At 40.8% G+C, this 462,393-nt stretch overlaps 16 protein-coding genes and 1 long non-coding RNA gene across 33 annotated transcripts; 11 read left to right on the top strand and 6 right to left on the bottom strand.

Annotated features, from left to right (window-relative positions):
- Positions 1–1,838: 1,838 nt before the first annotated feature.
- Positions 1,839–11,901, top strand: fkbp8 (FKBP prolyl isomerase 8). Its single transcript, XM_074635824.1, has 9 exons — positions 1,839–1,989; positions 3,576–3,844; positions 4,074–4,243; positions 4,404–4,492; positions 4,729–4,949; positions 5,797–5,969; positions 6,051–6,128; positions 9,405–9,542; positions 10,408–11,901. Exons 1-9 carry the CDS (start codon positions 1,868–1,870, stop codon positions 10,492–10,494), a joined length of 1,347 nt encoding a protein of 448 aa, XP_074491925.1. The 5' UTR covers positions 1,839–1,867; the 3' UTR covers positions 10,495–11,901.
- Positions 11,902–14,707: 2,806 nt separating this feature from the next.
- Positions 14,708–67,978, top strand: ell (elongation factor RNA polymerase II). 2 transcript variants are annotated; one of them, XM_074635830.1, is made up of 12 exons: positions 14,708–14,929; positions 35,128–35,172; positions 46,836–46,957; positions 49,099–49,262; positions 51,777–52,027; positions 52,120–52,244; positions 59,191–59,257; positions 61,735–62,350; positions 62,768–62,834; positions 63,590–63,761; positions 63,874–63,918; positions 64,805–67,978. In XM_074635830.1, exons 1-12 carry the CDS (start codon positions 14,795–14,797, stop codon positions 64,922–64,924), a joined length of 1,929 nt encoding a protein of 642 aa, XP_074491931.1. In that variant the 5' UTR covers positions 14,708–14,794; the 3' UTR covers positions 64,925–67,978. The 2 variants fall into 2 exon arrangements, with proteins under 2 accessions (XP_074491931.1, XP_074491930.1); XM_074635829.1 differs by lacking the exon at positions 14,708–14,929 and adding an exon at positions 29,506–29,645.
- Positions 67,979–75,154: 7,176 nt separating this feature from the next.
- On the top strand, positions 75,155–112,113 carry dot1l (DOT1-like histone H3K79 methyltransferase). Of its 5 annotated transcripts, none has more exons than XM_074635820.1 (28): positions 75,155–75,554; positions 89,374–89,417; positions 89,542–89,616; positions 90,008–90,071; positions 91,262–91,490; positions 92,073–92,167; positions 92,465–92,527; positions 93,057–93,112; positions 93,415–93,494; positions 95,098–95,166; positions 95,268–95,374; positions 96,350–96,391; positions 96,488–96,583; positions 97,410–97,635; positions 97,757–97,867; positions 98,685–98,776; positions 98,930–99,031; positions 100,516–100,653; positions 101,289–101,414; positions 101,728–102,167; positions 102,273–102,363; positions 102,469–102,618; positions 103,514–103,556; positions 103,740–104,359; positions 105,141–105,346; positions 105,654–105,727; positions 107,677–108,387; positions 111,253–112,113. In XM_074635820.1, the coding sequence occupies exons 1-28, from the start codon at positions 75,474–75,476 to the stop codon at positions 111,261–111,263; spliced, it is 4,242 nt and encodes a 1,413-aa protein (XP_074491921.1). In that variant the 5' UTR covers positions 75,155–75,473; the 3' UTR covers positions 111,264–112,113. The 5 variants fall into 5 exon arrangements, with proteins under 5 accessions (XP_074491921.1, XP_074491919.1, XP_074491922.1 ...); XM_074635818.1 differs by lacking the exon at positions 111,253–112,113 and adding an exon at positions 109,696–110,475; XM_074635821.1 differs by lacking the exon at positions 111,253–112,113 and adding an exon at positions 109,696–110,475 and having other exon boundaries at positions 75,159–75,554; positions 93,450–93,494.
- A 7,929-nt stretch (positions 112,114–120,042) lies between these two features.
- amh (anti-Mullerian hormone) lies at positions 120,043–123,811 on the top strand. Its single transcript, XM_074635831.1, is given in 7 exon segments — positions 120,043–120,380; positions 120,754–121,017; positions 121,099–121,268; positions 121,376–121,487; positions 122,140–122,240; positions 122,243–122,738; positions 122,854–123,811. Coding segments are annotated over 7 exon segments (1,662 nt in total). The 5' UTR covers positions 120,043–120,268; the 3' UTR covers positions 123,261–123,811.
- LOC141767995 (uncharacterized) lies at positions 123,807–127,870 on the bottom strand. Its single transcript, XR_012593977.1, has 6 exons — positions 127,856–127,870; positions 125,589–125,734; positions 125,282–125,367; positions 125,071–125,205; positions 124,196–124,272; positions 123,807–123,994 (listed from the first exon to the last, which is right to left on the bottom strand). It is a non-coding gene; the product is annotated as an uncharacterized LOC141767995 (long non-coding RNA).
- Positions 127,871–127,994: 124 nt separating this feature from the next.
- On the top strand, positions 127,995–137,158 carry oaz1a (ornithine decarboxylase antizyme 1a). The gene is given in 6 exon segments (XM_074635838.1): positions 127,995–128,113; positions 132,472–132,538; positions 132,540–132,626; positions 134,640–134,815; positions 135,166–135,251; positions 136,517–137,158. Coding segments are annotated over 6 exon segments (666 nt in total). The 3' UTR covers positions 136,648–137,158.
- Positions 137,159–138,051: 893 nt separating this feature from the next.
- Positions 138,052–145,881, bottom strand: LOC141767980 (inactive tyrosine-protein kinase PRAG1). The gene is made up of 4 exons (XM_074635816.1): positions 145,282–145,881; positions 143,591–143,742; positions 141,887–142,437; positions 138,052–140,361 (listed from the first exon to the last, which is right to left on the bottom strand). Exons 1-4 carry the CDS (start codon positions 145,344–145,346, stop codon positions 139,297–139,299), a joined length of 1,833 nt encoding a protein of 610 aa, XP_074491917.1. The 5' UTR covers positions 145,347–145,881; the 3' UTR covers positions 138,052–139,296.
- Positions 145,882–151,965: 6,084 nt separating this feature from the next.
- Positions 151,966–155,729, top strand: org (oogenesis-related gene). Its single transcript, XM_074635817.1, has 6 exons — positions 151,966–152,113; positions 152,200–152,274; positions 152,355–152,577; positions 154,975–155,132; positions 155,392–155,496; positions 155,595–155,729. Exons 1-6 carry the CDS (start codon positions 152,054–152,056, stop codon positions 155,640–155,642), a joined length of 669 nt encoding a protein of 222 aa, XP_074491918.1. The 5' UTR covers positions 151,966–152,053; the 3' UTR covers positions 155,643–155,729.
- A 3,815-nt stretch (positions 155,730–159,544) lies between these two features.
- lingo3a (leucine rich repeat and Ig domain containing 3a) lies at positions 159,545–239,937 on the top strand. Of its 4 annotated transcripts, XM_074635814.1 has the most exons (6): positions 159,550–159,622; positions 166,823–166,919; positions 195,307–195,996; positions 214,666–214,764; positions 214,892–215,022; positions 235,065–239,937. In XM_074635814.1, exon 6 carries the CDS (start codon positions 235,116–235,118, stop codon positions 236,946–236,948), a length of 1,833 nt encoding a protein of 610 aa, XP_074491915.1. In that variant the 5' UTR covers positions 159,550–159,622; positions 166,823–166,919; positions 195,307–195,996; positions 214,666–214,764; positions 214,892–215,022; positions 235,065–235,115; the 3' UTR covers positions 236,949–239,937. The 4 variants fall into 4 exon arrangements, with proteins under 4 accessions (XP_074491914.1, XP_074491915.1, XP_074491916.1 ...); XM_074635815.1 differs by lacking the exon at positions 214,666–214,764; XM_074635812.1 differs by lacking the exons at positions 214,666–214,764; positions 214,892–215,022.
- Positions 239,938–255,245: 15,308 nt separating this feature from the next.
- nfil3-4 (nuclear factor, interleukin 3 regulated, member 4) lies at positions 255,246–264,304 on the bottom strand. 2 transcript variants are annotated; one of them, XM_074635810.1, is made up of 3 exons: positions 264,055–264,303; positions 257,688–257,777; positions 255,246–257,586 (listed from the first exon to the last, which is right to left on the bottom strand). In XM_074635810.1, the coding sequence occupies exon 3, from the start codon at positions 257,545–257,547 to the stop codon at positions 256,804–256,806; it is 744 nt and encodes a 247-aa protein (XP_074491911.1). In that variant the 5' UTR covers positions 257,548–257,586; positions 257,688–257,777; positions 264,055–264,303; the 3' UTR covers positions 255,246–256,803. The 2 variants fall into 2 exon arrangements, with proteins under 2 accessions (XP_074491911.1, XP_074491912.1); XM_074635811.1 differs by lacking the exon at positions 257,688–257,777 and having other exon boundaries at positions 264,055–264,304.
- Positions 257,320–319,585, top strand: atp8b3 (ATPase phospholipid transporting 8B3). Of its 5 annotated transcripts, none has more exons than XM_074635806.1 (31): positions 257,320–257,441; positions 275,315–275,460; positions 282,356–282,607; positions 282,819–282,907; positions 283,188–283,252; positions 285,097–285,188; positions 285,351–285,464; positions 295,024–295,122; positions 295,750–295,811; positions 297,444–297,516; positions 297,769–297,839; positions 300,935–301,026; positions 301,163–301,321; positions 303,760–303,848; positions 303,933–304,126; positions 304,220–304,428; positions 305,986–306,017; positions 306,846–307,002; positions 307,697–307,885; positions 308,032–308,144; positions 309,958–310,125; positions 310,857–310,968; positions 311,097–311,172; positions 311,251–311,374; positions 312,914–313,100; positions 313,223–313,446; positions 314,499–314,582; positions 314,704–314,928; positions 316,605–316,743; positions 317,015–317,145; positions 319,050–319,585. In XM_074635806.1, exons 5-31 carry the CDS (start codon positions 283,228–283,230, stop codon positions 319,281–319,283), a joined length of 3,474 nt encoding a protein of 1,157 aa, XP_074491907.1. In that variant the 5' UTR covers positions 257,320–257,441; positions 275,315–275,460; positions 282,356–282,607; positions 282,819–282,907; positions 283,188–283,227; the 3' UTR covers positions 319,284–319,585. The 5 variants fall into 5 exon arrangements, with proteins under 5 accessions (XP_074491907.1, XP_074491909.1, XP_074491908.1 ...); XM_074635808.1 differs by having other exon boundaries at positions 282,819–282,911; XM_074635807.1 differs by lacking the exon at positions 275,315–275,460 and having other exon boundaries at positions 257,327–257,441.
- LOC141768602 (uncharacterized) lies at positions 267,217–270,948 on the bottom strand. Its single transcript, XM_074636994.1, has 4 exons — positions 270,851–270,948; positions 270,687–270,761; positions 269,503–270,037; positions 267,217–268,824 (listed from the first exon to the last, which is right to left on the bottom strand). Exons 3-4 carry the CDS (start codon positions 270,026–270,028, stop codon positions 268,424–268,426), a joined length of 927 nt encoding a protein of 308 aa, XP_074493095.1. The 5' UTR covers positions 270,029–270,037; positions 270,687–270,761; positions 270,851–270,948; the 3' UTR covers positions 267,217–268,423.
- A 2,560-nt stretch (positions 319,586–322,145) lies between the features above and the next one.
- On the bottom strand, positions 322,146–349,035 carry onecut3a (one cut homeobox 3a). The gene is made up of 2 exons (XM_074635809.1): positions 347,704–349,035; positions 322,146–326,605 (listed from the first exon to the last, which is right to left on the bottom strand). Exons 1-2 carry the CDS (start codon positions 348,752–348,754, stop codon positions 326,313–326,315), a joined length of 1,344 nt encoding a protein of 447 aa, XP_074491910.1. The 5' UTR covers positions 348,755–349,035; the 3' UTR covers positions 322,146–326,312.
- Positions 349,036–380,789: 31,754 nt separating this feature from the next.
- On the bottom strand, positions 380,790–383,870 carry foxq2 (forkhead box Q2). Its single transcript, XM_074636993.1, has 2 exons — positions 382,503–383,870; positions 380,790–381,497 (listed from the first exon to the last, which is right to left on the bottom strand). Exons 1-2 carry the CDS (start codon positions 383,013–383,015, stop codon positions 381,123–381,125), a joined length of 888 nt encoding a protein of 295 aa, XP_074493094.1. The 5' UTR covers positions 383,016–383,870; the 3' UTR covers positions 380,790–381,122.
- A 3,615-nt stretch (positions 383,871–387,485) lies between these two features.
- pias4a (protein inhibitor of activated STAT, 4a) lies at positions 387,486–403,594 on the top strand. The gene is made up of 11 exons (XM_074635780.1): positions 387,486–387,622; positions 390,411–390,792; positions 390,941–391,025; positions 391,129–391,170; positions 392,125–392,215; positions 393,726–393,854; positions 396,195–396,300; positions 397,067–397,140; positions 397,279–397,439; positions 399,345–399,496; positions 400,213–403,594. Exons 1-11 carry the CDS (start codon positions 387,596–387,598, stop codon positions 400,476–400,478), a joined length of 1,515 nt encoding a protein of 504 aa, XP_074491881.1. The 5' UTR covers positions 387,486–387,595; the 3' UTR covers positions 400,479–403,594.
- Positions 403,595–408,392: 4,798 nt separating this feature from the next.
- map2k2a (mitogen-activated protein kinase kinase 2a) lies at positions 408,393–421,664 on the top strand. Its single transcript, XM_074635779.1, has 11 exons — positions 408,393–409,087; positions 409,867–410,077; positions 411,815–411,961; positions 412,128–412,205; positions 413,100–413,151; positions 417,037–417,161; positions 417,742–417,955; positions 418,086–418,150; positions 418,265–418,326; positions 419,688–419,733; positions 419,852–421,664. The coding sequence occupies exons 1-11, from the start codon at positions 408,999–409,001 to the stop codon at positions 419,960–419,962; spliced, it is 1,200 nt and encodes a 399-aa protein (XP_074491880.1). The 5' UTR covers positions 408,393–408,998; the 3' UTR covers positions 419,963–421,664.
- Positions 421,665–422,666: 1,002 nt separating this feature from the next.
- On the top strand, positions 422,667–458,577 carry zbtb7a (zinc finger and BTB domain containing 7a). Of its 4 annotated transcripts, none has more exons than XM_074635778.1 (4): positions 422,667–424,035; positions 441,428–441,991; positions 443,614–444,539; positions 447,577–458,577. In XM_074635778.1, the coding sequence occupies exons 2-4, from the start codon at positions 441,506–441,508 to the stop codon at positions 448,010–448,012; spliced, it is 1,848 nt and encodes a 615-aa protein (XP_074491879.1). In that variant the 5' UTR covers positions 422,667–424,035; positions 441,428–441,505; the 3' UTR covers positions 448,013–458,577. The 4 variants fall into 4 exon arrangements, with proteins under 4 accessions (XP_074491879.1, XP_074491876.1, XP_074491877.1 ...); XM_074635775.1 differs by lacking the exon at positions 422,667–424,035 and adding an exon at positions 426,176–426,335; XM_074635776.1 differs by lacking the exon at positions 422,667–424,035 and adding an exon at positions 426,187–426,347.
- The last annotated feature ends 3,816 nt before the right edge of the window (positions 458,578–462,393 follow it).

The following is a 462,393-nucleotide window of genomic DNA, read 5'->3' as shown; positions in this document are numbered from 1 at the left end:
GCATGAATGTTCAGGTTACATTATTGCCAAAGCGAAATTACATATTAATGAATAATTACATTTCACAAGAAATAATCACAATCACATCTATCTATCTATCTATCTATCTATCTGTGTACATTCAGGAGCTACAATAATGCCATTTTTGTGAGTTAACAGCATTTGAATGCTCTTCATTTGGGTAATGGTTCTACTTATATATGCTTTGAGATTACCTACTGAAATATACAGTTATATATGTTTGCACTAGCCTATTTCTGAATTATAAATAGCCACTCATGCAGCAGATTGAGTCACAAATGCATTTTATATTATATGCTTTAGATAGGTAGATAGATAAGTACAGATGCATGAGCCCATTAGAGCTATTATAATCTATAACTGCAGTCCTCCTGCTATATGAGGTCAATCATGAATATGCATGAAAAAGGTCCAATAGAAGTGCATGAGCTCAAGGTTAACAGGAAGCAGCTTGTTGGGATGAGCAACGAAGTCAGTTTGATGTTGTACATACAGCAAGGCAAGGCAGCTTTATTTGTAGAGCACATTTCAGCAACAGAGCAATTCAAAGTGCTTTACACAAACATTCAAGAACAAAGTGCAAAAGAACATTAAGACATAATTAAAACAGTTATAAAAACATGAAAGATAAGAAAATAAAAACAAACTAAAAATAAAAGCTAGGATAGAAGCTAAAATATAATATAACACACAAGAGTAAAAGCTCTAGTGCAGTATAAGATCATTATCTGGTTTAATAAAAGGCAGCAGCAAACAGGAAAGTTTTAAGCTTTGATTTAAAAGAACTCAGAGTTGGAGCGGTCCTGCAGGTTTCTGGGAGCTTGTTCCAAATATTTGGTGCACAAAAACTGATTCTGCATGTTTAGTTCTGACTCTGGGAACACTAAGCAGTCCTAATCCAGATGACTTAGCCCAGGGGTCAGCAACCTTTACTATCAAAAGAGCCATTTCAGGCAAAAAAACAAAAAATAAAAATCTGGAGCCGCAAAACATTTGAGCATTGTGATGTAGGTAACACAGTTTATAGTCTAAGTATATAGTATATAAGTCTAATGCAGTGAGAGCCAAAGTGCAGATGTACTACGGAGAATTAGGGCCACATTGAGGGAAAAAAATCGGAGATCTCCAGAATAAAGTCATATTTTTACGAGAAAAAAGTCGTAATATTACGAGAATAAAGTTACAACTTTACGAGAATAAAGTCGTAATATTACAAGAATAAGGCATAACTTTACGAGAAAAAAGTCGGAATATTACAAGAATAAAATCATAACTTAACGAGAAAATGTTTTGTAATATTATGAGAATAAAGTCATAATATTACGATAAAAAAGTCGTAATATTACGAGAATAAGGTCATAACTTTACTAGAATTTTTTTTTAATATTACAAGAATAAAGTCATAACTTTACTGGAAAAAAATTGTAATATTACAAGAATAAAGTCATAACTTTACGAGAAAAAAGTCATAATATTACAAGAATAAAGTCATAACTTTACGAGAAAAAAATAAAATAAAACGACTTTTTTCTCTTAAACTTCTGACTTTATTCTCATAATATTACAACTTTTTTTTCTCATGAACGTTTGACTTTATTCTCGTAATATTATGACTTTATTCTCGAAATCTCATTTATTTATTTGTTTCCCTCAATGTGGCCCTAATACTCTGTCGTACCATCGTACCATAGACCTACAACAATGATAAATAAAAATGAAAATGTCAACAAAAAAACAGTTATTAATTTCCATGTTTATAAATCCACACGGAGCCACTGGAGAAGAGCTGGAGAGCCTCATGTGGCTCCAGAGCTGCAGGTTGTTGACCCCCTGACCCCTGACCTAGATGTACAGCATCACATCCGGGTCCCACTGGTCCCGTGATCTCCAACAGCAGACTGACTTCACCACACTGAAGGGGAGCTTCTCCAGGACCAAAACAAGCCTCTACACTGACACTGCTTCAAGGTAAGATACACTTTATTATGATTAAATGCTGTATCATACATGACGCTCTGACTAACTACATATATCTGAAGTCGATGTGAGCAGCGGTTCATAGCAAGACAAGATACAAACAGCCTCTTAATGTCTACTAACATTAGCTAGCTATGCTAAGCTACCTAGCAAGGATTACAGCTAGCTCAATGCTAGTGTGCTATTGTCATAACATCTGTTAGCATTAGCATTAGCATTGGGCTGCTAGCAGCTAGAAGAGATAGAGAGCTGCTGCAACTTGTCAGAAACTTCTGGAAACGTGTGACTAGCTGGACACGATACGATACAACATTATTGTCAGTTTGCACTGAAATTCATTTTGCATCCAGCTCAGTTTGAGAAAAAGTACACATCTAATAGACATACTGTTACCATAGACAGACAGACCAGCAAGACCCATCAGACAAAAGAAACAAAACACATCACCATTGTTCATACATATCCCATTAAAAATCACCATCTGTCTTTTGGATTTAGCTGCATGTCTTTAGCAGCACGTTCATTATTACTGACTTCTGTTAATCACAATATAATTTTGCTTTATGGATTGAGAAGGGAAATGTACCACATGGAACAAATAACCTATTCCCTAAGACTCCAAAAAGACACATTTATTAAAAGGTAGATCCCTGTACGACAGAGTATTAGGGCCACATAGAGGGAAACAAATAAATAAATGAGATTTTGAGAATAAAGTCATAATATTATGAGAATAAAGTCAGAAGTTTAAGAGAAAAAAGTCGTTGTATTATGAGAATAAAGTCAATATTATAAAGTAGTAATTTTACGTTTTATTTTATTTTTTTCTCGTAAAGTTATGACTTTATTCTCCTAATATTACAACTTTTTTTCTCGTAATATTATGACTTTATTCTCGTTATATTACAACTTTTCTCTAGTAAAGTTATGACTTTATTCTTGTAATATTACAATTTTTTTCTAGTAAAGTTATGACTTTATTCTCATAATATTACAAAACATTTTCTACAACCCCATACTTGTATCTTTGTCTTCCTGACCCAGGTCATCTCTCTAAGCACATACACACACACCCATACAACACACTTCCCCCTCCCTGACCTCCTACCACCCTTCACCACATTTATTTTGATTTAAATTCATTTATTTATTTATTTTACTTTATTTTATTTTAATTCTTTGGATTGTTTAAGTATGTGGAAGCAATTGAATTGTGCTCAGAGTTTAGAAGTTTGGAGTTTTTCATTGATACATGAACATAGAAATAGAAATAGCATAGAATATTTCTATATACATGAGCTTCAAGTTTTCAGAATTGTGTGCATAGTTTCATTTTTTGTGTGTATACAACAGCATTTTTTTCTTGGGAATGTCACCACAGACCCATTTCATGATACTGCAAATATATAAACATTGCAATACTGAGTGGGCCATAGGCTCAATCACCATTGTGTTACCTCATTTGGCTAAAGATAGTGACTTAACAGACATTAATTTAAATGAAAATCTTCGAGATTGCCACTTTAAGAAGTCAATAAAGTTGCATTTGTTTATGTTGTTAACCTTCTTTCTCATAGTGTTCTACCAATGACTGATAAAGAGGAGATTATGGACGCCTCTGATAGCCATGACATTGCGCCATCGGTGAAGAAGAACGGACGAACCTCGTTGCTGGACAGCGGGGAGGACTTTGAGGTTTTAGATGAAGAAGATATTGACGACGACCCCCCTCCTCTGGAAGATGCCGGGGGTGGGAAGGGGAAAAATACAGATGAGTCTGAAAAGAACAATGCAGACACAGATTCAGACCCTCCTGGTCCAGTGGAAGAATGGCTGGATGTATTAGGTATGTGACAAACGCCCCATGGTAACATGTCAGATTGTTGCAGATTATATTCTTGTAGAAAGTGTTTTAGTAGTTTATATATTAATATTGATGAGCAGCCTCCTTGTGCAACACAGCCCTAGGTGTTGTGATTCCCTTTAGCGAGACCTCTGACTTGTGGTTGCTCCACAGTGGAAGTGATCAATACTGTAATTGACTGAAATTAATATGATTGTGTTTGTCTCTCCAGGTAATGACCAGCTGAAGAAAAAGGTCTTGGAGGCAGGGGAAGGGCGAGACAGTCGACCACAGAAAGGACAGAATGTAAAGATCAATCTTAAAACATCCCTGAAGGACGGGACACTTGTAGAGGAGCAGCCTGACCTCTCCTTCACTCTCGGAGATGGAGACGTCATCCATGTAAGAATAGACAATTTGACATACTTTTTCAAAAGACAAAATGGAGTGATTTCACAGTGTCACAACAAGTTATGCATTATTTGCTTTATCCTACTGACAGCAGTTAGTGTTACGTTGTATATATCAGTATCTTAATCTGAATATATTTTTCTCCTTTCAGGCTCTGGATCTCACAGTGCAGCTCATGGAAATGGGAGAGAAGGCCCTTATCGAGACTGATGCAAAATATGCATATGGTCCCCGGGGGAGGTACGGACGTGCTTTAATCTAACCGCTGAAGGCTGTATAAACTGCCGTTTTCATGATGATGACAATTTCCTTTCTTTAATTTGAACAAAAAAGCATAGCTTTTCTTTTCTGAACCCTTCTGTGACATACTTTCACTGGGACGTGTGACGGTTGAAATTCCTTGTGTCTAATTTAGTGATTGATTTCTATTATAAACTTAACTCCTGAACTTGACAGTTTATTCTTCATCTTTCCAGTCTTGAGCCCGAGGTTCCCTCTGAAGCTGAGCTGTCCCTAGAAGTGGAACTGCTGGAGGCTACTGATGCCCCAGACCTGGAGCTGCTGCAGCCTACAGAAAAGATTGCGCTGGCCAGCAATAAGAGAGAGAGAGGCAACGTTCATTATCAGCGTGGGGACTACGCTTTTGCTGTGAATTCATACAGCATTGCCCTGCAGATAACAGAGTCGAGTTCTAAAGGTGAGATGCAGGCCAGGGAGTCAAGACTCAGTGAAAAGGTTTTCACTCAGTATTGGGCTTAGGGGGTATCAACCCAACCCGGTCTTACGGGAAGGCGTATAAATACCACAACATTACACGGACATTCAGTGTGTCAGGAGTACGCATTTTAGCCTTTTTCGCGTGTCATTTGTACGTTGCTTTTCGCGTGTTATTTGTCACCACGCAAACGTCAGCAGTTAGGTTTAGGCAAGAAAACCACTTCATTAGGGTAAGGGGAAAGGCCATGGTTGGGCTTAAAATAAGGAAGTAAACTATGTAAAACACGTACGGAAACAATGTAACACAACCACAGAAAACACGTCACAATAGTCACTAATGTAACGAACAAAACAAAACACCGGTCAACAACGGTCTCGAACACAGGTCTCCTGGTTAAAAGTCTGGTGTTTGTTGGACCCACACACACACACCATAAGTTACGTTCTCGCTTTTTATACTAAGTCACTAACTCTTACCGTAGCATTTATACGCGGATGCGTTTACATTGCCAGTACAGGATACATGGCGTACAAATGACACGCAGAAATCAAGAAGGCGTACTTACTGCATGCCAAACACCTTGCGCATTATGGTGGCATTTATAGGCCTTTTCGTACGAAGGGGCAGATCTACCAGGTGGGGAAGTATCGCACTGATGCTTACTTTGATCATGCATTTTCAGAAGTTTTTGATTTACCCCGCCTCAGAGGCAGGGAATAGATTTAACTAATGTTAAGTCTTTTTAATGATGCACTGATGGACATGATACTTGTTTTACTGGGTTTTTTTTAACTCTTTGTTTACGTTGTGGTTTCTTTTGCTGCAGTTGACATTAGTCCTGAGGAGGAGAATGAGATGATGGACGTAAGAGTGAAGTGTTTAAACAACATGGCTGCTTCTCAGTTGAAACTGGACCACTATGACGCAGCACTTAAATCCTGCGTCTCAGCACTGGAACACCAGCCAGACAACATAAAAGCACTTTTCCGCATGGGCAAGGTACACGTCGCCCTTGTTCTTTCTCTTTCTCTGTTAGTCCGTGATAGATTGTTTTCTTAAACTTATGTGTTTCCACTCAAGGTACTAGCCTTGCAAGGAGAATACACTGAAGCCATTCAAACTCTGAGGAAGGCGCTGAAGTTGGAACCAAGCAACAAGGTACTTGAGGCCTCTCTCTTCATGTAATTTTTTGATGGAAAAATGTCCGTTCTTTCTTTTGACCAGTAGATGGCGTCATTGGGTAAAATATCAAATCACTGAGTTTGTAGTGCAAGGTCAGGTGGACTGCTGATTCATCATTTCAGAGGATCTGTTTTCATGTTGTTGCTTTAAATAGGTTTGCCCTGCACCCGAGCCATATCTAATACCTAGTCACTGTTCCTGTTCTCCTGCTTATACGTCGGGTAGATGTGGTTCTTTGGCTACACAAGGCCATTTGACAGAACTCCGCTCAGTGCGTGGGCTTCTTGGATTCGCTGTGAGCTGCAGCAGTGTGGTACTCATGCCCAGAATCCCCCACTTGAGTCCTACACCAATCTGTCAAACAGCACATGGCCTGGCCGCCACTTAAGCTTTTTTCATCCAGCACGAGCAGCGTAAATATAATGTACTATTACATTTATGCAATAGTGCATCTTCGGAGGATTGCTGTTTTAATGGGACTGTGTGTAGTTAGGAATCTTTTCACATCTGAAATAAGATGCATGCTGTAGATTGTATGCACTTTGTGTATGTCAATACATAGCTGTCAACCTTGTGTATGTTTACAGTGATGTATTCCTTTTTAAAGTAGTGTGAGATTGGCTGTTTTGATGTTAAATTGAACTTGCCTCTTAGTGCTATAATAATAATGAAGAGTCCTTAAATAACCTCATGTTCTAACAGCAGGAACAGTGGGTGTGCTTCAGTGACAATACCAGAACGCTCCCATTATAATCAATGAGGCGGTCTTAAACAGAAGCAGGCGTCATGGAGTGACAGGATGACGATCTATCTCTCTCTTCTCTAAGCTTTGACCGACATGCTGTCTGCATTTTTTACACTGGTGTCAGCTGTTCACGCCCTCTATCCTCAATTTAAATTGACGAGAAGATTTATTTGTCAGTGGTTTGTTTACTTTTTGACATGATGACACGCAGGCAATACAGTTCCAGTTAAGACTCAGAGTATGGGATGTTTATTTGTTTAGCTTGGTTAATCCTTGCCCTGGGGACAAATTAGGGTTGTGTCATTTTGGTGTGTAGCTGATTGCACAATAGTGGTGCCAACTGCTCAAACAACATGCTGTAAATGTGTCTGCTTCCTCTTAGCCTTTGATAGGAACAGACAAATTGTCAGGATAGAGACTTGCACAGACACTGACACCGACTTTGCATTCCCCACAAATGTCTTTCAGTGTTTCCGCTATATTCATGCGCCGCCGCTGCAGAATTGTGAGCGCCGCTCCTAAAATTTCACACGATCATTAGGATCCTCTGCTCTCCTGTTTCACCGAGTGCAGGGCTCTCCACACACACACACACGGAGGAGAGACAGGTGAAGTGAAGATAACGTTGGCGGTACCAGCAACAAACTGGCTCGGTAATGAACGGCACGCTAACGTGCTGACGAATTCGGTGTTCTTGTGTTTTGAGCTGAGCAAGACCAGAGAATATTCAGTTAAAACAGATTGGTGATGCTGTTATGCCCTCATTCTCTGTGAAGTTTTCTTGAAGTGATGTACTGTAGCCCTGTTGAGTTTTATGTGGAGTAAGCACTATTAAAAAAAATAGCCTTTTAAATGCTGCATTGCTTATCAGCAAGCGGTCATAGGAGGCAGTTTGACCTTGTATGCTCTGATTAATTTGGCATGCAGTTATCACACCAGTCATCATTTTGTTTTAATGAAAACTCAACTGCTGGCTTTTGCTCCTGGTGTTCTTCACCACTGTTTTGGAAGAAGGAAACAACGAAAGTAACAGGCGAACCAGCTTTAAAACTGACATATTTTCTTTCTAAGTAAGTGCTGTGCAGCGGATTTAATTTATGCTGATGTGAAGAGTGGTTCATGAGGATTTTGAAAAGTAACTGTTAAATGTTTAAAGAAACTTTAAAGGGGACATATCATGCTCATGAAATTTTCAGCTTCTTGTATTTTGGGTTTCTACTAGAACATGTTTACATGCTTTAATGTTCAAAAACACATTATTTTTCTCATACTGTCTGTATGAATATACCTGTAGTGTATTCACCTGCATCTTTAAGCCCCCCCCCCTCCTGAAAAAGCCCAGTCTGCTCTGATTGGCTTGCTAGAAAAAATATGGTGCACCTTTGCAAAGGTAATTCTCAAACTGTGGGAGATATATTCTAATGAAAAATGTAGAAGAAGTTCCGCACACTGTAGCTTCCTTTTAAGTGCAATTTATTGGCACATCTTAGTTAGTAATGTTTCGAGCACCAGCTCTTCTTCAGACTCAATAAATCTGCACAGAGATGAGCGTGCATGTGACATAGGAAGGGGAGCCAAATCTGAATGGCTTGTTAAATCAATTTTTTTCTGATCTAGACAGCCCACAAAGAACTGACTGGATTGTTTTAGTTCATAGTTTGTGGGTTGGTAGGCACTCTAAATTCTCAAATGTATGTGCAGAAACACTGAAAAGGTGAGTTTTTCACGATATGTCCCCTTTAAATTTGAGAACAGAATTTGGAGTGGTGGTAGGTGGTTGCCTGGGTCCAGACCTTTGAATCTACCTACACCACCAAGTGTAACGAGTTGGCAATTCTGTCTGATATCAGGCAAGGTAATTGGGTTAAATAAACAATCTGTCGCCCCAAAGCAGTCAACTTAAGGGAAACACTGTAGGAAGACTGTCCTCAAATATTACTATTGAGTGAACATTGTTGTAAACTCTATGTGATGGCATTCTCATTATTCTTTCTGAAGCATAAACATTTTAGTTGTTTCTGAAAGCATTGGTTTGCTTAGTCACTCAGCAGCTTTAAGGGCAGTGAAGTGACTCAGATCTGAGACAACGTTGGAACAATAATTGAGGCCATATCCTGGAATTGTGTGCGGGTTAAATGGAAAGGCTATGTTTGTGATGCAAGCCTGTGATTTCTTGTAAGACAACAAAGAACGGTATCAATATTTTTTTTTCTGGTGTTTAATGAATGCTTCATCCGTCCATCATGATCGAAGAAAAATGATCTTTTGAAAAGCCTTCTTGTAATTTCTCATGCTTAGACCACTTGGTGAGCACTTGTGTCTGTTGATGTAAGGGTATTGTCATCCTGACACATTCCCATTAAAAAGGAAATCAGTCTTAGGTTGTTATACAGTAGCAGGACTTTGCCCCCCTTGTGTTAGGATAGCTGGGATTGGTAGAGTAGAGAGGGGTTTGATTGTCGAACTGGAGCCTGCAGCAACCTATTTGTCTTGTCTCCTCTGTATAGACGATCCACGCAGAGCTCTCCAAGCTGGTGAAGAAGAATTCGGAGCAGCGAGGAGCGGAGCAGGCCATGTATAAGAAGATGCTGGGTAACCCCGCTGGTAGCAGCAGTTCACAGAAACACCGGGCCAAGTCTTCATGGGTGAGAAAACAAACCGTTTTGGGTTAGAATACAGCTTCTGTCCATCATCACATGATGCTCACGCACACTTACATTAGTTATTTTTAAAGTGATATGTATGTAATCATCAAGGGAGCCTTTGTGTGATAATAACCAAGGAGCGTCACTTATGTACCAATATTTGAATACACATGAAGATGTTGCTTTGAGCTTTTGACTGTCATTCTACCTACCTAAAGGGATATTTCGGGTGTTTTGAAGTGGGGTTGTATGAGGTACTTATCCATAGTAGGTGTATTACTTACAGCAGATGACGGCTGGCGTGCCCCCAGCGTCAAGAAACAGACAGGTGTACTGACATCGGAGCAAAGCAAATTTCAGCCACCTAAAAGAACGGCTCACCTAAAAAAAATTTTAAACATTTAAGTGTACGTTATATTTAGAATATTTTCCGACGGCGACCTGATCTGAAAGTGAAACGTATCTATACTGTTTTTGTCATCTGAGCCTGCTGGCTTTGGAAAGAGCATAGATGAGTTTCAGTTCACGGAAAGGAGAAGGAAAGGGCTTTCTGACGGCAAGTTAAAGTGGTGAAAATATTTTAATTATAGCGTACATTTAAACGGATATCAATTTTTTAGGTGAGCCTTTCTTTGAGGTGGCTAAAATTAATTTTTCTGCCGTCCAAAGCACTGTATTGCTTTGCTCGGGTGTCTGTGCTCCTGTCTGTTTCTCCGAACTGGGGTCACGCCGACCGCCATCTACTGTAGGTAATACACTGACTATGGATAAGTACCTCAAACAACCCCACTTCAAAAACACCCAAACTATCTCTTTAACATCCCTCCTATACTCCTTTTTTTTTTTGTTCCCTTTATTTCCCCAGGGTCTCAGCTGGAAATGGCTATTCGGTGCCACTGCAGTAGCCATCGGCGGTGTAGCATTATCCGTTGTCATAGCTGCTAGAAACTGAACCAAGCATGTGATGAGCCTGACCAAGCAGCCCCTGCAACGTGAACCTAAATAACAGAAGCACATCTGGCAGTGCCTTCTGACCTCTGGTCAAACGGGGGTGGAAATGTCAGTTGGTCAGTGGCCTCTTCACCGTCACTCTCCTTTCTCTGCTATGTTTGAGAACTATATGTGACAAATGATAAAAAAAAACATCAATATTTGCATATGGGAACTGTATTTCCAACCTTATAAATGTGTATGCATATCTGTCACGTTGCCAGACACTGTCTTTTTTTTGCTGCCATTGTTTGTGTCTTTGGTAGTTAATGTTGCTTATTTTGAGCATCGAAATGTAAAATAATTTACTGTAGATTCAGATAGGAGCTATTTAAGAATATTTTTCCCATTAAGAATAGCTATTGTGATACGGTTCTATGTTATGCTATAGTTTTAAAACGTCAGATTGTGCAGTTAAATTAATATTTCCTATCCGAGAGAGAATGTGTGATTTGTTTTAGTTATGGTACAATACTTCATGTTGACTAATGCAGATGCTCTTTTATTTGAGGTCCACACGCAAAGCATCTGGCTTGTGTGCTATAGCTTTCACGCCCTTTCTAGAGACTACTCGTACGCTAAGTGGACAGAAAAATAGAAACACCTGTATAATGTAATGCAATACAACAGTCAGCTGTTGTTGCTGAAGTTGTTTGTGTGTTGAATCAGTGCTATGTTTGAGGCTGGAGTTTATGATATTATACTGAAAGGTGTTCCTAAAATTGTATCCACCTCATTTAAATATATGGAGGAGCTAAAGTATAAGAAACACCTCCCAAACAACAGCAGTTAATTAAAATACAACAAACGGCAGCCTCACAAAGTACCATGTAATTGAATCAACGCCTATCTGACACTCAACAGCAACAAACAATAATAACATGAACATCAATGCTGGGGGGTTTCTATATTCTTGGTCATTTGTGTATACAAGGACAGAGAATGGTACCTAGTTTCTCAGTGATGTCGCTATGAACAATTCTGAAGGAGAGCTTATTTTTTATTAAATTTCAGTCGATTATACCTCACTTTTTGATGATTAAGACCAAATGTTGAAGGATGACACTTCAAATACAATGTTGGGTGTGTATTTTTATTTTTTTTTTGTCCCTTACATGTTTTGCCTGTGAAGTTTTCCTTCCATGATGTTGCTTTGGGTGTTTATTCCACTGTTGTTTTTTTTTATAATTTCCTTCTAATGTGTCATCACTGAATCTGTGGCTTCTTCAGAGTATAGATGGTCGGCCTACAGAGCCAAAAGTTGCATAAACTCTTAAGAGTTGGTGACAAACGAAGTGGTCGTGAAAGTTCCCAGCATTCCCTGTATTTAATTTTATATTCATCACAATAAAATTTGTCTGTTATCAAACTACAGTTTCCTTTTTGTATCATGCCACAATATCTGCCAGTGTAAGCATCAGTAACAAATATCCAGTGGTTTTTTTTGTTTTTTTAACTGTTTCCAGTTCCACCAGTGAATACAGGGTGATCTATGGCATTTATGCATTATAAAACTGGCCTTGGAGGATTGAAAAATAAAGGTGCTGATTGGTAATATCTCTTCCAGACAGACATATTCCATTAAAATCCATATTTGTACAGAAACTTTAGGTTGAGCTGCCGTAAAGCGGGACACTGCCTAATGTGGGACACCTAAGCTCCAGTGGGTGTAGGTCTTCCTCAAACAAATAAAAATCAATTAGGCTATTGATATTTAATGTCTTTCTTTTATTCTAACTTTTATTCATTATTCTTTATTTATTTATTATTAGTTATATGTAGTATTATATAGTCTTATTGTTGTTTGATGTTGTTCGATTCTTCATGTAACATCCACACATATGCCTAGGTTTTATAAGAGCAATAACATAAGTGGTAAAATCACTGAACATGGGATTACACAATTAGCCTTGAGTGTTTCCTACATTAATTAAGGTGATTTTTAGACCTTTTAACAGACTTTTCAGGGTCCCACATTAGAAAATCAAGGTTTGTCTGAGAAAACTGAGCATTAGAGTGCTGATATATCTACCATTTCTTTTATGGGTGTGATATCTGCATTTTCTTCTTCTTTTTGGGGGATTTGATCAGGACTCACACAGGAGTGGTACTGGCTTTGGATTTAATGTATTGGCTTTATATCACCCAGAAATCTGAAATGCAAACAAATGTCCCTCATTAGGCTAATTCACCCTATTTAAACAATTATCTTGTTTCAAGACATAAACAATAGATATACTTGCACGTTTACAGCTGGGCATTCCCAACTTCTCTGGATTTTCCCCAAGCTGGTATTTTGTTATGTTTTTTTTTTTTTCAGACGTTGACGTTTCGCTGACGTCATCAGATGACCTATCGTTTCCCACTTCCTATGCGTCACTGATGTCAATGCCCATTCTTAAAAGCTGTGAACAAATGTATATTTTTGTCACCCGTTAATAACATATAATTACAAAAAGGTAAGAATAAAAATAAATACAAATAATTATTAAGGCGCTGTCTCTGTATTAGTAGTAAAAGTTGTTGATTATTAGTTAACAATAGTTCATTTTCATTATTTTTTTTCATTTCAAAATGTATTTCGAACATGTAGAATACAAAAAAAAATAAAATAAAGAAAAAGAATGATCATACCAACAAGTGGACAGCCAGAAACAAGTAGTATTTACATACAATGAAAAGCGTAAAAAAATAAATTGGAGAAGTATAAACTTATTTAATTCCACCCCTTCTCTCCATAACTCAACTATTAATTATCAACCAGCTTCTTATTGAGCCATACATATACTCTAATTAAATGTTCCTAAATTTGTCTATAATTATAATTATTATTTATAATTATTCTAACTATAATTATTACCTTTAATCTGTGTCATACAGAAATATAAATTAATTACTGATATAATTATCCTTATCAAAATATAAATTTGTTGTCAATCCAGAATACCAATTCATTACTTATAATATAACTTAATCACTATACCAAGAGCCTTTAACATTGCTTTATAATAGCAAAATTATAAAAATGAATTGCTTTATAATTGAAAAATACATGTTATCAAGAGCTTGTTATCCTTAGAACATTTTAAAAGGAAATTATCATCACATTTAATTAATGATGTCTAATTATCTTTTGATATGTTTAGATATATTTTCTTTTCTTCTGTACTGTTTTTTTTTTTATGTATTTCATTGTTTTTATTGGATTGTTTTCCACTGTTTGGTTTGGTTTTTCTGCCCATTTTGTGTATTTCTTGTTGTTGTTTAATTTTTGTTGTATTTTTAAAATCATGTTAGTTTAGATCTTTCTTCCTTTTTTGTTATTGTTTTTTTTTTCTACTGGGGTTATGTGGTTCCTTTGTATAAGCCTGTGGCTTCATGACTTCTCCTGACACATTTCTTGTTTTTTTTTCATTGACTGGATTTTGTGCAGTTTTATATATATATATTATATACATATATATTACTATATTTTATATTGTCCTACCGTTTTACCACTTCTATTATTATTGATATGTTCTGTTTTACCAGTTACCATATTTGTTTTACTCTATCTGCTTTTATTGTCTGATGTTCTGTTTTAACAGTTACCATATATTTTACTTTATTTATCTGCTTTTATTGTCTTATGAAGCACTTTGTAACATCTGTTTTGAGAAGTGCTATATAAATAAATGTATTATTATTATTATTATTAGTATTATTATTAGTATTATTATTATATATGTGCAAATAAATAAATAATAATATGTATGCTGAAGTGTAAATAGTTATATTACACATGTGACTATATAGGGTGATATTCAGTGTGACTTCATGTTTTGCTTTTCAACATGTTGTCCATTTATCTGTTTTTATGTTTTTTTATTTAGTTTTATTTTTTTATTATTCCAATTCATGACTTATAATATAACTTAATCACAATACCAAGAGCCTTTATTAATACTGCTTTATAATAATATGTATGCTGAAGTGTAAATAGTTCTATTACACATGTGACTATATAGGGTGATATTCAGTGTGACTTCATCACCGGCAGTAACCGGGCTCGTTGAATATTCATTGAAAAGCAGAAGCAGCACCGGAGGAGTTTCTCTACTCGGTTTACGACAGAGAGAGAGAGAGAGCGAGAGAGAGACAGAGAGACAGAGAGACAGACAGAGCGAGAGAGAGAGAGCGAGAGAGAGAGAGACAGACAGACAGAGAGAGAGAGAGAGAGAGAGTGCGTCCGTGCGCGTGGTGGTGGTGGGAACGGTAGCAAGATGGCGGCGCTGAAGGAGGAGCAGTGCTACGGACTGTCCTGTGGAAGAGTGAGCAACGGCAGCAATGTCTCCGTCTTTCACGTTAAACTCACTGACAGCGCACTGCGGGCGTTCGAGGGCTACCAGGGCGGCAAGGTAAACGGACATTGTCGGTTACACGGTGACATTTTTGTTGGTTTTTGTTGAAGAAGTGTGTGTGTCCGGTGGAAGGCTTGTGACAGACAGTGAGGTCAGTCGTCCTCTCACTCTGTCTGCTAACGGCTGGTTAACGGCTGACTAACGGCTGGTTAACGGCTGGCCAACGGCTGGTTAACGGCTGGCTAACGGCTGGTTAACGGCTCTCTAACGGATGGTTAACGGTCAATAGTATCTCTCCTGGTGTTGGTTAGCTTGTTTTGTAGCTATACACCCCCAAAGACCCGACTGTTGAACACCGTCTACTCGGTCATCATTTGTCAAAGCTCTCTGCTCGCCACTGTACTTGTAGTTTATTTCATTGAATGTTTGTTGTAGTTGGAGCAACAGCTTTAACTTGTTGTTAACTTGCCTCACCATCACAAAATGGCTCATTTCAACTGAACCAACTTCTGCTGCGTGTACAAGATGTTTCCAGAAAGTTTATCAAGCTGTCAAAAAAAAAATCTGCTAAAATAAACTAGTAAACTTAACTAGTAAACTAACCTACTAAACCAGTAAGCTAAACTACTAAACCAGTAAGCTAAACTACTAAACCAGTAAGCTAAACTAGTATACTAACCTACTAAACTAGTAAGCTAATCTACTAAACTAGTAAGCTAAACTAGTATACTAACCTACTAAACTAGTATACTAACCTACTAAACCAGTAAGCTAAACTAGTATACTAACCTACTAAACTAGTATACTAACCTACTAAACCAGTAAGCTAAACTAGTATACTAACCTACTAAACCAGTAAGCTAAACTAGTAAACTAACCTACTAAACTAGTAAGCTAACCTACTAAACCAGTAAGCTAAACTAGTATACTAACCTACTAAACTAGTATACTAACCTACTAAACCAGTAAGCTAAACTAGTATACTAACCTACTAAACTAGTAAGCTAACCTACTAAACTAGTAAGCTAAACTAGTAAGCTAATCTAGTAAGCTAAACTTGTAAACTAACCTACTAAACTAGTAAGCCAAACTAGTAAGCTAAACTAGTAAGCTTAACTAGTAAGCTAAGCTAGTAAGCTAAATTAGTAAGCTAGTAAGACAAACTAGTAAACTAACCTACTAAACCAGTAAGCTAAACTAGTATACTAACCTACTAAACTAGTAAGCTAATCTAGTAAACTAACCTGCCAAACTAGTAAACTAGTAAGCTAAACTAGTAAGCTAAGCTAGTAAGCTAGTAAGCCAAACTAGTAAACTAGTAAGCTAAACTAGTAAGCTAAGCTAGTAAGCTAGTAAGACAAACTAGTAAACTAACCTACTAAACCAGTAAGCTAAACTAGTATACTAACCTACTAAACTAGTAAGCTAATCTAGTAAGCTAAACTAGTAAGCTAAACTAGTAAGCTAAGCTAGTAAGCCAAACTAGTAAGCTAAACTAGTAAGCTAAGCTAGTAAGCCAAACTAGTAAGCTAGTAAGCCAAACTAGTAAACTAACCTACTAAACTAGTAAGCTAACCTAGTAAGCTAAACTAGCCAGCAGCTGCCCACACACATATAACAGCTAGCTAATGTTACCCTTGGATATATATGTATATGTATATGTATATGTATATGTATATGTATATGTGTATATATATATATATATATATATAAAAATATAAAAGCCCTGTTTTTGGTTGTTCAGTCAAAGAAAGCCTTGGATGAGTATCTAATGACAACACGGTGAGTAATAATTTGGAAAAGTACCCAGTATTTCACATGAAAGATGGCCATCTCCTCTCCTCTCTCCCCAACCCCCTCACTGCCATTAAAGGCTTCACTTGACAGCTTTAGAAAGTGCATCAAAGTTGGTGGTTTCAATACATTTTCTTGTCAGTAGTTAGTTTTTAAATGAGTTTGATTTAGAGGTTTGGTTTCTGTGAAATGGCTCTGCTGTTGCTTCTTGTGTGGAGAGAGTCTAGGAGTCTGATGTTGGCCATCTAACGTTTCAGCTTCTATAAATATTTGACAGGGAAAAAAGCTGGCAAGCCAGGAGGGAAAGGGCCTTATCTCCAGCTTCAGTGGCTGTGTGTACAGCACAGGACAGGACAGCAGCTGATAAAAGTCAGAACAATAAAAATTGTGGCAGGTAATAATTGGTGACTACTAGTTGTTTGGAACAGTTTGTTTGTTAAACCTGAAGAAGATAATAGGGCGACTCTTTATTAAGTAATTATTAAAATTAAATAATTGTAGCAGTAGTTACACTGGCAAAGATTTTAATCTCTGCAAGTTTTTTAAAGTGCCTTTTGTTCTTTAGTGATGTAGTTGGTTGGGTTGCAGCATGTTTGCAATAAAAAGCATTTGATGTGTTTTGTGCTTTTGAAATACCCAATGAAAAGAGGATGCTTTTTTTTTGTCTGAAGCATGCATCCAGGAATATTTGCACTGCTGCGTCCAACTTGCATTGATTCAGGATAGATTTCTCTCTTTTTGGCTAGTCCTCCAAACTTGGCCTTGATTAAAGCTGCAGTGGGTAGAATTGGAGCAAATATGATTTTTTTTAAAAGTTATTTTTAGAACTACTTTTATCACTATATCCTGACAGTAGTGCACGAGACGGGTAATTTGAAAAAATCATGTGCCTCTGTGTCCTCCGGTGCTCCTAATGGCATCGGGAAGATTTCACAGACCGGAGGAAAACAACCAATCGGAGCCGACCTGGAGCCTTGCCGTCTCTGAGAAGCTGTCAATCACTCGCGAACTCCGATCAAACTGTCAAACTAGGCAGCGCTGATGAAATGTTAATCAATATTCTGTTACTGTAATGCCTATTTCTTGCTTAAAATGTTTTCAGAAACATATTTTAGTGTACTGTTCAGCTGTAAATTGAGAAAGTTAGCTCCGGCTGGTGGACAAACTTTCTCATTTCACAGCTAAACAGTACACTACAATAGGTTTTATACTAGAAATAGGCATTACAGTAACAGAATATTGATTCATATTTGATCAGCGCTGCCTAGTTTGACCGGTTGATCGGAGTTTGCCAGTGATTGACAGCTACCTCTGTTGAATGAACATCCAATAGGGACGCTCTCTCTCTGAAATGACCTGTGATTGGTCAAAGTCTCCCGTCTATTATGTTACTGTAATGCCTATTTCTCGCCTCAATTGAAATATCTTGTAGTATACTGTTTGGCTGTAACAGTTTGTGACCTGGCAGCCTTGTTGAGATTAGTTGAGGAAATACCAAGCACCTCCCGCCAGCGGGAGCAAACTTTCTCATTTTACAGCTAAACAGTACACTACAAGATGCTTCTGAATATGTTTAACGCGAGAAATAGACGTTACAGTAACTGCGCTGCCTAGTTTGATCGGAGTTCACGAATGATTGACAACCTCTCTCTCTCTCTCTCTCTCTCTATCACTCTCTCTCTCTCTCTCTCTCTCTCAAATGACCTGTGATTGGCCAAAGTCTACCTAAAAGGGTATTATGGAATTTTTGCCCAATGATGCCAAAAATATTCTGCCCAGGTTTAAGTTGTGATTTTTGATAAACTGTTAAGCTTCTTTGAAATATCAGATGAAGAGGACTTTTTTTTTTCTTTCTCTTAAGCATGCAACCAGGGATATTTGTACTGCTGCATCCAACTTGCATTGCTGATGATTCAGGATAGCTTTCTCTCTTTTTGGCGAGTACCCCAAACTTGGCCTTGATTAATGTGTCCTTGCACAAACTGGATATTTCTTATGCAAACTATCTATCAGCTTCCAGGGCTAATGTCAGGTAAAATTGGATTCTTGTTTTGAATAAAACATGGAAAAGCAGATACATCCAAAAGCTTTTCTACCACTGCCTTTCATTTATCGTGGTTGGGATCCAGAATAAGTTATTTTGGAGGCATTACGATACATGTGTGATTGTTTCAAGCATCTTGGGCTCAATGGAGTTGTTATTGGCAGGGCTTTCCTTGAAGAGCAGAACGCTGCCCCAGTTTTTAAGCACCATTGTTCCACATCCACAAAGGCAATTTTATATTCAAGATATGTTAAACAGGAATTCTGTCTGCTGGGCTTTTTATTGGTGGAGTTGGCTTAATACATGAATGATGAAAGAGGCAAGTTGGAATCATGTTTTACAGTTTGATACACCTTTATTGACAATTGCCTCTTGTACAGACTTGCAGACTCGCTACCCACTAAAGCTGTGTTGCTCACTGTATGCTTACTTGCCGTTTCACCTGTTCCCTGTCATTTGAGTTAAAACCCTTACTCACACTTTGACCAGATCTTTTGAGTAAACAAATGTTTGCATTATATTGCTGTGTGGGTGCTTGGTTCGTGGTGAAGGTTCAGTTCAGAGCAGTATTTTTTTGAGAAGTTGCACCTTAGCTGCCACGAGTGTTCGCATCACATTTGGCTGTTTGTGAGGGTTTGTGGTAATCAGTGTGGGAGATGGGATCTCAAATTTGATGCTTTTGATTGGGTCTATTTTAGTAAGCTTTATGCATTGAAACAGACATGTTATTGACGTATGACAATACAGTGTAGTTTCTCTTTTATCAGACACAAATGAGGACCACACAGGCACATACGCGCTGTTAGCGTGACTGTTGACAGTTTTTGTTTCAGCCCACTCACCGTATTTTCACACGATCACAGATGATGAGCATACATCAAACCGCCCATCTGACACACTGTAATCATGCACAGGTGTGCTGCATGTGTGTATGTTACATTAAATACAAACAGGAGACTCCTCAGTCACACGGACTGAGCGCTGCATATTTAACAGTAACGTATTGAAATTCAAAGACAATTAAAGCCCAACAATACGACCACAGAGCAGTGCAAATATATTAAGCCCCTCAAATAACACAGACCACATGTGCACAAAGTCAGATTAGGAAAAAATATCTTCTTAAGGCTGTCAATCGATTCAAATATTAATTGCATATTTTTAATCTGTTCAAAATGTACCTTAAAGGGAGATTGTCAACATTGGAGTGGGCAGATATGCTTGCTTTATGCAAATGTATGTATAAATGTGTTATTTTAAATCAATTAACAACACAAAACAATGACAATTATTGTCCAGAAACCCTCACAGGTACTGCATTTAGCATAAAAAATATGCTCAAATCATAACATGTCTCAAACTCAAGCCCAACAGGCAACAACAGCTGTCAGTATGTTGACTTGACAATGACTTTCCTAAAACTGCATGTGATTATCATAAAGTGGGCATGTCTGTAAAGGGGAGACTCGTGGGTACCCATATAACCCATTTTCATTCACATATCTTGAGGTCAGAGGTCAAGGGACCTCTTTGAAAATGGCCATGCTAGTTTATCCTCGCCAGAATTTAGCATAAGTTTGGAGCGTTATTTAGCCTCCTTCGCAACAAGCTAGCATGACATGGTTGGTACCAATGAATTCCTCAGGTTTTGTAGTTTCATATGATACCAGGATCTTCACTCTAGCTTTAAAACTGCTTCAACCTAAAAATCACAAGATGCGTTAGAGAAATTAGTGGCATTAAAACAAATTTGCGTTAACTTTGACAGCCCTACTTCTTATGTTTGCACTGAAAAATGTGGTCAGATGGTTATCAGGTTTGTTACATGATGGATTAACATGTTTAATGTTTTTCTCGGTTTTAACATTAGGTCAGGAAATATATACCCTAACCAAATAAAAAGAAACAAACGGGCTCGGTGGGAGAAATTCAAGCTATATGCATTAATGTTCTGTTACTTACCAACTTAGATCTGGCGAGAGTCAGCTGGTTGCTAACCACTGTAGGGGTTGAAATGTAATTTAATAAAATTAAGGGCTAGTATCACACACGACACCACCCTAAACTTGAGCTTATATTGATTTCAGTACGTCTTTAAGGGGAGCTGAGCCCATCTGGCTTCCTCATAATTCAAACACTGGCTAGCGCCCAACAGCAGCGGTAAACTGGGAAGTCGGTAAAGGAAGAGGAAGAGAGGTCCAGAATGACACACGCCTTTCAATGTAAAAGTTGTGGTGTGGTCAAGGATGTAATTAGATAAAGCGTGTAATGTTTATGACCCCAATTTTGCTACTGTTTGACTGGAAAATGTGTAAACTCTGGCAGGTATCTGCTTTTATAAGGAAGCTAAAATCCAGGCCAGTATAGAGAGCCAAAATCCCTTCCCAAGGGACCTTATTTCGGAAAATATATGTACGGTAGTCAACGGTGAGAGACAAATATTTTTTTTTATCCCTTTTCAATTGCGTCATGAATCCCACATGATGTTTGTCAATTTGAAAGATAATATTGCAAGTTAAGAAAGTCAGTTTGTCGTAGTATCATTTAGTTTTGTGTGAGACCGCTCAGTGAACTACATCTCTCGTCTCGCACAATGTACGTCACCAACATTAGCTAGCTAGCTAAACTAGGTAAGACCACGCTCAAATGAAACGTTATCTTACCTGATGTGTTTCATCCAGCGACTCCTGGTCTTTTTATCAGCTGGGAAGCAAAAGAATTAGGGAGACACGATGTTTGTGTGAGTATATCCCAGTACAAAACACAGAAGTACCCTAGCTTCAGCGAGAGAGACGTCACTTACACGACTCTTGACTTGCAAAATTATGTTTTAAATTGACAAACATTATATGTTTGATTCTATATAGGACGGAACCTGCCAAAATTAAAAATAAATTAATAAATAAATAAATCACTCGATAAATAAATAAATATATCATTAAATGTAGCAAAGATAATATTAAAAAGAAATGTAGCCATTCATTAATTGATAGAATGTGGGATTAATTGATTTTTCTGTTTAAATTTGCTTCTTTATTGATTTATCTTTGTATTAATTCCCTTATATATTTACTCTTCTGTTTATTTTTCCCTTTTATTTGTTCATGTATTTATTTTTATTAATTAAAAAAAAAAAAATTGCATTATTTATGCATTTATTTATTCCTTTTTTTTTATTTTGGCAGGTTCCATCCTCCATTTGATTCATGGTGCAATTCAAACGGTATCAAAGAATTATTTGTCTCTCTCCGTTGACTACCGTTCATGTTTTTCCAAAAAAAGGTCCCCTGGTGGTCCACTGGAAGGGGCGGGACTTCGCATCTCTATATAGTAAAATTGCATTGATAAATCATACACCTTTGTTGGTAACAAACACGTATATAACCCTCAACTGTGTCATTGTGAAGTCACATTCCTCTACATAGTAGAACAAGACGCTAAGCAAATGCTAAATGTTGGCCCATGCAAATATAATTCGGTTAAGCTTTCCAATAGTCACTGTTACTGTACTAAGAATCTTGTGAGTATATCTTATTGCATTTTTGTAAGTACATTGTGCAACAGCAGTCATGAAGAAGCAGCAGTTCAGTGTATTGAGTGCTTCCTGCATGAGACGTGACTGTCAGCTGGTTCCTCCGTTGGAGCGTCTGAGGACAGAGTGAACTAGAGCTCCTGCTGCGGGACTGGCAGCCCAGAGACTCACTTTGTACTGGCTGTGACATCAGCAAGGAAATGAGTAAGGCTACTTGAGCGTCATCCAGCTGAATGTTACAGATAAAAGTTTATAATTATGTCTGGGGATGTATCGGAAAAACGCTGTGTTTTAACAGTTTGATTCAGTAGTACTCAGAGTTTTCATTTCCTTTTATTGTGTTTCAAAATGATCAGCCCACAGAAATAAAAGCTTAAGCATTTAACTAAAATATTAAGCTCAAATATAAAATGAACATTCACAGGCAGTCAAGGAAAGCTTGCATATGACGTGACAAATCTTGTGTGCTGGCACTGCGGTGAGAGATGATTAGTCCCATTTGAATGTTAAAACCTTTTGTTGGCCAAAGTGACATCTTTCATCTTGTGATGTGGTGATGGATCTGTGATTATAAACTGGGAGTATGAATTTTACGTTCTTAAGGAGGTGCATCACAAAAGTGGCACCCATCTTGTGGTTGGCAATTTAATCTGTGTTGCATTTAAATTTTAAAACCTGTAATGAATATAATGATACAGTTTATGATGCAGCCTTCCATCCAGCGCTTTTAACAATCAGCTGTCAAATTAAAACCTGATTGTTTGGTCACAGACAAGATACCTGCTGTGATAGGTATACCAGGTAAACAATGCTACAATAAACAAGCCCTATCTTCGAAAAATTGCATTCCCATACAACAAAAACTGCATTGTGAGTTACGTTTCGAAGGAAGCGTATTTTGTCACGGATTACGTTTGTGTTGGACGTGTCACAAATATGTTTGCAATAGGCCTGTCAAAGTTAATGTCGTAATAACACGATAAATTTGTTTTAACGCCGCTAATCTCTTTAACGCATTAACGCAATCAATCTTTCGGAAGTTAGTGGGCTCATTTTTAAAGCTAGAGTGAAGACACTGCTATCATATGAAACTATAAAACCTAAGGAATCCATTCGTACTGACCATGTCATACTAGCTTGTCGCAAAGGAGGCTAAATAATGCTGCAAACTTAAGCTACATTTTGGCGAGGAAAAACTGACATGGACATATTCAAAGGGGTCCCTTGACCTCTGACCTCAAGATATGTGAATGTAAATGGGTTCTATGGGTACCCACGAGTCTCCCCTTTACAGACATGCCCACTTTATGATAATCACATGCAGTTTGGGGCAAGTCATAGTCAAGTCAGCACACTGACACACTGACAGCTGTTGTTGCCTGTTCGCCATGTTATGATTTGAGCATATTTTGTATGCTAAATGCAGTACCTGTGAGGGTTTCTGGACAATATTTGTCATTGTTTTGTGTTGTTAATTGATTTCCGATTATAAATATATACATTTCCATAAAGCAAGCATATAGCCCACTCCCATGTTGATAAGAGTATTAAATACTTGACAAATCAGCCGTTAAGGTACAATTTGAACAGATAAAAAACATGCGGTTAATTTGCGATTTATCGCAATTAACTATGGACAACCATGCGATTAATCGGGATTAAATATTTTTATCTATTGACAGCCCTAGTATTTTGTTACGGATTACGTTTGTTTTTGAAAAATGCGTTTGTAATGATAGTCTGTATGGGGAGCAGGTAGGGGTGGTGGATGGGTCAAACAAACACAGGACTTCCACCCAGGAGGCCGCTGTTTGTGTCCCATGTGAAACTTACGTCCGTAGCTTAATAACGTAATAAACAGTCATTTTAAGCTAAACCAGAATGTTTTCTTACAAAACCTAAAAAGTAGTTTTGTTGTGTTTTTGTTTTGTTTCAATTTACAACTTCAACCACATATTTAAAACTGTGAAATCCGAGAGAAAATATGTTTCCCTCGAAACATAATTGAGAATGCAGTTTAGTTGTATGGGAACGTAATTTTGAAGGAGACATGGTTGAAATAAACATGTCACACCTGTCAAATTATGGCAGGACAACGCCAAAATGGAGAATGGTTGATTTGCTAAAAATTGTTCTCCGGAAACTCATTTGTGTTTACGTGAATGAGATGTGAAATAGTTTGTTTGGCTTTGAACGGAGTCTCTACGAGGGGGATATCCTCAATATAAGCTTTTCACCTTGTCACCACAGAAAGGGGGCCTGTTTATATTCTTATAAGTGGATCTTCTGATTTCTCAGCTTGCACTTTGGTTTCTTCACCATGTAATACCTTTTTGATTACTGGAATTTGTCTGTTTTCATGGATGAAACAATGTCACCCTCTCCATAATAACAGATTATGTAAAAGTCAGATGCAAGAGGTTTTTTTGTGCAGATAAAGATCAATCCTCAGTTAAGTACTTGTGTTGACGGGCTATAGGCTTCACTATGGAGGTCAGTTTACACCAAGTCAGTTTTGTTCTTGCGCTTGGCTGCAATCTACCTCCTGTCTGGACCCCTATGGGAATGGTATGGGAAGTAATGGAGACTGGGTGGGGATTTTGTTGCTTGGCGCTGGTCAGCCTGTGCCAGTGCTATGGTTATTTAAGGAATGCTGACTTCCCAGTTTCAGCAGATCACGGGACGCTGCAAGAGGTGACCATTACCACTAAGGCCAAATATGACTCTAAATGTCATGGTGTTTGTCTGACCTGTGGCAGAGTCGCCACAAGTGACCATGTCAACCTGGTGTCCCTGCACACAGAGCAGAATCCCTGACCTGCTATGTCAGTGCAAAGAAGTGCTTGGCAATATATCAATACTATATGGATATCGTGATAGGAGACTAGATATCGTCTTTGATTTGGATATCGTAAATTGTCATTTTCTCGACTTACCAGACTGTTCTAGTTGTTCTATTATTTCCCTATACCCACTTTGTCATTACATCCACATTGCTGATGATTATTTATCAAAAATATCATTGTGTAAATATCAGGGCTGTCAATTGATTAAAATATTTAATCACGATTAATCACACATTTATCTGTTCAAAATGAACCTTAAAGGGAGATTTGTCAAGTATTTAATACTCTTATCAACATGGGACTGGACAAATATGCTTGCTTTATGCAAATGTATGTATATATTTATTATTGGAAATTAATTAACAACACATAACAATGACAAATATTGTCCAGAAACCCTCACAGGTACTGCATTTAGCATAAAAATATGCTCAAATAATAACATGGCAAACTCAAGCCCAACAGGCAACAACAGCCAGTGTGTCAGTGTGCTGACTTGTCTATGACTTGCCCCACACTGCATGCGATTATCATAAAGTGGGCATTTCTGTAAAGGGGAGACTCGTGGGTACCCATTGTACCCATTTTCATTCACATATCTTGAGGTCAGAGGTCAAGGAACCCCTTAGAAAATGGCCATACCTTACAAGTATAACATTTTGACTGGAGCCAGAGGAACAAGTTATTTATGCACATATTATTGTATGCATGCATATGGCCTTCATCACTCTGAGGATGTTATATCACTCAGAAGGGAAGTAACAATAATGAATAAATGCCCAGACTTAATTTCTAAAAGGTTGCTTGAACCTTGAAGGAATCTCTGCTAAGTCGACGCAGGCTTCTCTGTATTTGAAAAGGCTTGATTATGAAAGGAGATTCCTCATTTATCAATCTCTCTTTGTGTGTTTATCTTTGTTACTGTTGTCAGACACTTCCTTTTTACGTGGTAATCGCTTTAAGGAAACTAAATTTCCCCAGACTATAAGACCAGACGACAAACCATATGCCTATAAATGGCAGATATACAGTATATAGGCATCTGTAGAACTTTGCATATATACTGTATATCTGTAATTTATAGGCATATAAACAGTATATAGGCATCTGTAAAACTTTGCATAATTTAGTAGGAAAGCTTGATAGAAGCATGGCAAGCTGCAAAAAAGGCAAAGTCTAAAATACTAAAGCACTAAAATATTCAGGTAGCAGCACTGAGGTAATGAGCCAGAGACACCATTGACTCTCTGTGGGAGCCTAATTACCCGTCTTCACCTGAAGCCAGTGCTAACACCAGTAGAAATGGTCTTCTCTGCTTGGCTTTTATGCAGCTCTTTACCATGAAAATCGATGTACTTGATGCAATTTTTTTTTTTTATAAAAGCATAGAAGCAAGGTATTTTTTAATCAACACTGGCCTGCTGAGAAGATTATTCTGAGTCGATTTTCATTTTGCAATACCAGGAAATGAGTCTCCAAAAAAAATGTTTTCACGGTCATTAAAATGTGAAGCAGACTTTTCAATGTAGTCTTCGTCTATTACACATAACGTCATTGATTTATACCAAAACATTCATGTCTTGCCATCACTGGGAGAGCTACAGAAGACATAAAAAGGCACTTTTTGTAACGCATTACAGTATATTCCATCAAAGCTTCAATCATGTTAATGGCTGTTTAAGATTTATCTTAGGTCCGGTAAAGCTAAGTTCACACTACACTACACAGTTTGCTGTCTTGTAATTGTGAGTATTTAAGTCATTGTGTGTTTCAACACTACATGACAGACCAGCAACAAGAGTTCACACACTACAAGATCTTTACCCAGTGAGTTTAAGTCAAGTTTAAGATTTTGAGAAGTTTATAACAACTTTAAGATTTGTGAAATAATCTTGAAGCTTGAGGCTTTTTGATTGCTCTCTTTTCAAGTCTGCTATGAATGTCTGTCGAGTCATCACTTTCACATCACTCTTTGTCAAGGAACCAGATTACTTGAAGAAGACAGCTGTTCAAAGAACTTTTAGTAAAATCTAAATGTTTTTTTTAAGTAGGGGGCGGGGAGGTGAGGAAGTGATGCTCACTGCAGTTTTCTGCTGAATGTCTCTTTTGTAATGAGGCTGGTCTACATTGATCCCACGTTGACGCAGTACACTCAACTTTTATTCTTTTTTGTGTGTTGGAGTTTGTGGTAAAGAGAAGTTCAGTAGTGACACATCCAAGTGAAAGTATAATGCTATGTTCCCTCTAAACTGAGCTCTCCAGGGTGGATCAATCTGAAAACAATGGTCTCATGTTGCAGTTTGTACAAAGCTGTTACAGAACAGTGACGTGTGCCTTCGAAGGTGTCGTGTAGCACAAATGTGAACAAGCAAAACTTTTCCTTTTAAATTATGGATGGAAAACTTTTTTGACAGTCAAATTAAAATAAAGTTCAGATAGTGTAGTGCGTGTGTGTGTATAGTAAGTGTGTCAAACTCTACCTGTAAAAGTTCCAGCAGTAAAGAGCCAGTTACAGTAAATACACAAATAAGTAGGTCCGATTAAGCCTATGTGCTAGTGTGTTGCTTCACTGACACTCTTCTGTCAAAGATATTTAAAGGAGTGGACTACCAAGTTTTACACACAGAACGTACTCGGTATTGAGAGTGGGGACACCCAGTACCATTTTAGCCTTGCAGAGTGCATGGCACAAAGTGCTCTTTCCACCTCTGAAATCCTAGACAGGTGGAACATCAGATCAGTGTGACAGTGATGCAACTAAACACCTGACAATTTGGGTGCCGCAGCCATACCCATAGGGATTTAGACATGGCTATTCCTGTGTGCATCTACTACAAAACAAAGAAATCCTTTGGTTGTGCAACCTGAGAGACAGAGTAAAGCGTTACACTTGTGCGTGTGTGGATATAATTAGTGTTAACCTGGTCTATATAAGTCTGTATTAAGATGCTGGTAATTTTCCATGAATTACGCCCAGTTTCTTGTATAAACAAACTTCTATTTTGTATATTTTGCATTTTAAAACACGTATACCCTTGTTGTCTTGCAATGTGTAGAGCCTTGGGCTAGGTTTCACTTAGGTTTCAAGGAGATTATGGTGTAGCTGGCAAACGCTATACCCAATAAAACTTGATAGACATAAGCCAGTTTTGATAGTAAATTATCAACATCTGTTGGCCAAGGAGGTTTACTAGCTCAATCCAGTCTTTACTTGCATATTCTCAGTTCTCAGAAGAATATATTGGAAAACGTTTTGGCAAAACAATCTGAGCATGTCAAGGACTTCTTGTCAAAGAAATAGATTAAACTTCATCTGCTGAGGAAGATTGTGTAACGCAATCAAAAGAACTGCTAATAAATGGACATTGTGTTGAGATTGTTTTGCCAGTAACTGTTTCCGAGGTCAAGAGTGAACTTTGAATCTAAAGTTTAGAAACCTGATTTGAAACCTTTTTCTACATAAAGTAGCCGTGGTGTCTCAGACCCTGACTACATTACTGGTGAAATGTTAGATATTATTTGAGGTGGTTATTTCATGGATGTATAAAGAGAACTGGATACAGCGTTGGAGGCGGGCTCCCGTTCATTCCTATGAGAGTAGCTCAGTGGCGCGTGAAGCCAAAATGGCTCGACTGCCGAGTAATAAAGAACCCGGATCTTCCGGTGATCTTCCACATCTAAAGGGCGCATAGAGCAAGCAAGATTTTTGATAAATAATCATCATTAATCAGGGCTCTAGACTAACTTTTCCACTGGTAGCACTGGTGCTACCAACTTTCTCAGTTGGTCGCACAAGCACATGATTTGGTCGCACCCTTTTTTTTTGGGTTACAGCATGGTATTAATGAATGACCTTGCATGCTAATAAATAGTTGTCTTAATTTACATACCCCAGTGAAACATTGACAATGCCTCGAAACTTGATATTTGCAAAATATTTTAACCAACAAGTTTAGAGTTACCTGCAACGGACGGACCACATTGCCTACAATAAACACACAGCATAGTGTTCCCCTCGTACCGTAACCACGGGTACTGTGTTAGCCATTGTGGCTGAAAGTGGTACTTCTTTTTCTTCACCTGTCAGCCAGTCTCTCCGTGCCTGTTGCACATTCATCATCGGTGGTGTCTGAGTCGGCACCTCTGTTAGACTCTCCCTCACCACCAGCTTCCTCCTCTCTCCTCATTTGTTTTTTTTAAATAATCAGCGATAGACCCCTTCATTTTGGGGAACAGCAAAACTTTGGCGCCCTGCAGTGTGTGATGTGAGGGTACGGTAGCCTACACAGTACTGTACTTTGTTATTGACATCTGTAGTGGTTATTTGCATAAAAACAATTATTAATTGTGATTATTTAAATATAACATTTATAATAAGGTCATAGTTCCCTTTCTATTATCTATTTTATATTACTGTGAAGAAAAAATGCATTTGGTCGAAAAACAAGATTTTGCATAGGGCCTCCAAAAAGTTTGGGACCGGCCCTGCTAGCTGCGCTCTGAAGTTGGAGGAGCTGATGGAGATGCTGCTGTCATGAGGAGAGATGCAGCATGTTTGTACGGACTAAATTCATTCATTGCAGCCTTATTACCTATAGAGGACGAAGAGAGGAGTAAGTCAGTAAATAAGTGGTTAACATCAGTAACATGAGTTGAGCTGTTGCAGAGTTTTGACTCCTCGTTAACGTAACATTATCATCAGCTCACTCACTGTAAATACAAACGTCGGCTACCGGCTCCTTAGCGAGCGTTAACTGGTAACGTTACCGTTAACATCCAACAGTCTAACGTTAGTTAACTGGTAACGTTAATATTAGAAAGTTTAACTTATTGACTTGGTCCCCGCTGCAGCTGTCCTCACATCACAGGCCGGCGGTATATGTTGTGTGTGTGAATGTGTACATGCGGGACGGATCGGCCGAATACACTGTGTATGCGTGTTTACGTTGTCATGGAGGTTTAATAATAACGGCGCGCTACACAAAACGTGCAGTCATTTTCATCATCGAAGGTTTCCACAGAACAGAAGAGAGTGCAGGAGAGGAGAGAGAGGCTGCGCCAGTGAGGAACAAAAAGCACTGCTTTCATCTGCAATATCCAACGCTCTTACCGAGTTACCGAAATAGTAATGATCATGCACTCGCACAATGCGACTAGGTAAAAATTTTACTCGCACACCCCCAAAAAAAGGACGCATATGCAATCATTTTGGTCGCAGTCTAGAGCCCTGTTAATGTGCACATAATGACTAAGTGTAAAAGACAAATAATAGGACAGCTAGAACAGTCTGGTAAGTTCGTAAAATTCACTTTATTGTAATGTAGCCTTTAAATCTAGGAAAAAGACAACACTTATGCCATATATCAATATTCCGATATCCATCATCTAAGACAATATCTAGTTTCATATCACGATTAGAGATGCACCAATCCAACTTTTCCAGTCCCGATAGCGATACCTGGGCTTTGGGTATCAGACGAACTGATTACCGCTCCGATACCAGTGTTTAATTAATAAGCTGTATGCCTCACTGTGTGCAAGTGACTGGTATAATTTTTTTTGTGTAAGACAACATCAGGCTTGACTTAAACAATGCTTTACTAACAAATACATAAATAGATATAAATGTATTGAATTGTTATTTATTATTAAGATAATAAATCGTGCACTAGCAACTTGGTAAAAAATCTTCAAAATTAACAAGAATTACAATTCAAGTTTAAACATTTTTAATGCAACTTGGTCAAAACATAAACAGGAATTAAATTTCCAGTATACGATTTACAGTATATTGAATTGAATAGATCAGCCCCATTGTCATGATACCCGTTCCAGCTATTTGAGTCAGTATCAGCCCGATATCGGATCCAGTATCTGTGCATCACTCATCACGATATCGATATAATATTAATATATTGCCCAGCCCTAATACTAATACGTTTTAGATTCTGTGTTACAGCATTTTAAAGTTTAAATGTGGAAATCCAGACGCACACAAAATAGTTGAGGTTCATGTTGCCGTCAGTTTTATCGACATTTGCATTGTTAATACTGCAAAGAAATAGACTTGAACAACATTGTCATCAGTTCAGTTTTATCACAGGCTGCTTGGCTGCCAGTCCATGCTACAGTATGTCCAGCTGATCCCCATTCGGTTGCCGGTTGGCAGCGTGTGGGAACATCCACAGCCTTGTCATCGATGCGTGGCCAGGACCTGTACTCTGTCCCTAAGGTTAGCTCTGTGGAACATTCTGGGCTCAGGTCCCAGAGAATAGTGACATGTCAGCAGCCCATTCAAATGAACAGGCTGAGGGTAGCACTATGTTAGCAGTGCTGGGACGGGGGAGGGGGAGGGCAGATGGTGGGAGGGCTAAAACTGGTGCTGTGTTGAACATTGCAGGGGGTAGACCAGGGAGCGTGGCTCCATGAAAGGTCTGGTGGTCCTGGATAGGCTCAGTGTTCAGAGCTCAGGACTAAGTGAAACTATATTATACTGTTGGTAAGATAAATCAGACTGTGGCTTTCTTCTTTTGTCTAACTTTATTTGTTTAGGCCAAGAAGGGTCATACAAGGTTGCTAATCCAGAGCTCAGTGTGTCTTCACTCCTGATATCATGCACAACGTGGCAGTCAGTAATGTCTTTGTATAACAAGACTAACAGTCTACTGTATGACCACACTAGCTGCTCTGTGAGTCTATACTTAGGCACAGTGGTACTTTTAGCTAAATGCTGCCGCTAGCATGGCAACATGCTCACAATGACCATGCTAACATGTAGGTATAAAGTCTACCATGTTAGTTTAGAGTGTCGGCATGCTAACATTTACTAATTGGCACTAAACACAAAGAACAGCTGAGGCTGACAGGAATGTTGTTAGTTTTGCAGGTTTTTAGTCAAAAAGTGTTAAGTGTTGATCTGATGATAGTGCAAGAAATAAAGTCAAAGGATCACCAAAGTAGGGCTGTAACTAATGATTATTTTCATTGTTGATTATTTTCTTGATTAATCGATTAGTTGTTTGGTCTATAAAATGGGAAAAATGTTCATTCAGCGTTTCCCAAAGCCAAAGATGACATCCTCAAATGTCTTGTTTTGTCCAAAGCTCAAAGATTTGTTTACTGTCATAGAGGATTAAAATATCCACATTTAAGAAGCTGGAATCAGAAAATTTTAATTTTATTTCTTAAAAAACTACTCAAACCGATTAATCGATTATCAAAATAGTTGGCGATTCATTTAATAGTTGACAACTAACCGATTAATCGGTGCAGCTCTACACCAAAGTGATTACAATTTATCTTGAGGAGAACATGAATGTCTGTACCAAATGTTATGGCAATCCATCCAATAGTTGTTGAGACATTTAACAAAACCTCATGGTGGCACTAGAGGAATAGCCAGGGGATCACCAAAGTTGGTAGGCTTCATCCTCTGGGGATCATGAACGTTTGTGTAAAATGTCATCATAGCAAGCCATCCAATAGTCCAATGATCTTGACCAGAATAGTGTTGTGTTGTATTACTGTATTAGTAGTAGTAGTAATAGCACTGACAGTAGAGTCAAGATTCAATTCAGTATTCATGTTTTTCTACATCTTATGCACAACAATTACAGAGAAGCAGTCATTGACAATGTAAATATTGGATCTCAGGCTCCCTTCAACAATGCTCATTAAATATGTATGAAAAAAGAGAGAATCACGTAGTATTAGTGACTGTACCAATTGAAACTTTTCACTACTCGCAGGAGTAAGTGAAGGGGAGTGGATGGTGATCGGTGAGTGATTGTGGTTGGAGAGACGGGTGGCTAAGTATGTGTGTGTGGAAACAAAAGAGGAATAAACATGCTACAACTTATTCTGATTGTGTAAATACTTTATCAGAATTCAGCATTTCCAGCTAAGCTGTTCAGCAATAAATGTGAGTAAATGTTGCAACAGACTTTGTGATGGTTCGGAAAGAATTTGCATAGCCTCTCTTAGGGCTGCCCCCTCTTAGTCGATTAGTCGACTAATTGGTTGTTTTGGTCTTAGTCGACTAAGATTTCTTTAGTCGATTAGTCGTTTTTTTATGCTTTTTTTAATGCTGAATGACTTATTTCCAAGAAACTTATCAGCACATCTCTGGTAAACACAAGATTTAAAGTGATGCTTATATGGGATTCTATGTGGAGAATCTCAGTTTTACAGATCTGTTGATTAAGTCAACTAATCAATTAGTCGACAAAATCATGTGAGTGTTAGTCGACTAAGAATTTCTTTGGTCGAGGACAGCCCTATAGCCTCTACATCTCTGACATGCACAAAACAACTTTGCTCAAACGCAGAACAGCGGTACTTAAAAGGTGTGGTGCATCTGCGTAACATCAAGATTCAAAAGTATGTATATGTATTGAAATGTATATACAGCTCATACTTTAATGTGGACCACACGGCTTATGTAAGTGAAGCAGCACAGAGGACAGAAGCTCACCAGTCTTTGTATGTACACTATGCTCCATTGCTCCATATCTCTGGATCAGGCAGCAATACAAAGCATCTTATGTCTTTAAGAGACTTGACCTCCATTGAACTTTTAGCTCTCTCACTTGATCACATTTGATCCACTGAAGCAGCACCAAGGAAGAAAGGTCAGAGTAACTTCCTCTTTGTGATGTTCATGTTTACTTCATACAGCCCTCTTCTACTTCACAATTTGCCTCCTTGTTGATGGCATTTCCTAATATGGATGTTTCTGAAAACACATTATATTCAGTGCTTTGAGTTTGACATCCTAAAAACAGCTTCTGGTGACACAAACTGGTGACACTCTCGAAAATACAGTTTAGATTTGGCTTTGCAAAGACAGATTGTTTTGACTCTGTGTAAAGAGTTTGGTGCTCACTGTTGCTGCTTTGTGTTACAGTCAAACTGCTTATAGTGAGTAAGAATACAAATTACTTTGTATTCATGTATTAAATATACAAATGTGAATTAGATGGTAATCTGCATGAGAAATGAAAACACAAATTTGGTTATAATAATCGTCTGCTTATAGTGATCAATTTGACCCGGACAGACATGATCACTATAAGCTGTTTCCACTGTAGTATTAGCATCATTAGCATGGCAGCAACTTTAACTTTGTTATAGCATAGGGTAACCCAACAGATAGTTGTATTCAGCTGTTTCAGTATCAGATCCACTGAGTCTGGAAACCCTGTTCAGCCCTTCCTCTTTTCCCACATCTGTCTTAACTTGTAGGAGGTTATTATTCTGCCGATTGTAATTTATTATATTACATAGGCCATCTTACCTTTTCAAATTCACTGTCCACGGTATAACGTTTTTTTTAATTTACAACTTTTAGTCACACTGGATGGACTGGATGAAGTGTTTTTGTACATTAAAAATGGGCCATTTAATGGGTAGAGCTATGGCAATATTCAAAGTCTACTGGGTAAACCTTACCAAATACTACTACTACTACTACTACTATTACTATATCAAAAATAATTGAAGCACTTCTCATAGATGTAAGAAATTTGTAACCGTTATAAATAATGCATTCTTGAATGGGAAGTAACCACTGAATCAGAGCTTGCCTTGGATTTTGATAAATTAGGGTAGCAAATTGTTCCGGTGTACACAGTACTAAAATTATGTGAATTGAGCTAATACAAACTTGAAATTGGAATATCATAACTTTGAATAGAAAATGCTATTAAAATTGTGGTTTCTCTGTGGTTAACACCTCCTTTATGTAAATCTTCCTCGGTCAGCTTGTGTCAAACTGGTTTTATGTTGGATATTTTTAGCTCATGACCATTTATGAATTGATATTGCAGCACTTGGAGAGTGCTTAATGTAATGCTTTCAGCAATTAATTGTACTTCTGTTGTCTTTTTTTATTGTATTAAATGCTCATAATTAAACACAGTATGTAAGCAGTTCATCATGACAACATATAAGATCTTGTCTGGAAATTTGACCGAATTAAAGTTTTTAATGTGTTTTCCATGAAAATGTATTTAACAATGCTGTTATTTGTCTTTTATAGGTCCTGTCATCACGACCATTGATCAGGTTTAATGGAAACCAAGGGGTAAGAACATCTCTCTATACCTCACTGTCTCCTCCAATCCAATGCATACAATTTAGTTTTTGTTAATAGAGATAAGGAAAATGGAAAGTGATATTTTATTACAGTTGGCCAGATGAATCACTACGGTTAGCAGCTAACAAGTATTTGAAAATTCAAGTGTCGGAGCCAGAAATGAATTTACATTCATCATGACCTGCAACACAGATATTCAAATTAAATTGAATTGAATTGAAATTGTGAAACGATTCCAAAGCTTAACTTCTCTTGGAAATTTTCCAACCCCTTGCAACCCTGCTGTAGTGATTTGAGGGACTGATGCTTTACAAATTATCTCTTGGAAATTGGTTTGGATCAAAGGCTGCTCTCTGTTGCTGATAAATTGTTGGTGGCCCATTGTCTACAGTCAACCATTTTACTATCACTAATATTAACAGCACTAGTAATAAAGCAGATTGAGGGCTGTTTTTAGCTGCTAATTTTCACCGCTGCAGCAAAGCTAGAGTTACCTCTGCCTGCCTTGCCTCTTTGCTGCAATAAGGGCAAGTCAATAAATACGCAAGATAGGCTAAGTGAAGGAACAAAACGAGTAGCAATGAAATAAATTGTGGATGGCTTTTATGTCCTAGAATGCGAGAAACTGTGCCTTCTTTTGGCAGCTCATACCTGGTTGTTTTATGATAATGACAAAACTCACACTAGGGTGCCAGTACTCTCTATATGAGCAATTAACTTTCCCCGTGAAGACACTAAACTTCCTCACGCTCACAAGCTTTCTCTGAAACAAGCAACTGTTTCCTGCATTGGCAGAAGGCAGGGTTTGCATGTGTGAGCCTGCCCTGTCTGACAAGCATAGGCAGTCTATGTGCGCTTCTGTGCTGGCAACTTTCAGTTCAGTTTGACATCCAAAGGGCTGGTTCATTTAGCGGTTTGACTTGTAGGGATGTCATGATACCAGAAATTAAGTAGTCGACACCAACACCAGTGAAATTCCACAATTCTCGATACCCAATTCTCTACCATGGTAAAATAGCAAAAACAAAACAATAAATCCCACATATTTCAACACACACTCCTTTTATTACTGTTTTTTGTGGTTTTCTTATTAATCCCTAATGATCCGCCTCAAATTTCTTACCAAAAATTTAATTTTGCAAAATTACATTTGAACACATCACGATAAATAATTTACCTTCGCCCAATACTCCTTTTTACTGAGTAGAGCTTGAACACATCATAATGTAACTTGGTGCAACCTAATGTTAGCTGTTAGCTCCGTTATTTATCCAAACAGGACTGTGTTGCCCACCGGTTGCTAACAGCTAATATTAACTAGCACTCCTCCTGCTGATTTCAACATGGATTTTTTGTTCACAATGTAGTATTATCAGTGACATTTTCTATCGGACGATGTTGGTCTGGAGCCCTGATCCACCGGTGCCTGCAGTACTGTTGAAAAATTAGTACTGTCACATTTTCTGAATTTTGGCATCGACTTGGTACCGCAGTATCGGCACTCGTAACATCCCTTTTGCCTTGTGTCCAAAGATTTTATTGGCTATCACTCATGCTTATGGGCAGGGTCTGAAATTAACTTTCTTCACTTGCCACTCAGAAATTTTATCTGCCACTTTTGAAATCTCTGCGCTAAATGAAGGAATAACATTTCGATCTGAAGTCAGTCAATGTTTGATATATTTTACATAATAAACATTATATACATGGTAAATTACAGTGTTGGAATTACACTGTAGCTTCTGGGGGAGCCCTGTTTTGGGGGGGAGGGAGGGTAGTGTACACAGTACTGTATTGTACTTTGTTATTGTCATCTAGAGTGGTTATTTGCATAAAAACACAGAATTCAAATGATTATGAATATTTAAATATTTGCTTTGATTAAAACAAATCTTGGTAAGTTGTTATGAAGTTAAACAGGTCATAATTCTCTCCATTATCTATTTTATATTGATGTGAAACATCTCCTTCAAATAACTGGATTTATTCAAGTTTCTCACCAAAAACGTAATTTTACGAGATTACATTTGAACGCATCACGATAATAATAAAAATAAAAATAGGGCACGTCCTTCAGGTTTAGTAGCACCATGCTTTTGAGCCCTTTTTTTTCCCTCTCTGCCTTGTCTTTGGTCCAAAGCAAACTGAAACACGATACAGCGTGCGTATGCGTCATTGTGTCGGAAAGCATCAATAAGAGGAATCGATGGTCACGGAGACATGAGATGCCAAGAAAGCGGACAGCTACAGTTCTCTAATCCCACCTCTAGTGTTTTCCCTGCCTGCCAAAGTGGCGGATGTCCTGATGATTTCACCCACCACTGCCAACAATTTACCCACATTTGGCGGGTGGCGGGTGCTAATTTCAGATCCTGCTTATGGGCATCACTGTGAACATCGTCACAATGCCTCTAATATCAGAAATTCTAGCATCTCTATACTATTATATGTCTTAACATCTATCTTAATCCTCCCTTCCTACAGATTCACTTTCAACCTTATATCCTACTCTGCACTCCCTGCCCTCGTTTTGCGGCAAGGGTTTGAAACTAGGTTATCATAGGTCATCAGATTTGATATAAAAAATTGTTCGCACCATATTGAGAAAAGCAGGCTGAATGTGTGTCATTGGTGTAGACCTGTGATTAATCATGCATCAATCACTGCCTGCTACACTAGTCAGCATATAAACTTCTGCAAATTTCTCCATTTGCTGAGGAGGATCATTGTGTTGTTTACCCTAAGGTGCTTACTTGTTGAGCTTTAGAGTTGCCACATCCCCAGATCTCACTGATGTTGGGAAAATGTTATTACTCACCAGTAACATGATGGCCAAGACTGTGAAGAGAAAGAAGTTGTACAAAAACATTATTTTTTTTTTGTAAGAATGGCTTAATATTGATATGGCTTCTTTTTTCCAAATAATGACACAGTAAGAACATGCACCTGAGCCCATTATATTGACTCCCCCTCATTCAACATTGAATACAGTGTGCAAAGTCCTAGCTGGGAATGCAGGAGGCGTTAACTAGAACAGTGGCTTGTTTACATTGTGACCTACAGGTACATAAGCAATTTACTCTTAAAGTTGACACTCTCATATCTAAAGCACAAACTAGCAAAAACTGCTTACAGGCAGCTGCACTCGCATTATACAGTAGCTCAACACCTCATTCTGTCCACGCTGTAGTGTAATACACACACAGCTTGTTGTTAAAATGTATTTTTAAAGCTAGGTGTGTTGCTTCGGGGGAACCACTGAATGCTTTCCAAATTCTCATCGATAGACCTCAGGCAACAGCAGCAGCAGCAAATTTGTCCAACATTCATTGTTTGGTTCATGTTGTCTTGAAGAATATGGCTGTAAGCTATTATATGATCGTTGGTGTAGCTGATTTCTACATTTACAATAGAAAATCATTATTTAAGCATTCCTCTAGGAGTCTTGATACATTTGGTGCTGCCATCCTGCTGTCAATATTTTTGTGTAAAATTGGAAACGGTGCAGTGCAGAACCCTGAGCCCAGACTCCTCCATCTTTCATACTCTTTCCATCAATGATGTTTTATCACCAAGTAAAATCAGTTTTTCTAAGTATCAATTTTTAAATCTACTTCTTTTTATCAAGCATTTAATTGTGCTGAGAGCACATGTATATTTATACCACGGATGACAAGAGAACCAATACTTCGGTACCAAGTCGATGCCAAAATTCTGAAAATGTGACGGTACTCGTTTTTACTCAAGTACACATCGGGGCTCGCGGCTAATGTCGTCCCATCGTCCCGGGGATGATAGAAAATTTCCCCGATAATACTACATTGTGAACAACAAATCCATGTTGAAATAGACAGGAGAGCTAGTTATTGTTAGCTGTTAGCAGCCGGTAAGCAGCACGATCATGCTTGGCTAAATAAAAGAGCTAACAACTAACGTTAACGGAGGTTGTGTTGAGTTACATTATGATGCGTCTATTCAGTCTAGCTCCATTCAGCAAAAAATAGTATTGACAAAGGTAAATTATAATGTTATCATGATGTGTTCATATGTAAAATTTTGTTTTTGGCGAGAAACTTTATACGGGTCATCAGGAATTAATAATAAATTCACAAAAAACAGTATGAAAACGGTAATAAAGGAGTGTATGTTGAAGAATATGTGATTTTTTTTTTATTTATTTTTTTACCGTGGTATCGCATTGGTTATCGAGAATCGTAGAATTTCACTGGTATTGGTATCGACTAGCCTTCTGTGTGGAGTTTGCATGTTTTCCCCGTGTTAGCGTGGGTTTTCCCCGGGTTCTCCGGTTTCCTCTCACAGTTCAAAGACATGCAGGTTAGGTTAATTGTTGACTCTAAATTGCCCGTAGGTGTGAATGGATGTCTATCTCCATGTGTCCACGACCCCGAATGGGATAAGCGGTCACAGATAATGGATGGATGGATGGATGGATGGATGGATGAATGAATGGTATTGTCTCCTAAATTTCTGGTATTGTGATATCCCCTAATGTATACATGCAATACAGGCATAGCGTCGTGTGAAGTCATGTTTGTTAATTGCACAAATCAGATGGTAGACCTGATGTTCATTATCTGATGTTTTTAGGCTGAAAAAGTGAAGTAAGGCCTGTATTTAACTTGCTGCAGCAGGTTCATCGTGGTGGAGGAAAATCTGTTACTGTTGAGATCAGAATGCTAGTCAGAAGTGTGAAAGTGGCTAAATTGCAGAGCAGATGGCCTGGCTGTCACGACGAGCTCCCATATTCATTCACTCATATTCATTCATCTGGTACAGCTCTCTCTCTCTCTGTGCTCTGACAAAGTGCGCACACACATAACAAGTTTCTTTCATCCTGTAGAAAGGAACAAATTTAAAGACTAAAAACAGACGAAAGACGCAAAGTGTTTTTCCAGACAGGTTTGGTTCCAATTTTAAGTGGCCAAAGACGACTTATACGTGGGCTGCATAAAACATGTACTGTATGATACTAAAGAAAATTCTCAACATGGTCGATGACGCCTGTATTCAGTGTCTGGTGTTGTTTCTCCTGCACATTTCATTCTGGCTGTTGAAGTGACTAAGCTTTCTGTCATTATGTGCGGTTTGCATATTTCTGAGTGTGGGCCTGCCATCGTTGAATGGATGTGGCTGAATAGCCATTATAGATTTTGCGATGTATCCAGCAACGTTGACATTAGTCGACCCTTATTCATGGCTGATGGCTATTTTAGCATGTTTAATTGGTGGCAGAGGCTATCGGAGAGAAAGAGTTCTCTGAACGGCTTTTCGGCCCAGCAAATCTCTTTTTCCTTTTTGTGTTCCACAAGACCACAGACTGATAACGTCAGCTCAACGCAAAGCAATTTTTTTGATCATATATATTTTCTTAATCATATTCTGACCTTATGATGATATGTTAACAGATATACCATGACGTAAAATAATAGGCTAGTTTGTTTTTCTTCCACAATCAGTTTGGGATTACAAATACAGCCTGCTGACTAGGGCTACATCCACACTAATATGCTTTGGTTTTAAAACGATCTCCGTCCAGACGAGCGTTTTAGGGCCGTTTCAGAATGAATCTCCGTCCATACTACCACGCCTGAAAACGCATATCACATGACCATTCACGTACACTGTGCATGCACGTGCCGGTGTACGGGAAGCAGCGCTGAACACGGGAATTGATGCAAAGCGCTCGAATAATAGCTTGCCTCCTGCACATGTAGGCAGTAGTAGCATTATAAAATGCTGAATTAAACTGCACAACAGCTGCAAGCAGATACAACAAGGTCAGCAACGCTTGTAACTCGTTATACATGTTGAAATTAACCTTTGGTGGTCGAGGCTGAATCAGGGAAGGACACGTCGTGACTGATTAGACCCAATCAAGAAGCGAACGTGGATGTCTGCGTCATTGTTTTCAAAAGGTCTCCTTGTCTGTCTGTCTAGACTAAAACACAACCCCGGAGTTTTAAAACTAAAACGGGGTCAGCGCCCTTTTCAAACGTCTCCGTTTTAGGGGCTCGAATCTGCTAGTGTGGACGCTAAGCATAAACGTGGCAAATTTCTATGCATTTTAAATTTAAAATGTACTAGTGTGGATGTAACCTAGTTCTCTCATGCAGGAGCAGATCTTACATACATGTCAAGGGTCAGCTGGTCGTTGTGGTCTTTAAAATGTTCTGCTTTTAACAGAAAAGAATTAGGCGACGTGAGGCTACTTGAAGCAAAGCACTTGAACAGTCAGCACTTGTCATCATCTTTGATGTCGTCTTTGTGTGTCAGGCCTCTATCTCCGTCTGATTTGTTGTCTCAGTCTGTCCCCTGTTCTTGGATGAGACGGAAGTGCGTGGGGGTCGGCTCTCTCCAACAACCCCAACATTAAAAGAGGCATTGTTTGCTAGATGCCATACTGAATGAGAAAATGAGGCTAGCTGCAGGCAGAGCAAGGAGGGGGTGGTTTGAACACCTGTTTAAAATCCACTTCCACCCTTAGAAAAAGCTTTATAAAGGGGATTATTACTCGTAAAGATGGTGCGTCTCGTTGTCAGTCTCCGCCGTTCATCCAGTGTTTGAAGTAATCTCTCCATGCTCTTTAAAGTGTGCTCTCCTGCTTTCCCCCCCCCATTGCTCTGTTTTGTCTAGATTTTGTGGCAACAGCAAGCTAAAGCTCTCGAAGCTTTGATAAACACACTAAGGAATGCTGTTGCATGCTAGGTTTTTAATTGGCAAGTTAAACTGATTCTAACCTAGGGGATTTTAGTTTTCACTAGAGATGGGATGATATAGGATTTAATTGCGGATCGGGATAAAAAAACACTCCCACAGTTGATCGTGGTGAATTTCCATTATCGGGATAATCGTAAATATCCTCACGAGTGACTTGAAAAATCTGTCTAGCTCGCTGTCATGGTAGAGAAGTGAAAAATAGTGCCTGATTTAAAAAAAAAAAAGAAGAAAAACAGGACTCACAATGTTGCTATTTATTTATCCTTTATTTATGCACTTATGATTAACTTATTTAAGATTGCTTGATGGTTTGTTTTTCACTAAAAGATGTGTCCTATCTGTTATGCAATAAAATGATAATCGTAATAATAATATAATACAATAATAAGTGATTTCAGTATGTTTTAGTGCCATTTTTAAGAGGTGTAAACATGTTTTGATGATTATTGGGATAATATTGTGAATTGCAATAATTTTGGCCAGGATAATCGTTACGTGAAAATTTCATAGTGTCCCATGTCTAGTTTTCACTAAGAGGAGAAAGCAGTTAGGTTTATAATGTTAGCTTAAAGTTACAGTGCCCACAGCTAGATTATCCCTGTTGTTGGTTCAGTTCAATCCCCTTGAGATGCACCACCTCGTTTTCAAGGGGCTCCTCAGACACAAAAACATGGATATAAAATTTGAAGCATCAAAATTGAACACATACATGTCACGCATTACATCAGAATATACCTTTTTATATAACTTTGCAATTAAACAGATTTACAGTAGCAGCCAGTCTCAAAGTGCACAAAGAGGCTGTTGTGTCATCTAGATGCACCGAAAAGCCTCACTCACTAATGTCAAACAAGGGCATGTCAGCTTTCTCTTGATGACATGTTTTCTTTAGAAACTTTACTCTGTCAGGGATAAGTAAGTTCATGTGTGCACATCGTGGTTTCAACAGTCACAAGTTCATTACATCGGAGCCTGAGCCATTTGGTGTGGAGGAGCCTCTTTCATCCTCTACAACGTGAGTCAACTGAGTCACTCCCCTGTGCCTCAGTTCCTCTTAATCATCTCTGGATTCAAGCACTCAACCTCTCTCCTCTGTGTTACTGCAAGAACATGGATATATGAACTGTACATTTAGCTGTTTTTCAACACTACAGCTTAGCATACATTTCATGTATTCAAACTGGCACATCACATTTTCCTATAATATGGTTTTCACAGTTGGGACTGGTTGGCATAGCCTCTAACACCCTCGTACAACAAATTGCAAGATGTTTCATGGAGTAAGCTATTTTAAAAAATCTGCGTGTTGTGTGTGTGTGTGTGTGTGACAGGAGTTTCTTCTGTTTGCTCTAATTCACATTTTTAAAGCTGAGATATGAGTGAGTATGTGGGTAACGGTGTCATGACTGGACAATCCAGGGCTATTTTCCTCTTGCTAGCAGTGGCGGCATTGGCTGGTTGAAGTCCGTAGCTTCAAACATAATGTAGGACTTGGTGAAGAATGCTGTTTTGTGTAGTAGCGCTTGTTAGCCAAGAGAGACGGGGTTAGAGCAACAATGAAAATATAGAGCAGAACATGCAGAACTTATAATGTATATACGTATCTTGTTACCCTCAGGTAGGTCAGCTCTTGAGGGGGGGTTTCAGACTGTCCTTTGTGATGGGAGTTTAACAGTTTGGTTTTTATGCCGCCTCCACCAGCGACAGGCGTGGCCGGAGGCATTATGTTTTCAGGTTGTACGTCCATCCGTCCGGTCCATTCTCGTGAATGCAATATCTTAGAAACACCTGGAGGGAATTTCTTCAAATTTGGCGCAAACGTCCACTTGGATCGAATTTGGTGGTCAAAAAGGTCACTGTGAACTCATAAAACACGTTTTTGCCTAGAATTAATTTATTATTATGACAATTTCACACAAATATCTAATAGGATAAAATTATGAAGTGGTGACGTTCTGGACAGACATGGATGTAAAGTAGGGCTGTCTGTTGGCAAGAATCTGGCGATACAATACGTATCATGATATAGGGGTAACGATTCAATTTATTACAATACTGTAAGAAGGTGATATATTGCGATTTGTTTTTGTTTGTTTTTTCAAATCTAATTTTAGTAAAACTGTCCTAGTATAAAGGCACACCAGCATATCTATGAAATAAATCTGAGTAAAGAAAAAGTCTCTGTGAAATGGCTACTATGGGGACTAACATCCTTACAAATGGAATACAGTTGGGCTCATGGGACCCACAAGAGTCTCAGCTTTACAGTGATAAATACAGTGAGTAATTTATGTAATTCCAAACTGTTTAGGGACCCCAGTATGCAGAAATATTCAAACACACTATTTTAAAATAGGTGACAATAACACATTTGTACTGCATGCAAAAACTACTTGGGTTTAGCCCCAAACTGCATGTGATTATCATAAAGTGGGCATGTCTGTAAAGGGGAGATTCGTGGTTACCCATAGAACCCATTTTCATTCACATATCTTGAGGTCAGAGGTCAATGGACCCCTTTGAAAATGGCCATGCCAGTTTTTCCTCGCCAAAATTTAACGTAACTCTGGAGTGTAATTTAGCCTCCTTTGTGACATGATAATTTGGTACATGGTACCAATGGATTCTGTAGGTTTTTCTAGTTTAATATGATGCCAGTATCTTCATTCTAGCTTTAAAACTGAGCCCGCTATATTCTCAAGAAAGACAGAATAGCGTCCGGGTCAATACCGGGCAATATATCTATATCTATATTTTCTTCCACCCCTAATGTCAACTGCAACCTAACTGGTTGGTGGTGGCATACAACCGCGAGGCGATAATTCTAGTTTTACCACTGCTGCCAAAAATGTCAATTGTTGGAAATGTCATATTGATGATAAAAAAAGGAAAATTACTACGATAATAGTTGTATATTTAAATTATAACAGCTATTAATTTATCTGTATGAGGTAGACTGCAGCAGAGGCATTGTGTGTGTGTTATGTTATGTTATGTTATGTTATGTTATACTGGAGCATTATGGATAACAGAGCACAGGTCTTCCAGCAGGGTAAATAAAGGACATTGTATTTATTTATAGTGGGCCACCTGCAGCCTTCACACGTGTTGGGACCTTCGGTAAACAGAGCTGAGCTGCCTGCAGTCTGACCGCATGTCGGTCCCAGCAGAACCACTGAAGAAGAAGCCAGTGAGTCACAGGCTGAGCCTCTGATCTGGGTTAGGTCAGTAACAATGAGCTGCTCGCTGGTCCAGAGGACCCGTACTGGGGATCCAAACCCATCTAATTCAGCTTTCTTTTGTTACCCCGGCTCAGTGTGATGCACAGTCCTTGGCTGTGACACCGCTTGAATTCATGCTCATGAAAACAGAGCTGAGCAGGGGGTCAGCCTGCCAGGCCCTCCTGGAAACACAACCCTCTGCCGGCCTCATACCGTTAGTCTTCAACTACTTTAAACTGCTGTTTTTCTCTTCAGGACTTGTCAAATTAATTCACTTGAACACACGTCCTAATGATAGGGTGTTGAAACTATTTCGAGGTGGGATCAGGTAGACTCAAGTGGCAAGGCAATGTGTCATTGCCACCGCCTGCTTTCTCTAAAATTACTGACATGCCTCTCTGCACTATATTGAAATGTTAACCAGGTTCACTAAAGGCTGGCCCACACTAACAGATGTTGAAAATGTGAGCGACCCCTCACATAACGACATGTTATGATACATTTAACAGTTTTGTTCCTATAGTGTGTGGTGAGCAACGATTTGGCCAAAACGGCACACCACTAGGGATGTCACGGTGAGGACAACACCAGTGTTACCGATTACACCGGACTTTTTACAATAAAAGACGGCACTCAATATATGTAGAGCGCTTACTTTGATCTTTAGCGTTGGATGGCGGTGTTTGGCCTCTCCGGTCTAGCTTTCGCTGCGAGGCTGCAGGTTTCCACCACCACGATGGCCTCATTAACGTTATGGTTCCCTCATAGCATTTGGTTTAAATCCAAAGTATTGCCAAATAGGCGCTTTTGCTTTTCGCTTTGACACCAAATCCTCCGCCATCATCTTGTCTGTCAACACTCTCTCTCATCCCGTGTGTGTGAAATCTGACTCCTGCTACTCTGAGCTGAGACTCCAAATTGGGTCCAAAATCAGCTTGAGTGCATAAGTGCAAGATGTATTTTATGTCAAAAATGCAGCATCTGCATCCCAGTTGTCACTTGTCAAATGATTTCCTCCATTTAAACAAATTGTCCAGCAGCTGTCTGATTAGAGGTTAGTTAACTTCCTCTGTAGTCTTCTGAACGTAACACCTGTAGTGTGGGAGGATTCTGGGGGTGGAATAGGATAACTGTGTCGAAGGCCAGAGACTGCACAAATACCTATCCTCGTAGTTCTTCTGTTATAGTCATTTACCTGTGGTTGCCTGCAGTGCACAGACTATCCTCGCAGAAATAAGCTGGAGGAAGACGAGGCAGCGGATTTTTGCTGCATTTTGTGAGGTTTTCAGTGTTTTTGAAGCCAGCTAGAAAATGCCTGGGGCTTACTCACAGCTTTGCCGAGTCAGAGCCAGGTTCCCAAGGAATAGAGCGCTGGTATTTGTTTATAGTACTGAATACATCATAAAGAAAAATGAGTGTGTTCGTCAAGTGCAGTTAGTCATCCTCTCTTAGTGCTTGTCTAAAAAGTGTCTTACTGATTGATGTTAATAATATACAGCTCCAAAAAAGAATGGAGAAAACACACATGTATGAAAGCGTGGTCACAAATGTAGCTATTATTGAACATAGCTTTGAGATTTATTAAGAGTAGGTTGGAGCTTTGAGGCCTTGTTCTGACACCAAATAATTAAGAACAGGAACATCTCATGTTGTTTTCATGATGTTCATGTTTTTCTTCTTTGTCTTCAACAGAAAATTTCAATACCGCGGTCAGAAAATTCCAGTGAACTGCAAACGTTTACTTTCTACCTGTCGAATGTGGGCAGAGATAACCCCCAGGGCAGCTTCGACTGCATCCAGCAGTACATCACCAGGTGAAAGCAAACACTCACTTTCACTCCTCTTTCTCTTTTATGAAATGTGTGCAACTAATTCTTCTTTTGCCCAATAAACGATTCAATAAATAATGTCAACAGTAATATATATATATATATATATATATATATATATATATAGCTCAGATACGGCATCCAAATGCTTCCCCACATTATATATATATATATATATATATATATATATATATATAATGTGGGGAAGCATTTGGATGCCGTATCTGAGCTCTGTGTAAATAATCAGCAGTCTTTGGACGGAGTTACCTAATGAGTTTTTCCAGGTAGACAATCTGTTTGTTTAACATAGTACTGACCGGAGGTGAATCACCAACAAGCTTCTCAGTGATGTTTAAAGGGCCAGTGTGTAACAATTAGGGGGATCTATTGGCAGAAAGTGAATATAATATTGATAACTCTGATTTCTTTAGTGTATAATCACCTGAAAATGAGAGTCGGCATGTTTTTGTTGCCGTTTATATCTACATAGGGAGCGGGTCCCTTCTCCAGGGAGTCCGCCATGTTGCACCGCCACCAGGGTTGGAAATTAGCACCAGCCACCAGCCAAATGTTGGTAAAATATGCAAGTGACAGCTAGATTTGCTTCATTCACCAGCCCAAAAAAAACAATGATAATATATTGAGTGGCTGGTGGGTTTTGGAATCCACCAGCCTCAGTGGCCACTATGTTTCAACAGTAGCCCAGAATGGACAAACCAAACACTGTTAACTTTTCCTGCTTGGGCAAGAGTCAATCACTTTACTCGCTCCCGTTGCCACCGCTCTCTCTCTCTCTCTTGCTTCACCACTCACTTCCCACATACACACACACACTCTACGCACTGGCTCTAGAGAGGGCCATTTGCGTTTTCACGTCGGCCACCGTAGCAATCCTACACGCTTGGCACAAGTTCTAATCTACAACCTCACTGCTAGATATCGCCAGATCCTACACAGTGTTCCTTTAACAGAAACCTCTGATCAACACAATCGGGACTTTGGTTCCAAGTAGAAGCTACTACAGTAAATGGAAAGATGTAGGGCTGTCCCCTCGTTTTGGTCGATTAGTTGTTTTTTATGCTTTTGACGTAAATGACGTATTTCTAAGAAACTTATGAGCACATCTCTGGTAAACACAAGATTTAAGAAACTCAGTTTTACAAATCTGTCGATTAAATAAACTAATCGATTAGTCGGCAAAATCGTATGATATTAGTCGACTAAGAATTTCTGCGGTCGAGGACGGTCCTAGAAAGATGCAAGGTTTATTGGCATTACACTGGTAGATAATGTACTTGCCCTATTTATTTTTAATAAAATAATTGAAGGTAATACAGGCAAGTAACACGCAATGTTCAATTAAAGTTCTCACACTTTCTCTGGCCTAACAAGCTAAAACAAAATGCTGACTGAATGAAACCAATAGGACCAGATGTCAGTGTTGAAAGGGAAGGAAGTAAAACAACAGAATGGGGAACAACAAGAATCCTCTGTCTCTCTCCGACTGTCCCAAGTTTCTGACCCCATTATTCTGAAAATATTTTTAACAAGTGGGTCAGGTGGAGTTCATCCACATCTCTGACTGGATCCTAATCAACCTTGAGTTCCAATCTAAAGCCCAAATGACAGCGCTCAGCTTCCACCGACTGCGCCAGCGCCATCTCATTTTCTGCCAAATCCTCATCGAAGTGGAGGGGAATCAAAGAGAGCCGGAAAGTCGGGAAAGAATGGGATTTGATGCGGCAGTGAGTCGTACTGTGGGAACCCACAGTTGGATGGAAATTGAAAAAATAATAGTTGTGCCCTCGGGGTGTTTAATGGATCTCATCTGGGCAGGAATGCGCAGAGAAGGGACGGGTTATTGAAAGTAGTGAGAGATTTAAGGTTAATGCTGAGAATTAACTTGTAGTAATGGGTTGATGTTCGGTATTTTAAAGTAGCATGCCCTAAATTATAACATGATACTGGTTTATTTCCTGTCTATCTCAAATAACAATCTCAAACTAATCATGTAGCACCTTCAAAATAAGTAGTGATTCCCCTCCGGTCTTTTTCTCTTTCTGTTGAAACTTCTTGACACTCAATCCCTGTGTTCCTCTCTCACCATCTCCTCTTTGTGTTGGCAGTGAAGGGAGCATTCAGCTGGATTGTTTGGGTGGGATCCAGGACAAGATTACAGTATGTGCCACAGACGACTCCTACCAGAAGGCCAGGGAAAACATGGCCCAGGTCGAGGAGGAGACTCGCAGTAGGAGTGCCATCGTCATCAAGCCTGGGGGAAGATTCGTAGGTGAGGAGACGTGATGGCACAGATGCATGCAGACCACCAAATATGCAATCATTTTCTCAGTCACAGATCTGTATTTAATAATAACTCAGCTTTTTGGTTGATGGAAAAGAGGTATTTCCATTTAAACACCATAAAGGTGTTTGGAGTTAACCAGTGGGCCACCTCAGGGTCTGAGGAGTGAGGCCAATGCTGAAGTGCCTTAAACTTGCATTCTTTCTAAAAAGCCAGCAACAGGCCACTCCTCTGGTTGCAAAAATAAGTTTGATTGTATAGAACGCTGCAGGGATGACGTATTTTTGTAGGCCAACCAGGAAGTTAGCATCGCCCTGAGTTCCTTTTGACAAAAAGCCAATGGGATTTTTCCATCGGATGTTGGATTATTACAGAAAATAAGCTCTGTGGCAAACACACGTTTATGATACTCACAAGTTTTGTTCAGCAAGATAATCTTCTCACATGAACACCACTTTTATGATTTTTGAAGTGTGAATGTAATCACCAGAAGTTGTCCGGTCCGGGAGTTGTCCATGTTTTCGTCTTACAGCTTTAACCTTTTCACAGTGTGTTTTCAGTTCATGAAAGTTAATTATAACCTTTTTGGTCGACTGAAAACGTCTTATTCAGCATTCGGTTGTACTTAGCTCCACCCTCTGGTGTCACTTCTGGTTGTAAAAAAAAACACCATGGCGATGGCAAAAATGACAAACTGAAGACTTTAAAACAGCACACCAGAAACCAATGGGTGATGTCACGGTGACTACGTCCATTTCTTATAGACCGTATAGTCTATGAGAAGAGGTATTTCCATATAAACACCATAAAGGTGTCGGGAGTTAACAGGCATGAAGAGACTGGAAGTATTTCTGTACCCTGCAAACAGCCAAATGGCCCGTGTGTTTGTGTAGCCTTTCTCTGCTGGTGAATGAGTTCACATTGCACCAGACAGGTTGTTTGGGTCCGGGGCTGAATGGCGGAGGGCCAGCACACTGCCAGCATGCCTCATCTGTAACCAGGACTTTATTCAACTCGATGGTGGTTGCTTCCTCAATGGTCAAACAGCTAATGCACCACATGCACACTGATCTCCCTAGCCCCATGAATGTAAATTTAAACACACAGAGGCAGAAATGTCACCGGGCATAACACATCAACTCCTTGTTTTGGTCTCTGACCTGCACTATAAAACACATCGTGCTCCAGCTGCAGTAGAAAAACCACAGCAGCCCTGCCTCACTGCCTGCAAAGAAAGAAATCCAGTGTGAGCTTAGTCACTGTTCAGCAGTGAGTCAGAATATGTCTAGTCCCCGTGTGCCGTGGAGCCAAACAGCATTTCGCTCTCAGTAGGAGGCAACACAAGATTCAGTGTGAATCACCTGAAAAAAGGTGTCAGTGGGAGAAGGTGATGATAGCTGCTGTTTGTAATGGAAGGTGAGTTCAGGTGGATGTGGCGGCGGTAAAGATTAGTGCATGATATATCGTTTTTTGAGTCATCTACAAGTTCCCTCAGCCACTATCAGTCACTGAGAGAGAAGATGTTGACAGAAATAAATATACTGCTTGTCGAGATTATAGTTATTTTCTGTTCTTAAGAAAACAAGCAAACATTGGCTGTCAGCCAAAAAGTCATTTGAGTCCTTTTCTAACAGCACATTTGTTTCAGTGCTAAATTTCCTCCTGTGATTTAAATTCTTAGTAAACTGTACAAACTATTTTTTCTTTAGAATGACAACCTTAAAAATTAGTTCGTAAGATAAAATTAAATTATTGATTATCAAATAGAAATTAGATTTCTGTTAGGGCTGTCAATCGATGAAAATATTTAATCGCATGTTTGTCCATAGTTGATCGTGATTAATCACACATTTTTTATCTCTTCAAAATGTATCTTAAAGGGAGATTTGTCAAGTGTTTAATACTCTTATCAACATGGTATTGGGCAAATATGCTGCTTTATGCAAATGTATGTTTATATTTATTACTGGAAATTAATTAACAACACAAAACAATGACAAATATTGTCCAGAAACCCTCACAGGTACTGCATTTAGCATACAAAAAATGCTAAAATAATGACTTGGCAAACTGCAGCCCAATAGGCAACAACAGCTGTCAGTGTGTCAGGGTGCTGACTTGACTATGACTTGCCCCAAACTGCATGTGATTATCATAAAGTGGGCATGTCTGTAAAGGGGAGACTCGTGGGTACCCATAGAACCCATTTTCATTCACATAACTTGAGGTCAGAGGTCAAGGGACCCCTGTGTAAGTTTGGAGTGTTATATCATATGATACCAGTATCTTCACTCTAGCTCGAGCTCCTCTGAAATATCGATTGCGTTAAAGAAATTAGTGGCATTAAAACAAATTTGCGTTAACTTTATTATCGCATTAACTTTGATAGCCTTAGTTTCTATATTTAAAGAAAATACAGTGATGACATTGACAACTTGACGATTCCTTATCCAACTTTTCTAACGTTGTTCCTTCACTTCTGTTAACTCCTCCACACTTCAGGTAAGAAGGTCCAGATCCGGAAACCGGCACCTGGCCTCTCAGACGTCGCCCCGCTACGGAGGACATCTCGGCCCGTCATCATCTCTAGCAGTACGCTGAAGAAGGGCACACCTCAGCACAGGCCGCTCCGAGAGCGCCTCACACACCTGCTGGCCCTCAAGCCTTACAAGAAACCTGAGCTGATCCTGAGGTTACAGAAAGACGGCCTCTTGCCGTTAGACAAGGACTCCCTGGATAGCCACCTGCAACAGGTCACACTCACACGTTTACTGCCTCAGTTTCCTCTCAGCAGTTGCAGAGGCAAGCAGACTTACCTACAACATGCCTCTTTTTCATTCCCTAGGTGGCGAACCTGAACGGGAAAGACAACACCTTCACATTGAAGGACTTTTTGTATAAGGATATTCAGAAGGACTGGCCGGGCTACACAGAAGGAGACCAGCAGCTTCTCAAGAGAATCTTGGTCAAGTATGTCACAGATGTGCATCACTCTCACTTTAAACCCACACGTCACCCTATTCTGATGACGATTCTCAAATCTGTCATGTTTATATCAGTCTGCTGTCCTCTAAATGGTCAGTTATTTTTTATACCTCTGTGCCAGCGACAGCTGTGGCCAGAGGCATTATGTTTTCGGGTTGTCCGTCTGTCCCACCCAAGCTCGTGAACGCGATCTCTCAGGAACGCCTGGAGGGAATTTCTTCATATTTGGCATGAATTGAATTGAATTTTATTTCTGGTCCAGTTCCTGTTCACTCTGACTTTTTACAAACAAACCAAAGGAGTAAACATGAAGTTATACAGACGTTGATTGGACAGTTTTGGCGATTGTCATCCTGCATCATCAGGACCCACGTGGGGAAATCAAATTCCGGTGACTGACAGAATTTTATGCAGCATTTTCACGCTCCCAAGATTGTGCGAATGCATAGTCCAAACGTTGGGAACGCACGGACCCACGCATGATCGGCGTACTGTGAGATGGCTGTCACACACTTTTTAATGGAGTTAATGAACTGACAAAGTACACAGAGTTGTAAACGAGCATAGTAGCTTTAACAGCTTTTGACATATTATTCAGGGGAAATGCCCGCGCTAACGTGCTTGTATACATGGCCTTGAATACTGATCGCTTCCTGAACAGATTTCAGGATCAGTAAATGGATTTATTAGTAGTTTAGCGTTGAATAATAATTCTAAAATCACATATCTGTTATCATTAAATCCTGTGGTTGGTTAGTTTGCTTTCACACTACAAACAAACCGCATCAGAGTCCGCTTGGAACCACCTCTTCAGGCTGTCTCGGTTTGTTTGTTTTGTTCCGCACCAGGGTTCGATTGACAGCTTCCACACCAGTCCAAATGAACCGTACTATCCGGGCAAACGGATCTGAGTTTGTTTTAAGCCAACCAAACAGGTTAGATGTGAAAGCACCCGTAGCCTCTGAGCAACAAGCTGATACTGTAGTATTGCATTTTTAAAGAGACTTTGGTTATATCTGATATACTTCTATTATATTTGCTTTAACTGGGTTGACTAATCTCACGTTACAAGTCAGGGTGTTGTGGAGTTTGGGTTTGTGACACTGCAGAGCACCTTGTTTTGTTGTTTGTGTCGACTCTGTGGCGAGGGTGAGGACACAGGGTGGTGGCTCTGGTATGTAAGAATTGTAGTGCTGCTGCAATTATGAGTTCTAGAGAAACGTCCTTCCATAAAGGAACGACAAGTATGCATGCAAAATCTTCCCCTTTTTAATATCTTGTTACATAACCAATTATGGTATATGATTATGTAATACATAAATTATCCCCAGGAAGTTTTCTGTGTGCTCTACTGTTGTGTTTGTTGACAGCATGAGCTGCTGGCCTTCTTCCCAGTGGAAAAATCTGTTTTCTCAGGATCTGGGACACTAAGGAAAAGCAAGCTCCCAGCTAGCTAAATATAGAGCAGGCAGCAATGCTCCACTGCTCAGTTTGTGTTTACGTAGTGGACTCAAGAAAAGCTCCTGTTCTCTATGATAAGCTTAGTTTTACCTGTGGTACAACAGTGAAGGCAGCTTAGAGTGTCAACACTGAGTGACCAGAAGAATGCAATAACCCTGCAACAGATACTACCTTATATACTGACCTGAAATGTCCAGCTTTTTTTGAGACTGCTACTGACATAGTGTTATAGTATGTGTGTTGTATTGGGCTTTTGAAATGTGCTTTGGGTATTTTATTCTCCTCATTTGCATATTTAGAGAACTAAATGCCTCACAATTAGGGCTGTCAGTGTTAACGCGTTAACGCAAATTTGTTTTAACGGCACTAATTTCTTGAACGCATTAACACAAGTTGAGAGTTTTAGGTTGTAGCGGGCTAGAGTGCAGATACTGGCATCATATGAAACTACAAAACCTAAGGAGTCCATTGGTACCAACCAGGTCATACTAGCTTGTCACGAAGGAGGCTAAATTACGCTCCAAACTTGCGCCGAATTTTGGTGAGGAAAAACTGGCATGGCCATTTTCAAAGGGGGTCCCTTGACCTCTGACCTCAAGATATGTGAATGAAAATGGGTTCTATGGGTACCCACGAGTCTCCCCTTTACAGACATGCCCACTTTATGACTTGCCCAAAACTGCATGTGATTATCATAGTTGCCATGTTATGATTGGAGCATATTTTGTATGTTAAATGCAGTACCTGTGAGGGTTTCTGGACAATATTTGTCATTGTTTTGTGTTGTTAATTGATTTCCAATAATAGATATATACATACTTTTGCATAAAGCAAGCATATTTGCCCACTCCCATGTTGATAAGTATATTAAATACTTGACAAATCTCTCTTAAAGGTACATTTTGAACAGATAAAAAATGTGCGATTAATTGCGATTAAATATTTGAATTGATTGACAGCCCTACTCACAATATAATTAGTATGATAACACAAACTACAGCCTTTCTGGCACATGCCAGTGCCATTAGAAGTTTAAAAACAGTTTCACAAAGTTAGTATTTATTAAAGTACTGTTGTATTGCATTACAGTGTACTTGGATTTAAATTGTTCTGGCCACTCTGTGCAATGCATGCTTGTATTTTGTATGTAGATGCATGCATATTGACACGTACTTGCACTTTGTTTGTGTGTCTCTACTTTGAGCTCTTTTTGTGAGTTTATCAGCTGACTAACAACCATAGCCTCCCCCATAATACCACCTCCCCCTCCCCAGCTCCTCCAGAGTTTCAAGCTAATGCGGTCAGTCACGCAGGAGTAGCACAGCAACACGACTGGAACGCACATGATGCAACAGTGTTCCAGCACATGCTGATCCGTGTGTGAGGTGGCACCCGTCCAAGGTTCAGCCATATCGGTCGGCCTGCTGTCTCACTCGTAGCTCCTGCCTGTCTATCCGACTGTCCCCACCACACACACACACCCTGAGTGAACTAGGGTGGGGCTTTGACAAAACTCGGTGTACCCAACTGCCCCCTTCTGATGATGCCGTCAGCTGTGACAGCAGCATCTCTGCGTGTGCAAAGTGCTCTTTAACATGTCAGATTATAATGTCATGTTTGTAGCAGTGGCTTCTTTGTTCGCATCGGTAAATCAGAGCTATGACTGTCTGTTCAAGCCAGCACATTGAGATTCAGCTTTAAAGGGGACATATCATGCTCCCTTTCAGGTTTATACCTGTATTTTGTGTTTCTACTAGAACATGTTTACATGCTTTAATGTTAAAAAAACAACTTTATTTTTCTCATAGTCTGTCTGAATACAGTATACCTGTATTCACCCTCTGTTTGAAACGCTCCGTTTTAGCGCCTGTCTCTTTAAGAAGCCCAGTCTGCTCTGATTGGCTAGTGAGAAAAATATGGTGCACCTTTGCAAAGGTAGTTCTCAAGCTGTGGGTGGAGATACTCATAGATGTATATACATAGATGCCGCATTGGCCTTTGGATCGTACGTCAACGTCACCGCCATATTGTGGAGGTCAAGACTGGCCTGTAAACACATACTGTACAAGTGAACGGGGGAACTGCCGCTTTTTCTGGATAAAAAGTAAAAAAAAAAAAATTCTCAGCAAAATGAATTGTTCTTGTAACGTTAAGCTTAGCTAACATGACACACACTCTTTTGAGTGTCTAGCAGCGATTATAGCCTAGTATCGAGATTTGAAGTAGCTGGAGACAAAACTTTCTTTTTCTACTCCTCCTAGATCATAAATCCTTGAATATAAAAACAACTTATTGAAATCGGTTGAGAAATGTTTACTTTATTTTATATCCAGAAAAGGGGCAGCTCCCCCGCTCACTTGTATGTGTTTACAAGCCAGTCCTGACCTCCCCAATATGGCTGACGTATCGTAGCAACGGGCTGAAGCGGCAAATGCAGTATCTAAGTATATATATCTATGTGGATACTAAGATGGGCTCTGTATATTCTAATGAGTCTGCATGTGACACAGGAGGGGGAGACAAATCTGAATGGCTTGTTGAATCACATGTTTTCTGATCTGGGCAGCCCACCCGTTTGTGGGTTGGTAGGCACTCCAGATACTCAAATGTATGTGAACAAGCACTGAGAAAGTGAGTTTTTCATGATATGTACCCTTTAAGTGATTTAATTCTTAACTGTTTGTGAATATGAGATGTTTAAAACAAGACTGGATCAGCAGGTTGGTTGTCAAGCTGAGAATTAACTTTGTCTTGGCTTAGTTTGTTAAACACTCTTCATCATGGTTGGATAGCTGTTGCTTGGCGCAGCTCTTTTGTTTTGACACTTGTGCTGTGTGACAGATTAATCTGGTACACAATGAGGTCAGGGTTTAGTGCGTCATAATCAATCTGAGGCTCTGTTGTTCACACCTGGCACCGAGATGGTTCTTGGCTCTAAATACAGGTGTGTGTGTGTGTGTGTGGTACGAAAACAAGTAGTGCAGAATGTCCCTGATCCCGTTGAATGACCTTGTAGTCAAATTTGTGGTCTGCTTATTGTCTTGATAAACCAACAACATCCATGCCCAAAGTGAGCTGCAGCACCATATTCTGTCTCTCTCGCTTTCTCTTTGTCACTGTAGAGTGTCATGCCACTTTCTCACTCGTCTTGAACTGAGCTGCCAAATCTGTTCAACCATTAAATAAACATGCAGTGAGATTACACGTATTCTTCTGCAGAGAAGAAAAAGACAGCAGAATTGGACTATGAAACTTGTAAACCGATTTAATGATTGAAGTCTCTCCCTGTCCGTTTTTCAACATGAAGTGTGTGGTTATGATAAAGTGCTGCTTTTGTCAAGTAGGCCCTCATTTGCTCTGTTGTCATAGCTACCCACTCAGCCTCACAAAGCAACCGTTGTAACTTGTTTTTAATGTCCTCATACATCTGTAGAATTAGCTTGTTGCTGAAGAAATGGCAGCTACGTAGTTTGCACTTTTTGGTCTTGTACTTTTGCTCAAGTATTTTCAAGCTCTTACGGGCACAAATCTATGGAGTCAGATCAGTCTCAGTATATATGAATGCACACAGAAGGATTCACAGATGTATTTTGTGATTTTATATATAAATGGCTCTCTCCACAAAAATATTTTTCAATGCACACACAAATAGTTATCGTTGTATATAAATGTAAAAAGAAAAATCCACATATAAAAAAATTAAATATATTCCTGATGCGCGCACAAATATTTTTTGTTTTAAATACATGTCATAGAAATCCACAAATATAATAGTATTTGCAATTTTCATCAAAAACATGTTTATTTGGATGTTGTTACATGTATTTAAAACAATAAATAAATAAATAAGAAATTAAGAAATAAATAAGAAATTTCTTGTTTTAAATACATGTAACATCCAATTACTGTATGTTTTTGATGAAAATTGCAAATACTTTTAAATACATATATTTGTGGATTTCTATTTATTTTAAACAAGAAATCAGAAATATATATATTTTTTTTATCTGTGATCTGTCATCCTGCGCTGCTGTTTACACAAGCAGAGCGTGTTAGCTCGGCGGCTAGCAGCTAACTGTAAACACGTGTAAGTTATTTAGTTGAGTTGTGAATGCCTTTTAAATGACTAACGCTGGCAGTAGGCTGTGTAGTCTCACTGTTTAGGTTAGTTTGTCATGTATCTTACTGGTATACTGATCAGCTGGCTGAGACAAAGCAGCCCCCCCCTACCAGCCCTACCGTTACCTGATGAGTGACATCAGCAGAGGACGGGAGGAAGGACTGATACTGACTGATGGAGGACAGAGGACAGGAGGAAGGACTGATACTGACTGATGGAGGACAGGAGGAAGGACTGATACTGACTGATGGAGGACAGAGGACAGGAGGAAGGACTGATACTGACTGATGGAGGACAGGAGGAAGGACTGATACTGACTGATGGAGGACAGAGGACAGGAGGAAGGACTGACACTGACTGACAGAGGACAGGTTGAAGGACTGATGCCATAAAAAATTTAACTATAGGGCAAACAACAGCATTGTTTTGCATTTTATGTCTTTTGAATAAAAGGCTACTTTTTCAGTCATATATTTTCATCATTCAAGTTTTGTTAAAGGGACTGTTTGTAAGAATCAGAAATTGCTTGTTAACAGCGACACCTGTGGCCATTAAGTCAACAAAAGTCAGCGTCGGCCTCGAGCTTGTGCTCGCTCTACATAGACATGAATGAGCATCGGTCAAAACAGTGAGGCGACAGACGTCTAAAACCACAATATCACTCTTTATTTCACCTGCTTGGCAGTAATGTTAGCTGACCAGACGAAGGTCTCTCCATGAATTAGTGCTGATCCTAGTGTTGGCTTTTTCTACCTCAATCTCCCAACCGCGGCCGGAGGGAACGGGTGACACTGGACTTTTGGTCGGAGACGATAACATTTCTCGCTGCGGAGCCCCGTCACTTCACAAGACACGGGAAACCTCGTTTGGTCTGGAGGAGCTGAAGCATTTATTTCTGCACAAACGTTCACTAGATATTCTCAGAGCTAAACTAACTCTTCTGCAGTGTGTAGTGTGTGCACATGCACGTGAGGTGGAGCAAGCTGAGGGAGTGAGAACGAGCGCGGTGTGTGAGTGAAGGCAAGCAGGAAGGCAGAGTACAGCAGAGACTCCGGACCTGGAGACCAAAGCTACGGTCTCCCCTGCGTCCTCCAACCGCGGCCAATACTTTTTTTGCAAGACAGGCTTCACTAGATAGAACTTTGCGGTTTTGGTGCTTCCGTGTAGTTTGTGTTGGAGTCTTGTCTGAACACCGCAGCCACACACGAGCGCGCATGGGACACCGACCCACAATACGTGTAAGAAGTTACAAACGGTCCCTTTTAAAATGATTGTTATAATATCGTATCGTGAGCTGAGTGAATCGTCACACCCCCTTGTGTTCATACATGCTTGTGTTCCCTCTTGTAGGAAACAGAGCTGTCCCCCTCCACTGGAGAGCCCGCCCAAAGAGCTGGCTGGCAGCTCGCCATCTCAGGTGAGCTTCCTGTTCCCTCCTCTAACCTCTCTCTCACTTCCGCACACTTCTTTATCGCTGAGCTGCCTCTCTGCTCTCACTTTCCCAGTTGTGCAGTAAACTCCTCTTCCCCCTGTGGCTAGCAATGGATGACATTCTCGTGAAATTTTCAGAATTGTGAAATGTCAAAGCCCCAGTCAATTTAATTTTTATAGCCCAATATCAAAAATCACAAATTTGCCTCAGGGGGCTTTACAATCTGTACAGGATACAACACCCTCTGTCCTTTACAGTACAACCCTCTCATCAGATGAGGAAAAAACTCCCCCCAAAAAAACACTTTTAACAGCATATGTTGTTAAATAGGTGCATCATGTGACCAGGGATGTGATCTAAAGGGGTCAAAAAGGCATTTTGGTTTTATTTCATCCCTACTTTGAAGATGTACATGAAGGCATACAAAATTTTCAAGATATCTTCGTACTTTTGAAAATAAAATAATCCTGTGGCAAGGCCTGTTATTTTCTTGGGATTTCAACGGTGCATTTATTGCATCGTTTTATTAATTTCCAGACTGAACTCACACTGCTTGTTAACTCAGTAGAGTGTAAATACGCTCTGCATACTGTAGCTAATCTTTAACCCGAGCTCGTTTGCCTTCAGCTTTTTCCAGCTGATCCAGTAGAAATGTTAGGGGAACTGAGGACAAAGATGTGTATTGGATTCTTCTTTCTACATCTGCTAACTGGGTTGTCCCTGCAGTCTGGTGGTTTCTGGTATTTCCCAGGGAGGCTTTTCCTAAATCCTCTGGCTCCCTCCAAACTGTGTTTCCTCTCCCGGTCTTTTCAGTAAATTTCCTCTGCGGTACATGTTGTTCTGAACTGGTTCCAGTTGACCAGTTTTACTTACTAATGGTTGTTATGAGCTCTTCAAGAACATTTAAGCAAATATACATAGTTTGCAGGAGTACTAAAGTGTTGTTATTAAACCAAATGGCCCCCATGGTATCCTTCATTACGGTGAAACTCTTTTCCTCATTGCATAATTTAATTTTCTATATTCCTCGTCCTGCGGCTCTCTTATTAGGTCAGTCCAGACTCCCGAGTTTCTCCATTGTTTACACTTCCATTAGGTAGATGGAGGTGGAGCTGCTCCGTTAATATTAATAGCTCCTTCCTCTCAGGTTCTTCTCACCTCAGACACCTACTGTATGGCCCTTCCTTTCCGCTCCCTCCCTCAGTAAACACAGTACACAAACACACAGGCAAACAGTACCCCAGGCTCTCTTTTTTAGATTCATTGGTCTACAAAGAAAGAACGCCACAGCAGGTAAAGCTGTGTGTGTAAACCTAAAGGTAGGTGAGGGATGGATCAGGGAGCGCTGCGAGGCAAACGGGGCGAGCCCAAGTCCACACAAAGACAGATAAATGCGAAAAATAGCTTCAAAAAGTTTTTCATTCACACTGGAATACAGAAACAAAAAGTAAATCTCAGTCGACATCTTTTAGTTTGAGGGGAAAAATAACATTACAGCCAACATCTGTGACTGTGGATCTCAGTTCCACTTTGTTCTGTCGCCTCAGGCTCTCCATGATCACACAAATTTGGCCCCCTGACTATACTGATACACAGCACCTGTCGGCATACGTTTTTTTCCACTCTGCAGTGTTGTTTTGTAGCAGTGTTTGGGTGTAAAAAAAGTGTAGGAAGAGGACTAACATTGTGGGAATAGTCTAAAGGTGGGGACACACCAATCCGACATCAGAGAACTAGCGGCGATGAAGACCGACTGTTGCGTTGCTTCACGTCGACTTTGTCTTGGCTGACAAGTTGCATTTGAACACACCGCAAAGACTACAGCAGCCAACTACCACATATGTTCTGTGCCTGCGTGAGACGAAATAACTCTCCACACCAGCAGGCGGCGGTAGTCTGTATTCGTCTTTCTGGCTGTAGGCTGTAGTCTTTGCGGTGTGTTCAAACGCAACTTGTCGGCCAAGACAAAGGCGACGTGAGGCAACGTCTGCCTTCATCGCCGCTAGTTCTTTGATGTCGGCTTGGTGTGTCTGAGCCTTAAAGCGCCTTTGCAAGCCCAAACGGAGCTCCTCACTGGTTTTCGTTGTTGCAGAACCCCAAAGCAGTCCTGTTGGGACAGCAACACAGTGATTGGGTCAGCCACTCCCAAAGAGGGCTGGGTCAAACAGGGCCCGTCTGTAATTTAATCCCTGGTGTTGTGAAAAGACGGCACAGTCCTCATATTCTCAGTGCTACTAAGAATACAGATCCTCTACTACTCTTTCTTTGGTCTTTCCTGTTGCTTTCTCCATCTATCTACTTGTACCTGATCCTCTCCTCTGTACTCGCCCTTGTCCTCTACAGCTCAGGCCATATGTGTTTGCTCTGACCTGGGCTGCACTTTTCCTCTCGCTCACTCTGAGGTGAATTCACACTGAACCCTATTTTAGGTTCTGCTACTAAAAGTGTTCTTTCTCTGCCAGAAACGGCCCGCTGCTGAATTCATCGACCCTCTCGCCAACAAAAAGCCCAGGATATCGCATCTCGCCAGCAAGGCTGCAACAGCCCCGGTCAATGGCAAGCTCAGCTCCTCCAACGGGAGAGGGGAGGCAGGTGGAGCGCAGGCAGGAGTGGCGGTTTCTATGTCAGACGGCGGCGTGACGTCTGGCTCCCAGCAGCTCCCCGTGCTGGACATCCCTCGTCCTTTCGAAGCGCTGTCGGACGTCAGCAACGACTCCAGCCACAACGGGAGAGACTGTGACTCTCAGGAAGCAGCAGTGTCCGAGAGGCTCAGCCAACCTCCTTCGCTGTTGTCGGGCTCAACGGTGCTCGCCGCGCCCAGCGTCGCCACATCATCTCCTGGACACACGGGCCCGGATGTCCCTCGGGACAAGAGTCCTTCATCCTTCAACAACAAGTCCAAGAAGAAGTCCAAAAAGCATAAAGACAAGGAGAAGAGCAAAGACAAGGAGAGGGTGAGAGAGAGGGCGCAGAAGAAGGAGAGGAAGAGTCGTGGCGAGCGCGTGCCTGAGCCGAACCGAGCCTGTGAGATTAGCCCAGGAAACCTCAAAAGCAACAGTATTCCACACAAAAGCACAGGTGAGACACACACACACACACACACACACACACACACACACACACACACACACACACACACACACACACATCATCCTTTTCTTCTGCACAAAATGTTTTATTTACTAGATTCAGTTTCACAGCTCTTGTATCAGATAAGAGATCTTTGAATAAAAGTACTACTTTAATATGTGGATGGACACCAGTTAGTCGTCACTGTGAGTATGTGATGTGTCATGTGACCAGGCTGTGACTCACTGATTAAACGGAGACCCCTGCTGTTCAGCTTTATGCCTTCAATAACCTTAAATACACACCTGCAATTCCAACTGGCATCTTTAGAGGATTAATAAATAAATGTCTTTAATAAATAATTATCTGCACCACGCAATTTATTCAGATTAATGCCCTTTTTTTAAATGCGTGACTTTGTTTCAGATCTGAATGGGATGTGCAACAGTACCAGTATTCCTTCGTCAGCACCTGAGGTGGCAGAGTATTTATTGTGAGTATTTAACGCATCTGTCTTGATTTTGACTGAGGGGAAGGGCACAGTTTTAGATTTTTGAAAACCCTTGGGATGAGTTGCTACTAGGACTGTCAATCAATTAAAATCGTTAATCGCGATTAATCGCACATTTTTTTTCTGTTCAAAATGTACCTTAAAGGGAGACATATCAAGTATTTAATACTCTTATCAACATGGGAGTGGGTAAATATGTTTGCTTTATGCAAATGTATGTATATAATTATTATTGGAAATCAATTAACAACACAAAACAATGACAGACATTGTCCAGAAACCCTCACAGGTACTGCATTTAGCATAAAAAATATGTTCAAATCATAACATGGCAAACTGCAGCCCAACAGGCAACAACAGCTGTCAGTGTGTCAGTGTGCTGACTTGACTATGACTTGCCCCAAGCTGCATGTGATTATCATAAAGTGGGCATGTCTGTAAAGGGGAGACTCGTGGGTACCCAGAGAACCCATTTTCATTCACATATCTGGAGGTCAGAGGTCAAGGGACCCCTTTGAAAATGGCCACGACAGTTTTTCCTCGCCAAAATTTTGCGTAAGTTTGGAGCATTATTTAACCTCCTTCGTGACAAACTAGTATGACATGGTTGATACCACTGAATTCCGTAGGTTTTCTTGTTTCATATGATGCTAGTATCTTCACTCTAGCTTTAAAACTGAGCCCTCTATAACCTAAAAATCTCTTTTCAGTAACATTTCTCTTTATTTCCCTTCCAGGAAGTACACAGTGATCGGCTCTCCGGAGCAGCGTCAGAGGTATAAAAACGATTTCAACGCCGAGTACAGTGAGTACCGGGGTCTGCATGCTCGGATAGAGGGCATCACCCGGCAGTTCACTGTGCTTGACAATGAGCTCAAACAGCTCCATCAAGGCACAGACAAGTACAAGGTAGATACTCTAAAAAGCATGCTCGCAAATTGTTAGAAAATATTTAGAGTAACTAAAAAGATGTCAGTTATATTCATACCCCTTATCCTTTTTGTTTGTGTTCTCTCCACAGACAATCCACAATCAGATACTTCAAGAGTATCATAAAATAAAAAAGGTAAGTTTAAGTCCCGCTATGCATCAGACCGGCAATACGTCATCCAGAGTAGGCTCGCATGACCACGCTCCCTTTTGGGGGAATACAATCCCGCGTCCCGCATAGACGGTAACAGAGTAAAGAGAAGACGTTGAAGTTGTCTCCAAGCTTCTACTTTAAACAAACCGGTAATAGTAATAACGCTGACACATCTATAAAAGAAATGTTTGTATAACAAGAGATCAATGCATACAAACATGTCAAATTGCATGGAAGTCTATGGGATCTTCGGTTTTCTGTACCCCAAAAGGGGGCGCGGCCTTGAGTTTTTGCGAAGTACCCGTATGTGCCGGTCTGATGTATGACAGATATTTGGTGCCTTCAAATGAAACTCGTGAGCTCGTGTTCACGACATGGGAAGTCGTGTACACGATATGTTTGCCGTTCAATGGGTTAAGTCGTGAGAACACCGCTGCTAAGCAACGGCAATATTAACGTTACTGGATAGAAGCCACAGAGAATAACAATTTAGCAAGCTAGCAAGCGGGTAACATAGTGCAGGGAATGCAAACACATAATGACAGAGGAAAAAGATGAGGCCGTTGAGAATACATTTTCCTCAGACATATTATACAACTATGAAGAGAAACTATATAAGTAAAATTACAATATATTAACTTATTGTGCACAAAAAAATTAACTTCCATGGCCCATTTGTGACAACTTCAACAAACACGTCACAACCCGTGAACTCGTAGCTCTCAGAAACTTTCCACCACAAGAGGAGGGCGTTCATATGGACTCATCTAGTGAACACGGTAGACACGACCCCATTTGAAGGCACCAATTGATGGCTTAAAGTTTGTAAGTATATCAGATTGTGACTCTTTTTCATATCCTTTTGCAGACTAATCCAAACTATAGCCAAGAGAAGAACCGCTGTGAATATCTACACAACAAACTGGCATATATAAAGAGACTTATTGCCGAGTACGATCAACAGCAACTAACTAAAAGTAGTGATTAGACGTTGTTTCCCTGTTGTCTCTGGAAACCAAGCAGATAAAGGAAAACTCTGGATTCCGCCTGTGCTAAAAAAAAAAATGTTCACATGAAAGATGCCATGAAAGGAGTATTCCCTTCATCGGGGCCAAAGGCTCTGATGAGGACTAAGCAGGACACACAATCTTTTTCTCTCTCTTTCCTTTATTTTTCGTTTCTTTTTTCAGAAGATGGGGTTGTGCCTAACGTGGCCAGGTCCGTCTGTGTAGTTACAATGCATCCAGAAAAAAGGTTCTGTGTGGCTTTGTTTTTTCTCAAACATGGAAACTTTCCCACTTTCTTGGGAGATGATCCAAATAATCTTTCCTGCTTTTGAAACTGGAGGGAAGGAGGGCGGGGGAGATGGAAACTGCAGACGCCAAATGCAACTAATTTGTGATGAAATGATCAGTTTTCCCCCGTATACTGAATCGAATGGTTATGACGTTCTTCTTTTTATTTATTTTTGACACTTAAACTGGGGGAATGAGTCTGTTTTACACTCCTCAATATCAGTACTTAAACGCTGTCTCTCTTCTTTTTCTGTCCTCACATCTTGAATGTCAGCCAGTATTTTATTCAGAAGCTGCCTTGCCCATCTAATTGTCAAATCTGTTGGCGTTAATTCTATTTTTCTCTTTTAAAGAGATGCAGATATTTACTATTGATTAAATCAAGATGATGCATCTACATGCACACGGTCAGACGCAGGTTTGTGCGCTCGGCTTTTTCTTTTTCTAAACTGTCTTAACAGAGGGGAAGTGTGTGAAAGTTTCCAGTCACTCTTTGAGCTGCAGATTGTCTTTGAACACCTCACTCAGTCGTGAGCTGCAGTGCTCGTTCATCTTTTACAGCAGCGGTCCTTAACGGTTCTTCATAATGTATCAGTGAAAATAGCTCTTAATTGGTTGTCTTTCCACTTTAGGTCATGATGGCTTTTTGTAGCAATAGAATTATTCAACGTTATCTGAAGAGTTCATCGTCAGCTCTGCTCTTCATCATGCTTCAGAGGATCCTCTAATTGTAAGATGATGCAGACGGGGATGCGGATCTGCAGGCTTTTCTTTTCTTTTTTAAAAAATTTCATCCACAGATGTGATATCTCCTAAAGTTCCCACCATAGAGTGCTGACGTGTTTTTGTAGGCCAACCAGGAAGTTTGATAGCCCAGGGTTCCCTCGACAAAAAGCCAATGGGATTTTTCCACTGGGTTTTGGATTATTGCAGAAAATAAAGTCTGGCAAACACAAGTTTATGACACTTATACGTTTTGTTCAGCAAGATAATCTTCACAAATGAACACCACTTTTATGATTTTTGAAGAGTAAATGCAATCACTAGAAGTAAAGAGCTAACGTTAGGCTATAAACAAACTACACCACGGTCACATAAACGTGAGTATACACAACAAGTCTGTGAAGGTGGACGAGTCCATCCACCTTTTTTAAGACACATAAAGGTTTCAAAATTCACGGGTGAGGTATTTACTGATGTATTTTAGGTCGTAGAACAAAATGTTAAAATCCCTTCAGCTTGTGTTAACCACAGACCTTATTTCAGGCATCTTACTAAAAACCCATTGACTTCCAGTCGAGGGAACCAGAAGAGCTAACATGCTAACTCATTTCCGGGTTTTAGGACTCATTCTTGCCGCGCTCTATTGGCATCTTTAAGCTACGATAAAATAGTGTTTACAGTGTCTTTTAAAATGATCAAATTCTTTAGTTTCGTCCGCTCATCGCCCCACTTGATAGTCCATCGAGACGACTGTTAAAGACGAAGCCATCCTCGATCATCCTCCAGGTGTTGGCCTCTCGGAGGAGGACGGCGCTCACCTGCGACCAGTTTTTGCCTTTTTCCAAATGTGATGTCAGATATTCACGGAGGTTGACCTGAAATCTATTTCCTGGATCTCCGCTCTTGAGAAGCGTCGAAGACTCGACGCGCCCGAAGACGAATTAGAACCGCGAGTCGAGTTTAGTCAGCGAATGCATTTCTTAATATCGATCTTTTTATGTGAATATGAAAAATCAGCACTTTTTTCTCCTGATCTTGCTGTTACCTGGGAGGTTTTGTCCAAAATCTCTTTGTCCATCAGAGTGCATGCTTTATGAATGTGTTACAATGAACAGTCTTTGTATCTTTACTTGAAAAAAAAAAAAAAAAAAAACTGCCCAAGGATATTGAAAGCCAAGCAAAGGCCTAGTCCACCTGAATTTAGTATGTAATCAATTCGACGTGGCTCTGACCAGCATGTATACCAAAGTGCTTACCGAGTGGGGACGAAGCAAAACGCTCTACCAAATGGCAAAGGAACATGTCACAGTATTCTCTACTTCCTGTTATCATTTCATTCGTCATAATTTATCGCCCAGTGGAAACGTTTCTCAGCGTGTGAAGTCCAACGTGGCTCCTTTTGCTCCAGATGTGCATGACTGGGCTCAAATGTTTCAATGTCACGCCAGGTTTCAGACGATATCAACCCTCCTAATGCAAACACTACATTAAAGCTCTGAGACTCATCCCAGCGATGCTGCCGGGTCTCGGCTGGAGGCCGGATCCGGGACTGGATGATGTCTGGAGGGACGTAAAGTTTGTCTTGTTACCAGAATCAGCATCGCCCAGTACTGCAACACTTCTCACCTCTCTTACTGTATCTTGTTTTTTCTAGAAACATCCTGACATGATTACTGTATTACGCCTCTATTACGGTCAAACATCCATCGTGAACGAGCTCATCAGTAAAACACATTTTGCTCCGACGGAGAGTAAACAGTTTTTTGAGAGTACCGATATGCCAGCACAGGAGTACCGTTGTACGAGTTGATTGTGCCAAAATGACCTGTTGTATAGGTTTTTCCTTTCTTTTCTCTTGAGTATATACATGCTGCTGTATAAGCAAAGAGGGCTTTGGAGACGAGTCATGAAATGTTGGCGCTAAAAACCCAAAGCACGCTTTTTGAAAACCATAAGGGACTGGGACTGAAATTGATCTTTGTTTCAATAAAATTCTTTAAAATCCTTATTTGTGAAATTCTGAACCAGTTGTTGCTGTCCATTATTGTTATTAAGTTGAATTTTAGTATTAGTTGCTCCATAGAGGATGATGAGATTTTGGTTTTATTTTGAGTTTTTAGCATTACGGCACCGTCACACATGCATGAAAGTAACATTCGCCTCCCGTTCGTTTCCATTCTATGCGAGCAAAGGGGTAAAAAAAACATTCGCTTCTGGTGGCGAAGCAAATTTGCATCTTTGCATTTGAAGTGGCGTTCAACTTTGGTGAACTGTCAGGCGAATATTGCGTCGGTAGGCGATGGTCACTCGCCTGCGTTCGTGCATGTGTGACCGTGCCTTTAATCTTAGTTTAAGGATGATATACCGGTATTAACGATAAACGTGATTTTTTTTTTTTAATTAAATATTGATACCATGTTCATAATACATATATAATATTGTGTAAATAATCCAGCGCCTCTTAAATAATTTTATATATGCCTCCACCTCCCTGCTATTTTGAGTGTAATTCATCTGACAAAAAAGAGACAAAACGCACAATGAACAATGTTAAAGATGAATTTGACTGACTGATTTTCCATAGATACTGTATATGGCAATAATATTAGTTGCAGTTTGTATTAGTTGCTCCATAGAAGACGATGAGATTTTGGTTTATTTAGAGTTTTTTAGCATCAATCTTGCTTCAGGGGTGTCGCGTTATATCGATATTGATGATAACCGTGATATTTAAAAAAAAAAAAGGAAATATTGATATGTTAATAATACTCGTGTAAATAATCCAGCGCATCTTAAATCATTTTATATGTACAGTTCTTGTTACAGACGCTCTCTCCACCTCCCTACACTTGTTATTTGAGTGTAATTCATCTGACAAGAAAGAGACAAAACTCACAATGAACAATGTTAAAGATGAATTTGACTGATAGTAATAATTTTTTTTCTCCAAATTTTCTGTAGGTATCGCGATAACATCGTTATCAGGAATTCTTTTGGCCACGATAATCGTGTAGTGAAAAATCTGATATCGTGACAGACCTACTTACTTTGTTAAGGCACAGTCACACATGTGCGAATGCAGCCGAGTGACCATCGCCTGCTGAAGCTATAGTCGCATGAAAGTTCACCAAAGATGCAAATTTGCTTTGCCACCGGAAGCGAATGTTGTTGTTTTTTTCACCCCTTCGCTCAAATAGAATGGAAGTTAACGGGAGGCCAATGTTAATTCTGTGCATGTGTGACGGTGCCTTTATGGAGAATGTTTGTTGTGTTGAACATGTATAGTGATGCCATGAATGCAACATTTACAGTTGGTGTTTGGTTTGTGTTTAACAGTTTTTATAGGATCGTATCTTGACATTCTGGCTTTGACAAAAGTCAAAAGATGCAACTTTCTCCTCAGGAAGATTCAAGATGTTTATTGTCACACCAGTTATACAAGTAAAATCGTGTGAAATACTCTTTGCTGGGAAGCTCTATTAATGAAACGGTAAGTTAAGTAGCAAAAAATAAAATAAAAATAATAGTGTATTTACAAAAAATATATAGTATAATAATAAAGAAGTATTTGGTATATGGTAAATATAGAAGCAAAATATATATAAATATATGGGAGCAGTAGAGGTTGCATACTATAAAAATATTGCACAGGCATTTTTTTATATATATATATATATAGCACATATTGCATTGATTGAAGTATTGCACTTGTTTATGGCTTTTTTTGTGAGGGAGAGAGTGTTGTATGATTTATCTGTTTAAGAGTCTGATGGCCTGGGGGAAAAAACTGTTTAAGAGTCTGCTGGTGTGAGTCCTGGGGGTCCTGTATCTTCTACCAGAGGGCAGGAGGGAGAACAGGCTGTTGTGGAGGTGTGTGTTGTCCTTAATGACCCTCGGGGACTTCCTGAGGCACCGCTGGGTGTACAGCTCCTGCAGGCCGGGCACCTCACACCCGGTGATGTGTTGGGCTGAGCACACCACCCTTCCCAGCGCCCTACGGTCAACGTTGGTGCAGTTGCCATACCAGGTGATGAAGCAGCCCGTCAGGAGGCTCTCTATGGTGCCTCGGTAGAAGTCCCTGAGGATTTGTGCTTTCGGTCCAAAAAAGTACATAGAAAAGCTATTTTAGCCACAACAAAAACAGTTTTTGGAAATCTGAACACTCCATTCCATATCATAAACAAGAAACTGATGTGTTTGACAGAGCTGTTTAATAGACTAACATTTGTTTACCATTACTGAGGCCATGTAGTGAAGAGGGAGTCCTGCAGATGGCAGTGGTTACACACTGTTAGTTTCCAAAGCCTCCAAACGGTGCTGGCAGTGGCACACCTTGTTTTTGTTTTTTAAAAAAGCAACAAATTGAATAGAAATAGAAATAGATCCCTCTGCTCTCTCCAGTTTGCAATGTTTCTCCTGAGAGGTAAACTGTCACATACAGTCAGTGACACCGTCAGGGATCAGTTTGATGGCAAGGGAATGACCATTCCTTTAATATTCAGGGTGTTTTGTGCAGTCTATACTATTCTGCCTCTTCTCTTGTTATAACCTATGACTGCGTATTGTTTAATGCCAAGTCTTTTGTCTTGCACTGAAATGTGGCTCCATTAATGAGAGGCCCCTGGCATGGCAGCGTGAGCAGAAGATGCTCCAGCGAGGCACCGGAGAGGACAGATCTCGCAGTAATCTGACACACTGTGAAAGATCCCAGAAATCGACATAGCGACTGTGTTCCACTTGGCCGGGCTGAGCTGTGCCTGAGCCTCGCTATGCTGCTACTGGCTCCCGTCCCAAAGCTGGCCTCAGCAGCGCTGCTGAGGGAGCCAGAGGGGGGCCCGGTCAGAGAGTTCACCGTGGCGAGCTGCCATCACTCCACCTCCTCAACATACAGCAGCGTATACATGTTTACACACATCGCAGAGAGACTTTACTCCCTCCCCTCTCTCTCTCTCTCTCTCTCTCTCTCTCTCTCTCTGTCTCTGTGTGTTTCCAGAGTTTAATTTGTCTGCACTGAAATGCACAGAGGGGTCTACTTCTATTTAGATTCTCTGCTAACAGAGCAAGCTTTAATGGGAAAATAGGCCACGGTTGAAATAAAGGTCAGTCAATTATTCGGGGTAATTGGTATGTGGTATTACACATGAGGGCCTTTCATAATAGAGTCAAATAAAATGGTTCATCTTATGTAACCTGCACTGTATCCAGAAGCTAATAGTGGCATCATACATGTAGGTTGATGTGCTGAGAGGAAAAACATTTCTGACTCCTGGCTCCTGATTTGTGGGCAGCTTGGCAACTTGTGACTGTGTGCACATAAAAGACCAATCTGAAAGGAAAAAACAGCCTTTAAATAGTCACTGAAAAACAAATTCGATCAGAGAAATGACGAGTGAATGTGATTTCTCCAACATGTAAAATATAACCAGTGTGATAACTAATGCATAGTGGTGGAAAGTAACTAAGGACATTTACTCAAGTACCGTACTTGGACACAAATTTGAGGTACTTGCACTTTAGTATTTTCATTTTATGCTTTTTTCTTCAACACATCTATCTGACAGCTTTAGTTACTTATTACATTTTCTATTATTATTATTATCAATTTTATTATATTATTAATTATATTCTTTTTTTATTCATATTATATTCTATTATTTATTCCAATTTTATATATACATATACATTGTAAAACATTGTAAAACATACAATAAAGATTAAATCAGTTCCTTCCAACGTTTTTGGCTTGTGCCCCCTCACTGTATATAAAATCAGTGTCTAGTTGGGGTCTTGTCAAGTTTCAGATGTTTCTGAGTTATTTGTTCCATCAAATAGACATTTCTCTAAACTTCTCACATCATTCATTTAAATAATAGTTTGTGGCCCAAAAGAGGGAAATTCTTTCATATTTTACATTTACAAAAAATAAAAGATGAGAGAAAGTCTAGAAACTGAAAACAAATCTGTCTATCAGATCTTAGTTTCTTCTTCTGTTTCTGTTTCTTCTTCTTCTTCCGTTTCTGTTTCTTCTACTTTTTCTTCTGTTTCTTCTGTTTTTGTTTCTTTTTCTTCCTTCCTTCCCTTCTTCTTCTTCTTCTTCCGTCCTCCGTCCTTCTTCTTCTTCCGTCCTCCCTTCTTATTTTTTGTCCTCCGTCCTCCCTTCTTCTTCTTCTTCTTCTTCGTCCTCCGTCCTTCTTCTTCCGTCCTCCCTTCTTCTTCTTCTTCGTCCTTCTTCTTCGTCCTTCTTCTTGTTCTTCCTTCTTCTTATTCTTCTTCCGTCCTTCTTCTTCATTCTTCTTCTTCTTCCTCTGTCCTTCTTCTTCTCCTTCCTCCGTCATTCTTCTTCGTCTTCTTCTTCTTCTCCTTCTCCTTAATCATATCACGACCCCTCAGATTTATGTGGTGTCCCTTTGGAGGGGCCCGGTCCCTAGGTTGGGAACCACTGAACTAAAATAGCTAACTGTATATAATGTAGTTAAAACTAGCAGCAGAATGCTGCTCTAACGTTGATGCTTCAGTATTAACAATCTAATAATGTCACATAGAATCAGATACCAGACAAAGGACATGTTTTACTGCACAACATGTACTTTTGCTACATGAAGCTGAAAATACTTCTGTACTTTTACTCAAATACTGTATTTTGAATGCAGGACACATATTTTTACATGAATGTATTTATACTTTTACTTAAAGGATCTGAGTCCTTCTTCCACCGCTGTTAATACAGTATGATAGAAAGTAACTGTGTTATGTGCGTAGACAGCGCAGTGCAACAGTAGAACTCACTGTTGTTTTTGTTACTCTGCTGTTTTATTAATTTTGTACTCGTGGCGCAGAGAAGTGAACACACAACAGTAGTCGTGCACACACGTGTCCACAGACCTGTGTGGAGGTGAGCGTCCAGAGTAATAACCAGGTCTGCTGGTTTACAGCCAAAGAGCTGCACTCACTTCAGATTTTGGTTTATTTTGAATTTGTAGGTGCCAGGAAGGAAAATTATGATTAATCTCAGTTTTCACCACCTTTATTTTATAACAACTGTCTAGAAAACCACCTTCAACAAGTTATTTCCATTACACTACGGACAAGAAATCCATGTTTTAATGTTACATAAACCTGTATTTTATTTAACCTATGTTGTTAAGCCCACATTATGGAACATTTATAGTTTTTTTATTGTTTATGAAGACTTGCCTTTTTAAACCCTGTTAGAATTGAGGCAATGGGACAAAACTGTTCAACCTTTTAACCACAATGTTCTTCTGTAAATACTCCAGTCAGACCGTGTCCTCATTTAGGACTTTGATAAGTTCATGTCCATTGATCCAGATTCAGGTCAACCAGTGTCATGTTAGGAAATGCATTTACTAGTTTAAGTAGAAGGTTCAAGGTTCTTTATTTGTCATTTGTCAATTCCAGCAAAGCAGTCATTGGCAATGAAAATCTTTCAACAATGCTCATAAAATATGTATATATAAAAGGGCAACTCATACAAGTAAATGTAAAAGCAAAATGATAATCTAAGGCATAAAATAGTGCAGTTAAAATAAATATAAACATAAGTAATTATAAAATGGTAATGTAGATTTAAATTTGTATTTTTGTGGTTCAGATGGGAAACTGAATGTAAACAGGGAGTAGTATTTATATGCATGATGAGAAGTAATCTATGTACACAGAGGTGTAAACAGGAATGTTGTATGTAATAATGAGAAGTACTAACATATATACAGAGATGTTAACAGGAATGTAGTATGTACATAATGAGAAGTAAAGTATACAAAGGTAAATAAAGTATAAAGTGAAAATGGTAGAGTGCCTCAATCTGAGTTCAGTATTTATAACTGTCTATATATAAATATATATATATTATATTATATATTATATATATATATATATATTATATTATATATTATATATATATATATATTATATATTATTATATATATATATATTATATATATTATTATATATATATATATTGAGATATATAGGTATATATTGATATAGATATGAAACCAGAGCACCAGGAGTAAACTACAGTAGTCTACCTTTCTCACAGCTGACATTTTACTTATCACATACATGTGTGTAATCAGCATTAACAAGCATGTGTATTTCATATAGACATGGTAGTTCTAGGACCCAGGTGTTGTCTTGTGCAGGAGAGACTAATTAAATCACAGAGGTCTAGAAAAAATAACACAGAGTTTATAGTTGTGCAGATGTTCTATTTATGTGTGTTGGTCATTTATAACGGCAAACTCTGCAATAATCTGCAGTGCAAAAATGCAACTTTTAGCCTGATTTTGATCACTGACATTTGAATAATTTAGAATGATATAATGTATAATTAAATTGTCTAAAAATTTGTATGCAATGCCCTCATTATGTGACTGAAAACTTAAATCTATTATGTATTAAAGGCTGATTAGTCTAATTAATTGATTTGATTAGGAAAATAGGTCAAGTCATTGTAATCATCAGTAATCATGGCTTAAATTCTAACTTTTATATATATACATACATATACATACATACATATAATATATATATATATATTATATATAATATAAATATATAAATATATATATATATATATAAATATATATATATATTAATATATTTATATATATTTATATAATATATATATATATTATATAAGTCTGAAAAATGTCTGGAAAAAAAAGTCTGAAAAATGCAAAAAAAAATGTCAGAAGAAATAGAGTCGGAAAAAATTCTGAAAAAAATGTCGGAAGAAAAAATGTCTGACAAAAAGTCTGAAAAATGTCTGGAAAAAAAAAAAAATATATATATATATAGTTTTATATATATATATATAGTTTTTTTTATATATATATATAGTTTTATATATATATATATATAGTTTTATATATATATATACATATATATATATATATGTATATATATATATGTATATATATATATATATATAGTTTTATATATATATATATATATATATATATAGTTTTATCGCCCAGCTCTACATAATTATTTCTGTATTGAGCTATTATTAAAAAAAGTCGTGATGTTACTATAACTATGAACTATAATGCCGTCACGCGCCGTGGGACGGGGTGCTCGCTCGTGCTTCAGCGTTGCTGGCCCACGCGCACGGATCACCCTCTCAGTGACGTCAGCGGCCCCTCTGCCTCCCCCCCCCTCCTCCTGCCATATTTATTCATGCCGGGCAAGATGGCGGCGCTACGGACGATGTGTTATTGCCAGTGGACATAAAAACAGGCATTTTATTCAAAAAGCAAGAGCCAGTCAGAAACATCCAGCCACGGGGACCGGATCACGGGGTATTTACCGAGTAACGAGCGTCGACTTTACGTTATATTCCCCGCTGTTTCCCCCGTTTATTTCCTCTGAAACAACATGTTCAGGTCGTGTAGCTGCTCGGCTGCTCGCTAACCGACCGACCAGCTGGCTAACACAGAGCCGTACCGAGCTACCAGCAGCAGCTACCGCCGAGCCGCCACCGTGAAGCGGAGGATGGGAGAAAGGCTGGAGCTCAAGCTCAAATCTCCGGTCGGAGCGGAACCCGCAGGATACCCGTGGCCGTTACCAGTATACGTGAGTGTTACCACCGTGAATCTCTCCGGTTACATGTGAACAGTTGGTCTCTGTTTGCTGTCTTTGTGTTAGCTAGCTTCTTCATGCTAACGGTGGCTAGCTGGAGGAGCCATGGCACGCTCGACCGTTGAATCAGGTCATTCTGGTCTGGTCTGGATGGTGACACACATGCTGCATCAGATAATAAATATCTAGCTTGTTTTATTATAAACATACGGTACATTTGAGTAGAGTAAACGTTAATAGGTGGAGAGAAGTACTCAGGTATTGACACACAGGTGATAAAGAAGGTGTTTTGATATAGAAACGACTTAAAACAGACCACCAATCTGGTCTGGATGGTGACAGACATGCTGCATCAGACAGCTACACTATTAGATATTTAGCTTGTTTTTAACTTGTTTTATTCCTTTATTTATTATAAACATACGAGTAAACGTTAATAGGTGGCGACAAGTACTCTACAACCAAGCCAGATATTGACACCCAGGTGATAAAGAAGCATTATGTCAGTGTTACAGTAACTTTAACCTTAAAGTGTCTCAGGTATGATCCCTCATGTTCCTACTGAAACATACATAAATTAGGTCACAACTGTTTTTTTCTGCTCAGATTTACTATTTGATAAACGATCACATAGTTATGTATGTAGTAGTTGTGTGTGAACTCTGTGAGGTTTCTCAATGCTGCAGGCTTGTGAATGTGCTCGTATTGCATTCCTCGAGTGCTTAGTTTGTGTGTGTGTCTGTGTGTGTGTGTGTGTGTGTTTTTATCTAATGGCATTCCCATGATTGAGACCAGCTGGTTGTGTTTAGTTGTTTTGAGTTCTGCACATTTATTTGATCCCAAATCTGTCAGTTGTTCTCATGGAACTTAAAAAACTAGCTGGCCTAGGAAGGGAGACTTCTTATTCTCTCTTACATGTGTACTGTAGTTGTATTTCCATGTCAGCACGTCAGTGTCTGGTTGCAGTTGACTCATTGAAGACAAACGGAAAGGGAAGCGGTTGCAAATCCTGTGATCTTTTTCAGTGGTGTATAGTTAACTTTAAATTGTGTTTCTCTTTTATAGTAATGTGCGGTGAGATTGACTGAAAAAAAGCTAGATTTCTCAGCATGCCTGAATGGGGTCTTTTCTGTTCATCTCCTCTCCACCCACGCTGTACCTATAGTCTGGTATTCTGGTTATTTTAGTTCCAGCTATTAGTTTGTTTGTTTGTTGTTGAACTGAATGAGTTTCAGAGTTACTTGCAAATGTAATCGGCCACTCCTCGCTGCTTTGGCTGACGGTAGTAGACTCTCCCTTTTACACCAGGCCTCAATCTGATAACACTCAACAGTTCCTCCCTCCTGAATTTATTGCCTCAACCATTTCATTATGTTATGTTCTAGGGCTGTGTATTGGCAGGAATCTGGCGATACAATATGCATCATGACAGGGGTAATGAGTCAATATATTTGCAATACTGTAAGCAAGGAGATATATTGCTTTGTTTTGTAATTTAAGCCATTTTAGAATAGGCAAAAACAACAAATGCACGTTTTGCATGCAAAAAAACGACATGTTTTTTTGTCCCAAACTGCATGTGATTATCATAAAGTGGGCATGTCTGTAAAGAGGAGACTCGTGTGTACCCATAGAACCCATTTTCATTCACATATCTTGAGGTCAGAGGTCAAAGGACCCCTGTCAAAATTGCCATTCCAGTTTTTCCTCGCCAAAATGTAGCATAACTTTGGAGCGTTATTTAGCCTCCTTCCCGACAAGCTAGCATGACATGCGTGGTACCAATGGATTCCTTAGGTTTTTTAGTTTTTTAAGCCAACGCATGCTAAAACCTCGGAGTGATCAAATAGCAGTCAGGATTTTTAAACAGGTTAATATAAAATCGATACAGCGTTTTGGAGAATCGATCAATCGCACAACATAATATCGCGATACTCACGTGTATCAATGTTTTCGTACACCCCTATCCTGGTCCAAATAAACTCAAGAGCAAGCATGTTAGGTATTTATACTGTTTAATATACTGTTGACCTGCATGACAGCTATTTATACTGGGACTAGCTTTTGAATTAGAAACAGCTGATAGCATGTGGAGTTCTGCAATATGGAGCCTATTCATGTGGCGGTGCTCTCCTCCTGTTTTCAAAGGGGAAAGACTTCCTCTCTGTGCTCCCTTCCTCTCATGTCCATATGGTCAACTCTACAGGGAGGAGGACAGAAGAGACTGCTCCTCTTCAGCAATGCTATATTAATAGAATTCAAAAACACATGCCAGTGTGTGTTTTCCCCAGTCACGTTTTAAACTGCTTGTTGGTGACAACAGATCCCGCTCCATGTAGATTAATTCTTCACTCCCACAGAGCATGAACTAGTGGAGCGGATAGTGGAAAAATCGTGCAAATAGTGATACAAGCACCAAATTTGGCATGATGATTCCCGAGGGGTCACTTAGCAAATATAAACGATCGGCCACTTGAAAATCCAAGACGGCGGCCATTTTTCAAGATGGCCGCCAAATTGACCTGCCGTTAATGGTTTCTCTCATAGAAATTCATCTACTTGGTCAATTTGAGTGATCTTGGTGTCAAATTATGTGATTTCTAGCATGCTGGATCTTATTTTGATAGTTAAATAATTTTTAACTTCAATATAAATTTAGTCGCGGAGAATGTTTTTCTTAAAAAAATGCATGATTTTGATGAACTTGAATGATTGTGATGTAGAATTATATGTTTTCTGGTATGCTATCTAATCTAACAATTTTTACAGCTTTAACATCCTCCAATACGTTTTTTTTTTTTAAACTTTTGGCTGTCCGGTGAGTCTTTGCTTTGTGGTGTTTGCATGGCTCAATTGGCTTGTAGGCCTACTGTTGTAGATATCAATAGCTGCTGTTGCCATAGGTGTAGGGGCTTAGTGGTAGAGGTAGCACCTTTGTTTCAGAAGTCAGCCACATCCTCCAGGATGGACTACTCGCACTGGTTCACACTACTTGCCCAACTCTCATCTATGGCTCCATGAAGTTGCCAGTGCACGGCAATGACCACACCTCGGACACCATGTTGGCTCACGGGCTGAACTAGGTGAGGGCAAAACACAGAGAGTCTCTGTGTGATGGAGTATTTCTAGCTCCAAATTTCAAAGTGCATAGAGTCAACGAACCAGCCATCTTTATCCATGAGGTTCCCACACCAACATATCTATCAGTTGCCTCTTTCTGGTCTTGGAAAACACAGACAGGCCAACATACATAGCAAAAGGTGTCTTCCTGTCCTTGGATTGCCTGTGGACCTGCGATCCTTCCCTGTATTTGGCAAAACAGCTCTACTGTAACAGTTGCAAGGTCAGATTTTGATGTGCCATTTTGGAGTTGTGACTTGATATCAGCCCCATGTTCAATCATACATACAAACTGAAGCAGTGATGGTGGGACGGTATCTTCAAGGTACCCATCATGAGACGTGCTGTTGAATTCTGATTTATGCTGAAACATGTCACGACGTATCATCTGAGCAGCCTTTGCCAGGTGGACTGCTTCTCCATATTTGCTTCCTTCTTCTGGGACAGCTCTTCTTTCTTCTGCAGCTGTTGGGCATTCAGATAGGCTCGTTCTCGTTTGTACAGAGCAGCCAAGCAAGCAGGCTGACATCTCCAGCACTCAGATTGGGAAGGAGCTTTCCATCACTGAACGGGCACTTGCTTGCATGGGATACAGCTAGGTTCATGCATTATTTTACGCAATCTGTACACTATCTGGATAACTGAAACCCCATTATCCTTGGCTCGGCTCTCCCGCGCTTGCACATCCTGTCGATTCAGGTTTTGCTGCCTTAAACTGATCAGGGGTTGGTAGTAAGCAGCATTTTGGACACTAAGTATAATGCTGAATCCTACTTAGCTGACGTTAAACCCCATTCTGAATTACACAGCAGCGATTGTCACCAGTGTGCCCTGGTAGTGCCCGACAATCACTCCTTTACAGTTCTTTGCTGTTTTTCCAATTCTGGCAGCTGGGTTGGAACCTCATGGATAAAGATGGCTGGTTCGTTGACTCTATGCACTTTGACATTTAGAGCTAGACATACTCCATCACAGAGATACTCTCTGTGTGCTACCCTCACCTAGTTCAGCCCGTGAGCCAACATGGTGTCCCGGGGTGTGGTCATTGCCGTGCACTAGCAACTTCATGGAGCCACAGGTGAGAGTTGGGCAAGTAGTGAGGACCAGTGCCAGTAGTCCATCCTGGAGGATGTGGCTGACTTCTGAAACAAAGGTACTACCCCTACCACTAAGCCCCTACACCTATGGCAACAGCAGCTATTGATATCTACAACAGTAGACCTACAAGCCAATTGAGCCATGCAAACACCACAAAGCAAAGACTCACCGGACAGCCAAAAGTAAAAAAAAAAACGTATCGGAGGATGTTAAAGCTGTAAAATTAGATAGCATACCAGAAAACATATAATTCTACATCACAATCATTCAAGTTGACCAAGTACATGCATTTCTTTAAGAAAAACATTCTCTGCGAGTAAATTTGACAGCCATCTTAAAAATGTCCGCCATATTGCAGTTCAAAATTATTAAAACTATCAAAATGGCCGCCGTCTTGGATTTTCAAGTGGCCGATCGTTTATATTTGCTAAGTGACCCCTCGGGAATCATCATGCCAAATTTGGTGCTTGTATCACTATTTGCACGATTTGACTGAAAAATGGATGTTAGCCGCTCCACTAAACACAGCGCTGGCTGTGTTGTGATACACACAACATGGCTGTTGCACAGGCTGTTGAAATATAAGGCTTGCTTTTATACTCTAATCCAGCCCCCAAGATGAAGCCCATAAAAATACTTTTCTTTCTTTCTTTTGCTCTGTGTTTCTCCCCGTCTCTCACTAAATCCCCACATCTGTGCATCTGTAAATGCTTCCATATGAAGAGCACCTCTGGTATGGTGCAGCTCTTTGTCCATCTGGTTCTGGGTGTGGGGGCACGCATTAACCAGGCCGACATAGCATTTAAAAGACACGCTGCTGCTTAAGTACTGCTGAACTGCTGTCTTTGGTTTGGTTCTCACCTGTGAACTTCACCTATTATTTATTTACAGGGCTGCAATTACTGTCAATTACATGTCAAGACAGCTCCTCTGGATAGCAGTATGCTTGTAATCATCAGATACTATCTTGTTTTAGATAAGAGTGTAGGGGTGTAAGAAAATATCAATGCACATGAGTATCTTGTCATATTTCGATATGTTGTGCGATACTGTATAGATTTTTTTTTATTAACCTCTTAAAAATCCGACTGCTATTTGATCTTTCGGAAGTTGTTGCGGGCGCTGGAGTGAGGTTACTGGCATGATATGAAACTAGAAAACCTAAGGGAATCCATTGATACCAACCATGCCGTACTAGCTTGCCGGGAAGGAGGCTAAATAATGCTCCAAAGTTGCGCTAAATTTTGGTGAGGAAAAACTGGAATGACAGGGGTCCCTTGACCTCTGACCTTCAAAATATGTGAATGAAAATGGGTTCTATGGGTACCTACGAGTCTCCCCTTTACAGAAATGCCCACTTTATGATAATCACATGCAGTTTGGGGCAAAAAACATGTCGTTTTTTTACATGCATTATATATTTGTTGTTTTTGCCTATTCTAAAATGGTGTGAATTAAAAACAAATCGCAATATATTGCTTTGCTTACAGTATCGCAATATATTGAATCGTTACTCTTGTATCGTGAAGCGTATCGCATTGCCAGATTCTTGCTAATACGCAGCCTTAATAGAGTTGTTCCGATGCGTCCGATACTGCCAAAAATTCAGTACGCCAGTCTATGCACCGATCCAATACCATAATTTATTAACCCAGAAAAAAATCAACTTGTTTAACCGGATTATTTTATAATTTTTTATATAATTAATTTCTGTTCTTCCTAACTGATAAACTACATAATAAAAGAAAGTTCTATTTCATTCATTCTATGTATGTATTTCTTCATGTTTTACAAACCTGAGCCAGAACATACAACAATGATAGTAATCATATCACATCCGTACATGGTCAGTAGTAAACAGCTGTTAAATAATAAAAACTATATATATTCTTTTTAATCACGCTGGTATTGGATCGGTACTCTGTATCGGCAGATACCTCAAGTTCAGGTATCTGGAATGAAAAAATGGTATCGGAACATCTGTAGTTTTAGATACTGACGTTGTGTTAGTTTGAGATTATTTGTGGTATTTCGTGGTAAGTACAAGTCTTAGTAATTTGTTCTCATAGGCTACTGAGGTCTACACGTAGTGGAGCAGCACGTAGCGTAAAACCCCTAAAACCCACAATGTGTCACACTGATGTCAAGGGAGATTGAGTGACTGAAGAGGTGGCGTAGAAAGGAGGAGTCATAAATGCGTCAGTACAGCCACAGCAGGGAGAGAGAGGAGGGTCTCCTGCTCTTTTTGTCTGCCTCTCGCTTTCAGACGGTGTTTATTTTTAGCAGCAGCACTACGCTGGTGTTGCTGTGTGCCGTCTTTGTGTGAGCAGGTGACCTCCCCTCTTCAGTCTCATTCGCTCGCTCACACAGCCTCTTTCATTTACACCTTCCATATTTAGTGTAAAAATCTGCTGAAGAAAATTTGTAGCTGCTTATTAGAAACACAGCTAGCTTGATAATATAGCTGTGCTGCTGACAGAAATAGTACATTTCCTGTGTTACCATGCATATTTGAGTGTGTGCGCGTGCATGTTTGAGCTGTGGCGGAAGTTTGCGTAGTAGTGGCGGGCTGTATTGCGCGGGAAGCTGGGAGCTTCAGGCTGTGAGCTGTTAGCTGCTGCTGCTGCTCTGCCAGGCCTCAAACAGCTGAGAATTACCAGGCTTCCCCTCCTCTCTCTGCCCCCCTCCCTCTTCACTTTCCCCAGTTTCTAGCTCTTCTTCTCACTTTCACTTTCTTTCGTTTCACCCTGTGATTTCTCCTCCTGTCCTCCATTCCCCTCTTTTCTTTCCCTCCACCAGAGGCTCTTCTTGGCAGTGCGCTGGAGCAAAGACAGAAAGTGGGTCAGTGGGTCAGCTGAGGCAACAGACTCCGGCTGGCTGCGCTGGGTGTAACTCGAGTCCTATTACTCCCACCGAGCTGCTCAGCACACTCCAGCTGAGATTACTAACTATAGATTCCCTGTATGGGATCAGTTTAATTATAATCTTATCTTGTTTTATTATGCTTTATTTTAGACTAAAGTGCCATTTTGAACCAGATTAACTGAAATCTCAGACATGGTTTGGAAGAGTCTGATTGAGCCGAATCTTGAATTAACAGAACCAATTTCCTGAGTTACGCCTAATGAAATCAAACCTTAAATTCAAACTACAAAGAGGTAGGTTTAACTTCAGATTAATGCTTGCTTCCTGTCTGTCAACAGAGACAGATTTTTGAGCAAACAAGCGCTATGAGGCAGACTAGGATTCATTGTTCAGACACTCTGAATAATTCTGTTGAAATCTGTTTCCAATTTACACAGACAAAAATGCAGTAGAGATTATTTTACTGTTGGAGCCCACACTTGCATTATTGCCACAAAGAGGGAAGCCTATACCTAAGAACGTATATTGCCAAGAAGTGAAAGTCAATTGTTCGTTCTATTGCAACATCAGTGCCCAGAAGCAAAGCTATGCTTCCGCCATTTTGGACTGAAAGCGAAGACCGGAGGCCAGTAAAACGTCCGCCTACATTGCCGTACAAAAGTGAAACAAAATTATTTATGTTCTATTGTCATATTCTACTGAAGTGCCTTGTGTTGAACAGTAAAATATTATAAATATAATCAGTGTTTTTAGTCCAAAATGGTGACACAGCAGCTGTTGTAAAAAAAACATCGGAGATTCGTCTCTATGCTTCTATTCTCTTTGCCTATACCGTCTTTTCTCCAAGTCCTTTATCACTTTACAGTTTTCGTTTTGTCTGTTTCTATTTTTCAGATTCCACCACATTATGGACTTTTTTTGTGTTTGTAAAATTCAAAGCATGAAGTAACTAATCCTAATTTAAGATGTGTGTCCCATAAAGCCACTTTAAAACTAAACTGGAAAAAAAAAGTTCGGAAACTTGTGTTTGATGGATTATTTCTCTGTTGTTACAATGCTAATTGACATTGTATTTTACATGGTTGGAAAGCCTGTTTATTTACCTTCGCAATGATGTCCAACTTGTAAGGATCATGCATTTGTGGGATGAGCAGCACAGCTGATTATGTGGGTAGTGCCCAAGAAAGATTTGCCAAAATGCTCCGTCAATGGTAAACAGTGTATTCTCCTGCTGGTATTGACTCTTGTTTTGAGTTGTTTGGTGGATTGGATGATTGAACTCTCTATCAGTAACAAGGAACAAACAAGACATATTGGCAATTTTACACTTTATTCATTTAAAGGTCACCTATTATGCAAAATGCACTTTTCCATGTCTTTTAAACATCAATATCTGTCCCCAGTGTGTCTACAAGTCACCATAGTATCATAAAAGACCATCCTCTCTCTTTTTCTCCTGCTCCGTTTGTCCGGAAATGGGTGTCGAAACAACGCTGCGCAGCTTTTCTTTTCTTCTGACGTCGTTAGAGAATTAGCCATATAAGGGTTTCCTGGTCGAACCAGAGAGAACCTTCAGTAGCTGACCCCGCCCCACAGCGCGTCACTGTCTCTCCTCCTCAACCGAACTTGAGCAAAGTAGCTCCTACTGTTAGTCTGCAAGAACCAGCAGAACAGGCTTCATGTACTCCCATCATCTAAATATAACATGTTCTTTCACAAAGGCTTTATGTAATTACACTGTTTAAACGGATGATATTTATATATTATATATATTTGATGTCATGCATGTAGCAGATTACAGGTAGTAAATAGTGACTTGTAAGCAACACAACACATTTCTGTTTCACAGTCAAACTTTATTTGAGTAGACAGATGACAATATTAATTATTCACAGCATTTGTAATCATCTCACCTGTTAGTTAGTTAAGTTAACATGGTACAGGAGAAAGTCTTCAGCTCTGGTAAACTACAGTAAGCTAAGCTCCGGTGGTCTGTAGTCATGGTAACACAGAGACAGCTACTACTGTAAATAATATACCATTACTCTGATCTTCCATACATTTATCTTTTAGCAGAAATAATGAACTGACTACTGTTTCACATCTTCTATTTTCCACCCTGATGGTCGCTGTGTTTACACACCGTGTCATAGCGGTAGCATGTAGCTAACCCGTTAGCATGTAGCTACATGCTAACGGGTTAGCTACATGGGGAGAGTGTGACGCTGTTGTTGAGGACGTTTGATTGACAGAAAACGCTGACCAATCAGAGCAGAGTGGGAGGAGACAGGCTGTGAATCAGGGGTTTTCAGACAGAGGCTGAATTAGGCTCTGAGGCAGGCAGACTCAGGCTGCAGTATGAGAAGAATAAAGGGTTTTTTGAACATTGCAGCATGTAAACATGTTCTAGTGCAACATTAAAATACATCTATGAACCTGGAAATGAGCATAATATGAGACCTACAGAGCTACAGACACAGAAATCAGCACTTTTGGAAATGGGCTGAAACAGAGGTTATAGAGACATGCTGGAATGCATGATCTGATTGTTTTTTTGAAAAAAAAACTTCAGAGACATGGTTTGGAGGTGTCTGAGACCTATAATAACTAGTTTAAATGGAGTATAATATGTGACCTTTAATACACCGTCAGGAGCCTCAGTAGTGGGTGGAAGATCCATATGCAAGCACAACAGCCTGGCACCTCCTCCTCATGCTGGTCACCAACCTGGTCCCACGTTGCTGTGGGATGGCGTTCCATTCCTCAACCAGGATTCGTTGCAGGTCAGCCAGCGTGGTTGTGTTGGTCACTCTAACGCGTACAGCACGCCCAAGCTGATCCCACAAGTGTTGAGTTGGGTTGAGGTCTGGACTCTTGGCAGGCCGTTCCATTCTCTCTACTCCCACATTGTGGAGGTAGTCTGTGATAACCCTGGCTCTGTGGGGGCGAGCGTTGTCATCTTGGAGGATGAAGTTAGGTCCCAGATTGTGGAGATATGGGATCGCCACTGGCTGCAGAATCTCATCCCGATATCTCACTGCATTGAGATGGCCTTCAATGATGACGAGCCTTGTTTTGCCAGTGAGGGAGATGCCGCCCCACACCATGACACTGCCCCCACCAAAAGCTGTTACTCCATCGGTGCAACAATCAGCATAGCGTTCTCCGTGTCGTCTCCATACTTTGACCCTGCCATCCAACTTTGGCAGACAGAACCTGGACTCATCACTGAACATGACATTCCCCCACATGTTCAGGTTCCATTGTCTGTGTTGTCGACACCAGCGCAAACGGGCCTGGCGGTGAAGGGCAGTCATTGCAGGCTTCCTGGTAGCCTTATGAGAATACACTGTTTACCATTGGCAGAGCATTTTGGCAAATTTTTCTTGGGCGCTACCCACATAATCAGCTGTGCTGCTCATTCTACAAATGCATGATCCTTACAAGTTGGACATCATTGCGTAGGTAAATAAACAGGCTTTCCAACCATGTAAAATACAATGACCATTAGCGTTGTAACAACAGAGAAATAATCCACCAAACACAAGTTTCCGAACTTTGTTTTTCCAGTATATATTGACCCCTTTAGATTAAGACATGGTTTGATTTATACCCTTTCCGTTACCCCAAAACATTAGAATGCAGACATTTTTATACATATTTAGGTATATCTAAGTGTTGAGCTGCAACGATTAATCGATTACTTGTCAACTGTTAAATTAGTCGCCAACTATTTTGATAATAAATTTATCAGTTTGAGTAATTTTTTAAGAAAAAAAAAATTGTATTCTCTGATTCTAGCTTCTTAAAAGTGAATATTTTCTGGTTTCTTTACTCTTCTATGACAGTAAACTGAATAGCTTTGAGTTACGGACAAAACAAGACATTTGTGGACGTCACCTTGGGACATTGACATTTTATGCTGTGTCTGCACACCAGTGTTGATGCTTAAACTGACAACTCTGTGAACATACAGGCTTAAACTATAATAGACTGCTAAAGTTAAGAGTCTGCTTCATTCAGAGTGAGTAGTCTGTGTTGTAAACATTGAGTTCCTGAGTAGTCTAAACAGTATTCAGTGACATTTGTGCTCACTGTTGTATATGCAGCGGCTGTTGTGTCTGTGAGATGTTACTGTCACGAGAGGATGAATCAGACATAATAGTTGTAGTGGTCATTTCACTGTGTTAACATGAAGCTGTAATCAAGTTATTTCAGTGTGTCCTTGTTTTTAGTTAAAGGTCACCTATTATGCAAAATGCACTTTTCCATGTCTTTTAAACATCAATATCTGTCCCCAGTGTGTCTACAGGCCACCATAGTATCATAAAAGACCATCCTCTCTCTTTTTCTCCTCCTCCGTTTGTCCGGAAATGGGTGCAGAAAAAAAAATCGCTTTTTTCCTTGTATTCTGACGTCATTAGAGAATGCAAGCCACGTGAGGGTTTCCTGGTCGAACCAGAGAGAACCTTCAGTAGCTGACCCCGCCCCACAGCGCGTCACTGTCTCTCCTCCTCAACCGAACTTGAGCAAAGTAGCTCCTACTGTTAGTCTGCAAGAACCAGCAGAACAGGCTTCATGTACTCCCATCATCTAAATATAACATGTTCTTTCACAAAGGCTTTATGTAATTACACTGTTTAAACGGATGATATTTATATATTATATATATTTGATGTCATGCATGTAGCAGATTACAGGTAGTAAATAGTGACTTGTAAGCAACACAACACATTTCTGTTTCACAGTCAAACTTTATTTGAGTAGACAGATGACAATATTAATTATTCACAGCATTTGTAATCATCTCACCTGTTAGTTAGTTAAGTTAACATGGTACAGGAGAAAGTCTTCAGCTCTGGTAAACTACAGTAAGCTAAGCTCCGGTGGTCTGTAGTCATGGTAACACAGAGACAGCTACTACTGTAAATAATATACCATTACTCTGATCTTCCATACATTTATCTTTTAGCAGAAATAATGAACTGACTACTGTTTCACATCTTCTATTTTCCACCCTGATGGTCGCTGTGTTTACACACCGTGTCATAGCGGTAGCATGTAGCTAACCCGTTAGCATGTAGCTACATGCTAACGGGTTAGCTACATGCTACCGGGTTAGCTTTGTATCTCCATGTAAACAGAGTCATCTGCTCTCAGCTGTCTGCTCTCCTCTGGGATGATTCTGTCGGTCATTTCTCACAGATGGATCTGTAAAGACACGTAAAACAGAGTGTATGTTTACGGTTTACAGAGTTGATGCATGAGGTAAACACTGAGCTAACTAACAGAGATATAAATAGTATTATTTACCTGAGAGAAACCGTCAGGAAAACCTGGAATCTGGACCGCAGATGTTGATCATGTGTCGCCGATTTCTGATCAGATTCCTCCGGTAACGTGCGCTGGGTGAAGTTTCTGGTTTATAAACTTTAAAGTGGTTTATAAACTTTATTCTAGCTGCTATCTCTCCACTCGTCTCTCTCTCTCTCTCTCTCTCTCTCTCTCTCTCTCTCTCTCTCTCTCTCTCTCTCTCTCTCTCTCTCTCTCTCTCTCTCTTGGAGAGAGAGAGAGAGAGAGAGGGAGGGGGAGGGGGAGGGTGACGCTGTTGTTGAGGGCGTTTGATTGACAGAAAACGCTGACCAATCGGAGCAGAGTGGGAGGAGACAGAGGCTACAGACACAGAAATCAGCACTTTTGGAAATGGGCTGAAACAGAGGTTATAGAGACATGCTGGAATGCATGATCTGATTGTTTTTTTGAAAAAAAAACTTCAGAGACATGGTTTGGAGGTGTCTGAGACCTATAATAACTAGTTTAAATGGAGTATAATATGTGACCTTTAAGGTATACTTTAGGACTGCCCACTCTTAGTCTATTACTCGCCTAGTCGGTTGTTTTTGGTCTCAGTCGACTTAGATTTCTTTAGTTGATTTAGTAGGTTTTTCTGCTTTTTTCATGCTGAATGACTTATTTCCAAGAAACTTGTGAGTACATCTCTGATAAACACAAGATTTAAAGTGATGCTTTTGTTTGATTCTTTGTGGAGAAACTCAGTTTTAACAGATCTGTCGATTAAATGAATCAACTAATCGTTTAGTCGACTAAGAATTTCTTTGGTCGAGGACAGCCCTAGTATACTTTCAACTCTGCTCACCATTAATTACATGATGCCCACACAGTAGCATGAACAGAAATTGTTAGCCAGGAAATAGTTATTCAAATACTTTGGCTTATAATGGGGCGGCTGTGGCTCAGAGGGTAGAGCATTTCACTTATGAGTATTTAGATTAGATCCTGATGGGCAAAGTTTCCACCTTGCATGGCAGCCTCTGTCATCAGTGTATGAATGGGTGAATGCTGACATGTAGTGTAAAGCGCTTTGAGTAGTCTGAAGACTAGAAAAGCGCTATATAAATGCAAGTCCATTTACCAATTATTATAATATATATATGTGCTATCTGGTTTATACAGTTTTCTATATTTTAAGGGAGGATATACAGACTGTTTTGGGCTTTCTACACTCGGTTGCCAGTTTATTAGGTACACTGAGCTTAAACCAATGCAGTATAATAAAACAGTCCTGCAATAAACCCTACTCAAGACTGTTTTTGAAAGGTGATTATTAAACTTTACAGTCATTTTTGAAGCTGTGGTTTGTGGTGCTGTTATATTTAACGGGTCATGCTGAGAGGTGTTTAATATTTTGTTCCCCCCTCCCTGTTTTCAGGATAAACACCATGATGCTGCTCATGAAATCATCGAGACCATTCGGTAAGTGACCTTTCCTCCCTCTGACTCAACTCTCACATGTACACTCCCACATTCACACAGAGAGAAAGTGACCGTGTGCGGTCTATGTGAGCTAGTGATGAGTTTATGTGTGTGCTTTCTCTAGGTGGGTGTGTGAGGAGATCCCCGACCTCAAACTGGCCATGGAAAACTACGTACTCATCGACTATGACACCAAGTGGTGAGCCTCGGGTCACGTCAACATCCGTATGTGTCACTATGACACTGAAAAAAAAAAAACTAGAAGTATATACTAAATAAATACTAAAAGGACTTGTCCAAAATATATGAAGATTAGGAGACAGTTAATAAAACTTCTTACAATGTCACTTTCATCCAGATAGGCAAGTTTTTGTTTACTGATTTGTCTGAGGTTATTTTCTCTAGTGTCAGTAACAGCAAATATCTATGTCACCATTGACACAAATATTGAAGTGGAGTATGTTCTGAGTTATATTAAGATGAAAATTGTTCTTGTTAAGTCCACAGTAAAAATAGGTGTTTGACTGGGAAGTTGGATTTCATGTTGTACTAAATGATGCTATTAATTTTGTGTCTTGTTGTTCTCACAGCTTCGAGAGCATGCAGAGACTTTGTGACAAGTACAACAGGGCCATCGACAGCATTCACCAGCTGGTGAGTCCGTATGTGTGAAGGGTTTTGAGTGCTGTGTAGGTGAAGATGATGTGGAAACATTAGTCACTAAAAGTGAGCAACACTGTGAGTCAATTACAGTGTTCTTTGAATCAGTCCCACGCATGACCCAACTCTGTCTTACAAAAATATTTTTAGAGGGTAGTTTTTTTTACATCATTCTGTAGCTTCCCAGTGGTGTTCCTTATGTATTCAAATCTGAACGTTAAAACTTTGGTCAAAGTACATATGTTTTAGTGTCAAAATGCTATTTTCCCCAAGTCCTTAAAAAAAACGTTTCCCTATGTGACCTGACGTGGGTTTCTGCATGATGACGCTGCTACATGTACAGTATATATACATCTTTATAGTCAGTGTATTAACGTTGCATACCGTAACTTAGATGGCAGTCGGAATGCTCCCAGTTTGGAGAAGCAGACAGTAGTACCGGCACAGATGCTAAGCAATGTACTGCTGTGGACGCCACGTTAGTTCAGATCCAAAAGTCACACAATAACACAACATAACTAATCGATCGATGCAGCGATAGACCAATACGTTTTTCTGCTGCTACCGTTCACAGCAGCTTTACCTCGCCATCAGACAGCCCTTTCCGACAGTAACTGAAGCCGTATATACAGTAGCTCTCTTCAAAGCCACCAGACTCCATTCACAAAATAATTTTAGCTCGCAGAACGCGGGAGTATACATACAACTCCACCTCAAAAAAAATCTGAACTAAATCTTTCAGTTATTTCCAAACGTAGCCCAGTTAACGTTGACTCAGCTAGTGCCAGCGTTCACATTATTCACCTTATTGATTGGCTCACTTTGGTAATCTACGTCACTGCTTTTTGCTAATGGCTGAGAGAGCGTTTCCATTTGAAAAGAAAATGGTAAAGAATACAGATGGACCCGTTCTTTAAATATATGTATCTATAATTAATGATTTTTGCTTCTAGTTATTGACCAAGATGTTTCATAAGCACTGTTGCTGTCTAGTCCACATTTGTGTCCAAAATTATCTTATTTATGGATCTTATTCAGAAATATTCTTTTCCTTTTCCTAAAAAAAACATCTAGTGTGTTCTTTTGTCCTTCTCTTTGAAAGGCAAGCACCACTGGATAATATCTGTACACTGATTTGTTTTGAGTGTTCTTTGTGTGAATAACTATATAATCCCACCTTATAGTGGAAAGGGACCACCCAACCCATGAAGCTGAACAAGCGTCCTTCCAACGGGCTGCTGAGACACATCCTGCAGCAGGTGTACAACCACTCAGTGACCGACCCGGAGAAGCTGAACAACTACGAGCCTTTTTCCCCCGAGGTGTACGGAGAGACCTCTTTCGACCTGGTGGCTCAGATCATCGACGAGATGGAAATGATGGAAGATGACACCTTTGTGGACCTCGGCAGTGGTAAGTCTGCTCTTATTGGTAGTGTGTCCCCATACCTTTTAAATGTATTGTTTATAGTTTGATATTTTACTAGTAGTGTAGTGAGAACATTTTTTGATATTGATTTTTAAAGGACAATGATGATGTTTAGAGTTGTAGGAGTAGGTCAGGATGCCAGTGTAGGTGAAAGAAAAAAGTTTTTTAACATAGTTGTTGTTAGAGATGCACCCATTGCAAATAAATCGTATTTTCATTGTCATTGCCATATGAACATGCACGATAAACACATCGCAAAAGACTGCTTGAAACACGATGAATAAAAAAAATAATTTAGGGATGGGTTAGTAGTAGTATTTATTATCATGCTAAAGCCTTTCCCTGCTCTGTGTCTGGGCTTTATACGCAACGTAAAACGATCACGTGTGTGTAAATTTGACCGGCAAAAAAATAATTATATGAGACTGTTTCGACTGGTGGCCGATCGATCGGTGCATTTCTAATTATTGTTAAGTTATGAACAAGGTGTCTATATTGACAGCCTACACTGTAGGTGTCTTTGTCTGTTTTGTGTAAGATGTGAATCTATTGTTTTCTTATTTGCAGGAGTGGGGCAGGTGGTGCTGCAGGTTGCAGCAGCAACCAATTGTAGACACTACTACGGTGTAGAGAAGGCAGACATTCCAGCTACCTATGCAGAGGTAACCACATAAATCTCTGGCAGGACCAGAGGGGTATTCCAGAAAGAGAGCAGAGAAAACAGCGCTGTGTCAAAAATCACCGCTCAATCTCGTCACTGTAGTGAAATGACACAGCGTTGGCGCAGCGCAAACCACCAAACAGAGAAGTCGGAAGTTTTTCCCGCTGTGTGGTTTCTTTGTGTCCAATCAGTCTTCAGAGTGGATTCCCCGGTTCACATTTCATCTTCTCATCATTACCCTGTAGCAACACGCCCACACATTGTGTTCGGATATTAATATTCACATTCTTTCTCTCAGAGCATGGATAAAGAGTTTAAAAAGTGGATGAAATGGTACGGGAAGAAACATGGGGAGTACACAGTAAGTTGTCTATCGTAATGCACACTTTCAAAAACTTTTAAAATATTGTTTTTCCAGATCCACGATATTCAGGGTTTTCCCCAGGGCTGTGTATTGGCAAGAATCTGGCGATACGATGCGTATCTTGATACAGGGGTTACGATTCAATATATTACGATATATAGCGATACTGTAAACAAGGCGATATAATGAGATTTTTTATGTCTAACTTTAGGAAAACTGTATAAAGAACACGCCACCGTATGCATAAAATCTGAGCAAAAAAAAGTTACTTTTTTATGCATTTTATCAAAGTCCCTGTAACATCCAACATCATAGCACTACTTTGAGAGGACACATTCGCTGAGAGGTCACTTGTCTTTGCAAATTAAATAAAGTATTGTCTGAGTAAATCTTTGCATGTAAACTATTAATTAAAAATCAATAGTGGTTTTGAGAATCGATACAGTATCACAAACGCGATACTCGATATTTTCGACATTTTCTTACAGCCCTTGTTTTAACTCTTACGCTGCTTTGTTTCTTTCAGCTGGAGAGAGGTGACTTTTTGTCTGAAGAATGGAAGGAAAGGATCGCCACCACAAGGTGTTAAACCAAACCGGGTCACCGTAACAGTCTGAAAGACACATCTTCCATTCCCTTTTCCAATAAGACCATTTATAAGCTGAATTTATACACCGAGGGACTAGATAAATAGAAACTGCTCTACATTGTAAAGCAAAGATTCAGTCCTGTAATAAAAGCTACCGTTATGAAACATATTTCCTGACAGATGACCAAGCAATCCTTGAATAAATGTGTCTGCAGATCTGTGCCAAAACATACAGTATGTCTCTGTTTAACTGCCAACTGTAGATCTAAAATATTTCTTTCTTTGTCTGTTGCAGTATTATTTTTGTGAATAACTTTGCCTTTGGTCCAGAGGTAGATCACCAGCTGAAGGAGCGCTTTGCTAACATGAAGGAAGGTTAGTATTTTTCCGCCAACCTCAAATTTGTTTTTGTGATCACTTAAGTGTGGGTTATTGCCGTGAGTAGCCAAAGTGTTCCCAAGCCGCAGTATATTAACTTTTACGTAAACATGTTTTTTTAAAGGAAAATCTTGGCAATATACATCTGACAAGGCTTTCTGTCAAACACAAGAGCAGTGAATAAAACCTCTGTTGATTTGCTTTTCCTAAGCAATACAATGAAATAGAAATATGGGATTTTCTTTCCACTTGTCCTTTAATCTCCACTGTGAGTTGTGCGTTAATTTGTCATTTTAAGTGCCATTAAATAGTTTGTATGACAGAGCAGATGGTTGATGAGCGACAACAAACGGAGAAATTGAACGAGGCCTCGGGAGAAAAATTATCAAAGGTTGATAAATAAAGCTTTTAAATAGCAGGTGGTAATTGCCTTTTTCTTATGACAACTTTTAGTTTGTGTAGAAAACATCAAGGCGTTCTGTTGGTAGCACTGCGGAGTGACGCCTTGGCTCACTGGAAGCAATATTTATTCAGCTGTTCTCATTGGTGATTAAAATAACAACGGCTGATGGTATCTAGTAGCCACTATGTCAACTCCTGGCACTCGACCTTTGACCTCACGGCCCCACGATGATACTTGACTCTCAGTTTTATATACTTAAAAGGTAACTTTGGTATTTTTCAACCTGGACCCTATTTTCCCATGTTTTTGTGTCTAACTGACTAAAACAAACAACAATTTCTGGTCCAGTATCGAGGGAGAGCCCTGTAGACGGCAGCTGCACACAGGCTGCATTATGGTGCTGTTGGGGCAAGCTGGCACCGTCATTTACGTCCACTAAAAGCGCTTGTTCTTGTCATGACAGGCTCTGGTTGTTATTATAAGTGTCTGACAACATTATGGAAAGAGTCTCGCTCAAGGAGAAATCTGAAATCTGGTGAGGTGACGTGTTGCCGGAAAACAACGGTGGAATAGAGGAATACATCCATGGTGGAAACGCAAGTGCCAGCCGGGCAGAGTTTGTTGTTGTTAGCTTAGTGTTGTCTAAAAGATTTTCAGCGTCATGGCTCTTTGAATTTGAAGGCTGCTCGTATTTATTTGAGCCAGAGTAGACGGATATTCAGATTTCACAATGAGACTTTTCCTTGAGCGGGACTTGGACACAATAACAAAACGGATCAAGAGAAAGGTAAAGAAAAAGGATTTATTTCTCTGTAGGGTCCTTTCTATAATGTTGTCAGACACTTATAGCAACAATCTGTGCCTGTCAGTGGCAAAAACAAGCACTTCTAGTGGACGTAACGTAACATTGACTGGTTGATTACAGCGTTATTGTTGTCCCCGTTAGTCACTTAGACACAAAAGCATCGGAAAATAGGGTCCAGGTAGAAAAATACCAACGTTACCCTTCAAAATGACAACATGATGAATATGTCTATGGATTACTGACTCTTCTTTTGGGAAGTGTTTCATATTATGTTTGCTTTATGTAGTGAGCCATAGGAGCTACTGTATGTGTCCACTGTACAGCATCTAGAATTCATCTGAAGAAAATGTATTTATTGCTTTTGTTGTTTGTTTGTTTTTTTATTTCTACAGGTGGAAAAATTGTATCTTCCAAACCTTTTGCACCTTTAAATTTTAGAATAAACAGTAGAAACTTGAGTGGTAAGTACCACGATTAGTGGAAAAGCAGATTTCAGTGTCTCATTCTTCATTTGATGTGTATCTGACATCCAGTGACGTGTTTTTTCTTCTCTCTCTTGCAGATATTGGCACAATAATGCGTGTGGTGGAGCTTTCTCCACTGAGGGGCTCCGTGTCCTGGACTGGAAAGCCAGTTTCCTACTACCTGCATACCATAGACCGCACTATAGTAAGCATTAGTATGAGTATTAGAGGAGACCTTGACAAACACTAAATGACTGCTGAAGCGGTACAAACACATTATACGTTAGAGACAAAGAGTAACCTAAACTCGAGAGACAGGCTGCCATAATAACAGCTGGTATTGTCTTAATGAGTCGTCAGTCCCAGGAGTAAGCAATCTGAGGACAGAACACACAGGGAAACACAAGTGCATTAGACAACACTGATGCGTGTGTGTCTCTGGTAATTGGTTAAAGTAATCCCTGGTTAACAGTGAGAGAGCTGGCACGCTGCCCTAAAAAGGGCTAGTGACAATCTTGTGTGTTACCAACTGAAGGAAGTTTGCTTAATTTCTACCCAACGGTTGGTGGTGTAACTTCCTGGTGTACATGTCCCAATATGGATTTCACTCTATTGTTTGTACCTTTTGATTTAGAGGATGAGTTCTTATGTTTAAGCAACGGTAAGTGAATAAAGGCAAATCAACCTCAAAGGGTGACTGGTCAAAAGCTTCTGTTGAAAGTTGCACAAACACTTCAACCAACGGTCAGCTGACCTCATGTACTCAGGTTTTGTGCCTGCATCAAAGCAAATGTCTGGTCAGTAATCTGCATTATAATATCATAATCCAATAACATCACAGGAAGACAAATAAAACGAACCAGTCTACAATTGATCATACTCCCAAAACACGTCACATGGCGCAAAAATGAACCGTGAAGTGTTGTTGATTGTTTGCTTTAAAAAGAGTTAGAAATGTTTAGATGTATTGAGAGAAATATTATTTAATGACACAAGAAAGCACATTTTACAGACTGAACAGTAATTTATAAAACATCAATTATATTCAAAATGACATTTCTGAAGTTAATAATGTTGATGTAAACACCAGGGTTATTTGAACTTAGGTAGAATGTAAACACTTTTAAAAGTAATGAAAATGATAGTCTAATAACCTTGTTTTCCCTTTTCTGTTTTTCAGCTTGAAAACTATTTTGCTAGTCTCAAAAATCCTAAACTCAGGGTAAGTCATGTTCTTCTTTCTCAGTGTATTGACGTGAGTCACTATACTTACTATATTTTCTGTATCAAACAACTAAATTGGTTTATCTCCTATCAGGAGGAGCAAGAGGCAGCTAGGCGACGTCTGCAGAAAGATACAAAGGACAGTAAAAGCAATAGCACCACGCCCACAAAACCTAAAGAACAAAACAAGGTAGGACATGCACAGATTTATAAGACTTTATGTGGCAAGCGATCCCTGGAACCAGTTAGATGAGGGTTAAAGATGAATCACTTATAAGTGACGGACTTGAAATACATTTCTTTCTATGTACAATACTGGTGCATGCACCATTTTTTTTTACCTGCACCAAAACATTTTCTTGCTGCACCATTTGGTGTTTTCATCATTCTTTCTCTGCACCGCGGCCGGATCTGACCAATGAAAACATCACCAACATCTTCCTTTTTATGACCGTTTAAATATGAGGAAATCATCAGTGTTAAGATGTAATTTCAGCTGAATTTCCCTTTTAATTTTCTCCAAAATCGTACAGCAAAATAACTAACCTAACATTTCAGAAAACCTCTGAAGAAAAACATTTATTCATTTAAATTTCTGAGAGTTTAAGCACATCATTTTCCAAGTGGCAACTGGCTTTACCGCAGAACTGCTGTTGCGTTGTGCTATAAATGTATTTTTCACTGCGAGAAAATGGAAGTGTGGCATGAGAGCGTGTGAAAAGTGTCAATTGCGGGAGTCTCACGGTCAATGTGTGACAGTTGGCAGCCCTGCACAACATATTTTCTGTTCCAAGTTACAGGCAACGGTGCATGTAGAGCTCAGACTTACGTGCACAGCTTAAATTTATGTGCACTAACTTGCATATGCACGTGGTATCTTGAGCCCTGAAGTGCATCAAGTGAAATGTTTCTCTCTTGGTTTATATACACGTCAATCAACTTAACACAGCAAGGCACGCTCTCGGTTCTCTTTGTATGAATATGTCTGTGTGTGTGTTTGTCCCTGCGTATTACAGCAGGACTCCTGCGGCGAGGACGAGCGTCCTAGCTTGGTGACAGTGGTCAAGCCCTCTGCCAAACCCCGGAGAGCCCGACTCCTGCCCAAAGGTCGCAAGCTGAACAACAAGAAACGTGGTCGACCCAAGAAAGCCGCCCCGGCTGCTGCTGAGAAGAAAAACAAGAAGAATCAGAGCGCGTTGGATCTGCTGCATGCCAAGACCCTCTCTGCAGCACCACCTCAGGGTCAGAGGGCACACACACAGAATACACCTCGTATTACAGAAATGAATAATGCCCTCTTTACATCTACACTGTATGGCTTAGAAATCTCAGTTTAACGTGAATATGCTTCTTGTGTGTACAGATGCATACCGGCCACCTCAGAGTCCCTTCTACCAGCTACCTCCCAAGGTCCACTATCCCTCTGGTCAACTGCTTCTGAGCCCGACTCCTCCTGGTCTGCAACAACTGCTAGGTGAGCTCACATTCATGTTTTATCTGTCATTTTTAAAGTAGTCATACATATTAGACCAGACTTTTTGATCTCTATGAAAAGTTAATGCAACAGTCTAGTGAGAGGAGCAGAATTTACAATTGTGAGGTCAGAAGGAGAAACACAGAGCCTGGTCAGATAATGCTCACTAATTTCAGTTCATTCTTAAACACTTTGTCAATCTGAATATAGTACAACCCCAAGTTCACATACAAAGCGCCTCTATTTTTGAAGAAGTGCTGGCCGCATCCTTTCGGCGCCCGTGTAAATCAATCGAGCTGTTCACACAGCATGCGCTGGGCCAAGGAGCTCAGCGGCCAGCTCGAGATCTTCAGTGATAGTTATGGCGTCTGGTCTATTTTCTCCATGTGCCGCGAGCAAATTTGGCCAGAAATCATACTGATAATCTACTAGAAATGATATATCATAAGTGATATAAATGATCTGATTCTGATAAGATGATAAAATATGCATCCCACGAACGTCTTTGACTTTTCTCCACTCTCTCCCTTGTTTTTCTCCCGGAGTTTTGATTCCTCAGATTCCCTCCCAGTCCCTCCCCCACAATCACATTTAAAAATCCATCCACTATATTTATTATAAATATCCTAGTGTCACTTCTGTTTGTGATTGTGGGTTTTAAATTACGCTTCGTGGCCTATGTGAACCTGCTGTAAGCCTTCATGTCAGCCTGTTTGGTGTCTGAGCTCCATTTCCACAACCACCTAACTAATACATTTATATCCTGTGTTTTTGCTCTTTTGCTCCCTCTGTGTCCCTGACCTACATCTTTTTACAGATAGCATCAAAGTTCAATACCTCCAGTTTATGACCCACATGAAGACTCCTCAGTACCGCTCCAACCTGCAGCAGCTTTTAGAACAGGAGAAGGTAATAAATAATGCCATTGCAGACGTTATTGATTTGCTACTGCTGCAATGTCCCTCAAACTTTTTACTACCATATCATGCCAACACATAGGGGCATCTACCTAAAAAAAAAAACAACCTCTTACCTGTATTCTTCTTTTCTTTCTGTCTCTAGCAAAAACACAGGGACCTGTCGGGGCAGGCGGAGCAGCTCCACTCTGTTTGTCAGTCACACAAGGACAAGATCAAAGGTCTCTTTCAGACCAAACTAGATGAGGTGGGAACTGCTGCTTTATTTCTCTCTATTACACAGCAGCACGGACACACTCAATCATTTTACCACAAACTTCTTTCAGAAATGTGCACCAGTTGTTTTCCATCTATTTTTTTTTGTGCATCATCCATGTTTATAAAGTTATTTTATTTATGAAATTTAAGGAGAGACAAAAATCTAAAGTACAGCATGTCTATAAAGATTAGTTCTTAAATTCAGCTATTGATAATGTACAACCTGAATAGCTTATATCCCATTTCCACATGAACATGGTTCAAACAGAACTGGAATGTGCGAGAGGGAGAACATACTTCAGGTGTTTTCCTGCAGTGTTGTGTTGGAGTTTGCATTAACTTAACTAAGCTCCTCTGGTTGAAACTTCAAGTCCGTTGCACCTGTGAGACACACAGTAGCATCCCTGTTGGGTGTGATCAGACATGTGCTATGTTGAAAGCTCTTATTACATCTTGACTGATGTGAGGCTACAGTGATCAGACGGAAGGGTGTGACGGTACACAGAAGTCACGGTTCGGTTCATACCTCGGTTTAGGAGTCACGGTTAGGTGCAAGTTTGATACAGCAGAGGAAAAAAATACAAATGCATAAGGATATGTTTCTTTTCTTTCTTTTGAACGCAGTAATGCAAGTGTCAAAGACAGATAAAATCCTCTTACTGGGGACTAAGGGAGCACTGGTAACTTCGGTAAACTATTTTCATGATAAAAATAAGGAACCTTTCAAACACTTGGGTATTACACTGTATGAGCACTGAACAAACACTTCCCTAAAAGGCAACAGGTCACAATAGGCTATAAAACTGTAACGCATCTATTATGCTATGAAATTGAAAATACAGAATAAAACTTGTGCATTAGGAGGAGTGTTTTAACTAGTGTCATCTTGGCAATATTTAAAAATTTAAAGCATCGAAGCATTTATATATTGCACTGTATTAAGCAGTAAAATGTAAACTGTGAACAAACACTCAGAACAGCAATGACGACACATCGTCCTCATCTTATACACAACTCTCTTTCCGTTGCTGTTGTAGCTGACCGGAAACCCGCAGGTGCCTCTTCCAGCTCTGGCGTTTCATTTGCGCTTAGCGTAACTGGCTCGCACGCCAATTGTTGTGCTAACCTCAACACATTTGCATTTGCGAACGGCGTATGTGCTAAAAGTTTTGGGGACGGATATCGTGCTTGTGAGCTTTGCCTCTGCATTACGGGCATAAATGTACATACCATGTATTCTGCATGCGGCTGCGTGCACCGAACCCTGACGGTTCGGCACGAATACACGAACTGTGACAGCCCTACTGTGTACAATTCTGCATCACTGAGGCAGTGGGAGAACTTTAACCACTGGAGGTCAGCAAAAAGAGTTTTTTTTAATTGATGTTAAATTGTTGTTTAGGCATTATGTGTTTGTAGCTGATGTATGACGCTGTGTTTGTGTGTGTGTGTGTGTGTGTATGTGGTGATCAGCTGGGAGTGAAAGCCTTGACTGTGGAGGACCTGCTGCAGGCCCAGAAGGAGATATCAGCCCACAATCGACAGCTGAAAGAGCAGACCAAGCAGCTTGAGAGAGACATGGCCTTGCTGAGAGACCACAGCCTGCTACTGGTGAGACCTCAGGGCTTGTTATTGTATGTTGTTGTAACCTCTACCCTGTTACTACAGCATCAACCCCAAGTGGTTCACACGGCCATGGCCATTTTCAAAGGGGTCCCTTGACCTCTGACCTCAAGATATGTGAATGAAAATGGGTTCTATGGGTACCCACGAGTCTCCCCTTTACAGACATGCCCACTTTATGATAATCACATGTAGTTCGGGGCAAGTCATAGTCAAGTCAGCACACTGACACACTGACAGCTGTTGTTGCCTGTTGGACTTGAGTTTGCTGTGTTATGATTTGAGCATATTTTGTATGCTAAATGCAGTACCTGTGAGGGTTTCTGGACAATACTTGTCATTGTTTTGTGTTGGTAATTGATTTCAAATGATAAATATATACATTAATTTGCATAAAGCAAGCATACAGTATTTGCCCACTCCCATGTTGATAAGAGTATTAAATACTTGACAAATCTTCCTTTAAGGTACATTTTTAACAGATAAAAAAATGTGTGATTAATTTACTATTAATCGCAATTAACTATTTTAATCGATTGACAGTCCTAGAAATTATATTTCACTTTGTTAGAGCATTCTCCAAGCAAATAAATAACAGCAACTGTGTGTTTGTTGTTTTCCAGCTGAAGTCTCGATGTGAGGAGCTAAAGCTAGATTGGGGCTCTTTGTGTTTGGAGACGTTGTTGAAGGAGAAGCAGGCGCTACGTAGACAAATCTCCGAGAAACAGAGACACTGCTTGGAGTTGCAGGTACGCAGTCCGCCTCTTCAATTTGTTGGATTCATTACCAAATGCTTGTACCTCTCTCTCTTTTCCACCTCTTGTATACTCCTCCATACTTGCTGTGTTCTCTGGCCTTCCATCCTTCCACCCTCTTTCATCTGTCCCACTGCCTCTTCAGAGAGATATTCAAAAGAATTACCCTTGTCATCTAAACTGAATTAAATGTGGCTTTCAGGAAGAGTGGATGAATTGCTGTCACAAACATTTTCCTAGACAGCATTGTTGTAGAATGCTTTGAATGTTTTCTAGTGTAACGGCTCCCCCTGGTGTGTGTTTGTAGATCAGCATTGTGGAGCTGGAGAAAAGTCAAAGGCAGCAGGAGCTGAATCAGCTCAAATCCTACAGCCCCTGTGATGGCTCCCCATACAGAAAGAGCCTGGAATCACGCTCTTCCACAGACATGGACTCGTCTAAGCACGGCCTGTCCTCGGCCTCGGCCCTCAACGGCGTCAGCCCAGACCTATCTATCAATGGCACCAGCTCACCCTGTTTCGACCGGGGTAACACCAAGGGGGAGCTTCTCTCTCGCTACCTGCCCATCTCTCCAGACCATGAGATTGTTCCTGCCATCACTGATATCCGGCAGAGGCAGCAGAGTTCCTCCTACGCTCTTCCTGATTACACACGCTTCTCCCCCGCCAAGATTGCCTTGCGGAGGCACCTTAACCAGGATCCAAACGCCTCTGCTCACCTGAGAGGTCCAGGGCTGATGACACACAGGTTGGTTGGCACTAAAAGCTCCTACATTTTATTTTCAAGGTGTTAGTTGCCCTCCAAGGCGATGGACAGCTAACTATTTGCCTGTTTCTGTTTTGTTTTTTTAAGGGAATTTAGCGGCGTTAACTCTCCGCTTGGAGCCAAAATGAACTGCCCCTCTCCCAACGCATCTGATGCCCAGAATAAAGGTTTCGAGAGGGTAAATGTGTATCTTTCTTTGCTGTCTGTGCACATGCACAATCTGTATGTTTTCTACCTTCTTTGCAGGTGTTAACAGTCATTTTCCCTTTGTCTTCTCATACAGGGTGGTAAGGAGAGGAGCCCCTCTGTTCAGGGTGACAACAGCATTACGAGCCTTCCAATAAGTATCCCTCTGAGCACGGTCCACCCAAGTAAACTACCAGTCAGCATCCCTCTGGCAAGCGTGGTGCTGCCCAGTCGTGCTGAGAGACTGGTGAGTACTTTCAGTGTAGTACTGTAATGTATAAAGTACCTTTTTAATGTGTTCACAGTAAGATGATCAGGAGTTAAGTTGGATCAAATTCTGAATATTTATAGGTTAACGTTTTTAAAATTTGAGATATTTTGTGATTTTTATATTGCTTTTTGGGGATTTTAAATCGTGATATATTGTCTGCATCAAGGTTATAATAGTTTTGAATTTTTAATAAGTATTTTAGGTTTGAATTTTCCATTTTAGTTTAATTTGAGCTAGTTTTCAGTGTGTTTGCTAGTTTTAGTTTAGTTTCAGTTTTTCAGAAAAGTTTAGTTTTTATTTTTATTTTGTTTTTGTTAGGGTTAGCTTTAATGTCTCAGACGTATATATCTACACACACATACAAAATAGATAGATAGAGAATTGTGTAGGAATGGCCATAATGTTTAAATCTTTTGATTTGGGTATCCACTTGAGTCCTCTTTCACTACCACACTCGTTGCTTGTTAACATCAGATCTGATTTGAATAGCTTGGTGTTACAATGCTAGAATATTTAAATCCTGTCCTGGTTATTTGATTTAAATTAAAAGACTAGACTGCATGTGAAAAACAATAGGGATTAATAATTGTGAAGCAATTGCAGCATAGTGCCATCTCCTGGAATGTCAAGTCTGTTTAATTTCTATGGTTCAATATCAGTTTGACAGAAATGTATTTTCAGTAGTGACATATTATAGCTAAAAAACTAAAATTGAAATGAATTTATGTTCATTCTTATTTTATTTGTATCAGGTTTTAACCAGGAAATATCATTTTTATTTAGTTTCGGTTTACAATAATATTTTTCACTGCTTATTTTCGTTCTAGTTTTAGTTTACGATAATAACCCTGGTCTGCATTCATAATTTCAGAGAAGTACTCCGAGTCCTGTGTCTCAGGCAGGTCAGACCAATGGTAAGGATTACCCTTCAACCACTTAATGTAATGTTCACATATTATATTCACTATTATTATTATCATAGAATGATCAGTTGCTTATTTATTGCTAATAAAGTGCATTCAATATTTTGTGTTTTATATTTAATATTTGCCCGCCTGTTCTTCCTGTGCATCATTAACTGTTTGGTGTCTGTTTAGGATATTCATCCGGCTCAGGACTGATGAATGGAGGTCCCCATCCTGAGGACCATAATGGTGCTTCTTCATCACCTCCTCCACACCCCAACGCTCCTCTGACAGGACCGATGGGCAGAGGAGGTCCCATCCAGAGCCCCCCTCTCAGCACTGGAGGGGTGCTCCAGTATGCAGATGGACCCCCGAGGATTCTTCCGGAAGACGGACAGGATCGCCAGGGAGGCGAATCCGATACGGAGCCCCAGGACACTGAACTGCGGAGGAGGATCTTCTTCTCCTCTTCCTCCTCCTCATCCTCGTCTTCCTCTTCGTCAGGCAGCGGAGGCAGCGCGGCTGGTGGAGCACGCCTCCACCATCACACTGGCAACAAGCAGGGATACCACAGTAACCATGGAAACCACCACCACCAGTCCCCCGGCACACAGCACACTCACACACCCGCACACATGTCGTCATCGCACTCGTCTCACAGCCTCGGCTCTCAGGAGGGACGTAAGCGGGGGAGAAGGAAACGCGGCTCTACGGTGGCCGTCTCAGCCAGTGGATCCCCAAAGAGGAGGTCGTTCCCCGGGCTCAACGCCAACAACCACTCCTCAGGGTCGCCACTCAACATCAACACCATGGTGAGTCACCAAAAGAGAGAAAATTGACAGGAACCTGATATGATATGATATGATATGGTATTTTTAAGTAGGAATGCACCGATTTATCGGCCGAACATCGGTATCGGCCCACCCAAGTAAAGTCGATGTGTCAGAAAACACTGCTTAGGTTTCTTATCGCTTTCACATTTACATTTAATTTATGTTTCACAAAACTAATATTTTTATTGGGCTATGTAAGTACTGAAACATTCTTCTCATTGGTTAGGTAGTTGTATAGCAGCTAAAAAGCTTTTGAAGCAGTTATTTAAATCTATATGTGAAAAGAGGGTTATATTCAAGGTTGTTTAATAAATTTGTATGATTGAATGTGTGCTCATTCAAAGACATTGTAAATGACTTTAAAACATCTCAGTTCATTTTTTATCATGAAGATGTTTCTCTGGCACAAACGGGGAATAAATAACAGCAAAATCAAAATAAACAACAATAAAACCATTTGCTATCGGCCAAATAGTTATTTTAAAGCTGAAGGCCCTGACACACCAAGCCGACGGTTGGCCGTTGGACAGTTTGGGGCTTTCGCCCTAGTTTTTGCGTTGTGCCCCTCACCGTCGACTCTAGTCTGCCCGTGTCTGAGGTTTTTTGGCCAATTCAGCATGTTGAATCGGCAGCGGAGCCCGTCGGTGAGAGAATTTACACCCAGATTTCTCTGTGGTGAAGCCAATGAGATTGCTATCTCATTATTCAAGACCTGTTTTTAATCGCAAAGTGTCATCTGTGTGTCCTTTTGTCCCGACAGGTGAACAACATCAACCAGCCTCTGGAGATCTCTGCCATCTCCTCCCCTGAACAATCAAGCCGCAGCCCCAGTGGACCTGACCTGGACCAGCCTCCCATCTTGAAGAGAGAGCGCCCGCTGGAGCTCAATGGCACAAGCCGTTACTCCTCTCCCCCCAGCTCTGATGACGACGACTCAGGGTACCCTGCAGACAGCTCCAGCTCACGGTAATATAGTCATTATAACATGAAGATAAGAGTAGCAACAATGTACCTGCTGAGCTGCTCTTTCTTGCAAGATGACTTTGCTGGTTTCCACTAGAGCTGCAGGCTATTTTTCTTCTAGGTTGTTGCTTAGTAACCAGGTGACCAGTCACAACATTTTCCTGCTTTCTGCTCGATTTTAATTTGATGTTAGTGATAAAAAATGTGAACTCATGCCTTTTGATTGCCTCGGCTCTGTTGCAGATGTTATAGGGCTCAAACTCATTTTGTTGCGGCTTGTTTATTCTGAATTTTCATTGTTTTTCTCTAGAATTGAAAGAAAAATTGCCACTATATCCTTGGAGAGCAGAGATGGACCTGGTAGACTAGGGGATGGTGAAAGAGGTAAGAAAAGAAAATGTCACATTACATAAAAACTAGGGCTGTCAATCGATTAAAATATTTGATCATGATTAATCGCACATTTTGTATCTGTTCAAAATGTACCTTAAAGGGAGATTTATCAAGTATTTGATACTTTTATCAACATGGGAGTGGACAAATATGCTGCTTTATGCAAATGTATGTATAATTACTGGAGAAAAAAAAGTTCGGAAACTTGTTTGGTGGATTATTTCTCTGTTGTTACAATGCTAGTGGTCATTGTATTTTACATCGTTGGAAAGCCTGTTTATTTACCTTCGCAATGATGTCCAACTTGTAAGGATCATGCATTTGTGGGATGAGCAGCACAGCTGATTATGTGGGTAGCGCCCAAGAAAAAATTGTCAAAATGCTCTGCCAATGGTAAACAGTGTATTCTAATAAGGCTACCAGGAAGCCTGCAATGACTGCCCTTCACCGTCAGGCCCGTTTGCGCTGGTGTTGACAACACAGACAATGGAACCTGAACATGTGGGGGAATGTCATGTTCAGTGATGAGTCCAGGTTCTGTCTGCGAAAGCTGGATGGCAGGGTCAAAGTATGGAGACAACGTGGAGAACGCTATGCTGATTGTTGCACCGATGGAGTAACAGCTTTTGGTGGGGGCAGTGTCATGTTGGGGGCGGCATCTCCCTCACGGGCAAAACAAGGCTTGTCATCATTGAAGGCCATCTCAATGCAGTGAGATATCGGGTTGAGATTCTGCAGCCAGTGGCGATCCCATATCTCCACAATCTGGGACCTAACTTCATCCTCCAAGATGACAACGCTCGCCCCCACAGAGCCAGGGTTATCACAGACGACCTCCACAATGTGGGAGTAGAGAGAATGGAACGGCCTGCCAAGAGTCCAGACCTCAACCCAACTCAACACTTGTGGGATCAGCTTGGGCGTGCTGTACGCGTTAGAGTGACCAACACAACCATGCTGGCTGACCTGCAACGAATCCTGGTTGAGGAATGGAACGCCATCCCACAGCAACGTGTGACCAGGTTGGTGACCAGCATGAGGAGGAGGTGCCAGACTGTTGTGGCTGCGTATGGATCTTCCACCCACTACTGAGGCTCCTGACGGTGTATTAAATGAATAAAGTGTAAAATTGCCAATATGTCTTGTTTGTTCCTTGTTACTGATAGAGAGTTCAATCATCCAATCCACCAACCAACTCAAAACAAGAGTCAATACCAACAGGAGAATACACTGTTTACCATTGACGGAGCATTTTGGCAAACTTTTCTTGGGCACTACCCACATAATCAGCTGTGCTGCTCATCCCACAAATGCATGATCCTTACAAGCTGGACATCGTTGCGAAGGTAAATAAACAGGCTTTCCAACCATGTAAAATACAATGACCATTAGCATTGTAACAACAGAGAATAATCCATCAAACACAAGTTTCCAAACTTTTTTTCCCCAGTTTATTTATTATTGGAAATCAATTAACAACACAAAACAATGATAAATATTGTCCAGAAACCCTCACAGGTACTGCATTTAGCATAAAAAAATATAACACGGCAAACTGCAGCCCAACAGGCAACAACAGCTGTCAGTGTGTCAGTGTGCTGACTTGACTATGACGTACCCCAAGCTGCATGTGACTATCATAAAGTGGGCATGTCTGTAAAGGGGAGACTCGTGGGTACCCATAGAACCCATTTTCATTCACATATATTTGAAGTCAGAGGTCAAGTTTGGAGCGTTACTCACTTTAGCTTTAAGACTGAGCCCGCTACAACCTAAAAATTGCCAATTGCTTTAATGTGTAAAATAAATTTATGGCGTTAAAAACACATTTGTGTTAATGCTTTATATCGCGTTAACTTTGACAGCCCTAATAAAAACGTAATCTTGCACTTCTGCTACTTAACGCCATCCCGTCTTTTCTTTTCTTTTTCCTCCACTAGTCAGGAAGTCTGGTAGCAGCAGTGGTAACAGCACAGGCAGTGAGGGCTCCTCTTCGTCCTCCTTGTCCTCTACCAGCAAGTGGAAATCCACCTTTTCACCCATTTCTGACCCCAAGCAACCCAACTCTGACATGAGACAGGGGGGCTCTCCGTTCGGCATGGGGGGGTCGGGCCGGGGCACAGACTCAGATTCGGACCACAAACAGCAGCAGCATCAGCAGGGGAGGAAAGGAAGTGATGGAGAGTCGTCCAGCTACATGAACCCCAACCCCTTCCTGAGTCAGGAGGCAGGGCCCAGGGGTGGAGGCAGCGGCGGCGGCGGCGGTGGTGGTGGTGGTGGTGCCCAGGGAGGCAGCGGTTCAGACCAACGCCAGGCCCTCCAGAAACAGAAGACCCCTCGCGACTGGGAGCTGAAGACGAGCAGCAGCCTGGCCAGTCAGAACCTCTTCATATCTGCTGCTGCCAGCAGTGGTGGGGGCATTCTGAGTGGGAAGGTGGGGGGCAGTCCTGTAGCAGTCTCCTCAACCACGGGATCCTCTGTGGGGCAGTACCTGGGCTCTCAGTTCCCGCTCGGAGGGGCCTCGGTCTTACAGTCGTTATTCGGGGCCCAGACAGGCGGATCCACGGTGAGTGGGACTCCGAGGCTCGTCAACGGACACTCTGCCCTGGGAAGCTTCTCCAGTGCTGGGCTGGCAGGGGGAGCGACTGGAGGTGAGCATCACAACGACAAAATGTAAAGTTTTATCTCGGGGTCGTTGAACAGTCACGAGTGAGGTCATAGTCTTAACCTGGGGTCATAGTGTCAGTCCGAGGGAATGGGCCTGCTAATAGAGCCAGGTAAGTGGAGGTCCAATGCTGCTGTCTGCTGTTTGCCTCACTGATTGTTTGACTGACTGACAGACTGACTGACTGGCTGATAGGGCTGCATGATTATGGTAAAAAAAAATTATAATCACAATTATTTTTATGCCTCCTCCGCTGAGTGCGGTAATTCTAGTCAATCAATACTGTGATCACGATTATTCATTGATTTAAGGGACAAAATATTTATATTGCACTTTCACATTTAAATAAACAGAGCACTGCTTTCACTTCCATGTTGTGCTACATTTTTTGTACAAATCTTTGCATTAAAATAAGACTGGTCCTTATTCACAGTGTATCTTCTAGAAGCAAAATAAAATTGTACCAAAACTTGTTACCCAAAATTAAATCAACAGAGCGCTGCTTTCACTTTCACATTGTGCCAGGCTTCATTCCTGCTAATTACAAAACATCTTTTGCATCAAAATAAGAATTAACCTGAATTCTTCACCTGCTCTCGATCGCCCTCTAATGGATGACGGTTATTTTAGAAAGCGCTTGATTTGATATGCAGCGGAGTTTTCTATGAATGGAGAACGCATTTTAAACGTCAAATCAATCATGTTCATTTATGTGTGGGAAGCCAAAATCGTGATCGCAATTAATATTCGATTAATTGTGCAGCCCTCCTGACTGACTGACTGACTGTGCTGCCTCGCTTTGATGTGGACTGGCTGCTTGAATGCTGCAGTTGGAAACACCCTTGGAAAATGATGCATTTATAACCGAAAGAAAAATGTTGAAAATAGAAAAATCTGAACCGATGATTTGTCCTGAAAACTGCGATTGAACATGAATTAACATAAAACATGTTTACATAACTATTACATTACTATATTGTAATTTTCTTTGGGTGTATCTGTCGGAGTCATATGTCAGAGTCATTTCACTTGTAAGCAATCAACCCAGAAATGTGATCCTAAATTGGCCAACTCATTTGGTTTAGTTCCAGTCACAGTGGACTGACTCTGTTTGCTTTCTGTGTGCTTGTCTAAGACTTGCTTGGCGCTATGCACAACCTGGCTCAGTCCTTGCTTCTCTCTTTGTCCCCCTCCCTCTCGCTCTCTTTGCCACTTTTACCTGCTCTCTCCTCCCTCTGTCTCCACTCTCTCTCGCCCTCCTCCCTTCCCTCCATTTCTGCTGTATGATTTGCAGGTATATTTCACCACGTGGTTCCCTCAGTGTCCTCCCATCAGTTTGGGGTGACGCTGCCCACCTCTGGAGGCCTCAGCTCTCTGCTCAGTCTCTCCTCCTCCCAAACCCAGCAGCACACCATCCCCCAACCAGCCTCCACGCGCCTGGCCTCCGTGTCCTCACCTCTCCCCCTCTCACTGTCCCAGGCCCAGCACAGCCGCACCCAGTCAGTCCTGCATAGCCCCTCTCCTCCCACGCTCACCCTGCCCCCTCCTCCGCCCCTGCACAGTACCTCCTCCTCAGCACCCACGCACTCTGACGCCCCGCCATCATCTCGATCAGACTCCCTCCACTCCTCCCGTCTGTCCCACTCCTCTCTCCACCACCAGAGAGCACAGTCATCCCTCTCTCTCTCCATCTCCTCCTCCACATCTGCCTCCTCTGCTTCTGTCTCTGCTGCTGCTGCCGCCGCCACTACTGCTTCCCTCTCCTCTTCCTCTCTGTCAACCTCCTCCTCGTCTCGTCCATTCGCAGTGCACTACTCCCCTCGGCTGCCCCCTCCACCACAGGCCAGCAGCTCAGGTGGTGGCGGGAGCATGTGGAGGACTCAGGGCATGCATGGTACCTACACGACCTCCCAGCTCCCTGGCTCCCGACCTAGATAGGGTTTGGGGGTGAGGGGGGAGGATGGAGAAGGGAAGGGCGAAGGGCAATCAAAAGGTGGAATGAGGGAGAGAATGAGAAAGAGAGAGAGAGAGACTGGTAGGGAGTGAGAGAGAAAGACAGGATACCTGTTTTTCTTGTGCTCCCACAAGCTGTTGTTGTGATTGAACAAGGTAAGTCCATTCTTGGGTTTTAGGTTTAAAGTATAAAAACCGTGCTGGGTGATCATGTTGAAAGTGGAAGTATTTAATATTGTTTTGTGGGGGTGTAACGGAGCACAAAACTCACGGTTCGGATCGTATCACGGTGTTGAGTCACAGATTGGATTGGATAAGCAGGAAAAAAACATAGGAGCAATTATAACGTTTAGAGATGCTCCGATCACGTTTCTCTGCGGCAGACACAGATTGACTATTGTCGATGAGCCATATTGGCCGATAAAGATCGTTTTTGTTTTTTAATTAAATGTTCTCAAATTTAAATGTTATCCTTTTACTTTGTTAAAGTCATCTATAGTGGTTATTTGCATAAAAACACATAATTCAAATGATTAGGAAATAAAAGTTACCATGTCATACTAGCTTGTCAGGAAGGAGGCTAAATAACGCACCGTAATGTCTCCCTCGGATCGGCGACTAGAAGGCATTAATGCCGATCTCCTGATTGCATATTTTTACTGAATATCAGCCGATAACGATCGTGAGTAAAACTTTTCTTCACACTATGATGATAAAAACTGATTAATCCGCGGTGCACATGTGTGCCGAACCGTGGGCGGAGATCTGTATTTATCACAGATCAACTACGGTCCGTTACACCACTACCATTTTGGCTTATTTGTTTATTTGCCGTGTAGAATCTGTCACCTGTAGAAACACTCATCAACATCTTTTTCTGTCTCCTTTGATGTTTCAGGTAATTGTTGAAAACTACCTCAAAAATAAATAAACTATGCAAATTGTCCAGATGTGGACTACGGCACTCTCCTCACTCACTGGTGCTTCAAAACGTCTGCACTACCCAACCGCCTCCAAGACCGGCTTCTGTACTGGGATCTCTGAGAGAGACACACGCACACACAAACACACAAACACACACACACACACACACTAACCACCACTATGGTCACCTTGAGCAGAATTCATAGGTACTGGTCATGTTTATGTGTGGAGTGATAAGATGTTGGTTTGAAGATTTTACAATAAGGAAATCAGTACCTGCTGCTGCTCGGCACTGAATGAACTGAATTATCAAGATGTCTGGTTTAAATTAAAGGTGCTCAATAGTGTGATAGTGTGTATTTTTGTCTTAGTCACTATTATAGCAACTAGCAGAATAATCTGTTTTAATCATTTAATAACAGATTGAAGCACATAGTCCATCTGAATCTCATCATGCGTCACGTTCCCTCCAAAGTTTCACTTCATTATGAGTGCATGTGTTTTCACACACACACGCACACGCACACGCACACGCACACGCACACACACAGAGACCAGTTCAGTGAACTCTGCTCAGATGTCATGCAGTTTCGCCTCTCTGCATGCACGCTCTCTTGTCTCTGTTTTCTTCCTTCGGTGAAATTCAAATGTTTGTTGCAACATATTTAAAACAAGATGAGGAACTCTGAGGTATTTTGGTCTGACGTCACACTGGATAGTAAGATGCAGTTACTCATGTAGCAGAAGATGTGCTGGCTGCTTTTTTGACACCCCTTTAACTCTGTATGTTGATGATTTACAATATTTTCATGTTAAACTAAATAATAATAAAAATGTGGGTTACTTACTGTTTAGACTTTAAAGGTGCAGTGTGTAGGGTTTGGTGGCATCTAGCGGTGTGGTTGCAGATTGCAACCGACTGAAACTTCTCCCATGTGCCGAGCGTGTAGGAGAGCTACAGTGGACGACGTGAAGACGTGAATGTCTCTATTAGAGCCAGTGTTTGGTTTGTCTGTTCTGGGCTACTGTAGAAACATGGTGGACTCTGTGAAGAAGACCTGCTCCCTATGTAGATATAAACTGCTCATTCAAAGGTAACGAAAACACAACGATTCTTATTTTCAGGTGATTATACACTAAAGAAAACATTAATATTATATTCCATTTCTGCAAATCGATCCCATTAAATGCTGCTCACTGTTCCTTTTAAGGAAGGGGGATCATTTAGGAGGATTTACAGTATATGCAGAAATCAAATATCGTTAGCTTAGAATGAGCCGTTTGTATCTACATAGGGAGCAGGTCCTCTTCACGGAGTCCAGCATGTTGCTACAGTAGCCCAGAACGGATGAGATTATTATCTATGTTAAGGCTGTCACAATATCAGATTTTCACTACTCACTATATTCCCGATATTGTCGCGATATCTCTGGAAAATTTGAGGGAAAAAAATTATATCAATCAAATTCATCTTTAACTTTGTTTATTGTGTGTTTTGTCTCATTTTTGGCAAATTAATTACACTCAAAGTACGAGTGTAGGGAGGTGGGAAAAGAGTCTGTAACAATAACTACAAAAAAGTAGAACAGAAAGAAATGATTTAAAGGATCAGTGTGTAACGTTTAGTGGGAATCATATTAGCAAAAACCTTTACCTGAAGGCCACCGTAGTTCTCCGACGCGCTTGTGAAACTGCGGTAACGTGAGCCTCAGAGTGCAAAACCATGGTACCGCCAGCCGCCGTGTGACTTCCGTTGCTCCTAAAGTAGTGTTATTATGGTAAGGATGGCCTCTGTGAGTGGGCGGAGGGGTACTCAGTTGTTTGCAATCTGCAAACACATCACAAGATGACGCCAAATCCTACACTCTGTCCCTTTAAAACCAAAAACAAATTGTAAAATGATGTTCTGGCTGCCCCCTCTTTGGCACTAAAAAAAACTAGCATGTCCTTTCTTTGCTTCTAACTGGAGCAAAACCAGTTAAGTTGACACTATGAGTGATGACAAATAATTCTGTTCCTTGTCTAATATCAGATATTTAACATATCAGTGAAATTTTCTTTGTTAACTTCAAAAATGCGTTTTATTTGAGTGTTTTGTAATCAGGCGTATTTAACTTTAATTCTCTGAATGAATGAACTGAAGAATATGGAAGAACATAAATGTATGTTTTAAAGTCTGAACAACAATGTTATGATTTCATCCTGATGTGAAAATATGGTGAATTAGCAACATTTCAACGGGTGCCAATAACGCTGAGCCGAGTACATTTTCATTTTAAAAAAAAGACCCCATGAAATTCATCTAATGAGATGGTGCTATGTCGACAATGTCAGCCACTTTCTGTATTTATTAACATTTTCTTCCTCAGTCAATTTGGTAAAATCACACTACTATGTGGGAACGCAGCCGAAATACTCTTACAGCAGGAATTTTTAACTCTTCTTAAGCTATTCGTATTTATCTCTGCTGTTGGGAAATGCAGGTTTAAGTAAATGTTTAGGACATAAAATGTGGACACACGTACAGTATGTGGAATTACACTGCATATTCTAGTTGATACAAACACACACTTGTGCATGCAAATCCTCAAACACTGAGACAACCATAACCACAACAAACTACTGGACTCTCTTCACACCTTTTTGTTTGCTTTTTGTTTTTTTTAATTGTGTAATTATTATTTTTTGTAAACAATGTTTGTACTGTGAATGTGATTCATTCTCCGACTGTATAGTTGTGTATAATTTAGATTATTATATTTATGCTGTCAGTCTCTCCATTTGCCTTGTTTTTCCTCTTTCTTTTTTCTTTTTTTTTGTTTAAATCCTGAAATGTGTTGACATTGTAGAATGCAATAGTGTGTGTGTACTTGACTCACAGTCTGAAAACAATGGTGCTAAAATTTGGACTGTACCTGATCTTATTTATTCTGTAGTGAAAACATCAAAAAAACAAATCGAATACTTGGTGCTGTACACAGGGACATTTGTTAAGCCATTTTCTGGCTTTTCCTTTTCTCGTATTTAATATGCTATTCGTCTGGTTCCTTGAATGCCTCGTGTACAACAACTGTAGACGCCCACCTTTTCGATAAAACTACTCTACAACAGCTGGCTCAGAGTCTGGTAAACAGGTATCTGTTTGTTGCTCACGCTGCAGTTTTAAACATACGTCATCCCGATTTGCTCTCGGAAGCGAGCTGCTTATCTGTCAGTGAACAAGACGCACTGTTTTTGTACATAAGTTTTCGTTTTCCACCATAAACAGAAAGGTATATAAAATATGTATCTATATACAGTCTATATATAAGTATATATATATAAGTGAATAGAGGTGTTTCGTCGCTGGCATTGTGACCTTTAAACTCAACCTGTTAAACAGGAGGCTTGAAGCCAAGGAGAGTGAAGCTTTGCCACCACAGGACCTTAACAGATGGCGCCGAACAACACGTGGCGTCGCAGCAGCACCTGATAGAACTAGAAACTCAAAAAAAAAAGCTGTGTGTGTATTTAACAAACAACGGTGCTGTGGCTCGAACACAACTAGATTCATCACTTCTATCAGATGTTTTTTTGTATTTTACCGACCCAGATTCTGCAGGAAAAATGGTGCTTTCTGTTTCCAAACAATGGGAATTTAGATCTTAAAAATCTTCACTGGTGCATACAAAACTACGTGTCAACCTCTTATACACACACACATACACACACTGTCTTTAGATGTCTTACTGTCAAGGCCCTACCTTGTAATGTGAGCATATTGTGTCATTGCAAAGACATGTAAAACTCTTGTGTTAGGATGTATGTACGCAGTGAGAGCTTCCTTTTTTCTCTGATAGTGGGAATAAGCTCAGTTTGTGTGCTTTCCCCCTCCCCCCACGTGCCGGTGCATATCTAAGGGAAGATTATAGACTAATAATCAAAGCTTTATTGTAAACTCCTGTCCTGTGTGCACTCACAAAATGTGTTTCTCACCTGCAAGTGTTCCAAGTGAGAAGAAGCAAAGTCATTTTAGAGCATAATTATAGTCCGTTTGTTACCAGCACTGAGGTCTTTTTGTAATTATTGTTGATGCTGTTTTGATTTTCTTATTCTTGGTGTTTGATACAATTGCAGTTACATGTTATGCTTTTAATGGTGTCTTCAGATTCCTGTCGGTTTTTAATACTACTAGTCAGACAGACAGCACGGTGCTCTCCTTCACTTAAAACGAGGAAATTGCAGCTATTGATAAATACTACTCTCCTCCTGTTGTGCTGCGGGGTTTTATGGTTTAATAATCTTCAACGCGAGCTTGCCCGGCGGCTTTTTCTGGCGGTCCAGTTTAACCTGCGAAAAATTTCTCTAACCTGGAGGGGCGGCGTGGTGTATGTGCAAGTGAGAATAGTTTGTGGGGAAAAAAAAAAAATCATGATCATTACAGATTTTATAGCTACTTATATATATAATCAGTCAAAGGGATGAGGTGCTGTTATTCAAGTCCTTTGGTATAAGAGCGTGATTTGAATTAAAGCTTCTATGCAGTTCTCCGGCACGCTCCATTCTGGTATATTATTGATAATCTGTGAGAGCTTTTGCAGTCGAAGCTGTTTACTCTAAATCCTGCCAAAGGTCTTTAACTCAGGAACTTCCCAGATGGCTTGAAATGATGTAAACAATTTTCTTATTCACCATCTTGTGGCATGATCAAGTCCCTTTCTAACCCAACTCAGGACCAGGACTTCCCCTAAGTTAGCGTATTTCGAGATAAAATTCTAAAAAATCTCATCAGATTCATTCTCAATTGTCGCATACATCCAGGGTCTCCAGTTAAATCCAGCTTTATGAAGCTTTACGAGTCGGTCTGATCTCCGGAAGCTGTGAAATGGCTACGACTTTTCAGCATCTTCCTCATCTCACAAATGCCTCGGTCTAGATTTGCGTCTCTCCAAGAAGGAGGTTCACTGTGCTTTTGTTTGGGATTCTACCCATTATGTGGGGGGAGTGAACACACAGGACACACGTAACCTACAGTATGTTTACATACTGATCTCTGATTGGTGCAGCCAGGGCAGGTTTGAGGTGCAATAACGGCAAACCTACTTTCCAAAAGGCCCTGGGTTTTCATGACTTGTTACTGTTCGGTGTTGGTGCTTTTATCCTAAGATGTTATAATGAAACAAATGGAATTCATGTTTTTTTTTTTCTTGCGTTTTATGATATTAATAAAATGTTTCATATAATATTTGAATTAATTTTGTTGTGTGTAGTGGCATTTATGTCTGATCTGATTCTTTTATTTCCCCTCATAGAAAATTGCTGAAGTATAAGCATTAGCATTTTTTACAACATTTTGAAATCTGTCAATCGGAGGAAGCAAAAAGACAGAACATCTCTTACATGATCATCATAATAAGCATTAATCTGTATATTCAAAACAGCGTTGTGTTTTAAAGAGGATCTATTAGGCTAATTTTCAGGTGCATACTTGTATTTTGGGTTTCTTCTAGAACATGTTTTTTTGCTTTAAAGGGACTGTTTGTAACTTTCAGAAATGCTTCTTAACAGCGACACCTGCGGCCGTGAAATCAACGAAAGTCAGCGTCGGCTCGCGCTTGCTCGCTCTCAATATACCTGATAATAATAATAATAATCATTTGTTTTACCAATCCTTTATTTCAATGTTAACATTTGTACATATTTCCTTTTTGCATTCGTGCAAAAAACTGGACAGTTTGTTACAACCCGGCTCAAAGGTTGCAACAAAAATGGGAGACCAGACGAGTTTAAAAATAGTAACAGGCATTTATTTAACAAACTAACAATAAATAACTAAATAAACGTGGAAAGTCAGTAATCAGTGATGTAGGCATGTGTGGGTGTGTGAAAATGTCTCCCGCAAACAAAACCAAAACAGGTGTGCCAGCCAAGGAAGAGAACTCAAAACAGTGAGGCGACACAAGTCAGCTAAAACCACAATATCACTCTATATTTCAGCTGCTTGGCAGTAATGTTAGCTGACCAGACGAAGGTCTCTCCATGAACATGATTTAGATCTGATCTTAGTGTTGGCTTTTCCTGCCTAAGTGCAGGCTGAAGCAGCGGGGCTCTGCAGCGTGTCTCCCTGCTCTCTCCGCCCGCAGCCGGAGAGAGCAGAGGAGATACCGGCACCCAGTCGGTAACGAGAAGACAACGTAAATCTCTGCAGAGCTCCGTCACTTCACAAGACACGGAAAACCTCTGTTGGTCTGGAGGAGCTGCAGCAGTTATTTCTGCACAAACGTCCCCTGTACATTCACTAGATATTCTCAGAGCTAAACTAACTCTTCAGCAGTGTGGAGTGAACGCGCGTTCACGTCTAGAGGTGGAGCGAGTACGCGAGAACGCGCGCTGTCTGAGTGAAGGCGAGCAGGCAGAGGAGGAGGGTACAGCGGCTACACGCGAACGCGCATATGCGAGCGCGCATGTGTGCCGACCCGCTACATTTATACGCTTACAAAGTTACAAACAGTCCCTTTAATGTTCAAAAAAACACTTCTTTTCACCCTCTGTTTGAAATGCTATTTGAGCAGAGTGATGCAAGATGCCCTGAAGGGGTTTATTTCACAACAATGACCGGCTCGCTGTACATTACCCCTTACGTGTGACTTTGTGACATCACCACGTTATGGAAGAAAAAGGAAAAAGCACAAAACCATAATAGATCCTCTTTAACTATCTATAATTCAATTCAATATGCTTTATTGGCATGAATATAACAAGGACAGTATTGCCAAATTGTCAATAATGAGATTATAAAGAAAAAAAACATTTCACAAATTGTTTTTGATGCTGCATTTTGGCTTTCTTTTTTTTTTTCTACAAATAGCCAGACGTCCCATTAACATAATTCAGAGAAATGTGCACTTGTTTTATGCCAAAATGCCTATAATAACTCAGAGAATGTCTCCCAACAAGCCCATACGGTGAAGGTTTTCACTTGGACTCATATATCAGTCCAGTCACACAGCAGTTTGTTTGTGGTCAATGTTTGTTGATTTGTGTACATAGACACAAATTTCACATTTTTTGGGTGGGGGGGTGGTCAGCACGAAATCAGTTTGTATGTAATCCACGTAACTGTGAACCAGAAAGTATGAAGAGCGGCAAACGCCGCTTAGGGAGGAGGTCGGGGTGGTTGGGTGGGTCTGGATTTTCGCCCAGGAGACCGATGTTCGTGTCCTGTGTGAAACCAGAGTCGATTTATTTGTAATGTAACTTCCGTAATTAAGTTACGCCACTTCTGGTGTTATTTTAACCTAAACCTAAGTAGTTTTATTTTGAAAAGACTGGAGTGGAAAGCCAAGGAAAATGCATTAAAAATCCGTTGTTGAAAGTCATCCTGAATGTCACGGGAAAAAAAGGGAAAATCATTTGTGACTATTTCACAAACTGCCGTGAGACTGTGTTGCATATATGACAATAGTTGTCACTCAAAAGACTGTTTGATGGGGTCCAACATTTGTGGCCCGCGGTATGTAGATGACACCTCCAAAGTTCTTTACTAAATTCTCAGAATCTCAGATAAAATGAGTGTTTGAGTTGCACCAGATTATGTTTTTTATTGAAATGCTGTTGAATGCAAGCCCTGCTTCCCACAGTATAGAAACGCAGAAACAACCTCACATTGCTGTCTGCAAGAACATCCGGATGATGTACCTGCCAAGAAATGTTCCAACAATACCGTGTTGGTAACATGTTGCAGCCGTCAGAGAATAATGAACCGTTCTTGTCATTCCTCACTGAAGATTTGTGATGTACAAGAATGAGCCTTGGCGTTATCTCTTGGGATACACGGCTACTAAACAGCACCGAGACCTTGACTGTCTGCAAAACAAGACTGCAGCTGTGAGAGGCTCTTTGAAGGGAATCGGATCTCATGTCTACGCTCCTTTCTGGGAGCTGGACTCGGATCACTGTTTTTCCCCTGAGAGCAGATAAAATGTACACATTCATTAGGATAACTTGTTCATTCATTCAGCTCTATCATCACACTCCCAATGATGCTGGACACGTGGGGCGGCTGTGGCTCCAGCGCGTTCTCATTCCCCTGGGCGTCAAATACTGACGCTTTGTCACGGCTGTCGGCGTTTGATACGGTATGAGACGCACCGGGCTTTCCATTAACTACAATGTAAACCCATCCACACTCAGGGACAGTGCAGGGCACAGTAACTTCCTGAAGCCTTCAGTGGTTAACTGGCGTCCTCACAGTGACAACAAGACTTCAGAAAGTTACTGCGTCCAGCAAAGAAATAGTCTGGTTTATTACTCCACGTAAAACCACAACTCGTTGTTGCGGTTCCAGTCATCACTGAAGATTTTGGTCAGATTGTATGGTGCCTTCAAATGGGGTTGTGTTTACCGTGTTCACGAGAAGAGTCCATATGAACGCCCCCCTCTTGTTGTATTCACGACCTCAAGTGGACAGTTTCAGAAAGCTCTGAGTTTATGACTTGTTTGTTGACGTCAGAAATGGCGGAGGCCTTGGAAGTTAATTTTTCGGTGCATAATAAGTTAATATATTGTTTTTCTATATTTAACTTATAAATCTTTGCCATATAACCATGAAGGATTAAAACACCTCTCATCTCTTTTGTTTTGGTTCTAAGAAGTGCACTATATAACCTCCCTAGATGTATGTCCTCATCACCCCCATCGGTCTAGACAGGGAGGCTCAGTGTGTGTCCAAACCAACAAAACTGCCTTTTATTTTTCCTTCTCTTGCATCATCTAACTTTAACCTGCTTTCTTTAGGTAAAAAAAAAAGAACACATTTCTGTGCAGCAAATAACTCAAATAGAATCCACAGTCTCATCAAGGACACCCGGTATTCCTACTTTGGCAGCGTGTTTCTCAGTTAGTGAGAAGGGAAGGTGGGAGGGTAACTCCCTTCCTCGGGAGCTTGATCCATTCAAAACAAGCGACTGAGAGAGGTCTGACCACACAGGCACACGCACAGACAGTGAAGTATGTTGTTTTTGGACGTCTTCTGCTGCGGATCGTTGATGCTCTGCTGCACCAGGATCTGTGTGGCCCTGCAGGACTCACAGCTGATGCCGGCCCACGACCCCTCAGTGACAGGTCAGACTCTGCACAAATGAAACCTCTGAACATTTCATGCATTCATATTCATGCAATTCTATATGCAAAGCCTTTATTTTATGTTGTTTTGCTCTTTTGTATCTGGTCAATGAGTGTCTTTTGGATTGCATGTGGTTCCTGCTTCAAGCTTTCCCTTACCAAAATGAATTGTTTTGATATGAATTTACTTCAATTCATCAAGTTTTTGGATTATCCGTTGACCATAGAGGCATGCAAGAACAACACATTTTGTTATTTTTTTTAATCATCACAAATCATCAAGTCAAATAGCAAAATAAATAAGTCTCTTTATGTACTACATAAATCATTTTATTTAAATTATTTAAATTTGTTGTTTTTGTTTTAAATGCAGAGCACACCTTCCCACCAACAGAGACCTCATCAGCCTCCACAGTCTCTCGTCACGGCCCTCAACATGCTCCGTGCTTTGTGGAGGACATATTCGCAGCGTTGCGTGAAGCTGTTGGGAGCGACGGCGAGCTCACAAACCGCAGTTTGACTCAGTTTGGAATCTGCACCGTGCCCGGCAGCTCATCAGCCTCAGTCTTATCACAGCTCGCTAAAGAAACAAGCAGAAACCAGAGGAGTGGACTGGAGGTTCTGCATCCAACTGGAGGTATCAGTGCTCTCTGATTGCAATACATTATTGTTTGATTGTTTGTTTTTATCTTACAGTATGTCTTGTTTTCTCCATCAGTGCTCCTGACAGAGGAAGATGATGGAGGAACGCTTATGTTGACCTTTGACCTCCCACAGTCGCCTTTGCTCAAGCTGAAGCCTGTGCTGCTCTTGGTGTTTGAAAGCCCCCTCACGGGAGGAGACATGGACGTCACTTTCACTAGTCAGTCGCTGCATCCCAACACACAGGTAAAGAAAGGCCTTGTGTTGAATAATGCATGAATGAAAAGATCCTAAATCTGTTTATATGATTTCATCGCTGATATTACTTGTTTTTCTGTTGTTGTCTTTTCTAGACTGTGTGCATCTCAGGAGAAACGCACTACATAATGCTGACAGGAAAAGCATCAGAGGGCGACGTTCACCAGAAATGGAGGATTTCTGTTGAGACAACAAACCCTGATATGAGTAAGATTTGACACGAGTAAGATTTACAGCGCCGCCGCTATGCACACATGCATCACATGCTGTGATTAGGGCACCAAGTGCCAGAGGGCCATAACTCTGCCGTTTGCCACTGAGGTGTGGCGGACCTCACGGTAAAGACAGCTCTACTTTGGAGCAATATTTACCCCCTTTCCCAATAAGCTAGCATGACATGTTTGGCATCAACGGATTCATCGCAACCTCAAGCTTTATATGATACAACTGTACGTCCACCTGAAACCCGCAACAGCCTTCAAAAGACAGTAATGTTAATGCCAGTCAGATGATCCACCATCATTTTCAGAGGGTTAAAAGTAGTAAACCAAGAACTGAGGAGGAGAATAATTTCAATTTCAAGATCATGGTGATCAATGAGACAGGCAGAGTCTTATTAAAATATAACCTATGGTTCTATTTTTCACTTTTAGATGGTTAAATTATGTTAGAAATAGGCCTACCAGAAGGCTGCAGTTTATTTTTTGGGCCTTTTCAAACATGACAATGTCATTTAAAAGATATATATCAGCTGTAACTGGTGCATTCTGGTCAGATTTGACCAAATAGGTCAGGGCCGACAATGAAGATAGAATTTCTTGTTTCGTGTGCACTCTCCTCACATTTCCTCTCTTTGCAGACCAAAACCTAAAAGACATCCTTGTTGGCGGAAAATCAGGAAGTAACATCAGCATGATTCCACTTCTGCTTTTCTCTGGAGGAACAGGAACTGAAATAAGGTGGTCTTGGCTTTCATGTTCCCTATTGAAATATAACTACTGACTATTGTGGTGTTCAGCAGCATTTTATTTACTCTCTTTCTCAGACATACACCCCCGGCCTCTTCACAGACCTCCTTCCTCTGTGAGCTGAAGCGGTTCCTGGGTGACGTCCTGCCTCAGGACCGCCCCGAGTCCCCTCGGCTCCAGCTGGACTCCTTACAGTCCCTTCCTCCCCTCACACTCGGCTTATCCTCCAGCGACACCCTGCTGGCAGGACTCATGAACTCCTCTTCCCCCACCATCTTCTCCTTCTCTAGCCGGGGCTCCATGTTTCAGATGCATCGTGGAGAACTGGCTTTGTCTCCTACACTGCTGGAGGAGCTCAAGCAGAGGATGGAGCAGACTTGGATGCAGGTAATGGAGGTATTACGGGAAGAGGAGGTGGGTCACATAGCCACGGAGAGGCTGGGAAGGCTCAAAGAACTCAGTGCGTTTCCGAAGACGGGACCGGCAGCAGGTGATGTGTACAAGGAAACTCCTCCAGCAGTTGTTTGCATTATAAATCAGCCCATCTGACATAAATTTAGATTTCTATTCCCACTTTTTAACTGATACTTGTGTTACCTCTACAGGAGAGAGCCAGTACCGTGCGTTTCTTCTTCTGAAGGCCCTGCAGACGGTGGCCCGCGTGTACGAGGTGCAGAGAGGACTGCGGGCCACCAGATCTGGCCCCATCACCTCGTTGAGGGGCAACATATGTGGGCTGAAGAGCCTCAGCGTGTCCCTAGAAAAACGCCTCGGGCTCCCAAACACTGTCAACATCAACAACTGCCACGGTTCTTGTGCTTTCCCCATGACCAACGCCAACAACCACGCCGTCTTGCTCAACTTCCACATTGAGAGCGAGAGCGTGGACGAGCGGGCGCCATGTTGCGTGCCCGTGGCCTACGAAGCCCTGGAGGTGGTGGACTTGAACGAACACGGGACTTACCTCTCTATTAAACCAGACGTGGTGGCGAGGGAGTGCGGATGCCGCTAAAGCTGTTTTCTTCCTGGCGTGTAGTTGTGACACAAAAGATGTTTTACATATTTAACTGACCATAGCGTGTTTGACACTTTTAAGTGTCACGTACTTGTTACTTGTCATTTATTTATTCAAACAGTAGTTAATGCACTGGTAGAAAAGACTTTCACATAAATAGACAATGTAGTATTTGCAGTATTCTCACACAAGTTTATATAAACCAAGCAAGTCAAATATGAGTATCATCATCTTGCTCTGTAAATATTAAAATTTTCATTACCTAAGAAGTTAATTGAATAAAAAGCCATTGTTTAATCAGGACAAACCTCTTTTCATCCATAAGACCACTTTTTGTGCTTTAATTAAAATTCCAGTATTCATTGAAATATTGTTCTAAAATTGTTAATAACTTGATGACTGATTATCAGATTGTGTTACAATGTGGTGGTAAATGACATTTCAATTAGTGATATAATAGTGAATAGTGGTCCTGTTCTCTACAATACAACGACAAAAGTGGATTAATAAAATGTAACATTATTTTATTAAATGCAAAGCATATTGAAGACTGTTTGTGTTCTTTATTCAGAAACCTGTGACAGTTGATGACATCTATTTCTTCTGTATACAAATCATACTTTAGGTTTGGGTTTCAGGATCGCTTTGTTGCCAATCGGCTTTTTTCTTCTTCTTATGGCTCCAACTTCTTCAGATCCCCACCACCACATGAAGTTGTCCCATAAGGAAATCTGGAGACAGACAAACACATATTATACAACCACATGAAAACAGAAAATATCTTTATAAATTCACATGCTTATTATACAGGTTTGGAAACACTATATTAGCTCCATTGATTTGTATCACACAAAAACCTATACAAAATCAACCTATAACCCTTTAAATGACTCAACATAGAAGTCAACTGCATTACAGAGATAAAACAATACCTGATATATTGAACCATCCTGGATACTTCCAATGAAAGACCTTATACCTGTCTCCTCAACAAATGAATCCACTGCTTCTAGAAAACAAAAAACATATAAAAGTCACTGAAGGCCTGCACAGAATGAGAATAATACAGTGAAGCAGCAGAAGTACAGTATCTACTAGGGCTGTCAATCGATTAAAATATTTGATTAATCGCACGATTGTCTATAGTTAATCGTGATTAATCACACAATTAATCGCACATTTTTTTATCTGTTCAAAATGTACCTCAAAGGGAGATTTGTCAAGTATTTAATACTCTTATCAACATGGGAGTGGGCAAATATGCTGCTTTATGCAAATGTATGCATATATTTATTACTGGAAATCAATAATTCAAACTCAAACTGCAGCCCAACAGGCAACAACAGCTGTCAGTGTGTCAGTGTTGCTGACTTGACTATGACTTGCCCCAAACTGCATGTGATTATCATAAAGTGGGCATGTCTGTAAAGGGGAGACTCATGGGTACCCATAGAACCCATTTTCAGTCACATATGTTGAGGTCAGAGGTCAAGGGACCCCTTTGAAAACGGCCATGCCAGTTTTTCCTCGCCAAAATTTAATGCAAGTTTTGAGCGTTATTTACCGACCTTATACCGATGGATTCCTCAGGTTTTCTAGTTTCATATGATACCAGTATCTTCACTTTAGCTTTAAGCCTACTGTAGCCTTTGAGCCTAATACAACCTCTGAAAGAACCATTGCTTTAATGCGTTAAAGAAATTAGAAATGAATGTTGACAGCCCTAGTATCTACATATAGCATGCATGTTGCATATTACTGCAATAATGCAGAAACAAACTGTCTGTGACATGATTACAATACTCACCATGCAGCTCACTGACCCCCGAGCTCACGAACAGTACGACCAGAGCCAGCACTATGCAACGGTTCATGGTGAATCCTTTCCATGGATTTGGAACATCACTCAAATTTTCGATGGACAGAATCCGGTCATAAGACACTATGGACAGACACAAACAAGTCACACGCTGTAGTTGCCCAGTTGGTTGTTTAGTGCGAACATATTAACGTCTTACTTGTGATGTTTTCAGATGTTCCAGCTCTGGCTCACTGAAGTCCTGTAGGTTTGAAGTTTAAATTTAAAGCTGGATCCAAAATGAAGCTGTAAGTTAAGGTGAGAAATTCAGTTTTTGTCATGCATAAACGTTTTTACAAAGTACAGTCTATGGGTCTGTATTGCTCTTTTATTTCTGTCCTGTGTGTCATAGACTAACATAGGACAGCTTAAAATAGGCACCTGCTGCTGGTTGAAAAAATATAAATATGATTTGAAGAGTTTAGTTTTATATGAACCTCTGAACAGGAAAAAAAGAAGAAACTTACCTGATCTGACCCTTCAGTTGTGTCTCATGAAGGTTAATGTGGTTGTGTTGATGGTGATTTCTGTTCTGCAGGCACCACAGACGGTGTTATACACACCGGGCACCATGCTCCTCTGCTCCTTGATTGACAGGCACAGATGAGAGGTGCTGAAAAAAAGGAAAATGACATTCATAGTGTGTACTGAGACTGTTTACCAGCATTTAGGCTTTAGGTGGACAAGTGTAACCAGCAGTAGCCTATACATTCCACTGATAGGCTGAAATAGTGAATGACTTTAGATGACATTAGTTACATAACTAATTTTGAGAAGAAATAACTTCACATTTTGCTATAAAGGTTGTTTCTTACAGTAGTTTATTCTCAGTCGGTAGTCCTTGTATGTTAAATGTGTTGGTAGGAGGAGGGTTAATGCACCAGTATTAATAATCTAATAATATTACATTTAGGTTGGATACTTTAAGTACATTTTTGTTAATCAATTATTATTATTTTTTATGGGCTGTCAAAGTTAATAACGCAAATATGTTTCAACGTCACTAATTTCTTTAACGCAATCAATATTTCGGAGGTTGTAGCGGGCTCAGTTTTAAAGCTATAGAGTGAAGATACTGGCATCATATGAAACTAGAAAACATAAGGTACCATTGGTATACTAGCATCATAATAGCTTGTCGTGAAGGAGGTCAAATAATGATCCAAACTTACGCTAAATTTTGGTGCGGAAAAACTGTCATGGCCATTTTCAAAGGGGTCCCTTGACCTCTGACCTCAAGATATGTGAATAAAAATGGGTTCTATGGGTACCCACGAGTCTCCCCTTTACAGACATGCCCACTTTATGATAATCACATGCAGTTTTGGGGAAAGTCATAGTTAAGTCAGCACACTGACACACTGACAGCTGTTGATGTTGCCTGTTGGGCTGCAGTTTGCCATGTTATGTTTTGAGCATATTTTTTATGCTAATTTAATACTTAAAGGTCCCAAATTATGCTCATTTTCAGGTTCATACTTGTATTTTGTGTTTCTACTAGAACATGTTTACATGCTGTAATGTAAAAAAAAAAAAAACTTTATTTTCCTCATACTGTCTGCCTGAATATGCCTGTATTCACCATCTGTCTGAAACGCTCCGTTTTAGTGAATTTCAACGGAATTGCAACGGAATTGCGTTGCTAGGCAACAGTTTGGGTCCATGTTTACTTCCTGTCAGCTGATGTTATTTACATACACTGCAACAGGAAATAAACTGGGACACATTTAGAATGTTGATGTTTAAAACCGTGTGATGGTCTAAATATCGTATATTTGTGACATCACAAATGGACAGAAATCCTACCGGCTTGTTTCAAACGCGCAATTTTTGGATACCAGCTGTGTGCATTTCTCTGTATATTGAGCGTTTTGAAATTTTAATAAGATTTATATCGCACTTAAACCTGCTTTATAATATAAAAGACATGAAAATCTCACTTTTTACAATATGGGACCTTTAATACTTAATATATACATATATTTGCATAAAGCAAGCATATTTGCCCACTCCCATGTTGATAAGAGTATTAAATACTTGACAAATCTCCCTTTAAGGTACATTTTGAACAGATATAAAATGTTTGATTATTTTACGATTAATCACGATTAACTATGGACAATCATGCGATTATCGATTTAATGGATTGACAGCCCTGGTAATTTTACATTGTTGTTTTAGTCCTACAGTAAGGTGAAGTAGCCCAGGGTTATTAAATTAAATATTTAAATATTCAGAGACACTAAGCTGAGGGAGAGAGGACCAGAGGACACTCCCCCTCTACAGTACTGCATATAATTATACGATATGATACAACGTTATTGTCAGTTTGCACTGAAATTCATTTTGCATCCATGCTCAGTTTGAGAAAAAGTACACATACAATAGACATACTGTTACCATAGACAGACAGAAAAGTAAGACCCATCAGACAAAAAAAACAAAAACACATCACAATTATTCATACATAACCCATTACAAAATGACCATCTGTCCTCTGGATTTACAGGTCTTTAGCAGCATATTAATTATTATTTAGCAACAAGATGGACTGATGGACAAAAGCCTGATCTTTAGCTTGATGCAGTTAAATGTAGGGCAGAAGTTGATATTCCCTATTTAAAACATGTAAGGGATCCTTTGATCCTTATCAAAATATACATTTGTTATCAATCCAGAATATAAATTCATTACTTATAATATAACTTAATCATAACACCAATTCCTTACTTACATATTTTATCTTAATCCTATCATAGGACAGAGGACACTCCTCCTCTCCAGCACTGCAGCCTGCTGGCTCTGAGCTCCAACACCAGGCTGAGAGACAGAGAGGACAGAGAGACAGAGCACCTGGCGAGGACGCTGGCCGGATGGTTAAATCTAACCTACAGACGATTTTGAATAGTCATTGTTTTGTTAGAGAAAAAGAGAGAAACTTATCCGAGATGCCTGTTATTGAGCAGACAAGTAACACACCTGAAACCGAAAGGTACGTTGTTTTTAACATTTAAAACCCAGCGGCCTAGCTAAGAGCTGAGAGCACTAATCCCTCTCTTGTTTACATAACAGATCTGTTTATTACACTTGTCATCTCCAGAAATGCATTTTATCTGACACCTTTTCATCCGAACTAATTCACCTTAAATGACAGAACTGTATCCAGATTGTATGACATTTGGTTTAATAAACAAATAGAGAATCATAACACAGCTGTTGATAATCATGCTCTAGCCAGCTAAGCTAAGCTAAGCTAAAATAAGCTAAGCTAAGCTAAGCTAATATAAGCTAAGCTAAGCTAATGCGACCTAAATACTGAGAAACTAGCTGGCTAGCTAACATTTAAGGTCGATAGCATTTTATTTTAGCTTCTTATATATCTCTTGGTTAAATACGTTGAATAATAAATGAAGAATTGGTAGCGTAGTTTTGAATGTCAGCATAAGGTAATAGCTAGCTGCTGTTAGCTGTAGTTAGCTGCATTAGCTAGCTGCTGTTAGCTGTAGTTAGCTAACTGCATTAGCTAACTGATAGCTACAGTTAGCTAACTGTAGCTATCAGTTAGCTAATGCAGTTAGCTACAGTTAGCTAACTGTAGCTAACTAGCTACTATTAGCTATCAGCTAGTGCTGAAGTTAGCTAACTGTAGCTAACAGTTAGCTAATGCAGTTAGCTAACTGTAGCTAACAGTTAGCTAATGCAGTTAGCTACAGTTAGCTACAGTTAGCTAATGCAGTTAGCTACAGTTAGCTAACTGTAGCTATCAGCTAGTGCTGCAGTTAGCTAACTGCAGCGCTAACTGTAGCTAACTGTAGCTAGCAGTTAGCTAATGCAGTTAGCTGCAGTTAGCTAACTGCAGCACTAGCTGATAGCTACAGTTAGCTAATGCAGCTAACTGTAGCTAGCTAACTGCTAGCTCCGTTATGTCACAGGATGTTTTCATGTTGTCGGCGTTGCAGTGAAAACCACCAGAGACAATAACGCCACAATATTAATGATTTTATATTTCACATTGAATGTATCTTGTAAGAAAACACGGTGCTTTAAATATGTTATGTAAAGTAAGCTTGTTGTTAACCAACGTCGCTGAATTGATCATTTGTGGCTTGTTTTTTTTAGATTAACCGATTTGGTTCACAACGAGGCAATCAGTCCAGATAGTTAATTGTTAATCAACATTTAAAACAACCTTTGCTATGTGCTATCTATGTTATATTAACCATTGGCTTGTTTTGCTGGTTCACTTCCAGTTGAATGTCGTGATTGAAGGGAAAATTGCAAACTAAAACACACAAAGGGGCTTTGACACCTTGAAGTATGCGTCATGATGTTAAACAACATGTGAGCGATTATCCTTTGGCTGTTGTCGTGTCCTCACAAGATTGATGTCGAGGCTGTTTGTCTCTCTGGTGTAGTGAGTGAAGGACTCATTGGAAATTTCCACTGCACTGCGAAGGGGGGTTGGTGGTGTTATGGGTTGTTTTGAGTCCAGTGATGACATATTGTACACAGAAGCTATTCCTTGTTCAATAGATATTGCTTTATAATTATTGTCAGACCGTTTACCCTGGGGGATCTTTTGGCATTTATAGCAACAACAACAACATAAATGCTGTTATTTAACACTCCATTGGAGATTGTGTACAATATGTTAAGAGAATTAAATGCATATTTCTGTGGCTTAAAGAGCAGCTGCCCCTAATTAAGCTGATTCACTCACAGCTACTGATCCTGTGGTCTACTTTGAGATGAGGATGCTGTAACAGCATGCTGTACATCTGAAGAAAAAATACCTCCCCATAGAGATGAGGGATCTTTTTACATAATATTCATACAAGGGCTGCACAATTAATTGAATTAAATCTTCAAATCACAGGATGAGAAGGAAGTCGCAATATTTGTTCAAGGTGAAATGTGTGTCAAAATACCATTTTAAATATAAATATTGTGCTGCTGCAGAGATGTCCTGGCCTACACATCATATTCTACAGACTTAAGAAATCATTTTTGTTTAGTACAGATCCTGCAAAAATCACACCATAATTATTTGTAATGTTTTTTTTATGAAAATGAGAATAATAATGTAAAAATGATCAAACCCTCTAATATCGCAAATCGTATTACAATTGCAATATAACTCAAAATAATCACAATTAGATATTTTTTCTAAATCGTGCAGCCTTAATTCATACATGACAAACATGCTCTTATGCAAGCAGAAGCTTGAGAGATTCGTCGCTCATGTGACCAGAGCAGCTGTCTTTGCAAAGACAACCCAGGGCGTGAATGAGTGTCGCTGCTTAATGGAGGCATGGGGATTTTAAAGAATGCTGTTAACTGAATGGAGACGTTGATAAAAATGCCTTATTCTGTGTCTTACTTTTAATGCAGGTGTGAACAAAAATCTGTTAAGTGCAACTCAAACATTTTTCATTGGTTGCACCTGTGTGTCTGATATTTAGCAGGTCTGTCTCTGTGTGTTTGTGTGAAACCTCGCACTGTACTCATCCTCGAGCAACATCACAACCTTAAAACATACCGGTAATTAAAAATGAAAAGAACTGTCGAGGAGAGCTGTATTTTCTTCAAGAAAAATGCTGCAGTGCCACGTTACACCTGTCCCCGATTGTGAAGGGCACAGCCCAGACCCCGCATCATTGGCGGAGGTAACCGCGAATCTTTCTGTCTCCACAGTCCCTAGTGAAAATGCTTAATCCTGATCAGAGGCGTCGCATTCATTTCACAAGTGGGGAGGGCAAAAAGTGTGTGTGAGACATTGTACATTTAATAACATGAGCTATTTTTTTTACTTTTGTTTTTACCTTGGTATCGAAAATCGTAGAATTTTACTGGTATCGACTACTTAATTTCAAATCATGATTATTTTAATCAGTATTGAGATACAGATTATTTATCACGATTATTAATTGATTTTAGGGATACATTTTTATAATATATAATATTTGTATTGCAGTTTCACATTAAATAAACAAACTGCTTTCACTTCCATGTTGTGCTACATTCCTGCTAATGCACATATAGTTGCATCAAAATAAGACTTAAAATAAGGTTCTTCACCTGAATTCAGGGTATTTTCGTTTTGACAGTCAAAATGAGTAATATATCCAGCAATACGCTTGATTTGATGTACAATGGAGTTCTCTGTGAGCAGAGCACGCATTTTAAACATCAAAATCGCAGTCGATTATGTTCATTGAATTGTGCGAAGCCAAAAACGTGATTAATATTCGATTAATTGTGCAGATCTATCTGGAGCCCTGTTTTATGTAAAGATGCTAATTGCCTGTTTTACATAATCTGATAATGAGATTTAGAGAGAATTTGTGTTAGTTTGCGGTCTCCAATGCCTTGCAAAGTCAGGCAGTTGGTTGGATATTGCATATTGACTTTGTTGGCCCGAGTTATGGGAGTGACAATGGTTCTCATTTGGTTTTCACACATCTGCCCCACATATAGCACAGCAGTGGCATTTGCGTAAGAGAGCATCTGTGAGTGTCAGAGCGTTCGCGTCGCTGTGGCAGCGCTGCTGCTGCTGCTGCTGCTAATGGCTTGTGTTCCCGATATGAGCTCTGAGAATAGACCTACCCGCAACACTGTTAATGTATGCAGCCGCCACATCGGGCATCTGCGCTTGTAAGCTGAGCAACTTCTATAGAGCACTTTGTCTGTTATGCTGTCTTAAAATGGCTGATCTCACTTGCTAAACTGTTTGTCAGTCGTAAACTGGAGCAATGCGGTTAGTGCTGCAGGGCTAAAGTAAGCTAATAGTTAGACAAACAGTGCCTGATCCTCTGGCAGTCTTCTTCCAGGAATCGAACAAGCTTAAAGTTACACCAGAAACCAAGCACACACACACGTTTTAGGAATTTGGACATCACTCTTCTTACAAGAACAATGAATTTAGGGAACATGTCAACAATTTGTCATTTTTGTGAGACGAAAACAAAATTTGCCTTGAGGGGTTGTAGTGAATATTTGACTGGACGTTGATAGAGTACATTTAAATAGGTCAGTGATGTGGTTGTGTAACATAAGCCACTCCTTCCTGTAATTTTATATGCACAAGTAAACAAATTATACAAACGTCTGTGCCTCAGATGGGAACAGTTACTGATTGAACTGTTTCCGCCACCAGCCTTGTTTTTTGTCTGTTAAGACTCACGTAAATTTAGCAACTGTTTTACTGCAATTTCAGAGATGAGACACTCAGCAGTGTAATGTGTGCTGAGCCCTCTGTTTATATAGGGAGGTTAGTTTGTGTTTGGTAGCAGAACCTCCAGTGAATACTTGACTCGTAATGGCTCCTACTGTGTGTGTGTTTGTTTCCAGTATCTCCAGTCCCAGGAGGTGCTCCCGCTGTTGCAGTAACCCGTGTCCGGGGCCTCTGTGGTGCTCCTGATGCCCCTCTCCCACCCCTGAAGATCCCAGGTGGGCGAGGGAATGACCAGCGGGATCGCAATCTTTCAGCTAAAATATTCTATTCTGTAAGTTGAACCAATTTTTTTTTTTTTTACAGCAATTTCACTTCTTCTCTCAGTAGGAGTGTGTATTTGATCAGCGGCAGGCGTGGATTTACCTTCGGCTAACAGTACAGAAAGAGTTTATCGACTGGGAGAGAGACAAACGCAAAGGCTGTTGTTTGCAATTCTGCACTATTGAATCTTATCACTCTTTGACCTCAGTAAAGCTAATGGTGTCATTGTTTTGTTGAGATGTTATACTGCTGCAGAGAATCGCAGGATATCTTTTTTTGTAATATCTGATTGTAACTGTAAGACTAAACGCATCATTTCCATCGTAATGGCCAGAGTGACAAATTGGCACATTACAAGACCGCTGATCAAAACATGTTTGATAATGAGCAAGATGTCCTCGATGAGGTTGGGATCTTTGGAATGCACTTAAAGGTGCAATGTGTAATATCTGGCCACATACTCTAAACAAATAGGGGTCAGCCTTTCACCTCTACTACTGGGTCAATACGATCAAGATTTACAGTAATCAGTTATGGAAAAAAACGCCAACTACTAACTAACAGCAGGGCAAGAATACGCAAAATTTGTCCAATCCTACATTGTGTTTACTGTGCCACTAACCGGGGGCTGTACGGTCCGTTTATGTTTGATAATTTTTTTATTGGATTAGATCCAAAATGGCAGAACCAAAAAAAGGACTTGTATTTTAGTTTTGTCCTCGCCACCACCAGACGACTACTTCGCCCGGAGGAAAGCGTACGGTAGCTCCGGGAGACAGACCTTCAGTTAGCGGAGCTGTAGTAACACAAATTCAACCAGCGCAAACCCCAGCTACTCCGACTATCTGCCTGATCAGCAAACTTTGTTGCAGCCGTTACACAGGTTAGACCTAGCTCTGACTCCCGCTGCTGCGGTTTGCACTGGCTGAATGCTAGTTGCTACAGCTAACTGAAGGGCTGTCTCCCGGAGCTGCTGCCCGCCCTCTTCCCGGCGAAGTGGTCTCCTGGTTTCTGCCACTTTGGATTTAATCCAATAAACAAATTATCAAAACGTACACAGACCCTGTACCTTCAATGTGATGAGCCCTCGGGGCTGCTCTACTTCTTCAGACTGGACGCTACGGTGACTCACTATCACCTCTCAAGGTACCAGTAAGGGATAGCGAGCCGGTCATTGTTGTAAAATAAACCCCGGCAGAGCGATGCGGCACCCTGACGCGGAGCAGAGAGGTCTTGCATCGCCCTGAAGGGGTTTATTTCACAACAATGACCCGCTAGCTGCACATTATCCCGCTTATTACACAGCTACTTGCTTAAGAAATCAATAATTTGACACAAAAACGGTCCACCATAGTCCGACATCAGAACTGCGCCCATAGCAACGGTCTGTTATACATAGCAACGGTCTGCTATGAAGAAATAACAGACCGTACAATGCTGTGATTGACCAATCAGAATCGAGTATTCAACAAAGGCATGTAATAAATGGTATTACAAGACAGGATGGGTCGGGGCTAGCTGGTTAGCATGCTGATGTCAGTAGATATCTCTGCAACACTATACATAGACGTCTTTGACATAACGTCCTCTTCATATGCAGTTGATAATGTTAGTTAAAATTCTGGCCAGATCTTACACATTGCACTTTTTTTAAATGTAGTGCAACAACTCTGTTTACCCAGAAACATGTTGTTGCCGCCTTGTGTGCTCTTGTCTTGCTCTTGCCCTAAAGCTCTCCTGTTAAAGACACGTAAACTGTGCCTGTGGCACTGAACATTTGCTTTTTACCTTTACTGCTTCACATGTTCACATGTTCAGGCATTTGGCGCAGCTGCAGTTGCCGTGGACAACTCTAACTTGTTTTTGTAACCATTATCATGAGTTCCTTTTCAATATTGAGTTAATTTGAGTAGTAAAAATCATAACTGCAGTTCTTTCTGCATTCTGCAATTGTAACTTTATTCTTGATGTCATCTGATATGAATGTATTTCTCTTGTCACACTTTCCCTCTCTGTCCTCCAGGATACTCAGTTGCTGGTTCTTGAGGAGCCTCCCCCTGCCAACGGCAGAGTGCGCTTCTTGCTCTTTGAGCCCCGTCGCTCTGAGGGCAAGCACTGTGTCTGGAGGGCGGCGCTGAAAGGAGGGAACCTTTATGTTGAAATCCCTCCTGGAGCTTTGCCCGAGGGCAGCAAAGACAGGTCAGTTTGTTTGCAATTAAAAGAAACATTTAAAGTTTGATTATTTTTATGATTGAAAGGCAACAAAAGGTAAAATATTGATTAATTTAAAAGAAAACGAATGAAACCATAGATTTTGCCAAAGTAAAAACAGACCCTTGTGTTTTTTAGCTTGTGTGGTAGATGAGCTGTTGTATCAAAATAAAACCTGTATGTAAATGTAAAAAATTTACCAAAAATGCAGATTTGATGCTGCGGTATGGTTTATAGAAATGTGCTTAGACCATCATGAATCATTATTTTCCTCTGAAATTCATTAACCTCCTTCCTATAACACATTAACTCTTTCTGTTTGCTTTGTTTCTCTCCAGTTTTGCTCTTCTGCTGGAATTTGCAGAAGAGCAGCTGCAGGTTGGTCACGTGTTCATCTGTTTTCACAAGAACCGTGATGATAGAGGTGAGAGTTTTAATATGTTTATTGAGTTTTCAATATTTTATAAAAATAAAATTATGTATGCTTACTTACACATATCCAGTATTATAATAGTATAAAGTAAAAGATGCATACATATTAATGAATGAAAATGAAAAAACAAAAACACCCAGGGGGGTTTTACAATAGATGCTTTTAAAATACCGTAATATTCAACATTTCTATTGCTCTAATTATCGTTCCCCAGCCTTGTTTTAATATGAGATAAATCCTTGTCCTAAAATGATTTATAAATGGGGCCTAGATACTTTAAAACCTTTTCGTGTTTGTCTTTGAGTGTATACGTAATTTTTTACAAAGGTAAACACAGAGACATTTCCATAAGCCACTGCCCAATACTTTACCATGTTAAGTCTATAGATTTTTTGGCTTAAAAAAGGCACATGTCTACAAACACCTGTTATCTGCATTTTATAATGTGTCCCTCTGGATAGATATCCTGCTCCGCCAAATGGTTTGTTACAAACAAACTGTTGTTTGTAAAGGGCAGGCACCTTCAAAAAATACACACATGGGTTATACTATGGGTTACACCAATGAATGTACCTTAAATGTAGATTTGTCAAGTATTTAATACTCAACATCCACATAGAAGTGGGCAAATATGATTTCTTTATGCAAATGTATGTATATATTTATTATTGGAAATCAATTAACAACATAAAACAATGAAAAATATTGTCCAGAAATCCTCACAGGTACTGCATTTAGCATACAAAATAAACAGTCATGCAAGTGCAACATACAAAAGCGCACAGTTTAAAAGGCACTAAACTCACCTGCTTTAAGCTCCATTTGTGCCCCTACCAAAACCTTGCTGTGGTATAAAGAGAATCTAATGATGCTGAAAACCTTCAAGACACTTTAGGATGTCTTGCTGACACCTGCCCCCTCAGTCACCACTGCACTGAATCAAAACAAGGTAGGCCAGGCAAGCCTAGGTGAGCCGGAAAACTAGTCACAGTTCGTTAAGTACACAATGAAAATGAGCCGATTTAGATTTCAACAAAAACAAGGATCAGTCCTAAAACCGGAGGGGCCGCTTGTATCCCCCCCTCGATATTGAAAGTATTAGATTGGTCCAGTCTGACAGGCAGCGTTCTGGCCCCCCAGGAAAAGTCCCGAGCTTCCCGTTGGCCAGCCCTCAACTGCAATATACTATATATGTACACCAGTTATTGGATCCAGGTCAGAAGATTGACATTGGTTTACATGTTGTGTCTCCTCAGCATCCCTACTACGTACATTCAGTTTCCTGGGCTTTGAGATTGTGAGACCGGGTCATCCCCTCGTCCCCTCCCGCCCCGACGCTTTCTTCATGGCTTACAGCATCGAGCGAGACTCCTCCGATGACGACTAAATGACGCTGAGCAGTTACAAATGTTTAAGTTCTTATTTCAATCCATGTCTACACAGCTTTATGATTTTCGGGGAAATGAATATAGTATCCAAGTTCAGTGTGGTTGAGGTTTCCTTTTCGTTTGTTTTACCGTCACCTACCACGTGCTGCGTTTCAATGATATTTGCACTAGGGTTAAGATGTTAATATACCAGGAATGTAGAGCAAGCGCCCGCGTACTATCCGGGCATTGTGTCCTCGCCACTGTATTACTCTCCATGACGTGTAGTGCTGACCTCCTATTCTCCCTTCCCTGATGAACACCCTGATGATCATCTCCACAGTGTAATATTTATGATCCATTTTAATTCATCCTACTGATGTTAGTAGAAATGTCTTCATAGTATCAGTTGATTCTCCTGAATTTTTTTTTTTTTTTTTTTTAATGTGTGCATGATTTTCATTTGTAGCTTTGATTCACTTGATAGAAATCTGCATGTTGTAACTACTAAATAAAAGTGCTCACCTAAGAGAGTCGAGTCTGTGGTGTTGTGAACTCATGCGGACATGACAGCCTGAAGGAGTTAAAGGAACTATAGGGTGTTGTTACCAACCCTTTCCCTTAAGAGACCCCTTTTTCTATCATTGAGTAAACTGACAACCCTGAATAAGTGACATATTTTATGGATATTTCATATTATATTCAATGCATAACAATACCAGTACAGAACAACTAATAAACTGTACATTTAACCCAAATAGTGAATGCAAGAAGTTTGTCAAAAACAAGCAATTTGACTGAATTTTGAGCAGCTTATTTTCTAAGATGAATTTTCCTATTATTTGTAGGAAATTTTAATACATTTCTCTGTAATTTTATAATTTTCTTTTAACAATCCTACCTCCTTAATAGGCTTGGACTCCGATGTGTTGTCTGACCACGTCTAAAGACAAAAAGTGTTCACACCTGGTCCAAATGGCCACACTTAGTAGTATCTTAGAAGCATCTTTCTGTCACATAGAGTCCCTCTGGCTGCATTCATTGTTTTAAACTAATTTTTAGTAGTAAAAAAAAAGCTTAAGAGAAGTCCATCCCTGGCTTTTGTTGCAGGAAACTGGATTATTTACACAATCAATGCATAACCTAGATAAGTTAATTTCAATCACAGTACATTACTTGCAAAACCCACCGGTTCCCAACCTGGGGGTCCCGACCCCCACTAGGGGTCTCCAAAGCTTCACAAGGGTTGTGAGGCCTTCTTGATTTTAAGGGGTGCAAGACAACTTTAAAAATAAATAAATAAAAATTCAGTTGTGAAATAAATGGAATGGAACGGAGGGGAGAGACATCTAGTGGTTGAATGTTATCAATAGCAGCTTTAAGAATAATCATACCGAGGAGTCAGTGAGGAGAAACAAGACAACTTTAGCACAATTCTTTATATGGTATGGTGTCTTAAAGCCCCTGAGAGCACAGAGAAATACAGACATTTCATGAAATAACAAACTTAAAACTTTGGCAGAAAATAGTTTGTTCATGTACAATTGCATCACTTATAGTAAGTGGCTGATTGAGAAAATAAATTTTTAGGACCCTTCATGATTCTTATTATTAAAGCAACAAATATTCAAAGTGCAGCATTTTGTTAGATCAATTTTACGTTATGAAGAGCAGTATATTATTGTAATAATTGTTTTTTTTAAAAAAGCAGGAAGGATGGAAATGGCATTGAGCCCAATCAAATGCACAATCTGAGGCCCCGTTTCCACCACAGGAGCTTTCCCCCAGAACTAAGAACCTTTTGAGGAACTCATTGCATTTCGACCGCAGGGACCAGGGTCTAAATTAAGTTCCGGGGCCTTTTTACCCCCTAAAGAGGCCCTGGTCGGGGGTGTTGTACTTTCTGAAAGTACAGGAACTTTCGGGGCGAAGTTTGCAGAGATGACCGTCGCTGATCGGTCAAACACTCACACAGCGCCGCTGCTTCAGCGGCTTCAACTCATGTACCGCTTCATTCATAAACAAGGAAGTACTCTAGTATCGATTTAGAACGAGGGGAGAACATTTCTCTTTGTTTCATAACATTGAAAGTAAAGTTAGGCTCTGCTGTTGGCCTACCGACTTAAAAAAGACGGTTAGAAGAGAGACACGTAGCACGGTGGTGCTGTGAATGAGAGTTAGAAAAGTTATTTTCTGATTGTTTCACGGCGGTTACGTTATAAAGTACAAATAAATACAATCAAACACTCAACAAATGATTTACTGTGGAGACAGACGCTCTTAGTTTAATTTTTCTCCACTGTGTTCCATTCATATCCAACGAGCATCATATCAGTAAATATGCAGTAGTAAATATCGATGTCGCAGTGAGACGAAACCTAATGTTTATTTTTTTCCAACGTGTTTTTTAGATAAAACCAACACACTGAACTGCGGGCTGCAGACTGTGTTTACTGCTGTGATCACCAGCAGTCCTCGTCACATGTCATGTTGCTTTTTCATACATAAGATACAAGACTAATTTGCCTAAACTTCGCAGGTCTTTAGACCGTGGTGGAAACGCACACAACAGTGGGCTGAAGGAACCTTTTTGTTCCGGGAACTTTTGGTGGAAACACAGCTTTAGTGTATTTTTGACCATAATACAGACCGACAGTTAACTTTTTACTTCAAGATGGACTCTCCATATTGAGAGCGAGCCATAGCTGACTGCTCATGCTCACAACTGTCTCAGGGTCTGTAAACGACAGGTATTGCAGGCCCATGCAGTCCTCCCAATCGAGAGCAGACTGATCCTGGATCGGCCCTCTCTCTGCCAGCTTCATCACCAGCAGGGCTCGCTTCACTGTCAGCCAGTTGTGCACAGCGGTGGTCATCGAGCCTCTGTGATTGAAGAGTGGGAAACGTGGCCCAAAGAGGAGCACCTGGAGCATGGCCACCATGTCGGTCATCTGTGGCCCGTTGCTCTCAGTCTGCAGCGCAGAGGCCAGATAGAGAAGCCCCCTTAGGTATGAGGACTTGGAGCCCAGAGGTGTCACACTCTCTCGTGAGTGGAGGCAGTATTGAATTAGGGCTCCAATCTGGGATTTGATGTAGGTGAGGGGGTGATGTACAGACAGAGCACATGATAGCGGGGTTAACACCACACGAGGGGAACCGTGTGTCCTCCATAACATCTGGATCTGTCCTTTTCTCTCTGTCTTTCCCCACTCCATTTCTTCTTTCCATCTGCTGGTGTTTGTTTCAGAAGCATCATGTTCTAGCTTGTTTTCTTCATTCTCCTTGTTGGGCCACACTAAAAAGATCCCCAGAGGTCTGAGCTCAGCTGCAGTGCCACTGATGTTGTACAGATGTTGTGAACCTGTTAATATCTGCAGCAACAGAGCACACACCTGTCTGTCATAATCCAGACAATCTGTGCTCTGCAGCGAGATGCTCTCCTGGACAAAGTCCTCTAGGGTGGTGTGTGGCAGGTCTCTCTCAACACTTGCTGAAAGTCCCCTCTGGAGGAAAGACTGAACTGAGAATAGATTCATGTTCATATGAGCTGTGGTGAACTCAGTGCTGCCTCCTCCTGGTGGTTTAGCAGCAGTGCAGTCTTGAGTGTGCAATATGCTGGAGTCATCTCTCAGGGTGTTGCTTCCTTGGAAATGAGCAATAACATGTTGCACATTGACATGTGATGGCTGGTGTTTGGTGTGAGCTGAGGAAGTTCCATCAGTCTGTTTGTGTACCTGGACAGAAAGACAGAAAACAGACACTCATGAGTGTTTCTGCAACTACGCTCACTTTGACTCTCCCAAATTAAAAAAAGGTGCACAAAATGATATATAGTGGTTAAGATTTTAATCTGTAACATGTTGATTTTTTATAGTTTTCATCATTTGTTCTTATACTAAATGTCCTGACTGCAACATTACAATAATGTCCATATTTTATACATTTGTTTTTTTTTAATTTCCATAATATTTTTAAGACAAATTTTTAAATACATTTTTGGTGCATTATTGTAAATATTGATATAAATTTTTTTTTTTTTAATAGGGGATTTCATGGTTTTCTTAACAGCCTGAAAATGTAGACTTTAAACCTAGATGTCAGTCTTTTTACACAAAAAAATATAAAATATGTTGTGTTTTTGACAAATATTGCAATCTAATGTCCTTACATTTTTGCTAATATTGCAGATAAATAGCAGCTAGCGAGGTCTACTACGTTGACTTTGACTCTTAGAATCTAATATACATACGTAATATTAAGTAATTTTTTAAATGTAGTTTAAAATACACAATTACTAAGCTGTATGGTAAGGACACACAATAGATACTTGAGAAGAAAAGATGATCTTAACCTTCTTTTTTATTGATCTCGAGGGTCACCTATGTGGTTGGCCCAACCTGTCATCCGTGTGCTCACTTCTGTTTCCTGGAAACTAGATTTGTTTGGCTTTGTTTGTTTGGTTTAATCACTTCCGGGGCGCGACGCTGTGAGCGACCCGTGGCCTTCAACAGTGTGAGGGCTGCTTTGTTTTTGCACATGCCAACCAAAGACAAACTTCTGCCTTTTGTACACGAAAAGCAGACCATAAAGTATTTTGTATTCTATTGAATAAATCTTTTACTATGGTATTTGTTCAGTGATGCAGCAAGGACTCAAAAGTGTGAGACAGGTGCATTTAGATGAAACAGATCATATAAATGATTAGTAAACAAAAAAATATTTGAATATGGTGTAAAGTAATCTGTATATGAAATAATTCTATTTGAAATGATGTCATATTATGATTGAATTAGCTCATTATACCTATCTCAACTTTTATGTCAAGATGTGTAATAACAATGTGTAGGCTATATATTTATCAAGCATTGCACTGCAAATGTGAACATAAATCCAAAATGTCATTGCTGGGACTTAAACATGTTTCAGAAACACCCTCATGCAGCTAAAGTCATAATAACCAAGACGGTGTTAAACATGAAGAAAGATGTCTAGCCTGGTCTTCCTGTTGCAGTTGTGACACCTGATGTCAGTTTAGAGGAAGTGTTTCTGATACCGCAAGTTGGTGTGACAGTTGCCAATCTCGATAAAGATCAGGTCTGTATTGAGTGCAATGTGCATGTCACTTTGTCTGCCCACAATTTTGAAGGGCAACGTGACTGCAAGTGAATATAGTGTACTGGAACAGAACATTTGAATGCATCATGCATTATCACACAGAACATGCTGTAAACTAGGTGGAGTGAATAAAAGTAACATTACCCTTAAACCAAGCATCCTCCCTGGGAGCTTGGGGCTGTGCACGCTGTAGTAAACCGTGTCTCCGATCTGCTTTGGCTCGCTGCCCTCAAAGAGCAGGAAATCCTGAGGCTGGTATGAGCTGACGTCCCTCTCCGTGGCCTCTCCCTGCAGCAGGATCCCAGCCTCCACGCTTAGCGCCATGCTCCTCAGAAAGAGTAGATGTCGATGCTGGATCCCCTGAGAAACAACCCTCTGGTCGTCAAATCTGCTGAAGAGGTAGGGCAGATGTTCGTCTGGGGTGTCAAAGGTCAGCTGGGAGAAGGACAGTAAGGGGACGGGGCTCCCGCTGACTGGTTTAAACTCTTCTGTCTCCTCTTGGAAGCAGGTGTCGGGTATGGGTGCCAGCATGTACAGGGGGTTGTCAAAGTTTTGAGGGTGTCTTTGGAGTGGAGACAGGGGAGAGAGATGGGGCACATTGGTGCCAGGGAGGGAGAGGGTGCGAGCTAACCTCTTCTTTGGAACAGGGGGCGGGGTGTCATCGGAGAAAAATCTCACCTGGTGTCGGGAGGGATCTGAGCAACACAGTGAGAGAGATTTAGGTCAGACAGCAAGAGCAATGAACATGCAACAGTTTGGAGAGTCTGCATCCACAGCCGAGTTACACTTGTCTGTATGAATAGTCTGCAAGTGCACCCGATTCGACTGTAATCAGGCCATTAAATAGGCGTTAGCAGTCGCTATAAGCACCATATATGGATGTATATAGATGTGAGTCATTAGGGACCTACTTCACCTACTACGTTGCAAAAGTGAAACTTAAAAGCAACACATTCTAACATGTAAAATTGAATAATATGTCACTTTTTGAACACAAACAAAAAGGCTTCTTCAGGTTTAGGCAACAAAACTACAACTTTTTTAGGTTTAGACAACAAGACTACAACTTCTTTAAGGTTTAGACAACAAAACAATATCTTCTTTAACTTTAGGCAATAAAACTAGAAAAAATTTAGGTTTAGACAACAAAACTACAACTTCTTTAGGTTTTGGCAAAAAAAACCTGAGTTAAGTTGTGGGAAAAACATTGTGTTTTGGGTTAAAATAATTATGAACACAGAGACAACTACCCATTGTTGGTTTCACACAGGGTGTGAACTCCGGTCTCCTGTGTTTTGTGTCCCATCCATCGTCCCTGACCTCTTATCCTTATGGAGTTTCACGTTGCCTATACTACAGCGCCTGACTTACGCTTCTGCTCCTGTCATGATTACTACGGTCGCTAGAGGTCTCTGTCGTCTTCTTTCATACCTTTTTTCAGTGATCTACCATGAGAATAGATGATAAAACCTACTAGTGGGTGTAGTAGGCCCCTATTGATCCACATCTATGGGGCTTATAGCGACTGATAACGCCTATTTATTAGACAACAGTCTCATCGGCTGGCAAGTCATTGTCATCTGCCTGTTATTGAAAGTAAGAGTTTCAGATGGTTACTTCCTCTCTTTCGGTTCTCACAAGAAAGACGAACTGAGAAGACTGAACCACACATTATTGTAAGGTATGTCTCTTCCCATCACACTGAGCTGTGTATACATCAGTGATGTTTCCAGAATTGGGGAACTACTTAACAGTAAATAATGCAGAAAGTTACATGACATTTGTGACATTTAGATCATGTGAGTAGTTTCGCTCACCTAAACTCACTTCATCATTCTGTGGACCTACCGTAGCGCTGGTGTATGGGGCACTGGGCTGCGTGACAATCAGTGGGTTCATCGAAGACGTCGTTGTGTGCGTAGTTTGGATGCTGGAGTCCGACAGGGCTGCTGAGCATCACGCAGTCAGACTCCATACTGGAGCATCTGGAGGAAAGACTCCTGTAGAAGAAGAAGATACACAGAATAACAAACACCATTTAAGTGCAGGGTTCTTGACATGACCAGGGTCATTCCTGTTATGCAACATCAGCCTCATGAAATAAGATGGATTTTTCTTTTCTTTTTTTAGCATTATGTAAGAATAGTGACACATTCATCTGTCAGGAAAACATATTGGCCAATCTCAGGCACTCCAATAATAATCCTTATGGGTAGACTGGTTTATACTGGTCTATAGACCTAACAAGGTGGAACATTTTGAGCTAAGTCAGCCATAGCTCTGTGAGTGATCCAGGTTTATCTAGCTAACCTTCTACACATAAACAGAGCTTTTATAACTATATCAAATGTTTTCAAAATGTTTTTGATTGGACCAACTTTCTTTATAATTTAGCCGAACAGGGTGGAACTTTAAGAGTGTGACAAACCGATTAACATCATGAAACATGGAGTGAAAGTTTATGCTCATCCTACTTTACTCCTTTGAGTTCTCTCCCCAAAACATTATTATCACCTCTTGAAATGTTCTTAATGGAACTGTAGTCTTTTTGTTTTTTTGGAGGGGGAGAACTACTAACTAACAGGGTGGAAAATGACTTCAGGGACAACGCAATTTATGATTTTTAGGTTGTAGCAGGCTCAGTTTTAAAGCTAGAGTGAAGATACTGGCATCATATGAAACTAGAAAAACCCAAGGAATCCATTGGTACCAACCTTGTCATACTAGCTTGTTGAGAAGGAGTTAAATAGTTAAATAACACTCCAAACTTACACTAAATTTTGGCGAAGAAAAATTTGCATAGCCATTTTCAAAGGGGTCCCTTGACCTCTGACCTCAAGATATGTGTACCTGTGAGGGTTTCTGGACAATATTTGTCATTGTTTTGTGTTGTTAATTGATTTCCTGTATTAAATATATACATACATTTGTATAAAGCAAACATATATGGTACATTTTGAACAGACAAAAAATTTATGATTATATAATATATATATACATACACATACATATATATATTATATTAATCACATTTTTTATCTATATAGATATATATCTATTATATGATGTTTTAACATGGCAATAAGTTAATTGAAGAATATTTTGCGCATTTTATAATTTTATGGCTTATAGTTCTTGTAGAAGTTGATTATTTTGCACTGGAGACATGCTAAAATCAAGCACAAGTACCACAAACGTAAAAAAAAAAAAAAAAAAGCATTTTTAATGTGCATTATTTTTTGTTTATGTTATAAAGAAGACCTTAATCTACAATTTAAGCCATTTGTTATAAATATTTGACATGTTTTAAAGAAAATATGAGGAAGTAATTCATGGGGACAGAAATGTTGCTGCATAATAGGGATGACCCACCAAATAAATTATATTTACATGAAATATCTGTGCAATCTACTTTTATCCTAATTAAGTAAGATCTTTTAATGAGGTTTATGTGATGATGGATTAGACCTAATTTAAACCCAATAAGAGAATCTGTAGAATAATCATGAACTTCTGAAGAGACAGTTTGTTGGTCTTACCTGTGCTGTTTGACAGGCAGCGCTGGTGGCTGTTCCTCCGCTCCGCTGCCAGGACCAGACGCCATCAGGAACCTACAAAGTTATAGCCTGTTCCTCGTCCTCTCTAACAGTTCACTGCTGCCACTGAACACAGTGTGTGTGCAGTTTACAGGTGGCTCACTCAGTGCCTCTCTGACATACTTCCCGTTTAGCTCAGTAACTCCCTCTGTCTCTTTTTCTCTGTGTCTTTCGCTCTCGTCTGTGCATGTTTTAAAGTGAATTTTCTGCTCTTGATATCTTTTGCATTAATCAGCCTGAGCTTGAGGTTGGAACCGGAAAAGTGGTGTCTGTTCTGAGGGTAAAACATTTCTCTGAGCTAACCTCAACTTTGACAGAACGGGGAAGAGCAGCTACAGCAAAGCCTCTTCATTTTGCACTCTCTTTCTCAGTTGATCTACATTCGCCATGTGTAGCCTCAGCATGAACTTCTCTCTCTTTTTGGATGATGCAGTTTGAGCCTTCACACATGCAATGCCCTCTGCAGGGCTCGATGCTCTCACGTAGGAGTGTTTGCTTTCACTGACTTTAAAGGAAAGGTTCCATATTTAAGCAGATAAAGACTGAGATGAGTTAACAAGTCAATATCTTGCACAACTGGGGGATTTTAGACAAATATTTATAGTTTCATTTAGTGAATGTAAATTAGGTATGACATGTAAATGATGACATATAAGGAACACCTCTTTTAGGAAGCATTACTATGAAAAATATCAAAGCCATCTGCTTGTGAGGGAAGCTGTGCAGTGCAATTTTTAAGTTAGTAACGCAAAGAAACGCTTCATCGATCTCTGCATAGAGAGCTCTTTTGCTCAGGTCAGAGGTCAGTCTTGCTGATGAAAATAGTTTTGATGGCAAAAAGTCATAATAATAAAATTATTTATTTATTTATTTTTGCATTTATTTTTAATTTATCTTATATTTATTTTTCATAAAAAAATAAAAGGGGCAATTAAAGAGAAGAGTAAATAAATAAGGGAATTAATACAAACATAAATAAATAAAGAAGCAAATTAAAACAGAAATATAAATTTATGTCACATTTTAGCAATTAATAAATGGCTACATTTATTTTTAATATTATGTTTGCCACATTTCATGATATATTTATTTATTGAGTATTTTTTTATTTGTTCATTCATTTTTTATTTTGGCAGGTTTATACCTCAATATTTGGTCATAAATCAAAATAAAGTGTTTGACAAATTGAAATTTTGACTTGATGATGGCGGATGGAAATCTATCTAATAGACAAATAAAAATGTGCACCTCTCGAGCTGCTGCTAGCATGGCTAAACATGCTGCCATAAATGGTGAATATGTGGAGAAATACAGCCTACGAAGCATCTTGAAATAATTAGGAGCATTAATATTCATAATCAACAAAGAAATCAGGTGTCACATCATATGATGTGAAGTGTGAGAAAAGCCTTATACATAAGTGTAAACCACTGACAATAAGTGACCCAATTTCAGATATCCTGATAGATGCAGTGACACCTGTGTGATGTCAGTGATACATAGAAAACAATTATATAATATTCTTATGTATGAGTGCTGTCATTATTTGTGCTGTTGTGCTACCTAGAGTCTATTATTGAGGCGGAGCATGCACTGCTGAAGTACTCGCATCCCAGAATGACTCACACATCATCTCTGTTAAACGGATGTCACACTATCAGTTCTGCTATATTTACACCACAACAGTCACCGTTTCATTGAAAAACATGATGACAATGTGTAAACACGTTGTGACTGACAATGATGTGAACCCCATTGTATTACCAAATCTAAAAACAGCCTAATAAGGAGCTTTGTCATAGAAAATCTGCTTCTTCAGGTGTAATGCTTCTCCCTATATGAATCAAAAAGAATCTGATTCATGTGAAAGGGATGTTAAGCACTTGATGGACAAATGTTTTACAGGGGAGAAAAGACAAACTGGTGATGTTCATCAAGCAAACATGTCAAATTCAAAATATGAAGAAGCCAATCATTGCTTTTGAGTTCTCTGTCAATATAACAAGAGAGAGCTACTACGACTACCGGACGCCAGTAAAATGCCTGCCTAAAAAGTGCCGTAAAAAAGTAAAAAAAGTAAAACAAAACTATGTATATTCTATTGCCACATTCTACTAAAATGGCCTGTGTTGAACAATAACATATTATATAAAATATAATAAGCGTTTTCCGTCCAAAATGGCGGCAACGGCTGTTGTAAAAAAATAAATAAAACAAAGTTTTGTCTATTTGCTTCTATGCTCTTTGCTTCTGTTGCTCCCTTTGCACTCAGCGGCTCACGTTACCGCAGTCTTGGAAAGGGAGGAGTGAGCGGAAGGGTACTCAGTTGGTTGTAATCTGCAACCACCACTAGATGCTGCCAAATCCTACACACTGCACCTTTAAGAGGCGCTGGATTATGTGTGTTACAATATTAACATTATATAAATATTTCATTTTTTAAATATCACGGTTATCGTCAATACCGGCATATTGCGACACCCCTAATCTATATACTGTGCATCAATTAGTCAACAGAAGTAGGTTGAGGTTGCCAGTTTATTGGAATAAATCCTACCATCAACATGAAGGTTTAGTATTTTGTATTTTGTTCACCCAATTTATATCATTGGGTTAGGGTCACTGACAGTAACTTAAATACTAGAAACACTTCTCAGTATAACTCAATACAGTTAAATACATTTTAATGGATCAAAATTACAAAACTCGATTTTTCTCTCTTTTTAAAGAATGCTGTTAGTGCTTTAAATGAGAGCGGAAACCCTTATTTGGCTTAAAGCATTCATGTAAATGGACTTATGTCATGCACATAAACAAACATGGCGAGTGATTATAAATTCAGTCACCTTATATTATCTATTCTTGTGTTCAGGGCCTCATTCTTGTGTTTTCATCACCCTCCACTTAGAGCCGAGCACTCTGCATTATAATGATATTCACACACTAAATATCAGTGTGTGGGAGTGTTGAGGTAGGCGGCTACGAAGAGGATGTATTAGCCGACCATCATTAAGGGGCCTCTCCACCGCAGCTCTTCATATGCTAAGGAGCAACAACTGCTCGGTTTCTCTGCCTTGAGGGGCGAATCAGCACACATTCATGCAAGTTTACAGTTCCGACTAACTGCGGAAACTCTACAGACGTATTCAACGAGGGGCTGAATAGGAGCAGACGGCTCGAGAGTGAGTGACATTTAAGATCCTGAAAGCGGTGGAGGAATTCATTAACCTTAAACCTTATGGCTGATGGGAAGTATTCACTCTCTGCCTGTTATGAGAATCTTAAAGGTGACCCTCCGTGCTCCTCAACAGAGTTGCAAAACAAACTTCTGGTAGACAAGAAACAACAACTTTGAAATAACATAAGACTGTGAAAGACTCAAACTAGGGCTGTCAAAGGTAACGAGATGATAACGTGTTAACGCAAAATTGTTTTAACGCCACTAATTTCTTTAACGCATAAACGCAATTCGATCTGTCGGAGGTTGTAGTGGGCTCAGTTTTAAAGCTAGAGAGGAGATCCTGGCATCATATGAAACTAAAAACCCAAGGAACCCATTGGTACCAACCATGTCATACTAGCTTGTCGCGAAAGAGGCTAAATAACGCTCCAAACGTACGCAACATTTTGGCGAGGAAAAACGGTCATAGCCGTTTTCAAAGGGGTTCCTTGACCTCTGACCTCAAGATATGTGAATGTAAATGGGTTCTATGGGTACCCACGAGTCTCCCCTTTACAGACATGCCCACTTTATGATAATCACATGCAGTTTGGGGCAAGTCATAGACAAGTCAGCACACTGACACACTGACAGCTGTTGTTGCCTGTTGGGCTTCAGTTTGCCATGTTATGATTTGAGCGTATTTCTTTATGCTAAATGCAGTACCTGTGAGGGTTTCTGGACAATATCTGTCATTGTTGTGTGTTGTTAATTGATTTCCAATAATAAATATATACATACATTTGCATAAAGCAGCATACTTGCCCACTCCCATGTTGATAAGAGTATTAAATACTTGACAAATCTCCCGATTGACAGCCCTAGCTCAAACATAACACACACAAAATCGCAGCAGTCTGTTGAAGTTGGTTTATTTTTTTAAAGTGACAATTGGTAAATTTTTCATGATTTTCACAGCTTAATCAAAGTGACATTTTTGTCTACTGACACAAGACAAAAACGTTGTATTTCATAAGGAAATTGATGGGAAATTTGACATGAATAAATGCACAATGTAAAGTTAAGTTGTATTAAAGCACGTGGCATTGTTACAAATCAGTCCCATGATTTCATTCCTAATGGCGGGAGGTGAAGTGTTTCCTTATGACCTCGTAGAAGCGGCGTTTGCGTTTGCCGTCTGGGTGTTTCGGCGTAGAAGAGGATGAAACTGTAGCGTTGATGGAGGAGGCAGAAGAAGCTTCTATCTCTCCCTTTACTGATTCTTTATTCTGTGAGTCTGTTAAGTCTTTAGATGCCCTCTTCTTGTCTCCTGACAGGTGAGAGGAGCTGCCTTTGTTGTCTACCGTCCTCGTCACTGGACAGGATGCAGTCTCCTCGTCCTTGTTTGAGCGCCGTAGCCCAGCTTGGCAGAGAAGAGCCTCCTCGCTGGCCATCTGTGGGCTCTGGCTCAAGGTGACGAAGCCGTACGGAGTGGTGACTTTGGTTAGGTGAGGCAGGGAGAGGGCGGCTCTGCTGGCGGGGTCCATGCAGTGCTGGGCCTCGGCGTCGGAGCAGGGATAGGACACTTCCCTCTGAAGAAGAGGTCTCCTCTGGGTGAAGGGGTCAGAGACACTGCGCTCAGCTCTGCGGTCTGACAGAACCAAACTGAATCCTGAGGATGATGAGGATGATGAGAGCGTGGAGCAAGCCGCCAGCGAGGCAGATAAAGATGACTCAGTCCCAGAACTCCCGACATCTGACTCTGCATCCTCTGTCTCTTTGTCCAGTGATCTTAAGCTGTTCTGCACAGACAGACTTGGTATAGTGAACTGTGGGATGCTGTCAGGTGTCAGGATATTTGGATAAACGCTCTCCCGGCTTGTCTGGAAGTCTGATCCAAAAGAGCACCCGAGGGACTTTGCACTGCTGGTGGCCCACAAGAGTGCACGGATCCCTGCGCTGCTGTGTCTGCGTGATGTAGAGAAATCATCTTTGGTTCCACTGCAAATAGCTCCGATGCTGAACGTCCTTGTGACTGTGTCCTTCTCCATCACTGTCTTTTAGTTGTAGATGGCAAGAGGACGGATGACAAGCAGCTTTTATACGTCCCTACTTCCCACAGTGACATCAACACATACGTAAATGTGATGAAAGCCAGAGGCGGAAATGGTTCCCAATTAGGGAGCTCGTCAAGTATGGAGGCATAATGATGGACCACTCTCTTAATAAACCTCTTCATATGCTAAGGAGCAGGCAGAGATGCAGCATCTCCCTGCGTCATGCCGCAACATGTTGCTAATTTTAGGGAACTAACCATTTAACTTAATGGTTTCGGATATACAGTATGTTTGCGGTTGCAGTAAGGCTGCAACTATTGACTATTTTCATTAATGATGAATCTGCTGATTATTTTTTTCTGTTAATACATTTATTGATTGGTCTGAAAATAGTGAATAAAGCCCATTGCACAAATTGTTTGTTTTGTTCAAAGTTATTCAATTTAGTGTATAGATTTACTATTCATTTACAGTCACATAAGACTGTTTTTTTGTATGTTCTGTTTGTTTTATTTTTGTTTGTATTATGGGGAATTCAGTGCTGTTTCTGTTTTGTCTGTATTATATCTATATGGTGTAAAATAATTTAAAAAAATAAATAATTAATAAAATAAGATAACACACTACCTTAAATTACATAACATTATGCCAATATTATTTGACTAACCTATAACTCTTAAGGATTGCCATTTAAGAAGGATATTCAAATTTAGTAGCCTAATGGCTTAATAAATATTATATTCTATTGTCATATTCTACTAATTCTACCATTCTGAACTTTAGTCTATTTTAAAAAAAAACTACCTCAGTTCTTATTCCGCATTATATTCAATATTTGACATTTCTTAATATCTATATCTCCTACATTTTATTATCGAGCACTGTATGACTTTTTGCACTATATTCACTTTTTTAATAGTCCCGTATCTCAGCTGTTACCCTGCACTATATTCATTGTTAACAGTTTTCTTCATCTCCTGGTATTTTTATATCTGGTAAATTTTGTATACTCTGTACCTTGTACTACTAACTTGTGCCTTTTCACTAACATGTTTTGCACTATGGAACTGTGATGCTGGAAACTTGAATTTCCCTCGGGATCAATAAAGTTACCATCTATCTATCTATCTATCTATCTATCTATCTATCTATCTATCTATCTATCTATCTATCTATCTATCTATCTATTAAAAATAAAATAAGCGTTTTCAGTCCAAAATGGAGGTAGCCGCCCTTGTCAAAAAAACACCCGAGTTTCGCCTCTTCCAAACTGGTCACGTGACCTCCATCTCGCGGCGTTTTGCAGGTTTAATTGACGGGATTCGTTCATTGGTTCGCTCTGATTGCAGCCAGGTGCATTCGTCCCTGTTGATTGGCTAAACAGGTGCAACTTCAGGGTACATTTCACCCTCCAGAACCAGCACACACACACACACACACACACAGAGACTGTAGTCCTTCAGCTCCTCTTCCTCACCTCAGATCCACCAGCAGCAGGATGACTTGTGAGATCCAGAGAGACTCCGTGGAGCTGCTGGAGCAGCCCGAAAACACTGAGGTAAAGGTGGACGAATCAAAGCTATAGTCTGTAGCAGTTTAGACTACAGGTTGTGGTAGTTCTCACGTGTCTTGTCTGCTCTGTAGGAGGAGCTGGTTGTGAGGAGAGACGGCGTGTTTCGCTTCTTGCTCCGCGGCATGTTCTGGCCCTTCAGCCTCGTGGTACGACCAGCTTGTTTACTAACTAACCTGTTTAGAGCTTTTACATGCAAACCTTTAAAGTGGCTTGTCTCACTTCACAGGGACGCACATACCGCGGGTTCTGGTGGGTGTTGGGTTACCGGCAGCAGGAGAAAGCGGCAGCAGCCGTCGGTCCATCGTCCTCCAGTCCAGCCCGGCAGAGCCTCGCCGGACGGAAGCGCCTCCACCGGGTCACCAGAGTCCTGCTCTCCATCCTGCCCCGCTGGATGCAGGGCGCTCTGGGCTACCCGGTGTCCAGCAGCATCGGCCGCTCACTCTCTCCAGGTGAGGCAGCTGATGATTTTCATTGAGTTTAACACTTTTTTATTTAATTTTCATTTTGTTTTTCCTTTATTTGGTTTTATTCAGACATTTGCAAAAACACTTAATTAGATACAAATATGAAGTGAACCAACTTTTCCACTTTTTACAATGAAATTATAGAACACACAGATGGAACATGGGGTGCTTTTCATGTGAAATAAGATACAATTAATAATAAAAAAATTAAACGAAAGAAGGGAGTTTTGGGGAAATATACTTTTTCAACTCCTTCCAAATTTAGTTTCTTGAAGCCTCATTGAGAAAGTAATTCCTTCCATTAAAAAGATTTCATAAATTACATCATACCAGTTCTCTGATGATGGGGGTATCTGGTTTAAGCCATTTCTTAGTAATTGCTTTTCTAGCAGCTACACTCAATATTCCAAATAAGTATTTTGTTTTAATATTTGTAGATGTTGAAAGTAGAAGACCAAACAGGAGTTTGTCCCACTTAAAAACTGTTTGTACCAAATATATAGTAACTAATTCTGTGTAAATCTTACGCCAAAAGGACTTTAGTTTTGGACAGGCCCAAAACAGGTGATAGTGGTTAGCTACCTGGTAGCCACAGTTCCCCCAGCAGCTGGAAGAGCCTGAATGATGAGACTTCTGAACAGGTGTAATAAAAAAAATCTAAGTCTTCCAGGTTGAGCTTGACATCTTCCATTTGAAATTCACAATATTGTAACCAACTTCTTCTGGAATGCAGCTTTTAGTTTTGCGGTCCCATTTTTGTTTTATGTAAGTGGTGCTTGCTATTTTGGCCTCCTGAAGTCCTCTATATATTCTTGAAATTACTTTAAGCCCCAAATCTGTTTTATAGGAACTTATAAAAACTTTCAATAGGTTGTTTTTGAATGCCTTGTGACTCTCTAACATAGAACTGTTTGTGTGATGGCGTACCTAAAGAAATCTAAAAGTCGCTATTATTTAACCCATATAGTCTTTTCAATGGCTGAAATTCAGTCAATGTCCCCTTGTTGAAAAAGGTACAGTTTGAGGAGAGGCCTCGATTAGCCCAACCCTTATAGCTTGCATCCAATTTAGAGTAACACTTTTCAATATTATTTTACATGTGTGGTTTCTCCATCAGGGGCCTGTAATATGAGCGACCAGTCATGTGTTTGCAGCACATGAAACTGATTTCAGAGGTTATGTTGAGTGACCCCTAACTTATCCAACACTTATGCATTTCAGATATCAATTGCTCTATTCTGGTAATTTAAATCAGTTTTAGTGGACAAAACTGATTTAACTGATCAGTTTAAATCGGTTAAACTGATTTAAACAATTATCCATTGTAAAGATGTTACAATGGATATTTATGTAGAATTTAAATTGGGGAAAACCAAAAGTACAGGCTACAACACTATAATTCTTAAGGTTATTAGAAGATATAAAAGGTTGACTAGAAACCAAAGGATTTGCAACAAATGTAATGCCAGTTATTTGGGAGACGAGTATCATATTAGAATGTAAACATAACTATAGAGGTATTTGCCAAAATATTATTTAAATCATCCATTTGTTTAAAGGGACTGACTGACTGTAACGAGAAACGTTATTGTCTCTGACCAAAACTCCGGTGTCTCCCCTGTTCCCTCCGGCCGCGGTCAGGAGGCTGAAGTGGGAAAAGCCAACACTAGGATCAGCAGTGATTCATGGAGAGACCTTTGTCTGGTCAGCTAACATTACTGCCAAGCAGGTGAAATATAGAGTGATATTGTGCTTTTAGCTGACGTGTGTCGCCTCACTGTTTTGCGCGGTTCTCGTTCATGTCTATGTAGAGCAAGCGCGAGCAACAGGACGCAGACTTTCGTTGACTTAACGGCCACAGGTGTCGCTGTTGACAAGCATTTCTGATTCTTACAAACAGTCCCTTAAGTTAATTTTGTTACTGCAATCGCATAAGACAAAAGTTATTTGTAAACTAGGTGCCTTTTTTGAAGAATGTTCTTCCTTTGTTTAAGTAACATATGTTGTACTTTAGCTATGCCGTGTGCCATTGTTTTGTTATACTTTGTTCTCCATACTATGTGATCTTGGTCCTGAGCCACATAACTAAATGAAATGAGAGAATTTAAGGCTTTTGAAAATGATGCTTACTTGTAGCACTAAGATAGTCTAGGTGAGGCTGATCAGTTTCTGACTGGGGAAAACACACCACTTCACTTAACAAATCTTTCAACTAGGTTTCTGTTACTAAGCAGGGCCAAAACATACCTTGGTCAAGGTATCCAACTCCACTGTAACAGTGCATAGCAGTAGTTTTGCAGTAGAAGTAGGATTTACTTTTTTCGAAAGGTATAAAATATTGTAGGGTCCTAATTTCTAAAAAATGCGCTTGTTTCCCAACAGAAATCCAAGTCTCTCCTACTAAACCTTGTGGAAAGGGCAGCAAGCGAAAGCAGGATGAGTTGGACGAGGAGGATGACGAGCAGAATCAGACCTGGGTGGAGGTGCTCCATCAGGAGCTCGCTGACGACGAAGGCCTCGAGGAAGATCCTAACTATGAGGTTAGTGCTCGGGTTTGAGGCAGCAAAATACCTCAAAGACATATGCTGTTTGGTGAAGATGTTGTCTCTAATCTGAAGGGACATGGAGGTATATCAGGGTTTTTATTCTCTACGTTACCACATGTTCAGTTTCGAGTGGTAATGTGTTCACACTTAAAAAATACTGAACACCTGCAATAAATCTTCTACTAAACTATTTAAACTCCTTTTGACACAACATGATGGTGCTGTCGTTATCCTAACGCTGACCGTCTCTCAGCCCAGTACCGTAGAGACTGAGAGTGAAGAGTACCGCTCGCACAACAGCACAGAAAGCGACATTGAGATTGAGGAGAAAGGCGTAGTCATTGAGGACGTGAACACGGTAAGATCCATGAAGGTGCAAAGTTTACGAAAAACAAAACGTGTGAATAATGTGGAGATGAGTGATGCACTTAACTTGACTTTGTTTTGTGTTTACAGGGTGTTGAGGTGTCCTCTCCATCTGAAGTCTGTAGCCTGGCTGTTTAATGTGTCATATTGACAAAATGTTGTATTGTTACAGTGTTTTTTGTATGTTTTATATATTAATTCAATAAAACTGTCCTTTTGCCTTGACATTGCTGTGTTCTCCCACTAGATGGCAGTAACGATTTTTCTATTTCACAACTGAGCAGACTCGAAGTGAGGAAATTAATGTTAATACCATTATTGGTATTTCATAGGTTTGTTTGAATGCAGCTGGTGCTAGTTCATTTCTAAAATGTTTGGTATTGCAGTATTTCTCAAATTATTCAACTTTGTGGTTCTAAAATGTTTAGTGGGTTTCTGGAACCAACTAATTTGACTACAGGAATAATATAATGCATGTTCACCAAATAATTGCTCTGCATTTGTTCCATTAAACTTGAGCTTTTTTTTTTTTTTTTGATCACCAGTGTGTTTATGCTTCCTGCATTAGGCAGATTACAGCTGTGCATGTGACCACTGCCACTAAGCATCTAAAAACAACCCTACACTAGAAGCGTGGAAGTCTTCATCACACAAAGCGCACACATCCTCATTAAGCTAAATGTCTAAATAGTCAAATCTGAAGTTTTTAAGATGCAGACTTTCAACCACTATTTGGCTCTAATGAATACGAGTAACTGAATTTACTGGAGCAAATAATCTCCCTACTGAAGGCTAACAAAATATAAGGTCACAAAGTTGCTTCTCGTACAATAAGTTTGCTGTTCAGAACAGCATTTAAGTATCTGTGTCCATTTTGAAGTCTGTAGTTCAGACCAAAGAAGCCATAATGAGACTGACGTAGAGTCAATATGTGCTAAGAACTGACTATAAAATAAAAGTGTGAGACAGGTTTAGGAGTAAATCATCAGAGGAGAATTGCTTCTGATGTACACAAATCCTTAAACTCTCCAAATGAAGCAGACCTCATTCACATTTGTCCAACAGTGTCTCATTTTGTAGTCTGATGTGCCAACAAAACATCAGCTTGTCTTTTAACAATCGTGTATTTGGCCTCAGAGAGCAGCGTTACATTCAACTAATATGTGACAGTTTTTTAATATAATCTTTTACATTTTCATCTCTAATGTAAATATATATGCATATATTATGTAGGGGTGATGGTGGATATGGACCAAGGTTAGAATAGTTTTGAATTTTCTATTTTATTTTAGTTGGTTTTCAGAGTGTTTGCAAGTTTTAGTTTAGTTTATTTTTCTCAGAAATGATTAGTTTTTATATGTTTAGTTTTACAGTAGTTTTTGTTCGGGCCAGGTATAATGTGTCAGAAGTAGCTACAGGAATGGCCTTAATGTTTAGTCTTTGCACTGTTAGTGTCCGATGTGAAGCAATTGCGGCATAGCGCCATCTCCTTGAAGGTCAAGTCCGTTCAGTTTCTGGGGTTCAATGTCATGGGAGTTTTTTTCTTTAGTGATATATTATAGCTATACATTTAAAACTGAAATGAATTTTGATTAATTTTTATTTGTATTCGTTTTGAACCAGGCAATATTGTTTCAGTTTAGTTTTTCTTAAAGAATATAGTTTTTATTTAGTTTCAGTTTGCTGACAATATTTTTCACTGCTTATTTCTGTTTCAGTTTAGTATAATAACCCTGATCTGGACAGCCAAACATATAAGTACTGTTGACTTGAAACCATATCACTGTGACAGTGGGTGAACCGCTGCTATTTTTGACTTTAAGCCTGCGACTTTCTGTTGTTTGACCCGAGTTCATCCAAGCAGTAAAGGAGTGTTTTCACAGCGCTCACCCTCCCGCCGAATATGTGCTGCAGGTGAGGGGTGAAGCTGCTACCCTGTGGCTCTCCTGATGACTGACATCAGGAGAGGATGTGGAGAGAGTAATCTTGTGCTGCCCACAGAGTCGTACCTCTTCTGTCCACCTGGCACACATGCAGTGTCTCTGTTCACTGCTGAGTGCGAGCTGTGTTTATGGGAGTAGGTGGCAGGCTGCTGTGAAGAGCCCCACGAAACCCTCTTGAAAATGACCTGAAACAGCGCTGCAATCAGCACCCGCTCTCCCACGCTGTAGCTGGAGCAGAGCAGATCAGGGTTATGAGATAATGCTGCTCTTTTGTGCATCAGACTGTTATTACTGCACATGCACAAGGTTTCTGCTGTTTAGATGCAAATTGTACACTTCAGGAAGAATGTGAGAGAGGAACCACTGTGTGTTATTATTGTTATCAAGGAAGTTAGAAGGGGAACTTCACAGATTTTAAACGTAAAGGTCGGTTTATTAGTCATGAGGAGTTCTCAGCCTGTGAAAACATTTGTATAACGTTCGCTGTGGCTCTGGAGGAGCTTCGTCACGTCTTAGATAATAGGGTTATCTCGGTTTGGAGACAGAAAAACCTGCGTTACAGAGTGGAAGTTTTGAATTTGAAAGACGTGGGTGTTTACCAAGCAGGGAACGTCTAATGAACAGATGCTATTGAGTTGCATTATGGTAAATGTAGGTTCCAGACCCATACTGGGGACTAAGGGACATCTGCTGCCTTTTTTTTCTGCAATTTTGACTATTCTTTTTTAATCTTGTGTGTTTATCCAACTGTATGAAAGTGCAATACTAAATCACTGTAACGCCCCCTTTAAAGGATCAGTGTGTAACATTTCAGGAGATCTATTAGCAGAAATGAAATATAATATTCATAATTATGTTTTCATTAGCGTATAATCACCTGAAACTAAGAATCGTTGTGTTTTCATTACCTTAGAATGAGCCGTTTATATCTACAAAGGGAGCGGGTCCTCTTCACGGAGTCCGCCATGTTGCTCCGTCATGTTTCTACAGTAGCCCAGAACGGACAAACAAAAACACTGAGGCTCACTCAAACTGCGGCAACATGAGCCTCAGAGTGCAAAACTGTGGCATCGCCAGCCGCCGTCTCACTTCCGTGGCTCCTAAAGTAGTGTTATTATGGAAAGTATGGCCTCTGAGCGAGGCGAACGGCGTTACCACGGTTTTGCACTCGGCGGCTCACGTTACCGCAGTCTAGGAAAGGGAGGAGTAAGCATAGGGGTACTCGGTTGGTTGCAATCTGCAACCACACCACTAGATGTCGCCAAATCCTACACACTGTACCTTTAAGACAGCAGTAAATGAAAGGCATGTGAAATAGCACACATAGTATGAGCCATACAGCATGTTTCTAGGAGAAAATAAGAATATAATATTTTAAAGTACTTTTAATTGAACTTTTATTTAACCAGGTAAGTCCCATTGAGATTAAGATCTAATTTTCAAGGGGACCCAACTACATGTCAATCGATTCAAATATCAATCACGATTAATCGCATGACCGTCCATAGTTAATAGTGACTCATCGCAAATTAATCACACATTTTTTATCTGTTCAAAATGTACCTTAAAGGAAGATTTGTCAAGTATTTAATGCTCCTTAACTTTGACAGCCCTAGAAATAATAATTACATAATACACAAGTTAAAAAAGCATTGTAGGTGCCATAATGTGGATTTCTAAAGTGAGTTGTATAATAGCCTTTTGATAAATGCTTCTTTCTGATACTTATACGTATACGTATACTTTTAAACTTCAGAGAGGTGTCTGAATTGCTGGCGTGTCTGTTGCAACCATAGCTAAATTACATAAAATATTGCCAACATAACAGGAAAGTCATCACCTCTGACTTTCTCAACAAACATTTAACATTATGAGATTCCTCAGACTGTATAGCGCTGTATGGTGTCTGAGTTAATTTGTTTGCTCTGTGTGTTTGCGTGATGAGAGTTCAGAGTTTAAATGAGACTAGATGTAATATAAGTGGGAAGTAATTCAGATGTTGACTCCGAGATGCAGCTTCCTTCAATTCAATTAACTCCTGAAAACACTTGAAGATGTTTTGACAGTGAACTTTGTCTCTCTCTCTTTTTTCTTTTCCTCTCAGATGTTTTTCACCTCCTGACGCTCAGGTGCAAAGGCAGCCGCCACCTCGCTGAAGCAGCAGAGCGCACACTGGTATGAATTAAATGCTTGATGTGTGTGTGTGTGTGTGTGTGTGTGTGTGTGTGTGTGTGTGTGTGTGTGTGTGTGTGTGTGGGAAGGGCAGCAGCAACAGCAGTGAGAGATGGATACAGAACAGGAACTGCTGGTCTCTGGGGGTTCTCGTGGCTGTCTGTACATTTGAAGGGTAGACTGCTCAGCGGAGGCAGCGATAGAGAGCATCGACCTCTGTCTCTGGTGTTTGTAGCCAGCTGGAGACCGCTTTTAAACCAAAAGAGCTCCGTCTTTGCCTTTCAACATGCAAGGTGAAACACAGAGTCTGGAAGGGGTTATAAATTTCATGCACAGTCCCAGGTGTGCTGCAGAAGAACAAAAGGCTGCCTGCCTCATGCGGTGAATGTTGTGGAGGTCTGTAATGGATGGCTGCATGCAGAGTGATGTGTTGAGATGATCAGTTTAGATGCAGGGTGGTTATGTTGCAGGCAGCAGGGGAGCTTCATATTATTTTTTGGCTGGACTGAAGAGGGCCAGCCCTACAAACATAAAAGTCTGTCACTGAGCGATGGAGTTACACGATTGGTCGGCCGAGTGTTGAAGTTTCCTCATTGGCTGTAGCTCCTCATTGCTTTTTGACAGTTACCTCTAGTCTTGTAAGGCAAGAGCCTGGAAGACGTTCAAATAGGCAGTAAAATAAAAACCCATGATTGGCATCGTCAAGGTAACGTGATATGTCGCCGCAAAGTGCTATCCCATTTGTATTTAGACCATTTCAAGCCCTTTGCAGCCTCAACTTTTTATCAGGTGTCGTCAGTCAAGTCCCTGAGGGTTCAGGGCTTAAGCCCTTAGGGGGGTCATTGGGATTGGGCCTGGCTCTAGAGAGAGCCATTTGCGTTTTTTACGTTACCTGAAGGCCACCTTAGTTCTCCAACACACTTCTGAAACTGCGGTAACGTGAGCCGCAGAGTGCAAGACCATACCAGCTGGCGTCTGACTTCTGTTGCTCCTAAAGTAGCGTTATTATGATAAGGATGACCTCTGAGTGAGGTGAACGGCGTTACCACGGTTTTGCACTCGGCGGCTCACGTTACCGCAGTCTTGGAAAGGGAGGAGTGAATGGAGGGGTACTCAGTTGGTTGCAGTCCTTTGTTTACCTTATTCAGGGGGACGTCTCAACGCAGCGCATCCCCTAATGTCCTCGCCAGACCTGGTGGGCCCGTACCGCTGGATTTAACATAGACATGACCACTGACTATTTGTGTAACAATTTAGCCACAAATTCACAGACTGATCATACACGGTCCAGACATATACTCGGTTTTGACATCTTACCTGATCCAAGTGAGCAACTCTAGTGTTGATGCAGCACAGATTGTTATAAAAAGCTCTCTGTCAACCACCCAGAGGCTGAACAGACACGCTGCAGAGCCACAACTAGGACTCGACATCGGCTTATTGTCACCTTGAATGAATGGCAGCAGGTGCCGGCTGCTCCCCAGACCCCCAAGTCTGACCTGCAGGCTATTATCTGCTGCATTACAATGTGACTCCGTAATGTCAGCCAACAAAAGAGCTCAAACTCACTCCCTTGCCTCTAGCTTTTCCACCGCAACCTGCTTTACCGCCCCCTCTTTACACGGTCATGCGGCGTGTTTCGCTTTACCTCCAGCCTAATGACCAGCTGTCCCCGTAGATTTCAGGAGCATCCATCATCCTCAGAGAAGTAGAGCAGGAAAAGAGGCATGAAAAATGAAGCAGACAGATGGAGCCCTCAGTTAGTCATACACTTTGATGCTGAGGACAGTGAGGCTTCTAAAGTAACCTGCATGGCAGTCCGATGTTGTGCAATCGATGTTGATTTAAGCACTGTGGAGTGAGTGGACTTCAGGGCACCGTCTCTCAAAAAATCAAGTTTTCAGAACAAGACAGAATCGAGTCAATCTGTTTTAGAGATAATTTGACAGCGTTTTTCATTTCCTTAATGTTGGTTTTATCTCTTCAAATAGTTTTACATGATAATCTGATGCCCTGAACTACCACAGACCAGCAGCTTATCCTCAAAGTCCCCCCTGAGCTACCCGGCAGCTTTACCTCAGCTTCTCATCTGGACGAGTGTATTTTACTTCTTACCGCGCTCCTTGATCAATCCAGCAGGATTTAAAGGCTTTGCTGCTATCTGTGATTGTGTTTGCCCTTGTCTGTGCGAAGGTCGCCAACACCTCTGACTCACAGAAGACTGTGCAGAGCTCTCAAAATGTGTTAGGTCAGCTCCTGCTGATGCCGAAGAGCAAATCCATTCACATTTTTATGATGCTGTTTTGAGACGCGGCCCAGAGACCGGCGAGGTTCGTAACAACCGGCGGAGCCGAGGCATTCAGACAAACCATTAGAACAGTTCAGTAAGTCAGACGGCTTGTAAATATTTATTTACAGTCAGGAGCTGCAGTGCATCTGATTTCTCTGACCTTCGACTCTCTCTTGTTTATTTTGTTCAATTCTGTCACTTTGGGTCTTTCTCATTTCCCCGATTTTGTGCCTCCTCGCTCCTCGCTCCTCTGGCTTGTGACCCGAAAATCAATCTCAGCGCTCCATCTTGAAGGACGTCCCAATTTCTAAAATGCATCTTGAGGAGAGAGGAGGCTTGCAGGAGGAGCTATGAGAGAGTGTGCACGGGGGTATTCTTTGCGGATGTCTTTTTGGCACCCCCCAGATAAAACAGGCGTGACACATTCTTGGAGAGAGGAGTGGTGGGAGTGGTCAAATGTCAATCATATAGGTCTCAACAAATAGCTGTATGACTTAAAGGTTCTTTTTGTGTGTTTTTGATTGCACTGTTTTCATAGTCAGCTTATGAAATTTATTTTTCAAGTTGAAATATGGAGCTTTTGCACATTGTTGCCCTCTGGTGGTGAGGTGGAAGATTGTTTGGAAGCTTGTTTGAATGAGCCACTTTTACTTTTAATACTTCAAGTACATTTTCCTGATTATACTTGCATACTTTTACTTAAGTACCTAGTAAAAGAGTATTTTCACATTGTAGTATCAGTATTTTTTACTTATTTTTATTTATGTAAAGGATCTGAATGCTTCCTCCACCACTGGAAGACTCGGGTCATGTTTACTCTGGTTATCAGGCTAATTCTGCCTGGGCTTTTGCTGATCTTGGTGTTTGCAAATGTAGACATGGTGTGAAACCATTCCCAGGGCGGCAAATACCGAGGCCTTGTCACGGCCGTCAGCGTGTGATACCGCCGCACAAGGCACCCTTTAGCACCAGTATGAGACTGACCGGGCTGTCCATTAACTATAATGTAAACCCATCCACGGCAACAGCTCAGGGAAAGTGCGCTGGGAGAGTGGTTACGTAGTTTGAAGAGCAAAGAGACACGACGGCTTTCATCCAGGAGACCGGTGTCCCATGCGTTAAGTTTCACTTTCACGTTACAATCTGCTGTTCGTTCGTGTCCCGTGTTCACAATATTCAGTGTCATTTTCACTGTGCAAATGTAGTAGTTTTAAGCCCGACCATGTAGTTTTTTCCTAAAAACAAAGTGGTTTTGTTGCCTAAACCTATAGTAAAGGGGTGTGATAAAGCGGCGGCATGTGACGAGTTGGGAGTGAGAATGTGTTTGTGAAACATACACTTCCAGTTATGTGGACAGACTTTATTGGACAGGAGCTAAACGACAAACTGATCCATATTTCTTAAAAGCAGAGTGTGGAGAATTGCTTCGACATACGGACGGAGAATAAATATTTTCGTACCAGATTTAATTAAGCCTGTGACTCAGAAAATACGTGGAATAAAAATGAAGTTTAAATTGACATTTGCACCAGAGAATGCCTTTAAGCTTGTTAGTCCAGCACAGGAGTTTAACTTCTGAAGTCCCTCCAAACTAATCAACTGGGATGACTCACGTTCACCTGATCTGTTGGTGTCTTAATCATGAATACTGAGCAGCAGCAGCAGCAGCAGCACTGTAAGCTGCTTTGGATGAGACCGTCTGCCACATTCTGCAGCAGATGTAAATGTGAAAATACTTAATATCTGAATTTATATTGAACACTTCCAGATAGCTGAATCTTAGCTTAGCTAGATAGCTTATCAAGTGTTTCTTATTTACAAAATCTTTGTGATTTAACATAAAAGATGGAATTGCTCTATATGTGGTAGGAGTATACAAAGAAGTAGTATAGAAGTATTAACAGTAAAGTATGTTTTGATTAAGTATTGATGAATATATTGATAAACTGTGACATGTTATTCAATGTAGGTGGTATAATATGCCTTAAACTGTACCATGAAGCACTTCAAAGTATAGAAAATGCATAACATGTCACAAGTATGTTGAGTAAAGTAAGTGAGTGAGTAAAGTATAAAATATTCTAACCAGGAAATATAAAGTGTCAAGTGTCAGCACCTCAGAGCCGTGCTGACAGTAGGTTCAGCTGTTGAATAAAGACACTTTGGCACTTTAGTTTCCATCTTGTGTTATCTTCAACTGCAGCAGAGGTCGTGCCTGCAAACGTGCTCATAGCTTCTAAATTTCGATCTCTCAGCAGGTTTTAATCCCAAACAATCACTTCACCAGCTCATTTTGCTGAGTAACGGGCAATACTTTCACAAAGAGAGAGAGAACAAGACTTCAGCTGGAATTCAGGATTTTATTTTTTAAATCAGTTTACACAACCTCGTCGCATACTGAAGCTTTGTCGGACCCCTCGGCATCACTTTTTTGGTCGCAGTTAACATGTAATTAATGTTGTTAATTATACAACAACTCTTGCTTAGGTTCAGGCAACAAAACCACTTAGTTAGGTTTAGGAAAAAACAACATGGTTGAGCTTAAAATTACTACGTTTTTACAGTGAAAATGTGACTTGACGCTGTGAACACGGGACACAAACGAACAGCAACAGTATGCGACGAACCGGGCTTTCAACTAACTCTAATGTAAACCCACCTGTGGCATTATTTGACGGCTGGAGAAAGTGACGTAGTATTGATAGCGTGAGAGTCTGCTCAGGGCAAGACTTTCAACCAGGAGACCGCTGTTGGTGTCCCGTGGGAAACTAAAAGTAACGTTGACTTATTTGTCACTTCACTCTTTATTGTCGGTATCGTCAGTCCCGTGAGTCACGTGAGTCGCTAATCAGTGACGTTAACGTCAACCACAACCGTTTCCTAACCCTAAAACTAAGTGGTTGTGTTGCCTGAACCCTAACTTCCTGTGAGAAAGGAAGTTTATTTTGAAAGGACACTATGCATGCAACGAGCGTATATTGGAACGCCCTCCTTGGTCCGTCGAAAAGTAACGTAAGAGGGGTACCCTGTGCGTTGGTCTCCGATGCCGAGTGGCGGTATTTGACGTTTTTTTTAATCTTTTAATGATTTTGAAAAGGTTATGCATGCTTTTATCACCACACGTCTTGATTATTGTAATGCACTTTACATTGCTGTTAGCCAAGCGTCTTTGTCTCGCCTGCAGCTTGTTCAGAACGCGGCAGCTCGTCTTTTAACTGGCACACGTAAACATGAGCACATCTCCCCTATTCTGGCTTCACTTCATTGGCTCCCTTTGTGTTTTAGGATTGATTTTAAGATTTTATTATTAATATATAAATCGTTAAATGGGCATGCTCCAACTTATCTCTCAGACCTTTTAAAACCACATCTTTTATCAAGGACACTCAGATCCACTGAGCAGTTGCTTCTGACTGTCACGAGGTCTAGGTTGAAGCTCAGGGGTGACCGAGCCTTTTCAGTTGCAGCTCCAAAGCACTGGAACACTTTGCCTCCATAATTGTACTGCACTTTGGTCAACTTTTGTTCTTTTTAAATGTGCTCTATAAATAAATTTGGATTGGATTGATGAGTTGGGAGTGAGAATGTGTTGGCCCTTTGTGTCCCTTTCGCTCTTTAAACTACCACAGCTCTTTCCCTGTGCGTTTACTGTTACTGCGGATGGGTTTACATTGTAGTTAATGGAAAGCCCGGCCCAGGCGACGTGGTGGTTTACACTCACATGTTCCTTATTCACAGCAGAAATGTACAAAGTGGAGTTGTTGGTCAGAACGTGTTTAGTTTTGAATTTAATTTCATGTTTGGGGTGGTGAAGCGAGTGGACCGTCTTTGGCCACTCGCGCAACAGCTACATGCAGTTTCTACAGTGTGACTGGTAACTTCCTCAGTCGACCATATCGGTTCCTCGAGTGACGATGGGAAGGCAGCTGCTTCCTCTGACCCTGCCATCAGGGCACCCACCTGTTCACATATTGTGTGTAGACAGAAGAATTTCATTTATGAGATCACTTTGATCTTCTCAACTCCGATCATTCACCAACATGCAAGCAAGATTGGTGTATTTATTATCACCAGCAGTTTGCTGCCATTCAAATGTCCTGCTTTTCAGAACAAGAAGCATAAATGCATTAAATTGCTGACAACATTATGCCAGAGTTAAATACCTGTTTTTGACTTACTAGCACAGCAGATTGTGATGATGATGATGATGATGATGCATTATCCTGAGTGAACTGGGAATGGAAAGCATTGAGGTAGTAGCTACATGAGTCTCAATAGCTCTTGACTTAAATTGTCCATCTATTAGTTTGCAATGATGAAAAACAGGAAGGCAGTGGTGGAAGAAGTATTCAGCAATACCGAAGTGTAAATAAGTAGCACAAATAAATAAGTAGCACACAAGTGTCAGTGTTATACTGTTATGTATTATTGATTTGTGAATACTGAAGCATTAAATTAGGCTATAAGTAGCATTTTAATGTTGCAGCTGGTCGAGATGGAGAAAATTCGTACTACTTTGTTATGCTGCTTGGTAGTTTAATAATTAATAATACATCCTATTCCATAAAGTGGTCATATATTTTGTATGTAAAAGCTTAAAGCCCCTGCACACCCATTAGTCCACTCACACAGGCGTTTTTCACGTATGTTGCCTAGTTAGACCTCTTGTCAGGACAGTGTGCACATGAACTGTACTTAATTGTGCATCTGGTGATTTTGTTGTACTTTTTGGGCGGTAAACTCCACCATGTTATCATTATTATGAGTACAGTGTTTGATGAAATAGCTTCCCTGTGTGGCCGTAATTATTACTTTTATCAGTAACAAGTAGGCTATAGAGTAAGGGATTACAATTCAGTATTTACATTACAGTTATTATACCCAGTAACACTCTGTTACTTTGACAATTTCAGGGTCGTCTTGTCCACTGTCTGTCTTAACGGGAGTTTGATGGACGGGAGCGGCACACAACGGTTATTCTCTACTAAAAGAAGACAAATGCGACTTCAGGTAGGTAACTCCTATGTTGGTTCATTTATATATTGTGTTTTACTTAGCTGGCTTGTTAGCCATTAGCAATACTACATTCAGGTATCAGCTGGTTTTGTTCAGAGTTGTAGAGAGTGTGAATCCTGCTGCTGTTTCAATGTGAGGATGGGACTGATGTCTCTGTAAGCCAGCTGTTAATAGTCGGTAACTATGGTAACCTCCACAACTGTCAACTGACTGCTCATTAAAACACAATATCTGATGTCAGAATATAATTAATTCTGCAGTTGAGTGATTAGTAAAGTAATGTAGGCTACTGTAGTTCATGACTTTTTCAATGAGTCATTATTTACAGCTGTTAAATAAATGGAGTGAAGTAAAACATTACAGTATTTGCCTCTGTGGTGGAAAGTACATACATTTACTCAAGAAAGTTAATGTAGGCCTACTAGGCTACTTAACAAATTTTAGTATATTATTTCCATTTCATGTGACTTTATAGGCTACTTCTACTCCATTACATATTCAGAGGAAAATATTGTAGGCTACTTCACGTTATCTGACGGCTTTAGGTACTAGTTGCTTTAAAAACGAATAAACTCAGAAAAAAAAGTTTGGAAATTTGTGTTTGATCAATTATTTCTCTGTTGTTACAATGCTAATTGGCATTGTATTTTACATCGTCGGAAAGCCTGTTTATTTACCTTTACAATGATGTCCAACTTGTAAGGATCGTGCATTTGTGGGATGAGCAGCACAGCTGATTATGTGGGTAGCGCCCAAGTAAAATTTGCCAAAATGCTCTGCCAATACTAAACAGTGTATTCTCCTGTTGGTGCTGACTCTTGTTTTGAGTTGTTTGGTGGATTGGATGATTGAACTCTCCATCAGTAACAAGGAACAAACAAGACATATTGGCTATTTTACACTTTATTCATTTAATACACCATCAGGAGCCTCAGTAGTGGTGGAAGATCAAGTCAATACCAACAGGAGTATACACTGTTTAGCATCGGCAGACGATTTTGGCAAATTTTACTTGGGCGCTACCCACATAATCAGCTGTGCTGCTCATCCCACAAATGCATGATCCTTACAAGTTGTACATTATTGTGAAGGTACATAAACAGGCTTTCCAACGATGTAAAATACAATGCCAATGAGCATTGTAACAACAGAGAAATAATCCACCAAACACAAATTTCCAAACTTTTTTTCCTGAGTTTATATAAAACATATGAAGAACTTAAAATACGATGCATTGTATAAGACTAAACTACCCAACGGTATATTAGATAATTTGACAATTATTTAAAAAGAAATGACTAGCAACTGTTTTGATAACTATCAATTGTTAGTAGCCTTAGAAGAAATAATTTTTCATTCAAAAAAACATTTCATTGTTTCAACTTCTCAAATGTGAGGATTTGCTGCTCTTTCTTGTCTTAAACTGCAGTAAACTGAATAATTATGAGGTTTGGACTGTTGGTTGGAAAAAACTAATTTTTAAGATGTCACTTTGAGTTCTGTTTAATTGTGATGGGAATTTCTCTCTTTTTTCGTATGTTTTACAAACCAGATAATTAATGGATCGATCAAGAAAATAATCAGAAGATGAATCCATATGGAAAATAATCATTAGTTTGAGCCATCTATATAATAGTAATAGTAAAAATGAGCTGCAACTCAAGCAGCTATACGAATAAAGCGCTGTAAATATTGGCTACTGAGTTAATTCCCACTGTTGGAGAATGTAAATACTGTATACTGTTGGTAACTGTGAATGCTGAGCACACAAAGGCAGTGAGAGACAGCAGAGTGTGAGGGCAGCTACAATATAAAAAGAATTAGATGTGATATTGGGGACCAACACAAGGAAAAGCTTTTGTGATTACGGGATTACGAGACAACATTGGAGGAACATGTTTCATTCAGAGGTGTGAAAAGTAACGTTGATCCCTGTCGTCTCTGCTCAGTTTGACAGTGAGCATCTAGTGCGGGGACCAGCTGGTTCTTTGATGTGATTTATTTTTTTTTGGATGTCTTACATATTTTACATCACACCAGAGTGTTTTTAGGCCAGCGATATTCTCCTAAATCCCCCACTTTCCTGTTCCCTCTGATTACTGTCTGTGACAGCAAAGAGACTTAAGCGCTCCAATTACCAGCTGTCCAATTAACCCGTATCTGTCTGCTGTTTCTTCTTGTTGTTGTTGTGGTGAAACTGTGTCTCTTACATGAGTAGAGTTTGTGTCGGTGATGCTGGTTGCAGAATGTAGGACAGTAAATAAAAGGATGGGGGTGCTGTGATGGGGAAGAGGCTGAAGGATCCACTGCAGAGGATTTTACCAGAGCTTCAGATTTTCTGGCTTATGAAAACAGTATTTATTTTGCGGTTATATAACCTGATGTATCTTGCAGAAATTACACATTCTTGTTGTAGCTCTCTCTGCATCTCCTCGACACCGAGGTTGTCTCGGAACGTTGTTCTCTGTGGTTTCGCTGTCTGCTACCGTTTTGTTTGTCATTATGTTTTTCCCCGCAGCTCTGTGTAGTCCTGCACTTTTTGAGAATGTGCCAAGCACAGCTGAGTGACAGTAGTGATAACATGCAGTGAATGTTAAGCTTCCTCTTAGTCACAGGGAGACCTCTCACACACACACACACACACACACACACACACACACACACACACACACACACACACATACACACACAGACAGACAGCGAGTGAGTCAAATCCTAAACCTGCATCTTTGATGTGCCCACTGGCACTAATGAGATTTGTCATCTTTTCCAACAGAATGACTGCAGTCATTGTTCGGTGTTCGCGTGTATCCCCACATGCAGACACACACACACACACACACACACACACACACACACACACACGCTGATAAGAATTAAAGGTGCATGCTCCCTAGCTGCAGCCTTAGTGTCTGCAGCTTGTTTGACTTCCAATCAGTGATTCAGCTCATTTCAAACATGAATTTCCCTCGTGGCTGCAGAGCAAACAGTGACTATGTTTACATGCACACTAATATTCCAAACATGACAATATTCTGAATTTAATACGGGTCATGTAAACAGCATATTCCATTTTGGGATTTACATATCATTACTACATACATAATGTATATATATATATACATATACTTCTAATGCATTAATGCAACTTGCATTTTTAGGTCGTAGAGGGCTCAGTTTTAAAGCTAGAGTGAAGATACTGGCATCATAAGACAGAAAATCTAGAAAAATTGTAGAAAACCTAATGAATCCATTGGTGCCAACCATGTCATACTAGCTTGCCACGAAGGAGGCTAAATAACGCTCCAAACTTAGGCTGCATTATGGTGAGGAAAAACTGGCATGGCCATTTTCAAAGGGGTCCCTTGACCTCTGACCTCAAGATATGTGAATGAAAATGGGTTCTATGGGTACCCACGAGTCTCCCCTTTACAGACATGCCCACTTTATGATAATCACATGCAGTTTGGGGGCAAGTCATAGTCAAGTCAGCACACTGACACACTGACAGCTGTTGTTGCCTGTTGGGCTTGTTATGATTTGAGCATATTTTTTATGCTAAATGCAGTACCTGTGAGGGTTTCTGGACAATATTTGTCATTGTTTTGTGTCATTAATTGATTTCCAATAATAAATATGTACATATATTTGCTCACTCTCATCTTGATAAGAGTATTAAATACCCTTTAAGGTACATTTTGAACAGATAAAAAAATTGCAATTAATCGCAATTAACTATGGATAATCATGAGATTAATCCCGATTAAATATTTTAATCGATTGACAGCTCTAGTTTTTTTGAAAGTTTTCCACTGGTGCTGGAGTTGTTGGACTCTTTCATTTCTTCAACCACCTTCTTGAAAAGGTTGGAGTTGCGATATTTGCATATATCCAAAAACCTGTTGATATTCAAGTCTTTCATAATGTTTAAAAGTAGGTGCGTCTCCTTCTTTTCTTTCGGTCATGCAAAAACCCCAATTGAGATGCATATTCTGAATGTGCTGTTTATATGTCCAAATAATGCTCCTAAAACCTGAATAATATCGGCATATCCCATGTGTCTTAATCGGAAAATGCTCCATTCGGAAAAGGCCTAATTCAGAATATCCAAAAGGACTATGCTGTTTACATTACCCGTATCAAATTCCCAATATTGTCATATTCATAATAATAGTGTGCATGTAAATGCTGTCAGTGACACAGGACAAAGACCGCCTTGATTTTGAGTTGAATAGATGAATACAGGGTGAAATGGAGACAAAAAGGTACAGGTACGAGCAGCACGCTGTGTGTTATCGATTTAAGTGGTATATTAATGTTTCCCTCAGACCTCCTCAGGCTCCTGTCGGTGTTGATGATATCTGTGATTGGTGAGTCAACAGGAAATTAAACCTCAGAGGTAACACCTCATAGCCTCACCAGCACTTCAAGGCTGAGACAACTCGAAGGGGCCACAGAAAATAACATTTCCACACCGGCGTGCTCTTTTTTTGTGACATATTTCTTAAGAAACCCTACTGTCTGGAGACCCCAGCGTTTAATAGGTTTTCATTTCTCCTCACCTTGGCTGTCTGGCTGCTGGTTATTGGCCACAGTGAGTTTATACCTCCGATCCTTCAGAAGGTTTTTCAGCTGTGTGATTGATTTGACTGTGAAAGACTATGAAGGGCAATAGCCTGTTTGGCCTCTTCATTGCCCGCGCACTGATGGAGCTTTAGAAAAGAACCTCGGTGTTATTTGAATTTGAAATGAGAACAGAAGTGAGGCACGACGCACAAAAAGACTAAAGCATCCAGAGTGAGCAGAGACTTGTCAGGGGTGAGTGTGCGCTTTTTAAAAACTGGCTCGCAGAGAGAGAGAGAGAGGGAGATATGCAGCGATTGAGAGTGGCGTCAGAGTAGCTTTGTAGCATTAGTAGCAGGAACAGAACCTGGCAACTGTAGATGTGCTACTTGGCTCCAGCCTCCTTACATAACATAAAAAGCAGGAGGAGAGTAGCCAGAGGCCTGCGAGCACGGCTGATGAACTGCCGGGCACGGAGCGCTCCTCTGATACCTGGAGGCACCAAAGCGCAGGCCACTTGACAGGTCTAAAAATAGGCAGGAGACGAGAACAATGTGGTGACAGAGAGAGCGAGTGGGAGTACAACGGAAACACCTTTTTTTGGTCTTTATTGCCATCTCTGTGAAGTGTACTCGGGGGCCAAAGAAGAGCCTTTTGTGTGGCTTTGATAGTAGCTGGAAATAATTTCCTGTTGACTCATGAAGCTGAGTTTAGTTTGTCGCAGCGCCCCGCTGTGATGCCTTCTATTTGCACCTTTAGTGGTTGCATAACTTTTGATTTATAGGGGTGGACTTCCCGTCTTTTTCCACTCTGTAATCCCCCTAAACTCTTCCCCCTCGCTTCCTGACATTTCGTACTGATGTTTGTGTGTGCATTGCAGCGCTGAGCTTAACTCTGCCTGCCACCCATCCTAATCTGCTCTCCTGGCCTCAGAGCTAACAAGCTTAAAGAAAAAACAGAGCAGTGGTCAGCAAGAAAAATCAGCCTGGCTGTCACGGATATTTTCACCCTGCAGTTGACCATCGGTGCTGAAACGTGTGCGTGGGATGCAAATGAGGAGGTGCATGTGTGTCTAACCCAGTGGGCTACCTCTGGGGTCTGAGAGGTGAAGCCAATGCAGAAGTAAATAGGGATGTTAATAATTAACTATTTAACCGACCTTTTACCGATTAATGCTATCGGTTAAACGACTAAAAAACATATACAAAATCAAATAAAAAAGCTGAGCAAAACTCAGAAGTGTGGCTTGTCACTTAAGGGAGAATAGCTTGTCCACCTTAAGGTCTGAGGCGACGTTGCAGGATACCGACAAATTCACCGACAAATGATCCCGGCACACACTGCGCTGCTACATTCACAGCTATAACAGCACCGACAACCCCACACTCATCGCTGCCACACAATCACGGTCTTTCGGACACTCGCTAACGTTACACCGGGCTGACAGACCGTATGTGTGTGACAACGGCAAGCACGAAACCACCAGCAACGCTACAGCTGCGAACGTAGCACATGCACACACACGGTCTGTCGGACACTCGCTAACTTTACTCTGACCACCTCGCAGCTAAACTAAATGATGCGGTGGAGACTTTTACTGGAAAAGTGGCTGCATGTATCCTCGACAATACACGCAGCGTCGTAGCTGCTACAGTAACTCTCCCGGTCGGGTGAACTGGGGACTCAGTTGTCTGTTTTGCACATGCACTGCAGCTGGCACGGGGAATAATCGGTTAACGAGGGTCGATTATCGGTCAGGAAATTCAAAATTGGCATCCCTAGCCTAAAACTTGCATTCTTACTAACAGCCAACAGGGTGCGACTCCTCTGGTTGCAAAAAGTAGTCTGATTGTATAGAAGTTTATGAGAAAATGAGCCTACTTCTCACTTGATTTATTACCTCAGTAAACATTGTAAACATGAGTTTATGGTCTCAATCGCTAGTTTCAAGTCTTTTCAATACAGCATGATGTTCATTTGGTAATTTATGGTCCCATTTAGAGTCAAATAGACCATAAAGCAGGGGATGCTTTAGGGCTTGGCTACCATGTGATTGACAGGTTGCTTCCACAGCGTTTTCCCGTCTGGGAGTTGACCCTCTTGTGTCATTTCTGGTTGCAAATACCAGGACGGCGACAGCCAAATACCAAGACGGCGACGGACAAAATGCCGAACTGGTGGCTTCAAAACGGCAGTCCACAAACCAATGGGTGACCTCACAGTGACCTCTTATATGCAGTCTTTGGTTCAAGAATACTTTTCCTATTGCACAAGACATTCTGCATATAAATATAGCTACATATATCAGCTGCAGCAGTACATTGTGTTATAAGTTATAAGCAGAACATCAGAGGCCAAAGAGAGAACATGATCTCTCCGCTCTCTATAAGTAATTTAAAAAATCCAATTTCTGAAATGTACACTTACTGATAACTTCTTTTTTTTTTTTTCACTTCAGCAAAGCCAGAGCATGGAAAATATCTCCTTTTGTGTTCATCTAATTGGTTTTTATTGTATCTTTTTCGTGGTTCATTCGCTTGTAGCATGTGCAGTGATTAGGATTCCTCTTCTTGTCTGAGCCGTTAAAACCGGCTGGAAACCACAGCAAAGAGAAACATAACCCCAGAGCTTTCTAATCCACCCACTATCCTCTGCTCTGACTCCATCTGCATACGATGTGGGAGGCTATTGTGTGAACTGCCTGATCTGATGCCACATTAAATATGGACAACGCACACACACACCTCACACACATAACCACTTATCATTTAATAAAGGTACCAGAAGTATAATCAAATGAAAAGGAGCAGGGAGAGATTTCTACATGTTTTTGCGCAATTTACAATCTGTTTTGTACTGCCGGCAGTTCATTGTTCTCTGGGTAGATCTGCAGTAAAATGTTTCCTAACGAAATAAAAAGCTTTTGTTGTTATTGCACATGTGCAACAAATATGGCTAGAGGCTGAAGATAGCACTTTGGGGATGTTGATGTAGTGTAATATAGTTTGGGGACAATAATTCTGCTAGCTTTTAATTTGATGCAGCATGCTTTTCTCAATGAGCTTACATAAATGTGGTAGAAAGCTCAGCGGAGTCTTTATGAGCAATTGTTGCCTCCAGCTGCGTGCAAAAACTCTGCGTTAATGTCTGATTTTGTATGTGCATTTATATATCACGCTTGACCTCACCGATTCAAGTATGAGCCACAAAAATGCCAGAAAGTTGTGACAAAAATACGGCTTTACTCTCCAGCTCCCCCCCCCCCCTCACTAACACTAAGCACTCTGATGATTTCTAACTTACTGCTCAATATCACTATGACCAAGCTCCCATAATCCCCTCTGACACGTTCCACAGGCTGCATATTTTAACATCAGAGTTGAAGTTATTTTTGTCTGGGCTAAGAGGTTGCAGAGTGTGACATCACATCACATCTGCAGCTGAGATTCTCTGAAAGAGGAAAACACAGATTCACGAGCAATGAAGGAATGCATTATGATCCGCATTTAGCTTGTGAGTTTTCACCGCCATGCATTAAGAAATCCATATATTTTCGTTGGCTTATCCGGCCTCCTGCTGGTGTTAAGCAGTTTAAAAGTATCTCACTCTTAGGGTGTTTTTTTGTAGTAAAGGTGGAAATGAGCTGCAGCAGAGCGAGGCTCAGTAATCCTGCCCTCTGCGCCTTCCAGCCACACACTCCTTATTTACTCCTGACAGCTTCAAATTGAAACTGTGATCACATTTTCCACACTGTTCCTCTGCCACGCTCACTTTTAGAGGCGACCAGCCTTTACACACTGAAGGTTTTTTTTCCCCCTCTTGTTTCTCTCCCTGTCTCTCCCTCCTGATATCTCTCTTTCTCCCGTCTCGCCGCATGCCAGGCTGGCTTCCTTCCTTCAGGGATTCATCAATAGCTGACCGACCCTGACATCGTTTTTGTTTTCCGTGAGTCCTCCAGCCTCTCTCTCTCTGTCTCTCTCTCTGGATTGAACAGTCCATTTGTTAAGACTGAAGATAAAAAAAAAGACAGATTGGATTTGAGATTGGATTAGGAGAACAGAGAAGGGGAAGAGGTGGATTAATCAAGGCCAGTGTGTTTCTCTGGGTGACAGCTACAGACAGTTCTGTCATTACCGTCTGATAAGATGGGAGCAAAGGCTCCTGCCTGGCGAGTAAATATAGGCTGTTTGTCTGAACTCTCTCTCTCTTCTTGTTTGTACTTCAGCGATAGTAGATTTATCTGAGGATTGCCTCCAGGAAGAAGCACATACAGAGTCATTGTATGAGAGTCGGCTAAAACCTGCAGGAACTCTCTCTCAGTTCAACCTTTTAGATTTAATTCAGTTAGTTTTACTGGCATGGTTGCACATAATTCAACTTGTAGACTCCAGTGGTACACAGTAAGAGTGGATAATACATTAAATCCATAGACTGGAACAGATGGCTCTGTCTGAGCACACACACACACACTTAAAGGGCAAAGACATCTAAATCCCCAAATGAGCTAAAAAGTAATCAATAGCTCCCTCCCTCTTGTTTACTCACTGAATAACCGTCTCGATACACTCCAAACACACACATTCAAGCTTAAACTCACACATACAAAATGTCACTGGTGTCTATTCACATCCTCCCTGTTAAATGGATGACTGAGGGCCCACCTATAGCCTGCAGCCAGAGCGTATACATACACAGCGTAGCCGTGACAGCCAGGCACTTTGTTTGAGTCCTGGCTCTGTGCCCAGACTCGCTCTACCGTGATGTTGTGGGCAGCACATCGAGCGCTTGGCTGGACTTCACATTGCTCGTTAGCCGCCCCAGTGCCACACAGGCCAGCAAGCAGAGAGGAACATGGGAACCCATGCCCGGGCCCAAATGGACTGCAGGACTCCTCTTCTGCTCGTGTGCTCCCATATCGTTATTGCTCACTAGGGATGTCACAAGAACTGATACTTAGGTACCAAGTTGATGACAAAATTCTGAAAACGTGACTTCTCTGCAATACCGCAGGTACCATAGGTACCGTAGGTACGGGGGATCAGGGCTCGAGACTAACCTCACCCCGTCGTCCCAGGGACAATAGAAATTTTCCCTGATAATGCTACGTTGTGAACAACCAATCCATGTTGAAATCGGCAGGAGGAGAGTTAGTTAACGTTGGCTGTTAGCAGCCGGTGGGCAGCACAGTGCTGCTTGGCTAAATAACGGAGCCAAAGAACACACTTTATATTGCCAAGAAAAGAAAGTCAATTGTTCGTTCCATTGTAATGTCAGCGCCCAGCAGCAGATCTACGCTTCCGCCATTTTCGACTGAAAGCGACTACCATATGCCAGTAAAACGTCTGCCTAAAAAGTGCCGAACAAAAGTAAAACAAAATTATTTATATTCTATTGTCATATTCTACCGAAATGGCCTGTGGTGAACAATAACATTTTATGTATATAATAACCATTTTCAGTACAAAATGGCAGCAGCAGCTGTTGTCAAAAAACATCGGAGTTTCGTCTCTTTGCTTCTATACTCTTTGACGGCAACAGAGGCTGCATTGAGTTACATTATGATGCATTCAGGCTCTATTCAGTAAATGGGTACTGGGCAAAGGTGAATTATAATATGATGTGTTCAAATATAATTTTGTTTTTGGTGATAATCATCAGGAATTAATAATAAATTCGCAAAAACCAGTGCGCAAACATTAATAAAGGAGTGTAGGTTGAAGTGCTTTGGATTTATTGTTTTGTTTTTGTTTTTTACCTTGGTATTGAATTGGGTATCGAGAATCGTGGAATTTCACTGATATTGGTATCTATTACTAAATTTCTTATTAAATTAAATTAAATTAAATTAAATTAAATTAAAATAAAACAAAAAGACATGTTTCTAAAAGATTAGATGGGGAACGATCAGTATCATCAGTATCTCTCGATAGCAGGTAGAATGAACGCATAGTCTTTTGTTTTGATAGGACCCTTTTTCCACCAAACTAGTGCGTATATGCAGGCTTTTTAAACACGGGAAAACCTGCTAAAATAGGTGATCGACTCCATTGCCCATTGCCAGTAGACAAGTAACCTTTCTGTTTTTCTTTCTTCTGGTATTTCACATTTGACGTCACGAACACGCGCCTGAAAACAGGACTAGCAAAGAGTGAAGATATTACGGTGGCTACTTCTTTTTTTGTATCTGTTACTTATTCAGTCTCTCTTTCAAACTCTCAAACCAGAGTTGGTGATTGTTGGAACATTGGAAAGACTAACAACAACAGTTCTGATGAGTTTTATTTTGTTTTCTGTCGAGTAAAGAAAGAAGTGTTTTTTGCAACAATCAGCGACGTAAAATGACTGTTTCTGTCAATGGAGTCTGGTGGCACATGTAACGGCTGTTTCTTTTCACATCTAACTCTGTGAATTAAGGGTTTATTTCGACCAAACTAAAGTTGGTGATGTTGGAACAGTGGAAAGATTAACAAAGACGCTTTCGATGAGTTTAATTTTGTTTCTGTCGAGTTTGAATGAAGTGTGTTTCGATGATCTGCGAGGTAAAATTGCTGTTGTCTGACTGGAGTCTGGTGGCTTTGAGGAGAGTATAATAATTGTAGGTTTTGTACATTAATACATTATAATAATTGTCGAAATCCCTGTTGATTTTATTCAGTATATCTTCACCTCAACGTGCGCATCTTGCCGGAAAAGGGGCGAAAATTAGCGTGCCCACCCGGATGTCATGTTTCCATCACTGCAGATAAATACCCGTGACTGCTGCAGAGTCATTTGTCCCGGGAATGAATGCTGATTGTAACCTTTCCCACTAAAGACAAAAGCCAGATGTTAGTGGGTGTTGGTGTATTTCTTGTCCAGTGGGAAACGGCTCTTTAGAGTGTGTATGTTACTGTAGAGGTGTAAATCTCAGTGGAAGTCATGTACATCTTGTGTGTCAGCGAGAGCAGATGGTACAAATATAACACAATAACACAGAGATGAATATGCATTAGCAGAGGCCAGGCATCTCAATTTCACTTCAGTTAAAAGAAATGTGAGGTTATCAAGCCAGATGTATCCGAGGCAAAATGAGCATGTGGAAAAAGATGACTTGATTTGCAATTAGTGATAAAGTCCCCATGAAATGAAAAATACATTTTACCAGTTTTAATCCTGTGTTAATTGTTCATTTATCTCTTGTTACATGAATCAATCAATCAATCAAACAAACTTTATTTATATAGCACCTTTCAAACAAGACAAATGCAGTTCAAAGTGCTGTACAGACGATTGACAAAAATATAGTGTTAAAAATGTATTTAGAGACTAATGCACACCAAAACAACAAATATAAAATTTGAATAAGAAAGCAATAAGAGATGGGTATTTAAGATAATAAAAGATAAATAAAATACAAGGAAATAAAAATAACAATAAAAATAAATAAATACAAATTATGAAACTACACAAAATAAGCAGATTGTATTAAAATAATAGAATTTTAATAAAATAAAATAGAATAAAGGAGATAATAATGATCAGCAATAAAAAAAGTTGATTAAATAAAATAGAGTAAAATAAACACTATAATGATGATGATAAATAAAATAAGTATTAAAAATATAAAAAACATAACATTTTAACACTAGACAAGGCAGCTTTATTTGTATTGCACATTTCAGCAACAGGGCAATTCAGAGTGCTTTACACAAACATTCAAGAACATTGCGACAAAGTGCAAAAGAACATTAAGACATAATTAAAACAGTCATAAAAACGTTAAAGCAGCAGCAAACAAGAAAGTTTTAAGCTTTGATTTAAAAGAACTAAGAGAACTAAGAATTCATTAATTTTTAGCGGCCCAATCAAATCCAAATTATTTGATTTAAATCCCTCTTGTAACTGTACACCGCTCAAAAATTCTACTTCACTGTGAGATACGTCACAATACAGCATATAGAGACGCTCTAACTTCCCTTTCATGGGGACTTTAAAGGCTGTTTTCTTTGCCAACTTCAACTTTTAACATTCAATAACTGTCAGCAGTGAGAAACAGAGACTGCACTGCTGAAATGTCAAGCTTGTTGCTTTAATAATGACACAGGCTCGTGTTGCCAAAATAACCATTGTGTCATGCTCACGCCGCAAATGTGCATGTCAAATAAAGAAAGAAGCAATTAAAGGCGACTCCCGGTGACAATACCTCGTTTAAACTTCATAAGCATTTTGTTGTAATTTCCCCCGTGTATAAGCAAAATACCATCCTGTCTCTATATGGCCGTGCTTTGTGGATCCAAGAGTGAGATTAAGATGAACGCTCTACCCCTTTTTGATTTGATATGATCCATGACTTCATGTAGCTTGGAAATGAACATCCAGCTGTGCATTGTCTGTGAGATGTGTGTAAAGTCAGCGTGATGCAGTTTCCTCTGCAGATAATGCATCTTATTTGTTCACGGTCTTTCATAGCGATGCAATAATCCGAGCCATTTTTAAATGCCACGGCCGTCTGCTCAGACTTGTTTGTGTGAGAGAGATAGAGAAAGAAAGAGACACAAGGATGATGATGAAAACTGGACTGGACAAATAGTTTTTGACGTGACATTGTATAATTAAATATAATTTGGTTTGCTCTTCACTCGGGCTGTTTATTTATTCTGTTGCATACATGATCTTAACATTCCTGCAGCTTACTGTATGTTGCTTCCTCCTCCTCTTCCTCCTCCTCCTCTTCCTCCTTCGCCTCGCTCTCTTTATTTCTGCCAACCTCAGCTTCAATGAGGCACGAATCCGTGACTGATTCTCACCTGCACCTTCATTTGCTGCCTCAGCTTGTTAGGGGCTAAAAGCCTTATATGATGGATAATCTCAGCTGTTGTGTATTATCCTTGAGTTGCGGTCATGTTTTTTTTTGTGTACTATATCATTTTGGTTTCCCACAACAGTACAACCTTTCTATAGGTTATTGCTCACAATAATCAATAGATCCATAGGATACAAATGAAAATAGAACAAAAATAGAAAAAGAAATGTTTCCAAGAATAAAAAGATTAGCTGGGGAACGTATCATCATTATCTCTGGAGGGCAGGTAGGATGGACGCAGCAACGGGGTCCTCATTCCGCGTGTCATAAGTAAGCATTTTAGCCTTTTTGCGTGTCATTCGTACACCACACAGATGTCTGCAGTTAGATTTAGGCAACAGAATCACTTAGTTAGGTTAAGGGAAAAACATTATGGGTGGGCTTCAAATAAGAAAGTAAACTAAGTCAAATACATACGGAAACAATGTAACACAACTACGGAAAATACGTCACACACGTCACTAAAAAAACACGTGAAAATCGTCACATGACAAACGTCGCTGACGTAAATTTCAAAATAAAATGCCAGTCTCAAACAAGTTTGGTTAAAAGTTCGGTGTGTGTTGGATCCATCCACTTCTCCTCCCGCCTACCATAGGCGGTCTTTCTTGCTTTTTATACTACGTCACAAGCTCTTACTGTAGCATTTATAGAGTGCTGCAGGGATGACGTATTTTTGTATGCCAACCAGGAAGTTAGCATCGCCCTGATTCCCTCGACAAAAAGCCAATGGGATTTTTCCATTGGGTTTTGGATTATTGCAGAAAATAAGTTCTGTGGTAAACAAATGTTTATGTTACTTACACGTTTTGTTCAGCAAGATAATCTCCACAAATGAACACCACTTATATGATTTTTGGAGTGTGAATGCAATCGTCAGAAGTAAAAAGCTAACGTTAGTCTATAAACTACATCACCGTTACATGAGCGCGAGTATAAACAACGAGGCTGTAAAGGCGGACGAGTCGGCCACTACCGCCTCTTTTAAGACACTTCAAGGCTTCAAAATTCACAAGTGGAGTATTTACTGACGTATTTTATGTCGTAGAACAAAACTTACAGACGAGGGAACCAGAAGTGCTAAAATTCAAACTCATTTCCGTGTTTTAGGACTCATTCCTGTAGCATATATGCATTTCCATTGCAGTCAATACAGGATACATGGTGTACAAATGACACGCTGGAATCAAGAAAGGCGTTCTTATTGCATGTTAAGTGCTTTGCACATTATCGCAGCATTCATAAGCCTTTTCATGCGAGCAGGCTGATTTTTTCCTCTTCAGTGTGATGACTAATTTCCAGCTCAGCGTCTCCCTCTTTAAACTAACACTTCAGTATACCTCTCCCTCACCCTCTCTTACATACATATACCATCCCTACATTTTGTTTAAAATTAAACATTCATTTAACTTAACTACGACTGTGTGATAAATAATTGCTGTGATCTAATTAGCTAACCCAGCAGGGGAATTTACTCTCATCTACAGGGTTTGGTTAAGTCCCGAAGCCTCGACTTAATTAATGAATTCATACGCTTCCTCATATACTATGAACAGCATTCACACCTGCTACTTTCTTATCGCCACGAGGCAACAATCAATTATTTAACATTTCATTGAAGCTGCCTGCGTGGCTCTGGATCTGTCAAGCTCAGCTCGCCGTCCCGCTGTCAGCTACACAGACTTGTGCACTTATGCAGGAAGAAATTAAATACTATATTTGTACGTCTGTGTTTAATCAGAGATCTGTCACAAATGTGTCCTCGTGTCACTCTTGGTTCCTCTCTCCCTGCTGTCGCTGTGGGTGTCTATATGCCCCGTGTGTCCCTGACATTGGCAGGAAGCTGCTGGGGTTATTCATGTGACGCAGTGATGTGTGCAGACTTGGAGAGATATTCCACTTCCCTTTTGGGAGGCGTTGACCCTCAACACTAGAGGCCGGAGACCGTCTCTCAAGTGCAGCGCCGACCTCTCACTGTAACACGGCTGACATTGACCCAGAAACACGCAGCTTGCAGTCAGATTTATTCCACTATTTTGTGTGTGTGTGTTGTAGTGAAGAAGAGTGTGGGCAGTTTCATCCTTAAGGGGTTGAACATTTTTTATTTCCCATCCCTGCAGGCTGAACTGTAGCGAGCGATGTGATGGACAGAAAATGTGAAAGTGGGTTAGACAGATATATCTGCTCTCTCAGTGTGTTACTAAATCTATTATTAAAATAGACTTATTACTAATTGAATTTTGGCTGTTCGTGGTTGCCCAACTTCAATAAAATGGAGCAACAGAAAAGAGAAGAGAGAAGTTAATTTGCATGGCTTTCAGTTGGGAATGAAGTTTCATGTAAGGAAATAAGGGCTGTATAACAGGGTTTTCCTACTGTGCTTTTCTTTAAGGTGAAAAGAAACCAACTAGAGTTGATTATTTATGGTGTTTTAGTTTTGGAAGTACAGTCTAAAATCAGGTATTTGAAAAAAGTATTGTATTGAACTGGTTTTGGAAAACAGTTAGAGTAGCCCTACGCTTATATTGTACTGTTATATCAGTTATGAAGATGTTCCATTCAAGTTTCCATTGATCGTCTTTTACATCATAAGAACTTTTTTAATAAAGAAAAGATGGTCTTCACTAAATTGCAGAAAATCATAATCGCCTGGAAGCCAAATTGGTCCATTCACAGTGACCACATGGAAGTAACTGTTCTTCAGAGGTGCAGTTTTTATATAATCCTAAATCGACTCAGTAATATTTAAGACAAGTACAACTAGTTGAAGACATTCTTCTACTTTTTTTTTTTATCCTAGTTTTATTATAAACAATGTAAATGTAAATTAATTTGAATTTGTTTTATATATTTTTCCGTCTAAAACCCATTGTGCATATCTTGTTCTTGTTCGGGTCAAATTGATCACTATTAGCGGATGATTATTATAACCAAATTTTTGTTGTTGTGCATCATTTCTCATGCAGATTACCTTCTAATTAACATTTGTATATTTATTACATGAAGTTATGAAATGGACCGCTTTGCTATTTACTGGCTCGTTGAAGATTCTTCTGCCTTTTCCCTCACCGAGGATGAGGCTTTGCCTTTTTTTGGCCGGCTCTGCAGCACGAGCCCCTTTGCCGGTAGGTGGAGGGAGACGGGCGCCGGTCTGCATGTGTGCTGCAGAGCCGGTTGAGGATCGGCAAAGTTTCACTCTGGGGGCATTGCGTGACCAGGCATTATCAATCCACTTAATGAGGGCGAATAAACCACAGGTGCTTTCCATGGGCACATTAATTTTTTATTCAGAGAAATTCCTTTTCCCGTCATGATTTCAATGTGCACGCAGCATCAGCCTCAGGTATCCAGCTGTAAAGCAGATGGTCCGTGAAGCAAAGTATCAAAGGAGTAAAGTAAAAATAAAAATAAAAATTCAACCGTTAGTCTAACATAGTTTTAAAATATTTTTCCATACGTTGTCATGTATGAAAAGACCCAAAATGAACACTGTAAGTGGATTACTTGATTACATAAGCAAATTATTCCCAAGCTTTATGATCCATATAAGCTGTAACCGTGATCACTATAAGAGGTTTCCACTGTGCCATGCACTACATACCCAATATGTGTACTATCGTAGCATGTACGCACTGAGCAGTAATTTATGTCTTCACTTCCTGAGAGCCTCCCTGCCAATTGGAGACGCGTAACCATGGTAACCCATGCCAACCTCATGTGACCAAACCAAAGTCTGAACTAATTTAAATATATATATTACACCTAGTAAAGTGAAATCTTATACTTACACTTAAATTGAAGCGTTATTGACGTTACAGAGCTGTCCGTCAACGTCTGTTATGAACGTTGTCGTCACTACCGCATTGCATTGTGGGATATTTATGCCGACGTAGTGTCCAGCGTTAGTATACTGCAATATTTCGCTAGACATAGTATGCAATTTGCCTATAGTAAGGTTTCGGACATACTGAAATATTTCACATACTGTTTTAGTGTATTAAAGAGCATGTTAGTATATTGTCCTGGCAACCTACCAGGAAGCATCCCTCCTCCCTCTCTTACATGTGAGGAAGGGTCGCTTCAGGGCCAGTATGGACATTACAAATGATTGCAGTTTTTTACCTTGGCCTCTGATCTTTCTTCTCCTTCTTGTAAATTACCACCACCAACTAGTACCAAATATTTACTACTTCCCTCAGAGATCCACTCATCAAAACTCTGCTTTACATGTAAAGCACCACTTGGGGTCAAAACACCAGGGGGTGCCTTTTAAGATGATGTTCAGACTCCACAGCACAGAAAGCAAGAAGAAGCCTTTTTAATCATCACTGTTATTCCCAGTGGAAAGTTAAAGCTGCGTACCTTTCTAGTTTCTCGCTGCGCTGATTTGCAAAAGCGGTCTGACATAACGTGAGAAGTCAGAAGCTGCTCGAGGCCCATGGCCACTGCAGTCTCTGGTTCCTGCTGATGTAAACACCGCTCTAAGAAAAGAAAGTGTGTAATTGCACACAACACAGTCTCTTTATTTACTCGAGCAAATCTGGTCTCCTGCCCACATCCAAAAGAAATTTTGGTGTGTGTTTGTTTTTAGTCTCCAGAGTTCCTCCAAGCCGTCTCCTCTCTTCCTCCTTGCTGCTTCCCTCTGAGTCCCAGCGGGTGCTGCTAGCCTCCCCTTTTGGTCTTTTATTCACTTCATCCTTCCCTCGCTCCCCACAGATCAGTCTTCAGGCGGGAGGCAGACGTCCCCTCTTTGCCTCCTCCTCCCTCTACTCTCTGCTCACACATTTCTCCTCTCCCTTTGGGTCTTTGGGCTCCCTGTAGACCTCCATCCCTCCATCCTTTCCTCTTACAGTCACCACTAATCCAGTCCCCTGCCTTCTCTATATCACTTTGTTTTTCTTCCTGCTTCGGCGGAGCTCCGGTGAGTCACCAACCTTTGTCCAAGCCGGCGGGTGTGGGACTGTCCAGCCTACGCTCATAATAATAATAATGTCACGCAAACACTGAAGCACCAGCATATTACTCATCCTGCCTCTGCCTGGCCACAGCATGGAAATCCTTACTTCAAGTCATCACATCATATTAAGAAGAAAAGTATTTAAATAAGCCTGTCCACACATATCATTTACACAGAGCCATGTAACGGAGGAGACATTACAGTGAGCAGGACATTGAGTCACAGGCTGTAAAGTTAAATTTAGCAGAGACCTTAATGAATCATTTGTTTATAGCCACAATATTTAATTGCATCATGTTTCTAGCTTAAAATTTCTTTCACGTCTCATTTGGTTTTGGCTTGTATTCTGATGATTCCTGCATAGTAGAGATGTCACGGCGAGGAAATTTCCCCACCGGTTAATGAACTTGTGACAACACCGGTGTTGCGATTACACCGGACATTTTACAAGAAAAGGCACTCAACATATGCAGAGCGCTTACTTTGATCTTTAACGCTGGCTGGCTGTGTGTCTGGCCTCTACAGTTGAGCTTTTGCACTGCGCACACCGGCTGTGAACACTCCGTCCTCCACACGCCAATTGCCTCAATAATGCTCTAGGCGAAATTTCGGATTTGGAGATAGGGTTCAAACCCCCTAGAATCCTAACCCTACCACCGTAAACCGCAACACACGTCATACATCACAATGGGTTTAACACAAAAATAGAGATTTTTATTTTCATAAATAACTGTATTTATTATAATATAAATAAAAAATTGGTCTCTAATATTGTTGGCTTAAAAGTAAGGTCACCACAGTGAGAGTTACAGGGGTGAAAAGTATATTTCTTTCTTTATTTCTTTCTTTTTTCATTGGGTGTCAAACTCATTTTAGTTCCACGTATTGGCCCATGTATAGTCCAATTAGATCATAAGTGGGCCGGACCAGTACAGTAAAACCATTGCATAGTAACCTATAGATAATTCAGTGTAAATAAGTACAAGTGCATTCTGAAATTGTTCACAATTAATGACAAATCCATTTACGTAAGAGATCATGAACAACCGGAGATGTCTCGCTGATCTCTCTGCTAAGATGAAAAACAGTTTCCTCAATCCTTCCAATGATTCATTTATCTTCTCTGTTCTTAGTTTTCCTGGCAAGTTCTTGAACTTTCCGTCATGATGAGTCTTACAGTAGTTCCTTGAGCACTGAAAGGTGCTGTGAACACGCCAAGCAAACCGGCTTCCCATTTATCTCTGTGAAGAAATAAGAACTGGTCCATTTTTCTTAGAAAATCCAACACTCTGATTCCACTTTTCTCCTTTTTGACATTTTCCACCGGCTGCTCCTGTATGAACTTGACAGTGTTGTCACGTAGCGTAGCCTGTACGTAAGCATGTAGGATCTATAATAGCGTATCGAGCATATCCTACTACTCTTATTAGGCCAGCGTAACCCCCAAATAGGAATAGCAGTAAGGAATTATTGACTTCTCTGCAATTCTTACACTTTGCAAAGTCATCCAGCGGGCCAGATTTGACCGTTTGGCGGGCCGGTTCTGGCCCCCGGGTCGTATGTTTTACAACCCTGCTTTGTAGCATTGAGTATAAATCCGAAATATCACCAAACAGGTGCTTTTGCTTTTCGCTTTGACTCAAAATCCTCCGCCATCATCTTGTCTGTCAACACTCTTGTCTTGTGTGTGTTTTTCTATAAAAAAAAAAGCGAAATGACTAATTGGTGTATGCCCGAACACCGCGTAACACCGGTAACACCGATTACCGCAGCAAGCCTACTGCGTAATGCGTTTCACATGCAGCATTGTCACTTAATGTCTGTCCTCGTGAAGCATGTCCTCCTAATCGCACCGCAGATAGCACAGAGGAGAAACCAGCAGCTCACCACACCAGCAGAGACAGGTGCTTTTTGTGCCTACTTTGTGTACATCCGTGCTCGTGGTGTGAAGAATGTACTTGCTGCCTGAATATGTCGGCGCCGTTAGTGAAGTACATGTGCCACCTCTGAGCTCGCCTCACCCGCAGGGAGTCCGAGGCAGGGAGACGAGCTGAGCAGCAAAGATTACTCACGCAGCCTTTTTCACGGCTGCAGTGAAGATTTAACACTGTGCTCGCATGCCTACTCACACACACACACGCGCACACACGCACACGCACACGCACACGCACACGCACACGCACACGCGCACACACACACACACACACACACACACACACACACACACACACACACAGCTTGTGGAAGTAGTGCGATTGCTCTTTTCGTCGGCGGTTCACAGCTGCAGCGGTCTGGCCGGTTCAACGGCAGCCAAAGGCCAGATGGGCTCAGCACGGCACTCAGTGTAAGGCTGCAGGACACACTCCTGAACACACACTGGTGTGCATGCAAAGCAGGTATGACACACATGGATGCACAAAAATGTGATGCCTCATGCACACCCATTTCTAATCTAATTTTATTCCTGTATCTTAATTTTTTATAGTTTTAACATTTGGTTTTGACAAGTGCAAATAAACGTTGTAACACACGGTCTCGTCATAACGTCATGTGACAACGTCGTCAATAAAAATAAGCCGACCTTTGGTTTCACACGGGACACGAACGCCGGTCCCCTGGGTGAAAGTCCTGTGCTTCTTTGACCCATCACCCCTTCCTCTCTCCCCACCCACCCAGAGCGGATTTTCTCGCAGCTTTACAGTAATAATTTATACAATTCCAAGACTGTTTAGGGACCTCATGCAGAAATTCAAATACGCCATTTTAGAATAGGTGAAAATAACACATTTATACTGCGAGGGGATTAGCATAAAGTGGGCATGTCTATAAGGGGAGACTCGTGGGTACCCATAGCACCCATTTTCATTAACATATATTATTCTTTTTTTTAAATTATATTCGTCATACATTCTGGTACATACATGAAATTTGACCTCTAAATTTAACCCATCCTTAGGAGCAGTGGGCTGCTGTGAAGCGTCTGGGGAGCAGTTTGGGGTTCAAGGACCCTCCCTCAAGGACACTTAAAAAGGATTAAAGGAGGACCCGCTCTACCCACTGACCTACAGCCGCCCATATATATATATATTGAGGTCAGAGGTTAAGGGACCCCTCTGAAAATGGTCATGCCAGTTTTTCTACCCAAAATATAGCGTAACTTTGGAGCATTATTTAGCCTGCATAGCGCAAGTCATAATGCAAGTATGACATGGTTAATACCAATGGATTCCTTTTTAGTTTCATATGAAGTAAGCCAGTATCTTCACTCAAAATCGATACAGCGTTTTGGAGAATCGATACAGTATCGCAAAACATAATATCGCGATACTCATGTGTATCGATATTTTCTTACATCCCCTACCTAATAAACATCAGCACGTTAGTATTGTCATTTTACAGCCTCACAAACCTGCTGGTATGGCTGTAGACCTTTTTATTGTGAGATAAACAAGACATCTTCAGGCTTGTAAACAATTTGATAAGGGAACAGCACATTTTGCTTAGAGCTGCTTGCACCTCATATATAAAACACTGTTACTGAGAGTAGACATAGCTTCACTTTGAAAGGTCACAGGCCACCAAACTAAACACTCACGTCTTGATGTTTTCTACCATTTACAAAAAAACAAACAATTCTATTAACATAATGACATTCATATATTCATATGCTGTTGTTTTTCCGCCCCCCAAATACTCTCAAACTCACCCACTCGCTCTCCGAATTCTGTCAGAATTACTTTTCAGGAAATGTAAAGTAGGCGTGTGCCACATCCCACTGCTGTGCTTCTCTTTGTCCTCCATTCACTTAAAATCTTTCCTCCCTATGTTTTGTTTTGAGTGAGTGGGCGTGCATTAATGGTCAAAACTGCTTTAATTTGCTCAAGGCCATTAGCTTGTTGTTTGTCTGTATGAGTGGGTGAGTCTTAGTGATTTAACACTGGCAGAGGGGTGAGGGGTTTGGTAAGTCTTTTCTAATGACCTTCAGTCAAAGGGTAGGGGTTAAGCTTAGAGCTACAATGCTGTAGTAGATAACTGTTTTGTGAAGCTCATAATGTTTTTCTGTTTAGACCGTGTTGATAGTGTTAAAGTGTTGATGGTCATTTTTGAGGCTGTGATGTTGTTAAAATGTCTTTCACTCGGTGTTGATAAGGCTCTACCGGTGACCACTGTAGTTTTCATTCTATTAAGACTCACTTTTAAAGGCCATTGCCAGTTATTTATTAAAGCTGACACACACTGTACTGCTGATTGGTATTCAACTTAATGTGACTCACTTTGGTAGCTGCCGTTGTTATTGTGATTTACTGTAGTCGCTGCTTGAAGTGCTGCTGCACCAGTTGCAAACGCTGCAAGATTAATGATGTGAAGGGGAAGATATTTCACTAACACTACAAAGCATTTTTTATTGGGACAGTATTTCTGCCTGTTCAGTTAATATTACCATCCATTCATAATGTCTACAGAGCAGACATCAACACCAAATCAGATGATCTAGTAAAATTAAATATATTGGTATCCTATATAACATACAGTAATAGAAATTTGAGCTACTCTCTGTTGTCCACTCAGTTTCATTTTTGATCAGTTAGTGGAGGAGTTGAGAGTTTGTGTAGGTAGAAGAAATGTTATACCTACTACAAACACAAATCCTTTATAAATGTATTTATCAAGACGGCAATTACATACATTCATTTTAGAAATATTCACAGCAAATATAAAGTATCAAAAGTAATACTACTTACTCTAAAAAAGTGTTTTTTTGTTTTGTTTTTTTACAATATTGCCATCCAGGTTCCAATTAGTAATTACTGCAGGCTGTTCTCCTCCACTGTTTGTATTTATACCTACGAAAAGTATCGCAGTGTAATTCATTTATGAGCCCGGAAGTGCAGGGCTGCCGCTGACTCTAAGTTCACACTACGAGAGACAAAAGCAACAAAACGGCCAGCTACATTGTCACCGAGTCGCTGTTGAAGTGTTGCTGTTGAAGTGTTGCTCTTACGGCATTTTTTGAGAAGGGTGAAACAGGGTGAAACAAGAACATACGATGGTTGATGCTTCACCGCTTCATTGGAGCGCTAAAAAAAGTTGACCAGCCTGTTGACAGGAAGTCAAGCGACCTAGTATAAAGAGCGACAGAGTCCGCGTACGGAGGCAGTCGGGGTGGATGGATGGGTCAACAAACACATGCCGCTGTTCATGTCCAATGTGAAACCAAATGTCAACGTTGACTTATTTTACCTTGCTTTTGTAACGTAAGTTACATACTTCACTAACGGCACATATGTTATGTAACAAATGCAGTTATTTTACTTAACAAACATACTTATTTTAACCCAAAATTAAATAAATAAAAGAGGTTGATCGCCGTCATGTCCCTTCAGTCTTCCCCCGTCCAACACAGTGGCCGGATATTGCTTATCCAGACTTCTCTGCAGATTTGATTGAATCCCGTTAGGCTAAGTGTCGTCTGTAAATAACCAATGTGTTAATAGCCAACTGTTTGATCTATAGGCTGAGATTTAGTTGGAGACGACAGTCTGATGCTGCTACAACGTTAATTTATGACTGTATTACTGCAGCAGCCTCACACTCAAGCTAACGTTAGATAGCCATGCTAGTCACTGTCACCAGCATCATTTAGTGATTCACCACACTGACAGTGAATATTCACGTATCGTATGTGCCTCAGATCTCAGTGTGAAAGCCTTGGTTAACCCGCTACACAACAGCTTTTCACCATTTCCTCTCCTGTGACAGCAAGTTTCTTTCCCCCAAAAGGGAACACAGTCTCTGTGATGACGCCATGCTGGTCTGGTCTATAGCTTGGAGCCATAAAGCCCCTCTACTCTTTGGTTTAGTGTTATTACTATCACCGGTTTGTTTAAAGTAGAAGTTTGGAGACATGTCTCGACTTCTTCTCTTTACTCTGTTAGCGTCTATGAGGGACATGGATTGGGGCGTGGTGGTCATGATAGCCTACTCTGGATGACCTGTTACTGAACTGATGTTTGTCAAGCGACCTTTATCAGGTAGAATTCATAATGTCAAGGAGCATACTAATACTGTATGTGCTGCTGCTTGACATGTGAATTTTACCAGACGAAGGTCTGAGGACTGAAACTTTATTGATAAAATTAGTACAGGTGATCAACAGTGTGCAGGGTGTTTTTGTTTCTTCACAATATTTCCCTCTGAAATGCTGTGGACTAAACACAAAGTATGTACCATCACTACAAAGCTGTACTTAATGACCGTACTTACATAAATGTACTAAATTGCTTTATATCTCTGCCTGAGTACCACAGTGTTTGGATCTCAGGACCATGACTGACTTTTTCTTTTCTTTTTTTGTAACTCAGCCCCTCACACCCACACAGAAAGCGAGGGTAAGCAGTACCTTCAATTTGACAAATGACTATGGAGCCCTAGAGTTGATGTACAGCCTTTTCAACCTGCACAGCAGGCAGGTACATTGCCTTCATGTTTTATGTATAACGTATTTATCAACATCCACCCCCTCAATTCTTCTGCAGAAATCTTTGAAAATATTAAGCCAGAAAAACCCCAGGAACCCAGAGCGGACTTGGTTTCACTGCCTCCCTCAGGTCTGAAGCACGGCGGGAGGCATGGTGATTATTACTGTGCTGTATTATTATAAAGCTGCCTCAGAGCTACTCAGCCAAGTATTGTATCCTCCACCTCACAGCAAAGCTTGTACCTGGAAATGGTTGAGGGGGAAATGACATTCATGAAGGTCGTTGTACTACAGGCTGTTGCAGCACAACAGTTTGGCTTTGAAAATGCAATAACCACTGGCAATACACAGATCCTGTAGTAAAAATTCCCCCCTGTATTTTCTCTGTTTTTAATTTTTCACTTGGAGAGTGACACCGTAGCGTTCAGAGACCACACATGCACAGAGACTGCAGCACAGGAACGCTCCATTGTGGCTTTTTGAGGACAGCAGATAGGATGAAACATGGCACAGCCTCCATTTTCACCTGGATATGACACTCCTGCACTGCCGGGGGCTCCGATTTATGCTCTCTTAAAAAGCTGCAGTAAAATGTAAAAGATGTGTGAGGATGTCCTCCCGTCCTTGTCGCCATCTGAGTCTTTTCATTAAAGACACTCCGAGCACTTTAGTTAAGAATGAATGGTGTGGGGGGGGAAAGTGCCCAGTCTGCTTGAAACGGTAAATAAATCTCTACATCTTTTTACTTCACACCTACTTGATATGGTAATGTGATCTTATTGACTGTTCTTGTAGGCTGAAGTGTATTTTGTGTGGTCGATAATAACATCATTATACTGAATGTTTTCTTCTTGTATAAGAAAATATTTTTGGCTAACAGTGTCTTGGAAAAATAATTCTACATTAATGTTGTAGCGGTTCCAACAATAAATATCCTTAGAAAGAAGCGCATATGACCTGGAGGTTACAAAACAACTTCTTGGAAAAGTTTGACTGTCCACAGGATTCGTCCTTTCCACGCTTCTCATTCATTGTTTATGTAAGCAGCCGTGCAATGCATTCTGGTAGCGTTGCATTTCGAGAGATGTATCGTCACGTTCACTGCTCCTCATTTGCATAAAGTTTGATGACTAGGCTACTTTATGCAAGTCAGGGGCGTGCGGCGCGACTTGCCGCCTCTGGAAACTCCCCAAAAACTTCTAAACTAACCGTTGTCGATCTAAAATGAAAACATATTCAGACACTGCATGGCTTATTTCTCGCCTACAATGTTTTCAGAAACACATTTCGGCGAACTATTTTCAAAATTTGCGAGAAAAAAAGTTTCCAAACGAGCCTCCATGTTGGTTCCGGTTCGAAAGCTGGGAGCAGCAGCCCATGGAGGGAAAACGGTTATCCAATCAGGTGCCAAGTGGCAGCCCATCAAGCGTCCAATGCTGGGAAGCGAGGCGATGTACAGTACATCAGTAAGATTTCCTTAGTCGATTTGTCATTTTTTATGCTTTTTTCAAGCTGAATGACTTATTTCCTCAAAACTTGACAAATCTCTGGTAAAAACAAGATTTAAGGTGGTGCTTTTGTGTGATTCTTTGTGGAGAAACTCAGTTTTACAGATCTGTCGATTAAATCAACTAATCCATTTGTCGACAAAGTCGTATGAGTGTTAGTCGAGAAGAACATTTTCTTTGCTTGAGAGCAGCCCTAGACTAAACATGTTGCCTTTTAATAGACAAATTGTTTTGGCTTCAGTCCCATATACTGTAGTAGGGCAAGAGCTTCTTTCTACACTCCACCATAAAATGAAATACAATCCACCCCTCAACGGCCTATAACGGTTTCAACCAACTGGCACAGCTCACCACCACCCTCTCTCCACTTTCACTGCAGTAGGAGCAGCTGTTGCTCAGCTGGTAGACTGGAGTTGGTGGTTGGCTGTGGAGTTGGTGGTTCGATCTGCGGCTCCTCTTTTGTGTCCTGGAGCAAGACACTGAACCCCAAAGTGTGTGGGTAGGACATAGATTCAAAAAAGCTCAAATGAATGTAATATAATGTTGATATCACTGAGTTGATGTATCGAGACTTCTTTTCTCTGATGGTTGTCTAAAGTCATTGAATTGGTCCAGGCAGGTTGAGGAGAAAGTGGGTTCGACACTTCCCTTCAGCTCTGTGGAACGTTTAACGTCTTTCAGCTCATTGTTTTTGTTTTTACGGCCCACAACTTTACTATTTTGGTTCACTCTGTTTTCAGTTGGGGGAAAAATACCAACTGCTCGGCACCACACAGCAGACAGACAATGTGAGCGACTAGCTGGTGAAGAAAATAGGGCCTTCAGCAGTGAAATAACCAGATATTTCCCCCAGGAGTTCATAGAGACCAAAGCAGAGCTAAATAGAGTGTTCCACTGAAACACAACTTGACATGAATGCTAATGTTTCTCTGTGTCTGTCATATGTATAGATACGAAACAGTTTGCTACCATTCATCACATCAACTTTATAAAGTGTTAATATGTCAGCGTTGGGTTTTTGACATTTCCTTTAACCCCGCCTCCCGATCTCTCGGTCTCTGCTCGCTCACGTGAACGGCAGTTCATTATGCCGAGGAAAGTACCTTTTAGGAACTAATGATTTAAAAAAAAATCATCAAATCAAATAATAATCATGATTATTAAAAAATGTAATACTCCGCTGATTTACAGACATCTCGTTCCCTTTTCTATGGAAAAACGTATTTTTGGGTCCAATGTCTTGTCAAGAAGGTAACCCGCAAATTGCAAAAATTAGCAAAAATGTGCAAAAACTCTTGCAAGACACGCCCGACAACCTATCCTAACCATAACCATTCAAGGTCAATGCCTAACCTTAACCATCTTGTGAGAGTTTCGCAATTTGCGTGTTACCTTCTAGACCCTATGAAAATTGTCTCCAAAGCCCGGTGCTTCCTGGGTCGTGTCTAGACGGTTACCCTAGATTTGCAAAAACAAACTTGCAAAAACTGTCACGAGACTCGCTGCTCGATGACTCATCCTAACCTTAACCATTCGAGGTCAACGCCTAACCTCAACCGTCTTGCGAGAGTTTCGCTAATTGAGGGATACGATCTAGACAAAACCACTGAACCCCAAGTTGCTCTCTGGGCACCTTACAGCAGCCCACGGCTCCGAGATGCTGAGGATAGGTTAAATACAGAGGTCCAATTAAAGTTTTTTTATATGAAATCAAAATGTTTTGAGAAAATATTAAAAAAAACAAATTGAGATTAAATCTGCTTTTAGGAAATACAACTAAATAAATAGTGAGAAATAAAATTGTTTCATAATAATAATTCTGTTTAAATAATATTGAATTATTACAAAATCTGTTGGTACATTTATATATTTCTCTGCATTTATTCAGATATTTATTTTATAATTTATTTAAATGCATTTAACTGTCCCATACAGTGTGTCCCTGCAGAGTATTGTGAGTATGGCCACCACCTGAAAGCTAAAGTGAGCTGAATTTTTAAGTAGAGAACTCATCTTCCTTTTTTCCCCCACAGGACGTGAATGCAGCACCAAACAGCCCGAGTACGAGAGAGAGATAGAGGGAGAGAGGGAGAGAGGGAGAGAGAGGGAGGCAACAGCGCAGATGAGCCCCAATGGAACAGCACAGCAGCCGGCTCCTCTTTCAAACCAACACACACACACTACGCTCCACATCCCACACACACACACACACACACACACAAATGCCAGGACACTCATACACATGCAATCCAATAACGAGAGCACCGTCAGTCCGAGCTGCCTGCCGCTGTCGGTGGCAGCCCTCACCGCTTCTCAGAGACACAAAGCTGGAAGCCCGTTGTGAGAGGAGCTCCTGCTGCCGTCCTAGCACAAAGGAGAGGAGAGCGGAGAGCCAGAGACTTCATTTGGGAGGAGGTGGTAGATAATTCAACAGCAGTGCCGGGAGGAGAAGAAACAGAGAGGAGGGAAGGTGAGTGAATGCGGTCCAGTCCAGCTGCTGTTGCTGCTGCTGCTGCTACTGCTGCTGGAGGAGGAAGAGGAAGAGGAAGAGGAGGAGGAGGAGGAGGAGGAGGAGGAGGAGGAGGAGGAGGAAGCTCAGTGTCTGGAGAGACTGGAGGAGCAACATTATCCTGCACAGATAGTCAGAGCAGACGGCCAGCAGTGATCAGAGCACCTCCAGGCTTGCAGATGTGGAAGGAGCGCTGTGCAAGTTCTAGTCCTGGGTGAGCCAACTTCACATACACACACACACACACACACACACACACACACACACACACACACAAACACACACACTCATCTGGTGGTCCACTTGATGTGCTGTCTGACACTTTGACACACCAAAGCGAGATCAGAGCGGAGAGATCATGCACATCTGGGTTAATCTTGTGTGCTCCTTTCCCATGCTGCTGCTGTCTCTTCCCTTTCATCCAGATCTCAGCGGTCAGTCGAGTCTCACTTAAACCGATGACCTGACGAGCGTAAGATTCAACCCTGTGATCATCGTGACACTAGTTTACCCCCTCAGCCTCCTCTCTCACACTGTCATGGTGCAGTCCCGGGTGATCGATTTGCTCTCTAACTCAAATGGACATCGGGTCTCATTATCTCACACCGCCTGTGCTTTTTCTATTGTCATCCTTGAGATTTTGCATCCGTGCGAGCACAGCCGCTCTGCGTGCATGCATGCATGCATGCATGCATGTGTGTGCGTGTGTCTTTCGTTACTCAATTAGCTTTTAATGATCTAAACGCGGGGCAGAAAGGGGAAGGCAGCCTTTGATCGATCCCTGCAGTCATCTCAGTGTGAGAGGCTCGGTGCCTGTCGTCGGCGTGACACATCTAAGCCTCTGCCTATGTTTGCTGAGCCCCTCTCCCTCTCTGCTCCGGCTTTCATTGTGCCTCTGTTCAGTTCTTAGTGCCGTTCTAGAAATAAGCTGTTTTTAGAAGGAAGGTTTGAATACAGTTTTTCTGCTTTAATCTCATTCTTTGTCTGTCAGGGACGATGGTTTGCCACTGTCCCGGCTATTCTTGCATACATTAGCCTACATAAATTACAAAAACATGTCACTAAAAGCTAATTATAGTTGAGATCGTACAGTTGTCTTTCTGTTTCTAAGGGCACTTTCATGAGCCATCTGTTTGGCTAGTCCGAATCAGAGTGAAATTGAAACTTTTGGTTTGTTTTCTATTTATTCTGGTTCAGTTTCACAGTGCACAAATTAAAGCAGACCAAAAAACAAAAAAATATTTGCTGCTTATTGGAGCAAATGTATCTTTTTCGTCTCGAGAGCTGCCACTTCTACGCAGGGAATCACAGACTTATTGAAATATTGCTGTCAACGTTTTTTTCCCACTTTGACTCGGCACTGATCGACTGTGCGAACGAATCCCCTCTCCTTCAGTTTACCGCTTAATGACTTTATAGGCTAAACGTCACTATTTTTGTGGACTTTATTTTAGCATATTCTGTATGTTCTCTTCAACCCAGATGTCAAGCAAACATCACGTCAGTCCTCTCCACTCATGTTAACCTGTAACAAGGCGAGGTGAAAGGAGAGGCCTCGATTAACAACTGTAAAGGGAAACTTATTTTCTTGTCCATCTCAACAAATGCCTGCACAGGCAGCCTGCGTTTGGGTTGGTTGGAAACGGGCCGCGACCGCCTCTCGCAAGCGGTCTCAGACTGGTTGTTTTTGTCCGCACCAGAGTGCGATTACAGCGTTCACAGCTGTCCGAAGGAACCGCACCAGAGTTTCATTAAAATGGACTAAAACGGTTTGTGAAAGCGCCGTTAGACAATTGAAAATAGAAATGCACTTGCTGTGCATTTGATGATGGCCACAACTGTAATGGTTTTTCTTAAAGCAATTTTGAGGGCACTAGGAGACAAACTAGTAGGGGTGTAAATCAAAAGTTTCATCATGATACGATATTATACCGATTCTTTGGACAACGATACGATATTTGCTGACATCCCAAAGTCTGTCATGATAGGATTTTGATTCAGTTCAATTCAGGGACCTGCGATCGATAGGAGACGATATCATATGACTATTTAACACAGTCGATAACATTTATATCAACTCACAAAAAGCAACTAAAATATGATTTGACTGTTTTCATTTCACTGTCAAGGAAATGGTGACACAGACGTGCCATGGGAATTTTAAAACAAAGGAGTATCTTAAAGATGATGATATGTGTCAATGTTTTCACTTTGCGTCAATGATATTGGATCAAGATGTCAATTCAATTCACGGTCAAAGCCTTAAACCCTTTGACTACCAGTTCTGGCAATACTTTTAGTGGGGCATGGAGATTTTTTACTAATGTCACTGCTCTCTTATTGTGCATCTTTTAATTTTTCATTGCCGGTACATTTCTGTAGCTTGCTTCTTGTGTGCAGTAACTGAGGCATCAGCTGGTTTGTTTACCGTCCAATTACCTTAACGGCCCACCTTAAGCGACCCTGAGCCGAAGTCGTGGCTAACTTCGGGGCTAACCCCTTCACTAAACAGACCGTGGCGAGCAAGACACGGGAACTTGGCTTGTGTCTTGTTGTGACGTTTATTCACCGACAGCCTAAACCGTACACACACCGCACTGCTATACTTACAGCTTAACGGTACTGTTAACGTCATACTCACTGGCGGAAATCCTGATCAGACATTTATCCTGTGAGATGATTAGGTAAAATGTTGGTGTATGCACCTCATGGGGGACTGGATGTTGATCTAGATTGTGGGCAGATGTTGCTCAGGAGGTAGAGCGGGTTGTCCTGTTTGTCCTGTTGTTTTTAAGCAACTGAATCCAAAATTGTTTGTGCTGGCCTACAGGGATGCCATTGGGATTAATGAAAAGCACATTGTAAAGTTCCAGTTTAATACCATTTTTGTCTCATCAAATTTAGATTAAACATTGTGTCTTTTGTCGTCTCCTGGATTCCCACCTGCTCGTCGAGAGCCACAGTAGCTGCTACTGTCTAAAAATCAACAGGAGAAAAGCAGCATTAAAGCGAATGCAATTATACAACAGCACTTAATGGCATCCGAGGTGCCACTTAGCCTGCCAATCTGACAGATGTATGTGTCAGTAATGAAATGTCTGCTGACAGGTCTATGTTGCCCAGAGTGCATTGTTGAATCAGGCCTGTTAGTCTTGTCCATTACTACTCCTACACTTACCTTCTCATTTTGATGCTTTTCTGCTGCACATAAAGCTGTCAGCCGTGCTCAATAGTGACATTACCTCAGCTTAACGCTGCCAATGCCCAGCCTCATTGTTTTCAACTCTGGAGTATTTACGAGGGTAGTAAAGCAGGGATGCATCCGCTGTCAGCAAGAAGAGGGCATCGCTGGTCTTACGGAGAAGGGAGAAGAGAAAGGAGCCCCTGTGAGTGGCTGTCAGATACCTGCAGGCACGCTGACATGTCAGCTGTCGCGGTTAAGATGTCCAGCTGGAACGATCATGGGCCTGTGTACGCTGGCCGTCCTCCCACTCGCAGACTGCTGTAATGCCATTATAGATGTTCAGATGAGGATGTAACCTTAATGCAGAGCTTAGAGAGAATTTGGGCATTACATGTATTTTATTTCCAAACATGATTGCTTCATTTGACATTTTTCGTGACGATAAAGGCTGGCTGACCTCGTTACCTTAGAGCAGCGGTCACCAACCTTTTTTCGTCAGACGAAGTGACTCAGGCCTTTTTTTCCTTTTCATCGACGGCCGGTCGTTATGTTTCGAAATGTGCTCATGGATATGGATTTTGTTTAACTATTCATGATAGAAAATGTGGATATAAAAGTGGGATTTGCAATATCTTTTTTTATAAACTCAAACTGTCAATGTTTAGGTTGGTTTAAGTTTGCATTCATATTACTACCACTTTTATCCTGTACTCTTAGCTAACTATCAACCATCTATCAAGGTCTTTTAACCATTTATCCATTACTTTTAGATAACTGTTTCTCTGCTCACTTGCTAACTAGTTTTCTCGTACTCTGAATTGCAACATGTGGTGTCCAAGTGTTATAGCTGACTCAAATAGGGCTGCAACTAACAATAATTTTGTTGATTATTTTGTTGATTATTTTCTCGATTAATAGATTAGTTGTTTGGTCAATAAAATGTCAGAAAATGGTGAAAAATGTAAATCAGTGTTTCCCAAAGCCAGAGATGACGTCCTCAAATGTCTTGATTTGTCCACAACTCAAAGTTATTCAGTTTACTGTCATAGAGGAGAAAAGAAAACAGAAAAATATTCACATTTAAGAAGCTGGAATCAGAGAATTTTTACCTTTTTTTTCTTAACAAATTACTAAAACCGATTTAATCAAGTATCAAAATAGATGCCAATTAATTTAATAGTTGACAACTAATCGATTTATTATTGCAGCTCTAGACTCATAACATGGATATATGCTTTTTAAATTACATCATAATTTCTATTTAATCAAATTAGTTGAGCTACTCCACAATCTTACCACGTAACCCCTGGCAACTGCAGAAGTAGAACCTGCGGGTGCAAGTATCCCTCGTTGGCAGTCACTGCCGTAGAGAACGATTAGCAGCGTGACATTAAAATCGGCCTGAGTCTGTAAAAGACATTTAGTATTACTTTGTGAAATTAGACTCAAGTATGTTTTTCCAGGGCTCAACGGAGGAGTCGACCATTCTGGAGAAAGTTTGTTGATATTAGAACTGAACACTCAATAAATACCCCCTCCAGATTAACCGTCCCTCTCACTCCCACTACCTTTGCCTTTATACATCTATGGCCTTCCCTCTGTCCTGTCTTGTGTACGAGCATGAACGCCTTCTGTTGCTGATTGGCTGGAATAGTGTTGTGTGGCTTATTGCGAGCCACTTTGTTTCCCATTTACAGAGCCAGAGCCGCGTATGAACCACAGACTGTATATAAGACGTGGACGTAGTCACCGTGACGTCACCCATTAGTTTGTGGGCTGCCGTTTTGAAGCCTGGAGTTTGGCATTTCGGCCGTCGCCATCTTGTTTTTTTGCAGTCACAAAGTGACACGAGAGGATGGAGCTAAGTACAGCCGAACGCTGAATTAGACATTTTTAGGCGACCAAAACGGTTATAATTAACTTTAATGAACTGAAAACACACCGTGAAAGGGTTAAAGCTCGAAAAACACGGACAACTCCCAGACCGGACAACGCCGTGGTAGCGACCTGTCAATCACAAGGTAGCCCCGCCCTAAAGCATCCCCTGCTTTATGGTCTATTTGACTCTAAATGGGACCATAATTTACTAAATGAACATCATGCTGTATTGAAAACTTGAAACTAGCGACTGAGACCATAAACTCATGTTTACAATGTTTATTGAGGTAATAAATCAAGTGAGAAGTAGGCTCATTTTCTCATAGACTTCTATACAATCAGACTTCTTTTAGTAACCAGAGGAGTCGCCCCCTGCTGGCTGTTAGAGAGAATGCAAGTTTAAGGCACTTCTTTCAGCGCACACACAGAACCGACAGCTAGCAGACTGTGACGAGATATCTATAGATATAGATAAATAGAGTTTGAATTCAGAATCATGCTGCAGTTCTCGGGGAAATAGGCTGAGGCTCTGGACAAATTATTTCGGCAGTGCAGTAATCAACTGCATTCTGCAGTTTTTCACTGTAGTGCCATTTATTTAAATGACTCTAATGGAGCCTCTAGTAACTACAGAATACTTCTGTTGTGTGAAACCGACAGGATCAAAGCCAAAGTAATACGTCAACCCAGTACAATATAGCAGACTAATAAAAGTGCTCTGATGGTGAGGAGTCCATTTATCTTCTGCTGAATGTTTTTGAAGGAAAAAAACCCTCTCAGAAAATATGTCTATAATTCAACACTATATGAGCTTGCATACATTTTTAGTTGCAAAACCTATTTATAGATTGTATGACAGAGTACACACCCTGCCATAGTGCTACAGTATCATCCAGCACAAGCACTTATCCAAGCTCTGTGACCATTTACATGAACCCGGATGGCTGTCTTACACTTTTCTAATGTACCTCTGAATGCTTTTCCCCAGTTCACTCCTTCTCTGTGTTCCGTTAGAAGTCTTCTCTAAACTAAATTGGCTCGTTTAAGCCGATGATGGGTCCTGTGTGATTTTACTGGACCGGCTCAGGATGACTGAGATGAGATAGGAGGCAGAGGGGTGAGAAAGAGCAGTTTCTGCTCTTTGGATGCTGCATATTTTATGTTTTTCGGAGGTCTCTGGATGAAAGAATGTGTGATGAGATGACCGTAGCATTACATAAGTACTAAAAGGGAGGCCAGGGAATCTCAGGAATGTAGGTAGGCAGTGGTTACGCACGTAAGAGGAGCTCAGAGTCTACACTACATCTTTTGCTTCTTGCATTTTCTTCTTTTTTTTTGCCCAGTTCTCCACAGGACTTCTTAAAAATGTGAAGCAACAGAGACAGTCCTGGTTATGTTCATTTACACTTAACACCAAGTAAAGCGTTTGGTGTGAGTGAGCTGATATTTGAAGTCCTGTAATGGAGAGCAAATTGTCTCCAACACTGAGGATGAAGTGTCGGGTATTTGGGGAGTTTGTATACTTGTCGCTCTCTCCGGCTCATTTCATTTTATGTATTTCTATTGCTGCTGGCAGCTTGAAGTGCTGCGGCCGTCCAGCCATAAAACAATATTCTCCAGTATGGATCGACCACCGTGACTGAGAGTGCTGGAGAAAATGGAGTTCGAGGCTTCTGCCTGTGCTGTGCCCTCATCGGGAAGGTAGCATCCTTACCAGTCCACGGATTACATACTGCGTTGTATTGTTAGTGCTGACACAAGATTGACTGATTTTGACTGAAGTGGGCTACAGTTTCTCATGAATAATCTCCTTCAATCCGGTCTGGGAGTTGTTTTCATTTTATAATTCAAACTTAAAACTGAAATAAAAAACATTAAAATACTGTGTTCTAAAAAACAACAACAAAAAAACATGTTCGTCGCATCGTGACTCAACAGACTCAGTAAACCTACGGGGAAAGTTCCTGCCCTGTCACAATCCTAACGAATCCCTGCAAGCCAGAGTAAGCAGATAACAAAGGGAGTAAAGGGCATTTGTACTGCAGTATGTTCATTACATGCTGCCCTATTAGCTCATGTAATCCCTGCAGCAGCCAGCATTATCTCCACTAACTCACCTGTACCACAACAACGCTTGATCCTTAACAAATTGGTCCTCAGTCAAAAGCGCTTCAGCTGCATCAGCGAACAGTACGATTCAATTAGATATAACCTTACCTGTCTTAAGTATAAACAATGAGCACTGAAAGGTTGTTTTCATCCTCTCAAAAATATCCTGAGAGCTATTTGTTTCTTTCTTCAGACAGTTTTGAGAAATGCTTTGCTGCTTCAAATGATCGTGAGAGCTGCTGAGCTTATTAAGACAGTTTGTTTTATTTCCCCTGAAACTATCACACCATTAGCTGCATTTATATTTTGTCAAAAAATATAGTCCATATTTTAAAAGAAATTAACTTGTGGATAAAAGTGTATATTTAGAGGAACTTTCAATCACTAAAAAAACTTTTATACTTGGTATAAACCAAGTGACAGATTCCAGGGATTTTATTGCTTACTATTAGGGCTGTCAATCAATTAAAATATGTATTATTTTATATATATATATATATATATTTCAGGATTAATTGCATGATTCCCCATTGTTTATCACAATTAATCGCAAATTGATCACACTTTTTTTAACCTTAAAGGGAGATTTGTCAAGTATTTAATACTCTTATCAGCATGGGAGTGGGCAAATATGCTTGCTTTATGCAAATATATGTATATATTTATTATTGGAAATCAATTAACAACACAAAACAATGAAAAATGTTGTCCAGAAACCCTCACAGGTACTGCATTTACCATAAAACAATATGCTCAAATCATAACATGGCAAACTGCAGCCCAACAGGCAACAACAGCTGTCAGTGTGTCAGTGTGCTGACTTGACTATGACTTGCCCCAAACTGCATGTGATTATCATAAAGTGGGCATGTCTGTAAAGAGGAGACTCGTGAGTACCCATAGAACCCATTTTCATTCACATATCTTGAGGTCAGAGGTCAAGGGACCACTTTGAAAATCACCATGCCAGTTTTTCCTAGCGTAAGTTTGGAGCATTATGTAGCCACTTTCATGCCAATCTAGTATGACATGTTTGGTACTAATGGATTCTTTAGGTTTTCTAGTTTCATGTGATGTCAGCATCTTCACTCTAGCTTTAAAACTGAGTCCGGTACAACCTCTGAAATATCGGTGGCCCGTCCGATTTTGAAGAGGTTAATTAAAAATCGCAAGTTGCGTTAATGCGTTAAAGAAATTAGTGGCGTTAAAACCGAATTTGCGTTGTTAACGCGTTAACTTTGACATCCCCAGTTTCTACTTGATATAAAATGATAGATTCTTGAGATATTATTACTTTCCATGCTTCCTCCCGGCTCTGTTATTAACCACAGTCGTAGCAGCTGAACCCCGGCAGACAAAGCTCGCTGTGAAGAACCAGCTGTGTCCTTTGGGTCGACTCAAGTTACACACATCTTTCATGCCATCTCTCCGTGGGCCCCGCACACCAGATAGCTCTTTAATCAGCTCTCTTCAATTATGTAATTATGAAGCAAGATTGGATTAACACACGACATGCAGTGTGTTTCTGTTGTAAGACAGACTCCAAGGTCTCCGCTATGACACACACACACACACTCACCGTGATTCATTTTTCTTTGCCTCGACCCTGAAACGTCACACGCCTTTTGTGACATTTAGACAAAAAACTGTGATTGGATTGAAATGTAATTAAATTCAGATGCCTGTAGCTGCACACACACACACACACACACACACACACACACATATACAGTATATGCACACACTCCTCACCTCACCAGCCTCTCCTAATTGATTTTGAAGTGCTTGACGATCAAAAGAAGTATTTCTTTTGTCATAATCCCCTCAGTCCTTAACCTACTAATGACTCCGACTCAAATGAGAACTTTTCGTGTTGTGGTCAGATGCACTTAACACCGTACGAGGGTAATAAGCACATGATTAATTAATCATTCCTCTAATGGGTCCTGTCGTCCTCTACGGTTAACAGCGTGTTGGATTCAGCTGACGCATTCATATATTCAGGCGTTTGTGGGGTGATGGTGCATTTAGATCAACATTAATGTGATTGCTTGTGCAAAATAACATCTGTTTTTTTGTTCATCTCAAATATTGTCTGCTCCTGTCACTCCTCCTCATTAAGAAATTGGTCTTTGAACCCAGTGACCCTATTTTAGATATCCCAGTGAGCCGTCTGTATAAGTGAAGATTAAACATTCATGCCTCTTTGCATCTTCATATCAGCCCATAACCCCTCAACGCTCCTCCTATCTCTCCGCTCTGTGAATCACGCTGTCAGAACTAAAGCCGACTTTTATCTTCCTTTTCAGCCGCTGAACATAAATCAGATAATCAGTTGATCGAATGATTTTCCTGAAGTGGAGATCAGTAGAACAGAGGGATGAGAGTGAGCTGCTCAGTGAGGCCGCTCTCTCTGTTTGACTTCACTTGATTTGCCCTCTCTGTTTGTTGCTTTGTGTGTTGCTTTTTTTTCCAAGCTTGCATGTGTGCTTGGTTGCTTCCTGGAAGAAGAGAGGCATGAAACTGGAGAGTAAAAGGTATTATAAGGGAAATACGCTTATTTGTTATCTGGAGTTAGGGGAGAAGATCATGTCTGTATGGTATGGTATATATTTAGCTACAGCAAGCAGCTGGCTAGCCTATGCCTAGTTCACACTACATGACTTTAGCCCTGATTTTCCGCTCTCAGACAGCTTTTTGAGCTCCCCCACAAAAGCCCCAGATCAGAGGCAAATCGGTGTTGAGCTGAGAGACTCGTAGACGCTCTCCGATGCCTCGCAGACACATTCCAGATAGCTAGCGTGCTAAATATCTGGACCATGGATGTATTAAGAGAACTGGATACAGCGTTGGAGGCGGGGCCCCGTTGCTCAGTGGCACATGAAGACAAAATGGCTCGACTTCCGCCTGGAAAAGTACCCGGATCTTGGGCACATGGAACATGCGCAGTAGCGTCCGCTCGGTCACATGACTCGGTCACGGGGGTCCCAACGTCACGGCGTCGTCACGGCTTGCGGTCCAGCCTCGGTCTGGGTCTCATTCACATGAACGCAGGAAGGGAAATAACTCTGGATTTAGCTATTAGTGCATTTTGCAAGTTTTAAAACCAAATGATTTACATAAGGGTTATTAGAGTGGTCGTACTGGGGAGTTTATTTACCTAAAAAAAATGATCCGCTGAGTTACAGACGTCTCTTCCCCAATGTAAGTCTATGGGAAAAAGTATTTTTGGGCTCAGTCGCATTACGTGACGGACACGGAAGTTGCAGTACTGCCATTTGGCCACTACGAAAGTTGGGATCAACGACTGGCGCTCTTCCTGAGGGCTTGATCTGGGCCTGTCGGGGAGTCTGGCCTCGAACTACAGCCAATGAGAGCGCGACACACAGGTTGAAGCGAAACCCAGTGGAGGAGCGGGAAGGAGGGGTTGCCTGTAACAATAGGAACTTAATGTTTGTGCTGCATTTGCAACACAGAGCAAAGATGTTGTTGCACCTAGAGGAATAAATAGAAAAAAAGAGCGTGGAAAAGGGCCATTTTGTAAACACGTACCAACGACAACATCAGCAATGTGTCTTGTGTATGGTATCACATTATTTACCGTGTATTTCTCGCATGTGTTTTCGTGACAAAATGTAGTTTGGAGCCCTCATTGGGGATTCCTCCCGGTGAAAGATTTTGTAGTGTGTGACCTCCTGTCTCCGGTCAGTCACGTAATGTGAAAACTACGACTTCAATACTCCCGATTGTAAGACGGCAAGTTGTGTAGTGCGAACAGTACTGCGATCTGCTGACTTTGAAAGTCGTGTAGTGTGAACTTGGCTTTAGCTTATTTTAGTACAAAGGCTGGAAACAGCTTGCCTGGCTCTGTCCAGAAGAAACAAAATCTGCCTACTAGCACCTCTGAAGCTCACCAACAAACACATTGTATCTTGTTTGTTTAATACGTGCAAAAAAACTTAGTGTGAAAAGGACAATTTGCTGTTTTACGGAGGGTTATGTGCTGGACTATTTCTTGCATTAGCCACACGTGTTCAGGCTACTGTTGCACACAAGCGTTTTCTTTGGTGGAACAAATTCTCTTCAACACCAGCTGACATGTAACTACCGACCTACTGCGAGCTAACTGCTACCTGCTTAATGCATGTGAGAGATCATTTATATCATCACTTGAGATTTTGAGTACCAGAGGTCAGAAATGTACTGTTGTACTTACTGTGTTCATTAGTGCTTTTCAGCTTGTAGCCTGAAGGTGTTAAGGCCATTTGCCAGCTGACAAAAGGTGTAACACATTACTTCATTATGGAGATGTTAATTTGAGCTGGGCTGCTATCTTCAAGTGACCTTTTAGTTTGACGAGAAACAGAAGTGTTTCCACTCTGGGTATTTGGTGAAAATGTTGAACTTGGCAGCTTGATGATGTTGGTGATGATTTAAATTAATGAACGTGCCTATTAATTAATACCAGTCCAGTGTGAATAGTGTATTTGGATTAGAGCTGCAACGATTAATTGATTAGTTGTCAACTATTAAATTAATAATCGATTAATCGGTTTGAGTATTTTCTTAAGAAACCACCTTCCACCTTCTTAAATGTGAATATTTTCTATAGTTTCTTCTCTCCTCTATGACGGTAAACTGAATATCTTTGAGTTGTGGACAAAACTAGACATTTGAGGACGTCATCTTGGGCTTTGGGAAACACTGATCATCATTTTTCACCATTTTCTGACATTTTATAGACCAAACAATCGATTAATAGAGAAAATAATCAACAGATTAATCGGCAATGAAAATAAAGGACCAGTGTGTAACAATTAGGGGGATCTATTAGCAGAAATGGAATATAATATTACTAAGTATGTTTTCTTTAGTGTATAATCACCTGAAAATAAGAATCAAGTTTTAATTACCTTAGAATGAGCCGTTTATATCTACATAGGGAGCGGGTCCTCTCTCCACGGAGTCCGCCATGTTGCATTGCCATGTTTCTGCAGTAGTCCAGAACGGACAAACCAGTCGATAACGTTACTCGCTCCCTCCTCCGCCACTCTCCCTCTCTTGCTTCATCACTCACTTCTCACATATACACGCGCTTTAAGCACTCTACTCTTACAACAACTGGCTCTAGAAAGGGCCATTCGAGTTTTCCCGTCGGCCACTGTAGCTCTCCACACTTGGCACACGGGAGAAGTTGTAATCTGCAACCTCACCGTTAGATACCGCCAGATCCTGCACACTGTTCCTTCAATCCTTAGTTGCAGCCCTAATCTGGGTGATATCCTGACAAGCTAATACAGGAAATCCAATGGCATATTTTTGGTTTCATATTGCAGGACCAAAATCATTTTATCATTTTATTGTGCAGGCATGTTTGTGCATGCAAGCATATGAGAAATGAGTCGGTCCCTTCATGCAGCCCAGAGAGGGGGCAACATATTTTAAGCCTCCCTTTTGAAAAGGATGTCAACGCCTGGAAGAAAATCTCTCCCATACTTTGTTTCTGCATCATTTGAACTAATAAATCTGCAGCTGCATGTGTGTTCGTGTGCAACCGTGACAGATGGATGTGATGAGATTGTGCTTAACGGACCTCTTCCTCCCTCGCCTTCTTCCTCTTTGTTTTCCCCTCTCTCTCTCTCTCTCTCTACTCATGAGCGTATGGATTCGGTTTGCTTGTCAGAGGTGTTTCATCAGAGGTACTCTGCTTTGCTAAGGATCTTTTCTTTGAACTGACTTCCAGCTGTGGCCAGTTTTTACTGTACTGTTGTGTGGGGGCATCGTAGAGGCTGTGCTCTGCTCGGAAAAATAGCTGGAACACTCTGCTCGGTCCATTTTTATCTGTGGAGGCGGATTGCATGCTGTTTCTGAGACGTATAGGGTTATGGTTGTCAGTATAGATCACAATCTGTGGATCTATGTGTCTATGAATATCTCTGTGCATATGAACATGAATGTGTCCCATCATATTCCCTCAGTTTGACTGGTGTACTTCCTGATCTGTGCCACACTTTGAGGTGATGAAAACAAGCAGCTCCTGGCCTTCAGGGTTATGAATTTCTCATGGGAGACAGTAGAGATGCAGTGAAACGGTGTTGCACGGGGCTGACGCTCTTCTCGTCTCCACCAGCCTGTCATTGGTTAGGGCTGATTTATTCATCTTTTTTTATTTTTTTATTAGAAAAACGTTGATCGTCCTACCTGCGTGACAGTCGGCCTGCAGCACGCCGTCAGAGCTTACCTCATCTCGTTCAAAGACAACCCCGCCTGCTTTCCTTTCCCTCTGTTCCATATAGTGTACACCCATAGCTTTTCTTTCAAAGAATTTTCTTTTCACCCTCCCACTGCCTCTCGCTTTTGTCTCCCGTCAAAAACGTCTCATCAGAACCACTTTCGGTGGATCTCTCGGTGTCGGGAAGGCGCCGGCTGCATGTCAGAGTAAACACTTTCAAAAGAGGCTGTGAATAATTTCTACGTCAGGATGTAGCTGCGGTTGTGTCTGTTTGCATGGACGAGGCTTTTTTTTTTTATTTTGGTGCGGTGCGGCAGTGTGTGTTTCTAACTCTATCCAGCATGCTGTTTCATCCCAGTACATCCGATGCTGAGTTCCTGTGTGATGTCAGAACAGATCTATGTTTAATGCGCAGGCAGGGCCCAATTACTCGGTGCCCATAGCTGTACCCAGAGACTTTAAAAGAGGCCCCTTTGCATGCCAGATGATGTCATAATCCGCCTCAGACTTGGTTGGTGAGATGGCATGGCACAGCGGTCCCCTTTTAAGGACACTGTTTGCTCATCCCCTACTCTGGTTTTGTGGACATTTGCTGTTTGCTTTGGGGGTAAACTCCCCCATGACGAGTTATTTGAGGCCCCTTTCTTTTTTATTTTATTTCAGAGAATTTGAGATTCTCTGTGAGAGAGAAGGAGCATCAACACCCCTCCTCTTTGGTGCCTCTTCATCCCTCTCTTCCTCCTGGAGGCCTTTAGGGAGAGCAGCTGAGTCACTCTCTCCTCCCTCTCTTCATCCTCAATCTGCTCTTGCTCCTCCTTCCTCCACCTTCCTTCTGTTTTCTCTCACTAAGCCTCCGTCACAGGAGCTGACAACCTGTGTCATTTGCCAAGGTTCACTTTTAACTCCCTGCAGAGCCTCAGCTGAGCGGGTGTATGTGTGTCAGTTTTTTTTGCATTTAGCAGGATTTGTGTGTGTATATTTGTGATTTTTTACTGTCAGCCTGCCTGTCCCCCTATTAGACGCTGCTATTAGTCAGAGTTGTAGCACGGACAGCAGCAGCTCACTCGCTGATGGAATCTCTCTCGAGTTGAGATTTACGCCAGAGAGATAAGAGAGTGCGGCTGTCAACCAGCAACCATCCGATGACACACACACACACGGTTACAGTCTATGTTCCTCTGAAGTGCCTCACTTTCGACAAATCCATTTCTGCGGCTCTCCTCCTTCCATGGCTCTGTCAGGATGTATAATCCCTCATCACCTTCCCTAAACCATCTTGCATCTTGCTTTCTGTTTTCATCTGTCATTCTTCTCTTGCTTCTATTTTCAATTTATTATTGCATAGCCTGCTGCTTTTCTTGTGTCTAATAAATGTTTGAAGGCATTCCCGTTCTCTTTCTTCTCATACTGTTGACTCCTTTGTTGTTGTTTTTTCCACGGTCAGCACCTTCATGCATGCTGCTCTTCTCTGCCACCTCTTCCCTTCTCTTCAAACTCTTGACTTCTTGCCTTCTTTTAACAAGAAGACTCGTTGTTGCATTAGCTAATCTCTCAGAAGACATGGCACAGATACGGGATCTTACTACCTCTTCTACTTCAGCTCGTAGCTATAAACAGGCAGCCCTGCATTATTTAACCGCCACAAAAAGAAAAATAGGATACATTTGTGATTTAACAAATGAATGATTATCTCCGCCGCCGTTTTCTGTGAACTGCAGAGCACTGAATGTGATATTGATGTTTGAAGATTAATCAACAATTAGCTGCTGTGATGTGCCACGTGACTCTTTCTGTGTCTCTGTGCCGTGAGAGCAGATTCAGTGCCAGCGTTGTTGCTGGAGATCCTTTAATTGCTTCCGAATTCTTCCTGTAATTAACACTCTTGGATAATTACGCCAGAATCCCAGACATCGCCATTCTCACATTATCGGGCTCAGTGCGGTGGGACGGAAAGCATGCACATGAGTAAGCAGACACACACACAGTATGCAAGATTCGATTATTTACTGCTCTCTTCCCTGAAATAAGTAAAGAGATTCCATTTGTTTCTCACAAACGTGGTCACATTTTAGCCGTGGCTTGTTTTCGACAGTCAGTCGCCCCTAATTCAGAGCTCGCCGTCTTGACTGCAGCGAGATTAAAGACGAGTGGAGGGGAGACGGGAAGTGGACCGGGCAGTGTGGCAGTTCCCAACGGCAACAGGATTAGAGGGTGGGACAGTGAAGTAGGCCATACAAACAAGGCTGAGCTGAAATATGGACAGCAGACCATAACATGGACAGAGTTGGATGGCCTAGTACATTTGATCAGCACGTCATTATGCTGTAATCCCGGGCCAGCCACGGTACTGGGCTGGCTGCATGTGTGTCACACAGGGATCGTTATTGGTCAGGGACACTTGTGGATATTGCTGTTTGCACCAAGACTTTGACCACAGATGTACCCTGTTTGATCAGAAAGTGTATTTTGGTGCAAGATTGCTTTGTGTCAAAAATGAAGAATCTAGATATACGCTTCCTTTTTTAACAACCAGGGCTGTCAATCGAGAAAATATTTAATCGCAAATTAATCGCAGATTTTTCATTTGTTCAACATGCACCTTAAAGGGAGATTTGTCAAGTATTTAATACTCTTATCAACATGGGAGTGGGCAAATATGTTTGCTTTATGCAAATGTATGTATATATTTATTATTGGAAATAAATTAACAACACAAAACAATGACAAATATTGTCCAGAAACCCTCACAGGTACTGCATTTAGCATAAAAAAAAATATACTCTAATCATAACATGGTAAACTGCAGCCCAACAGGCAACAACAGCTATCAGTGTGTCAGTGTGCTGACTTGACTATGACTTGCCCCAAACTGCATGTGATTATCATAAAATGGGCATGTCTGTTAAGGAGAGACTCGTGGTTATCCATAGAACCCATTTTTTGACTCATATCCTGAGGTCAGAGGTCAAGGGACACCTTTGAAAATGGCCATGACAGTTTTTCCTTGCCAAAATGTAACGCAAGTTTCAAGCGTTATTTAGCCTCTCTCTCGACAAGCTAGTATGACATGGTTGGTACCAATGGATTCGTTAGGTTTACTATTTTCATATGATGCCAGTATCTTCACTATCTAGCTTTAAAACTGAGCCCACTACAAGCTTAAAATTGCAAGTTGCGTTAATGTGTCAATGAAATTAGTGGCGTTAAACGAATGTGTGTTAACACATTATTATCGTGTTAACTTTGACAGCCCTATTAAAAACAGGTTGACAGTTTACATTTTATTTTAAGAACTTTGATTTATGTTGTTTGTATTCATTACAGAAATGCAAGAAAGACAGGAAAGAGACGTGTCTTCTCATGGTAGTGTGGGTGTTGCTCGAAGCTTTGTTGCCAGGTGTTGATTGCGGAAAAAGGTTTGTCTTTGAAGGAGCAAAATATTTCAGCTCATGAAGACCTGTGCTCTGCAAATTTAATGGCCTATCCTGAGGAGTGAGAAGGGAAAAAATATTTAAAACAACCTCTTAATTTTTGCTTTTTTTGCCATTTGAATTAGGATGTTCAGATGATCTTCAAAAATGTCCTGTAAGAGAGTACAAAAAAAAATTATCCAAATGAAAACTGATGTTGTGTTCACTTATTTTGAAGCCGATTTTAGTTTTCAGGAGATGATTGATGGATGTTGACGACCATCTCAGAGGCAGAGGGGATTAAACGAGACGAACTACATGAACTGACATGATACACACTAACTATACAGCACCACGGTTCCTCGCTTTTCAGTGGAAATGACGAGCCTGTGCTGCTCCGAGTCGGTGAAGACGGATGAAAATGAGAGGGCCGAAGGAGGGGTCAGGAATGCCAGCGAGCATCATGTTACAGTTAGAAAGGCACAGAAAGAAGCCAGCTTCATCTTTCTGCTCATGATGGGCTTTAATGACTTATTTCACATCAGCTCTTTCCGCCTGAATACTAACTGACACTAAATGTAATTAGCATATGTACGAGGAGCTGACAAAGCACATGTTGCAGTGAGCTCTAACAAGTACTCAGGAGGTAACATACTGTAAGTATGTCCTCACAGTATGTCTGCCCGCCTGGCTATAATCACAGAGGTCCTCTCACACCTTTCAATTCATCTTTTCCATCATATTCTTGTTTCAACACTCCCTAAAAAAGTCTCCACCTCTATCTCGGTTCTTAAAGGAGTAGTTCGACATGTTGGGAAATAGGCTTATTAACGATTTGCCGAGAGTTAGATGAGAAGCTCAGTACCACTTTCGTGTCTCTTAGCTTAGCTTAGCATAAGGACTGGAAAAAGGGAAACATTACAACAACGTAAGAGATAACCCCAAATTATGGGGTGAAGCCAAAATATCCTGGATACTGGCGCTGCCATCTTGTGATTTTGACGTCATTTCGAGCCAGTAGTGATCAGTGGGGGGGCTGGAGCTGCGTTATCGAGGTCCCGCCCACACACCCACCCGAGCCAATCACAAACCGAGCACGGCCGCAACTTGCTAGCGTGAGCCACCTAGCTGCAACAACTGACCATAATATCTCTGTAACTGCATTTATGATCAAACTGACACATGTTCTATTACACAGACTTGTGATGGTTATGGAAAGTTAAAGTTACATCTCCTCTCATACAATACTGGCGCCTCCGGCTCCACGACTATTTCACTCAGAGCAGCTGTCGATCACAGCTGTCGATCATGACGTCTCACCCTCTTTTTATAGCATCAAATAACTAATTAAAACCAAACTGATCAGAAAAATGAACACTTGAACAAACACCAGCGTGATCAGAACTACCTAAAATGACAGAAACCATGTTTGGGAAAATTTATTTGATGTGTACTTTGACTTTTTAGTTTAACCCATGTCCCGTCCACTAACATAGAGGAGGCGGGCTTTATGAGCTAAACTGCAGCCAGCCACCAGCGGGCGCTCGAGATGTTTTGGCTTCACTTTTGGGGAGCTGTCATGTCGTCCATCTTTATATACAGTCTGTGGTCCCAGCCAGGAAATAGTCCAGCACATAAACCTCCCCTAAAACCACAATGTGTCATTTTTACACTACACATTTTTTTATATATAAAACAAAGATATAGCATGTCAATTTGGGAGCTTTAGAGGTTAGAGGCTACTGCAAACTCTGTTACCTTTACATTAGAGCCAAGATTGTTGTTTCCCTTTGTTTGCAGTCTTTGTGCAAGGCCAAGCTAACCAGCTGCTGACTTTAGCTTCTTATTTACCGTACAGACATGTGGTATCAATTTTCACAGCTAAGCACATGTCCCAAAATGTCAAACTATTCCTTTAACCCCCCCGTTGGCATTTGTGCTGGTGTACCGTAGCTCACTCCGCCTCAGGGCTCCATCTTCCTCGGCTTTCACCTTCTTCACTTCCTCTGTTTCCCTGCTCACCTTCAGGTTACTCTGGTGTCATAACTCTGGGTGGCCGCTCTGTTGCAGGTCCCGCCAACGTCCCGACAACCAAAGTCACCTCCACAGTGTACAGTATGTGTTGACACTAGACAAGCTGTGCGTGTTTCAGCATTTCAGTGAACTTGGGTAGGTGACTTGTGAACATGTGCGTTGAAGGTGAAAAGCCTCTGCAGACTCAACTTTGAATGTTGTGTTAGAAGGTTTGTTTTATTTCCTGAACTTGTTTTAACTTTCATAACGTTGTCTGTTTCAGTCGAGTTGAGCTTAGTGAGGGTGGTCCGTGAGCTGTCATCTTGTCTGTCATCATCAGTCGTCTTGAATCGCTGTAGCTGTCCTCCAAAACTGTCAGCATTGATCTGCTAAAGGACTTCTTGTGTCCCATGAGTGAGTTACAGTTTCAGCTGCAGTTACGTTCATTCTTCAGATCCACTTTGAAATATGATGAATTTGTTTATTTGAATTTGTCACAGATGCAGCTACAACCACTGTGACATTTCTTGGATATTATAGAGTTAAACTCTGTCCTGCTGGTCCTATATATTTTAGGTTGCAGCGGGCTCAGTTATAAAGCTAGAGTGAAGATACTGACATCATATGAAACTAGAAAACCTAAGGAATTCATTGGTACCAACCTTGTTGGTTCACCTGTCGCGAAGGAGGTTAAATAACGCTCCAAACTTACACTAAACTTTGGAGTGGAATAACTGTCATACCTATTTTCAGAAGTTTGCCATGTTATGATTTGAGCATATTTTTTATGCTAAATGCAGTACCTGTGATGGTTTCTGGACAATATTTGTCATTGTTTTGTGTTGTTAATTGATTTCCAATAATAAATATATACATATATTTGCATAAAGCAAGCTTAATAATAATTTTGCTATTAATTTGCAATTAATAGCGATTAACTATAGACAATCATGCGATTATTCGCGATCAAATATTTTAATTGAATGACAGCCCTACAAATATTATAATGTGTGCAACAATATATTGTTAAAAGAATATAAATGATAGCATTGCTAATAATTAGTAAACATTAATTACCATTTAGTTTTTTGTGAACTGTAAAAGAACTATTAACTAAGTTTAATTAACTAACCAATTACCATTTATAAATGACGTTTCCACATAATTTCCACTGCCCCCCAAATGGCAAGCATTTTTTGTTGCAGGTTCAAGCGTTAGTAGTCATCCCTGTTTCTATTATTTGGTTTGATGAACGCACTTGCAAGAAGACTGAGTAGGCCAGTTTGAATCCCTTATGGTCGTGCAAGTGAAAGCTTAAATGGCTCCAACTGGAGGAAAAGTGGTGTCTCAGTTATAAAAGTCTTTGCTATCCTCTGACAGTCCATGTCAGACTGACAGTGGCCCAGTCAGCTAATCTCTAGAACAGTGTGGACGGACAGCTGTAGGATCTAATATGATGTGAAATACGCAGACCCCCAGCTATCTGCTCCATCTGTCTCCCCGCTTATAACAAGTGCCGGTCTCACCTGGGACCTTCAGCAGTACAGAGGCTGATCTGCCTGATTCCATCAGTGCCTTTCAAACATGTCTCTTCCTGGTTTATTACACGGACAGAACTTTCTCCACCTCACTGCTGTCGAGTGATGAATTATGAATAGATGCGCATGCAGCAGCAGCACCGCCGGCCAGGCCTGAGGATTACTTTCAATTTGCACACCGCTCGCTGGCTCGCTCCGCTAGTCAGACTTCTTTCTCGAGGGACCTCGAGGGCAGTATTAGATTGCCGCCTGAAACTCTAACCCCGCCAATCATGTAAAAAGTTTGACAAATGAATCTCAATGGATGCTCAATGCACTGTATATAGTTACACAATGAGCGCTCCTGTTGTTGCCCCTTGACTCCGATGTGAGTGGCATCGCTTCTCATGTGTAGATTTCTCAGTTCCCCTCTGAAAGGAAGAGGAAGGAGCGGTGCATGTGTGCCCCCCTCTCAGATACGCGTTGACTCCAGATAACCGGTTGTAATTGGCCCGGTTGACGAGCAGGCAGCAGGCAGTGAAAGGGGAAGCAGAAAGGACAGGGATCCTTTTAATGAAGCCAATGAGAAGGACATGGAGAGCCTGCGGGCTTCGAGAAGGATTAGAGCAGGCTCCAGCAGATTTAGGCTTATGATGCTTCCACAAGTCTCTTAACCTTGAGGGGCTGAAAAAGGACAAGAAAAGTGTTGGAGTCAGAATATAGAATGAGAGTTTACATCTTTTATAGTGTACGTGATATGCAATACTCTATTTATCTCCTCCTCTGTTATACCTTGATCTTTAGCTGCTCTCCATCCAGAGATGTTGGTAAACAAAAAGATTTTTCTAAAGGTCATTGTCCCCAAGACACTAACCTTTTAATACGCAACTCACACACATTCCCCTGCAGATTGAGGACAGTGTGTGTGTGGGTGCGTGTGTGCGTGCGTGTGTTTGAATTTGCATGCATGTCTGTTTCTGTATCTCTGTGCATTCATCTGTTTTCATGCGTAAATTGGAACACGTAAATCTGTGTTGTGTGTGGGATGATGTGAAGTGCGAGGGACTAAGAGCGTGTGATGAGTGATTCCGGCCTAATATGTCCCGTCTCTGCCTCTCTGGGACGTGGCGGGGAGTGCGAGAGTGACAGAGAGTCGAGCCAATTGGCATGGAAAGAGCCTGGGCTCAAGAAGTGATGGCTGGTGACATGGCAGACAAGGCCGGCCAGGCAGGAAATAGATGCCAGCAGAGACACTGATCACGCTCACCTCCACCTCTTGATGACTTTGTCTTTACTGGTCCTTGTCGCTGTGCCATATATCCAAGTGAAAAGTGCTTCTGTGATACCGATAAACAGCTGTAGTTGTGCATTTACGGGAGAAATGAGGTCACATGCAGGACTCCTTTGTGTTTATAGGACGTAAAGTTGGCTGCTAACACAGTAGCTGGACATTTGAGCTTGTGAGGACGACTCTTATTAGCCTCTGACCAGAGGTTGTATTCGTGCTTGGATGGAAAATCACTTCTTTAGGGCTCATTTTGTTTGAGACAAGAATTTGCTTCTTGATTTATTACTTCTGACTTACTTTTATATGGAATAACTGTGCTGAAAATACCCACATTTGTTTATTTCGCCATAAAAATTGATGCCAGATGATGAATTTGGATCTACTGTGTCGGAACTAATTGGGAAGGAGGGAAAACAACTAAAGTATTCTGTGTTGAATTGCTTCTCTATTTCACCACCAACATAATGGAAATAAAAGAGAGCATATACAGTAATAGGTTGAACAGGTGCCATGCATACCGAAGCAGTCAAGGCAGAGGAGTTGACAACCGCCATTTACTCTAAAGTTATGAGAGTCACAAAGCAATGGATGTACTTTCCAAGTCATTACATTTAGTATTTGATCACCGTGCTTTCAAGGACACAAATCTCGTAGCTAAATGGCCCCTGACGCCTTCAAACAGGATTGTGTTATTATATCAATTTATCAGTTACTGCCAGACACAATCAGGCCAGCGACCTAATAACAAATTCTATTTCATTTCCTTTCTTTTTTTTAAAAGCAGCCCCAAAAGATTTGGACAAGGACAAATGAACATTTTTGATCCGTTCACCGATCGCAAACAATCCGTCTGTTCTACCAATTCCCCCAATTATGTCCTCTCTGTCCTGGTGCTCTGTCACTTCTCATCCCTGCTGAAGTCGAGTAAGTAGCCGGAGAGGCTGCCTCGGGGAGGGGGTGGGTGGGGCTGCTGGTTGACTGACACACTCTGATCACGGAGGCTTAAAGACACGATGGACATTTAATACGCTTGCTGACAGTGGCAGCCTGTCCACAAGGAAAGCTGGCTGAAAAGACAGACGGGTCGTTCCACCGTGATACCCATATTGTCCTGTCCAAAAGCAAATGTTCCAGATGCCATTTATTTTTTTCAGTTTTGTGTCAAAATGGCATGGCTGCCATTTAAAAGAAGTGACACAAAATTACTAATAGTAAAAAAGGAAGCATAATGGCCTGTGGTTTAAAAAAAGAATAGTTGGACATTTTGGGAAATGTGCTTAGCCTGTTCGCTTGCTTGCCGAGAGTTAGGGGAGAAGATCGATGCCACTCTCATGTCTGTCCGTTAAATATAAAGCTAGAGCCCAGACGGTGTCCTGGTTTCAAGCTGGGTGTCCCAAGTCCCGACAAATATCTGTAAAACACTTAAATGTCCCGGTTTTCCACAGTCACAAACAAATTGTCCCGGTTTCACCACTTAAAATGAATAATAATATTATACTTGTTTTCAGCACTTACAGAGACATTTATCATATTCTGTCCCACTCGTTATTGCCTAACCCAATATAAAAACATAAACAATGCACTACATGTCTGAATTCAACACTAATTTGTTTGTATGTGTGTCAATCAATCAAAGTATCGTTGTCAAGGCTGTTGCTATGATGCTTAAGGCTGTTTCTGACAGGACCTGTCAGTAGGGTTAGTTGTCATGCCGAAGAGAAAGTTGGTCTTCTCTAAAGAGCTCCAGGAGCTCCAGAACTCCTGCTTCCTTCGTAAACAGTGTTGCCAGATTGGGCTGGTTTTCATCCAATTGGGCTACTTTTGATGAAGTTGGGCTGGGAAAAATAGCGTTGCTCAATCTGCCAGCCGTACAGTAGATGAAATTTTGGCTGCTTTTGTCAACATTTGGTGGGGTTTTGGAGATATTGTGAAAACAAGCTGTCATTTTATGGTCAAAAACAGAGATACAAAATCCAGTAAACTTTGTTGTGTCCACTCACTCTATTGACTCATTTAATTTGAGAAATATTTGATTGAAATGAGTGACGTCATCATCATTGACAATGACGTGGCACATTTGTGTATTTGGTTGTCTGACTGCCCTCTTTGTGGGATGCGATAACCTAATTATCTAACATTTTATCTTTAGTTATTTGATGCTGATACAGCAAATTATTTAAACAGCATTTTTATTGGAATGATTTTTTTTTTATCCATATAAGCTGCTAGCTGTTTCCTTTTGTTTCCAGTCTTTATGCTAAGCTAAGCTAACCGTCTCAAGGCTCCAGCTTCATATTATTTACCGTACTCACATGAGCGTGGTACTGAACTCTTGCCAAAAAGCGAATACACGTAAATATTTTCCAAACTGTTGAACTATAATACCATTTGTTTAGACTGGATCCATTCACAAAGATGTATTGCTGAACATTATTTTTAGACACACATTGAAAGAGAAATGACTGTTGGCTTAATGGAAAGCCTTCAATGCTAAAATATCAAATACTTAATCTGAATCATTAATTACTATAATTGGATTTTTTAATCATCATTAGTTTATTCACTGTGAGCTCTCGAGTCTCAGGAGGCCTTGAAATAAACAAGCACAGGATAAATAAGTCTGCCACCCATGTAATAGGCCTAAATTGATGGAGCACAGTAATGAATTACTGTAACAGAACGTTGCTAATGAAAGTGTGTTAGGTTGTGTGTCGATACGATAACACCGCTCAGGGTCCTATAAGCCTCGACGGGCATCACTGAGTGTGTGTATATGCGACTGTACGAAGGCGTGTCACCCTGCATTACAGTGACGGCCTGTGGCCCCTCGAAAGAGTGGCGTCGAACTTAATGTTCTTTTGAGCCACGGATCCCTTTGTGTTAACTCAAACTGACGCTGCGCTGCTTGGAGGGTTCAGATTGTGTGGGAGTGTTTGTGTAGGATCCTCAATATTTGTTTTAACCTTCAGCTGTGAACATGCCTCGGTGCAGATTGATAAAAAAGAAACCAGGTCAGACCCTGACATGATAATGACTTGCATCATAGCCCCACCTGTCCTCTCGCGTTACTCCTATGAGATGATTTCAATGAAGAAGTCTTGATAAAAACAAGGCAGTATTATAATGTGTAGTTATATATTGAAATTTTTTATTTAGAATATGTGGACAAAATCAAAAAGACAAAAAAGTCACTTTTGTGTGGAAGTGTTATAATTCCCTTTCGATTGTTCCCATTTTCGCCTCAGCCATGTGCCGTGTGAGTATTTCTTAGTTTATTGATCTCGTATATTTCCCAGAACGGGAACCTGTCTCAAAGATGCATTGCATTCTGGTCTATTGTGGTTACAGTTATTGATGAAACTGGTATTCTCTGTAGTGAATGTGCCTCTGTTGGATCGATAACTGTCAATACTGGATAGTGGGTCAACACCTTGTCCTATTAACCTGAGATGTACTGGTGCAATTTGATTAAGGACTATTCTAATGGAATGAGGTTTATTATTGATCCGAGTGTCTTGGAACCGATATCAAACTTAGCAGATCTGATTCAGTCTTAACTCAAGCTGTTGCTAAATACAATTGTGAGAATACTTTTTTCAGGTGGTGGCGAAGCAATTATCCATGAGTGTTATACAACCTTTGCAAACAAGCAGATTCATACTCATATATGCAGTATAATAAACATAATCCGGGTCTAAAGATGGAGCAGCTTGGAGAAACGGCAGACATTTCTGTTCAAAATGTACCCTCAAGGGAGATTTGTCAAGTATTTAATACTCTTATCAACATGGGAGTGGGCAAATATGCTGCTTTATACAAATGTATGTATATATTAAATTTTGGAAATCAATTAACGACACAAAACAATGAAACATTTTGTCCAGAAACCCTCACAGGTACTGCATTTAGCAGGCAACAGGCAACAACAGCTGTCAGCGTGTCAGTGTGTTGACTTGACTATGACTTGCCCCAAACTGCATGTGATTATCATAAAGTGGGCATGTCTGTAAAGGGGAGACTCGTGGGTACCAATAGAACCTATTTTCATTCACATATCTTGAGGTCAGAGGTCAAGGGACCCCTTTGAAAATTGCCATGCCAGTTTTTCCTCGCCAAAGTTTAGTGTAAGTTTACAGCGTTATTTAGCCTCCTTCGTGACAAGCTAATATGACATGGTGTACCATCACTCTACTTCACTCTAGCTTTGAAACTGAGCCCACTACAACCTCCAAAAGATTGAATGCGCTAAAGAAATTAGTGGCGTTAAAACGAATTTGCATTAATGTGTTATTATCGCGTTAGCTTTGACAGCTCTACTTTATTTGAAAAGTTTTACTTTGTTTAGAATCAAAGAAACATTACAGACTCTCCTGGCAAGTTGCATAATAATTTGATTGTGAACACAAGAACAATTCATCTCAGAGTTCCCCCTGATGACCAGACGATCTGATTAGATTTTGGAGCACCTTGCTACATAAAACATTATTTTAATGGGAACGAAACAAAACCTCGGACAGAGGGTGAATACAGGTTTATTCAGACACACAGTATGAGAAAAAACATGAAGTAAGGCATGTAAACATGTTCTAGTAGAAACCCAAAATACAAGAATGAACCTGAAAATGAGCATATGTCCCTTTTTTAGTTATCAAAAGAAGGGAATAACATGACATAACATTCATAACGACATTGCCCTCGTTATAGACATTCACATTAATTTGTGTGATTAATGACCTCATTAGCATAGATTTTATTTTTAGAACATCTTGCAGATTATTGTGAGATATTTGTCAGCTCACATTCCTCTTGTTTAATGATGTTTGTTTTTAAAAAGGACATATTGCAAGCTGTCAGGAGGTTATTATGTCTAAAAAGATTGAGGACGTGCAACACAAAGGTCTGTGTGGTAGCTTGATTAATTGGACTGAGAGACGCAGGCTGTGTCGCATGAATCCTTTATTTTTTTACACCTTAGTTGAAACTAAAATGTAGCACAAAAGTTTAGTTTATACATAACAAATGGAGAACGAGTAACTGTATCATATGACTGAGGTGTTCAGTCTGCCATCAGTCATGTAGGGCCATGATGGTTATCAGTGCTGTCAGTGGTATGAGGGTATCATGTGTTTGCCGCACTATGTCTTTGGGTCTGGGGCTATTGCCGCTCCACGTAAGGTCAAAGTCTCCATATCAGTGGGACATGACCATGCAGCATAGCGTTTTCAATTATTTAGCTTCTGTTCATAGAAGCCTTTACGTCCATAAGCCCTGAAACAGTTCTCTCTTATTAAAGATGCATGGCACATGGCGGGACACATTCTTAATCACTTCTTTGTGTCCTTTGGTTTCACTGCTCATGCTTTGCATAGGAGGACAGAAGTGCAATTTAAGAATCTCACTGTAATCCATTATTATTATGAAAATCCTTTTTGGGACCTTTTTAAAATAGTGTTTCAAATGAATCTGCATGCGGTGCTATACGTGGTACTGGAAATGTTCGACATATCTGATCAGTTAAAGTGGCAGTAGGCAGAATGTTTTTGGCATCATTGGGCAAAAGTTCCATAATAACCTTTCAGCATATTGTGATACAAGTGCTCTGAAAGAAAACTAGACTTCTGCACCTCATCATGGTTCTGTTTTCCAGCCAATTAGACTGTTGTCAGGCTATTAAATAGGCGTTATCAGTCACTATTAGCCCCATAGATGTGGGTCAGTAGAGGCCTACTACGATTTGTTTGCTAAACCTAAAGAAGTTGTAGTTTTGTTGCCTAAACCTAAAGAAGCCTTTTTGTTTGTGTTCAAAACATGACGTTTCATTCAGTTTTACATAGGCGTAGTAGGCCCCTAATGACCCACATCTATGCTGCTTATAGCGACTGATGACGCCAATTTAATGGCCTGATAACAGTTGAATCAGGTGGTCTCATGCACTACTGACAGGATTTAGTGACCGTTTTGTAAAAATAACTTTTTTTTAAATCATATTTGCTCCAACTTGCCTACTCCAGCTTTAACTGCAGCAGTTTTGTTATGCAGGGCCGAAGGACAAAACCACATTAAATAAGTGGACTGTTTCCACCTGATGCCCCTCATCCATCTTCTTCTGACTCACCTCAGTGTCCACAGCTGCTTGTCAAATACATACACATATATACTCATGTAATGCATACACATACGCGTGCCCAGCGCTCTACTCTCCACCCAGCAGCTGGGTGTCCTTGCCGGTGGTGGGTGGCATGGCCCTGCCAGTACTAACGATCCATCACCAGACTGCAAGGTGGATGTTTCAGGGTCATAAAAAAGGAACAAGCAACTCAGTATTTTCTCTCTCTGTCTGTGCTTTTCTCTCTCATCAGGTGAGCGTGAGTGTGTGTAATGGCCTGTGTGAGTATATGTGTGTTCCCTGGACCATGCACTGCCAGGGGCTTCAGGGTCTCCCTACACGGATTGATAGACACTGACATTGGCTTCCCTCGGTGTACATGAGTAATGTGTTTTCTCTGGTGGGAACACACACACACACACACACAGAGTGTTTGTGCTTACGTAAAGCCCGATGAGTGGGCATGGTTGAAATCAGTGTGAGCAGCCATTTGAGGAGCTTTTGTGGATGTTATGCCTCGGCCTGTGTGCCTTTTCTGGAGAGCGCTTGGCTACACCTACACACTCTCAAACATGCTCCTGCTCATTTGTCAGCTGTGTCCTACACCTGCAGCATGATTATCGGTATGGCAATCTCACCCTCTGTTCTGCTGCTGTTGATTCTTAAAGACCCTTTCTTGCTATAGATAACACATACAGGAGAGAGCTATATATACGCTTGTATTTGGAGGCTCTTATATAGATAGAGAGCTGTACAGGGATTAAGATGCTTGTGAACAATACTGTTACATCATGGTGAATTTTTAGCCTCTTTCCATGATGTTAAAGGATAGGTCTAATGATAGTCTATATGTTTCTTATTGTCAACAAATCCCATGAAAAGAACAATCTGCGTATCCAAATCCAGATATAGCTTATTTAATTGTGCCTTAGAGCTCCATTGTTGTCCAAGAACTAATAAAAACACAAAACTGTTGCACTGGGTGACAAAAACCAAGATGGTGACGGCCAAAATGCCAAACTCGAGGCTTCGAAACGGCAGTCCACAAACCAACGAGTGACGTCACGGTGACTACGTCCATTTCTTATATACAGTATTAATGGCGTCTGTGACCTCATGCGTCGTTTTTCCTCCTCTGTTTCATTTATATATGCAAGGAGAGTTCAATTGCACTTGCCAAGAAAACATCCGTTTGTCACGGCCAGACACGTTTTTTTGTTGTCGTTTTGGCATCGTGCAAAGTTGGAAATTTCAACTGGGAAAATTCTGACCTCCGACTTTGACTGTAGCGCAGCATTAGACACGCATAGCTCTGCATTTGAATACACATGCCCAGTCTACTTACTGCTGGGCTGCATTTAAATCCCTTGTCTCTACACTCACACATATACACACACTTTTCACCTTGTTAGAGAAGCTTTATGCATACATGAATAGGGTGTGTGCGTGTTTAATGTGTACGATTTGGCCGAGCATCAGCGGTGCCCTCTGTCTGCTCCCATCCTAATGTCCTCATGCTGAAACATGTGGGGGCCTCACGATCCATTATTTTGAATAGCTGAGAAGGACAGCGTTTGCATAAGGCCCATTAGCGTAATTTGCTGTCTTTCAAACCCCCTAATAGCTTCTGTTTAAACAAAAAAAGGCCAGAGAGGAGGAAAGGCTGGAGTGAGGGTAGTCTCAGAAATCTGTGATGTAGCGGTTTGTTCAGGGAGAGGTGGTGAGGGGAGGAGGGGGGCAGAGAGGTGGCAGAACATTTCACTGAACCCCCATGCCCCTGCAGCTCCACAGCCCACTTTACTGTCTAAATCTGGCTCTGTTGCTATCTAACCTTCACTTGGCTTCTTCTTTTTTTTTAGCTCAAAGGCCACACTCTAACTCTAACTCACCGGGTATGCGCAGTGTTTTGGATGCTAATTGAGCTGCGGTCAGAGAACGCACGAATACCAGGTCATCCACTCTGTACTTTACAGACTGTGAGCTCAGGACGACCCACGCTGACTGAAGCTGCAGAGAGGGCACACCTGGCAATCTGAGGAGACATGGACGGCCGTAATCGTTCGATGATTGCATACCACTTAAGCAATTAAACTCCAACTGTAATTAAGAAGACATCAACTCAATCAGTTAGCATCTTTAATTTTGTAGCACAGCGATCAGAAATAAACTAAAAACAGCTAGCGGCTTTGTGAGACTCTACTTCTACTACTAAATGCTAACATGCTCACAATGACAATGCTGACATGCTGATGTTGAGCAGATAAAACCACGGCTGTGGTCGAAAAAAGTCAAAGAATTACGTCCTAATGACTTTCCTAACCACTTGTTCTTGACCTCTATGGGAAACGTCATGAGGTCAAGAAAAGATGTGAAGAAGAAGGACAACCACGGTATTAAGAGAATCAGACTGCACTTTGGCCTACATTAGTCTCCGTAATTATGATACGAGAGCGGAGGTTAATGACGTGGGTCTGCCGCGTTGATAAAACTACAATGTTCCGAACATGGACTACAAAAAGCGCATCTTACACTTCGCCCCGTGCGTTCTTACCATCCTATTTCATGCAGGCTAAACAGCTCTTTTCGTGACAGGCTGCTTCACCCGTGGTGTGTGAAGGGGAGATACCTCAGGTCCTTCTTTTCTGCTGCTGTCACACTTTATTATCAACACTGCTCCAGTAGACCGTACATACCACAACTGACTGATTCACTCTATGTGCAATATCAATTAAACTGTTCAATATCAATATTTCCTATGTGCAATAATGTGACTTCAACCGTTCAGTTTGTCTACTTATTATAATATAGAGAAACAAAATGGTTGTCACTGTCCACTCATATTTATTAACATTCATTCAAAGCCTTTTGCTCCTTTGTGGAGCATAGGCCGTTGACCACAGTCCGCCAGAGTCTTTTGTCCTGGGCTTTCCTCTCCAGTTGTTTCCATGTCAGCCCGCTCTGTGTGATGTCCGTGTCAAGGTCCCTGCGCCAGGTGTTCTTGGGCCGGCCTCTCCTTCTTTTGCCTTGTGGGTTCCATCTAAGGGCCTGCCTGGTGATGCTGGTACCGGGTTTCCGGAGTGTATGGCCAATCCATCCCCATCTCCTTCTCCTGATCTCTTCTTCAACAGGTTTTTGACCTGTTCTTTGCCAAAGATCATTGTTACTGATGGTATCCGGCCAGTGGATGTTTAAGATGCGCCTCAGGCAGTTGTTTATGAATGTTTGTACTTTTGTTGTTGTGGTCTTTGTTGTCCTCCACATCTCTGAACCATAGAGGAGTATTGGTTTAATGTTGGAGTTGAAGAGTCTGAGCTTTGTCCGCCGGCTGATTTCTTTGGAGCTCCAGATGTTCTTTAGTTGTATGAATGAAGCCCTTGCCTTGCCGATTCTGGCTCTGACATCTGCATCCGTTCCGCCCTGTTTATTGATGACACTACCGAGGTATGTAAAGGCTTCTACTTCTTCCAGTGCTGTTCCCTCCAAGGTCACTGAGTCTTCGCTGGTTGTGTTGACCTTGAGGACTTTACTTTTTCCTTTATGGATGTTGAGGCCTATTTATTAACATGAATCCCAAATATTACTGTAATTGTTAAATCTATGCAAGATAGGCACGATGTTTTGTTTTCATGAACGGCCGAATGGTGCGTCGCTTTAAATGTTGCGGCCGCAAGGAATTGTGGGACGGCATTATCTCCTTTCCTTTCATAAAGGATGGTCCAGTGTATTCTTTGCTAAAAGAGGTAAGAAAGGAAGCATTGAAGCACCTTTCCTTAGCATTTGGAGAAGAACTTTTATGGCTGCTATTGAGATACTTCCGGGTCATTTCACTCCGTTAGGAACCTTCCTAAGCAAAAATTACTTTTCGACTGCAGCCCGCGTTCACCACCTCAGTTTAGCGTGTTAGCATGCTGACATTTGCAATTCAGCACTAAACACAAAGTACAGCTGAAAGTGATGGGATGTCATTAGTTTCGCAGGTAGTTGATCATAAAAAGCTAATTTAAACTTTGACCCGATGATGGCACTATGAAAAGTAAAGGTATCCCCAAAATGATTCCATTTCATCCTGGATGAAAAATTACTGTATAAAAAATTACAGCAATTCATCCAAAAGTTGCTGAGACAATTCACCTAGAACAAATGTCAACCTCATGGAGTTGCTAGAGGAAAAATCAGAAGTCATTAGGAGAGGAAGCATGAATGTCTGCACAAAATGTCACGGCAATCCATCCAAACGTTGTTGAGATATTTCAGTCTGAACCAAAGTGGTGGACCCAAAAAGATCAGTGATATCCACCATATTACAGCCATTGAAATCGTAAAATCAATTCTCAACTTAGTGTTTAATAGATTAAACGCTGAGTTGAATACAAAAATGGCTTATGTTAAAATAGGAAGTTTAATCTAGACGAGATGGGGCATTCAGAGACAAGTAAGATAGTGGCACTAACCACTAATCATCAGCAGTCTCTATTTACTGTACGACATCATGAAAAACGGGGCATCAACAACGGCTCCGCTCTTAAATGAAATTTTAATAACCTCATATTCCCAGTTGTTTCCATCAGCTCCCGACTAAAGACTGCTTACTGTTGATGCCATTGCAATCACGGCAGACGACTTCCATTACCCCGACGTGTACTGGATATTGTTATCTGACTGCTTTACGAGGCAGTGGTTTATTCATGTGCATCAGTGATTTGAATAAAATATGTATATTAAAGTTACTACAATGAACTTTTAACTGGTTATGAAACGGTCTCAATGTAATATTGATGCTTCTATATGACCTACATCAGCAAACGGGACCATCAGCGAGAAGATTGTCTGTTTTTATATCGTTATTGTTAATGCCTGTCATCGAGTCCGATTCCCTGCGACGTCAGACGGAACAATTTACCTCATGCAGGTTCATCAGAAAGGTCGCATCTAGATGGGTAACTTTGATTTGCGAAACTTTCGTGAGATGGTTGCATTTAGGCATTGACCTAAGAAGCTGCAGCGGGGCAGCAGGGTCCGTCTGCGGCTGCAGCGTCTGTCTGCGGCTGCAGGACCCGGAGCTCACCGCCCGCTTTGGCCGTATTAGTGGGCCCGCTGGAGGGAAGGGAGGCACAGGAGAACCAGAACCAGGACTGAGCGGGGCAGACTGTCAGGCCCTGCTGCAGTAAAATGAGAGGTTTTCTAAAGGGAGTCTGGCAGCTGCAGATCTTGTGCTCATAGAAACACTACTCCTTTTGTCCACAGGTGGCCACCAAAATCAACACAAAATGAAAGTTCTTTGTAGTAACTTTAAGCTGTTCTTCAATTAAATTTGAATACTCAAAGTTACTTAGGTGTTCACATCAATCATAGCCAACTTCTACACTAGAACATGTGAAATAATCTTTGACTATAGCAAAAGTAGAGGATTTCTGTACTGTGGCTTTTATTAAGCCAACATATCCTTAAGTATTTGAATGCTTCAGGCAACATGAATGTGTTCCTTGAACGTGTCACCTAAACTTTGTTTCACAATGCAAGCGTGAGCTGCAGTTTCAAGCATCTCAAGAGCCGACAACAACAGTATGAAAGCCATCTTCTTTGATCTGTGCTCGTACTCCGTCTTTCACTGTCATGACAGTTTGAGTCTCTTTCTGTAGTACCTAGTGGAGGATGTCCCACGTGGTGGCAGTGCGTAAAAGGCTGTTGTGATTTTACAGAGAGTATGTTTCACTTTTTCTTTGGTGATACCCTTCTGAGAAAGTGTCACTGTTACAGCTGTATGGAAACATACAGCTACAGATAAAACAGAAACGTTTTTACACTCGCTTGAGGGGTTTCTTTGCCTTTGTCGAGAAAGAGTTGATACAATAAACGGATTATAGAAACGCCTCCACCAAATAAATTCTGCATTCATATAACTGATCAACTGTTTCATCAATTTCTCTTTGGAATAATTTGCCTCAAAGTCTCTGCTGCATTGTTGTTAAATCAGCGTTAAAAAAGAAACTCAAATTGTATCGAAGACCGTAATATGTTTGCTACGGTGGTGTTTGTATGTTTGTTTTGTTTGGCATGCTATGAAAGCCTATAGCGCCAACTTCTGACGAAACTTAGCCGAGTTTATTGGAAACGTGCCTAATTTGCATTTCTTTTTTTTGCAACATTTCAAAAGTTCGCTTAAATTTCGCTTGACGATTGAATGGAAACACGTCTACAGTCTTTGCTCAAAAGCCTTTTTCACAGCAGACATTTTGACATATTGCAGTAGGAAAAGCACGGGTATAAATAATAAAATGAATGATGGCTGAATACCATTTAGCTGCTTCAGTTTAAGGGTCCTGATATTGTGCATGCTGGCTCACTGTCACGACTTAGTAGGACACTTGAATATAACGGAGCCATCTTTAATGTTATTAGTAACTCATTTTCTTACTATGAGAAGTCAAAATGTCTGCTGTGAAAAGGTCAATCAGCCTCTTAGCTCAATACGATCTGATTCTATACCTTTTAAGTATAACATCTGTTCAACTTTCATGCACTTGAAGGCGGCAGCAAACTACCTGATGATGCTGGCAGTGTCTCTTTAAGCCCTTTGGCCTTACAAAGTCATTACATATAAAACTGTACAGTCGACACCTGAGATGTCCAGCATAACACTCCAAACTGAAAGGTATAAATATTGAGCCATTTCCAGAATAGAACATTACTTCAGGCACTTTTTCTAATAGCAAGCACTGGATGACTAAATGTTGCCTGGTAACCAAATGATAAGATAAAGAAAACTGACCCCTTGCCTAATGCTGCTGGATGTGTGCACAGTATATACTGACAATGATTTCATATATAATTCATCTGTTCAACAATGACAGACAGTAGCCATCTGTCTCGTCACAGTTTTTTGGCAGCAGGTGACAGGAAACGGGACCTAAATGTAGACACCAAGAAGATGCAACAAGTTGAGTTAAGGCACAGAAAGGCATGAAAACAGCAACTAGGAAATATTAACTATCTGTGATATGAAAATACCAACGTAGATATTTACTGAAGATGAGCAGCAGTGGTGCAGGCTGGGAAACTTGCTGAAGGCGTCTAGTGGACAGGTGTGTTTCAGCCAGAGACTATGAAGAGAGTTTTGAAGGGGGTGGGGGATTGTGAAGGGAGATGGTGCAGGCGTCTCCATGACAACATTAGACACCTACAGTATTGTCCTTTCGAAGCTGATCCGAGCATTGCGGTTTATATCAGAAATGCATATTGATTCTGCTTGCCACACATAGCTGGTGCAGTTCGGCCTGGTGAACATCCTGTGACTTCACAGACGAGCTTTTACATAACTGAACTTTACTGCAATGTTCAGTAAAGTATAAATGTAATACGAGGACTGAGCGATGTGGTGTTCAGACTCTCTTTTCTCAGAGCAAACAGCTCCTTCCCGTCAGCAGCACCTCTGTCACCTGCATCAGCTGAAGGTCAGCAGGGAAGAGCACCGTTGTGCTGCGTAATCAAAGATAACAATGGTTATTTTTGACTTCAGCTTACTACCAGGCAACAGTAGCCTCTGTGTGGAGCTGCCGGTGCTCACAGGGGGGGATCATGCTGTATACAGTAGAGTGCACACAGCTCTATCCACCTTCTGTTGACCTGTGGGGCATTAGGTGGCCGGGGGCCTCTGGGCTCATTAGTGAGTGACTGCTACCAGATATGGGTTCGGAAAACCAAACACGTGACTGACATTTTTAAATATGGGGTGGCGGCGGTGGGCGGTAGGCGGTGGGTGGGGGTTGGAAGAGTAGGAGGAGGAGGAAGTTTGTGGTTACTGTTTCAGTCGCTGCCCACCTGCTGTTTATGGAAATAGCTTAACAACTTTCAGATGTCACTGCATCTTAAAGTACATGCAGTTTTATGACATTGTTTTCAAATATCACAGAGATAAATGCTGTAGAATATTTACAGCCTTGCACACCATTAAAGATTTAGATTCTTAGTTATTGTCTAATGAGAGCAGCCACTCACACACATGCAGTTTTAAAGGGTAACTTCAGTATTTTTCAACCTGGATCTTATTTTGCCATTTGTCTGTGTATAAGTGACTAATGGGGACAACAAGTTTAGAAATTGGACCAGTATTGAGGAAGAACACTGTAACCGGCAGCCGCGAAACAAGCTGCGAGGGCAGTGAGCAGCGTCAATGTAACGATAAGTTCACTAAAACTGCTTGTTTTTGCCACTGACAGGCTCAGATTGTTATTATCAGTGTCTGACATTATTATGGAAAGGACCCTAAAGATCATTTTTTCTTACCTTTCTCTTGATCTGGTCTGTTTGTTATTGTGTCCAAGTCCCGCTCAAGGAGAAGTCTCATTGTGAAATCTGAATATCCCTATACTCTGGCTCAAATAAGTTTGGGCGGCCATCAAATTCAAAGACCTCATCCACATTGTGGAAATCATTTAAATATTCAGCCATGACATTGACATTTTTTTAGATAACACTAAGCTACGCTCTCTGTACTCAAACACAACAAAGTCTGCCCGGCTGGAACTCACATTTCCACCATGGATGTATTCCACTATCCCACCTTCCGGCAACACGTCACCTCACCAGATCTCAGAATGAGATTTGTCCTTGAGCTAGACTCTTTCCATAATGTCAGACACTTATGATAACGATCAGAGCCTGTCATGGCAAAAACAAGCACTTTTAGTGGACCCAGTAGGATTATATTGCAGCTCGTTTCACAGCTGCCGTCTACAGCACTCTCCCTCAATACTGGACCAATTTCAGAAATTGTTGTCCCCGTTGGTCAGTTAGACACAAATGGGAAATATGATCCAGGTTGAAATATACCAAAGTTAGCCTCTAAGCCAATTTCCTACCTGCCAGATGTGAGAAGTGTCTCTGTCACTGATGATAGCACACTTAAACATTTTTGATAACATCAGATTCCTAGCAAAAGAAATCCAAGAAATCCTTCTTGGAATGAAATAGATTAAACGTTATGGATTACGAAATAAATGATCAAGTAGCTAGTAAAATTAATGAACATCATACATGCACATTATGGAAACAGTCTGTTTGCAGCATCAGAGAGATTAGTTTTGAAAATATCTGTATCAAGTAGGTGAAAGCTGGTCCACTCAGTGAAGAACAGAGGTTTAGATCATGATCATCTCACTGTTTACTCTTTCTGTTTCCATTTTAGTTATTATGTATTTATTTTTATTTTTTACATTTATTTATTTATTTTGTATTTATTTTGTATTTATGTAGTTATGCCTCTGTAGCACGATCCTCATCTCTGGTTGAGGCTAGCAGCTTGAGGTTACATTACCGAACTATCAACACTCTTGCATTGTGGGTAATGTAGGCACCAGGTCTAGACAACGAAGAAGAATGTGTGGGATAAAAAGGATGATATTTCTGGTTCTGCTGCATCGATTTTGATCCTTACATTTTTTTTTTTTCATAAAAGTGTAATGATAAATCGGCACGAAATTTAGCAATGCCTGAGCTGCCTGTTTTTTCATTTATAAAGCATGAGCCAGTGACTTCCTTTGGCTACAGAAGGATCTTTTTCTTTTTCTAGTGGACCTTTTTAGACCACCGAGAGTGACACAAAATGTGTGAGAGGCTACGTGTCAGGCTGCTATGTCTGACACATGTATGTGTGTGTGAGGTGCTGGCAGCCTGTATTACTGTCTGCCACAGTGTCTTTTTTGATACTACTAATGGGTTTGTAAAAATCCGAAGTATTCATATTTAGTGTCTTTTTTTTTACAATGTTCTGCTCATTTTGAGCCTGTCTGCTATCAGACAGTTCTGCTCACATTTCAGACAGTTAATTTCATTCAGTGGCAGATCGGCTAATGGGAATATTCATCTCGGAGCCAGGGTGAATTGTAAATTTGAACATGTGTAGAGGTGAGGGACATTACATGAGTTATGAAGTGATCTGTAATAATAGCAGGTGGGATTTTAAAAATGTAATACTGTCTCCTTATTTTTAAAGGGGCTTTATATGATATCCAGAGCAAGTAGTATTAATAGTGTGAGAGTCCGCTAAGGCTGGGCGGGAGTGGTGGTGGACGGGTCAAACAAGCACAAGACTTTCAACCAGGACAGCGCAGTTCGTGTCCCGTGTGAAACTAAAAGTAACCTTTACGTATTTTGTCACCCCAGTCTTTAGTCACGTGACTCATTGGTATCGTTAGTCACGTGAGTCGTTAGTCAGTGAAGTTAACGTCAACCACGACCGTTTCCTAACCCTAACTAAGTGGTTGCGTTGCCTAAACCTAACTTCCTGTGAAAACGGAAGTTTATTTTGAAAGGACACTATGCATGTAACAAATGTATATTGACACGCCATCCCTGGTCTGTCCAAAAGTAACACAAGTACCCTGTGTGTAGGTCTCCGATGCCAAGGAGCGCTGGCCAAGCGGCGGTATTTGACGAGTTGGGAGTGAGAATGTGTTGCACCGTGCCGTGACGTAACCAGCACATATTGTAGGTTGGGGACCTCCTGATGTGTGAACTAGTTATAGTCACAGTGGCCTTTCAATATCATTTAACACACTTGTCAGCTTCACCACTCAATAATGACGATGTTATGGAACATGTTTCCTGGAGTTACTTTCCGTCCCACTAGTTGGTATTTCACAATGGGTTTATAAAGGGATTACTACTCTGCTGCCAGCAGACAGAGGGGTGGAATTGTGCATGTGTGTGTATGTGTCATATGAAACCCATAGGCAGGTCAGGCTCCTCATGATAAGCCTCATGCCTCAGAGACTTATGCAGATGATGTGATGGACTGAGCTATTGTGATGCACTGAGTCGTAGCCTTCTGCTATGGCCAGTGACCTTGTCAGGCAAAGACACAGCGCCTGGATATACTCTGCTATATGATCCAATCTGGTGATTGGATTGTTCAGTGTCACTGTCATATTTTATTTAGCCTTTTTACATGCTGGTATTTTCTCCCACGGAGAGTTTATTTGTTATTATTCTGCTTCCACATTGTATAAATTGACCAAATTTTAGTGTGTTTCGCAGAGCTATTAGCTGTTAAAGGCGTTTGCGAGGCTGCAATTGTTTCCCTTTTTCATGCATTTTAAGATGTCTCACATGAGGTCTTATGAATACAATAGATTTTCAATTTCCCTGTTTCCCTTTTTCATTTACAATGTATGAAATAGCAAGTGAGCAAAACACCCATCAGTTATAAAATTGACTCAAAGCTATTAGCGGATTTTTTTACTGGCATATGATTTCAAAACCTGACTGCTTTGCAAAGCCATTGTAAATCAAACTGTTTTCAACTGAATACAGACTCTCTCTCCTTTGAGGATTATCTTGGAGCTCTAGCTTTAATTTTGCCGCTGTGCCGGGTCAATTATAGTTGTATAATAGTAATTCCACTCATTTAGAGTGTCTGATAGCTGCTGTTGGAGGGGAATTGAGTTTAATTAATTTGTCTCACTGTCTGTCTCTTTGTCTCTCCCTCTCATTCTTTCTGACCTCCCCCCATTCTTTTTCTTCTTCCCATACTCTTCTCTTTCCTCAGGTGTCTGGCCCAGTGATTGAGGAGCAGGAGGAAGCAGAGGAAAGCAGGGCCATGGGGGTGAGCCTGGGTCAGGACGTAGGCTGGCTCCTGCCTTTCCTGTTCTTGCTACTGATGATCACCGTGTCACCCACCCAGGGTCAAGGATGCCCCCAGCGTTGTGAGTGCATTGCAAAATCCAAGACTGTGTCCTGTTACGGTAAACGCCTGTCCGCACTGCCAGATGGCATCCCACCGGACACCAAGGTCCTGGACCTGAGTGGGAATAAACTTCGCTGGGTAGAGCAAGGTGACATGCTTCCGTATTCCCGTCTTGAAAAGCTGGACCTGAGCGAGAACATTATCAGCGTCCTGGAACCGAACGCTTTCTCTAGTCTCCAGAACCTGCAGTCGCTTTCACTGAGGGGTAACCAATTAAAACTGGTCCCCATGGCCGCTTTCTCACGTCTGTCCAACCTAACTTCACTGGACCTCAGTGGGAATAACATTGTAATTCTTTTGGACTTTACTTTCCAAGACCTGAAAAGTCTGAAAAACCTGGAAGTTGGAGACAATGATTTAGTTTATATTTCCAACAAGGCCTTTCTGGGTCTAGTGGGGCTGAAGGAGCTGACCATAGAGAGGTGCAACCTGACGTCTGTGTCCGGCCAGTCTTTGTCTTACCTGCATAACCTGGTGGCTCTGCGGCTCCGCTACCTCAGCATCTCCACCTTAGAGGACCAGAACTTCCGTAAGCTGGGAAACCTGCGGGGCCTCGAGATCGATCACTGGCCCTTTTTGGAGCACATTTCCCCTCACAGCCTGCAGGGTCTGAACTTATCCTGGCTGTCTATTACTCACACTAACATCACCTCCGTGCCCACCTCTGCCCTGCGCAGTCTGGCTCACCTCACTAGCCTCAACCTCTCCTACAACCCTATCTCTGTGCTGGAGTCCTGGGCGCTGCGGGACCTTGTCAGGCTGAAGGAGCTGCATCTGGTCAACACAAACCTGGTGGTAGTGCAGCCGTATGCGCTTGGCGGTCTACGGCAAATCCGCCTCCTCAACCTCTCCACTAACGGCCTGGTGTCCCTGGAAGACGGGGCCTTTCAGTCCGTCAACACTCTGGAGACGCTGCGTCTAGACGGGAACCCTCTTGCCTGCGACTGCCGCTTGCTTTGGATCCTTCAGCGCAGGAAGACCCTCAATTTCGACGGCGCCTCCCCAGTGTGTATGACGCCCGTGGAGGTGCAGGGCCGCGCTCTGAACGCTTTCTCTGACTCGGCTCTCTTTGATCACTTCACCTGCCAGAAGCCCAAAATCCGCAACAGGAAACTGCAGCAGGTGACTGCCCGCGAGGGGCAGGTGGTGTCGTTCATATGCAGAGCAGAAGGTGAGCCGACACCGGTGATATTCTGGATCTCTCCTCAACGCCGCCGCATCACCACAAAGAGCAGCGGCCGCTTAACTGTGTTACCAGAGGGCACATTAGAAATACGGTACGCCCAGGTGACAGACAGCGGAACGTACATCTGCATAGCGAGCAACGCTGGTGGAAATGACACCTATTTTGCCACACTTACAATCAGCGGGCTGCCACTAGACGCAGCCCTTATGGCCAACCGCACGTACTACGCTGGTGACCTTAATGACACGAATCTGAATGACACCAGAGTCTTCCTGAAGTTCACTCTGGACCTCAAAACCATCCTCATATCCACAGCGATGGGCTGCATCATGTTCCTGGGGGTGGTCCTCTTCTGTTTCATCCTGCTGTTTGTGTGGAGTCGAGGGAGAGGGCAGCACAAGAACAATTTCTCAGTGGAGTATTCCTTCAGAAAGGTGGATGGACCCGCCGCCAGCGGAGGACAGGGTGGGGCACGCAAGTTCAACATGAAAATGATTTGATTACTCGGATCTGATTCTCTCATTAGTATTCTTTCCCTGATACAAGCTCGAGGGACGAGACACTGGAGTGGACCTTTGTGCTTGCAAAACACTAAATGCAGTTATTTATAGGACATTTTATTGAGAGGTTTTGTTATAAAACTACTGTATATAAGAGCAAAAGGAAAGCTGCATGGATTTGATATATTTCTATTCCTTCGTTGTGTGTTCACATTATTGTGCAGAGGAATTATAAAGGTATGAAGATGTCTCAAAATCTTGAATAGACTGTTAAAAGACCAAGCAACAAAATCACTCAGAGTCCCACCAGTCTTTAACCTCGACAAATCTCTCGCCAAATCCGTCCTTCTTCCCTACAAGGAACTCTGTCCTCTGCGTCTTTAAAGGACTTCACCTCTCCGCTCCATCCGAGGCGATTCAAGCTCTCTATCCCCAAACTCATGAATACATTATAACAGGGTGGTGCTCAATGAATGCCAAGGACTTGCCAATATGTATTAGAATAGTTCCAGCTATATACTGCATATTTAGACTTATTTACAGTCAGGATTTTAGAGCACTATTGTGACATAAATATAGAGGCTCTGTTTTTTTCGCTGATGGTGGGTTTATACAGAATACATTAAGACACCAAGAGACTCTGCAACACTGCCAATTTGACCGTAAAGCACCATGTAATGTGGTAGAGAGAAGCTACTTCTCATTGGATGCCACTAAAAGTAGGTCAAAGCCGTTTGAAACAAAAACAGGACTCTACAGGTTAAGCTACAGTTAAAGGACCCAATGCTCACTTGTGTGGTGACAAATCAGTACATGCAGATGCACACCAGATTTTCCATTGTTTATTCAGTACAGACACGTTCTCATCCCAACTCGTCACATACTGACGCTTTGTCAGACCCCTCGGCGTCACTTTTTCGGTCGCACTAAACACGTGCTTAATGTTGTGAAGCAAACAAAAACTCTTGCTTAGGTTTAGGCAACAAAACCACTTAGTTTGGTTTAGGAAAAAACAACATGGTTGGGCTTAAAATGACTACGTTTTTACAGTGAAAATGTGACTTCACGTTGTGAACACGGGACACGAACGATCAGCTGATTGTAAAGTGACAGTGAAACTTAACGCACGGGATACAAACAGCCGTCTCCTGGGATGTACATGAAACCTTCCCTGGTGGAGGTCTGCGCTCATACCGGCGCTAAAGGGTGCCTTGTGCATCGGTATCGAACGCCGACGGCCGTGACAAAGCATTGGTATTTGACGCCCTGGGAATGAGAACGGAACTCTTGCCCTCTTGATCTGAACAGAACTGTGTGTGTAAAAGATGAACACTTGAATAACATGTATTATTTGTAAATTTGTTGGGGAGCAATCATCCCAAAGTTGAATAGATCACACTGTATAGGTAGGATATATACTGTATAAGATGTATTATATATTTTGTAATCATTGACATTGATATCCTTGTGGTTGTTTATAGTATTGTTGAGTGATCAATCCAATTTTTTTTTGTTCTACTGTAATTCTACCGTTAAAAGTCTCTTTTTCAAATCATCGATATCCAGACATGTCATCCGATCCCTGAGCTCACACAACAAATCATGAAGGGCGTTTTCATCAGGTTTCAGCTCACCAGCCTATTTCTGGCTGTAAGTGACGGTGGGGAGGTTTGGCTGACCAGCGGGGGAAGTGATTCTCCTCAGCAACCTCGATGTCTTTGAGACACGCAGGGGAAAATGCAAATGTAATAAAGAAAACTAGCAGACTGGAACAAAGGTCATAATGAAACTGAGCCAGAGAGGAGAGGGAGTTTTCTAGGAAGACATCGCCACTATAATAGGGCGGGAATTATTTTCTCGATTAATCGATTAGCTGTTTGGTCTATAAAATTATGAAAAATGTTGATCAGTGTTTCCTAAAGCCCAAGATGACGTCCTCAAATGTCTTATTTTGTCGGCAACTCAAAGATATTCAGTTTACTGTCAGAGAGGTCAGAGAGGAGTAAAGAAACTAGAAAATATTCACATTCAAGAAGCTGGAATCAGAGAATTTTGACTTTTTTTTCTTAAACCATTACTCAAACCAATTAATCGATTATCAAAATAATTGCCGACTAATTTAATAGTTGACAACTAATCGATTAATCAATGCAGCTCTATTCTATAATACAAATGGCTGGACGCTAACTTAACGTAACAATATATGCCTCTTAAGATCGCTGTATAGCATTTTGTAAGTAGAAGTGGTTATGAAGGTGATTTCAAACTGTTTATATACAGTATATATATATAGAGATGGGTAACACTTTATAATAACCATCATTTATAAATGGTGAATTGATAGTTAATTAAACTTACTTAATAGTTATTACACTGTTATAATACTATAATTGCCCACATTATAACATTTGATATACTATATATGTATGTTTTTGTTAATAATTAATATATATATATATATAACATAGATAGTTGGGCCAGATATTTGTAACACTTTGTTAATTGTTAATGGTTATAAACATTATTTGGATGACTATTATAAAGTTGCGACTGATGATTATATTAGCCTGTTAAATGGTTAATAAATTATTTGTAAATTGTCTATAAACATGAATTGGATAGATAGTTAATACTTGGTAAATAGTAAATTAAATTCTGGCCCATACAAACAATTTCTTAAAGATTTACTAATCATTTGGTAATCAATAACGAATACTTAATATAGCATATCAAATGTGTACAACAATAAACGGTTAATAAATGTTTTTCTAATGTAATCAGAATGTAATTGTTATCGTCTCTTATCAGCTATGATACAGTACATAATCTATAAACTAATTATTCTGATTCACACAAACTAATGATACAATAACTAATAATTTAATCAGTGTTTATTATCATTATCATTGTTAACAGTAAAATAACTATTAACTAAGTTAAATTAACTCTCAATTCACCATTTACAAATGACAGTTATTTTAAAGTGTCACCTATTTGAATACTGTTTCTGTTTCTTTTTTTAAAGTTATTTTTTTGGGGGCATTTTCCATTTTATTGAGAGGACAGTGGATAGAGTCTTGGAAAGGGGGGAGAGAGAGAGTGGATGCGGAAAGGGCCACAGGCCGGATTCGAACCCAGGCCACCGCGGTCAGGACCAAGCCTTGATACATGGACGCCCGCTCTACCAACTGAGCTAACCCAGTCGCCGATGAATACTGTTTCTACTGCAAAGAATGTAATTCAATGTTTTTGGTTATTTTACATGAATTCACGACACGTACAGTAGATGCACAATGAGTCAGTGTTGGGCCTTTGCAAAGCAATCTGTGGTAGTTTTAATAATATCAAAACCAGCATTGAATCCAGTTTCTGTCATAACTTCAGACATAATTTGGAGAGAAAGAGAAAACAGGTGAAGTACTGATAACTGTATACTGATAACCTCGAGGTTTACTCCTGATCTGAAGGGAAGTGAAACCTCTCTTCCTGTCTGCTCAGCGACTGCAGCTCTAACTGTGTTACTCTGCTGCCCTCGGTTGGTTACAGATGGTACTGACTTCTACACTTTTAATTAGAGTAGGATTTGACCTCCACAACCTTTAGACTTAATAGTAAGCAATTTATTCCATTTCCCCCAAAGGCAGTTGTGAAGTTGATGGAGGTGCTGACCTGGATCTGTATTAGAGGTGAAAACTAATTTTTAAGTTACAACTTAGTCCCATATTACTTCATTTAGTGTTCATCCACATTAACACTGCACAACACATTTTACAGATTCAACTTTAAATTATTAAACTGTGACTGTGTTACCCGACTGATTTGACATCAGTCTGCATTTTCAGTAATGTCTGGTGATAATTTCCATCGTCCTTTACTGAATTCATCCTGTAAATATGGAAACCATTGTGTCTGGAAATTGTGCTAGACTGTTTTGTATTGTATTGTTTTATAAAAATGAAGCACACTGTTTATAGAGCATGCTATGTTATCTGCTACGATGATGTCTTTGCCCTGTCCCATGTTTTTATAGCAGTCATCCGGTCACTCAACCCTCAATACACCTGTGACCCCGTCACTGTGAAACTTTGTGTTGTACATTTTTATTTTAATCTGTTGTTTTTCTTTCCAGGGGGTTTGTCATATTTTCATTTTTTAGATACCAGTTAAATCAGATGGATGGATGTCTCATCTACACATTAAGATATACGGTCATGATTCACTCAAGTTAATGATATACATACTGCATATACTGTATGAGGGGCGTCATTATTGTTCATTTTCTATGCATTCATCAGAACACAAGTTACAAAAATAAATGAAACTTTGTGAGCAGATTAAAATAGCGTCGCAGTCACGCTTTGATGAGTTTTTTGATCCCGACTGTTGAATCTTTAATGACTGAATCTTTTGTGATCAGTGTAACTTGTCATTCAGTGGGTGAAGTGAATTCATGCTGCACTAAAGACAAGTAAAAACTGGTACACGCACTTCAAGAACACCTCAAGGAGGAAGTACAGAGCAACAGGAAGATGTTCAGTGACCTTAAATTTATCTAAATTTGCTCCAATTATATAATATTTTAAAGTCCCTCCACTCAAAAATGTGTTTTGCTTCACATGGATGTTCAACCTTCACTGTGCAGAATGATGTATCACAACTAGTTTGTATGAAAATTGTAATGCAACGCACTTACTGTACGTGTGATGTGGAAACTTGAAACCTCAATTTGCATACTGAGAAAGGACAGAATCGACATCACGGTCCAGTAGTTAAACTTTAAATTTAACATTCATTTGCATATTCATCAATGAGGGGAGACATGGAAAAACATATTAGACACAAATTATTATTTCAAGCAGGGTTCTTTTATATCTCTTAAAACTAGGGCTGTCAATCGATTAAACTATTTAATCGCAAATTAATCGAACATTTTTTATCTCTTCAAAATGTACCTAAAAGGGAGATTTGTCAAGTATTTAATACTGTTATCCACATGGGAGTGGGCAAATATGCTGCTTTATGCAGATGTATGTATATATTTATTATTGGAAATCAATTAACAACACAAAACAATGACAAATATTGTCCAGAAACCCTCACAGGTACTGCATTTAGCATAAAACAATATGCTCAAATCATAACATGGCAACAACAGCTGTCAGTGTGTCAGTGTGCTGACTTGACTATGATTTGCCCCAAACTACATGTGATTATCATGAAGTGGGCATGTTTGTAAAGGGGAGACTCGTGGGTACCTAGAGAACCCATTTTCACTCACATATCTTGAGGTCAGAGGTATGGCCTTGCCAGTTTTTCCTGTGTAAGTTTAGAGTGTTATTTAACCTCCGTATCTTCACTCTAGCTTTAAAACTGAGCCCGCTACAACATAAAAAATTGCAAGTTGCGTTAATGCGTTAAAGAAATTAGTGGCGTTAAAACGAATTTTCTTTATTATCTCGTTAACTTTGACAGCCCTACTTAAAACATGTCTAGATTAGCTCTCTAAAGTATGTTCTTTTGCACAAAGGTGAGTTAAACAGGCCATGAAGTTCTGCATTGACAAACGTGTCTTTGCAAAAAGCTTCAATGATTCTCGGCACCGATCAGGAACTCTACTGGAGGGTTGAACATCATTCTTCCAAAAGATTTTCCCTCATTTAGGGGAAAAAAAATTCTGTCTAACACATCAATCCAAAATCTCCCGTAAGGGTTCAGTTAGCCACAGCATGATTCATTCATCATGCTCATCAAACCATTCAGCGTCAACCCTGTGGGTGCTGGTGTTGCCGTACAGACCTCTCAGAAATGTTTCATCAAAGGATAAAGGTGATCACTCAGAGTAACTGTCTATTGATCTGCAGCGACCCTCTCAGAAGTGGATCTGAATCATGCCAGGAAGACGCCCCTCGCTGCGGGGGTCAAGCATTCACGCCTGAACCGCTCTCGCTTGGTGTTCGTCACGCTTGCACCCACTCACCCACGAATGACTCATCTGACTATATCACTTTTTCCCACACACATCTAGACCAGCATGGTTTTAGCAACTCTGATCTCTCAAATATGCGTTTGACTTTGTATTGAGTCACTTAGATCTTTACCTTCTTGATCCAAAAAAATCAAAGTTATCTGGATCTGCTCTGCATTTTTATACATGATAGGATGTCTGTGATTCTCCGCTCATTTATTCAGGTTTCTCCTATAATTCTGTACGCTGACAGCAAAAGATTATAACTCCTCTCGTTCACCACTTACAAAATGTCTAAAATATTTTGAAATTGGGGCAAATATCTGAAAAGAAATGTTTGTATTTTATGATTTTATAATCTCCTGAAAACTGCTTTTTAACTGAGTGACTGAGAGGGTGAGTTGGTTTAGAGCAGTCGTTCTTAGCCTTTTCTGTGTCAAGGACCCCTAAATTGATACACATTTGGTCACGGACCCCCATTTGATAAGATTTCTCTTCAGGGAACTACATCTGAAATGATTTTGTTTTGTTGGATATGATTAAGACCAGCATTCTATAGTTGTCGACTACAGTTGAGGAGATAACCGTGAAGGAAGTGAAAACTATGATCAGAATAGTCACTCTTAGGACTGTTATGGTGCCTTCAAATGGGGTCGTGTTTACCGTGTTCACGAGAAGAGTCCATAGGAAAACACCCCTCTTGTCGTATTCACGACATCGTAAGTGGAAAGTTTCTGAAAGCTCACAGTTCACAACTTAAGACGTGTTTGTTGACGTCAGAAATGGCAGAGGCCATAGAAGTTAATTTTTCGGCGCATAATAAGTTCGTATATTGTAATTTAAGTTGTATATTGTTTTTCTTGGTAATTTTATAATATGTCTGAGGAAAATGTTGATATTCCCAACGACCTCATCTTTTTCCTCTGTCATTATGCGTTTGCATTTCCTGCGCTATGTTACCCGCTTGCTAGCTTGCTTAATTGTTCGCCGCTGTGGCTTCTGGACACCGACAGTAACGTTAATACGAGTTAACCACTTCAACGCCAAACATATTGTGGACACGACTTCCCATGTTGTAAACACGAGTTCATGAGTTTCATTTGAAGGCACCATAACACACATTGGGCTCACTTCTATAGTGAAATAAATAGTGAAAATAAACCATTTCCCATTTTTCTGCATCCAAACTGCATGTGATTATCATAAAGTGGGTATGCATGTAAAGGGGAGACTCGTGGGTGCCCATAGAACCCATTTTCATTCACACATCTTGAGGTCAGAGGTCAAAGGACTCCTTTGAAAATAGCCATTGCCAGTTTTTCCTCGCCAAAATTTAGCGCAAGTTTGGAGCGTTATTTAGCCTCCTATTATGACATGGTTGGTACCAATGGATTCCTTAAGTTTTCTAGTTTCATATGATACCAGTATCTTCACTCTAGCCTTAAAACTGAGCCCACTACAACTTTGACAGTCCTAGTTAATATACATGCATATGCTGTGTTGTATAGTAATGTGCATTTCACTGTTCTTAACTTCCTGTGAAGACACCAGGTTCCTTGACCTTCAGCAAAACTGAAATGGCATTTGATCGGGAAATTCATTTATTTCTTTGCTATAAAATCACTGTGGATGATTTCAGTTTGTGAGTACTCTTCCAAGTAATACACCTGAAACCCCCCCCCCCCACACCCCACACCCCCACACCCCTTTGTTCACAGTTGACTGTGGCTGTCTAGGCAGAGGAGGTGATCTCTCTGAAGAGGAATTAACGTGCGTCACCAACAATTTCAGATGAAAGATGTGTCATCAACAGCGCATTAGGCACCACCGTCAGACTGTGAAATTGCAACTGCATTTTATCCATTTTATCATTTATTTCATTTACTTGGAGCAGACGGCAGCGGTAGAGTGCACACGCCTCTGAAACCCTCTCCTCAAGTATCGCTTTCATTCGGTTAAGAGAGGAAATGATGTCAGAATGCACAGGCGCTCTACTTCTGCTTCACCAAAGCTATTTCAAGCTTATGTGATGGGAACATTGATGGGTGATTGAAATGATGTAACTCAATGTGTGTATAAAGTTTGTTTGCGTGTGTGTGGGTAGAAATCACACATTTTGTGTTACCGTGGTGTTGAAACGTGGCGGTTAGCAGCAGTTGCCGCACAAACAATTCACCTGCAAAGGCTGTGCACACATCTTTTCATCAGGACATGTTGATCAAATCAAATCAAATCAATTTATTTTTGTATAGCGTCAAATCACAACAGAAGTTATCTCAAGACGCTTTATATGTAGAGCAGGTCTATGACCGTACACCATAGTTTTGAGACCCAACAGGATCCACCAAGCGCACTGTGGCCAGGAAAAACTCCCCGATTACTGGGAAGAAACCTGGAGCAGAACCGGGCGCAGGGCGGGCGGCCATCTGCCGAGACCGGCTGGGGGGACAGATAGATAGAGTGAGAGAGAGAGAGAGAGATATAGAAGCAGCCACAATAGCAGTCTAGCAGCTGTAATAGCTAATACAAGTAGGGCTGATAACACAAAACCAATAGTGGTGGATGGAAAGAGTGATAATACAACTATCGGAAAGCCAGCACTGTCCAGCATCTCTCCTCAGTACGTCCATGTGTATTGGTGTGGGACGTCCCTGCGATCGATGCCCGTGCATTGGTTCCTGCAGCATCAGCATGCTTGCTGGGAGCTCTTGATGTCTTTGGCAGTGATTGAGAAGTGTTATTCTCCAGGCTGCCACATTGTCATTAGGTGTTGGAAATCCCTCGTTAGCATTGGTAGTCCCTCGTACAGACGTAGTTAATTAGGGATGGTAGCAGTTGGTGTCAAGCAGGCACCGACGCGGCAGCAGATGCAGCCACAATACCGGAGACCACCAAGATCCAGGTGAAACCCTGCTCCAAGTGTACCCATGCTCCAGGTATAACCTCGCTCCCTGGTGTGATCCCGCTCCAGGTATGACCTCACTCCAGGTGTGACCCCGCTCCACGGTTAGCTGCGAGACAAGGAGGCACAAGGACTCCCGGGAAGGAATGAAGTTAGTAACAACATGGACATGGGACATGAGTATATACAGAAGGAGAGGGGAGCTCAGTGTGTCATAGGAAGTTCCTTATGACAGTGTGTCATAGGAAGTCCCCCAGCAGTCTATGCCTATAGCAGCTTAAGTATAAGCGTTATCAAAGAGGAAAGTCTTTAGCCTACTCTTAAATGTAGAGACGGTGTCTGCCTCCCGGTTGATAAGCTGCAGTCATTTACATGTAATCATCATCATTTCATTGTGTCATTATGACTGCACTGTGCCAGGATCACTTGGGTGACTTAAATGTCATGTAATTCATCTCTTGAATTTGCATTTTAGACCTTTTAAACCAAAGTTTAGTTTTGGTTTTCTGAACTTCGTGAGTAATTCGTTTCAACCCAGAAGGTTCAGTGGTGACTGGTGAGGTGTGTCAGCTACCACATTAGCTTGTTGTTGATGGAGAGGCTGCAAAAGGGTGAAAGAGAAACTAAATGTAAGACCAAGTAGGTATCCATGTTTAGATATAGAGGACAAATGACAATGTACCATCGAGACTGGATTCATTTCCATGCTTCAAAGTCACAAATTTATGTTCAAAAGAAAATATTTTAAAGATTTCCAACCATCATGTTTTAACAGAAATAAAAATAGTGGGAATAAAGAGGGACCAAGAAGCATTTTGGTTGAAAATAGGTTAAAACCTGTAGCAGCCTTTTAACAAATGATCATTTAGATCTGTTATTTTCATGTCTGTCCAGGGCCTGCTCTATAGCCCTTTTGGTTCCCTAGGGGAAATTTGGATATGTCTGTAAGTAGATATGATTGTCTTTTTAATAGAAACGACACTGGATGACTGCCATGGCTTCACATTATAATTCTGTTAAGAAGGAATATAATGCCGAGGGCTGATTGCTCTGGGCAATGTAGCCCTTAGGGAGTCTGTCTGAACTGAGGTAGTTCACCGAGAGGGATTTCAACTGTGTTTAAATCATCTTTGTATTAATAGTATTTTACCATCCTGGTGATTTTATTATTTAGAATCATATATGTTGTCTTATATGGTTAAGTTGGCCTATAAAAACAGGATAAGATCAGATTAAACCATGTCTGTACAGGGATATGGAGATGTTATTTTATGGTTACATACAGGGTTGGAAGAATTATATCTACACTTGTTACTGTAACAAAATCATTTTTGTGTAGGCCTATGTACTTTTTTGAATATTTTTAAAAATCTGTAATTTTACTTAGGCTAAATAGCCTAATAATAATCACAAGTAGGCCTATTGTTCTTTGCTATATTTCAAGTTGCATCCGTTACAAAATAAAAACAAAAATCAAATGAAAAAGTCCTGATAAACTGTGAGAGAAAGGAACAGAAGAAAGGAGATAAACCAGCAGAGAAGAAGCTGCGAGGGGGGCGCTATCACTTAAACAGGAAACAGTTAAAAACAAATCTTTGTTTAACAAGGACTGGATGGATAAAGGAATTTGGTCGGTGACTCACTTAGTTGATAGTAGTGGCTGTATCATGTCGTATGAGAATTTCTGTCTTAGATATAATTTAATTGGCAATTGTGACATATTTAAATCCATAACTAAAGCCATCCCCAACTATATTATATGCTTGATTAAAGGAATTTTAACAAATCCTACTCCTATCACACCTCGTCTCCCACAACTTTTAGTTGGTGGCTGTGACTTTAGTGAAATCAAAATCCCAAACAAAACAATTAGAAATATGTTTAATCACATCTCATACCCTATAGTATCTTACAGAAACTCAATTTCACAAATCTATCAGAAAGAAACTATTCACATGTTACGAACTAAATATCTAAAATTCCCCATAACTCCCAAAGCAAAAGAAATCCATTTTAAAATATTAAACGGAGTGTATCCATCCAGTGATTTGTTGCGACAACGATTTGGAATTGAAACCAATAACTGTGTATTTTGTGATGATACTGTAACTACTGATCATTTATTTTTTCATTGTATGTATTCTGGAGCTTTATGGCTTGATATACATGACTGGCTTTTCCCAAAAGTTTCTCATCTGGGAAACTTCTCTCAAAAGGACATTGTTTATGGTCTTGTCATTGACAATAACAAAGATGACTTTCTGGTGAATAACATTCATATTCTCGGAAAATTTTATTTGCACAAATCCAAGTATATGAAAGTGAAATCTAGGTTTAATGTGTTTCATTCAGACTTTCTTTCTTACATAAAAGCCCTTAAAGTCATGAAAAACAAAAATGCATTGACATTTCTTAGTATAATAGAAGAATATGAATTACAGGTACAGCCATAGCCCTTAATTTAATTTATTATTATTTTCATGTATAATTTTACATATTTTATTTGTTCTTGTTCTGTATGCACCTTGTCCTTTTACTCTAATGCAATGATCTATGAGCCACGTTGTTTGTAAATTTGAATTTGTTCAATAAAAAAAAAAAAACTTTAACAGGAAACACTATTTGACATTGGGGACAGACTTCGACGTAACACCGGAAATGAGCCTACGTTAATGTTTTGTGTTCATGAAACCGGCATACGCGGGCTAGCATTTTGAGAAAAATATGAGCAAATGAATTAGCATAAGGGATGCGGTTATTATTATTATTAGCGTTATTGTATCACGACATAGTTAAGTAATCTATCTTAATGACTTTAGATTGTAATGCACCATCGGGAGCAGTTAAGTGACACACCAACGGTCCGTCACCATGACGACCGTGACCTGTAGGCCTAGGGGCACTGGGTGTGGCTAACATGCTAATTGCTAACATGCTAATGACGTGCCTTGAGGTGTGTGAGGACTTTCTGCTGTTTAAAACTTGTTAATTCTTGATATTCAAAACGTTTTGAAGTTGAGGAGTGCACTGGGACTAGAGAGACTCAGTTGGACTGATTATATTATGCTAAGAGAATGACTGAGTAAAGAAGTTGAACATGGATGGATGCAGATTGTGGAAGTCAGACAGGTGAGTGCAATAACACACTGCTGAAGTCTTCAGATGAGAACAATCTTTGCTTAAAAAACTGATTGAATATTGATGTTTTATTTTACTGTTGATTCTCAGAGAAGTTTAATAATGCTTGTTGTTCAGTTCAGTTCAGATAACTTTATTTATCCCCAAGAGGGCAATTCATTTGTAGCATTCCCAGTCCATATATCTATACATACATACAACAGACAACCAATAATTAGTTAAGTCAAAGGAAACATATAAGATAAAATAAGATAAGATGAACCTTTATTAATCCCCGGAGGGAAATTCAGGTGTCAAAGCAGCAACATCAGCAAACAGAGTGAAACACAGGAGAGGTAAAGGTGTACAAAAATTATAAAAACAATAATAGTGAATGGGTGAACATAGTGTATGCAGTCCAATAAATAAATGTAGTATGTGCAATAAATAAATATATATTATATTATAATATATTATAATATTAAAGGCATGGGGCAGTTGGAAGGACAAGATACAATAAGAACCATATAAATACATAGGATTATAGCAATAAAAGACCCCAAAAAAAGAAACAATATATAAGAACAACATATCTTAAAGTTCCTCTAAATAACAGTCATATAAAATGGGTATGGTCTGTGTTCAGCAGCTTAACAGCAGAAGGGATAAAGGACTTGGAGTAACGATTTGTTCTCCTTAAGGGCACATTATAACGTCGGCCTGAAGGCATCAGAGAGAATTCAGCCGAAAGAATGTGATCTAGTTGGCTGATAATTTTTTTTTGCTTTCTCAGCTAGCTGTTTCTCCCAAATTGTGTCAAAGTCCTTCTGCTGAACTCCACTAATCTTGGAGCACACTTTTACTATACTATTTAGACTGTTCTTGTCCTTCACAGACAACCCGTTAAAAACGACTGGTAGGCTACTCGACTCTCCTTTCTGGTTATTTCTTGTGAGGCAACACTAAGGAAGGCAGCTGTATATGTAAATAATTGATAACAAGTTGTATGCACAAACTACAGAGTGCCCATTTGTTGGTTTGGACATAAAGGGTTTTGTTGTTGATATTATTCCACTTGAGTAGCTTATAAATTAACATTGAGGCAAACTGCTACTAAAAAACAACGAAGAAGAAGTAATCAAAATAGCCTCCCTTCTCCTCCCAAGCTAGACACAGCAGCAGTTCACAGGCTCCAAACAAAGACACCAAAACCTATTTTTTTAATGTTCACAGTGAAAGACCAACATACACCACTTGTAAGTATATCTGGCACTGACATAATTACAACATTTTGTATGAAGAAGATGAAATGTTTGTTTCTGAGCTAGCAAACCTGCTCCAGATGTTAGCACTGTGAAGTACTTCATGCTACTGTGAAGTACTTTATACTACTGTGAAGTACTTCATGCTACTGTGAAGTACTTTATATTACTGTGAAGAACTTTATATTACTGTGAAGTACTTTATGCTACTGTGAAGAACTTCATGCTACTGTGAAGTACTTTATGCTACTGTGAAGTACTTCATGCTACTGTGAAGTACTTTATATTACTGTGAAGAACTTTATATTACTGTGAAGTACTTTATGCTACTGTGAAGAACTTCATGCTACTGTGAAGTACTTTATGCTACTGTGAAGAACTTTATACTACTGTGAAGTACTTTATGCTACTGTGAAGAACTTTATATTACTGTGAAGTACTTTATGCTACTGTGAAGAACTTTATGCTACTGTGAAGTACTTTATGCTACTGTGAAGTACTTTATACTACTGTGAAGTACTTTATGCTACTGTGAAGAACTTTATGCTACTGTGAAGAACTTTATGCTACTGTGAAGAACTTTATGCTACTGTGAAGTACTTTATACTACTGTGAAGTACTTTATGCTACTGTGAAGAACTTTATGCTACTGTGAAGAACTTCATGCTACTGTGAAGTACTTTATGCTACTGTGAAGAACTTTATGCTACTGTGAAGTACTTTATATTACTGTGAAGTACTTTATGCTACTGTGAAGAACTTTATACTACTGTGAAGTACTTTATACTACTGTGAAGTACTTTATGCTACTGTGAAGAACTTTATGCTATTGTGAAGTACTTTATACTACTGTGAAGTACTTTATGCTACTGTGAAGTACTTCATGCTACTGTGAAGTACTTTATATTACTGTGAAGTACTTTATGCTACTGTGAAGTACTTTATACTACTGTGAAGTACTTTATGCTACTGTGAAGAACTTTATGCTACTGTGAAGAACTTTATGCTACTGTGAAGTACTTTATGCTACTGTGAAGTACTTTATGCTACTGTGAAGAACTTTATGCTACTGTGAAGAACTTCATGCTACTGTGAAGTACTTTATATTACTGTGAAGTACTTTATGCTACTGTGAAGAACTTTATGCTACTGTGAAGTACTTTATATTACTGTGAAGTACTTTATGCTACTGTGAAGAACTTTATACTACTGTGAAGTACTTTATACTACTGTGAAGTACTTTATGCTACTGTGAAGAACTTTATGCTACTGTGAAGTACTTTATGCTACTGTGAAGAACTTTATGCTACTGTGAAGAACTTTATGCTACTGTGAAGTACTTTATATTACTGTGAAGTACTTTATGCTACTGTGAAGAACTTTATGCTACTGTGAAGTACTTTATATTACTGTGAAGTACTTTATGCTACTGTGAAGAACTTTATACTACTGTGAAGTACTTTATACTACTGTGAAGTACTTTATGCTACTGTGAAGAACTTTATGCTACTGTGAAGTACTTTATGCTACTGTGAAGAACTTTATGCTACTGTGAAGAACTTTATGCTACTGTGAAGTACTTTATATTACTGTGAAGTACTTTATGCTACTGTGAAGAACTTTATGCTACTGTGAAGTACTTTATATTACTGTGAAGTACTTTATGCTACTGTGAAGTACTTTATGCTACTGTGAAGAACTTTATGCTACTGTGAAGTACTTTATATTACTGTGAAGTACTTTATGCTACTGTGAAGTACTTTATGCTACTGTGAAGTACTTTATGCTACTGTGAAGAACTTTATGCTACTGTGAAGTACTTTATATTACTGTGAAGTACTTTATGCTACTGTGAAGTACTTTATATTACTGTGAAGTACTTTATGCTACTGTGAAGTACTTTATGCTACTGTGAAGAACTTTATGCTACTGTGATGTACTTTATATTACTGTGAAGTACTTTATGCTACTGTGAAGTACTTTATGCTACTGTGAAGTACTTTATGCTACTGTGAAGAACTTTATGCTACTGTGAAGTACTTTATGCTACTGTGAAGTACTTTATGCTACTGTGAAGAACTTTATGCTACTGTGAAGTACTTTATATTACTGTGAAGTACTTTATGCTACTGTGAAGTACTTTATATTACTGTGAAGTACTTTATGCTACTGTGAAGTACTTTATGCTACTGTGAAGAACTTTATGCTACTGTGAAGTACTTTATACTACTGTGAAGTACTTTATGCTACTGTGAAGTACTTCATGCTACTGTGAAGTACTTTATATTACTGTGAAGTACTTTATGCTACTGTGAAGTACTTTATGCTACTGTGAAGAACTTTATGCTACTGTGAAGTACTTTATACTACTGTGAAGTACTTTATGCTACTGTGAAGTACTTCATGCTACTGTGAAGTACTTCATGTTACTGTGAAGTACTTCATGCTAGCTGTTCTAACCTACAAAACAAGACAAATACATTCACTGAAAACTGTATGAGGAAAAAAGTTAAGGGGATGAAGGAGAAACATACTGAATGTAATGGCTTAATATAGATTGTTTGAGGGCACCTGTATTTTACAACATAACTGCTAGCAAGCTGTCACTCATGGTGTTCCTACAGTTATCTGCCTAAAGCAGGGGTCAGCCACATGCAGCTCTTTAGCTCCTCTCCAGTGGCTCCCTGTGGATTTATAAAAATGGAAATGAATAACTGTTTTTCATTTACATTTTCATTTTTATTTATCATTGTTGTAGGTCTATGGTACGACAGTACGACAGAGTATAAGGGCCACATTGAGGAAAAATAAATAAATCTGAGATTTCGAGAATAAAGTCATAATATAACGAGAAAAAAGTCATAAGTTTAAGAGAAAAAAGTCGTAGTATTATGAGAATAAAGTCAATATTATAAAGTAGTAATTTTACGAGTTATTTTCTTTTTTCTCGTAAAGTTATTACTTCATTCTCGTAATATAAAAAAAAACAATTCACATAAAGTTATGACTTTATCCTCGTAATATTACGACTTTTTTTCTCGTAAAGTTATGACTTTATTCGGGAAATCTCAGATTATTTTTCCCTCAATGTGACCCTAATCCTCCGTTGCACATTTGCACGTTGGCCCTCAGTGCATTAGACTTATATACTATATACTGAGACTATAAACTGTGTTACCTTCATCACAATGCTCAAATGTTTTGCGGCTCCAGACAGATTTTTTTTTATTATTATTTTGCCTAAAATGGCTCTTTTGATAGTAAAGGTTGCTGACCCCTGGCCTAGACTAACATCAACAACCTGTACCTTCAGTTTCTACTGCTAATATAACCTTACTAAATTAGCTTTAACAAATGAATTAGATAATATAAGGACACAATGTACTATTTCTAAGGAACACAGTATTAATTTATGGACTCAAATAACCAGTACTTGTGCATAGTCTATTTGAAAAGATTTCCATAATACTTGCTCTGAGTATTCCCATTGTTAGTAGTCAAATTCTTTTTAGATTGTTTGAATTGGGATTAGTCAAAGGATTAAGATAAATGAACAAAAAGAAAATGTAAAGGTATGCTATGTAGGATTTTCCTAAATAACAATGTATAGTCATACAAAAATAATCCCTCTCAATCATCATCACTTTTGACCCACTAGAAGTGTTTGGCGGTGTCTGTGTCTGCAGAGACCCTACTGTACGTTCTGCCTCTATTTTCTTATTTTGCTGTGTTCAGGACTTTTTTGGCCATCAGCCTTTGGGTACTGGTTGGGTAGCCCCCACGCACGGTGGACACAGTGCTGAAAAAAACACAAATATAGCAATGCAAAATGCCAAGCGGACAAAGCTTTTTCCAAAACCAGAGTGAATCTGGGGTTGGCTTTAACTTCTGCTACCGTATGTGATACTGCAGGTGGTAAACGGGGCTGTGTTCTGGCAACTGCGGTCAGGGGATGTGCGCTTCTGGTGTTGTTATATAAAAGGGGAAAGGAGGGCCCAACTTTGAATATTGTGTTTACAAACAGTAAGCGATAATTCTTTCCTTCTTTCAATATGCCTTAGGGATGTCACGAGAACTGATACTCTGCTACAAAGTTGATGCCAAAATTCTGAAACTTGAATAAATTGTTTGAAGGAGATGTTTTCACACCAATATAAAATACATAATGGAGAGGAAATTATAAACTGTTTAACTTGTTTCTCAATTTACCCCTATCTCCAGTGTATCATGGATCTGCTTATGGGCACTTTTAAGTACCTGCTGCTATAAACAGCTTCATTAGCTTCACAGCAGCTGATAAGTTATTGCATATCTGGCCATAAACGAAAATGTTATATCACAAAAACACTTACTCAGTAGTCAGCTGCTGTCTTGTTCCTGTACTGGCACTGACTGTTTCTTTGAGTTTGTCTCTGAGCCAGCAGGACTGGCTGTCTGCCTGGCCAGCAGCAATGTTACCATCAGCGCTGTCAGGCAAAGAGCCAGCAACCTATAGCCTGGGGTGTTGCTGACTCACAAATACACTGAAAGAAACAACAGATGCCAACTGGAAGAAGAGAGCAGTAAGCTACTGTCTCTGTACCTAATGCAAGTGTTTTACTTCTCTGGACCATGGACAGCAAGCCTTCGGTCTCCCCAAGGCTATACACAGCATAGCAGCTGGCCTCTGTATTCAGACACAGCTTTTATCTCTTCTTCCTCTGTAAGGGAAGCAAGCAGCATGGTGATTTAAACATCAGTTTCTGGGTAATGGAGGAAGAGAGGAGTGCTTTTTGACCTTTGTTAGCCATGCAGGGTTTCAGGTTTGTAAAAAAAAAAAAGAAGAAGAAACTTAAAGATTTAATTGTTTTAATCTTTTTTTTTTAATGTGATATATATTCAACACAATGTCGTCCCCCAAGCTTATTTGAATATTAGAAGATTCAAACACACTATGGCACAGTATGGAGGAAGGTGACTACTTCTGCCCACACGGGAAAAATGAAGAAGTAGATCATCATACTTCTCTGTTTCCATTTTGATGGAGATTGTACTCTAATATCAGTCTGGGGTGAAAACACATGATGTCTTTTTTATTGTCCACAGGTTTATCTTTTTAAAATTTAAAACAGATTTGATCTGGATTAACACATGTTTTCAACTGCATTTGTATGAAAAAGGAGGAAAATACTTGATTTTACATTAATCTAGCCAAGAATACTACAACTGATGGTTAACAGATACTACAGAATAGGTGCATTAGCACCAAGTAATGTTTATCCAATAACAAAATACAAAGGACATAGGACATACATCTAGTTCTGTCACAGTTGTGGTAAACATTCCTACATGTAAAAAATAAGTCATGTTTTTGCTGCTCAGAGTGGTTCGATAGTTATCAGTTCTTTAAAGCAAGAATGGCGAGCTGAGATCAGTGAGTACTGTTATCTTATTCATTACCCAACTTACTCAACTTTAATATAAGAGCACACACAGAGAAGAGCTGGAGTAGATTCAGAGCTCTATTTTTGTGATACTCACTGTGACCTTGTACATGAATGGAATCTATTCAAACACCTGCTACCTTTTTTATGGGTGAAATGTCCTTCATGTGGCCGTAGCGTGAATGATAATCATCCAACATAGAACCGTCAACGTGTGCTGTGACACGAAAAGTGTAGTGCGGAGGTTTCCACTCCTTTGAATGCAATATGCACCGTTAATTCACAGAAATAGAGCTCTTAAAGTTACAGTGTCAGCAGGAATTTTTGACAGTACGTAAAGAGAAATTAAAGAGGACATATTATGCTGATTTTCAGGTGCATACTTGTATGCTTTAATGTTCAAAAAAAACTTTACTTTTCTTATTTTCTCACACCGAGCAAGGTGTTTCAGGCAGTTCAGGAGCAGTGTTTCTGTGGGGGAGAATAACTCTCTTTGGCGTGGACTTTGGGATTTCTAACTTTGCAGACATTTTACATGGACAAAAAATGTATATAACACACTAAAGGAAACGGAATAGGCACAAAAGCATAATAGAGTGCTGCAGGGATGACATATTTTTGTAGGCCAACCAGGAAGTTAGCATCGCCTTGGGTTCCCTCGACAAAAAGCCAATGGGATTCTTCCATTGGGTTTTGGATTATTGCAGCTTTGTGGCAAACACACATTTATGATACTTACACATTTTGTTCAGCAAGATAATCTTCACAAAATAACACAACTTTTATGATTTTTGAAGTGTTAATACAATCGCCAGAAGTAAAAAGCTATAGACTATAAACGAACTACACCACGGTCGCATGAATGCAAGTATACACAGGGCTGTAAAGTAACCGCCTTTTTTAAGACACATAAAGGCTTCAAAATTCACGAGTGGGGTATGTATTGAGGCATTTTATGTTGTAGAACAAAATGTTAAAATCTCTTAAGCTTGTGTTAATCACAGACCTTATTTCAGGCATCTAACTAAAAACCTTTTGACTTTGAGACAAGGGAACCGTAAGTGCTAAAATGTGAACTCATTTCCAGGTTTTAGGACTCATTCCTGTAGCACTCTATAGGTCCTCTTTAATTTGTTTCTCAGTCAATCAGTCTGTACAAGTAGACACACCCCTCTGTGTTGGACAGTCAGTCGGACATGTATTGTCTTACTGGAGAGTAGTTTCTGTCTTCTCTGGAGGTGATTTTGCGAGGTGGAGGACGGAAGGACGAGGACAGCACCCCTGGAACCTGCTGCTCCTCCTCCTCATCTGAGGCAGCTCTCGTAGGAATAGGCTTCAGTAGGGGAGCTCCCGGATGGGGTGAATGGACGGGCAGGAGATTTCGAGGGAGGACAAGGGGAGTGAGGAGGCCAGAGCCTGTAGGCGTGTTCAAATATGAATAGCCTCTCATGGTATGGAAGGCATATGCAGGGATGAAGACAGGGTGAGGTGGTTGGTGTCTCGGCATAACAGAGGAGTCTCTGCCACCCCAGTAGTAGTCTCTCTGCAGGGACTGGTGGTGTGTGCTTGTGGGCTGGGTGCTGCTGTGGCCATGGTGTTGCAGTTGGTTACTCTGGTGAGCAGCGTAGGCTGCAGGGTGGACCAGGCCAAAGCGCAGCTTGATGGCCATTAATTCAGTACTAAGCTTGGTATTTTCATCTTTCAGGGCCATGAGATGAGTCTCCAGCACGTAGTCGCTCATCCTCCTCTTCTCCCGTGACCGTTTGGCTGCCTCGTTGTTCTTCCGACGTTTCTCCCAGTAGAGGTCGTCCTTCTTCTCCTCAGGTATGAACTCCCTTTTGCGACGTGGTCCCTTACGTACCAGTTCCTCTTCCACTTGTAAAATATGGCCGTCTTGGCCTCCATGAAAAGGTGACAACAGGGACTCCATGGTACAGAAGATGAAAAATAAATGAAAACCAACTGAGACCTGAAATCAAGAGGAATAGAGGAGAGTTTTTAGTCTTGTGTGGGAGGTTGAGTAATACTGGTACTTCATTCTTGTATAACCTTATCTGATATGCGTTTTACCTCTTCTTATCTTGGTTTTTCTTCGATGAAAGCACCGTAGTATTTGTGAATGCAGTGATGACCGGAGTCTGTGATATACACAGCTGTTAGCTATGGGGGGAAATAATGAAAATGTCAAAAATGAGTCATGTTGAGAAGTCTATACCTTTTATAGCAGCAACAATACAACTACTGAGACTGAGTTGGTGTTGAATGTCATTGTAAAAATGTAATTGGATTGGGCTGAGATGATAAATGCTGTAGAGAATCTTAGATTATGGGAATATTTATGATATCTACCTTGATTTGTGAATTTACATCCACTTATGTGTTTGTGTGAGCCATGTAAAGCACCAAAGGACCCTCTTGCAAGTCTATGACAAAACCAGTTGCGGTAATACTGTAAGTCTGTGCATATGTGGTTTATCTCTCCGAAAAGCTGCAGAGGGTCCGACAGCACACTCAGTCGTACCTAACACCCCCTTCCTGACCACACCTCACCTCCTACCTATCTAGACCACATGTGAAATGTGACGGGAAACAAGCAGACAAAGAAGAATGTGTTTGATAATCAATATGCTGTTATATAAAGTTGTTAACAACAATAAGTTCATGCAGCAAACAATAGATAATGTACTGATCTGCGATTAATCGCAAATGAATCTCACATTTTTTATCTGTTCAAAATGTAGCTTAAAGGGAGATTTGTCAAGTATTTAATACTCTTATCAACATGGGAGTGGGCAAATATGTTTTTTTGATGCAAATGTATGTAAATATTTATTATTGGAAATAAATTAACAGCACAAAACAATGACAAATATTGTCCAGAAACCCTCACAGGTACTGCATTTAGCAATTTAGCATAAAATATATGCTCAAATCATAACATGGCAAACTGCAGCCCAACAGGCAACAACAGCTGTCAGTGTGTCAGTGTGCTGACTTGACTATGACTTGCCCTAAACAGCATTTGATTATCATAAAGTGGGCATGTATCTAAAGGGGAGACTCGTGGGTACCCATAGAACCCATTTACATTCACATATCTTGAGGTCAGAGGTCAACGGACCCCTAAGAAAATGTCCATGTCAGTTTTTCTTCGCCAAAATTTTGCGTAAGTTTGGAGTGTTACTTAGCCTCCTAGTAGCTGGTATGACATGGTTGGTACCAATGGATTCCTTACTTTTTCTGTTTTTTTATGATGCCAGTATCCAGCTAAAACTGAGCCTGCTACAAACCTAAAAATCACAAGTTGCGTTAATGTGTTAAAGAAATTAGTGCAATAAAACAAATTTTCGTTAACAAGTTATTATCACGTTAACTTTGACAGCCCTAGTTGCAAAATTGCATTTTAAGGTTTTTTGTAGCCAGACAGTTGCTGTTGCATTTGGTTCACTTGAGTGGAGAGGTGATTAATTGAGCTTGTCATATATAAATGATATACTGTATATACAGTTTTTCACCATCAAGCCCATTCTTAAGTCGAGTTTGAGTCTAACAACGCTTTGTGTTTCTCACTTTATCCCCCCCCCATCTTCCTCTTTGATGGACTTATCCACCCAGTCACCACTTCCCCCTTTCTCCATCTCTTTTATCTACTTGCCTCACTTCACTTTTCTACATTGCGGGGAAGAAAAGGCAGTCAGTAATAAGGGCTCGTCCATTTTGTCACATAAGGCAGGAGGTAAAATCAAACATGAAGATATTTTGAATAACAAATTAGCATATTTTCAACACCGTCTCTTTCATTCGCGGGGGTTTGTTGGTGGTTTAATGGGAAGCTGTGCAAGAAAGATGAACACTGTTGAAACCACAGTCAGCCCCTGCCAGCCTCTGTGCATGCAATCATATGCACACATTGAGCTTACACACACACCTTTTAACTCATTGATGTTTCCCCTACACCTTATTCTCGCAAACAGCACTATAGCGGATAAGTTCATACATCATACACTGCTTTATGCAAGCAGCTACATGCAACAACTCATAAATGAGCTGCGAAATAAACTGTCACTCAGAATTTCCCACATGAGGAACCAAAGTACAAACCATTACTTCAGTCTATTACCTCAAATATTATCATGCAGTGTCCTGTTTAGTTGGCAAGTTCTCATTTTGTATTTCTGTTATTCACATTTAGAGCAACTTCTCAGCATATTCACTGACCGTACAGTCATATTTAGACGTGCCAGTCAAGCTGAGACAGAGGCATCAAAAGAAAAGTTTCAAAGGGGCCATGCGCCCTGTGTGCGATGGTGAGAACGCACATCAGGTTAAAAATATTCAAGCCTGTGCCCAGTGAGGAACGTAGACCCGAAGCCCCGGTGTGTTTGTTTGTCTGTGTGAGAACATGCACACCTGCATATTTGTGTGTGGCACAAAGACTACTAAGCGTTGTATACTCTGCTCGCAAACCCCAAAATAAGCAACAGCAGGAAGAGAGAAAACAATAATCATACAGGGAAACAGAGAGAGAGAGAGAGAAAATAAAAAAAGACAGGGTTCCTGAGTGAACTCTCTCTTGAGGCCGAGCCTGCTCTCTACTCTACTCTGCTGCATTTGCACCTGTTTCTTATTGACTAATTATAGCCAGCCTGCTTTTTAGTAAGGAACTATCAAACTTCTTCTTTTTGCATCTATCCGTTTTCTCATACTCCATACCATCTGCTGTTGTGTTGCTATGCACCCTGGCAGCTATTGTTAAAATACCCATAGGAGGAGAATTTGGTCAGTCCCTATTTTGTGGCTTTCCACCTCGATGTTTATGTGTCTTGTAAACTGCCATTGTGGAAATATGAGTGAATGAATACTCTCTTGAGGGAATATAAAGAATTTGCCTCAGTTCTTGGCTTGAATTGTCCGTTGACGCATAAATTCCTTGAAGGCCAATGCTTATAGCACCATCGTTTTACCCGTACTTTATACATAGTAAATGGAAAGCACCATAAAAACCTTCACTTTTTTAAACTGATGACTATACGTGTAAATTAAACTGTAATCAAAGTATTTACGGCGTTATGCAAAGAGGAAACACGTCTTTGCAGAGAGTATGGTACTAAGCCGTCAATGTTATCATGTATGAATGGATGGATGGACAGTGTCTTTTATTGAAGTCTTCTAAATTATGTGGTTTTTACCATCATATATTGTATGATGGTGCTTTATATTGAGGTCATGTACAAGATTCCTCCTTATACCCAATAATCTACACTCAGTGGTCACCTTATTACGTACATCTGTACAATCTAGTACAATCCAATTGATTACAACTGTTCTGCCATAACGTTTACTTTTGTGATGCCTATCATAGAGGTGTTAATTCAATTGTATGTTAGTGTTAGTGGTGGTTGTGTAATAGATGCATTGTATTGAGAGGTGTTTCTAATATTATGCCCCTCTCATTAGGAACACCTCTCAATATTATATAGTCCAGTACCACATCACTGCAAACTGCAATCTCAATAATAAACATTTAATTAAATGTACACATTCCTGACAGTGCCAACAAAAACTGTCAAGGTGGAATTTATGGCAGAGCTGCTGCTTTGAAATGCATTAGATTGTACAGGTTCAAGGTGCTTTACTTGTCATTTGTCAATTCCAGCAAAGCAGTCATTGGCAATGAAAATATTAGGTTCCTTCAGCAATGCTCATAAAATATGTCTATATAAAAGGGGAAATCACACAAGTAAATGTAAAAGCAAAATGATAATCTAAGACATTAAATAGTGCAGTTGAAAGGGATTACATATAAACATAAGTAAATATAAAAAAGTAATGTAAATTTGTAATGCAATTTTGTTGAAGATGGGAAAACTGAATGTAACAATACTATACATGTAGTATGTATATGCATGATGAGAAGTAATATATGTACACAGAGGTGTAAACAGGAATGTAGTATGTAATAATGAGAAATAGATGTACCTAATAAAGTGGCCACTGAGTATATATAGTTACTAGGGATGTAACGATGCATCGATCTGGATCGATATATTGAGTCAATGATCAACGATCCTTTATTTGGAAATTCCCACTTTATATTTGTTCTTTTTAGTAAAAATAATAGATTGTTTTTCATTTAAATGTCTGGATCATCAAATTTGTCAAATCATATTTTAGTTGCTTTTAGTGAGTTGATATAAATGTAACTGATTGAGTAAAATGGGCAGATGTTATCATCTCATATCTATCACAGGCCCCTGAATTGAATTCGAATACAAATCTTAGCGTGGCAGTCTTTGTGATATCAGCAAATATTGTATTATCGTCCAAAGAATCATATTGTGATGAAACTTGTGGTTTACATAGTTACCACTATAGGAGGGTGATTTATACTTCGTTTTTTGGAAACATCTAGATTGCACTTAAAACCATCCATGTTAGATGTGATGTAATGAAAGCTCTAGACATTACTGTAACTTGTCTGTCAGATGGGTGTGAGTCATTGGTGATGGGTATGATATGATGGGTTGTGGAATTTCAAGTAGGCCGAACTCCTTGTGAAATAACCTTCATAGAGTATAGAAGGAGGAATTTAGGTTTCTCTAAGTTTGAATACACGCGGCTGCTGCTCACGGTTTAAAATTAACTTTTTTCACAACTCTGTCACTCAGAAACTGTATCCGCTACTTTTGAAATCTATGTGCTAAATGAAAGAATCACATTTTAGATCTGATGTCATTCAATGTTAGATATATTTTACTCAAAAAAACATTATATGCATGGTAAATTACAGTGTTCGAATTACACCGCAGCTACTGGGGGAGCCCTATTTTCCGGGGGTGGGAGGGTACTTTATACAGTACTGGACTTTGTTATTATGCTGCTGCCGGTACGATTATAAACAAAAATACATTGTTTCTCATGTGGTGTTTGCAGCCCATCAAAATCTCAGGCTTCGTACACGTGTATTGTGCAACCAGGACCAAAAATATCCTGTAAAAATAAAAAAATTCCTCTTTTATAATTCTTACTTAGTGACCAAAAGAGTAGAAACACCTGTGTGATGAAGTACAATACAATAGCAGGCCAAGAAATACCACTTTACTTAAAATGTTAACTTAAAAATGTTTTTGTTGTGTTGGACATTGATATATTGAAAGGTATTTTTTTACGTCTTCTACCTCACGTACATGGAAGATAGTCAAAAATGACTGTGACCTCGAGGGACAAGGCCATGAACTTGACTGGGACAATATTTGGGGTAACATATTTATCTCATCACAAACCAACTCATCAGCTCATTCACTGTAAGTTTGTGCATAAATGTTATGCCACACCATACAGGCGCTTAAAAATATAGCTCACAGATAGTCCAAACTGTACTCAAAGTAGCCAGAATACTGTTGGTACATACCCTCATGTTTTCTGGGGATGCCCTTCTGTATCTAAACTCTGGTCTAAGCTTGAAAAATATCCTGGAATTCCCAATTCCTAAACAGCTTATTATTATTACTCAATGATGACTACGCCCTCAGTGATAACACCAGGTTAGCCCTCAGGAAAATCATATTTGCTCGTTAACTGCCGATAAGAAGACCATAATACACTCATGGCTTCTCCCCTGAGCCTCCATCGAAGATTGAATCATTTTAGGGATATTACTCTCATTGAAAGTTCATTAGCTGTAATTAACAAAGCACGGGCATCCGCTGTAGAGGCTTGGGACATCCTCATTTGTTATCTTTCGAAACCACATTTTCTTGCACAGATGTGTCGCTTTGATAAAATGTATGAAGACCTACACATATTATCTAGCATCTGGGAGTTTTTATGTGATGGCATGTTTTTGGGTTGTCCGTCTGCACCATTCTCATGAACGTAATATCTTTTGATCTTCCATATCATGCATAACAATTTGATTGTTTTGATTACATATATATTTCAAAAGTTCAGTTACTTGATTCGAGCTTTGGTCGATTTATAAAAACATTAGCAACATTTTACTGTAAGGACTTTTACAGTAGAAACACGCCCTGTCCAAAACTGTCCTTCTGAATTATCTAGTAACACTTCCTCTTCCTCAAACAATTCTTGACAGATAATAGAGTAACATTTTCTGGTAATCTATTCTGAATTAATTGATTTTGTTTTGATAATATATATATAACAAAAATATGAACCGAAAAGCCCGGTCACTTGCTCCTGTATTTTGGCAACATGAGAAATGTTTGATGATTCCAAAATGTTTACCGAGTTGACCAACGATTTCAAAGCATACAACGCTGGGTTGTTGTGCTGCGTTCAGCACAATATAATGATAGTATATGTGTAAAAACTCTCTGGTTACAAACACCCAAACCATTTCCTCCCCTGAATCCATCAGCTGTTTACATACATGGTCATAACCACTTTAGATGTGAAAATGAGCTTGAGGCCTTACCTTCAACTGCTGTATGCAGAACTGCCGCAGAGGTGCCTACGACCTAATTCAGAGTTACCTCGCTCTCACCCAGACCAGTATTAATATACTAACTTAGAGCTGTGAACTGTTCCTTAGAGACTGCGTCATGAGATTGATGCACTTACAAGCAGAGGGGGGCTCATAATGTCTCGTTGCTTTCAGTCCTACCCTCTCCCCTTGTCTGCTTTCTCTCACTCTTTCCTGTCTAACTCAGACTGTCCACCTCTGTTGTCACATGGAAAGTATCTGACTGGTCCCCCCTTGATCTTGATAGTGTTGTGGTGTCCGTGGGTTGCCCACACAGGGGTCTCAACTGTGCTGTCAGTTTCAAACAGAGATATTTTGTGTATTGTATTGCAGATGGATATGCATTTAACACCGTAGTGTTTGGTAATACACCAGTATTTCATGAAGTAAATCAATTTGTTTTGTCTTTGCAGTGTGTTGCTGTGTTGTTTTCTGCACTGTAGCAACAAGGGCTGCACGATTTAGAAAAAAATATATAATTGTTATTGTTTTGACTGATATTGCAGTTGCGATAGGATTTGAGATATAAGAGGGTATGACAATTTTTAATTGAAAAACATATTAAAATGATTAGGCCAGGACACCTCTGCAGCACGACAATATTTAATTTAAAATGGTATTTTGACACACATTTCACCTCGAACAAATCCTCCTCATCCTGCGATTTGAAAATTGCAGTAGGCCATATTGCGATTTCAATAAAATGTTGATTAATTTTGCTGCCCTACCTGTAGCTGCATTATGATGTGTTGTGTAGTATTCAATGTTTCATCCACACAGACATTTAGAAGTCAGGTGCTCACCTCGTGCCTCGTTCCAGAAAAAAACTTAGCAGCGGTAGTAGTAGTAGTAGTACAAGTATTACAAATAGTTGTAGTACAGGAGACTAAGCCTCAACACCCAGTAAAAATATATCACTCATATCAGTTATGTGTCTTTCAGATATTTAAAGCAAAACTGAGATGAGTGAAGTGACTGACATTTTTCTGTGAGTGTTAAATAAATCTTTGGCACCTCAGATTCTCAGAAAAAAAGGAGAAGTTGTTTGTCACTTATCAGCGTAGATGTCAAAGTTGCGACTACTTGTTTGCACATTTAATCTCCTCTCACAGATCTGCTGTTTGCAACACACGTTAAAACAATTTGTAACACATTATAGGAAGACAAATTAACTTTGTACAGTAATTGGAATTATAACATACTTTTGTCGTGACTAGAAATTGTATCTCAAACCCCCCATTTCTATGTATAGACACCGTCACATGTAGACAAGTAAGATGTTTGCTTCCTGTTGTGATGCGCTTTAGCCGTTAATGTTAAAAAATATGCACCGGAGGTCCATGTGGACCTTTTATTGTTGTTATACGGCAAACAGGTCGCAGTCTAACCTGTACGTCTATAAAGTCATTTTCAAGCTTTAGTGTATGTTTAGACTTGTTTTCAATCTAAATGTCAGTTGTGTCCAAGGGATGGATGAAACTGTGACAAAGTCAAGAAAGTATATTACATAACTGTTTGAATTCAACAAAATTTGACATTAAACAAAGTAGAATAATATTTGCGAACTGTATGACCCGGAATTGATGATTTAGTGGACTGACATATTGCATTTTGTGTTGAAATTGATTTCCAAATTAAGATGAACCATTTAATCAGACAGTGTCTTCTTTATGTCCTGTTGCAAAGCTCCTACATATCAGCAGAAATCATGAAATACATTTTAGTTTTATTCTGGGAAGACAAGCTCAAGGTATGTTATATTACAAATGATTGTGCACAAAACCTGTAAATTGTTAAACTTCATTTAGAAGGCTAAAGAACCTTTTTGAAAAAAAAGGATGCCTTCCTTTCTAACGGGGTTAGAAATATTCGTAACGCCACTTCTGGTGTTATTTTAACCCAAAACCGTGATCTTTTCCTAAACCTAACTAGTTTTATTTAGAAAAGACTGGAGCGGTAATTGACACATGTGTGTCACGTGTTGCTGGACATTTGTAGGAAAACTCACAAAAAATATGTTGTTGAAAGGCATGCTGAGCATCACAGGAAAAAAAGGGCAATTCGTGTCTGTGTACACGAATCAAATAGAATTAATTTCGTGACTATTTCACGAACTGCCGTGAGACTGTGTTGAATATTCAGGGGTCAAACCGTCTCATTAATGCACCAGCTGATATTAAAAACAAATCGTTCTAAAAAATAATTGGATCCAGCTGCCCTCGTGTGTATCACTGAATTGAAGGCTCTGTGCCAAAGCGTATTTCTATTGTTCTACTTCTAAAAACAAGTGAAATGTGAGTGTTTTGTCCTCCTTGACTTAGAAATCTGGGATTTGCTACCTCTTCACATTATTTTGAAATTTTGTTCTAACTCATTGTTTTCTATAAAATCTGTGTAAATGTTACATAAATATAAATAACGTTGTTTACTTAATTTACTTCTAAGCTTGTTCACATCTTACCCCACAAGAAAAAATATATATATAAATACGGGAGAGGCAGAAATTTATTTATTTATTTATTTTTAAACTGTATTTTTAGGAAACAATAGCCCCACTGGTTTGAGTTCACTCAACTACCACTAATGTTGTGTTGTAGCGCCCTCTGCTGGTGGCCTCTGGAACAGGTCCTGACAGACTGCGCACCACCTGTTAACGAGGCCACCACACAATATCTTCAGAAATGACAAAACACATTTTAAAGAAATCTTTTGTCACAACAGCAATAAACAAAACATTTAATGTAATGGTTGGCTTGTAATAATTCATCAGCCTGGTCTACTGTTTTATGTAATTTAGATGGATTTCCCTGCAGTGCATGCAGCAGAATAAAAGCTTTAAGGTTTGATCACAGTGTTGTACCAATGTTGCTATATGCAGCCTTATATAAATATAGTCTTAAATTAACATAAACTGCAGTAAATATTCAGGAGATTACTATATTTTGGATCATCGTGGTATTTTCTTTTTTTAAACTTTGGGATTCATTTTATTTTATTTTTCAAATGCCATTTTGGGCCTTTAAAATATTATCAATTAGTCTTTCATTTATCTAACCTTTGCTAAAAAAAAAAAAAAAAATTTGCAGAGAGCTATGATATGACATTTTACCCTACTTTTTTTTATTTGACTTTATAGACGTGCACCAGACAGTTTAAGGAACCATCTGGCTGCAAGCATTTAGTAATTGTATTGATATCCTGCAGACTTTGACAAGAATTAAGTACACCAGAATGGCATAGCCAGATGCAAGAGAGGATGATGTCTCATACAGAGCTGTTAACCTACAAAATAAACGGTTCAACGTTTGGTTTTCCATTGAATCAGAGGCTGCTGGGAAATCACGCAGTATGGATAAATAAAAGGGGAATACCAAGTCACCAACTACATAGTTTCACTGGCTCAGTTGCTGATGTGTTTCTCACCACAGATAAACAGTGAAAAGGTCAAAATCTTAACCTTAATGTATGTATCTAATATACCAAATCATGACCAAAATAATGGAAAAGGAGTGACTTTTTTTTTTATTATCTCCAGCTGTTTTATTTATTTCTTTTATATCAATATAACTGATAAATGATTTGAAATAGGCTGCATTATTGTTTCAAAAAAAAAAAGCGTAGAGGGTTTCTGACAGCACTGGTCTGTGCGTGCAATGTAACCGCTGAGAAAAACACATTTGAAACCACAGAAAGTCAGACAGAAAATCTACAGTGTAGGTTGCATTAAAATATTGTTTATACACCTATAGGCTATACCGAGCAAATATGACATAATACAAAAAAAATAATTTGTTAATCTATATGCATCATAAAGTTATACACCAGCTGTGTACTATCTTTACTTCTACATGGTGCTGGAGAATGACTGAAAGAGACATAGGCAAGCTTTCTAGCTTTCACAATACCCGCCTCAGAAAGATCATGAGGATATTCTGGCCTATAGGAAGATTACAAACCATGAACTACACAAAACAACACGGTGCTTGGACATGGAAGCAATATTGATAAGAAGAAGATGGAGTTGGCTTGAACATGTATTAAGGAAACCATCTGCTGACATGACAAAAGTGGCATTGCGTTGGACACCAGAGGGAAAACGCAAAAGAGGGAGGCCCAAAACAACAAGGAGGCGAACCATCGAAGGAGAAATGAAGACGAGAGGATACAGCTGGAACAGCATTGAGAAGAAGGCAAACAACAGAGATGAGTAGAGATCCTTAGTCCTTGCCCTATGTGCCACCAGGCGCAACAAGGACTAAGTAAGTAAGTATATGCATCAAAATAGACAGTATGGCTAAACTTTGACAGTCAGACTGTCCTGTTAGCGTCCATCAGGACTGAGGTGCATCCCGAGGGGAGACGGCCAAGCCGGTGTGCTGCTGAACCGGCTCCTGAACCCCCCCTGCATGTCTGCCTCCACACCCAGACCCTGGCCCTGTCTCCCCTCGTGTATGTAGAGAGGCAGGCCTGGGTAGACGGCCGGTGGGGCCAGGTAGGAAGACCGCCAAGGCAGCAGGAAGTTATTGCACACTGCAGAGTGATTAAGATGGGGCACCTGCAGCCAGTTTCTGGGTGACAGGATGGAGGCATGGTGGAGCGTGTCAAATGCTCGGATGGAAGAAGATGCATCGGTGGAGTTGTGGATGTCATCGCTGGAGGAGACCTGTCGCTGAGCATCCATTTCTGACCTCCCTGCATCCAGGACTGCTCGAGGAGAGAGGACTGAATACAAAAGAAAACCTGTTAAATTACGCTCATAGGCCGTTTTTTTACTGAACTATAATGCTTCTTAAAAAACATCACTTTACTGCTGATCAACTGTCTAAAGTATCATCAGTAACCGTTTCATGCAGTATTTTTTAAATTCTGGGACCTGATCTGCACATGTGAGGCTTGTACATTGTACATGATTGTAAAATCAGTGAATTAGCTCTGTTCTTCACTCACATGTTGTTCTGGTTTGCATTCTGTGCTTGTAGTGCAGCTATAGACAGACATTTTGGGAAAAGTGTCAACAAGTCTATTATAGCCTTTGTCCTAACAAGTGCCTTTAATTGTATTTAGTGTGACTATTCCTATGTCTGTAACCTGCTAAATCTATTCATCTAGGCAAAAAAAATATGTTTATTAAAATGTATGTAAAAAATACAACCTAAATAGTGAATTAAAACAAATCAGTAAGATAATGTAGAATAAAGGTGCTATATAATGTATCTTTAAACAGTAAATTAACTGTAAAATACTGTGAAGTTAATACAAAAAACAGTATTTTTCATTAACAATACAAAGCTGTAAATTTCAGCGACATAATAATAATGTTACTTTTACAGTAACATAAAGGCAACCCTGCTGCCATCAGTTCTTTACTGTTATTTTACTGGGAAATTCTTAACAGTGCACCTCTAGTTGAGCCAAAGCCGGATGCTTCTTGATGCCTCACACCCAGGACAGAAGCTGGGTTGTTGCTCCAGAGTCCAGGCTGGAGGAGTGCAGGAGAGTGAGCAGGTCTGGGTGAAACAGCTGCAGCTTTGCTCTTCTCTGCTCTCAGACTGCCGTGGTACTGCATGCTGAGCATCTGAGCTCGCAGCCGAGCGTTCTCGTCGCTGAGAGCCAGCAGCTGACTCTCCAGCATCAGGTCGCTCAGCCTCCTCTTCTCTCTGGACCTCTTGGCCGCCTCGTTGTTCTTGGTCCGCTTGTCCCAGTAGCTGGTGTCCTTCTTGTCGGTGGGGATCATCTCCCTCTTGCGGCGCGTAACAGGGCTGCTCGCCTGGCTGCTGTAGGCCCGGAGACGAATGAGACGTCGAGCCAGCAGAGAGGACCGGGTCACCGGGAAGAGGAGGCCGGGGTCAGGCTCCATGTAGCCGCCAGACCTCTCGTCTGAGGAGGAGGGCTGGCACGGAGCAGCAGGGCTCCTCGAGGTGGACATTGCACTAGACTGGGGGCCATCAAAAGTTTCAATTAAACACTCATTTAATTTTTAATTAAACAACTTTTTTTATTTTATAAAAAACAGATCTTATCTTATCTTATCTTATCTCATTTTGAGGTACTATAATATTAACATTTTACCTAGGTTAGTCCATTATATATTCAGATTTTAGCCCCTTATACAAAATAAATTAGCTAATGGAATGATTCATTGAAATATTATACTACCCAATAACAGCTACAACATTAAATATTGCATATTAGTTAATGCATTATGAGGCCTAATAATAATGAAATAGGCTGATATAACTTTACGCATGAAACAAGCCATTCTGGATATACTTTTTAGCACAAAAGTACGTTTTGCTTCCTGCAGTTGAACGTTCATTTTACATTTAAAATACATTTTACTCGAGTAAAACTTTTTTGCTGCAGGATTTTACCATGTGTAGTATAGTGGAGCATTTTGCATTAGACTTAAAGGATTCTGAATACAGAAAAGACGACAATGACGCGTCGTCAGATTTATTTTGATTACGATCAACCTCAGGTAAAATTAAATAAGTGAGTAGATAGATTATTAGCATTAATGTTTCCCACAAACCGAGTCAAAGCTGCAGGTTAGATCGTTACAGTGTTCAACTCGCCGCACTGACCTGAATGAAACAGATGACACTTTGTGGGATGAATCTGGAACACAGGATCAACTTTGAGAGGACTTTCTTGTAATTCTGCAACACACACAGTAACGCACAGAGTTTGCACTCAGATAATTTACTTAAATGTATTAAAAAGTTTGTATATGTTAACGCGCACTTACCTGTCAATCACAACATGCGGTGCTGAAGAGAGAGGAGCTGCAGGGTGACGCGTGTAATATACTGAAAGCGTGCAGCCAATCGCGTAGTGTCCTCGCTTTCTCTGTCTGTTTAATACTGTGGAAACTGATCGGCAGTGTGGTTACGATCAAACCATCAGGTGATACTGAAATGAGTCACTTTGGATCAACTGCCCTACTTACTTATTGTTTGGTTAGACTGCTGCACATCGATTCACATGATCATCCGTGCACTGCCTGCAGAACAGTGCATCTGTGCAACCCTAAGCTTTAGTTACAGCATAGCCTATATTGGTGGTTCCCAAACTTTTTTCACACATTAAGGAACCTTAAACTGACCCCCCATTTGATAATATTTTGTCCTCCATCTGATAGGATTTTTGCCTTTCGATGTTTTACAGAAAGTGTACAAAACAAATGACCAGAGTACATCCTGTCATTGTCAACCATAGTGAAAATAAATGATTCCCCTTTTTGCTGGGGAACCCCCTGGAATCCCCACATGGTCCCACTTTGAAAACACTTGGCCAATAACAGACATTACATGGGAGTTTGCATTAAAACAAACAAAAATACAATTTATTGGTGAGCAGTAGGCTATAGCTTATAAAAATCTGATAAATCAGACTGAATTAATAAGAAAAACTGAAATAAATGAGAGATGTTATTAGAAATGTTTATTTAGTGAGATAATTTGAATTTGCACCATAAAGCATTATTGACATCCTCCGAAGTTGCTCGGCTCAACATAGCAACTCGTGGCTCCTACGTCTCTTCAGATGAAGGACTTGTTTCATTTCAATGGAAAAATTATTTTTCAATGAATCTGAAAGCCCAACTGGAAACCTATCTGTAACTCCTCCTCCGTATTACTGCAAATGTGCCCACAATGAAATTGGAGGAGGGATTATGAATGGGGCAGTCTAACCCCATATCAATGTATATAGGATGCTGCCAAATGGGAGCTTTATGAACTTTAAGGTGATGTGTTGCATTCTTGCTTTTCAAGATTTTTTTAAATTGGAGAAATTACTTAAAGGGTCATCATTGGTCACAACACAATGCACATTTCTTTGACACCACTTAATTTGACTTTTTATACGCCCGTGACAACATAGTCGGGGGTATATAGCGCTCCGCGTGTCCTTCCGTCTGTTTACACTTTTGTTTCTGGAGCAGAGCTCGGAAACTATTTTACTTAGGAACTTCAAATTTGGTATGATGGTTGACAGTGTGCTCTAGTACCATTAGTTCTAAAAGGGCAAAACCCTTGGCCCTATTTTAGTAGGGGTCAAGCAGTGAGCAGGGGTATGTGAGCCATGCCCACTTCTTGCCATTTGTTTGGCGGTGCATTGCCCAATTTGTGAAGGCAAAATTCCTCACTCACATGGATGTATTATGGCAGCTTCACATGGTCCGTCACTTTGATTGGTCCATTGATTCATCTTTCAAAACTACACTTCAGAGACTTTATGTTGGCCTTAAAACCAATGAGTTCTAATTCTTTTTCTCAGCTGTTTCAGCTGGCTCTATGCTGTCAACTACAATGCAACTCAGATGTCACGTCAATCTCTTGCAATTCCCATCCATCTTCACACGTCCAGATATCATCCACTGCATCCTTGGATAGCATTTTAGCATCTGGGATCTTCTTGTATCTTCAATCCTTGCATTTTTTTAAATATGAAAGTCTTGGAGCCTTACACACTACAAGTATGTCCCCACCTTTCTCACCTCCTCAGTAACTGTCTGGGTGTACAGGACAGGAACAAACTGCAACAAGTTATCTTGTCATTGGAAAATACCAGAAATATCAGCTGCAAACCTGCCCAACCCCTCAAGACCTTAGCAAGTTCCGGTCAATGCAAGAAGCGCCACCGTAAGATCACGATCCACGTCCTCCATCCTGGCCATCTCCTATTTCAAGCCCTGTCATTTTGAAGACAGATAGCCGGGCATGAAAACAGCTTCTACCCCACCAAGTGGTGAAGAGACCTGATCTGAATAGCACCACCACACTAAACAATGCCACCAAAATGGAAAACCACACGACATTGTACACGATCACTCTTGTGCAGTTTGCGCTGAAGATTTCACTGTGGTTTGCTGAGTGTGGGGGCTGTTCAGATCAGTAGAGGGGGGGGGGGTATCAGCTCTGTGTTTTTAGAAAACTCCAGCAGATTTTTCTTTCTGACTCACTGTAACCACAGACGCCACAGTCAGCCATGTTCCAACAGTCAGGTTGGTCTTCCAGTAAAAGTTAATCTACAGATTTTTAAAGACATAGTAACACGTATATGTGCTTGTATTGATTCCTGCTGATTAGTTTGATGGTTTTTGATGAGAAGTAAACACATAAACATGTTCCAATACCTATACTACCATACTATTTAGTATGTCAGAAAAAAAATATATAGTATGTCCCAATTAGGGCAAAAATGGCGTCCGAATATTTGTTCTACAAAAAACACATAGGTTCGAACTATTTGAATATCTATTTTTGCGCATTATGTCCATGACACTGTGTCCAAACTGACCGCGACCGACGCAGCACTGCGCAGCAAGAAGAGCTGAACTTTTGTCGGACGCCATATTTCTATTTATTCCTGTGACTCGCTTTGAAAGCGCCGCAATAGACGAGGAACGGCTGATTGGTGAAGTTGAAATGAGGAGTTATCTATACGATATCTTCTCTTTTCACTACAAAAACCTAAACAAGGTGGTAGCTGGCTGGAGGGAGATCACCTGAAGGTTTCCTACTTGTGAATCGATTATTAATTTTCATATTTGAATATAATTTTCTTCTGTCAATTCGGATATACTTTCGAATTTAGAATATTTGTTGACAGCCCTTGTACCTATACATAGTATGTCAAATGCAGTATACCAAAAATACCAGGATGTCCTACTGCATCCGGTCGCATTTTGCAGTATGCAAGCCAGCATGCTTTTCTGGCTATTCTGACCTAAAATCCTCTGTGCAGCGGATATATGAGCAAGAGGGTCAAAGTTGAATTGTATGAATTGTACGCATACTGCATGCAACAAAATGTACTTTGTCAGGGCAGCTGCAGTACATACTATAAAGAAAAAAGAAAAAGTATGCGATTTCAAAAACACACACACAGGAAGGGCACATACTTGTAGCAGAAGCAAGACGGTGTATTTATAAAGGTTATGCCATCCAGTAAAAATGTCAAATGATGCAGCTAAGGGTTAATTAATAAATGCAGCACTGATATTTTAAGTTATTCAGCTTTGACTGACTGTATTGTTCAGTACTGACTGCATCTGCTCCCTTTGAGGATGACTCACTGTTAACAACTCACAACTTTCAGAAAGCATTGTGGTATATAATGGCATGCCTGCATAATTCTTTACCACAATACTTTCTCATTGTGCGGCAGCACCCACATCCTGACTGCATGTTGCAGATGATTTCTCTGTATGTGGATGATTTATCTCGGGCAGTAAATGTCCTGTTGGTTTTATGACAATACAGTGACCAGTTTAGTCACACTACTGTAAGAGAGGGAATCGCACAGCTGATTAAAGGCTGTCTCATTTACATTTCTCTCGTATGGGAAATTGTCCGAGTAACACCTTGCTGCTCGTAGCTTTACCCAAAATATAGATGCAGTGGGTCTTTCTCATGAGCCTTTGTTAAAGAATACAGCTGGTTTTAAATCCCATGAAAAGATGAATATCCCCAAACCAACAATGCATTCGTATTATACTTTCTCGTTAGTTTCAATACCTAATTTCTCAGCCTGCTTGTGGCACTCAGTCCATTTTTTCATACGGAAGACATCAATCTTTAAAACAGATCACAAATGTATTGTTTGATTTTTTTTTATTTGTCCTATTTACACTTTTTATGTATTTCTAACCATATTTGTCATTGGTTTGTTTAGCCAGTAGTTCATCTTAATCTGTACAATTGCAAGCACTTACTATCTAGAGTTTGTTTGTGTTAGCATTAGTTTTGCTACATTTTCCATCATTTCCTGTTTGATTGAAAACAAGTATTGTATTAGTTTAGTTGTTGTTCATTGATTTTGTTTTTAGTTTCAGTACTTGCCAGGAGTTTAAGGGAATGCCAAACAAACCTGCTGTTACGCTCGGGCTGATGTCATTAGGATGTCATGTGTTGTACCCATAGAATATGGACGTAGTCTCCGTGGGGTCACCAATAGGTTTATGAAGAGCCGTTGTGAAGCTCAATGTGGGGGGGCTAAATGAAATTGGACATTTTAACATGAGCATGGACGCCAGCAATACTCATGTTCATCCTAAATAAAAGCATTGATAACCAAATTTTAATTTAACCTATAATATTCACCATTATTTATTAAAACAACAGAAAGAAACACTGTATTTTGTTGCTTACGCAAAATGCAGCCTGTTTCATAATGAAAATGAGTCTTTCTTTTTTTTTTTTGCTAGGCCTGGCCACCCTGTACGCTCAGGGTCGTGACAAAGTGAGTGTCAATGTTTACAACATCGATGAGAGGATGAAGTGGAACTATTATTCTGGTCACGAAAGGAGGAAAAAAAACACCATGAGAGTGAATTGCTGGAACAGCAATCAGGTAAATTTTTGTTCTCTCCAAGTTTGATGTCAGCAAATAACAGTAATGTTAAGTTGATGTAGTTTGCAGGTCATCTCTCGAGTATGTCTGTCTTGCTGACCTAGCTAGCTTGGCAGTGCATCTCTTGGTCTGTCTGTGTCTTGCTTGCCAGCCACTTACAGAGCTGTTCTGTGTCTTTGTGCCTGACAAAAGTGAAAGAAGTAGGGCTGTTAAAGTTAACGCGATAATAACTCAAATTTGTCTTAATGCCACTGATTTCTTTAACGCATTAACAGAATTTGCGATTTTTAGGTTGTAGCAGGCTCGAAGTGAAGATACTGGTATCATGTGAAACTAGAAAACCTAAGGAATACATTAGTACCAACCATGTCATACTAACTTGTTGCAAAGGAGGCTAAATAACTCTCAAAACTTACACTAAATTTTGGTGAGGATACACTGGCATGGCCATTTACAAAGGGGTGCCTTGACCTCTAACCTCAATATATGTGAATGAGAATGGGTTCTATGGGTACCCACAAGTCTCCCCTTTACAAACATGCCCACTTTATGATAATCACATGCAGTTTTGGGGCAAGTCATAGTCAAGTCAGCACACTGACACACTGACAGCTGTTGTTGCCCGTTGGGCTGCAGTTTGTCATGTTATGATTTGAGGATATTTTTTATGCTAAATGCAGTACCTGTGAGGGTTTCTGGACATTATTTGTCATTGTTTTGTGTTGTTAAATGATTTCCATTAATAAATATATACATATATTTGCATAAAGCAGCATATTTGCCCACTGCCATGTTGGGGAAAAGTCGCCAAAAGTAAACTGTGTTTTGCCGCCAGACTTATCCTTGACCTTTAATTCAGGCATGTTGTCAAGCTGGCTTCCTGCATTTTATGATTAAAATGTCAACAATGGATGATAATATCTGAGCTGTTATGCAGAAGAAGCAATGGCATGATAAAAGGGAACACTGTTCACTGTTTTCCTCCAGAAATTGTGGTCACATACTTGCATTTAAAGGTCAGGTCCATCTGCAGTCTGTTCCGTTTTTTTTCAGATTGAAACGCCCACTCAGCTGTTGCAAAAAGTAGGTTACCAAAGTAAGCTATTTGAACTACTAAATTAAATAAACTAAACTAGGTGAGTCAAATTCTCCCGTGTTCTGTGAGGTAAAATTACTGCTTTTGTGAATGTTGTCTGGTGGCTTTGTAGAGAGTGATATAACGGCTTCAGTTCCCTGACTGGAAGGGCAGTCTGATGGCGAGGTAAAGCGGCTGTGAATGTCACCAGCAGAAAGACGATTTGATAGGCTTTGCTGCCAGTTAGAAACTGCCATAACATTATTTGAGTGCCTCTCAGATTTGCCCCCCACAAGACCACACAGTCCTACCAATACCATCTATACAACAGTTTTATCATTACTGACATGTTTCTGTGCACCCACACATTTCACCGAACAAAATGTTACCACTCTGCTCAGGTGTGAGCACGGTCACCAATGACTCAGTGACTCATAATTGGGGGTTCGTCACATCAGTTTGTTTTTGTGAACTTGGATGTTGTTATGTCACCCCAACCCCTCACACACAAACACACACACTCTCCCACCAAACACCACCATGTTCTACTTTCTGCTATACACTGAAACTCCACTTCAATGAAAATACCGCTGCTTTGTTTTGGCTTTACTTAACCTATTTCACATCTGTTTGTATGTCATGTCCAACCATATACTTTACAACCCTTTTAAGGGGTTCATTTGTGGGATTTGTTTGGGGTCTGCTGGCCTGATTCCTTCCTCAACTCACAGCTGTGCAGTTAACCACTTTTTACAGGAAGTTGAGTTGAGGGTATTGCCTCTCATAGTCGGCTGCAGTGTGACTTTTGCACAGTGCCACTTGAAAACCTGTTACAGTAGTAAAGTAGGTCCCTTGAGAAAAAGGAGCATTGAGAAGCTTCCCACAGCTCAGGGCTTTCTCACACTCTATAGCGAAGTAAGGGGTGGTCTGAGGGTCACACGCTGCTGAGATCCTGTGAGATACAGAATAAGAAGAGAACAAACATGCCCGCATGTAGTGGAAACTTGGCCTGTATTTTTAACTGTGTGATGAATCGCGGAGAGATAATGAATGTGTCTGCTTTGGTGCCAATTGTGGTTTTGATTGTCGAGTGTAAGGTTTGTATAAAGTGGTAATTATGATGCAGTTCAAGTAGACATTTCAGTGACTCCCTCTATATAACCATCAAGATTTCAAGAAATTAATACATTTCTGATATGTAGTTTCTCGGTTACTGCAGAGGGCATTGCGTTTTTTTTAAGCCGTTTCAGGTTTAACAGTTTGTTCATATTTCCATTTTGTAATGTACAAAACATGAGGAAGTAAAACTTGTCATCTCCTCCTCTTGTGTTTTTCTCACTGGTTGCTGATGCTGCGGTAAGAATGTGAATCTTAGCGAGATGTGACCCTCAGTCAGTTCCAAGAACTTAATTGGTGAAGAAATAAATAAGAAGTGCTTCTAATGATGGCAGCGCTTCGGTCTTGTTGCCAGCTGGCTCATAAACTGGCACGAGTAATGTAAGATTATCTTAAGATACTCACTGTTTTTGACTTGCCAGTTTCTTATTTTACTACCTCTAGCCGGGACAAAACTAGGAGTATCTTTGCTTTGCCCTACCACAATCTGCGCTGGCTAGACATAGCTTTTATGTATTTCCTTTTTAGCTATAAGAGTCTCAGATGTACAACAACATGTATATTTATTTATTAATAATAGTAATAATAATTATAATAAACTTTATTTGTATAGCACCTTTCATACAAGAAATGCAGCTCAAAGTGCTTAACAATAACGACATTACATGCACTCAGTGCTTCACATGAAACCATAAGATGGAAAATAAAACCAGAAAAAACACATGAACGATAAAAGATAAAATTAGTGACTTAGACAATCTGCTAAACGCAAAACTGTGGGTTCCTCACCCTACATCAGTGACCTAAACAGTTGCTAAACAGCAAACTGTATAGATAAGGGATAAGTTCACACTTTTTCAAGTCTTTCTCAAAACATTACTCACATGTCTTAAGGGTGTTAATTGCTGTAATCGTTCCTCTTGTCCATACTGGCTGTGAAGAGATTCCTTCCTAATGTTATTCCAATGTAAGTGAAGGACAACAGTCCGTTTTAGAAGATGCCAGCTTAATTTTAGGGCTGTGTATTGGCAAGAATCTGGCGATACGATACGCATCATAATACAGGAGTTACGATATGTTGATATATTGCGATATTTTTTTTTTTTTAAAGGGACTGTTTGTAACTTTTTAAGCGTATAAATGTAGCGAGTCGCCACACATGCGCGCTCGCATATGCGCGTTCGCGTGTGGCCACTGCCTCTCCTCCTCTGCCTGCCTGCCTTCACTCAGACAGCGCGCGCGTTCTCGCTCAGCTCGCTCCACCTCTAGACGTGAACGCGCGCTCACTCCACACTGCAGAAGAGTTAGTTTAGCTCTGAGAATATCTAGTGAATGTACAGTGGACGTTTGTGCAGAAATATATGCTGCAGCTCCTCCAGACCAACAGAGGCTTCCCGTTTCTTGTGAAGTGACGGAGCTCCTCAGCGAGTAACGTTGTCGTCTCGTTACCGACCGGGTGCCGGTGTCTCCCTGCTCTCTCCGGCTGCGGGCGGAGAGAGCAGGGAGACACGCTGCAGAGCCCCGCTGCATCAGCCTGCGCTGAGGCAGGAAAAGCCAACACTAAGATCAGATCTAAATCATGTTCATGGAGAGACCTTCGTCTGGTCAGCTAACATTACTGCCAAGCAGCTGAAATATAGAGTGATATTGTGGTTTTAGCTGACGTGTGTCACCTCAGTGTTTTGAGCGATGCTCGTTCAGGTATATTTAGAGCGAGCAAGCGCGAGCCCGACGCTGACTTTCGTTGATTTCTCGGCCACAGGTGTCGCTGTTAAGAAGCATTTCTGAAAGTTACAAATAGTCCCTTTAAATCAAATTTTAGGAAAACTGTCATAGGGCGGCTGTGGCTCAGGAGGTAGAGCAGGTTGTCCACTAATCGGTTGGAAGATCGGTTGGAGTCGAGTAAGAGCAGATTTGGATGGTTTGTAAGTCAAAGGATCCTTTGCCAAGCTACTTAACCCCAAATTGCTCCCGAAGGCTGTGACATCGGTGTGTGGTTGTGCATTAGATTAGATCCTGATGGGCAGGTTGGCACCTCGCATGGCAGCCTCTGCCGTCAGTGTATGAATGTGTGTGTGTGAATGGGTGAAGCGCTTTGAGTGGTCAGATTACTACAAAAAACTCTATATAAATGCAAGTTAATTTACCATATAAAGAACACACTGCCATATGCATAAAACATCTAACATCATAACACTACTTTTTGTGCAATCTGAGCCACTGTCTGCCACAAATCTTTGCATGTAAACTATTAACTAAATAGCAATAGTGTTTTTAAGGATCAGTACAGTGTCACAAAACATAATATCACAATACTCAACTATATTAATATTTTCTTACACCCCTACTTGATTTGGCTAACTTAGACTGCTGAAGCCTTGTTTTTGCTTTAGCTAAACTTTGAAATGTGTTTTTGCACAGAATGAGGACTGTGGATTTTGTCCCCCATCTCTTACATTTGAATCACGTTAGGAAGGGATCTCTTTACGGCCAGTATGGACAGGAGGAATGATTATAGCGATGATTGTTTCAATGTACATAGTGAGTAACCTGTTATTTAAGTGTTTTATTTATCTTACAGATTTTTGCTTTAAGATTTCATTTCAGTTTAATATTTGGCTTGGATTTATTATAACTTGAATTACATTGTTTTTTGTATCTTATTTAGTAATATATAAATGTTTGATATAGCCTGATCCCCTCTCTAGTAGAATAGAAATTTGTGACAATAACCCACCGACCCAAACAGACCATTCTGCTACGTGTTTAAAGTTGTGAGGTTTGGCAGCTGTGATGGGCAACGGTTAAACTGTGGTGGAAAAGCCTGGCCTATTGACTGTCATTGTTTTTGTAGGCCTAAAGAGCACTCGTGCCACGCCATCGACACGTCTCCTTAACCACTGTGCTGCACAGCCCAGCTGTAAAAATAGATAGGAAAGATCGCCCTAGATATGCACAAGCACTCGCATACACACACACACGTATTAGACGTAAGATACACACACCTTCAGCTGTTGATATGTGGCATTTGTGGGGACAACCTCACTTACAAAGGGGAAGAGAAATGAGACAAAGAGATATGAAACCACAAATAGTACATTTAACTGACATTGAGCGAACATGTAAATTCAGCGAGCTGCCTTTTGTTCAGGTGCCATTGTTGTCAAATTCACCCTTTTTGACCTTCATGTGATGGTTACATTGCAGTGGGTGATTACCTCCACCAGGTGGCATTAGATTCATGAAGAAGGCAGAAAGGTTAAACTACAGCCCTTAAATAAATAATGCATGGCTTGACTTTTATCTAAAGACAAAGATTAGTTTGAATAAAATCAGCCATGTGAAAAATACTTATATATTAATGTTGTCTTAACTGAGTGACTGCATATAGTGTATGTACCTTTGAACTGAATTCAAATACTTTTACCTTTATATACTGTAACAAACTGTTATACCTCTGTGTGTAACTGTACATATTATTCTCCTCTATACATACTACATTCCTGTCTACACCTCTGTTTACAGTATATATTTAGTACTTCTCATTATTACATACTACATTCCTGTCAAACACCTCTGTATATATATTGTATTCCTTCTCATTATTACATACTACATTCCTGTTTACACCACGGTGTACATATATTACTTATCATCATGCATATACATACTACATCCTGTTTACATTCAGTTTTCTCATCTGAAATACTGTCAGCAACTAAATTACAAATTTACATTACAATTTTATATTTACTTATGTTTATATTTATTGTAACTACATTATCTAATGCCATAGATTATCATTTTGCTTTTACATTTACTTGTGTGATTTCCCCCTTTATATACAGTATACTTATATTATGAACATTGTTGAAGGAACTTGAGATCAAAGATTTTCATTGCCAATTACTGCTTTGCTGGAATTGACATATGACAAATAAACAACCTTGAACCTTGAAATACTTTTTAAAAAAAATAGATACCTGTTCTGTTTGAGAACATCTGAATGAAAGCTGTCATTTTTAAAAGATTTGGTTCAGTGTTTCATTTTAATCTGAAAGTATGTAATTTATTAATTTAACACTAGAAGCCAAGTCACACTTTATTCTTAGTGGTTTTTTTTTAGTTTTTTTTTTACATATAACACAAAGAAAACTGCGAATAACTTCAGTTATGTATAAAGTATCATTTTTGAGTGTTTTTGGAAGCACACTGTTAATTAGGTCATTCAACATAACATAAACCTGAGTGGAAGACTTATTTAAACTATATTGCATAATACACATCTTTTGTCAGATTAGATTTCTATATACGGTAAAATATAGAGATAATAATGTGTATATATAGAGACATTGCATGGGAAAGGACAAAAAAAAAAAAAAAACAGTAAATGAGAACTTGAGTTAGGTGTTAGCCCAGTCTGAATGCAAAGTTTTACTGCTTTCACATTCCTGTAAACCAATACTCCCACTGTATCAACATTACCATAGTTACAAAGACTTTCTAGGACACTGAAGTTAGAAAAGTTCACCCAGTTAGTATGTCTCGAATCTTAGTTGGTTGTAGTTTTCTCCCAAAGACTAAAAAAGTTTCTGTTTTTACAGTTTAATAGCTGCAGTAAATGACATAAACAAAACAGTGATTTGATATGCTTATACTCCGCTGGCCTCGTTGCCCCTCCTCCATTCCTCTCCCTCTCCTCAGGTAAGGTGCTCGGGGAGTTCAGTCGGTGATACCGGAGCCTACACCTGGGAGCGAGAGGAAGGCGTGGCAGGGAGCATACAGAGAAAGGAGGGGGGGTGGATGAAACAGGTGTCTGTGAGTGTTATGAAAAACAGCGGAAGAATGGTTATGAAAACAACCATGTTAAACTACATCTGTGGTCGGTACGAGCTTCGAGATTGATGGCTCAGCTGTGTCACCTGACAGCACGGACAGTACTGGCTAACAATGCAGGTAAGTGATGTGCGTTATGTATACGCTGCTGCTGCTTCTGATTCATTTCAACAACACAGCTACTATTAACAGCTTTACAAACAGGATCCATTAATAGTAATAGAGACTATTTAATGTCAGGCTTTACTCTGTTTATTAATTTGTTGACAAATGTGGTTAACAACAGGTAAAATATAACGTGACTCATCAATCTCTATGTTTGTCCTTGCAGGTTTGATTCAGATGTTTGGATCTGAGCAGCCTCGGCTCTCTCTCACCAGGATCGCTCGTCCGGCTTCCAGCAGAGATTCAGCCAGAAGAGTTGGTACATTTCTGAGTATTTCATCATATAGAAAACAAGCCTAGAGTTGCCTTCGATTCACCTTACTAGCATTTAGTCAATGTAATCAAATGGTTAATTGAGGATGGGTAGAGGTTTGTAGAGCCGCAAGTCTGTTTAGATCAGAATCAGTGATTTATAACCGTTTGTCTGTTGTGCCATGGTATAGGTAAGCGAATAGGTAATGAGTTACAAGATTGTTAAGTGTATCTTAGAGAGTGACACAAGCAGCCATTTCACTTTGTTGTCTACTTCGTTTAGCATAACCCACGTCTACAAACATTGGAGTCTCCTCTGCATCATGGCCAAGGAAAGTTTTGAATCTGGTACGTCTCTTTTCATCTCCATCCTTCATTTTCCTTTTTCTTCACTGTCTCGTTATCTCACTGTTTTTACTGAGACGCATTCAGAGGCCAGTAGAGTTTTTGATGTATCATGAAATGTACTATGACATTCAAATCCATGAACACAATCTATCAGTGTCATATTTACAGTATGTAGGAACCTGCATGTGATCTTTAATCTAGATTGAAATCTTCTCCTATAAGGCAGTGGTTCTCAAACGTTTTCTGTCATCCCCCCTTTGGAGGAAGAAATATTTTTTTTCAGACATAAAAAACACACCAGTCTCTCCTCATCTCCCGCCACCTTCATTATTATTTATATTTATAGAAATGTAATTTGTAGTGCTGTTAGATTACTGCTAGACCGCCCCGTTAATACAGTAGCATGCGAGAGAGAAAACAGTTTTTAACCGCATTGAAACTGTTGTTTTTAAAAACAAATACGGACTGAAGCAGAATATTATGTTAGATTAAAACATGTAGTGAATTTTGGAAATGATTACGATCTCTCTGTTTCCAATAAATTTTGGCTTTTGGGCTGACGAGGACTGAGGCAATTACAGTAGAGCTGTCCCGAATACCATTTTCTTGGCTTCGAAGCTTCAATGAGAAATATTCGAAGATATTCGAATCTTTGAGGTGCGTCAGGCCGACATGTTCTTCTGTCTGTCTGTCTCCATCTCCCCTGTTTCAGTGCCCGGGACAGCGCTGCTGCCGCACTACTGTGTACACACACACACCCTTTACACACAACAAACAATGATATCCGTCTGAAAATTACTAATAATAATTATTGTTGAATATGAATAATGAATAATGCTGTGGGATTATTCCTTTTTTCATGCGCTATTTGGGGATTTATACATTATTATTACATACTTATATAAATAGATAAAAACAAAGCATTCGAATAGTGATTTGGAGGTCGAATACCATGGCAACGGTCGAAGCTTCAAAGCATTTTTGGCAATTTTGGGAATAATACGATCTCTCTTTTTTCAACAAATTTTGACTGAGGATTGAGCCAATTACAGACAGACGGAGCGCCGCATCGCTCGCTCTGTGTGTGTTTAAGAGAGAGGAGGGAAGAGAAGGTGGAAGATGGGCTAATGTTTCTGTAAGTTTAATAATAATTAGAATGTCAATGTTATGAACGAACCTTCAAGCTACTCGGTGCAGCCCTACTTTTTGATTTTGATTTTGATTACCGTCAGCTGAGCACGTTGTCTTGTTTGTCTCTGAAGCGTCGTCTGTTTTTCTTTTTGTCCCTGTCAAATATTTGTCTTTGTAAACTTACAAACTAAGTAAGTAAGTAAGTAAAACTTATTTATATAGCGCTTTTCACAGACAAACATCACAACGTGCTTTACAAGATCCTTATGCAAAACATACAAGAAATAACTCTAATAAAAATGTGGTCTACCTGTCTGAATGAACACCATAGCTACCATTGATGTATAAAGAAATCATTTGTTTACTCTTCAGCCGTGAAAAAGATTCTGACGTCAAAACATTAATTGCGCATCACATTTTCCCCCGGTCATGCCAGTTTGAGAACCACTGCTATAGGGGATCATGTTTCCTCAGCAGATGCTATTAAGAGTCATTTTTGCCTTCTTGTGGCTCTGAAAAGGCAACGCAAGACTCCCTTTGAGATATGGTTAACAGCAGTAGCCTACACTACATAGGCTTGCATATTAATACACATTCACAATAGTGCACACACACACGTCCATCTGTTGTCTGCTGATGTAAATGATACATTAAAATCATTGCGTGTAAATGGTCTCTGTGAGCTAAGATTCAGCCTAACTTGTGTCTGACAGGCCTCACATGGGAGGTGAGGGCAAACAGCCGCCACTACCACAAACACAAACAGAAGAAATCCTTGCTGTGCTTCCGCTGGGGGCGATACGCGGTGAGTCAGTCACGCATGGGTTTTCCTTCCCTCCACATGGTAACCTAACACCTGTTGGCATGCTGTTGCATTGAGGAACAGGTTGATGTGCCAATACATGTGTCTCCCTTGTGCTCTTCTCTCTCTCTCTCCCTCTCTGTTGCCGTTCGTGTCGGTTGCCAGGACAATGTTGTCCGCAGCTACAAGTACTCCCCCCTGACTTTCCTGCCCATGACACTGTTTGAACAGTTCCAGCGAGTGGCCAATCTCTACTTCCTCCTCATGATGGTGTTGCAGGTCAGACGAAGACTCTGCTGTTGTCTCTAAAAAATCCTGCTTGGTTTTGAGTTCTTTTATGGACTCAGCTTTAGTCTTAATCATGTTTACAATATTATTATCAAGATTGTGGGACTAATATGATTTTTATTAATGTGCAGACAGTCTGAATGAAGTCATGGGAATAATGCTGATATGTTCCTCACACCGTGATCTACATATCCAGTTCTTTTAGATTTAATGCACCCAAAATCATATCATAGTGTGTCATGAGCTATTTGTGACCATGGGCTTCATGCAGCAACATTAGCCCCGTTCGAGATGAGCCAGGCCTGCAGAATCAATCACCGGCGATCGGGCGTACATGCATGCCGGTTAGATTTGTGTCCGACTTGATCCCGTCTTGCTCTGACGTCATGCACACGCGGGCTACGATAACCTCACGAGATCAAGGCGACCGCAGTTTTTAGAGCCAGACGCCGCAGTTGCTCTCCACAAAACGATAGTTACGTATGTAACTACGGTTCTATGAGTTCTGGATGACTGCCAGAGGCAGTGTTTAACACTGGATGTTATCCATCTCGCGCACGCGCAGGTCGAGTATTTAATATCAACAAAGTCACATGTGACCTGGGATGACGTAGTTTATATAAGCCCACGTCATCATCAGATATGTCCCTCCAGAATCTTCTCGCCAAGATTCCGAGTGACAGCCAACTCTGGCAGTCATCCAGAACTCATAGAACCGTAGTTACATACGTAACTATCGTTCTATTTCGTTCTTCCTGACTGCCAGAGGCAGTGTTTAACACTGGATGACTACTACCAACGTAGTCACGAGGAAAACCCACCTCACCGGGAACGGCCTGTGGATTCCTGAAAGACCACCGATGCTATTGCATGGGGAGCAGCAACATTGACCCTGTAAAAACGGGCAAAGGTGCATGGAGTAGCCCAGCTGGCCGCAGCGCAGATATCACTTAGGGGGATCCCCCGTAGCGCTGCCCAGGAAGTGGAGACACTCCTGGTGGAGTGGCCTCTGATATTAAGAGGTAAAGGCAGTCCTTTTGACCTGTATGCTTCCTCAATGGCCTGAACAATCCACCTGGAAAGCCTCTGCTTGGACAGGGTGTGCCCTTTCCTATGGCCCCCATAGCAGACAAACAGACTATCAGAGCGGCGAAAGCTCGCAGTCACCTGTATATAATGCCTTAAGGCCCTCACTGGGCAGAGCAGTTCCGCTGACTTAGCATCTTCCCCCTGTAGGCATGAAGGGTCATAAGCTGCCAGCTCAATGACCTGATTAGAGTGGGTCGGAGCCAACCTCTTCGGGAAAAATGATGGGTTAGGCCAAAGTGCTACCCCTGTGCCATCTGAGTTCCAGCGAATACACGTTTCACTCACTGACAAGGCGTGAAGTTCACTCACACGTTTTGCTGATGCCATCGCCAAAAGGAAAGCAACCTTTACTGAAGACCACTCCAGCCCCGACTGCTCCAGAGGCTCGAAGGGGGGGAGATAAAGGGCTTCTAGCACCAGATGCAGTTCCCACGAGGGAACCTTGACAGCCTGCGGGGGGTTCCGCCGCTGGGCTCCTTTAAGAAATCGGGTCACCAGAGTGTGAGACCCCACGGTCTGGTTATCCACTCTGACATGCCCGGCTGAAATAGCAGCTACATAAACCTTCAAGGTAGAAGGAGAGAGTTTCTTCTCCAGCAAAGACTGCAAAAAACTCAGTATTATTGGCACAGAGGCACTCTGAGGTACCTCCTCATGCACTTTACACCACTCTGAGAATATTTTCCACCTGTTGGCATACAGTGCCCTGGTGGAGGGTGCTCTTGAGTCAGAAATGGTTTGAATTACCGCCCGGTCACATACCCTTAGGAGTGGGTCCGGCTCCTCAGGGGCCATACCCAAAGCTGTAGGCGATCCGGGTTCGGATGCCAGATGCGGCCCCCCAGTTGTGAGAGCAAGTCTTGCCTCTTGGGCAGGCACCATGGAACTCCGTCCAGAAGCCTGTGCATCCCCGGAAACCAGGGTCTCCCCGGCCAGTTTGGGGCGACCAACAGGAGTCTGTTGTTGCCGTGCTGTATTCTGTGTAGCGTTACTGCTATCAGTGGGAATGGTGGGAAGGCATAGAGGAGGCAATCTGGCCATGGGTGTGCCAGGGCCTCCTGTCCCAACGGGCTTGCTGTCTCCGTCAGGGAGAACCAAAGAGGGCAGTGCGTTGAGGCTTCTGAGGCAAACAGGTCCACCTCTGCTGCGCCATATTTGCGCCATATCTCCTCTACCACCTCTGGGTGGAGCCTCCACTCGCCCGCAGGGGGTTTCTGGCGGGAGAGAAAGTCTGCCACCACATTCTGTGGCCCTGGCAGATACATGGCCCTGAGGCTGGAAAAACAAGGGAAAGCCCATACCAGAAGTCTCCGTGCCACCTGTAGCAACCGGGTTGATCTGGTGCCCCCTTGCCGGTTCACATGGTAGACAGCTGACTTGTTGTCGGACCGTACAATAACACGCCTGCCTCTCAACTGTGGTAGGAATTTGCGAAGTGCCAAATATATAGCACGGAGCTCGAGCACATTTATGTGCTCCGCCGCTTCCTGTGCTGTCCAGAGCCCCCTTATCGCTCTGTGCTGCCATACTGCCCCCCAGCCGGAGGGCGAAGCATCGGTCACCACCACCTCGCGACGTGAGGGAATCGAACCCAATGAGATGCCCCTGGCCAGATATGCCCCGGCTCTCCATGGCTGCAAAGCAAGGAGGCATCGGCAGGACACCCTGACTCTCTTGGATCTGTGGGACTTTGGATCTAATTGGAGACCATTGATCCAAATTTGGAATGGCCGTAAGTACAGGAGGCCCAGTGGCACTACTGATGTTACTGACGTCAACATACCTAACAGCCTGAGAAACAGGCTGTACCTCAACCTCCTGTTCTTCCGGAACCGGAGGAGGAGCTGGAGTATGGCGTTTACTCGTCTTGGTGTTGGGAAGGCCAGCATATGGCGGGAGTCCAGAGTTAAACCAATGAACACTACCCGTTGGCTGGGTATGAGACAACTCTTGGCATGGTTGACGGTAAGGCCCAACCTCGTCATGTGATGCAGAAGGGACGCAGTGTCCCGTTCTGCCTGTTCCCTGGTCAGAGCACAAATTAGCCAATCGTCCAGGTATGGGAGGATAAGTATACCCCTGGCTTGCATCGGGGCGAGTGCCGCCCTCATGCACCTTGTGAAGACCCGTGGGGCAAGGAAAAGACCAAATGGGAGCACCTTGAATTGGAAGGCCTTGCCTTCGAATGCGAAGCGCAGGTACTGCCTGTGAGGTAGTGCTATTGGGACGTGAAAGTATGCGTCCTTTAAATCGATGGATGTGAACCAACTGTGCCGTGTCACGTTTTGGAGCACATCTGCTGTACTCAGCATGTGGAAGGGCAACACCTTCAGAAATGTGTTCAGCCCTCGTAAGTCCAGTATAGGGCGAAACCCACCCTCTCTCTTTGGAATCAGAAAATAAACTGAGTAAAACCCACCTTGCTGTGTCTCTAGCCCCAGCTCTTCGATGGCACCCTTCCCCAGGAGGGTGGCTACTTCTTGTCTGAGTGCCTGGGACTTTGTGGGATCTCTGACCGTGGACAGTCTGATCCCACTGAAAACTGGGGGCCGGCGTCGGAATTGGAGATTGTACCCTTGGGAAAGCGTAGCCACCACCCAAGGGTCTGAAGTGCTGCTTTCCCAGCAGCTGAGTTGCTGCTGGGAGAAGCGTCCGACTGCCGGCCCCGGGGCATCAGGATCTTCCCCTCTGGCCCTTTGGGTACCTGGGGGGGCGATACCCTGACCCCCGACCCCTTCTCGCTTGAGGCACCGGCCGTGCCGGAGCCTGCGAGGTCCTCGGGTACGTATCAGGACGAGCTGGAAGCCGAGGGCGACTGGTACCACCACCCTGTGGGGGCCGCTGTCGCCATAAAGGCGTAGGTTCCCGGAAGCTAGCAAACTGCTGCCGAGTCTGGTTCGCCTGGATTCCACGCTCCAAGGCCTGCTGTGCTGCTGGGCCAAACAGCTCCCCCGGAACCACGGGGAGAGTGCGGAGGGCCCTCCGGCCCGGCTCCGAAAGCGGAGATTGGGCCAGCCATACCTGCCGGCGAGTCAGCGTAAGGGTCGACAGTAGTCTGCCAAGCTCCCTTGTGATAAGACCGAACGCCTGCAGGGATGCATCACTGAGGCTCTGGACGGAAGCATCCACGCCAGCAGTTTGCAGGGACTGGGACAAGGATAGTATCAGGTGGGAAAGAGAGTTTCCAAGACGGCCCATGCGTGCCGCTGTTTCATAAGCCTTGACTAGAAAGTCGTCTGTGATGCGACACTGGGGCCTGGGACAGCGAGCATCAGGCCTCAAGACCTCATTGGGAGACACAATAAGGGCGGCAATAGATGGCTCCACTGCTGGCATCTTACCCAGTCCGTAAGTGTCAGCGTTCTGCATTGAAGCTAAGGCCCTGCCGTCAGTGGTGTGGTGGGAAAGCGATTTCGGGTCTGGCCAGCATTTGTGGAGCTCCTCAATGTATGGCTGGGAGGGTGGAACAGAGAAACCCGCCAGGGGCGGGGCCCACCTAAAAAATGCACTGGATGAGGTGCCCGCAGTCGGGGCCTCATCCACGCCTAAGCGTGCCAAAGCCATACGGACCACTGGCTTAACTGTCGCTGGAGCAGACTCTGAGCCTGCCCTGGACCCACTTCCTGACTGCTGGGAACAGGTGTCAGAAGCGTGGGAGGAGGCTACTAGCTCTCCCTGTCCAGGCCGGTCCTCACAGAACTGGCTACAGGAAGCCCTCGTAGACAGGGCATCCTCATCCCATCCCGGTGGGGTAGGCTGGGTTGCGTTCACCCTGCCTGGCTGAAGGTTAAGGAGCAGCGCTTTAATCTCAGCAAACTCTGATGTTAGCGTGTCGACCTTAGTTGCCAAACAGTCCACTTTCCGTGCCTTTTTTGTAGGTGGGGCCCCCTCAGGTGGGGCGCGTCTCCGCCCACTCCGTGAAGGTACACCCGATAGGGGCAACTGGCACTCGAGCTGCTCTTCTAGCTCAGCTAATCGAGCTATCTTCAGCTCCCGTGGCATAAAACTACAATTCATGCACTGACTGTCGGACAGCCCCTCCCTCAGGTGTACAACACCGAGGCATGTGGGGCATTCATCATGGCCATCAGTAGCTAGCAGTGGAGCCATGCAGGCACGGCAAACATGCTCACCTAACATGGTGCTGCTGATATTTATAATAATTCGTAGTATGAATTTTATACTCTTATATTTAATTAAATAATGTATTTATCTTACTTATATAATGTGTTTACTTTGTTATGCAACTCATTGGTTACACTGGAGTGAAAGCACTCTCTAGTAACAGAGAGAAAAAATTACATCAAGTTGCTTAACAGGAAACTGTCTCAGTAACTAGACACTAGCTTTGAACTAGGACTGTTATTATACAAAAGACAGGGAAGATAATAACTTCCCCTTTAACAGCAGCCACAAAATAAGTTAACCCACAAGCGAAATCACTTACTGGGGAGCGGTCGCTCTATCTATCAACAAAGGAGATGTCTGCTTTAACGAGCGAAATCACTCGCTGCTGAGCAACACACACTGTAAAAGGAAATGAATTAGCCGACAACAGCCCAACGGGCTCGTTGTCCGACGGAGGCTCGCCGATACTGTAGCGCAAACACTTAGCTCGGCGGCCATAAACAATAAAGGAGACCGAAAACAGACTCCTATCAACAAACGTAACTTAAACTCTAACGACGGGAGGATATACTCACCTTGTGATCCTAGCTCACCTGTCGTTAGCCTCGCTGAATTGAACCGGCGAAAACACCGGTGTTACAGCGTCTAAAGTGTTAGAGTGTAGCCGTGATTAACTAATCGCAGCCCTTGGAGGACGAAACCGTAGCTCCAACCATGCGGTTGCAGGGCTTCCAGCGAAAAGTCAACGGCTTATCTCTTTTAATCAACCTGCATTCGCGGATTACCGAGAAGATTCAAGGGACATATCTGATGATGACGTGGGCTTATATAAACTACGTCATCCCAGGTCACATGTGACTTTGTTGATATTAAATACTCGACCTGCGCGTGCGCGAGATGGATAACATCCAGTGTTAAACACTGCCTCTGGCAGTCAGGAAGAACGAAATAGAACCCAGGGCATGATGGGAAAATGGGAAACACCTGGCTGTCGCCTGATCAAAGAGCTGATTGGGTCCTAGGCTGTTTTCGAAACCGCATACTATACTAGTAGTACTGATTTGGCCAAAATGTAGTATGTAGTATGCAGTATGTGAACAAAAGCAAAATCTCCAGTATGCCAGAAATACCCGGATGACGTACTGATTTGGAAAAATTCTCCAGTATGCATCGGACCAGTCTATCTCGCTTACTGTATCCCACAATGCAAAGCGCCGGAACAGCACAGGCTACGGGTATAAAAACAGCAGCCAGAAGCTGCTCTTTTTTTACGTTTTCTGTAGCCATTTCAACACTAAATTCACTTCTGAACGTTTTTGAGGCGAGAAATCAACTGTGTAGATTATTAATATCGGCAGTTTTACGAAGTTAGATGGCGAATCGAACATTTGTTCCACCGTTGTCGGAGTTTAGAAGCTCCACAGAATACCGTGACAGCCAGCGAGCGCCTGCCCGGGTCGCTGCCAGCAAGCCGGGTAGTCACGCTCAGAGACCGCTATGAGCTGCTGGAGCTCTCTAGAGACCGGTCTGTAGACGAGAGGCTTTGATTTCCTTGTTGACGGATAGTTTGTTTAAATATCACAACACAGATGTCCATTATAAATTAACAGGAACCTGTGTTTATTTGCCTTTTTTCGAGTTAAAAAGCTCCACAATCACCCGCGGGCGTAGCTCGCTGGAGAGCCGGCCAGTGACGCTCACAGAGCGGCTGCAGAGCAGCAGAGTGGCGAGGGAAGATGAGAGGAGAGGAAGAGGAGAGAAGAGGAGAGGGAAAGAGCAGCTTCTGACGGGGCAGAGAGGTTCCTGATGAGACAACATGACACTTTTTTAACATTTCTCTAATATCTGGAGGGAGATCAGTCCTTTTGCTGTAACTGAAAAAGCAGTTTGAGTAAAGTAAACGTTGTGGATGAATGTTTTATATTTCCCGTCTCTCCTCGTTGATGATCCTGTTTGTCGGACTTCTTTATGAGCTGTCAGAATAAATAGTTTAAACCTGCAGTATCTTATAAAGTAAACAAGCACAACATAAACAACAAAATCAAAGTTGTATTTTTTGATAATATTGTAATAGTGGTACAAGTTAGTTTTTTTGTCCTGTGCTTTAAGAGCTGGTTTGAAGGCTTAAGCCTCGTCTAGCATACTGCTAAATACATCACTTTAACTGTCACATACTGCATACTACTGAGGAACGCAGTATACAGTATGTACTGTATACTGCATACTGCGCTCCTCAGTAGTATGCAGTATGCGGTTTCGAAAACAGCCCACGTCTTGAAGAAAGTACTAACTTTCTATGTAATTCTTATATTTAACACTAGATTGTAGACTATTAGTTGTTTATAAAGCACTTATCAAAACTTTATACTCCATCTTCATTTTCTGTTAAGAGAAAAAAATAAGAGAAGTCAACTCCTGCGACCTTCCAGTCTCAAGCTTGCTTCTCTAACACAACACACCTCTTAACCAGGTGAACTGAATGATGAATCACACATGATCATAAATTGGATGGGTGTGGCAGACTGTTTATTATTAGCATGGGTAAAGACCCGTAAACACTGTATAATTGCAGGTTTTGAGATCATGTTAAATATACTTAAACAGATAAAACATGTAATTTCCCAGAGCGTCAGTACTGGCGTTACAGTAAAATCAACTAGGAGAAGCATCTAAGAGTAGTATGTAAGCCATTCAAGAACCTCAACCCACACAATATCAGTGGATCAATAGCATTTCTTTAGCCCACAAATTTAATAATCCAGTTTTAATAATTACTAAAAAACATATAATAATCTAAATTTGATTGTGATATTCATTTTTAATTTTTCTCAAATTTAAAACTTGCATTTCCTTGCATTTGACAGACAATTTGACTGTGAAAACTAGATGTTTTTTCCTTATCTTGGTGAGAGTGCTCTTGACCACTCGTAAAATGTTCACTTACCTAAGAGAAGAGCAAAATTAAGAAAACACTGGTGAATGGCAGAAAGCAATGGGTACTAACAAAACAAGAACAAATCGTGGATACAAACTAAAATAAGAGGAAATTTGTTCCTATATTGCTTCCTGCATGAGGCCCTAGCAGTTACCTATACCTACCTGTACCTATAGATATTATTTTTCTCTATATGCAGTGGAGCAAAATTTGCCTATCACATGACACACCATAAATTATCTCAGTTTCTGCCTCGGAGCGGAAAATTACCCTCAACGAAAAAGTTCAACGGGTTGTCATGCTGTTTTATCACTTGCTGACATCATGTCATCATCAGTTAAATGTTTTTAGCATAAGCCCTGTTTCCATCGCAGGAATTTTCCCCTGGAGCTAGGAACCTTTTGAGGAACTCATCGCGTTTTGACTGCAGGGACCAGGGTCTAAATTAAGTTCCTGGGACATTTTACGGGGCCTTTTTACCCCCCAAAAAGGCCCTGGTCGTGGGGGAGTACTTTCTGAAAGTACAGGAACTTTCAGGGTGGAGTTTGCAGGGATGACTGTCGCTGATTGGTAAAACACACACAGCGCTGCTACTTCAACGGCTTCAACTTGTGAACTGCTTCATTCGTAAACAAGGAAGTACTCTAGTATCAATTTAGGAGTATTTTTGGATGAGGGGAGAGCATTTCTTTTTGTTTGATAACATTGAAAGTACAGTAAAGCCTCTGGACACTCTATTCCCCCCCGCTCTCTCTCTCTCTGCCCGCTGAGCAGATCTCGTTCTTCGGTGGCAGACCATTAAATTAGCTAAATAAAATAACATCGCCCAACTCCAATGCGTACTATTGTTTATATTCTTAGGAACCTCTCGCCTGCCTTCTTCGTGCTTTATCACCCATGGCCGTGTAGTTGAGAGGATGAAATCGACGCATGCTGCACGCATATACAGATTTCGGAAGAGACCGGCAGCGTTGAAAACAGCCCTTTCAAAACTCCTTGCTGATTCCTTACGTTACTTGCGTTAAATAGCAGTCCTCTTCCGTGTTTTAGTACAGTTGGCTTTCACACCGGATGCGAACCGTACCTGAGTACACATGAACCGTACTCCAGACCACCTTTTGAAGTGGACTCGAGTATGGATCGACGAATGGTGCCTAAGTACGGTACGGAGCGTTCACACTAATCAAACGAACTGGACTTTGGGGTCAAAGGTGGGTGTTTTTGGGGTGTACTCGGATCCGGGCCTCGGTCCCTGATGTGAAAGCACCCTAAAAGGTGAACTTTTGGTGGAAACCCAGCTATAATCACTTGTGGAAGCTCTTTGTGTGTGTGTATGGTTTATACGGTATGTGTTTACTTTTCCATCTGTGTGTATTCATGCTTTTGTGTGGTTTCCAGTGTGTCCCTGCCATCTCAGCCATACCTTGGTACATCACCATCATCCCGCTGATCATTGTACTCTCTGTGAGAGGGATGAAAGACCTTGCCAACGACATGGTGAGACCACCAGCCACTCCGTAGTTCCCCCCGCCCCCCTCCTCTCTCTCACCCTGGGGGAGTCTGGGAGGGGGAATATCCCTCAGCGATGAATCCACCCGCTCACACACAAATGCACGATCTTAAACACAAATATACGACCGGCCTCTCACGCATGCATTTATGCACCTGGCACTTAAGAATGTACGCACTCTTCTCTCCTTCATTGTCCGCATTGACTCCTTGTCCTCTCCTCATTGACAAAACCAGTCATCCCAGTAGCATTAATTTTCCCTCCTATCATTAAAGCTTTTCCTTTTAAATGCAGGCGTGATGTTTTGCATGGAGAATTCTCTGGTTAAGTGCATCACTGAGTTACGGTCGTTAACAGCTCTGGGTGAAACGCTTGCTTGACCCCTCTCTATTGACTAATCATTTAGTGGAGGGTGTAAATCTCCCAGCTGGTGTCACTGTAGAGCCCTGTAATGGCGTTTCTCCTTTCTCCTGTTCAACCTTTCACGGCCACCCTCACTCCCTCTCACACGCTCCCTGTCCATCACTCTTTTCCTCCATCTTTCACGTTTCTCAGTCTCTTCTCTCGTTCTCTTTTTGGGTCCGTCTCTCTCTCCATCTCCATCTCTGGTTCAGGCACGGAGACGCAGTGACTCTGAGATTAACTCCCGACCCTGTGACGTACTCATCTCCCAGAGGTGAGGACAAAGACAGGGTGTTATTCTCTCAGGACTTCCAGTTTGAAACGGTCCTCTAATGAAGCTCTAATGAAGTGTGAATGAGTGAATCCCTAGATGGTCCCTTTGAGCATTAGAACCGAGCAAAAACATTTTCCACACCTATTGGAAGACATGAACTGTGACCAACCTCTTGATGACATCTTCTCCTGTCTTCAGACATACTTTTGCCTGAGTCTGTTTCTAAAACTGTTACATTCCAGATGATATGATTTCCCTCGTGGACTAAGAGACAACTTCAAAAAATTATTTGTGTACTACCCTCAAAAGTGTGGTAACTTCTTGAAAACTGCAATAATTGCAAATATTTAATCGCGATTAATCGCACATTTTTTATCTGTTCAAAATGCTCCTTAAAGGGAGATTTGTCAATTATTTAATACTCTTATCACAAAACAATGACAAATATTGTCCAGAAACCCTCACAGGTACTGCATTTAGCATAAAAAAGTAGCCTTTGCTCAAATCATAATGTGGCAAACTACAGTCAACAACAGCCGTCAGTGTGTCAGTGTGCTGACTTGACTATGACTTGCCCCAAATTTCATGTGATTATCATAAAGTGGGCATGTCTGTAAAGGGGAGACTCGTGGGTACCCATAGAACCCATTTTCATTCACATATCTTGAGGTCAGAGGTCAAGGGACCCCTTTGAAAATGGCCATGCCAGTGTTTCCTCGCCAAAATGTTACGCAAGTTTTGAGCGTTATTTAGCCTCCTTCCTGACAAGCTAGTATGACATGATTTTTCTAGTTTCATATGATGCCAGTATTTTCACTCTAGCTTTAAAACTCTAAAATCTCAAGTTGCGTTAATGCATTAAAGAAATTAGTGGTGTTAAAACAAATGTGCGTTAACGCGTAATTGTGTTAACTTTGACAGCCCTACTATAATTTTAATTAAAGGCCCGCACAGACATTTGATGTACACTGTCGTGCAAAGCAATGATATAGTCACATATATATATATATATATATATATTTTTTTATAATTTTGTATTTATTTATTTCAGACATGTAACAAAAAGGTAAGAACAAACAAAAATAAGTAGTAAAATTAACATTTTGCAAAATCTTAATATACAAATTCTCATAAACAATATAAACAACGTAAATTAATATTATATGTCCGAAAAGGAGTAGAAGGAAGTATACACTTATATGATCCTATCCCTTCTCCATAACTCAAACAATTAACTTAATATTTATGATATATACAACTCATAAACAACTACCCCAGCGCTATTATGTACAACCCAAATATCCACCCATTGTCAATCAGATAATACTGAAACAATTAAAGAGTTTACGTACATACAGATGAAAAGATAGAAAACATTGTTGTGTACTGTTAGATTGTATATTTAAAGGCAATCATTTTGGGATAGGGTATTTAAACATTTGATAGTGGATTTAGTTTACATTTGTTTCTTTAATATGAAATCTAGTAAAACATTGCTTTAGATCTATGAAAAACAAAGGTTTTGTGTTTCTATAATTGGTATTTTTGCATGTTCAGGAGATTGATGACCAGATAATGATGTAAAATTGCAGCAGATTTGTTTTCCATTTGCTCACTCCTCATCCGTCTCAGTTTCAGCAGAGAACAGTGGAAGGATCTGCGTGTTGGAGATGTGCTGCGAATCCACAAAGACCAAGTCATCCCTGTGAGATTTTCAATTTGTAAAACACAGAAATTAACAGCAATATAGAAAACAAATTGTCTGAGTAATCATTCCTGCGTAAATAGATTAAGATTACGTGAATAGGTAGTATATTTTAGTATTTTCTTAAAGTGGAAAATTTCATCATATGCAATAGCCAAAGTTTTAAATATTTTAATAAATGCTTCCAGACAGTAACTTTCTACTTCTACTCCCTCTCTCTTTTATTTGTCTGTTTTCTCTCCTTCCTCCCAGGGTGACCTTCTCCTCCTGTGTAGTTCAGAACCTCACAGTCTGTGTTATGTGGAGACAGCAGATATCGACGGGTGAGAAACCAATCTGTTCCCTCATTCTACCTCATATTGTTGAAAATTCATCATTTAATTCATCATATAATTATCAAATGCATCAAGTAAAACAATTCTACAACATAAAAACTACGAATATAGTGCAAAAAATCTTTAATTGTAAAAATAATAGCAAGAATAAGGAGTTAATAAGAAGTTTCAAGATGTGATATTGATTTTAGAGGCCCAAGATCTTCAGGCTCCTTGTTCTGTTGCCATGGGGACAACAAAAACTTGGTCACCTTTTTAAAGGTCTAAAATTATTTATACACTCTGGGACAACCAGAGGGGCCCATCTGAGGCTGCGTGGTGGCTCACAGAAGGGTAAAAGGTGTACGATACATTTGGGTCAGATACAGCATGGGATCAGTGAAAGAATGGGATCAGTTTACACCATGTGATTTTGTCTTTTTGTTACCAGTTTCAAACCAGTTAGAACCAGTTTGAGAAGTAAAGGTGCCTCGTGGTTAATTGCAGATTAAAGACCTTTTAACTATTCTGTATTATCAAGTTAATTTCTTCCGAACGACTAAACAGCAGTCATTTGACTAAAGTTATTTGGTCCAGGTCTCAAGTCCCAAGTATTTTTTTCTTGGACAAGTCAAGACAGTTCCCAAGTTAAGTCCCTTAGAGCTGCAACGATTAATCGATTAATTGATTAGTTGTAAACTATTAAATTAATCACCTAATTTACTATTAACTATTAATCAATTTGAGTATTTTTTTTTTTTATTCTCTGATTCCAGCTTCTTGAATGTGAATAATTTCTGGTTTCTTTACTCCTCTATGACAGTGAACTGAATATCTTTTAGTTGTGGACAAAACAAGACATTTGAGGACGTCATCTTGGGCTTTAGGAAACACTGATTGACATTTTTCACCAATTTGTGACATTTTATAGACCAACCAATTAATCGATTAATCAAGAAAATAATCATTAGTTGCAGCCCTAAAGTCCCCCCCTAAGACTTAGTCTTACCTGCAGTATTATAAAGAGAAAAGACTAGGTGTTAGTACCTGTCTAATAATTATATTATTGGCCAGTCTAACTAACCTGTTCAAAATATAAGTATTGATATTCAGTGAAATAAATGTAATCAAACAAACATCACAGACTACTGACAAGTCATTCGAGTCATCATGTCTTAAAGGACCAGTGTGTAACAATTAAGGGGATCTATTGGCAGAAATGGAATATAATATTAATAAGTAGGTTTTCTTTAGTGTATAATCACATGAAAATAAGAAACGTGTTTTCTTTACCTTAGAACAGTGGTCTCAAACTCAATTTACCTGGGGGCCGCTGGAGGCAGAGTCTGGGTGAGGCTGGGCCGCATCAGGTATTCCACAAAAAAAGCTTTGTTAAAAAAAAAAACAATCTTCTCAAACGTCATTATTAACAGTTCTTTAACTTGAATGGGTTCTTCTGAACATGAACTGTCCTGAACATTAATGGAACATTGAAGAACATGAACGGTTCTTCTGAACATGGCCTCTATTGCGTCTCCCACTTTTCCTGAAATTGTCTGTGCTCGTCACCAACCTTTCTCTTCACTGCAGGCTTTGAAAAAGACATGATTGGGGCTGTGTGACAAGATATATATTCATTCCACTTGGTGTCACTCCACAATAAAGTTGTGCCTGCTGTGTTTGTGTTGCTCTGCAATTACACCACCAAACCGCTAGTTGGCGGCGGCGTCTCTATGAGTTTCCTTCTTCTTCTTGTACTACAAACAGAAACTGAGGGAGTTGGAGCTAATAACTGTTGAACCACAGAACTTCTACTGACATTACTGCAACGCCGAAAAGAGAAAATATATCTGAGTGGATTTGTGTGAACAAACATTGAAAAGATGGAGGCAGAGAGAAGTAGAACTTGGTCCTGGCCGCTCAGCATCGCTGAGAGACTGGACCAATCACAGCTGTTGCGGTCTGCGTCGCCGCGATGTGTAGTTACATTTCTGGAGAGGTGCACGTCAGGCTACGGCGTCGATTCAACGCAGAAGTATAAATCAAGCTTTAATCAAGCTTATGCGATGTTACACGGGCGCCGCCACAGTTGTTGTGAAATGTTTCTCTGCTTGCATCAAGCCCGGCCGATTGCCCGTCCCCGGGAGCCATATACCCCGCTGTGATTGGTAGGTTCGTTCAGCTCGGGCTCGCGCAACAAAGGGACCTTCAACGGCAAACTGCCATTCACATAAAACTCGCGAGCCGAGGGCGCCTGGTTAGCTCAGTTGGTAGAACGGGCGCCCATGTAACAAGACTTGGTCCTGACCGCGGCGGTCCGGGTTCGAATCCGGCCTGTGGCCCTTTCCGCATCCACTCTCTCTCTCCCCCCTTTCCAAGACTCTATCCACTGTCCTGTCAATAAAAATGAAAAAATGCCCCCAAAAAAAACTTTATAAAAAACTTTATAAAAAAAAAAAAAATTTGCGAGCCGCACTAACATTAAACTTTCATATCAAGGTGGGGGCCACAAAATATCGTCTTGCGGGCCGCAATTGGCCCGCGGGCCGCGAGTTTGAGACCCCTGCCTTAGAATGAGCTGTTTATATCTACATAGGGAGCGAGTCCTCACTTCACGGAGTCCGCCATGTTTCTACAGTAGCCCAGAACGGACAAACCAAACACTGTTAACTTTTCCTGCTTGGGCCGGAGTCGATAACGTTACTTACTCCTGACGCTGCCGCTCTCTCTCTCTTGCTTCACCACTCCCTTCCCACATACACCCACTCTACGCACTGTGTAGAGTGCTCCAAATGACTCTAGAGAGGGCCATACGCCATTTTCACGTCGGCCACCGTAGCTCTCCAGCACGCTTGGCACACGGGAGAGGCTTCAGTTGGTTGCAATCTCCTCACCTCACCGCTAGATGCCACCAGATCCTACACACTGGACCTTTTTAAGTCAAGTCCAAGTCGAGTCTTAAGTCATTTATTTCCTGTCAAGTCAAGTTGCTAGTCATCAAAACTGTGACTGGAGTCCACATCTCTATTAAACAGTACTGAAACTTCCTCATTCAACTATTTAATGTTAATATAACTTGTAAATGTGGTCTTTTCTTCATACAGAGAAACTAACCTCAAGTTCCGGCAGGCACTCAGTGCTACGCACAATGAGCTGACCTCTGACCCCTCAGGGGAGGCGCTGGCTGACTTTGACGGTGAATAAATGTTTTTTATTAACAATACAAATTCAAAACATACTCATTTTAAAGTAGAGCAAAAATAAACAAATGCACATTTTACAGAATTGCATTAGTTGTTTTAAGTAAGAGCAAATGTAACTTCATGTTACAGGTGTCGTGCGTTGTGAGGAGCCCAACAACCGCCTGTACACCTTCAGAGGCCAGCTGCACTGGCGAGGAGAGTGTTTTCTGCTGGACAACGAGCACGTCCTCCTGAGGGGAACAGTCCTACGCAACATAGAGTTTGCCTACGGCTTGACCATATACACTGGTACATGTTGCAGAATTTATTCAGGGGATATCAACATGGATTTCTGTGCCTGAGAGTTGTTAGTGAGGGGAAGGATGACACAGCTTTTGTTTAGAAAATGGGAACTAGCCTCCGCCAAACTGGTCCGTTGAGTCTAAATATGACACTGAGGCAAACAGGGCGAAGAGAAGCCCTCATTTATGGCACAATGCCCCATAGAGGTGTATGATAACAGAGATAAAAAATGTTTTTGTGTCCACGCCACCTATCCTCATGTCACCTTCTACTGAGGCTTCCACTTGTTTCAATGACAAATTTTATTATGTGGAATACATTATACTGCTAATTATGGACAGTACTTAACTCTTGCAGCTGCGTCTTAAATGTGGGTCTGTTAACGTCTGGCAGATTACCGGCTCCTCCTGTCTTTTAAGTGATCATTGATCGGATATTACCGGACCAGGCAGAAGGTGTCATGGATCTCGCTGCTTATGACCCTTTTCAGTTCTGGTAAAGCAGATCAATAGATCAAATTCTTCCAGAGATGGGTTTTATACCATTCATCAGAGACTGTCTGTTGGTGTGACCCCAGTTCAGCCTGATTATAACTCTTAACCCTCCTCACACACACTCGACACAACCTACTTTACATTATGCATGATCAAGGTTGACATATTGTTGTTGTAATAAGTTGGAATCAGTTTCTGTCCTTGAACAGTTTGATGGTATGGCTCCGGTGTTCATTTTGGCAGCTATTTCCGATTTAGTCTAAAAAACGAAAATGCTTGTTGGTTTTAGTCACATTTTAGTCATTTTTATCCTTCATAATTTTAGTCACCGATTTGATTTTAGTCAAAATGTTTTCTCTCTTAATTTTTGTCTTAATCTTAGTCCTGTTTAGTCATCAAATTATATTGAACATTTCTGTCATTTTAGTCAAACTTATTTCACCTGAAATTTTATCTTGCAGTGTTTGTTATATTTAGAATATTTTCACCGCTTTACCTTGCCATCAGACAGCCCTTTCTGACGGGGATCTGAAGCTGTTTTATCCATCTACGCTCTCTTAAAAGCCACCAGACTCCATTGACAAAAACAGTAATTTTACCTTACAGAACACGGACGTTGCTGGTTAATTTGTTTGTGTTATTGTGTGACTTTGGTCTTTTAAACAGCTTCAGTTCCCCCGTCAGAATCAGCTGTCTGATGGCAAGGTAAAGCAGTGAAAATATTCTAAGTAAAGACGCTTGAACTGATTATTTTTTGGAGGCTAAAACACGTTGAAATATTCTAAATATAGCGTACATTTAAACTGACATTGATTTTTTTTTTTTTTTTTTTTTAGGTGGCTAAAATCCATTTTGCTGCTGCCCCGTTCCACAGTAGTACTTTGCTTTGCTTTCGTGCTGGTACTCCTGTCTATAGATCAGCATTGACTAAATATCTTGTAAACAAGCTTAGTAAAAATGTTTGATTTCAATTCAATGCTTATTAGTTTTAGTCACATTTTAGTCATTTTTATTCTTCATAGTTTAAGTCGACGACAACTCAAAATGTTTTAGTCCAGTTTTAGTCACTGAAAAGTCATTTCATTTTAGTCAAAATGTTTTCTCTCTTAATTTTTAATTTAATCTAAGTCCTGTTTAGTCATCAAATTATATGAATTAAATTAAATTATATATCATTTTAGTCACACTTATTTCACATTAAATTGATCTTATCATTACATGATGAAAAACACAGGTTGAGTGATTAAGAATGCAGCTTTGCAGTTAGTTTGAGTCCTCCTGACTGCGCTCATCAGTCCGTTATGAGAGCCAGTCCACCTGCCCAACATGTAAAAATAAGTGTTACTCAACCACCCGAACCAGACACGACCTGCAAACTGCCAACTTTATGCATTATAGTAGCACAGAGAGAGGGGAAGAGAAGGTGACAAAAATAAAGAGAGATTTCATTCGTTTTTGTTTTTAAACTACATTTTAGTCTCGTCTTTTTTCGTCAATGATATTTTATGTTTGATATCGTCACTGTTAGTGTTTAATGACGCTGGTGCCATCTCCTCATTGTCTCGTCTTAGCCATGGAAAAAAAGGTCGTTGATGACCATGTCATACTTTTCGTTAACTAAATTAAGACTGTATGGCACAGATTCTCAGTATGTGTCATTTCTACACATGCAGCTCTCTATGTGAGATTGAGACCACATCACTGGAAAACATAATGTGATACTTTATTGATCCCTGCGAGGGAAAATTTGTCTTCCCGCTGACCTCTCGGCAGCGGGGTCAGACACCCCTGGAACTGGTAGGGATTCAGCATCTTGCTCAAGGGTACGTCAGCAGATGCTCACTGACACGAGGGCTTGAACTTTCACCCTCTGGCTGCAGGATGGTCTCCCCACTCGCTAGGACAGGCCGCCGGAGCGATAGCGTCTAACAGTTGTCTGCTCTGTACCAGGCGCGGACACCAAGATCCTGAGGAACTGCGGGAAACTGAGAGTAAAGAGGACGCAAACGGAGAAAGTTTTCAACAGAGTGGTGGCCGGGGTGAGTGGGTAAAGGGCCGGTGGGTGACAAGCATGAGACATCTCATGGAGTTATTCTAAACTGTGTGTGTGTCTGGGTCTCTAGATCGTCCTGTGCGTGCTGTTGGCAGCTCTGCTCCTCGCCATCGGCGCTGGCGTGTTTTCGAGTTGGGTCATGAGCCACACAGAGGTTCTGTCTGCTCTGGTGGTTAACGGCAATCCCGTCTACAACGGGTTCCTCATCTTCTGGAGCTACATCATCCTGCTCAGCCCGGCCATGCCCATTGCTCTCTACATCACGTTAGTTCCATCTACAATACTGCTCTCATCTGAGGGTATAGGCAGGAAGGTTGAAATACACCTGTGTTTGTGTGTCTTACTGTGTGTCCACAGGTTTGAGATGATCCACACGGTCCACAGCCTGTTTATTGGCTGGGATGTGGAGATGTATTGGCAGCAGGCAGACAAACCGGCCCAGGCCAGGAACACCTCACTGAATGAGGAGCTCGGCCAAGTGGGATACCTGCTGAGTGACAAAACTGGGACACTGACCCAGAATCGTCTGCTCTTCAGACAGTGCTGCATAGCCGGGGAGATCTATGGTAAAAATATACCATCTTATATATCTATCTATCTATCTATCTATAATTTACCATATCCATTTAATTTTCCTTAGAAGAAAACAATAACCCAATGCCAGCACTTCTATTTATTAGAAAACAAAGTGTCTTCATCTGAGCTCACGCTGCACGGCTAGCTTGAAATTAATATTCCAACCACTCACAGACTTTTGAACAACTTCACCCTCTGCCCAGTCCAACAAATAAAATCACCTTTTATTCCTGTTTTTTATTTTACCTCGACATCCACTTTCAACAGAATGCACATCAAATTATGAATTCAACATGCCCTCAAAATGCATCTTTACAGGACCTAAAAGGTAGAGACACACCAATTGAGTCTGGCTTTCTCATCCCGATTTTTGCTGATTTCTTTCCAAGAAATATAATCGACCGTCCCAAAGTCAGGTTGTAAGCCATCAAAAATTCTAAATGTTATCTTTTTACTTTTTTAGTGTCCTCTATCGTGGTTATTGGCATAAAAACCCACAATTCAAATGATTAGGAAATATTTTTTTGCATTTTTATTTAAAAAATGTATTTGATAAAAGTAATTCTTGGCATTATGAGTTCTAATTACATATTATAAGCTGCTTATAGCTTGTGTTAGGAAGTTAATTCCATCTCTAATATCTATTTTATATTGCTGTGAAAACATCTCCTCCAAACTGTATTTATTGAAGTTTCTCACCAAAGAAAAATAAATTTGACAAGGTTACATTTGAACACAGCGTGTTTACCTCGCAGAACACGGGAGTTGCTTCCTTGATCGTTACTTTGTTTGTGTTATTGTGTGACTTTGGTGTTTTAAAGTTTTCACCAAAGTCATACAATAACACAAACAAACTAACCGAGGTTGGTTCTGCGAGGTAAAATTACTGTTTTTGTCAGTGGAGTGAGGTACTTCTATTACACTGAGAAGTACCTCATACAACATTTCTACTATCCCTTTAAGTAACTTTAATTGTCACCAGAAAGTAGTCATGTTGTCTGACTGTGCTAACTAATGTCCCCTTCTCAGGATGACACCATAGTGAGACACTTTTCATATTTGTGTTCACTCAAAATTGTTCAACAATCCAGTCTTTGTCCAATAAAATGTGTGACGTTACAAACATCCTGTCTAATTAACACATTAATGTACTTCCTTAAATATTAATTTCTGTAACAGAGTATGATAATGACCACAGAGCCAAGTTTCCTTGCTGGCTCACAGAGGAGCAAAGATCCCTCCGGGGAGCCGACTTTCTCCAGAGAGAGACGACAGGAGACACTTAACATGCTCATATCTAACAGCCACGAGTCCATCTACTAAATATTTAACACCGGCCCTGCCCACTGAAGACACACTGTAATTGAAACCTTGTCAGAATCACATCAACCATATGTCGTATGTCTGAGCCGCTTCCTGGTTCAGCCCACATGTCTGTTTTCTTTCTTTCTTTTTATTTTATTTGTGCATATTCTAATCATGCGCTCTATCTCCATTTCAAATGTTTTTGCAAGTCATTAAATATGATCATTTCTCTACTTTCCCAGGTGATGCATCAGTCAGGGCAGAGGACATACAGGTACCGTATAAATACTCTCAAATCTGCATCTTTGGACTGTATTTTGTTCTTTCTTTGCCTCTTTCTTGTATATTTCCAACCTATTCAGGGTTCCCACGTGTCCTGGAAAACTTGGAAAGCAGTTGACCAATTTTACAGTCGTGGAAAACACATGGAAAATGAGAGAAAAAGTCAAATGTCCTGGAAAATTATTTCAACATTCTCCTATTTTCCTTTAGCTGAGAATGAACAACCCATACTAGGCTATATATCAGGGCTCCCCAAGACGGATTAACGTTGCTGAAAGGGCTAACATTAAGTTATGTTCAGGATCAGATTAGTTAAAACGTTTATGGAAAAGAGTATTTTGAAAAGGCTGCTCTCGGTTATGTTGCGGAAACGCTGGGAACACACACTCAAGTCATGTCACGTGATAGCACATGCAGGTTGGATGAGATAACGTTGCTTTCTTCCTAACTTTTTTCCTAACAGTTGAATAACGTTAAATTGTTTGCCTCTATCTGCAGGTGTATATTTATTATCCTATGAACAATTTGACATAATTTCTAAGCATGTAAAAGATGATTTCATAGATATAGCTGTCATACCAGCTATATCATCATGAAAATGTCCTGGCAAATGATCTCTAGAAAAAGAGTGGGAACCGTGCTAATTCAAAGCTGTTCTTTAACCTTCCTTCTCGGTAAATCTTTTCTTTTTATGTGCTTGTTTTTGTCGTAATTTCAGTTGACATCAGCATGAGACTGTATTCATGTTAGCCACGCTGTATAATGGCAATGCACAGTAACATTTGGTGCCCCATCTTCTTCCCCTGTTATACTTGTGCAGCCCATGGACTTAAGCTGGAATCCGTTCTCCTGTGGTGGTTTGAAAATGTCGGCTCCCAACCTGGTGGAGAAACTTCGAGGACAGCAGTGTGCATTCAGCAGACAGTTCCTCAGGGCGTTGTCTTTATGTCACACTGTCATGGCGGAGTGGAAAGAAGGTTGTGTCTCTGTTTGTTGTTTACTCCACACTCAAAGTCAAGGTAGAGGGGGAGAAAAAAATTATCTCAGATACATAACACAACACTATCAGCACTTTGTTCACGATACAAGACAGGCAGACAGGGAGGAAAAGAAATCATTCACTGTTACTTTAACTTAATGTACCAATTTGGCGATCTCTCCTCCAAATAATCCAGCCACATAACCATCAATTCATGAAATGAAATCGCACACTTAAGAATCCTCCTTACCCCGGGGATATGCATGAACATTAACGGTTTGTAAGAGTATCATTTAATAATGTAACGGGTCGTACAACAGAAGTAATCCTTAGTCAGAGTGACAAAAAACTTGATTTATTAACAACGGCATATGCAAAAGTAGCCGACTAGGCTGCTGCTGAAGTAAAGAAGATATCAGCTGATTAATCGGCCATCAGCTTTTTCCTGTCCAAACTATCTTTATTATAACTGCCTTTAAAAAACACTAGTCGACCTCTAGTTCAGTTTTCATCCTCCATCTGAGGGAAAAGTGTTGAACCTCAGTTATGTACAGTATGTTGACGCAACTTGAAAGGATGATGCTTTTTTTCCAACCCCTAAATCACTGGTCTCACATGATTATAATGACATTGCACATTCCCTGATGACAACATGTTTACATCTGCCTTGCGTGTTGGCTACATTCCTCCAGAGGCTCCAGTTTACCAGGCTGCGTCCCCAGATGAGGAAGCTCTTGTTGGTGCAGCCAGGGAGCTTGGCTGGGTCTTTCTCTCCAGGACGAGAGACTTTGTCGTCATCTCTGAACTCGGTGTCTCTCGCCAGTATGAACTGCTTGCACTGCTGGACTTTACCAGCACGAGAAGACGCATGTCTGTACTGGGTGAGAGGAGCCCTCTAAATACACACTGACAGCAAATCTGCAACCTTTCAATCTCTTGTTAATCTTTTATAATTGCCCTTATGCTAAGTTCTCCCATGTCAACTTCTTTTCTGAATAAATTATCCAGACTGGTTTTGTTTTTTCAGTGCGGGAGCCGGAGGGTGGGTTAAAGCTGTACTGTAAAGGGGCAGACATCGTGATCCTGGAGAGACTGCAGAAGGACTGTCCATATCAGGAGAGGACTGAAGGAGCCCTGGAGGTGAACTGGAGTTTCTACCCAACTGTTATTGAGTCTACTATTTATATGTCACTCTGTTACTATCTTTTGGTTTCAATTTCAGTATTTAAGAGTTCACAGTTTCAAAAAAGTTCACCATCTTAACTTAGTGTGTTAGTAGGGGGTTAGTAACATACTCTCAATTACTTACTTAATTACTTACAAAACACACAAACTCATATGAAATGATAGCCTCCGAATATGAGTTAGACCAAAAACATTATTTACAGGTGAGAAGTTACCTCATGAAACATTTAGAAGAGGACACATCAAAAAAATATTTAATACAATACATGATTGAAAATTTAAAATAAAGCTAAAGGAAATCTTTCATATATGTATAAAATGCTGCAAAAGCTCACCATTGTAGATAATAAAGTAAAAGATAAATGGGGAAAAAAAGACTCCCTACGTGGAAAGTTAAAGATATTACAATCAAATTACTGGAGATGGGATTATGCTCGGGAAGTGAGTATGAGATATTTAATGACGCCTTATGTTACCCTTTAGCAGGGACTAGTTGCTGGAGAGGATGTGGGGAACAAGTAGCAAACTATACACGCACTTTACATGTTCAATATTGATTCTCTTTTGGGAAGAAGTGGAAAAAAAACCTTAAAATATATTTTTGACCTAAAAGAACCTCTGAAACTAGAAAATCTTTTGGGCACTGACTTAATATGAAAGATAAAATCGGCGGACATGCATCTCTTTAACATGAAGCAGGTGACAAAAGACCTGGAAACAGACAAATACACCAAAACTAAATTCATGGCTATCAATAATAGAACACTTTGGAGGTGGAAAAATGAATCTTTACAATCAGAAATCATATGAAAAAATGGAAAGCTAGACTCATATTATTTCAATGTAGCCCAAATTTGTAATAAACAGGTACTCCTCCCCTTTTTTGTTTTGTTTTGTTTTGTTTAAGTTTCATTTAGTTTTTGGTTTTGGTTGAGTTCTGGTATTAATTTAACTTACATAAACAAGTATAAAAATGCACAATGAACTGTGAATAAACAATTAACAGGAAGATAATGAAAGAAACATTGCGATGAAGTAAATTTAAAAAAGCTTAGTGTATTAGCATTGCTAGCATTTGCATTATCTCTACCAAATTCAATGGCAATCCATCCTGTAGTTGTCAAGATTTTTCACTAAAAGTCCAACATGTCAACCACATGCTGGTGCTAAACCAAGGACAATAGGATTCATCCTCTGGGGACCAAGAATGTCTGAGCCCGTCAGTGGCAAAAACAAGCACTTTTAGTGGAGGTAAGTTGCCAGGTTGCCCCAAGTGTTTATATTACAGCCCGTTTACTGTCTGGCGGCTGCAGCGTTATCCTTCAATACTGGACCAATTTCAAAAATTGTTGTCCCTATTAGTTACTTAGACACAAAAACATGAGAAAATCCAGGTTGAAAAATACCAAAGTTACTCTTAAAGACCACCTTTGTGCAGTAAAGGATTTCCTCCATTAATAGTCAGTCAAATAAAACAGTTTATAGAGTCTCTTTGTCGTGATCATCGTTGTTATCAATGGTCTGATCATCAAAGCTTGTACACACTGTATTGAGCATCTCAGAGAAGTTAAACGTTCTTGATCAATGATCAATAGACTTTTCAAGAAAGGATCAGGCCAGTGATCTCCTACTGAGATAGTTGAGGCATGCCTGCCAAGACCAAAGTGTTTATCTCATGTTTTCTTTGTCAATTCTTCAATTCTGCCTGAAAGATCACTCAGTAAATAACGTGCAGCCTGTAATAATGTGTTAACCTATCTTCTGTCAGTTGTTTGCCCAGGCCTGTCTGAGGACTTTGTGTGTTACGGTTCGATCTGTTCCTGAGGCATCATGGGAGCAGTGGAGTAAAACTCTTGCCCAGTCTGCTGCCATGACGACCGATGACCGTGACGCACTGCTGGAAAAGCTGTATGATCAGATGGAGAGAGAGCTGCAGGTGGGCTCTTCCTCAGTGGGATTTTTACACGTTTATTGTCAGTCCTCCATTTAAAGTGGCAAATCTGATCATTGACACAGATAAAGACGGCCTATTATGCTCATTTTCAGGTGCATACATGTATTTTTGGTTTCTACTAAAACATGTTTCCATGCTTTAATGTTCAAAAAACACTTTATTTTTCTAATACCGGGCTGTGCTGCAGCACCTCTTTCCACCTTCTTTCACCGAACCGAACTCTTCGGACTCCGCTCTAACTAGCTTTGTTTGAGGGCTTGCCAAACTTGTCGCTAGGCAGGTATTATGCAAATGTCTTACTTGGTGACATCACCACGCTACAGAAGAAAAGGCGGGACTTCAAGCAAGGCGTTTCAGGCAGTTCAGGAGCAGTGTTTTTGTGGGGGAGAGTAACTCCCTTTGATGTGGACTTTGGGCTTTGTAACTTTGCAGACCTTTTACATGCACAATAAAACTACAGTATATAACACACTAAAGGAAAGGGGAAAAGCATAATAGGTCCTCTTTAAATCAAGCTTGTGCTTTATGGTTTCTGCTCTTTACTTTTTTGTACATGTGGAGCACAAAGCGACTTTGGTAAATCATCTGCATTTTTTTCATGTTATGAGGTTGAACGTCACTCATATCTTCTCTTTGTCTCCTTGTCATGCTGCGTAATAAAGCCAATATCCTTCAGGAATGCTAACCTAACGTTCACGTTTCATGTTTTGCAGCTTATAGGGGTGACGGCGATAGAGGATCGGCTTCAGGAGGGAGTTCCTGAGACTATTGCTCTGCTTCAACAGGCTGGGATTAAAGTATGGGTACTTACTGGGGACAAAAAAGGTATTGTGACATATATTGTAACAGTAGATGGGAGTGGGATTGGCACCACTTTGAATGCTGTATATTCATATCTCACTGTGGTTTCCTCTCTCTTTCCTGCTCCCTCTTCTCTCTCCTCGTTCTTGTAGAGACTGCAGTGAATATTGGATATTCTTGCAAGCTACTGGATCCTGATACCAGATTACTGGAATGGCAGGAGCTGAGGTTAGCAATGATAAAAATACACAAACACACACACACGCTCACACCAGCTCATTGATCTTTGTATGTTTGCCCCTGCAGACAGATACTCCAGTCCCCAGACCCAGGGGTCAGTTTCTTCAAGGCCAGGCAGACAGAGCTGTGGGCTGTAGACAAGCAGGCGGCTGGAGCAAAGACTGCTGTGGTCCTCACTGGACCTGAGCTGGTAAACACTGGACATACTGGAAATGGGGTTACTCATATAGTTTACAAATGGTCGAATAGCTGTCTTCAAATAGTTTGCAATTGTCACAGATTGGGATAGGACTCTACTGCTGTTTACATTGTAATTATGTATTGGTCGCAAAAGCCCTATTTCCACCGCAAGAACTTTCCCCCTGAACTAGGAACCTTTTGAGAATCTCATTGTGTTTTGACTGCAGGGACCAGGGTCTAAATTAAATCCGGTGGCCTTTTTACCCCCTAAAAAGGCTCTGGTCAGGTGGGGTAGTACTTTCTGAAAGTACAGGAACTTTCGGGGTGGAGTTTGCAGGGATGACCGTTGCTGATTGGTCAACCACACACTCAGCGTCGCTGCTTGAACTGTACCGCTTCATTCATAAAACAAGGAAGTACTCTAGTATCGATTTAAGACCATGTTAGGACGAGGAGAGAGCATATTTCTTTGTTTGTTAACTGCTGTCGACTTCCCGACTCATTTTAAAAAAAGACAGAGAGAAAAAGAAAGCGAGAGATCACGCGAGCGAGCTGAAAGGGCAAGCGGTAGAAGAGACAAACAGCTTGGCGGTGCTGTAAATGAAAGAAAAAAAGTTATTTTCTGATTGTTTCACAGCGGTTACGTTCTAAAGCACAAATAAATAACCATCAAACACTCAACAGATGATTTACAGTGCTCTTATTTTCTTTTTCCTCTGCTGCATTTTATTCATTACATCCAACGTCCATCAGTACATACTGTGCAGCAGTAAATTATTATTTTATTTTTTCAACATGTTTTTTAGATGAAACGGGCGGACACACTGAACTGCGGGCTGCAGACTGTGTGTCTTTAGACCGCGGCGGAAACGCAGACAACAGTGAGCTGAAGGAACCTTTTAGTTCCTTAAAAAGTAGTCCTGTGACTAAAATTTACCAAGAACTTCTTGGTGGAAATTGGGCTAAAGTAGAATTTTTTAGACATGAATACATTTTTCCTTAAACCTGCAATACTTGCCACTTGAGGAAACAAGCTGTAAACACAACACTGACATTAGTTGATACGGCAAACTAGTTAGCAAACTGTTTAGACACCTAGTAGATAAGGAGCCACATTAGCATTCATTTGGAGTTTGTGCCGACCTGATGATTGTAAGTCCAATATTCACTCTCCTTTTAGCTCTAGTTTTTTTTGGTCTCTACCAATTTCTGAGAAAAATATCTGCAATATTTTTATCAAACCAAAACAATGAGCTGAAACTCTCCAGTAGATCTGAGAGTTGGGTGACAATTGTCTGTGGGTATTGCACAGAGTCATCCGACCCATTGTTACTATAAGAATATTGATTATAGCAGCTTTAAAAATGTATACTGGCAGAACTAAAATGCCTTAAAACAAGATTTCTGAGATGTCAAAGCTGTCAGCAGAGACTATCTGAAACCCAGAAGCAACGGTGAAGACTCCTCTAAAGCTCATTTAGAAGGTACTATTGGACCATTTTGTATAAACCTAACCTAAACTGAGCTGTTTGATGGTGTTGTGCTCCAGGCAGAGTTTGACCAGAGACCAGAGTGGGGGACCACGTTCATGAGCCTGGCAGAACAGTGTCAGTCGGTGCTATGCTGTCGTGTAACACCAGGACAGAAGGCTGACATCGTCACGCTGGTCAGGAAACACTCCCGCTCAGTCACCATGTCCATCGGGGACGGGGCCAATGATGTAAACATGATCAAGAGTAAGATGTAGAGAGAAAATATGTGTTTGTAGCTCTTAATTGTGCCTTCTGCTTCCATGTTTTTACATTTGTTTTTCCCTCTTTTTGGATCCTTGTCTTTTCTTACTGTTCCCCAACACCAGCGGCTCATGTTGGTGTGGGAATAGCAGGAGTGGAGGGAGGTCAGGCGGTGCAAAACGCAGACTTTGCCTTGTCCCAGTTCAGATTTCTGCAGAGGCTGCTACTGGTCCACGGGCGCTGGTCCTACAGGCGCATTTCCCTCTTCTTGCGCTACTTCTTGTTTAAGACCTGTGGCTTTGCTCTCGTGCACATATGGTTTGGATTCTTCAATGGCTTCAGTGCTCAGGTTAGACACACATGGATGAGACTTAAAGGGATAGTTCGGATTTTTTGAAGTGGGGTTTTATGAGGTACTTAGCCATAGTCAGTGTATTACCTAGTGGATTGGCTTTCATCAGGGGACGGGTGGGTGTGACTCACTGATCGCTAATGAGCACAGTCAGGAGGACTCGGAGTAGCGAAGCTGCATTCTTAATCATTCAACCTCTGTTTTTCATCAGATAAAGTTAAGATAAAATCTTATGTGAAATAAGTTTGACTAAAATGACAATTATTGGTTTTGGCTAGACTAGATTAACTGAAATGTTCAATATAATCTGATGACCAAAAAGGACATTTTAGTGAATTAAAAAATAGCTGACAGAGTTAAGAGAGAAACCATTTTGATTAAAAGTAATGGCTAAATGTTGACTAAAATGTAAAGACTTTTTGTTTACTAAAACTATGAAGGCTAAAAATTACTAAAATGTGACTAAAACTAATAAGCATTTTTGTCTTAAGACTAAATCTAAAACAGCTGCCAAAATTACCACCTCTGCCTCAATCGGATAGTTTGTTTGTGTTATTGTGTGACTTAAATTAATCCCAACTAACCCTGTAAAACGCCAAAGTCACACAATAACATGAACAAACTAACCGATCGAGGCAGCGGTAGACCAACAGCTCCCTTGTTCTGCGAGATAAAATTACTGTTTTTGTCAATGGAGTCTAGTGGCTTTGAAGAGAGAAGAGATAGTTCCCCATCAGAAAAGGCTGTCTGACAGCAAGGTAAAGCGGTGAAAATATTCTAAATATAGCGTTAAAGCTTAAACTGATATTGATTTTTTTAGTTATCTAAAATATGTTTTGCTGCTGCCCCCCGTCCACAGCAGTATATTACTTTGCACCCCTGCTGATACTCCGCCATCTACTGTAAGTAATACACTGACTATGGATAAGTACTTCATACAACCCCTCTTTAAAAAATCTGAACTATCCCTTTAAAGTCACATAATGAACTGATGTTAAACATGGAGAAAACCTCCTGCATTCATTCCACCATCTATTTGTTTCCTGCAGTCTCTGTATGAGACGTGGTTCATCGCTCTCTACACCGTCTTCTACACAGCGTTCCCAATTTTGTGTGTGGCCTTCTTTGAACAGGTGAGACAGTGGAAGAGATGGATGTCTTTATGAACTCAGAACTCTGATATTTGATGTTATATTATTTGAAATGTTTATGTTCTAAGTCATAATGCTTCATCCTGTGTGTTTTGTGTTGTAGGACGTGAGTGCAGAAAGCAGCCTGAAGTGGCCAGAGCTGTACAAGACTGGACAGAGACAGGAGCTCTCCAGCCCTCTCATGCTGTTCCTATCGCTGCTGTATGCCGTCTACACGTCGCTAGTTCTCTTCTTCATCCCGTTTGGAGTCTTTTACAACACAGCCTATGACTTCCAGACCATGGCAGTCACTGTCGCCATGGCAGCCACGTTCACTGCCACCGTTGAGGTCAGGATCACTCTTATTATCTCAGCATCTCAGTATTCATAGATGCAAGTAAACCACAGAAACAATCACAAGTCAAAAAATTAACTATTGATCTGTGGAAGTCATAATGTGACATTATTTCATCATATGCAATGAACGAACACATCTATTTTGACAGAGCTGTTAGTCCGATTACATCAAAATGTAGCAAATCACAAGATGATCGTGTGTATTGTATGTATATTATATGCACAAAAAAATATCTGTAGACAACTGTAACATTTTCAACACGACACTTAAAGGGACTGTTTGTAACTTCTTACACGTATAAATCAATCCGGGATCGGTGTCCTATGCGCGCTTGCGTGTGGCTACGCTGTTCAGACTCAGACTCCAACACAAACTACACAGAAGCACCAAAACCACAAAGTTATATCTAGTGAAGCCCGTCTTGCAAAACAGTGTTGGCCGCAGTCGTAGGACGCGGGGAAGACCGTAGATTGGTCTCCGGGCCGGAGTCTCTGCTGTACTCTGCTCCTCTGCCTGCCTGCTTGCCTTCACTCAGCTCACTCCACCTCACATGCATGCGCGCACACTACACACTGCAGAAGAGTTAGTAGCTCTGAGAATATCTAGTGAATGTACAGTGGACGTTTGTGCAGAAATAAATGCTGCAGCTCCTCCAGACTAACAGAGGTTTCCCGTGTCTTGTGAAGAGACGGGGCTCCGCCACGAGTTACATTATCATCTCCGACCGGGTGCCGGTGTCTTCCCTGTTTCCTTTGGCCGCGGTCGGGAGGCTGAAGCAGGAAAAGCCAACACTAGGATCAGCAGTGATTCACGGAGACCTTCGTCTGGTCAGCTAACATTACTGCCAAGCAGGTGAAATATAGAGTGACATTGTGGTTTTAGCTGATGTGTGTCGCCTCACTGTTTTGACAGATGCTTGCTCACCTTCACGTCGCGCGTGCACACGGGCGAGCGCGAGCGACAGGACACTGACTTTTGTTGAGTTAATAGCCACAGGTGTCGCTGTTACAACCAATTTCTGATTCTTACAAACAGTCCCTTTAATTTATCATATTCAGAAAAAAGTTTAACTCAAAAAGAGTGTTAATTTAGAAATTAAAGAAATCTACTTTTACAAACTGCAGCTGGAGTAGCCAACAGTGAGGCAAATTATCATAACAATTAAAATAATAAGAATAATAAGAATAATAATCTTTATTCATATAGCACTTTTCAAAACAGCAGTTCCAAAGTGCTTTACAGTTAATAATAAAATGCATAACAGTACACAGTATGAAAACATATACAATTTCTTTCCAAGCGGACCCCGAGGCAGTGATTGGTAGACGTTTTTACAGGATTACAGCAGCTACAGATGCCGGCTCTTTACCGGTCCTTTTTCAGAGTTCATAAGTAATGGATCGCTGTCGGGTTGTAAAGACCATTTCAACCAATATAACAAATAGTGTAAACTGGATAACATCGTCAACCCTGCCTTTAAGAGGTATTAGGCCACAGCAGGATTTAGTAACCTGAACTGTAAATACAGGAGCAAGCTGGGGAAGTTCGCCAGTGCGGTGGCCAGTAAGATAATCAAAAGACCAGCTGGGGAGTCTTTGGGAACAGAGTGTGAGGAGGAAGAAGGCTTTATATCTCCTCTGATTACAGTGTTTCTTTTCGTCTTTCAGGTTGTGCTGGTGACCAGATACTGGACGAAGTTCAATGTAGCCACCGTGTGTGTCTCTGTGGTGCTTTTCTTCCTCTGTACCAAGATCACCCACAGCACCATCCTGTTTAAAAGATCACCCAGCGACTATTACTTCCTCGGTACTCATCTCATTGCACATCTACTCTATTCATTCCTGTAACTGGAGTGATGTCGCTCCTGGCTGTGGCCATTTTTTAACATCCATCACTGCTGGAACTGCTCGACTTGATTCCCTCGGAGGCAAATAATATCAAAACAACTGTCAACAAAAACATTCAGCCAAACTGTGAAGAAGAAATGTCAATTTTAACGATTATTTAATGTTGATCTGTTGGTCTGTCATCATGCCTGTGAAACAGGTTTGATTGCTCTGTGTGTGCTTTTCATCAGGTGCGGCTGATAAGGCCTTCATCGATCCACTTGTGTGGCTCGCAGCTCTGCTCACTACCTGGACGGCTGTTTTGCCCTCAGTGACCGCCCTCGCTCTCAATGTCATCCTCACCATGCACGACAAGCACAAGGTGAGACATCTGCATGATGGCGAGACACTACAGGCAGAAACATTGGGTTTTCATGCACTGGTCAGTTTTGGGCTGTTTTGCTTCCATGTCTTTTTTTCAGACTAGTGGAAAGAAAACATCCAAAATACACATTTAGGTGTTTATTTTACTACTTTGTCTGTTAGTGTCTAAATTCACCAAAGTTATCATTACATAATGCCTCATTTGCATATTTAAACATAACATTTCAGGAAACTTGTAATACAAAAAAAAAAAATTCTCTTAATGTCAGTAATCAACTGGGGAAGTTTCATGGTGATATCTAATTGTTTAAAAAAAATACTCTATTCACCTGTAGTGTTATTAAATTAGCTTTTTTACAGACTCCAAGCCAGAAATCTCCACTTCAGTAGCACTTACATCCACCAAACTTTCCAGTTTCATTTCTATCTATATTCTGAAGGTTTTTACAGAGGGGTTTGTTCATCCATCATTCATATCCTGATTTATACAAAATTGTATTTCTAAAAACATGGGGAAAATTGATTTCTTATGGCTGTTGACAGTAGTTTCTGATTTATAGTGATAAAAAGAGAAAAAATTCCCTCTGTAGAAACCTTTGACTCTAATATGTCAACAAAATGAAACCAGAATTTTGAAACTGGCTTCATCCAATGTTCAGATTTCTGTTCTGAAAATGTATGCAAGTTAACACATATTTAATAAGATAATGTCTCATTTGCACATTTAAACATAACATTATCAGAAAACTTGTAATACAAAAAATAATTGCCTTAATGTAAGTAATCAACTGGGGAAGTTTCATGGTGATATCTGTTAGTTAAATTTTTACCCTATTCGCATGGGATGTCTCCCCTCAAAGTGATAGTTTTGAAGTGGGGTTGTATGAGGTACTTATCCATAGTCAGTGTATTACCTACAGTAGATGACGGTCGGCATGCCTACAGCTTGGAGAAACAGACGGGAGCACCGGAGCAAAGCAATGTACTGCTGTGGACGGGGACGGCAGAAAAACGTATTTTAGCCACCTAAAAGAAAGGCCCACCTAAAATAATTGATATCCGTTTAAGTGTACGCTATATTAAGAATATTTTCACAGCTTTATCTTGCAGTCAGACAGCCCTTTTTTCTACTTTCCGACGGGAAACAGAACTGAAAGTGAATCTATGCTCTCTCCAAAGCCAGCAGGCTCAGATGACAAAAACAGTGAAGATACGTGTCACTTTCAGTTCAGTTCGCCGTCGGAAAATATTCTAAATATAGCGTACATTCAAACTAATATTGATTTTTTTTTTTAGGTGAGGCTTTATTTTAGGTGGCTTAAATATGTTTTTCTGCCGACCCCGTCCACAGTACTGTATTGCTTTGCTCTGGTGCCGGTGTTCCTGTCCGTTTCTCACGACCGTCATCTACTGTAAGTGATACACCTACTATGGATAAGTACCTCATACAACCCCACTTCAAATCACCCAAACTATCACTTTCAGACAGTAAGAATAAAAGGAATAGTTCAAAACTAAAACTGGAAATGAAAACATTTAAGCAGTCACCTGGATGTTAGTAAAAACATTATCCATTTAAATTGGTGGGACGACTAAACACACAGCAGGTTAGCTCCTGTACATCAATCTCTAACTTATGAAGACTTTCACAGTTCCATAAAATGTCATTTATGTAATATTTTCAGTATATTTCTCAGTGATGATTCTCCACAAACTGACTTGAGGACCAACTCAACATGTTACTGAATTTGGTTGCTATCTTGGGTTATTTTGGAGCTGTAAGAAGGCTGAGATGTTTCCCGTTCGCCAAGTTATTGAGGTTTCATTCCTATAAAAATAAAAGCATGAACAGTAGTAATGGTAAATGGTCACTGATGTCACTCTTACCTGGCTGTGATGTAGGTCCACAGTGCGTCCCTTCAGCCGGTGGAGCTGAGGTCACAGTTCAAAAGGACGTCTCTTCGCCGTTCCTCTTACGCCCTCTCTCAGGGGGCCGGGACCGGACGCCTCATCACGTCAGGGACCTTCATCCGCAGCACGGTGCCGACGGTGGATGAGAAGGTGACTGCTAGTAAAAACTCCACTGACTCACAAGTCCTAATTCACCTAAAGGACAATAATCATCTCCCAAAATAGCACATGATTAACGATAAATTTAAGGGAGAATATTTGATCACATAGATTGTTGCTGTAACATAGATCTTATGAGATGATTCGTTATGTGTTTGTACTTAAAACATGTTTTTGTGGCCAATTCCAGCACTTATCTTTTGTATAGCTACCATTTTCCAATAAATGATATGATATACAAAATACATTATGTTCTCTAAATCGTGTTTATTGTCTTTACATAGAGTTTTACCTCTACATGAATACCTCTGATCTTTGTTGTTTGAGACCGTTATTGTGGTAAAAAATCAGATTTCCATCTGCTGGGAGGTCACAGGGGGATTTCCTTTGAAGATCAAACCAAACACAATAAACCGACAGCACCGCTTTTGTTTTACAATTGTTTTATTTGTTAATTTATTTCAAAACACGCAATTTTTACCCATATTATCCTTTTAAGTTTTTATTTTTCTGTAACAGTTATTACTCAGATTTTTTTCCTTCACAAAAGTCTCAACTAGAGTGAAACTAAAAGTCCTCCACAGGCTCTCCGGCTTCTGCAGTGGGAGGAGGGAAAAGAGGCTTTCTGACCAGACGTCGTGAGTGGGTTTATCCCTTGTTTCTGTGTGTGTGTGTGTGTGTGTGTGTGAGTTTACACCAGCGTATATGTATGTATGTGTGTGTGTCTAAGTGCAATAGGTGGAATGTCCACATGGCCGGTAAATCACAGGACCCGTAGAGCAGCCCAGAGAGCTCAACATTGTCTTCTAGGTTTCGGTAGCCAGATTGTCATACCTCTGATTTCATCTTTGGTTTTCAGCAAACACTCTCAAAAGGCAGACTCACCCTCTCCAGCATGTGCCTGTGTCTGTTTGTGTGTCTGTCTGTCCGTCCGAGTGCAATATAAGCCACTGTCTCCAGACGACTTTGTAAACTTAAGTAAGTACAATGTAAGTGTCTTTGCATTGATTGTGGCCCTTCCTTGGCGCTGGGGACAAAGACAGTCGAACATTGTAGAACAATGGAGCCATGAGCGGGGGAGGATCAGCTTGCAAACATCAACATGGACTCCATTTTGATGTCAATGGCAGTTTGGGGCGTTCATGTAAAGCTGTGTGACATCAGTGTGGTGAAACATGGGGGGCGCTGTAGTGCTCTCCTCTCCCCAGCCACTCTCTACTGTATACCCTGAGTGACTGGGGGTTCTCCGGCCGCTCTGGGCTCAGGGGAGGAGGAGGAATGGGGGGGAAAGGTCATGGAGGTCAAAGTGGGAGCGGGAGTGTCGTAATGTCAAGTGGGAAGGGAGGGAGGGGGGGTTGAGGGTTGTACACTCTGACCCAGCAGCAACGATTAAGATTGGGGGGGTCAGGTGTTTGCATAGTTCTCTGTGCAAAAGCCACCAACCGGAGCCATTTTTATTCCTCGCGGTTGGTTACATCATCATTAGATTAGCAGGAAATTGTGGTGGGTGATGGGAAGTATGGTCTTTGCACCACAGCTCTTGTTCTCCTGCAGTGCACTACATTGTGGCAGTAGGGATGCAGGAGGGTGAAAGGTGACTGGTGGGGGTGAGGAGGGAGTGGATTTATAATGTTTTGTTGTGTAACCGCGTCGTGTGGAGCTTGATGAGATGGAAGATGTTTTGAGCGGAGGGGTTGATGGGGCAGTCGTTTGGCAGTCGGGCACTACAGCTCGTCACATCTCAGAGAGCCTCTTTTCCCTTGATTTTATTCTTCCGTCCTCCCCTTCCTCCTCCCCACTGGCCTGCCCTCTCTCTACCTTTTTTCTTGTTTTGAAACTGATTGTCTTCTACCATCACAAAGACACTTGGTTCTGATTGATTAACAGGTAACAGAAGAGGGAGAGCACAGTGTGACTGGGGGTGTCTACATCAGTCCCATCGGCAACGTCCGATCCCACGGCGAAACGACGCACGCATCATGCTGTTTGACAGCAAATGCTGGCGACATTTCGGTCGTTGGACTATCAAGTTGCCGGATGGTTCTGCGGTTGGTTGGTCGGTCAGTCAGTAAGAAATGGTTTCAAATTTTTCGCATGACAAATATTGCAACCCATAGTAAAGGAACATAAAAAAAAAGTCTTCCACATAGGTACAAATGAACACACATACACAGATTGAAGAAAAGCATGTAGACAGACATACAGGTATATTCAAGGCCGCTCGGGCCTGTGTGTGTCCCTCTGATTAACTCCAAGTAAACAGCCCGTCTTTGGAAAAGCAAGACACACATTTCAGGACCCGAGTGAGGACCACAAGCTGAGGAATGAAGATTGAATGCTATTGATTGGGAGGAGAGGAGTTTGACCTCCCCCAGCACACACTGCCCCCTACTGTCTGGATTTATATACATCAAAGAAACATGGGGAAAGGGGAAGGGTTGCAACAACACATGCACACAACCAGTGAATCCAACAGTGACGGAAATTCTAAAAACAAGGACCCCTCCAACGCCTAAAACCCAAATCCTCCCACCCTTTTTTTTTTTTGATAACCAAAATATCCCCCACCCCTTCTCCACCCACTCCCAAGTCTTTCCATCCTCCTCCTCTCCCCACAAAATCACAGGTCATTCCTGTTGGTTTCTATACAGTTATACAATATCCATGCACAAAAGAAAAAAGCGCACCTTCTTTTCAATAGGAGGTGCTGGTCTTTAATATTCTAAGAACATCAGGAGCACTTGAACACACCCAGGAACCTTCAAAAGTAACTGTGATTTTTTTTTTTTTCAGAGAAAAGACAACTTAAAGGCAGAAGAAAGCTAACAATGAGTAAAAGGTTATTCCTCCTTTGGTTTAACATCAAATTTTTGGTTTTAAGAATTCAGCCCAAATCATATTTCTTTGTCATTTCTTTCTTTTTTCTTGTGTGTGTTGTTTTCCTTGAAGCGTACCCGCCTTGGACAGAGCTTTGAACTAAACATCTAAAGTGAGTAGCTCTTGCCCCTCTCTCTCTATTCTAGCCTTCTCATCTGTCTCTTCTTTTCTCGTGTAACCCTTCACAGAAACATTCACAATGTCTTTTTCCTTTATGAAAACAGTAAAGTACATGCCGTAGCAAAAAACAAACAAGAGAACGTACGAGAAAAATGAGCAAACGAATAAAAGGAATTTAACAGTATAAAGCTTCAAGTCACAAGTTCCAAAACTAACTATCATAGTATCATAGTTTCATAATCATTGTTATCATTAGCAGTATTATTTTCAGTCTAAATTACATAAAGTTTACATGAAAGGTTTTTGAGGTATTTCAGAATTAATTGTCAACACATGCCTACCGGGTCTTAGCACTAGCCAGGGGGAGAGGTCGACTGGACAGACAAAGGTGGAGGGAGGAGAGAATTTGTGTCTAGAAACTGTCGGTGAGTCTTCCACACTTTTCTAGTGCAGCCTCTGTGCTTGCACGCAGTGGAGAGAGAGAGACATTAAGTGGTGAGATTTTACATCTACAGCCCTGCGAGCGCCTAGAGCCTCAGCCCTTGTTTTACCCCCCTCTTTCTCTGGTACACAAAAATATCTCTGATGCGAGAGAGGTAAAGCGGCTGAGAGTCTGAGCACACCGGGCGGAGAGAGAAAAAAAACTAAAAAAAACATAAAGGCTGCGAGCTACTAGAAGATCAACAACAAAGACTCTGACAGATTAAGGAGTAACATATAATTTTGTTTTCAAATAAATAGTGTATAGAAAATGTTTTATAGACTTTCTACATGATAAAGTGCTTGTATTCTAGTGTATCAAGATGGAAAGTCAATATGGGAGAAAATGCTGACACAGCCCCCACTCTGTGTCCCTCTCTTTGGCCCCCCTTTCTGTCCATCCAATTATGGGTGTGTGAATGTGTGTTTGTAAATGGGTGTGCAGCTATATGCATGCACCCGTGTGTGTGTGTGTGTGTGTGTGTGTGTCCAGTGCAGTCCCACCCGTGGTTGAAGGGAAAAGGCACTCAACTCTGTCTGCAAGGCAGCCACCTCCTCCTATGTGGCACGATGCAGTCCGACTGCGCTGAATGTGTGTGTTGAAATATCAGTGTGTCCGTCTGTAACAGTTCTGGGCAAAGAGGGGGGGCTTTTTTTTTTTTTTTTTTTTTTGGTTTGTGTCCCCCCCTAGGCAGTTTGGGACCGGTAGGCTGCAGTATCTTTGGTATTAGTGGCGGTTTCACAAACCACTCAGCTTAGTGAGGTAGCCACATTGGTTCTCACTACAAACAAATGTCATTTTGTCAGCCTAATACCTAGAGCTGAATCTAGCTATTTACCTATGCTCACTGAACTGTATACCACAAATCGATTTTAGCTCATCATCCTTTGGCGACGTTAACCCACTGCTTACAGCAACGTGAAGTTAGTCAGTACCTCTCAATCAACTCCTCCACAAATGACCACCGCTCATCTAATCTGCACCGCTAATCTGACTACATTGTTGGAAATGCTACAGTTGCATCTTAAGACCAGACAGATAACATTTGAGTCCCGAGCATCACACCCCCTCCGCCCGCCCTCCGATAACACACTGTGAATCAGCCAGGACATTTGGAGGTCGTGTTTTGTCCCCCCACCCCCCCCTCCTTTTTAAACCCCAGTCTTGGGGCTCAGTTTAAAGGGGGGGTTAAGGGTACCACAGTTCTGACATGAAATGCCAAAAGAGAGAGAGCGTCCATCGTTTATTCTTCTCTTCAGCAGCTCCCTGTTTTTCTTTTTCCTCCTCTTTCTCACGGTAAATGTCTCCTCCCGAGTCTTATATTCACATAGAATGCAAACAAAAAAACAAAAACAAAAAATCCTTCATTGGCCTCGGTCCTTGCATCCCTCCGTTTTTTTTCCTTTTAAAAAGTCCTTCCTTTTTTGTTTTTGATTTATCAACAAGGTGCCTTACTTATGCACAACAGAGCACAATAGTAACAAGAAATAGAAACTTTGTGTCTATGGTACTAATTAAATACCCGCATCAATATAGAGAGGAAGAGAGAAAGAGAGGAAGGGGCAATGGGGTTAGAGGGACAGAGGAGGTAGAGAACCAAAGATAGAATGAGAGATTTTTCTTCTGCTTCAAAATGTGTCCAGTTATGTGTTGGAGACATTTTCTTTTTTTTGTATTTGTAACACGTGTGGTTGTCATTTGAGGTTTGGTTATTGTATGCCTTAAAATCTGATTCTTTTTTTTTCCATTTTTTTACTAAAAAAGTATATTTTAATTCAGATAAAAGCTGATTGTTGGCTGCTATGGCACACACCGCCCGTCGTCAGTGGGGCGCACTGTAGCTGTGTGTGAACCCTAGTACCATATTCTCTGATTCGCATTAAGGCAGTAAGCATTGGCACTAATTATTGTAGCATTTTGACAGCTGAGTATGGTGGTTAGCTTCGGGTTAGCTACTGATAACCCTTGTGTGGGAATAACCAGGGTTTTGAATCACATCTGTTGAGAGCTTTTTTTTTTTTTTGCAAACAGATGGGAAGGAAGAATGAAAATATGAAGCCTCCCAAAAAATTAATTTCAAATGTGTCTGTCTCAGTAAGCCTTTCTGTTACTTTTTACTCTGTTGTACTTCTCTATTACTTGTATTTTTGGTGGATTCTTGTAGATTTGGATTGGCTAAACAAATCCCTGCCTTTGCTAAATCCCTGCGTTTTCAGCATTCAGTTTAACCATCCCCCCTCCTCCGGCTTCACCAGTGCTGGTTGGATGAGGAACAACAATAGGATAATGGTTAGCTATTGATCTGCCTTCAAAGAGCTGCGAGGGCCTGAATGTGTTGTGCCATGACTTCTCCTCAGCATCTAGTGGCTCTTCCCTCCCTCTCCTCCTCTCTGAGCCCCGTCGCTCAGGTCTCTGCTGTGAACAGCAGGGGGCACTGTTGCTCTGCCAGCACAGGCAGGAACCAGTGAGGGAGAGGTGTGCTGCTGCTGCTGCTGTTATGAGGCCTTTGTGTCCCCATCTCCAGTGGGTTCCATGTGCTCCTCTTACATTCTGCTTTTCATATGCAGCTGTAATGTAGTTGGCTGGATGCCCGAGCGTGTTGTTGTCGCTTGGTTCTCAGTTATTGATCAGAGGAAAAGCTCCCAGCAGAACAAAGAGCATGTCCAGACATCTCGCCCGCCTCTCCTGTTGGTCAGAGAAACACAGACTCTAGGCTCAGGCTAAGAGTAACAATGACATGTCTCCCTACAGGCCTTCCAACATCTGTGCAAAAAATATAGACCTGGGCCTGGAAGACCTGAGTATCTACTGCCGAGCATCTTGAGTTTCACCTTCAGGAGGGGTCAAGGCCCCGCTCTCTCTGTCTGCATCGATTCATTTTTCAATTCATTAGTTTGCCGTATGATCAGGCTGAGCTGCTCTCTGAAATGGCTGGCCATCAGGGAATACCTTTGGCCGAGGAATGAAGGAGACTACAGGAGGAGAAGGGGTGCGGGGGGGAGGTAGAGGCGGAGAATTGGAAAGCCTTGTTGTTTTTTTCATAGGCTGCGTTGTTTTCTTTATGACGGCCTTGTGTGTGCAGGATGGGGCTTGGATAATAAGGCTATGTGCTGTTCTGTTGTCAGATTTATTGCCGTTCTTTCGCCCTTGTTGCTTCCGTGTGCCGGCGTAGAGGGGATCAGAGAGAGAGACTAAAGAGGCAGACACAAAGGAGGTGAGTTGGAAGAAATAAGCAGAATCAGTGGCTACTTGGGTGGTGAAGGAGGCCGGCGATGTGTCTGATACCGTCCAACGAAAACATCAAATCTTTGGTGTCTCTTTACTTTGTCAGATGCCATAAAAAAAGACAGAATCAATGATTGTCCTCATGTGTAGTAATGCAGAGTGGACCTGACTTCACAATTCACCTTTCAGATTATGCTTGTTTCAGGTGAGAGCTTGAAATTCTGACTGACAAAAAAGATGATTGCATGGCACAAAGGATTTCTTCGGGCAGAGGACACATTCAGACGGTCCAGGCCAGGTAGGGATGTTATCGACAGGTTTCACAGCCAATTTCCCATGATGCCTGTTGTTCCAACCTGGTTCCCCGGCCCTCTGAAGGTCCTCTCCTCCTCTCAGGCCTTGGAGAAGGTGGTGGCGGATGTGCCCGGCTGCCCGGGGCTGGCACCGTGGTCATCGTGCCAGCGGTCCACGCAGCGGCGCCGCGCATTCATAAAGAAGTTGCTGACGGTGCTGAGCTCCAGGCCGAGCTGCTGGGAGATGGTGATCTGCATTTCTTTGGATGGACGCTTGTTCTCCTTGAAGATGGCGATGAGTGTGCGACGCTGCAGGTCGGTGAAGACCAGACGCTGTTTCTTGGGCGCCGTGTTGCGGTCCTTGTGTTGCTCCTGTTCTTTGCGCTTGCAGGCTTGGTGTGGATGGCAGCGGTGGGAGGGATGGGGATGAGAGTGGGAGGCAAAGAGGGGAAAAGAGAACACAAAGCAAGGTAAATATACAAAAGTGATTATTTTCACGATTAGACGGCAAAGACAGAAGGTGGAGGGAAGTAAGTAAATGTATCATTAGCCAATACTTAAACACATAAAAACTAGTTTATACACCAGCAGAGATTCTACAGCTCCATCTCTATTGCCATATTAAAGTTGATTTAAAGCTAATCCATGCCTCCTGCCCAGTGGGAATATTCCTTCCATCCTGCAGAGTGCAGACAGGGAGCCAGCCTGCGGTGAGAGAAAGATGGGTTGAGGAGGAGAGGGGGGGGCGGTGGGACTGGCTGTTGCCTGCTAGCTGGAGACACTGCTGTTTGATTCAATATTAATGCAGTTTGAGTCGCAATGGGGGACTGAGTGACTGTTGCACAAAAGTAAGCATTTTGTGTGTGTGGAAATGAGAGATAGAGGAGGGGCAGAGACGCAGGGAAAGAAAAGGTTGGAGAGAAAAGAACAGAAAAAGGTGGAGGAGTAAGACAAAGTGTGTGTGTGTGTGTGTGTGTGTGTGTGTGTGTGTGTGTGTGTGTGTGTGTGTGCGTGTGTGCGTGTGTGTGTGTGTGTGTGAGAGCCAAGGAGAGGAGCTTGAGAAGAGGAGGGAGGGGCGGCGAGTGAAGGAGAAAGAGAGATATTGACCGACTTTGCTGTAGGAATTGGGGGGTTCTCTGTAGGGACTGAGGTCAGAATCCCCCCCAGCAGGTCTACAGTCTGCTACTTCAAACAGAGCCCACTGGAGCCCACTCTATTGAGCTCTGAGAGGGTATTTATAACCCACCCACCCCCCCCACCCCTTCCCCAAACACAAACACTCGAGAGGTGCATGCACCGGCTGCTATGAGCCCCTTCCCATACACAGAGCAATTTTCAAAAGAAAACACGCCGAGTGTACTCTTTTACGTTGGGGAGGGGGTTGTAGGCAGCGAACACAGAAATGAATAGTTAATAGAATTGTGTGTTGTAACTCAAAGTATTCGTAGGAGACGGGTGGAAAGCAGCAGCAGACAGGTGCAGGGTGGAAAAAACGGCGCCCAGAGATGATGTAGGAGGCATGTGTGTGTGTGTGTGTGTGTGTGTGTGTGTGTGTGTGGAAGGTTAAGGCACCACCTCTGCAGCCACATGTTCCCCTGCTGGCTGAGGATCGAATCCTGCCAGAATGGACTGTGTGTTCCTCTCAGCTTCCCTACTGTCTCAATAAAACGAGAGCAAATTGGAGAGAGAAAGAGAGAGAAAGATGCCATCCCTGTGGGGTCTCCACCTGCTGCCGTTGGTATTGTCTGATACTTTCATACTCGCCTTCAATAATGTCTCACTCTCACGCTGGGTGTGTGTATGTGTCTTGATGCATTTAAGGACAGATTTTTTTTTTCTGTCTCATGAGTGTGTGTGTTTGGTGGAGGTGGAGGTGGTGGTGGGGTGGAGGGAGGTGGGGGGGGTTGGAGGTTGTGATTATGCTGAAGTGGCTGGAGCCAAGCAGTGGCGCTGTGTGTCTAATTACAGTGGAACAGAGCCCATTGATCAGCCATTGCAGTCCAATCTGTTTACTACAGATGTCTAACCTGCACACGAGCCCATCCATCATATTCATATTTCACATCAACACTGCAGCTATATATATCACACACACATGCTAACACACAGATTTGTCTAAATGCATGCTTGTATGTACAGTATGTATATCATCATGTGTCTTTGATTTATTGTAGGATTAAGGGGTAGTCATGGCGATGAGGAGGAGGAGGATGAGGATGTTGTTTAATCATCTGGACTTTTGTGAGTTAAAGATACTACAGGATGAAGAGTGTTAAAGCTGTGAGGAAGATTGAGTTTGGGAATCGTTGACACTGATGAGGCAATACAATTATCATTCTTTTATATATTATATATTTTAACAAAGTTGCTCTAAATATAATGACATAACAAGCACTTCTAACCCCGGAACATGCACGTCTTCTAGTGACGCTCACCTACGTTATTATCCAGTTTTTCCCGGAAGAAACGTCAGCAGGCTGACTCATATGATAGATTTATTAGAAAATAGATTTACCAGTTCACTCAGTTCATTCTTCATATTCAAGCATACATCAAATATGACTGATGGACATCAAAATTCATCAATTCTTGAGAAAAGCTTGCAAAAAAAAATGAGACTTTTTCCATATATCACTTGGTAAGGTTTTCTCAAATTGTTGACACCAAACATTCAACTAACATATATGCTCCTTAATAGCGTGAATTGTTTTGATCATCTAATTACTTATAAACTAGACACTGTGTATTTTAGCCTGTTGTTTATTATTATTATTATTATTTGTTTAGGCTGCACATGTTCTTTTGGTTAACATCACTTCCCGTAATTGGCACAGGGGTGTGGTTTCACCCATTTTTACCTGTTTACTTGGACCGTGGGAGTTAGACAAAGAGGGTGAGATAGGCTTGGATATTTTCTGTTGACTGTCACTTCACATACTTTAGTTATTCCAGTTAGCCTTTATTATTTGTAATTCCTTTCTTTTAATAAACAGTAAAACGCATCCGGACTTTTGGACTTTTAAGAACAAGTCACACAGTAAGAGCCTATTTAAGCTTCTTGGTTGCTTTCAATTGATAATAGTCGCTACAATACACTGACTGGATTATATCGTCATTAGTGGTGCAACGGTTCAACAAGTCTACGGTTCAGTTGGTATCGCGTTTTTTGGGTTTCGGTTTATTTTGCACATATGCATTTCTGATGTGTTTGAACTCCAAAATATATAAATAGATTGACTGATAGTAATGAATAATATTATTTCTATATTATATGAAGCCATAACACTGATTTTATACATGAAATAAGGCAGGTTACTTAATGGTCAAGTAGGCCTATGTTCAGATAAGTACCTCTTTTATGTCTCTGGCACATCATCAAATAATTAGCAGACCTGTATTTAATAGTAGTGCAGCGGTTCAACAAGCCCACGGTTCAGTTTGTACGTCATTGAAAGGTTTTGTTTTGCATCCCTAATAGTCATATATACTATATATATATGATAAAATAATCCTTTATTAGCCCCACAGCAGGGAAAATTGCAGGATTACAGCAGCAGAGGGGGACAGTGTAAACAACAAGAGGCATCAGTAAAAAAATACAAGATCTACTGTAATAAATAAGCAAATAAACAATAAAGATATAATAAGTAAGTAAACGGTAAAAAAAAATTTAAAAAGGGATATGAAGAATAGACTGAATTAGTGGTTGGGTTCACATTATTGCACGTATGAATATGAAATGTTGATATTGCACAGAATAATTAATATAATTTAATGCAGCTGTTGATGCATCATTCTGTTTTATCTGTTAACCCTGTCAGTGTCAGAAGACATTAAATTAAACCATCTGAGGTCAAATTGTTTTCTTCAGTGGTGAAAATCCATCCCAGCAACTAACTGCAGTTTTATTGAACGTATATATAATGAGGTATTCTAAAGCAAAACTAATAACAGTAACCAGTAACAACCAGTATATTAAGCTGATATCTTTACGAAAACATCTGCATCCAAGAAACCAAACCAGCTGAGCAAGAAACACATGCTTTAGTTGGTAAAACTAGTCATACGGTGGTTGGGAATGTGCAGCCTTGATGGGGGGAATAACCATTTCTTCAACAGCAAAGCAAATCTAACATTTATCATTTGACAAAAATCCTTGTTTTTTTGATGATTCTAGAAATGTCTACATGTGAGGATGCTCTGCTTATTCCACGTGTAGGGACTTGCACTGCATAAAGCTCCCCCGCTGACGGAGGAGAAGCTACCAGTCTACTCAGCAAAGACGTGCCATCCCCTCTGGCTTTATCTTGTGTGGAAGGAGGATTCGTTTCCCAGCAGGACGATGAGCCCAAACATGCAGTGAAGTCTGTTTGAAGACCAGAGAGGAGCAGCAGCAGCAGTGCTGACATGGACTGCTTTACCTCCACCGTCACCAGACTTCAACCTCACTGAACAGACGGTCAACTGTGATTACTGTAAAAGGTGAAATTACTAAATATTTTACATAGTTTGAAACATTTCTTTTACTTTTCCCAACACTTTTAACTTGTATAATTAATATGTAATATTAAATATAACAGTAACTGATGCAGCAGTTTTATATTGCACTTTGCTTTTTAGAATATCTTCCTCTAGAGCAATACAGTTAATATTATTATCAATATAGATTTATTACTATCTCAATATTTAAGTCCGCTCTGACTTTCCATTTATTTTATGCAGCTTCCAGTTGGCCTGAATTCCTTCACTCTCCTCCAGCGTGTCACCTTTTTCTTCTTTGATTCATCCAGATGTGTCACCTTGTACAGGTATGCATGTAATTACACACACACCAATGTTGGAAATTAACTTTTTTGTCCACCTGCCACTGATTCCAAAATCTACCAGCCACTCAATAGATTACCGTTGTTTTATTTGGCTGGTGATAGAAGCAAATCTAGCAGCCACTTGCATATTTTACCAACATTTGGCTGCTGCTAATTTACAACTCTGACACACACACACACACACACACACACACACTTTAGCCATATAACTGAAAGTGTTTGATTAAAATCAGAATCAGTTTTTATTTGCAAAGTACAAGGAGTTTGACTGGTTTTATGCATCTCTAAGCGTACTTACACAGAAATAGAAATAAAAGCAGCTAGGGAGAAGGACAACAAAGCTGGACAAATAAAGGTGAGGATTGGGATTTGGGGTATGGTTTTCCTATATTTTTGCATAATAATTTTTTTTTTCTTTAATGTAAAAGTAAAGGAATCAAATGAGCTTTATAAATGGCAACATGTTGGCTAATTTTACTTATTTAATCTACTTTCCTCTAAATAGAGATAATTTAACTTGCCATGAATCGTCTCAATGTGTATTTCCAGGCAGTAAAGTCAACATCTAGTAACAGAAAGAAATCTATTAATGGATTGCTTTTAAGAAGTGGGGTAAATGCTTTGGAAACAGTACACTTTTAACAGTATTTTTAAGTACCATTTTTACTTTAAATCCCCAAACTCAATAGATAACCATTGTTTTTTTGGCTGGTGAGTGAAGCAAATCTAGCAGCCACTTGCATATTTTACCAACATTTGGCTGGTGTTAATTTCCAACTCTGACACACACACACACACACTTTGGCCATATACCTGAAAATGTTTGAATCTGAATCAGCTTTTATTCGTCAAGTACAAGGAATTAGAATCTGGTTTAAGCGTACTTACACAGAAATAGAAATAGCAGCTAGGGACAAGGACTAAAAAGCTGGACAAATAAAGGTGAGGATTGGGGATTTGGGGTATGTTTTTCCTATTTCTTTGCACAAAAATATATATTTTTTCTTTTAATGTAAATGTAATGAATCAAAGGAGCCTTATAAGTAGCAACATTGTGTCTTATTTTACTTATTTAATCTACTTTCCTCTAAGTAGAGATCATTTAACTTGTCGTGAATCGTCTCAATGTGTATTTTCAGGCAGTAAAATCTAGAAAAAGAAAGGGGATTCTTCCCAAAGAAAAAATCTATTAATAGATTGTTTTTAAGAAGTGGGGTAAATGCTTTGGAAACTAACTGTTTTAACAGTATTTTTAAGTACAATTTTTACTTTAAATCCCCAAACTCAATAGATTACCATTGTTTTTTTGGCTGGTGAGTGAAGCAAATCTAGCAGCCACTTGCCTATTTTACCAACATTTGGCTGGTGCTAATTTCCAACAGGAGTTTGACTCTGGCTTTATGCATCTCTAAGCGTACTTACACATAAATAGAAATATCAGCTATGGACTAGGACAAAGAAAGCTGGACAGATAAAGGTGAGGATTGGGATTTGGGGGTATGTTTTTCCTATTTTTGCATGATAAATATTTTTTTTTCTTTAATGTAAATGAATGAAAGGAGCTTTATAAGTAGCAACATTTTGGCAAATTTTTCTTATGTAACCTACTTTCCTCTAAATAGAGATCAGTCTCAATGTGTATTTCCAGGCAGTAAAAGCAACAGTAACAGAAAGGGGATTCTTCCCCAAAAAAAAAAAAATCTATTAATGGATGTTTTTAAGAAGTGGGGTAAATGCTTTGGAAACTAACTGTTTGATTAGTATTTTTAAGTACAATTTTTACTTTAAACCCCCAAACTCAATAGATAACAATTGTTTTTTTGGCTGGTGAGTGAAGCAAATCTAGCAGCCACTTGCATATTTCACCAGCATTTGGCTGGTGGCTGGTGCTATTTACAACTCTGACACACACACACACACACACACTTTGGCCATATAACTGAAAACGTTTGATTTGAGTCAGAATCAGTTTTTATTTGCCAAGTACCAAGGTTGTATGCATCTCTAAGCGTACTAGAAATAGCAGCAGGGACTAGGACAACAAAGCTGGACAAATAAAGGTGAGGATTGGGATTTGGGGTATGCTTTTCCTATTTTTTCCATAATAAATAATTTTTTTTATTTAAAAGTAAGTGTAAAATAATGAAAGGAGCTTTATAAGTAGCAACATTTTGGCTTATTTTACTTATTTAATCTACTTTCCTCTAAGTAGAGATCAGTCTCAATGTGTATTTTCGGGCAGTAAAATCAACATCCAGTAACAGAAAAAGGATTATTCCCCAAAAAAAATAAATCTATTAATGGATTGTTTTTTGAAACTAACTGCTTTAACAGTATTTTTTAAAACAATTTTTTACTTTAAATCCCCAAACTCAAACGTTGTTTGAATCTTAATCAGTTTTTATTCGCCAAGTACAAGGAGTTTGACTGGTTTTATGCATCTCTAAGCGAACTTACACAGAAATAGAAATAACAGCTAGGACAAGGACAACAATGCTGGATAAATAAAGGTGAGGATTGGGGTTTGGGGTATTTTTATGCATACCATTTTTTTTTCTTTAATGTAAATGTAAATTAATGAAAGGAGCTTTAGTAAGTAGCAACATTTTTGGCTTATTTTACTTATTTAATCTACTACTTCCCTCTCAGTAAAGATCATTTAACTTGCCATGAATCGTCTCAATGTGCATTTCTAGTAACATAAAGGGGATTCTTCCCAAAAAAAATCTATTTATGGATTGTTTTTAAGAAGTGGGGTAAATGCTTTGGAAACTAACTGTTTGATCAGTATTTTTATGTACAATTTTCCCCCAAAATGTTCATATTAAAGAGAGAAAAATGTGGTATTTTTGTGTGTGCAATAAGCATATAATAAGTGAGTCCTGATGGGAGGGGTGTGTTTCTCTTTTTAATGTGCATGTGCCCCCACATCCACAACCAGCTCAGACAGCCCTATAGCTCCTCTCTCTCTCTCTCTCTCTCTCTCTCTCTCTCTCTCTCTCTCTCTCTCTCTCTCCGTCCTGCCGCCTCATCGACCGGTCGGTTGCTTTGTGTCTCTCCGGTCGGCAGGTGTCGCTCTCCTCGTGGCCTCGGCTGCACGCGGGGCGCCACAGTGCGCTTGCCTTTGCTACAGGCGCTGGATTTACTAATCGATATCGATCGATCGGTGAGGAAGGGGGCCCTGATTACTGAACCAAGCTCGGGCGTAGAAAAGAAAAAAAATCGATCATTGCAGCTTTTAGAGCTATACAGTAGGCACCGAGCAGAGAGAGACGGACATAAACGCATGCACAAAGAGCCAAACTGGACAAGAGCAGAAATCCTGGTTCGGTGTTGAGTGTTTTGTGAGGTGTGTAGCTGCACACCCTGCTGCTGCTGCTGCTGATGCTGCTGCAGACAAATGTGATTTCTATTCCTCCCTATATATGGAGCTGACCTACTTTGAATGCATCCCTCTCAAACATACATGTTCATTGTTTTAGGGCACATTTTTATTTACTATAATATAATTTTATTTTCCATGAACACAAAGCAATTTATCCCCATGAATGTCTTTTCTTTTAAATGCTGCTGCTGCTGCTGCTGCTGAAGCTGCAGACAAATGTGATTTCTATTCCTCCCTATATATGGAGCTGACCTACTTTGAATGCATCCCTCACAAACATGCATGTTAATTGTTATAGTGCACATTTTTATTTACTATAATAATATTTTATTTCCCCATGAATACAAAGCATGAATGTCTTTTCTTTTAAATGCTGCTGCTGGAGACAAATGTGATTTCTATTACTCCCTATATGGAGCTGACCTATGCATCCCTTACAAACATGCATGTCCATTGTTTTAGTGCACATTTTATTTACTATAATAATATTTTATATCCCATGAATGTCTTTTCTCTTAAACTATCAAATTCCCTTTTTTAATGAATGATTTTTTTTTCTCCAACCTTTCTGCTCGAATGAAATCGGGTATAACTTAGGCCTATTTCTTTCTCCACTGATGACATTAATATTCTTTGCTTCACGACAAACCAAGCGAGGTTAAGAGAAAGGCCCTGGGTGTTCAATATCGATCGATAGATTCGTGAATAATTCGTGTGTGAAATTCAGTTCGTCCAATTAATTATGCCTCGGAGGGAGGGGGGAGGGGTTTGGAGAAGGAGATTTATGAAGCAAACACACCAGGAAGGAAGGAAGGAAAGGAAGGAAGGATGATCCAGCTTTCTTTGCAGACTAAAAAAAAAAAATCAGAGAGGAAGTGAATGATCATCACCTGTTCTGCGTGTGTTTACAGCGCGCTCACAGCTGTCTCAGGCCTTCCTCCTCCTCCTCCTCCTCCTCATGTCCCTGCAGATGTGTGAGTCCATCTATGAGCATTAATCACTTATTGATCACCACTGCCCTTCCTGCTCATTATGAGAAAGTCAAACGGCCTCTAATATGACGCCTATATGAAACCATGATTATACACATCTGCATCTAAAAACAAAAATAATCCTTTGGTTTGCAAACCTCCAGTCCTGCAGCAGTGGCTGCGTTTACACACACGAGGTCGTTTAATTAATTTACCAATAAACATGTTTACCGGTTATGGTTCGCAGTGCAGCTCGTTTATTGCATGAAGGCACTAATAATCTATGCAGTTTGGCCAGTTTGCTTGTAGTTGCACTCTTCTCCAGAAGCATGATTGGGCAATTTGATGTTAAAGCTTCAAGTCTATTTATTAAGTAACGTCTCTGCTGTTTCTCATGGGCTGTTGCCTTAAAGATTGATGCATATATCCGCACGGCCCTCTCTCTGTATACGGTGGCATTTATTTCATTCTGTGCTGCAGGGGCAATGCCAAGCTCTCCCTCTCCTCCTCCTCTCTCTCCATCTCTCTCTCTCCATCGCCAGGCCAAAACACTTGCAGCTCAATACCCCTTAATGTAATGAGTGAGAATTGGTGTTAATATACTGATAAAGCGACACAATTTGTTTGTTTGCATTCCTCCAGCGACTCAGCTGCGAGGCATTCTCTTCTCCAGCACTTCAATAACACTCAACCTGAACTCAGTTACACCTTCGCCCACATCCCAAAGTCTCAGCTGCCTGCAACGTTTTACCTTTATTTGCTTCTATCGTCTAATCACAGCATGCATGCACTGGACTTCTTACAAAAAAATAAAATAAATATATATCAACACAGTGTTCTCTGTCAGTTTGAGATGCACAAACCTGCAAAAATATAATTTTATCCAGCTCCAACTTCCCAAAGTCTCAGCTGCCTGCAACGTTTTACCTTTATTTGCTTCTATCGTGTAATCACAGCCATGCATGCACTGGACTTCTTACAAACATAATAAAATATCAACACAGTGTTCTCTGTCAGTTTGAGATGTACAAACCTGCAGAAATATAATTTTACCCAGCTCTGTTTTTTTGCACCAACGTGTTATTAGCAGCTCAGTGGTAAACCTAAGAAATTACATAGTGCTTTTAAAAAAAACTCAATAACCAGTGCAGGCTGCGATGATCACGTCTCCTTATGAGGTTTTAGATAATTAAATGCACTCAGCCATTTAAGCGCATGATTGAGAGAAACCGTGTGCATGCATTTTAACCTGCATTATTATTATTTGTATTTTTTTTTTTGCCGGTTTAATAGCAGCCGCCTTGTGCCATTTATTTGTGTGAGTGGCTCCATTGTTGGAGTGATACTCTTATCTGCGATTATCATTGATTTCATTCATAATTGCTTTGACCAGTTATGCGTGATGGTGGTAATGATCATGATGCTTTATTTTGTGTAGAGAGGCAGCAAAGCAGGCCCACGGTTTCATTTCAAACAACAGGTGTGTTTTTATGTCGTTTATGAATTTATTAGGAGTTTCTTTACTTTAAGGGAATTTAGACGAAATTGTGCTCGAATTGAATCCAGATTGAAATTTGTGCGAGTGTGCCTTAAATAAAAATAAATAATTGGCTTTTCATACTCAAAAAAATATTACTTTAAAAAAAAGGCAATAAATGAACTATTTAACTGCTTTAGAATTAAATTATATAAACAATGCATTACCATTTAAACAAATAACCGGCTCTCTGTGGGAGTCTTCATGCGGATGTGAAACTGTGCGACTCCAAATCCCTTTAAGCTCCTTTTCATTTGCTGCAATAGAGTTTACACATTTTGTTAAAAGCTGTAATTCTGTCAGAGGGCTCGTTTATAGTGAAACACAGAGAAAACAGAAAATTAAAAGAAAGTAAACCTGAACTAATTGACATTTTATCACCAACTTCAGAGTCTTTGCAGGATACACAGAGGCTCCATTATAGGTGACTTCTTCTACATTTAATGTCGAGCTGTGTACAGATTTTTTTTCACAAAAGTTCTTTATCGAAATGTGTTCTTCAAATGTCAGCTGTCACTTCTCTCTGTTCATTTCTTAATTTTGTCGCATGGAGGATTAGCAAAGTGATCTGCAGTCAGTTGATACTGTTTACTCTCCAGACAGCTTTTCAATATGCAGGAATTTTTTCCAGATTCAATTCAATACAGTTCTCACTCAATCATGTGAGAAGAGAGTCAACAGAAGTGCTTCTACACACCAACGCTTATTGCGGTCACCTAATTGCATTTATAGACGGTCTATTTTCTCACAACGTATAGATTGAAATAAATAAAGTGTTTTTATTATTCTGCACCACCTTAGAGTTTATTATCTCGAAGCTTCATTTGTCACCTTTTGCAAATCAAATTGTCAAAAATAAAAGTGTCTAATTCCTTAGTATTTATTTATTTATTTATTTCAGGACAGTCCCAAATAATTTTAATTATTAATTCTGTGTGCAACAATTTCGACCACTATAATGAAAACAGATGTGGTAAAATAATAATAATAATAAAAATAATAATACAAATATAAAAATAAATAATAATAATAATAATAAAAATAGGAAAAAAAATAAGAATAAAAATATAAATAATAATAATTTTAGAATTTATATTTACACATTATTAAATCTGCAGTACGTTAATCTGTAATAAATGTTCTTTTTGCCTGTGAAAAAGCAAAAACATTGCAGTCATCTCTTTCACACACACACACACACACACACCTCTGCAGAAAAACCTGAGTAACTGAGTGCAGAAACAATAGTCAGCGTTTTCATATCGGCTCAGTAAAGCAACAAATTATTAATTTCAGAATCACCCGCAGCCTGTTCGTTATAGGCTCTTTAATAACGTGTAATATAAAAGGCTATATGCGCTGGCATCGATTCATTCATCAATTGATTTCACAGTCGTTTTGTTCCTTTGTTGATCTGTGTGGGGTTGCCCAACCGGAGGTTCGGATTGCATCTGTGGGTACGATGAGCTGTGCGTGTGTGTGTGTGTATGCGTGCATGTGCATGTGTGTGTGTGTTTTGCGGTTTTGTTGAGATCGACCTGCAGAAAGACTTACAGAGGTTCCGTACAAACCATCTGCAGGCTCTCGTTTCAAAAAAGGCCCTGAGAGGTGGAGACACGATTTGTCACCATTTCTGTTTTTACATGCTGTTTTATATTTTACATTCATCTCAGCCAGAGATTAATCATTAAAACCTAAAAGACACTTAACGACTATATACTTAACAGACTGCAAAAAAATGTTAATTTTAACACCTCATTTATAGCTCTTAAAATCTTATTTTTCCTTCAACTAGTGAACCAAATTTGAAAGATTTTATTTCATTTCTATTCTTCCTTTTCACCCCAAAATATTGCCACTTTTTTCAAAATTAAAACTTGAATTCCCGTAAGAAATAAGTGCTAACTCTACATGCAGACATAAGAGATTTTTATATTTTACATGATACATGATTCTACATGATTTTACATGATTCTACATGATTTTTATATTTTACATGAATCTCAGCCAGAGATTAATCAATAAAACCTAAAAGACACTAAACCACTATATACTATAGAGACTGCAAAAAAATGTCCATTTTATGGCTCTCAAAATCGTATTTTTCCCTCAACGAGTGAAACAAATTTGCAAGATTTTATTTAATTTCTTTTCTTCTTTTTCACCCCAAAATATTGCCACTGTTTTCCAAATTAAAACATGTGAATGCCTCCCCATGCAGACCACATTTCTCTCGCTGTAAGAGATGTTTTATTGGAGATTAACTGACTCCTCGCTGTTTTAGAAACCTTTACAGTCCTCAGTTGGATGCGTGCCTTCACTTCTCTTTAATTGCGCGGACAATGTCCTTGCCTTGTGTTCTTAAGCTGCGCATTAAACAAGCCATTACGGGGCCTTTAATAACCGATGGCCTGTCAGGGCGTCAGATAAGCACACACACACACACACACACACACACACACACACAACCGCTGCTTCACCATCACTGCTGCTGCTTCAGCGCGCACTGGACTTATTATAACCACCCCAAAAAGTAATCTGTTACTTATTACTTCCCAAAGTATCAGACTCCTCACTCTGACACGTTACATCAGCAAAAAACACACACAATCACACCAAGTCACCTGAGTGTTGATATCTCATCAGGTAAAAGTTTGCTCAGTGAGAATAAAATCTGAAAGAGGGATCATCAGGTTTATGTGTTTGGATTAAAAAAAAAAAAAGTGGGAAAATGTACCTTTAAACCAACTGGTTTGACTCTTTGGTAACTGTCAAATTACGCACGGGGCAGACCCAGTGTTTTTGGGGGCACCCCGGCGTTACATAACAGCGCTGAGCTCCATCGACACAATGCTGATGCGCTCCGGTCAACATTTTAATTGCAGTAGCAGCAGCAGCAGCAGTCTGCAGCAGCAGCAGTGGCAGCAGCAGCAGCAGCAGTCTGCAGCTGCAGCAGCAGCAGTCTGCAGCAGCAGTAGCAGCAGCATTAACAGCAGCAGCAGCAGCAGTCAGCAGCAGCAGCAGCATTAACAGCGGCAGCAGCAGTCTGCAGCAGCAGCAGCATTAACCGCAGCAGTAGCAGCAGCAGTCTGCAGTAGCAGCAGCATCAGTCTGCTCTTTTGCACCGTCCCTCGCTTCTCCTCTTGTGTAAACCACCGCAGATTGTGTCGGGTCAAAAAGCCAACAGTATGATTTGTTTCTTCTTCACACAACACCGTGTTTCACCCATCATTTGACTCGGAATAATGAGATTTAATTATGATTATCTTAAGTTTGGGCCCTTTTGTATTTTTGCCTGGGAATAGTGGAGAGGGGAGGGGGTGGATGGGGTTGCGCACGCGGTGCCATTAACCCTTTGATGTTAGCCGCGTGCATTCAGTCGACTCTGCCAGCAATTTGATTTAAAGGTCATTCTCTCCTATCGATCCGGTTTGGCGAGGGGGCGACGGAGGAGCGCAGGAATTGATCATCTAAAATAGAAGAGACGGTGTTCGAGACTGTACAGAGTCCAGACCTCGACTGCATTTATAATGGCTAAGCACGCCCAGTGTATGTGTGTGTGTGTGTGTGTGCGTGTATAAAGAGAGAGATGGGTGCAGATACAGTATATATGGAAGACGGTGCAGACTCCTGCCTCATGTCCTCTAATCTGATTTCTATTAAAATTACATTATTTTGAATAATAAGGTCGACTCGGTCAGAACAGTGTGGGGGTGGGATGTATAATGAGCGAAAAAGAGGTTGCACGACTGTGAACTTTAAGTCGTCTGGAGCTGCTAATCCGTCTCTTTTACACAATCAGAGAGGAGCTGCTCAAATATTTTGACTGTTTTGACCAGAGAGGTGTGCAACCAGCCTGCATGCGTAAAGAGAGAGAGAGTTTATTAGTCATTCTGCTGTGTGTTATGAAGGGTGAGCTGTTAATGGGAGAAATGGTGTTGCATGGTGGTGGAGATGGAGATGGAGATGGAGGGTGGAGAGAGCGAGAGCGAGAGAGAGAGAGAGAGAGAGAGGAGGGGGTTGCATGGCTGCATGGCTGCAGAGCTCCAGAGATGGAAAGCAGAGGCCGGGGGAATGGAAATCGATACAGATTCAGGGCTCGCCAGATCGGCCTTAACAATGTGGCGCAGACGCACTCTACATCCAGATCACATCCACACAGGAGAGGAGAAACTGGGGGAGGCGACACACGTATGCAGGAGATGATATTTTCCTCATGTTATGCAGGAGATTATATTGTCCTCATGTTATGCAGGCTATGATATTGTCCTCATGTTATGCAGGCTATGATATTGTCCTCATGTTATGCAGGCTATATGATATTGTCCTCATGTTATGCAGGCTATATGATATTGTCCTCATGTTATGCAGGCTATGATATTGTCGTTGTTTTATGCAGGCTATGATATTGTCCTCATGTTATGCAGGAGATGATATTGTCCTCATGTTATGCAGGAGATGATATTGTCCTCATGTTATGCAGGAGATGATATTGTCCTCATGTTATGCAGGCTATGATATTGTCCTCATGTTATGCAGGCTATATGATATTGTCCTCATGTTATGCAGGCTATATGATATTGTCCTCATGTTATGCAGGCTATGATATTGTCGTTGTTTTATGCAGGCTATGATATTGTCCTCATGTTATGCAGGAGATGATATTGTCCTCATGTTATGCAGGAGATGATATTGTCCTCATGTTATGCAGGCTATGATATTGTCCTCATGTTATGCAGGCTATGATATTGTCCTCATGTTATGCAGGCTATGATATTGTCCTCATGTTATGCAGGCTATATGATATTGTCCTCATGTTATGCAGGCTATATGATATTGTCCTCATGTTATGCAGGCTATGATATTGTCCTCCTGTTATGCAGGCTATGATATTGTCCTCATGTTATGCAGGAGATGATATTGTCCTCATGTTATGCAGACTACAGTATGATATTGTCCTCGTGTTATGCAGGCTCTGATATCGTCCTCACCCCTTATGCAGGGTTGAATAAGACTAGCACAATCAAGGGTGCTCGTGTAATATTCCTATATTATAACTTCCCACGATGCATTCAGTTATGAATATTCATACCAGCCCACGACATGAAGATTTATGCAAATTTGCAAAAGTTGAATTGACTTTCCCTCAGCCTCCTCCTCCTCCTCCTCCTCCTCATCAGATAATGATGCAAGGTGTGAGATGTCATTTCATCTGGTGAGAGCAACACCGACCCCGGGATTTAAACCAAATAGCCTCGAGGTATAACCTCAAGAAAATGACTGTTGCTCTCACCCCACCTCTCGCTCCATTTCAAAGGCGATGCTTACACGATGCGTGTCTCGGTACTTACAGCACACGTTGCTGTGCTTAACGAACAACGAGGCTCTGAAAAACCGCAGCTGCTTCTGTTTATCCCCCCTATCTTCCCCTCACACATCAATTATTAAAGTAGCAATCGATCATTTCGCGGGCTAACATCAAGCCATCTCTTCATGGAGAGAGAAAAATAAAATGTTTGAGATTAACCCGCATCAATCACATCTTAATGTCCTATCCAATTAAACCCATTATCCGGGCTTAAATGACCCCAAAAAAAGAAGCACCACCACCACTCCTGGTTATTTCTGTTGGTTTAGCATCCCAAAATAAACATTTACAGTTTGCATTCTGCAAAAAAAAAAAAGGAGCTGGAGATTTAAATGGAAACCCCCCTTTGGCTTGTGGACTGGAAAGTAGGGTGCAGGGTGGTGTGATTGACGCGATTGTGGATTGTAATATTGATCGATGGGTGGGAGCTGTTGGATGAAATAATGGTGTTTAGGGCCTACAAGAATGCTATTAACTATGTATTGGTAAAAACTCCGGTTCTCCACCTTGAACTGTCCTCGAAATGGAGAGGAGATCCTGCAGCTCAGTGTGGACTGGACGCTTATTTCAGCACTCTGGACAGCGACTCGAAACCGGTAAACTATAGGAAACTGACCTGCAGGAATAAACTGTGATTAAATGATTTGTAGAAGGGAATAAAAAAGCTTCTTTAGGTACCATGCATATCAAGATAAATGTATTTAATTTGCAGAAAAGCAATAGTTGATGCCCTCTTTCTTCTAGATTTTGTCCAACTTTCGACACCCTCCTTTCAAGCAGCTCACAACAAGAGCATGCTCAGACTTGCCAACGTTATCTTTTCTGATCCCTTACATGTTTTTAAATGGGGAATATCCACTTCTGCCCTCCAAGAGGCGATTCAGAGTCCCCACTGCACATTTAACCTGCATCAGGCTAAAGAACGCTTTTGTCCATCAGTCCATCTTGTTGCTAAATAATAATTAATATGCTGCTAAAGGCATGTAAATCCAGAGGACAGATGGTAATTTTGTAATGGGTTATGTATGAATAATTTTGATGTGTTTTGTTTTTTTTGTCTGATGGGTCTTACTTGTCTGTCTGTCTATGGTAACAGTAAGGTCTATTGGATGTGTACTTTTTCTCAAACTGAGCTGCCTATGGATGCAAAATGAATTTCAGTGCAAACTGCCAATAAAGTTGTATCGTATCATAAAATATTAACCCCGGCTTAAAATTAAAGACATAGCATGTGAGGAAGGCAACTCATTGCACATATTTTTACGCACAGAGGCGAAATGGGCGCAGTGTGACTGGGATGCTGGATGTGTATTGCTCCAGGATTAGGCTCTTGTAACCTGCATGTAGTCCATTGAAACCTGAATAGAGGCCTCCCACCCTGCACCCTCATTCACAACAATGTTTTTCCTCCATGGCTCGTGGGTCTTGACCTGCGCACCCTGGCACGTGCTCCGGCCATTCAAATGGTAATAAACCAACTGCGCTTTTCTTTTCTTTTCTTTTTTTGCGAGGGAGGAAGAGGGACACTGGCATGCACCTCATCACTGTCACACACGAATGAAGAATGAAGGCGTATAGGAGAGGATATCTGGTGCCAAAATGAGAAATACATAGGCGCACTTTGTGGGAATAAACCTGGCATTCCGTCTGGATCCACAAAAATAAGCCACAAACGAGCTGTATAGGCACAGTAACTTCAGTCTGACGCGAATGACAGGAGATGTAATCCAGTTTAAAACGTTTACTGAAAAAAAAAGTGAAATATTACATTGTGTCACACTAACGCAACTCTCTGCCTTCTGACTCTAATGCACACTCACTCTCTCACTATATTAAAGGGAGCAAAAATCATCAAAATTCAATATACATGCATTTGTCTCTTTACCTTTTTAAACATTACCTAAGTCAGCTACAACAACTATTTTGACAAATGTCATATTAAATCACTTTATTTCCTCATTCACAACATCTCTTACTAAAAGGCAGGAAAAGGGTATTCAATATAGGCTCTATATACCTACACAAATATACTATGAACTGTGCTTATCTTTGACCTTTGAGCATATCTCCTTGCTCGATTTGTACTTTGTGAACCAAAATGTATTATTACACATACAGTATTTGTCTATATCGATGTTACTTTATATTATTTTAATTGTTGTTATATACTAAATAATGTGTTTTGGGGTTTGGCATGCACCTCATCACTGTCACACACGAAAGACTGAAGGCGTATAGGAGAGGATATCTGGAGCCAAAATGAGAAATAGGAAGGCGCCATTTGTGGGAATAAACCTGGACGTTTGGTGATATAATTGAATACCCTCTGTGGTGTCCAGCATCATGTCTTTAGGCGTGAATATACCACCAGAATGACCGTATAAACCCAAACCCCACAGGACAAATGAGTGAGCAAATAACACACAACAAACGGAACATGATTACAGCAAAGAAAAAGGTGTGCAAAAGCGTTTTTTTTTTTTTTTTTGTTAACAGCTGTCCTCTTTCCTCCTCCTTTCCCAGCTCTCCCTCCTCTGCTCCAGGGGAGAGACCAATGGGAGAGAGTGCTGAGGCGGGATAATTGATAGATGCACTGGCTATCCTTATCGATCAGGTCTGTATTGACCCGACCAAATACATTGAGATGGAGTGTGGAATTCAACACAGATGCAAAGACGAATTGTTTTCATCGTTAATGCGATCTTTAAATGCCTCCACCAACCTCACTCTGCACAAGTCTTTCTTATTTTGTGCAGCTTTAACAATGAAGTATTTATTTGTACAGTAGAATGCATGATGCACAGTAAAATAAAAGACATGCAAGCTTGGTCTGCATGCATATATGAGGAGTACAATAGGTGGGATGCCTGTGGGGTCTTTGCCCTCGTTGCATTAGGAGATGTTAAGCGTGAAGGGCATCACACATTCACCCCCCAAAGCAGGCCTCATCTCTGCTCTGCTTTTCTGTTCCAGGGCTGGATTGTCATGTGTGTGTGTGTGTGTGTGTGTGTGTGTGTGTGTGTGTGTGTGTGTGTGTGTGTGTGTGTGTGTGTGTGTGTGTGTGTGTGCAGACACTGGCATTTTCACATTAGCTAAGCAGGGCAGCTGCATTGATTTGTGTGACTGTGATGAATTTGGAATAGTAATTTGAATTTATTGATTGATGTGGCCGAGCGAGTATAGGGCCCAGCCTCACTTTCAGCATCACAACCCCCCCTCCAACCCAAATCCCACTCCCACTCCCAGCCCACATGCACACCGAGGATAATGGTGATTTTAAATGCAATAAGTAAAATGTTGCTCGGAGCATTTGCATACAAGCCATTTGTCATTTTTGCCCAACTGGCTTTTCATCTGCTACCTACTGCAGGTTAATAATGAACACAATCCTGCTGTCTCAAAACGGAAAATGTATTGGATATGTATAATAAAATATTTTATAATAGAATAATGAATATCACCACTGGATCTAATTAATAGTGTAGCCTTAATTTCCATTCTACAAGCAAATACGCACGTACACACATATAGGCTGCCCTGGGCCTGACCACATTAAAATATGCAGTAGGTGTGCACACACACAGGACTGTGCCACTCCAACATGTCAATTGAAATGGGGGGGTTTTATCCTGATGCCGGGTGTGGAAGATATAAAACCCCACAGCCCAATTAGCTTTAACAGCAGTGGCACTTAAAGAGACAATTGTGGAGTGTTTAAATCTTTATTTACCAGAACCCCACACTAAATGCGCAAAGGAACAATTTACATGCCATTAAGTGCTTTTCAATAGGGCATTGACTGGAACTAAAATATGCCACTATATCTGCTTAATTGAACTGTGCGCCTGAAATACGACACAGAAGAGCTGATTGACGTTTTGGGAGCTCGGCTACGTCTAAACAGGGCCTTCAAATCACAGCGTTTAGTGGGATAATCTTTGCGTAATAAAACTCAAAACGATGGATGAAGCATTCAGAAAGACACAGGGACAGTAAGGTGTCACAATTTGTCTCTTACTAAACAGAAAGGGATTTGTAGTCCTTTCTGTTATCACATCCCAACACACATTAAAATCTCACAAATCACAATTTTCTCAGTGTCAAAATGGCCAAACAGGCCCTGGACCAACTTTGGAGATCCCAGAGTGCACACATAGGAGACAACACAGGCCAGAGAAAGACGCATCTGTTTGTGTCTCCGTCTTTCAGATCCAAATCGATCATTTATCAGCGCGCTGCTCTGAAAGGGGACGCCTGGACCTGAAGTATTGATCCATAGGAGGTCATGCTCCCTCGACTCTATGGCCAGGCCTCAGACGATCCTTGTTTGCCACGACGCGCTTATTTGACAGGGGGGGAGTGGGGGGAGTGCCAGATTACTACATCAAGTTTGTTAGACCAAAGTAAAAACTGAGTATTTGAGTTGCAGTGATCTCTATGTGTGTGTTTGTTTTACCTTTATAAAGTAATAGCTGCAAGATGCAATCAATTTTTTATCACATCCTGCTTTGATTTCCTTTGTTTGGTGTCTTGTTTTTGTGTGTGAGGTGAGGGAGACACACACACACACACACAGAGAGAAAGACAGTGATAGGGATGTATGCATGCTGTATCCGTGCGTAAAAACCGCTGTATGTGTGCCTAAGAACAATCACATCTGTGCAGATTGCATGCGTTTGCACCTTGGTGCGTCCTCCCTTTTTGTTTATAACACCTCCAGTGTTGCACAGCATCTTGTTTATACTATCATGGATTGTAGCATCAATCAAAATATAGATTTCCCCCCCTCCCCCAATATTTAACACCCCAACTGTCATGATGAAGTTTTTGTGTGTGAGGGAGACACACACAGAGAGAGAAAGACAGTGATAGGGATGTGTGTATGCATGCTGTATCCGTGCGTAAAACCGCTGTATGTGTGTGTAAGAACAATCACATCTGTGCAGTTTGCACCTTTGTGCGTCCTCCCCTTTTCTTTATAACACCTCCATTGTTGCACAGCGTCTGTTTATACTATCATGGAGAGACACACACACACACAGAGAGAGAAAGACAGTGATAGGGATGTGTGTATCCATGCTGTATCCGTGCGTAAAACCGCTGTATGTGTACCTGTGCAGACTGCGTTTGCACCTTGGTGCGTCCTCCCTTTTTGTTTATAACACCTCCAGTGTTGCACAGTGTCTTGTTTATACTATCATGGATTGTAGCATCAATCAAAATATAGATTTCCCCCCCCCCAACATTTAACACCCCAACTGTCATGATGAAGTTGTACTCGATACAATCGACTAATAACTTCTAGTAATGTCTGTTTGAGCAGCTATTGACAGTCTCGCCACATTGACTTCTAATTGATCCCTCCACATCACTCTCAGGTTTGGGAGCTGTCTCCTCACTCACCTGCAAGCCTGAGCGCCGACATCCGCTGGAACTCTGGCTCCTGGAGCCACTTCCACATCCTCCTGAAGGTCTCCCGGCCAGACTTAAGTTTACTCCACGGTTTAGGATTCCTCAGCAGGTCGGACAGAGTTCCCTGGGACCTGCACAAGATCCTCTGAGCAAAGATGGCCTGGGGGATGCTGTAGCGCTTGAGCTCTGCTGTTATTCTCTGTGCCACCTCTTTGGTGTTTATCTCCTCCACCTGACCAGACCCTCCACCTCCTTGTCCTCCTCCCACTACAGTCTGCCTGTCTCGGTCTGACAGCATGGACCCGTTTGCCTGAGAGTGCGGATGGCTGTGATGGTGTAAGCCGTTCAAGGATGTCATGAGCCCGGCACCGTGTCCTCCAAGACCCCTAGCCAGGTGCTCCTCGTTTCTGGACAGCATGGCTGCATGGGACTCGAAACCACCAGAGGAGATCATCTTGTCGTTGGAGAGGTGACCTCCTGGGCCATATGCGCTGAGAGTCTGCTGGGAGCTGTGCAAAGACCCCAGACCATTGGACAAGGGGGACAGACTCTGTCCCATGCCGGACATGTCTTTAGGGTAGTGTCCATAGAGGTTGCTCATGGACGCGAGGCTCCGGTCGTCTCTCATCAGGGTGAAGCTGCCGCTCACGTTCCCGGCGCTGAGTCTCTGGTGCGCCGGATGATGGTGAGCATGTGCAGGGTGCGGATGGTGGAATTTCTCCGACACGGTGGAGATGGGAGGCAGGTGCTGCAGCGGTGTTAAGGTGGTGTAGGTGCTGCTCAGGCTCATCCCGGAGTCGCACGACATGGTCATGGCTGGATGCAAAGGGCCAGACAAAGCGTGGTCCGTGCGGTAGTCTCCCGCACCCTCCAGTATCGAGGCCATGCTGGACACCATGGCTGAGCGGCCGTGCGACACCAAGTTCCGATGCGACGCAGACGACTGGCGCGCGTGTTGGGAGTTCATTAAGTCGCTCGTTTGGTGGGAGTGGGAGTGAGACACGCCGTGCAGATTTCCAATGTTTTCCATTGTAAGCTCCATCGTTGAAAAAGAAAAGGATCTTTATTTCCACCCCTCTCACTCTCACCACTCTCTCCTCTCTCCCTCCTCACTGTCGCTCTAATCTCACACTCCTTTCCAATAAATTGTGAACGATTTCAAAGCCAAGCCATTGATTGTATAGTTGCCTCTCTGCAGTCAATCCAGCATGGTTTTAGTAGATCTGGTCCTTGCCGCCACACAAAAAAACAGCGCTGCAAAAAAAATCTCAGCTGCATGAAGGTGTCTGCGCCTGCCTGGATTTCTTCAGCTCTAGAGCACCTTCTACTATACCCAAAGCGCAGCTCTGCTCTCTGTGTGTATATTGACGCTCAGATGAGACCGCGAGCCTGTGCGCATGTGCGCGCCCCCGTGGTGTATCCTCGCACTCGCGCACTCCTGTCTGGGGGCCAACCTGACGTCACTGGCCCCCTATATATATATATATATATATATATATATATATATATATATATATGTGTGTCATGGGGTTGTTCTTATGTTGCACACTGGACCTCAAATTCCCTGCCTAAGATTGCATTAGACACTCGTGGAGATTATCTACACTGTAAACAATTGCTGTTAATTTACAGCAGGATTTCAACAGTATTAACCTGTTATTGCTAAAAACAGTGCTTTACTGTTAATGCAAAAGAAAACCTGTTAAATTACGCTCATAGGCCATTTTTTTTAACTGAACTTTAATGCATTCTTAAAAAACAGCACTTTACTGCTGATCAACTGTCTAAAGTATCATCAGTAACAGTTTCATGCAGTATTTTTTTAATTCTGGGACCTGATCTGCTCATGTGAGGCTTGTACATTGTACATGATTGTAAAATCAGTGAATTAGCTTTATTGTTCTTCACTCACATGTTGTTATGGTTTGCATTCTGTGCTTGTAGCCAGCTAGAGACAGACATTTTGGGAAAAGTTTCAACAAGTCTATTATAGCCTTTTTCCTAACAAGTGCCTTTAATTGTATTTAGTGTGACTATTCCTATGTCTGTAACCTGCTAAGTCTATTCATCTAGGCAAAAAATAATGTTTTTTAAAATGTATGTAAAAAATACAACCTAAATAGTGAATTAAAACAAATCAGTAAGATAATGTAAAAGAAAGGTGCTATATAATGTATCTTTAAACAGTAAATTAGCCGTAAAATACTGTGAAATTGATATAGAAAAAACAGTTCAAACTGTATTTTTCATTAACAGTACAAAGCTGTAAATTTCAGCGACAGTATAATAATGTTAATTTTATAGTAACATAAAGGCAACCCTGCTGCCAGTTCCTTACCGTTATTTTACTTGGAAATTCTTAACAGTGTATATATGTGTCATGGGGTAGTTTCTTGTGTTGCACACTGGACCTCAAATTCCTGACTAAGATTGCATTAGACACTCGTGGAGATAATCTACCCAATAATATCCTAATCATCTAGAATTGGCTCCATATTGACAAACTACAACATTAAAATACTCTTACATGTGATTAAAAACAAAATAATATAAATATTCTATAATAATATAACATTGTGAAAGGGGCCATTCTGCACAATGAATACTTCTGATATATCATATAGTACTTTTTGCTGATAATACTATACTACAATAATACTAATACTACCCCTTTATATACAGTATGTCTCATGGGGTTGTTCTTGTGTTGCACACTGGACCCTCAAATTCCCTGACTAAGATTGTATCTTAACCCATTGCCTTTGGTCGTGTCATAAATTACAGAAGTACTGGTCTGAAATATTGTGTGAAATGGAAAAGATATTTGATAAGGATTTAGAAATGAATCCAATGTCTTTGATTTTAGGAATCCCAAGTACAAATATAATTACTGCAGTCAACAAAAACATTTGCTGCTAGAAAAAATATATTACTACAGTGGATCAGTGACAAGAAACCCTCTGTCCAAGGCTGTTGTAAAGTCATATTTGAGATGATCCCTTTGAAATATCTCACAAATATTCTACATGCCAAAGTAGATCAGTTCCACAATATTTGGCTGCCCTAATCTGACTTATATTGGACCTGAACTCTCTTCCATTATCTCACAAGGAGTCTCTTGAACATGAATTCATATATCCTGTGACTTCCCTGCACTATGGACTATTTCCTATGACCTCCTATATACACTTTTTTGATCATGGGGTTGTTTCTTGTGTTGCACACTGGACCCTCAAATTCCTGACTAAGATTGCATTAGAACACTCGTGGAGATAAAGACACAGAAGCGCAATCCTCTGCAGTGTGTGCAACGTTTACACTCAGATGGATAAGGAGCCTTGTTTTCTCTGATAAAAAGTGTTTGACTCGGCGCCAGACGCACATGTGATGCCTCTGTTGAAGGTTAAATATTAATTGACATGTGTCACATTGGGCCACGAGTGTAATAAGAAAAAAGCACAACTTGAAGAAGAGCTCATTAAATTGAAGATGCATCACCTCTTGATGCTACTGAAGTATTTTCTGTATTGGTAAGCCATCAGGCTCCACAACCAAAGCTGACCCCCATATGAGAACTATGATGACTTTAAGAACTTTAAACACACACTATCTGCCTTTAAACATGCACTATATACCTTTAAACATGCACTATATACCTTTAAACATGCACTATATACCTTTAAACATGCACTATATACCTTTAAACATGCACTATCTGCAACCATCTTGGACTCTAACCACTGGCGCACTTTACACTTACTTTACACTATACATCCTATATACACTTACTTTACATAACACATCCTATATACACTTACTTTACACTATACATCCTATGTGCACTTACTTTACACTATACATCCTATATGCACTTACTTTACACTATACATCCTATATACACTTACTTTACACTATGCATCCTATATACCACTTTATAGACTGCACATATTACATTTATTTATTGAAAGACTGTACACACTATGTTCACCCATTCACTCTGTATCTTTTATATCTCTATTATTGTTTTTATAATTTGTGTATACCTTTACCTCTCCTGTGTTTCACTCTGTTTGCTGATGTTGCTGATGTTGCTGCTTTGACACCTTTTAATAAAGGTTCATCTCTCTACTGATGTAAATTATTTAAGACTTTATAACTCACAGCTTCAAACTGGATGACCTTTGACACTTTCAAATCATAACCACCTTCCCAATTAAATTACATTTGAGTCTATAATCTGAAAAGCAAAACGATCAAATCTTAACTTTCACTCATAACTTTTTTTCTCATAATTTTTTCTTTTCTGAGTTTCATTTCTTCATCATCGCCTCTGGGCTTTGACCCCTTTCAGCATCTCTGCTCCACGAAAAAATCAAACTCCCTCATAAACTCCCCCATAATGTTCCACAAAACTTCTATATCAAAACTTGCTGCTGCTCGCTGACGTCAATCCGGGTCAGCAATCCATCAATGTCAAAGCATGTATGGATCAGGAGATGCATCGATAGGTTGGTTGCCTATTGCAGGAGCGCCCGCAAAATATGGATGCGATATAGAAGCAGCAGCAGGTTGAGATCGAGGGATTGGATTCTGCAGAAGGGCTCACTAAGAAATCACGCGTTTTGGGGGTGGAAACCGAGTAAATATAGCTTTTATTTATTCCAGGTATTGCTTTCTGTTATGGAGGTGGATGCAATGTCATGAGAACCTGCACAGTCTAGCACAATATATAGACAATATTAAATTAGTTAAATGTGATAAGGTTGCAATATAGCTACAGACATTTAATGACTTTATGGTGACATTGTATTTAATTTGCGTTATAATGTCAAATGTTTCATGTTATTTTGTCTCTGTATGGCCTCAAAAATTACACCTATCTAGTGGTGGACTGTAACTAGGTACTCAAGTACTGTACTTAAGTACACATTTAACTTACTTGCATTTTACTTCCCCTTCTATGCTACTTTCCACCATATTTATTTGACACTTATAGTTACTTTTTTCATAAAAAATATATATTATATGCTTATATGATATGATACAGTACTATACTAGGCTACTAATCTACCCAATAAGCATCTAGAATTGGCTCCATACTGACAAACTACACCATTAAAATGCTCTTACAGTATATGCATTCGTTAGTGATAAAAACATAATGCATAATGAGTACTTTTGATATATCATATAGTACGTTTTGCTGATAATACTTATGTACTTTTACTCAAGTAACATTTAAAATTTAGGACTTTTACTTGGATTATTTTTAGACTATGGTATTTCTTTTACTTAGATAGAGAGACAGACAGACATACAGACAGATAGATAGATAGATAGATAGATAGATAGATAGATAGATAGATAGATAGATAGATAGATAGATAGATAGATAGATAGATAGATATACTGATATACTGATATACTGTATGTACTTTATTGATCCCAGCAGCTGTCTATAGGGTGAGATGTATTGAGACATGAAGTAGCATGTGATAGTGAGCTGGAAAACTGTAAGAAATCCCAACATCAACACCTCTGTGAATCCCTGTGCATCTAGAAACGGGCTCCACATTAACAAACTACAACATTAAAATGCTCTTATATGCATTTGTTAGTGATAAAACAAACTGAATAATATCATATTCTATAATAATATCACATTGTGAAAGGAGTAAATCTGCACAATGAGTACTTTTGATACGTTATATAGTACGTTTTGCCTATGGTATTTCTACTGATAGACAGATAGATAGATAGATTGATATACTTTATTGATCCCACATTGGGAAATTCTTGTGTTACAGTGGCACGTTATCCAGGCAATGCACAGGAGCAGTAAATACACAGTAAATATACTGTACATAACAATAACATACTATACACAATAGCAAAGCGTGCAAGCTTCTACCACCACTGCACCTATCTGGCACAGTTTAAACATTATAAGCTTCACACACACATATGATATTTATTGCAGGGTTGTTGTATTGTATTATTATATGTAGTAGTCCAGCACGTGCATCTGTCTGGGTGAGATGTATTGAGACAAGTAGCACATGAGAGAGAGCTGGAAAAATGTAAGAAATCACAACATCAACACCTTCTGCATGTTTTAGGTGTGTTTGAACACACTGTGGAGTTTGTCTCTGCAAGTGTGATGTATGTGTGTGTGTGATGTGTGTGTGTGAGAGTGTGTGGGTGTGTGTGAGTGTGTGTGTTGCCACAGCATCCCTCAGTAGGCCTTCAGTTGCTCTGTAAACTATGTGAACACCTGGCATTTACACCGATGTTATGTAAAATGAGCCCATTAGGATTTCGACCTGGAGCTGGAACACAAAAAAAAAAAAAAATCCAGGAAGTGGCATCACTAATCATTTGCAAATTGCATAAAATAATTTCCCTGACCAGTGTTTACCAACAGTTAGGTCAAGGCCATCCATAACTCCACTGATGAATTGTGATATCAGAGGCCTTGGCACACAGCTCCTCTCCTCTCCCCTCCCCAAATAATGACCCTAAAAACTGTGTCTTTGCTGATTGCCAACAGGGGGATGGTGGCTTTTGGCTTGTGCCATCAGGAGAACAGCAGTGTCCGCTTGGGTTAATGTCCCTGTATTGATCCCAGCAAACCACTGCTATCGAAAATGAATTACCGAAGCCCGCACAGCAGCGAATCCGTCATCTGTGCTCAGCCAGCCGGCCAGAGCAGCTTATTGGTCGCGGTGGTGATGGATGTTAACTTTCATTGCTGGCTCCTTTGCTCCTAATTCACCAGGGTTTACAACCCAAAACAACCAAGCTGCAAAGTTTTATACTTTCACCAAGAACTTCACGCCAGTCTCTCTTTTTTTTTTTTTTTTTTTTTTTTTTTTTTAATCCTCTCCATGGAGCTCCACGAGGTCATGATATAAACAGCTGAAAGGGTCAACAGGGTGTTGGGAACTGATCAGTGTACTTTTCCCCAATTCTCAATCAATTCTCTTCTATTTTATGCAGCTTGCTCAAATCGTTCATTCAGTCACCCAAAAATAACAAAACAAAAAAAGAAAGCAAATTTTCCCCCTTACACACACACACAAAATCCATGCATCCGCCTAGAGCTCAGTTTTAATTTGTATTTTAATGTACTGTTTTCGAATAGTTAAATAAGCATATCCTATGGCGAATACAATATGAAATATTAACTGTGTCGATATCTGCGGTGTGACTGGGGCGATGCCGCAGAGACCATGTGATTTATTTCATATAAATAATAACAGTGTGGCCTCAGCACCACGATGGCATCGACTTCACACACACACACACACACACACACACATCATCTGCAGTGATTGTTCAGCTTGTGCTTTAATTTATTTGTTAATATTTCCAAAAAAAAGTTAGAATATTTTCTATAGGACTTTTTTTTATTTTATTTTTTTTATTGTGTTATAAAGTGATTACAAAACAAGTGAAGACATGTGCAGGAACATATATAAAAAAGACCAAAATATATTATACAGAGAAAGACAAATAACAAAGTACAAAAACAAAACTAAACTAAGACAATACAAGGGGATAAAAGCCGGTTGAAGAATGTGTGTGTGTGTGTGTGTGTGAGTGTGTGTGTGATGTGGATAATGGGTGTGTGTTTGCCATTGAATGAGGCTATATGGTCATATATGACATATATCTACTCTTAAACACATACAGACATCCTTCCTTTTATGTGTAGAGCATAGGGGGAGCAAAAAAAAAAAAAAAAAAAATGTGTAAAATATATATATATATAATACAGTATATACACATACACATATATATTAATAATATGAATACTAATAATAAAGGTGATGATGATGATGGTCATGAAAATAATACCAACAACAATAATTATACCAACACTTACAATAATAAGTGAGATAAATAAATAATAACAATAATAAATAATTAAAAAATATATAGATATGTATAGATATGTATATAGGACTTTAAAGCCATCGAGGCTCACCATTACAGCCTTTTTTTTTTTACGAGGCCCAAAGCATTATTTTTTTTTTTTTATCTTTACGCACTGCTGTCGTTTTTGCTGATCAACTAATCAATACTGAACCCGGAGCTTCGGCGCTCGATGCATTTCTGAAGGGATCGATACAGCACCCAAAATGCATTCTGCTCAAATGGTTTAAGTTAGGTGTGTGTGTCCTGTTATGTGTTTGACCTGTCTCAACAGGCAGTTTCATTACAGGAAATGACCACACATAGCACTCAGCTGGAAAGTTTAAGCTGAGCTTTTCATTTGGCTGAGTGCTGCGTAAAAAAACGCATTACGTTCAATCTATATTTGCCTATTGTAAATACTATCTGCATTGTAAATTATTAGTAATAGTATTAGTATCATTATCAGTGAAAGTAATGTGTGGATTTAAAAAATATATATATATATTTATGGAATTCTTTATGGAACGTTTTTACGCATCAGGCGCGCAAAACACAATTTGTACCCAACTCAAAATATTTACTTTTATTTTATATTAAACACAGTGTGTGTTAATGAGAGGTGTTTCCATAGTGGGTCAACTTCTCTCCCGTGCAAAGCGCGTGTATTTTCCCAGGAACCACTCGATAGAGACAGACTAATCTTTTCATGACTTCTTGAATGACTCCGTGGCTGATGCATCACGCTTAATGTATTCTAAAGTATATTTACTTGAATCTGGCTATTGGCAAAAGTTAAGCAGCAGTGTTTAGTAATGTCGCATTGATCAGGCCTTCTGAGCAAGTCTGCAGGACGATGCTGCTCTCATCCCAATCCACACACACACACACACACGCACACACACACAGAGTGAGAGAGATGTGGCCTTGTTGGAGGGGGAAAAATCTGCTTTGTTTGCCAATGGCTCTACTTTAAGTAACCGTGTGTGTGTGTTTTAGGATGAGAGATATTTACATGAACACCCTTAAAGGTCCCATATAATGCTCATTTTCTGGTTCATACTTGTATGTTGTGTTTCTACTAGAACATATTTACATGCTGTAATGTTAAAAAAACAACTTTATTTTCCTCATACTGTCTGCCTGAATACACCTGTATTTACGCTCTGTCTGAAACGCTCCGTTTTAGTGGATTTCAACAGAATTGCAACGGAATTGCGTTGCTAAACAACAGTTTGGGTCCATGTTTACTTCCTGTCAGATGATGTCATTCACATACAATGCAACAGGAAATAAACTGGGACACATTAAGAATGTTTACATTTAAAACTGTGTAGTGGTCTAAATATTGTATATTTGTGACATCACAAATAAACAGAAATCCTGATGGCTTGTTTTAAACTCACAATTTCTGAAAACGAGTTGTGTGTATTTCTCTGTATATTGAGCATTTTGATACGTTCACAGTATTTATATAGCACTTAAATCTGCTTTATAATATAAAAGACATGAAGTTCTTACGTTTTACAATATGGGACCTTTAAGTTCTTAGAAACCATATAAAGTGTGGAAATATGCTCATAATTCTCATATAAATTGCATTACTATTGGAACACAAAATCTCAGCAGGCTGTTTTTGTTCACTTGGGCTAAATAGTGTCAAGTTAATTCTTTTAACTTATAAAACATTTTCTCCAAACTTTCAATCTATATTTCTTCTTCCAGGCCAAATCAATGTGACCCTGCATTTTGAATGTTATACCTGTTTGTAATGTAAAATCTTTAAACAGCAGCCTACTGGTAAAGCTGCTGGTTTCACAGCAAAAAAAAAAAAGGCCTAAAAATAAAATAAAATAAAGAATCACTTGCACATGTAATCTCAGTGTTTGTAAAGCGTTTTCCTGCAGTTTGTTAAGGAATTAGCGTGTTGCCACTGATGATTATTTAGGTATATAGGCTGCATTTGCATTTGAAAGCGCCCAGCAATAGAGGACTGTGGTGATCAATAGCCCTGGTGCCATATCGATCCATCCGCAGTCTGATCGATTGGCAGAAAGAATTGGGCTCTTCTCTGCTCTTGGTTTCACTCAAAATGAAAGTCAATTTGCGTAGAAATAGACGCTTTAATAGTACTGCAGCGGCCTGTGTGTGTGAGTAAATGCTCCAAAAATATTTAGGACAACAGGTGCCAAATAAGCCTGGCATGGCATGGCCTCCACAAGACTAATCAATAATCCACACGGTAAGATGCTTCTTCATATATTTATTTATATATATAAATAATTGTTGTATAATACATTTTTATATTTATTATAGAGAATAGTTTAGGAGGAAAAAGCATCCAAAAACTCTTATGTTTTTTATTAAATTAATTTTTTTAAAAAGGACTGAAAATAGAAAAATTTAGAAAATAAATGTTACATCTTTTATTTTGTTAATTTATCACGTTTTTCCGTGTGAAGCTATTTTGCGTCCCTATGCTGCCATTTGTCAAAAGACGAATGTGCTGAAATAAAGGTTACCGTCTGTATGTGTCGTGTAATGTATCGAAAGGAAACGCAATTTTGACACAATAACAATTTATAAATAATATAAATATATATTTATTTGTCATAAAGGTCACTGGAACCCGAACAGCAGATATATTTTGATTCTGACAAGCTGTTAGTGAAATAAGCATCACTCCGGTGTGTTCACATGATGTCACTGAGATCAATAGAGCTACTAATCACAAACACATTCAATAGACTATCGATCCGATTGGGCTGGATTACTAAATGTTAGACGGATTAACTCGTTTTTCTTCAGTTTCTTTCGGACACCTCCAACTTCAGCAGCAGAGGCCTCAAAGTGTTAATGACACGGCTGGATGTTTAATGTGTTGACAGCAAGAAATATATATATAAACAAAAATGAAAATGAAAATCAGGCCTTTAATTTAATTTAATTTTAATTCATTATTTTTAAAACAGCCTAAATATATTGTACTGTTGAGAGGATGCTATTTTATTAAATATATATATTTTAAAATTATTGGGGGAAAAATCCAAAACAATTAAAGTTAGAAGAGGAATAAATATTCTACACACTTCTGTGTTTTATCCACATTTTATCATTTTATCAATCTTATAATAAAAAATAAATAAATAAAAGTGTTAGAGGACATTAAATTGCATTACTTTGTGTGTGTGTGTCGTTCCCCATTGTAAAATATAATGCTAGTTGTTGCAGAATTGTAATTTATATTTAAATTAACTGTATGTCGATGCTTCAGAATTCCTACAAATTGTATATATGTCAATATGATAGATAGATAGATAGATAGATAGATAGATAGATAGATAGATAGATAGATAGATAGATAGACAAATGGACAGATAGATAAAAAAATATAGATAATATACATATTTTTTAATTGACAGTAAAACTCAATTGACTCCAGCTGAACAGATGCAAATGCAGTGAAACTGCTTTGGGCTCATTTTTAATGTTTTATCTTGCGTTTACAATCCATCAGCTGATGGCGATGCAGAATAACTAGTGAGCTATAGACATTCAGTTAAATGCTGGCATGTGTGTGTGTATGAATGCATTTAAGTGAAAGCTGTACATCAATATAACTTGTCGTATACACAGTCCAAATGTATAATTATATATTGTAGTTTTTGAGTTCTACACACACACACACACATTTTTACTTCTTGCTCATAGATTCTGGATTAAAGTGATGGAGATTGTAATATGGATGTATATGATAGCTTTGAGCCGAGGCACTAATATCTATAGGTTTACTCTGCTTCATAGATCGTAGATTAGAATGATTATAGATTGTAATGTGTATGTATTATCTCACAAGCTAGTTAAGAGCATTATTCATTGTTCTTCTCCCTCTGCCCTCCTGGTTCTAAACCGCACAGCTTTTTCCCCTCTTAAGTACTGCTAACGCTGGATTTATTAGGCTTAAAGAATAGCCTACACATCTTCCTCAAAGGGGATCAGACTTTAAGTGTAGATCAAAAGGATAAGGTCTTAAAAACAGAACAATGCCTCTTGCTCAACACTTATTCTTATTCCCATATGCATGTTAAGTCAGGGATTGTACATAGACCACTTTAAACAGGTTCAAATTATATTCATGCAATCAACATGGCCGCAGGGGTTTATTATATTCCCCACATTGTATTGCATTTTGCACCAATATAGTTGCTAGTTTTAATAAAAAAAAATGTTTATTATAATTCTGCTTCTTTTCAAAGTGATAGTACAGATGTGGATTGTTTAAAAAAAAAAAAAAAAAAGATTACTGTGTTCATGAGTCAAAATGCCCTGGAAGTTTTTTCTTCCTTTCTTTCTTGTTTTCCCTTCGTGTTGTGGAGACAGAAAACAGCAGGCGTGGATAAATTTAAAGTGCAGGCATCGCACTGGTTTGCTTTTGTATTTTCACAGAGTATTTTCTCACTCACTGTATGAAACGGTGACACAGCTTCAGGGAAAGTGATGGACCGCTCGGCTGGATCTGTAACATTCACACACAACAGAACCGGTGACCTACTACTACTAGTCATCCTGGCTCTGATATCAAACATTTTTTCAGTGTGCTACAACTGCAATACTTTTTTTTTTGTGTGGAATAAATAGTGAAAAATCTCTCTGCCGGTATCGTTTTGTTATCTTGTAAATCTTTTTTTCTATTTCTATTCATCAGCCGAACCTCACAGTCAAGAGTATGAAAGGGAAACATGTATCAGTCAGAATAAATGTGGAATCAAGTACAATTGGCTTTTGCTTAACCCCCCCACCACCCATCTACCCATACATGCCTCCCCTCCTCTTCCTCCCACCCCTCCCCTAGTGAAACTCCCCCCCTCCACACCCGATAGAGCACCCGTTGCTAGGCGACAGAGGGAGAGATGGATTGAGGAGACATAGTCGATCAATTCTACAGAGAGAGAGCGAGGGAGAGAGGAAGGGAGGCAGGAGGGAGGGAGGTAAAAGAAAGAGGGAGAGAAGAAGAGAGAGGAGAGGAGAGGAGGGGAGGACAGAATGCAGAGTGATTGCAGTCGTACCGAGGCTCCAGTTCGGGCTGAAGACGCTCTTTCCAAACATCTATCTTTGTTAACTGTATCGTGCCTCCGAAAATAAATCCATCTCTGCAGCTGTCCACCCTTCCATCTTTGTCCAAGTGCTTTACTTTAATACTTTTATCACTACAAATTACAGTCCGCACAAGCAGCCTGTGTTTAATATTCCCTCACTCAAAAGAGAGTTAATTGTATATTGCGTGCACTCTTTCTCTCCGGGCTCCCTCTCTTTCTCCATTAGTCACTGCTGCACACACACACACACACACACATGTACACACAAACATGCAGATGCCCGGCAATACCACATGCCCCTCCGTGTGCGCGTGTGTGTGTGTGTGTGTGTGTGCAGAGCTGGGTGTTGAGCGCATCGACTGAGTATCGATCCCACCACTCACCTCCCTGCAGTCAGCTCTTGTCCTACATAGCATGCCCTGTCTGATTTCTCCCTTAATGGCTTTTATCCAGCTCCAATCTTTATTTAAACTGAAAAGTAGGAATTAGCACCCACTTCTATCCTAGTCTCTCTTACCTTTTCTTTTCACTGTCATCTCGCAGCGAGTATCGGCAACTATCGGTCCACTGACCCTGTCTCCCTTCCTCCCCTGGCAATGTTACATTCCCACTCAGAAATGTGCAGTACAGTATGTTAACATGCATTCCTGCTGGTTTTCTCAGTGTTTGGTGCTATTTCTTTATGTGCATCATATACGTAGGCCTGCAACTAACAAATGGTTTCTACTATCGATTCAAATACTTTGTCTATTCATCGATTAAAGGAGCAGCGTGTAACAATTTAGGGGGATCTATTGGCAGAAATGGAATATCATATTAATAAGTATGTTTTCTTTAGAGTATAATCACCTGAAACTAACACATGTTTTGTTTTTGTTACCTTAGGAGGGGCAGTTTATATCCACATACGGAGTGGGTCCTCTCCACGGACCCAGCTGCCATGTTTCAGTAACCACTGTGTTAACTTTACTGCTTGGGCCGGAGTCGATAACGTTACTCGCTCCGGAGTTAACCCCCGTCACTCCACTCAGCCGCCGGGAAACAAGACACGGGAAACCTCTGTTGGTGTTGAGGAGCTGCAGCATTTATTTCTGCACTTCCACCGTGCGTTCACTTGATATTCTCAAAGCTAAACTAACTCTGTCTTCTGCTCCGCTAGCTCTCTTGTTCGCTCACACACATTCGCCACTGCCGCTTTCTCTCTTGCTTCATCACTCACTTCCCTCGTACACACACACTCTAGGCACTGAGTCTGCTCTCCAAATGACCTACGCTACTCTTATAACAACGTTCTCTAGAGAGGGCCATTCACGTTTTCACCTCAGCCACCGTAGTTCTTCTACGCGCTTGGAACACGGTAGAGGTTGCAATCTGCAACCTCAACGCTAGATGCCGCCAGATGTTAAACACTGGTCCTTTAAGAGTTTGCTCTGTAAAATGTCAGAAACAAGCTCAAGGTGACGTCTTCAGATGTGTTGTTTACTCCGACCAATAGTCCAAAACCCAATGATGCTCAATTTACAATCATATTAGATGAAGAAAAGCAGAAGCCGCCAATTAGGGGATTTTAGCTTGAAAAATGACTAAATTGTTGCCTATTGTTTTTCTGTAGAACACTAATCAATTGGTTCACCTTTTTCAAGTCTATTTTAAAACAATAATCCCGTATGTGTATTGAAAGAGTTACTGGTGGCTGTCATTTCTTTAGTTCTTTATTTGTGTATATGATACAAATAAAACAAAAAAAGAAACCCACCTAACATTGAAATTAAAGACAGCTGTACTGTTTACTGTATACTTGCCACCAATTTACAAACAGACATAATTATTTTTAAAATATCTAAAAGAAACAATAGAATACTATGTCCAGACAAGATATTCTATAGATAAAAAGTCCAAGGAAGTAAAATAAATAAAAACAAGGATTACAATAGCAAATATTTGCACTGCTTTCATACACTGTATAATACCTCATTTACATAGTACAGTACTCCATCAAGAGAAGTCCATACTAGATGTGAGAAAGCCCTTCCTAATATGTTAATTAAGTGATGAGGGACAAAATCCTCACGCCTCACTCAGCAGAAAAGCATCCTAAAGTTTAGCCAAAGCCAATATGACGCTTCAGCAGTCTGAGTTGTTTTTAGTACAAAGCTTACCGAGAATTCTTTGAATGTACATATGCGAACCGATATCACGCCAAAGCCTGTAATAGACCAGCCTGTCCACCAGAGGATAACCTGTCAGTGTCACGTTTTGCTTCGCCGAGGTGTGAATTTTACATGGGTGTATGTAGGCTACATGCTTTTTGAGGCCTCGAGTTCGACATTTTGGCCGTCACCTTTTTTTTTTGGGACCAGAAGTGACACAAGAGGGTGGATCTAAGTACAACCACACTCTAAGTTAGAAATTTTTAGGCAACCAAAAAGGTTATAATTAACTTTCACAAACTGAAAACACACTGTGAAAGAGTTAAAGTTCTAAGACGAAAACACGGACAATTCCCAGACCTGATAACATCGTGGTAGCGACCTGTCAATCACAAGGTAGCCACGCCCTAAAGCATCCCCTGCTTTAGGGTCTATTTGACTCTAAATGGGACCATAATTTACTAAATGAACATCATGCTGTATTGGAGAAGACTTGAAACTAGCGATTGAGGTTTAGGGAACAAAATCACTTAGTTAGGTTTAGGAAAAACGTCATGGTTGGCCTTAAAATAAGTATGTAAACTAAGTACAATACATACGGAAAAAACATTTGTACATAACTTACAAAACAAAACACTGCTCTCCTGGTTGAAAGTCCTGTGTTTGTTGGACCCATCCACCTCCCCTCCGCCCGTCACAAGCAGTCTTTTTCCCTTTTTATTCTACATCACTAGCTCTGAGCGTACCATATTCCCACAGATGCATTTACATTGAAGTCAGTACAGACTACATGGCGTGAAAACGACACGCCTAAAGCAAGGAGAGCGTTTCTTATTACGCTTTTGCCTTGCACATTATCGTGCCATTCACAGCCCCTCGCTGTATGGACATTGTATTTCTGTCATTGATCAATTGTAAACAGGGTCACGAGACAATTCAACTAATTTAAGATGTTTACATCCTCATGCTGGATTGTCATGGCAACAGGGCGGACATCTCAGCCCTCAAATGAGCGGCATTTATTCTGCACAGACTACTTTTCATATTGATGGCCTTTCCCTTATTGTGATCAGCCAGCCACAGCCTGGGGAGGAACCCTCTGCGTGCCGTCATCCCCTTCGATTTGATTTGATTTGTTGCTCATAGAGGGAAGTGATGGGAGAGACTCTTATCTTGGCCGAGCAGAAACAAGCCATACCAAATAAGACACATCGGACTATCTGTGCTGGCACACACAATGGGGATTAATTGATCCCCTAATACCACAGATAAATCAATTCCTTCCTTCCCCCCCTGAGCTCTCTGGCCAATTGGACGGCCCCGCCATTTGATCAACAGAGCATCTCTAGCCAATAGGAGGAGGGTTGCGGGTTGACTGACAGCGGCACAGAGGTGAGCCCGAAAGAAGAGGTTAGGGCGAGGGAGTCCATCAGAAAGCCATTGGCAGCAGGAGTGCTGGTGTAGTCCGAGTATATACAGCAATCCACAGAAACATGCACAGAGGTGGAGCACATAGCATCACTGTGTTGTTGTGCAATAAGTGTCATTTAGGCACATGCAAGGACTGAAAGAGGCTCAGACAGACCATACATGTGTGACAACAAAACATCAAAATGTTTAGATAACATAAATCTGTTCTTGACTTTACACTTTAAACACCCTCAAAAACCTCATCGACACATCTTTTCTCCTGCCGGCTATCACAGAGCTACATGGTCAAGAAGACATCAGCCATTTTCTCCCAGTTACCCCATCTTATCTCCACCTTCGTTTGATCCATCTCCATTAGACTCTCCCTTATACAGCCCACCACCATCATTCTCACTCTTTCACTTCTTTTGTACCTCTCCCACCCAATCTTTCTCTTATCAGCACCTTGGCATTTCTGTCTTTCCCACAAACACTGTTTTCCTCATACAGCTCATATAATAACAGGCTAAAAATATGCCTTCTTTTTTTTCTTTCCAGTATTGATTTTGCCCGTAGCATTGTCTATGGAGAGAGAGAGAGAGAGGAGAAAGACAAGAGGGCGGGGGAGAAAAACGAAGTAGAAACAACTGGAAAAAGAATTACTTTCTACGTATGTGGTAATGCTCTCACCTTTCCTATTTTACTTAAGTGGAGAACCATACTCTGCTTTACTTCACCGCGATACCTTTCAATTGAAAGCTAACTGCATTTACTGAGGTCCTTTCTCAGCAGCTTTTCAACGCTCAACCTCACAGAGCACCGAAGCACTCACACTCTGTACGCTTTTAATAATAACCCGCTGAAATTAGAGAAACCTTACCATTGCAAACATGCTCCAGATCAGCTTTTCAGGGAAAATGGTTGGCTCTTTTGGCACTGGTGTGTAATGGGAATGGAGAGAGTTGATCAATAGGCTATTGATCGTAGCTGGCCAGAGTCTGGGGAATTGAGAGTGAGAATAGAGGGGAAATAGGGTGGGGGTTGGCTCCAGGTTGAATTTTTAAAATGCTCTATTTCAGAGATGACAAATAGTCTATTTGAAAAGGGAGAGACAAAGACAGAGGGGGAGAGAGCGTCATAAAGAGATGGAGAAAGAGTCTCTGCTTGTTGTGCTCTCCGAGCAGAGAGCTGAGACCTCCCTGTTTCCCAGAAGTTACAGTATTTTGGACGAGAGCTGCTGAACTACAAAGACAAAGGGAGCAGGGACTTCTCAGGCTACAGTAGCTGCTGTGTATTCGGGCTGGAAGAGGAGGAGGAGGGGGGCTTATTATAAAAAAAAAAAAATCCTTCAGATCTAAAAGACAGTGCTTTAAAAGCAGCACATAGACGAATGATTTACACCAGAATCCTGCAACTGATATTACATTTAACCTCAAATCTACACTCATTATGCAGATCGCATACTCTGAATTTTACAGTGCAAGTCTTCAGCTCTGAATTCTTGCCAATATCTGATTTCTTTGGCCACGACTTTATACCAATTTTAAAAAGCGAGCAGTATCCAAAGCCTGAGTTTACACTCAAAGTCACGCGTATAAACTTCAAACATAAACCTAACCTGCGAGTGCAGCCAAATCTCCATCTGCAATGGGCACTAATGAGACATAACAACACAGTCTCACTGCAGTTCATGAAATAGTCATGAAATGTAATCTATTTGATTCGTGTACATAGACACGAATTTCCCTTTTTTTTCCTACGAATGTGTCAATTTCCGCTCCGGTCTTTTCAAAATAAAACTACTTAGTTAGACTGGTTGGTTAGATTTAGGAAAAGATAGCGGTTTGGGTTTAAATAACAACGGAAGTAGTGTAGCTTAAGTGTGGAAGTCATGTCATGTTTTTTCTGTTCATAAAACATCTGTTTAAACTTTTTTTTATATCCCACAGTAACACTGTGAGAACAGTTGCTTATTTCAGAGGAACATGAATGCAAACAAAAAAAAACAGTAAAAGAAAAAGTACAAGAAAAAAACATAAAACTTTTTCCAAAGTTACCTTTCATTCGAGACCAGAATCATTCTGTAATCTGAGGCAGTTATTTGGGGTTTATCAGTTTTAAGCTTGTGCATAAAAGAGAGTACTTTTGGTGTATATCTGGCAAACGAAAAGTGCAGATTGTATTCCTGCTTTCCAAATGCTTCTGTCCCTCACAGGAACGTCCAACAGCACTATTCAAATATCTCCGAGCTTCATGTAAAAACATACAGGCGTGTAAATATGGGGAAACAAGCTGGAAGCATTACTTTTTGAAGGTCGTTCATCTCAACTGCAGGCAATGGAAAGCAGTTAGAGCACCAGTCTGTAAACACCCCTGAGAGAAACCTATACCTCAGTAAAAAATTCAGCTGTAAATAATGTATTGAATGCAAACTTAAGGTCCACGGGGAGATCTGGATAGGCTCATTACTCTTTTAGTTTGCTGGGCTTTTACGTAGTCTGCACGGCTCTCAACAGCCTACTCCAGATGCTCCCTCTCTGGTTTGATTTAAAGATGCTTTTACCTGCGGATATTGTTATGGATATAGGTATTGTTTTTTATTCTCTGCACATCACCCTGAGGATTGAAGGCTGTTAACTCATGCACCCACCCACATGCTCTGTACCCTGTTAAGGTTGCTGTGTGTGTGTGTGTATGTGTGTGTGTGTGTGTGTTATCTATGCCGGTAGTAGAGGTGAATATGCGGCCTGTGTGCCCTGTCCGGGGTGCATTGATCTCGAAGCAGGATGTCAAACATTTTAACGCTGATCTTGTCCTTGTTATTGCCTCGCACAGCCGGGTTGTTAATGCATTAAAAATCGTTTGTCGCTATCTTTCCAAACTTATCTCACCCTACTGCCCTGAGCAACACAAGAATACCCCTCCGGCGTAACATACACACCACTCCCGCCCCCCCTCCCTCCACTCTCTGTTTCTAACCACGTCCCTCCATCCTCCGTCTCAATCAATCTTTACGACACCCGGTTGCATCTCTCTAATGTTTCCGGACTTGACCGTATCCCCGTTCAAAAATTCTTAATTAAGCCCGTTCTGTATGTTTACCGTTGGGCAAATTACAATCTGACAGGGCTAATAAAACAACATTGGCGAGAGAAGGCCGAGCATGTGCTATGACCCTAACCTCTTTCACCTGTCTCTATCTCCACCTCAGCTTATCTCCCTCCATCCCCACCTCCCCATATCTCCCTATTTTCTACCTCACAGGTTTTGAGGAGGAAAGGGAGGGGATGGGAGGGAGAAGCGCTGGTTTGGCACCAGTTGGTCAGGGTCTTATATCCATCGCTGTCAACGCGACTATTTGTTTTAAATACTCACATGTCATTACGCTGACATATCTTGGTGATGCCATTCAACCTACTTGCTTCTCATCTTTGATTATTAAGATGCATGAAGCTGCCTGCCTGCATGTCAACTCGTACAGATATGAGTCATATATCTATGTTCGCATCAGCATCTTTCTTCATTTAGGTATTGACTCATGCACTCTTCTCACATTCTGCAATCCATAGCCCACACAGTGTGTGTATTATATCTCTATTTCTGTAGAGTTTTGTCTGGTCACTTGAAAACTGACATTTGCTTTATGTTAAAGCATGATGGAGAGGGAGGCCATGTCACAAGGATCTCTTCTGCTGCTCGGCTTAATGTTAAACACTAAGAGGAGCCAAGCTGCACCAAATATAATGACCTTAGTCTTTGTAAGTGTTACACCACTCACACACACGGTTTGGTGTAGAAGAGAGAGTTCAACTTTTATTAATTCACCGGCAGAACTGGCAAAACCAAACTAGCTGTCGATGCAGCACCGGGCACACGCACTTCACCGAACAAGGGCTCCTTCTAACAACAGAAACTTCTTCTTCTTCGCTGGTAGTCATTTACGACAGAGAGTTTCACCCTGCCCCCTGCTGGCGGGTGTCATTATACATATTTAAACAAAAGACTGAATATCACAGCATATTACTGAATGACATATTAGATAAATGTAACTAGAAATAGATATAAAAAATGATATATCTCTCAGGTGCTACATAAGCAGTATGCAGAACTACTGCAGTAACGTAATGAAATCAAAATGCCAAATAGAAGTTTTTATAGCTAGAACGCTTCTGTGACCCAAATCAATACTGCACACAAATTCTACGCCAGTTTTGAGTATGTGGTGTGTTCATACTGGAAAAGTAACTAAAGGAAGTGTTGTAAACTCAAACTAGTAGGATGCTGTCAATGGACATTATCACAATGCAATGCACAAAAGGAAACAAGAAGCTGTTTACAGCTGCAAAAATATTCAAATAAATTGTGGGTGGTAGTCATACGGCTCCAGAAAGATCTTTGAAAACATAAAATAAGATCTTTTCCTCTCTCTTTGTGAAGTTTAATTGGCGGTGATGTTCAAAAAATTGCAGTTTGATGTTTGGCAAGTGAGGTTAAACCTAAGGTGGGTATTGTATTTTAGAAACACAGCAATCAATAAATCAAATGCTCTGACCAAAAAAAAGAAAAAAGATGCAGTATGTGTAACTGTTGCAGGACTGTAATAACTGCCAACCTGCCTGCCTACCTGTTCATACTCTGCCCGTGCACTCATTGCGCGTCACCGGAGTCTTCCACAAGCTGCTAGCTTGGCAGCTGTGAGTACTAACAATAGCCATGTTTGTTGTTTATGTTCATAACAGTGGGCTACCTCCAGGTCTGAGAAGCGAAGACAATGAAGATGTGCCTTAAACTTGCATTCTTTCTAACAGCCAACAGGGGGCGACTCCTCTGGTTGCAAAAAGAAGTCTGATTGTATAGAAGTCTATGAGAAAATGAGCCTACTTCTCACTTGATTTATTACCTCAGTAAACATTGTAAACATGAGTTTATGGTCTCAATCGCTAGTTTCAAGTCTTCTTCAATACAGCATGATGTTCATTTTGTAAATTATGGTCCCATTTAGAGTCAAATAGACCATAAAGCAGGGGATGCTTTAGGGCGGGGTTACCTTGTGATTGACAGGTCGCTGCCTCGGCATTGTCTGGTCTGGGAGATGTCCGTGTTTTCATCTTAGATATTTAACCCTTTCACAGTGTGTTTTCAGTTCCTGAAAGTTTATTATAACCTTTTTGGTCACCTGAAAATTGTTGTTCGGTTGTACTTAGCTCCACCCTCTCGTGTCACTCCTGGTTGCAAAAAGCCAACATGGCGACGGCCAAATACCAAGATGGCGACGGCCAAAATGACGAACTCAAGGCTTCAAAACGGCCGTCCACAAACCAATGGATGACGTCACAGTGACTACATCCACTTATTATATAGAGTCTACGGTTCATAATGATAATTTACGGGAGTTGCTTTAGAGGGAGGCCTGAAGGTAGAGACTGTCAGTGTTGCCAACTTGGCGACTTTTGGAGCTAGTGCTGCTAGCTACTTTCATTGTAAACGAGTTTTCTGTTGGATACTTTCAAAATCTAGCTTACTCTTGCTAGTTTCTCCAATGTTGCTGACCCGAGCTTTAAAGGTATAATATGCAAGGTACACATGTACTTGACAAATAAATCTGATTCTGATTCTGATTCCAGGTTTTCCCCAGGCAACCTGGGCTCAACCTGCCTTTGGTTTCAGCCTCTGTGGTCTAAGAGTCTTCCATGCAAAGGTAATATTTATCAGGCAGTACTTATCGGTTTGGTGCTTCTGCTCCCGGCTCCTCCTAGGCACATGTCAAATGGTCAATGAGCAGGACACTGAACACCAACTTTCTCCCCAAATGTAAGTCACTTTGGATAAAAGACTCTGCCGAAGGACACATTGCTCTTGATTTTTCTAAATTGTAATTTTCCAGTTCTGTGAGCACCACAAACTAAATTCCATTCACCTTCATTGTACTGAGGAGACAGCAGTAAGTCAGAGGTGGATATTCTAAAACCTAAACAAATGAAACCAAAGCCACCTCGCATGGCTAGATACCAGTAGAGTAAGCTCCTCAAAACCAACCAAACACACCTTACAGAACCAAACCAAGTCAAACCAATGCCAATAAAACTCAAAAATAGCTCTTTTTACTTCACCAGAATCTGATCTAATTCCCTGTAGAGAAACCAAAATGGACACCAGTGACATGGAACCTGTAGAGTCCTGCAGGAATGAGTCCTAAAACCCGGAAATGAGTTTGCATTTTAGCACTTCCGGTTCCCTCGTCTGGAAGTCAATGGGTTTTTATTTAAATGCTTGAAATAAGGTCTGTGGTTAACACAAGCTTAAGTAAGGGATAATGTACAGTTGTGAATAAACCCCTTCAGGGCTATGCAAGACACATCACCCTGTCGGGGTTTATTTCACAACATGACCGACTCGCTGTACAATGTCCCGCTTATTACATGGCTACTTACTTAAGAAATCAATAATTTGACACAAAAATGGTCCGTCAGATTCCAACATCAGAACTGCGCCCATAGCAACGGTCTGTTATACATATCAACGGTCTGTTATAAAGAAATAACAGACCCTAGAACGCAGTGATTGACCAATCAGAATCAAGTATTCAACAAAGCCGTAAATAAGAAATTTTAACGTTTTGTTGTACAATATAAAATACGACAGTAAATATCCAACTTGTGAATTTTTAAGCTTTTATGTGACTTAAAAAAGGCGGTTACTAGCAAGTGGCTAAATGAGACTACTAAACGTCATCACACCGACTCGTCCGCCTTTACAGCCTCGTCGTTTATACTCGCGTTCATGCGACCGTGGTGTAGTTTGTTTATAGCCTAGCGTTAACTTTTTACTTCTGGCGATTGCATTCACGCTTCTAAAATCATAAAAGTGGTGTTCATTTGAGAAGATTATCTTGCTGAACCAAATGTGTCAGTATCATAAACGTTTGTTTACCACAGTGCTTATTTTCTGCAATAATCCAAAACCCAATGGAAAAATCCCATCGGATTTTTGTCGAGGGAACCAGGGCGATGCTAACTTCCTGGTTGGCCTACAAAAATACGTCATCCATGCACTCTACGAAAAATACTTTTTTTGAACCAGTGGAGTCCATGTGTGGATCTTATGTTGTTTTACAAGGTATTAAATATGAAAGTGAGAAACATGCATTTGACAAAATGACGAATACATACAGTATATTGTGTGCTTACAGTCTTTTCAAACTCTGAGTCAATCAGAGACATGTGCAGCTCTAAAGAAGAACAAACTATCAATTCTACACAATACATACATGATTGTTGTGTCCAGATTGATGGTAACATAGCCAGAAGCAGTGAAGCAGTGTGTTAGTGTGTGTGTGTGTGTGTGTGTGTGTGTGTGTGTGTGCATGAGAGTGACAATGTATGCCCGTGTGTGTTCTGCCGTTTGTATGTTGCACTACACCACCTGACAGGTGCAAAGCCCTGTGGGATGGCACTGTTGCATCTTACACTCGGCTGAACATATACAGCACATCAGAGGTGTAACAAATCCATTCCTGACTGCCAGAACCTTTCAGAGAGTTTCTGTGCCTGTGAACAACACATCTTCAGGTTTCCACACCTCAGAGCTGATGTGTGTCTGACACACAGATGAAGTGTAGCCTCACGCAGGAGTGTGTGACTTTGAGGGAAGAGAATGGGATTGGTAAAAGACTGTGTGGACGAATCGGCGGCGTGTGTGTGTGTGTGTGTCTGCAGGTTTCTGTGTGAAGCATCCGCGTCTCAATGGCGTCTTTAGAGAGGTTAATCAGAGGAGAGGTTGAGGAGAGTGTCGGAGTGTCAGACCGGCTCCGGTGAAGAGTCCTCGAGCCCTCTCTCTTTCTGTGTTGACACCTCTTAACCTCAGTCTATCATCTCTCACACTCACACACTCCACTTCTATTGACACTCGCTACCCTGCAGCTCTCCAAAGACCCGAGGAGAATCCACTACAGTGATTGTCCGTGAGAGGGGAGCCTCGGAGAAGAAAGGATTATATAATGCGCCGACATACAGATCAACAAGATGCGATCGGATTTAGTGGTTGTTTCTTTTTCTGACATTTCTGGATGGATGAAGGAGAAATAAATTACAGATAGGACAAAGAACGCATATTGCCAAAAAGTGAAAGTCAATTGTTGGTTCCATTGCAACATCAACGCACAGCAGCAAAGCTACGCTTCCGCCATTTTGGACTGAAAGTGACAACCGGACACCAGTAAAACATCTGCCTACAAAGTCCCGTACCAAAGTAAAACTAGGGATGCACCGATACTGGATCGGATATCGTGTCAATACTGACTCAAATAGCTGGATCGGGTATCGCTGACAATGGGCCTGATCTATTCAATGCAATTCTATTATATACTATCTAAATTATATACTGGAATTTTAATTCCTGTTTTAGTTTTGAACAATTTGTTGCTGCATTAAAAAAGGTTTACACTTGAATTGTAATTAATGTAAATAATTCCTTTTCATTTGGAAGATGTTTTTTATCAAGTTGCTGGTGCATGATTTATTATTTTAATAATAAAGCACAATTATATAAATTTGTATCTATGTATTTATTGGTCAAATTTTGTTTTACAAAATTAAACAAAGCAATCTTTAAGTCAAGCCTGATGTTGCTTTACACATAAAAGAATGATCCCAGTCAATTCCACACAGTGAGGCATTCAGCTTATTAATTAAACACTGGTATCGGATCAGAACTCGGTATCGGCCAATACCCAAAGCCCAGGTATCGCTATCGGTATGGAGACTGAAAAAGTCAGATTGGTGCATCCCTAAGTAAAATTGCCTTCTATTGTCATATTCTACCAAAAAGGCCTGTGTTGAACAATAAAATATTATAAATATAATAAGTGTTTTCAGTCCAAAATGGCATAGTTTTGTCTCTTTGCTTCTAAACTCTTTGGATAAGATGCATCAATTTGAAAATTAATCTCTCCCTCTTTGTCTTTTCACACCAGGAAGTGTGCAGGATCTGTGTGTCCACCACTGTCACTGGCTAGTGTAAGTGGGGTCAGGAGCTCGGGGTCAACTGAGAAGAGGTCAAAGGTCATAGAGCAGCGGGCCTTGTTAAAATACCTTTTAGCCTCCTTCAGGGATATTATGTAATGGCTCTGGGAATAGGTTAGGTTCCAGGTTGACTGTTTTGTGGTGGACACTGGATGATATATGTGCTCTGCTTTATGCCAGATGTATATTCATTACCCTTTTTAAAAAATCAGGATGCAAAGGAAGTGCCGGGAGGTCAAGAGGGGTCACGTGTAAGACGTTGCATTTATGTGTTTTTTGAGGGTGCATCTTCCAGGAAGCGATCATCTTATATAACACCTCTGAAGACGAACGGGTTTTCTTTGTGTTACTAATTAAAATCTTCAAAAGCTCTCAGGGCAAAACATGTTTTTTTTTCCACCTATTGTCGCACCCGTAGCGAAAAACTGGGTTGTGCTGATCAATATATTGGAGACCTTTGAATATCGATACAATGAGCGCGCTTGTCTTCAATCTTAATTTTTAATATGGTGATAATAAGTGTATTAATTTTCATAACTTCCATTCAATAGCCTTGGAATATGAGCGATGGTGGCCCATTTCTTTCCACGGCGAATATGCATCTCTCTCCTCCGTGTTTCCATTGATCACCACGGCGGTGCCGTTTCTCCCCCTCGCTTTGTCCTCCCTCTTTCCTTCCCCTTCACACCATCGCACTGTAAAATTCATCCTTATTCCCCATTTTAGCAAAGCTAACTGTGCGCACTACCTTTTATCAGTCCAGAACTGTTAAATTAATAAATTGATATTGACGAGCTATCAGCCGGGGGGATAAATTATTTGGGAGCAGAAGGCGAGGGTCACATGACTTTTAGTACCCACGGTTCTGTAATTATTCCCCACGAGAAGAAGCACGGTGTGGTGCATTGCCCTCCTCCCCCCCTGGAAATGTACAAACACACACTATCACATGAAGAACTATAAATATCCTCACGTACAGTGTATTGCTCGGGCCATGGGAATACTGATGATCATTACTGCGATCATAACCGTCATGATACAGGATGATAGCCTGCTGCATTTTACCATCACGATTTACACGAAAACTGAAATGAACAAACATAGAACGTATAGTGGCGTTGAATGCTAATGACACGATATTGAGCCTTGCATTGCCGTGAGCGTAGAACAAGCTACCTGCTAAGGTGTAAAACAGTGGGATGAACCTACCGCTGCAGCTGATGGAGTCTTCGCTCTGTAATATATGCTAATGAGAGGTGCAAACTGGGAGGGAGGTGAGCGCTGCAGATGAAGGGGGCAGCGAGCACGTCAAGAGTGCCAATCATGGAAGTGCTCTTGTTGCCCTCCGGCCATCGCTGACCTCTTGACCCTGGCCGTGGCCTAAAATGTCAGAGGTCACCAACCAGGGTCAGAGCGGATCCCTGCAAGACCCTGGTCAGGGATGCATCACCATGGCAACACTCCGCTCACTATAGAGGAGGAGAGATGGGGGTGTTTTGCATTCTGCATGTTGAAATCATGCACACGGAAACACACACACACACACACACACACACACACACACACACACACACACACACACCAGGTTGAGCATCACATCTGTGCTTCTTTTTTTCACTTGGAGTCAAGCTGCCCCCCAATTGGTTTCCAGTGAACTAACAACACAGCTGGGTGAAATCCAAAGAAGCCTGGCATGAACACTGAGCAAACATACTGGTTTGGCACATCCCACATTAATTATGTGGCCCGCTACAGAGGCCATATTTTATCTGCTAAGATAGCTGCCATTCTAGTCTTTTAACCCGAGGTGGCACTGGGTTGGGGGGGGGGGCAGTGTATATATGTATTGTGTGTGTGTATATATATATATATATATATTATTATTATTTATTTATTTTTTATTTTTGTATTTTCTTAGTAATTATTATTATCTTTAATTTATTTATTTATGTTTACCTGATTTGTGTGCCTTAGGGCGTTGTATGTGGGTTTGTTGTTATTTTTATCATTTATACTTTTGTGTGTTTGCCGGTCTCTTTTTTTGTATATATATTTATTTTTATTTATTTATATATATACATATATATGTGTGTATATATATATATATATATATATATATATATACATATTTATATATGTATATATTTATTTATTTATTCATATGTATATATTTGTATTTATTTATTATTTATTTTATAAATTTACTTATTTATATATATACATATATATTTATATATATTTTTGTATTTATTTATATATTTATTTTTATTTTTTTGTTTTCTTTAATTCGTTTTAAATGTATTTATTTATGTTTACCTGATTTGTGTGCCTTAGGGCGTTGTATGTGGGTTTATTTTTATTTTTTATAATGTATTATTTATGCTTTCGTGTGTTTTGTTGTTACACATCTGAAATGAGGCATGTATTACTAATATGCACATGCTTCCTAATGAAAAATATTTTAAAGATAGCTGCCATTCTGCTCTATTATTATAGGGGTCAAAGTGTCATCATACAAAAGGGAAGTATCTGAGAAGAAATAAATAAATAAATATTAAAAATAATAAATAATAAATGTAGACTAAGAAGGATAAATAATGTTATGCTACATATCTTTACAACAGGAACTACTGATTAAATAAAAAATTTAAAAAACTTTGCCACATGCACTTACATGAAATGTTCGAAGCAGTGGTGGAGATATTCGCTTGCACGGTGCGTCATCTAGTGGCCGGATCTAGTGCTCGGTTCCTCGGCTCCTCGGCTCCTCGTTGCGGTGCAAAGAGGGGGAAAAGAACCCCACTAGTCTGCTTTTGTCTCCGGGGATCTCCGGTCGATGCCTCGTCCCACCATATGTCTGATCGCAGCTGCCAATCAACAGGTCAACGCGACCCTTGGGGAGGCAGACACATTGGTGGGGAGACAGAGATCAAACAGTGGACCTCGGGGATGACAGATGCAGATGGAAAAAAAAAAAAGGCAATAAAACATTGCTTCAAAGATGGCAACGGTGCACTAGGAGGCAAATTATTGTTAACAGTAATCTGCAGAATAGCGCCTCGCATTCTGATCGATTGACTATTATGGAGTCTTTGAAGCCGAGGTAACGCCAGGCTATTGTTCATGGTGGGACACAACCAAGAAAATAGCAGCTGGTTTGGATTCAACTAGAGCGTTTCCTAAGCCTTAAATACTACTTACTTCTATGCAATCATGCTTTATAATAGACTTGCAATTTGGACTCCTCCAGGCTTCTGGGCCGATTGAGTTATTCATAGGGCCTGCATGCATCCAGTATAGCACCACCATGAAATGTACATTTCTGAGACAAAAAAGGCAAATTAAGTGAATAAATCAAACAAATAGTAAGTATTTTATTTAAATTATTATTTAAAAATCACTTGGTTGTCCATTTATTGCTTTCATATATTTTTAGATACTTTTAATATTTTTTTTAATACTCTCATTTTCTTAATTCTCTGGGTGTATATGCTTTTTAGAAATATTTTATATTATTTTTTAAATATTTGTATTATCAGACCTATATTATTAATTTTACAGAATACAAAACAGCCATAATTTTTTTTTCTTATTTTACAAGTTATACCTAAATTGTACTGCAGCAATCAAAAAGTCTAAATTAAAATAAAATAATGTTACAGAGATTAATTAGTGCTGGACTACTTGAACTGGTTACTATTTCTGAATAGTAATAATAATAATAAAAAATAAAACAGTTGAATAGTAGCAAGTAATACATTATTGAAAGATGATTTATTGCCATTAGATGTGTTGGAGCTCTGCAGCTCTAACTGTCTAAAATCAGGTATCTATATCAAGCAAAAACCACATCATTAATTAAAAATGTGTGGTTTGTGGGATTTAAAGTGTGCTTGGAGTCATGCAAAGTATTTTAAATATTTAGACAGTACCCCAGATGTAAAAATCGGACAATTAAATGTTCCTTTCTTACATTTATTAAATGCATTTCTTGAAGTATTCAGGTAGGCCATTATCAGGGAATTAAGGCTATAAATTAAAATTAAAAAAAATATGTTTTCAGGCTTCTATTTCAAGTTATTTGTATAACTAATTTCTGTCTTGTCAATTTAATATAAGTGTCATTAAGATAAAAGCAGAGATACTATAGACTCTAAGTTACTGAGTTAATTTTATTTCTATAAATGTGTTGGGTTGAATCAATTCTACATTGCTGCTAGTGAAATATATTTCACACGATATGAGTTACTGAAAACCAACCTTTTCCTCTCTCCTGTGTATCTATCTCCAGGTTCAGACTCCGTCCTGTATGCAGTGTGAGCTGTGGTGTGTGTGTGTGTGTACGGTGAGTCTATAGCCAAATCAATGTAAGCTAAAGGGAACCAGCTTATAGGAATGCTGCTGCTGTAAATGTGTTGTATTAAAACACGGCCATAATGTTTCATCGCCGTCTCAGCACGACTGATCTTCTTACCTCACTCTCTGCTAATCAGGAACAAATCTTTGTGTCTTAATCTACGGCCCCCTGCACCCCTCCGCCCATCCCATTAGATTAACTAAATGACATATGAACACACACAAAACACACACACACACACACTCAGCTCATGACCTCAATCTCATTCTCCCAGAAAGGTAGTTAATTATAATTTTGTGTGAGTTTGTTGAACATAAGTGATGTTATTTGTAGTATTTTTAACAGGAAAAATTTCCAAAAATAGCTCTTTATGGTAAATCTAATACAACTGCTAATATATTATTCCAAATGTATATAAAAAATCATTAATTGATTTTGTCATTTGGACGATTGCTGTGTTTCTGCAAGAGTTTTAGGAGTTGTATGTGAGTGAATTATTGTAAACTCTTGGATGTGTTTGTATGCCTCTCTCTCTGTCTATGTGTGTGTGTGTGTGTGTGTGTGTGTGTGTGTGTGTGTGTGTGTGTGTGTGTGTGTGTGTGTATGTGTGTGTGTGTGTGTGTGTGTGTGTGTGTGTGTGTGTGTGTGTGTGTGTGTGTGTGTGTGTGTGTGTGTGTGCAGCAAACATATGCAACCAAATTAAAGCCTTAAAGCTGGTGAATTGAAGAGGATTTGATGCAGAGAGCAATTCATGGGAATTAAGCAAATTAGGTCTCCAATTAGCTGCCGACATTGAAGAGGAAGATTTGGTGAACAAAAATTAATTAGATGGATTTGTCATTGTTCTAATGAGCATCGCCAGAAAATAACTGCTGTGAATATAACTCCTTCTCTCTCTCTCTCTCTCTCTCTCTCTCTCTCTCTCTGTTAAGCTTTATCCTTCTGACATATTGTTTGTCCGTTTAAAATCTAATTTCACGTCAAATATTGCCTTATTCAAATATTCAATAATTTGCAAATAAGAGGCCCGCATGCGCTGAGACAAACAAAGTTCAGAAAAAGTCAATGTATGACCTAATCCTCTTAGGCTGCAGCACCGTGGATGTAAATGCCAACCTTTGCAAGTCAGAGAGGAATTTCACTATTGATGTGGGAGCTGGACAGGTAAGAATTGACTTCATTCTTAGTATGGCAGCATTTTGGAGTCATCTTTTAACTGATCTGACAGTTCCAGTTATTATTGTTGTTAGGGTGTCCCTTTATGATATGTGGCTTTTTTAATATTTATTTTGACAGTGACTTTGTGTTCAACTTCATTATACCTTCCATTATTTCAGTTATATGTTTTCTAGGCAGTGTTTTTGGCATCATGGGCAAAAATTCTATAATAATCTTTCAGCATATTGTAATTCAAGTGTTCTGAGAGACTTCTGCTCCTCCTCATGGCTCTGTTTTCAGGCTTTTAAAAAATCTAGCCCGTGACGGGAGACTTTGACCAATCACAGGTCATTTCAGAGAGAGAGCGTTCCTATTGGCTGTGCTCCGGCTGGTAGGTATCATGAAACAGGGGTAACGATTCAATATATAGCGATACTGTAAGCGAGGCGATAAAAACTGCATGTTTTTTGCCCCAAACTGCATGTGATTATCATAAAGTGGGCATGTCTGTAAAGGGGAGACTAAATGGGTTCTATGGGTACCCATAGAACCCATTTTCATTCACATATCTTGAGGTCAGAGGTCAAGGGACCCCAGGGAAAATCATCATGACAGTTTATTCTCGCCAAAAGAATGGATTTTTAAGAGGTTAATTAAAAATCAGGAGGATATAGTATCGCACAACATAATATCAAGACACTCATGAGTATCGATATCTTCTTACACCAATTGTGGGAGGTGCTTGGTATTTCCTCGACAGATCTCAACATGGCTGCCGGGTCACAAACGTTCTCATTTTACAGCTAAACAGTTCACTACAAGATGTTTCTGAAAACATTGAGGAGAGAAATAGGCATTACAGTAACAAAATATTGATTCATATGCGCTGCCTAGTTTGACTGTTTGATGGGAGTTCGCGAGTGATTGACAGCTGCTTAGAGACTGCAAGGCTCCAGCTCGGCTCTGATTGGTTGTTTTCCTCCAGTCTGTGAAATCTTGCAGATGCCATTAGGAGCACCGGAGGACACCAGAGGACACCGGAGGACACGGAGGCAGGTGATTTTGTTCAGATTACCTGTCTCATGCACTACTGTCAGGATATAGTGACCGTTTTAATCATATTTGCTCCAATTCTACGCACTGCAGCTTTAACAAATAAGAGAGTCCCTAAAAAAATCCTCCCACCTCTCTCCAATAAATCAGCGTCCCCTCCCTCCCTCCCTGCCTCCGTCCCTTTCCTCTGCTTCCTTCATCCCTGACCTCCCGTGGTCCGACCCCTCCACCCCCCTTTCTGCAGCAGCGGTTATGGATTACACTGTGTGATAAGCTTCCTATTTCTTGAAACTATTTGGGATTGCTCAGATTATCTGGCCTCACATCCCTGGGAGTCGGCTTTGGAAGGCCCGATTTTAGACTCTTAAGGCAGAAGATTTTGCATCCCGACAGCTTTGACTAATTAGCATCTAACAGCAGGGGGGGGGATTTTAGCATTGGGCTCACTTTTAGTGCTATCTGCGCACACCCACACACAGGAGTAAATGCTCTCATTTTCTTCATCCTCTGGGTGTTTTTTATTATTACTATTAACAGGCATATTATTAATCTTAATAATACTTAAAAGAATACAGAACGGCCATAATGTTTTCCACTTTTTACAAGTTATACCTAAAATATACTGCATCAATCTAAATCAAAATGACAGAGTGTTATAGAGATAAATTATTGCTGGACCACTTGAACTGGTTACTATTTTTTACCTTTTTAAAAAGCGGGTTGGATATTAGCAAGTTTATTCAAAGATGATTTATTACCATTCGTTGTGCTGGAGCTCCGCAGCTCTTAACTGGTCTACAATAAACACGGATACACACAAATCACAGCTGAGGCAGCTGAGTAAGAACATCACAAGGTGTTGAATTCAATATGATTTAATGAGATTGTAACAAAGCATTGTGTGTTTTTTGTTATTCTAAAAACATTCAGAATACAAATGAAAGAAGTGCTCCATAAGATTCAGACTACTCTACTCCTTTAAAGGTCCCCTACACCATCGGTTTAAAGTGGCAAACAGATATACAAAAAGGTGAATGAACATTACCTCGATTGGCCGACCACAGACCGGGCACATTGGGTCACTGAACACCCTTAAATTCCTTTAGTTTGCAGAATATAATGTAACATTGTCCACTTCAATTTGAACATCATCCAAATGAAATATTCATTAGCAAATAAGTCTCTTAATATTTCTCTTTTTAACAGTAATTAAGGGCCAAACTGTGAGTACAGCACAAACTATTCCCTCTCAGGGTACAGAGGCATGCAGGCCCGGGTGGAACCCCACCTGTGGTTGCACACCGGACCACGGCCAGTAGAGTCTGGGCGCCAAGCAGGACAGAGGGAGCGTTTGGGCTTGAGGGCAGCACCAGTAGGTTGTTCTGTGGTGGCGGGCGAGGGCGGGGTGGTAGGGGGAGCTCAGGGAGGAAAGGGGGAGCTGTCCTGTCGACCTGCGTACCCTCCGCCGCGCCCTCCGGCAGTGGTAGTCCCCCTTAGAAAAGTCCTGGTAGTTTGTTGGGTGAATCGCCCAGAAGTGGCCTTTACCGTTGTCGCTGCGGCCTGCTTTGATGAAGCAATCATTCAGGGACAAGTTGTGACGCACGCTGTTCCTCCAGTTTTTATCCTGAAAGAAAAATAAATATTATTAGGCCAAAACTAAGTAAGAGTTAGGGCTGAGCCGAAAGCTTCGGAGCTTCGACCGTTGCCATGGTAATCAACCTTCAAATCAGTATTCGAATGCTTTGTTTTTTGCTTTTTTTTAATACATAAATATGTAATAATAATGTATAAATCCCAAAATAGCCCATGAAATAAGAAATAATCCCACAACATTATTCATTATTCATATTCAACATTAATTATTCTTAGTTATTCTCAGACAGATATCGCTGTTAGTTATGTGTAGCAGTGCATGTGTTTACAGTAGTGTGGCAGTGGCACTGTCCCGAAGCTTCGAATACCTTCATATATTCCTCACCGAAGCTTCGAAGCCCAAAAATTGGTATTCGTGACAGCCCTAGTAAGAGTTAAACAAAGGGTGTCCCCAATTGAAAATTAACATAGGTGGCGGTTAAGTATCACTGATCCTCCTCAGGATGTCACCTTGTCCTTGTTGTTGGCAGGACATGCGCCATAGCGTGTCAACACCAAGTATGATCGCGGTAAGACACAACACCCTCGGTTACCTTTTTAGCACGTCAAACCAGCGATCGATTTTAATCCACTAGGCTATACGTCCAATCTGTTGTTGCACCTGGTGAAACGCAGCGGCGGTTTGCGACCTAGCAACAGGATTACTTTATTTGTGAATTCGCCAACAAGAAGATCATCTCATGTCCCCGCGAGAACCTAATGCCTATCCACTCAGACAGATTACCTGTGTCAAGTAGGTCGCTTCGCTTGTTGAAAATGGCTGCCACATTGTTTTTCAGCGACTGAACGAAACACGCCGGAGCAAACTTGGGCAAACTCTCGTTATCTGACTCGCGATCGCCTTAGCAAAGCAATGCAGCATGATTCATTTTAAAGTCCCCTGTATCGTAGTTCTTCACATTATCACCATCATGAATTCCTCCACAACTACAACTATTGTGTTCTTGCCAGGTAAATAGAAGTGATGTGAACATACCTTACTCTTGAAGTACGGGTAGTGGTCCATGATCCACTGGTAGATGTCACACAACAGCAGTTTTTTCTGCTCTGACGCCAGGATCGCCTTGGATATGAGTGTGATGTACGACTGGTTGGGTTTGTCCGCAGACTTCTCTGTATCGGTAGATGTGGTGGTGGCGTTGGTGGTGGTGGTGGTCACTACCTCCTCCCCCTCCTCTTGTTGCGCATCATCCCCCTCCTCTTCTTTGACTTTCCTTTCTTCAGTCTCTGCCTCTGACCTTTGGAGCCGCTTCTCCTGTATCTGAGAGCGAATCCCCATCTCTTCGGGTGTAGGATTCTGATGAATTAGCATGTTGCTCGCCGTCTGCTCTGCCGTACGACTTCCTGTCGCTTCTTCTTTAGAACCTTTGACTCCTTTATTGAACAGAAGGTAGTCAATAGTGAAGCTCAGTCCCAGTCTTTCTCTGCCGCCGGTGCGGCTGCTTCTGTCCTCCATTGTGATCCCTGAATTAAGATATCTCAGACTCATTACAGAGGTTTTATTGGCTCCAAACTGACTGTTGAATCGGTGATAAATGAAAAGTCTCTCTCCCAAAAAGTCCTCTCAGAGTTTTGTGTCTGAGTTTCACAGCATGGCTATTTTTCTTGTGAAGTGCAGGACCATTCATAAACTGAACGCCTCGCTTGTTTCGCTGAAGTCTTACCGTTGACAAGATCACAGATAAAGATGAGCCTCTCAACTGTTGTTAACCTTGACGCGCTCACGAGTGACACAATCTCAACCTGGGGAAATGACGTCACACTGAACGCGGCTCCTTTATTTAGCAACAAATTTGAATTAAACGTTTTCGCCTCTCTGAAAAAAAACGTGACGAAATAAAACAACTTTCTCAATATCCTACAGCCTTTTTGTGCTCCTGAATCGAAGAGTTGTGCTTCTCGGTTGTGAAGGTGTCTCTATTTATATGACTGTGAATTTATCCCTCACAGAAAGGGGCAAAGAAGGCACAGCGGAGGTCCACGTAGGGGGTCTCAATTGAGGCGGATTATTTTTATTAACCTAAGCAAATCTTTGTAATTACGGGAGATTAAACACTCGAGATTTAGCGAGACATGGTGTGCGTAGCACGGATGCTGTAGAATCAAAGGCCTTTTATATACCAGTGTTATCCTGTTAAAGTAGTTTTGGGATGCTGTCCAAAGAATCACTTCAATTACCAAAGAGCAGTAATTAATGGGTCAAGTTTTGGAGACAAAACAAGATCAGTCGAGTCTCCTTTTTTGTAAAGAGCGCAACTAGACACTGATAGGTTGACTAAAAAATCCATTGTCCAGAGTCCATTGTCCATGCAAAATGTATGTTTCTGATGATTTATTTATCCAAAAAGCAAGCAAGCAAACAAAGCACAAAGGAAACATGGATGTCGCTGCCTCTCTTGTTCTGGTAAAAAAGCCCACCTAGGTGCATGCTGGTCTTATACCTGCCTACCTACCTATCTAACCACAGGTGCCCACAGTTTTACCAGATTCATCAATAAAAGAAAACAAAATATTAATTACGCAATAACTAAAAATAGGGCTACTAAACAAGAAAATAATTAAACTAAAACAAATAATTAGCAAAAGAAAACACTATCAAAAATCTAAATACAGTAAACGTCTAGAATAATAAATAAAAAAACATTACTTAGTATTAGTAAAACAACAACTAAATACTAACAACAAATAAATAGCTCTTAAACTAATTAATGAATTCCCTGTTGTTGACATAACCTGCTTTTATTTGTGTGTCCTGTGACCTTCTTTCCGAGTCTTACCAACTATTATTATAACATAGACTTATTTGTTGTTAGCCATTGGAAATGTCTAAGTTTATGTTTTTTTCTGCTTGTGAGTGAGTTCAACAAATACAATTTTAGATATCTTTTAAGATCTCAGAGATCAAAACTGAAATGCCTCTCCACTACTACATTGTTTTGTATTTTTTTATAATATTTAATTGTGTAATGCATATTTTACTAGCTAATTATGGTTTATTTTTCTGAAAGAACATTTCAGTTATTGACTACTGCTCTCTAATAATGTGTTAGGACTCTACTACTGACTTTAGCTCTGAGTTTAATTAAACTTTGCCTCTGGAATATGATAATTTGTGCTTTGATTGTGATGTTTTAATGTCAATGATTAATTTACGTCCCAGTTTTTTTTCTATGGTTTTAGCTAGGACTGTCCCGAAAACCATTTTTTGGGCCCTCGAAGCTTCGGTGAGAAATATTCGAAGGTGTTCGAAGCTTCGGGACAGCACCGCAGCTACACTACATAATAAGTGAATATATTGTAATTTTAGTCGTTTATTGTAATTCTTCATAATTTTATAATAGGTCTGATGGAAATGTTGATATAATGTGACCCCACTGTACCTATCTTTTACTTTTCTTTTAGAGTTTTGTGAATACTGTAAATCTTTAAATAACAAAAATATTAAAATACATTTATGTTTTTTAACAATTTAGTTTTTGTATGTTTTCTGTCACATATTTGCCTCATTTCTAAGACAGGTACAGTGGGGTCACATTGACGACAGCCGCCAGAAATGGTGACCACATGTGTCTTACTCTCTGCAGTGTAACACACTGTATGAAATGTATAAATACAAAACATAATTTTCACGGTTAGCGTAACATCAAATGGGAAATTATCAATATCCATTATTTCTATTTTTTATATCCGTAAGTCTCTTGTCATCTGAAACAAATAAAGGTCTGGTTTTAACAGTGTCTGTGTGCATGAGTTTATACTGATGGACTTGTTAACGGTGGAGCTGTAGAGATTTAACCTCCCCATAATAAGATATACAAATTTTGGCCTACACCATTTCACCTCAGCTGTCACCACATTAGTGCAGATAACAGTGATAGTACCTGGATATATCCGCTTTGTTCTGTAGTTTACTGAGTGAATGAATTAAATAACAGTCAGATCAAATCATGGACCATATTGCCCTCTTCTGTTTAAATAATGGAACATGTAATATACAACAGAAAGCACCGTGCTGTCTTTATATAAGCACGCTTTTGTATTGTAATTAGCTTAATTATCAACTCATATGTAGGCTTATGTCCTATTAATTAAAAAAAATATGAATCAATATTAATAAATATTATTATAGAGTACAATGTTGTCATTTGGGTCTGCATTTGTGAACTAAATTTAGATAGATTGAAAATACCTAAATCCTGTATTTCCAATATATTTTTATTAATAAATCATAATCATAGTTAACCTTTTTCCATCAAACAGCACGGTGTGCAAAACCAGTTGTCCTGTCCTTTTTGGATACACAACCCTGTTTTATTGACATCCAAAGTAAAGCCAAAGCAAAACACTCCATGTTATTACATGATACTGCAATTCCTTTAATTGATTTTTTGTTTCCATGAGGCTATTCTTTACCACATATCAGGAGCTTGTGGAAAACCAGGACTGGATCACCAGAGGGAGTATACATATCTCACTTTGCATGCTTGTTTTCCATGTTGCTTAAAAAAGCGTGACACAACATTGTATTTGTGTTTTTGGACAGGGTATGACTGGTCTATACATTGACATGTAAGTGCATTACGTTAATTAGTCATTTTTTAATTCAATTATGAACATACCTCTTAGACCAGGGGTTAGCAACCTTTACTGTCAAAAGAGCCATTTTAGGCAACAAAAAAAAAGAAGAAAATCTGTCTGGAGCCGCAAAACATTTTATCATTGTGATGATGGTAACACAGTTTATAGTCTAAGTATATAGTATATAAGTCTAATGCAGTGAGGGCCCAAGTGCAAATGTACTACAGAATAATAGGGCCACATTGAGGGAAAAAATCTTAGATTTCCAAAATAAAGTCATAATATTATGAGAAAAAAAGTCGTAATATTGCGAGAATTAAGTCATAACTTTAAGAGAAAAATTCGTAATATTGCGAGAAGTCATAACTTTAAGAGAAAAAAGTCGTAATATTACGAGAATAAAGTCATAACTTTAAGAGAAAAAAGTCGTAATATTGCGAGAATTAAGACATAAGTTTATGAGAAAAAAGTCGTAATATTACGAGAATAAAGTCATAACTTTACGAGAAAAAAGTCGTAATATTGCGAGAATTAAGACATAACTTTACGAGAAAAAAAGAAAATCACACGTAAAATTACTACTTTATAATATTTAGACGTTATTCTCATAATGCTACGACTTTTTTATCGTAAACTTCTGACTTTAGTCTCATAATATTATAACTTTTTTTCTCATAAACTTGTGACTTTATTCGCATAATATTACGACTTTATTCCAATAAACTTGTGACTTTATTCTCATAATATTACGACTTTATTCCCGTAATTTTATGACTTTATTCTCATAATATTACAACTTTTTTTCCTCATAATATTATGACTTTGTTCTCAAAATCTCTGATTTTTTTCCTCAATGTGGCCCTAATACTCTGTCGTACCTTCGTACATTAGACCTACAACAATGATAAATAAAAATGAAAATGTAAACAAAAAAACAGTTATTCATTTCCATTTTTACAAACCCACATGGAACCACTGGAGAGGAGCTGGAGAGCCTCATGAGGCTCCAGAGCTGCAGGTTGCTGACCCCTGAATTAGACAAAGCATTAACTCCACATCTCACTGTGGCTGCTCGCAGGACCCGGAGTGGAGTAATATGCTCGGACGGGATTTGAACGCACCATGCGACCTGATCCACTTTACACACCAATGCTTTTACATCCACCTTGAATTTAAACAATTTTTAACACACACGTTCAAAAAATCACGAGACTATAAAAACGGATACATCATGGATATAAAAATGCTTTCACACCTGGTATCATTAATGCACACTGAGGCCTATTTGGTGAAATGAGACCTGTCTCTTAGTGTTTTTTAAAAAGTTGCACTGTGACTTTAAATCATCCTTGTCCCCGCCCATTTTATACAGCTCTAGGTTAAAGCCGCGCTGTGATTGGCTGACGACGCCCGTCAATCAAAGCAGGCGCCGCGTCTCATTGGTCAAAGACTAGCCGTCGTCTCTGACTCTCGCGGTACTGCTGCACGAAGATGGCGGCCGAACTGGTGGAAGCGATGGCAAGTAGAAGCTCGGCTTAGCTTTATGTTTTAAGGGGAGAAAGAGGCGGGAGTTTGGTCTGAAACTCAGCCCGGTTTTAGGGGAAACCGGCTGCTTTGTGTGACTACACTTAAAACTGTGTATTTTTGAAAAATGTGGCCTATTTCACTCACCACGAAACGAACTAGCCTAGCATGCTAACCGAGCTAGCACGCTAACAAAGCTAGCATGCTAACTTATGTTAACCAAGCGGGTTTAAGCTAGCTAGCATGCTAACCCAGCTAGCATGCTAGGCTTCTGTTAAACCAAGCACAAGTGCGTTGGTTTCAAGCTAGCTAGCATCACGCTGGCTCTAAAAGAGGAAGAAATGAATGACCATAAAAACACTTGAGGGGGTTTTCTGCTAGGATTCTTCTCTTTCGTGTTACTACTTGGTTATTTGGCTTGTAATAATAACGTGTGTCTGTAGTTAGATGGTTAGTTTGTGGAGCTGTGCACCTGTCAAAAGGTCCATGATTGAATGCCCACAGACAGCCAGCTAGTCAGCCGACTAGCTCAGGCTAATATTGTTCAAAGTGAGGCTGAAGAAATGGCTACCGACTTTATGGCTGCATTTGTTTTGCACCAGCACATCCACAGCCTCGTTATTGTACACATTTAATCCAGTTTGCACGACTGATGCCCAACTAAACAATGTCACACAAAGCTAGAAGCATGCTAACCAGGCTCAGGTTTTTCCAGTAACAACAACATTCCGTGTTGTGTCTTGCAGCCAAGATCACATAGTCTGCTTAGTTGTTGTTACCTGGCAAATAAACATCGACAAGCTGTTTTAGTCTTCACAACTTATGTTGCAAGTATTGTACACATGTTTTAGTGTAGCTAATCGAAACCTTTGTGACAAAAGTGTATTCAAAAGCAAACATCTGTTCTTATTATGGTTTGTCTTTCCACTCAAAGTTTCGTTGTCACTGCTGCACAAACGAGTTCACACATAAACAGTCTATGCAAATTTAGATTTAACTGTGAATTACTCGGGAATTGACTGTCAAGATCACTGCGTTGCTGCTGCTATATTGGCAAATAAACATCCACAATGCTTGTGTATGTTTTTGTCTTATGTTGGCCTTGTCTTCACAACTTATTTTGCAAGTATTGTACACATGTTTAGTGTAACTAAATGGACCCATTGTAGTGAAACCTTTGTGACAAAAGTGTATTCAAAAGTCAACATCTCTGCTTATTATGGTTTGTCTTCCACTCAACGTTTGGTTATCACTGCTGCACAAACGAGTTCACCCATGGACAGACTATGCAAATCAGTGAATTACTCGGCAATTGACTGATAAACATGGTGTCCCATCAGTTATGGAAGATATATGTAATTACAGTGCAATTTGCAGATGTTGTTTACATTTAAAGGTCCCATATTGTAAAAAGTGAGATTTTCATGTCTTTTATATTATAAAGCAGGTTTAAGTTCTATATAAATACTGTTAAACTATCAACACGCTCAATATACGGAGAAATACACACACATCCCGTATTCAGAAATTGTGCGTTTGAAACAAGCCGTTAGGATTTCTGTCCATTTGTGATGTCACAAATATACCATATTTACTGTAGACCATTACACAGTTTTAAACATAAACATTCTAAATGTGTCCCAGTTTATGTTCCTCGAGTGTATATATAATAACATCAGCTGACAGGAAGTAAACATGGACGGAAACTGTTGCCTAGCAATGCAATTCAGTTGCAATTCTGTTGAAATGTGCTAAAATGGAGCGTTTCAGACAGAAGGTGAATACAGGTAAAGTCAGGCAGACAGTGTGAGGAAAATTAAGGTTTTTTTTTATATTACAGCATGTAAACATGTTCTAGAGGAAACACAATGTACAAGTATGAACCTGAAAATGAGCATGATATGGGACCTTTTAAGATGTATTCTACCTCCATAGGACTGTAAACAGACTGGTATACATGTAAACATTGTGCAAGGCTGTCTCTTTTTTAAATAAATATCCAAACTCTAGGTTTTACCACTTATTTTTAAACTTTTTTGTGAATCCTATTTAATATATTGATTTATATGCTTGAGCTAAACTCAGTCCAAGTTGTTCATGCCTTTTATTTTTCAGGCTTATACTGTGGCTGGGTCTTGTTGTCAGTTTAGTTTCTTTCTGTGTGCCTTACATGAATGTTTAGTGTGTATGTAATACATTGAAATGCAGAGGTGCAGTCATACATTTTTAATGCTGCTGCAAATTCAGTTTGTTTAATGGTAACACAATTTGTTTAAGAACAGGGTGATGAAAATAGACTAGGCCCGAGGCTCAAATAGTTTGAGACACAGGTATATCCTGTTAAATGCTTCATGTTAATTGTAAATAATTGTGTAGAGTCTGTCATGGGTGAAATTTGATTAGTTCGTTTAGGCAGGAATCTCCACGAGGAATAGAATTATTGTACATTACTGAATATTAACAATGATAAAGTGGACTGTATTTTCCACCTTGGGTTATACAGATAGACAAAGATTGTCCCTCACAGCGGGTGACACCTTAGAAAATAAGACTGAATACCTTCAGAAAAACTTCCACTTGACATGCTTGGAACAAGTCAGAAGTAGAAGAAATCCATTAGCACTGTGTTAGTACATGTTTTTGCATTTCAATCAAGTATCAATATGCCTTGGATTGGGACTTGGCTCTTAAAATGAGTGTGGTATTGTCACCCAAACCTTCCTTGTTTACTTTATTGTCTCTGTATTGTGTTTCTCATGTTTTTGTTTTGTCCTCTCTCTAGAACATGGTCAAAAGTTTCCGGGTCTCAGACCTGCAGACGCTGCTGGCCTCCATGGGCCGCAGCAAAAGTGGGCTGAAACAGGACCTAGTGGGGCGTGCGCTGAGGCTAGTGCAGACCGAGTACAGCCCAGAGCTTCTGAAGAACGTCAGGCAGCTCTACGAGTCGCGCTTCCCCAAAACATCTGGCTGGCTTGCGGCGCGCCGTCCAGAGGGCGTCCCAGTTGCCTACTCATCCCTCAGCTCCTCCCCCACTGCCACCTCTCAGGGCGCAGACTACCTCAACGGCATTTCCAAACCGATCCCCACTCCTGCAGCAGAGGTCAAGCTGGTGCCACTGCCCTTCTACCAAACTTTGGAGACACTGTTGCCACCAACAGAGCTAAGTGAGTGTATAAACTTTGATTGTTTCTGTATCCTTGTATTTGAAATAATTTGTTTCATAGAAATGTTATGTTAATAAAGGTCCATCTTATCTTATCTTAAACATACCTTGCTGTTTTTGTGATGGATTTTCTCTACACATATTTACAGTCGCCCAGAACAATGAGAAACTGCAGGACAGTCAGTGCATATTTGAATTAACACCGAACCAGGCCGACCAGATAAGAAACGCAAGGTAAAAAAATCTAAACTTTCTCTCCAGATCGGCATTGTTATCCTTAATTTACAAACTCTGTAACTAATGCTCATTTTAATTTGTGACCTTTTTACTTTCTTAGTGAGCTTCGTCCAGGAATGAGATCGATCCAAGTGGTTCTTAGGTAAGTTTTCGCTTAATTACATTTGAGATTTAATAGCTATGTCATAATCCTTTTGCCTAGAATGTGCTGGTTCTGCCAGTGACTACGTTTACATGCAGTCTAATATTCCACTATTATTCCAATTATGACAATTTTCCAAATTTGATATGGGTCATATAAACGGCATATTCCATTTGGATATTCCAAATTAGGCCTTATTCCAAATGTAGCATTTTCCGATGAAGACATGTGGGATATGGTGATATTATTCTGGTTTTAGGAGCATTCTTTGGACATGTATACAGCGCATTTGGAATATGCGTCTTAATTGTTTTGTTTTTTTACCACAGTTTGTACACTGCCTTTTGCCTGTTTACGGTCAGCTCTGCCAGCTGCATAAGTTGTATTTGGAGTTGGAGTCTGTTCTTGTGCATAGCTGGTAAAAGAATAGCTTGTAGAACACAGTTTTGAAAAAACTTAAAGAACAGTGACAGCGAGGTTACATCATGGGAGCAACATGACTGCTGTTGGAAAAGGAGGAGAAGTAAAGGTATTTAATGGGCATAGCCATGGGGCGTACGTCACAGGGGCGTTTTACATTAATCAAGTATGCACAGCTGCTTGTAAACAGGAATATTAGTGGAGTATTCATTTTCATTAGCCATGTACAGTAAATGGCTTAGTAGGAATATTGTCTTTTTTGGAATAAAATTGAATATTTTGTTCGTGTAAACACTGTGCTGTGTACTGTACAATTCATTTCTCTCGCAGAAAAAACAAAACTGTTTTACCATGCACGGGCAAATGGCATTTGAATTTCCCCTTTTATGTACATTTAAAATTGAGTAACTGATTAATTTATCTCGACAGTCAGGCTCTGACACCAAGACGTGACTGATACAGATTCAGTCATGCTGAACAGTCAGCCATTCTTATGACGCTAACCTTTCTCTCTCATATTACTCTCTATTGCAGAATCTGTTACACAGACTCCATTGGTGTCCAGGAGGACCAGTATCCTCCCAACATTGCTGTCAAAGTCAACCAGTCCTACTGTCATGTGCCGGTGAGTTGACTGACAAGCCACACCTTCAGAGTACAAGCATTACTAAAGCTTGGCTGTTCTTCTGCTTTTGTCAAATAGTTTCCTCAGTCATTCCTGTAGGTCATTGAGTCATTAGTTTGGGTGTGACTTACTACCTGGTTACCACCAAACTAGCATCATAGTGTATGATAATGATGGATTAGCCAGGTGGATGTTGAATAAGGCAAGAAAAATAAATATCCATGTACAGATATTGTTAGGTAGCCAGCCTGAAGGCATCCACTCACTGGCTAGACTTCAGTAGGAAACTCTCCATCTGGCAGCCTCAGTGTTCAAACTCTTCATGTGCTGGTGGGAAGCTGAAACATCCAAAACAAACATTTGCTGTTAGTCAGAAAATCAAACCGGAAAGACAACAGTCAAAAATCTGTATTGTGAACAAAAATTCGGTAGCTTTTGGATTCAAAAGGTTGCTATTGACAAAGTAACTCAGTTTTTGTGTGTTCGAGCTTCAAATCAAATGTAAAAACAGCAACATATTTTTAAAAAGTTCTACAGTTTATCCACATTACTTAGTAGCAGGAAACGATAATACTGATACACAGATAAGAGATTAATTGTGGCTTTGATACTATATGTTTTTGTAAAAGTTGGCAAACGACAAATATCAAAATGTTACTTGCTGCCGGTAAGAAAGCCGTATCAATGAGATGGATGAAGAAGTGCGTCCAGCAACATTGATTATTGTAAATAAAGTTTAAATTTGGAGAGATTGTCTTTCTCTTTGTGTCTTTGTATTGATCAATTTGTTTAATATTGGACTTCTGGTTACTTATGATTAGCAGGGTAACTGTGCTGAATAGAACCAAAGACACCCATATTAACATATTGTATTATTCATGCATGACATTTGCTATGTAGTAACAGTGGTGTATAATCAAGTATTGATATTAGTAGGGCTGCAACTAAACGTTATTTTCATTGTTGATTAATCTGTTGATTATTTTCTCTATAAGTTGTTTGGTCTATAAAATGCCAGTAAATGATGAAAAATGTCGATCAGTGTTTCCCAAAGTCCAAGATGACGTCCTCAAATGTCTTGTGTTATCCACAACTCAAAGATATTCAGTTTACTGTCATAGAGGAGTAAAGAAACCAGAAAATATTCACATTTAAGAAGTTGGAATCAGAATTATTATTTTTTTTTCTTAAAAATGTACTCAAACCGAATAATTGAATATCAAAGTATTTGGAGATTAATTTAATAGTTGACAACTAATCGATTGATCGTTGAATCTCTAAATATTACAGGCTTCTTGGTTGTCATGCTCTTCTAATTTTGTTCTGCACAGTTTAAAAAGTGACTGCACAACTAACAATCAAGAGTCCAACAATGTTTTTTTAAGCCTTTCGGAGGGAATTCTGATGCCTGTTATGTCAACAAATTACTCAAAAACAATTTGATTAAGATGATATATTGGATAATCCACCTGATTCTTATGTATTTGTGTGTGTCTGTGTGTGTTTACAGGGCTATTACCCCTCTAATAAGCCTGGTGTGGAGCCCCGTCGTCCTTGTCGTCCTGTAAACATCACTCCCTGGTTGCATCTCTCCAATGCCACCAACAGAGTCACCGTCACCTGGGGAAACTTTGGCAAGGTCAGAGTCTGATGCTGAATCACATATTTTGGTGTAGCTTAGGGCCGTTGGTGGTGCACCAACACAATTCTTGTGTTTTATGGATCCCAGTATGGAGGCATTGCATTGTTGTTTCAATTTAGTATATTTCCTTAATGACATATGGTCATTTTATGATTTATTACACTAAATATATTACATATTGGTCCTTTAAAAAGAAACCGTAACGTCAGAGCTTATCAATACTCCGGTCTTTAATAATTTAGCCCCGTGGGCCTGTTTAATATCGGGTTTCGGTACCCAAGAAAGCTCCTGAGGGCCAAGAGTTGAACTACTTTAGCGTCTTGATCCAGCTACACAGCTGGAAGGCTACTTCCGTTTGCACCTTCTTTAGAGCTCTTGTGTAAACCATTTAAGGATGAGCAACGTGAAAGTTGAAAGTAAACTCAATAAGAAACAGTTTTTTTGTATGCGGGTTTCCTTGTGTGTTAATAGTATGTTCTTTATCCCGGAGTTTTGGAAATGCCCAGATCACGATAGCTTGCACTAAACTTGCCTGACAGCTGAATAGCTCTGTGTTAAGAAAATATAGCCTGCACCAAACTTTCATTTAGCTGTTTTTGTATGATATTTTGTACAGCTCTCTGGTGTTTAGTGAAATAGCCAAGGGGGGAGAGAGGAGTGTCATTACAGATCTGTTCTGGTTTGATCAGTATTTCAACAGCCTCCTTTTATCCTTAACATGATCAAAATACTGCAGTTTTAAACCAGCAGCGGCAGCACTTTAGAAGTGTGTTTCACTTGAGAAATGTTGCCGAATTAGAGGCAAACCAACCATTTTTTGGTTTGTTTGAAGTGGAACATGGGAATACAGAATCAATTGCTCAGCATACTTAATCAATGCAAGTCCACAACCTTGTGGTTGGCCCAGAAGTGAAGGGTGTTGGGATTTCAGTCCATCAATGATGTAATGAATGTCATATTTTTTTAACATTCAAAGCTTCTATTAAGGTTTTCGAATGAAGCTTTGAATGTCTGTCGTCATATTTTATGACGTCATCACCCTGAAAAAAAACAAGTATTGAGCGAAGGTAACCTATAACGTTATTATGAAAATTTAGTTTTTAGTAGTAGTTACTTTAGTTAAAATGGATATTAGCGACCTGTTTAACTTCCTAACACTAGATCTAAGCAGCTTATGATACATAAGTAAAACTACTGATGCCAGGATTTTTTTTTTTTAAATCAAAGCAAATATTTAAATAAGAATACTATCATTCATTTCCTAATAATTTGAATTGTGTGTTTTTATGCGAATAACCACTATAGATGACAATAAAAAAGTAAAAGGATAACATATAGAATTTGACGGTTTACACTGACTTCGGGATGGTTGAAATTATTTTTCGGGACAGTTTGTCTAAAGCCTTGTAAACCCGCTGCTATAACAAAACAAAACGATTGGTATCAGCCGATATGGCTCATCAGCAATCATATCGGTGGCAAAAAACGTGATCGGGGCATCTCTAGTTTAAACATGATTATTACACGGCTGTGTTGAATACTCAATTCTGATTGGTCAATCACGGCGTTCTGCGGTCTCATTTCTTTATAGCAGACCGTTGCTATGGGCACAGTTCTGATGTCGGACTTAGGCGGACCGTTTTTGTGTCAAAATATTGATATCTTAAGTAAGTAGCTGCGGGATAATGTACAGCTAGCGGGTCATTGTTGTGAAAGAATCCCCTTCAGGGTGATGAGAGACCCCTCCACTTCGCGTCGGGGTGCAGCATCGCCCTGTCGGGGATTTTTTCACAACAATGACCGGATCACTGCACATTATCCCTTACTGAATAGACATACAAAAAAAGCATTTCAATTTTGATTTAGAACTTGAATTGCTATGAATGAAGCTTCGAACTACTCTGTACAGCCCTAAATTCTAAAGTTTTGTTAAGCATAGAGGCATATTTGCACTAAAGCGTAAACTGTTTTTTTTAAGTACTCCCAGTGTTTTAGGGAATTATAACAAAGATCCCAGAGAGAGCGAAAATTCATTGATGGAAAGAGTAAGCTGTGTTAGTTTTTCCTAAGATGTGTGACTATTGTAATTAGTCCATATCATGTGAGAGGATATCTTGAATTAAATACAGTTTCAGGAGGTTCCAGAGGGTAGATTTGCCTTAAATTGTTCTTCTAATATAAGCTGAGAATGGTGAATCCAAGTAGATTTTTTTCACCATAATAAATCTTGTGAGATAAAGTTTCTGTTTTTTTTTAAGTGGCTTTGAGATTGTCTTTGTGTATATGGTCTATTTTAGATTGGTAGCCTTTTGAACTTGTGAATCTTTGTGTTTCCAGCGGTACTCTGTGGCGGTGTATTTAGTGAGGGTTTTCACTGCAGCAGACCTCTTCAGCCAACTCAAACTCTGCTCTGTTGAGAGTGCAGAACGCTGTCGTGAACGCAGTAAGTGTTACCTTTTTATACTAAATTATTTTGCAAATGTGACTTTGAAATTGAAATGTACACTACGAAGAAGTCATAAGCCATGTTTCCATTCACATAAACAAAAAAAGGTTTTACGCTCACTTGAGGTTTTTTTTTTTTGCCTTTTATCGATAAGATTTGATGCTCTAAATGGATTATAGAAACGCCTTTGCCGCATAAATTCGAACGTAGCGAACATTTAATTTACATGACTGATCCGGCATCTTCCCAGATATTCCCATAATGTACGAATGCTCGTCTTCGTCTCCAGACAGCATGAAACATGGCCAATACTAACTGACAGAACAATTAAAACTTACCCAATTGAAACAAATCTCTGAAGACTTCTCTCCATTTTTCTCTCATAGATGGTTAAATGGCTAAGTCGACTTGTCTTGTTTCCGGTTCTCAACCTCTACTTCTTCTACTACTCTATTTACTGGCAGATTACAGCTATGCGTAGCCTACAGCACCAACTTCTGACCAAACTACACTGTAGCAGAGTTTATCCGCTCCAAACCAGTTGATGGAAACGCGCCTAATTCGCATTTCCTTTTTTAGCAACATTTCAAGAGTTTGCTTAAAATTCCTTGACATTTAAATGGAAACATGGCTATTGACTCAAGCCTTTTGCTAACACTGTTTTAGTAGGACTATATTCTGTGTTTAATTTCACATATTGCAATATATTGTCTGATAAACTATTATGATACTTCATGATATTTTGTCTACCGTTTATCTATAGTCCAAGACAAACTACGCTTTGACCCAGAGAGTGAAATTGCGACCACAGGCCTCCGGGTTTCTCTCATCTGTCCAGTGAGTATTCTTTCATGATAATACCTGACATGATGAGATTCTGCAGTATAAAAGGCCTGTTTCATAAATGTTTGTCCTACTAAGAAGCTTGATTACTTTAACATGCTCCTTCCCTCCCTCCTTTCTCCCACTTCGCAGTTGGTGAAGATGCGGCTCGGTGTTCCATGTCGAGTTTTAACTTGTGCCCATCTTCAGTGTTTCGACGCAGTCTTCTTCCTGCAGATGAACGAGAAGAAGCCCACATGGACTTGCCCCGTCTGTGACAAGCCCGCTCCCTTTGAGCTGCTCACTATTGATGGGTAAGTAAACAGAAACATGCTCTGACTTATCCCACCACCGCAGCACCATCTTCCCCTCAATAAATTCTGAAATTTTACACTTTTGTGTAATTCCAGCCATCTGTGTGTTGAAGCACAGCTTGGGGGAAATTATTCAAGCTGCACAGATGTTGTGTCATTTTAAGGACTCATGATACAAGTTGAACCATGCACCGACCTACTATGTTTTAATTTTAATAGCTCTGAATGTTTTGAATGGCACGAGAGGGCGTTTACCCGTTGTGGTTTGTTTTTCTACACCTGCGGTCAGGTTGTATTCCAAAAATGTAATCATGTAAATCAGCTTTGGCAGATCTTTGGTCTAGTTGATGTAACAAGGCTATAGTTTAGAGAACCGTGTAATTGTGGGACTCAAGTGGGCTAAACACTTTTTTTTTTTTACAGTACTCATGGTTGTGTCTAGAAGGTAAAGCACAAATTGCAAAACTCTCGAGAAATAGTTAAGGTTAGGCATTGACCTTGAATGTTTAAGGTTAGGATAGGTCGTCGAGCAGCGAGTCTCGCAAGAGTTTTTGCAATTTGGGGGTTAAGGCCCTGACACAGCCGGCCTAGTTTTTGCGGTGTGTCCTGCACCGTTGGCTCTAGTCTGCTTGTGTCGGAGGTTTTTCGACCGATTCAGCATGTTGAATCAGCTGCGGAGCTCATCGGTGAGAGAAATCACTCTGATGGGCTGTTCAGCTTAAACGAATCAGTGCACGAGAAGAGAAACAGAAGTGAGGAAAGCAAGCTAACGAGTAAAGTCAAGAGGGCACACACAGCAAGCTTTTTTTTATTGTATTATTATTCGAATAATAATCAAATAATTCCCAGTGATTTTCGAATAGTATTTTTGCTTGTAATGCACATCCCTAATATCCACCATCCATCGTCTTTCGGTTTCCCATTTTGAATGACGAATACAGACTACCGCTACGGAGAATTATTTCATCTCACGCAGAACGTACAACGTAGTTGGCTGTCAGCTGTAGTCTCTGCGGCGTATTCGAGTGCAGCTTTTTGGCCAAGACAAAGGCGACGTGAGGCGACACAACAGTCGGCCTTCATTGCTGCTAGTTCTTTGATGTCGGTTAGGTGTGTCTGCGTCTTTACCTTCTAGATACGACCAGTACTCATTGCTGCAAGTGATTCTCAAGATAACTACAGTCGTTTGTACTGTCAACAAATGTAAGGTGCTCTATTACGATATAGGTGCAAAATGTATATCAATCATCAGCCTGCAGTGTTTCTACTAATGGGGACTGCATTTGAACACATTTTGTCTTCTCTTTCTGGTATTTGACTACCAACAGAATAGCAAAAAAACACAAATGTTAAATACTTTAATCCACAACCATTTGGGCGTGTAGTTTCCTGCAAATTCTAAGCAGCTCTCACAGGCACTCCCTTACTTCCACTCACACTGAAAGCATTGTGTTACAGTTTGGCTTTGAGGTATATTTGCATTCCTTAAATTAAACTTGTGTGAAAGTCCCTTCTTTAACTCATCTCTAGATTTCAGTATCAGCAGCCTAATTACTAAATGTTGTCAAGTTTATAGAGTGGTGTTTTGAGGCCGAGAAATAAAAAAAAAATGGATGCAATTTTCAGATAATAAACAAACTTATTTTGTTGATTTTCTGCATGAAGCCTAACTTGAATGATATCTTGCTATTTAATGGAAATGGCCAAGGTTATAGTGGATTGGGTTCAAGTAATTTAAGGATTCAGAATGACAGACATGATCCGCAGACTGCAGAAAAGGACAAAAACTTCAACCCATGCAGACCTCTGCTAGGCTCCTGCAATTGAATTTGAATGGAGTGTTCTTTTTTTCTAGTGTGAAAACCTGTTTTGTGAAGCGACTCTAACCAGCAGTGTGTATTTCAGGCTAATGTCTGAGATTCTGACAGAGACGAGTGAGGACATCGAGGAGATTGAGTACTTAACCGACGGCTCCTGGCGACCCATCAGAGATGAGAAGGAGAGGGACCGGGAAAGAGAACGCAGCAACACGCCAGAGTATCCTGTTGTTGATATATGTAAGTGTCAAACCCTGTCAGTTTAACCTCTTGTACTCAGTGTGTGAATTTCTTTTCTTTTTGTTCGTGTTGCTCTTTTTTAGGGCTGTCAATCAAATGAAATATTTAATCGTAAATTAATCGCGCATTTATCTGTTTAAAATGTATGTATGTATTTATTATTATTAGAAATCCATTAACAACACAAAACAACGACAAATATTGTTCAGAAACCCTCACAGGTACTGCATTTAGCATAAATGTCAGTGTGTCAGTAGTGTGTCAGTGTGCTGACTTGACTATGACTTGCCCCAAACTGCATGTGATTATCATAAAGTGGGCATGTCTATAAAGGGGAGACTCGTTGGTACCCATAGAACCCATTTTCATTCACATATCTTGAGGTCAGAGGTCAAGGGACCCCTTTTGAAAATCACCATGCCAGTTTTTCCTCGTCAAAATTTAGTGTAAGTTTGGAGCGTTATTTAACCTCCTTCACGATAAGCTAGTATGACATGGTAGGTACCAATGGATTCATTAGGTTTTTCTAGTTTCAATACATACCAGTATTTTTACTCTAGCTTTAAAACTGAGCCCACTACAACCTAAAAAACGCAAGATGCGTTAAAGAAATTAGTGCCGTTAAAATGGATTCTCGTTAACACGTTATTATGGCGTTAACTTTGACAGCCCTAATCTTTTTGCTATCAACTTTAAAATGGCCTTCATGTCTGCAGGCATTCCTGAGGCAAACGGTCATTCACCGGCCCACAGCAGCACCAGCCTGACGGGCAAATCTGGAAGCGGTTCTGTAGGTATGGCGGGAGGAGCTGCCGTGGCACCGGGAGGAGGTGCGGTGGTAGATCTGACTCTTGACTCCTCCTCTGAGGAGGAAGGGGGCGGGGCAGGAGGAGACAGTGAGGACACTGAGGACAGCGCCGACAGTCCTGCCCCGAAAAGGGGCCGATACAACTACGACAAGGACCTGGTCACTGCCTACTGACCCCGCAGCTCTGTCCCCTCATAGACTGACACACACACAGAGACAGAGAGGCAGGGGGCTGAGAGGACAGGAACACAGTAATCCACTAGATGCAACTACCCTCCCTTACGCCCAGACGTCGGAGCCTTTTAGCAGCTCTGGTTTATATCCAGTCAAAATAAAAACACACTCAAACATGCACTGTTCATGAATCTTCAATCTAGAGTGATTAGGATTCCTCTTTGTACTGTACACCACTGGAAGCAACTCTTTTTGGCCAACCGTCACCTTGCAGTGAATACCTGTACCGTCCTGCCTCTACTCAGAATGGACTGAATGGATCGTGCACCCAACCACCACCACCCCTCCTTCCTCCTCTCTCTCCAGACTATTCCCTCTCTACCACCCCACCTCTCTTTGTATTTGACTTGGAATTACAGGCTCTTTTAGCCGTGGGCGTTCGACGTGTGCGTCTCTGATTTTTTGTCACATTTGTGATGAACAGGCAAGTTGGAAAATGGAGGCTCCTCAGTAGTTTTTGGTAAAAGATCAAAAAAACAACTACATGGAAAAATTTTGGGGAGGACAAGGCCGAGACATCTGGAGTGTGATGCAAATTTAAAACTCTCCCATCGTGTTTATTTCTTTGTTCAGAGAATGAATTAAAAGCTTGAAAGGGTTTTTTCAGGAATTTATCCTTTTTAATAACGAAAGGGCAGAACACAGTACTGGCCTCAATGTGTGACGCTTTCCATTTTTATTTTGTCCTTAGCTAAAGAGAACCTACCTCAGTCATAAAAACTTAGCAGACTGACCAGAGAGTAGCTTAGAAAGAAACGGAGGACAGAAGAATTGAGTCTTTCTGAAGCCAATTTTACACTGGAGATTATGTTTTCCTGCATTAATTCTGTTTGTTTTATTTTTTTTTGAATTCCATCGTTCCATGCAGCTCTGTCCCCTCAGCAGCAACAAAATCTTTGTTAAAGGGCGAGATAGTTTGTAAAAAAGAAAAAAGTTGTGGGTGGACTCTAAAACATAACTGCAGTTATTACGCTGTAACATGATTTAGTAGGAGTGATATATCAGCATTGCATATTGGCGTAGCTCATCGAAATTACTGTGCGGCAGCTGTTGCCAAAGCAGATCTATTTTAAGAATTCACTGACAGGAAACGGTTGTGAATGGTTCGGTGCCTTTTTCGTTAAGTGGTGAAGATCGGAGCCCGTTGTTTTACGGCTAGCTGAGCTGGCCAGCAGATGAGATCCCAGTCTGAGAGGGGGTGGGGGGTGTATTTCATTAACGATTAGATGTTTTTCCAGTTGGAGAAATTGACAAAGAAGAAGAATCTGTGGTAAAGGACAGTTAATGGAATAGGTGTCAGAAGTGCTGTCATCCCTTTTCCCCCCCACTCCTCTGAAAGTATCATATTTATTTAATTGCTTCACATTTTCTTAACAGTTGTTTGCAGAAAGCAGGACACCTCTGCTGCAGTGGTTTGAGTGTTGAGCGTTACAATTGGTCCGGGCTCATGGCTGCGCTGTTAACGAATGCTCCCTTTTCTCTCCCTCTGAATGAATCCGACCTGGGTCAAAGCACCATTCAGAGTACTTTGCTGCGGTGGGTTCAACATGTCTGACACAACGAAACTTAATGAAGTGTCAATAAGTGCAACCCCGCCACGCTTTAAGTCATTGATTGGATTACAAATGGTCTTGTCTGGAACAAGTGGAGCTGCTTCAACCAACAATCCCCCCGGCCTCCTTTTCAATGTAGATAAGGTCACGTCTATTTGTTGGAATAGAATTGGACTTTAATTGCTACATGCTGTAGTCGTACAACTAATATTCCTCTGCACTAGTGTTGTCTGCGTGTGATGGCTGCTCCTCAGAGAAGGATACTCGGGCTGCATGTCCAGGCTTTAGGTTTTGTCTGCAGTGTTTGCTTGGAAGAAGAGAAAAGATGTTGCTAGAGCTGTTTGCACTTTCATCTGACACCTTCATCCCAACTTTAAGGCTTATTTATGAGTATTAATCCATTGTGATCAGCTCTTGTCAACCATCTCATGCGTGGCATTCAGAAAATGTGAAACTAGAAAAAGATCTGCTCCACTGTGAGACACATGGCGGAGTAGTAGTGACTCAGATGCTTTGTATGTTTCCCTCTCTCATCATGTTTTTTGTTACCTTTTGATCAGCACAGAACCTGGTTTTCTTTTTGCCTTGCTCATAAGCACAGAGGAATGACATTTACACATCGATCCGGGGCCTCACTGCTGCAAGTGCATCCTCCGATAAGGTTGATGATTGGAAAAGTAGGTCGAGTCAAATCTGGTCTTCCATTTTTCTCCTTCTTTTGACACTTTGATATGGTTCACAGGATCAATATACTGTTGAAAAATGTTGGATATTCCACACAAAATTGATTGATGGCACTTTGCCTGAAATACATCATAGTCTGTCCCTGAAAAGGATATTCTACAGAAGGCGCTTCAAAGCGAAAAATAATGTAAAGAAGAACTCTAATACCTTTCTTTAACTAGGCAATTTGTATTTGTAAGTAACTGCTATACATATAAAAAATGACATTGTTCATTTGTTGATAGGTATAGAAGGTCATAATTTGAACGGATCTTTTCTTTGCCTTATGGTTAAAGACGAGAGGTGGTTGCTTCTGTTGATCTGAGCCAGATACGGTTGTTTGGGAGCCGGAGAGAGCTGAGGGTCTGGTCTTTTTGTAGTGGCATCTCTTCTTCTTATAATAATGCATAAGGTAGCATGGGCAGAGGCTTACAATCCATGATGTAAATGTTTTTGTTTGTTGTGTTTTTTTTATATGTTCATATTAAAAGACAATAAAATTTAAATAATATTTTATTAAGCCTTGAATCGCCTCCAGTTGTTCCTATAGGCAAACAGACAATAAGAAGCTGTTGAGGGGCAGCAGCAGCTGAAGCTGATGCCACAGAGGACTGGGAGGACTGGTTATGAGGTGGAGATTGTTATGTCCTGTACCAAAATGCTCAGATCTGGGGACACATTTGATGCCTGTTGAGGATAAAACTGTAAAATTTCAAATGATCGTATTCTAACAGCTGTTATTGACGTGTGGAATTAATTAAAATCAGTTCTTAAAAAAAACATGTCTGCCATCGTTTTATTTTGAAAATAGTCGGTCTTCAGCCAGACGGCCACTATTAACGACAGGATCCACAGGAACAAATACATCACGCCTACGCTCCAAATCAGACTTTTTCTTTTTACTTTTAGTACATACTGCAGCTGCCCTTACAAAGTGCGCACTGTTGCATGCAGTATGAATACAATTGGGACACACTACTTTGTCATAGCATTGTGCTTTGAACTTTGACCTTCTTGCTCATATATCTGCTGTGCAGAGGGTTGTGGGTCAGAATAGCCAGAAAAGCATACTGCAAAATGCGACCAGGTGTTGTTAGGACATCCTGGTATTTTTGGCATACTATGGCCCAATCCCAATGTCCACACTCGCAGACTTTGAGACGCGTTCCCACAAAGTCCGTGAGGGTTAAGGGCTGTCCAACTGTCAAATCGTCAAGGGGCATGAGGGCTCTCTCGCAGATATCTTGAGCCCTTTATGAACGCTTTCCGTAAGACCGCATTTCTGCAGTCTTTGCCTGATGGAATTGCCCACAATTCATTGTGTTGTGACATTAAACACAAGGTTACCACGGGTTACCAGGGGAAGCCTAGAGGAGTAAAAAAAAAAAGGTAAGTCTCGGTAAAGAGGATGGCACATGGGTGTTCAATCTGGCATATTTAAATTTACATAGAAACATTAAGGATTTAAGATGGTAGATAAAAACACATGAAATCAGAGGAATACAAGCGTTAGACTGTATTACTCACCTGGTTTATTCATCAACCAGTTCTTTTAATTTTGCTTAATGAAGTTTGACAAAAACAAGTACATTTATTATTTGACAGTTACCTATAGTCTCGTAAGGCAAGAGCCTGGAAGACCCACAATTGGCGATGTCAAGGTAACGTGATTTGTCCCCGCAAAGTGCTGTCCCATTTTTATTTATACCATTTCAAGCCCTTGCAGCCTCACAGTCAAACATTTACCAGGTGACGTCAAACATTGGGATTGGGCCAGTGTATTGGGTTCTACTAAATCTTCTTCTGGCATACTAAATAATATGGTAGTATGGGTATTGGGTGTTTCTTGACAGAAATGTAAAAGGAGTACACGGTATCATTATGCAAAAATAATCATCACTTGAGGCTGGAAGGCATCACTACAGGCTTTGATCATAATAAGATACAAAGCTCATTATTTTAGTAGTAAAACAGGCCTACCATATTAAACACAATGTTAGCCCTTGTACCTCACTTTAATAAAAAAATGCTCTGATGTCCTTAGAGGACAAACATGTCTGTGTCAAAAAACTGCCATAAAATGATTTAGTAATATTGTTTTCAACTTCGACTGAGTTAAATCTTTTAACTAACTTCAGTCCTGATCATAATTACCAAATATTCATTCATTTTCAAAATTGTAACCCTTTAAATGCCAGTTTGTTTACATTATCCAACTGTTGTTTCTTTGGGAAAAATATAAACACAAAAATTTAATTATTTTCTATATAATAAAATAATTTTTTTCACAGTCTGGGATATGTCAGTGATTACCAACAACATTGATGTTGATGCATCAAACCCATAAAGCAGCAGCAATGCCCCTAGTGGAAACTAGGAAAATAGTATAGTATGTATTTGTCCAATAGGGTAAACATGAGAAAATGGCTCAATATGGTGTAAAATAGTAAAAACTTACAATTTTAAAGACATGGCTCTAGATTGAAAGCCAGATATATTGAAAAAAAATAAAAAGTAATTATTTTATGCTATAATGGATGGATCGAAAATTGTGGTTTTAATGGGGACATTTGAGCGGGGACATTTTGGCTACAAAGTTTATAATGGACTTTATATTATATATTATTTTATAAAAATATATATAAATATATATAAATAAACTGGAAAAACAAAGTTTGGAAACTTGTGTTTGATGGATTATTTCTCTGTTGTTACAATGCTAATGGTCTGTTGGCCTGTTTATTTACCTTCGCAATGATGTCCAACTTGTAAGGATCATGCATTTGTGGGATGAGCAGCACAGCTGATTATGTGGGTAGCGCCCAAGAAAAATTTGCCAAAATGCTCCGTCAATGGTAAACAGTGTATTCTCCTGTTGGTATTGACTCTTGTTTTGAGTTGGTTGGTGGATTGGATGATTGAACTCTCTATCAGTAACAAGGAACAAACAAGACATATTGGCTATTTTATACTTTATTCATTTAATACACCGTCAGGAGCCTCAGTAGCGGTGGAAGATCCATACACAGCCACAATAGCCTGGCACCTCCTCCTCATGCTGGTCACCAACCTGGTCACACGTTGCTGTGGGATGGCGTTCCATTCCTCAACCAGGATTGGTTGCAGGTCAGCCAGGGTGGTTGTGTCTGTCACTCTAACACGTACAAGCTGATCCTAAAAGTGTTGAATTGGGTTGAGGTGTGGACTCTTGGCAGGCCGTTCCATTGTCTCTACTCCCACATTGTGGAGGTCGTCTGTGATAACCCTGGTTCTGTGGGGGCGAGCGAGAGTTAGGTCCCAGATTGTGGAGATATGGGATCGCCACTGGCTGCAGAATCTCATCTTGATATCTCACTGCATTGAGATGGCCTTCAATGATAACAAGCCTTGTTTTGCCAGTGAGGGAGATGCCGCCCCACACCATGACACTGCCTCCACCAAAAGCTGTTACTCGATCGTTCAACAATCAGCATAGCGTTCTCCACGTCGTCTCCATACTTTGACCCTGCCATCCAACTTTCGCAGACAAAACCTGGACTCATCACTGAACTTGACATTCCCCCATATGTTCAGGTTCCATTGTCTGTGTTGTCAACAACAGCGCAAATGGGCCCGACGGTGAAGGGCAGTCATTGCAGGCTTCCTGGTAGCCTTATTAGAATACACTGTTTACCATTGGAAGAGCATTTTGGCAAATTTTTCTTGGGCGTTACCCACATAATCAGCTGTGCTGCTCATCCCACAAATGCATGATTCTTACAAGTTGGACATCATTGCGAAGGTAAATAAACAGGCTTTCCAACGATGTAAAATACAATGACCACTAGCATTGTAACAACAGAGAAATAATCCACCAAACACAAGTTTCCGAACTTTTTTTTCCCAGTATATATATATATATAACCCTTGTGCCTTTTTAATTTTAGATAATTTTGGCTGTGTTAATGCATATGGCACACATTTTTTAATTTTGGAAGTTCAACCTCACTTCCTATAATATATATATATAAAAATGTGTGCCATATGCATTAACACAGCCAACATGATCTAAAATTAAAAAGGCACAACGATTAAAGAATTAAATAAAGAAATATAAATGAAAGTTTTTACCTTAAAGAAGTGTATTTTTTATTTAAATTTTATTGATATATTATTTAGATATAATCTATCTAAATATACTAAAATCTTCAGTTCCCTCTTGTCACCGCTGGGTGACAGTAATGTACTTCGCAGCTTGTTTACTAACTGCCATTAAACACATAAGAAGAAAGCAGCAAACTGGACTTTTTTACCTCATTAAAAACAGCATACCGGAGAGGTGTTATAAACAAACTGCAGATGTCGCGCATCTCCCAGTGAGATTTTCTGCATCATCTCTTGGTATCAACTTGTCAGTCTCAGCCTCAGTCTCGCGCTATTTATGAAGGAAGGGCTCTCCCTGTGGGTGTCACACACTAGTGATGGGAATTACGGCTCTTTTTAGTGAATCAGATCATTTGGCTAAGCTCACCAAGAAGAGCCGGCTCTTTCGGCTCAAAAACGGCTCTTCATTTTACCACTTCTGCATTTTATAATACAGCCAAATCTAGCTTTAGCTGTTTTGATCTGAGATTAGTATGTGTGCACATATATCACTTAAATTATTCAATTTTAATTATACTAAACCTTATAATTTCCAGAATACCATAATTTTACATGCTGCTTTTTTTCCGACTGTCACTCATCTTGTCTGCTATTCGCGCACCGCACTCCTCTCTCTTTCTCTCCTCCTCTTCCTCCTGCTCTGTACCTGCAGACCGTCAGTGCGCCCCTCCCTGCTTGATGGTAGTGATGTCCAGCGGAAGCTTCATGAAGCATTGAAGCTTTCCAGCAAATTGGTTCGGCAAAGGGTTAATTTCTCGAGGCTTCATGTGCACACGAAACTACCTGGCGGTCAAAAAGTGTAAAACAGGCAGACATGATCTTAACCATGTGATCTGTGATATACTGTATTTTGCGCCAGTAAAGGCTGTTGGGAATGACTGGAAACAATGAAAAAATATATATATTACCATGTAATCCATTTATATCTACATAATATATAATATAATGTCTATTTTCCAGTAAGTATATTATGAGTGTGTATAATAAACTGTAATTGTTTTGTGAGCAATGCATCTTACAGTATGTGTAAACCAATCCTTTGGTCAATAATTGTATTTTAGTGTAATATAATATAATAATGGCAGGAGGGGTAGTATTAGTATTCTGTGTCACTTCTGGTAGCATTGGTTTAACCGGTGAAGATCTGAACCACTTCTTGAACCAGTCACGCGGTATGGCCGGATAGCGAGGCTTCGGACGTCATCAACTACGTCATTGGTCTAAAACGATACAAGCCTCGATACGCTCATCGCGGAAAACTTCCTGGATTACTCGACACACGCTCCGAAGCCTCGGCACAGCACGTAACATAACTAGTCCTATCATTCTGTCTTGAATTAGAATAAAAAAATTAAAAAAACGGCTCTCGGACGGGATTCCGGCTCTTATCGTTCACTTAAAAGTGCCGGCTCAATGAACCGACTCGTCCGTGACCGACACATCACAGGTCTGATGCTGCAGCTGCTGCTTCCTGTATTGAAGCACCAACAACCACAGAAGAGGAGCCTTTTTCTCGCTTCAGAGCTCCACACCCTGACCTGAAACACCGAGGAATAATAGTTGCTGCAGTCCTTTAGGAGGGGAAGCCAACCGGAGTCGGTCTCCCGGTGTAGCTGCCCGGTAAAACACCGTTTAGTCTCGTTAAAAAGCTGAGAAGAGGCACGATTTTTCCTGGAGTTAGCTAGTGCTAGCTAGTAGCAAGCTAAGTGGCTAATGGCTAGTAGCAGCAGCAGCAGGTAGATAGATAACCCAGAAGAAACCAAATAATGTGTTTACTCCAAAAGCTTTAAATGCAAATTAAAGAGCACTTCGGTATGAAAAGATTTACCCAAATATATCCTGACTGACATGCCACTGAAAGTAGACTAACTTTGCTAAAAGAGCTGAGATCCTGTTGCTCCTTTTTTTTTTTACAGACTTGAGTTTCTAACAAGGATAAAAAGAAAAGGCTAGATTCATTAGTAGCTTTCACCAGCTCACTGCTGCAGGTTAGTGGATTCTTTTGAGACTTTTTCGGGTAAATTAGTATTAAAAAATCAAAATGCCTGCTAAAAGAAGACCAGTTCCCCTGAACATAACGCCCATCGGAGAGGGACAGGCCACCTCCAACACCATCGATGCTGCATCTGAGTGAGTAACCCCTATAATGTAATTGTACCTGTGTTATTATTTTTTTATATACTTTATTTTTTCCCTTTTTTCAAGGCTGTTTTCATATATACAATCCACTGTCATATATACAATCCATATATACAATCCAACTTTTAAGTTACAGACAAACCCATCAAGTACACTATAGAGAAAACAACCTCAACATTCAAAACCGAAACAAAACCAAGAAAAGAAATAACAATAATAAGTGTGTGTGTGTGTGTGTGTGTGTGTGTGAGTTATCACCATTCCCAAACACTGTACCACCATTTAACTGGAGTAAATGCCCCATATCATGTTTATTTTTATATTTTTTATTTTTGTTTATAGCTTATTTTGTATATTGGTAGAATTTCAATTTTTTTATTCTTATTTTATTCTAACGTTTTTATCTTATTCTTTTGCTATTATACTGCTTACTTGCACCAACAAAACTAAAGCAAATTCCTAGTGTATACCTCTTACACCTGGCAATAAACACGATTCTTATTTTTGTCATTTCTACAATAAGCTACAATAAGACTGGTGACAAAGGACATTAAAGAGGGACAAAAAATACCCAACACCTGAATGTGCTACTTATTTTGTACTGTAATTACCTTGTGCCTTTTCTACCTTTTTTCTTTTTCGTAAAGCTTACTCGGTATAAACTGCTCAGAATTCCAATATGCTTAGGTGCAAATGGCAAATAAAACTCTTGAATCTTGAATCTTCTCTCTCCCTCTCTGTGTGTTAAACCAACTGTCTCCTCATCACAGAGCCAACCTTGAGGCCTTACAAAAGAAACTGGGTGAGTTGGACCTGGACGAACAACAGAGGAAACGACTAGAGGCCTTTCTCACCCAGAAAGCTCAGGTCGGGGAGCTGAAAGATGAGGATTTTGACCCCATATGTGAGTTGGGCGCTGGAAACGGTGGAGTGGTCAACAAGGTCCGCCACAAACCCTCGGGTCTGGTCATGGCTCGGAAGGTGAAAAAAAAAATCTAAATTTGTTTAATTTTTCTTTTGTTTGCAGGGGACAGTTGGAGGGAGCTGACTCAAAACACATTCCAGAGGTGTTAGATTTTGTCATCGCACCATAGCACCCACTTCTACCCACACTGACACTTTCTGCGTTGAGAAAAGCACACAATGCACCATTATTTGAATGCAATAATGGTGCCTTCAAATGGAATTTGTGATTACAACATGAGAAGTCGCGTACACGATATGCTTGGGGTTCAAGTGGTTAAAGTCGTGAGAACACCGCTGCTCAGCAACTGCAATATTAACGTTACTGTCGGCAATATATTAACTTATTATTAAGAAAAATTAACTGCAATGGGCTCCGCCATTTCTCACAAAATCAACAAACACGTCACAAATCTTGGACTCTGAGCTTTCAAAAAAAACTATCCACTTACGAGGTCGTGAATACGACATGAGGGGGGCGTTCACATGGACTCGTCTCGTAAACACGGTAAACACGACCCCATTTGAAGGCACCATAATAACAAACTCGGAATTTTTAACATGAATAACAATTTTTAAAGGGCTGTCTATAAGCTGCTATATTTCTCATCACCTATACTTGACTAAGACATGAATGTGTCCTCATAAATCATCTGGGGCCAGTTGCATAAACTTAGTTTAAGACTAGTCTTGGCCTTACACTGGTCTTTATTTGGCAGGTTAGACTAAATAGCATATTAAGACTGACTTAATTTGAGGTCGGAAAGTTAGCCACCTCTCCCCCTGGCTAAACCTGAGGTGAGAGCTTTGTTGCCATGGCAACAATCTGTTATGTCAGTTAGCTTACTATTTCAACTGTTAATCCCATTTCTATAGTTTAACCATTACATTTAGTTAAGTTTTAGCTAACTATTTCAACTGTTTGTCCATTACTTTTAGCTAACCTTAAGCTAATTATTTCAACTGTTTGTCCATTACTTTTAACAAACTTTTTGCTGTCTGACTTAAAGTTATATTTAAGACAAAGTCTAGGTATTTTTTTATGCAACTGGCCCCAGGGCCTATATATTGCCCAATAGTAGCTTGTATCAGCTTGGGATCCTTACCACAAGTATTTTCCTGTTTTACATGTTTATTTAAAAAAAAAAATATCCGCCAAATTTTTCCCTCAAATTTAGATGTGTATCTGTCTAAAAAACAAAACAGTATTGTTTGGGCATTTAAAGCTATCTTTGTGCAGCGTTGCTGCGGTTCGTTAGCCCATTTTCCCCCTAATTTGATCATAATGAATAGTGTACAGTTTATGAGACAGAAAGTTATTGGAACTCTATACAGACACTGCAGCAACAAGTCAAGCAAGTGCAAGCTTGCAGGCTGTCAAGACTTTAACTGTGTGTTGACACGCCTATTCAATTCCCCCCTAAAAGTCATACAAATGATTAGAAACAATTTGTATTTATGAAAAGTTGTCTTTGCTATATTGTGGTTATCATTATTTAAAAGTGGGTGTAAATTCTGCGACGTTCTGTGCGTATGTATGTAGACTCGTCTTGTTTGTGTCAGTGAAACAATTTGAAATGAAATCCCAAATGTGTTGAGATTACTACACACAAAAAAACATGAAAGTGTTATAGTTATGCCAACCACCACCTCTGAAATGTGTTGAGATATAAAGTCAGTGAATGATGTAACTGCATCTGTTGCGTTTGTTTTAGTCAGAACAGCAGTTTATGGTCTCATCCTTTCCCTCCTCAGTTGATCCACCTGGAAATCAAGCCTGCCATCAGAAACCAGATTATCAGAGAGCTGCAGGTGCTGCATGAATGCAACTCCCCTTACATTGTGGGCTTCTATGGGGCCTTTTACAGCGACGGGGAGATCAGCATCTGTATGGAGCACATGGTGAGAGACAAAGACCTTTAGCGGGGCAACCTACCATTGGACATGGAATTGATGTGGTTGGATACCAGTATTGTCTTTTTTTTAATGACAAGATATTTGTTCCCAAATGTTTTAGTTTTTATTGATTTTTAAATGTCAGATTTAATTGTGCAACTTGTCTCAACAGGATGGTGGATCCTTGGACCAGGTCCTGAAGGAAGCCAGAAGAATCCCAGAAGAAATCCTGGGGAAAGTTAGCATAGCTGTATGTATTTCACTAATTCTGTTGCATTTAAAAAATATAGTGTCTGCCTCTTTATGACACGTTTTTCATTTTTAAATCAGTTGTAGTGATGTGAAGATTCTTAAAGCTTGTTACTATACATGTTTTTGCAGATAGACAGATTATAGTGGGTGTGTGTCTTGTGGTGTTGCTTAACTAGCTGTGTGTTTCCCAGTAATACATGAGTCACTACTGTATTTTACTCAACTGAAACTCTCGCATCAATTCCAAATAACTCAGTGTAATAATAGGATTGCCAAAATAATGTGTGTTTATGCCTCTGCGACGGCGACAGCTGTGGCCAGGGGCATTATGTTTACGGGTTGTCCGTCCCTTCCAATTCTAGTGAGCGCGATATCACAGGAACGCCTTGAGGGAATTCCTTGAAATCTGGCACAAACATCCACTTGGACTCAAGGATGAACTGATTAGAATTTGGTGGTCAAAGGTCACTGTGACTTCACATCCGCCCCATCCTCATGAAAGCGATATCTCAGGAACGCCTTGAGGGAATTCCTTGAAATTTGGCAAAAACATCCACTTGGACTCAAGGATGAATGGATTATAGTTCGGTGGTCAAGGTCACTGTGACCTCACAAAACATTGGCCATAACTCAAGAATTCATATGCTGATTATGACAATTTCACATAAATGTCTAATAGGATCAAATGAAGTGATGACATTTTGGACAGACATGGATGTAAACTGCAACTTACAACTGATTGGCAGAGGCATTCAACCGCGAGGCGGCAATTGTAGTTTTAAATTGGTGTATATAAATAGGGGAAGCTTATTTTTATGTGTATATAGACACTTATTTGAGATTTGCTCCCCTGTATATTTATGTATATTTATGTTTCCTCTCTTGTTTACAGGTATTGAGGGGATTAGCCTACCTGCGGGAGAAGCACCAGATCATGCACAGAGGTAAGGCTGTTCTCTAGTCACAGTAGATTACATTTGCTCTCAAAATCCCCTCTGCAACATTTTCAAATCACCGCAGTACAAGAGATACAGAGTGTAGTTTACAAAATCAAATAAGTGATTACACAATTTCTGGGTAGTGATGATGACGATCAGGGTGTATGTGGAGTGTTGTGTAGCACTAATAATTAATTTGCACATCACAGAATTTTATCTCAAGCATTTTATTTAATGCAGTGTTTATCACACAATCACATTTTAGGTCTCAACTCCACTCGGTTGTTCTCAGAATGAATAATTCTAAAACCAGGGTGCTATTTTTCCAGCTGAAGAGCCTTTGACTTCAGATATCCAACGAGCAAGATGACTATAAATTTGATGGATACACTCCTAATTATATTTCATGGCATAGTGACAGTTATACTCAAGTACAGTTTTTCACTACACTCACCATTGTTTAGTGTCTGGACAAGGAAGGCCATTAGGCTTAAGATTTTAATTAACTAATTTTGATTAGTCAAATTCTCAAAGTAGGACTTTTATTGCCAAAAAGTAATGAGTACATTAGGGCTGCAGCTAACGATTATTTTCTTGATTGATTAGTTGTTCAGTCCATCATTTTAGTTTTTTTGTTTTATTAATTACTCAAACCGATTAATCGATTATTAAAATAGTTGCCGATTAATTTATTAGTTGACAACTTATCGATTAATCAATGAATCGTTGCAGCCTCTAGAGTGCATTGACTTCTTACAACCTTCCTGCAACAATGAATCAGTACTACGGGGTGTTAGACTGAAGCATATTGTTATTTTTGATAGGACATACAGTTTCGTAGCCACAGTGTAGTTAAAGACAGAGATACATCTGAAATATATATTTGTTTTTTTTGTTAGTAATAGCCATAAAATGTATAGAAATGCCATATGGTTAACTCATTAGGATAACTCTGCCTTGTTTCCAGATTACAGAAAAGTAATCCTCATTTAAAAATATGATGTACATGTTTTTCATGAACGTTTGTTGTGGTTCATGTAATGAGTCCCATCCCTTCAGTATTAGTGGTGGCGGAATTTTTGCTGATGCTTGTGAGGCAACCAGCTGAGATTCAGACCCTCCAAATGTTGCAGTCTAAACATCACATTTTAAAACATGCAGGGTTGTCCTTTAATTTTCCATTCACATTGTCCTTCCTAGTCTGGAACAGGCTGAACACACACTAACAAAAAGCATGTAGGTATGATTGCTATTTCCAAATGTCTGTGAACTTTTTTTGTTCGTGAAACCACTTTAAATGCGCCACATTAACTAGACAGTCTCCAGTCGTCCCTGTATGATATGATTCAAATTTATATTAATTGTCTTCATGCTTTTCCCCCCATATGCGTTGCATCAACATCTTAAGAGCTTTAGCACGCTCACCACAAGGCAAGCTATTGTTTAAGAATATCACGAGTTCCTCATCATAGACGTTTGTAGCATGACGGGGGAAAAAAAGAGCTTAGTAAAAACAATTATCTTTGCATCCAAACAAAATCACAAGTCACACCATAGCAAAGTCTAAAGGCAGACAAGTTTTCCACAGCACACCAGTGAAGAACTCATGGGTGTATTGTGATGAGAAGCAGCGGTGAAGGCAGCGTTGAGACGTGCATAATGCAGAGAAGTCTCCCAGCGCTACAGGGTCGGTGGTACTCTAGGACAGTTGTCTGTGAGCTCAGGCGGTAATTACAGCCTCTCAGATGTGATTATACAGCAGCCGCGCCCTGCTGACCCCTCCCTCCGTGTCTCCCTCCATCGTTCTCCCGCTCTTTCATGCCACCTCGCTCTCAGTCACTCCTCACATGTCCTTGGCCGGTGGGAGGGGGTCACACCACAGAGGATAGATTGCAGGGCTCAGTCTTACCCCATTATTTCTGCAGGATGTTTTTCAGCGATGGGCGGGAAATGTGGAGGACCGGGCTTGTTTATAACAGGGGCTCGGCTTGAGTTGTAGCTATTTTCTCTCTTGCTCGATTAACACGGCACCACAGATAAAGCTGGAGGGGTGCCGTGCTTACCACCCGCAGGCCTCATGGCAGCATTCGGCTAAATATTTGTTTCTTAAGTCATTCTATGTTGCAAGAAAGATTTTATGTACAACATATATATTTGCTTTCTATTAGTTATTAGTAGGTAGTAGTTTAATCGCATGATTGTCCATAGTTAATCATGATTAATCGCAAATTAATCGTACATTTTTTATCTGTTCAAAATGTACTTTAAAGGGAGATGTGTTTTAATACTCTTATCAACATGGGAGTGGGCAAATATGCTTGCTTTATGCAAATGTATATATTTATTATTGGAAATCAATTAACACCAAAAAACAATGACACATATTGTCCAGAAACCCTCACAGGTACTGCATTTAGCATAAAAAATATGCTCAAATCATAACATGGCAAACTCAATCCCAACAGGCAGCATCAGCTTTCAGTGTGTCAGTGTGCTGACTTGACTATGACTTGCCCCAAACTGCATGTGATTATCATAAAGTGGGCATGTCTGTAAAGGGGAGACTCGTGGGTACACAGAGAACCCATTTTCATTCACATATCTTGAGGTCAGAAATCAAGGGACCCCTTTGAAAATGGCCATGGCAATTTTTCCTTGCAATTATTTAGCATAGGTTAGGAGCGTTATTTAGCCAAGCTAGTATGACATGGTTGGTGCCGGTGGTTTCCTTAGGTTTTTCTAGTTTTGTGTGATGCTAGTATCTTATAAACTGAGCCCTACAATCTAAAAATTGCAAGTTGCGTTAATGCATTAACGAAATTAGTGGCGTTAAAACAAATTTGCGTTAATGCGTTAATAAATTTGACAGCCCTAGGTTCAGGTGGTTCAGGTGACTTTATTTGTACCCATAGGTAGATTTGTTTTGCAGCAAAAAAAAAGAGGATGACATCCGTATTGACAATGAGGTAGAGCACAGACAAGAGACAGACATATGAAAAAAAAGACAAGGGGTACTCAAGGGCTTACTGGAAACAGGACCCAGCAAAAAGAGAAGGCCACAACAACAGTATAAAACACTACTGAACTATCAGGACAGAAAAGACACAATAAAATGAGAAAAGGGATAAACTTCCATAAATAAATATGTGCAAAAACTGCTATGACTTATTTAAGTGAACTATTGCAGCTGGAACAAAACTGTTCCTGTAGCGCTTTGTTCTGCACTTTGGAACCCTAAAAAACTTATTAGATACATAGTTTTTCTGTCAAAGGAGGACACATGTTTGTGTCTCACATGAATAAATAGATACATCACAGACATAGTCCTATATACACACATGCATTCATATCCCCTACATATGCTTACATACCTAAGCCCACGTATATATATTAACATAACAGTGTCGCGGTGTTCTTATTAGCTATCTGGTTAGTCTTGATTTCATGTTCACATTATATGTATACATTTTTGTCATATGGATTGTCTATGTTCTATTTCCATTATGTTGTTACTCTGTACACACAACATCTATCGCACGTCTGTCCATCCTGGAAGAGGGATCCCTCCTCTGTTGCTCTTCCTGAGATTTCTCTGATTTTTCCCTGTTAAAAGGGATTTTTTGGGGCGTTTTTCCTCATTAGATGAGATGGCCGTACTGTAAAGGACCGAGGGTGTCGTATCCTGTATAGATTGTAAAGCCCCCTGAGGCAAATCTGTGATATTGGGCTATAAAAATAAAATTGACTTGACTTAAGCAGTCCCCTCTAATCCTGGTGTCTACAAACACTGTATAGCTCAACTGATCAATAGTAAGGTGTTGAGTGTGGACATACAGTATGAAGATGGCTCTTACTGAAAACTTAATATATATTTGTTTGTCTGCTACATAGATGTCAAGCCCTCCAACATCCTGGTCAACTCTCGTGGGGAGATCAAGCTGTGCGACTTTGGTGTTAGCGGCCAGCTCATAGATTCCATGGCCAACTCCTTTGTTGGAACGCGCTCCTACATGTCGGTGAGTCAGCGCTGCACGCCTGCGCCCCCACCCCTTCTCCTCTGGCCCTATCCCCACTTTCCTTCTCCTCTTTTCTCACATTGCTCTTGTTCGCTGGCCCCGCCCTCCGCCTTCCCTTCCTCCGGCCCTCCCTCACTCCCCTGCCAAGAACCGAGGGCCGTGCCCAGGAAAGGGCTCTTTGGCAAAGAGCGAGGCAACTGCGCTCGCTCTCCTCTCGTCCTTCTTTCCCCTCACTCTTAGACACCTGGTGGGTGCAGTGCCGAAAGCTATCCCATCCCTTACCCACAAAGCACCAGGGGTGTAGAGAGACTTGTCCTTTCATCATAATTCCCAACACACACACACCTGTCCTTGCCCACCCTTCAGAAAGCTACTCTTCGCTTCCTGCCAAACCCTCCCATCCTCTGTCCTCTTGCCCTCACCACACCCCAACTCTTCTTGCCATAACACCCCTCCTCCCATTATCCTCTCCACCACTTCCTGTGCCTTCCCCACCCAGCCCTCTGCCCAACCCTCTCTCCTGCCTGGCGTCTTGGCTCTACCCTTCTACCTCTGACGTAGATTGTGTGTTTCTCAACAGCCGGAGAGACTGCAGGGCACTCACTACTCGGTTCAGTCTGACGTGTGGAGCATGGGTCTGTCCCTGGTGGAGCTGGCGATTGGCCGCTACCCCATCCCCCCACCAGACACCAAAGAGCTGGAGGCCATCTTCGGACGGGCCATTATGGACGGGGCCGAGGGAGAACCTCACACCAACATGCAGAGGCCCAGACCACCGGGCCGACCCGTGAGCGGTAGGGAACGCAAAAACATTTCCAAACACATTCATGTAGAAGTACAGACTTAGTGACAATATTTTACATTCAGGATAAAGGCTTTCAAATATAATTCTAATTGTGTCCATGATATGCAACTTCTCCACAGGACATGGAATGGACAGTAGACCTGCTATGGCTATCTTTGAACTTTTGGACTACATTGTGAATGAGGTCTGAGAAAACGCTGATCAGCATAAACACACACATTTCTATTTCTCTGCACACAATGTATGTTTGCATTAATTGTTCTGCTTTTTGACCTTTTGATTCTTGGTTCCTCCTCAGCCGCCCCCTAAACTGCCACTTGGGGTCTACACCAATGACTTCCAGGACTTTGTGACAAAATGGTGAGCATTGGCAGGGTTCAACATTGTATTTTTTACTTGCCCCTATACAAATTGTTTTATTTATTAGCAGTTATCAAATAATAATAACAACAAAGACTAAAGTTAATCGTCATGTTTTATCCGCCTTGCTCTCAAACTTGCAGCAAACTGTGCAATACATAGTTGGAATTTTGCCCACATCCTCTCTAATGCCATACAGCTAAACTCCTGTTTCCAGGATAATTGAAATGCTTGCTTGCACTTCAGCTCACAAACTTTTTCTGTACCCAGTGCCCTTTTCTTGCGAGTTTTTGGTTAGTACTGCTCATGTGCATCTCTCAACAGAGAGATGGCTCAAGTTTAGTTTATTTATAGAGAACAATTAAAAAACAAAGAAATTATTATAATAATAATAATAATAATAGTAGTAATAATAATCCATTTCATTTATAGAGCACTTTGCATAAAAACTCACTTCACGAGTAAATATTGTCATAAAGAAAAACAACATAAATATATAAAACGCGCTGCTCCACTCAACTGGCTGTGCAAGCGGTGACGTACCTGATCGTGCAATGCACCTGATTGGTCCCTGGTTTTCTGCTTGCCGTTTCAAACAGGAAACAACATGGGGCTCCTGTTTGTAAACTTTCTATTATTCTGTCTAAACAATCCACCAAAATCTACTTCTGAAAACATTTTAATCAAGAAATAGGCGATGCCACTGCTCTCGTTTTAGTTTTAGAACTAGATCGCCCAGTTTCACAGCTTGGTCCAAGTTTTGTGAGCTGGACGCGTCGTGCTGGATTGGCTCATTTGCATAAATGACTGTTCCCGCCTTTTCATTTCCCGCAGTCACTCAGTGACAGACTTTTGCATTTGTAGGGCTGGCCCTCTGCGGTCCAGCCAACAATACAATACATAACAAGGCTCACTCCTTAGCTACTTCCATCATCAGCTCCAGAAAAAAAACAATGTCTTTAATTATTTTTGAGCGGCTAGATTTACTAGCCCAACGTTGCATTTTACTTGCCCTGGGCAATCGGGCAATCCTTATTGTTGAACTCATGATTGGCAACAACATTTTTAGAATGAGCTACAAAAAATGCGCACTGCTCTTAGCTGCTTTTACGCAAAAGTGAATCATGGGAAGTAGATAAAGTAGAGAGCTTAAATTACTTGTGTATATATTGTCATGACATGATGATAACAGCAGGTGGTGTTGACTGAAATACATAAGTTGTGTTGCAGACGAGGTGGTTGCAGAAACTAGTATAGTGAGATCTGAGATTGTTTGGAAAAACAAAATCCAACTTGATCCTACATTGACAGAAGCAGTTCTGTCATGTCTGTAACCTTTTTGGTGTCGTATGTTTCTGCAGTTTGATCAAAAACCCAGCTGAAAGGGCAGATCTGAAGATGTTGATGGTGGGTACCTGAACTTCATTTGTATTCATCTGATAGTTTGTTTACTAGGTTATTATTTTTTTTGTTTTAATGATGCTAGCAGTACAAACAATGATTTTCCCTGTTGGTTTTCTTTCAGAGTCACACGTTCATCAAACGATCAGAAGTGGAGGAAGTGGACTTTGCCGGCTATTTGTGCAAAACCATGGGCCTCAACCAGCCCAGCACTCCTACCCGCGGCACTGAGTGAACCGGCCTTCACTGCCCTGACACACCTCTGGGTCTCGCTTGCATACACCTAAATATACTGCACATACATGTACACAAGCCATCTAACACATTGGCACTTTTTTCCATCTTGCTCTTGGGTAAAACGGTTTTGGTCCCCCCCTCCTCCCCTCATTTATTTCTTCACCAGCAGCAGAGCCCGTTCAGTCATTGTACTGTAAGACCACAGCTTCACCATGCCAGTGTCAAGAGTAGCCACAGCTCACTTCTCCACACTGCTACAGAGGATGTAAAGCACTGAAGGGCTGCCAGGGTGTCAGCTGAATTTGCATTGATTGACAAACTTCTTTTGTATTGTTGATTGTTGAATATATGAATATTCTGTATTAATCTTTTCTATGAAAGCAGTTGATGGCTTGTGGGACTTGTATTTTAATAAATGACCTGCTGTAGAGATTTCCAAACAGAGAAATCTGAAAAAACATCACAACTTGCAAATTCTAAATTGGTTTTATTGAAGGTGAATGCAGCTATTTGGATTTAAAATCCCTTTGTTAAACTTATTCGTGCTAAAATATTCTCTGCAGAGACCTTTACAATTACCTCCAACGTGATAATTAAATTTGTAGTGCAGGACAAATGGGCGTCATCACTTTTTGGTACAAGAGCGATCACTTTGTGAACAATGTCACAAACCAAAGAGGGTACTCAAAGTTACTTTTTCAATGCCTGATCAGTTTTGTTTTTTTCGTATGCACATTCATGATCAGTCTATAAGTGTACTTTGAATGTTTTAATTTTTTTCATTCAGTGATCTACACTCTGATTATGTTGACATTGTTTCCTCAACATCCATTTCAATGCGCATCCCACACTGTGTCTCTCACACTGGAGGAGGCATCTGCTGTGGAGGCCTGACATATGCCAGAATGTCATTATTGGCATTGAGAAAACAATGATCAAAATGTATTCATGGGATGATATAGCATGGTTTATTATCTTTCTAATACCGTATGTGTATTTTCTTTCCCAAGACCATGATGGGGATGATTAGCTGGTGTTTTTATCAAAAGCCTGAATCTCTGCAATGTCAATATGAAATTTCAATCACGTTGACTAATTAATTTTTTTGTCTCTCTTTGTTGTTGATCTGTACTTTACCCTGAAGTGTATTTGGTTATGTTTTCACTGTACTGCTACGTGTGGCGCTCCAAGCTTTCTCTTGGGACTCAACCAGCCTAGAGGCGTGCTTTTGGAAAAGACTTGGGTTGAAATACATTTGAAAACCTTTTCCCTGTGATTTAACCCAATTCATTGTGGTGAAAAATACGACCCAACGTTGAGTGGAACTTCAGACGTTTCCAGTAGTACAAAGGGATTGACTGAACATTTTAGCCCAGGTCAGTGTTGGTCACATGGTGGTGGTGGTGTTACTTGCTAGCCTGCCGTCTTGCTAGAGCTCTTGTATTCTCTCTACTTATGGCTACCCTTTTTTATTCCCCACCAAAATAATGTGCATTTGTTCAGAGCAAAATGAATGCATTGTCACTTGTATGTGTACAAAGCTATATACAAAAATTACAGGAGTACTATTTTGCAGTCTTAATATACAAATTTTTGATTTATGTAAATGACACGGGTGAAGTCATTTTATTATAATATAAAAATGTTGGATATGGTTCTAATGTATAAAAAGATTAAAATAAAACTTATTTGTGAATGTACTGTAAGTTGTTATTCATGACAGCTTGATTCCTATGCATCTTTGTCTCTGACAGACTTACCAGAATTTGTACCACATTAATAAATGTATTTATTCCCTTTCAGCAAAACAATATTAACCGTACAGACAACAATGAAGAAACAAAGACAGTACATAGATATATATATTACAGTTAATACAATTGCAGACTCCTCATTTTTTTGTTTTTTTTTGTTTTATGTTTTTCCTTCATTCAGGATTGACATGGTTGTCAGGGCCGTAGCTACCATTGAGAATATTGAGATCATGTTCTTGGTATTGTTCCAGCACTGTTTGAGTCATTTAAATTGGGTTACTTTTGGGCCAATGCAATAAAATAAAAATAAAAAATGTACCCACCACAACTTTATTCTTTAGTGTGAAGGTTTTAACAGCATGTTGGGAAATCAAATTTATAAAAAATTATGTTTTTGCATGGGCGACTTGACCTCTGGTTGTAATGTGTATTTATTCTGGACAGTTTAATATTCAGACTCACTCTCATACGTGCATGGATTACTGAACGGACCTACTGGGTTCAGGTCCAGGGGCCCAAAGTGTAAGGGTCCTCCCTGGCCTTCCCCTACAGAATGTCACTCAAAGAGACACGTACCAACCAGGAAGACACAAAATTGGCAAGCCGCCAAAGAAAAAGTGGTCTTACAGAAAAAAGAAAAAAAAAAATATATATATATATGTATATGTATATACATATATATATATATATATTTATAATTAATTATAATACATAATTCATATATATTAGATTATTTTTTATTATATAATATAAATTATGGTATTATATAATATTTTTATATAATTTATAATATATAATTGTATATAAAAAAATATATATATATATATAATTTTCTGATGCAAACTTTGTTCCCATCAGTCTATTAACATAATTTAATTGCTACTCTCAATGCTGCTTCCAGTGCAGCTCATATTAATTGGAGCTGTTATCCAATCAGATTTCCCTCCCTGTGCTGTTTCCGGATTGTCATAATTCTTTAACCAATCAGATTTCGAGTTTGTTATAGTGGGCGTGTTCTGTTGTCACGCAGGTGCCTTCTAGCCTAGCTTGAGCGCACCTGATTCAACCTTCACCTGGATAACCGGACGAAAATGAAGAAACTAATGGAGTACCTGCACAGTATTGGACTATGGTTTATAAAAGAATTTAAGTAACTGTTAAGAGGATCATTTAATAATCAGTAGAGAGCAGCAATATGACATTATAGTGTCTAGTCTGCCAAATCCAAAGAAGAGCTGATGTGATGTGATCAGCCAATTAGCAGCTAATTGAAGTAAAACTAGCTAGGTAGGTAGCTAGGTAGCATGTAATGTTGCATTCATTCAAGTTCAAGTTCTGAGATTTAATATAACTTTCTTTAGTGATGTTTAGTTAGCTGTAGTGCTTTAGTTTTTTGGGTTTGGATGTTAACTTAGCTATGTTGTATTTTAATGTAGGGATTTGATGGCGGATTTACATTACTGGCAAAGCCGGGTTTTTTTTTATCATTGAACTCCTGTTAAAGGGACTGTTTGTAAGAATCAGAAATGCTTGTTAACAGAGACACCTGTGGCTGTTAAGTCAATGAAAGTCAACGTCCTGTTGCTCGTGCATGTGCTCGCTCTAAATAGACATGAACTAGCATCGCTCAAAACAGTGAGGTGACACACTTCAGCTAAAACCACAATATCAATCCATATTTCACCTGCTTGGCAGTAATGTTAGCTGACCAGACGAAGGTCTCTCCATGAATCACTGCTGATCCAAGTGTTGGCTTTTCCTGCTTCAGCCTCCCGACCGCGGCCGGAGGGAACAGGGGAGACACCAGAGTTTTGGTCGGAGACAATAACGTTTCTTGCTGCGGAGCCCCGTCTCTTCACAAGACACGAAAACCTCTGTTGGTCTGGAGGAGCTGCAGCAGTTATTTCTGCACAAACGTCCACTGTACATTTACTAGATATTCTCAGAGCTAAACTAACTGTTCTGCAGTGTGTAGTGTGCGCGCATGCACGTGAGAGTGGAGCGAGCTGAGTGAAGGCAAGCAGGCAGGCAGAGGAGCAGAGACTCCGGTCCTGGAGACCAAAGCTATGGTCTCCCCCGCTTACTACGACCGTGGCCAACACTGTTTTGCAAGACGGGCTTCACTAGATTTAACTTTGCTGTTTTGGTGCTTAGTTTGTGTTGGAGTCTGAGTCTGAATAGCGTAGCCACACGCAAGCGCACATATGCGAAAGCAAATGGGAAACCGACCTGTGATTTATACTGTAAGAAGTTATAAACAGTCCTTCTAAGGAAAGAAAGGAGGACGGACTTTGTCATGAAATGATGAGCAGCTTTGGTAAGTTTCATGAATCTTTATGTTTCTTTATTAGCTATTGATTATTGCTGTTACTCCTGTTATTAATGATGTTCAGATTCAGCGGCCTTTAGTGTGTGTTTGTGTGCTTTTTGCCCAGCAGCTTGGCTGGAATCTATATGGAAGCCTGTTGACTCCTGATTGTGTTATTTGTGTTGTATGTCATTTTGTGCTTGCTTGGATGGTCATATATTTGCAGAGAAACAGCTTTTGCGCAAGGAAACATCAGCTTGTCACCGTCTGAATGAGCTGCATTAATATTGTAATTCACAGCCCGGTTATTGAGGTTTTTGAATGTCTGTGTGACTTTGTCTGTGTGGCAAGCGGGAGAGCAGTTTTGCTGTGAAAATGTTGTTTTTGAAAGGCTAAATGCCAACAAATAATGGATTGAAGCACAATATTTTGTTAGATAAAAATATGTTGTGAATTTTGGAAATTATTACACCTATCTATCTATTTTTGATTTATGACTACAACTTGACACACAACTTGAGCTGCATCTCAAATTAATCTTCAGGTTCCCAGCTTTCAGATGATGTACACCACTTCTATTGACCTGCTATCTCGCCCTAAAGACCCCCTGTATCCCCCTAAAAAGGACAAAAACTTGTCTATTGCGGGTTTCAGAGGGTTAATAAGGAAATGGTGTTAAAGTTAACTACAAAAAATAATTAATTAAACCTTAATCTCGACATTTATTCAGTAAGTATTAGCTGTTTCCTCCTTCCTGTAGCCTAATGCTATCTACTAACTTTAACTGTTTTAGTCTTTGTTTATAGGTCAAAGGGTGATCTGACTACAGGGATTCTTGTTAGCAGTTAACTGCCTCCTTTTTTTTGGCTAGCTTTAATCAAAACATCATTCAGACAGTAATGACAAACACAGATTTGATGTGGGGTGTCTGGACTTGGAGAGGACCAGTTTATATTGGACTGAAAGACGACATTGCCATAAAAATGTCTGACATCATCTCAGCCATGGGCTCAACTTATTTTGACTGTGGGTAATTAGGCCAAAACTGAATAGAAGGCAACTTGTGTATTTATGTGAAAGTGTATCCTGCTGTTTTCAACTTACCCACCTGCATCCTCTTCACTTAGCTCTGCAAATTATAGCAAGCGATGGCACCAAATACTGCAATTCATGTGTGTTTCTCAAGTTTGAAAGCTGTGACTCCCCTGTGCTTCAGCAGAGACGGTGCTTAACAGTGCCCTCTAGGCAGTGGGTGTGTCACTACCTCTCCCTGCCAAATAGCCCCTTGATTCCTCTGCATGGTTATCTGTGCAGTGCCAAGCGAGTGTCAAGCCCTGCTGCACTGTGGGACACGGCTCCTGTGAGACTTGAGCCAAAAGGCAACAGTTTACAGGCAGCAACATTGTGAAAAGTATATTTTTTATAGTGTGTGCATGAAATATTTGACTTAAAGTTGCTTTCAGAGGTGTGTTGGGAGGATTTATGGTGCATCAGAATACATCTTGTACTCCATCCCACTCCGTGGTACAATGGCTGGCTTGCACTCACTGAGGGGGCGTGCGGGTGGGCGGTTGCAAGTGGCGCAATATCAAGTGCAATAGCTGTAAATTTACACATGGGATCTCGCCATTTCCCACATTGGATAAGGCGTTTTTTCGATGTCTCCTCTGACGCCTCACCTGTTGGAGCCTGGCAGGTATTATGTACAGAGACCGGGCCGTGCCAGAAAGTGTATCAAGGGGGTTGCTGGCAGCCCCTACTGTATGTGCTGGAATGTGCCATGGCTTGCTTTTGGGGTGGGACACCATGACCTCAGGCAATAGGATGGGTGGGTGCGACTCACATAGAAAGGGAAAGGAGCAGTATGAGATGAGGTGAATTGACGACTCATTTACCCTTAAACCAAACATTTGAGTGTCCATACATGGAAACGTTGGCTGACGTTCACAGAGAGTGGGAAGGCATGGGTTAATGATTTGTGTCGTCTCTGATTGAGTTTATGACTTTGACAACTGTCCACTTTTTGGCGCAAATAAATTTCCACTTTACTTTTGCTTCACAGAGGGAGGTGGGTGAGGAGACGGAGGGGGAATGCTGTTTCTTTAAGAGAGAGGGAGTGAGAGTGAGTGAGAGAGAGAGAGAGAAAGGGAGGGACCTCTTTGCCCTCCAGAAACCAGGAAGGGAATTGAGTTGATCTGCTGCTGCTTGGTTAGCGCATACGGGGCTTTAAGCTGCACAACAGTGAGAGGGAGAGGAGGAGAGGAGAGGGCTGAGCTAACCCACAACAAGCTTCACCACGGCCATCGCAGGTGAGCTAAAAGGTACCCTGACATCCCCCCCGCTGTCTGCCCTGGGCCTGACGACCAGAGGGGAGCAGGGCAGAGGAGGAGAGGAGAGAGGGAGGAATGAGGGAGGGGGACAGAAAGGAGAGCAGGGTGGGGGGGTTGGCCGGAGAGGAGAGGTGGGTCGCAGTCCCCAGTCAAGGTTCCTCTTTTTTTTAATCCTCCTAAAGTACTTCCTCTGTACTGCTCTTTACCTCTGGGGAACCTTGAGATAAAGTTTATAGGATGTGTTCAAGGCATTAACTTTTCAGGCAGGTGGAAGCACTTAGAGGAGGAGGAGGTGGGGGGGGGGCTCTGGAGAGAGGGTGGGGGGGTACTGAATGAGGGGAAGGAGGAACCAAAAATAATGTATTGGACAAGGTATAAGCAACTTTTCGGGACAGTGGCGATTGAAATGCTCAGTGCGGGGCAAGTTGTGTGATGCGTGCGCAGGGCATGTTGTAGTGGCATTACACTGTTTGCAATAAGTCATAATTTAGGTCAGGAGTTTTAAGTGTGTCTGAAATGTCACTCGAGTGCGAGCCAATGAGAGAATCCACCTCTGATGTTACTGCTCTGACAGTTGAGGCTGATTTTTATTTATTTTTTTCATACGAAGCTCGGCCCTGCTTGATGGCTGGTCTGTACTTTAATACCTGGCAGCCTGCTAGCAACATACTGTAGTGTATAATTCAGCCCCTGAGTGCTTACGTTAGAGCAGGCTTGGAGATAGTGGGGGTGGTGAGGGCACAGAGAGCTGGGACTCGTAGTCCACAGCAGGGGCTGCGAAGCAGGTCGAATGAGGTTTCAGGACTCTATATCCCAGAGTGCCTTGCCCTTGGCCATCCAGGAAAGGGAACAGCTGCCAGCCTATCCCGGCAAGGAGGTGTGGTGAGTGAGCAGCTGTCAAGCCAATGAGAGCAGGGGATGCAGAGCCGAGTTGTGGGCTGAAAACGGAGGGTGGTGGTGGTGCTTGGGGGGTGGGGGTGTGTGTGGGGAGGGGGGGTAGGTGTCTGTTTGTGTGGGATCAGGCAAGGGCTTGCCTGTATGACTAGGGCCACTCGCAAGTTTCCTGTCTGGTAAAGCTCTAGCCCTGCCCAGAGACGGAGGCAGCAGAGCTGGCCGGCAGGCAGTGGAGGCAGATAGGGCCCAGGAAACATTTTCTGCCTATTTGGTAAGCACTCCAAAGACATCCACACACACACACACACACACACACACACACACACACACACACACACACACACACACTCTGTGTCTTTAGACTGTGACTGAGAGGAGAGGCGAGCAGAGGAAATAAATACCATAGCGTGTTGTGTGTGTGTGTGAAGGAGAGTGAGAGAGATGGGGCTTGATAGAGTTCAGAGTTCTTGACCCACTTGCAGATAAAGGAGGGAATGGCAAATAGGTCAACGCTGAGTGTAAGGTGCTGCACAGCTCAGAGAAATAGTTTGTGTCATAAAGTTTTCATCCACATCTGGCTAACTCGTGCATTCATCGTGCACCACCGTTGTTTCCATCTCTATATTCTTTTAATGCTCTTCTCTACTGCTGTGATTAAATGGCACTGCTGCTATTATTAGTCGAGTGAAAAAATGAAGACAGTTGCACATCCTGTACTGCTGCTTCTTTAGGGGTGTTAAAGTAATTCCACTAAAACCACCACATCAAATGTTTGCTAGGCTGTGGCGGGGCGATCGTGCTGATAACTGGCAGAGTACAGGTGGGGTGTTGAGTAATAGTTTATTTGAGAAACCTCAGACACCTCTTTTTGCTGAAGTGAAGAATCTGTGACACATCTTGTGACAACTGGGTTTCACTGGTAGCTGCCTCAGCTAAATCCATGCAATATTAAAATACAACTAAAGTAACTTTGTGCATGCTGGAGAGCTTGTGTACTTGCTGATTAATTTAAATTTTCTCTCACACCATGGTCAATCTCATGACATCTTTTTCTCCCAGTCCACTCGCCCCCCTTCCTTACCATCATCTTGTTAAAAGCAGATTGTAATCTCAGCCGTCATGTCCTGCTTGCTTGTGGCTCGTGGTTTAAAGACTTCACAGGAACCCTGACTGCCTTGCTCGATAACCAGATGCATATTTTTTGGCTTTGCATACTTGTTCAACCCGTTTTTTTAAACGTGTGGGCACGGAGAGGGTACAAGAAGAGCACGGTACACGAAGACGCCCAACTGCTGGGAAAGTGTTTGGAATGCTTCTGAGGAGGCGCCAGCAGACAAGGTTGATGACATTTTTCATTCAGTTCAATGTCACAGATAATATTAGTTGCAGTAGTAATACAGCAGCTACCCTCTATGCTACTTCATAGGTGCTACTATAGAAGAAAAGTATAGTTAGTTCAAGTAAATTCCAGCAAGAGGTTAAACTGGGACGCCATATGTGTTTGTGTGTGCGAGTGTGTGCTTGTGTGCTTGTGTGCATGCATGCATGCGTGTGCGTCTGTGTTACCAACAATAGACTCCAGGGGAATTGCAGGGGACTTCAGTGGCTGTGGGCAGGTCCAAGACACCACCCATCAATTTGGCGGTGAGGCTGAATACAGTTTGATATTCCTGTATGTTTGTGCCTACACCACTATGGCCTGAAACTAGCAGGTTCAGTCAGACTGAGAAGACAGGTTGCGTGATGTCTCCGTGGCAGTTTGAGGCTTTATTTTAGAGTGAAATGTTAGCTGTATACAACGCACTACATGTAACAGTCATTACATTTGTTCAAAGTTTTGTTTATATGGTCAAATGATGTGTTGTGGATTTAAAAGTTGAGTTGTTTTGTACTTCTTACCAAACATCCAAACATGTGCTGCTGCTGCTTTTTCACCTCTATATTCGTTTGTATAAGTTAAAACTAGGGCTGTCAGTCGATTTACAATATTTAATCACATGATTGTCCATAGTTAATCACGATTAATCACACATTTTTTTATCTGTTCAAAATGTACCTTAAAGGGAGATTTGTCGTATAAGTATTTAATACTCTTATCAACATGGGAGTGGGTAAATATGCTTGATTTATGCAAATGTGTATATATATATTTATTATTGGGAATCAATTAACAACACAAAACAATGACAAATATTGTCCAGAAACCCTCACATGTACTGCATTTAACATAAAAAATATGCTCTAATCATAACATGACAAACTCAAGCCCAACATGGAACTAGCGTTGTTCCGATAACGATACCATTATCGGTAATGCGTCCGAAATTGCCCAAAATTTGGTATCGGGTATCGGCCAGTACGCCGGTCTATACACCAATCCAATACCATAATTTATTAACCCAGAAAAACAACTTGTTTAAACGGAAATCAATTATCATTTGCTGCTCCAAAACATGCATTTAGCATAAAAAATATGCTCAAATCATAACAAGGCAAACTGCAGCCCAACAGGCAACAACAGCTGTCAGTGTGTCAGTGTGCTGACTTGACTATGACTTGCCCCAAACTGCACGTGATTATCATAAAGTGGGCATGTCTGTAAAGGGGAGACTCGTGGGTACCCATAGAACCCATTTTCATTCCCATATCTTGAGGTCAGAGGTCAAGGGACCCCTTTGAAAATGGCCATGACAGTTTTCCTCGCCAAAATGTAGCATAAGTTTGGAGCGTTACTTAGCCTCCTTCCCAACGAGCTAGTCATGCTTGGTACCAATGGATTCCTTAGGTTTTCTAATTTCATATGATACCAGTATCTTCCCTCTAGCTTTAAAACTGAGCCCGCTACAACCTAAAAATCACAAGTTGTGTTAACGCGTTATCATCACGTTAACTTTGACAGCCCTAGTTAAAACATTTTCAATACTTTCATCTGGCTCTTCTTCGGTGAATGCAGCTTCACTTCCCCCTAATGTTTGGTTCCCCTGATCAGCTGCTCAGTATACCACAGCTTCCAGCCCGGCTAGGCAGATAGACAGACCCCTCTCTGTTGTTTTTCTGTTGTTGTGCTGAAGTCTAGGGGGAGTAAAGGGGCTTCTTCTGTTCTCTTCTGGGACATTTGTTATGGAGAGGCCAACACAACCTGATCAAATTAGAGTAGGAGAGGAAGAGGCTGGGATGTTTTTCAGGGTGGGGGTAAAGCTAGACTTGAGTTTTCACACTTTGGATGATGTCTTTTGGTGTTAATTGAGGGTATTTACATTTTTAAGTGTACTGTAAAAAACATGAATTAGTTGAAGGCAGTATAATTGATTGTCATATTGATATTAAACACTGATCAGGAAGAGGTTATGTGACCAATCTGTCTCCATGTTGATGTAGTGAACTGGTTTGGGATGAAACAGGAGCGAAGATGGGTGGGTTGCATTGATGGACGCGGAGACACAGGAGGGTGGGTGGGTCTGCGATGCTTTGCCTTCGCAGCAGTGGAAAGGGGAAGTGGGTGATGTGGTGGGTACTGTGCAGTGAGTCTGAGACGGAGATGGAGCAATGATGAGATGAGAGCGACAGATGAGAGAGAGAGAGAGAGGGTCAGACATTAGGGACAGAGAGAGAGAGAGAGAGAGCTGGTCATCTGATAACAGAGCGGGTTCTGTTACACGCCTGTCACAGACTCACAGGAAGTCCTCTTCCCCTGCGCATGCACAAAGTGGGCGCATCCAGGGCACGTTGGGCCTGCGGGCCGACCGACCGGCCCGTTCGAGTCCTGCAGCACGACGCTGCGTTGGGTTGTAGTGCCGTATCTGAAGCCATGTGTTAGATTTTGTTACACTTCCTGGTTGGCAGCATGGCAGCGTCAGAGCATGTTACTCAAGCTAAAAGGAACTCAGACCGTGGATGTGGTTTTATTACACTGCAGCTTGTGAAAGTTTTAGGTTAGGTTATAGGACTCATGACCACAATGAAACTGGCATGCAAATAAGGAGTGTTGTTTATGGTTTTACTTATTATTGATTTATTAATCTTTACTCAACAAAAACTAACATTATGAAATGAATAGGGCGGTGTAGTGGCAATAAACTGGAGATACGATACGTATCATGATACAAGGGTAAAGATTCAATACATTGTGATTTATTGCCATGCTGTAAGCAGGGCAATTATATTGTGATGCTTTTTTATTTCATATTACTGGTGTGTTATTACAAAGAACACACCAGAAATAAACCATTTTAGAAGAGGCAAAGATAACACTTTTATACTGCATGCATAAAAATGCATTTTTTTTTTTTGTCCCAAACTGCATGTGATTATCATGAAGTGGGCATGTCTGTAAAGGGGAGACTCGTGGGTACCCATAGAACCCATTTTCATTCACATGCCAGCTTTTCCTCACCAAAATTTAGTGTACATTTTGAGCGTTATTTAGCCTCCTTTGTGACATGCTAGTATGACATGGTTGGTACCAATGGATTCCTCAGGTTTTTCTAGTTTCATATGATGACAGTAATTTCACTCTTCACTCAGCTTTGATACTGAGACCGCTACAACCTCCGAAAGATATGATAGCAGCCAGGCCCGACGGCGGTTAAATGAGGTTGTATTATGTATTTTAACTTTTTCTTAAAAGCCTAACCAGCGACAAGGTCTGCAAATTAGCTATGGCTAGAAGTCCTATATACATTGCATCGGTTGCACTTTAATTAAGTGTAATAATGCCTACATGTATTGTCCCTGTCAAAAAAAATCAATAAATAAAAAAATCAATACAGCGTTTTAGAGAATCAATACCGTATTGTACAACATAACATCGCGATACTAATGTGTATCAATATTTTCTTACACCCTTGAAATGAATGAATTATTTAATTTTGTAATGTCCATACACTGTTGTGTTTCTCTGTATGGAGTGACCACACAAGTAGAAACACCTGCACAATGCTGTACAAAAGCCAAGCATGAAATACTACCTTACTTAAAATAATTACTTTTTGCTGAGAATACTACCATAGCTGTTTGTATGTTGGCTCAACTCAATTGTAATTTTCGACGCTGTACATTTTAGTGGAGTGACATTTAACTGCATTATATTATTATCAGGGTTGTCAAAGTTAACATTACAATAACGCGTTAACACAAATTCACTTTAATGGCACTAATTTCTTTGTCATGCGATATTCAAAGGGGTCCCTTGACCTCTGACTTCAAGATATGTAAATGGGTTCTCTGGGTACCCACGAGTCTCCCCTTTGCAGACATGCCCACTTTATGATAATCACATGCAGTTTGGGGCAAGTCATAGTCAAGTCAGCACACTGACACACTGACAGCTGTTGTTGCCTGTTGAGCTGCAGTTTGCCATGTTATGATTCAAGCATATTTTTTATGCTAAATGCAGTACCTGTGAGGGTTTCTGGACAACACTTGTCATTGTTTTGTGTTGTTAATTGATTTCCAATAATAAATATGTACATACATTTGCATAGAGCAGCATATTTTCCCATTCCCATGTTGATAAGAGTATTAAATACTTGACAAATCTCCCTTTTAAGGTACATTTTGAACAGACTAAAAGTGTGTGATTAATTTGCGATTAATCACAATTAACTATTTAATATATTGACAGACCTATTAATTATAGATATGATGTTTCTGATATTTTGTCTGCTTCATTTTACATATGGAGGAGCAATTGTGAGAAAGTATGACTGTATAAAGCAATCCAACACCACAAACTACAGACTCAAAAACAACCATATAGTTTAATCACCACCTTCCTGTTATTGTGTCCAAACTATTTTGAAAATGTTTTTCAAAAGCAGTAATTCACCGCTGTTGAACTGGATTGAATTACGATGTGTGTTTTTATTTATTCTTTTTAGCCTGTGGATATACAGTTGGTCTCACTGATGCAAACAAGCAAGAAAACAATAAAATGACAAATTATGAACCGTGTGAGAGTTCTCACGAGTGATTAATAGCAGCTACAGGTTTCACTTTTCCAGTTGCTAATCTGGCAGAGCAAACACAGACCTTTACAACGTGGTATAAAACCCCCCTGCTAGCTTCCTCACATTAAACTTTGCCCATCTTGTGGGTGGTTACCTTCCCTCTTATTGAAAGAGGTTACAGCAGGTAACTGAGAGTTTATCATTGACATCTGAGCCAGATTCCTTGGCCAGCATACTGAACACTCAGGAGTTATGATTGAGCTTGTGAGTTTAACGCCCTGCCTCGCCCACTACCTTTTCACTGGCTTTGTGTCAGTGTTTTTGGCGGCACTTCCTGGTTAGTTTCTAGTAAAAGCTGCCAGGGCCTAGACCAGCCCATGCAACTTCAGTTTTATCAGTCGCTTGCCCTCTTCCTGCTTCGCTCCCAATACCAATCGGGGTTTCCTGCCACTATAGGCAGCAGTGAGTCACTTGGCTTGTTTCAAAATCCACTCTTCCAAGGAACTGACTACCCCTCCCCATTGCGATTATCTTGCATTATCTTGGTCCGACCTTGAACCCACTCGACCTGAGTGAAGTGATTCCCGAGCGGCAGGGCGGGCTAGGCAGGTTTGTTGCCATAGAGGCCAGTGGAGATAGTCAGTGAAATGAGGACAGGGGAGGAAAGTGGAATGATAAAGAACGAGTCAGGTAGAGCAGAGGGCCAACCAAATCCTTCAAGTTGTTGTTTAATGTCTACATTTTTTCAGTCCTGACTTTGCTGCTGTTTTTCTGTTGCACTTCAATGCACACATGCATGAATAAAGCCTTCACCTGAGTACAATTGGGAGTAACCTGATAGAATTGTTCTCTTGTAAAAAAGCAATAAGCTAACAACACTTCACAAGGTGTTATAAAAAGAACTGCTCTGTATTTCACTACTAAAAAGATGACCCATCTGTGCTCCATCAACATTTATGGTTTAAGGGATCAATGATTCAGTTATGTTTGCTCTGATTTGCTCCCACTTTTAAGTTGGGCTGCTCGGTAGTTTTGCATTATTTTCATGAGCCAATCACTTTTTTGCAATTGACAGTTTTAAATAAAAAGAAACCAAAGGGAGGATAATTGCTTTAATAGTCAGTAGAGTCAAATTAAAAGGTTTCTCCAAAATGGAAATATTAAAGCTGGCAGATTGGAGCAAATATGATTAAACAAAAGTTATTTTTATAAAGCGGTTACTATATACTGACAGTAGTGTATGAGACAGGTAATCTGAAAAGAATCATGTGCCTCTGTGTCCTCCGGTGTCCTCTGGTGTCCTCCGGTGCTCCTAACGGCATCTGCAAGATTTCACAGACAGGAGGAAAACAACCAGTCAGAGCCGAGCTGGAGCCTGCCGTCTCTGAGCAGCTGTCAATCACTGACAAACTCCTGTCAAACTAGGCAGCGCTGATCAAATATGAATCAATATTCTGTTACTGTAATGCCTATTTTTTTCATAAAATGTTTTAAGAAACATCTTGTAGTGTACTGTTTAGCTGTAAAATAAGAGAGCAAACAGGCATCATATATCATATATTCATATTTGATCAGCGCTGCCTAGTTTGACCGTTTGATCTGAGTTCGCGAGTGATTGACAGCTGCTCAGAGACGGCAGCTCCAGCTCGGCTCTGATTGGTTGTTTTCCTCCGCGCTGTGAAATCTTGCAGATGCCATTAGGAGTACCAGAGGACACATGATTTCTTTCAGATTACCTGTCTCATGCACTACTGTCAGGAAGCCATAAAAATAAGTTTTGTTTAATCACATTTTCTCCATTTCTACCCAGCGCTGCGTAGTTTGACCACTTGATTGGCGTTTGTGAGTGATTGGCCAAAGTCTCCTGTCACGGGCTCGATTTTTTGAGCCATGAGGAGGTGCAGAAGTCTAGTTATATCTCAGAACACTTGAATTACAATATGCTGAAAGGGTTATTATCGAATTTTTGCCCAATGATGCCAAAAATATTCTGCCTACTGCAGCTTTATAGTTGGGCTGCTGTGTAGTTTTGAATTGTGCATTATTTTTATGAGTCAATCACTTTTTGCAACTGAATAAAAGGGGACCAAAGGGAGGATATTTGCTTTAAAATTCAGTAGAGTCGCTGGAAATATTAAGTGCAGTACCCATAGGAATAACAGATGTGATGAAAAAAAAGTGGCAGTAAGGTATTTCTTTCTTTGTCTATCTTAGAAACATCTGAGGTTGCACAGGGTTAACAGTTTGTTCCTTTTGTATTTAGGAATGACTGGTATGTGTCAGCCAAAAGACAGAGATACTTAGAGAGTGGAAATTCTGCGGCCCTTAGATGACACATATCGGGCATGATGAAACCACGTTTACTAACTGCTACCCCAACCTGATGTCGATGTGTTTGTCAGTAAATGACAAGCAAATTGGGTGTGACTTCCTTGGAGTGGATATTAAGAACACACACGGCACTGAAGTAGCAACAGCAAACTGCTTTACAGGAGACCGTTGCGGCTTGTTTCGTCCCTGAAGTGTAATTTTTATATCTGCCCTTGCTGTGTGTAGATATTTGGGAAGGGGTAGAGGGACGTTACGGAAGAGCTGGAGTTGATGAGGGCGGGGATGGGATGGGCTGGTTAAAGCAGTTGTTTGACTTGCAAAGCAGGCCCGGGTGCTCTCGGAGTGGGCATTGAGACGAGGCCCTTCCCTGGAAGTGGAACACCGGGGACTCGGACAGCTGCTGCGCCGCTTTGTGCCGGGTTGCGGGCCTTGTCACCCACAGGCATGAATTAGTGATAAGGAATGTTTCAAGCCATGAGGAGGTGTCGGGATCAGGTTTGTTGCACTGTGTTTCCTCTGTCTTAGTGCTCTTTGCGGGGTTATCCGGGGACAGGTGGCTGCTGCATGCAGAGTAGTCCCTCCATGCGTTCGCTGGCACTGAACTGCATTCGTGCGCGGGTGTGTGTTTGTGTTACTGTGTTTTATCTCCTCTCAGCTCAGCGTCTTACCCCACAAAGCCGTGACCCAGGGTCAGCTATATGAACGGGGGATAACGCGCTACACAAGCTTGCAGCACAGCCTGGTCTAGTGCAGGTGCTGCGGTGTGTCTCTGTTAGAGGAAAAGCAGGTTGGCTCGGGTCTGGATGGGCTCGCAGAGATCTATTTCCACCTGTGAAGGACGTGACCAGTAGCCATGCGGTTGCCCTTTGTCTTGCTCTTTCTTCCATCTCATTTCACTCTCCTCTCTCTCTCTCTCTCTCTCTCTCTCTTTCTCCCTCCTGTGCCGTCTCTCTTTGTCTTTGCGCTCGCCTCCCTCCCCTCAGCATATTCAGATGAGGGCTGGGATAATAAAATTTGCTCATGCCATATTTGACAGTCCGTTTTCATCAGAGCTTTGTGAAAGACGTTGGCGGTGTTTGCAGAGGCTTTGTGGTCAGCTGCCTATTAAAACTTAATTGAGTTAAGGGAGACGTACAGTAAGGAGCAAGAAACGGTGGAGCCGTTAAACATTTTACAATTAATCAAACGAAGCCTAACATATGATGGGGTGGGGGAAAAATTTGATTCACCTATGTATTGCAATTTTTATTTTTTACGATTTTGAAATCAATTTTTTAATGCCAGAAACTATATATTTGCTTCATTTGAGTCTATGCAGAGGTAGAAGGAAGCTACTGCTTTTATTGTTGTAGTCTGAGTAACGTGACGTCATATCCGCTCCATATCCGTCAAAAAAACAAAACAAACCACAGCGAGCCGAAACAAGAAAGTAGAAAACAGCGGAGGGTCCGCATGGATACGACCTGCACCCTCAAATATACTAACAATTATGTTAAATGCATTCAAACAGCCCCGATGGAGCTGACCATGGATGTATAAAAACAACAGAGCTGATGTGAGAGCTATACATGTGTGACTACGTCCAGCTTTCAAAATAAAATGTTAACAAAGGGAACTGTATATACAAAATACGTATATGTAAATAAGATTGATTGGATTATAATCACCAGAAGTATAAAACCATAAAATACCACTAATTTGTGAGGGTCTTTATTCTTTGATTTTTGGGTTGCTGGCAAAACTGCAGTAAATAATTCCTGACAATAACTGATCTATTTGACCTCAGGACATTACTACATACATGCTGAAAATCAAACATTTTTACTGTGTCAATTTAGATATTTTCCAAACTAAAAGTGTATGATTCAACTTTTCCCATGGTGTAGTGTTAAAAAAGTGAATGCAATACTTCAAAATTGCACTACATATCGAGAGTTGGGAGATATCCCAGCCCAAACATATGACCTGTGTAATTTGAATGAACAAACTTTTAACTTTATTACAATGTTTTGCCTAAATGAAAACAGTCATTGACCCATTTAGAGGATCATGATAAGTTTGAACAAACTCTCCTGCCTGCCTGCTTCCCTATAGAAGACTTTTTAACGGCTTTACCTGACACTCACCTGTAGCCAGAGCTGACATGTTGCCAGATCTCAAGGTGTGGAGATAGGCGTTGCTTTTCATGGGGGAGAACAGAACAGAACAGAGAACCCAGGTAAGAAAGAGGAGAGGCAGCCAGGTTAGGCAGGTTTGGTAGTGGGGTGTAGCGTACAAACATACCAGGAGGGCTGATCTGAAGGAATGTCATTTCAATGCCTCGCTCTTGTCGAGAGCAACACGCTCAATGCATCCTCCACCCACCCCCCCACCCCCGGCCTCACCCCCTGCTGGGTCTCCCTGGCAGATGGAAAAGGCGGTGGGAGGAGGAGGGTCGGATGAGGTGAACGTCCTATATGTGTGTTTATGTGCGTTATTGACGTCTCCGTGATGTTACAGTATTTGTGTGAATGTGTTAACAGAGAAATCGAGGATGGCTCGTTCTGCTGAAACCCCCCTCCCACTGCGCAGGCTTCAGTCGATCATTTTAATCTCCCCCCCACACGTGAGCGAGGGGACAGCCTTTCCTGAAACTTGGCACACAGTACAGGGTGGGGTAACCAGCTCAGACCGGATTGACAACCTCCCTTTTTAATACTGTTCCCTCGCAGCTTGTTGCGTGTCCTCTTCCTCCTCCTGTGTGGAGTTTTTCCACAGGGGCTGCTCTGGCGGTCCCCCTCCTTCCCCCCTTTTCCTCCACCTCCCTCGCTCCCCTCCACCCCCAGCTCTTGACTGACACAGAGTGAACAAGCTGCACAGTCCAGCTCCCAGCATGCACTCTGATCCCCACTGCCCTCTGCCTATCTATCCTCCACGACCTCTTACTTGGTTTCTTGCATGCGCACACACACCGTAGATGTAGGCGTGTATGTACAAGGAAACAGCCACCTGCACACACACATATACTGTATAGTGCATAAACCAGGGCTATCGATTGATTATAATATTTAATTTTAAAATAAAATAATATGGTCCATAGTTAATTGTGATTATTCACAAATTAATTACACATTTTTATCTGTTGAAAGTGTACCTTAAAGAGAGATTTGTCAAGTATTTATGATACTCTTAGCAACATGTGAGTGGGCAAATATGCTGCTTTATGCAAATGTATGTATATATTTATTATTGGAAATCAACACAAAACAATTCCCTCACAGGTACTGCCTTTAGCATAAAACACATAGAGAACTAGAGTTGTTCCGATACCGATACCAGTGTTGGAAATGCGTCCGATATAGGGATGTCAGGGTGAGGAAATTGCCAAATAGGCGATTTTGCTTTTCGTTTTGACACCAAATCTTCCGCCATCGTCTTGTCTGTCAACTCTCTCTCTCGTCCTGTGTGTGAAATCGGATTCCTGTTACTCTGTGCTGAGACAGCAGTCACTTTCAGTTTGTAGCGTCCATTGTCCGGCTATGTATTGATAACACTGCGCTGATACGCTAAAATGGACTAAATGGGTTTTATTTCTGTAAAAAAAAAAGCAAAACGACGGTGGGTGTGGTGGGCAAGTAATTTAATCGGTGTACACGCAAATACCCTGTAACACTGGTAACATGACTACCGTGGCAAGCCTAGTCCGATACTGTCCAAAATGTTGGTATCGGTTATCGGCGAGTATGCCAGTCTATACACCAATCCAATACCATAATTTATTAACCCAGAAAAATCAACTTGTTTAACTGGAAATCAATTCTTCTTCGCCGCTCCAAAACAGTAGCATTCACTGTGCTGTCGCCCTGGATGTATCATGGGTGCCACTGGCAACTACTGTTTTAGAGCAGCGAAGAAGAACTGATCGGATGTTGTTTGTCATGTGACGATTGCAAACAACAACAACAGTGCGGTGCTAGTGGAGATTGTAATAACTATATATTTTTTGGTGGTGGTATTGGATCGGTACTTGGTATCGGCCGATACCGCAAGTTCAGGTATCCGAATCGGTATCGGGAAGGAAAAAATGGTATTGGAACATCTCTACAAGCAACAACAGCTGTCAGTGTGTCAGTGTGCTGACTTGACTCTGACTTTCCCAAAACTGCATGTGATTATCATAAAGTGGGCATGTCTGTAAAGGGGAGACTCGTGGGTACCCATAGAACCCATTTTCATTCACACATCTTGAGGTCAGAGGTCAAGGGACCCCTTTGAAAATGGTCATGACAGTTTTTCCCCACCAAAATTTAGCGCAAGTTTGGAGCGTTATTTAGCCTTCTTGGCGACAAGCTAATATAACATGGTTGGTACCAATGGATTCCTGAGGTTTTTTAGTTTCATATGATGCCAGTATCTTCACTCTAGCTTTAAAACTGAGCCCACTGAACCCTAATAATTGCAAGTTGCATTAATACATTAAAGAAATTAAAACAAATTTGTGTTATTATCATGTTAACTTTGACAGCCCTATCATAAACATCTTCACTTAGTCATTCACCCACTCATGGTGTTGTAGCAGGCAAAGTGCCTGGCCAAATGCATTCAAAATTGTTGTGAGCCACTATTTATTCAGCGCCACCAGAAACTCATTTATTGTCTCACTTGTACTGTTCTAGTAAATCTGTAAATACGCCTGTTGTGCCAGTAGATTTGCTTTAAAATCAGTTCCAAGCAGTTGTGATGTGCAGCACTGTGGTGTTATTGTTTGGCTTCTTTCCAGACACTCAGTCAAGGCTCTTGAGTCCAGTGAAATGTTTGAATTAGCTGTTTTTGCTATTGTTATATTATTTGAGCTACTCGGTACAAAAGATTTTTTTCAACGTTCAACATACAGTATGTGTTAAATGCAAAGCCTTCAGTGTGAAGTTCAGTTTCAGGTCAGGCACTAAGAGCACAAAATGATTAAATGTCGTAAACTGGATGGCTCGGGTAGAAAAACATATTTTCATGAAACTGTCAATGTGTTGATGTGAAAAATCAGTAGAGAAGTTTTTGCATTGCATAAATACTAATGAATAAAGATGACTTGTAAGAGTGAATCATCTTAAAGTTTACTTAGAGACCGAAAAAGTTAGTACACAGTTTACTTGGATGAAGGTCATAAGCATAGATTATATATTGGATAGAGAAAAATGATATCAACAGCAGTTTCAACTTGTTAAAGCAGTGTCTCATTGTCGTTGCAGTTTGTCTGTTTGCCAGATGCTGTCTTGATTTTTTGGACTTTTATGACTTTTGACATGATAAATCATTTTGCAGTCTTTTCTGACCTATTTTTTGACCCACCTATCCACCCCGACCTCCTCCCTATGCGGCGATCGCCGCTCTTTATATTTCCCGGTTCACGATTACGTGAATTACACACTAATTGATTTTGTGGGATATACAGGAATTACAGTGCAGTTATTTATCTTAGGTATAGCTATGAACAGTGTATGAGACCAGCCTTTATTGTATCCTCATGGTTCTTACAGTAGGACTCCTTTCATACCCTCACCTCCATAAGGCCCTCTTCATATATGTTATAATAGGGGCTCCTGTTTAGATGTATAGAATATGACTTAATAAGGATATGAGGAGGGGTTGTTAGACCTGTAGGATCTTAAGACCAGGATACCAAGACTATATAAGTGTGCTATGTACTTAGTATAGTTTAAGAGACTGTATTTCTGTGGTCTGTATTTGTGTGTACTGGGTTGCGTTCTGAAGCATTCTGGTGTATATTCCTGACCGTGGTGGATCAATTAATCAATATTCCTCTCTGTCTTTACCCACATGAAGAATGTCATGAACTGATCTATTATTTCCTCTTTGTCTTCCCCCTCATCTCATCCCTCCATCCAACTCCTCTCTTCGCAGACAGGCAGACGGACAGACGGCAGGACGGATACACGGGTGGGGGCTGTGCTAGGCGGCTCGGCGGCAGGCTGGTGGAAGATGTCGTCAGGAGCCGGCGGTAGGGGTGGAAGGCGGCTCAGGGGGACAGCAGGCAGCGGCGGTGGAGGAGGGAGAGGAGGGGCGGGAGAGGCAGAGGAAGGCCCCGTGGGGATCCCGTTCCCTGAGCACAGCGCAGACATCCTGGGCAGCCTGAACAAGCAGCGGCTCAGCGGCCTGCTGTGCGACGTGCTCCTGGTTGCCGAGGACCGGGAGTTCCCGGCTCACCGCTCCGTCCTGGCGTCCTGCAGCTCCTACTTCCACAAGCTCTTCACTTCAGGGGCCGCCGCTGACCAACAGAACATCTACAACATCGACTTTGTTGCGGCAGAGGCTCTGGGAGCGTTGCTGGACTTTGCCTACACAGCTACATTGACAGTCAGTCACAGCAGTGTGGCTGATATCCTTGCTGCTGCACGCCTCCTGGAAGTCCCACCTGTCCAGGACGTCTGTACACACCTGCTGGACACCAAAGTGCTCTCCCCGCCGGTACAAGACCATTACAGAACTAGAAGTGACGTGTTCAAGTCAAATTTTAAGCTTTGAGATTTGATCTGCTCTGCGTGTTGAATGCATTTATAGCAAAGCACAGACCATAGGGGTGGGAATCACCAGAGGCCCCGCGATATGATATTATCACGATACTTCAGTCATGACACGATGTTATTGCAATTTTCAACATTCCGCACTGAGTATTGCAATAAGATATATTGCGATTTATTACCTTTTTTACAAGCAAGTTATACAGTTTGTCAGCATCTGTTTTATCTAATAAGATACAGTTTCATGAAGTGAGAGGTCAAGGGACCCCTTTGAAAATGGCCATGCCAGTTTTTCCTCGCCAAAATTGAGCGTAAATTTGGAGCGTTACTTCACGATTGGTTGGTACCAATGGATTCCTCAGGTGTTCTGGTTTCATACGATACCAGCATCTTCACTTTATCTTTAAGAGCCCGCTACAAACTCTGAAAGACCCAACCCTTACAGACTATCTAAAGGCCCAGACACACCGAGTTGACATCAAAGAACTAGCGGCGATGAAGGCCGACTGTTGCGTCGCCTCACGTTGCCTTTGTCTTGGCCGACAAGTTGCACTTGAACACGCCGCAAAGACTACAGCTGACGGGCAGTTAGCACGTACGTTCTGCTCCTGCGTGAGAGGAAATAACTCTCCACATCAGCAGGTGGCGTTAGTCTGTATTCATCATTCAAAAAAGGGAAACTTGAAGACCGAGGACGGCGGATATACAAGCCCTTGTTATGATATGTACATGAAACAAAGCGGCGTTTGCCGACCATTGTCACTCACCACTTAGCTTCATTCCAGATGGCCATGTTGTTGTGAAAATATCTGTGTATTGAAATGATCAGATGAGATGAGATGAAAGATGCTTAAGCTGAATAGCCAATCAGAGTGATTTCTCTCACTGATGGGCTCCGCCGCCGATTCAACATGCTGAATCAGTCGAAAAACCTCAGTCACAGGCAGACTAGAGCCGACGGGGCGGGACACACCGCAAAAACTAGGCCGACAGACGCACACCGACGGCCCCAAACTGTCCGACGGCCGACCTTTGGCTCGGTGTGTCAGGGCCTTAAGATGCAGTTCATGCTGGTCTTCATACCAACCCCTTCATACAATAGTCAGCATATTCAAGCTTACATCATGGCCTTTATCAGTCTCTCTCACACACGCCCACAGCCTTTGAGTTCAGCACTTACTCATTCTGAGCCAATAGTGTGTGTGGAAGGACAGCATGCTATTTCTCCAACTATAGACACAGCACATCGCAGCTACACTTCAACATAATCAAGAGTAGCTGTGATATGCACATGCATGTACTCATAATGAACCCCTGGGTGTGCATCCAGGATACCCAGAGAGTGATCTGCCTATGCTGATAGAACTTCAGGTCTTTCTCGTCAGACTTCACCTTAGCTGATGTGCTTTAGGAAGTTGTTTCTTATATAGTTTTTTCTTTTCTAAATGACTACTGTACTTCTGTGTCTCTCTTTCTCCTCGTCTTCCCCTTTCTTTTTTTGGGCAAACTTTCAATGACATTAAGTTTCACCTGCACTCACTCTCTTTGTTCCCTGTCATGTTTCACTAGGCGGGCAGTGAGCGAAGAGAAGAAGATGAAGATGAGGAGGGGAAGGGCAGAGGAGGCAGGGAGCAGGGGAACCGGGTGCGTGCCCGGGAGTACCTGGAGTACTTCCAGAAAGGGCCGCACTGGAGCAGCAGCTGCAGCACACCAGAGCTCAGGGACCTGCCCACGCACCTGCACTTTATTCACGGCAACGGTGGGGCCCCTAGCAACGGGGCTCCCGCTGGCCCCGGTGAGTACTACTCCCCCCTGGCCCTCGCCTTGGCCCAGGCCCCCACACAGGAGCCGGATGATGATGACGAGGACGATGAGGAAGATGAGGACGGGGAGGCGGTGCATGGGAACGGAGCGAGCCCGGGGTCATCTTACCACCCATCATCGCAAAATGGGCACTTCTACCTCCCCCCTGAGTCCAGGCTGGGGCAGGACACGGAAATGGAAGATGGAGGCAGGGAGGCGACTGCGAGGGAGAGGGGTTCGGCCAGTGCCCTCCTGCAGCAGATGATGGACTCCATCGAGAGGCAGAAGGAGCGTGCAACAACCGGGGAGGAACAGGGAGATGGGGATGACCCCGACATGGAATTTTACTTGAATTATTTTAACAGCACGCAGAACGAGGATCCAGCTTCTGCTGCCGTGACACAGGGAGTGCCGCCGCTCTGGTTATCACGGGGCAGAACAGGCCCAGACAGAGGAGGAGGAGGAGAGAGGGGGGTGGGAGAGAGAGCCAGCGGGGGTGGAGGAGGAGAAAGAGGAGGAGGAGGTGGAGGAGGAGGAGGTGGAGGCGAGAGGAAGATGCGCTCTAAGGCCTTCCAGAAATGCCCCATATGCTCCAAGGTCATTCAAGGAGCAGGCAAGCTACCCCGCCACATCCGAACACACACGGGAGAGAAACCTTATGAATGCGCCATCTGCAAAGTGCGCTTTACCAGGTAAGCCCAATTAATGAAGTGACTACCCCGTGTCACATGTACTAACAGTCTCGGTCTTGGCACTGCGGACAAATCGCCCAGCAGTGGGAGACACCACAAAGCCAGGAGCATTAGCGCTAACCAACTTAGCTTTGCATTAAGGAGGCAGTTAGTGAAATGTTTACCTTGATCATGGACTTACCGAGTATCCCTAAACGACATGTAGAATATTCCAGCTCTGTGAGAGAGGGGGTCAGATTGTAAAGGTTATAAAGGTCTGTTTTATTGTGACAACCGTCATAGCAAAGTCCTGGAAGTTTAACATAGGGGTCCTATAAAAGAAGGCTGTGCCATGGCGGTGTTATCTAGTGGAGGGCTGCTATAAAGTGCTGTGCTCTGATACAGAGGGGGATTACAGGCCCTGGATGGTGCTCTATGTGCTCCAATGCAGTAATTTGAACTTTTGATCTCTGGTTATGTTGATTATTGCCCGCGGCAGAGTAGTTACACCACCCCTTCTCTCTCTTTCTCTCGCTGTCACTCCTTTACCTCTCTAATGAAATCTGCCATGTACCGCTCAGATAAATGTGGCGGCTCTGCAGCAGTGGACTTGACTGAACATGGTTTCCCTGTATTTAGGAGTCCTGGCCTTTCCTTGAAATTATTCCTTTAATTAATTAATCAGTGGACTTGTGCTGGAAATAGATGCAGTAGGGCTAGAAATACCCAGAACCTCTGCTGGCATGGCATGTAGGGAAGACCAATCTGAATTTGCCTTCTAGCTAAATTCGACCGGCAGTGGGAAGGGGGTATTGTAATCTTAATCCTGTTTGATCAGGGTTAAGAGTGTGCCTCGCACGGTAATAAATCACTCCTGTCCTTTAAATAATTCACCTCTGTCAGTGTTCGGCTTCGGCCTCTGTGTGTACGCACGCATGTGTGTGTTTCACCTCACTTATGTACATGTTTCTTTGTTCATTTTTATATTTAGGGCACAGACTGGTACAGTAAGGGTCGCAGTGAGCTTATTTGTTTGCCTGTATGACAGCTAATCCACTTACATGGCATGTGTGTAATAAGAGTTGTCTTAACTACGCTTGTTTGTTTAGAAGCCCTCTGCCCCGAGTGCAGAAGGGTTAGACGATTAAAGAGCTCGGGAGCTGGAGAGATAGTAAGGGCTAAAGGGGGGAGGGAGGGACAAGAGTCAGATGAAGTCTAAGGCAGCCTGATAAAGTTTAGTGGGCTGCGGTGTACAGTACCACCAGCGCAGAGTAAAAAATGTTCCAGGATGTAGTGACATTATGTTAGATTTGGAGAAGTCAAGTCTTAGTTTGGTCTTGTTTTGACCAGAGTGTGATTGTTGTATTTGGAAAAGTAAGTCTTCTATATGAGCTATTTGATATTCTTAGAAGTGACAAATTACGGCTCGTGGGGATAGAACTAGACTGCTAAATTTACAGACTCATCTATAATTCACTAATACTCAACGATAAACATCAAGTTTTCAGCTGCAGAGGACATCTAAGTCCTCTTTTTCTATTCACAAAACACATTTTTTTTGCAATCTGTCAATTGTTACGGTGCCGTCCTCAAAGAAAAGTTAACAGAAATCGTAAAAGTGCCAACTGACACAGTGAACGTTGAGCCTTCTCGTCCGTCCACAGTTGTGCTCTTGTGTGCAATTACACAGATAAAGATGTAAAGTTTATGGCTTCTCCTCAGTTGGCCTGGCTGCCCTCACAGAATAATCCCGTTGGAAGAGATCCAAAAGATGGCTGTTTAATAGGAAATAAAACCATCCAAAGCTTATTAAGCTGAACACTTTATGAGAATTATTAATGTATTTTGAGTTCATTATATATTTGTAAATTATATTACATAGCCTGATTTGTAACTGAGGCTGAAAAGACAACCTGAGTGTATTCAGATAGGTATGAGCTGATCCTGTAGTGCAATTTCTTTGGCTGGACCACAGAGGGCCAGCCCTACAAACGCAAAAGTCTGTCACTGAGTGATGAAGTTACATGATTGGTCGGCCGAGTGTTGGAGTTTCCTCATTGGCCGTTGCTCTTTCAAAATGATAAGTTGGGAGCAGTCCGTCTTACAGATGAGCCCGTCCAGCGTGACGCGTCCAGCTCCCGAAACTTGGACCAAGCTGTGAAACTAGACGATCTAGATTTAAAATGAAACGAGATTCAGCAGTGTCATGGCCTATTTATTGCTTAAAATATTTTCAGAAGTAGATTTCGGTGGATTGTTTAGACAGAATAACAGAAAGTTTACGAGCAGGCAGACATGTTGTTTCCTGTTTGAAACGGCAAGCAGAAAACCAAGGCAAAGAACGTGTATTGCCAATTGTTCGATCCATTGCAACATCAGCGCCCAGCAGCAAACCTACGCTTCCGCCTTTTTCGACTGAAAGCGACTACTGGACGCCAGTACAAAAGTAAAACAAAATTATTTCTATTCTATTGTCATATTCTACTGAAATAGCCTGTGTTGAATAATAAATTATTATAAATATAACAAGCGTTTTCAGTTTGTTGTCAAAAAAGCGCCAGAGTTTTGTCTCTTTGCTGTTTTGGTAGAATATAACAATAGAATAGAAATAATTTTGTTTTACTTTTGTACGGCACTTTTTAGGCGGACGTTTTACTGCCGTCTGCTAGTTGCTTTCAGTCCAAAATGGCGGAAGCGTAGCTTTGCTGCTGGGCGCTGATGTTGCAATGGAACGACCAAGTGACTTTAACCTCTTGGCTATATACGTTCTTTGGTACTATATCTATACTCTGGGGACCAATCAGGTGTATTACGTGATAGGGTACGTCATCACTTGAACAGCCAGTTGAGTTGAGCTGCACGTCCCCTAGTGTCCTTGCCGGACCTGGTGGACATGTAACGCTGGATTTAACATTATAGACATGACCACTGACTATTTGTTTAACAATTCACAAATTCACAGACTGGCCATACATGGTCCAGACATATACTCGGTTTTGACAGAGACTTGTTGTCTGTGTATTCTGTTTGTGATTTTGTTTATTTTTCTTTCTTCCAGGCAGGACAAGCTCAAGGTTCATATGCGGAAGCATACAGGAGAGAAGCCTTACCTTTGTACGCAATGTGGAGCTGCCTTTGCTCACAACTACGACCTGAAGAACCACATGCGTGTACACACCGGCCTGCGCCCCTATCAGTGCTCAAGCTGCTTTAAGACTTTCGTACGCTCGGATCACCTGCACCGCCACCTCAAGAAGGACGGCTGCAACGGCATCCCCTCTCGTCGAGGCCGAAAGCCTCGGGTGCGAGAGCCAGGGCTCCTCGATGCCCCGCTGGCCCTGCTGAGCCCCGGCTCCGACACGGGCCCCGGGCCTCGTACCATCAGGGGACGGCGGCGCTCGGAGGCATCCTCAGCAGCAGAGGTGGAGGGGGCTGCTGGAGCCCATGCACACAGTCCTCAGCTGCAGGAGTTTGCGGGGGAGGCAGGGCCCTGAGAATGCAGGGGCGACAAGGACACTGCTGGACACCATAGTCACTCTGCACCGCCTGTGAGACAGGCCAGTGAACACAGAGGAGAAAAAACACACAAAGGCAAACTTTTAAAAAAAACAACTAACTATTCCTCTATAAACCAAATCAGGGTGTCACAAAAAATCTAATCTTTATATTTCTTTCTCCTTTTACTTTAGGAAATGGAGTAGACTTGCAAGCACTTGAGTCGGTTTATCTGTTAAAAGAGCAAAGAACGCTTCAAATCATGCACCCATGACGTCCACTTTCTGGGCCATTTCTTTCTTTATAATATTAGGGGTTTTATACATTGGCATATGTGCTTAGGCAAATGTATGATAGATACAAAGAAACTCGGAGCAACTATGCAGTTGATTTAGATTTTTATTGGTTTTGTCCTCACAGCCTTCAAGCTCTAAGCAAGGTGTCTATCAAGCATCTTCTGGCTGCTGTACGGGTGAAGCGAGGACAAATCCTCCCAGTGAAAACAACTCTTTTTCTATTCTTTTGCAGGTCTGAAATGTACAGTTACCATAGAAACAACATTGCCACAATATGGCATATGCAAGGAAAACTCACCACAATTTTGATGCAACAGTTTTTTCCTCTCTAAATGTTCCAGAAAGAATCAGACGAGGGTTTGATTGAAGTGTTACTTACTCTATAAAATGCGTCTATGGTTTGTCTTATTGAGAAACAAATTCACGTCGAGTCAAATCCACTTTAATGGGGGCTCTTCTCTTGCAGGACTCGGGAATATGAGGGGTGGAGGGTTTGTGTTTTTAAAGCACTACCATCGTCAATGTACCTGTTGGCTTGACTACGTTGCCTCTTATCCCTCACAACCCTGCAATTTCAGCATTTCTGTTTTCTCTTTTTTTTGATTTTGTCTTAATTTTTTTTGTCGTTGTTCCTTTTTGTTGACTGCTTCGGGTACTTGACACTTTATAATTGTATACATGTATATACAGCAGGTGGTGATATGACATTAGTCCCCTCTTAATGCTGAGGTGTACTTACCAATCGGGTTTTTCCTCTTAGGCTTGATGTCATATTTCTCACAGAGTGAAGCTTGTGGGTGAACGGGAAAAAAAAACCTGTATGAATGTTTGATGAAAAAAAAAAAGAAACATTGAATCACCCATTTTGTCCTAAACTTAACACTTAACTTGTATAGTTCCTGCCCAAAGGATGAGGAGGTCGGATGAATGAATGTGCTTAAAACTTTGTGCAGTTTTTTCGGTCCTTGTGTGACAAGGCGCGGGTAGCATTTAACCAACCGCAGGTTAAAGGAATGGCAGGGAGCCCGAGTGAGAGAATGACAAAGAGTACGAAGACGAGATAGACGAGCACCTTTTTTTCTATGTTTGCACAGCTTTACTAAAGATATCCAACAGAGCGAGAGAGAGAGAGAGGTATATTTAAAGGAAGTGGGCTGGTGTTCGGGAGGGAGTGAGAGGAGGTTTATGTATCATGCTTATTCCAATCGTCTTTGCCCTAGGGACCACACAACCGTGAGGCAACCTGTATGATGAAGAGAGCAATAAATACCTGTCCAAGTTGGGAGGCCAAATAGGAGCACAGCTGCAGCTGGTTGATGGGGGAGGGGAACAAGGGAAGGGGAGGGGGATCTCACAATGTCTGTTGCATTCCAAAAAATAATCTCCCCCAGCTCAGCCACGTTTCCAGGCAGGAGGCGATCAAATCAGGCCTTTTCTCTCCCTCTGTAGTCCTCTAATGCCCCCGAACTAGCCTGGAGGGGATATTATTATATTAGAGCCTGGTGTTAGTGTGGGTAGGACGCCTGGTGCTGGCAGTTTAGTGTGTTCATATGTCCGTGTGTTTGTGCACGTGTGTGCGTGGCAGCCGGGGTCGCTCTGGCCACATCATCACTGTGTGAGTCAGCCACAGCCTGTTCAAACATGCACCCTGAGCTGCCAGCCCCAATGCACTTTCTCTGTCTCTCACACACATGCTCACACACACACACTCACACACTCCGCTCACTGGACCCAGGTATCCTGTAGAGAAGGGGAAAACACCAGAGCTGACAAATCTGTTTGAATATTGTAAGTGACTCCGTGCATCTGGATTTGTTAGTCTCTTCAAGTTGTGCTATTGTACTCCAATTCCAATGTTGTTTTCCTAACTAGCACGTTTTGAGTCGAGAGAACATTAGGGCTGTCCCGAATACCATTTTTTGAGCTTCGAAGCTTTGATGAATAATATTCAAAGCTTCGTGGCACCGCGCAGCACAGCAGGCTGACATGTTCTTCTGTCTGTTGGTCCCCATCTCACCTGTTTCAGTGACCCGGGACAGTGTTGCTGCCGCACACAAACGGTGACATCCGTCTCAGAATAACTAATAATTAGGGCTGTCAATCGATTAAAATAGTTAATCACGATTAATCACACAGTTTTTATCTCTTCAAATTGTACCTTAATTTGTCAAGTATTTAATAATCTTATCAACATGGAAGTGGGCAATTATGCTTGCTTTATGCAAATGTATGTGTATATTTATTATTGGAAATCAAATAACACAAAACAATGAAACGTATTGTCCAGAAACCCTCAGAGGTACTGCATTTAGCATAAAAAATATGCTCAAATCATAACATGGCAAACTCAAGCCCTACAGGCAACAACAGCTGTCAGTGTGTCAGTGTGCTGACTTGACTATGACTTCAAACTTCATGTGATTATCATAAAGTGGGCATATCTGTAAAGGGGAGACTCGTGGGTACCCATAGAACCCATTTACATTCACATATCTGGAGGTCAGAGGTCAAGGGACCCCTTTGAAAATGGCCGTGCCAGTTTATCCTCACAAAAATTTAGTGCAAGTTTGGAGCGTTATTTAACCTCCTTCATGACAAGCTAGTATGACATGGTTGGTACCAATGAATTCCTGAGGTTTTCCAGTAAAAACTGAGCCTGCTACAACCTAAAAATCGCAAGTTGCGTTCAAACAAATTTGCATTAATGCGTTATGTCGTTAACTTTGACAGTCCTACTAATAATAATTAAAGGAGCATTTTGAATAATGATTTGGAGGTTGAATACCATGACAACGGTTGAAGCTTCGAAGCATTCGGGTCAGCCCTAACAGAACATGCATGTGATTTAGAGTCACCCCCCCCCCCAAAACCAATCATGTAATATCTGCAGTAGTTCAACTATCAGTCCTTTGCACCTTAATTGGAGAGAGGCAGGTGGTGAATGCACTTTGTTACTGAGGAGGGCACTTTTGTCAGCGAAACGGGTACTTTGAAACAAACAAGTTGCAAATGAGATCAGTCCTTTCTTCTTCTGTCCGCGGTGGTGAAGTTCCTCCGCTGGGTTTGTTCAGGTTTTGACGACAAGCTGCCAAAAAAAAACAGAAATATACGAGTTCAGATCTCTAAAAGAGACGCCGGGTGGGCTCCGATACAAACACGTTGAGTTTTGTGACCTTAAGAAAAGTTAAATTAATCCATGTAACTGATTGAACTTGAAGTTGCTGATACCTAGTGAGTTGTCTTTATGTCTTAATGCAAAGGAAGGGGCTAGGAGGAGGAGGAGGAGGCGGAAGAAAGGGCACTGTGTGTGTGTGTGTGTGTGTGTGTGTGTGTGTGTGAGTGAGCGTGAGCGTGTGTGTATGTGTGCATGTGTGCATGTGTTGTTACTGGCTGGCAGGCTGGAGGGTCTCAGGACAAGCTTGGATAAACAAACTTTGCCCCATCTGTTCACCAGCTACTCTCATAACTACACGTGTTCTCCGAGGAGCCGCGGTGATAATAGGTTCCACGGTACCGCGGAAGCAGAATATTGTTAAACAACTCATCGGACAGTTGCTTGTTTACTTCACGGCTCTCTCGGTGCAGATTTGCATAGCTCTTTGTTTACCCTCGTTGGTCGTTGACAGTTGTTGGCTCGGTCTTGAGAGCTTTAGTTTCTATTTTTGCTTCTCCGTTATGATATAGATGGGGTTTATTAATGCACAGTTTGACTCCCACCGGCGGTGCAAGCTGGGTATGTGATCTTTATGTAGCGGTACTTGGTATGGACCACGTAAAGCAATTTTGTGTTGATGTGGCAGAAGGTGAGACCTGTTTGCCATCTTAAAACGTGTTGCTTTGGACCTTAATATTTCCCCCAAAAGTCTTATGTTGTTTGTTGATTAACCAAAGCTTTTTTGCCCTCAATCTTCTTAGAGATAGATATAGATAGATAGATATAATTTATCCGGACTGGGCCTCCCTGACTAAGCCACACACACAGATGCCCTCCTCTTGAATACATATGCAGAAACGTGTGTGAAATCAAACAGATATTTACTTGAGTTTGCTTTCTCTCGCTCTTTGTATCCTTGTGGACGATAGAATCAGAGGTTTAAGGATGTATAGTTTTTTTTCTGTCTGTCTACACTTTTCTTAAAATAACGTGTTGTTGCTACTTTTTTTTTCTAACGATTTTACATGGCTGTGCGTGCGTGCGTGTGTGTGTGTGAGTGTATGTGTGAGTGCGTGCGTTGGGGGTTACGGTTTTTTGGGTTGCTGTGCCAGGAGGGTGGGGTAAACGGGTGCTTGGGTGGGGTTATGGATATAAAGCCTGATAGCACTGGAAATGGTGCTTTAGCTGAGGGAGCAAAAGTTTGCACTAATGTTTAATGTCCTTGTCCTGCTTATGGGAGAAGGGCAGGAGACCTCAGAACGGCCTGCGAGTTTCCATGAGCACAGAGCAGTGTGGTTAATACTCAATGGTCTCTTAAAGAGTCCATCCAAGCCCTCCATAGAAATAATCATGTACAGTATATTAAGAAATATACAGACGTCCAACAACAACAAATACCAAAGGAGAAGAAATGGCTTGCATTCAAGTCGTTGGACATTTTAAGCTACCAATCTCATGTTGGATTAATAGAGTTTTATTGTTGAATCTGAAGGCTCTTGAAAAGAGGACTTTTGATGGACACTATAAATGGTGTGATAACAGCAAATCATGTTAAGAAATATTCCAAATGTACAACATTTAGGCACTTATAAAGTAGAAAAAGCCTCTCCGAAACCATTTGTCCTGGTCTGAAGGCTGAGATGTAACTGTGTGTGCAGGTGCCAGAGATGTTGAATCCAGTTCTTTTAAAATTTTAGATGATGATGATGATGGGATTTTTATGTCTCATGTTCAGTCAGCTGATGAATAATGATATGAAATGATAATGAAAAAAACATTGTTATTGTTGAACACTGTTATTTTGATGATAGCTGAACTGGATGGTTTCAGTTAATTGAATTTAAATGTTCTCTCGCTGAAGCAGACTGGGACTCTGTGGCCTCGTCTGAGCAGCACTAAGCTTGTTTTTTTTTATTTAATGTTTCCAGACAGTTGTATTGTGCAGTTCGGGGCTGAGGCTCACTCCCACCAGGTGGACAGCGCAGACATCAAGGGCCGGCAGTGTGCCTTACGTGGGCAGGAGCTGACAAAACTCACAACTTCTTCTTCATATTTTAAAACCAAATAGAGTGCTGCAGGAATGACGTATTTTTGTAGGCCAGCTAGGAAGCTAGCATCGCCCTGGGTTCCCTCGACAAAAAAAACAATGTGATTTTTCTATTTCTGTGGAAAATCAGCTCTGTTTATGTTTATGATACTTACATGTTTTGTTCCATAAGATAATCTCCACAAATGAACACCACTTTTATGATTTTTGTGAATGCAATCGCCAGAAGTAAAAAGCTAACGTTAGGTTATAAACAAACTACACCACGGTCGCACGAGTAAACACAACGAGGCTGTAAAGGCGGACGAGTCGGCGTGATGACGTCGAGTATGGTGCCTTCAAATGAAACTCGTGAGCTCTTTGTTTACAACATGGGAAGTCGTGTACGCGATATGATTGGCGTTCAAGTGGTTAAGTAAGGGATAATGCACAGCGAGCTGGTCATTGTTGTGAAAGAGACGAGATGATGATGCCACACCCCGACGGGAAGCGGAGGGGTCTCTCATCGCCTTCTCGGAGTTTCTTTCACAACAATGACCTGCTCGCTGTGCATTAGAACTGCGCCCATAGGAACGGTCTGTTATACATAGCAACAGTCTGCTATAAAGAAATAACAGGCCGTATAGAACGCAGTGATTGACCAATCAGAATCGAGTATTCAACAAAGCCGTCTAATAAGTCGTGAGAACACCGCTGCTCAGCAACGTCAAAATTACCGTTGCTGTCGGCGTCTAGAAGCCACAGAGGCTAACAATTTAGCAAGCTAGCAAGTGGGTAACGTAAAGCAGGAAATGTAAAGGCATAATGACAGAGGAAAAAGATGAGGCTGTTTGGAATATCAGCATTTTCCTCAGACATATTATAAAATTACAAAGAGAAACAATAAACGATTAAATTACAATATATTAACTTATTATGCACCGAAAAATTTACTTCCATGGCCTTCGCCATTTCCGACAACATCAACAAACACGTCACAAGTCGTGAACTCTGAGCTTTCAGAAACGTTCCACTTACGAGGTCATGAATACCACAAGAGGGGAGCGTTCATATGTACTCGTAAACACGACCCCATTTGAAGACAACCAGTAGTCTCATTTAGCCACTTGCAACCGACTTTTTTTAAAACACATAAAGGCTTCAAAATTCACAAGTGGAGTTTTTATTGATGTATGTTATGTCGTAGAACAAAACGTTAAACTCTCTGAAGCTTGTGTTAACCACAGACCTTATTTCAGGCCTCTAACTAAAAACCCATTGACTTCCAGAGGAGGGAACCAGAAGTGCTAACATGCTAACTCATTTCCAGGTATTGGGACTCATTCCTGCAGCACTCTATAGTAAAAGCTGATTGGCTCGGTACTGAAATTGATCATTTAGACATGAATAAATTCATAATAATGTCACTACTTTAGAGCTTTGTCTCTGTCAGCCTCTGCGGATCCTCTTGTGTGACGCCAGCCTCAGCCCCAGACTAAGGTTACTCTGACCCAGGCTACACTGAGACAGTCTCACTTCATTGCAAGTGTTTTTCCAAATTGACCTTGATATGTTTTTTTGTTTTGTTTCGTTCCTATGCTGTTATCAAAGAGTTTTGGTGAATCTATCTGAGAAGGCCATAAAACAAAGACGACCAACAACTATGATAACAATTCTAACTGTAAATAATCAAGCGAAGAAGCAGGACGGGGTGACTGTTAATATTTGAGATTCGTGGCGGCAGACTATTCGCTTTGCTTCGTCATTTTCTTGCACTTTTTTTTTTTTTTTTTCGTGTTTTCCATCAGGCTCTTGATGCACAGCAAGCTGAGCGCAGCATATGCAGTACGGCACTATGCGCAGCGTGGCTCTGGCACTTACACAGACAGCCCTGGGTCCTTCAGAGGGGCCAGGCTGCTGTCTGTTGGCTGCTCTCAGCCGAGTGGGGACAGTTTGCACTTGGAGTCTCTCTCAGTCTCTGGGGATGCAAAGGTTGGCATACAGGGAGGGAGGAGGATTTAATACGGGTGGTAGGGGGGAAAGCTGGATGTTTGTTTTTCAGGGATGAGGTTAGAAAGCCCCAGGTGATGGGACTATTTGCTGAGCAAGGGTTCAGCGTTGGTCCTCTAAGTCAGTGGTTCTCAACCTTTTCTGTGTAAATGGCCCCTACATTTATAAGATATCGCTTCAGGGACCTCCACCTGAAGAGATTTTGGTTGTTAGATATGATTAAGACCATCATTTTATAGTCAACAGTGGGGGAAAATGAATCCTATGATCCGAATAGTCACTCTCATGTCTCTTATTCACATTGGGCTCACTTCTATAGTGAATTAAATAGTGCAAATAAACCCCATTTTTTCTGGGGAACCCCTGGAACTCCCTCAAGGACCCCTGGAGGTCCCCGGACCGCTGGTTGAGAACCACTGCTCTAAGCTGGTAGGAATTGCATGGCCACAATATGATAAGAATTGTAACACAAAGGAGGTCACGCCAGTTTCACAACAATGCGAGCGTTGGCTGATCTCTTTTGTCTCTATGTAACTCAGGTGGAAAATACACTGCTATGCATTGGGTTTCAATGTCTGCTAAGTTATGTCTAATCACCCTCCAAGTCTCCGTATTCGCTTTTCGTACCGATATTTAACATAATAGTTCCCAGAAAGATATAAAAGCAGGAACAGTTCCCTCGTTGTAAAGTGGCTGTGACCAGCCCTATCTCTCCATCTAATATTGATCCGGTGAATTGTTTGTTGGAGGGAAGGAAGCCACTGGAGATTCAGTCTTATTAGTCAGACTGTAACATTTTTTGAAAGGAGATGGGGTTGGAAAAGCACGGAGGAGGAGGAGGAGGGGGGGAGGTTCTCTTACTCTCTTCTCCCATCGCTCTCTCCCTCTCTCTCTCTCCGGACTTCTACATCTTTGCTGCCGACTGGCCTTTGATCAAAGATCACACACCCTCAGCAGGGGAGTCGTCAGGAGGGGAGAGGAGGGAGAGGGGAGATTGGATGAGGTGCGGAGGAAGAATTTCAGTTTTCAGTCACCTGAACCTAATTTAGGACACATTCCATAACTTCATACTGTGATTGGAGTTTTTCGGCAGGTGTAAAGGATGCAGACGGCAGCACGAAATGGTCAACTTTTTTACTAGTTGGCTGTTTCAGTCAGTGCGTCTAGTCTCGCTATCCCTCCACTGTGTGACAGACAGACAGTTTAAAACAGTGATTCTCAAAATTGGGTCTGGGGATCCCCAGGGGTCCATGACACTCTGTCAGGGGGTCCGCCAAATAATTAGCTATAAATGATAAAATTGTGCTGTATCATTAAAAAGTGCATATGTAAAGATGAAAGAAGAAATATCAGTGTTATAAACATTCAAAACATTGCAAATTTCCCTGCCGTGGGACGAATAAAGAATGATCTTATCTTACCTTATCTTAAAATGATTCAAATTGAAATGTGTTTCTGGGGTTTTGGAATACAAATTGTTTAGCATCTACGAGTACAAATGGTGGTAAACATATATGCTTTAATCGGTGTTACGATTAATAGGGAACATATCCTCCCCTTTAAGGGGGTCCCTGGCCCCAAACAGTTTGAGAACTGCTGGTTTAAAAGACCCCCCTTGGTGTCCCGCTATCCAACTGCCTTTTTTCAGCTTCTGCGATTGTAACAAAAGCACTTTGCGAAACGGCCATCCTGAATTTTGTGTGCTTTTATTTTATGGTTATCACTATTGTTGTTATTTTTGTTGTTCCTGTTGATGTTTTTCTCAGTGCAGATGATTATTTAAATGCAAAAAAACAAAAAACAATTTGATGAAAATGAAAAAAAAACTTGAATATTTGGATTGAAGGTGGTTCGAGCTGCCGCCTCATCTGGACATGAACACACACATCTCTGTTGTACTACCACCATACCTGTTATATGCAGCTTATTGCATAGTCACACAAAGGCAGGGGGCTCTGGACGGACCTGCCCCAACCTGCTCTCTGCTTTCTGTCTCAGATCTCGTCGGGAGAAAGGTCATTTGATCTCATTTTTGGGAGACTCCTTTTCTTGAAAAAGAAACCTGTATAGCAGTTGCAAAGCTTTCTGAGAAGGCTAGCTGTGCTGAATGTTAAACATGCAGTGTTGTATCCACTGCAGAATCTTTTTTTTGTCTGCAATAACGCCCTGTCTGTAGTTAAAAGGCTGGATCTGGTATCCATATAGAGCTTAAATGATTATGAAAGACGGATGAAATGGCCAAACGACCATCATTACACTTTTGCAAATCAGTACAGAAACAAATTTTTGGCCTTAACATCTTTGTCAAATCAAGATTAATAGAGTGATATTGATCATGATAAACATTCAATAAATCCATAGTTGAGTAAATGGTTTTGACTTGGGAGAGAAAGAAATAGACTATTTATAATAGATTGATTTGTAATTGTGATTATTATGATAATCCTTTACAGAGTTTGTTTTCTGATGTACATTTAAAATGGCAGAAAATGTCCCAATTCTCAAACATGGACATTAATTGTAAACACACAATCACAGAAACTGTTGCTCTTCTTTGCGTGTTAAAACGTTCTTCCTTGTTGCACATCTGACCACGCCCCGCTGTGTGCATCACAACAAGGGCACCTGCTCCGGCGGCATCACTAATTGAATGGAGGGCGGTCAGAAAGTGCAACGCCATCGAACGTTTTAACCCGCAGAGTGCAGCCGCCGTGTGATTCAGTGCGAGTTTGCTTTTTTTTTTTTTTTTTTTAATAACTCCTTTCTCTCTTCACAAAGGTTTTTTTCTTAGCGTAGCAGTCTGTCAGTCCATATCTGTTGGAAGCTGCAGGGGAGGGGGAATATAGGTGATTTTTTTTGAGAATTTGCACTTTTTGGCGATGAAAATAAATTGTATTGTATATGAGACCACTAAATCCACACAGTCTAAACCATATAATTCCATTTTGTGTCATTTTTTTTGTTCTGTTCTTCTTTTTTTTTCTTTTTTTTTTAATATATCCAAAAATGTCTGGCATCTGGTTGTCTGGTTTAAAGAATATAAAAGTCTTTCTATTAAAAACAATGGTTGCAAAGATTTGTGGTGGGTAATTGTCTCTTATTCAAACATTAGTTTGTTACAATAATCAAAACAATAGTCGTGGGTACAGTGCCGTGTCACGTTATCCTGTCAAATAGTTTAATGACTTTTTAATTTGTTACAAGGGTGTTCAAAATAACAGTCAACAGGTGTGTAGTCCTTTATATAGTAGCAGGACTGCTGTATGGGTTTACATTATATTGACGTGTTTATGTAATATTTTGGGATGTCAAAGTTAACGCAAGTTCGGTTTTAACGCCACTAATTTCTTTAACGCAACTTGCAATTTTTAGCCAGAGTGATACCGGCATCATCGCAAAGGAGGTTAAATAACGCTCCAAACTTGCACAAAATTTTGGTGAGGAAAAACTGTCATGGCCATTTTCAAAGGGGTCCCTTGACCTCTGACCTCAAAATATGTGAATGAAAATGGGTTCTATGGGTACCCACGAGTCTCCCCTTTACAGACATGCCCACTTTATGATAATCACATGCAGTTTGGGGCAAGTCATAGTCAAGTCAGCACACTGACACACTGACAGCTGTTGTTGCCTGTTGGGCTGCAGTTTGCCATGTTATGATTCAAGCATATTTTTTATGCTACATGCAGTACCTGTGAGGGTTTCTGGACAATATTTGTCATTGTTTTGTGTTAATTGATTTCCAATAATAAATATATACATATATTTGCATAAAGCAGCATATTTGCCCACTCCCATGTTGTTAAGAGTATTAAATACTTGACAAATCTTCCTTTAAGGTACATTTTGAACAGATAAAAAATATGCAATTAATCGCGATTAAATATTTTAATCGATTGACAGCCCTAGTTATATTGTTCTGTTATGTACTGTACATAATGCAACCACTTAAGGACAAGACAGTTCTCTACACCAACCAGAAGGTGGCAGTATTATCACTGTTATCATCGTCTGAGGATGCAGTGATCCTCACAGTGCAGCCACACATCACCGCTGTGTGTGTCTCTCTTTCTCTCTTTCTCTCTTGCTTTCTTTCTTTTGCTCGCTCACTCACCCTCTTTACTGACCACGACAGCACAGATCAAGTTCCACATTTCATCCGATGCATAAACATGCACGTAGCCTCGTACGTTACAAAGAAAGCATCCATATCCAGGGGAGACACAGTGTGGATTTCGGCCTGACATACATAAAGAGTATACTGTAGTTATCTGGTTTGGTTTCAAAGCATATTTACTAATAAAGGCAAAGGTTTAATTTGAAGATATATAGATATATATCGAGGTTAGGCTACCGATAGTGTTAAATCTGATTGGTCCAGCGGCAGACTGCAACCATGGGCTTGTTGTCACCCTGTCTTCCTGTTTGTCTCGGTCTGTCTCCCTGAGGCGATCCTGTGGGGTGACAGAGGTCACAGAACAGCTCATTAACCCCACCCCGACAGCCCACACATTGCTGCAGTCCTCAGGCCCCGGCTACACACACTCACACACACACACACACACACACACACACACATTTTATAATTCTCCTCTAATAGCACTTAAGTCGACTTAAGCCCACTCCATAAGCAGTATGTTTTCAGGGATGCACCATGCATGTTGCATGTCGTATCATGCATTTAAATATGTTTCCTCATTCTTTATATGTATGAAAAAAAAAATGCATTTATCTTCAAATAAAAAAAACCTTTTTCAACATCTAATATAATACAAATCCACACGGAGTAATATATTAGAGAATGAGATGTTTTATTCAGTCGTGTTGAACCTGTTGGCCAGATGTCTCGGGGCTCCAAGTCATTAATTGTTATGTTTGTAAGGTATCTAAAAACACAGTGGGATATGGTGTTATTTTCCATGTTCAGACATCATTGTTGCAGTCAAAACATATTGGATAAGAGGAACAGCAGCACTTCAGGGGCTGGGAGATGCCTGGGAGCTGTTGTCTGCCGTCTCTAGTGGTATTATTCCCCCAATCATGCGTGTGTGTGTACGCGTGTGCTTGCAACTGTTTTCTGTTTACATGTTTGTCTATATGCTTATGCGCAAAGGTTTTATAATCTTACTTGCTTGTGTACATGTGATTGCATACCGACGTCATTAAGGCTCGCTGTAAATGAGCCTCTTACTGCCCTCACAATGAAGAGACAGGCTGTAATGTAAAGGAAAACAGCGACACACACAAACGCACACACACTAGCCTCATTTTCACCGGCACACACCTTTCTCCAGGGATATAAAATGCCCCTGCCTCTGCACACTGTGGGACATGAGTTTCATCCAAACTAGCTGCCGTCCTCAATAAAAACCCACGTGAGCAATCTCTGCAGTATAGATTTCCAGTTTCTCTGAGGGTATATTTTGTTCAGATCAGGTGTTTAAACTGCTCAATATGACAATAATGAGGCAGCGCTGAAGACATGTGTTCTTTCTTATGTTGATAAGGGACATTGACCTTTAACCTGTGCACCCCTGTAGTCCCCCCCCACCACCACCACCACCGCACCCCACCGGTCCCATATGCCCCCGGCCATCAACCCCCCCCCCCCCTCTGTTCTGCTCTGTCCAGCTCCCATCAGGAAGGATAGCGGGGGGATTGGACAGGCTTGGAGCCTCGCCTCTGGCCATCTCCCCTCCTCCCCGGAGAACAGAGGACTGAGGTGCCTTTAAACCACTGCGGCAAAAACCCTACCAAAACCCTGCAGTCATTAATATGCAAAAATGCAAATGAGTAGGTAATTAAGAGCTGGAGCTCTCTGGAGGCTCTTTGATTGCTAATGAATTCTAATCTGCAAAGAAAGGGGGGAGGGGAAGAGGGAAAAGAGATGAAAGAAAAAGAGAAAACAACGAAAAAGAGAAGCCTCAACCCGAAATTTGTCATATCCATAAGTTTTCATATCGCATTTGTTTTTACCTGGAAGCTGTAATCTAAATCAGTAGCTTATACATGATACAGGCCGAGAGTATTTTTGGGAGGAATATAAATGTGTAATGAACAGCCTTCAAAACACGTTTAAATCAAGTTAGTGTGATGGAAATCTTGTGAGCAAGTAGAAGCAACAAGAGACCAACAAATGTCTTAAGACTGGAGGTTTATTGCAGCTTGAATTTAAGGAGAACCGAACGACAGCAGTGATAAGCAAGTAGTCACAAGTGTGCTGCCACCTCAATCTGAAGGACAGAGCTAGTCAGAAGGGTATTTAAACCTGCAGTAGGCAGAATATTTTTTGGTATCATTGGTCAAAAATTCCTTAATAACCTTTCAGCATATTGTAATTCAAATGTTCTGAGAGAAAACTAGACTTCTGCACCGCCACATGGCTCTGTTTTCAGGCTTTAAATAATCTAGCCCGTGACGGGAGACTTTGGCCAATCACAGGTCATTTCAGAGAGAGAGCGTTCCTATTGGCTGTGCTCCGGCTGGTGGGCGGTGCTTGGTATTTCATCAACTGTTCTCAACATGGCTGCCGGGTCACAAACTTTCTCATTTTAACAGCTAAACAGTACACTACAAGATGTTTCTGGAAACATTTGAGGCGAGAAATAGGCATTAAAGTAACAGAATATTGATTCATATTTGATCAGGGCTGCTGACCGTTTGATCGGAGTTCGCAAGTAATTGAGAGCTGGCTCAGAGACGGCAGGCTCCAGCTCGGTTCTGATTGGTTGTTTTCCTCCGGGTCTGTGAAATCTTGTAGGTACCATTAGGAGAACCGGAGAACACAGAGGCACATGATTTTTTTCAGATTATCTGTCTCATGCACTACCGTCAGGATATGGTGAATAAAAAACCTTTTTCTAATCATATTTGCTCCATTTCTAGCCACTGCTG

This window comes from Sebastes fasciatus, chromosome 5 (assembly GCF_043250625.1).
Source record: "Sebastes fasciatus isolate fSebFas1 chromosome 5, fSebFas1.pri, whole genome shotgun sequence".
Classification (NCBI taxonomy): domain Eukaryota; kingdom Metazoa; phylum Chordata; class Actinopteri; order Perciformes; family Sebastidae; genus Sebastes; species Sebastes fasciatus.
This window is presented reverse-complemented; position numbering and strand designations above follow the sequence as displayed.

Excerpts from the sequence above, each read along its gene's own strand:
- lingo3a (XM_074635813.1), top strand. The coding sequence starts at position 235,116 with ATGGGGGTGAGCCTGGGTCAGGACGTAGGCTGGCTCCTGCCTTTCCTG.
- org (XM_074635817.1), top strand. The coding sequence starts at position 152,054 with ATGACTTGTGAGATCCAGAGAGACTCCGTGGAGCTGCTGGAGCAGCCC. Across the intron at positions 155,133-155,391 it reads AGGAAGATCCTAACTATGAG|CCCAGTACCGTAGAGACTGA; the intron begins GTTAGTGCTCGG and ends ACCGTCTCTCAG. Across the intron at positions 155,497-155,594 it reads TCATTGAGGACGTGAACACG|GGTGTTGAGGTGTCCTCTCC; the intron begins GTAAGATCCATG and ends TTGTGTTTACAG.
- dot1l (XM_074635818.1), top strand. The coding sequence starts at position 75,474 with ATGGGAGAAAGGCTGGAGCTCAAGCTCAAATCTCCGGTCGGAGCGGAA. Across the intron at positions 97,868-98,684 it reads TGGTCTGCAACAACTGCTAG|ATAGCATCAAAGTTCAATAC; the intron begins GTGAGCTCACAT and ends ATCTTTTTACAG. Across the intron at positions 105,728-107,676 it reads ACTAGGGGATGGTGAAAGAG|TCAGGAAGTCTGGTAGCAGC; the intron begins GTAAGAAAAGAA and ends TTCCTCCACTAG.
- nfil3-4 (XM_074635811.1), bottom strand. The coding sequence starts at position 257,547 with ATGGAGTCCCTGTTGTCACCTTTTCATGGAGGCCAAGACGGCCATATT.
- onecut3a (XM_074635809.1), bottom strand. The coding sequence starts at position 348,754 with ATGGAGCTTACAATGGAAAACATTGGAAATCTGCACGGCGTGTCTCAC. Across the intron at positions 326,606-347,703 it reads GTCGGCGCTCAGGCTTGCAG|CCTGCAAGCGCAAAGAACAG; the intron begins GTGAGTGAGGAG and ends ATCCACACCAAG.
- LOC141768602 (XM_074636994.1), bottom strand. The coding sequence starts at position 270,028 with ATGTCCACCTCGAGGAGCCCTGCTGCTCCGTGCCAGCCCTCCTCCTCA. Across the intron at positions 268,825-269,502 it reads CGGCTTTGGCTCAACTAGAG|TCCTCTCTCCTCGAGCAGTC; the intron begins GTGCACTGTTAA and ends TTTTGTATTCAG.
- fkbp8 (XM_074635824.1), top strand. The coding sequence starts at position 1,868 with ATGTACAGCATCACATCCGGGTCCCACTGGTCCCGTGATCTCCAACAG. Across the intron at positions 3,845-4,073 it reads AGAATGGCTGGATGTATTAG|GTAATGACCAGCTGAAGAAA; the intron begins GTATGTGACAAA and ends TTGTCTCTCCAG. Across the intron at positions 4,493-4,728 it reads GCATATGGTCCCCGGGGGAG|TCTTGAGCCCGAGGTTCCCT; the intron begins GTACGGACGTGC and ends TCATCTTTCCAG.
- pias4a (XM_074635780.1), top strand. The coding sequence starts at position 387,596 with ATGGCGGCCGAACTGGTGGAAGCGATG. Across the intron at positions 387,623-390,410 it reads CCGAACTGGTGGAAGCGATG|AACATGGTCAAAAGTTTCCG; the intron begins GCAAGTAGAAGC and ends TCCTCTCTCTAG. Across the intron at positions 396,301-397,066 it reads AGAACGCTGTCGTGAACGCA|TCCAAGACAAACTACGCTTT; the intron begins GTAAGTGTTACC and ends GTTTATCTATAG.
- LOC141767980 (XM_074635816.1), bottom strand. The coding sequence starts at position 145,346 with ATGGCGTCTGGTCCTGGCAGCGGAGCGGAGGAACAGCCACCAGCGCTG. Across the intron at positions 142,438-143,590 it reads CCCCATACACCAGCGCTACG|ATCCCTCCCGACACCAGGTG; the intron begins GTAGGTCCACAG and ends TGTGTTGCTCAG. Across the intron at positions 140,362-141,886 it reads GGAGGATGCTTGGTTTAAGG|GTACACAAACAGACTGATGG; the intron begins GTAATGTTACTT and ends CTTTCTGTCCAG.
- ell (XM_074635830.1), top strand. The coding sequence starts at position 14,795 with ATGGCGGCGCTGAAGGAGGAGCAGTGCTACGGACTGTCCTGTGGAAGA. Across the intron at positions 49,263-51,776 it reads GCCTGGGGGAAGATTCGTAG|GTAAGAAGGTCCAGATCCGG; the intron begins GTGAGGAGACGT and ends TCCACACTTCAG. Across the intron at positions 52,245-59,190 it reads CTCAAGAGAATCTTGGTCAA|GAAACAGAGCTGTCCCCCTC; the intron begins GTATGTCACAGA and ends TCCCTCTTGTAG.
- zbtb7a (XM_074635778.1), top strand. The coding sequence starts at position 441,506 with ATGTCGTCAGGAGCCGGCGGTAGGGGTGGAAGGCGGCTCAGGGGGACA. Across the intron at positions 441,992-443,613 it reads CCAAAGTGCTCTCCCCGCCG|GCGGGCAGTGAGCGAAGAGA; the intron begins GTACAAGACCAT and ends ATGTTTCACTAG. Across the intron at positions 444,540-447,576 it reads TGCAAAGTGCGCTTTACCAG|GCAGGACAAGCTCAAGGTTC; the intron begins GTAAGCCCAATT and ends TCTTTCTTCCAG.
- atp8b3 (XM_074635804.1), top strand. The coding sequence starts at position 283,111 with ATGAGTTACAAGATTGTTAAGTGTATCTTAGAGAGTGACACAAGCAGC. Across the intron at positions 310,126-310,856 it reads AGATGGAGAGAGAGCTGCAG|CTTATAGGGGTGACGGCGAT; the intron begins GTGGGCTCTTCC and ends CATGTTTTGCAG. Across the intron at positions 310,969-311,096 it reads ACTTACTGGGGACAAAAAAG|AGACTGCAGTGAATATTGGA; the intron begins GTATTGTGACAT and ends TCGTTCTTGTAG.
- map2k2a (XM_074635779.1), top strand. The coding sequence starts at position 408,999 with ATGCCTGCTAAAAGAAGACCAGTTCCCCTGAACATAACGCCCATCGGA. Across the intron at positions 409,088-409,866 it reads ACCATCGATGCTGCATCTGA|AGCCAACCTTGAGGCCTTAC; the intron begins GTGAGTAACCCC and ends TCCTCATCACAG. Across the intron at positions 413,152-417,036 it reads GCACCAGATCATGCACAGAG|ATGTCAAGCCCTCCAACATC; the intron begins GTAAGGCTGTTC and ends TCTGCTACATAG.
- foxq2 (XM_074636993.1), bottom strand. The coding sequence starts at position 383,015 with ATGAGTCTGAGATATCTTAATTCAGGGATCACAATGGAGGACAGAAGC. Across the intron at positions 381,498-382,502 it reads ACCCGTACTTCAAGAGTAAG|GATAAAAACTGGAGGAACAG; the intron begins GTATGTTCACAT and ends TTTTTCTTTCAG.